The sequence below is a fragment of the Mirounga angustirostris genome, unplaced genomic scaffold (assembly GCF_029215605.1).
Source record: "Mirounga angustirostris isolate CCGP_5_RB_7025 unplaced genomic scaffold, mMirAng1.0.hap1 SCAF_6, whole genome shotgun sequence".
NCBI lineage: Eukaryota > Metazoa > Chordata > Mammalia > Carnivora > Phocidae > Mirounga > Mirounga angustirostris.
Window position 1 is genome coordinate 67,213,470 of NW_026991714.1, and position 524,707 is coordinate 67,738,176.

Sequence of the window (524,707 nt, forward strand, 5' to 3'; positions counted from 1 at the left end):
GTGGTGTTTTGTACACCGATTTCATGAAGACTTCGTATGAGCAGGGACACTGTTGAGCTGACTGATTTGGAGTCCATTGTTGAAATTCTGATGCCTTCATTAGAGGTACAGTAAGCCCTGTCTTTCCACTTTCACCACACCCCGGGTTCTCTCCGTCATCCTCTCCACTGGCTGTGGGCACCTGCAGCATATCCCCGTCCACAGCTCCAAAAGTGTCAGCTGTCTCAGGCGCGTGCTTCTCTGCATATAGAAATCACAATGTTCGTGTACAAACCAGAATCATTTCCCATTCAGAAGTGAATCCAGCAACATGGGGCCCCTGGGAGCCATAGTCGGTTGAGCCCAACTCTTGGTTTTAGCTCAGGCCATGATCTCAGGGTTGTGGAATCGAGCCCCACGTTGGGCTCTGCGCTCAGCACAGAGTCTGCTTCTCCCTCTGCCCCTGCGCGCGCGCGCTCTCTCTCATAAGTAAATTCTTTTAAAAAAAAGTGAATTAAGTAACAGATTGCAACCTTCTCAATGTGCCTAGCCACAGCTTGTGTGTCTCCTGAGAGCTGTATGTACCTTCAGTGCTATTGTGAAGAGTTGGCCTCTTGGTTCTAAGTGTTAACCCTCCACGGCACAGTTTACCAAGGAATGCTGTGTCATAACTTTATAACCCCGTAGCCTGAAAACGGTACCACATAAAGTGCACTGTGCGTAAGAACGCTCCAGGGACTCTTGCTCCTTTATGTCTCTGTCCTGTAGTCTCCTTTCCTAAAGACGTTTACTTCAAAACCCCAAACTTGTTGTTGTTGTGCCGTTTTTGTTTTTACTAGAAAGATGGATTTGTGTCCGTACGTCTCCTCAGAACTCTAAGGGATGTGAAAGGGGTCCCCAGAGTGCATCCAAAGGGCTGATGCTTAATACCTCTGACATGTCCCTGAAAAGTCACTTAGTATTTATACTCGGGTGCTCTGAAGTTGTCAGAACCTGGAGCATGTATAAGGAGCTGTGAATGTGAATGAAGTGTTCTAGGGGCCTTCGGTGCCATGCAGAAGGGGTGAAGAACACTGACTCAAGAGTAGCTTTCTCTGGGGTCTGAGCACACTTGACGAAGATGCTAGAGCGGGCAGCCCTCCAGGGAAGGACGTTTCCTCAACTGAGCACCGTGCGGGGGGCCAACATCCCGATGGGCCGTGGGCTTCCCGTGTCCCTGTTAGGTTGTCTCTAGAGAGTTTTTGAGAATCGAGAGATTTTTACATCTTAATAATACTAGAAAAGTGAAGCCTTCAGCTTAAGTCTAAGACTGATTAGAAAAGAAACGGCTACAACAGCAAACCTTGGGCAGTCGGGGATGACAGGGCGGCCACGGGGCGCTCCCTTGAGGGGCGGCCGGGGTCTTCTGGGAAGGACACACATTCACACACTGCCCCAGTACAAGCTGTGTGAATTGACCTGCCTTTCTAAGTAGTTTTTCTTTATAAGGTAACCGGTTTTATGAGAGGGTAAGTCTGTGACATGGTCATAGCGACTTAGGATGTAAAGGAATGATGGCCACGTTTATTGGTTATTTTTGTTAAATCTGAAGAAATCATAGATGTGAAGACTTTGAATTATACAGGTGTCTGTGGCCCAGAAACTCCCTAAACTGAAGTCTACGCACCAGGGCACGAGCCTCTAGACACGAGAGAGCACAACTTTCTGTTTTAATGACCGCTGTTAGGAACGCTTGCATATTTCACTGGAGGACTAAGTTTGTAGTTATGCCATAATGAAAAATCTGTGCCAAGGCAACCTCCAAGTTCCTCGTGTGTAAATTTAACTCTTTCCCCTTCGCTTCTGAGAATGATTTCTTTAGCGGTGGGTAACAATTTTTTTAATATGTGAAGAAGGAATCACTGACGTAGCGAATAGTGTTCTGTGGGTGGGTTTGTTTTCATATGTGGTGGTTTTCCCAGGAGGGCAGATGTGCAGAGAAGCATGCCGCTGGGCCTTTGTACTGCACGAGAAGTGAGGCTTGGGGGAGGGGCACTGAATCCCCAGCAGGCACACGGGTTTGGGTTCCTTTCTGTAGAGGCCGGGAAAAGAGGTTTTTGGCTAACACTTCGTGACGCACGTGCCATGGGCAGCTTCTTCACACTGGTTCTTAAAACTCCTAGCACTTCATGCCCGTAGTCACACCCGTGGAAATTGTAAGTCCCTTTTGAAAACAGGAATGGCATTTTAAACGTCTTTCAATGTGCTTCATTATATTTTAGATGAGAAATACCAACTTGGGATTTTCCTTGCCGCCCACCCCCCACCAGGGTGAACCCGGGGGCGCACGTGGTCTCTCCTGCCTGCCACAGCGTCAGGTGCCCGGTGGCTCCGAATTTCCCTGACTCCGCGCACCCTTGAGTCCGGCAGCGGCGTCTGTGCTCCCAGTGGGCTGTCGCCGCTGCGCTGGGGACTGGCCAGTGGGACCAGTGAGGAACTGACGCAGCGCCCAGAGCAGCCCTGGGAGCTTCTGTGGGAGGCATGGACTTTGTCCCCAGAATCTCCGGAGAGGAGAATTTCCCTGAGAAAACTGCTGGGAGGGTTAGATGTTCAGAAGAGAGCCGTGTTGAAGCCTGGCATCGTTTCATCAGCCGAATGGGGTGGGTGGTGTTCACAGCCCTGGTCCTTCCCCACATTGCGCCTACCCTGGGCAGTGTCAGCTGCTGACCTTGAACTTGAGGTTCGTGCTGCCTCTGAAAGGGGGCGGTGTTCCCGGACTCCTGAGGAAGCCACGCATTCGCCCTTTTCTGGGCCTGGTGCCCGGAGCTCCCCATCTGCGCGAGGCCCTGCAGGCACTGCCGGAGGTCCTGGGGCCGCGGGATCGGGGCCTCCCAGGTCTGCCTCCACCTTCCCCTTTGGCCACTGGCTGGTTGGTTGATTCTTTTTTGATCCAAGAGAAGGGAAGAAAGCCCTGACTTCGCTCTGCAATCTTAAGTGCAGCTTTTAATAAGTGTTTTAAATCTTAGACCCTAATCACTGAGAAATGCGCATCCTGTGTGGGAACAATAAGGAAGGATCTGCGAGGTGACCGTCAAGGTCAGGGCTGTCACATAAGGTGCTGCTGGTGCCCGAGGGGACGACGGGTATCCGCTTGGCAGCGTCCATGCGTTCTCCTGGTCACAGCCCTCCGCCCCGAAGCCGCTGCTGCTCTTCACGGCTACCCCGTGCCGTGCAATCGCGTGAGACTGGCGACCCCGCGTCCGCGACAGGACGTCCTTGTTGGGACTCTTTCTGGTCCAGGAGCTGCATGGGGTGAAGCTGCCCTCCTGTGTTTCTTGGGGAGAATGCTCTTCCACGGCTGCCTGTCCCCTGAGCCTGCTGTGCCCCGACCCTTGTGTCCTTCTGTAGAAGCACACGGGTTGTCACTTGCCCCAGCTCCTCAGTTTGATCCCAGCAACTTCTGGGCCGTTGGAGTGAGTGTTGTCCTGAGTCCTTGCTTGGCCTCGACAAGAGGAAGGTAATTGGCACGGTCAGAGGTCGCCCTGGAAAGTCTGGGTTATACAACAGGAGCCCTGTTGCGCGGACATTGACTTCAGTTCTCGGTGGGTGTGCGAGTGTTTTGGGATTCTGTGTTTGTTAGCAATAAGATAGCTCTTCGTCTTAGGAGTGTTTCTTTTTTGGGAAAATGAAGTGTTTCTAACAAACGTGAATGAGCTAGAAGGAAAATTCTATCTCGAGACATCTGTAGTTGATGCAAAATATCCCAAACTCAGTTACAGTATTTACATATTTTCATAGAAATTCTTTTTTTGTGTTGCTTGATAAGACTGAATGAGGAAGCCTCCCCGCAGTCTGTAATTATAGAAAACACTGAAAACCTTGAGTCTGTAGCTGGGGGGCAGAGCGTGGGTGTATTGGGGCCAGCGAGTCGGAGGCGGGCCCTGTGGTGCTGGCGGGAAGCTTTCTGTCACCTCAAACCCTCCTTTACTTGACCTTGGGGGCCAAGAGTGGGCATCTGGTTTGGAGCTTTGTATTTTGTTTCTGGGAACGCCGGAGGCGGTGAATTGGCTTTCTGGCCAGAAGGACAACCTCCACCATTTCCATGAAGAGATTTGGAATGTTAAATACATTTTCCTTCCCAGACCTGGCAGGTCGATAGGCCAAAAGCATTCAGTAGAATAGCACAAAAGATAAAATGCAAAGGTGACTTTTCCTTATGGTCCAGATGGGTTAGTCTCTCAGGTTATCTTGCTTTGCTACAAATTTTAAAGCTGGAAATAGGCGTTTATGCCCTTAAAGATTATGCAGAGCTGTTTTCTTTGCTAAAGATGTGAACACATGCAGCCCACAAAATGAAGGCTTTATAATCTGGGAGTGAGCCTCTTACAGCAGCAGGGATGGAAATCATGCCTTAAAAGTTAAGGTTGAGGGGCGCCTGGGTGGCTCAGTCGGTGAAGCATCTGCCTTCGGCTCAGGTCATGATCTCCGGGTCCTAGGATCGAGTCCTGCGTCGGGCTCCCTGCTCAGCGGGGAGTCTGCTTCTCCCTCTCCCTCTGCCTCTCCCCCTGCTTGTGCTCTCTGTCTCGCTCACTCGCTCACAAATAAAATCTTAAAAAAAAAGAAAAGTTACAGTTGATTTAAGCACACACAAGCCTGTGTTTTATATGCAGACGGAACTCATGTGTCTTATCTCATGGAATCTGAGTTATGGGCCAGGCTCAGTTTCAGGAGTGGAGGAAACTGGGAACAACTTGTCTTAAAGCAACAAATTGTAAATTGCTGGCTTGGCTCAAATCATCAGTGAACTCAGATAAGAGAGGGTCTCACTGTTGGGAAGCATTACCTTCCGAGCTTGGCATCTCCCTTTGGGAAGGGGAAGTGGATGAGAGGGTGAGCTGTGAAGCCGGCCAGCAGGGCACGGAGGATCAGGCAGCCCCGGGTCTTGCACCAAAGTGTCAAATAGGAGAGAGAGGAGAGGACCCGCAGAAGAACCCAGCAGGCAGGAGCAGCGCCTGCTCGGGGCGTGGTGCCCTCCGGGTGGCTGTGGGAAGTGCTTGCCTTTCGCGTGACCATGAAGTGTGACCTGTATGCGGGTGACGCATCTAGAATGTGTACAGCAAAGGCTCAGCTTCCAGAAACGGGGCCCGGTGAGCCCCGGGACCTGATGGGATGGAGGTTTGCCTCATCCGACTCTGCGTCCAGCCGCCACGCCACTGGGATCTGACCCACTTCTTGCTCCTCTTCCCTCAGCAGCTTTGCTGTTTTAACTGCTCTGCCCTTCAGCTGCTTGGTTTCCTTTCTTTTTTTAAAATAAAAAGACGAGATAATTAATACAGAGGAGACTTGTGTTCATTGTACCAGTTGCTCTTAGTTTTCCGAAGATGGCGTGAGAGTTTTGTGTTCCGCTTTACTGGTGGTGATTCTGACATGAGATTCGCTCAGTCCTGGGGCTCCTTAATCTCAGTTAAGCGACCGACTCTTGGTTTCGGCTCAGGTCCTGATCTCAGGATCCTGGGATCGAGACCTGTGTCAGTTTCCACACTCAGCATGGAGTCTGCTTCTCCCTCTGCCCCTGCCCCTACTCGCACTCTCCCCCCCCACCAAATAAATAAAAACTTAAAAAAAAAAAAAAATACGCTCAGCTCTGAAAGCTTCAAGAGCTTTCTCTGGGCACCTTCCGCATGTCACCCCACCGCTGGGGAGGGTGTCAGGCTGTGTCCGTACCTGGTGCTGCCCTTCCCTCTGCGCACCAGAGTGCCCCGCGACCTCGGCGGTATCTTGGCTGGAGACGTCCAGGGCCACAGCCCAGACTTCTTGGGAGCCCGTCGGGTTAGTGAGTGGCTGTGTGCACACCCTGGTCTTCCTCCGGGCCTCCCAGATGCCCCTGTGCTGTGTACCATCGACTGCATTTAGGGTGCGATCCAAGAGTGGGACCACTGCAGAGTCCCTCGATGCCGTGAGCTTGGAAAACGTCCAAGGCACGTCCAAGACCCTATGTTATTAATGAGGAATCCACATCGGACGTCCTCAGGCGGTGCCTTGCAGCCAAGGGTATCTGGGTCTGGTTAGTGCAGGGCTCGCTGGGATGATGGCCCTGGCCCCCCCGCCCCCGCTCCCCCGACTGACTAGAGCAACTTCTTCCTTTCCTGCAGCCTCGGCTCAAGTTCTTGACCTCTCCTCTCCGGGTCAAATGCCCGAGAAGCCCCTGAGGTTGGCCAGAAAGGAGTTTGTCGGGGTTGGGGGGGAGGCACACGGCAGTCCTGTGTTCTCTGATGCTACTGGTTTCAGGCTAAATCCTGTTATTAGACACAGGGCTCATCCCTCCAGAGATGGTATGATGGAAACGTTTGCCAGGCCCTCCGTCCCCAGGAAGGCACTGTGAGATGTGATATCCCAGGATGCTGGGCTGGGAGTCGTGACTGCAGGACGCCCCGGGGCGGCTGGGTGACATGCGAGGTGAAGCCAGCACCCCCCCCCCCCCCCCCGCCCGAGTGCGCCCTGCACGTTGGGACTAGTGTTTAGCACTTCTGTTCTCAGCTGGAAAGTTCAGTGTTTGGGAATTCAGAGGCCATCCCAGCTGTACTTTCGTGATGGTTCTGTGCTGAGGGATACGTAGCTGCAGGGGCTGGGGGTCCCCGCCACAGACGGGCCAGGCTGGCCGTGACATTGGGTGTCCCAGAACTCAAGAGGGCCTCTCTGACCCTCCCTGGCAGTCGCAGACCTGGCCCAGGGGAGTGCGGGGAGGTGTGGCTGGGTGCGTGGCTGGGAGTGGAACTGCGGGGTCAGAGCAGGTGCCTGTGTTCAGCTCCGTAGATACCAGCCCACGGCAGAGCCAGAGGTTGAGGCTGCTGCCTGCCGCTATCCTCCGATGGGGGGCAGCCGGGACGCCCCACCGCGCTGGCTTCTTCTTTTGATTGAAGTAAAGCACCAGACAAGGCACATACCCATACAGCTCACTGACTCCGCACACTGAGCCCACTTGACCAGCACCCAGCTCGGGAAATGACATCAGCATGACTGCAGAAGCCCCCTTATGCCCCCTCCCAGCCACTGTCTGCGCCCGCGGCCAGCCCTGTCCTGACGTCTGACCACATTTGTGCTCCATGTAAGTGCAATGGTGCTTTTCCGGGTCTGGTTTCTTTCCCTCAGTATTCTGTGTGTGATGGCGCAGTCCCCAGCTCGACTCTCACAGGCAGCCACACCCGGAATGTTCTGGCACGTGTCTGCCGAACCCGCAGTTGCTTCTCCGGGTGTCTGGCCCAGGGTCACCTTCAGGGGCAGCTCGGCCCGTCCCTGTCCTGCGGGGCCGTCCTGTGTGTTGCTCCCTCCAGCAGAGGGGAGGAGCCAGGTCCAGTTGGTTTGCAAATGCGAGGGGCTCAACGCCGGCCCCTGGGCCTGAGGGCGGCCCCGTGCCAAGTTCTCTCAGGGCCTCGGCGGCAGGTGAGAAGGTGATGATGCCAGGGGCCAAATTCTGGGAGGCAGCCCTGTCCCGATGCTGGAGCCTGCCTGCCGCGTCCACCTGGAAGACCGGAAGACAGAGAAGAGTTGATGAGGTGTCTCTGAAACATGGCCCCTGCCCTTGCATGTGCGTGTGCATGCGTGTGCGCAGCGGCAGGGTCGGGGACCCTGATGAGCCACATCCACTGATGTTACAGAGCTGATGACATATGGGTGCTGCCCACAGGGGATTCCTGGCGCCCAGCTGCCAGCCGGGCTGGGCGTGGGCTGGGAGATAAAAGCCCCTGTGGAGACGTGGTGAGAGGTGGTGTCTGGGGCGGTGGGAGAGAGTGGGGGAGCACGCACACTTCCCCCCGAAACCCCAGCATGGGCCACACCAGACTGGCTGCTGCAGAGGGTCAGAGGTCCCCAGGAGAGAGATCGATTCTGATGTGTAAGAGGGTATCTTGAGTTTCTAGGGCGGCGAGGTTTGCAGAAGGTATACAAACGTGCGGCCGGCCCACAGCGGTGTCTGGCTGGACATGTGTGCACACACCTAGGCCCTGCCTGGAAAAGGCATATAACCAGTTGAAATGGGTTTGCAGTGTTGAGACGGAAAGCAGAAAGGACTGGCCCCTTGGGGAGAGCAGGGCCCTCACTTCTGAGCGATGGCGGCGGGGGCCCTGGGTGGGCTGCTGGGCCATCAGTAGAGGCACGGCTCCCCTCCCACCGTGGGGACAGGAAATGAAAGCCGTTGGTGCCGCGCTCCCGAGTCCCGTTAGGTGGGTCTGGCGGCCAACACCCAGCAGGACGCGGGGTGCTGCCAGAGCACCTGGGCTTCTCCCGTGGGTGCTCCCAGCCAGAGCGGCCTTCCGTTCCCCCAGCTGGGGAGCCACCTGCCACACCCCCGCCGTCAGGAGCAGAGCCAGCAGCGGGGGCTGGCGGAGGCCGTCTTGGTCCCCTGGGGGGCCCTCCCCGCTCACCAGGCCACAGCATGTGGTACTGGGTCTAAGTTCTGGTCTCTTGCTGTAGGATTGTTTCAGCCCGGGAGCGGTAAGCCCCCAGCCAGAAGGGTCCTGGTTGGTTAACGCATCCTCCTCTCCCAGCGGCCTCTCGCGGTCTCTGCGCTGGACGGTTGGCCCTCGCCCCCTAACCCCCTGGGGCTGCCGGGCGCATCTCTGGAGCCCAGCACCTGCGTGCATCTGCCACCTGCAGCACCTCCAGCTCCAGGCTACCACGCCCTTGGCCCGGGCTGCTGTGGCTCATCCATTGGCCCACCTCACCTGGGACTGCACGAGCCCCTCCCCACTCCTCTGGCTCCCGTCCTGCCCCAGTTAGGCCAGGAGCCCCCTGCCTCCCGGCGCACCCTAACGTGGCCGCCCTGCCCTTTCTCCCCCCTCGCCTGCATCCAGGCCATAGCGGCAGCTTCTGCATGCAGCTCAGAGCATGTCCCTCCCGCTCCCTGCTGTACCCAAAACCAAGTCTGCATCCCTTACGAGCCCTTCCAGGGTCTAGTGCCATCCTCTAGGCTGGGAGGCGGGAGCGCAGCAGAGACCATGCATTGCCATTCGATAAGCACCAAACAAAGGCAGCAAAGTAGAAATAGGTAAGTGGGACATCAAATTAGAAAGCTTCTGCACAGCAAAGGAGACAACGAAATGAAAAGGCAATCTGCAGAATGGGCGAAAATATTTGTAAATCATATACCTGATAAAGGGCTAATAATCCAAAATATATAAAGAACTCACACAACTCTATAGCAAAAAAATCTGATTTAAAAATGAGCAGAGGGGGCACCTGGGTGGCTCAGTCGGTAAAGCATCTGCCTTCGGCTCAGGTCATGATCCCAGGGTCCTGGGATCGAGTCCTGCATCGGGCTCCCTGCTCAGCGGGGAGCCTACTTCTCCCTCTCCCTCTGCAGTTCCCTCTGCTTGTGCGCTCTCTCACTCTGTCTCTCAAATAAATAAATAAAATCTTAAAAAAAAATAATGAGCAGAGGATCAGAATAGACATTTCTCCAAAGAAGACATCCAGATGGCCAACAGGCACATGAAAAGATGCTCAACATCACTCATCATCAGGGAAATGCAAATCAAAACCACGAGATATGGACTCACACCTCTCAGAATGGCTAAAATCAGCAACACAAACAACAGGTGTCAGTGAGGATGCGGAGAAAGGGGAACCCTCGTGCACTGTTGGTGGGAATGCAAACTGGGGCAGCCACTGTGGAAAACTGTGAAGTTTCCTCAAAAAGTTAAAAGTAGAGCTACCCTGTGATCCAATAATGGCACTTGGGGATATTTCTCGGAGGAAAGTGAAAACACTGCTTCGAAAATCTACCTGCACCCCATGTTCACTGTGGCTTTATTTACAACAGCCAAGACATGGAAGCAGCCTGTGTCTATGGACAGATGAACGGAGAAAACGTGATTTCATTTATGATCACGGAGTACTATCCGGCCATGAGAAAGAATGAAACTTGCCATTTGCAGCAACGTGGCTGGACCTGAGGGCATCGTGCTAAGTGAAGTCGGTCAGAGGAAGACAAATACCATTTGACCTCACTTGTTTGTGGGACTTAAAAAACAAAACCCAAGCTCAGAGGCTCAGAGAAGAGATTGGTGGTCGCTAGAGACGGGGTGGGGGTGAAATGGATAAAGAGTGTCAAAAAGGACCCCAGAAAAGCCTTCCCCCCTCCCTTCTTTCCTGATGACAGGACCCCATTTTGTTCAGGTCTCAGTTAAGTTCGCTTGGTGTCAGAAGTGGAGGTCCGACCTGGTCTGAGGGGGGCCAGTGGGCCAGTTCTTGACAATGAGGTGTAAGAGGACACCTGTTGGAAGCTCTTGGATTGAAGAAAGACAAATGAGAAACGTTCTACCCTGCCCGGCCCCTCATTTCTCTTGACCATGAGGTGAGTGTGTGATCTCCGAGCAATGGCAGCCATCTTGTAGTCATGAGGGGAAGGTCAAGAGACTCTCAGAGACCTCGGATCTGATGTTACTGAGTCACTGAACTAATCAGCAACCACCTTCCTCCATACTTAAAGGAAAAATAACTCCCAATGTATTCAAGCCACTGCTAGTCAGAGTTTCTAGTTCCTAACAGACAGGAGCAAGGCACTGGGGGGGCGGGGCATGCAAAGGAAGGCCTGGGGGATGAGGGAGACTTTGTGGCCGAGGTGGCATTTGAGATCAACCTTGGAGGGTAGATGTGTGAAGGGTGTCCCAGGCTGGGAGAACTGAGGAACAAGGGCATAGAAGCTACAGAAGACTTCTGAGTTTGGGTGATTCATGTGAAGATTGGAGCACGGATGGGAATTTCACCTCCTTGGGGCAGATACCAAGGAGCGTCTAGGAAGAGTATGTTTCGTAAGAAACTGCCAAACTGTCTTCCAAAGTGGCTGCACCATTTTGCATCCCCACCAGCAAGGGGGTGCTCGCCAGCATTGGGTGTTGCCGATGGATTCCCACCATTCTAACCGATGTGTTGGTAAGTGGCCATTTTGACACCAGGATACTCAAAACACTCTAAAACACAAATTGTCAGGGGCGGGGCGCCTGGGTGGCTCAGTCGTTAAGCGTCTGCCTTCAGTTCAGGTGATGATCCCAGGGTCCTGGGATCCCCGGGCTCCCTGCTCAGCGGGAAGCCTGCTTCTCTCTCTCCCAGTCCCCCTGCTTGTGTTCCCTCTCTCACTGTGTCTCTCTCTGTCAAATAAATAAATAAAATCTTTTAAAAAAAAATTGTCAAATATTCTCTTTTTCCAAAATGAAAATAATTGTTTCTTATTCCGATTAGAAAAGTAACAAGTTAGCATTGAAGGATAAGACCACTAAAATTATAACATATATATATAAATATGTATTTATAAAATATATAATTATAATTATATATAAAATATAAGCTATAATAAATATATAAATTATATAATTAAAATATATAATTATAATGCATATATAAAATATATGTATTTATAAAGTATACAAAATATATAAAAAATATATACATTTTTTTTTTAATTTCAGTTCTACACCCCAGAGGTGACTATTGGTAAGGTACTTGCTACATACTCTTCCCAGATCATATTCTGTTACTGTTTTATTACCTTTTAAAAAAAAACTTACTAATATAATGTGGGCTAGTTTCTACATGTACAAATATAGACCCACATCCTCTTGTTTAATTGTGAAACATTTTGTTTTTAGGATCCTGGATAGTTACTTAATCAACTTACTGTTGATGGCCATTGGATGATTTGGTGTCCCACTGTTATAGCAGTTCACCCCTATGGAATCAGTCAGGATTATAGAAACACACGTTAAACTTACTGAATCAAACCAGAGAAATTGTTGCTTATGCCAATGAAAGACCAAGGGAGTTCTCTGGCTTGGGGCATAAGTGGCTCTAAGACTTTATTCTGTGCTTTAGATTCTCAGGCTGGCCATCTCCCTCATGGTGACAAGGTGGCTGCCAGAAGCCTAAGGGACAACAATCTTCTCAGAAGAAAAAGCAAGCTTTTTTTTTTTTTTTTTTAAATCAGTTCCTACAAAATCTCCTGAATATAATCTCATTTATGCTGATTGACCTGGCTTGGCCATGTGCCCAACCCTGAGGCGATCGTTGTGGCCAGGAGGGAAAACCACAATGTCCTCATGAACATCTTTATGTGCACAAGACACTTCCACCGCGTACAGTTGTTTCCAAGGACAGTCTCCAAAGAGGATATGTTGACTCAGTACATTTGCACATGTACCATTTTCCTCCATATGCCCAAAGAATTTGTCTCTGCCAATGCAGAGAGTGAGGATGATATTGTGTTGCTCTTTGGATTAGGATCCTGCATTAGTCAGGGTTCTCCAGAGAAATAGAGCCAACTGGATGTATGTATATACACATATACTATAGGGAATATCATATGTCGGTATATCATGTGATTACAGAGGCTGTAGTCAGTAAGCTGGAGACCCAGGAGGGATGATGATACAGTTCTGGTCTGAAGGCCAGCAGGCTCAGGACCCAAGAAGGGCTGATGTTTCAGTTCAAGTCTGAAGACAGGAAAAAACTGAAGTCCCAGATCAGAAGCAGTCAAGCAGGAGGATTTCCCTCTTGCTCTGGGGACCTCAGCCTTTTTGTTCTGTTCAGGCCTTCAACTGATTGGGTGGAGCCCACCCACGTTGGGAAGACAATCTGCTTTACTCAGTCTATTGATTTAAATGTTAATCTCATGCAGAAACGCCCTCACAGACGCAACCAGAAAAATATTCGACCAAATATCCGGGCATCCATGGCCTAGTCAATTTGACACGTAAAATTGTCAGAGAGATGTCCTCCTGATTGTCCCTTGGTGCCAGTCCTGGAGGACACTTTGGAAACGGGACTTTTTCTCTACTCTGATCCAGCTCGAAATGCTGTCCCTTGGCTTCATCCCCCACTAGGAGGAAGGGGGACTGTGTAAGCATTTATGCCCTTCCCCACCCTGACCAGAAAGAGGTTTTTCCCCATTTCGTTGGCAAGAGGAAGAGGTGGTGTTCAAACATCTGCTTCCGTGTCCTGTGGGTCATTCCTCAGACCCTTTGGTTTCCCAGCTCTGCCGAACTGTGCTTCTCCACAGAGGGGACCCTGTCCCCGGAGCTCTCAGGTCCATGGGCGCCCGCTGCGGGCTAGCGGGAACGGGATGGGGGGCAGTGAGGACCAGCAGCGCGAGACACCGGAGGCCAGGTGAGCGGAGAAGACTGGGCCGGACTCAGCTCTGTCATGTTCTTGGCCGCGGCCGGCTCTGGGTTGGTTCCATTTAGTAAAGGTGCGTCCCTCCCAGGAACACCGTCCCCACACCTGCTCATCGGCCACAGCCGCTGAGGTTGGGATGCGCAGCTGGGCGTGGGGCGCCGACACACTCGGCCTTCCAGGAGGGCAGGTGAGGCACAGGGCAGGGGCAGCCAGCGGGCTGGGGCCGGCACTGCGGGTGGCAGGTGCAGCGAGGGACCCGCCCTGGCCAGGCCTCGGCCCGCGGGCCTGGGCAGCGGCGCTCGGGCGCCCTGTGGTGGCCGCCGGCTGTTCTCGTCGCTCCTCCTTCCGGCCATGCCTTGCACTGGGCAGGTGCTATACTCGCCCCATTTGACCGTTAAGGAAACTGAGGCTAAGGTGTGCACGGTGGCAGTGACTGAGATGGACATGCAGCCGGCTCTTTGCACGGTCAGCACCGAGTCCAGGAGAGCTGACCTCACGGTGTGTTCACGAGAAGGTGTGTGTGGAGCCGTCGTGGGCCCAGCTGACCTGACCCCTCCCGGGAGTGGTGCTGAGCCCTGGGTACCCCACTTTGGGGAAGCCACCAGCAAATGGCACATCCGGACTGAGTGGCCAGGGCGGGCGAGGACTTGGGGACAGGAGGGCCACAAGGAGGAGGGTCGGGGCTCCCGGCTTCCGAGGCCACGGTGTCCCTGTGGTTGGGGACAGACTGTGGGAGTGAATCTGCCCTGAGCACGTGACCACAGAGCTGCAGGCCTGCGGGGTGAGGACGAGGCGAGTGTGGAGGCATGACCCCCACCCCCGGCTGAGGAGGGACAATGTCCTGACCCCAGCAGGGGAAGAGGGGGGCAGTGCTGGGCAGGCGGGGGCAGGTGCCTGGGAGACCTTGGTTTGGTTTGCTTGCTGCTCCCCTGCGTCTCTTCAGGTGTTTTGATTGTAGTGGACGCTTCTCCGCTGGGTGGACATTGAGGCCACCAGGGGTGGGGAGCCGCATTCCCGCTCCTGGCACCCTGCCTGCTGGGTGCTGGGCGGTCACACTCCCCTCGTGGAAACCGAGGCACGGGCTTTGGAGAGGGATCCTGGGCTTAGGTGCTCCAGGAGGCCGGGGTGAGGGCAGCAGGACCGGGGGAGGAAAAGGGAGACAGCGGGGTGAGTGGGAGGAGCCAACGCTGCCGCCCAGAGGGGCCCACGCGGGTGGACGTGGCCAGGCTCTCCAACCTTGCCTCCTTCCGTCACTGGCTGGAGGGGCCAACAAGATGACCTTGACCAGGGCTCCAAAGCTGGGGCCAACCCTCCCTCAGGGTAGCCATCAGCTGACCCCCCTCCTGGTGCCGGGCAGCACCCTTCTTGAGAGGCTGGTGTTCGGTTGGTCACAGTGGCCTGGCCGGACCCCAGCCAGGGGTGGAGCAGGGCCTGAAGCCAGGTCTGGGCCCCACAGCCCAGGGCTCCCCTGAGAGGCCGCCCTAGCACGGGGTCTGCCCCAGGGAGGGGGCCGTAGGCTGCACGGCCCTCCCGGGGCCCCCCACAGTCACCCAGTGCAGAGGGGTGGTCTCCTAGCCGTCCGGGCCTGGACCCCAGTAAGACTGGGCAGAGGACTCAGGCAGTCCTGTCCCTCTCGTCTGGCGTCCAGCAGAGCCGTCTTGAGGAGGAACCTCCGTGTAACGGGCAGGGGGCAGCTTGGAGAGGAGGAGGCAGGGTGGGAAGGCCACTGCCTTCGTCAGGGTGACAGTGTTGGACCCGAGCCTCTCACTCACCTCCAGCCTGTCCTTGCCTGCAGCCCAGGCCCAGTGTGCTGGCCGCAGGGTCGCTCTGCCCACTGGTGTCCGTCCCCTTTTCCTGCTGTGCCCGCAGGAAGGGCCGGATGCAAGCTTGGGGGTGCTGGAGCCTCCCCTCAGGATGCCCAGGCGCTCCGGCCAGGCACAGAGCTCCAGGGCCGCCGCTCCTCTGCTAGCATCCCCACTTTCCCCTGGCTCGGGGGTCCCGAGGCGGACCCAAGGTGACAGTCTCTCAAACCTGTCATTTCTCTCCTTAAAAACCACTGAAAAGAAGCCAAGTCTGGTCCTGTGTTGGTCCAGTTCCATGTGGTTGCAAAGCAGCTCAGCCTGGGGGCTTTGGTGGGGGCTTTTTCCCAGCTCTGGAGGTGGAGGGGGCCCCCCTCTCATGACTACTCACCTCCCAGAGGCCTTCTCATGGCATCACGGTGGGAGGTGGGATTCACCTACGAATTGGGGGGGGCAGACATTTTGTCTGGAGCAGCTCCGTATCATGCTCACCCTTGAAGCCCAACTCGGTTGCTGGGGGGCGGGGCGGGTGGATGTCTCTCTGATTTTTCACTCTGGCCTCTGGAATGGTCTTGGGGAGGCTTGTACCCGCACCACCCTCCAACCCGACCCCGGGAAGGGCTCGTGGGGCCGGAGGCTGCCCCGTCAGGGACCAGGGCCCCCTATCTGCAGAGTAGGTGGCAGGAGCCGCCCCAGGTCACCCAGCACTGCCTCTGACAGCTGGTTGGGACGCGGGAGCTCCTGAGCTGGTGTCGAAAACGCCCGCCGCCGAGCTGACCACCCCCAGCCTGCGGATTACCTCCTTCCTCTGAGCACGGCGGGCTGGGGCAGGCGGGGAGCTCGGCAAGGGCGAGCACCTGCTGTGTATGCTGTGCGGGGTGCCGCGAACACACGGAGACGTGCTGCACAGTGTTGCCTGGGCGAGCGCGGCCTCCCCATCCGTCCATCCCCAGAGCACAGACCAGCCCCGCAGACAGGCGAGCGCATCTTCCGGCTACTTCAAGTCCCACTGCTTTCCTTTGGTGACGCAGCCGGACGGTCTTGTTCTGGGCTCCCAGGGAGCTTTTTGCAGCCAGTCCCCAAATGCCCCAGCAAGGCACCCACACCCGGAGGCCAGCCTGGGGCCGGGTCCCCCCCACCCCTGGGTGGCACCAGCGGCTGCTTTCTTCCCGAGCCAAGGCAAGCCTGCCCCTCAGACAAGAGTGAAGGGACCCGAGAAGCGCAGGGCGTCCTGCGGTTCCCCGCCGATGTGTCCTTGTGGAGGCTCTCAGCTGAGTAAACGGAGGGATGAGGGGGTGCCCGGACAGAGGGCACAGCCCGCAGGGGTCCTGGTTCGCCAGCCGGGTCTGCATAACGGAGCACCCCGGCGGGGTGTCTGAACCCACAGAAATGTGCCACGTCTCAGTCTGGGGGCTGGAAGGCCGAGATCAAGGTGTGGGCAGCTTGGCTCCTACTGAGACCTCTCTCAGTGACCTGTAGATGGCCGTCCTCTGTCTGCATCTTCCTGGTCCTCCCTGCCTCCGTTTCTGTGTCCCAGTCCCCGTTCCCACGAGGACACGGCCCACCCCAGTGACCTCGCCGCCCCAGGATGACCTCTTGAGATGGTCTGCGAGGAACAACTCCAGCTCAGCTCGCCTGCCGTGTTCCTTCCCCGTGTGTCTCCTTTCCTCCTCACACGGAGCATCTCACTTCTGACACCGCTGGTCCCAGACATGTGGGCTTTCCCGCCAACAGGGAATGCTGTGCCACCAGGCGTGTGTCCCACGACTGAACTCAGTTCCGACGCTGGTTACCCGGGCGTCACACCTTTCAGGGCTCGGTCCCGCGAGACAGCCCCCCACGTCAGACCCACAACTTCTGCCAACTTGGCCACAAATCGGGGAGGTCCCACGATCTCTTCCTCGGGGGGGCGGTTAATTTGCTGGACTCGGGGAAGCACTTGGTTGACTGGCTTATTACAGGAGGTGATGACCAGCCAGAGGAAGAGACGTGTGGGGCGAGCTCCAAGCACCACCCTCCCCGCGCCTCCAGAAGCTCCCCAAATCCCCTGCTCTCGGGATTTTATAGAGGCCTCATCACATAGATGTGACCCGTCACTAAGTCCATTTCCAGCCCCTCTCCCTTCTCCAGAGAGAGGGGCAGGCCTGAAAGTTCCAATCTCCTAATCGTGGCTTGGTCTCCTCGTGACCGCCTCCACCTGGGAGCCCGCCCAGAGTCGCCTCATTAGAACAAGACACCCTCCTGTCACCCAGGAAATGGCAAGGGTTCCAGGAGCCCCGCCGGTGTCAGGAGCCGGGGGCAGAGAGACCAACGTCTGTTTGCTATAACCTCGCGGACCCTGTGTCCAAATGAGGTCACTTTCTGGGGTACTGGGGGCTAGGACTTAAGGGAGGGCACAAAGCAACCCCAGCTCACCCCAGCTCCGAGTTGCCATAGTTACCGGCATCATGTGCGGGGAGCTCATGGTCGGGGCAGGGGCCCCGGGACCCGCATGGAGCAGTTCTCCACGTCGGAACCCCGGCCCAGGCCACAAAGTGCCCGGGGCCGTGCGATCCCCTGGGGACGCGGCAGGATGCCTGAGTGCTTGGGGCAGACGGCGGGCACGGGACCAGGAGATGGGGGAAGAGCAAGCTCAGGTCTGTTCCTGGCCCCGAAGTCCCTCTGCAGGTGCCCAGGCAGTCCCAGACGGCGATTTGCCTTCTTTCGGGTGGGTGGGGGAGGGGGCAGGGCCGGGGGTGGCCGCTGCACCCCGTCTGCCGCCCCTGGAACTCCAACCTGCCAAGGCCCCTCCTGTCTCAGGGGGCTGGGGGTGCAGAGCCCCCCTGCCTCGGGGATTCCCGATTTTGCAAATAAAAATACAGGGCACACAGTTAAATTTCAGCTTCACGTTGCAGTAGAAGGGTTTCCCGGACGGTGCACACAGGACCTGCCTAGACCCACCATTGCCTCTTTCTCTGTCAGAGCAGGGGGTCAGGAAAGACCTCTGAGGAATGTGCGGGCAGAGACCCCCATGGGGGGAGGTGGGGGAAGCACGTGCCAATGGGCCATCAAGCTGCGGCCTCACGTTCTGGGGTGAGCTTGTTGAAATGCACCTTCCGGGCCCTGCCTCTAGCTTAGTAGGTGTGGGGCGGACACGGGGCTCCTCTCTGAGTCTGCCGTACTCCCTCCTCCTTCTAGAATTTTCTGCGCACGGTCTTGGGCCCAGAGCTGGCAAGGGGGTCGCCTGGCGCAAAGCCCTCCTTCCACTGCCCAGTAACACCTCCAGGGGTCTCAAGGGCCTCATCTGAGGGGCACGCAGCTCTCCTGGGCCACGGCGAGGTGCCTGGTTTTCAGTTCCATGTGTTTCTGGAAGGAGCCGAGGAGCAGGTGCATGGTTTTGGAGAAGCCCCCCCTGCCCCCCGCAGCCGTGCCTTCTCAGTTCAGGGCCTCCCACCCGGACTTCTGGCTCGAGCAGGTCATGGCCCAGGGCCCACGAGGTCATCCCCACCTTCAAGCGCTCGGCCCCCTTACCCTCAGGAAGGGCCAGCAGGTGGAACTCAAGTCCCTTTCTTCTGGTTTGGAAGAACAAGCAGGAGAGAGGAGGCCCAACTCGCACAGTCCGCGGGGCCAGGGAGCTCCTTCCCCTTTTCCCCATGTCCGGGTGGGCCGGCCAGTCCTGGCCTCTGACCCCGAGGAGCCTCTTCTCAGGCCCCACAGTCCTCTGTCCGCGGCAACTCCATCCCCAGCCTCCTCTGGGCACAGAGCGGAGGGGGCCCCAGCAGCCCCGCGCTGCCCCTGCCCTGTCCCCTCCCGGAGGCTGCACACCGGCCTCCACCCTGACACAGAACCCGGGCAGGAAATGGGCGGCTCTGCAGTCTCAGCAGGTGGTTTGCCGTCCTGGGCCAGGGGGACCTTGACCGTGCTCCCCGCCCCTCCTCCGGCGGCTTCCGGCGTCGGGACTCGATGGGAACGGCCTTGCGTGAGATCAGGGCTTATCTGACTTGGGTGACCTGGCACCAACCAGGCCTGCAGCCCGCTTCCCGCCCCCTGCCCCGTGCTTGCTGAGGCCGAGGTGAGCGCCAGACAGCCCCAGCGCCGCCCCCAGCAGCTGCCGTGGCCCCGGCCTGTCACTTACGTGCTGGGGCTTGGTTTCCTCGGGGGCGTGGGGGGTATGGTGTGGTTGAGATGAGGAAACGGGTCACCGCGTAGGTCGCCCGCCTTCTTCCTGCCTGTCCTCCCTGGTGACTTGTCAGGAGTGTGGGAGCGGACACGCGCGGGCTGGCCGCCCGGGGCCTGACGGAAGCAGCACAGGAGAGAGGTGGAGAGATTCCTGGTTCTCCAGGTCCTGGCTGTGTGACCTTCAATGAGTTACTCGACCTCTCTGTGCCTTGCTCCCACATCTGCAGACCGGGGGGAACGACAGTAATGCCCACCTCAGGAGGTTGTCGTGAGGACTCAACAGCCCAGGTGGACTTGTCCGCTCAGTGCTCGGCACGTGGCAAGGGCCCAGCAGGGCCTGGACGTATAAGCGCTCGGATGATGACCCCCGCCTGGGGGAAGGCAGCAGAGCTGAGCGGCCGGGCTCTGCTGGACCCTTGCCGGTGCCCCAGGACCGGGACACCGCGCTGTCTTCAGGTCTTTTCTGCTTGCTCATCCTCTTTCCAGTGAATTGCCATTTTTTGGTAAAAGTCGGGGTCTCCATTACCCACCTACCCGTGGAATCGCTCTGTGATGCTGAAATGTGAAAGCAGCAAACACCATGTCCCAAATGACACTAATCTGACTTCAAGCCTGCACCTCCTGGACGGGGGTCACCCACGTTTGGTTTCTGGGGACCCCTTCCCACTCCATGGGTTCGTGGGGAATCCCAGGCTCTTGGGGGGGAAGGTCTGGGCCATAGTCCTGTGCGGTCGCTGTGGCTCCTTCTGTTCCCTGAGCACTGGCCCCCCCCCCCCCAGGGGCTCCGAGATGCCCCGAGGGGGATCCCCTCTTCTGCTCTTGGCACCAGGAAGCTCTGTGGACTCACCCATGGAGGGAACCCTCGCCGCGTCCCTGGGCAGTCTGGCCTTCCTTCTGGAGGAGTCAAGGCTCAGGCTTGCTCCCGGCGGGGCCCCAGGACCCTGAGGGGATTCCGCTGGGGCCTGGTAGCACCAAGAAGCAGCTCATGTCCGTCCTGTCCCTGCTTCTGCCTCTGAGAGCCTGGCCGAGGAGCACGAAGGCCTGTGTGTTGTTCTGCGGGTGGGAGAAGGGGACCTTCCTCCCATTCTGCTCCTTATGTGCAGTGAATCTTACAGCCGTCCTGCACTGCGCACCACACACGATGCCCGAGTCGCGGGCGGGCCAGGCAGCAACCCGGGCCACGGTCCCCGGCCGCCCGCCCGCCTGCCCGTCTGTGCTGACCCGGGCACCGGAGGATCCTGCCATGACCCCTTCGCTCGCTCAGAAAGACGACGCTTCATATTGCGTTTTCCGAGCGTTGTCCCGTCACTTTCTCGGATTTTACTTTCTGTCGCTCACAGGCCCACACGTTCCCTGGACTGCCCCGCTCCCGGACTCCTGGGTCTGCTCCCGGGCCCCAGATGCCCAGACCGCCCCTGGGGGCGGCACTGTCCCTCCTCCTGTGAGCGGTTACAGAGGCGACAGGGATGGAAAGCCCTTCCCTGCTGCCTGCACCCTCCAGGCCGCGCGTGTCCCTCCGCCCACGAGCCGCCCCCGCTGGACTCTGCTGGTTGCGCTGGGCTCTGGGGGCACCAGCCCCTCGGGACCCGCCACCTCTGCACCGCTCCTCCCGGCCCCCGCCTCTGCTCACTTCCTCCTTCAGGATGCGGGGTGGACTCGCAGGCAGGGGCCGGGTCTGGACAGATGCCCAGACAAGCCTCCAGGGGCCTGTCATTAACAAGGGAAACAAAGAAATTGCTCAGAATTTTCAGACGCGAGCGAATCCCAAGATGACGTCTTTTATTTGTCAGCAAAGAAGAAATTCCAGTGGTCAGGCTTTACTTATTTTCAACTCAATGGAAACGGACGTTTTAATGTGAGGGGAAAACACAGGGTCCTTGTGTCTCCACCTCCTCCTGCCCTTCACCCCCAGTTATTGCGCAGCGACATCTTTCTTGCTGAGCAGAATGACATCCTCAGACTCTTCCTCAACCCAGTGCCGCAGGCCACCAGTGCGAATCGGAGGGCACTGCCTGCCGTTCCGGGGCAGCTGAGCATCCTCGGCCCTGACCACTGGGGCCAGCCATGGCTGCACGCCTGGCTCCCGCCTCCAGGCCCACTCCGCTCCAGCGGCCAGCGAGGCCTGGTCCTCTCGTTCTCGCTCAAGGGTGAAAGACTGTCCACAACAGGGGCGGCAGACCATCTCTGCAGGTCAGGCACACAGGTTCGAGGTGTGCTGGCCGCGGCCGGACACAGCTCAAGGCAGGCGGGTCAACGTTCCAATGAAACTCTATTGGTTCTTGCCTGCCCCCGGCCTGCCGCGATCCCAGGGTCTTGGCCTCCCACGTTCCCCTGCACCCGAGCATGACTGCACTTGCCCTGTCGGCCCGTCCCCGCAGCGCCCTGCGCCTCTGGACCCGGCCTGCTGGATTCCCGGCTCTCCTCGGCCCAGATGGCCCACCGCATGCTCCCTGGACTGGCGGGGGATGGGGGGCGGGGGGCAGAGGATCCCCGTGCAGGGTCGGGGTCCACAGGGGAGCAGGGGGCTGGCCGACTCCCCCAGACACGGCTCCCCAGAGCCCAGCGCCCCGCGTGGACAGTGCGGCGGGGCCTACACCACAGCTGGGCTTTTCTCAGGGGGTTATTTTTAGGGGATTGTTTTATGTATCTGGCTAATTGGGTTTTTATGTGCTTGAATGCAGCCCCTCTGGGCCTTGGCCGCCACCCCCCCCACCCGCCCTCCAGCCCCCAGCAGACATCCTGAGACCCGGGAGAGGGCAGGAGGGAACCCCGGATGTGAGACGACCCCGGAACCCCTCTGAGCCCCCGTCTCACGGCATAAAACCTGTGCCCTTCTTACAGAGTTTTGGGAAGAAGAAATAAAGGAGATACTCCACGGACCCACCGTGCAGGTAGTACTTAGTGAGTCCTCCAGGCGCACCAGCTGGGCTCGTGACTCCATCCTTGGGTCCCACCTCCCTTCCAGATTCTGCTCCCGTCCTGCACCCTCACTGCCACAGCCTGGACGCCGACCTTTGTCACGTCCTCCCTGAACGACCCCCACAGCCTCCTCACTGCCCTCTCACCCTCCCTCTCCAGTCCAGCTGGAGAACACCTTAAAAAATACAACAGCCGGGGCGCCTGGGGGCTCCGTCGGTGAAGCGTCCGACTCTCGGTTTCCCCCGTAGGTCCTGATCTCAGGGTCGTGGGATCGAGCCTGGAGTCGGGCTCCCCGCTCAATGCGGAGTCTGCTTGAGCCTCCCTCCCGCGCACACACTTGCTCTCTAAAATAGATAGGCAAATCTTTAAAAAAAACACAACAGCTTTACTGAGCGAGATCATTCATATACCGTGTAATTCATTCATTTAAAATGTATAATCAATGGCTTGTAGTATGTGGTATATTCGTAGTGTGCAACCATCACCACAACCCACTTGAGAACATTTCTCTCCCCCAGACAGAAGCCCCGTGCCCCTGACAGTCACTCCCCATTTCTGCATCCACCCCCAGCCCCGGGCAATCACAGACCTCCTGTCTGTATGGATTCGCCTGTTCTGGACGTTTGATATTAATGGAATCACACACTGTGTGGTCTTTTGCGACTGGCCTCTTTCCCTGCGCGTGATGTTTTTGAGGACCATCCACACTGTTCCATGTCATCCCGCCTCTTTCTGGCCAGTCATGCTCCACGGTTCGGAGATGCCCCATTTCCTCGCGCCATTTGCCCGACGACGGACCGGACACCCAATGAGTTGTTTCTGCCTTTTGGCTGTTCTGAGTACTGCTGCCAGGAAATTCGTGGGCAAGTGTTTGTGCGGACATACATTTTCATGTCTCCGTACACCTAGGAGTCCTGTGATAACTGTAAGTTTAACTTTCTGAGGAACTATTTCCCAGAGCGCCTGCACCATTTCACAGTCCTCTCCGTATGGCTCGAGGGTTCCGATTTCTCCACATCCTTGTCCACACTTGGTATTTCTCTGTCTCTGTCTCTCTTCCCTTCCTTTCTTTCTTTACTCTCTACTTAGTGGGGGTGGAGCGGTGTGGTTTTGATTCGCATTTTCCCAATGCTAATGTTGTATTTTTCCATATGCTTGTTGGCCATTGGTATATCTTCTTTGGAGAAACGTCTATTCAGATCTTTGCCCATTTTAAAATTAGATTAATTATCTCGTTATTGAACTGTAAGAGTTTTTCGTATATTTTTAAAACAAGTCTGTTAATAGATACTTGATTGGGGAAACTTTTTCCCATTCTGTGGGTTGTATTCTCGCCTTCTTGATAGTGTCCTTTAATGGTATTTAGAGGTACAAAAGCTTTTCATTCTGATGAAGTCCAGTTTAGCTAATGTTTCTCCTTTGATTGTTTATGCTTTTGGTTTCGTGTCTAAGAAACCATTGCCTAATCTGATCTCACAAAATTTATACCTATATTTCCCTCTAAGATTTATCATTCTAGCTCTTACATTTAGGTCTCTGATCCATTTGGAGCTATTTTTTGTGTATGGTGTGAGGTAGGGGTCCAACTTCATTCTTTCACATGTGAATATCCAGTTGTCCCAGCGCCATTTCTTGCAAAGACTATTCTGTCCCTATTGAGTTGTATTGGCACACTTGTCAAATATCAATGGACTGTAAATGTGAGGGTGTATTTCTGGACTGAGTCCCATCCCATCATCGATCTATATGTCTGTCCTGGTGCTGGTGCCACACAGTCTTGATTTCTACAGAGACTAAGTTTGGAAACCAAAAAGTGTGAGACCTCCATCTTTGTTCTTTTCCAGGATTTTTGGGGACTCTTCTGGGTCTCTTGAATAAAAAAATAATAATCTGGGTCACCCTTTTGCCTAAAGACCTCTTGTAATTCCCTGTGGACCATGGAGGAGTGGGCACACTGGGCCTGGTCTCCCGAGACTCACTGTGAGGGTGGGTGGGTTGTGTGGGGGGCCAGCAGGAGTGGCCACTTGCGCTGCTCGGCGGACCGGATGTCTCCGTCACTCCGGCTGAATGGGTGGCCGAGACACGAGGTGGGAAATGTCAGGTAATGGGCTGGCTGCATTTGGTAGACCACGGGCCCCTAACCCAAGTGCCCTTCGGGATCACCGTGGGAACTCATTACAGTGCAGATGGCTGGGCCTCCTCATTCACGAATGTGCCCTGAGTGTCTGTCCCGTGTGGACAGACGAGCCTTGCTCTGGGGAGTTTTCACTCTAGGAGGGGGGAAGGCCACTGATGAGCAGCTTAGGATCGAATACCATTAAGCACTCTGCAGAAAGTAGCAGAAATGACCTGAGGAGTATTGGAGGGGTTCCGGAGGTCAGGTGAGGGGGCAAGAGCTCCTGGAGACAACATTTCAGCGGTGACCCGAGTGACCAGAGGCAGCCTCCCACACGAAGTCCTTCTGGCGTGCCCAGGAAGTGGTCCTTTAGGGTGACCATGGGGGACCCCCTCCAGCCAACCTCGGGCAGGGGTCCTCACTGGCCTGAGCCACATCCTTTCGCAACAACGACCACTTTGATTTTAGTTGTGTTCTTGTCGTGGTATCCTGTCCCCTGGCTGGAGATATTTCCATGCTACAGCCCTGTTCTATTATTACTCACCGACGGTCGGCAGGGGGTGGGGGGGCGGGCAGGGACGGAGGGGCTGCGGTCACTCTCCCGCTAGAAGACACATTTCCTGTGGGCAGTGCTGCTCCCGTCTGCTCCCATCCGAGCTCTCCGTGCCCCGACAAAGTGCTCAGTGAGTACAGGTGGAAGGAACGACTGATGCCGGACCAGCTTGTGCGCAGGGGCTGCTGGGTGTGACCCGTGGCGGCGGGGAAAGCTCACGGCCCTGTGTGAGGGCGCACGGCTGCCGGCGATGGGTGCTGTGCTCAGTCCAGCCCGGAGACGGAGTGGGGAGCAGCTTTCCCTGCGCAGTAGGCGCCCCTTTCTGCACAGCGCCTGGCGAGAGGTAGCGCTTGTCCGTAGGATTTGCCGTGTGTCGCTGCAGACACTGACTTCCCGAGGTCGCGCAGCTGCCTGATGAGAATCCGGGGTCTCCACGGGGGAACTGTGCTTCCAGAATGTACGATCTTGCCCTCTACACCGTGCGCCTCCATCCACGGAAGTGCCCAAACAAGCCCCAGCCGAGGGAATCTGCAGCCGGAATGCACCCACATACTCACCTAAGCAGCTGAGCTTGGAAGTTTAACACACTTGTTTGATCGTGGTAAACTACCCATGCGCTTTACCGCTGCGACCACGTGGGGTGCGCAGGGCAGAGGCGATCCGCACATTCGCATGCTTGTGCGCCCATCCGCAGACCGTCTCACCTTCCCAGACATAGACTGTGCGATCGTTCAACAGGAACCCCTCTGTTGCACCTCCTCCTGCGCCCCCCAGGCACCCACCATTCTACTTTCTGTTTCTCTGAATTTGGCTATTTTGGGGACTGCGTAAAGGTGGAATGATGCGTTTGTCTTCTTGTGGCTGGCTTTCCAAACTTGGCATAACGCCCTCCAGGTTCATCCACACCGTAGCAGGTGTCAGGATTTCCTTCTTCTCTAAGACTGAAGAATATTCTGTCCGAGACACACAGTAAACCACATTTTGTTCGTCCGTTCACCCATCTGTGGACACGTTGTGAGTAATGGCTGTGGTGAATCGTGCTGCAGCCAACATGGGCGTGAGAAGCGCGCTTCTACTGTACCAGTCAAGGGAATTGAGGCCTCGGAGGAGAAGGTCCATCACCTGGGCCGCCCTGCGCCCCGCTGATACTGACCGCCGCCTCGTCTCATCCCTGCAGGGGACCCGGCGGCTGGGGCTGGGGTTCGCGTTCCTGGGGGGGTGGGGGGTGCACACGCCTGTAACAGCCACACGGGGCACCGTGCGCTGGGACACCTGCACGCCCGCACTGAGCTAGCTCCCGGGCCCTGGAGGGTCCTCTCCTGGGGTCCTCTCCTGGCCTCCCACTGGGTCTCCTGTCCCCCCACCGACCAAGTCTGACAGGTGGGGACAGAGTGAAGTCTGAAGGTTTCTGGCAGGCATGGTTCTTAGGGAAAGTTCCAGGAGATACTGTTCTGCCAGAATAAAGGAGGGTCTCAGGTGCTCATCTCCAGAGGATCACCAGGTTAAGTTGCTCAGTCCTTGTGGAAGGAGGTCACTGGCCTGCAGGGGCTTGGCTGCAAATGGGTATCATTCCGGTCGCCACGCTGCCGTTCAAGGGGCGTCTGATCACCCCACAGCTGCCTCTGTCCTTGTGAAGAAAGGGGCAATCTGTGGCTTACTCTACCCAGGGGAGTCTCTCACCCTTTCATTCCCCTGGAGTTCAGGGAGCACCTGCTATGCCCTGTGGCACTGCTCTAGGGCTGGGGAAGCAGACCACCTGTCTGCCCTGCGGGAGCTACTCTTCTAATCCTAGACACCGGGGAAGGTAAACGGAGCGACATAGGTATGTCTGATGGATAGTACCATGGAGATAAGGAAAGGAAGTGTGGGGTTGGTGGTGAGTTGTATTTTTCAACAGAGTGGTCAAGAAAGGCCTCACCGAGATGGTGACGTGGAGGCAAGACCTGAAGAAGATAGGGAGAGAGCCACAGAGTGTCCGGGAAGTGTTCCAGCAGAGAGGGCAGCATGTGCAAAGGCCCTGAGGTAGAAGCCAATGGCAAGGAGGCCGGGGTGGCTGGAGCTGAGTGCGCAGAGGGGTGGGGAGGGGGATGAGGCCTAGGAAGGGCTTTGTGCACCAGCATGAGAGAAGCAGGCAAGTGACTTGAGCTCACGTTTTCAGAAGAGAAAATCAAGCCTGCAGGGCAAGGGCAGGGGCTGTCGAGTGCCGAGGACTGGTAGACCCCTGGATGAGAGGTCCACGGGCCTGGCTTCCGGCGCCGTCCCACTCCGCCTCCTGCTGGCCCTGGGACGCACCTCAGCACCACCAGTCTCCGCATCTGTACAAAGTGGGTGAGAAGGGTCTGCCCCTTTACCCCCTCGGTTATTTGTGAGGATCAAAGGAGAAATCGCCGTGATCGCTCACCGGAGGCTACATGAAATTTTGGGGACTTTCATCCCCTGCTGAGCTTCTACCAGACGAAGCAACCCGAGGGTTTGGCTCAATGGTAATCGTATTTCCATCAGCGAAGACACCCTCAGTGGGATCTCTTCCTTGGGGAGGGGCTCCAGAGGGGTCAGCCCAGTCTCGGGGCCTCCCTTCCCGGTGCCACTGTGCTAGGAGTCTGCCCCGATGCCCCGAGTCCCGCCCGGAGCATCGCGGACACGCGGACCAGGGCTCCAGGAGGGGAATGGGTGCCGAGATCCAGCCTGAGCTGCCCCTGCTCCAGGCCTCCTGCCCCCCTGGGGGCTGTTTTGTTTTGCTTTGTTTTCTCTCTATTTTGCACATGGAGGCTCAGGTAGCCAGGGGGGCTGCTCGCAGGGCCCAGCCTCTCCCCAATCTGCTGGGTCCCATTGGAATGCCCCCACGCTGTGGCCCGTTGCCCTGTCGGTCTCTCCTGCTTGGCCATGGCCAGGCTGTCCCCCAGTGCCTGCACACCACAGGTGCTCAATCGACGCAGCTTTTGTCCACCATCGATCCGCAAGACCCCGTGGTCCCCTTCCCTGGTGTCCCGTGGGCTGTGGGCTTACCGCAGGCTCACGGCGCCATGCCGTCCCCTCAAGGGTGCCGACTGTATATTGTCTTGCTGGCAACAACATTTTGCATTATTAAAAGTGTCTCTGACACGAACCCTTTAATTTACAGGATGAGTCCTGCCCCTGGGAAGGGGCCTTTTTTTCTAAATGCTGCAGAAACCGCTTGGCAGGATGCCCTTCCAAGGCAAGTGCATGCAGCCCGGGCGTGGACCCCTGGGGGACAGCAAGGCCCAGAGGCAGAAGCACCTGTTCCTCTCTGGGCCGGACTTGGGAATCGCTCCCCAGCTCCCCCAGGAGGTCCCCTCGGCCGCGCCCCGAGGGCTGGGGACTGGGGGTCTCTGCAGCCGTACTCCCGCCCCCCCGGTCCGTGTGAAAACGGCGTCCTGCTGCTCAGCCCCAGTGCCCCATCCCCACCCCCCCACAGGCGTCCTTGATCTCAGAAGCTGCCAACCAGGGCACCGGCTTCCGGGACACACCCAGGCAGCTGGGTGGAGGCAACCCGGGCCTCGGCTAAGCTCCACGTGTGGCCCCCGGGGGCCACCTGCCCCAGACCCTGAGAGCCCCACTCCTGGGCAGCCGGGCCCCAGGAACTGGGTATTTATTTTAAATCCCAAATGCTAGTTAAGATCAAAGTGCTTCTGGTGTTCACCCTGGGGGCGCCCCCCTGTGCCGGCATTCCTGGGGGCCGGGGACACGGCGGCAGCGGCGTCCACATGGGGGTGCACTTGGAAACCTGGTTAGCGGGGTCCCATCTTTTGGAACAAGGAGACACGTGGGAGGAGCGGCGTTGGTGGGCGAAGAGCAGACGTTCCGGACACCGTGTGGCAGGAGCACTCCCAGGCCCGCTCGCCAGGTGGCAGGTGGTGCAGAGCCGCGGGGACGCTGGTTTCCTCGCCCCCCCGTGGTCCCCGAAGCCTTGGGAGCTGGTGAGGTAGGCCAGGAAGCTCCTGTCACTGAGCGTCCATACCTTCAGCCCCACTGAAACGCTGGTCCCTGCCCGCGGAACTTTCTGGCAGTGAGTGAGCGCTTGCTGACCCAGGTGGCGATTCCTGACCATCTGTCTGATGTTTCAAGACCCACAAGACCTACAGACTTAGAATGACACGTTGGCTCATTGGCTTTACCCACTGAGATGCCCTGTGACCCCACCCGAGGGCGTCAGCCTGTCCCCTCCTCCTGTCACCCCAGTCAAGCTGCTTCTCACTCACGTCAAGCTCAGGGAGGGGCTGTTGGTTTTAGAGCGAATCAAACTCCTTTTGTGTTTAAAACAATACCATTCTTGTAAACTGTGTTCTGACAGGCCCATTCTGATGACATGATCACATCTGGGGCACACGTCCATGTGTTATGGTTTCGCCAGCCGCCAGGACCTGGTGCTTCCTGCGGGGCACAGAGGCTGGCCGCCCCCTCGGCCTCCAGTAGCCGAGGCCCAGCCCCCCGACGTTGGCACCTCAACCTCCCCTAAGATAAGCTTCCTGGTTTCCATGTTGCAACATAAACCAAACCGCAGAGGTTATGACTTCTCTGTTCCTTCTTTCATGAACCCCCAGGCAGAACAGCGGGGCCTGCCCACTTCCTGCTCAGGCGGAGGGCCTGCAAAGACCTTACACCCCAGGAAGTGAGGTCAGAGCCAGTCCTCCCCCCCGGGCCCCCCCCTCCCACTGCGGCCAGCTCTGCGGCCCGGCCCTGCCCGCCCGCCCGCCGGCTGCACCAGCGGGCCTCCTCCTGGAGCCCGTCCGGCCTATCGCGGGCCCAGAGCTGTGGATCTGAGGGATCCATGGAAGCGTTTCTGAATCCTGTCCCATCTCTTTGGGACCTAGGCGGGGCTTGAGTCGTGCCTGGCTGGCCTCCTGGTCCCGGGCACCTCTCCAAGGCCCCGTGTCCCCCCTGCATGTGGGCAGCAGGCGGGGGCCGGGGGGGCGGCTCCCACGGTCCGGGCTCTGCCCCTCCAGTGTATCTCTGTGAATGCACAACCCCACCTCCACTCACAGCATGTCTCAGAGCTGCCCTGCCCTCGGCCCACTCTCCGTCATCCCTCCCCAGGAGAGGCCAGGGGGGCCGCGCCTCTGGGCAGCGACTTGGGCGGACGCTGGCGGTCCCGTCGCTCCTGAGCCAGGACGTCTGTGTCCTCCGAGCAAGGCCCAGCCTCCCAGGGTGGCACATTTGCCTCCATTTGCCTCATCTCCTCTTCTCACTTGTTGTTAGCCTTTTTTGTCCCTGCATGTGTTTGTTTCTTATCCATCCAACAGATCTTTGTTGGCCTATCCCATGCCCCATGCCAGGGACACAAAGGGCCACTAAAATGAGGCCATGGGAGGCCTCTTGGCCAAGACGGGCCCTTCTGCCGGCCCTGCGGGGCCTGGTGCACCCCAACAGCCCCCCTAGGGCTCTGGGGGGGCCCCGAGCGTCCTGATGGGGGCCCACCCCTCCTCCAGGGAGTCTTGGAATAAAGGAGGTGCCCCAGGCCCTGCTGCGGGATTCTCTTGCCAAAGGATCCTTTTTTCCTCCTGTTCTTTCTTCCTGTTTAAAAACTTGAAACAGAAAACAAAGGGCTCAGATGTTGTTTTATTCTCTCTGAGCTCCTTCAGGTGCCTGACAAACAGCGGAAGAGCTCCCGGCCCCATTGCTTTCGGTTTTGGGGGCTCACCATCAGGAGGTTCTGGAAGGGCTCCTGAGCTGGGCAGCAGACTTCTGTCTGCACGGGTGAGCCTGCCTGCGTGTCCGTCCGTCCACGGCGAGCTCGTGAGGCATCCCCTGCTCCGCCATCCCTGCTTGCCGATTAGAAACCGCTCTCTCTCTCTTTTTAAAGATTTTATTTATTTGAGAGAGAGAGAGAGCACAAGAAGAGAGGCCAAGGGAGAAGCCAACTCTTGCTGAGCAGGGAGCCGGATGCGGGACTCGATCCCAGGACCCTGGGATCATGACCTGAACAGAAGGCCGTTCACCTACTGAGCCACCCAGGCGCCTGAAACCGCTCTCTCCTTGAAAGACATGTGAACAGAACTACCCCCTGCCCCCGCCCGCTGGCAGCAGCTGAGCCAGGAGAGGAGCTCAGGACGTCGTTAAATATTAACAAAGTGTATTCAGAATTTCTAACATTTGGCACATGGGCACTGGGAGCGATAAACATTTAAAAACGACTCAAATCTCCCCGACAGAAGGTGAAACTCATCATAAGACGCTCCTGAGCTCATGGCCAGACAAAGCAAGTTCACTCCCACGTGGGCATGGGTGTGAGCTTTGGGAGCCCTGAGCGTTACCGCAGAGCTGGCGGGTGCCATGCCCTGCGCCCTCCCCATGCCCCGCGCCTTCCGCTCTCTCCCTGCGGCCAGTGCTTTCTTCCCGGGGGCCTCAGGTCGATCCTCAGTGCATGGACCTGGGGGGGCGGGGCGGGGGGAGTCTCAAAGGCCCTGCTGTGAGTTGCCTCCTTTGCTGCAAAATGTATTTAAAGGCAGAGGATGTGGCGGAGGTCTCGGGGGGCGTGCGTGGCGGGCAAGTATGGTGGGCAAAGAGCACGCTCAAGCCATCGTAGGACTTTCTGCCAACTGGTCCCTGGCATTTTGCCATCACTCAGCGCCTGTGAAATCACGAAGCACTACGAGTACTTTTAGGAGGAATATTTTTGGATTCTGAGTTACTTCCAAACACTGGGAGAGACGGTTTTTTTCCACCCTAGTTACTCTAAACTCTTTTTGGGATGGCAAAGGAACGGCAGGCTCCCTGCCTGGGGTGGGGGCGGGGCTGTGCTCCCAACAACAGCATGCTGGTCCACTTGCTTTTCCAGGCGGTCCGACTGTCCAGCAGCACGTGGGGCCTTACAGGAAAGCCTTACTGCAGTTATCCTCAAAAAGCCAGGCACTTCATCCTCCCCGCACTAATTTATACCATAGTTTGATAAACATAAAAATCCCAGGCATTCCTAGAATTTGTTGTAAAATTTTTTTAAATTTTGTTTTCAAATTTCTTCCATCATGACAGTTCAAGGCACTTTTGCTGAATCAATAAATTAATAAATCACTGAATCAGAAGTATTTTGTGATTCCTTCTTTTTAAAATTTAAACCTCGCAACAGCCCTGGGAATTGTGGCTATTATTTTTCTTATTTTACCGATAAGGAAACAGTCTGAAAATAAAGTCTAAGCACCTTGCCTATGGTCCCCAGTGTTGGGGGAGAGGCCGGGGTCCCAGGGCAAGTCTCCCCGACTCCGAAGTCTGCAGACAGTATGCCTCTAGCTCTTTCTGGCATGGGCTCTTGGAATTGAAAGAGAGTCATCCTTTCTCTTGGCTACCGTTTCCCTGTGTGTGTATATGTTTTTAAATATTTTATTTATTCATTTTAGAGAGACAGAGACAGAGAGCACGCGCGCAAGGGGAAGGGGTAGAGGGAGAGAATCCCAAGCTGACTCCCAGCTGAACACAGAGTCCAACGCAGGGCTCAATCCCAGGACCCCGAGATCATGAGCTGAGCTGAGCCACCCGGGCGCCCCCCTTCCCCCGTGTGTATTTCAAAGGAAGATGTAACACTGGACTCTGTATGCTTATGTGTCCCAAACATTCGCTCTGCAGTCCACAGGGTCTGACACATGTCTCTCCTCCTTGGAAACTCGGATGGGTTAATAGTGGCTTCTCCGGCGTTTGCTAACCCGGCTCCCCTCGGAGAAGTGTTCTCTTGTTTTGCAAAAGGACAGTCCCTGAGGCTTGCTCTCCTCCACCCTGCCTTACCTACACTGAGAAGTGACTCGAGCCAATACTGTGCTTCTGTGGTAATTTACTTTTGTTAAGCTTTTATACTTCAGCTCTTCTCAAATCCTATTTTCCTCAGGAAATGGGAAGAGTTCTTCACATGCTTGCCAGCATTTTTCTCGCTCTTAGCCTTGGCCTCAAGTCGGTAGCAAGATTTTGAGCTGCGCTGTGCTGGAAGCCATCTTGCGTTGTGCTTAAAAAAAATGCACGGCATGAATACCATTGAGTGTCTTCAAGCAATCATGCTCGATGTGCTAATGGGCACATCCTAAGTCAGAATTTGCGGGTGCCCCATGTGGTTGACTAAGCATGTATGATGTAATACAAATATTTATAAATCACAAACGTATTTTATTAGGATGTTGGTAGGACCAGCTTTCTCCCATTGGGATGGGTACTAAAAAAAAAAAAAAAAGCAGAAACCAGAAAAGATCAAGTGCTGCTGAGGCTGTGGAGAAATTGGAACCTTCATGCCTGGTTGGTGGGGGTGTAAAAATGGGCGCAGCCAACGTGAATGGCGGTTCCTAAAACAACGAACGTAGCGTAAAATGACCATATGATCCCGCAGTTCCCCTTCTGGATGTATACCCCGAGGAACTGACGCAGCCAGACTTCTGCAGCGTTGTTCACAGCCGCCGAGACGTGGAAGCTGCCCAGGTGTCTACGGCCAAATGTGCCACGGACATCCAAGGGGATGGGGCTCTGTCTTTGAAAGGAAGCAAATTCTGACCCCTGCTACCCCAGGGATAAAACCTGAGGCCATCGTGCCTGCACCGGCGTGAGGCCCCTGGGGTGGCCAGAGGACTGGAGACAAGAGGTTGAATGGTGGCTGTCGGGCTGGGGGAGGGGGAAATGCAAAGTTATCATCTGAGGGGGACAGAGAGACCGTGACCTGAGCCACAGTCAAGTGTCTGAACCCCCCCAGGGCGCCCCTCCTCCAGGACCCTTAGTTCTGATGCCCTAAGTCTGGGCTCTGAAGAACCGCTTGTCTGTCTGCCTGCCTGTCTGTCTGTCTGTCTGCCTTCCCAGGGCCCGTCTTCGAAGACTCACTTTTAGATCACAGTAATCTTCATTTCATATGGTATCCGGTGCAATCAGATCTGCGTAAAACACGTTTGAGGGTGATGATAGAAAATAGTTGAGATGGATGCCAGTGGTTTAAACAGAATTGTAATTTGCATAAATTTAAATATGCAAAAATAAAATGTGCATAATCATTTTACGTTTCTTCACTGTATTTTGAAGCAAGAGCATTCTAATTGACTGTACAGCCTAAAACCTATTTGGGGCACAGTAGTCTGTTGAATTATTTTATCCAGAACACACGTTGTACAGAACTGGCTTGCATACGTATCCAACAGCTCTCATAGTGTGTAGCTTGAATATTTGGGCGGAAAAAAATCACGTAATCATACTGAATTGCTTAAGATATTCCTTTGCTTCAGTTCTTCCATTGAAACTGAGGACAGCAGGGTACTTGGATCCACGTCTTCCTCTGATAGTGAAACAGTAAGAAAAAAGAAGCAGGTAAGTGCTACAAATAGACATAAGTGTAAGTGTTTCAAATAAAGATGAAAAAGTCATTGTTATCGAGATGGACCTGATTACTCCACCGCGGTAACCACGAGCTCCGTTTCTGTGAATAGGAATGATTCAGATCAAACACCATCAGTAGAAATGTGCTATCAGATGGCTCCTGGGGTACTTCCACGTCATGAAAGGCTTTCTGCACCTCCAGTGTAGAACTCCTTGTTCCTTATAAAACAGGACCGGGGCGCCTGGGTGGCTCAGGCGGTGAAAAGTTTGCTTTTGGCTCAGGTCATGATCTCAGGGTCCTGGGATCGAGTTCCGCGTCCAGCTTCCTACTCAGCATGGAGCCTGCTTCTCCCTCTCCCTCTGTGCCCCCTCCTTTTGTGCATGCTCCTCATTCTCAAATAAATAAATAAAATCTTTCTTTTTTTAAGATTTTATTTATTTATTTGACAGAGACAGAGACAGCGAGAGCAGGAACACAAGCAGGGGGAGTGGGAGAGGGAGAAGCAGGCTTCCCGTTGAGCAGGGAGCCTGACGTGGGACTCGATCCCAGGACTCTAGGATCATGACCTGAGCCGAAGGCAGCCGCTTAACGACTGAGCCACCCAGGCGCCCATAAATAAAATCTTTAAACAAAACCAAAAAAACAGTACCAAAGGTGTCCAGCTGGATTTCCTCATGCCACGTTAAATTGTGCCTAGACCTACTTCCCGAAAGAACTGTTTCAGTCCTCATAGCCCAGACCCTCTGCAAAGCAGAAGCAAAGACCTTCCATGGGGAATCACCCTGCACGAAGCTCCTCTTTCCCATGCAGGGTTTCCTGGCCCCAGTGTGGTCTCTGGCTTTGCTTCCCCACTGCCTCATTACTGACCGCAGTGCCAAGATAGGGCTCTTTAAGTGACTCTGACTTTACAGTTTCTGAAAATCCACAACTGGCTAATTGTGGTTGACAAGCATCTCTCTGAGAACTAACCCTGGAAATTCTCCACTCCCCAAGAGAAATGAGAGGAAAATACCAATCCTTCCTTTATTGAGAAACTAACATAGGTATTAATCTGATTTTCCCAACATACTTCTGTCTACTAACTAGAAATAAACAGTAAGAGAATTACTTTTATTTTTTAAAGATTTTATTTATTTATTTGACAGAGAGAGACACAGCGAGAGAGGGAATACAAGCAGGGGGAGCGGCAGAGGGAGAAGCAAGCTTCCCACCGAGCAGGGAGCCCAATGCGGGGCTCGAACCCAGGACCCCGGGATCATGACCTGAGTCGAAGGCAGACACTTCACTGGCTGAGCCACCCAGGTGCTCCGAGAATTACTTTCTCTGATGTCAAAATCAGTTGTTTTGAAAAACGTTTTTGGTAATTTATAAGGTAGAATGTTAGCTCATTCTAGTGATTTACAATCTTTTAACTTCATTTTGTTATGAGGCTTTTTATAAACCTGACTTTTAAAATGCAATGTGTGTGTTTTTAAAGATATCTTTTATTTCATAAACAGAAATGATCCAGGAAATGCGTCTCTCAAGGGAAGTGCAGTGAAATCCTGGTCCTGGGCAGGACAGAGGAGAACGAACAGCATAGCGCTGCTTAGCCATTAGGAATAATGACTGTCTTAGGGCCCCTTATGCCTGGAATAGAGTTTTCATTTCTGGGTCATCTGCTGCAAAAAAAATGAGGCAGGGGTAATATTATCTTACCTTAAACATTATTAGGACAATGTGGGCCTACGGCTTTGCCAAAAATCAGGTTTTCTGACTTTGGAGTGCAATGTGCATTTCTGTGGCTCAGATCTCCACGAAAATTCCATGACAATGAAGACAATTCGATGTCAGAACTTGTTTCCAGGAAAGGCTCTGATGAAAACTTTCACACTGGATGTGAATGTCTGAGAAAGCTCAATGCATTAGCTCCTATTTATTATTTATTTAAGTAGTAAACCTGAGTGTTTTGTGGTTTGTAACTGAGAGGAAGAACTCTTGAGACCAAAGCCGCACTGCAAAAACCTGTTTACTATTTTAATTTAACTGACAGTGTTTTTAAAGTTGAAATTCACTTAAATGCACCCAGTAAGTTAGGCTGGCCTAGCATGGGGTTAAGAAATACCTGAAGACCACATTGCAAAATGGGGAACTTCAGTGGACTTCTTTAAGCTCTCAACCTCAAAGGAAGGAAACCAACTAACCAATAATGGTAACTTGGAGAAAAAAAGGTTTAAGATCCATACCAGATTCGGAGTTAATGTAATGATTGGCACTTTGATGGCCAATTAGCACCGGACTCGTGGGGTGCGGGTGGTTGCCCAGCGCGCAGGGTAAGAGTTCTCGGTCCCCGGCCGCACATTACTGGGTACCGTCTGGCGCCTCCGGCCAGGACCCCCGGTCCCCGCGCCCCCCCCCCCCCCTCCGCCCGCGGCCCAGGCCCGGTCCCGCCGCCTTCAGGACAGAGGAGCCAGCGCCCAGGCGGCCGCAGGCCCTGCGCGGTTGGCAGAGCTCGGCCAGCGTCTTCGCAGGAAGCACCTGCGGCCCCGGACAGTTGGTCCGGACTCATCACCGCGCGAACTGAGCGTTTGCAGCTTTTTATTATCTCTTTGGCCAGGCCGGCCGTGGCCCGAAGTGCGCGGCGCCTCACCGAGCGGGGCCGGCAGCTCAGAGGCGGGACGGGGGCGCGGCGCCTGGGAGGCCGCGATAAGGCGACCGCGGGCCGGGCGGTGCGGCTCCGCCCGGCTCCGCGCCCCGCCCTCCCCGCCTCCCCACCGCCCCGCGGGCCGGCCGGGCGGGGCGGACGCGCCACACGCACGACCAATCGGCGGCGACGGGGACGATTCAAAAGGCCGAGGGGCCAATGGGAGCCCTGGGCGGCCTCCATGGGGGGCGGGGCGGGGCGCGCGCTCGAGCGCGGGGGCGCGGGCGCGGGCGCGAGGGGCGGCGTCGTGCGCGCGGAGCCGCCGCCGGGTGCTGCTTGGCGACTGTCCCGGAGCCGTTCGCGTCCCGCCGGAGCCCGGCGCAGGTGAGCATCCCCGTGCCCGCCGCCCGGCGCGGCGCAGCCTCCGGGGGGCGGGGGGCCGGGGATGCGCGGCCTCGGCTCCCCCTGCAGGGGGGCCCCGGCGGAAGCGGAGCTGAGGTGGAAATCGCCGGCGCCTCCCTCCATTTTGGGCGCGCCGCGGCGGTGTCGGCCGGGAGGGTGGCGGTGGGGGGACTCGGGCCTCTGCGTGCGGCCGCGGCGGGGACGGGGACGCGACGGGACGCGGGATGCGCTGCCGGGGTCGGGGGGAACGCGGACGCGGGGATGCGGGGTCCCGGCGGGCGGGACGGGGGCTCGGGGGACACGGGGCCGGGGGACTCCGAGGGGGCGCGGAGGGGATGCGCTGACGGGCACAGAGCGCGGCTGCCGTCCGCCCTCGCTGTCACCGGGCCCCGGGCCCCCACGCTCTGAAAGCGGATGGTGAAGCGGGCTGCGCGCGCTCGAGCCTGTGTTTTCACCGTTTGAAGGCTTTTAAAAAAGTTCTCGTCGTGACACCGGCCCGCGGCCTCAAGGGGCACTTCTAAGGGCTGAGCGCGGAGGGCCTGGCCCGGGAGGACTGCTCCCGCCGGCGCGGTTGCTCCGGGCGCCCCCCCCGCCCCGGCCGCGCGAGGGCCCCCGAGGCCGCGCTCCCCTGCAGCACCTGCCGCGCCAGCCCCGCGCCGCGTGCACGCGTGTGCCGGTGCCCGGCCCTCGTGGTCGCAGCCGTGGCGGGAGGCCGGGCGCTGCGGGGCCGGAGCGGGGCCCGGTGTGGACGGAGCACCGGCAGCTCGAGCTGGCGTCCGAGAGCTGTCTGCGGAGGAGGGCCAAGACGAGCCGCAGGGCAGTGGACCTTACCCTGGCGCCTTGAGATCCCTCAGGGCGGTCGCGCGGTCTGCCCGGGCCGGCCTGGCCGCTGGTGTTCCCTCGGCATCCTGCAGCCGGGGCGGGGCGGGGGCACGGCCGGGCCGGGCGTTTGCAGAGCTGGCCTTGGGCCCTGGGCCCAGGTGTGCAGGGGCGCGGTCCGGCTTCCTTTGAGCTTCCCTTTCTCAGCCGTGTTTGGACCGGTTTGGAAAAATGAGGGCAAGATGACCAAAGGCCCTTGTAACGCTGTGCTCTCTGGTGGGCAGCCTTCTGTGGTGCTGATAACATAGCGGAGCCCAGACGTGTGAGCATCCCAGCGCTGCCAAGCAAGTTAGCAGTGGCTTCAGAGGAAGAGCTGGGGCGCTGGTACTCAGGCAACAGGCTTTTCCTTTCTGCCCTCAGGGAGGCCTTCCCGTGTGGGGCAGGACATCGTCAGGTGGGTGCCTGGCCCATTCGCTCCCGCGGGGGATTCTGGTGGAAGGTGGCCGCCAGTCACAAGTGTGGGAGGAGCTTGGCCAGAGTGGAGGTGCGCCTAATGCTGTGGTTTCATCTTCTGGAACATTTGTGGATACCACAGCAGTCTCCTAAGGAGAGGCCGGCTTGGGTTTTCTTCCTCAGCCGCCATGGGAAGCATCGCTGTGAAGTCCCAATGCTTAGTTGTCATTTAAAAAAAATTAAGCTTAGCTTTATCTGGTATGTCATTTGCAAATATCTCCTCCCATTCTGTCAGTTGTCTTTTGGTTTTGTTGACTGTTTCTTTTGCTGTCAAAAAAAGACTTCTTGATGAGGTCCCAATAGTTCATTTTTGCCCCTGCTTCCCTTGCCTTTGGCGATGTTTCTAGGAAGAAGTTGCTGCGGCTGAGGTCGAAGAGGTTGCTGCCTGTGTTCTCTAGGATTTTGATGGATTTCTGTCTCACATTGAGGTCTTTCATCCATTTTGAGTCTATTTTTGTGTGTGGTGTAAGGAAATTGTCCAGTTGCATTCTTCTGCATGTGGCTGTCCAAAAAAAAAAAATTAAGCTTAGCGACCTAACAGATATCTACCACGTATTTTAATTTATGTAACCCAAAATATTTAATTGGGTAACAAAGATGGCAGTAAGTCAGTGTTCAGCAAGGTGCAGTATCTGCTCCAAGGGCTTTTTAAAAAATCATTTTTTCCAGTCTTTGAAGAGTTGTTGTTTGAAACTTGATGGCATCTTCGTGTAGCAAGATACAATGGTCTTCTTTCAAACCTGGTTGACCAGCCTCAGAGCATCAGTACCAGTAACGGTGGTGTGATTTTAGGGGGTCCCAGGAGGAGGGGGGGCACGAGAGAAGAGAGAAGGGTGGCACATTTCCTTCCTCTTTCTCAGTATTTGGAGGCTCTCGGACCTGAATGTTGAAACAGGCAAGGTTTGCTGTTGTCACCTTCCTTTTTGTCCCCCTCCTTCATGGCTCAAGGCGTCCACTGCCCCCTGCTTGCCAAGTGCCCCTCAGGTGCCGCCTCAGCCAGGTGTGACTTCACCCCAAAGCTTCTGGCTCCTCTCCCCCTTGTCCGAGCCCACACCCCTTCATTAGCCCGCGATGCTATCTCAGGTGGGTGCGGGCAGAGAGCACCCTCTCTGCTCACGTGTGACGGGCTGGCACCCTCTAATCACTGGATAAGTGGCTGGGTTTGCTTTCATCTCCCAGCCCAGCTCCTATCTTTCTAAACAAGTGAAGTTTGTGAAGTATTTTCTCAGGCAATTAACAGTGAAGAAATGTGCTTATGAAAGGTCTCCCCCCGGAGGGGTGGGGTAATGCCGCTTTGTCCTTTCCTAACTCCAGAGAGTTGCTGGGGTGCGCACATGGCGCTGTCCAATTGGGTCTTGGCGGCAGCGGGGTGAGGAGGCGTGCTTACAGGCCCGGACCATCTAGCAGGTGGCCAGAGCAAGGTGATTTGGGGAGCATTTCTCTTCTTAGATGAGGCCCCCAGCTTGTTCAGTGGCTGGTGCAGAAGGCGGGAGGCGCTCAGCTTTATCACGTGGCAGTGGGACTCTGCCGCTTGGTGGACGCAGAAAGCTTGCTGCCCAAGAGCTGGAAGCACCCAGCACCAGTTGATAATTGAAGAAGGGGGGCCAGCAGGCCTCCCGTAAGTGGTCATTCTTGCGGGCTGCGTGTGGTTTCTTGGAGTGCTGTTGAAACGTGGCTCTGGGGCCATGTGGGAAAGAACGTTGTAACTGAGGGTGGATGCCTGCTGCGAACCTGAGAGGGCCGCTAGGATGAAGGCCCGTGTGTGGTTGGCGGACTTGCCTGGTGTGCATTTGGGATTTTAGCTTTAAGACTGGAAAACTTTATGAAAGCACCCCAAATTTGCTATTTGTATGGGTTTGGAATTATTTTTCTCCTTGTTGGTGGGTTATAGTAATGTTAATTATACATCCTTGGTTTTCCCAGATGGCTGGTTTCTTCTTCTTTAAATACATTTTTAAAGCCTCTGTAAGACTATCTGCAAATTTATTTATCTATCTATCTATTTAAAGTAAGCTCTACACCCAGTGTGGGGCTTGAATTCCTTGACCCAGAGATGAAGAGTCACATGGTGTACGAGCCGAGCCAGCCAGATGCCCCGTATGCAGATTTATAAATCAGGAAATGGGTCCTTTGTGACTGCCTTGTTGAATAGCAAGAAATCTGGTCACTCGGGTGATAGCATTTTGCAGAATGCAAACCACTTGGTGCCTTTCTGTCCTGCTGCATCTTCGTGTCACCGGCAGGTACCACAGTGGCGAGATCATCCTGGGTAAAGTGACTGCAGATGAGATACGCCCTAGCACAAAGAACAGCCTCTGTGCATCCCTCCTCTGCCATTTCCTGCTATTTTTATGTCCTTGGAAAAACCGGTTAACATCTTTATACTTTGTTCTCACTTTTGGACCAAGGGGTCGGATATTCTCCCTCTCCCCATCCCCCCAAAGGCCTTTCTGGTCCTAAAATCTCTGCCAGTTAAACACTTTGGAAAGTTGTATTTTAGTGTGCAGTCTCTGAAAAAAGACACATGCAGTGACTCCTTGTTTTTTTTCTTTTAAACTATTTAGGCTGATTTTTCAAAATGCCGAGTAGGAAATTCGCCGACGGCGAGGTGGTAAGAGGTCGGTGGCCTGGAAGTTCGCTTTACTATGAAGTCGAAATTCTGAGTCATGATAGCCACTCCCAGCTCTACACCGTCAAGTACAAAGACGGCACCGAACTTGAACTGAAGGAGAATGATATCAAGGTAAGTGCTCCTTTGCTTTGCCAGAGTCTGTTTATAGGCAGGGAAATAGCTAGTGGTGTGTTTCTAGGTGTAGAGCGGTCAGTTCTGGCTCTGTGTGGAGTGGTGGGGCCGCGCTTCGGCTTCGGGTTGGGGAGGCACGAGTCCAGCGTGGTGTCCTGGTCCCCGAGGCTCCTAGTTCTGGGAGAAGACCTCCTTCTGTGATCATGTCCCTGATGTCATGCCTTCGGTGAGGAAGTTTGGCGGGTGGTGCTGGGTCTCAGGGAGGGCTTGCAGAGGACACGTGGGTGGGTGCTGAGGCCAAATGGGGAAAACCCGGGGGATGGAGGTTCATGGCTCTTGCCAGAGGCTTTGGGGGGGGTGGCGGACAGGGATGGCCAAGTGCGCGGTGGGCAAGGGCCAGCTGAGGGTTAACAGGAGCAGAACCAGAGAGGTTTGGGCTTCATCCCGACCACTGAGGATTTCATCAGGCGGGTGACATTAACTAGAGGTAGGTCTGGCCCAGGGTTTCTCAGCCTCTCTGGTGGGGGCCCGGGCTTTAAATGATCTGGTCCATGGTGTAGAGTGCTTACATAAAATACCATAAATGACTTACTAGACGCTTGGAAGAAAGATGCGCGCAGTAAAAGCCCTAACTTTGTAGTGTTAGATTCAACAGGCATAAAATCACTATGTTGAAATACTGTGAGGATTTCTACACGTCCAGTCTCAATTTCATTTTTTGTTGTAGATCAGTAAGAAACAGTTCTTGAACCCATAGCCTCTGAACCACAGTTTCAGTACTCTCGCCTGAGGTTGGCAAAGCTTTTGAACAAAGGGGCAGATAGTGAATATTGTAGGTGTTACGGGCCATACAGTTTCTGCAGTGCGAGGGCAGCTCGAGGCGGTCTGGAAGTGAGTGGACATGGCTGTGTTCCAATAAAACTTTATTTATGGGTGCTGAAATGAGAATTTCAAGTAATTCTCATGTGTCACAAAGTTTCATGTTTCTTTTGTCGTTTGCAATCATTTACAAAATGTAAAGCCATTCTTAGCTCCTGGGCCACACAAAATCAGGTGGAGAGAAGAGGGCAGAGTGAGATGTTGCTCATAAGTAACCCAGCCTTGCCCCCCGCTTTCCAGATCCGCTGGGCGTGTTATTGAGAGCGCACCTGCGGGACTCGGTTTCTTGTTACTGTATGTGGTTCGCTTGTCCCCTCATCTTGGTTTGACTCGGTGTCTGGTAGCTGCTCTTGGAGGTGCTGTTGGCAAAGTGCACAGCTAGTTGGCTTGGACACACCCACTCCGGGGCAGTACCTTCTGAGAAGAGTCAGGAGTGGAAAGGCCGCACGTGTCCCGTGGGAGGTGGGCCACTGTGGCAGCATCTGCTTGGCCTGGTCCAGCGGTCCCTCGGCTGCCCTGATGCCTGGGGTGGTCGCAGAGTCGATGGTACCGGGCATGCCTTGGCGCCCTCTTCTCGTTCAGGTCTGTCTTGTGCTAAAGCTCTGTGCCTTCTTGTCCCTCTCTAGCCTTTAACTTCCTTTAGACAAAGGAAAAGTGGCTCAACTTCCAGTTCTCCCTCCAGACGCCGAGGGAGTAGGTCAAGGTCGCGCTCCCGATCCCCCGGTCGACCACCTAGAAGTTCCCGCCGATCCGCCTCTGCTTCGCACCAGGCCGACATTAAGGAAATGAGGAAGGAAGTATTGGAAGTGAAATTGACCCCGCTGGTGTTGGTGCGTGTGTCGGGGCTCGCGGGAGGCCTTTACCCTTGTCCTGTGTTCGGTCGCAAACCATCTTCCTCTTCGTGTGCATGTTTACTCAGACCGTAGTGAGTCATAGTAAAGGGTCAGGGAAGCATCGCATCGAAGGTGCTGACTTTGGAAGGTTACGTAAACCAATGGAAGAATAGGAAGTATAATATTTTTAAATGCCAATGAAAAAGAATGCCAAGTTACAAGAGTGCTATTTAATATCATGGCTTTAAAAAAGGCAGTGTTTAAATTGCACATAGATGTAGATTGTAGGTTGAACTGAAAAAGTTTTATAGTTTATAGAAGTTCACATATAAAATAAGGAAACATAACTGTGTGTTACAAAAGCATACGCTTGGTTTCTTGGCATCATTATACTCGATCACTTGCCCTATTCCAAGATGATAACTTTAATGGAATTACTTTCTGAGTTGAAGTTTGGAAAGGTCGGTGGACAGAACCTGTAGGCCCGTGCACAAGGATATCTTAGATGGTAGGCCAAATGGAAATGAGTTTGAAGAAAAAGAATTGAATGCAGGTTATCTTTTGTTCTGTTCACTTATATTATCTCTTTTCTGGATAAATGCACACAGATTTTTAATAATCCTAAAAAACCGGATTTAGGTACACACTGTTTTATAGTCAGATTTTTAAATTTTAAAATATTAGGAATAAACTGCGTTATGTTTTTGTACATCGTTGGCTGTATGGAACTGTCCGGTTGGTAAGTCGTACAAATGCGACGTGGTTGCTCACATCAGCTCTCTTATTAATGACAGGCTTAGCTTTTTCTCTGTCTAGTGAACAAATATACAACATCTGATACTTCCTGAAGATCAGTGCTTGGTTGGAAGTGGAACGGCCAGCTCAGATGGTAGAGCAGACTCGAGGCTGGAGCGCATGTGGCCAGACTGCCTCGAGAAGGTTTCTGCCAATATCCGTAGGGTGTGAATGCCCATTTGCTCATTCTGAGAATTATAGTGATAATTTTTTTGGTTGATTTGATTGCCGAAGACCGTCAGCTCACCGCTTTCCCTTGCCTTTGGTGATTACTGGTGAGCTTGAACATTCCGTCTGTTAGCGGCTCTGAGGGCCAGTCAGCGGACTCAGCTTTAAGGAACAGATGCTTCATGCTTTCTGTCACTTTTTCATTTTTAGCATCTAGTGCCCGTTCTGTGTTTACAGTGTGACCTTCTTACAGTCCTGGTGACCCAAGAGCCACAGACTGGCTGTGTTCCTCCAGCAGAGCCCTGGGCCACCGTGTGCGCACCCTGGAATTGAGGATGGTGTGTTGCATGGGCAGGGCCGCACTGTGCTGCATGTAGCTTGGCGGTCACGTGGCTGCCCCATCGTGACCTTTTGCAGTAACTCGCCTCCCTATGTGCGCATCTGTCACTTTGCCATCAGCACGGTTTGAGGCTGGCCGACCAGCCTGTGGTACAGGGTCACAGGGTGGCTACAGATTATATGGCGGACATTGGAAGTACGGAGAGCGTGGTATTTTTTTTTTTTTTTAAAGATTTTATTTATTTATTTGACAGAGAGACACAGCGAGAGAGGGAACACAAGCAGGGGGAGTGGGAGAGGGAGAAGCAGGCTTCCCGCCGAGCAGGGAGCCCGATGCAGGGCTCGATCCCAGGACCCCGGGATCATGACCTGAGCCGAAGGCAGACACTTAACGACTGAGCCCTCCAGGTGCCCCGAGAGCGTGGTTTTTACGTAGCTCCGTTTGCTGCTGAGTGGCTCGCTGGTGCCTTGGCCGACTTAAGTGTATGTTGACTGTTCGCACCGCTCAGTTTGACTGCTCTGAGCTAGAACTTGACACTATCTCACTGCGGCCCTTTGCCGGTGGGCCTCCCCAGGACGTTTTTAACTTGCTTTCCTCCTCTTGGTTTATTAGTGTTCTCATTTGTCAGTGATGCAGAAAGGAGCAAAGTGACAGATTTCAGCCATGCATTGCCTGAAAAATCTTTCGCAAGCTCACATACTTCCCCGGTTCAGTCCGATGAGAAGTTCCCTCCACTGTCTGGAGAGTGTGAGGAGAGGGACACAGGCAGAGGGGGCTCAGGGCTCCGTAGAAACCGGGCAGCAAGGTCACTGGCGGCACTCCCTAAGTACCCACCATGTCTTAATTTCCCCTTGGTGGCTAGTTTGGGGCAGTGAATGTCTCCCCTCCCCCCCCTTTTTAACCACTCAGTGAACTAATTGACCAATTTTTACTTTCTCTAACTCATAGCAAATATTAAGAGTATCTCCCATTGAACCGTGACACGGTAGCACTCAGTCTAATTATGTTTAAAGGATGAAAGATCTCGTGTAGAGATCTATACTGCAAAGTCCACTCTTTCCAAGACTGGGAGATTCTAATCTTTTATTCCTTTTCCTTTCTAACAAAAGTATGCTGAAATCCCTTAGAATTGAAGCTGTGAGAATCTTTGGTTTGTTTTATTGCTTGATCTCATAATAGCAAATTTCTGCCAGCATGGTCTTTTTAATAAGGTATGATTCTTAAGTTTACAATGGTTTGATTTCTTCACCTTAGAAGCCATTTGGGAACAGCATCAGCAGGTACAACGGGGAGCCTGAGCGCACAGAGAGGGATGGCCTGCCTCACAGAAACACTGAGGTACGGGGTGTCCTTCTCGTCTCCGGCACTTGTCCTCTTTGTAAATGTGACTTTCCCTCAAGAGTCACACTGAACACCATAGTGTTCTCTTACGATCTCTTCTAAGATTGTGTCCTTAAATTAAGAGTGAATATAATTTAAACAAATTTATTCTTGTTGGTAAACGGCTATATTAAGATGCTGAATCAGTTAATGTGGTAGCACCAATGATAATTACTGGCCGTAAACATTTCTATTTTCTATTTTTTAATTAGGAAAAATTCCATCTGTCGGAAGAAAGTAGTTACATATCTACACAGTATAGCCTTCGGCCAAGAAGAGAGGAGATCAAATTAAAAGACATAGATTCTAAGGAAGAAAACATTGTTGCAACAAAAGGGTCTACATTATTGAAAACCTCTGAAGGGCCAGCCACACAGACCGAGGGTCTGGAGTTCGGCGGAGTCCCTGGTAGGCGGCAGCGCCGGGCTTAGCGTGGGGAGGGCGGTGGCGGTGAGCATGCGGTGGAGCGGTGCCGGGAAGGAAAAAGGCTTTCCTCTGAAGGAGTGTGAAGCAGGCCGGGCCTGAGCTGGGCAGGAGCCTGGGGAGGAGCCTTCCAGGCAGAAAGTCCTGCCGTGGGAGCAGTTTTGAGAATCGTCCTAGAGTGGAGAGGGTGCCCGTGTGGCTATACTTAAAACTTCCAGCAATCTGTTAGTAGGTTTCGAACAAAGAAGTGCAGAAGGTAAAGGGAAGGTTGGTATGGGAGGTGTATGCGGAGGACAGTGACAATTAGGGACGGGAGAATGGACTAATGAGGCCCGAGGGGGCGGAGCCCGAGCGCAGCCGTGCCGTGGGCAGAGGCCATGTCCACGGAATGGGGTCAGGGCGTCTGCCAGACCTGCCCGACGGGTTGGCTGTGAGCATCCGAGATCTGAAGTGTTCAAAGGCTTAGTGTTCTGAAGTGGGTAGTAATTTGAAAGTGATGAAATTTCATGTAAAAGAAAATACTAGTAAAAGAAGAATACGCCCTGGCTTAATTGCCTTGTGTTTTGTAAGTTGTAACTGGGCTGGTCGGGCGGCGAGAGGTGGTGTCCAGCATCACTGTGTTTTTGTTTTTTGTTTTTTTTTTTTAAGACCTTATTTATTTGAGAGAGAGAGACAGCGGGAGAGGGAACACAAGCAGGGGGAGTGGGAGAGGGAGAAGCAGGCTTCCTGCTGAGCAGGGAACCCAATGCGGGGCTCGATCCCAGGACCCTGAGATCATGACCTGAGCCGAAGGCAGACGCTTAATGACTGAGCCACCCAGGCTCCCCGAGCATCACTGTGCGCATGCGCTCCGTGAACGGGATCCTGTCCTAATTGCTAAAAACTTAGGGATAGTTTGTTAGCTTTTTTACGATTAGGCTGGTAAGTTTTAGATGTTCCGATCTCTAGTTTGCCAGAATCTCCACATGTCTGCTGCCGTGGTGGTTGGATTTTAAATGTATGAGAGCCTGGTCTGTGAGGCGGAGTTCAGCTGTCTGGTGCTGGACCTCAGCTGATTTGCTGTCTCCGGGCGCTCGCCCACTGGCCAGACGGGTAGAGATGAGGAGCTGATGGTACCCTAGCAGTCGGTCAGATGGTTAGCCAGCCTTCGGCTCTGCCTTGAAAAAGTAAAACCACTAGATAAACCGGACTGAAATTCGAGGCTTGAACGGTCACTGATTGTTTGCAGGTGTGTTTCTCATCATGCTTGGCCTGCCCGCCTTCCTCTTCCTGTTGCTGTTGATGTGCAAACAGAAAGAGCCCAGTCTTCTGAATTTCCCGCCTCCTTTGCCAGCTTTGTCTGATTTGTGGGAAACCAGAGTGTTTGGGGTCTACCTCCTCTGGTTTTTGCTTCAGGCTCTATTCTACTTACTGCCAGTCGGGAAGGTAAGTTTCCGTTGTGAGGGCACAATGTCTTGCCCACCCCCCCAATCAGGCATTTTTAGGGTAAAGCTCTACAGTAAAAACACACATTCAGATTAACTTAGATAAGCCTACTTCAAACTAGATGACTTTCAATAAGAAATGCAGTTTCTATGGTGAAAGATTTTACAGATATACATGTACATGTCTATTTTCACTTATTTATAGACTACAGCCCAGCACAGTAGTTGTTAGATAAGGATCCTTCGGCGGTCATTTGAAATTAGCATGTGGGATTCTGCTAAGGCTGTGAGCTCCACCAGGCCTCACCTTTCTCCTGGGTCCCCTTTTGCAGCCAGTGAAAGGGAAGAGGAGTCTGGCCCAAGACAGAGGACACTGTGTTAGTGCTTCCTATTTCCTACAATTGCAGCATTTCTGAACAGTCATTTTGGGGGGTAGGATGTGGCTGCCATTGGGCAGGTGAATTTTTTCACTCATCCCAATGGAGCTGTGTGTTTGTTGAGTGTGTGTGTGTTGGGGGGGTGGGGGGGTGGACTGCGGATGAACAGACGAGTGCCCCCGAACCGGAAGTGCTCACTGCCTCCTGGAGATGGAGAATCTGCGAGCGGCCGAGTGAGTGTGCGCGTGTGTGTGCACGTGTGTATGCGTGTGTAACGAGAAGAGCACGGGAGTGTGTGGGACGAGCCCGCACGTGGCAGGTGGGCCAGGGTAGCCGGGCTCAATGTGGGGCCGACGGGCTTGTGCCCTGTCCCTGCAGACGTGGGAGCCGGAGGCGGACAGGGTGGTGGCAGTTTCCAGGCAGGGGCGGTCGGGCAGCCTCAGCCGAGCAGTTTCTCCACGGGGTCTGTGTGCGCCAGCCCGTCCGCATTCACAGCCTGTCACTGCCTGGGCTACAGAACGATGTCGAAATTTAAGATGTAGAGGTTGGGCTTTTTAAAGTTTTAAACTAAAAAAACCCTTTTTTTTTCTGTTAAGGTTGTGGAAGGCATGCCTCTTACTGATGGAAGAAGACTCAAGTATAGATTGAACGGTGATTTTTTCTTTTTCTTTAAGCTTGAGTGTGATGATCGCCCGGAGCCCGTGAGCGCTGTGCTCTTGCATGTGTCCGAGCCACTGGCCGCCGGCGGGACTAGTGCGTGTTCTTGCCCATGGGCTCCACGGCTAATTGATCGGACCTGTCTGTGTGTTTAACACCAGGGCCCGGGGGCACGGCCAGGCCCGGAAGTCCCATGCTGCCCCGGGAGCCACGGCCACTGGCCTCTGGGTGTCTCTGGGCTGCACGTGCGGCCTCCTGCTGGGACACTGTCCCCCCGAGTGTCTGGTGGCACCCCTGTCAGCGCTCTGCTCAGGGAAGCCCTCGGGTCACTTTCTCTCCTTTTTTATATTTTATCTTTTAATTATTATTTTTAAAAGATTTTATTTATTAATTTGAGAGAGTGAGAGCAAGTGAGAGCTTGAGTTGTGGGGGGGAGCAGAGGGAGAGGGAGAAGACGGCTCCCCACTGAGCAGGGAGCCCGATGAGGTGGGGACTCGATCCTGGGACCCTGGGATCATGACCTGAGCCAAAGGCAGACGCCTCACCGACTGAGCCACCCAGGCGCCCCTTTAGTTCTTATTTTTATCTTAATTCCAGTATAGTGAATATAGCGTCATGTGAGTTTCAGGTGAACAATAGGTGATCCCACACTTCGTCCATCACCTGGTGCTCATCCCTTCTGTCCTTTCTCCTGTTTTCCTCTGTAGCGGCTGTGACAACCAGGGGCCGGGGGACTTGGTTGTGTTCCCCTGGGACCCTTGGTGCCGGGAGGGGGACTGGCCTGCAGGAGGTGCTCTCACTCTGAGTGGCGGGCTGGGAGGTGGGAGGGCCCCCACGGTGGGAGGGCGCGCTGCGTCAGAGGATGTGTGCGAAGACCCAGATCCAGTGCAGCTGACCCGCTCTCGGGAGCTACGTGCACCGTGTGGTTGTCCCTCAGCAACGAGAGTGAGTAGACGCCCTGGGGATTGCATTAGAAGTTTTCATTCTTGGCCGTTTGAATCCTATCCCTTGTTACCATTCTCACCTTGGGTACGTCTTCCTGTGACTTGTCAGTGCCTGCTCTGTCTGGAATCGTTCTGCTGGGTTCTAGAAGGGCAGGCAGAGATACTCGAGGTGCGTCCCGTGCCAGGCACGTAGAGCGTGGAGCCGTGCTCGGTGCTGGAACCGTGTGTGATGCGCTGCTGCTGCGCAGTCGACGGCTTCCACCACGCCTGTTGCTGCTAGAACCCGGCTTAGGCTCTGCAGCCCCCGTGAGCCCCGCCCCGCAGCGGGGCCCAGTCTTGGGAGAGGTGGGCGGGGCCATTATTGTTGCCTTCGGGCCTGTTGACCCTTGTGTTTGTGGGGCTCCCTGGGCACTCATTTCCTTCTTCTCGAGGCGGTCATGTTTTCACTCCCCTCGGACCGCATGCAGAGCCTGGGTGGCGGCCGGACTAGCTGCTCCACCCTTCTCCGACTTCCCCATCCGGTGGCTCCAGTTCTAGCATTAGATTTCTTGGGTGAGATTTCAGCCCCGTAAAGCCAAGGAGAGCCCCAGGACACTCCGAATGATGATTTGTAGTGCACACGGGCTATAGGGCAGGAAGCTGCTTTATCTGCTACCCTTTGCCTTTAATATTCATCAATTTTATGAGAGTTAAATGACTGTTTTAGAAAGTTAAAGTTGGGGCGCCTGGGTGGCTCAGTCGGTTAAGTGGCTGCCTTCGGCTCAGGTCATGATCCTGGGGTCCTGGGATCGAGCCCCACATCCGGCTCCCTGCTCAGCGGAGAGCCTGCTTCTCCCTCTCCCTCTGCCTGCCACTCTGCCTACTTGTGCTCTCTCTCTCTCTCTGTCAAATAAATAAATAAAATCTTTTAAAAAAAAAAACGTTAAAGTTAAAATACCTAAAAGTCTTTGGACTAAACCTGGTATGTGGAGGATGTGGATTTAAATAATAAACTGCAGGTGACCATTTTGCTTTACAAGACCTGTGATTTTAGAATTCGTAGGTAAATAACAGCTACCTCTATTCTGTGTTTGGTGGTTTGTCCAAGTGTAACCTGCTGACCAAATCAGAACACTGCTCTCGTAGGCACTCAGCTCCTGGAAGCAAAAGCTGTTTCTTTAGCTCAGAGACAAGGCAGGCAGTCCTCAGAGCCCGCCGCTCGGGTAGTGAGCTGAGCAGGGCCGGCTGGGCCAGGGTTCCCTGGGGGCCTCTCCTCTCCTCTGAGGGCGGGGTCCTGAGATCTGTATTCTGAGGGGAGAATATAACTGGGATCTTCTGAAACCATTATCAATCAGGTATTTTCAAGTAAAAACACAGTTTTTTTAAGATTTATTTTTAAAAGATTTATTTATTTTAGAAAGAGAGTTGGGGGGAGGAGCAGAGGGAGAGCGAGAGTCTTGAGCAGACTCCCCGCAGAGCAGGGAGCCCGATGCGGGACTCGATCCCAGGACCCTGGGATAATGACCTGAGCCGAAGGCAGACGCTTAACCGACTGAGCCACCCAGGCGCCCCCCTTCTCACCTTTTTAATAGTGAATTTCTGTGCACATTCAGCTTTCTCTTAATTAGAAGTGCATAAGGACTGTTTGTAGCGCACAAGAATAGCTTAAGTATGTTAGAATATGGGAAAAGCTGAGCAAGTGCCACGTTCCGTACGGAAGGTTACCTGCCGTGCGCGCCGAGCCCGAGTCCCGATGCTAATGAGCCTGGCGAGAGGATGCTGTGCGTTGCGTCATGATGTACATCTCGGGATGGCTGCGTTAAGGTTTCTGTGTTGCCCTGTTTTTAGGGTTCTACGCTCTCCTGCTGACGGCTGCGGCCATTGGGGCAGCCGTGTTCTGGGGCGCGCCGCTGCTCTTTGTGTACCAGCACTTCCTGCAGCTGGTGCTGGCCGCCTTCGCCTTTACCGTGGCCCTCAGCACCTACCTGGCTGTGCGTGCTGCGGGGGCGCCCCCGGCCGCCCTGGCCCCCGCCAGCTCTGGTGAGCAACGTCCCCCCCCCCCCCCCGCCGCTGCCGCTCTGGGTCCCGGGGGAAAGGAAGGAAGAACAGCGTGGAGAAAACATGTAAAGGAAAATACATTTAAAGGGAAAACATATGTTCAATATTTCCCTCCTCCTTTCCTAGTCGATTCTCTTCCTTTTTCAGTCACGGGATGACAACAAGTAAGACCTTTTATTGTCATGACTTAACGTATAGTCACCAATGTTTTAGTAACATCAGCATCACAAATTTAGGATGATTTTCTCCTTTGGTTTGAAATAGTAAACATCCTTGAAAAGACCAAGCCAAGTCACGGAGATCACTAAAAAAGCTCCGGTTCCCTTAAAATCATGGGCTCTGGCCCTCGAGGCCTCGCTGCTTCCAGACGGCTCCTCATGGCCCGTCCTCCTTGGCGCACCCTCCCGCGCTGCCCCCTGCCGCACCTGGATGGGTTGGCCTGGGGCCCCGGACGGCAGACAGCAGTGGTCTTTGTAAGCCTCCCAATTGCCGTACTGTTTGCGTAAGAACTTTCTCTTTCCAGGAAATGCCATCTATGATTTCTTCATTGGCCGCGAACTTAATCCTCGGATTGGTACTTTTGATCTCAAATACTTTTGTGAATTGCGCCCCGGATTGATCGGATGGGTATGTCATCTTTCTTTAAATTTCAATTCTGGCGTACACAGTAGTCTTGCATTTAGAAAAAACTCTAGATCATTTCAAGGAAACTGTGGGTTTTAGGAATAGTTTTATCTGTTTTTAGGAATAAGTATAACTTTCCATGAATCTGTATTTGAAGTATTTTGTTCCTGCAGATAGACTCCTCGGGGTTAAGATGCCCTTGTTATAGGCATGAAACATTAAGGGTTTGTTTTATTCTGATTATAGCAGGAACGCGATAGTGTAGGTAAATTCACATAAGAAAAAATGTATTCTTGTCATCTTTAAAAAGAAAACAAAACGAATTTTGACCTAATTTTAGACCTGTGGGGGCGTTGCAAAAACAGAGTCAGGATTCCCTTCGGCACCTTGCTCGTCCCCCGCATGAACGTGGGACACAACCATGGAGCCTCGGGGCCAGCAGATTACCCTTGTTACAGGATTATCAGCTAACTCCACAGACCTGTTGAGTTTCCCCTCTTTTTTCCACTGTTGGCCTTTTTCTGTCCCGGCACCCTTGCTGGACAGCCCTCCAGGGCACGTGGTTGTGACTCCGCTTTGTCTCCTGGAGTCTTTCCCTGGCTCGTGTGACCTGGCCACTTGCAGCGTGCTGGTCACATACCGTGTAGGGGGCCCGATGTCTTGTCATGATTGGTGTGAGTGATGCATTTTTGACAAGTGTCCCACGGAGGTGACCGTGTGTCCTTCCCGAGGCATCACACCTGGGTTCATGGTGTTGGCGTCTCGGCCCTGCAGGTCGCTGCATGGTCAGGTGGACGCTATGGCTTTCTTGGCTGTGAGGTGACCGTCTTCCCCCGTGGTGGCGAAGGGTCTGGGGAATGAGATGGTACTCACCCCTTTTCTTTTAGGTGGTTGTGAACTTGGTGATGCTTTTGGCTGAGATGAAGCTACAGGATCGAGCTGCTCCATCGTTGGCGATGATTTTGGTTAACAGTTTCCAGCTCTTGTATGTGGTGGACGCTCTCTGGAACGAGGTAATTCATTCTAGGAGCAGAGGCCTTGGGAGTCGGGGCTTGGAGTGCGGGTGAGTGGCCTGCCTGACTGCTCGGAGCCTCAGCCTCCCGCACAGGGTGGGGGGGTGCACCCCTCCCAGGCTGGTGAGGCCTGGAGTGTGTGTGCGTCCCCGTGGCCCCTGGAGCAGACATGGTGAGCGCTAATGCATGGGAAGTGTCTGGGAATTTGCTGGTGCTTCTGTGTGTGTGTCAAGTGCTCCTTGGTGCGAAGTATTTAAGATCTGTGGGTGTGATCGATTCATAAATAAATCTCAGTTTCCTAATTACTGTATCAAATGAAAGATGGATAGATCATCATTGAATTAGGATAGTGCTTTCTGGATTATCAAGAGACGGCTAGTTTTACATACTTGGGGGGGAGGGTTTATTGTTGGTGTTTGAAAATACACAGATAGCTCTGGCCGGATGGATAGAAAGTCAGAAGTCCCGGTAATGGAGGAAACCGGCTTAAGTCAGGCCAGGTTCCTAACCCGAGGCTTTCCTCACGCTGAGAAGCCGTCAGTGTTTTCTGCTCCTTGAAGACTCTTTATCTCGACTGAGGAGATTCCCCTTGAAAATAAGGCCTTTTTACACCCAGGTTACCAGTTTCCTGGCATCTTTGTAATCTGTGCCTCCAGATTTCACAGTGAGTTTTCTCTCGGTTTTAAAAACAATTGGCAGCCGATGTGATCCTGTTGCAGGGCCAGTTCGCGCACCAGTCTGTTGGCGTCTGGAGTCGGAGGTGGCTCCCGCGGGCCTTGGGGTTGGTGGCTAGGCCGGCCGCCGAGAGCACCGTCAGAGCAACTTGGAAGGCCCGGTGCTTGTCTTCCAGTGATCTGCCTTGTCTTTGGGAGCGCTAGGGCCTCTGGAGACCAAGGAGCCTCAGCTACAAGCTCATGGCTCTTCATTGAGCTCCCGCGGCCCCGACGGTCCGCGTCTCTGCCCGCGGCGATGTGCTTTTGGAAGAAAACCCCGATCCCAGAAGCGTGCTTGGTCGTGCGGGCGTGGCCTCCTGCTGTCGGGTGATGAGTGGCCCCTAGGAGGCCAGCGGACGGTCGCCTAAGGCAGACGAGGCTTCCCTGTTGCTTCATCATCTCAGAGGCTTTTTTCACTTCCTTTCTGGTAGCTTGTCGGTGATTAGTAGTTTTAGTTTCTCCCCCTCCCAGCTTTCTGACTCGTGGTGGCGGTCCCTGTTGACGTGGCTGGAGATCACAGGTTCTGCACGTGTGGCCACGTCTGCTGTCGAGTGCGGGGAAGGGGCGCGGGGGCGCAGTCGGGCGGGGGCCGTCCCCGTGTGTCATCGGCCCTGCAGCCTTCGGGGCAGGGCCTTCAGCCTCTGGCTGCTGCCTGGTGCAGGGTAGAGGCTGAGCCACCGCCTCACTAGGTCGGGGGACCCGAAGGAACCGAGAAGAGTGATGAAACACAAGGGAGCGTTCCCTGGCCTCTCTGCGGGGCTGCCCTGGGGGCCCCCTCGCTGTGCCCGCTCCAGGCGGTGCTCGTCCCCCCCATCCCTGCAGTCGGCAGCACGCTCAGGAATCACCTGGCGGGCTGAGAGCCTGTGCGCCCAGCAGTGGGCGCTCTGGAGAGCGGCTGACTCCTGTTGTTGTGTGCCGTGGTCTTTCTGGTAGAGAACGGTCTTTGGAGGGACCCCTTTGTTTCTCTGACCTGGGCCAGCAATCCTTCCCCAGAGCACGCACTTGCTATTCTTCTGTAGTCTGGGAACCTCAGGGCCTCCTGAGTTCTGACCCTGGTGGCGGCTCTGCATCGGGAGTCCGACCTGCATGTATGCAGGCCCACAGAGGGCGTGTCCACTCGTGCGGCCAAGCGGCCCGCATGGAAGGCAGACGTGAAAAGCCAGATCGTGATCAGAAGGTAGACGGGCACACAGGCAATGGGCGCAAAGGCAGGCTCTCAGGCAAACCCGGAGAACACTTACTGCAGAGCAGGCGAGCGGTGTGCTGGGGGGATGAGGTGACAACACGGGCCCCTGCCTTTCCTCCTGCGGCCTGGTGTGGAGAGTGGTGGGGCCCGTTCGGGCGTTCGCTTTAGCCTGCGAGCAGGTGTGGCTTTGGTCTGGTCAGGGGGCAGGGGGGGATCAAGAAAGGTGGCTCAGGGGGCGTGGGGGGTGTTGCCCGGGGAGCCGTAGGCTGAGGTCAGAGAAGGGTGCCCCGGGCAGACGCAGGAGGCATGGTGGCCTTTCCGAGATGCGTTATTTCCACATCGCAGAGCAAGCGGGTACGGTGACCAGAGATGGAGGTGGCGGAGTGACCTGGGGGGGGGGATACGTGCCCGGGAACCAGACCGCCCCCCAATAGCTCTGTATGAATTGGACTCGAAACCAGTATTTTATTTGTATACCTGAAACATAGAAGCTTTCATCCCCCGAAGGTCTTTAAAAATGGCTTTTCCGGCTCTTTCCTCGCAGGAAGCATTGTTGACGACCATGGACATCACCCACGATGGGTTTGGGTTCATGCTGGCTTTTGGAGACTTAGTGTGGGTTCCCTTTATCTACAGCTTTCAAGCCTTTTATCTCGTCAGCCATCCCAATGAAGTGTCCTGGCCCATGGCCTCTCTAATTATTGCTCTGAAACGTGAGTACTGATTTCAGCCTCTGCGTGTTCAGTACCGTGTACCGAGTCGCTTGTGCTCCGGCAGCTACACGTTCTGATGCGCCCTTTTAAATGGCCGTAACTAGCTCAGGTTTGAAGTAGTTTGTGATGGGTGAGAAACAAAAAGATTCTTGCGCTTGCAGAGAGCACGGATGCTTTGTCCTTCAGCGGTTTTTCCTTTGCAGGGCCTGCTTTTTCTGCTGGGCACCCTGGAAAGCAGGAAGGTTGGTCCTGCCGTGCTAGGCCCGCCTGCTCTCAGACACGTGTGAGGCCTGGCGCACTAGCGGGGGACTTACAGCCCGAGGAAGGTCGCGTTGAAGGTGGAGAGAATGTCTCTGGGGAACGTCAGTCACTGTAGACTCACTGGAGGATAGGGTGTTTGATCTCAGTTGTGAGCAGGTGGGGAAGGGTTGGAGGGGTGGGGAGTGCAGCTTGGTGGGAGCCAAGGAGCATCGTGGGCGGGTGTGGATGAGCGTCAGTGTGGCTCTTCTCCTAGGACACTGTTAAATGCCCGCACCCGAGGTAGGGTAGGAAAATCAGCAGGAGCTTCATACGATACAGTGAGTTTTCCTACGCTAACTAGTGTCCATAGCAGAAGAAATTCCAGACATTGGTTAAGATTAGTTTCATCATTGGTTTGGTTATCCAAGCTTACCATGCCTGGGTGTTGCTCAGGGCGGTGTGCGCCTAGTTTATGGGTGAGTGCCCCGTATCCAGTGCTGTGTGGAGGCTGGACGAGATGGTGGTTAACAGGCAGTGATACGTCAAGGCCGATGAGACATTTGAAGCCTGAAATAAACCAACCAGCTTGTAGGCTCGTGGTGGGACTTGGTGGGTATTTCTGCGCAGGTCATCCTGGTACCAGGTCCAAGCTGCAGTTTGATTTTGAGTCCTGCAGCGTCCGTGTTCCAGCTTGTAGGTGCTACGGCACCAGAGGACTTGCCCCGTGTTCCTGATTCTGCCGGACACCAGCCTTGATGGAATTACAGCCCGGGCTATAGCCAGTTGTATTTGTGGATGTGACCGTATTGATTGGTTTGGCATTCCCCTGGTGGATGGTGAACTTTCAGGATCGTTCTCTTGTTTTGACATTCTGAGATTGAGTTAAGAACAGTTCAGAACCTCTCAGAGTATTCCTGTCCTTTGGAAACTTCCTCAGAGCATGAATCATTTCTAAGTGAGATTACAAATGTTTTTAAATATTTGATTATCTAAATTGTTAACGTGCAAGTTTTAAAAAATTACAGTTTGTGGATACGTAATCTTCCGATGTGCAAATTCTCAGAAAAATGCATTCCGGAAAAATCCCAGTGATCCAAAGCTTGCATGTAAGTATTGGTTTATATTTATGTTATCTCCAGCACAAAGATTTTGTGTGTCTATTTGTGTAGAGATCGTTATAAATGTATTTTTATTTTTATCTAGATTTAAAAACTATCCATACTTCAACCGGAAAAAATCTTCTAGTTTCTGGATGGTGGGGCTTCGTTCGTCACCCCAACTACTTGGGTGATCTCATCATGGCCCTGGCGTGGTCCCTCCCCTGTGGTGAGCACTGTCCAGGGGTGCCGTCGCGGGGTCCTGGGAAGGGGGATGGGCCGGGTGCTCCCCCTGGCTGCAGCAGCTCCCACACTTGCAGCTGCACCTGATCACTTTCTTTCTGAGCTGAGTCTGGGGGAGCGAAGTTAGCGTGGACTCGAGGACTCATTGTGGGAGGGTACGGCTGTCCCTGTGCCCTGCAGAGCCTGTCCTGCAGATGCCGCCTTCTGCCACGTGGTGGGGGTGGGGGGCTTCCCTGTCATGGGAAAAAGGGAACAATCTCGCGGTTCACTTGGGAGGACTGGGGGGAAAAGCAGGGAAGATAGTGTCAGGACCGTGAAGATACTTCATGCGTCCGCTGCCGCACTCCACAGGTTTTAAGCACATTCTGCCCTATTTCTACGTGATCTACTTCGCCATGCTGCTGGTGCACCGCGAGGCGCGTGACGAGCGCCAGTGCCGGACGAAGTACGGCCGGGCCTGGGAGCAGTACCGCCAACGCGTGCCCTACCGCATCGTCCCCTACGTCTACTAGCCCTTCGCTGGGGCCCGGACGGCGTCTGTCTTCTCCGGTCAGGACTGTGGGGCTGAGTGGCCTCTTCACCTTGCCACGTTTATTGTTATTAAATCACAACAATTAACAGAAGGAAACAGGTAAAGGTGTTAGAATTTGCTTTCTAATGGGAAAGGATCCATTCTTAAAGAATACCATGGGTGTCTGGGTTTTGGTGACTTTTCAAATTGTGATTGTTTTTGTCGGTGGTGTTTCTTACATGAAACCAACTGTGACCTTCGAAGCACATTTATGTTTGGTTATATTCAGAGAAGAGAATTTTCATCCATTTCCTTTGGAATTAAATCATCTACTAGTTAAGTGATTTGAGTGTAGACCCCCGTCCTGCATTAAGTGCGTTCTGCGAAGAGTGGGGGAGAGCTCGTTAGCAGCCACGGATGAAGGGGGAGTATTAGGAGCAGTTCACTTACCCTCAGCTTCTAGAACTGCATTTGAAAATGTAAATACATAGCTTTCATGTAATATATGGGGACTTCAGATTTTTCTGTACAGTATTTTGAATGTGACATAGTCAGGAACTAAGTATGTTTTTAACGAAAACATTTGCAGTATTTTAAATTAAGTTTTATAAAGTAATACATGTCAATTAAAAATTGCAAAACAATTAGAATTCATTTAATGTTGTATAAAGATGCTGTTAAAAGAGAGGAAGGGTATTTTTCTCAATCCAAAGTTTGTGAATTTGGCTTTGCTACCTCAACTGCAGCCGTTCGTTTGCCTTTATAAACTGTTGCTGATAGAAAAAAATAGAATATATATTTTTGCAGTAACATCACTATTTAAACATTTTTACACAGATTGGTGTTTGAAGACTTGCCATTTCAGGCTGATATTTTTGTATGTTTTTTTTTACTTTTTTTTAAATAAAGCTGTGGCTTTGCTACTGCTGAGGTTGTGCCGTTCATACTGTATTTTGTACCTCCCTCCCTCCGAGTCACAGACCACTGCTCCCTGAAGGAGGCGTTCACCTAAAACAAACGTTCCAAAGCACTTCTCCACTGTAGTTTACTGCATGTGTGTAGGGTGGCTGTGGCTATTAAATTCTAGTTGATGGACTCTCATTATTAATTGTCCTAGAATGGAACAGTAGCAAATTCACTAAAATTTTGTGTTCAAAGTTAAATTGTTCTATCTTAAATATAGGGGAATCTAATGAATATAGTGTGTATGTTTGGGTTTTGAAGGATGCATTTTATATACAAGACACTTGGGTGTATGTCTGTTCTGTGTGGCCACAGGCAGTGGAGCCGGCCTCCGTCAGTGTGACCCTGAAGTCGGTTTGCTCTTGAAAGCTTGTTTTGGGGCAGTTGTGCATGTTTTCTTCGCACTAATGGAAGCAGGCAGCTTTTTGATTCTGCTTTTCTCCGGTGTCGGAAAGCGTGTCCCCGCGTGCTCTGTGCTCGACTGACCAAGGAACCTGTGGGGCAGAAAGGAGGACATTTCCTTCTCTCTACGGGAATGAGAAAAGAGCCTTTGCCAGCATAGTGTTGCCGTTTCTGATCTCAGCTATAATTTGTTCATTTTGTTTTTGACACATTTGACAAGTTTTATGATGAAGTTTTAAGTTGGAAATAAAGTTGGAAATAAAAAAGATGTTGTCCTTTGCATCTGAGAGGCTCTTTGCCCCGCTCGTGACACAGGAGCCTGGAGGTGACCACCGCCACCCTCCTGGGCCGGGGGGTGGGGGGGTCCAAAAGGCGACCTGGGCCCACGGCTCTTGGCATTGAGGCTCGCAGAAGGGCCATCTATTTCGTCCTTGTTTGAGAAGATAGAGAAACGAGCCAAACCCTCATGGTCGGTCTTACTCTCCGAGCCTGTCTGAGCCCCACAAGCATCTAAGGATGGTGGGAAGACCGTGCGCGTCTGTGAGGTGTTTGTGTGTCCGTTCCCCTTGGCCTCTACTCCTGGACTGTAGGCAGAAAGGGCTGCGGCTCCAGAGCTCATGGACCTGTTAGCAAACTGTCTAATTCTGGAAGTTACTTTAGCATTTTCTTCATTTCTAACCGACAGGGACTAGGTTCATTGTTTTCAACACCGCTGCGTGTAACTAGCTTACATGGTTTTGGGATGGTTACCTTCAGACAAGTGTGTAGACGACACCAAAGTAAGATGTTACCATTTAGTTTGTGGCTCTCACGGATCTGGGTGTGGGTGTGGGCCCCGCGCTGCCTGCCCGCCACAGGGACAGCCAGGTGTTGGTCATCTGTGCACACGCTGGGGGCTTTCTGCCTGCACACCTGCTGTCGACGGAAGGCGGCCACGGATGTGGCTTTGGATCACACTCCAGGCAGAGTGAGCCCGGGCGAGACTCGTCATGCCGCTGCCGACACCCCACGGGACGTGGAGGATCACAGTTCTGACGTGTGCGCCACACCGTGCTCGGTAACAAAGATCCTGCTGGCAGAAGCGCATGTTGATAGTGACCCAACCTGCCACCCGCTCGGGATTTGGGGTTCCAGTGGGATGAGTGCTGGTGACGTCCTAGGACCCCTTCTTTAGGAGAAGAAGATCCACCTGTCTCAGAAGCCCACAGTCAGGCCAGGAGGTCCTGTTCTGGGCTCCACACATTTGGAACAAATTCCTAAGAACTAGCCCTTGTGCATGTTGTATTGTCGGTAACTGCAGAAATCAGTACTGCTATTTGCTGGGCACGGAGGTTTCCATGCTCGGAAAGGGAGACCTGCTCGCCTGGGGCCTGGGTGCTCACCTGGAGGTGTGCCCTGGGGCCTGGGTGCTGAGGACAGAGAGCAGCCAGCGGGTCCCCCTGCAGGTGCTGGGGGCTGGGGGGGCAGTGCGCGACAGGCTGCACCTGTCTGGTCTGGCTGAACACGGATGTCTCCGTGAAGGGTGCTGGCTACATGCGATGGTCTCGAAACACATCAGTGTGGCTGGAGTCAAGCATGAAATGGTTTGGTACGTACATTTATTTCTCATTCTTCTCACACAGCAGTGCGACCTGCATTGTGATCCAGTGACTAGGAGGTGTCTTCGTGGATAAATACACAGAGGTTAGAAAGTTCGAGGGTAAGCCAGTAGTTGTCAAAATTCTTGACCGCTCAGGTGTCTGATAGATGGGGCATTCGAACGTGTAGAGCTCGGAATCTGTCTGCTCAGAAGCATTTGCTCTTTCAGTAGAAATCTTAAAAAGAAAAAATTCCAATGATCACATTGCAAACCAGGAGCTCCCATCTTTCATGTGCTAGATTTGGAGGACGGTTGTAAATTGCACGCATTTCCAGTTAGTGGTTCTGTGGCTGCGCATGCAGGTTATGCCAGAGACTAGAAATTTCCGGCTGACCCATCAGGACTGCCCAGGACGTAGTCTTGAAAAGCAACATTGGATGTTGGCATAGCATTTATTTCAGATGGTAACAGTATGTTGGGCTATTTTAAATGTTGTTTGTCATCTGAAATATATCATCAGACGTCTCAGGGAAGCCACAGGGAGTAGGGACTGGAGGGACAGCCTGCTGTCCCCGAGGGAAACGCTGGGGGCTTGACTCGGTGGTAGACACGTGGGGGTTACCTTTGTTGGCAAGAAGTAGATTTCCGGAAAATCACAGCACAGCTCACGAGGTGGCAAGTCTTCTAGAACTTTTTGTTCATGATTCCACCTTGCCCCCTCGATGAATAAACCAAAAATGTGAACTCCCATGTGTGTGCTGTCTGTGCCCTAAGATCAAAGAGAGGTGGCGTCAGTGGGTCCCCGAGCACAACACTGCCTTTCCCAGCAGCTGTCTGCAGCAGGGTCTGGGAGGGGACGGAGCGCTTCCCGCCCAGCCCAGCCCGGGGTGTCTGCCCAGGTTCTCAGTCTTCCTGGTCCGTGAGGGCTGCTGCTGTTCATCTCAGTCCTGCACATTCCCCGTGCTTTTGTGCGTTGCAGCGGCCCCTGTGAACAACCGTACGGCTAGCCGTGGCCCTCAGTTGAGTTCCCAGGTATAAATCCAAGCCAAAAGAGGATTTGTGTCCATCAGTATAATGCTAAAGCAGCTCTGATCGTAACAGTCCTGCCCAGACGACAGCCCTCCAGGCCCGCAGGGGGAGCTCAGTCGTACACGGACACAACGGGACCCTGCAGAGCCACGGATCTCGCACACTAGCCGTGGAGCACGAACAGCCAGGCGTGGGAGGGTCCAGACCGCATGGTCCTGCTCACGGGGAGTCGGAACTAGGAGACGCAGCGGAGGCTGAGAAAGGCCAGAACAGGGACCACCTGGGAGGGGACGTCCCCCTGGAGGGGTGCTGGCTGCACTCGTTTATGGCCTGATGGGGGGCTGAGTGGAATACCTGTGTTCTTTATAGGTTGTGCCTCGGTGAAAATAAACACAAGCTAGTAAAAGGGCAATAAAATAAACTCCCAGAAAGCAGAAGGAACTAAAAAGGTAAACAGAAAACACCACTAGAGTTAATAAAGGCAAAATTTGGTGTATTTGATAAATAGACAAACTTGACCAGTTTAAATTAGGAAAAAAATAGAAATGAGTAGAAGGATGTATAATAAAGAATTTGGGGGACACCTGGGTGGCTCAGTCAGTTAAGCATCTGCCTTCGGTTCAGGTTGTGATCCCGGGATCCTGGGATTGAGCCCTGCATTGGGCTCCCTGCTCCGCGGGGAGCCTGCTTGTCCCTCCCCCTCTGCCACTCTCCCTGCTGTCTCTCTTTCTCAAATAAATACAATCTTAAAAAAACTTTTTTTGGTTTGCCTTCTCTCTGGTTCCTGGGAGGTGATCTCTGGATCCCAGGATTTTATTCCTGGGACCACCCCCTGCAGGCTTGGTCCCCAGAGAGTTTATGCTAATGAGATGGCTCAGGATGGGGGCTGGCCATGCAGAAAGAGCGAACATAAGATTAGGGGTTGGGACATTGAGCCAGGTGACATCAGGCCGACTTCCAGGGATGGGAGAAGCCATGTGGGGCAGTGATTCGCTTAAATATGGCTATGTAGTGAAACCTCAGTGAGAAACTCTGAACACCGAAGCTCAGGTGAGCACTCTATCTTGTCATTCTACATCGACACTAGGAGGTAACACATCCCTGAGGGCATGGAAGCTTTGTGTCTGGGACCCTCCCAGTCCTAGATTCTGCCCTATGTGTCTCTTTGGCTAGTTTTGATTTGAATCCTTTTGCGATAATAAAACTGTAATTGTAAGTGTAGTGCTTTCCTGGAGTCCTACCAGTCTTTCTAGCAAATGATTAAACCTGAGGGTGGCTTTAAGGAAACCCCAAACTTGCAGTTGGTGTCCTTACCTCAAGTTTGAATAACCGCAGGTGAGAGAGCAAACAACAGAGAGTAAGATGTAGGGCATTAAAAATCCTGTTCACAATAGCAACAATTATAAACACTTAGGAAAACAGTGTAACCATACATTTTTAAGACCAGTGTGAAGAAAACAAAACCTGAATAAATGGAAAAACAAACCATGTTCCTATATGGAAAGACTCAGATAGCAATTCTCCCCCGAATTTATACATAAATGTACAGCAAGCTGATCAAAATCCCAAGTTAAAAAATGAAACGTAATAGGCCTAGTGTCAAATTCATCTCGAAGAGAAAGCACACACAAGACTGTTTTCAAAAGGGACGATGAGGTCATGGATTTGAAACAACACTTGTGTCATTACCGAGTCAATGCTATCCCTATCAAAATCCCAATAACATTTTTTGCAGCAACAGAGAAATCCATCCTAAAATTCATAAGGAATCTCAAGGACAACTGAGTAAACAAAATAATCTTGAAGAAAAAAGTTGGAGGTCTTACTCTTCCTGATTTCAAAGTTTATGATAAAGTGACGGTAATCCAAACAGTGCGCTATTGGCAAAAAGATGGACGTATAGAGCAATGGGACAGAACAGAGAACCCAGAAATAAACAGGTTCGAATGATTTGCAATAAAGGTGCTAAGATATTCAATGGGGAAAGGACAGGTCCCTTCAACAAATGGCACTGGGAAAACTGGACATCAGCACACCGCACAGACCATGAACTCAAAAGACCTAAACTTGGGGCGCCTGGGTGGCTCTGTCGTTAAGCGTCTGCCTTCGGCTCAGGTCATGATCCTGGGGTCCTGGGATCGAGTCCCACATCGGGCTCCCTGCTCGGCGGGAAGCCTGCTTCTCCCTCTCCCACTCCCCCTGCTTGTGTTCCTGCTCTCGCTGTCTCTCTCTCTCTCAAATAAATAAATAGAATCTTAAAAAAAAAAAAAAAAGACCTAAACTTAAGAGCTAAAACTATTAAAACTCTTAGAAGAAACGTGGCAGACAGCTTTGTGACTTGGGGCTTGTTGGTAATTTCTGAGCTGTGACAACCTTGTGCTACATCACAATGAACAACTTCTGTGCATTGAAGGACGCTGTCCTGGAGCGGAGAGGTAACCCACAGGACCAAGGAAAATCCTTGCAAGCCACACATCCAATGAGAAATTAATACCAGACTACATAAGGAACTCCTACAACTCACCAACAAAATATCCTGGTGAAAAAATGGGCAAAGGACTTGAATAGATATCCTCCAAAAAGGATGCACAGATGGCCAACGAGCACACGAAGGGTGCTCAGCATCACTCATCACTGCGGAAACGCACATCAAAACTGCAGTGAGACCCCCACCTCACATCCACTGGGATGGCTACTATCACAACACAGAAAATGACGTGTGGGCGAGGATGTGGGGGAACCCCTGGGCACGGTTGGTGGGCATGCAGACTGGTGCAGCCACTCTGGAGAACAGTATGGAGGCTCCTCAAAAAGGTGAACAGAACTGCCAAATGATCAATCCCACTCCTAGACACGCACCCAAATTAATTGAAAGCAGGGACTCAAATACTTGCACAGCCAAGTTCACAGAAGCACTATTCACGATAGATGGGATGAGAGCAACCCAGGTGACCACTGGCAGGGGAGGTGTGCAGCTGTGGACTGATCATCCCGTCCCCCCGATCCCGGCGTTGAAGCCCCATCACCCAGCGTGGCTGAATTTAGAGAGGCGGCCTCTAAGGAGGTAATTAGGATTACGTGAAGTTGCACAATGGGGTCCGGATCCAATAGGATTAGCGCCTCGAGAAAAGAGAGCAGACAGCTCGCTTTCTCCACATATCTACATGGAGGAAAGTTCTGGAGACGGACCCTGAGTGTGCATAATGCCACAGAACTGTACACTTAGAAATGGTTAAGAAGTTTTACATTATGTATATTTTACATTTCACAAGTGTGAAAAAGTAATAATTCGCTTAAGGAAAAAAAGGGAGAAAATGAGGATTTGCGCATACCTTTAGGACTCACACAGCACCTGGCCCAGGGGAAGGCTGCGGACAGGCTGCGGAGGGAGTGGCTGGTTGGACAAATGGACACTCACTCTGCTTTAAGCGTGCCAGTACCTTAAAGGCCCTCCTGGCAATGTTGAGTTTCTTTTGGATGATTATGGAGAACTCGTCGTCTCTGATGTCACTGGTGTCCGAGGTCACGTGGTGGGTAAAAGTGAGGGTGTCTGTGGAGATTCCTCGGGACCTTCCGTAGTCTTGAAGCACAGCAGTAAGAAAGGCTTTGGAGACAGACACACACCAACCAGTTCCCTGGGGGTCTGGGGGATCAGGGGCTGTGCCCTCCCCAAGGGTTCCTGGGGGCTGGGGGAGCAACAAAGCTGGGTCCCAGGGACAGTATAAGACCCGAGGGTGTCAGAGTCTTTCTCAAGAAATGGCTTCCAGGCACTGGGCAAAGGAAGGCATGTGTCCTCTGGAGTTGCTAAGCTGTGGTGGCTGTTTGTCCCCTTGGTTGCACAAGAAATGCTGTGTGCAGTGGGAAAAGGAGACCCAGACACAGTGGGAACAGAGCTAGGATAGGGGGAGGCAGGCTGAGAGTAACACAGGTCACCTGGAACCACCGCTCCTGAAGCCCAACCCCTTGACTTCCTTTCCACTCGTCTGAGCCTAGAACTTACTCTGTTTTGCTCAGGTTTGGATTGCATTCTGTGTCTGAATACCAACACTCCTAACATAGCTCCTCACCTCCTGGTTTAATCCATCCTGCATACGTTGCCCAGAACTTCACGCCCCTGCCCAGAATCCACCACACCAGCACGCACAGAAGGAATTTTAGTGCCTCCCCTGGGCAGTCGAGCCCCTGCCATGCAGCCCATGTCCTCTACTCGCTGCTGTGGGCACCTCACATGATGTCCATGCACCTGCCACCTGCCTGGGGCAGCCTTTCTCCAAGTTCCCTGTAACTTTCCGAGGCCGCCCGTGCTGGCCAGCCTGAAGGGCTCCTGTCCTCCTCCGTGGCCTCTCAGAGCTCTGCAGTCTCCGGGAGAGGGGACTGCTTTTGGCAGCAGCTGTCCCGCGGTGGCCCGAGCATCCCGCAATGCTGCCCCGCTGTCTGTGGATGAGTTCCAGCCCCGAATGGCCAACCACCCACTGGCCATTGTGTTGTCTTCTCCGAATGTCTCCGACTGGCCAGGTGGCTGTCCCCTCACTGCTCGTCACTTTGCTCCTCCCCCTGCATCTGGATTTCAGTAAAGGACGTCAGTGTCCACCCAGCTGTCCGAGCCATTCCAAACCTTCTGCTCCCTTGGGGTCCATGTAGGACTGTTGTCCAGGTCCCCTCCGGGCCACCACCAATTCCCGCCTGGAGAATAAAGCAGACTCCAAACTGCCTGGGACCCAGACTCCACCCATGCTGCTCCCTGGCCTGAAATGTGGCCGTGGCCCCTGGGCCGCAGGAGGGGGCAGACTCCCCAGTGGGCCCTATGTGCCCCAGAGCTGGCCCATGTCCACCTTTCCAGCTTCATCCAACACTGTTTGCCCGCTATGGGGCTTGCGCTCGGCCGTGGGAACCTTCCACCTCCCTAGTGTGCTCTTCCCCTCTCGTATCTGGCCCTTCGGCTCCAACACTCAGTTCCCAGTTCAGCGCCACGAGGACACACGTGGATTTCCAAGTCAGACCCACCACGTTCCTAACTCGCCACAGGTGTGTCTGGCTGTGTGACTTTGGGAAAACCACCTAACTTTGCGCCACAGCTTTCCTCTCTGAGAACAGGGATGATATGAAGGACCCCGTGAGATGATCATGAGACCTGATGAGCTTGTGTCCACAATGTCCTCGGAACAGCCCCTGGCTCAGTGTGCAAGTATCGCGTCAGTGTGCAAGTATCATCCTTCCACCTGCACGCACCTGGACGTGCCTCACGGGCAGTAAGCTGTTCCTGAATCGCCTTCCCTGACCTTCGTATCTGTCCCCCCATGTTGTGCTCCAGAAGTATTCCTTTGTTCATTTATTCATATATATTCACACAGAAAATCACTTAATCATTCTTCAAAGATTTGCCAAGAGGTTTTTAGGTGCTGGGGGCTGTATTAGGTGCTAGGGATACGACAGGGTGTGAGGACAGACCTGGGCCTGCCCTCGCAGTGCTTACGATTTAGGGTTTCCCCTTTGCCACCTCATCACACCCCCAACCACATGCTGTTGGGACGAGGTTGGCTGTGCTGAGCATGGCGCCCAAGACCCAGCACCATTTATTAATCAATGAAAATGGCTGAAGCACAGATTCAACCCGTCAGGCAGGTACCCACCTCCACGAGTCCTGATAAAAGGTAGTGGCCTCTGAGAGGGATGTGGTGTCGGCCTCGGGCCTCACAGATCAATGGCCTACAGGTCTGGCAAGGTGCAGGTGCGGTCTGGCGGTGGTAGGGGTGAGGAAAGGAAGAGGGTGGGAGGGAGAGAGACCTCCCTGGTGCAGGGTGCCTGTGGGATGCAGGGTCTCATGCTGGAGGGGAGGAGGAGGGGGGCCGGCAGTGGGGGGCCTGGGCACAGACTCGCCTGTGTTCTCACACTCACCTTGTGGGAAGAAGAAAGCTGGGAGCCAGTATTTTGCAGGAAATCCTTCAGAGAAATCACTGTGCTCATCTTCAGGGCATGTGGGGGTTTGGGTAGGTGATGGAATGGAATGCTTCCAGGTTGTGACAAATCTCATATACCTGTTGGAGGCAGACCAGGGGCCGAGAGGTCAAGGGCTCCACCATCACACGCGTTCTGCCTCCATCCTTCTGAGGCCCCTCCTTCCCTTTTCATCTCAAGCTCTCCCCACTCAGGACCCAATCTTGCACTTTAGTGAGGACCAGCTGTGGTTTGGACGTGCCGGGAAACCATGGATTTGGGTGATAAGGGGTATTGCTCCGCAGGGGGGTCCTGGCTGTGCCCTGAGGAATCTGTGGATTGTTCCAGAGTTGCTGTTTCTCTCAGAGGATGTGGCCCAGCACTCAGAGTTACATGGCCCGAGAGGCAGTTTGGAACCAGATTTTCTGGGTTCAAATCTCAATACTCCCACCTTCAGGGTACGAAGCACTGGGCAAGCTACTTCATGTCTTGTGCCTCTGTTTGCTCATGTCCACAGTGAGGGTAATGGAGGCCAGAACCTCCTGCGTGTCACAGGGCCACTGTGACAGGTACATGAGGACGTGGGAGAGGCACTCCTGGAGTGTTGGCTGCTCTCGTGTTCGACTGATTTTGATTTACGTATTAAACACATTTAAAAATGACACATAACAGATTCTCCTTTCCTTTTGCGTTTCCCCCTGCTAGTTTCCCAGGACACAGTGTAGAGTAACAGAAGGAGTCAGGTACCAGGTCCGGGCCTGTCCATCCCTTAGAGTGGACGGACTGCAGACAGGACCCTCAGCACCCCATGTGTCTCCAGGCCTTCATCCTAAACTAAAGACAGCAGTCCCCTTTGCTAAATTTACATGCTGCTCTGAGAACCGCAAAGACCAAGCATATGAAATTACATGGTAAACCATTAAGCTCTAAGCCCAAATAAGGAAGAGACACAAAGTGGCTTCTGTCCATACCGATGATGTATTGCAGTGTAAGCCATTTTGGCCCAAGTATTGAAGAAATTCACTCGCTGGATGAGATCATTAACCCAGGAACTCAGGGGCTTACAGGACTTGTAGGCATGTTTCTGTTGGGATTTAGAGACAGGCACATCATTTTTTAAGCACTTATCTTTGGGGTTATCGGAAATGTATCTGCCAACTTTGGTAATGTACGCAATTTCCAGGGAGAAATAACTTGGCAGGAGGAGGCCATTTTCCAGCCGAGAGCACATGAGAAATAGGAATACCCAGGGAGAACAGCATTATCTTAACTCTGCCTTGGACGGAACACCTGCTGTTTCCATCCTGGCTGAAGGCTTTCATCACTCTCCTCAAGTCCTTTGATCTTCTCCTTTCCCCTTCTCTGGGCAGCTTAACTTTACTTGCCATTAGATGTGAGCAATTTCAACACTCTGGCCTTCCCCTATACCAAATCCTATAAACCCATCCACTGCCTACTGTTGAATTGCTGTGCTCCTTCCAGTTCTGAGTCGACCTGCCCTGCCCATGCTCTGCAAAGCCTTTCTGGAGTATTTCGTCTCTTCTGTAGCTTCAGCTTTCCATTCTCCACCCTGTTTATTAATGTGTGATTCTATCCTAAATACACAGCCACCCGACACTCAATCCTACTTGTTTGATTCTCAACAAAATACTAGCAATTCAGGAACACATTAAAAGGATTATAAACCATGATCAAGTGGGATTCACCCTGGGATGCAAGGATGGTTCGATATAGGCAAATCAATAAATGTAATGTACCACATAAACTGAATGAAGGATAAAAATCATATTTCAATAGATGTAGGAAAAGCATTTGACAGAATTCAACATCCTTTCATGATAAAAACACTTAAATTAGGTATAGAAGAAATGTTCCTCAGCATAATAAAGGCCACATATGACAAGCCCATAGCTAACATCATATTGAATAGTGAAAGGTTAAAAGCCTTTCCTCTAGGATCAAGAATGAGACAAGGATGTCCACTCTCACCATTTCTATTCAACATAGTATAGAATGTCCTAGCCGTAGCAATTAGGCAAGAAAAAGAAATAAAAAGCATACAAATTCAGAAGGAAGAAGTAAAATTGTCTCCACAGAGGACATCATCTTATATATAGAAAACCCTAAAGATTTGAAAAAACTGTTAGAATAAATGAATTCAGTAAAGTTGGAGGATATAAAATCAACATAGAGAAATTAGTCGCGTTCCTATACACTGACAACAAACTCTCTGAAAGAGAAATTAAGAAAGCAATCCTATCAACAATAGCATCAAAAATAACAAAATACTTAGGACTAAATTTGAACAAGGAGATAAAAGATCTATACACTAAAAACTGATGAAAGACCTTGAGGAAGACACAAATAAATGGGAAGATTTCCTGTCTTCTTGGATTGGAAGAATATTGTGAAAATGTCTATGCTACCCCAAGTATCTACAGATTCAATACAATCCCGATCAAAATTCCCATGGCATTTTTCACAGAAATAGAAAAAGTTTCCCAAAATTTGTATGGAACTACAAAAGACCCCGCATGGCCAAAGCAACTCTAAAAAAGAAGATCCAAGCTAGAGGCATCACACTTGATTTTAAGCTCTATTACAAAATTGTAGTAATAAGAACAATATGGTACTGGCATAAATATAGGCACATAGACCAGTGGAACAGAATAGAGAGCCCAGACATAAACCCAGTCATGTATGGTCAACTAATTTTTGACAACGGTGCTAAGAACACAAACTGGGGTAAGGAGAGTCTCTTCAACAAACGAAGCTGGGAAAACAGGATATCTACATGCAAAACAATGGCATAGGATCCCTATCTTACACCTCTCATAAAAGTAGAAATGGATCAAAGACTTAAATGTGAAATCTGAAACCATAAAACTTCTAGAAGAAAACATATGGAGAAAAGATCCTTGACATTGGTCTTGGCAATGATTTCTTGGGTAAGACACCAGAGCAACGGTCAACAAAAGCTAAATAAACAAGTGGGGCTATATTCCTTCTGCACAGCAAAGGAAACAACCAATAAATTGGAAAAGCAACTTACAGAATGGGAGAAAATATTCACAAGCCTGACAAGGGGTTAAATTCAAAACATATAAAGCACTCATCCAACTCAACAGTGAAAAAACAACAATCCAAGTAAAAAATGGGTGAATGCCCTGCAGAGACATTTTCCCAAGGAAGATACACAAATGGCCAACAGGTACATGAAAAGGTGCTCCACATGACCAGTTATCAGGGAAATGCAAACCAAACCCCCAGGAGATATCACCCCAAACCTGGTAGGATGGTTGTCATCAAAAAGACAGGTGATGACAAGTATTGGTGACAATGTGGAAAAAGGAAACCCTTACACATTGTTGCTGGGAATTCAAAATGGTTCATTTATTTTATTTTATTTTATTTTATTATTATTATTTTTTTATTTGAGAGAGAGAGAATGAGAGACAGAGAGCATGAGAGGGAGGAGGGTCAGAGGGAGAAGCAGACCCCCTGCCGAGCAGGGAGCCCGATGCGGGACTTGATCCCGGGACTCCAGGACCATGACCTGAGCCGAAGGCAGTCGCTTAACCAACTGAGCCACCCAGGCGCCCCTCATTTATTTTATTTTAGAAAGAGCAATTGCACCTGTGTGAGTGGGGAGGGGGAAGAGGGAGAGGGAGAGAATCTCAAGCAGACTTCGTGCTGATCGTGGAGCCCCACGCAGGGCTCAGTCCCATGATCCTGAGATCATGACCTGAGCTAAAACCAAGAGTTGGACACTTAACTGACTGAGACACCCAGGCGCCCCTAAAATGATTGTCATGATGGAAAACAGTATGGTAGTTCCTCAAATATTAAAACTTGAACTACCATGTGACCCAGCAATCCCACTCCTGGTTATGTATCTGAAGGAACTGAAATCAGTGTTTTGAAGAGAAATCTGCAGTCCCATGTTCGTCACAGCTTTAGTCACAACAGCCCAGATATGGAAGCAACCTAAGTGTCTTTCAATGAATGACTGGAAAAGGAAAATGTGATATATACACACAATCAAATATTATTCAGCCATAAAAAAGGAAGGAAATCCTGCCATTTGCAACAACATGGATGAACCTGCAGGGCCTTATGCTAAGTGAAATAAGCCAGACAGAGGAAGATAAATGCGGTATCACTAATGTGTGGAATCTAAAAAAAGAAAAGTCAGTTTTGTGGACACAGAGAATAAGATGGTGGCTGCTAGGGGTCGGGGAGGGGGAAATGGGGTTGATGGTGGTCAGGGGACACAGATTTTCAGTTATAAGAAGAATCTGTTGAACTGGTGGACAACGTGGTGAGTGTAGTCAATAATGTGGTGTTGTGCACTCGGACATTGCTGCGAGTAGATCACGAGCATTCTCACCAGCATGCACACAAACCAGAGTTAACTATATTACCTGTGATGTTCATTATCTTGATCTTTGCAATCACTCTACAATGTTTATCAAATCATCACATAGTATACTTTCAATATATATAATTATATTTGTCAGTTATTCCTCAATAAAGTTAAAAAAAATCCTACTTGTTGTGGGGGAATAGAAAGGTCCCTCAGCCCTTGCCCCGTGACACCCCCTTTTCTTAATGGTCTGGTTTCTTTTTTAAGATTTTATTTATTTATTTGACAGAGAGAGAGAGAGACAGTGAGAGAGGGAACACAAGCAGGGGGAGTGGAGAGGGAGAAGCAGGCTTCCCACAGAGCAGGGAGCCCGATGCGGGGCTCGATCCCAGGACCCTGGGATCACGACCTGAGCCGAAGGCAGCCACTTAACCGACTGAGCCACCCAGGCGCCCCTATGGTCTGGTTTCTTGACAAATTCACCGGTTCCTGCCCCTTCTTCCTACCGACTCTGAACCTATCGCCTTTGGTGCTTCTTCAGAAGTCGCCAGCGACCTTCTACTTTTCTTATTCATGACTCCACCCCCACCCCCCCACCTGTCCTGCTTTGCACCTGTTCTCTGCAGGTCACCTCTGCCCTCACTCTTGCCCTGGCTTCCGTGACCACTTTCAATCCTAACTTCCTCTCTTATTCTCACTGGCTCCTCAGCTCCTCCCCCCCACTTTGGGTTGGTGTGTCTAGACCATCCCTCTTCTCTTCCTACTTCAGCTTCTTCCAGAGGTGATCCGGGACTGTGGTTTCCACTTTGTCAAGGCAATCCCTAACCTACTTTCTGTCTCTGGATTTCCCTGTTCTGGACATTTCCTGGAAATGTAATCCTACCACATGTGGTCCTCTGTGGCTGCCTTCCCTCACTCGGCATCAGGTTTTCAAGGTTAATCTATGCTGTAGCATGTGTCAGTACATCTGTCCTGTGGATGGGTAACATTCCACTGCATACATGTGTTTGTGTATATTGATGTGATCTACGTATCTACCATATTGTTTGTCCATTCATCAGGAATGTTGGAGTTGTTTCTATCTTCTCGCTGCTAGGAACATTCAAGGCAAGTTTTTGTGTGGCTATGTTGTAATTTCTCTTGGGTATATACCTAGGAGTGGAATTGCTGGGTCAAATGGTAATGCTGTTTAACTTTTTGAGGAACTTACAGATCATTCTCCACAGTGGCCACACCATTTTACATTCCCAGGAGCAGTATATAAGGATTCCCATTTCTCCATATGTTTATTACCTGCCTTTTTGATTCTACTCATCCTGGTGGGCATGAAACTGTAGCTCATTGGGGTTTTGATTTGCATTTTCCTGATGACAACTGATGTTAAGCATCCTTTCATGTGTCTATATAAGTTTTTAATCTGGTGCAAGAGTCAGGGTTTGAGGGAGGGCTAGTATAAAGGGAGAATTTACCTTCTGGAGCAATGGTTTTGTGTTCAACATCATCTGACCTTTTCAACAATCCTTGTTCACTTCCTCCTCCATGCTACCAGAACTTCATGGCTGATTTTATTCCTGTTTTAATAAATTTTCTGTTTCTAAAACTTTGTTTTCTGCTTAAGGCTAAGACCCAGTAATCATTTCATCTTTTGTTTTTAATTTTTAATTTAAAAGTGTCATTCAGTTTTTTTCTATCTGCAAAAAGCAACATATTCTCATTGTAGAAGTGTGAAAATATAGAGAGGATAAGGCAGAAATAGAAATCACTCATACTTCTATCACCTAGAGAAAATTTATTTTTGTATATTTTCTTCCAGTTATCTCCATATATACACACATATATAGTTGATTCGCCTTATTTGCAGTAAATTTTCATGAACACTACATTAGTGAACACTGAAATATTGCTCCTGATCGATCACCTTTGTCACCCAGTCAGTAAATCATCTTGTTTTATGTGTGTTTTGTGTTTAAAGACCTCTACATAGTATTGATTTCATGAATACTGAACTCATGGCCAATAGCAGTATAATTCATGGATGAACAAAGCTCTCTAACACATGTATTTCCTCCATAAAGCACAGCACAGCCTTCTGTGTGGGAACACTACACAGCATTTCAGCACTATGCTTGGGAGCCATTCAAAGCAGTAAAATCACCAATAAAAAGCACAAGATGTGAAAAATGTAGCACTAAACAGATTGTGAAAAGAAAAAACAAGAAAGAGAAGATCGCCTTTTCGATCTCAGCTGGGAATGTGCATGTAGGGGGAGTGCCATTTTTCCCACTGTACATGTATGTAAATGACTATCAAAGCACCAGGAGTACAATTTTGGAGTTAGAAATAATTCTTAGGGGCACCTGGGTGGCTTAGTTGGTTGAGCGTCCAACTTGTAATTTCGGCTCAGGTCATGATCTCATGGGTTGTTGATTGAGCCCCATGACAGGCTCCGTGCTCAGTGAAGAGTCTGCTTGAGATTCCCCCGCCTGCCCCTCCCCCTGACTTGTGCTCTCTAAAATGAAATCTTTAAATAATTTTTAACAGGCAGGCAGATTTGCAAAGATGTAATTCATGAATAAAAAGGATTGACTTGGCAAGGGTTCGTGAGGATGTGTGGACCATCCGTGGGAGGGAGGGAAGAGGAGCAGACCCCACCCCAGGCACCCTAGGCGTGGGAGACCCACACAGATAAAATAAATCCCCAAAACATTTGGCTCTGAAAACCAGAAGGGCCAAACTTTGTGAGTTCTCACAATCAGTGGGGCTTTACACCTGGAACTTTAAAAAAAATCAGCAAGTTTGGCTCTGGGAGAGCAGGGAGGGTGAGAGGAAACCGAGTTCCTGCCCTTAAAGAGAGAGAACACATAGCCTGTGGAGACAGAGTGCAGGAGCAATGGTTTGAAGAACACCTGGGGCCTGTGGGAGGGAGATTTGTTTATTCATCACAGAGCCTGTGCTGGAGGGACAGAGATCCTTAGGAGACCCCTCCAGGGACAAAGGAGCCGGCAGGCACCATTTCCCTCCCCCAGCCCACAGACACCTGTGGGAAGAGCACAGCTGGATCGCTCCCCACCGAGGATTTTAACAGCGTGCTCTGCCCCCCCACACTCCTCTTCACACACGCCCCTTCCCGCCAGTCCTCCACCTCAGGTCCCCTCCATGGCAGACCTTGCAGACACTGCTAAGACTATGTACCCCACACCCCCCACTCTTCTGCAGACCTGCCAGTTTCAACATGCCCTCGGCAGGAGCCCGTCAAAGCGGTGCCACAAGCCTGGCAGTGTGTGCGTGGCCCAGACAAGTCAGCACCACTCCAAAGTGAGTCCTGCCCCAGGGAGAGGGGAAGATAAGCACACACCCGTCTGACTGTGACCCCAGCAGTGGGCTGAGGGCAGGCCCCTGCTCTGACTGCAGGCCCCAGCCACGAACAGAAGCTTCTCCGGGGACGGCACAGGGACAGGGCCTGCAGTTTGGTGCTACTGCATCTCCGGCAAACGCCTGGTCTGACTCAACTCCAGCCCAAGGCAGCCCTGGAGCAGCCCACTAACACCACGGGCACCAGACTCTGCCCACAACAGGCAGGGAGCCATCGCAGACAACAGGACTGAAGGCAAACACATCCCAGCCACAACGGGAGGACACCCCTGGGGCAACACACATAGGAGACACCCCCGGAAGCACCAGGTTCTGGGGAACAGACATCGCACTGCAGGACCTCTTCATAAAGCCACCACTTTCAAGTGCAGGAGACGGAGCTGACTTTCCTAATAACACAGAGAAACAGACCACGCAAGAGACAGAATGAGGAGACAGAGGAATATGTCCCAAATCAAAGAACAGGACAAAATCAGAGCAAGAAATCAAAGTGAAATGGAGATAAGTAACTGATAGAGATACAAAGTAATGCCTGGTAGAGATATAAAGTAATGGTCATACAGATACTAGCTTGAGAAAAGGGTGGAGACCTCTGTGAGACCTTCCACAAAGATAGAAAACAGAAAAGAACCAATCAGATGAAGAACTCAATAACTGAAATTAAAATACACTAGATGGAATAAATAGACTAGAGGAAGCAGAAGCACAGATCAGCCTTCTGGAGGACAGAGTCATGGAAAGCAATCAAACTGAAATAGGTGAGAAAGAGTGAGGGGTTGGGGGGGGCGGTGGGAAGAGACCCAGGGAACTCAGCAACACTGTCAAGAATAATAATAGTTGCATGATTGGGATCCCAGGAGGAGAAGAGAGAGAAAAGGGGAAATGTGTGTGTATAGGAGTCTATTTATTTGAAGAAATAATATGAAGAAATAATACTCAAAGAAATGATAACTGAAAACTTCCTGAATCTGGGGAAGGAAAACAGAAATCCAGATCCAGGAGGCACGGAGAACACCCAACAAAACCAACCCAAGGATGTCTGCCCCAAGACACAAAGTAAATAAAAGCAGTGATCCAGAGAGAATTTTAAAAGCAGCAAGAGGAAAGAAAACAGTTGCAAACAAAGGAAACCCCTTAAGTCTATCAGTGGATTTTTCAGCAGAAACTTTGATTATATCCTGCTGCTCCCATCTGGCCCACAAAGTGCTAAAAGTAAACATCTGCAGCCAAGAATACTCTATCCAGCAAGGCTATCATTCAGAACAGGAGAGAGAAAAGGTTTCCCAAACAAAAATTAAAGGAATTCATGGCCACTAAACCAGCCCTACAAGAAGTGACAAAGGGGACTCTGAGTGGGAACACAAAAGCAGGAAAACACAAAAGCAGTAAAAATAAGTATACGTGTAAGTATCTCTCAAGGGACTCACAAAATAAAAGGATGTAAAGTATGATGCCATATACCTAAGTCATGGGGAGGAGTAAAAATTTAGTGCTTTTAGAATGGGCTCAAATTTAAGTGACCATCAACTTAATATAGACTCCTATACACATAAGATGTTATATACAAACTCAGTGGTAACCACAAATCAAAAACTGGTAATAGAGAGGCACCTGGGTGGCTCAGTGAAGCGTCTCACTCTTGATTTCAGCTCAGGTCATGATCTCAGGGTGGTGAGATCAAGCCCCATGTTGGGCTCTTCGCTGGGTATGGAGCCTGCTTGAAATTCTCTCCCTCTCCCTTTGCCCCTCCCCCTCACTCTATTTAAAAAAAAGAACAAACTCCACAAATGACTGGTAATAGATACGCAAAAAATAGAGAAATCCAAGTATATCACTGAAGAAAACCAACGAACAGAGAAGAACTACAAAAACAATCATAAAATGAGTAACAAAATGCGAGGTGGAGCAAGATGGTGGAGGAGTAGGAGACCTGGATTTCGTCTGGTCCCAGAAATTCAGCTGGATAGGGATCAAACCATTTTGAACACCTATGAACTCAACAGGAGATCGAAGAAAAGAATAGCAGCAACTCTCTGAACAGAAAAGTGACCACTTTCTGGAAGGTAGGACGTGTGGAGAAGTGAATCCAAGGTGATATTCGGGAGGATAGACGGCAGGGAAGGGGGCCTCTGTCAGCCGCTTCTGGCGCGTGATAGAGCCGCGGAGCACAAAATTGGAACTTTTAGAAGTCTTCTCCACTGAGGGACGTTGCTCCAGTGGCTAAGCGGGGAGTGGAACCCTCATGGGACAGTGTGGTCTCAGGACCCTCGAGGTCACAGGAAGACCAGGGGTGCCTGAGTGCGGCAAAGCTCCCAGGTATTGGAGCAGGGAAGCTGGCTGCAGAGACAGAGCCGAGGCGCGGACTCTCAGCTCAGGGTTGCCATAAACCGTGATCCGCGGCACAGTCAGGCCACTGCTCCTCCAGCAGGGACCCAAAAAGCAGCAGATCTGGGGAGACTCCCCTTCCTCCCCTGGGAGGAGCAGCATGGGAGCACACCACAGGGATGTGCTGGGCTTGGAGACTCCACACCGAGTCAGGAGTCGGGTGCCAGAGATAGAAAAGCTCGGTCACAGGCTGGGTGAGCACAGAGTGTGGCCGGAGACCAGGGAGACAGGAGTGATGGACTGCTTTTCTCTGGGGGCTCACTGAGGAGTGGGGTCCAGAGTCTGCAGCTCCTCTGGGGCAGAGATTGGGAGGCCACCATTTTCACTCTCATCCTCCAAAGCTGTGCGGAAAGCTTGCAGGGAACAAAAGCTCCTGGGAACAAACCCGAGCAGATTACTTAGTCTGGACCGGCAAGGGTGGGGCAATTCCGCCTCCGGCAAAGACATTTGGATACCATGGCAACAGGCCCCTCCCCCAGAAGATCAGCAAGAACAGCCAGCCAAGACCAAGTTTACCGATCAAGGAGAACGACAGAACTCCAGCACTAGGGAAATACAGCACAGAGAATTCATGGCTTTTTTTCCCCATGATTCTTTAGTCTTTCAAAGTTAATTTTTTTTAACTGTTTTTTTTTTTTTGAATTTTTCTTTTTCCCTTTTTCAACCACATCTTATCAATCCCTTTTTTAATAAATATTTTTTATTTTTCATTTTTAGAGTTATATTCTATCCCTTCATAGTAGTTACCCTTATTTTTGGTATATATATATAAGTTGCTCTAAAATTTTAAGATACAGTTTCTTCTAACAGATCAAAATATACCCTAAATCTCTAGTGTATGGCTTTGTTCTAGTCTCCTGCCTGATCACATTCTCCCCCCCTTTTTAAATCCTCTTCTTTCTTTTTTCAACCAACTTCTTATCTTATCAATTTCTTTTATAAAACCTTTTATAATTTTCATCTTTACAGTCATATTCCATCTCTTCATTGTATTAATCCTTATTTTTGTACATATATGTTTTTCTTTCTGTAAAATTTTGGTAGGCACTTTCTTCTAACAGACCAAAATACGCCCAAAATCTAGTGTGTGGCACTGATCTATGCACCAGCCTGATCATATTTGATCATATTCTGTTTTTGTTTTTGTTTTTGTTTTTTTTTTTTATCATTTTCTTTTTTCTTTCTTTCCCTTTCTTTACCCCCAGTTGCAGGTCTTTTCTGATTTGTTTAGTGTATATTTTCTGGGGATGTTGTTACCCTGTTAGCATTTTGTTCTCTCATTCATCTATTCTCCTCTGGACAAAATGACAAGATGGAAAGAATCACCTCAAAAAGAAGAACAAGAGGCAGTACCGACTGCCAGGGACCTAATTAATATGGACATTAGTACGATGTCGGAACTAGAATTCTGAATGATGATTTTAAAGATACTAGCTGGGCTTGAAAAATGCACGGAAGTTATTAGAGAAACCCTTTCTGGAGAAATAAAAGAACTAAAATCTAACCAAGTTGACATCAAAAAGGCTATTAATGAGGTGCAATAAAAAATGGAGGCTCTAACTGCTAGGATAAATGAGGCAGAAGAGAGAATCAGTAATATAGAAGACCAAATGATGGAAAATAAAGAAGCTGAGTAAAAAGAGAGATAAACATCTACTGGATCCCGAGGGCAGAATTCGAGAGATAAGCGATACCATAAGACAAAACAATATTAGGATAATTGGGATCCCAGAAGAAGAAAGAGAGAGAGGGGCAGAAGGTATATTGGAGCAAATTATAGCAGAGAACTTCCCAAATTTGGGGAAGGAAACAGGCATCAAAATCCAGGAGGCACAGAGAACCCCCCCCCTCAAAGTCAATAAAAATAGGTAATAGTAAAACTTACGAGTCTCAGATACAAAGAGAAAATCCTGAAAGCAGCTCGGGAGAAGAGATATGTAACCTACAATGGTAGAAACATTAGATTGGCAACAAACCTATCCACAGAGACCTGGCAGGCCAGAAAGGACTGGCAGGATATATTCAGAGCACTAAATGAGAAAAATATGCAGCCAAGAATACTATATCCAGCTAGGCTGTCACTGAAAATAGAAGGAGAGGGACGCCTGGGTGGCTCAGTCGGTTAAGCATCTGCCTTCGGCTCAGGTCATGATCCCAGGGTCCTGGGATCGAGTCCCGCATCAGGCTCCCTGCTCTGCGGGGAGCCTGCTTCTCCCTCTGCCTCTGTCTGTCTCTCTCTCTCTCTGTCTCTCATGAATAAATAAATAAAATCTTAAAAAAAAAAAAAAGAAAATAGAAGGAGAGATAAAAAGCTTCCAGGACAAACAAAAACTAAAGGAATTTGCAAACACGAAACCAGCCCTACAAGAAATATTGAAAGGGGTCTTCTAAACAAAGAGAGACCCTAAAAGCAACATAGACCAGAAAGGAACACAGACAATATACAGTAACAGTCACTTTACAGGCAATACAATGGCACTAAATTCATATCTTTCAGTAGTCACCCAGAATGTAAATGGGCTAAATGCCCCAATCAAAAGACACAGGCTATCAGATTAGATAAAAAAAAACAAGACCCATCGATATGCTGTCTGCAAGAGACTCATTTTAGACCCAAAGACACGCCCAGATTGAAAGTGAGGGGGTGGAAAACCATTTACCATGCTAATGGACACCAAAAGAAAGCTGGGGTGGCAATCCTTATATCAGGCAAATTAGATTTTAAACCAAAGACTGTAATAAGAGATGAGGAAGGACACTATATTCTACTTAAAGGGTCTACCCAACAAGAAGATCTAACAATTGTAAATACCTATGCCTCTAACATGGGAGCAGCCAATTATATAAAGCAATTAATAACAAAAGCAAAGAAACACATTGACAACAGTACAATAATAGTGGGGGACTTTAACACCCCCCTCATGGAAATGGACAGATCATCTAAGCAAAAGATCAACAAGGAAATGAAGACTTTAAATGACACACTGGACCAAATGGACTTCACAGATATATTCAGAACATTTCATCCCAAAGCAGCAGGATACACATTCTTCTCTAGTGCCCATGGAACATTCTCCAGAAGAGATCACATCCTAGGTCACAAATCAGGCCTCAACTGGTACCAAAAGATTGGGATCATTCCCTGCATATTTTCAAACCACAATGCTTTGAAACTAGAACTCAATCACAAGAGGAAAGTCGGAAAGAATTCAAATACATGGAGGCTAAAGAGCATCCTACTAAAGAATGAATGGGTCAACCAGGGAATTAAAGAAGAATTTTAAAAATTCACGGAAACCAATGAAAATGAAAACACAACTGTTCAAAATCTTTGGGATGCAGCAAAGGCAGTCCTAAGAGGAAAGTATATAGCAATACAAGTCTTTCTCAAGAAACAAGAAAGGTCTCAAGTACACAACCTAACCCTACACCTAAAGGAGCTGGAGAAAGAATGGCAAATAAAGCCTAAACCCAGCAGGAGAAGAGAAATAATAAAGATTAGAACAGAAATCAATGAAATAGAAACTAAAAGAACAGTAGGACAGATCAATGAAACTAGGAGCTGGTTCTTTGAAAGAATTAACAAGATTGATAAACACCTGGCCAGACTTATCAAAAAGAAAAGAGAAATGGCCCAAATCAACAAAATCATGAATGAAAGAGGAGAGATCACAACCAACACCAAAGAAATACAAACAATTATAAGAACATATTATGAGCAACTCTATGCCAGCAAATTAGATAATCTGGAAGAAATGGAGGCATTCCTAGAGATGTATCAGCTACCAAAACTGAACCAGGAAGAAATAGAAAACCTGAACAGACTTATAACCACTAAGGAAATTGAAGCAGTTATCAAAAATCTCCCAACAAACAAAAGCCCAGGGCCAGATGGCTTCCCAGGGGAATTCTACCAAACATTTCAAGAAGAATTAATACCTATTCTTCTGAAACTGTTCCAAAAAATAGAAATGGAAGAAAAACTTCCAAACTCATTTTATGAGGCCACCATTACCTTGATCCCAAAACCAGACAAAGACCCCATCAAAAAGGAGAATTACAGACCAATATCCTTGATGAACATGGATGCAAAAATTCTCACCAAAATACTACCCAATAGGATCCAACAGTACGTTAAAAAGATTCTTTTTTTTTTTTAAAGATTTTATTCATTTATTCATGAGAGACAGAGAGAGAGAGAGAGAGAGAGAAGCAGAGGGAGAAGCAGGCTCCCAAGGAGCAGGGAGCCCGATGTGGGACTCGATCCCAGGACCCTGGGACTATGACCTGAGCCGAAGGCAGACGCTCAACCATCTGAGCCACCCAGGCGCCCTAAAAAGATTCTTCACCACGACCAAGTGGGATTTATCTCTGCGCTGCAAGGTTGGTTCAACATCTGCAAATCAATCAATGTGATACAATATATTAATAAAAGAAAGAACAAGAACCATATGATCCACTCAATAGATGCAGAAAAAGCATTTGACAAAGTACAGCATCCTTTCTTTATCAAAACTCTTCAGAGTATAGGGATAGAGGGCACATACCTCAATATCATAAAAGCCATCTATGAAAAACCCACAGCGAATATCATTCTCAATGGGGAGAAACTGAGAGCTTTCCCCCTAAGGTCAGGAACATGGCAGGGATGTCCACTATCACCACTGCTATTCAACATAGTATTAGAAGTCCTAGCCACAGCAATCAGACAACAAAAAGAAATAAAAGGCATCCAAATCAGCAAAGAAGAAGTCAAACTCTCACTGTTTGCAGATGACATGATACTTTATGTGGAAAACCCAAAAGACTCCACCCCAAAACTGCTAGAACTCATACAGGAATTCAGTAAAGTGGCAGGATATAAAATCAATGCACAGAAATCAGTGGCCTTCCTATATACGAACAAGACAGAAGAAAGAGAAATTAAGGAGTCAATCCCATTTACAACTGCACCCTAAACCATAAGATACCTAGCAATAAATCTAACCAAAGAGGCAAAGAATCTGTACTCAGAAAACTATAAAATACTCATGGAGGAAATTGAGGAAGACACAAGAAACGGAAAAATATTCCACGCTCATGGATTGGAAGAACAAATACTGTGAAGATGTCAATGCTACCTGGAGCAATCTACACATTCAATGTAATCCCCATCTAAATACCATCCACTTTTTTCAAAGAAATGGAACAAATAATCCTAAAATTTGTATGGAACCAGAAAAGACCCCAAATAGCCACAGGAATGTTGAAAAAGAAAAGCAAAGCTGGTGGCATCACAATTCCGGAGTTCCAGCTCTATTACAAAGCTGTCATCAGCAAGACAGTATGGTCCTGGCACAAAAACAGACACATAGATCAATGGAACAGAATAGAGAGCCCAGAAATGGACCCTCAACTCTATGGTCAACTCATCTTCAACAAAGCAGGAAAGAATGTCCAGTGGAAAAAAGACAGTCTCTTCAACAAATGGTGTTGGGAAAATTGGACAGCCACATGTAGAAGAATGGACCATTTCCTTACACCACACACAAATATAGACTCCAAATGGATGAAAGACCTCAATGTGAGACAGAAATCCATCAAAATCCTTGAAGAGAACACAGGCAGCAACCTCTCCGACCTCAGCCGCAGCAACTTCTTCCTAGAAACATCGCCAAAGGCAAGGGAAGCAAGGGCAAAAATGAACTATTGGGACCTCATCAAGATAAAAAGCTTTTGCACAGCAAAAGAAACAGTCGACAAAACCAAAAGACAACCGACAGAATGGGAGAAGATATTTGCAAATGACATATCAGATAAAGAGCTAGTATCCAAAATCTATAAAGAACTTATCAAACTCAACACCCAAAGAACAAATGATCCAATCAAGAAATGGGCAGAAGACACGAACAGACATTTTTCCAACGAAGACATCCAAATGGCCAACAGACACATGAAAAAGTGCTCAACATCGCTCGGCATCAGGGAAATCCAAATCAAAACCTCTATGAGATATCACCTCACACCAGTCAGAATGGCTAAAATTAACAAGTCAGGAAATGACAGATGTTGACAGGGATGTGGAGAAAGGGGAACCCTCCTACACTGTTGGTGGGAATGCAAGCTGGTGCAGCCACTCTGGAAAACAGTATGGAGGTTCTTCAAAAAGGTGAAAATAGAGCTACCATATGATCCAGCAATTGCACTACTGGGTATTTATCCCAAAGATACAAATGTAAGGATTTGAAGGGGTACGTGCACCCCAATGTTTATAGCAGCAATGTCCACAATAGCCAAACTGTGGAAAGAGTCAAGATGTCCATTGACAGATGAATGGATAAAGAAGTTGTGGTATATATATATATAATGGAATATTATGCAGCCATCAAAAGGAATGAAATCTTGCCATTTGCAACAACGTGGATGGAACTGGAGAGTGTTATGCTGAGCGAAATAAGTCAATCAGAGAAAGACATGTATCATATGACCTCACTGATATCAGGAATTCTTAATCTCAGGAAACAAACTGAGGGTTGCTGGAGTGGTGGGGCATGGGAGGGATGGGGTGGCTAGGTGATAGACATTGGGGAGGGTATGTGCTATGGTGAGTGCTGTGAATTGTGCAAGACTATTGAATCACAGATCTGTACCTCTGAAACAAATAATACATTATATGTTAAAAAAAAAAAGAAGATAGCAGGAGGGGAAGAATGAAGGGGACGGAAATTGGAGGGGGAGATGAACCATGAGAGACTATGGACTCTGAAAAACAAACTGAGGGTTCTAGAGGGGAGGGGGTTGGGGGGATGTGTTAGCCTGGTGATGGGTATTAAAGAGGGCACGTTCTGCATGGAGCACTGGGTGTTATATGCAAACAATGAATCCTGGAACACTACATCAAAAACTAATGATGTAATGTATGGTGATTAACATAACATAAAAATAATTTAAAAAAATGAGTAACAAAATGGCAATGAGTACATACCTATCAATAATTACTGCAGATGTAAATGGAGTAAATGCTCCAATCAAAAGACACAGGGTGACAGAATGGATAAAAAAGCAATACCTGTGTATATGCTGCCTACAATAGACTCATTTCAGTCCTAAAGACACCTGCAGATTGAAAGTGAAGGGACTAGAAAAACATTTATCATGCAAATGGAAGTGAAAAGAAAGCCAGGGTAACAATACTTATATTGAATGAAATGGACTTTAAAACAAAGAGTGTAACAAGAGACAAAGAAGGACACTATATAATCATAAAGGGGACAATCCAACAAGAAGATGTAACAATTGTAAATATTTATACACCCAACATTGGAGCATCCAGGTACATAAAACGGCTAATTAACATAAAGAAATAGTTAATACAATAACATTAAAGGACTTTTACTCCTCACTTACATCAGTGGGCAGATTATCCAAATGGAAAATCAATAAGGAAATAGTGCTTTGAATGACACATTGGATCAGATGATCTCAAAGATCTATTCAGAACATTCCATCCTAAAACAGCAGAATACTCATTGTTTTCAGGTGCATATGGAATATTCTCCAGAGTAGATCATATATTAGGCCACAAAATGAGTCTCAACAAATTCAAAGACTGAAGTCATACCATGCATCTTTTCTGACAACAGTGCTATGAAACTAGAAATTAACCACAATAAAAAATCTGGAAAGAACACAAATATATGAAGGTTAAATATATGCTACTAAAAAAAAATGAATGGATCAACCAAGAAATCAAAGAGGAAATTAAAAATATACATGGAGACAAATGAAAATATAACAGTCCCAAATCTTTGGGATGCAGCAAAAGCTGTTATAAGAGCAAAGTTTATAGCAACAAAGGGCTACCTCAAGAAGAAAAATCTCCAACAATCTAACCCTTACACCTAAAAGGAGCAGGAAAAAGAGGAACAAATAAAACTCAAAACCAGTAGAAGGAAGGAAATAATAAAGATTAGGGCAGAAATAAATGAAGTTGAGATTACAAAAACAATAGAACAGATCAATGAAACCAGGAGCTGGATTTTTTAAAAGATCAACAATATTGATAGAACTAGCCCAGACTCCTCAAAGAGAGAGAGAGAGAAAGAGAGAGAGACAGAACTCAAATAAACAAGTCAAAGAGGAGAAATAATAACTAGCACCACAAAATAATAAAGGATTATGAGAGATTATGTAAAATTATATGCCAACAACTGGACAACCCAGAAGAAATGGATCAATTCCTAGAAACATGAATAATCTCCCAAAACTGAATCAGGAAGAAATATAAAATTTCAAGATTAGTGATTCAATTTAATTGCTGGTAATTAAATCAAAAAGCTCCCAACAGACAGAAGTCCAGGACCTAACAGCTTCCCAGGGGAATTATACCAAACATTTAAAGAAGAGTTAATACCTATTCGTCTAAAACTGTTCCAAAAAATACAAGAAGGAAAAGCTTCCAAATTCATTCTGAGGCCAGCACTACCTTGATACCAAGACCAGATAAAGACCCCCCGCCACACACACAAAGAAGAACTACAGGCCAATATCCATGATGAACATGATGCAAAAATCTGCAACAAAATTCTAGCAAACCAAATCCAACAATACATTACAAAAATTATTCATCACGATTGAGTGGGATTTATTCCCAGGATGCAAGGATGGTTCAATATTCACAAATCAACGTGATACATCACATCAATAAAAGCAAAGATAAAAGCCATATAATCCTTTCAGTAAATGCAGAAAAAAACATTTGACAAAGTACAACATCCATTCATGATAAAAAAAAAATCCCTGAACAAAGTAGGTTTAGAGGGAACATAACATAATAAAGCCCATATATGAAAAACCCACACTAACATCATCCTCAGTGGTGAAAAGCTGAGAACTTTTCCCCTAAGATCAAGAACAAGACAAGGGTGTCCACTCTCATCACTTTTATTCAACATAGTACTGGAAGTGCTAGCCATAGCAATCAGACAAGAAATAAAAGGCATCCAAATTGGATTTACTATCTGCAGATGGCATGGTACTATATATAGAAAACCCAAAAGAGTCCACCAAAAAATTTGCTAGAACTGATAAATTCAGTAAAGTTGCAGGATACAAAATCAACATACAGAAATCCATTGCATTTCTATACACCAATAACAAAGTGGAAGAGAAATTAAGAAAACCGCCCCATTTACAATTGCAGCAAAAATAATAAAATACCTAGGAATAAACCTAACCAAAGAGGTAGAAAGATCTGTACTCTGAAAACTATAGAATACTGATGAAAGAAATTGAAGAGGACACAAATAAATGGAAAGATAGTCCATGCTCATGGATTGGGAGAACAAATATTGTTAAAATGTCCCAACTACCCAAAGGAATCTACAGATTTAATGGAATCCCTATCAAAGTACCAATAGCATTTTTCACAGGACTATGATAAACAATCCTAAAATTTGTATGGAACCCCAAATAGCCAGAGAAATCTCAAAAAAGAATAACAAACTAAGATTTCCATCCAACTGCAAACCCAGATTTCAAAATACACAACAAAGCTGTAGTGATGAAAACAGTATGGTGCTGGCACAAAAACAGACACATAGATCAACGGATCAGAGTGGAGAGCCTAGAAATAAAGTCACAATTATATGGTCAATTACTCTTCAACAAAGGAGGAAAGAATATACAGTGGGAAAAAGATAGTCTCTTCAACAAATGGTGTTAGGAAAACTGGGCAGCCACATGCAAAAGAGTGAGTCAGCACGACCTTTTTACACCATACACAAAAATAAACTCAGAGTGGATTAAAGACCTAAATGTGAGACCTGAAACCATAAAAATCCTTGAAGAGAGCACAGGCAGTAATCTCTCTAACATTGGCCATAGCAATGTTTTTCTAGATATGTCTCCAGAAGCAAGGGAAACAAAAACAAAAATGAACTAGTGGGACTACATCAAAATAAAAAGCTTCTGCACAGCCAAGGAAACAAAACTAAAAGGCAACCCATGGAATGGGAGAAGATATTTGCAAATGACATATCTGATAATGCGTTAGTATCCAAAATATATAAAGAACTTATACAACTCAACACCCAAAAATAATTCAATTAAAAAAGGGCAGAGACATGAACAGACATTTCTCCAAAGAAGACATGCCGGGGGCACCTGGGTGACTCAGTAGGTTGAGCATCTGACTCTTGGTTTCAGCTCAGGTCATGATCTTAGGGTCATGGGATCAGGCCCTGCGTTGGGCTCCGTGTTCAGTGGGGCATCTGCTTGAAATTCTCTCTCCCTCTTCCTCTCCCCGCCCCCACCGCCAACTTGTGCTCTCCCTCTCAAATCTTTTTTTTTTTTTTTAAGAAGACATGCAGATGGTCAACAGACACATGAAAAGATGCTCAGCATCACTGATCATCAGGGAAATGCAAATCAAAACCACAATGAGATATGGACTCACACCTGTCAGAATGGCTAAAATTAAAAACACAAGAAACAAAAGGTGTTGGAACAAATGTGGAGAAAGGGGAACCCTCCTACACTGTTGGTAGGAATGCAAATTGGTGCAGTCACTGTGGAAAACAGTATGGAGGTTCCTCAAAACATTAAAAATAGAATTACTGCATTTCCATTAATCCACTAGTGGGTATTTACTCAAAGAATACAAAAACACAAATTCAAAAAGATATATGCATCCCTATGTTTATTGCAGCATTATTTATAATAACCAAGACCAATATAACCAATAACTGAAGTGTCCTTTGATAGATGAATGGATAAAGAAGATGTGGTGTATATATACATACAATGGACTATTACATCGCCATACAAAAGGATGAAATCTTGCCATTTGCAACAACATGGATAGACCTAGAGAGTATAATGGTGAGTGAAATAAGTCAGGCAGAGAAAGACAAATACCATATGATTTCACTCATATGTGGAATTTAAGAAAACAAAGAAAAAAAAGAGACAAATCAAAAAACACTCGGGACGCCTGGGTGGCTCAGTTGGTGAAGCATCTGCCTTCAGCTCAGGTCTTGATCTCAGGGTCCTGGGATCGAGTCCCGCATCGGGCTCCCTGCTCAGTGGAGAGTCTGCTTCTCCCTTTCCCTCTGCCCCTCCCCCCTGCTCATTCTCTCTCTCTCAGATAAATCTTAAAACAAAACAAAGAAATAGACTCTTAACTATGAAGAACACACTGCTGGTCACCAGGGGGAGGTGGATGGGGGGAAAGGGGGAAAGAGGTGATGAGGATGAAGAGGACACTTGTCCCGATGAACACTGAGTAATGTATAAAATTGTGGAATCACTATCCTATACCCCGCCAAGCTAATCTAACACTGTATGTCAATTATACTGGAATAAAAATTAAAAAGATATGAATATGATAAAAAATCAAAATAGTACAGTAAGATACAGTGATTGATATAGGAAATGTAAAATTAAAGCTTCTTTCCCTGCCCACAGGACCCTCAAGATTCCCCCATGTCAGGCAACCACTCTTAGGAGTTGCTTGTGCATTTTCTCCCAAAACTTTTGTTTGGGTATCTTGAATCTTGAGGCACGTGTGTTTTTATAAGCACATATACATGCACGTAAGTATATAGGTTTTATTATCTTTAAAATGACATCATTTTCTGAAACTTACAATTTAACAATACGTCTTAAATTTATCTAAGTGGAATTGCCAATAAATTCATACATACTCACACCACAAGTAGGTCAGTGGTAACGGAGTATTTCACCAAGGCCCTGGGGAGCAAGTGAGCTGGGAATGGTAGTGCTTACCTGCCACAGCATGGGTACTCGCATATTAAGGAAAGAGCTGTATATTTCTTCCAGTTCTTGGGTAAGGATGATCTCCCCTTTTATTGCAAATTGAAGGTCTTTCAAAGACTTATGCACAACCAATAAGAACTTATCAAACCGTTCAATTTCTTGGCTCAGAAAGGATAGCAAGGCGCAATGGATAAGGGGATCATAGCCTGGATTTAAACAGACGGAAAAGAATGTTAGTTTTCAGATAAAAGGAGGCTTTACATGGAGAAATATAGGCTTTGGAAATCAAAGGAACTTCATGTGTCCAGACCAGGGATTGAGACACTTATTTATTTATTTATTTTTTGCCAAAAATCAGTGACTGGGCAGGCTCTGGGGCCCTCCTGTGTCACGACCGTTCAGCCCTGCTTTGGCCATGTGAACACAGGCACCCACACATGAAAATGAGTGAGCACAGCTGCACGCCAATGAATATTTGTGGGCACTCAAACTGGAATTTCACATGATACTTATGTGCCGAAAATATTCTTCTTTCTTTCTTTCTTTTTTAACCAATAAAATCATGTAAAAACCATTTTCGCATTTAGGTTGATCGAGAAGGAACGGTAGCTGGATTTGGCCACAGCCCTTGTTGGCCGGCTGTGGTGCAGACTCAGCAACAGCACTGACCGCATAGACTACTGCTCAGCATTGGGTCCCCAGATGAACTTTCTTTCGAGGGTTAAGATATGGATGTTGACAACTTAACCGGGCCGGTTGCCCCACCCTGCACTTTGGCCCCCCGGAGCCTTGCTGCTCAGAGTCGAGGGCCCCTCCAAACCCCGCTGCTCCTGGCCTGCTTTGCCACAAGGATGACTCCCTCCCCTCTAGTCTTAGGGCCACCCCTCCCCCCACCTCCCCCCCGTCCCAGCCTCAACAAAAACAGAAGCAAAGACAAAGCCATAGCATTGTTTTCTTGTCTGCTCTCCATCTCTCAGCTTGGACAGAGTCCGCTCTCCCACTCACTCAAGCTTTGTATTTCTGCGCTCCCTTTGGTGGGACCTCCACTCTTCCTTCCTCATGCTGCCAGAGTCCTTCCCTGAGGCCACCACTCCTGTCCCCTGCTTACCTTGGATACCTTTATAAAGAGACTCCCAAATGGGGCTGGACATGATGTACTTCAAGGTGCTGGGAGTTCCAGAACATTCCTTCTCCACAGACATTGGCAGCCGCTTTATCATGTCAGATAAAATTTCCATCACCAGTTCATCGTTACTCTGCTCATGACTGCAGAAAGAATTAGGAGGAGAACGAGCTTCAGATCTGTTTGAACCGGGAGAGCCCTCCGATGGGTCCCGTCTGAGGGCCAACACAGCCTCCCAGAGCCACAGAGCTACAGGCAAGGACCGTGGAGTTTGCTGCATTTTACAGATGAGGAAACTGCCCAATGCACTGCGGACATTTACAACAAAACATGATTTTTAGGTTTTTTTTAAAAAGATTTTATTTATTTATTTGACAGAGAGAGAGAGACAGCGAGAGGGAACACAAGCAGGGGGACTGGGAGAGGGAGAAGCAGGCTTCCTGCCAAGCAGGGAGCCCAATGCGGGGCTGGATCCCAGGACCCTGGGATCATGACCTGAACCGAAGGCAGACACCTAAAGACTGAGCCACCCAGGCGCCCCATATTTTTAAAGTTTTAAAACTTTAAAACTTGTCAACTCTGCATCCTCTGAATGCATGTGTGTGAAGTGCCACCAGCGGAATGAAGAAAAGCAGGCAACCTGACCGCGCATCCTTGTGTTAGGGGGACACAAACAGAGCCAGGAAACGCTGAAGCTGGAGCAGCTCTTTGAAACCGGGGCTCGGGATGGCGACCGCACCTCCCTACCGTGAGTGGAGGAGATGGACATGGGATGTACCTACTTTGCGTCCTGCTCAGTTACTCTGAATACCAGCAGGGACCGGCTTTCAGTAACAGCCCAGGTCACACACCCAAATGAGGGTCATCCTGGAAGGTAAAAGCGATAGTCTGGAAGCTACCGCTGCAGGCAGTGCAGTAGGAAAACCTTAGTTTTTGACTTGAAAGTAGGGTTACTTGGTGGGATTCATCAGGATTCAAAAAATCAGACGATTTCAATAAGCAAACATCTCCAGAGGGCAAATGTTTGCTACCACCAAGGTGGTTACATTGAACGGGACAGATCTTTTAAGTCTGCTCACACAGAGAAGTTTCAAGTACGTTTTGAGTAAAGGCAGCCTAACTGCAGTAATCATAGCCTCCCCAAAATGAACCAGAGGGACACAATTAACCTATTCCACGTGCTCATGAGAAGCAGCCCCTTACAATCATCTCATCTCTGACTGGTGTATTTGTTGAAGACCAACAGTATAGAATTACTATTGAGAAGTGTAGGATGTGCGGGGAATTTAAGCTGATATTCTGGGGACATACTGGAAGATTTCCAATGACCTCCCCCTCTCTGTGTGCAGCTTTCCTTCTATATTGTAAATAGTTAGGATACATTCACTCAGTCAGTGAAATGAGTGCTCAGGTATGTCTATTTTGTGTCACCAAATAGCCAAAGCCATAGTGAGAATCCAATCAGATACCATTTTAGCAGGAGTTTCATGGTCCAAAGAGACAGGAAAGACCCTAAGAGTACAGGATTCCCATGGGTTCAGAGGTTTGAGAGGTAAGTGGAAAAAAATACACGTGTATGTTAAGAGCCTGTTAGAAGGTGGAGGAGGGTCAGTCAAGTATCTTCCAGACGGAGAAGAGTTTTATTCAGGGTGACTTACTGACGGGGGAATCCGTGGATGGAAGATCCTGACGGTATGCAGCTATTCTCCACAAAACCCAGGCCTCAACCCACAGCTTCTGTAGAAGGAGGGGCCTAGGGTAAGGTCACAGGGTAGTTACCCAGAGTGGGGGCCCCTGTGCACCAGAGGGGAGAGCACGGAGGCCCCAAGTGGAGCCAGTGTTCCCAGCTCTCCTGCAGGGCAAATGAAGCGTAACTCCCAGTCTGTGAGTCTATGCGTCTATTGGGGCACATGTCGTTGAGACCCAGGGGTGTGGGCGATGTGACTGTCACCTCACAGGTTTTGAGGTTGTTACTATGTTGTTGACAACTCTAATCAGGGCTCAAGGCATCCTATGAGTATTGCCAATAAGAATCAATTCATGTTGTGGTTGACATTTCTGTTTTAGTTTATTGGCTTGGGTTTTTTCCAACCTTAAGCCCTGAGAAGGCAGACTCACCCATCCTGGACAGTGATGCCCCTGGTCCCTGCTTAGCATCTCTCAACATAGGGAAGACTTAGAAGCTGGTGTAGACAAGACTAACAGAATCAAAATCAAATCAAAGTAACAATAGTTTTGTGTTGGGGAATCTGTACATGTTGGTGTTTTAAATATTTGGGATAGTTAAAAGATTCGGGGCTCTTAAAACCTGAAGGTCAGCTTTGGGACTCCAACTTAAAACAGATAATTGAGAAATTGGTTTAAATTTATGATTTTAGGGGTGCCTAGGTGGCTCAGTCAGTGAAGCGTCTGCCTTCGGCTCAGGTCATGATCTCAGGGTCCTGGGATCGAGCCCCGCATCGGGCTCCCTGCTCAGTGGGGAGTCTGCTTCTCCCTCTGCCGCTCCCCATGCTTGTGTTCCCTCTCTCTCAAATAAATAAATAAAAAATCTTAAAAAAAATAAATTTATGACTTTAGGTTGAAACCACCTAAGTTGATATATTTAAAAATATAAGAGGGGCACCTGGGTGCCTCAGTTGGTTAAGCATCTGCCTTTGGCTCAGGTCACGATCTTGGGCTCCCTGCTCACAGGGAATCTGCTTCTCCCTCTTCTCCCTGCTCATGCTCTCTCTTTCGCTATCTCTCTCAAGTAAATAAATAAAAAAAAAGTAAGAGAGTTTAAGATCCAGCATATTTGTTTAATTATTAGATTTATAAGACTTATTGAAAGACTCGAGAGGGTTTGGCAGTCAGCTAGCTGAAGTACGTTAACTTTGTAATGAATGTTACCATATTTGAAAGTGTTTAAGTTTGTAGATGGAAATAAACACTATTCAAAGACCTTTTAAAAATGCTTGTTAAAATCCTAGACTTGCAAATTGGAACACTAGATTTTTTAGGCCGAACTTACATAAGGAACTTGTATTCTGAGCACAGCCCTGCTAGGCACTATTATTATTTCTAATTTAAACATGATGAACCCGAAACAAAAGACTTAATTGGCACCCCCAAGTTTGCAAAGTCAAGTGACAGAGCTGGGATTTGAACCCAGAGCCAGTCTGTGTGTGTTGCCTGTGTCCTGAGAAGCTCTGAGTGAGCAGAGCAGGAACACACTTCTCTGGGGAGCTCACCCAGGTAGTCGTGGCCTTAACAACATATGACCTTATCTTACAGTTACAGGCTGATGAGGCTGGAGAGTTTGGGGTACCTTTGTGAGACCGTCTAAAGCTCACGATGGCCCTGATGGGTAGACAGGCGATGTGTCTATGTACAGATAAGCAGAGTGAGGGTACCGGGGCGGTGTGACTAACAGAGTGTAAGCCACACAGGCCTCTAAGGGCAGAGCTAACCCCTCTTGACCACACCGTCCTCTTATTTATTGTGACGGGGATCCTTCCCTGTCCTAGAGAAGTAAATGTGACATTTCACACTGAGACTAATTCAGTTTAAAAATGCCACTCACTAGGTAGAGTACCAGCACTCATTCCACAAACATTTACTGAGTACCCACCACATGCGTGGTAATTATATTTCTGTGTGCGTGCACATGCACTCCTGTGTGCGTCTACTCACCTCTGTCATTTGGAGGATTTAGTCTCTATTTTTAGACTGTGTTTTAGGTTTTACACTATATTTTAGACTTCTTTATCCACAAGTTCAGCATTGTATCTCTTCAAATTATTAAATAATCATTTCCAACTAAGCCTTCTTAATGATTTAGTGATTTCCAGCTAAACATTCGTCCTAGTGGGTTCTTACCTGATCATGAGGTTTGCAGTGGTGGCTCTGGGTTGCAGGACGATGAGGCTGTCAATGAACTTCTGGCCCTGGATCTCCCTGCAGCCTCGTATGGCCTCAGGGTGCAGCCCTAAGAGCTCTGGAGGGTCGTCGTCAGGTAAGGACTGGATGACGTGTATGCAGTCCCTGATGCTCGCAGATTTGGGCACTGGCTGACGTCTCTGAAGAGTTAACCACGTCGTCAGTCTCTGCCCAGACCGATTCTTACATTCCGTAATGCATGAAGACACTGCTGCCCATGAAGTGTATACTGAAGGCCCTTCTTAGTTCTAGGTGGAGTTGTATTGATCTGCACAATAACTTTCTTGTTGAGAAAAGAGAGACTTTAAAGGCTAGGCTGCTTCTCACTGCCCGCTGCCTCCCTGCGCCATACCCACAGTGGACGCAGTCTAGCCTCCATATACCATTTCACTGTGGCAAGACCTATATAAGGAATGTGATGCTGAGCTGAAGAATCATTCTGACTGCTTGGGAGGTGGGGGGTGGGCAAAATGGGGAAGATGGACAAAAGGTGCAAAATTCCAGTTATAGGGGCGCCTGGGTGGCTCAGTCGTTAAGCATCTGCCTTCGGCTCGGGTCATGATCCCAGGGTCCTGGGATCAAGCCCCGCATCAGGCTCCCTGCTCAGCGGGAAGCCTGCTTCTCCCTCTCCCACTCCCCCTGCTTGTGTTCCTGCTCTCACTGTGTCTCTCTCTGTCAAATAAATAAATAAAATCTTTAAAAAAACAATTCCAGTTATAAAATCAATAATAAAAATTGCAAAAATTGACAAGCTCCTTAATGGGCATAGGAGGGCTCTTCTTCCCAGGCCATCGGAGGTATCTTCCTGCGACTCGCTGTAACTGGTGCTGCTCAGTAAGGCTGACTCCCAGAGTCACATCTAACTGGGAGAAAATGGGCCTTCAAAACCCTACTTAGCAATGGGGACGAACGTAACTATCTGGCTTCTTGGACTCCATCCCTCTGAGACACGGCTGCCTTCTCCTCTCCTGGAACGGAGGTTGGACTGTGCGGCCGGCTTCTTCTGACAGAGCGCGGACCGGAGGGGACCAGCTCGTACACGGTGCTGCAGCCTCGTTTCTCTTGGGTGGTTCGGTTGCTCAGGGGGTGGCCAGCTGCATGACCCCGATCCCCTGACATCCCCCATCGGTGGTGGTCAGGAGCCACCCCCACGCTGCCCCCCCCCCCCCCCCGCCCCGGGGATCCCGCACATGGAGGCACTGAGGCTTCTGGCCATCAGTCCCGTGAGTGGCCTTGGAAGTGGCTTCTCCCGCCCCAGTGAAGCCCTATGACCGCAGCCCCAGCTGACATCTTGGGCATAACTCCCCGGGAACCCTGAGCCACCAGGACACAGCTGAGCTGCTGGGACATGTGCTGGTTCACCTCTATTAGAGAGGATGACAAACTGGTTCCAGAAAGTCACAGAGCGTAACAGTGAACGGTGTCAGCTTGGTGTGAAAGGGACAGAGACAGTAGAAGGTGAAGAGGACGCCAGACTGCAGTTCAACTGCAGAAGGGAAGCTGCTGAAGAAACTGATTAGCTATAAAAATGGGCCCCTTTCTATGGAACTGAAAGGATGGCGCAGAGGGCAGAGCCAAGAGCCCGGGGCATGGGGACAGGGACCTCTGGGTGCTCCCAGGAAGTGAGACAGGGTCCCAGGCCCAGAGCTGCCGACCTTCACCCAGTACAGTCACAGAATGTCTGGGGACTAGGGGCCATTGTGTGTCTTCCGTCTGGGTCTCTGCGAAGGGACAGGTTTACAGAGGCATAGGGGTTTGCCCAGGGGAGGTGATGGAAGACGGGAAGGAGGACGTTGCCATCAGGGTGACCGCTGTCAATCGGGATGATTGAGGGAACAGAGGTCATATCCAGGTCTCCTCTGGCCTGGAGAGTACGGATGGATAGATGAAATGTTAACTGCTAGAGTAATGCCAAATTATGTCTGTAAGACTGGAAGTTAACAGGGGCACCTGGGTGGCTCAGTCGGTAAAGCATCTGCCTTCGGCTCAGGTCATGATCCCGGGGTCCTGGGATCGAGCCCTGCATCAGGCTCCCTGCTCAGCAGAGAGCCTGCTTCTCCCTCTCCCACTCCCCCTGCTCATGCTCTCTTTCTCTCTGACAAATAAACAAATAAAATCTTCTAAAAAAAACACTGGAAGTTAATAAGAGCCATTGAAAGGGAACATTAAAATTTCTTTAAACGCAGATTTTAAAGAATGCAACAACACTTAGGTAAGCGAGTGATGTAAGGAAATACATTTTCTTACTTCATCACTGGAGAAACTGAAGTCCTCTCTCAGCACTTCAGGATTACAAAATTTGTAGAGAAGGGTGTTCAAACATCGCCTGTCCCACGTGTCGGTCACCCAGCCACCGTAAATCACTTCCCCAATCAAGTAGCGCAGTGTTGGCCACGAAATACTGGACTGTGTGCTCAGGGCATGTTCCAAAATCTTGATGGAGACCTTTGGAAAATCCACCAGTTTTTATTATTTCAGCACGTGTTTGCAGCTCACTGGGATGTTTTAACACAAAATCATCAATTCTCAAACAGACACAGATATTTTCTCTTTAAAAATACAGCTGACCCGTGAACAGCAATGCATTTGAATTATGTGGGTCCCTGTATATATGGGTTTTTTCACAGTCCTTTGAATGTATTTTCTGTTCCTTATGATTTTCTCAATAACATTTTCTTTTCTTGGGCTATTATAAGAACACAGTATATTATACATACGCCATACAGAATACGTGTTAATTGATGTTATCGGTAAGGCTTCCAGTCAATAGTCCGCTATTAGTTACGTTTGGGAGGAGTCAAAAGTTATATGTGGGTTTTTAACCACACAGGGGGTCAGTGACCCTGATCCCGCATTTCAAGTGTCAATTGTATATGGAAATAGCAAGAGGAATAAAAATATTAGGATTACATTTTCATCCATTAATTCTTTTTTGTTGTTGGACAAACATTGAATTCTTGAATTACAATTGTTATTTTGAATAGACAAAACCAGCTGGTGGCGCTAAATTCAGAGGCACATCGGGGTAAACAAGGGAATGCGAGTGTCCTCACATCCCCTGCTCTCACCATCAGACACCCCCACCCCATGCCGTAGCCCCCTCTGTGCCCCGTTTCTTGGGTCCCCTGTGCACAGACGTTCTCACAACTCCATGCAAAGTAAGTGGACCCCATTCCTCCTCCTTTCCCCCCGCCATGCCTCCTGCAACCAGCACTCTCCCTCCCTTTCATCTTGTTTCCCTTTCTTCCAAAAATGCTAGGCTGGCATACGCCCACCCTGCAACTGGACAGTGGATCTCTTATATACAGTTTTCGTCTTATTCCCTCATCATTAATATGAATGAACATGATTTTACATCGTTGATGGGAATGATATCCTCTGTCCTGCATTGACTAGAGCTTTGGGGCAATGCTGAGTGTCAATGGTGAGGATGGGCATCCCTGATTTTTTTTTTTTTTTTGATTCTGGATTTTAGTAAAAACAACTTCAGTGTTGGCTATTTAAAATGATATTTTAAATAGTTTTTTGGTGGCCTTTTCCATATTTAGTAGTCTCTTTTAATCCTATATTGTAGAATTATTGTCAGGAATGGTGCCCACATTCATAATAAAAGCCTTTTCTGCATCTACTGATGTGATCATATAGAGTGAGTTACGGATTTCCAGATATTGAACCATTCTTGGAATAAATCCTACTTGGTTATAGAGTATTATTCTTTGGATTCATTGCTGAAGCCTATTAATACGTTATATAGAATTTTTCCATCGAGTCCTAAGTAAAATTAACCTATTTTCTTATGTATATTATTTTTATCAGGTATTCATATTAAAATTATGGTTTCATAAAATGAATTGGGGAGATTGCCATCTTTTTCTAAGGTTTAGAACAGCTTAAATAATATTAATATCTCTGTTTCTTAAAGTCCAGAGTAAACTAAGCCATGAAACCATTTCATTCTGGTGTTATTTGCAATGTTTTATAGCAATTGATCTACTCAAAATTTCCATATCTTTTGGAGTCAATTTTGATAATTCATGTTTTCCCAGAAATCATTGGGTTCATATAGATTTTCAAACTTTATCTGTCTTATCAAAAACCAATTTTTGGATTTCTCCTTTCTATTTTTGTATATTATTTTATTACTATTAAAATTATATTATTTTAGTTCATATTATTGTTTTTTTCTAATTTCTTAAGATGAATATTAATTTACTGCCTTTCTTAATAATGAAGATATTTAAGACCATAGTTTATTTTTTTCTGAGCATATTTTTGTACTGTTGTATCATTTTCAGTATGAAGGAATCTCATTTCCTTTGTGTTTATTTTGTGATTTTTCCTTTTAATATCCTCTTTGATAAAAGAATTATCTAGAGGTATGTTTCTTAATTTCCACCTTAAGATTTTTGGGGCCAAGTTTTTATTACTTCTTAGGTTGTGATCAGAGCACGTGGCCCATAATTATAGATTTTACTTTGTGGCCATGTTCATGGTTGAGTTTTCTAAGAGTTCCTTAGATACATCAAAGAAGTATTTACTGTCTGCTGGAGGGATGGTAGGTTCTGTATACCTCTGTTCACCAAGTCTGTTGATGGTATTATTCTAGTATCGGTCTTACTTTTGCTTATCAGAGCTAATTCTGAAAGAGGTTTTTGAAACTCCCACAACAATTACACAGGAATGCACACATGTGATGTACATGTGTATGTATGTGTCTGTACACACACGTGGGTGTGTGCGTGCTACCACAGGCTATTGTCTGACGAATATCAACACACAGTGTGACTGAGACCACCTGTGTTTGAATCCTGTCTGTTCCAGCAACTTCCTCAGCCTCTCTGTACTTCAACGGTAAAATGCAGATGATATCACCCTCTTCATAGGGTTGATGTGAGGCTCAGGTTAATCAATCCATAAACCACTTAAAACCATGCCTGAGGAGGCTCTCTATAATAAAGTCAACTCTTCTCATGAATGTTGTATCTTCACAAATTGTTTCTCTTTCTACTGTTTGGTGCTTTTTCAGATTAAATTCTATCTTGTCTGATATGAACATTGCCATTCCTGCTTTGTTGCTGTTTTTAGTCTCTTGGTAGTTTTAAGCTGTCTCCATTAATTTAAATGTTTTTCATACAAATTGCATGTGTCTCCTAATGAGGGAGTGCAGTCTGTTTACATTTCAAATAATGCTTGATAATGTTCCTTCCACAGGACTTTGCTACTACTTATTGTACTTGGTTGTTTCTCTCCCTTCTTCTTATTTTCGATAGTTTGATCAGATTGCTATTTTCCTTTTTCTTTTTCACTAATTTAGACGTCAGAGTGTTTCCATTATAGGTGACCTTTCCTTTCCTTGAATTCCTATTAAAATAACATTTCTTTTTTCAAATGGAAAGAAGACTTCAATGACCCACCCCCCGCCCCCCATGGAAGCGTCTATGTTCCCATTTCTTCCTCTGCCCTTCCACTGCTCTGTGCTCCTTCCTGTCTTCACAGGGACTCCTCCCTGCACCATAAGCCCCTCCTCCCCCACCTCTAGGTTCTGCTGAGACAGGTTAGTATTTTTAGCTTAAGGCGATTAGAGGAATTTTTCTTGTAATATGAGTCTTCCTTTTAAGTAATCTGTATTTAGGGTCACCTGGGTGGCTCAGTGGGTTAAGCGTGTGCTTTCTGCTCAGGTCATGATCTCAGGGTCCTGGGATTGAGTCCCACATCGGGCTCCTGCTTGGCGGGAGTGTGTCTCTCCCTCTACCCTCCCCATGCTTGTTCTCTCTCTCTCTCAAATAAATAAAATCTTTTTTTAAAAAATAAAAACTCCAAAATCTGGAAATAGGTAAAGGGTGAGCACGTATCTTTTCCATGCCCCACTGAAACAGTGTCTGACGCACTCTTTCAAGGGGATTATCGAATATTCCAGGAGCACCTACTTCTGTTTTGATGTGCTATTGGTCAGAGCACATAAAGTTCTGTCAGAGTAGTTGCTAACTTACAGAAAACTGAGAGCCCTGCCTGTGATTCTGATGACAATGCAGATGAATTTTGTCCTAGAGAAATACAAATGCTGTCTGGCTCATAAAGCAATTTACAAACCAAAGGCACAATTTTATTGCCTGCAGGGCATTTATCAGTTTGGGATATAACTTAGCAATCGTATTTCATTACAATTTCTCTCAGTATTTACAAATAATTCTGCTCTCCTATATATATATATTTTAAAGATTCTATTTATTTATTTGAGAGAGGGAATGAGAGAGAGAGCACAAGAGCGAGGTGGGGGTGAGGGGCAGAGGGAGAAGCAGACTCCCCACTGAGCAGGGATCCTATATTTTTAAAAATCAGTTTTACCATCCTGCTGGTTCTTCTGTCAATAAGTTTAAAAAAAAAACGTGATATGTGCGCACCTAAAAAAGTCATGCACATGAAACACGTATGTGCATGTATACAGGTGTGAAACGTGTATTTCTTCACGGCCTCTGACAGTTTTCTGTTCTATTGCTTATGTTCTTTCTCTCCCTGGCCACTGGGTCTCATTAGATAGGTTGTTTCTCTTGGCCTTGTCAATGGGGCTGAGGTCGTGGTTTTGGGGAAGCTTTCAGTGGCCGTAGGCCTGTGTGCGGTGGAGGGTCCACTAATGCTAAGCCCCGTGGGCTAGGACACAGCACCGGTCAGACCGCCAGTCCCCTGAGCAAACCCCAAGTTGCCCGACAACCAGCTGGCTGGCGGGGACTCCCCCAAGTGGGAGGAGCCATGTCCAAACTCAACTTCCCAGGGAACCAGAAGTGCCCACTTCGTTCCTGAGGGGGGCTGTGCATAGAGCCCGTTCCGCACGAAGTTCCCAGCTGGAACCTCCAGACGGTCAGAAGCTTGGCACCCACCCAGGCTTTCTCTCCCACTGGCAAGGCTACTCTCACATCTGCCACACAAAGAGGGGGAAGGCAGGAGGGGAAGGGTACCTCTCTGGGACCACAGCGCCATGACGTCACCAGCTGTTTCCAGTCAGGCCTCTCTGCAAAATGCCAGAGTTAGGGCACCATCTGGCGACTTCCAGCCTGCACCGAGAGCTGCTGATGGTATTGGCCCAAGCTCTGCGCAGGACAAAGTGCCCCTGCTGACACTGGCCATCCCAGTCCTACCATTCATCCCCCTGGTAGATGGTTTGGATGTATTTCTTTAAAAACCATCTGCAAGGGAAATGAGTTCTATATATACACAGAAATGACATCATATGTTCAATCTCTGTTATAAGTAATTTCATTAAGCGAGCCCATAAATGTGAGCTATCTTTCTAAATCAATGATACTAGGCATTCTTTGCCTCCCAGAAAGTTAGTAACAATCGCAGCAGCATCAGGAGACAGCCCCCACTTCTCTGCATTTGTGCTGCTTTGTTTTAGCCACCGGGGGGCGGGGTGAAAGGTGCCATCTCATCTTAATGAGATTTTAATGAGCGTTACCTTGATTACTGTATTCGTCAGGCTTCTCTAGAGAACCATATATGTCTACAGAGATTTACCATTCGGACGCGGCTCATGTAACGATGGAGGCTGACACATGTCAAGACCTGCGTTTGGCAGCAGGAGACCCAGGGAGAGCCAATGTTCCAGTTCGAAGCATTCAGGCAGGAGGATTTCCTTTTAGTGCCGGTCAGTCCTTCAACTGATTGGACGAGGCCCACCACGTTAGAGAGAGTCTACTGATTTGAATATGAATCTCAACCAGAAGCACCCTCAGAGACATCCTCAAAATAATGCTTGACCAAACACCTGGGGGTCTTGTGGCCCAGTCAAGTTGATACATAAAATTAACATCGCAATTACTAATGAAATGGAATACATTTTCATAATCTTTTTTGCCTTTTTGTATTTACATTGCAAAATGCCTAACCAGGTCCTTTGCCCATTGGGGTAGTTATCATTCTCTTATTAATTTATAAAAGATCTTCATATAGGGGCGCCTGGGTGGCTCAGTCGTTAAGCATCTGCCTTCGGCTCAGGTCATGATCCCAGGGTCCTGGGATCGAGCCCTGCATCAGGCTCCCTGCTCCACGGGAAGCCTGCTTCTCCCTCTCCCGCTCCCCCTGCTTGTGTTCCCTCTCTTGCTGTGTCTCTCTCTGTCAAATAAATAAAATCTTAAAAAAAAAATCTTTATATAATCAGCCTATTAGCCCTTGCATAATATACGCTACAGGTATTTTTCCCCCAGTATACTGTTAGCCTTTTGATTAAGCTTTGAGTGTGGTTTGGACAAATGTGCTTGAGCCCGTATTCCTTGGCGAACACCCAGAGCACGGCTGTTTCATGTCAGGCTCTGGCTGGGGGCACAAGCGTGCACTCGCACGTGCGGGGACAGGCAGCTGAGCGTGCAGAGAGCTGTGAAGCCTCAGGAGGCCCTAGAAGGGAAGGAAAGGTGCCCTTCCAGGGTGGGTCTCGGGGGCAGGTACCCAGAGGCAGAATCAAGATTTTGCTCAGAAAGTTTTTTGGTATCTGCTCTAACCTGGTGAAAATTTAAGCAGGTGTCACCACCTGTTCACTTTAGCTGTAAAAAAAAACCACCAGGCAACGTCAAGCAAATAGAAGGTTCTAGACAGAGAATAGTAAAGAAAGACAGTAAGCTACGTGTCCCCCCCACCCCCCCTGCGGTGGGTCAGTACCAAGCTCTTACTTTAAATAAATCTGGTAGAAACGGCAGACACGTTTGCAGGGGTTTCTGTGTGTCAGGCACTGTCCTGAGAGCCTAGCCTATGTTAACCAGTCGGCTTCTTATAAAACTCTTTCAAGTAGGTACTGGTGTCTGCCCTCCCTTCCCCTATCCTGCTTTTTTTCTTTTTTGGCCAAGGGAACAAAGAGCCTGAGAGCTCATTAGCTCGCCCACCGCCCACCAGATTAAATGCTTGTACATCCGTAGGTGGGGGGCTGTGATCTGTTTCCAGAAAAGCTGGCTTCCCGGTTCATGCTTCTCCGCATTAGCCCTTGTTACTGGTCAGAGTTCATTTTCCAGCACCAGGAAGATACTTAGTATCTGTGTGGACAGACACTAGGCAGTTAGTATCCTATTGTGATTTATTCATTAGTGTTTATTTGGAAGGTATCACACTTACCGCCAAGTCCGAAGAACTAAATTTATAAGCAATATTCCAGCCCAGTATTCCGTAATTTTTTCTTTCACTGATTACAGCATTGAAAAAACATAAACTGAATAAAAGTTTTTTCCACGAGGGTCCACAGTCAGGTTTTTCAAGTATCTCTTCTGTTACCTCTCCGCTCCCACCATATCCAAAGGTCTGTAGTAAGTTACTTTTCAGTCCCTGGGGATTTTCCACTGCAATCTTTAAAATAGAGATGAGTAATGACAGCAGGTGAGTGGAGGCACTGATCGAGGGGACGCTTGCTCAGAGAGCGGGCTAAGAGTGTAACTGTTTGCAAAAGTCATTGGCAAGTAAGAACTCTTGTGTTAGTCTTTTTTCATTTGAAAATTTCTGTTAAAGGATTGTACCTGATTTCCTACTGTTCCAATTCAGATCTTAAAATGAAAAGTTAAGACTGTCATTAAAAGCACTCCTGTTTGCTTGAAGTCTAGCATTCTGGAATCACAGCATTCTGGAAAGTTTGACAGTGAAGAGCTACTGTCGTCAAAACTCTCAGTGGTGGCCAAGCAGCCTCAGTGAGGTGACAGATGGGGGGCTGGGGGGGCGGGGGGTGCCCAAGAAAAGGAGACAGAGAACCAGTGGAGCCAACAGAACCATCTTGTCAGCACCGACATTAAGAAGGAGAACAATGAACTTGGTGTACTACCCAGCTATTTAGCTTCCATTAAAATTCCCTTTGCTTGACTTCCTAACTAGGAGACTTGCAGTGAGGAGGGGCAGAGGTGAAGTGGGGAGAGACTCAGTTGGAGGGGGCTTTTTAAAGAGCATGGCTGTTAACTTCCAAACTGTACAAGGTTTGAAATGTTCCCTTCCTTGCACACTTTACACATATACACACACAGACACACACGTACACATACGTATTCATGTATAAAAACCGTGTGGATGTGCAGATCTGTGTGGGTCTGTATATACGACACATGGATGTGTGTGTACATGAACCAATGTTTCTGGATCAAGGATCAGAGCTCACGGTGCTTCCCCATGCTCTGATTCCCACGGGGTGATGGGGGGGGCCAGATGCACCCTGAGCGTGTGTATAGCGGGGATGAAACTTGGTGCTTATATAGAACGTCTTACAGAGCAGCCCCTCCTTCCAGAGACAGTGAGAGACAGAGAGGCGTTCCAGTTTGCTCTGGAACGCAAAGAGATTCTCTCTGGGGAGAGAGGAGGAGGTAGCTGGGTCTTCACAGTCCCTGGAGTGTTAAGCAAATGGCTATGAGTCTTATCAGCCTGAGAACTTGGACACGTAGCTGTAAGAAGCGCCTAGTAGAGCAGACGTTCTCTTCCTTCCAAGGCATGTTTACCTTTCAATATCTGTTAATGTGGATTGTCTGCAATGTTTGCTGAGAAAGCCCTGACTGCACACATGAGAAAGTGTTCACAGAGTGTCGTGCCTTGAGGCTCAGGGTTGAATCTTTGGAGACTCCTGCTTGTGTCTCCAAAAGTAAAAATCTGCGCAGCCCCATGAGGAACGACATATGAAGGGCGGAGGCAGGAGGGGAGCTGGGCAGTGGGAGAGGGGGGGAGAGAGAGACAGAGAGAAAATGTTATCTTGGGGAAGAAAGTTGTTCATATCTGAAGTGAAGTTGTATTTTGCTAATTAGAGCAATGGACCGGATTGAGGTGAAACGTCCCTGGAAGTTCTATGTCTGTCCCTCCCTGCCAGCCTTTGGTCCCCTGTCCCCAACACCTGCTTTGAACCTGCTTCCTGCCAGAGCATTTCCAGAGATTGCACCGTGGGATGGTTGGGGGAGCTGAGACAGGAAAAGGCCAGAGAAGAAGGGCGAGAAAAGGACAGAGATCATGCGTTCTGGTTTATAACTGTTGGAACTCTAAGCATCCTGGTTGGACAAAACTCCATCAAGCTGTGAATCATTTGAAAGCAGGGAGCTCATTTACTATCTTAGTGTCGTTCCTGGCCCACTGTGCATGGGGAGCACAGAGTAGAAGGTCAGCATGCTAGAGTCAGGAATCCCTTCGTAATTCGGAATTATGAATGCAAGATACTTTACACTCAAACCGTGCTCCTTAGGCAACATCAAAATCTATTCTACTCTGTCCTTACCTTCAAACTCTTCTGAAGAATTGGAATTGGGAAAGAACTGTCCGATTTTGAGCTTAACCACAGCCTAAACTCAGGGTCTATTGTCACATCTGGGCTATTAAATCTGCAAAATACAAAATTTATAAATATTTTAGTGTAAAAAATTTTTTTTAAAGATTTTATTTGAGAGAGAGAGAGAAAGAGTGAGAGAGCACGAGCACAAGCAGGGGAGAGGGGCAGAGGGAGAAGCAGGCTCCCCGCTGAGCAGGGAGCCTGATGCGGGGCTCGATCCCAGGACCCTGGGATCACGAACTGAGCTGAAGGCAGACGCTTCACTGATGGAGCCACCCAGGCACCCCTAGTGTAAAAAATTTAAGCCAAACCAACATGTTTTAGGAATCACAGAATCTCAATGTCTGAAGTGACCTAGAGCTTGTTGCAGTAATTATCTACAGGCCCTATTAGTCCACCGTGGCCTTTCATGCTGCACAGAAATTTGCGCAAGACCCAGTAATTCCCACTTTTGAAAAGTAGTTTTTCCACCTATAAACACAAAAGTGATACACACTCATTGCAAAAAACCTTGGAAAAATGACAAAATAAGAACAAAATGACATGTTCCAGGGGTCAAATCTGAAACAACTGAACATGAGAATAAATGACAGTGATAACAGACGATATGCCATGGAATAAAACGGGAACCCATGACTGATATAAACAAAGCAATGAATAAATGGGGGTGGGGGGAAGCCTCTTCCTCAGGGTAGAACATCATTTGGTCAATTTAGAAGGAACTGTGGAGTTAGAAAGTCACCATTTGGCAAATAATAGAGTCCTAATTGAGTCAAACATTCTCAGTGGTTGTTAAGACCAGTGGGTGAAAGGTTGAGATGTTGACCTGGTCTGAAAACCCTACAGGTGGCGGATGCCACTTCGGTCAAATGTAATGGGACAGATGGACATTGTGTGCCTCCGGGTATGTGCAGCAAGGAGGACACATCTCTTCGGTGGCATTCCTGCCGCGCTGCCTCACCATCATGTAACCATGGGAAAACAGCGGACAAACCCAAATGGATGGACATTTGACAAAGTAACCAGCTCGTGCTTTTCAAAAATGTCCAAGTTATGAAAGAGACCGACTGAGGAACAATTCTAGAATACAGAGGATTTAAGAGACTCAACAACTGAATGCTATGAGAAATCCTGAATTAGAACCTGGACCAGAACTTTGTCTTTCTTTTTCTGCAGTAAAAGTTATTATTGGACCAATAGGCTAGATATGCTAAGGTCCTGTGGGTTAGATAATCAATAAGCATGCTGAAGTATGTAGGGTTCAAGTGGCATCATGTTGGCAATTTACTTTCAGTGATTCAGAAAAAGTGGCGTACATATGTACAAACAGGAAAGACAGGACACGGCCAATGTTAACAGCTGGGAAAGAGAGGTGACGTGTGTAGGAGAGCCTCTGTGCTATTCTTGCAGCTTTTCTTCATGTCTGAAATTATTTTTGTAAAATGTGCAAAACAACAAAAGCAAAAAAAAAAAAAAAAAAGAACCCCAAAAAACAAAAACAAACCAACACAACAAAAAACAAATACAGAATTAAACAGGAAAACAAAAATAATCTAAAATCCCACTAAGTGTAAGTATACATTTTTTCCTTTTCTCTCTTCTTTTTGGAAAAAGATTTACTTATTTGTTTGAGAGAGAAAGAGACAGAACGAGCAGGGGGATGGGCAAAGGGAGAAGGAGAATCTCGAGCTGACTCCATGCCCAGAGTGGAGCCCGACAGGGGGCTCAATCTCATGACCCTGAGATCATGACCTGAGCAAAAATCACTAGTTGGATGCTCAACTGACTGAGCCATCCAGGCGCCCCTCTCTCTCTTTTTCTTTAAATAAAAATATTATGCTGTACGTGCTGCTGGTAGCCTGTTTTTCCTCTTAGCAATATGTTGTGAACATGTTTCCTTAACTCTTAAACGTAAGAAATTTGCTTCACATTTCTCTCTCCCACAGTAGGCTGCTGGGTGATAGTCTTAAACACTTACAGGCTTGATTTGATAAAGAAGTATGAATTTCTCTTAATTATACTGATTATATAGAACGCTTTTTTTACACGTTGCTAATTACTCTAAGTCTCTGAAATTCTGTTCTGCAGAACGTTCCTCCAATTTCTTTTTTTAGAATGATACAACACTATCTGCTGTTCTGTTGTTGCTCTCTATCTTAATACACTCTGGAAGGCTGATACAATGTCCATCTGGTCCATACAGTGTCCTGAGTCTCTAGAATGACTCTTGGCAAATCGGCAGGTGCCCTAGAAATAGTTTTTGAATGAACAATGACTGAAGGCCCTGGAAGACATTATTGTGTCGTCTTCCAAAGCTTACAACTATTGAAATCATACAACTAGGCAAACTTCATCTTCTAGCTCTCTTCAGTGATGAAGTAAATGTGAAAAAGAAATTATCAAATACTTTTTAAACTGCTAAAAGCCATAGGGTCTGAGAACAGAATGAATGATGCTAATTAAATTTTTAGAACTTTAAGTCAGGGCAGTTGCATTTTGGTTTAGTTTCCTTGTGGACGCTCACGACATACAAATAGCAGCACGAAGATGACGCGGCCCTTATTTGAGCACATGTGTGAAATCCAGCACCGGCTGCAGCCAGGAAAGCAACAGAAAGGCAAAGCTGGAGAGAACACTCCAGAACACAACCGGTTACAACTTTACTAACTTAAAACGTCAGTCGGTTGAGCATCAGTCTCTTGGTTTCGGCTCAGGTCATGATCTTGGGGTCGTGAGATGGAGCCCTGCTTGAGACTCTCTCCCCTCCCTCCCCCTCCATTTGTGCCCCTCCCCCTCTCGTGCATGCTCACTCTCAAATAAATAAATAAAATCTTAAAAAAATAAATAAAACATTGTTAATTCTTCACTCAAAGTTACAGCAATCGACTTGCAACCACTTCCACTGCCAACAAGAAGGTTGAGCCTCTGGAAGTTTCTGCCTGAGTGAGCAAGTCTGGGAGAGGCAGCCCGAGAAAGAGCAAGTACAAACTACAGCCATGAAATAAATCACCACTGGAAGGAGGGATGTGAGCTACTACATTCTGCTATTTGGAATCATGGAGCATATATATATATATATATATATTTTTAAAGATTTTTAAAATTTATTTATTTGACAGAGAAAGACACAGCGAGAGAGGGAACACAAGCAGGGGGAGTGGGAGAGGGAGAAGCAGGCTTCCCGCAGAGCAGGGAGCCCAATGCGGGGATCGATCCCAGGCCCCTGGGATCATGACCTGAGCCGAAGGCAGACGCTTAATGACTGAGCCACCCAGGCGCCCCTGGAATCATGGAGCATATTAAAAACTGTGGTTTAGATCCACAGGGCCGGACGGATGTGTGGCTGTGGCGGGTTCATCTGCGGAGCAGGAGGGCTTGAGAAGCAGAGGACAGAAGTGATGAAGGCCACGGAGAGTAAAGACCAGAGAGGTTTTTTTCCCTAAAAAACCAAGGTATTTCTTAGTGCAGTTTTAAAGATCCTGGAGAAAAGAGAACCCGCACAAGAAAGCCTAACTTCCCCTGAGCGGCCGGCGCATTACTTTCTCATCGCTTAAACATGGCCATTCAGTCTCACCTCACTGGTCTGCTCACTCATCTGATCCCTTACAAATCACATAAAGCTCTTACAACTCGATGATTGTGCACAGCCTCGGCAAAAACGACGTTGCAAGGTGACAGTTCTGCAGGAAGACCCACTGTGCGGCCCTGGGGAGGGACTTCATGATGAGCTCCTCTGCCTTGGCAGCCTGGCTGCGGCCCAGGGAAATAATGGTCACGTGACTTGTTCCTCCTTTTAACTCTTGTGCCAATTTCAGGACAGTGTTGGTGAGGTCAGTCCCTGCACAGAAACATGGAAACGTTCACACAATTATAACCTCATTTCATTCCCTCCAGAAAACATATTGCTTGCTTGATTGATTGAGTGTAGGTTCCACACCCAGCGTGGAGCCCAGGGCGGGGCTTGAACCCACAACCTGAGCTGAGATCAAGATCAAGATCTGTTAACATGTTTAATACTTCCTTTCTTCCATTCTATTGTTTAGAGTGTGGACGTGAGGGCTAGAGCCCTGGCAGCCATTCTGGGCTATGTCTTCAGGAAATGGACAGCAGCTACTAAGAGTGTGTCAGGTGAAGGACAGCCGCTTTACATAAAAGGTTACAGAGGAGGAAGCGTCCACGTGCACGCACTTTTAGAAAGTTTTTTTTGCCCATAGAATCAAAGTCTTAATATGGTGAATTCTGAAGACATTTGATTTAGAGATGACAAAGAACAGAAGATAAGTGAAAATATTTTGCTTAGGGTCTGTGGGGCAAAGACAAGGGGAAAAAGCATTTGGAGTTTTGAGGTACACAAGGGCTGGGTTGGCAGGGCCACCTAGTGTTTTTTTTGTTATGTATTATCTTTTCATGAGCCAAAGGATTAAAACAGTTAACAAATACAAGGGCCATCCCAACTTTCAGATCAGTAATATGTGTTTAGGAGATATTTTCTGCACAGAAAATTAGCATGGGTAAGTTTTTCCATGGTTATGAATCTGGGAGATTTTATTCTTCTTTGTTCTTTTACATTTTTAGAAATATTCAGTCTTAATATAGTTTAAATAGTCCCTTTTCCAAAATACTTAACTAAGAATAGGAAAATATTTTAAACATAAAAACACCCGACCCAGAACCTACTTGTCTACACCTTCCTTGGAGTATGAAGGTGGCATCTTACCATGGGAGTGAATAAGTATTATCGGAGTTCTGGCATTGGATTCCTTATACGACTCTCTCAAATTAATTCCAGTTCTGAGAACATATTCACTTCCCATTTTTTCAGTTATAAACATTTTCACTGAATTCTTCAAATGTTCTGGTTGAAGAATTTTTATCTAAACAAGAAAGCACAGAAGAGAAGGTAACGTTAAAAACCGCCCAAGGGAATGGTCCCTATGGCAAATGGAACAAAGCGAGGAAGTGTTCATTATCCACGTGGGTGGAGTTTGACGGAGCTCCTCGTGTTGGGCACGTGTAATGGAGAGTCCACACGTGGCAGAGAAGCTGCCACCTTGGCTTGTGGTCCCTCCTCGGAGCCAGGGCCACCCTGTGCCTCCGTTCCTCTCACACTCTGACAGAGATCTTGCTTTGGATGCAAAAATCCCAGTTATGGTCCCTGATGCTGCAAAGAGAAATTTCCCATGGGCTTCTTCCTGCTCTGCTGGACGTGTCTGGAGCAGGATGAAAATCAGGACAGCACAACCGGAAGGCGACTCCTCCAGGAGTAACACGAAGATAAACAGCACCGCAAATGGAGTGCGGATCCAGAAAGAACCCTAGGGCTGAACGAGTTTGGAAACTGTGTACAGGTGGTAAGTAGAGGCTCAGGGTCCACTGGAAGAAATCACTGCAAATCTTGGAGGAAAGACCTGTTCCATGAAAATTGTTTCATACAAACTACTTACGTGCTTTTTATAAAATGACCATGAATTCTGTCCTCAGCCTCAGAGGCCCCATCATTTAAGGCAAAGCTGAAATGGTGTGTGGATCTGTGTGGATGCCCTAGGTTGAACCATGGGAAACTACCATTTTTACGGGTCGAAAACTGCCAAGTATTGGCAATTTCACTGTTTAACATAATACATGTGATCATTATGTCAAATTCTGCTCTTTTCTCTTACACCTTGGAAAAATGAATCTTGATTTTCTTTGACTTAAATGACTTAGATGAAAATTGGCAGCACACAAAGCATCTGGGGTCTAAGAGTAGAGCTCACCCAGTGCGTCCGCTTCATGAAAGTGCTAGAATCAGCGTAAGGCAACGGATGGTCAGGTGTGGTCCCGACACGGCGCCCTGAGAGTCTGTGCTCCCGGACGTGGGTGTGACCGGCTGTCACCATCATGCGGCAGCTCCCTCACTTTATTGACCAATGGAGCAGAGCGATAAGTTTTAACAGTGGAGGTGGGGAGAGAAAGCAGGACCAGAAGGAATGGGGTTGTGCTGAGCTCGGTTCAGCCAGCTGCTTTCTAAGCAGCTACGGATAGTTCTGGAAATTATCCTCATGTGCCCCCCCCCCCCCCCGCCCCGTCATCTTCCCACAGAGCTGTAGCGATGGGGAGCGGTGCATGGACTGGACTGAGTCCTTGCCCTCACGGAGCTCTGTGCTTTCATCCTGCCCCAGGAGGAGCCTTTCAAACACATTCTAACTGAATCTCTCTTGTGGCAATCTCAGTGTCCGACTTTTACGGGCCAGACCCAGTTTCAAATATTCTAACTCAATTTCTTTGTCATGTGCACGTGACCCTTTATCAGACCATGTCTTCTGACAGTGGGGTTAGAAAATAGGATCGCTCTACTCATGAAGTTTCTAGCTGAAAAACTAGAATCATCTGGAGCTTATTGGGGAAAGTAAGATAGCACAGGCTTTAAAAAGTTAATTTTGCTGTTAGAGTCACACTGGCTACGTAAAATTCAAATAATACAAAGAACTAGAAATTGGAAAATGGAGGTCCTATTTTCTGGAAAACCACTCGTTTTTTACGCACATACGAGCATCGCTCTGTCTACACTCCTGTTTTCCACGGCTGGACCTGTGCTACACAGACTGTGATGTGTTTATAGCATTTGTCAGTTAGGACAGCTGAAATGTATGCTCCTGTCATGACGAGGCCAATAAGCCGCAGGTAGAGAGGGGGTCACAGGCTGTCTACACTGCCAGGTGGGTAACATGAATTAGAGAAGCAGGTTGGACAGAATGAAAACAATTCTCCCCGGAGGAAAAACAAAGCTGGAACTATGGTGCTTGCTGGCGGCTAACAGTCACCGTCACTGTGAGGAAGTGATCGCCAGTGGTGACAGACGACCAACCGTGGCTCATGACCGTGGCGCATAACCGTGGCTCACGACCGTGGCACAGTGGTCCTTGGGGCTGGCGCCGCTCAGCTCCAGCTCTTCCTGCTGCCTGCAGACCCAGCACTGCCTGATCTTTTACTTTTTCAATAAAAACTGGAAATATGGATTTTTTGGTGAAATCTCTCAATTTGCAAATTTTGGCTCAAAGAAAAGAACAACACAAACCAAACGTGGACAACACTCTTGTCTGCAGCGGCATTATTCACGACAGCCCAGGGGAAGGAGGAACCCGTGTGCATGGCCAGATGAACGGAGGAAGAAGATGTGGTGCATCCTCAGCCTTGAGCAGGAAGGAGGCTCTGACACCTGCTGCCACACGGAGGAGCTCTGAACACCCTATGCCAGTCACGAAAAGATAAATGTTGCATGATTCCACTGCCGTTAGGTCCCTGGGATTGGCGACTGGAGACAGAAAGTAGGACAGTATCTGCCAGCGTCTATTGGGAGGAAGGCACGGGGAGTTATCAGTTCGCAGGTGCAGAGTTTCTGTTTGGGAGGATAAGAAAGTTCTGGAAATAGAGGTGGTGGTTGCACAACATTGTGAATGTACTTCATGCCACTGAATCTCTCAGAATTAAAAGAGTTTATTAGGATTAAATGAAATTATATTTTGCCACAGTAAAACAAATAGAAGACAACTCACTTCAAGATAGAAGTGTACACAGAGTTTTTAAGTCGTGTGTGATATCTTCGTTCTCTTTAAAGACTCTGAAGTCTCGTAAGACAGATCTCCAGAGGTTCAAACCCGTTTGTCTGGTGACAGTTTACACTTAAATCATTGCAGAAACAAAACAAAGTGAAATGTCTGTAAGCCAGATGCAATTTTGGGGGGCAACCTCTCTCTGGAGTGAATTTTAAAGTGTTACAAAAATAAAATTTAATGCAGAAATCGAAGGGTGACCGGCTGTCCGGGCTGGTGGTTTGCATGAAGTCAGGGCCGATAGGGGAGAGAGAGGAGGGGTTTCTCCATCCCTAAGCTAGATGGCAGATGCAGAAATAAAAAGAAGCTTTGCAGGCTCATGAGGATGAACCGAGGACGAGGATGGTCTCCCCTGGGAAAAGTAGTGTTACTGCCGGAAACCAGGTTTTACAAACGCTCTGGGTTTCAATCCTGGCTCTGTTAGCGGTCTCATCTTGTCTTGTCTCTTTTTTTCTTTTCTTTTCTTTCTCTCTCTTTCTCCCCACCTCCTCCCTTCTTCCTTTTCTTTCCTTTCCCCCCTTTCTTTTCTTTCCTTTTCTTCTTTCTTTTTTCTTCTTTTCTTTCTTTCTTTCAGATTTATTTGAGAGAGAGAACAAGCAGGAAGGAGGGGCAGAGGGGCAGCGAGCAGAGAGCCTGATGCGGGACTCGATCCCAGGACCCTGGGATCATGACCTGAGCTGAAGGCAGACACTTCACCGACTGAGCCCCCCAGGTGTCACAGCCATTAGGCAATTTCTAAGCCTTGGCCCCCTAATTCTGTGATGTGGGGGAAATAATCATAGCTCCCCCCCCAAGATTATTATGAGGATACATGAAACAATGTCTGCAAAATGCTTAGCACACCCTAAGCTTTAGCTGTTTTAAGGGGCTCATGACTGACACCCATTTGCATCCCCAGTGGCACCCCCCCTCTGCGATTGTGAAGCAGGAGGAGTCAGGTAAAATATCACCTTTATTAACAGTAGCAGGATGGACATGCTTCCTGACACGGAGCCCTCACAGGCTGGGTCCGTGCCTAGACCACTGATGGCATGGAGAGCAGAGCGTGGGACCAACCGTGGTCCCACAGTCTGCAGGAGGTGGACCCGAAGGGACGGGGTGAAGGCACTGAACCACCACTCTCCATCCCTCACAGGCACCCGTTTTCCAAGTCCTCCTCTCTGGGGGCGGGGGAGTGCGCAGGGGCAGAGGGGGCCTGGAGTGCCACCTGATCGGAGTGTGAGTGCGCCCCTCTAACATGAACGGTACTTGAAAAATCCATACATTTTGCTAAAAAAATTTTAAACTTGAATGGTTTAACTTACTGATAAAGTGCTCAAAACATGTAGAATATCACTGTTTTCTCACAGCACATCTTACCAAAATAAGTCTCTGAAATGCACTGAGTTTCTCCCAGGGGAAATTCACAGGACTACGTACTTCTTCCTTTTTATCCAAAAGTTCAGCTAGATATAATTTAGAGAAAGAAACGGACGTGAACAATCAAGTGCCTTGGATCACTAAGAAACACACAATGAAAATTCTCTTATAAAACTCTAAAGTTTGTTTTAAAAACATGTCTTATTTTTTATTTTTTTTTAAAGATCTATTTACTTTAGAGAGAGAGAGAACATGCACATGTGTGCAGGTTGGGGGGGGGTGCAGGGGGAGGGAGAGAATCCCAAGCAGCCTCCCCACTGAGCACCAGACGCGGGGCTTGATCCCACGACCCTGAGATCACGACCTGAGCCAAAATCAAGAGTCGGATGCTCAACTGACGGGAGAAGCAGGGGCAGGCCAACACTTTACAACCTGCTCCTGCATGTGTGAGGTTTTTCCAGTGAGTATAAACTAATAACTCTAGAGGTTAGAAAGTTCTCGTCATAATCTACCTATAAAGATATTGGAAATGAGAATCAGGTGGAAATGCAACAAGACTCTCAAATTTTTGAAAATTGAATATTATACAGATCTGTGTTTTTAATACTGCCCCTCTGCAGTAGAGTCTGCAAAGGGGTCCTACGTGTGCATTTCCAATTATCCTGGTGTACCTATCATTTCTGCCTCCTACTACTTCCATGTATTTTCCCCGTGTCTAACTTTAAACACAATGTGGATTACAGAGATAGCTTTTTTGAATAGGGCTAAAATGGGTGTGTTGATCTTAAAAAAAAAAAGTCCACGATACACGAAAATCTAGTTACAAATGGATAAATCTGATTTTTCCCCCCAAATAAAAAGGTTTTCACTTTACAAAATAAAGACCTAGAGAGAAAACTCTAGGGGAAGAGGAGAACTTCTTAGAAGTCAGAACTGGAAATCAGGAAGCTATAAAATAAAGTAGATGTAATTGGCCATACAGACATTTCCTCATTGCCTGGTAGAGACAGTATAAACAAATCCAAAAGTCACTGGCCAATTTTTAAAAATACTTGAATGAACAGGTTGGTATCTTTAACAAAACAAAAAGTTGATTATCTGTTACGCCAATAGGGTTCTTACAGAAGGCCACAAAAGAATGAATAATTCAGTAGAAAAATGGGCCAAGTATGTGAACAGGAAAGTCCAAATGCTCTACAAACATCTGAAAAGGTACTTAAACATGGTGCTAGTCAGGAAATCCAAATTAAAGTACCTTAAAATTTTCAGATCGGCAAGAGTAAGAAAAGATCAATACCCCTCTTGGAAAAGGAGAAGTCATGTATTGCTGCTGGAAATGTAAATTATCCTGGACTTTTAAGATGAGCAACCTGGCAGCAACAGTTCACATAAAAATCGTATGCTTTTGACCCAGCGGTTCCGTTTCCGGCTGCCCATCCCAGAGACAAGAGCAGAGGAAATGGGTGTAAGGGTCCTATGTTGGGGCAGAAGCTCACAGCAGAGCTACATTCCTGCTGGGATACTGAGCTACGTCAGTAAGTTGACCATCCCCATGCACATTGGTTAGGTTAAATAAAACATCAAATGCTCTCTTACTTTCCTTCGGTGATCTCTTACTCTCCTCCACTGAGGCACTTTCTGGAGGGAAAGGGACGCTCATCAGGCAATAGGCAGCCTGGCTGGTTTTGAAAGCTTCCCACTGGGGCACGTTGGACAGCAGGGATTTGCACAGGAGAGAGAAGGGCTTGAGCTCACTGCTGACATACCGGCACTGTCTCCACTGGGATTCCGACACCCACTGCAGATGCCCACCGCCGCACGTCTCATACATGCCTACCGGAAGAGGGAGAGGGCCGATACCTTTTACCTTTGAGTTACTCATTAAAGGCAGACTAAATAAATATTGTTTTTGAGGAAAAGGCATTTTACATAAAACAAATTACATAAACGGCAAGTTTTTCATAGTGGTAAAAACACCTAACATTTACCTTCTGAACTATTTGTACGTGTTCATCCATGTTAAGTACCTTCCTGTTGTTGTGAAATGGATCTCCAGACCTTTCCCTGCAAATCTGAAACTCTGCCCCCATGAAACAGCCCTCCCCCGCCCCTGGGCAGCACCACTGTACTCTCTGTCTCTCTCTGATTCCAGCGACTTCGGATGCCTCAGGTAAGTGGAATCACACACATGGTTGTTGTCTCTTGGTGACTGGCTTCTTTCCCTCGGTGTCATGTCCTCAAGCTTCATCCGTGCTGTAGCAGGTGCCAGGGTCTCCTGCTTCTAAAGGCTGAATGATACTCCCTTGGAACTACACACTGTGTTCTGTGTGTCCCCTGATGGACTCATGGCTTCCACCTACTGGCTATGTGAACACTGCTGCTGGGGACGCAGGCGTGCAGAGAGCAGTCTGAAACCCTGCTTTCAGTTCTTCTGGCCGTATAACCAGTGTAGCATTCTTAGCTCATATGCAAGTTTTAACTTTAATTTTTTGAGGAGCCTCCATACCGTTTTCTGTGAGAGCTGTACCAGTTCATAGTCCCACCAACAGCGCACGAGGGCTCCAATGCCCGCACACCCTCGCCAGCACTTTTTTAATTTTCTGGTTTATTGTTTTGTTTTTTACAGTAGCCATCCTACTGGATATGGTCTTGTGATTTGCATTTCCTGATGATTGAGGATATTGACCATCTGTTCACGTGCTTCATCTTTAGAGAAATGTCTATTCAGGTCCTTGACCCATTTTAAAATTGGGTTACTGGATTCTTGTTGAGTGGTCAAAGTTCTTTATATATTTTATACATTATCTCCTTACCAGATATAGGATTTGAAATTGTTTCTCTCATTCAGTAGGTTGCCTTTTTATTCTGTCGATGGTGAGTTTTTAAGTTTGATGTCATTCCATTTGTCTATTTTTGCTTTTGTTGCCTGAGCATTGGTGTCATATCCAAGAGATCATTGCCAAGTCTGGTGTTATAAAACTTTTCCCTTATGCTTTCTTCTAAGAGTTTTATAGTTTTAGGTCTTATGTTTAGATCTTGAATCCATTTTGAGTTTATTTTTGTATTTGGTATAAGATAAGGGTCCAATTTTGTTCTTTTGCACGTAGATACCCAGTTTTCCCAGCACCATTTGTTAGACACTGTCCTTTCCCCATTGAGTGCTCTTTCCATCCTCACTGAAGATCATTTGACCATATATGTCTTAATTTCTGGGCTCTCTGTTCCATTCCATTGGTCTATTTATCTGTCTTTATGCCAGTGCCAGGCTGTTTTATCGCCGCTTCATAATATAGCTTGAAACCAAGATGTATGATGACTCCAACTTTGTTGTTTTTCAACATTGTTTTGGCTATTTGGAGTCCCTTGAGATTCCATATGAATCTCAGGAAGAATTTTTCTATTCCTGCAAAAAGTTCTATTGGGATTTTGTTAGGAAATGCATTGATTCTGTAGATTGCTTTGGGTTAGTATGGACATCTTAACAATATTGTCTGCCAATCCATGAACATGGTAAATGTATTCCATTTATTTGTGTTGTCTTCAATTTCTTTCAGCAGTGTTTTGTAGTTTTCAGTATATGCGTCTTTCACCGCCTTGGTTAGGCTTATTCCTAAGTGTTTTATTCCTTTTGCTGCCATTACAAATGGGATTGTTTTCTTAATTTCCTTTTCATATTATTTGTTGTTAATGTGTAGAAATACATTATATATGTTGTTAATGTATAGAAATGCATAATATAGAAATGCATCTGATGATGTATGTTGGTTTTGTATCTTGCAACTTTGCTATATTGGTTTACTAGCTCTAACAGTGTTTTCATGGACTCTTTAGAGTTTTCAACATGTAAGATCATGTCATCTGTGAACAAATAGAGTTTTACTTCTTCCTTTCCTATTTGGATGCCTTTTCTTTCTTTCTCTAGTGCATTGGCTAGAACTTCCATGCTAAAAACAAGTGGTGAGAGCAGGGGGCATCCTTGCCTTGCTCGAGATCTTAGAGAAAAACTCAAGAGTTTCACCACTGAGTAGGATGTTAGCTGTGGGTTTTTCACAAATGACTTTTATTGTGTGGAGGTAGTTTCCTTCTATTCCCAGTTTGTTGACTGTTCTTAATTCCTAAAGAGTTGAATCTTATCAAATGCTTTTTTTTGCATCATTAAGATGGTCATGTGGTTTTGTCCTCATTCTGTTAATGTGCTTATTACATTGACTCATTTTCTTATATTGAAACAGCTTTGCATTCCACGAATAAATTGCATTTGGTCATGGTGTATAATCCTTTTACTATGCTATTGAATTTGGTTTGCTGTATTTTGTGGAGAATTTTGACATCTATAGTCATCAGAAATATCAGCCTGTAGTTTTCTTTTCTTATAGAATCTTTGGCTTTGGTATCAGGGAAATGCTGAACAAGCTTAGAAGTATTCCCTCTTCAATCATTCTTCTTCTTCTTCTTCTTTTTTTTTTTTAAGAGTTTCAGGAAAATTTGTGTTTATTCTTTTTTAAATGTTTGCAGAGTTTTCCAGGGCAGCCATCTGGCCCAGCACTGGCATCCAGTGCAGAAAAGAAAAAATTTCTTTTCTCTGTTCGGAGATTTTTGCTTACTGAATCAATCTCCTTACAAGTTATAAGTCTATTCAAATTTTGGTAGATTATACATTTCCACTTCTTCTAGGTTGTCCAATTTGTTGGCATATAACATTTCGTAGTGTCTCCTATCATCTTTTTTATTTTTGTGGTATCAGTTTTAATGTTCCTGCTTTCATCTCTGATTTTAGTTATTTGAGTCTTCCTTTATTTTCTTGTTAATCTAGCTAAGAGTTTGTCAATTTTGTTAATATTTTCAGAAAGCCAGCTATTAGTTTTGCTGATTTTTCTATTTTTTTTTAATGCTCTATTTTATTTATTTGTGCTCCACTCTTTATTGTTTCCTTCCTTCTGCTAGCTTTGTAGTTGGTTAGTTCTTTTTTTTGCTAGTTCTTTGAGGTGTCGGGTTAGGTTGTTTATTTGAGACCTGCTTTTTTAATGTATGCATTTATAAACTTCTCTCTTAGTACTGTTTTTGCTGTATCCCGTAAGTTTTGTTATATTGTGTTTTAATTTTTATTTGTTTCAAGATATTTTCTAATTTCCCTTGTAATTTCTTTGACCCGCTGGTTATTTAAAGGTATGTTGTTTAATATCCAGATATTTTTGGATTTCTCATGTGATACTGATTTCTAGTTTCATTCTGTTGTGGTCAGAAAAGCTACTTTATATGTCAATCATTGTGCTTACTGTTTAGCATAAGAAAAAACAGGAAACCCAAGTCTCTAACTTGAAAGAGTGGTTACATAAGTTTTGGTCCATTCAAATATTGGAATGTTGTGCAGACATTAAAAAGTCTTAAGTATATTTATTGATGTAGGAAGCTACCGTTGACATATTATTAATTTCAAAAAAAGTAAGTCTGTACAGCAAAGTCACCTGAAAGAATACACATGAATATTCCTATATGAATATGAATATATGTAAAGAATATATATATGGAGGGAAACTAGTGGAAGGACAACCCACAGAAATATTAATAGTGATTATCTCTAGGGCGCCTGGGTGGCTCAGTTGGTTAAGCGACTGCCTTCGGCTCAGGTCATGATCCTGGAGTCCCGGGATCAAGTCCCACATCGGGCTCCCTGCTCAGCAGGGAGTCTGCTTCTCCCTCTGACCCTCCCCCCTCTCATGTGCTCTCTCTCATTCTCTCTCTCTCAAATAAATAAATAAAATCTTAAAAAAAAAATAGTGATTATCTCTAGATTGTGGAATTACATTATTTATTTCTTTTTGCTTATCTGTAGGTTGGAATGGTTTGTTTAATAAACACGTACTGCTTGTATAACTAGAAAAATGGAAGCTATTACATTGTTGTTGTTGTTTCTTAAAATATACCGAGGATGTTTTTAGGCTTCCAAGTGCAGTGGACGCCTCATGGGTCGGCTTTTCTGCTGCATGACCTTGTCTCCTGGTCACAGGTGGGTGGTTCAGGAGTAGAGTCCTGATGGCACTCAGACCCACCCTCCTGGAGACTCGGTGTCTGACCATGAGGCCCAGGGCCTGAGAACTGCTGGATGTTGGGTTAACAGTGGTTGCTGGTTCGTCTCACGTTGGTGCTTGGTTACTCATATTTTCCTTGCTGTTTTCTGAGATACCCCAGAATCCTTCTAGACATTTAAATTTTTATTTTGGTTTAAGATATTGAGTCATTGTTGTCCGTTTTTGGCAAGCCCAAGAATCTTGGTAAACTCACAAGAGCATTTATTAACTCAACATTCGTTTACCAAACATCTACTTTATACCAGGCTTTGGTACAAGTAGAAACAAACAACAAAACAAAACTCTCCAAATGTCTGGTATCCGCTAGAGCAATTCTTTGATATTTCCATTCTGACTGAAGTCTTTGCTAATAGTCTCAGAACCACCACCTTTTCTTCCTCAGTGAGAATGTCAGACCACCTTTAGCTTTATATTTTTTGTGACTTAAAATTACAACACAGCACAACAACGTCAATGTACTTCATGCCACTGAACTGGACACTTAAAAATGGTGAAGAAGGTAAATTCTACGTTATGTGTATTTTACCACAATTAAAAAAAATGAATATACTTAAAACTGTACGACACAGGAGGATTTGAACAGATTCTATACGTGGTGATTTCTGCCTAAGCATTTTGCACAAGCATAGTTTTTGTGGTTCAAATTTTCCAGGAATTTTCCTAAGACACTGCAGGTGACTAGTGATACAACCTGCCTTCATTGAGCGACCCATCTCCCAAATAAAAGCACCAAAAATCCGAAAGTAAAAAACTCTTATGGAAAGATTTCAGAATGAAGGAACTGCATTTAATATTCCAGTGGATTTTATTTAAATTCATTTTTTGTTTGCCTTCAGAATGTGTGTTAGATGATGAGGAAATCGTAGACATCTTAAGAAAAGCCAAAATGACTTCAAATGAAATTTCAAAGCGCATCAAAGCAACAGAAAAAGCGGAAAGTCAAATCCAAGAGACGCGCAAAAGCTATCTCCCCATTGCTACCCGAGGTGCCCTGCTCTACTTCCTGGTGGCCGGGCTCGCCCAGGTCAACTGCATGTACCAGTTCTCCCTAGACTGGTTTCGCCAAGCGTTCATTCAAGCAGTAGTCTCCAGAAGAAAAGAACAAGAAGAACCCGGCTCCAAAAGGGAGGCGATGCCTCTGAAGAAAATTCGTGATACTACAAACCTCTCAAAAGAACCAAAGTTAGAAAGTGAGGGAAATCTCTCCCAGAGATTCCACACTTGAACAGTGGAATCTGTTCAAATCCTCCTGTGTCGTACAGTTTTAAGTATATTTATTTTTTTTAATTGTGGTAAAATACACAACATAGAATTTACCTTCTTCACCATTTTTAAGCATCCAGTTCAGTGGCATGAAGTACATTGACGTTATGCTGTGTTGTAATTTTAAGTCACAAAAAATATATGTGAGTAACCGAGCACCAACATGAGACGAACCAGCGACCACTGTTAACCCAACATCCAGCAGTTCTCAGGCCCTGGGCCTCACGGTCAGACACCGGGTCTCCAGGAGGGTGGGTCTGAGTGCCATCAGGACTCTACTCCTGAACCACCCACCTGTGACCAGGAGACAAGGTCACGCAGCAGAAAAGCCAGCCCACGAGGCGACCACTGCACTTGGAAGCCTAAAAATATCACTCTAGGTGGTATTTAATCAATGTGTGTGTGCACGTGTGTGCTTGTGCACACGTGCGCATGTCCCTAAGGTCTAGCATTGGGCGTTCAGATTTACAGATTAGGATTACAATAACCATAGCAAATGCCTTCCACTCATTCATTCAGAAATTACTGAGTACCAATTATGTGCTCAACATATAAGGACACAGCAATGAATTAAACGTCACACCTGACCTCAGCTGCTTTTAGTTTAACCCACATAGAACCACTGACCTGGAGCACCTTAAAAATCTCTCCGTGTTTTTCAGGGAAACATGTTTTTAATGGCTTTTAACAGAACCCAGAGCAGTACCTTTTACTTACTATTAAGTTTGACCTGGGGCATTATACCTTTAATATTTATCAACATGCCAGAATGTAGGAAGAGGTCCCATTCTTCATCCGGTAGGGACCCGATGTCATCACCATTAGCGTTATTTTGCATGATTGTGATGCAGAGCCGGAAGGAGAAGCACAGTTTATGTTGGTTAAATAGAGCTGAAGAGACCACCTAGGGGGGAAATGGAGAGTTAGCCCAGCCGGCCTAGATTAAATACATATGCAAAATTCACATGCAAGGATGTCTCACCTTAAAAATACTTCTTGTCAACACATCGATTGAATTTTTAAGATGTCTCTGGGAGAGATTTCCCTCACTTTCTAACTTTGGTTCTTTTGAGAGGTTTGTAGTATCACGAATTTTCTTCAGAGACATCGCCTCCCTTTTGGAGCCGGGTTCTTCTTGTTCTTTTCTTCTGGAGACTACTGCTTGAATGAACGCTTGGCGAAACCAGTCTAGGGAGAACTGGTACATGCAGTTGACCTGGGCGAGCCCGGCCACCAGGAAGTAGAGCAGGGCACCTCGGGTAGCAATGGGGAGATAGCTTTTGCGCGTCTCTTGGATTTGACTTTCCGCTTTTTCTGTTGCTTTGATGCGCTTTGAAATTTCATTTGAAGTCATTTTGGCTTTTCTTAAGATGTCTACGATTTCCTCATCATCTAACACACATTCTGAAGGCAAACAAAAAATGAATTTAAATAAAATCCACTGGAATATTAAATGCAGTTCCTTCATTCTGAAATCTTTCCATAAGAGTTTTTTACTTTCGGATTTTTGGTGCTTTTATTTGGGAGATGGGTCGCTCAATGAAGACAAGTTGTATTTCTGAATAATTTGGTTAATAGCACACATCCCCCCCATCTCTTCTTTATATTACTTTAGTAGATGGATGCTATTTTCATTATAAGCATACGATAAATAGCCACTTGGTCATAAGGAATGACCCATCATCCGCATAGACAAGGAGACAAAATTTCCAGAAAATAGCACATGCATTCTGATATCCTCTGTTGTTTTCTATTTTACTAAACAATAAAGTTGGTAATGACCAACGGAATTGATTTCTCATTCCACGAACAGGTTGCAACTTACCTTTTGAAAAAAGCACTGCTCTAGAAACAGAATAATTCTCTCCCTTTCAAACATTCAAGACGGTTCTCCTATTTCCATTATAAACTCTTCTATTTTATGAACATTCCCATCTTCCTCAAGTGCTTTTGTTAATGATACGATTTATAGACTCCTCACTATCCTTGATGCTTACACCACACACATGTTAGTTTGAGAAGAGTCCTCTTAAAGTGTGGTATTGATGTGGGAAACAAAGACAGAAGGAGATGTAGATACCATCAAATGTCCTTATAAGCTGCAACCCATTGCCAAGTATTTGAGGCAGGCTGAGCATAAGGTTCCTCCAGGAAGCTCCGACTGTCTTCACTGTCTACAAGTAAATGCCTTGCTAGAGGAAAAACCACCTTGTTTTGACAATAGCAAGGCCTCCAGTGTCCTGAGGATCTTCTTTAGCATATGAAAGTCCTTTGGGAACTTTTCTTATTTTTACTTTCCACAACCACCAAGGTATATAACCAGTTGCTCCTCACAATCCCGGGACAGCAACTCTTTCTGCCCGCGGATCCCATCCCCGTGCTTTAACAAAACCACCATTTTGCACCAAAGACGTCTCAAGAATTCTTTCTTGGCCATCGGCTCTGGACCCCATCAAACCTCACCAAAAACATTTAAAAATTACATCCATATCAAGAACTAAACACAGCTTCATATCATCCTTGTAAGGAATTATGGGAGTATTACATTCCATGACCTGGATACCATATTCTGATTGATTTTAGTGAAGCTTCCTAGTAATGTTGGGACCTCGGCTGTGGGCTACTTCTTGGTCCCCACCCACCACACCATTGCCCACAAGGAGTGGGTGGCCACCCTAAAGATACACTATTTACAAAGAGACAGTAAGGATGATCTACTTTACTAAAACTTGGGAAAAGGGAGGAAAAATATGTACCAAATCGATCGAGGAGTCTTTTTATTTAGTTTTTTTTCAAGAACAATTTATATTATAACCACTATTCGTAAAAGGTTAGTCTTTAAAAAAAATCTTATAGTGTGATGGGTGTTATCATAAACAACTTTCCATTTGTCTCATTAAATCTATCTTTTGTCCAATTTAGGCAAAAGTTACAGCCAAACATGACATCTGTCATACAGTGGTTCCTAGAACAGGAGAGACTATACTTGTGAGTCTTGTTAGACCAACAGTCATCTCCTGTGGGTCACGTCATCCCTAGGTGTCCTGGTTTTGCTCCCTAAAGAGTGATCAGCTGCTGATTCATTCCAACCTTCCCAGAGAAACAGATGTGACAACCTGGTCCATGCAACCTCGTCCTAGTCTTGTCATGAACAGAAGCATGGCTCAGCTGTGTGTTACACAGAAATAGTGTATTAGGTGTAATAAAATAGGAAGGAATACAGTCAGAGCCTTAATAGGGAACTAAAGTATCGGAGAGACTTTCAAGCCCCACTGAGTCACCAGTTAAGAGAGAATGGCAATCCACCGCTAGATAAAAAGTATTTGATCACAGAGGAGTCAGGAGCTGCGATACTGTGACTTATAATAGGAAATATACAGGAGGTCTTCATCCCCATCTCTGGCTTAGAGTGCTGAATATCCTGGGGATGAGAGGAATAAAGGCATCTTTTGTTATGTTAATTAGGTGACTTTAGTCTCCATCTAAGGGTGGGGTGGTTGCCAGGACAGTGACCCCCAACAGAGGCCCTGCATCCATCCTCCACATCTCGCCTCACACATCTCTTTCACCTGGCTGTTCCCAGTTCATCCTTTCAGAAGAGACCAGTAATCCAGTGAGCAAACAGGTGTCATCCTGAATTCTAGTCTGCTAGCGAACTAGAACTAATCAAACCTCAGGAGGGGCTTTGCTGGAACTTCTATCTGGAGCCCATGTGTGGGGAGGGGCAGCCTTGTCCGACTGAAACCTTAAGGGGTAGATCGGGTCAGAATGGAGTTGAATTGTAGGACATCCACCTAGTGTCTGAGCATTGTTATTAGCATGGGGGTACCCCATCCTGCATGTTGAAACTGGATATCCAGATCCGCTTTTAGGAGCAGATAGGTCAGTGTGCCCCCAGGAACTTATAGTGCTTTAGATTTGGTTGTTTAGAAGTTATATTGTTAAGATTTAAAGACTATGGTTTGTGTTGAAGAGGAAAATAATTTCTACTGCTGTTTTAATAAAACACCATATTTTAATGGGATACATATGAGTAAGTCACTGGATTCTGTCCTGGTATATTTTATTATTAATACTTGGGGAAAACCTCATCTTTTGGTCTCTACAATCTAACTTGATACATATAACAGATGTCAGATATATGACGGAGTGGCCTCCATAAGATTTTTCTTACATCTTGCATGATTATCTTGTGGCCAATGTCGTACAGTATAATGAGCTAAAGCAGAGGTAGGAATGTAGGAACATCAACATCCACAGTGTTTTCATTTTAGAAATGGGGTGTTTCACCCATATTAATCAGTTATCTGGTGGAAATGCAGATCTGATATTTTGGGTACCAATCCAGAATGTGGTTCTTAGAGCTTTCATTCTGTCCTTCACAGAGGTACACAAAGGTCTCCTAACATCACTAAAGACCTGCACTAACCTTGTGCGTTCTGCAGTACATTCAACGTTTTTTCCTCTAGTTCTTCAAGGGTTGTAGCATCGAGGGAAATACTCTCCAATAGTTGGAGACGTTGATTTTCTAAGGAAGGAACTTCATGAGTTAATATGGTAGATAGGAGCTCTTCTTGCAAACCTTGGAATGTTACGGTGAAGTTGATCATTGTAACAAAGTTATACACTGCCTGAGGAAAATGGGGGTTGTCTATTTCTGTAGATATGTATAACCTAAAGAATGAGAAAGGCACCGGTTAGTCAAAGGGTTTGTAGAGGAAAAAAAAACTAATTAAATAATGGAAAAAATATTTCTCCTGGAAGTAAAGAAGGTTAATTTTTAGTGTTGTTCAGCCTTGTACACAGAAGAGGCTCTTGCTTTACACCGTGTGAATACGTTTGCTATTCACAACTTTAAGAAATACAACCATAGATGATGTCCCTACTACATCTGGTGAAACATTGGGACAGAGGAAAGTAAAGTGCTAGTTAGTAGGAGCTTTGACCCGCCGCTAGATGATTGTCAATACTGTGGTTTTTACTGTGAGTGAGAGCCTGGTGGAGGGTGTGAGTAAAGGGAGGACGACCTTCCCTAAAGGGACCACTGCTGCCCAGAGAGTAACCTGGGATGGGAGGCTTGGGGGTGGGGGAGAAGGAAGCCAGGAGACTGGTTTGTGAGTGAGTCTGGAGTGGGGTGGTCTGGGGTGGGAGCGAGGGTCAGGAGTGATTCTTGACCTTGCTTAGTCTCCCCAACAACTCAGCCCAGCAGGGACAGCTCCTCGTTCCATTTTAGGAAGAGAGGTTCAATAAGTCGCTCACATCCCGTGGCCACACAGTGACAGAGTGGGGAGCCGGGTCCTGTCTGCCCCCCACACGGGTGCCCTCCACCACCTCCTCAAACACACAATTGAATATGGGCACCAGGTGGGCAATTCGGCAAAATGTTACATCATTAGCCTTCCTAGAGCTGTTGCTCAAGCAATAATGTTCAGGGAGAAAGGAAGAACCGTGTCCTGCAGAACGCTGCGCCCTGGAGAGTGTTTGTCACATTGAAGGGGTGTCATGTCCTTGGAAGAAAGAATCCTGTTGGTTTAGCCTAGTGCTTTTAAGAAGTATGGGGCCCTTTCTTGAGTGACACCCTAGAATGTTGTTCTGAGGAACATACTTTGCAAGAAGGAGGGAGGCTGGGCGAGGGGAGTCCAGGCTGTGTAAGTGTGGTGAGGGGCAAGGCTGTGGAGCCCGGCCCGGGGGCAAGGACCCACTGACCACACAAGCACTCAGAGTGTTAGGACCCCTGTAAGTCAGTGGAGTGCACTGGCTGGGCACCAGTAAACCCATCTTCCAGCTCCCCTTGCTGACAACTCGCTCACACAGTGAATTCAAGGGCAGAGTGGGAATTCTATTTTTGTGGTAAGTAAATCTGACTCTATAAAAGAGCTTTGTGACGTTGGCAAGGGGGGGAGGTGGGAAGGTGGGGGTTGCATTCCAGAAGGTCCCTTGCTGCTGGGAACATGGATACAATGTTTTTATCAGCCCACACGGAATCTCTTTTTGCTCTGGATATCCAATATGGATTTTGTTTTTTAAAGGAGCAGAAGGTTTTCCTGCTGAAATAAAATGTTAGGCAAAGAGATCAACTGGAGTTCTTGTTGATCAAGTGGGGCCAGGCTTTGTACACCTTCTGGGGACTCCCCCTGGACCTGTGGGTCTTATCAGGAACAGCATGGAGAATGCTGGTTTGGAAAGCTTGATAAACAAAAGTCAGTTCTCTATTCTGTGTACTGATGAGGGCAACCGGACACGCAGATAGACAAAACGTTCACAATGCAACCTCACTCTTTCCTCTGGGAGAAGCTTACCGGTATGGAAATACAGGCCTTCAATAGTATTGTCTTAAAAAATATAAACATTTGACTCAATTTCATAGGTAGAGACTTTACCTAAATTTGGAATTGTATTCAATCTCAGAATCATCAACCCTTATGAAATACTGTCCTCTTCTCTGATGGATATCCTTCTTCAAAATTGCCTTCAAACTTGGAGCTAATGTTTCAGGGAGATTCTGAAAAACCCAACAGACATAAATAAAAAGCTCATCTTATAACAAATCAATCAGTTGAAAAGACAGAGCATTAAAAAAAAATGTATATCTGGGGCGCCTGGGTGGCTCAGTCGGTTGAGCATCTGACTCTTGAATTTAGGCTCAGGTCATGATCTCAGGGTCGTGGCATCGAGCCCCACATCGGGCTCTGTGCTCAGCAGGGAGTCTGCTTGCGATTCTCTCTCTCTTTACCTTTGCTGCTCCCCTCCCCCACTCTTTCTTGTCTCTAAGAAAAATAAAAAGTAAATTTTGTTAGTATTTGGACACCAAAGAAAGCCTGATCTGAGAGAACTGAACATTGAAAAGTCACTGTATTTATTATTTTTTTAAAAAGATTCTATGTATTTTGAGAGAGAGAGAGTGCATGTGCAAGGGGGGAGGGGCAGAGGGAGAGGGAAAGAGAGACTCTCCAAGCAGACTCCCCGCTGAGCGTGGAGCCTAACACAGAGCTCGATCCCACGACCCCGAGATCAAGACCTGAGCCGAAATCAAGAGTCAGACGCTCAACCGACTGAGCCACCCAGGCGCCCCTGTTTATTTATTATTTTTTCCCTGACAAAGTTACCTGTAACTCAAAGCTTTTAGTTTCTATGCTTGGGGCACACAGTGTATATGTCAGCTGCATGGAATTAGGGAGTGAGGCCATTCTGCCCAAATACCTGCAAGAGGACACTCCCTCCTGTTTTCATAGCATTTTCAATTGTTTGGATGTAACCGCTGTCCTTGATGGAGAGCTCCTGTAGCCGGGGCCCTTCCATCTGCCGGATCCAGTTGTGCGCCTGCTTGTGCGGGTCAATCAGCAGCGGCCACTGCAGGCTGTTCTTGATCAGGATGGCGTTCTCGGTTGAATACTGACCAAGGGGGAGCCCCTGAGAATGCCATCGACCGATCTGGAACAAGAGCATTGTTACCTTACGGTTTCATACACTTGTTCACATCTTCAGGATCCTACAGGGTCACTGCCTTTAGGAAAATCAAATACTCTTTAAAAGGACGAAGGAGATGAACAATTTAAAATGCTGGGATATGAAATTTTGGTAAGATGAGTAATTATTCACTAAGTGACATTTTTCTGTTCATCAGGAAGGACAAATGCCCATCACAACAAAGATGATATGGGAGAGAGTTAAGAACTGTTCCCAAGGATCTTGGGCTCGAATGCACACATGAGCCATGCAAGAACACAGAATGATACAGAGGTAATTACAGTTCCTCTGTTGCACACCCACCTCCTGCCGAGCACACACGTACATTATCTAGCTCATTTGCGACAAAAACGCTCATTTCTCGGGAGGAGGAACCGGGGTCTGCCCATGGTCATCCTGTCAGAGGAAGACACAGACCCAGGGTTTGACTCAGACGCTGACTCCAAGACTGATAAACTTCTCATCCTTACAGAATCTTTGCCTGCAGCTCTGACTTCAGGGCAGTACCAGCAGGTTGGGAGGAAAAAGCCAGGAAGGCTCATGGAGGTCAGAGAAGGAACAGGACCCGGGGACGGTCCAGTGAAAGGTGGTAGAGCGTCCCCGGAGAAGCCAAGGATACGTGTCAGTTTTTAAAGGAAAGTAGTATTTTGTCTAAGCCTGTGAAGAACTGCATGCTCTCAAAAGGAAACCGGACAGGGGATGAAGAGTCCTGAAACCCAGGAGTAGCTCCGTCTGCACAGGTGCAGGAGAACCAAGGTCAGCGCGGGGAGAGAGACAAACTTCTGACCCAAGAGTTTCTATTCTAAAAAAACCAATCAGGGGGCACCTGGGGGGTCTCAGTCGGTTAAGCAGCTGCCTTTGGCTCAGGTCATGATCCTGGGGTCCTGGGATCGAGCCCCGTGCCGGGCTCCTTGCTCAGTGGGGTCTGCTTCTCCCTCTCCCTCTGCCTGTCCCTCCCCCTGCTTGTGCTCCCTCACTCTGTCAAATAAATAATCTTAAAAAAAATCATTTTGACTTCCATGCTTTTCTTTATTGTTTTACCAAAGTCCTAAATGCTCTAATTTCATTTTGCTAATTTTGAAACTTTAGATAAAGGCAATCTTCAAGATATTCCCTTTTCTGTCTGACCTCATCCATGTTGTTTTATAACTGTATTTATTCATTCTCACTGCTGTATTTAAGAACACACCTAGATTTATTTATCCATTCTACTGGTGAGGGCATTTAGAGTATTTCTCAAGTTTTAGGCTATTATGAATAATGCTACAATGAACATTCTTTTATATTCTTTTGATCAACTTACATATGCATTTCTTATGGATAAACACCTAGCAATGTTGGTCATGGGTTTTTTTTTTTAAGTAGGCTACACACCCAGCATGGAACCCAACATGGGGCTTGAACTCACGACCCTGAGATCAAGACCCAAGCCGAGATCAAGAGTCGGATGCTTAACTGGCTGAACCACCCAGGCACCCCAGGGATGTGTATTTTTAATACTTGTAGCTAAAGTCAGTTTTCTAAGATGATTTTGGCATTTTATATTCTCACCAGCAGTGTATGAGAATTTCTGTTACTTCATATCCATGTTCTTAAAATTATTAGTCTTTCAAATGTTAGTCCTTTTGGCTGATGTGTTACCATATCTCATTTTAGATTTAACTTTCATTCCCCTAATGAATAATAAGGTTAAGCACCTTTCAATTGTTTATTGGTGATTTTGTGAGCCGCCTGTTCAAGGTTCTTACCCACTTATTTACTGGCTTGTATGTCTTTTGCTTACTGATTGGTAGTAGTTCTTTTTATTGCAAATATCCTCTTCTATTCATTGACTTCTCTTTATATCTTCTGAGTGCTATCTTTTGATGAACAGAAAGTCTAAATTTTAATGTAATTCAATTAATGTTTTCCTTTATGGTTAGTTCTATTTAAAAAATCTTTTCTTGGGGTCATGAACATATTCTCTTAAATTATGCTTTACTGACTTGCCTTCCACAGTTAGGTCTACAATTCAGTTGCAATTGAATTTTTATATATGGTGTGAGGTAATAATCAAATTTCTTTCTTTTTTCTTTCTTTTTTTTGCTTCTGGATATTCACTATTTATTGAAAACACTACCCATTCCTCACTGCACTACGGTATCAGCTTTGTCATAAATCAGATGTCCACGTACGGGTGGGTCTGTTTCTGGGCTCTGTGTTCTGCCCCATTGGTGGTGGTGTTTGTCCTGCACTGGGACACAAATGGATAAATAATTCCACTGTCCCAACTAAATGTCCTAAATGTCGATATTTGATACAGCAAGTCCTTCCACCTTGTTCTTCATCAACAATATCTTAGACACGTTGGCTCTCTGCCTTCTCTTTTAACTTTCAGAATCAGTTTGTCAGGTAAGCACATACATGCTCCCCTACCTGCTGGAATGCTGATTGGGATTACACTGGATCTACAGTCCATTTGGGAAGAACTGGCAGCTTCAGGATACTGAGTCCTTTAGTTCATGAACATGGCATAACTCTTCACTTATTTAGGTTTCTTAAAATTTATCCCAATAGTTATTTTATAGTTTTATTTCTGTAAGTTTCACACAACTTCTTGATGGATTCATTTTGATGCTATGATAAATGGTATCTACAAACATTGTGCACCGTTTGTTGCTGGTGTAGAGAAATGCAATCAGTTTCTATATACTGACTTCAATTCCAGAAACATTGAGAAACTTTACTAAACTTCTATGAATTCTCATGATGTATCTATAGATCCTCTTGGATTTTCTAGGTACATATCTGCAAGAATTTCTATTTTTTGTTTTCTTCTTTTCCAATCCTAATATCTTTTTCTTGCCTTACTGCACTATCTAGGATCTCTGCTAGGGTGTTAGATACAGTGGAGATGGTGGATATGTTTCTAGTCTCAAAGGAAAAACTTTGACCAATGCTTCATTTTTTCAATTCTGATTGCTTCTCTGACCTATGGTTAGTTTGGGAGTGTATGTCCTAATTTCCAGAAATATGGGGATTTTCAAAGAAGCTTTTAATTATTGACTTCTAGCTTAGTTGCCTTTTGGACAGATAACGTACTCTGTGATTTCAGTCCTTTGATATTTGTTGAAACTTTTTTGTGGTTGGTTATATGGTCAGTTTTGGGCAGTGTTCTACATGTGCTTGCACAGAATGTGTAGGTTTCAGGTGTAGGCTGCAGTGTCCTGTGTATGCTCATTAAGTCTGTTTGCTGATTATGTTGCTCAAATTTTCTCTATTCTTACTCATTTTTGTGTTCTTTTTCTATGAGTTATAGGAAGAAGTGTGTTAAGATCTTTCACTAAGATTGTAGATTTGTCCATTTTTATCTATATTTCTTTTAATGTGTGCTTTAAAATTATTTGAAGTCTTATTAGTAGGTACAAATTCAGAATTGATAAAACATTCTTGGAGACTTAAACTAATTCTTATTGTAACATAAACTTATTTAATTCTAGTAATCCTTTTTTGCCTTATAGTCTGTTTTGTCCTTTTTTGGTAATCTGTGGTAAATTTCCTCCCATTTTTTTTTTTTTTTTTACTGTCAACCTTTACATTTTAGATGTGTCCTTTCTAAATAACTTATGGTTTCTGTTTTATGCTTTGGTTTATATTTTTATATGGTCTTAGAATCTTACCCTTTTAAGTGGACCTTTTAGACCACTTACATCTAATGTAATTATTGGTATATTTGGGTTTAAGTTGGTTATTAGCATTATGAAAATGAGAAGCCAGTATTTGCTTCTGAGATTGGATGGTCAGTTTAAGTTGGGTTATCAGTGGGGGAATCAATCTAAAATTACTCTTTGGGGATGAATAAAAAAAAGGTGTATTTCTTTTTTATCCCCTCAACATAGATAAATAGACAATAAATATTTATTGATAAATGTGAGGTCTATGTGTTTGGCTCTTTCTAAGAATACTACCTGTGGCTCAGTAAGTTCACCTATTTTACTTTTTTTAAAAATATTTTATTTATTCATTTTTAGAGAGAATGAGTGAGCGAGTGTAGGGAGGGGGAAAGGGAGAGAGGGCCTGATCCCACAACCCTGAGATCATGACCTGAGCCAAAATCAACAGCCAGATGCTTAACCGACTGAACCACCCAGGCGCCCTGAGTTCACCAATTTTATTAATGAAAGGGCCTTCTGGGACAGAAACTGGGCGAGGCAGTAGGATTACAGTGAGTAAGAGGATTTTCTGTGACTTTTGCCCAGAGGATGATAAATAAGAGACGTAACTAGCTGCAGCATTAGAACTATAATATAAAAAAAAAATTTTAAAGACCTGGAACAGATTATAGTATTTTCCTTTATCAAAACAATTTGGGGAAAGGATCCCAGTTTAAAAAAAAAAATGCATTTACACCCAAAATTCAAATCAACAACAGCCACTTAACTGGATAATAGAAACATGTTACTACCTCATGTTTTTGTGCCATAATTTCAATTAAGGAAAAGTTAGGAGACAAATAAATGTTGTTTTTAGGGCAAAGAGTCTCCCATTTGTTCACAATTAACTGGCGAAATTCTGCTGTTAACACTCCAGTGTAGACAATGCACGCTGCAGAAATAAGTATGTCGCCCAAAATTCCTTCCAACTTCTTGTCTATTTGATTGATTGTTTCTTGCCATCGAGTCTAAATGTTAAAATAAAAATGAGTTCTTGTTATTTGACATAAAATATACTATTATGAGACATTTAAGATATTCATGATCTCCAACTTGGATCCAGCATTGCTATTACTATTACTGTTCTCATGCTGTGTTTGCAATAGAATTAGTATTGGATAATATTATAAAACAAACAGTTTTCTAAGGGGAACATGAGTCCTATTCTTGGATTTGTCAACAGTGTTACATTTGTTAGCACCGATAGCCACGTCAAGTCCTCTGAGTCATAAAGCAGGATAATTTTTAAATAACAATTCATTATATTATTAATGGGGTTCCATAATACTAGTTACTGATATTTATTAAATCCTTCCATGTCTAACAGGAATTTTACTTTGAAAATCTCATTTGACACTTTCAATATCCTATTAAGTAAAAGCCATTTTAAGATCAGAAAGTTGAAACTTAGAGAAGATCAGCAGAACTTTAAAAAAAGAGATAAAAGAGGTCTGAGGATTGACAGAGAAGAATAAAATGTTCTTCTTCCTTATGACATCTCATCCCCTTTAGCCACTCTTGGTTTATGCATTTGGCTTGGGTTGTCCCTGTGCTCAACAGGGAAAGCTTACTGACAGTTTACCATGGACCTCATCAGACTGGAGAACTGTGGTCTGGGGAGCAAGAGAAAGTCAGGTTGGATCCTTGTAGTCTGTTGCCTCTGGGTTAAGACACTTGACCAGAACTCCTTTATTTTTATCATGAGTGCCTACTGATCTCAGTAAAAAACAACTGGATGATAAGATAGTTTTAGGGGGTACATAATACAACCTTGGGTGAAATAGCATCTTGGGGCTTGTCAAGCCCAGGAGAAATTACTGAAGGAGATACAGAGCCAAAGAGAGTCATGCCTTCTCATCCTCCAGCGTGGTTAGTAGGATAGACGCACACTGCAGGCGCTTGGTGGCCAGTTTTCTTCTGTTGGCTAAGAGTTGTTTTTCAGCAACTACGTCTTTGTAGGCTGCTTGCAAAAACAGCAGATGTTCTTCAACCTGAAAGAATTCATTCATTATTGAGACACACTACTACTCTCATTTTGCCTCAAGAGTTTAATTGTCACTTATATAAATACAGTGCATGGCCACTTCATTTTCACATCCTGGAAAATCTTCCTGGAGAGATGGGCTATGTTAACAATAAAAATGTAGTCAGTAAATAAATGATTCCTTGATACTCCAGTTTGTTTTTAAAATGCCACTTTCCTCAACAGGCTTTCGTACAAGCTCAGCATTTGGAGATTCATCATTTTCTGATTTCTTTTTCACACAGAGAATGTTATATCCAGTTTCCTTCTCCAAGAAAATGACTGAACTTTCTCATTCCACATACACTGACCAGCCCGGAGGAACTAATGGGGTTTTGAAGTGAGGCTGGTAGGATAAAGGGGCCTTAAACTATGCCTGGGCTGTCGGGGGAAAGGTATCGTCATGAATAGCTGACAAAATGATATTCTTAAATTAGCACTTATCTTGATAATGCCTTTGCTCAAAAGCATTTGGTGAATTTCTATAGAAATGATCACCCACGGATATGGCCCGAAGTTTTGGCCCCATCAATAAGAGCCTCCCTGATCCGATCCCAACCTCCCTCCCCAGAGTCGTCTCCTTTCCAGTAATATTACCCTGTAGCCAGACTGCTTTCTTCTGCATTTTGTCCACACTTCTTAAATGTTCTGGCCTCTGGGGTTTGGCTCACATCCTTCCCTTACCCTGAAATCGTTCCTTAAAGGGATGTAGATCCAAGGCATTCTTTAAAATCCATATTACATTCTAGCTGTCACGAAGCCTCAGTCCTGTCACATCCACACTGACGTACTGTTTATAACAGTCGTGAGAAGTAATTATTAATTGCCTGATATTATCTCTTGGGTTGTGCCTTATTATCTTTATATTATCCTTATATTGCTATTTATATTTTATATTTATATTTTTGAAAGATGTTTGTGTCTTCTCAAAATCTTTGAAGACAGTGTTTAGCATAGAGACTTGAACACAGTATGTTTATGAAATCATATGTACAAAATTGTGCTTACTGAACGCAGTTTCTAATTTATAATCCCCCCCCCCATTCTAAAGATGTTATCCTGGTGAAAATACCTAATTAAAAAAATATATATACACATTAGCTACTTTTGGCATGATTACTCTAACAATTTATTTATTCCTGGTTCACCCATAATAATTACTCAGTTGTTTCTACTCTAATATAAAATGCTGTTTTTGTTTGCTTGCTCATGCCCTCTGATTTTATTCTGAGAAAATGTTCTTGCTACTCATGACCTAGTGAGCTATATAAATATTCAAGTGTAGGATTTACTGATTCAATTAAGCACAATGAAATTCCTTTTTCTTTTTTTTTGCTTTGTATTGTAATTTGATTTCTTTTAGTTCCAGTGTAGTTAACGTACAGTGTTATACTAGTTTCAGGTGTACAATATAGTGACTCAACAATCTATACATTGCTCAGTGCTCCTCACAAGCACACTCCTTAATCCTCATCCCCTATTCCCCCACTCCCCTACCCACCTCCTCTTTGGTGACCATCAATGTGTTCTCTAGAGTTAACAGTCTGTTTTTTTGGCTTTTTCTTTGTTCGTTTGTTTTGTTTCTCAAATTCCACATATGAATGAGATCATATGGCATTGATCTTTCTCTGGCTGATTTCGCTTAGCATAATACCCTCTAGTTCCATCCACGTTGTTGCAAATGGCAAGATTTCATTTTTTATGGCTGAGTAATATTTTATAGTATATATACCACATCTTCTTTATCCTTTCATCAGTCGATGGACACTTGGGCCGCTTCCATATCTTAGCTATTGTAGATAACACTGCTATAAACATCGGGGTTCATGTATGTTTTCCAGTTAGTGTTTTCACATTCTTTGGGTAAATAACCAGTAGTGGAATTACTGATCATATGGCAGTGTTCAGTACCACTGATCCATACTGTTGTCCACAATGGCTGCACCCAGTTTGCATTCCCACCAACAGAGCATGAGGGTTCCCCTCTCTCCACATCCTCGCCAACACCTGCTGGCGACTCTCTGAGGTCAACAATGAGTGATACTGAACATCTTTTCATGTAAACCCATGAAATTTCCTTTTATGATAGGCACTATGTTCCCCAAAGGAACATTTTTAATGAATGCTCATGTGATATCATATGTTGTGGCATTATTTATTTCCCCTAAAGTTCCCTAGATTTTTTGGAAATATTTTTTATATTAGGGCCCAGGTGAATAAAAGACCTATTTTTTTAAACATAACTGAGTGAGAAGAAAATCTCAACGAAGGGCTTCAAACCAGTGGAGTTAACTACCACAGTCACTTTTAAAACACTAAGTGTATCCATTAACATTTTATATACATTTCAAATACACTTTTTTGAGTTCAATGAGTTAAAATATTAGAAACTTCTCGTGAAGGCCCTGGTTGCAAGCTGGAAGGGAATGTAGCCTATTAATAAGTACGGTTCTGACTGAAATTTAGAGTTTACTTTTTTCTGTCCTACCACTTGATAATAGGAAAAACAAATGGACAATATTATAAATAAGAATTTGTTGGGTAAATGAGTGAAAATACAAAAAATACACAAAAAAATCATGAATATCAGGAGAACTGGAGTAAATACCAAAATCGAATATACCAAGCATGAAAGAATATGTAATAGGGAGCTCTTATCCAAGGTGGCGATGGAGGAGGCATCTGAACTCACCTGCGCCTGCGGATGCACCAAACCTACAGCTACGCATGGAACAATTCCCCATGAAAGAAATCCAGAAACTAGCTGAGCAACTCCGACACACTGGGCCAATGAAGAGTCCTCACATCCCAACAGGAAAGGCTGAGACACACTCTCACCATAATCCTCACCCCTGGCACAGTGACACAAACAGGAGAACTCACAACTCCAGCTTCCCCCTGAGGGCAAAGGTTTTGAACCCAACCTCTAGTGTCTCAATTTTTAAGAGTGAAAGCCAAGAGTGCTTGCATCCCGACTGGAGCAAATACTTTCTAACTGGCTCCCCCCACCCCCCCGCCTCAGCACCCCAGGGCTCAGCATAGAGGAGGCAAATAGAAATGCCTGTCTCCCAGCTATTTGAAAGAGGCTGTGGCCTGCGGGTCAGGCTTCTAGTTTAGCACACATTTAGGGGTTGACTGTGATCCTCCCCAGGGACCTGGGAGGCTGGTACGTGCCCCGGCGTTGGTGGCGGTGGCCCAGAGGATATACCACTTGAGCACCTGTCTCTGGTGGCTTGTGTTTGTGGGTCCCATAGAACTACAGCAAACCAAGAAATGGTTCTTAACTGGCTCAGTGCCGAGGGCTCAGACAGAAACACCCATCTCCCAATCTGTCCCTGAAAAAAAACTACTTACACAGGATTCCAGGGAGCTGACTCACATGCTCCCCTTTGGGACACTAATTCTGAATTCTGGGAGCCTTGTTGTTCAAGGCTGCCTGGGCACTGCCATGGTGTGGGAGAAAAGCAGGAGCTCAGGCTGGACTGAGGAGGTTTTTATATCTTACACAAGACCATTCTGTCAGGATAGGGAGAGGTGGTTATTTTATCAAATGCACAGAGATCAACACAGACAGTCAAGGAAAATAAAGAAACAGAATTATCTATTCCAAACCACAGAAAAATAAAATAACTGACCTGAAAAATAAAACTATAGAGTAATATCCTTGATGAATATAGATGCAAAAATTCTCAACAAAATACCAGCAAACTGAATTCAAAAACACATTAAAAGAGGGGCGCCTGGGTGGTTCAGTCAGTTAAGAACACTTTAAAAGAGTTGTACACCATGACCATGTAGGATTTATCCCTGGGATGGAAGGTTGGTTTAACATATGCAAATCAATAAATATGTTACATCATATTAAGAGAATGATAAAAGTCACGTGATCATCGCAATAAATGCAGAAAAAGCATCTGACAGAATACAATATCCTTTCATGATAAAAAACATCAACAGATTGGGTATAGAAGGAACAAACCTTAAGATAATAAAGGGCAGTTAATACAAACCCACAGCTAACATTATACTCCACGGTGAAAAACTGGGAGTTTTTCCTCTAAGATCAGGAACAGGATAAGGATGCCCACTCTCATCATTCTTACTCACTGTAGTATTGGAAGTCCTGATTAGAGCAATCAGGCAAGACAAAGAAATAAACAGCACCCAAATCAGAAAGAAATTAAGTAAAAGTGTCACTATCTGCAGATGACATGCTTTTGTATATAGAAAATCCCAAAGACTCAACCAAAAAACTGTTAGAACTAATCAACAATGTTAGTGAAGTTGCAGGATATAAGATCAATATCCAGAAATCAGTGGCATTTCTATACAATAATAAAAACAGTATGGTACCACCATAAAATAGACACACAGACTAATGGAACAGAATAGAGAGCCCAGGATCAAATCCTGGCATATATGGTCAACTAATATTCAACAAAGGGACCCAAGACAACCCAACGGGAAGAGGACAGTCTCTTCAACAAAAGGTGCTGGGAAAACATGCAGAACAATGGAAATGGACTCCTACCTTATACCACTCACACAAATTAACTCAAAATAAATCAAAATACCATAAAACTGATACCATAAAACTCCTAGTAGAAAATGTAGGGAAGAAACTGCTTGATATTGGTCTTGGTGATGATTTTTTGGATATAACACCAAAAGCATAAACAACAGAAGCAAAAATCACCAATTGGGAGTACATCAAACTTCAAAGTTTCTGCAGAGCAAAATAAACAATTAACAAAATGAAAGGGAAGAAAATGAAAGGGTAACCTACAAAATGGGAGAACAGTTTTGTAAAACAGTTGGGTAAGAGGCTAATATCCAAAATATATAAGAACTTCTACAACTCAGTAACAAAAAACCAAACCATTTGATTAAAAAATGAGCAGACGATGGAGCACCTGGGTGGCTCAGTTGGTTAAGTGTCCAACTCTTGATTTAGGCTCAGGTCATGATCTCAGGGTTGTGGAATGGAGGCCCACATCAGGCTCTGTGCTTGGCGAAAAGTCTGCTTGGGATTCTCTCTCCCTTTCCCTCTGCCCCTCCCCCCACCCATGCGTGCTATCTCTCTAAATAAATAAATAAATAATAAACCTTTAAAAAAATGAGCAGAGGAGCTAAACATTTTTCCAAAGAAGACATACAGATGGTCAACAGACATGAAAAGATACTCAACATCACTGATCATCAGAGATGATTCAAATTAAAACCAGAGATATCACCTTACACCTGTTAGAACAGGTATCATCAAAAAAACAAAAGATAACAAATTTTGTGGCCCCATACAAATTTTAGGATTGTTTGTCCTATTTCTGTGCAAAATGCCTTGGAATTTTGATGGAGATTGCTTTTAATCTGTAGCTTGCTTTGGGTAGTATAGACATTTTACAATATTAACTCTTCCTAGCCATGTGCACAGACTCTTTTTCCATTCATTTGTGTCTTATTCCTTTTCTTTCATCAATGTCTTACAGTTTTCAGAGTACAGGTCTTTCACCTCCTTGATTAAATTTATTCTTAGGCATTTTATTCTTTTTGACACAATTGTCAATGTGATTGTTCTCTTACTTTCTTTTTCAGATAGTTTGTTGTTGGTGTATAGAAATACAAGTGATTTTTGTATATTGATTTTGCATTTTGCAACTTTACTGGCTTTGGTTATTCTACCAGTTTTTTTGGTGGAATCTTTAGGAATCTAAGTTAATGGTTTGTTAATGTTGGTGATCTTTTCAAAGAACCAACTTGGTTTCACTGATTTTCTCTTGTCTTTTGATTCTTTATTTTGTTTACCTCTGCTCTAATATTTATTATTTCTTTCCATCAGCTATATTTGGGGTTTAGTTTGTTCTTTTTCTAGTTCCTTAATGTATAAAGTGAGGTTGTTGATTTGAGATCTTTCTTCTTTTTAATGTAGCAATTTATAGCTATGAATGTCCCTCTGAGCACTGCTTTTGCTACATGCCATAAGTTTAGACACATTGTGCTCTGTTTTCATTTGTCTCTAAGTATTTTTTACCTTACCTTATGATTTCTTCTTTGACCCATTGATTGCTTTGGAGTTTATTGTTTGATCTTCATGTATTTGTGAATTTTCCAGTTTTCCTCTGTTCTTGGTTTCAAACTTCATTCCATGTGGTCAGAGAAGATACTTTATAGGATATCTGCCTTTAAGCATCCATGAAGACCCTTTCTGTGTGTTCTGCTGTTGGGTGGAGTGTTCCGTAGTGTCTGTAGGTTTCACTGGTTCTCTGTGCTCTTCATTCCTCTCTTTCCTTATCTGCTGTCTGATTGTTCTATCTCAGACCTTTGAAAGCTCTGATTTTTGCTTGTTTAGGCTTTTGAGTTTATTTTTAGTTGACTTTTAGTGACTAAGAATTTCCTGAAAACCGGGCACATCATTCAGGTTTTTAAATTTATTTACATAGAATTTCTAATAATTATTGAAAAACAACAAATGGACATTTCCATTAAATTAAAAATTACAGGTGAGCCTTGAACAACACAGGGGTTAGGGGTGCCAACCCCCCATGCAGCTGAAAATCCACATATAACTTCTGACTCCCCAAAACTTATTTACTAATAGCCTGCTATTGAGTATTACTGATAACACAAAGCATATTTTGTATGTTGCATATACTATATATTATATACTTATATATAGTATAAGAATATACTATATTCTTATAATAAAGCAAGGTAGAAACAAGAAAATATCATTAAGAAAATCATAAGGCAGAGAAAATACATTTACAGTGGTGTGCTGTATTTACTGAAATCAATCCAGGTAGAAGCGGACTTGCTGTTCTAGCCCGTGTTGTTCAAAGGTCAACTGTATTTCTTCTCAAACTCCCTGTTTACCAAGTTGTATAATGTGTAATTTTTTTCTTTAAATTATGAAGCAAACTTTTTCCTTTCCTGGGTTTGCTCCTTTCATTAACTTGTGTGTGGGACAGAAACAGGCTGATGGAGCCATGCCAGTTGTTAAAATACCGAACTATTTCTGCAGTGGTTGCTACGTGGTCCTGTGCCATGCCCTGGAGAGCACCCCCAGCCCTGCCACTGCCTGCCCCGGCCCTCTCCCCACTATTCCGTCTTCGCGGGTGGCCTCCAAGACCCCACGCTGCTCTATGACTGGTTGGCATCTGGGCTACACCAGCTACTGGATGGTTTGCGTATCACTCATGCAGAGGAGTGTTTTTAGTGGAGCAGGTAAGTGATTTTGAGTTAGACAGGCCTGGGTTAGAGCGTGGGCACCACTTAGAGGTTCAAGGTGTTGGACAAATTTACTGAATCTTTGACTTTAGTTTTCTCCCTTGGAAACATCTCCTTCTGAAAGCTGACTTGAGGATAGACTTCGAAAGACTGTATAAAGCCTCCATGTGGCACTTGGAACACAGTATACGCTCCGTAAATGTTAGCTACTAAGCAACACATCTCTAAATATGACTATATACGTACATTGTAAGTGGCAACAAAGAATTAGCAATAAAATGATATATCAATATAAAATACATTCGGTAAAAATTTGTTAATTTTCTCCAAAAATGTCCAATACTCTTTATACAGCTGAGTTTGCAAGAAATGCCTAGGGGGCAGGCAGGTGACATAAATGTTTGAAGTGAGTTGGGGGCTTCTTATAGCCAAGTGAGAGTGCCAGCCCATGGCTGCCAGATCTTCTGAATTTTCAAGTGAAGACCGAAATTCAAATTTTAAGTGAAATCCCCACATTTTACAATGTGGATAGCTACATCAGAATGGGGGCGGGGGTAGGGAGAGAGACCATCCACGCAAACACAAGACACCAAGAAGCGGGGCTGCATTTCCCTGCTGGGTCACCCCCTCTCAGAATGCCTGTGCGTGGGCTGGCGACCTCGCTCTCATAATGATATCCCTGTTTTAACTTCATACCGAGAGGTTTAAGAAATAACCATGTCTCCACAAAACAACAGAGTAATTGATACAAACAGGTTAAGGACAGTTTTTTAAGATCACAGATTGATATTGGGTAAGCCTTTGGTAGACAGAAGTCACAAAGCTCTCCTGGGAGAAATCTGGTGAAATGGTAAATTAATATATTAATGACATGGTAATAATTAGCATTATTGAGTGTTTTATTATGTGGAAGTCACCTTTACATATAGTCCCTGTATTATTTACTCAATCACAGTCTCTTCACTACCTTTATTATTATCCTCATTTTATCCTAAACTGATAAGACTCTACTGAGGTAATGACCTTTTCTTGGTGTTTCTGACTACTTCACAGAAAGCTGTTGCAAGCTTAACAAGCAAACAAATGTCTTACCAGCTGCAAACCTCTTTGTTTCTCGGCCAACCTTTGTTGTGCAATTTTAAGGACATTTTGAGCTTCAGCTACTTGGATTTGCTTAGGGCCCACCACCTAAAAAAGAATGCCACAACATTTAAGTGTTAAAAAATGTCAAGTTCACTGTTAAAAATGTCCCTTATGTTTGAAAGACATTTGTTAAGTGTCAATTCTTACAATCGGCTTTCCTAGAATTATATGTACAAGAGGGATATCCAGGGGGGCCTGGATGGCTCAGTCGTTAAGCGTCTGCCTTCAGCTCAGGTCATGGTCCCAGGGTCCTGGGATTGAGCCCCGCATCGGGCTCCCTGCTGGAAGCCTGCTTCTCCCTCTCCCACTCTCCCTGCTTGTGTTCCCTCTCTCACTGTGTCTCTGTCAAATAAATAAATAAAATCTTTAAAAAAAAAAAAAAAGAGGGATATCCAGTAATTTAATATGGTGAAACATGAAAACCAGCAGATAAAACAAGAGCATAGTTGCCATAAATAAAATAAAATCATAAAAAATAAAAATAAAAAATATAAATATTTATAAAATAAAAAGATAATAATAAAAATAAAATAAATAAAATTGATATCTGTTAGTGTAGTAACTTTGATTAAAGTAGTTTTCACTAGGAGAATTATTTTCAGCAGTTCACGTACACCTTGTGAAGTGCGCATTATCTCTGGGGCTCTCGTCTGACTTTGGGGCTGTTACCGACACTTGGGGGACAGAGCGTACCTTCTGTACTTCGTGGTAGTTATTCAAAGCTATGACCCACTGGCACATAGAGCAACAGGCAACAGAAACGAGAGCAATCTTGTTTGGGTTGAAATCAGGTAAGATTAAAATTTTTTTCAGCTTCGTGAAAACCTAGAGATAACACAATTCGTGTATTACAAGAAAATGAAATGTTACTGACCCAAAGTTTTTCCCAGTCCACATTAAAATAAACTTGTATTTCCCATGAGAAATACTCCGCTACTCTTCATGCGTAGACCCAGAGCCACAGCTGGGAACACGGCGTCTCTGGCAACAGAGGAGGGAAGCCATCTTGTTACTGCCATTGTTGGCCCAGTGGCTTTGCTGGAATTTCACCAAAGAGCCTCCATAGTAAAACAAAGAGTAAGCAGGTGGACTTTGTGGACTTGGTGGGCAAGGTGGTCTGCCGTCTCCCTCTTGCGCACCTGAGGTGTGAACAGACAGACACCGTCCCCCACCTTCTATCCCCAAGGGGCATATCGGCAGGGCAGTCCCTAGTCAGAGGGCTGTGTCATCAGTGGTGGAGGCGGGGAGGCCCGGGCACGCGGGGGTCCCGAGGACACTCTGGCTTACTTGTGCCACAGGCCCACACACCCACCTCATCTACATAGACAACCTTGTTTCCAGTTGGGTATATATTATTTCTCATCTACTTTGGGGAGCCATAATCCAAATAAAATCTTTCTCAGACTGAGATTCCTTTTCTCTTCCTTTCCAACCAGGCATTTGCTCTCTTGCCTGGTAGGACAGAACCATTTTGCTGAATAATTTAGATGGCAGATGGTCCATTATCAACTTATTATTGGTGTTTTCATTACTACTTAAAATACTGTTATGCTTTTAATAATTTCTTTAGATGAGCTATTATTTTAGCTTGAAAGATCTATTTAAACAAAACCACAGGGAATCATTTTTGCTAAGAATGCTTCAGAGAGTGAGTAGTTGTTACATTAATTCAGGAATAATATGGATGTCACCATTAACATTCTGCTAAAAAAGTCACTTTGTTCATATATTACCCTGTATTTCCTAATAGCACAGATCATCATTGTAAGTAATTAATTGTCTTATTAGCTGTTTGATGTCTGACTTCCCTATTACAATGTCAACTTCATAACACAAAGGAAGGAGTTGATCTTTTAAGCTATTGTCATGTCTCATGATGTCCCTTGGAAGGTTATTGAATGAATCAAGGACAGTGCCACATATGCATCTACAAATCTACCTGCTGCCCCTGCACAGAGCTCTCAGCCCAGCTCCTGCTGGTTTGGATATTCCTCTAGCCTCTACACATTATCCAGTTCTATTCATTTTCTGTGAGCATTGTGACAAACTACCACAAACTGGGTGACCGAAAACAACAGCAATTGAGATTTGGGCCCCCCAAGTTCCCAGTCCATGGTGGGCATGGACTGCTTGAGATTCTCTCTCTCCTTCTGCCGCTCCCCTACCCCCCAAAAAATAAAAATAAATAAGAATATACAATGACGAGGGCGCCTGAGTGGCTCAGTCGTTATGCGTCTGCCTTCGGCTCAGGTCATGATCCCAGGGTCCTGGGATTGAGCCCCACATCGGGTTCCCTGCTCTGGTGGGAAGCCTGCTTTTCCCTCTCCCACTCACCCTGCTTGTGTTCCCTCTCTTTCTATCTCTCTCTCTGTCAAATAAATAAATAAAATCTTAAAAAAAAAAAGAATATACAATGATGAAAGGACATTCTCTACAATAAATGGTATTGGGAAAACTTGTCACATGCAAAAGAATGAAGCTGGACCCCATCTCACATCACACACAGAAATAACTCAAAATGGATTAAAGACTTGGATGTAGACCTGAAGCCATAAAACTCCTAGAAGAAAACACAGGTGGTGAGCTCCTTGACATTGATTTTGGCAATGATTTTGGATTTGAAACCAAAAGGAAAGGAAACAAAAGCAAAAATAAATAAATAGGACATCAAACTAAAAAGCTTCTACACAGTAAAGGAACTATCAGCAAAATGAAAAGGCAACCTACAGAATGGGAAAAAATATTTGCAAACCATATGTATGATGGGATTAATATCTAACATATATAAAGAACTCCTATCACTCAATAGCAAAACAAACAAGCAAAACACACCCCAAACAAAAACAAAACAAAATAACCCCCCCCAAAACCCAATCTGATTAAAAAATGGGCAGAAGATCTGAATAGACATTTTTCCAAAGAAGACGCTGAGATGGCCAACAGGAGCATGAAAACGGGCTCAATGTTACTCATCATCAGGGAAATGGAAGTCAAAACCACAGTGAGATATCACCTCGCAGCTGTCAGAATGGCTAGGATTAGAAAGACAAGAGACAACAGGTGTTGGCGAGGATGTGGAGAAAAAGGAACCCTTGTGCACTGTTGGTGGGATTATATATTGGTGCAGCCATCATGTCAGAAAGTGTGGGGGCTCCTCAATTAAATTAAAAATGGAACTACCACTGATTCAGCAATTCTACTTCTGGGATGCATCCAAAAGAAACAAAAGCACTAACTTGAAAAGATATATGTATTCTTTTGTTCATTAAAGTATTATTTACAACAGCTAAGACATGGGAGCAAACTAAGTGTCCACTGATGGATGAGTGGATAAAGAAAAAATACACACACACACACACACAATGCAACATTATTCAGCCATAAAAAAGAAGGAAATCCTCCCAGTTGTGACAACATGGATGGGCCTTGAGGCCATTATGCTAAGTGAAATAAGTCAGAGAAAGATGACACCACTTATCTGTGGAATCTAAAACAAAAACCTGAACTCATAGATACAGAGAACAGATTGATGGTTGTCAGAGATGGGAGGGTTAGGGATGGTGAAGGGGGTCAAAAGGTTCAAACTTCCAGTTACAAAATAAATAAGTCCTGGGGATGGAATGTACAGCATGATGACTATAGTTAAAAATATCATATTGTGTATTTGAAGGTTGTTATGGAGTAGATCTTAAAAGTTATCATCATAAGAAAAAATATTTGTAACTGTGTAGGGATGGATGATAACTAGGCTTACGATGGCGATCATTTCACAATCTATACAAATACTGAGTCATTATATTGTACACCCGAAATTAATGTTATATACCAATTATATCTGAATTTTAAGACATTTCAAACACTTTTATCCACTCCTTGCAGTTTCTTAGTGTAATGAATTTCACCATTAGAGATTCATTCATTTAGGTTAATCTTTGTTCTCTTTTACAGTCTACTTTAGTCTACCCTCTGTTGGCCTATTCTCTCATTAAAGAGATTCTGAGACAGGGCCTTCCCTGATGTGGGTGACACACTGCTTTCCTCGGCACGCCTAACAAACCTGCCACGTCTGGTTGTGGAGCTTACTCTCTCATCTTTTAACGTGCACCACTGACTTTCCATTCTAATGCACAATGCCAATTTTAACACTTCTGTTGGACTCCTATAGGCTATGAGCATGGAATGCATCAGTTATGCGTTAATTAGGTGTCGGCTTTTTACCTTCTCGGGAATGCTGTCCTTGTCAAGGTTAACCAGTTTTTTCAGGAAACCAGTTTCTGAAAGAAGCAACTTCGCTGAAGCCCAGTTAGGTTTCTTCTGCAGAAGAATGCAGACTGCATTCATGACGGTCAGCACCAGGAAGGGAGGCCGCGTGTACACTCTGCAATAGTGGTGGAAACCTCATCAGCCTCACAGCTGGTGTCAAATGTGCCCTGAAACCGTCTCGGAAGACAATATACACAGATGTTGAACAGGCATTTTTGTGAGGGTAACTACTTAGCTATGGCAGTTTGGGGTATTTTTAAACATCTGGGTATGTTTAATATATGGGTATCTCTGCTTTAGGAAGATGACATGCATGAAACTTAAATATGAACAACAGCTAAGTTAGAGGTTAATTCTTTTCATTATGAAAGTACTCACTGCAGAGTTCTTTAAAGCAAGAACCCTCATGTTTTATCCCAGTGCGGAGGTGCTAATGACTACTTGACAGACACAACTGTGCCACTCCCCTTAAAACATCCTCTGACTTTTGTCCTCCCTGACCTAAAACTCCTCCATAAAATCACGGACACAGCAGAGTGCGGGAGGGAGGGCAGGCGGGCAGAGGGGGACGGGTCTCTTGGGTGTGATTATCCGAACACTGGAAGCTTCTTCTCTGTGTCCTCATCAGCTGACATACCATTGCACTGCTAATGAGAAGGTCAAACTCTGGAAAGCCAGGGGGTCAGAAGAACAGTCACAAGAAGTAAGTTTCAGTGAAAGGCCACGAGGGTGGTGGTTGCTATGCAACAGCATTTGGGACTTGGGAACAAAAGGGATGGGTCCATCCATGGTAATGAGTCTCCCCCAAATGAAACCATACAGACTTCCCAAAAGGCAGGCAGGCAATGGAGCCAACTTTACGTGCACAACACTATCTACAGGGGTTACCAAGAAGGTCCCCCTGCCTTAATTTCACCATTAGAGATTCATTCATTTAGGTTAATCTTTGTTCTCTTTTACAGTCTACTTTTAAAACACAGATATTTTTCAGGACCAAATAATTAAATCATTAACACTTCGTTTAGAACTAATTTATCAGATGGCTTTTCTGAAATTATCAGTATGGTTTTTGAAACTATATGAAATAAGGAGAAAGGTTGTAACAGAGGAACTAGGAAAAGAGAGATAAGGTCCACAGGGGAGAAAGGAGAACTCCAGAAACAAGCTTTTCTTCCATTTTGCCTACATTTGACTCTTTCTAAAGCAAACATAATGGGAATATAGTCAAATTAAGATAAAGTATATTATCTATAATTTTTTAATGTAAATTAAAGGGAAAAGAGATTCAATTGACTATAGTCCCACCTACATGTCACTTTCCAGAAACAAATACCTGATTCAAAGCAAGACCTACCTACCCTGGAAATCTGCTTTAAAGGCCTAATTACTCCACAGGAGTCCTTTGGTTTAGACATTTATTGGTTTGCTCCAATCTGTATTTTCTACTATCTCCCTCCTTCTTCTAGCAGCTAATGCTGCTAATCCTGTGATGGGGAAATCCTCTGCACTTTGCCGCTGGAAATAGCAGCTAGGAAAGAGAACGGGCTGGACTGGGTATCTGCTGGATGTCTCTGCCACGCATCCTAACAATTCCTATCGTAAGGTGTCCCATTTCTCTGGCGGTGGAATCAAAGTGAAATGCACATTAGCAATATCGCAAGGGAGAATCCTAAAAAACAAACAAAAAACCCCCAAGGCATATGGAGGGAATCCCTGGAAAGGCTAGGTTTTTTTAGCCAGGGAAGGGGAGTGGGCCTGCTTGATCCAAGGAAACCTCTTTGCATTGAAATAACTTGAGCCCTTGCCAGAGACTGTTCCAAGCACTTGACATGTTTTAACTCATCCAGTCCTCTGATCACCTGTTATCCCTGTTGCATAAAAGGGAAGCTGAGACACAGAGAGGCAATGCCCGGGTTCCAGCCTGGGAAGCTTGGAGCAGAGCCTTTGAGCTTACCCAGGTCACACACTGCCCTCAGAAATGAGGCTCACAGGCATTTGCACTGACCCCTCTCTCGGGAATATCCGCCAGAGAAAAAATGAGAGAACAGAACTTCTGGAATGAAGGCACGAGGCACAGGGTGGGTGATGCTGGGGCGGCATGGACACTGCCACTTTGCCTGTGGGGACCTTGGCCATCCCCTCATGCTCATGGGCCACAGCCCCCCTGGCGTGGGAAGTTCCCCAGGCCCACAAAGCACACTTCTGCCTTCAGACTTTTGTGCTTTCCATGTCTCCTGCTTACAACACCTTCCTTGAGACACCTTCCTGGTGTGCGTGCAAATCCACTCAGTTCTCTGCTTCCATGCCACTGGCAACTGGTAACCCTCCCACTTCCGCGGCCAGACTGGGGCCCAGGGCGCAGCGCACTCAGCATCTCTGCTGCACGAATGTGTGAAAACACATTCCGGTGAATGAGGTCAAACAGGAGAGAGAGGTCGAGAATCTGCTCTGTTCCTCTTGCTTGTCTCTCTCTTCCATGTCTGCCCTTCATGTAGTTGAAGGAGCGGCTTTGGCACCGTGGCGCTCCCCGGAGAGGCACACTGATTAAAGACAGCTTGTTTGTCCTCTTCTCTTCTTGTCACCAGAGTTAAGCACGTGTGGCAAATATCACTGTAGATTGGCCTACTTCTGCATCTTTAATAGGAAATACTACTTCCGGTAAATAATGGACAACTCAACACATCTGAGAGGTGACAGCAAAGTCTTCTTGTCTGTTGGGCCATGAATGCCAGTCGAGAGCATCTCACCCAGAGATTCAAACTAGAAACATCGGGATCAGGCTCTGGACCTTGGAGAGTCTCATTTCTTCTTGCGCGGCATGCAGTTTGGTTGGCAGGAGCTTTCCTTTCTTGAGGCGACGTAAGATACTGACGTGCTGTACGGCTGATGGTGCGACAATGCGGAGGACACACGGTATGTAACACGCATAAAGTCACTGAGATGGCTAAGAACAACTCAGTCTAAAAATAACAGAATACTTGGTCACTCTTGCTACGTGTTTATGTTTTATTTTGAGCTTCGCCAGCTCCAAACGAACTCAGGTGACCTACCTCAGCTCAGCGACGTCCGCTTTATCCAGGGCGCTCAGAGCCATGACCGCCTTTTCTAGAGCCGGCAGCACGCTTTTTACTTCATGGGCAGTTTCCTGCAACAAAGTTAGGGGCCCCCAAACGTGTATGAGTGCACAAGTTTGCACACCATACACTGATAGATTTTATTTATTTATTTGACAGAGAGAGACACAGCAAGAAAGGGAACACAAGCAGGGGGAGTGGGAGAGGGAGAAGCAGGCTTCCCGCAGAGCAGGGAGCCCCATGCAGGGCTCAGTCCCAGGACTCTGGGATCATGACCTGACCCGAAGGCAGACGCTTAACGACTGAGCCACCCAGGTGCCCACATTTTCCTATTTTGAACTTGGAAAGTAGATTTGACCTTTTTAGGATGCGCATTACTTACACTGCCGGGCATGTGTGCTGGAGTCCTAAGGGCAGTGCCTTATTCCATCCCTGAGGAGAAGCTGTGTGTGGTTCTGGCTTCTCCATCAGACTCGGTGGGCAGTAACAACAGCCTTTCAAGGGATGGTCCCGAGACAGGGGATCACTGCTCAGCTAATGAAGCCTAAGCTTAAGAGCCCCCCTCAGTGGCCCAGGCCTACCCCCGGGCCCTGGAAGGAGCTCCGCCAATGTTGGCAGGGCCATGTGTCTTTGCTACGCTTGTAGAAGTTAGACACTGTAACTGCAATCAGGTTTCCTCTCGGGTCAGGTGTCGCTGGAATGGCCGGGGGCATGTTTGGGGTCCGCACAGAGTCACCTGTCTGTATAATTAAATTACTGCAAGCTATCTCAATTAGGAATGCCTTGTAGAAATACTTTTGCTGTCCTCTGTTCCGGCTTTCTTGGGCAGGTGACATTAAGGCGCTTGGCCAGGGGACATATTGTAATAATTTATGCCATGGGGCCTAGCACCAGAGCTACGTGGGTAATGGAGGGGAAACAAGGTTTGCAACACACCAATCCAGAGTCTGGTCTGTGGAAAGTGCTTGCATGCACCAGATGTGTGAGACTGTAAGTGTAGGGTCAGGGTCTCGTTGATACCTACCCTGAATGGAAGTTCACTCCATCACGATCACACCACATATCGCAGCGCACACTATTCTAAACGTACCAGACAGTGTCTGTTTTTTTTTTGGGTGGGAGTTACACAAAAACAAGCCAGCAGAATTCCTAAGTTTTGGGGTAACAGCTACTGCATTTAAAAAGATGTTTTGGAATATCTCAGTGAAATAAGTGAGAAATTAGAGGTTCCTTACATAGAGATGTGTGAAAGGTGCCTTATTTTATAATTTTAAAATCTTAATTTACAAATAATTAAGACAAAACTTTGTGGACTATAAAACAGAAGTGATTAAGTGTTAAAATCAATAGAGATTGTTTTGTTAGAGGAGCAAAATGTGATGAAAATGTTCAGATTACCCCAAAAGCAATAATTTATTAAGAGGAAAAAAATACATTTAGGATAGAGGTAATGATCTGGCTCTTTTCTGTTTAATAATCCAATTCACAAAGAAGAAGGCATCATACAATCACATTGGAAAAAGTCAAGGTTCTGGCTGAGTTTGCAAAAACTATTGACATTAATGAAAATATAAATATCAGAAAACAACTCTATAAGGAAGACATTGGTAGAAAACCGGTTAGTGAATGCTCTCAATTCACACACATCTAAAAGTATTCACTGCCCAAGAAATCCTGAAATGCCAGTTTTGTTTATACCAATTGATAGCAACGTTAAAAATATTCATGACATTATCAGTGATGAGTTACGAAGTTGAAAGGAAACTGTCCTCGACTATCAAAAATGAAAACCACATTTTTATCAACTAGGCTGAACATTCCACAGGAAATGATACTACAAATAATTCTCACACGAAGAAGTGGGGAATCATTTTGCAAATCTCCAAATAATTGTGATCGGTCATTTACCTGAGCATACTCTTCCACTATTCTTACTTCTTCGGCCAAAATTTCTTCATCCTGTTTAACAAGCATCTGGACCTTCTCCACCACTTGTGAATCTTTCTCCAGTTTTTCCATTAGGGCTTCCTTTTCCTGAGACACATGGTTCTTTTGAGAATGAATTTTAAGAGACATGCTATCTCTTCTTTAAAGAGAAATTTGTTTCAAGAAAAATTCATAAAGCTCATTTCATTATTATAAAATTTACCAAAATCATCCTGAAATGTATTTGTTGAACAGACTAAACTGGAAAGGATGAATACAGCCAATATCATGTCCTCCGACACATGTCGAGTTTTAGAACACACTGCAGACTGCAAGCTACCACACGAGCTACATCAGGTTGATGTAACTAACAACGGCAGAATTATGCTAGGCGAGCTTTTACAACTAGTCGTGGGTCTGCTGTCACACTGAGTGCTTACACTGTGATGCTGTCACTATTGTTATTGTCTTGTCCATTTTACAGCTAAGAAAGTTGAGGCCAACAGGGCTACCTGCTGCATGCTAACAAAGCTGGAATCCTAATCCATGTTCGCCAACTATGAGAGCCTCTGCTTCCCAACACTGCTCTGTATTACACCATAAAATATTTAAACAAGATTTCAAACCAGATATACCTTTGTTTTTTGTTCTATCTGTGGGCCAAGAATCAAGAGATCCTCTTGCATATCCGTGACAAGAGTGGTTGCTTCCAGGATCTTGGATAGACCCATATAAAAATGATTCCTGAGAAGGGGAAAAGTATTAAGAAGGCATAAGATGTAGTGAAATATTGGCAAGGCCAGATATACTGCAATCTTGTATTGGAAGACAACATGGTAAAGATGTCAATTCTCTGCCAAAATGATAGACAGTTTAATGTGATGCCCCAAAATTGCAGTATGATTTTTCTTTTGTAGATACAGACAAGCTTCTTCTAAAATTTATATAGAAAGGCTGATTAAAACAATTTTGCAAAATAATAGAGTGGGTGGGACCTCTCTACCTGACTGTGAGACTGATTAGGTAGTGACAGTCGTCAGGACTAGGGTCTTGGCAGAGGGTCAGGCATGTCGGTCAACAGAACGGGACAGAGAAGCCGGAAACAAACCCACACAAGCACAGTCAATTAGCTTTTCACAAAGGTGCAAAAGTGATAGAGGAAGGAAACGTTTTCAACAAAGGGTGTGCAGCGACTGGTTATACAACACGAACCTGGACGTAAGCCTCATGCTTTACCCAAAACTAAGTCAAAGTGGGCTGTGGAATGAAGGGTAAAAGATGGGACTATGCTGCTCTTAGAAGAATGCATAGGAGAAAGTCTCCAGGATCCAGGGCCACGTTCACAGACTTGACAAGAGAAGCATATCCGAGAAAGAAAAACAAATTTGACAAACTGGACTTCACCAAAATTAAAACAGAAACATTCTGTCCAGAGGATGACAAGTAACTGCTGGGATAAAATATCTACAATCCATATATCGGACAGAGGACTCCTCTTTAGAACAGACAGCTCTCAAAGCTCGGCAAAGAGAAAAATCGAAAAATCCATTTAGAAAATGTGCCAATGCTACAGAGATGTTAAACCAAAAGGACGCCCAGGTGCATAGTGGCCCGTGGAGACACGTGCGATGTCCCGTGTGTTTGCAAGGACACGCGGAAGCTGGATTCCTCAGACTCGGCCACTGTGGAGCACTGGCATTTTCTCTACAACCCGGCATACACTTACTGTATGACTCAACGATCACGCTTCTGGCATTTCTCCTAGACGTGTTCCTAGTAGCTCCGTTCAGAACCGCTCTACCCTGAATGCAGCCCCAGCTCCTCCCGCGGATGAGGGGTTGCACAAACCGTGGCACGTCCATACCGTGTGGTGCTTACAGAAAGGATCAAACTATCAGTACGGGCAACAGCTCGATGGAATTCCAAGGCGTTATGCTGCTTGAAGCCAATCTGGTTCCCGTGTAAGGGGGAGACAGAGACCAGACGGTGGCCAGAGGTGCTGGGGGCGGTCGGGGGGGGGGGGGGGCAGCGGGCAGCTGTGGCCATGTGGCCATGGGCCAGTCCTGCATGTCCATTGCTGTGGCAGCTCCGCAAATCCGCACACAGGGCATGGGGCGTGGGGCCAGGGACACACATGTGCCAATGCCAGTGTCTGGGTTGTGGACAATGTAACGATGGGGGAACTGAGCGGAAGCTGTAAGCTGGACCTCTCTCTACTATTTTCCAACTTCCAGTGAATCTATTTCAAAGTGAAAAGATTTTTTTTTTTAAAAGAAGCAATAAGTTGAAAATTTTCCATTTACATATTCACTAGGATAAAAAATGGAAAACATAGTTTGTAAGGAATAAAGTAAATAAGCACAATTACTGTAAAATCAGCGGACTACAGATCTGTCAGTCAACAAAATTTTAGTCCCAACTCTAGCAGGAGGAGGAAAAAGCCTGTGAAGGAATCCGTTTCAACTTCTTGGCTTTCCTAACCTAAAAGGATGTCGTCAACCATGCCCTGCACAAGGTCAATGACACGGATGCTGTCGGGCATTTCCCACTTTGATCTAACCCTCGGACAGGTCCTTAAAACGTCTCATCCAGATTCCTACAATAGCTTTCAAATCTCTGTTTTGAGTTTTCTATCTCTCCAATTTATCCCCCATTCTAATACCAGAGGGATCTTCCTAAAATACACATATTACTCACCTATGTAAACAGATTGTTATTTGTTGTGTTGCATATGTCGGCCACTGCCGACCCCCAAGAAGCAGGTGCTATTAACAATAAAATGAACTCTGAGAAACACTGAAAACAAAGTGGGGCTACTGAAGCTGAGCTCCCAGGGGAGCACACATGTAAGGCAGGCAGTTCGGGACTTACCTTCCCTATAAACGGAATGTTTTTTATGAGTTCTGGGGTGGGGGATAGACGTGGATTGGCTGTAAGGGACCCAGACCACACAATGAACCCTCCCCACTTTTTCTTCTCCCATGTCTCCCCCTGGGAAATGGGGCTGCAGGAATTGGCGAGTAGCGAAGAGGAGCTGGGGAGCGGGGACCGCTCACCTTCTCACGTGACAGATGTGAGCAGTTATGGACAGCGATGGTAGAGACCATGTGTATAAGGGGACATCCTGGTCTGACCCACACATTGGGGGGGCTAGCACAAGGCATAGAAACCACCGAGCCACCCAGACAGATGTCTGGGCTGATGGCGTGCGTGAGGCACGGGCAAGCCGGGGAACAGAGGACGCAGCAGGGACAGGGACTGGTTGCACCGATCGCCGTCTTGTAGTTGCAGATGGAGGGCAATCCCCCCGCCCCCCGTGGTGGGAAGGGGACACCTTGGAAACTTGGAAGGATCCTCTTATCTCTTGACTCCTGTGTGGGGGGCATCGGGCCGATTTATCCAGACTGCCGTCATCACCCTCAGTTTAACCACCGACCAACAAAAAGCTCAACCTAAGGACTTGGAGAAAGCAGCCAAGAGCCCCTACCTCCAGGACTGGAGAGTCTTTACTTAATAGAATAAAGTTCACCTTTAAACTGACAGGATTCCTTGTAGCCTCACCGCGTTCACGGACTCCAGCAACGGCTCTAAATGGAGCGGACGTTGAATCTGCCATGCCCCACCCAGCCTCGTTAACAAAAACTTGAGAAAATGAGCCCCTGAGCTGTGTCCACATCAGGCAGCTGCTGAGGCCACCACTGCTTCTGGCCTCCGCTGGTCTGCCGGACGCAAACTAACGTCTCTAGCATGAGAGGTGAGGAGACACTTCCGTTGTCCTGGGCTTTCCGTGGCGCGTCTGAGGCTGAGTTATGTGTGGCCGCCAACGCGTCTGGGTGCACCCGGATTAACAGCATTCCTAACTGGCCTGGCTCCACATGGGGAGCCTGGCTGTGGCCTATCGTCCAGGCGGGAGTCAGTCATGGGCACCATCCTCCAGGGTCACTGAAGACACAGAATGGACTTGCTTCAAGCCCCTAGCAGTACGGTTAATTAGAGTGTCTCATCGGGTGGCCCCACTTCCTGTAGCAGGATGTAGGCCAGGCTGGAGGATGTCGCCGGAGGGCAGCAGCTCTGCCTGGGTATCCTGGCAGCCCCCATGCCCCGATGCGGGTCATGCAGGCCTCATTGCGACTGCTCGCAGTCTCATCAGACCCCCTGTGGCCTCCTGGAGCACAGAGTGTGGGATGCTCATGGGCAGGTGCTACAAGGCCGGTTCCGCTCACGTTCCTGTCCTCCCGGGAGGCTGTTAGAACACAGTTTCTGGTGTCGCTGGGGCTCTGATCAGGTCTGAGAGCTGCTGCCCCGTGTTTTCTCACCCACCTTCCCAGCGGCACCTGGACACAGTGTCCGCAGCACCGGGGCGTCCCGCTGTCTGTGACGCAGACATTGGGCTCCTGGTATGTTGGTGTCGTCCCTGGGATAAAGGCCATGACCGGTGGCACCTGCAGCTGCTCTGGTTTCCACGATGCGATCTAGCGACGGCTCGACACTCCCTCCCTGTCTCCACCGACCGGCAGCCTTAGAATGCCTCACCTCCTTGAAGGGCTTGTGCCACTGTTGCCCTTTCCCCTCACTGGAAAGGCAGCTACGGGCTCCTCTTTTGTGTTCGTGTTTCTTTTTACAAATAAAAGCACCGATTAAAAAAATATATGTATTTCTGATTTGGTCTCGAACTCTTACCTCTTTGTTTGCATTTCCTTCTCTCGTGACTTCAAAATGTGAGCAAACGTATCCAGGAACCGCAAGTAGCTACTGGGAGTGATGTAATAATGCCTACTTTCCTGGAAGTATTTTGTGTTCAAGTCTTTTATACTTTTGTGGATTTGGACACACATTGGGGCAAGTTTTTCTTTTAAGTTCTGCAAGATAATAATTTTTAAGAATCAAGAGAAAGCAATATAAATATACATAAAGAAAGAGAAAATAACTTGAAAGAGTTTATCATTCTGAGATATGGGGAGGTAGAAAAGGTCCTGGGTTAATGGGATCAAGAATAGAGAAGTCTTAGTGGTTTGGATGGTGTTAGGGTGGACGAAGCAACAATAGGGACGGTGGTTAAGGACATGCCAGACTCATGCTACCAGGCTTTACCCTCATTTCTGCTGCAGCCATCCAAGGATTTCGGGGGCCATCACCAATGGCCTGGGTTCATGGTGCCTTTTTATTTTTTTAAATTTCCCATCTTCCTTTCCTAAAGTAGGTTATCAATTACAAGAGACTCCACCTCTCTTCCTTGAGTGAAGTAAAGCTGCAAAAATGTCCATACATCCTCAAAGGATATAATGATATGTGGGTGGGAAAACTAGAGGAGAAAGTGCCCCTCGCTTAATTTTGGAGAAAATTCGGAGACAGGACTTAGCCCTGGTGCCCACCTCCAGCCCACCAAGGCGGCCAATCACCTGGTCCCCTTTAATCCAGCTGCATTTTCTTCCTGACTCTACCCTTGGCCTTTGCTTTTCCTGGACGCTTCCCATGTGAGGTCGCAGCCCTTTTCCAGGTGCCGTGCTGACTTCTGGGCTGCTCTGGGGTCTTCGGTGGGGCTGCACTCGAAAAGATTCGTACTTACTTCTGGACTCATGAATTCTGGGCTCATTTTGCGTGTGGTTCATTGTCGCCAAACCAGAGAGATCGACAGGGAGCACCCAGAAGGTTGTAGCGTCCTTACCATGGCACCTGGCGTGCCAACTGGAGGTTGGTCCCCTGCAGGGAAACCTGCTGCTCACCGCGACCGCAGGGCAAGACCGTGCAGAGACCCAGGCAGTGAGGAATCTGGGCATCTGTGACACAGGACGGGCCAGGGGGCTAAAGAGATGGGGAGCTGATAAAGAGTCAAGGCAAACACTTGACCTATTTCATAGTTTTGCCCAGAGCTGCCTATTTTCACCTACCCAGGATTCACTGCTATTCAGAGACATAATTCTGCCAGATGCTGTTAATAACCTGAAATCTTCCCTTGGATCAGATTTTTAGAAGAGGTTGTATTTACCTCTCTGTTCTTTAAATCCACCTTTTCTCTTAAGAAAGAATTGGCTACGGCAAGGAGAGCTTCTTCTGACCACTTCTCATACCAGTCGATCGTGCAGGTGGTAATCATAGAAGGATAGGCTCTACAGTGCTGGCGAAAGGTCGGTCCTTCGGGACTCATGGTCATAAAAATATGAAGATTTTTATGGATCCTCTGAAAATTAATAAAGATATAAGTTGTTAAAATGGAATCCCCTGCTTTGGAAAAAATATTACATTAAAAATTACTAGAGGTGATCAGGTGCCCTCTGAGCGCCTTCCGAAGGGGACCGCAAGTCCCGTGGAGCTCTCTCGAGGAAAGAGGCCTGGTTCTGCCCTCCGTGACCCGGAACATCCCCTCCATGAACCAAGTCACACGAGCGGGTGTGGTGCTCGAGTTCTGTTCAGGAGGGGACCTTACATCAGATGGAGGCGGGTCTATTTCACTCTTTGCTCTGGGTTGGTGTGCCACTGAGATTCCCAGAAACTCAGAGTGGGAAGTGGTTGGAGGAATGAAAGCTGAAAGACACAGAGAGAAACAGACCGACGTCGTGGGCAGAGCACAAGGGGGGGGGGGCAGTAGTAAACCCCTGAAGGGTTAGCACTACGTGGTATTAGACCCGCTACGGTTTCGCAGGTCTTCAGCAAAGGGCTGGCTTCCCTGAAATCTCCCTGCCTCCTTCCCCCCACGAGGCCAGGCTGTGCGGCTACTGTTCCTGGCTCCTCGGAAGGACTGGCGTGGGCGGAGAGTCTCTCCTCATGTCCATCTGTCATGTTCAATGAAACCACATAACTGAAAGCAGCTTCAGTGAGTCAATGTTCCTTCCAACTCAAACAGTTCAATTTGTACAAAGTGGTAAGATGTTTGAGTATCAAGCAACCTATTTTGCCAAAGAAGTGCGGTAAAGCTGAAAGAAGAGGAAAGTGTAAGATTCTTTTTCCTCCTTTTTATCTTTAAAAAATGTATGAAAGCAAATCAAACTGCTCAATGCAGAATTCATACAACAGAGAAATGTTTAAATTAAAAATGAAGTTAGCTCTCTTTGCTTTACCCATCCCCAAACTCCTCCTTGAAGATATTCCATGTTAACGGTTTCAAGTACTCCTTCACTCATTACTGTAAGACACTTCAAATCATTTTTGCAAGTGTGGTATAAAGTAGACATATAAATAATTAAAACTGATTTCTAACTGGGATTCTTGGTTTATTATTTTTTTTATTTCTGGAGGGCACTGTTCTCCAATGAGAAATTCTTTGTTCTTCCTTGCCAATCACAATCTATATAAACCAATTTAGTAACAAGGCACTAGAGGGCCACAAGTTATCAGGACGACTGCATTTAAAAATATCACCCAATCTAAGCATCCATTCACGTGACATTGTTCTCCCTCAATTGTGTACTCGATTTGTGGAATTTTTTACATCTTCTCGTGCCGGATCACTAAGTGTCCACTGAGGATGGATGGTGGGCCAGGTCGATTTTCAGATGACTCCATCATCGACAGGAACTGGCCCAAGAAGTAAGTAGGCCTGCGGTGCTCTCCTTTGAAGGTCTGGTTTGGGCGATCCTGTCTCCTCTCTCTCTCCCTGCTGAGCCGATGGCTGGTCATTGTGCCTTAAAGATGCAGAAAGCTTAGCTCGTTGGTCTGGACTGTCTCCAGACGGACCCCACTGCTGAGTTCCTTCTGAATATCACCTGCTCTGTCTGGATTATTTCTGTCTGTGCCCATCACCCCCTGGCCAATTCCAGGGCTATTCCAAGGAATGCAAGAATTTGGGTCTTTTGCCTTTACAGACTTGTTACCAACCGTGGTCAGGGAGGGAAGTCAGTGTAAGAAATAAGCCTGGTGTCTTATTTCTCTTGTCATTGTCTCTTGCTGTTATCATGTTCTTCAGACACACTGGTAGCAGGCCCAGATCCTCGCTGACCTTGGATTTCCCTAAGGGTGTGGCGTGTCTGTGTGTGGGGATCTAGTCACTAGTTTTAACTTAAAAACTCATTTAAAGAACTAAAAAAAAAAAATTTATCCAACTTGAAAATCAGGTACAGAATTATAAACGGAGTCTACTTGTCATTTAACATGGCAATTTGGTAAAGCCAAGCCACAGAAGAGTACCTTTTGGAAGAATGCAAGTAGAGACTGCCTGTTATCAATGGAACCAGACTGTTCAGCAAAAGATCTCATCCTTAGTGCAATGGAATCCAGCTCCTCGTTTTCAAACAGGTCAAGTATATTCCTCAAATTGAGAATGTTGTTCAAATCCTCCAAAAACGACTCCTTAGATGAAACAGATACACATCAGGAATGAGTAAGTTATTTACGTTTTCCACTCTAAACATGCCAAATGGAGACCCAGGATAAAGAGCAGTGAAAGAGTTTTTATTAAAACATATGAGCATTTTGATTTTGAGAGAAAATCCAAGCTTTACTAAAAAAAAAAAAAAAAGCATCTTTAGCATCATCACCTCCTCAGGATACTCCTGAGACCCTCACGGGTTCCTGGTGTTTCAGGCGGGGAAGGAAAGCGAGTGGGAGGACCGTCTCCAGGGGAGAGCCGACAGAGCTGCGGAGGGGCTGGCTGATCTCCTGTCTCACCCACAACTGACGGAGAACTGATGGAGCTTCTTAAACACACTGATCATTTCCTCCTGGTCAGGGGGTTCGCTTACCTACCCCAGGGTGTTGCTGCCTCGGCATCTGCTTCATTCTACCAAGCAGCCTGCGGGGACCCTACACTCACACCAGCCCCTGGTGCAAGCCGCCCGCAGAGGGACGAGCAGGTGCTGACTGCTGGTAGGACTTCCCCGACAGCCTGGGCTCAGCAGCCATCCCACCTCCCACGGCCCGCGGGCCTTACACGCCCCTTAGACAGAACCCCCCATGGGCCTAGCCAAAACCCCACTCTTTGGGTGTGAGTGGACCCATCTAGCCCTAGTGGGAGCCCAAGTCACGCCACCCATGGGCCCCGGATCCTGCCTCTCCTGGCCTGACCCTACCCTGATCTCCTCGGGTGGCCCCTCAAGGCATGCTGTGTACTTCTTCCAGGACCTCTAAGAAACTTCTCGATTTCAATTTCTCTCGTGGTCTTCTGTTGAATGGTGGATCCCCATCCAGCCCCCTGTGCTCCATTTAACAAATGTTAATTTAACAAGTCATAACACCATTTTTTGGATTCACATGGAAAGCAATGATATGGCCAGGAGAAAGCTGGAAAGTGGGGAGAAGAGATCCAGTGACCTTGAAGTCCTGAATGACATGGGAGTGGATAAGCACATTCAGCCCAGCTCCAACTGATAGTGCATTTCTGAAAAAATGATTTCTTAAATTATAACAGCAGGCTTCCAGCATGGGAGAAGTGACATCTTCTGAAATCCAGAGAAGTATCTGGCAGAAACCTCAAGCTGATGAACAGAGCAGGGTATTTAGATTTGGGAAAGGGAGGACATATAATTAAAGTGGAAAACTGGACACTCTGGAGAGCAGCAGATAACAACACAGCACCCAGACTTACTCTTGAAGTGCGATGTGCAAGAAAACCACAACCCCGGGGAGAGAGGCCCAGCATGAGGAGAGAAAACAAGATGCAAGTTTGAAACAACACTCATAACTACATGTGTCTGGAAATGTTGCCACAAAGAAGTAAATACAATCTGAGATGGCCCATGACGTTTAGGCTGTGGAAGGGCATAATTTATGCCAGATAACAGGTGAGAACAGTAGTTGGGTGATTAGCATTTTTTGCTTGTGTGTAAACCTTTTAGGGAAATACGTGAACTATAACTACAAGGAGAGTCCTAAATGTGACAGTGACGTTGGAGCAAGAGGACCGAGGGGAGGAACGGGAGTCTCGAGTGTGTGGCTGGCATGCTGCGGAGCTCATGCACACACAGTGGATTCAGATGACTGTGTTTTTTCCAAAACACAGACTCCACAACTAGTTCAGGTACGTGGACCAATTACTTCTCATTTGTCAATTAGAATGAAAATTGTAAAGACAGAAGATGCTTTTGCAGAACTCTCAGCAGCATGAGGACAAATATATAAATGCTGTCGGCTGGGAGTGGGGAGGACAGAAGAGCGGGAAAACCAGGGCAGGCCGGCAGGACTATACCTTCTTTTCAAATATTAAATGGGGGGGAGGAGCACTACTTAATGGCAAACGCTAGCAAATGCTAAAGACAAAAAGTACTTACCTGCTTTGGGTTTAAACTAGCAACTATCAGAGCAGTGGAGTTCCCTTCCAATCCTGCCTGAATGAAGCCCCTTTTAAAGTCTTCTTTGAAATCGATGTAGGCATAATTGTGGGACGTGGGCACCCGGTATAGTTGGCACTCTGTCAGGTAACAGGCCAGAGCAGCACAGGTCTCCTTCCCACAGCCGTCTGTGCCAATCTGTGCGAGAAGAACAAGCCAACATACGGTTCCTATGTACGTCCCAGACACATTGCAATGCATGGTTTCCTATCACCAAAATACATATTTTTATAACCTTTTTGGGAAATACGTGAAATATAACTACCGTATTTATCAAAGTTCTATAGGGCTTTCATATACATTCAATATTTTCACCTTTTCTCTTTATAGTCTCTTGAAATATATGAGACAATTTGACTGGAAGGAACGATAACACAATCTGAAAAATAGCATCGACAGGTTATAAATCATTACATTACTGCCAGTATTTGACTTTTCATTTAGAAGAATTTAGATAGGTCTTTTCCTATTTATTCTGAGCAATAACCACTTAGGTGCTCTTTGGTAATAATGACAAAGTATTACCTTTTTTAGCAGCTTTGCTGAGGTGTAACTTACAGGCTACACCTCTTTTTATGTATATAAATTCAATGATTTTTAGTAAATGTACAGGTTTGCAACCAGTAAATCCAGTCTTAGAATAGTTCTGTCCCCCAGGCCTGTTAGTAGTGAGTCTTCACTTCAACCCCAGTCCCGGGCAACCATTAGTATGCTTTCTGTCTACAGATTTCCTATCCATCGAATAGTAAATATGAAGTCTTTTGCATCTGCCTCCTCACTTAGCATGATGGTTTTGTGGTTCTTGCATGTGGTAGTGTCTATTAGTAGTCTGTTCCCTTTTATTGCTAAATAGTATCCTACTGGATGGGACCTACTGATGGGATACTTGGGAGTATGTCCACTTCACGGCTATTCTAATAATGCTCCCGGAACACTTACGTGCAAGTCATAAAGTGAACGTTTGCTTTACTTTCTCTTGTGTCGATACAGACAAACAGAACTGCTCTGTTAAAGGGTAAATTGGGGTTAACTTTATAAGAAATGGTCAGACTGTTTTTCAAAGCAGTTGTACTATTTTACATTCGCGCCGGCCACGTGCGCAAGCTCCCGCTTATCCACAACCTTGCCAACACTCGATACAGCAGTTGTGCAAGCACATGCGGGCTAATATCTCCATGGGCTTTCAGATCGCCTTTCCCAAATGGTAAATGATGGCAAGTAGTTTTCTCATAGGCTTATTCCCATTCATGTCTCTTTGGTGAAATATCTAGTTAAATCTTTGGTCCACTTAAAAAATAAACTTTTTGATTTTAGGAGAGTCTTTGATTTACAGTAAAATTGCCAAGATAGAAAAGAGAATTTCCATACACCCCACATCCAGTTTCCCCTACGAACATCGACCTAGTAGGATATACTTGTTCTCATTAAATGAAACAGTATCGATCCATTATTAACTAGAATCCCTACTTTATTCAGAGTTCCTTAGTTTTTAACCTAACATCCTTTTTCTGTCTCAGGAGATATAACTAGTAAACACATTATGTTTACTAGTTATATCTCCTGAGGCTCCTCTTGACTGTGATGGTTTCAGACTCTTTTTTTGTTTTGTTCTGATGACATTGACGGGTTTGAAGTGTGCTGGTCAGACATTTTGTAGAATGCCTCTCGGTTGGGATTTTCTTGATGTTTTCCTTCTGACTAGACTGGGGTTATGTGTTTCTGGGAGGGAAGACCATGGGGATAAAGTGTCATTTATCAACATGATTTATCACTGTTGATGCTGACCTTGGTCACCTAGATAAAGTATTGTATGCCAGCCTTCTCCATTGTGAAGTTACTGTTTTCCCCTTTCATACTGCATCCTTTGGGAAAAATCACTAATAGCTCACAGTTAAGGAGTGCAGAGTTATGCTCCAATTTTGTATGCTGACCTTTGCATACACACATTCCTATAAATGTATGAAACCATATACATGAAGCCAAACAGGAGTTCAACTGCTGTCTTCAACCCTCATCCATCACCATATGGCTCACTCTAGCCTCTTTCCCTTGCTTATCTGTAAGCTCCCGCTCCAACAGTGAGAAACCTGCTCCCACCACCTGCCATCCTTTACTTACTCAGTTGTGATATATATGCACAGTGGTATCAGAATGGTGACCTCACTCCCACAGGAAAGCACTTTATTAGCTTACATACAGTTTCTTTTGCTTTTAGTCTTATAGACTCCACTCCCTTCCAAATTTCCTTAGGTCAGTTCCTTTCCTTTCCACCCTCTTCAGGGAGACTGTTGCACACACTGTGACACAGTTTGGTTGTTTTGTCACATTCTGCATTCCATCCTGGGATTCCCCAGACCTCCTAAATGACTCTTTGGAACTTCCATACACTAAGGTTCACTCTTTGTGCTGTGAAGTTCTACGGGCTTCGACAAATGTGTGGTGTCATGTACTCATTATTACAGCATTGCACAGAATAGTGTGCTTGAATATCTTACATTTCACCTTCCTTCCTCTCTCCAAACCCTTGGCAACCACCAATCTTTTTACCATCACCATAGTTTTGCCTTTTCCAGAATGTCATATAATTGGAATCATACAGTGTGTAATATTTCCAGACTGACTTCTTTCACTTAGCAATATGCCTTGAAGATTTGTCCATGTCTTTTTGTGGCTTGATATCTCATTTCTTTTTATCTTTGAATAATATTCCATTGTACCCCAGTTTATCACTTACTGAAGGACATTTTGATTGTGTCCAATTTTTTAATAAAGTCGCTGTAATTACACATGGGAAGGTTTTTGTGAGGATGTAATTTTTCAAATATGTTAGGTAAATACATAGGAACGTATTGCTAAACTATATGGTAAGGCTATCTCTAGCTTTGTAAAAAACCACCAAGCTATCCTTCCAAGTGACTGTGCCATTTTGCATTCCCATCAGCAATAAACAAGAGTTCTTATTGCTTTGTACCCTTGCTAGCAATTCCTACTATCTGTTTTTTGTTTTTTTTTTAAATTTTGGTCACTTTAATAGGTGTATAGTGATTATCACATTGTTTTCCCTAACAACAAATGATATTGAGAATCCTTTTATATGATTTTGTGAGATGTCTGTTTATTTTTAATTGGGTAGGTTGTCCTTAGGATTTTCTATAAACGGGATCATGTGGAATGTGAATAAAGAGAGTTTTACTTCTTCTAAAGTAAGTATCTGGATGGCCTTTTTTCCTTTTTCTTATCTAATTGCACTGGCTACAAACTCCAGTATAGGGTTGAATAGAAATTGTGAGGAAAAAATGTATCTTTGTTTTGTTCCCAGTCTTAGAGGAAAAACATTTAGCCTTTCATCATTAAGTATGAAAGTTTTTCATAGATGCCTTTTATTAGGTTGGTAAACTTCCCTTCTATTCCTTTTTGCTGAGAGTTTAAAAAAATCATTGATGGTATTGGATTTTATCAAACGTATTTTCTGCACATATGATCATGTGGTTTTGCCTTGTATTCTATTAATATGGTGCATTATATTACTGCTTTTGGATGTTAAGCCAAACATGCATTCCCAGGATAAATCTCACTTGGTCATGACGCATGATACTTACATGTTGTTGCATTGTTTGCTAATATTTTGTGTGGGAATTTTACAACTATATTCATAAGGGATATTGGCCTGCAGTTTTCTCTTGCCGTGATGTGTCTTATCCAGTTTTGGTATCAGGTGATACTGGCCTCGTGGGTGAGTTGGGAGCTGTTCCCTCCTCTATTTACTGGAAGGGTTTGTGAAGGATTGATCTCATTCTTCCTTAAATGTTTGGTAGAATTCTCCAGTGAAGCCAATTGACCAGGAGCTTTTTTTTCCATGGGAAGTTTTCAAATTCCCAGTTCAATCTCTTTGTTTAGGTCTTTTCAGGTTTCCTATTTCTTTAGCTCAGTCATTTGTGTCTTCTTCCATTTCATCTAGGCTATCCAATGTGCTGGCACACAGTTGTTCACATTATTCTCTTATAATCCTTAATTCCTGATTTAAAAAATTTTAATGATGGATTCTCCTTTCTCTTTTTTTTCTTGGGTTGTCAATTTTGTTCATCTTTTCAGAGAAAAAAGCTTTGGTTTCACTGATAATCTCTATTGTTTTTCTGTTCTACTTTCTTCTCTCATCTTTATTAGTACCTTCTTTCTGCTTTGGGGTTTAGTTTTCTTTTCTTCTGTAGTTTCCTAATGTGGGAGGTTAGGTTATTTGAGATTTTTCTTTAAAAAAAAAATTTAGGCACTTATAGCTTATATACATTTCTCTCTAAGCACTGCTTTGGGAATGCTGTGTTTTCACTTATCTCAAAATATTTTCTAATATCTCTTGTGATTTCTTCTTTCACTCATTGGTTATTTGGGAGTATGTTGTAAAAATTCCACATATTTGTGAATATTTCAAATTTCTCTCTTTCTTTCTTTTTTTTTAAAGATTTTATTTATGAGAGAGAGAGCATGAGCAGGGAAGAGGGGTAGAGGGAGAGGGAGAAGCAGGCTCCCTTCCCAGCAGGGAGCTCGATGCAGGGCTCGATCCCAGGACCCTGGGATCACGACCTGAGCCGAAGATAGCCACTTAACCGACTGAGCCACCCAGGCACCCTCAAATTTCTTTCTGTTATTGATTTCTACTTTAATTCTATTGTGTTCAGAGGACATACTTTGAATGACTTCAATCCTTTTAAATGTATCGAGGCTTGTTCTATAGTCTGGCACATGGTCTATGTTGGAGACTGTTCCATGCATGCTTGAGAAGAATGTGTATTTTGTTTTTGTTGGAAGGAGTCTACTATCTATGTCAATTAGGTCAAATTGTTTGTACAGTATTATTGACATATTTATATCCTTGTTGATTTTGTATCTAGTTGCTCTAGCAATGATTGAGAGTGGGGTTATCGAAGACTCCAATCATTGCTGCTGAACTGCTTATTTCTCTCTCTTCAATTCTGTCTGTTTGGCTTCACATATTTTGGAGCTTAGCTGTTAGGTGTGTGTGTTTAAACTGTTGTATCTTTCTGATGATTGATGCTTTTATCATTATAACATCTTTCTTTTCTCTTGAACACTTGTTTTTTTCCCTGAAAGTCTATTTTGTCTGATATTAGTATAACCACTCCAACTCTCTTATGGGAATTATTAGCATGAATTATCTTTCTCCATCTTTTCTTTTTTCTTTTTCTTTTTTTAAAGATTTTATTTATTTATTTGTCAGAGAGAGAGAGCACAAGCAGGGGGAGCAGCAGGCTCCCTGAGGGAGCCTGACACAGGGCTCGATCCCAGGACTCCGGGATCATGACTTGAGCTGAAGGCAGACGCTTAACGACTGAGCCACCCAGGCACCCCAGTAATGTTTACTTTTAACAAGTCATGTATGATATGCTTTTTACTTCTTTATCTATTCAACTAATCTCATTTGAATTGACCAATCTAGATCATGATTATTTTTTTAAATCTGTTTTAAACGTTCTTCATCAAGTCATTACGCTCCCTCCGGCTGCTTCTCCCTGCTGAAGCTGCATAGGCTAGGTCAGCTTCCAGTTATATTACCATTTTACACAAGTGAATCCCAGTGCAAAGATCTATCGATCTATTGATGATCTTTAATTGGGCAAAGTAGTCACAGGATCAGAGAGGAAACAGGGACTTGCCATGCTTTGCCTTGTATTTTTAACAGGGGCTCTGATAGGACGATAGGGTCATGAGAAAGCATTGTTAAAGAGGCAAGTTTCTAGTTGAGCGTTAGGTCTTTAAAAATTGCTCTGAATGCATTCTCAGGATTTTAGAATTGACAACTCTTTGTAAACTCACTTGTTATTAGAAAAGAAAGTCACTTTGTGGTAAAAGAAGCAAACTGAGAGTATGTACCATTTGGGAGTTAAAAAATAATCTATTATTAACTGAAATAGACAAAATCATAGATCTTATAGAGCTTATGTTCTAAATGTGGAGACAGGTAATACATAAATGAAAAGTTAAATACGTAAGATCCAATAACACTAAGGTCTAGGGAGAAAAGGCAGAATAAAGGGACAAAGTGACAGGGGCCGAGGGGAGGGGAGAGACAGGGGAGGCAGGAGTCCCGGGGGCTGTGGTAGTGGCTCGGGTAGGGTGGAGGCAATCGAGATGTGTACGAGTGTGCTTTTTAAATACAGCTATTTCGGAAGCTGTATTTCCAGGATGTATTGACGGACTGAGGGTGGGGTGTGACAGAAAAGCGTCCAGAATGAGGGGTTCCTGGGTTTCTGGCTAGAGCGGTATATCTATGTTGGTGCCATTTATGAGATGGGCGAGGTTAGTAAAGGAAGAGTTTCAATGGAAGAAATATTTGCTTTTGTATTTTTGCTTTAATTCTATTTTTCAGTTTTTAATTCCTTTTAATTACTCTTAATGCATGTCTGTTCAAATAAAGCTCTAGTAGTTCTGAATGCAAAACAAGTCTTTTTGGGAAAAAATGATGTGAATTAAATAACTAGTTATAAATAACAAAAGTATAAAATACATAAATAATAGGCATAAGCAATAGCTTAAATGTTCATAAATACTGTGACTCCTATAATTGGCTGTTTGTGTTGGGTTTTATTTAGCCTTCTGAAAGCTTTTGTCTACTCAGGTTGTTTGGGGATTTGCCAAGAATTTATCTCCCACTTGTTTTCATGAGAAGTAGAATTTTGTGCAAAGACTCAGTTTCTAAATCCATATTCCAGGAAATGTACTGTTTTCAAGGTCAAGATCCACCAGCACAGACACTACGTTGGTGCTGAGGATATGCTAGAGATGCTGCCAGCTCCGTCACTTCTATTCACATCAAACGCTTCCAAAAACAAGCATTTTTATGTGCTGATAAATTTCTTATGCGAACTCTGGAGAGGAAGAGCACGTTGTGTGGGACTCAGTGGCTGCAAGCTTTCACAAAGAGAAAGTTTGCATAAGTAAAACTTTTGTAAGCAAGGTAGATTTTATCAGATTCCCTCAATTGTTATTTTGAAACTTAAATGTATTTGAACAATTTAAACTCCTACCAGTAACATGTGACCCCCTGGCTGCCGAAGGACCCTCGCAGCTCTTGCGATGTGTTCTATGGCTTCCTTGAAGAACACCATGGAATGAAAAATCTAGCAGAGGAAATGGGACAAATAAAGTGCTTACAGGCATAGAAAAGTCAAAAGTTCACTGCAGTTTTACATACAAGGATCCGGGAGTGAGACTGACGATTTTCGTAATCCAGCAACCTAGACCCACTAAACTGGTTTACATTTCTGAAAAATAAATTTGCATAATGAGGAGTCCCTATGCCAGTATTGCCGTGAGCAAGACCGGGGGAGTCCCAGGCTCAAGGGAAGAGAGAAGGAGAACAACAGCATCGGGGCTGTTCTGCGGCTGCTTTATCTTGGGTGGGACTCGTGGTGAGGGAAGAGTCCCAGGAGACGGGGTGGCGGCATCTGTGATTCTGTTGGGGCCCCCGGTCTGACACCTGTCTGCCCAGGACAGCAGTGGCAGGGATGCTGCTCCTTGCTGTTGCCCTGGACACGCAGGGGCAGAGGGAGAGAGAATTACAAGCAGACTCCCTGCTGAGTGCAGAGCCTGACACCAGGCTCGATCCCACGACCCTGAGATCACGATGTGAGCCGAAATCAATTCGGACACTTAACCGACTGAGTCACCCAGGCACCCCTCTTTCTCTCACTCGCACACACGTCTTGAAAATATCTGTTGTGAAAGAAATATACCCATCCATGTGTGTGTATAACACACACACACACACACACACAGCACTCCTCAGAGTCTACACAGTGCACGTCTGTACGTACCTCCAAAGACGTGGAGCTCAACTTCTTTTGGAATTCATTCAGCACGTTGGCAAGTCTATTATAGTCATTGGTATTCCGATAGATCTTTTTCCTATGAGGCTTGTTTATATCCAAGAAATCCACAAATACAATTGAGTCGTTCATCAGTTTTTCTTTGGTCCATTGAATCTATTGTAAGATCATCATTTAAGAGTATGTGTTAAGAGCCAGATTCTACTTGTTATCAAAACGAATGGAACAGATCTGTATCAGAGACGCTCTTGGCACAACAGATCCAGGTAAGCCTTGGGGGCTCTTTCCCTTTGCTGTGCTATGGAACCTGTGGGCCCTTTCTCAGAATACGTACATCTGGTGCCATACAAGTGTTGCAAAGGAGACCGAATACATTGACCTGGAGTTTCTGCACCTGCACTGCAGGCCTGCGCCTCCCACTAGGTCTCAGCAGCCCCACCCCCACCCCCTTCAGGTGTCCAGCGCTGGAAATTCCCAGCAGGCACCCAGGAGATGAGGTTGGGCGGCAGGATAACATGACAGGTAAGAGGATATCAGGAGTCTGATCTCCCCGGTTTGGATGACTCCACCACTTAACTAGCTATGTAACCTGGGGCAAGTTCTTAGCCCCCTCTGCCTCAATTTCTTCATCTGTACAGTGAGGATAACAGCAGGACCTCCATCGCAGAGGTGTTATAGAGACTAAGATGAGCAATGATATAGAAAGCTCTGGAAACAGTATCTGGCACATTGTAAGTGCAACAATTGTTAGCCTTACCACATTTTATTTTTTAAAAGTGAAAATAAGCCAAACTGATTAAATGATACCATATAAATGCAAATTCTCAGAGGACTAATTTATATCTTTATGTCCTTAAGGAAGATGGGTCAATATGTCTTTACTCTGGGGTCTTGCAGCGGTTCCTGCTGTCCGTCCACAGGGCAAGCCGTGTGTCCCTAAAGCGTGTGCGAGCTCATGTCCTACCGCCTCTGCATCTATTGCTTGTTCGTCCGGCAAAGTCCAAAACCTGGACTGCCCTGCCATTTACAGGAGGGAGTTTGCAAACTTCACCCGGGGGGGGTGGGGGAATGATCTCTCTCTAGTTATGTTAGCAAAGTCCCTCCCTTCCTCCCAGTTATCCTTATCAAGCACCAACTGAGAGGAAGGAAGGATGCTGAATTCTGGTGATTAGGTAGAGATAAAAATCAATGACTTTGTTCTCATAGAACCCACAGGTTAGAGAGAGAGATAACTAATTACATCATAGTAAGTTCTAGGATAGGAAAGTCCACAGTCCTGGGAGAACACAAAGAAGGGACCCTCAAACTGGAAGGGGGGTGGTGTTGGCCAGCGACATCCACTGAAAGAGGAAGCGTGAGCTGAATCTTGAAGGCTGGCCAGAGGGGACCCAGGGGTGTCGAGGCAGAGGCAGGAGAGACCACGGACGCCAACGCCGCATTCCAGCTGGGACGTGGGGCTGAGGTGCGAGATTTCTGGCGTGGTCACAGAGGTGGGCAACATCAGGCCAGGGCACCGGGAGGTGCAGGGAGCACAGCAGGCAAAGACCGGGAATGGTTTTGCAAGTGGTTTTGTGTGTTGAGCATGAAGCACCCCGAACACCGCGAGCCAGACTTGGAAGACAAACCAAGGTCTAACTTTAGAGCTCAGGTTCTTTCTGCCGAACCACCTGTCTGTATCTGAAATGTAGACAGAAAGTCCAGTTCTTGCCCACAGCTTACATTTATAGAGCGCTTACTGTATGTCAGAAACTGTTCTAGACACAAAGGGGTGCCGCTGATTCTCAGCACAGTCTACAAGTGGGTATGGCTGCTACCCCAACTTCAGAGATGAGGGAATGGAGACATGGGGGGGGTCCCCTGCCAGGGCTCCACAGCTGCTCAGGGGATGGGCTGGGCTTTGAAGGTGGACAGGGCCCATGGGGGTAGCCTCTATATTCAAGTGCTTCTCAGGTTGCCAGGGAAGAAAAGCGGGAATGGTACCCAAGTGGGTTGGGGAGTCTAGTCTCTGAGCAGGGGAAACGGGGTGAAAGTAGGGACAAGAGGGGTCTGAAGCGTCAACGAAGAGCAGCAAGGACAGCAAGGACATCACCAAGGACAGCAGGCCAGGTCTGAGGGACTCCACAAGTGAGTGGAGGTGTGCTGGTCTAGCAGGTGGGAAAGGATCACCCCTGTGAGCTCAACGGAGACATGGGAGGGTAGGGGCTGTGCGCTGACATGAACAATCACATCAAGGAGGAGCTGGGCTGGGCTGAGAGCAGAGAGCTCTCATCTGGGCTGAAGAGCAGAGAGCCTGGACTGAAAGGAAATAATGATGGGAGTGTCTCGAAGGTATTTTTTAAAAGCTTTCTGGATTTGGGACTAGTCTTAAACATACATATGTACATGTACACAGTACACACACACACACACACACGAACGCAGGTCTACATATATGTATATACGCTGCATTCTGAGTTTATGTGCATGTCTGTATCTCTAGGTATAAGGTTCATACCCAAAAGTCTTTTTTTTCTCTGTTGTGAATTCATTATATTTCCTGGGCTCTTATGAACAGGACAAGAGAAAGCAGCACCACCAAAGAAGACAGAAAAGGAAGGAGGAGTCACCTCTGGAAGGAATTCCGAAGGACCCCGCCCCCCCCCCCCAATTCTCTCGAGAGGAACTCACACCATGGCCTCGTGAAGGCGCTGAACTCGCCCCTGTGCTTCCCCACCAGCTTGTGGTGTGGTTCAGTCTCCTGAACTGCTCTCCTTCCTTCTGGACTGGGAGCCCAGGGGCTCCGTGGAGACCAAAGTTCAAGGCGCTGGAGCTACGGGGACTGAGCGCTTCTGCCAGGCCTGGAGAAACGTGAGCTGTGTCAGGGCTTGAAGGCCAAACGCATGAGCAAGGGCATCAAGACTTTGTCATTTCCATCCCATCAAATCCATGTTCATTTAGACATTATCAAGTGGAAAATGGGATTGTTAATGATATTAATAATGTTGTTATTAATATTATAGAAATGCCTGAGGGCTTTTAGAAAACAACACTTTTGCCTGAGATACCATTTAAAATAATTTTTAAAATATAGGTTTACCTGAAAATAAGTCTCAATTTCCTTTGAGAGAAGTTGATAGAAAAGCCCTTTTTCGGTATATTCCATTAGGCGATCGTGAAACACTCGGGTGGCTTCGTGAACTAAGAACAGAGCCGCCATCTGTCTGGAGTTAACGACGACCTTCTCGGCTTGCAGCAGTCCCAGGAGGAGCTATTAGGGATTGAAACCTAAGGTTTATTTTGAACATTAGCAGGTAGTCTGTGAAGCAGAGGCTCAATTTGTTCAGGTTTACGATTCCATACAAACAGAAGCGATGATCTGAGGTGAGAAGTGTCCATTTCTCCAAGTGATAAACTTGATTTTTGATGAGATGGGCAGGTTGTAACTCAGAGAAAACTGGCATGGCACACCCCCCCGGAGGGAAAGGGGCTAAGGCCCCCTCGGCCGGGCCTAGTGGAGGCCTCGCCGGCTCGGGAAGCCATGGGTCCTGACCACTGGGGCTGACTTGGAGCCAGGGGTGCAGGTGGTGACCGGGACATGCTTCTTCATGCAGGCATGTTCTAACATTTTGAATTGGATTAAAAGAATTTATAACCCATTTCAAACATGATAAGCACTATTTTGGACCACAGGTCCATGGCAAGGAGAGAAAGACCGAATTCAAAAATTGCTTTTCTTAATGTTTTAATTCTGAAAATTATTTGATCAAGGCTAGTGACTGAGTCAGCATGGTTGGCAACATTTCCTGTTATAAAAAGCAAGACTCGTGGGAAATGCAAGCATATTTATGAAATGCATACAGGCTTTCATTTTCTGAGAGCTGCACTAATATCTCAGAAATAAAGCAAAACCAAAAGCTGTGTAATACCCTTGCCACTGCTTTCCCTGCTGAGACTCTCAGCCAATATTCTAACAGTCTGTGCGGCTTCATCACTGAATTCTCTGCAGGGCATTGTTTTAATGATTCTTTTTAAATGGCTCATGGGATAAACTGCTAATAAACAGCAAAACTCATCAACTTGGATTTCTTGTTCCCCCCTTCTCTAACAACTGAATGTTGACAGTGGAGCAAAGAGGAGAGAGAGAGAAAGAGAGTCAATTCAGTAAAATTACATTTCCTCAACTTACAATTTAAAGTTAAGCTAAAAAATGGATTTTAAAACACACCTTAAAGATATCTCGGAGATTAAAGAGGTAGTGGCATTTTGCTGGGGTTGGCAACATGTTCTGACATACTTGATAGTAGACAGCGAGAGAACAAGATATTATCTGATCCTTACTTTTCTGAACGTTGGATGTGAAGTTATTGATGGAGAAATACATTCCCAAATGAGCCTTTAAAAGGAAATTTTATAGTCAGCCTCAAAGTTTAAGCACAGTTTCTTCCTAATTAATCCCTACTAAAAAGGAGATGTGTGTACTATCATGGAGGATTTATGACATTTAAAATGTTAGTAATTAGAATCCACTTTAAACCAAACAGACTAATACAAAGACACTGCAAGGGTCGCAAACCGGGGAAATTCTCCTTGGTCCGAGTTTGGTGAATGATCTAGAGGCAGGTGTTGCTGCGCTCTGGGGACAATTTATGCCCTACCTGAGTGTGTACCGGGAGTGCTGACAACTGTCCTGCCCCCTTGCTCTCTAGGAGAGGTTACGAGATGGAATACAAGGTGACAGAATTATTTTCTCATTTTGGGTTGGTGTATGTATATATATTCTTCTACATTAGGATTAAGAGTCAGACGCTTAACCCACTGAGCCGCCTAGGTGTCCCTCAAATTTATTTTTCTCATCAAACTAGATTTAAAGTCAAGCCATTTTTCTAATCAGATATTTCAGATTTTCTTACTTTGTATTCTACAAAGAAACAAAGAGAACAAACCAGGATAGCAGAACTCTAGGCGAGCTTGTTAATAATGCAGACTCCTGAGCTCCATCCCAGATATGCTGGATTAGGGTCTTTGAGAATGAAGTCATAGGATGCACATCTTACCCATGCATTAAACGTGTGCCACATGTATTTCTAATGCACACTGGCTTATGTTTCAGTTATTTAGAGGCAAATTACAACCACAGGCCAGAAAGGGGTGGCGGGTGGGGGGGGGGGGAGACAAAACCCATCCCCTTGAGGGAATTTTCTTTCAATATCAGTGGTTTTAAGTTTTCACATCTTCTCTTATACTATGGAATTAAAATTCTTGTTCAATAGAAAATGAACTGACTGCATTACCTGGAAAATAGCGCGCAGGGCGCTCTGTGGAGGATGAGGCAGCACCAGGATGGAAAAGTGTTTGAGGAGACGCGGGCTGACGTGCCTCCTGACTGCTGCAGGGCCGCAGGCTGCCACTAGAGAAAGATCTTGAATGTTCTGTGGGAAGAGTGAAAAGGGCGAATACATGTATCTGTAGAAAGTGAAATATCACCCATTTCTCAGCCCCTAGTAAACAGAAGATTTCAATGTTTAGACGAAAAGATGATTTACTGCAAAAACAAAACCTGTGACCACAATAGAAATTGATCTTCTTAGAAGTAACTGAAACCCTCAAATGCAATTTCGAGACAGCTTCCTTCTAGGAGGCTTTCTAAATGTCATCAAGCCATAGCCTGACTTTGAAAAAGCAATTACTGGACACGGAGCAACATGCTGAGGCGAGTGGAGGACTCTGGTGATGAGGGAGGGCTCAGGAGCACGGAGCGGGTCCCCAGGGAAGGCAGGGTTGTGAGGGTCACGGCCCGTGGACACACCGTGCCTTCGGAGCACTGCAGAGCGGGCCTCGGTCCTGCAGACCGGCTCACGGGCTCATGGCGGGCTTTGTAACAGCTTTGTAACAGGCCGGACCCCAGCCACAGAAACCCCACAAGAGGCCAGTCTCCTGGATTTTCCCTGCCCGGGCTGCATCTGGATTCTTCTCTTGGCTGCGGGATAACGGGTGGTTCACATAGTCTGGTGTCTGAGCCGACAGGGTGGCGTCCAGGATCCCTGGCCCAGGTTTGTCTGAGACGTGAAACTTTGTAATGCAGCCGTCTAATTCCACAGACAAAGTCAGTTCTTGAGCGCAGGGCTCGTGATTTCCAGAGAAGGAACCAAGTAAGGAGACAAGTGCATTTGCTTCTTCAAAAACTGCAGCCATTCTGACTAGTTCAAGGTAATGGAAACAACGGCCCAGGAATACCGCCCTGTGAATCTGTTGGACTGTGCAGTGCTATGGAACATCCCTGATTAGTGATCTTGCAGAGAAAGACGCAGAGCACTCTTACACAGACAGTAAGATGCACGTGCTGGGGCGCATTTTCGCTAGCTTTTCTCCTATGTGTTCACTGATGCTGCATAACCTGATGAGCTGCTGATGTGATTAATAATGGTGAGCATTTGACTCAGAAATTAAACCTACACGGCATACTTGGAATTTTCACTAACAGCGAATCCTATGGAGCCGTGTGGAATGACAAAGATGTCTTCGGCACGGTTCAGGTAGGGTTTCTGATGTGTTCTGTGTGTTCATCCCAAGTGTCTCAACTCACTCAACTCGGTTATGAACATTTAGTTCATTGTTAATGGGAACAAAATCTTTGTATATGCTGTACCTTCCAAGCGTTCTTCTCAGTGTTGTACAGACCTCCCATATCTAGTAACTGCCTGATCAGTTCCAGGGGTGGCTGAGCTCCGGACGTATCCGGTTCCGGTACGTTCAGATCATCAATGAACAGGACAATCTTGAGCAAGACAAAAGGTTTTAAAACATATCACTTGGTGTTGCCTTTCCTTCAGTTACACATTAGGAATACTAACTACACTATGGTGTAAGAACAAAGTTATATGAAACGACATGCCTGTTTTTCTATTCAAAAGCAGGAGACCAAATTCCTTTTTGAAGAGATGACTTTAGACAACAGTAAGTTTTCAAAACAGCAGCTACCCCCAACAAGGCTATTCTCTTGGTACCTTTCCCTTAGGCTTGCCTTCCTCTTATCATCATGTTAAAAATAAGACAACAGGCCCCAAATGGGAGTCCCTGGTAAGCCCCAGGCCACCCAACCCAGACTTAATGACAGCTTCGGCTCTCCCAGGCTCTCCCAGAAGGGTATCTGAAGCCAGTCACTCAGCTCTAGGTTGGTCGTCCTGACACACCCTGCCACCCCCAGGGGGAAGGTGACATCATCACAACCCACATGCTGTTTGCCAGGATAACTTGCTTCCCGCCCCCTGCCCCCCCCCCCCCCCCGCCGTCCCGCCCTTCTGCTTGTAAAGTCTTTCATTTTGTACAGCTCCTGGAAGCTCCTTTCTTTCTGCTAGTTGGATGCCTAGCAGATTCATGAGTAAGTGAGTAAAGCCAATAAATCCTTAAAATTTACTCAGTTGCATTTTGGTTTTTAACAGTCCCAACTCATGGTTGTGGGAAGAAAATGTGGTCAAATGCACCGTTACGAAACCATCTAAAGCATTTTTTGTCTTATCTGGTCATGTTTAATTTAGATTCCAGGAGCTTCTTTTGGCCTTAGTAATTCCAAATCCATATAATTGATTAGTATTATACTGATCAGTATTTATAAAGTGCATTCTCTAGCAATGTGCAGGGGTGCTTTCTCTGTTTATGATTATTAAATAAAACAAATCACATTATGGCTAGAGTGGCAGAAGCAGATTAGTCAACGGGATGGGAGGCGTTTTACCCTGCTGTTCTTTGGTGCTCCAAGAGTGTCTTTGGTTCTTCTTACTAATTTCTTCAGGACCATCTCCTTGGCTTTGGCAGCTGTGGTACTGACACTAAAATTTACTGTTGAGACTATAATTCCTTTCTTATCACTTTTCAATGAACTTTCATCAGTTCTGACTGCTGGCTTTTTAATAGGCTTATCTGTTATGCCAAATATGGAAAGAAACACAAATTTAGAGTACTTTAACAGTATTTGTGATTTATTTTAAGGTGTTAGGAAATATGAACGTTACATAATTTTACTCTTTTGTTGTAATTTGCAAGAAATCACTCTGAGGACAATTCAGTGAGAGAAGGAGTACCAACTGTGAAATGTTTCCAGTGGTTTCCTCCCTTCCACGTGGTCTGCGGGGTCTCTGTAGTTTATGCACAACTGACACTGGTACCTTTTTATGACTTCAAAGTACTGGGATGTGCAAGACGGTATGTATCTACTGAAAGCACCCAGGAGAGGTTTAAAAGCAGCGTGCACCTGCGTCCACCAAAGGCATCAGACTTAGGACACATTCCCTGACAGCATCCTCCACAAGGGCCACTCGGGATGGTGCTACGGCAAATATAAAAGTAAAAACAAAACCAAAAACTCCTCTGGCAAGAACCTTCTGGCCAGGCAAGAACCTTCACGATCTGCAGCTGTCTGGAGGCTGCCCCTGCTTTTCCTCTTCAGAAATGGAGCGGCTACTCCCAAACCACTCGGCCCAAGTTCTCCAGGAGGATCTGAGAACTCATCCAGTAACTTCTCCCCTGCATTACTCGGACAAGCATGAAGGAACAGGAGAGGCCAACACTGCCTCCAGGTGCTTCCAGACTTGGTCCAAAGTTCCCCCAAGATGCTGGGGTCCCCACTTGTGGGACACTACGCCATCAGCACCCCAGCTGTTGGGCAGGGCATGGCAGTCTGAGGGGGGAGTGGGGATCTTTCAGGACTCTCGATTTTAAGCTATGAGTGGAAATCTGTTCATTCTGACATTCCAGACAAGCATGCAGTGACCTGATAGGAAGGAGTTTCACCCAACGTAATGCGTACCTCGACTTCCAGCGGCTGTCTTGTGGGTTTCAGAAAGCAAGATGCTGATATTCTGCTTCAGGCTATAGGAATAAAAGGTTTTCGAGATTCAAAATCAGCTTGCTTACCATACTAGCCATACGAATAAAATACAATCAAAGTAGCAGTGTGTGCTGGGTTCTACCTCATTCTCCTACAAGAAAACAAATACTCTTTTTTCCTGCTTACACTTTCACAGATAAGATCGTGCCGCCACTGCCACATTAAGTCCAACACCACAGGATTATTCTCAAAAACAAACTGAACAAATCCTGGGGCACCAGGTTACTGGTATCCCCGATGGGTAGTAAGCCACTAACTCACTGGTCCCTTTATAAAATGTGCTTTCCCTTGTGGATGACTCAACAGAAACCCCTTCCACCTTTATTTTGGTCATGTCTTCAGGTGTTTCTTTGTAATGTGATTTCTTTCTTAAAATCCAGTTCAGTTTAAATAGTGAGCCTACAGTAAGATTTCTTTTTTAGTGCCGTTATTTATGATTATAATAATTCAGATAAGGAATGATTCCTATGGCATTAAATGTTTCAAAAATTATTTCTCTGATTTTTTACAGCCTTATTTAAGTGTAGTAGGATTTATTCCAAAATCATTCCAGGTGACAGTGCTCTGGCTACCAGTAGTGTTGGAAAGACAAATGGGGGAATTCAAGATGTCTTGGGAAGATAGGACAGCTTTGGCGAGTGCAGGTGGGAGATGGGCTGCAGTTTGGGAGGAATCCAACGGTATCATTTGTTTCAAACAACAGTGTGCTTCTTCCATATTTTAATTAGAATTAACTTTAAAAATTTGCATTTTATTTGCACAGTTTAGAACTCTTTTTCATTGCTTCCCCCTCCACCCCCTTTTAAAAAGAGACATGGAGAAACAAAGTTCTTTGTAAAGAAATTTTTTCTTCAAGTAGCCTCCACACCAAGTGTGGGTGAAGCTTAACGGGCTGGGAACCCAGGACCCTGAGATCAGACCTGAGCTGAGATTAAGAGCCCCACGTTTAAAGAATATTTTATATTTGATAAGATGAAAATTCTAGTGCAAGAAAACCAATTATATGCAACACTTTTTTGGTATGTTTTAGGTGCATTTTTCCAAGAAGGAAAATAGTCTATAGCTGCACTTTGCTATGTAAGAAAAAGGAGATTTTAAATTTAGTTGTATTTAAAATAAACGTAAACATTCCTCATTTAAAGGAATTAATCTAGGTGTAAATACTTCGGAAAAGTACAGATTTTCTTCTTCACTTCTCTTTGGAAGAATTTTGCATTTTTACATAACAGGTTTGCTTTTTAAAACAAGGCACATTTAGGGGCGCCTGGGTGGCTCAGTCGTTAAGCATCTGCCTTCGGCTCCGGTCATGATCCCAGAGTCCTGGGATCGAGCCCTGCGTCGGGTTCCCTGCTCTGTGGGAGGCCTGCTTCTCCCTCTCCCACTCCCCCTGCTTGTGTTCCCTCTCTCGCTATGTCTCCCTCTGTTAAATAAATAAATAAAATCTTTAAAAAAAAAAAAAATAAAACAAGGCACATTTATATGTTAAAGCAAACTTTTTTTTTTTTACCAGACAAATCAAATTTAACGTTTAAATATACAACCTTGATTTTTTAATTTCATTGTATAGTAGGACTTCTCCTAAGATGGAGCCATATTTCACATCCAGTGCTCCAGGGCCCTCCAACTTCTGAAGCATTTCATTAATGGCACTGGTTTTCCCAACAGCAGGGTCTCCTGAGGTGAAAAAAAGACATTAGGTTAGATTTATAGCCAAGGAAATGAATAGATACTAACATATTAAGATGAACCAGTAACATTTTATTTGAAAACTGCATGAAAAATACGGATTCTTTTCTCCCTTTTTTATTTTTTTAAAAATTTTTATTGTTATGTTAATCACCATACATTACATAATTAGTTTTTGATGTAGCGTTCCATGATTCACTGCCTGTGCATAACACCCAGTGCTCCATGGTTAAGATTTGGGTAAATCAGGAAGTAAATACGAAATCCTCTCAAATTATTTACATCTCTTATAAAAGGACAGATTCAGAGTTAACCATTATTTTTAACTGAACGCTCATTTATGCCTATCGCAAATCTTTTTGCTTATAGCAAACGAAATTCATTTCCCTGAGAATTTTTGCCAGCACCATCTGGGGGAGAGATGTGATGACAAACTACTGCAGGGTCACGACTTTACAATTCACCGGATATTAAGAGTAAGAATTTTCTTAGGCCAAACTGGAGGCAAGGTAGGGATTGTCTGAGAGTTCCAGCCTCATTTTGCCTCAATATGTTCTGTACGGAACTCGGGAGCACTACCATGGCCCCTGGTGATGGGCAACACAGCGTAGGGAGCTGGGAAAGGTAAGGAAGGTGGGGCTGTATTGAATCACTCATGGGGTAATGTTCAAAGACGGAAACCTTTGAGCAATGGGGTGAAGAACTGCGTGTGTAATTTTTTTTTTTTAAATCAGGCAGGTTCTTTTCATTTGTTCCTTGTATGTAATTATGTGAGTACATTTAATCAGACCATCAGGGACCCTCTAAGGCCGTCAGCCCAGAGGCTGTGCAGGCCGTGCGTGCATTGATCCTATAGTTCTACTTCTGGAATTTGTCTCGGAAGGAACAGAAGGATGAAGATTTATAATGTCCTCTACCAGCGAACATGGGGAAATGGGCATTCATATACTGCTGATAAGAATATATATTGATATGGTATCTAAAGCTTTTCAGGGAATATTTTTTCCCCCAGTTATAAAGTAAAATGTTTAGGCTAAATAATTACTAAGCCTGTTCCTAACTCTATAAATTCTCCTTCTTTAAATCTTCTTAATACCTGTGAGAAGTACAGGGCAGAAATTCTTTAAAAGAAGGCTTATGAGGAAGGAAAGGGACACTGTATCTCTGGTGGCAATATGACTGATGCTGTCTCCAAATTCTGGGATCTTCAAGAGGTTTTCACTTGATCCTTCAGGGTCCACTAGTACTGACGTTCCTAAGGTAAAGTTAAAAAGTTTCAAATGACCTATAGATAAACGTTAATCTTTGAGGTACTAAATACTTTCCGGAAAAGTCTGTACATTGTACAGCTCTGTATAGAGCTGATGCCAGTGCCGGGGGGTCCCTGCTGATCTCAGCAGCTATTCCTTCCACCCACACTCAGCTGGTGAACCAACCCCCCATTCCTCAGACTCTCCCACCGCCCGCACACAATGCCCCTTCTCCTCATCCTTCCCTCCAGCAAAAGGAAGAAAGCAGCTCTCCTGCTGAAGCCTCCTGCAGCCCTTTAGAAGAACTTCCCTTCCTGGGTAAGCCTTCTCCCCCCATTATCTGTCTTTTGTTTCTGTTGACTTTCCGATGTACAAACACTTATGTACCAGTATCTCCATCTTTTTATTGGTCGACCGACAGGAACTGACATTTATTTAGTAAAAACCAGTTGAATATGGGCAATTTTATATGAAATCAAACACACACACACACACACACACACACACCCCAAAACTAAACCAAATCTCTCTTGATCCCACAGCTTCTTCCTCTCAGAAGGGCTCCCCACAACAGAGACCTCACTTGCTCATCTTGTAGTCGCTTTTCTAATGTTAGACACACTCACATGGTGCACGATTCTGAAGTATATAAAGGTATGCGATCAACAGTCTCGCTCATTCCTGTATTCTAGAAACTAGGTCCCGTACTGTGTATGCTGGTCAGGAACTTTTAAAAATTGAGTACATTTTAGAGATGAATGTTATCATAGATTTCTTGCTAGTGCTCCAGCAATGGAGATTATGGTCTTTCCAGTCTTTTGCTGAGTTTATAGAATATACCCATGTCATTCTGCACACAGCTTCTCCCATGCAGAGTTGCTGGGTTAGTATAAACTGGCATATGATTTATAATTTTGATATATATTGACAAGGTGCCTTCCAGTGTTTTCATTCCAAAGCACCGTGTATCACTAATGGCATTTCTGAGAATCTTCCTGGATTCTTACATGAACAAAATGTGGAGTTTTGTTATGTTTTTGTTTCTGGTGCCAGAGACTGGTCTGGTACCAGGACCTCTGATTTACTTTGCACAGGCTCTATTGAAGAAGATATTGTGATGTTCTGACATTTAGATTCCTGTTATAGGTTGGCTTTGAAAGCTTGGGAGGGTTTTAGTTTCTTCTAAGCTTGTTGCCTACAATTAGGATAAGGTGGGACCAGAGGAAGTGGTATCTCAGATTTGGAGATTCCCACAGGAATGGTAAACTAAGATACTGAGTTACATGCATTGGTATTCAGTTGTGTTTTTGTACGTAGTAGTAAAAGCTAAGGATTAAAATAACCAATATAGCACTAACATATGATATACAACTCGGAGGTTTTAAATAAATACAATCACCCACTAATACTTACTGTGACAAATATTATACAATAGAATGCTGGTATAAATTAATTCAAAATTAGAACTTTCTGGATGCTTCGTAATTATGATACCTCTGGTTTTCTGCCAGAAAGTCTTATAACCAACCTTTGAAATTCACTGAGGAGAGAAACCTGACCTCAAAGAAATTCAAGTTAATTTGCATTTATTGAATTTCTTAGATTTGCAAGAACTCTAAATGAAGCTTGATCATTAAGTTCCTGCCTCAAGCTTCAACCAAGCTCTTGTGGTACAGCAATTTTCTGTATCTTTGTTTTCTATAAGTATGCAGAAGATTGAGAATAAGAACAATGAGGCATTTATGGATATTTGTGAAGTGTGAAGGTATGATTCTTCTTTTCTAATTAGCTGTTTCTTTTATAATCAAGTGTAGTTCTTACATATATGCTTTTCCTATTTTAAAAGAGGTCCTCTCCCTTTTCTGCTTTCAATAACCACAGCTAATTAAAATACTAAATATTTCTACTAGTAAAACTTTCAATGAGCTATAGTTTTAAAATGCACAATTGACTCAATCAAATAGATTCCAGTTTCTCAGAAAGCAATACTCAGGGGTTATTTTCTTAAAGGCATGCTTCATAAACATAGATCTAAACTGGTTCTGCACAAACTTGGAACAGATCAATCTTCAAAGTTGCTGATATAACTTTTATATATAAAGTACTCTCAACATTTTAGAAAAGTTAGAGTATGATTCTTGTAATTCTTCTTACCTTTTTGAATTAGTGTCTGAATACTAGGAAGTAATTCTGACCATGGTATGAATTCGCATTGCTGTAAATCCACAAAATAGCCAAAGATAGAACGTTTACCGGATGGTAGATTGATGCCTACATTTGAAAATGAAAAATAAATAAATCCAGTAAGAAAGGTTCATTTATGGAATGTTTCATTGATGATATGATCTCTATGTGAAAAATCTGATTGTTGAATCAGAAATAATAACTATTCACCAAGGGTATATCATCCTTTTTTTCCTTCTGATCTTTAATTGCATAAAAATGTCTTTTTATATCCAGAAAGCAAGGTGAATCATGATCTGATATCCTTTGAAATCTTACCCAGAAGTTCTGCTTATTATCACGTGTTGGATATCATTAAATGACAGTGATATACTGGTTTTAGTCAAACCAGTGTATTAGATAACTTTGCCACTTATTTGTAAAGCACATTTGTTTTTCCATTATAAAAGTAATAAATTTTCTTAATAGATTCCAAAAAATACAGAACAATAAAAGCAAAAGAATTTAGTCATGGCTTCACCATATGAAGATAATAGTGTGAATATCTGATACAGTTCTTTGAATCATTTATAAAATTTTTATATACCAGAAAATTCATTTTTGGGGAGTATACAGATCTAGGAGTTTTTTGCTGCCTGAATGTATTTTGTAATCACCATAATGGATGAGATAACAGAACAATCCTAAAACCCTAGAACAACTCCCTAGTGCTACCCCTTTTGTCTTCTGTCCTAACCCCTGGTAACCACCCATCTGGGTTGTTTTGTTTGTTTGTTTTGCTGCTACTGAGTTGTAGGAGTTCTATCTATATTTGGGATACTAGACCACATATATGGTCTGCAAATGTTTTCTCTGCTCCATAGGCTGCCTTTTTATTCGGTTGTTTCCTTGGCTGTGCAGAAGCTTTTCAAGTTTGTGCAGTCCCATTTGCTTATTTTTTGCTTGTGTTGCCTTTGCCAATTCCAAAAAATCATTGCCGAGACCAATGCCAATTCCTTCTAGGAATTTTATAGTTTCAGGTCTTACATTTACATCTTTAATCCATTTTGAGTTAATTTTTGTCACTGGGGTGAGATAGGGGTCCAACTTCATTATTCAGTTTGCATGCGAATATCCAGTTTTCCCAATTCTGTTTATTGAAGAGACTATCTTCTTGGTGTCTTTGTCAAAAATTGGTTGGCTCAGGGCCCCTGGGTGGCTCAGTCAGTTGGGCGTCTGACTCTTGGTTTTGGCTCAGGGCATGATCTTGCAGTTGTGAGATCGAGTCCCGCAATGGGCTCTGTGCTCAGCGTGGAGTCTGCTTCAGCTTCTTTCTTCCTCTCCCTCTGTCCCTCCCTGCTTGCCTGTGTGCTCTCTCTCCCTCTCTCTCTGAAGTGAATAAAATCTTTTAAAAAAATTGGTTGGGTATACGGGCATGAGTTTACTTCTAGACTCTATTCTGTTCTATTGGTCTATGTGTCAGTTTTCAATGCCAGCACCATACTATTTTGATTTTTATTGCTTCGTAATACGGTTTGAGATAAGGAAGCGTGATGCCTCCAGCTTCGTTCTTCCACAGGATTGTTTGGCTCTTCAGTCTTTTCTGGTTCCATATGAATTTGAGGATTGTTTTATCGATTTTTGTGAAAAATGTCACTGCCATTTTAATAGGGGTAGCACTGAATCTAAGATGGCTTTGGGTAGTATGGACATTTTAACAATATTAATTCTTTCAATTCATAAGCACAGACTATTTATTTGTGTCTTCTTTGATTCATTTCATCGATGTCTTGTAATTTTCAGTGTACTGATCTTTTATCTCCTTGGTTAATTCATTCTTAGGTATTTTATTTTTTGATGCACTTATAAATGGGACTATTTTCTTAAACTCTTGTTCAGCTAGTATATTGTTAGTGCATAGAAACACAAGTGATTTTTGTGTGTGATTTTGAATCCTGCAACTTTACTGAATTTATTAGTTCTAAAAGTTTTTTGGTGGACTCTTCAGGATGTTCTGTATAAAAGATCATATCATCTGCAAGCAGAGACAATTTTTCTTCTTCCTTTCCAATTTGGATGCCTTTTACTTCTTTTTTTTTCCCATTCTTTTCAAAGATGTTTTATTTATTTTCTCTCATCTTTTTTTTTTTTTTTTTTGCATTATGATAAGTGCCCTCCTGACTCCCCATCATTGACCTCCCTCTGGTGACCATCAGTGTGTTCTCTAGAGTTAAGAATCTATTTCTTGGCTTGTCTCTCTCTCTTTCCATGTGTTTGTTCGGTTTCTTAAATTCCACATATGAGTGAAATCATATGGTATTTGTCTTTCTCAAGACTGACTTATTTCACTTAGCATAATATGCTCTAGGTCCATCCATGTTGTTGCAAATGGCAAGATTTCATTCTTTTTTATGGCTATGTAACAGTCCATTGTATGTATATACCACATCTTCTTTATCCATTCTTTATCCAGCTGATAAACACTTGGGTTGCTTCCATATTTTGGCTATTGTAAATAATGCTGTAATAACCACTGGGGTGCATATATCCCTCTGAATTAGTGTTTTTGTATTTTGGGGGTAAATACCCACTAGTGTGATTACTGGATCATAGGGTAGTGCCATTTTTAATTTTTTGAGGAACCTCAGTACTGTCTTCCACAGCGGCTGCACCAGTTTGCATTTTCACCAATGATGTACAAGAGTTCCTCTTCTCCACATCCCAGCTGACATTTGTTGTTTCTCGTGTTTTTGATTTTAGCCATTCTGACTGGTGTGAGGCGGTATCTCATTGTGGTTTTGATTTTCATTTCCCTGATGACGAGTGATGTTGAGCATCTTTTCATGTGTCTGTTGGTCATCTGTATGTCTTCTTCGGAGAAGTGTCCTGTTCATGTCTTCTGCCCATTTTTAAATTGGATTATTTGTTTTTTGGGTTTGAGTTATATCAGTTCTTTATATATTTTGGATGCAAACCCTTTATCATATATGTTATTTGCAAGTATCTTCTCCCATTCCATAAATTGCCTTTTAGTTTTGCTGTTTCCTTTGCTGTGCAGAAGCTTTTTATTTTGATTAGTTTATTGCTTTTATTTCTCGTCTCAGGAGACATATCTAGAAAAATACTGCTACGCCCATGTCTAAGAGGTTACTGTCTGTGTTCTCCTCTAGGATTTTTACGGTTTCAGGTCTCACATTTAGGTCCTTAATTAATTTTGAGTTTATTATTGTGTATGGTATAAGAAAGTGGTCCAGTTTCATTCTTCTGCACGTGGCTGTCCAGTTTTCCCAGCACCATTTGTTGAAGAGACTCTCTTTTTCCCATTGCATTTTCTTTCCTGCTGTGTTGAAGATGTATTGACCATATAATTATGTGTTTATTATTTTTTTAGAGATTTTACTTATTTGAGAGAGAGAGTTGGGGGGGAGGGGAAGAGAGAGAAGGAGAAGCAGGCTCCCCACTGAGCAGGGAGCCCTACTCGAGGCTCGATCCCGGGACCCTGAGATCATGACCCAAGCTGAAGGCAGACACCCAACCAACTGAGCCACCCAGGTGCCCCTAACTGTGGGTTTATTTCTGGGCTCTCTATTCTGTTCTATTGATCTATGTGTCTATTTTTATGACAGTACCATACTGTTTTGCTTACTACAGCTTTGTAATATAACCTGAAGTAAGGTATTGTGATGCTTCCTGTTTTGTTTTTCTTCTCAAGACTGCTTTGGCTATTTGAGGTCTTTTGCAGTTCCATACAAATTTTAGGACTGTTTTTTCTAGCCCTGTGAAAAATGCCATTGATATTTTGATAGGGATTGCATTAAATCTGCAGATTGCTTTAGATAGTAGAGACACCTGAACAATATCTGTTCTTCCAAACCATGAGCATGGAATGTCTTTGCATTTCTTTATGTTATCTTCAGTTTCTTTCATCAGTGTTTTAGAGTTTTCAGAGTACAAGTCTTTTACCTCTTCAGTTAGGTTTATTCCTAGATATTTTATTGGTTTTGGTGCAATTTGAAATGGGATTGTCTTCTTAACTTCATTTTCTGCTGCTTCATTATTACTGTATAGGAATGCAACAGATTTCTGTACATTGATTTTGTATCCTGTGACTTTACTGAATTCATTTATCAGTTCTAGTAATTTTTCAGTGGAGTCTTTATAGTTTTCTATATTTAGTATCATGTCATCTGCAAATAGTGAGAATTTTACTTCTTCCTTACCAGTCTGGATGCCTTTTATTTCTTTTTATTGTCTGATTGCTATGGCTGGGACTTCCAGTACTGTGTTGGATAAGAGTGGTGAGAGTGGACGTCCTTGTCTTGTTACTGACCTTAGGGGAAAAGCTCTCAGTTTTTTCACTATTGAGTATGATGTTGGCTGTGAGTTTCTCATAGAAGGATTTATTATGTTGACCTACTTCGCAGTTATTTATTTTTGTTGCCTAATTTTTCTGGCTAGAACTTTCAGTATTATGTTGAATTGGAGTAGTGAGAACCTTTGTCTTATGCCTGATCTTAGAGGAAAAGCTTTCACTCTTTAACCATTGAGTATGATGTTAGCTGTGAGCTTGTTATTTATGGCCTTTTTGATGTTGAGATATGTTAATTCTATATCACATTTGTTTGGCGTTTTTATCATGAGATGATGTTGGATTTTGTCAAATGCCTTTTCTGCATCTATTGAAATAATATGTTGTTAATCTTTCCTTTTTTTTAATGTGATGCATCATATTTATTGGTTTGCATAAACTTAACCATCTTTGCATCCCAAATCCTGCATGATCATAGTTTGTAATTCTTTTAATGTGTTGTTGAGTTTAGTTTGCTCATTTTTGGGGAAAATTTTTGTATCTGTATTCATTAGGAATATTGGCTTGTAGAGTTTTTTTTTTTTTTTTTTTGTGGTGTCATTATCTGGTTTTGGCATTAGGGTAATGCTGCCTTGTAAAGTGACTTTGGAAGTTTTCCTTTGTCTTCAATTTTTTTTGGAAGATTTTAAGAAGGACTGGTGTTAATTCTTCTTCAATGTTTGATAGAATTCACCAGTGAAGCCATCTGGTCCTGGACTTGTGTTTGATGGGAAGTTTTTTTGCTTACTTATTCAATCCCATTACTTGTTTAGGTCTGTTCAGATTTTCTATTTCTTCATGATTCACCCTTGGCAGATTGTATGCTTCTAGGAATGTCCGCACTTATTGTGGGCTATCTAATTTGTTGTTGTATAATTGTGCATAGTACTGTGTTATGATCTTTTGTATTCTTATGGTGTCTATTGCAATGTCTCTTTGATTTCTCACTTTATTAGAGTCTTCTTTTATTTTTTCCTTAATCTAGGTAAAGGTTTGTCAATTTTGTTTATCTTTTCAAAAAAACCTGCTCTTCGTTTCATTGATCTTTTCTATTGTTTTTCTGGTCTCTTTTAATTCATTTCTACTCTGATCTTTGCTATTTCTTTCCTTATGCTAGCTTTAGGCCTAGTTTATTCTTCTTTTCCTTTTTCTTTGAAGTGTAAAGTCAGATTATTTGAGAACTTTCTTTTATCATCATGTAAGCATTTATTGCTATAAAATTCCTGCTAAGAAATTTTTATTGAAACCCATAAGTTATTGCATGCTGCGTTTCCATTTTTGTTTCTCTCAAGGTTTAAAATTTTTTTAATTGATATTTCAGAAGTGTGTCATTTAATTTCTACATATTTTTAATTTTCTAGTTTTCATCAAGGTATTGATTTCTAGTTTCATTCCACTATGGTCAGAAAAGATACTTGGTATAATTTTCAATCTTATTAATTTGTTAAGACTTCTTTTGTGACCTAACATATGATCTATGCTGGAGAATATTGCATTTGTGCTTGAGAAGAATGTGTAGTCTGCTGCTGTTGGATTGAATTCTCTCTATATATCTGGTAGGCCCATTTTCTCTAAAGTATAGCTCAGTTCCAATATTTCCTAATTGATTTTTCTCTCTGAACAATCTATCCATTGTTTAAAGTGGGGTATTAAATTCCCCTATTAATGGACTGGTCTCTATTTCCTCACATCTGTTAGTATTTGCTTAATAAGTTTAGGTACTGTGATGTTGGGTACATATACATTTACAGTTGTTATATCCTCTTGATGAATTGACTCCTTTATTATCACTTAACGACCTTGTCTGTTCTTACACTTTTTGACTTAAAGTCTATATTGTCCAATATAAGTATAGCTTAGCTACACCTCTCTTTCAGTTTTCCATTTGCATGGAATATCATTTCCCGTCCCTGCAATTTGAGCTTCTGTGTGTCCTTGAATCAGAAGTGAATCTCTTGTAGGCAGCTCTTGTTTTAAAAATCCATTTATATACTCTATATCTTTTGATTGCAGAATTTAATACATTTACTTTTAAAGTAATTTTGAAAAGCAAAAAGACTAATGTCATCTGATTGTTTTCTGGCTGTTTTGTGGTTCCCTTGTTCCTTCTTCCTCTCTTCCTTTGTGAACTGATGATTTTTCCTAGTGGTATACTTTAATTTCCTTTTCTTTATCTTTTGTGTATCTACTGTTGGTTTTTGGTTTGTGGTTACCATGAAATTTACATAAAACATCTTTTAAGCTGATAACAAGTTAATATCAATCACATGCAAAAACGCTTTTACCCTCCACTCACACTGTATGTTTTCCATGTCACAATTTATCTCTCTTTATACTGTGAATCCATTACACATCTAAGCAGCTATAGTAATTTTTAATGTTTTGGGGTTTTAATTTTTATACTAGAGTTAAGTGATTCATACACCACCATATTACAGTATTAGAGCATTTGAGTTTGACTATATACTTACTTTTACCAATGTGTTTTATAATTTCATATGTTTTCCTGCTTCTAATAAACATTTTCACTTCAGTTTGAAGAACTCTTTTTAACATTTCTTGTAGGGCAGGTCTAGTGGTGATGAACTCCCTCAGCTTTTGTTCATTTGGGAAAGTCTTTATCTCGCCTTCATTTTTTTTTTTAAAGATTTTATTTATTTGAGAGAGAAAGAAAGAGAACAAGCAGGGGGAGCAGCAGGCAGAGGGAGGGGAGAAGCAGACTCCTCACTGAGCAGGGAGCCCGATGCAGGACTTGATCCCAGGACCCTGGGATCATGACCTGAGCTGAAGGCAGACGCTTAACCAACTGAGCCACCCAGGCACCCCTCAATTTACTAATTCTTTCTTTGATGGTCCCAAGGGTAGAGTTTATTTGGTCTACTGACTCTTTCACTTGAATGACTACAGAATTTCTATCTGGTCCTTTTTCATAGCCATATGTTCTATTTTCATTTCCAATATTTTTTTTTTCCTTCATATATGCTTATTTATTTAAAAAATCTTTATCTTTCAAAAAAGAACCCTAAATACATTTATATTAAAGTCTGTTAGGCTATAATAATTTCACCTAGAATGAATTAATTTAATGATAGGTGATTCTATTGGTAGACTTTCTTAGTATTAATTATTTTGTGTTTTACAATTTAGTTCATAGGATGACCAGGATGACTACAAGTGGGAGGTTTCTGGACTCCCTTTTTTCTCTTCTCATTTCCATTCTGATGGTTTTGTACTTTTTACGATTGTGACCACCTGCCTCTCCTTTCATTCCTACACCTCGTCTCAAACTAGCTTTTCTATTGGTACTTCAGATGACAAAACAAAATTTCATATTCATCATTTTAAGATAAACAATCTAACATGATGTATAATTTATTGTCTTGTCTTTAGGTTCACAGGGAGAAGAAATAATGGAATTTGAGGTATTTCTGCCTGACAAATAAATCAGGCAGTTTGTTTATCTTAGGAGTTAGCAATATCCAGTTGAATCACTAAGTTCAACAACAAATTAACATGCAATGCTTTGATATTAAAAGTTAATTTCTGGGGCACCTGGGTGGCTCAGTCAGTTAAGCATCTGCCTTTGGCTCAGGTCATGATCTCAGGGTCCTGGGATCGAGCCTGGCAACGGGCTCCCTGCTCGGTGGGGAGTCTGCTTCTGCCTCTCCCTCTGCCTGCCACTCTCCCTGCTTGTGCTCTCTCTCAAATAAATAAGTAAAATATTTTTTAAAAAGTTAATTTCCCGGGCACCTGGGTGCCTCAGTTGGTTAAGCGACTGCCTTCGGCTCAGGTCATGATCCTGGAGTCCCAGGATCGAGTCCCATATTGGGCTCCTTGCTCAGCAGGGGGTCTGCTTCTCCTTCTGACCCTCCCCCCTCTCATGTGCTCTCTCTCTCTCATTCTCTCTCTCAAATAAATAAATAAAATCTTTTAAAAAAAAAGTTAATTTCCCATGATTCACTGTATCAATAACTAATGAAGTACTGTATGGTGACTAACATAACAACAACAAAAAGTTAATTTCCATAGGAAATAACATAAGACTTTGTGATCAAAGATATCTTAAGTAGAACTTTTACAAATAATTTCAAAAGGATACTTTAAGAGTTAACATCACACAAACTGGTCAAATCTGTACTTTTGGTAAATATTTTTAGCTCTCATCTTTATTTAACAAAGTTCTTTTAAATACATTCATGTTCACTATTTTGTGTCTTTTTGGTCCCTGCACCAAGGATCTCTTCATCTGTTCCAAGTTCCTTTAATCAGTAACAGCTAATTGGGAAGGCTTACCATTCCAGAATATTAGAATAGATTACATTTGTTAGAACTGACTCAAAAAACACATATAATAAAGAAATCTAAGACTCCATAAAATAATTTTTACAATATTAGTCTTTAAAAAGTAAATGAAGCTACAACCTACAGAAGTTCCTGGTGCATGATGATATGTGTAATACAGATCCAGCTATATGTCTGGTGGGCTCAACTGGGCTGAGACCATAGTTTCAAGGCTTTATCTTTGTTCTTCTGTCTTACTTGTGTTAAAGCTTCCTTAGAAACAAGAATCAACTAGGAATCGAATATACTTCAGTCTCTTTTTGCTGAAGTAAGAGTACTGGAATGTGCTTTTACCTTTAATCTCACATTTTAAAAGATGGGCCTTTTAATTTGAGCCCAACCATAAAGAGTTTCAAACTAATTTTTTAAGGGGGGGGAGGGCAGAGGGAGAGAGAGAATCCATCTCACAACCCTGAGATCATGATCTGACCCAAAATCAAGAGTCAGACCCTTAATTGACTGAGCCCACCCAGGTGTCTCTCTTTTTTTAAAATTTTATCCAGAGATTTATATTGGCTCTGACAAAGTATCTGTGTTTTTTTTTTTTAAGTAGGCTCCACACACAGCAAGGGGCCCAACATGGGGCTTGAACTCATGACCCTGAGACAAGACCTGAGCTGAGATCAAGAGTCGGACTGAGCGGCTGACTGAGCCACCCAGACGCCCCCAAACTAATATTCTAAAGTAAGCATGATTATGACTGCTTCCCCCAGAACTTACCTATATGTGGATTGCTTTCAAATAATTCATGCACAAGGTTGTCAAAATCGTAGGTCACTCTGGCAGGAGTATCAGGCTCGTGGCTCGAATACAGTACTGTGTCATCTTCATGCTCATCCTCACGCTTTAAAGTTCCTCCAAACGCCCAAGTAAATGCAAACACGAAGAGCTTTTGAAGCATAATTTTTAATTTATCAGGATTCTTCTCCAGATACCATGTATTTTCAGCTCTGGGGCAGACACATGTGGAAGGGTGAGAGTTAAAATTTTTAGAAGGAAGTTCAGTGATTTCAATATCATGTCAAAGTTTCATTATTAAAAATTGTAATACAGTTAGGTGTTGACATAAATGTTTTAAGGTTAATGTACAATTTTCATTGATAAGTCATGTAAATTATACACTGCTACTATTTTTAAGGTACCATTTGTATAAGAGATTTGTAGTCAATCTTTATTTCATTTATTTAGTACAAATGATTCACTTTTATTTATTAGATCAGTTTATTAGTTGAGAGTTTACCTATCTTTTGGGAGAGGATCTGGTCTCTCTGTACAAAAACATAAGTGAATAGTCCCTCACTCTGTATTCCTCTCAACCAAGTTCTAGAGGCTGATCTAGTTCTACCTGGCTAAAGCCAGGCCCTGTGAGTCTGAGGAGAGTCTCGTCCGGTCTGGGCCAGCAAGGTCACCCTGGTCTATGGACCCTGAGGCTCTCTAGTGACAGCGTTGATGCTGATGGACTGAATGAGAGGTTTGAGCTTGATTTCAAGGCATTTAAAATAGTTCAGGATTTATTGGCAATCCTGAATGTCCAATGCACATGTACCATTCTATTTAAAATTTCTAGTCATGTGTGATAGTTCATTCAGCAAATATTTACTGAATTCCTACTATGTATCAGCTCCCCAGGACAAAGTGAACATGACCCCTTCTCTCCACAAGAACATGAATGCTAAGCCACGATGTGAGTAAGGAAGGCAGTCACACGTGCTGGGCGCCTCGGTGGTAGAGGGGACTGCGTCAGCCTGCGGGAGGCAGGGACAGCCTCCGGGGAGAAGTGACAGGTGATCGGGGACGTGAAGACTGAGTGAGATTTGGCAAAATGTAGGAGGATTAACATTTCCAGCACAAGGAACACATGTGCCACGACCAGGAAGTCAAAGGATCAAGGCTGGTTTGAGGAACTGAGACAAGAAGCTGGAGTCGGTGCAGAGGTCGGCTTTCATGCTCTACAAGGCTTCTGTCCTTCCATTCTGAGTGTAATGGGAAGGCATGAAATGCTGATAAAAAAGAAACATTCTAATTTGTTATTTATTTATTGTAGTGTATGTTTCTTTAAAAACCGAACATCTGCGGGGCACCTGCGTGGCTCAGTCGGTGAAGCCCCCTCTGCCTTCAGCTCAGGTTATGATCTCAGGGTCCTGGGATTGAGTCCCGCATCGGGGTCCCTGCTCAGTGAGGAGTCTGCTTTTCCCTCTGTCTCTCCCCCCTGCTCATGCTCTCTCTCTCCCTCTCTCTCTCTCTCAAATGAATACATTTTTAAAAACCTTAAAAAAATTGAACGTCTGCATATAAATACCAGGAGACAAGTACACGCATATTAATCGCAGTAGAATTTGTCATAACAAAAACTGAAAACAACATATATGTCCATCAACAGGTTTATACAATGGACTAGTAGACAGCAGTGAAATGAAGAATCTCTACATGCACAATGAATTAATCATAGAACACTGAACAAAAAAATGTAAGTCACCCAAGAACACAGTGATTGCATTAAAGTTTGAAAACATGTAAAGGTGAAAAGTACGTTGTTCGGAAATGTACTGATAAATACAAAATCCAGGCTGGTAGTTACCTCAGATGATGGGATGGCATAAGATCTGGAGAGATACACAGGGGACCTCAAAGATAAATCACAAGTGTTTTCTAGAGCTATGTGGTGTGTACAGGGATGTTTGTATACCGTTTGTATATTGCACATACTTTACAAATATTCTTTTATGGCTACTCACCATTTAACAAAAATTTACAATAATGTATAGCTGTCATGTTGAGAATGGACTAGAAGAACTGGGAAAACCAACTGGGAGGCTCTTGCAACAGGACAGGTAGGAAACAGTGAAGGTTTGGGCAGGATGCGGACAGTGAAAATGCGGACAAGAGGGGGAATCAAAGAGGGAGTTGACAGAGTAAAAACCGCATTTAAATGTTCTGTCATTTATTTTTTTTTTCAAAGATTTTATTTATTTGACAGAGAGAGAGAGAGAGGGAACACAAGCAGGGGGAGTGGGAGAGGGAGAAGCAGGCTCCCGGCTGAGCAGGGAGCCCGATGCAGGGCTTGATCCCAGGACCCTGGGATCATGACCTGAGCCGAAGGCAGATGCTTAACCAACTGAGCCACCCAGGCATCCCCAAATGTTCTGTCATTTAAAAGAAAATGTGACATGAATGTGTCAGGGCCTTGTAATGGGATGCAGGAAGGCCTCAACAGTGGCTCTATGTACCAGGCACTACTGTAGACATGTAGCACATCACATAATTATTCTAGTTTTATAAATGACAAAATCAAAGCTTAAAAATATTTAGTAACTGGCTCAACATTTCTCAGGTCATAAATGGCAGATTCATGAAATAAATTCATGCCAATTTTATTCCTTTCTCAAATATGTACAGAGTCTGCACAGATGTATTCATATTATCCAATTTACTTAGCATCAAAATCTGGTGAACTCGCATTAGATACACAAGGGCTCTATTTAAGCTGCAGTAAGATAAATTTAAGTGAATTTTGATATTATAAGTCACAAAGGTCCTGGTTTATTGACGGGTAATCCTGAGCTTGCTTGAGGGTCTGTCACTTAGTAGGTACTTAAACAGTTGTCTGTTGAATGAAGGTAACTGACCTCTTTTTTATACTCTTGAATTTGACAGAAACTTTTGAATGTGAAGAACTTTTCTCCTCAGTTGAAATGTCCTTCAAATCTTCACCTAAAAGGGAAGAGTTTTTTTTCACAGTGAACAACAGACCCCAAATTTACCTGGTAACTTAGTGAGGTTTAACCTTCAACATTGTTTCATTTGTGAATTGTCACAGAACATCTTTCTTTCATGCATTATCACGTAGGTACCTTATCAGACCAAAGTGGGAGTTACCTTTCTAAGAGAAGAGGAGCAGAGAATGTACCTGCAATTGTCTGAAGTGATTCTAATCTATTTAAAGCATAAATCGACATACTTTTTTCTTCATTCTATTCTAGCAACTTTTTTGTAAGTTGGATCGTTCCAACATGAAAACTTTAGGACATTCAGGTAACTACCTCCAAAAGTGGTGTACATTACAAACTAAATAGTAAATGGGTCCTAATGAAGTGAAGGATTAGAAAAGAAAGCTATGTAATTTCAAATAATGAATTTACTAAAACAAACATCAAACAGGTGCACTTTAGGCAGGTTGTACCCATGTCCCTCCTACCCCTGTCACCCACCTGTTCTGTCCGGTCATGCACGCCACAGAGGAACAGAGAGAGTGAGCGATTACTCATTCTTCCTTTTAGCTTATTTTCTCTTTTATAATGTTTGTTTTCTTTATATTAAAATAATATAGGCTTCTTGTAGAACCTATCACTCTATAATTCTACCACACATAGGTTAACAAATGATTAAATGTTGATGCATTTCATTATGGTCCTTTATATAAATACGTAATATTTAAATAAAGTATTTTAAAATTTAAACCCAAACCAAAAGTGAAGAAGAGTTGGCTTCTCATCCTGCTTTTTAAGTGTGTCTTCGTGTCTCCCACTGAAACGTGACATGGCTGCACTATGCTGTTTTATAATAAATAACTTGCTGTTTTATAATAAATAACGCTGCTATAAAACTCCTTGTGCATAAATCTGTACACTTCTGTGATTATTTCTTTATAATGAATTTCTAGAATGAGAGATTCTAGGGCAAATACATGGATATTCTTGACATATATTGCCAGATGGCTCTCCAAGAAAGGCTGAATCAATTTATACCTTGAATAGCTTCTGTGAGAGTTTATATGTTAATACATTCTAGCTGTTGATGTGTTTTCCCCATTCAAAAATCTCTGTATTAGATGAAAATTTTATGCCATTTTCAAATAAATGCTCTTTTCATTATCTGTAAGGCTAAACATTTTCTTAAGAACTTTAAGTTTCATTTATCGGAAATTTTCGTAGTTGTGAGAAGACCCCTGTGACCAGGTGGCGTTTGTACTGGCCTCCCCTCTATCCTTCCAGCCCCTTGTGCCATATGCCACAGACACAACTGGAACTCAACAGTTATTTATAAACCAGTGAGTTTTATGTTATTGTGCCGGATTCACAGATAAATGTTACTCTTGGAGCTATAGGGTCTCTCTTTGTGTCTGTCTGTCTGTTTATGTGTCTGAACAGATAGATATATGCCGTGTATGGATAACATTTTTCTGTATCTAGATGATATTGTCAAAATTAATTTATAAAAGATCTCTATTAATTGGCTTAAAGAAAAATAAGCTTTAATATCAAGAATGAGCTTATGTGAAACTAAAACTTAATTTTCTTTCATCTGCTAAAAAGAAAGTTTTCTGGGACTATTGATTTGTTCTTGATAGGATTATATGAGGTTTTTCTTTTTTCTTTTCTTTTTTTTTGAGGTTTTTCTTTACCTTTTAAGTAATCTGCCTAGAAAACAATGATTGCTGTTTTACCAAAATAATCTACAGGGATTCATGTTGTTTTTATCAGGTCTTTGATTACTTAAGAAAACTGAGTCTTCTCTAGTATAAGAGCTAAGTTTTTTAACAACTATGTAACTTTTTGTATTTGCCTCAATTCTTTGTCACTTTGGTTAAATTAATAACTAAATATGAATTTCACAGTGATACAATCCTCTTTGATCAAGTATTTTAAAACTTTGTGAAATTTCTGATAAACTTCCCCCAAATCAAATTCTAAAGGAAGTCTTTTTGACTTTGAAATAACTTTGAGATTTTCAAGAAGGTCCCTGGACAAATTCAAAAGATTTACTATCTCTCCCTATAAAAGAGAGATTTTTCAACTAATTAGGCTTATTTGAAATATTAAATTACACAGAAAGCATTCTCAAATAAAAGTGATACTAAATTTTCTTTAGGTTATATATAAAAAGATGTATGTTATTAATGTAAATATTCTAAAAATTGTATGAAATTCCTACAAATCTGGTGTCTTAGTATAATGTTATCAATCATTTAGTTATTTTTAAATTAAGATATCACAAAAATAATCAAATCTCCTTGTCAATTGCATTATAATGAACTCTCATCAGATCTTTAACCAGAGCTGTTTTTAAGTCTTTTGTCACTTAGACAGTTGTTTTCCTCTAATGCTTCATGTTCCAGAAGAGCTGCAGAAAAGACTACTGAGGACAGGGCTCTGATACTGAACTAAGAATTTACAGAACTCTAACAAAAAAACTTACAAATTCATAAAACCGATACCAAAAGATCAAGATCAACAACAATTAATTACACAGAACTAAATGAACTGATGAGGATGGTTATAATTTTTATGACTTTTTGTTTAAAATATTTTTGGTTCTTTTATGTTTTGTTTTTTCTGACTTAAAACCCTTTTTTATAAATTGGGAAAATACAATTAAAATCTGAAAGACAACAGAAAACTGTTGAAATGGTAAAAGAAGGAAAACCATGAGAATAAAACTTTATGAAAAAAAGCAATTTTTTCCTTTTATTTTTATCGTATTTATATGAAAAGATGGATGTTAACTGAACCTAGTGTAGTAATCATTTCACAATAGATGTAAATCAAACCATCATGCTGTATGCCTTAAACTTATTCAGTGTTGGATGTCATTATTTCTCAATAAAATTAGACAATAAATGTCAAATCATCAAAAAAAAATTTTTTTACAACGATTGTGGATTTGACAATTTCCTATAATTCTGTCAGTTTTTGATTTAAGTATTTTGAGGGCATGTTGTTAATTGCATAAATGCTCATAACTGTGTACTTTCTTATTGGATAGTTACAATTACACCAACACAAAATGCCCCTTCCTTTGTCCCTTCAATGTTTTTAGCTTACAACTCCTCTGGCCTCCTATTACTATTGCCAACCCATATATAGATGAATATGTACATATAACACATATGTACAAGTACAGCTAATGGTTTTCTTATATATCTTTCCCATTACTCTTTCTTTAATAAAGATTTTATTTATTTGAGAGAATGAGTGGGGGGGAGGGAGGAGCAGAGGGACAGGGAGAAGCAGACTTCCCGCTGAGCAGGGAGCCCGATGCGGGGCTTGATCCCAGGACCCTGGGATCATGACCTGAGCTGAAGGCAGACGCTTCACCGACTGAGTGACCGAGGCGCCCCCATTACTTTGTTTTCGATCTTCATTTCATTATGATTTAAGTGTGTCTTTTATAGTAGGGTTGAAAAATCAAATTTGAGAATCTTTATCTTCATCGCAATCAGTGACATATTTGGTATTGTTTGTCATTTTATTTGAAGTGTTTAAACACGCTGTTTCCCCCTTTTCTTAAATTTCATTATTTTGATCACTGTTTCTGTTGATCTGTTTTACCTCCATAGTACGAGTTGTACATTTCACAAAAAATACTCATTGTACAATAGTCACAGTATATAAAAAGTATAAAACCTGAACAGTAAGTGTTTTTTAAGACTCCCTCTGGGTTGAGCTATGAAGCATTCCTAATACATCCACAGACCTCTGTCTGCAGATTTCAGGTCACATTCTAGCTGTTTCCTGCAGACATTGCTACGAGGCTGAAGTTGTTGTTTATTACTGTCATGAGCAATGAAAATAATTTCAGTAGTATGTATCCCTAAAATGTATACAGTTTCACTTTATAGGATTTTAAAAATCTATATATGTGGTGTCAAATGTATGTACTTTAACAGTTTGCTTATTCTACTCATTAGGTTTGTGGAGCATCATGTGTGTTGATACATGTAGGTTTTAATCCATATACTTTATACATTCTGGCTAATAATATTTTGTTGGTTATATGTGTTACAATCTGGGGCTTGTCTTTCAAACTTTTGATGCTTGAGAAACACAGTCTTAGTTTTTCTATAGAAAAATACACCAATCTTTTTCTGAAATTTTGTATCTTAGAAGCCCATCATTGATTCAATATCATGAACACATTCTATTATATTTCCTTCTAAAAGTTCTCCAGTGTCATTTTTTTTCAATTAGTCACTTTAATCTACCTGAGACTTACTTTGTTTTTGTGTATAATGTGAGGCAACAAGCTCTTTTTTAAAAAATATAGTCAATCCAACACAATTTACTAAAATGTTTATTCTTATTGAGCTGTTGAGCTACTTTTGTTATTTATTTTGTCTAAATCATCTCTGTTTTTCATTAATAGTTTTTCTCAGCCTATATTATACATTAGATTGTTTTCTGGCTTCCATTTTTGTTGTTGAAAAGTCTCTTGTTAATCTAGTTATGATGCCGTAGTAGGTAATCTGTCCTTTTTCTCTACCTTTCAAATGTATTCTTGTCTTTGGTGCTCTGTAGTTTCATGACGGTAAATGTAGGTGAGTGCTTCATTTTATTTGTCTTGCTTGAGATTTGTTTCACCTTCTGTACTGAGAATACATCTATTTTACCAGTTCTGGAAAATTCTCACCAATTTACTTTTTGCATATAGCCTTTTCCTCATGATTTTTCTGGAACTTCAAACAAATGTATGTGAGAATTTCCCTATCTTTGTGCCATCTTTTTTATACCCTGGTTTGCTCACTCCCTTTTCAGCATTAGATAAAACTAAGTCAGTATTAGCCCATCCGCTCAGTTTTCCGTTCAGTGACTACATGTGTTATTTTAGAAGTTATGTTTGGTTATTTTTTGTATTGTTGAATAAATTTTGTTAGTCTCTCAAAGTGCTCCTGTATTTACATATATGTTATGTAATGTATAAACTTACATATTAAATAAACGGTCCAAATGCTCCACCTGAAAGCCAGGGACCATCAGATGATAACAAAGTGACAACCAAATATAGTCTGTCAACAGGAAAGGCACTTCAAATGCAAAAACACAGGTTAGAAGTGAAATGATGGAACGAAGTATAGCAGATGTTGATAAAAAAGCAGAAGTGGCTTTGTTAATATCAGGCAAAGTAGATATTAGAGAAAGGGTAATTGCCAGAGATAAAGAAATAATTAACCAAGGATTCAATGCACCAAGAAGAGATAAGTCTAAATGTATGCACCTAATAACAGCTTCAACATACACAAAGGGAAAACTTACAGAACTGAAAGGATACAAAGACAAATCACAATTGCAGTTGGAGATTTTAATACTCCTTTTTCATTAACCGATAGAATATGGAGCAAGAAACTCAGAAAAGATAAAGAAAATTTGAGCAAAACTATCAACTAGACTAAGTTGATATTCCTGTTTTCAAGTACACAGGAACATTTACCTAGATAGATAACTTCTGGGCTATCACACAAGTCTCAATAAAAGTAAAGCACTAAAATCATGCAAAGTACATTTTACAACAGGAAAAATTAAACTAGAAGTTAATAACAATAACAAAAGACATCTAGAAAGTCCCTAAATATTTGGAAATAAACTCCTCCACATTCCCAACCATAGGACAAAGAATAAATCACCAAGGAAATTAGAAAATGCTTTATTTAAAATATTTAATAATCTCAATATATGCAGAAAAAACTAAAAAAAAGAAAACACTATCCATGATAAAGAACGTCTGTGAAAGAAACCTATAGCTAAAATGATACTGAAATGGTGAAAAATGAATGATTTCTCCTTCAGATTGGGAGAAAAAATGGTATGTCTGCTCTCAAAACATCTATGAACTTTATATTGGAGGTCCTACCCAGTACAATAAGACAAATACAAGAAATAAAATGCACACTGATTGGAAATACAATACTCATGTCTTTATCAGTATAAAATATCAATTGTATTTCTATGTACCAGCAATAAACAAATGGAAATTAAGATTTTAAAACTTAATTTTGTATTAATTTTGAATTCTTGATTGCCAGTTCAGTAAATTGAACCTTGGTCAAGAGTCCCTGTTCCTTTTATTACCTGGCCCTCACAGGCCCCACTCTAATGGAAGGGGAGCATGAAGATGCCTTAGGTTTCTGGATATCAGTATCAGTCAGACCCTGTGTCCAACAGTTCTAAAAACCGTTGAGTATCCCTCTCTCCCTAGTGTAAGTTACTCAAGTAAATGGCTGCAGTCTCCTTTGGAGAAGGAGCAGTGTAATTATTTTTAGAAATACTTCCCATGATATTGCAGAAGGCCCCAGCCTCCTCTTTATTCAGTGAGTTCTGGGCCTGAAAGCTGGTTTGGGTTTGGAAATGGGCAGGGGGTCCTGACTTACTATTGAGGCAGCTATCCTCCCCTCCTGATCACTCATCTTGGACTTTTGCTCATGATACAAGCTGATGGTACCTAGTTGGTTGCCCATATATTTTGCCCCTAGGGATGCTACATTCTACTAATAACTTATCTTAACATATTACTATCTAATATATTAGATACTATCTTGTATCTTATTATCTACTATCTGATCTAACATCTAATACAATCTAATATCTAATCTAATATCTAATATATAATACAATCTAATATATTAGATACTAATATCTTACTATCTACTAATAACTTATCTTAATAACTCTGACAATCATCTCTGCTTCCCCCACCCTTGCTTGGCTGAATTCTTCTGGTTTCTGGCGGTAAGCGCTACATTAGGCCTTCCAGTGAGACTAGTTCAGTAATGGTCGCCCCTGCTGTCTGCTCTGGTCTCCAGAGCCACCAGCATTGAACCTATTAGTAACACACACTTTGGAGAATTGAGCCTGGGGGGGGGGGGGGGTCAGTATTTGGGGTGATGTCTGCTCAGATGCTTCCACCCTGAGTGTCAGGGTTGGTCATTTTCTAAAGTGTGGCCACTCTGATGACCAAGTCCTGGCCTGGAGCTTTCATTTCCCTTCAGCTGAAGGATGTAAAGAATTTCTCTGTATGCTTACCTGGGAGGCCTCCCAAGAGGGGCTGCTAAAGTATCTGTGATTACCGATTTGCTTATTTAACACTTAGTTCTTCTGTCTGTTGTTTATATATTTCCCCTCTCTCTCTCCCTCCCTCCATGTGGCTGTGTAGGTATCATAATCTGGAATATATACCTCTAAATGTTCTGAATAGGTCTTAGTCTTTTAATTGCTTAAGACAATTTTCATGCTAAAATAAAATTTGGGCTGATATTTTAAGTTGACAGCTTGGCTTTCTTTTCATTTACATTATGTACCTTATTTCTACCCCTTATTCCAGCCATTCCATGTCCACCTTTGTAAATAATAGATTGAGATATAATTCATATAATATAGAATTCCCCCTTTAAAAATGCACAGTTCAGTGGCTTTTAGTATAATCAGAGTTGTGCAGACAACACCACTATAATTTTAGAATGTTTTCATCGCTCCAAAAAGAAACTCTACACCCATTAGCAGAACTGTCTATTTCCTCCTTCCCGCCAACCTCTAGCAAGCACAACCTACATAAGATGCACATATTCTGGACACTTCATAGAAATGGACTCATACAGTGTATGCTCTTTGTGACTGGCTTCTTTACCTTAGCATAATGTTCTCAAGGTTCATCCATACTGTGCATGTGTTTCATTTCTTTTTATGGCCCAATAATATTCCTTTACCCATTTAACAGGCTTGTTTCCACTTTTTGGCTATTATGAATAGTGGTGTTATAAACATTTGTGTCCAACTTTTTGCATGGACACATTTCCATTTCTTTTGGGTGTATTTTTTTAGGAGTGGAACTGCTGGGTCAAATAGTAACTATGTTTCATATTAGAGGAACTGCTAAACTGTTTAACCAAAGTGGCAGCTCCATTTGTATCCTTTTGATTTAATGATGATACTTGTAGAGAAAAAGTTACTATTTGTTTGTTTTAAAATTGAATCAGTTTCAAAAAAGAGAGAGAGGGAAGCAACCCATGAAAGACCCTTGACTATAGAGAACAAACTGAGGGCTGATGGAGGGAGGTGAGAGGGGGATGGGCTAGATGGGGGGGGGGGAGATTAAGGACGATACCTGTTGTGATGAGCACTGGGTGTGATAAGTGATCAGTCACTCAATTCTACACCTGAAACCAGTATGACATTATATGTTAACTAACTTGAATTTAAATAAAAACTTGAAATAAGAAAAAAGAAACTATAAAACAAACTGAAATCAGTTTCTATCTTTTAAATGAGAGGGAGTTTAACTCATATTATTATAATTATTGTTAAAGTTGGATCAATTTTTTTGTTATTCAAATTTCTTTCTTTTGGTTTCCTTTGCTACCCTCTGTTATAAAGAATATTCCTTTGCATATTTAAAGCTATGGATTTTATTATTTTTAAAAAAGATTTATTTATTTACTTCCAAGGAGAGAGAGAAAACAAACATGAGTGGGGGGTGCAGAGGGAGAGAATCTCCAGCAGACTCCCTGCTGAGCGTGGAGCCTGACTCGGGGCTCAATCCCACGACCCTGAGATTACGACCTGAACTGAAATGAAGAGTCAGATGCCCAACTGACTGAGCCACCGAGGCGTCCCTCTATGGATTTTATTATTACTCTGAGGCTTACTCCTAACACATTAAAATTATACTTATGTTTATTTTTCTCCATCACTTTTTAGACTTTGCTTCTGTTTTTTTCCTCAGACAATGCAGGTAATCATTCTCTCTCAGCTTTCTTTGAACTGCCACTTCCTCCCTTCCTATCCACTTTATGTTGGAACTGTCTAAAATTTTGTTCTGAATTTTATTATTAATACTTCTGAGAAGTGTTCTTTGCTTACTTTGGTTGCATTAAGTTTTACTAAATTATTTCATCACATCTAACTTCAATATCTCATATAATTCTCCTTAATCCATTTCTTGCAGTATTTACTCCTTAAGTGTCTTGTGTTAAACTTTTTCAGGCTTTGCATATCTGAGAATATGTTTAATTAGCTAAATATACAATGCTTTGAAGATAAGACATTTTTTCCTTTAATCAGTACTGCTGTTGAGAAATCTTATGTTACACTGTTCTTATAATCCTTTTGGCTTTTTCTCTCTGGAATTTCTTAGAATCTCCCTTTAATCTTAGATAGTCTTAAATCACAACAAATTGTTTGCTGAGAAACCGCAGGCCTGAAGTTCAGGTGCCCAGAGCCTGCCTTAGAATGAGGCTAGAGGGCACCTGGGTGGCTCAGTTGGTTAAGCGACTGCCTTCGGCTCAGGTCATGATCCCGGTGTCCTGGGATCAAGTCCCACATCGGGCTCCCAGCTCAGCGGGGAGCCTGCTTCTCCCTCTGACCCTATCCCCTCTCATGCTGTCTCTCTCTCTCTCTCTCAAATAAATAAATAAATAAATAAAAAGAATGAGGCTAGAGTAGGAGAACCCAGAAATCATCCCTGCTCCCACTGTGAGCCTTACACCAAGTAACAACAACAGCCATCTATCTCCAGGGGACGTGGGGGAGCACAGAGACTCTGAAGTCTGTGGCGCGCTGAAGGTAAATATAAGCAACAATAAAGCCAAGTCCTGGTCCAGACAGACTCAATTCTCCCCACTATTAACTCAACAATCTGGCAGAAGAAAAGGTGTAACCATTTCCAGGTATAAACTCAATACACCTGTCTCTCCTCTTCCTTTCCCCACAATCTCTGGCATTCAATAAAACATTATGAGACACAAAAATAAGCATGAAAAAGAGTCCTGTTGCCAAGATGCAAAGCAGTCAATAGAACAGATCCAGACATGGCCCAGGTGTTGGGAATTTAAAACAGCCCTACAATCAAACTGTTAAACATCTGACATAAAATGAACAGAGAGAGAATTTCAGCAGACCACTGAGCACTATAAAAAGAGAGTCAAATGGAAATGCTAGAAATAGAAATCACAATGACAGAGATGAGAATTCTTCCAATGGGCTTATCCAGTGGACTGCATGTGGCAAAGAATCAGTGACTTGGATTATAAATCAACAAAAGTTATTCAAACTGAAATACAAAGAAAGGACAAACAAAAAAATCCCACAAACCAAAAGAACAGAGCATCCTAGAACGGGGAGGGGGGGGGGATGACAAAATATCAATATAATACTTCTAGGTGTGAGTTTTTACTTTCCTAATCTATTTAATAGTCCAGGCTCCTATTCAATCTTAGGTCTTATATTTTCTCAAATTCTAGAACAACTTGGTAATTATTTCTTGAAATATTTCCTCCCTTCTATTTATTTTAAAAAATTTCTTTCTGGAGGTTCTGTTATATGGATGCTAAACTTTCAACTTTTATTCATCTTTCAACTAAATACACACCCTCACACAACATAAACATACACGTACGCATATATTATGTAAATGACTACTTCTAGTTAGTTCTGCTGAAGTGCACACAGGCACAGACGCGGTATTTCCTCTCTCTGGCGCCTCGTGCGCTGTGACCCAGGAGAGCCCTTGAGCTGTGCTGTCATCCAGCTAACCATGTCAGCATTCAACCATTTACTGTGTTCCTTCTCCTAACTCCTCTTGCCTTGTTTCTAGTACTCCCACTTCCCTGGCTTATGCTTCTGATGAATTTAGAACTGTGCATCTGGAGGGGAAGTGGACACTCTTCCAGGCAGGAAAGTTGTGCGCTAACAACTTGTATCCACACTGACACTGCTCTTTCTCAAATGCAGTCTCTTTCTCTTAATCACTTAGACTTTAAGACGCAAAGGGGATTGGCAGTGGGAAGAAATATGCTTGTAGCTGTTCCTTAACCTAGTCAGGCGTCACTGCCAACACGCTATGTTCTTGCAGCCTCTATCTAGCTGGGCTGTGGCGTGCTGACCCGCAAAGGGAAGGCCAATGGTCCGCTCAGAGCCGTGCGAAGGGGAGAGGCCCACGTAAATATTCTCCCAGCCATGGTATCCAGCTCTCTTCTACTCAGGACTGCTGCTCCCCCAACTGGGACCTTAACCATTTGTCGTCCCAGGGATTTCTCACAATGTCTGTTAGTTTGATGGATCACAAACTGGGTTTTAGAGGCAGAGTTGGGAGCCTGTACTAATTACCCGTCTCGTTGGGAGCCAGACAAGAACCAGTGTCTGAAGGTAGGCGTCCTGAGTCCAGAGACTATGCTACACTGTTTTCTGAATCTTTTGCTCTCACCTCACGCTACTTCCCACGTTTACACCTTTGCATGATTACAGTTTACACCTTGGGTTCTGAACACATCTTCCCCACTATTTCTATCTCTAAGAATCTTTAAAACACATCAAAAGCATTCTTCCCTAATAGAGACCCTCTTAGGATTCCTTATACTCATTTTTCTTGTGACACTTCAACATATGATATCACTTTACCTTATTGATGTGCTCCTTTATAAATGGTTTCTAGTTTGTTCCATGTGCATGTCTGCTGTTGGTCCCAACAGACTAAAAATTCCCAGTGTTCCTTCCTTTGTTTTCTTTTATAAAACTCAATAGAAGGTGATGAATATAATTGGCATTGATGAGCTGGGATACAAGACCACTAACATAAGGGGGAAAAACTCACATTTTCCAAAGCCTCCATTTTTACCCATGAAGTCAAAGAAAGCATCAAGAATTCTGCACAGAGTTATAACGATTGTTATGCCTTGGACAGGAAATGGCTGATATTTCTGATACTTCTTTATAAACTGTAGTCCATCTGCAACACTATTTTTCATCATGAATTCAAGACAACTCACTCCTGTTTGACTCATAATTTTAGAAGTTTTCAAAAGCCATGACTTCGTATAAGGCTCCCATCCCAAATCAACAGGATCCTAACAATATAAAGCACAAGATAATTTTATGTAAATAAAGAAAAATAGTGTGTCCATCTTCTTTCTTATGGTCTCTTTACTTCACCACTGCCCCCGGCAAAATGTGGTTCAGAATCATCGTTCGTTAAAATGCAACTGATCAAAACAGCTTAAAGAATGACCTGTCTCAACCATAAGAGACTTTTCATCATAGGAGACAAACTGAGGGTTGCTGGAGGAGCGGGAGGTTGGGGGACGGGGTAGCTGGGTGATGGGCATGAAGGAGGGCATGTCATGGAATGAGCACGGATGAATCATTGACTCTACCTCTGAAGCCAATAATACATTATATACCAATTACTTGGATTTAAAAAAAAAAAAAAGAATGACCCGTCTCTGAAACGATGTGTGGTTTGTGAGCAGTCTTACAAGACTAGAAACAACTGGGGGATTGCGCGGAGCGGGGAGAGCTGAGGTCCTGCCTCCGTGGTGACGGGAAAGGCAGCATGTAGCTTCGCCACGGTGAGCTAAACGAGTCAGAACACAGGGCTAGTCATGGCTGGTAATTAATGTCCTGGAGAGAAGAAACTTAGTCTTTGTGTCTTCCATCCCCTGCACCAGGGTACTGGGTTCCGCAAGGCCTGAGGGTCAGAGAGCACGAGCGAAAAGGCTTTGGGGCAGTCATTTCTCTCCTGGAGAAATAACCCATGCCCACAGCCTGGCCTGCCTAGCGAGGGCCGCACTCGTTTGCCACTGTGGGGAACACGGACCCTGCAGGTACGGAGCAGTCGGAATTACGCTCATACTCACTTCTGGGTTAGGAGGCTTCAGGGGACACAAAACTGAACCACTGCGATCACCCTGCTGAGTCCAGGGGCAATGATAGAACAATCATCAGAAATGCTGTAGATAATGACTAACAATACACTTTCTTTAAGAAATGTGTTTTTGGAAACTTACCATATAGACCATTGCGCATCGGCTGATAGTAGCAGGACTGGCTTGAGAGAGACAGTCCACTTCAAAAATCACTCGTATTTTATTAGTTAAAGCAATTCTCTCACTGTTTGCCAGGCATAATGTTCTGGTATCATCCAGCACAGAGTTTAGATTTTCTACCCAGAACGTATCCACCGGACCATCTAAAATAATCCACTGCCAATCATAGTCTGCAGAGAAAGATATTTTTAAGGTAACTGAGAATAATCTCAGTCTTCTTTTATTACAATCTTGCAAATTTTCTATTTCGTTTGGAAAATGATATCCTAGAAAACACTAGACCGAATATGTTTATATGCAGTCTCTAATATTTAATAAATAAAAATAACTATCCACAGTATATAGTTAGTAATTCTTGAAACATTGTTTCAATATTCTTAGATTACTGCATTGTATAATCAGCCCTTAGATTCTGGATAAGAGAAGATCCACGGATTTCTCTTTTCCATAATAATGCGGTTTGTGAGTTTCCCCTTCCACCTGGACACTGTGCGGATGTGCCGCCTCTGGGAAATAGGAAAGGGAAGCAGACGCCCTTCAAGGAAAGACTCAAAAAGATTTCAGGTAGCTCACACTGTGACCCCACTGATTCCTCTTTCAATTGCTACAGGCACCGCCCTGGCTCCACAGTTCTAGAAAACCCACTGGTCAAGCTAGGGGAGGAACGTGTGGGTCACTGTGGACGTAGAAAATAGTGAGCCACCTGAAGGACATGAGAGCCCAGCAGAAGAGGGAGGACAGCCAGGATGTGGATGGTCGGACTGGCTGACATAGGTGCCTCGGGGCCTGTCTTCAAACCCTGGAAGGGAGCTTGCTGTGCTCAAGGACTATGCTCCCGAACCTGAACCCCAAGAAGGGACACACAACAATGGAGGACTTCTGGAAGCCTCTTTCAGCACGAATGTGTGGCTAGAGGGTCACCATGGGGCCGTGAAAGCACCGGTGGGGGTGGGGATGGGGCTCCAACAGCACCCTGCCCCCTCCTCTGGAGCAGAACCCCCCTCCCCCGCCCCGCACAGGCTCTCCATCCCCCGCACACACACAGCAGGTGTGCAACTGTTTTTAGAGGAGAATGCTTGGGTTGTAGTACTTGGCCTGGAAATACGCACACTGTCTCGAGTCCCACTTCAGAGGCGACATTAGTTAGGTTTCCACACAATGTCACTTCTAACTTGAATATCTACTTGGTTCTTGGGAGATATTAATGTTGCTTTAGAAACTGAAAGGGTTATATGAGATCTACCACTTCTATAACAGAATTGTAGATGAACATACCATAGTATGTGATAACAGTCCCCAAATTCTAAATAAACAAATTCAGAAAAAATACACAGGAAAAGAACAAAATATCATTAATCAAAATGTTTTTAAAGATATTAATAAAGCTCATTTGGTTCAGTTTGTCTTCTCAGTTAATCAATCACTTTATTGAATCTAATAATAACACTTACCCTGACTTTCTGGAATGTTAACATCTTTCCCCTCCTCCTTCTCAAACATATTAACATCAGTATCTGCTGCATCAGAGAAATCAAGTTTGAAAACCTAAAATATGTAATCAATAATGTTAATTTGATCACGCTTTCCAAGTCCAATGGACTATATGTCAATATGCTCTCTTGAGTATAAAAACGGGAAAGTCTTAATTATCTGGCGGACTTTATTATTTATCTCCTCAACAGGGTTGAGTCCCATATAATCAGCTGGTTAGCACTGGTTTTCTTTGCCCCCAAGAGTAGGGGAAGCCGACCAAACACTAGAGCAATGCTTTGGGCACAGAGTGGGCTCCACAGAGAGACCTCACACAGGAGTGAGCACCACGCTTTGGCCCAGGCCTTGCAACTCAGCAGATGGTAGCCAGCCACTTCCAATACTCAAGGCTCATCAGGGACAAGGCTATTTCCCATGATTATTTCTATTGCAAAAGTCTGCACTTCTCAGCCTGTACCTAAGTCATTATGTTCTACTGCATTTCTTTCTCTAGATTCTTTTTTTAAATGTGGGATTATGGGTCAAATGTTCTCTGGATTTTAGTCTTTAATAAATTCTACTGGATTTCTTTTTGAAAGTTTGTGACAATAATACTCCCACCAATAAGATGTAGGAATGTTTGTTTCTCCACATCTTTCATTCACACCAAATGTTTCAGCTATTGACATTCTTATGTTGTGAAAACCTGATGAGAAAAAATGTGACGCCTATCATTGTTACAATTTTTATTTTTTGACTGATATTTAGGCTGAGCATTTTTCATATGTCGACAATTTTCATGTGTTCTATCAACGTCCTATTCATAGCCTTCCTCATCTCCCGAGCTGTTCCATCCTTTCTTATTCGCGCCTATTTCTTACAGCACCTCATCTACAGCAGGGACACTAACTCCTATAAGATGCTGTAAATATTTTCTTCCAGACTTTGGTTTGCTTTAACAAGAAGCTGTTTGTTGCAACTATTGAAAAAAACATTTTCTTATACTACAGTCAAATAATTTTACCTTCTGTTTAAGATTTTTGGGTTTTCCCAGTTTTAGTTAAGGTCTTCCTAATTCTAAAACTATGTCCCTAAATATTATTATGTTTTTATAATTTCATTTTTATATTTAGTTGGTTATTTCATCTGGAACTTTTTAACCTCCTTCCTTCCTTTCCTTTCTTTTTTAAATTTATTTGACAGAGAGAGAGAAAGAGTGAGCAAGAGCAGGGAGAAGGAGCAGAGGGAGAGGGAGAAGCAAACTCCCCGCTGAGCAGGGACGCCGATGCAGGGGCTCGATCCCAGGACCCTGAGATCATGACCTGAGCTGAAGGCAGACGCTTAACCAACTGAGCCACCCAGGTGCCCCTAGAATTTTATTTCTGGGTAGGGAATGAGGTAAGGGTCTTTCTATGTTTTCACATCAGAAAATAGCAAACTATATAAACAGTGAATTCAGTAAGAAATGCTTTTCCTGCTGATTAGAAATATTACTTCAGTAGCATACTAAATTCCTATATATATCTGAATGTTTCTGGACTCCATCTGGTTCCATTTCTGTGTGAGTACGTTCCGGGGTTTTTATTCAGGTTTTTTTTTTTTTATTAAAATGTTCTATTTATTTATTCATGAGAGTCAGAGAGAGAGAGAGAGAGAGAGAGAGAGAGGCAGAGGGAGAAGCAGGCTCCCCGCCTAGCAGGGAGCCCGATGCGGGACTCGATCCCAGGACCCTGGGATCATGACCTGAGCCGAAGGCAGACGCTTAACCATCTGAGCCACCCAGGCGCCCCTTTATTCAGGTTTTGAAAAGTACTATCTTTTTTTTCCTTTTCCTGAAATATACTCAAAACTCAACATTACATTAGTCTCAGGTATGCAATATAATGAATTCAATATTTGTATAGATTGTGAAATGATCACCACAGTAAGTCTAGTTAACATCCGTCACCACACATAGGTAAATATTTTTTTCTTGTGGTGAGAACTCTGAAGACCCACTTTCTTACCAACGTTTGAATATACAATACAGTATTTAAAAAAAAAATTTTTTTTTAAAGATTTTATGTATTTATTTGCGAGAGAGACAATGAGAGACAGAGAGCATGAGAGGGAGGGGGGTCAGAGGGAGAAGCAGACTCCCTGCCGAGCAGGGAGCCCGATGTGGGACTCGATCCCGGGACTCCAGGATCATGACCTGAGCCGAAGGCAGTCGCTTAACCAACTGAGCCACCCAGGCGCCCCACAATACAGTATTATTAGCTACGGTCACTGTATTATATTGTACCTCACTGTTTTGATTACAGTATGGATTTGTTCTAAAATTAATATAAAACATTTTAGAAATACAAAAGCACTACGGTTTTCTTCCCAGATTTTTTTTTGAACTCTTGGAACATTTATACTTCCTAATGAACTTTAAAGCCATTTAATTTGATTTTTTTAAAGAGGGACTTTGCTTGGAAAGGCATTATATCTATATATAATTTGGTATAGATTGGCATTTTTAGGATGGAAGTCTTTCCATACAGGAATACAGTATCTCTTTCATTTATTCAATTTTTGCCAACTGTATAGGTATTCCTGCCTCCCTCCCTGCTACCCCCCCATGACAAGTTCCTTTCTTTTACATTTATTCCAATATATTTTTTACAGATTTTTGCCACTGTTAGCAGAATTTTTCTTATTTCCATTTCTAACTGGTGACAGTTAGTATAAAGAATTTAATTACGGCCACTTTACTATATTCCTTCTCTATCAATTACTGAGAAAGATTCAATAAAATCTCACGCTAAATGTGATTTATCAATTTCTCTACAAAATTCTGTTGTTTTCCCTACACATTTTTACATTACGTCATAGGCACATAATAGTTCAGAACTGCACCAATAGTTCAGTGTGCACCAATAGGACACTGTTGTACCCCAATTTTATAATAATTCTTGACATCTGGCAGATCCAGATTCTTCCCCTTGTTTTTTTAATTCAGGAATATCAGGGACCTTGGTTCTTCTATACACATTTTAGAATCAGTTTGTCAAGGTCTTAAAAACTACTTTAGCTTTCTATTTCAAAACTTAATGCAAAGCTCCAGTAATCAAACGTGGCATTTGCATAAGGGTAGACAAAGATGAATGGAACAGAATTGAGAGTCTAGAAATAAATACCTACATTTATCGATCAGTTGATTTTGACAAGTGTGACAAGCATGACAAGACAATTCAACGTGGGAAAGAACAGGCTTTTCAACAAATAGTTCTGGAACAACTGGATATTCAGATGCAAAAGAATGAATTGGGATCCCTTCCTTATACTGAACACAAAAATCAACCCAAAATAGACCAAAGACCTAAATATAAAAGTGAGAACTATAAAACTCTTACAATAAAGCATAGAAGAAAGTCTTTTGACCTTGAATTATACAAAGCTTTCTTCAGATATGAAGAAACAAGTGACAAAGGAAAAAATAGATTGAACTTCATCAAGGTTAAAAACTTTAATGTTTCAAAGGATACCATCAAGAAAATAAAGACAACCCACAAAATGAAAGAAAGTGTTTGTAAATCATAGTCTCTGATAAGGGACTTGTATCTAGGAAAAAAAAATACATATGGATTGGAAGACTTAATATTTTTTTTTCATTTTAATTCCAGTGTAGTTAACATACAGTGTTATATTAGTTTCAGGTGTACAATATAGTGGTCCAACAATTCTATACATTACTCATATGTGGAATTTAAGAAACAAAACAAATGAGCCAAAGGGGGAAAAAAGAGAGAGAGAGAAAGAGAATCAAGCCAAGAAATGACTCTTACCTCTAGAGAACACACTGATGGTCACCAGAGGGGAGGTGGGTGGGGGGATGGAGAAAATAGGGAAAGGGGACTAAGGAGGGCACCTGTCGTGATGAGCACCAGGTGAGGTATGGAACTGCTGAATCACTATATTGTACACCTGAAACTAATATTACACTCTATGTTAACTAATCGGAATTTAAATAAAAACTTAAAAAAAAATCTTTGCTTATCTGGTTGGTTGTAAACGCCATTCTTCTGTTAATATATTTTGGCTAATGAAATTTACTAGTATTTTCTACTTATGACTAATGAGAATACAACATCCAAATTTTTGTTTGCGATTTATGTTGATTTTGTGATGAATTTTGTATCAAAAACTTTTTCACCTTTCCAGTGAAGTATTTCCATACCTCATTCATTTATAAGGTATACCGGTGGTGACAGAATCACTAGATCATCCTCCGCTTACACTTAACCCACTCTGTGTTACTTTAAAAGCCAGTATCTTTCATTTTATTTTATTGTTTACCAAGCATTTTAAAGCACAGTGTCATATTTTCTGTTTTTTTAATAGCTTCTAATTTTTCTCCTTTTTTTAAAACTGATCATAATAATTTTTAAATTTACTTTAATACTGGTAAGCATCTAATAGTGCTTAAATATCAATCTTTAAACAATGAAGTAATCCACAATAATCAAATAAAAATAATCCTTCCATATTAACTTACATTAGATGCATCTGAGATTCTTGATTTCAGTCCGAAATCGCTGTCTTTCTTTGAGTTCCTTGCAGTGTTAAAATATACATAATTTCGAACTGCTGTTGATAATAATCCATCAGTCCATTCCATAGTATTAGGATCCAGTTGTCCATACAGTTCACCAACAGTGATACACTTTGGATTTAAAACACAAATATCTACTTTTCCTTTTCTTCCTGGAATCTGAAAAAAATCCAGTGTGGTTTCTTAAAGGCATTAACTATAGTACAATTATTTAAATTTTTGCACTGTTAACACCAAAGAGTTTTAGGAGAGTTCTTTCCCTCCAAAGAAAGAGACCCTAATAATCTCTGATCATCAATTAATGATCTAGCAATTTGGTATCTATTTGAAGAAAACAAAAACACTAATTTGAAAAGTTACATGCACCCCTATGTTCATTTCAATATTATTTACAATGACCAAAATGTAAAGCAATTGGTCCACTGATGGATGAATGGATAAAGAAGATGTGGTATGTATACATACACATGCACACACACACACACACGTGTATATATATGATGGAATCCTACTCATCATTAAAAAAAGAATGAAATCTTTCCATTTGTAACAACACGGAAAAAATAGATTGAACTTGATCATCAAGGTTAAAAACTTTTGTGTTTCAAAGGATACCATCAAGAAAATAAAGACAACCCACAAAATGAAAGAAAGTGTTTGTAAATCATAGTCTCTGATAAGGGACTTGTATCTAGAAAAAAAAAATATATATACATATATGGATTGGAAGATTGTTTTTTTTTTTTTATTTTAATTCCAGTGTAGTTAACGTATAGTGTTATATTAGTTTCAGGGGTACAATATAGTGATTCAACAATTCTATATAATACTCATATGTGGAATTTAAGAAACAAAACAAATGAGAAAAGGGGAAAAAAGAGAAAGAGACAAGCCAAGAATAATCTTAGGATTATGCTCAGGAAATGAGTCAGAGAGAGAAAGACAAATACCACCTGATTTCACTTATATGTGGAATCTAAAAGACAAAACAAACCCAAGACTCATAGATACAGAGAGTATGTTGGTGTTCCCAGAGGGGAAAGGTATTGGGAGGGGAACCAAAATAGGTGAAAGGAATCAAGAAGTACAAAATTCCAGCTATATAATAAATAAGTCATGGGGCTGCAATGCACAGCATGGGGAATATAGTCAACAATACTATATTAATTCTGTACAGTGACGTGGTAACTAGACTAGTGGTGATCATTTCACAATATATATAAATGTCAAATAACTATGTTGTACACCTGAAACAATATTATACTTATGTCAATTATACCTAAATAAAAAAGGAAATAAGTATTAAATAAAGACACAAATAAATAGTAACAGAAATAAAGTATGGACATTACTAGTGCCTTGCAGAAATTAAAAGGATTATAAGAAAACACTATGAATGACTGTACGCCAAATTATGTAATCTACAGGATACGTATAAATTCCTAGAAATAACAAAAATTATGAAAACTGACTCAAGAAGAAATAGAAAATCTCAACAGATCTGTAACAAGCAGAGAGACTGAATCAGTAATTAAAATCTCCAAGAAAGAAAGTCCAAAATCAGATAATAGATGAGTTTTACCAAACATCTGAAAATGAATTAACACCAACCTGACTCAAATTCTTGCAAAAAATAGAAAAGGAGGGAATACTTCCTAACACATTCTATGAGGCTAGAATTATCCTGATACCAAATCCACTCAAAAACACCCTAAGAAAACGACACACCTGTGTCCTCTATGAATAGAGATGCAAAAACCCTCAAGAAAGTGCTAGCAAACTGACTGAAGCAGCACAATGATTGACCATGACCAGATGAGCTTTGTCTTAGCAATGGAGGGTAGGTTCAACAAAAGAAAATCAATCATACTAACACAACAAAAGAAACAAACTGCATGATCACATAAAGAGAGGCAGAAAAAACATCTGATAAAATTTCACACCCTTTCATGATAAAAACACTCAACAAACTAGAAAGGAACTTCCTTACTATAATCAGGGGTATTTATGAAAAACCCACAGATGATATCATACTCGATGGTGAAAGGCTGAAAGCTTTCTCCCTAAAATCAGGCACAAGGCAAGAATTCCCATTTTCACCACTGCTATAAACACTGTACTGAAAGTCCTAGCCTGGTAATTAGGTGAGAAATAAAATAAAAAGCATCCAAATTGCAAAGAGAGAGTAAAAGTATCTCTATTTAAATACGACATGATTCTATTTTTGAAAATCCCAAAGAATCTACAAAACAACTACTAGAGCTAATATATGAACCAGCATATTTGTAGGATACAAGATCAACACACAAAAATCAGTTCATTTCCATATAGCAGCAATGAACACACTTCAGCAACAACAAAAATTAAGAAATTCCAAGTCCATTATAATAGCATCCAAAGAATAAAATGCTTTGGAATAAATTTAATCAAGAAGGAGAAAGACATATATTGAGAACTACAGAAAACAAATTTTCTTGCTTACTGAAAGAACGAACTAAAAATGGAAAGAAACTGCACACTAGCTGAAAAAAAAAATCTGCAGAACTGAAAAGCTGACTTTCTAAAGCTTTCAGAATAGACTGCTGAGTCTTTAAATAAGATAACTGAAGTACACATTATTTATTGGAATCTAACCTTATATGGAATAAAAATACCATCTGATTTCACTCATATGTGGAATTTAAGAAACAAAACAGATGAACATATGGGAAGGGGGGAAAGAGAGGGAAACAAACCATAAGAGATTCTTAATGAGGGAGAACAGACTGAGGGCTGATGGTGGGAGGGGTGTGGGGGATGGACTAGATGGGGGATGGGAATTAAGGACGGCACTTGTCATGATGAGCACTGGATGTTATACATAAGTGATAAATCACTGAATTCTACTCCTGAAAGCATTATTACACTATTAACTAGAATTTAAATAAAAATGTGAAAAAAATAAAATAAAAATGTCATTTAAAAAAATATATATACATATCATGAAAAATCGGGAGTTATTCTAGGAATTCAAGGACAATTTAACATTAGCAAATCTATCAACATACCTTATTAACCAATTAAAATATAAAAAATAGATTCTGAAAAGTTATTTCATAAATTCCAAAAGTCAAAACCAAAGTATAATGAGAACGGAAGAAAATTCCCAATGTATGAAAGAACATTTATCATACACAAAAAGCAAATACAGTATTATTATTTTTATTATTATTATTATTATTAAAGATTTTATTTATTTATTTGACAGAGAGACACAGCAAGAGAGGGAACACAAGCAGGGGGAGGGGGAGAGGGAGAGGGAGAAGCCGACTCCCTGCTGAGCAGGGAGCCTGATGTCGGGCTTAATCCTAGGATCCTGGGATCACGACTTGAGCCAAAAGCAGACGCTTAACTGACTGAGCCACCCAGGCGCCCCGCAAATACCATATTAAATGTAGTAATATTAACTGCATTTCAGATAAAGTAAGGAACAAGATATTATTACAGTTAACACTGTCTTGGAGGGTTAATCAATACAATAATATAAATTACATAAATATTACAAGAGACAAAATTACATTCATTCGAAGACGATTCAATTGATCACCTATAAAAACAATTACAATTTAACGTTACCAGTCCATGAAGATGACTAAATACAAAATATATAATCCAATAAATTTATTTCACACTCGTAATTACTAGTTTGAGATTCAAAAAAAAAAAAAAATCCCACTTACTACAATGATTCCTAACTACAAAATTCCTAGCAATAAATTTAACAAGACTATACTTATGTAAATAGGACATAAAATGTTACTGAAGTATAAAGTAAGATCTGAAGAAATAGGGAAACATACTACTTAGTGTCTACCTGTGAAATAGATTCCCTTTCTTTACTTGATAGGAAGTCTTCAACTGGTGATAGTGTTAATGCTCTTTCTAAAACTCTTCTGACTGTTGTCTTTCCTCCACATGTTGGACCTACTAACATCACACCAACACAAGCCTAAAACAAAAGTGCAGATTTATGATTTAATTTTGGTTCACTGATGGATAACCTAGGCTGAAATCTGAAGGTAATACATCTCTGTATTCACAAACCCTTCCTTCAAATCACTGTTTAATCTATTATAATCTGGGTTCTGTTTTCATTGGCTAGATTAATGTCAAAATAAACAGAAATCTCCTAATTTTAAAATTCAAATGATAACTTTAAATTCTTGATATTTGACAGTTTATCTTTTTCTATATCTCCTTTATTTCTGTACTTTTCTCTAAGATTGGCTTCTGTAATATGATTTATCTCAGCTTTCCTCTTCTCTAGACTTTTCTTTCTTTTGAGTTTCGAATGTCATTTCCATGTTAGTCTTCCCTAATTCATCCTTCTCTCTCTCTCTTCTCTCTACATTGGCCCTACCAATCTCATCAACTTGAATATCTTTAACTACAACCTAAGTGGTAATGACTTCCTAATGCATTTATTTTTTCCAGTCTTTGGTTCTATGTGCCTGAGTGACATTTCAGTGCTCTACTAGATACTTCCATCTGGATGTCTCACATGATTTTCAGAGTCAACATAATCTAATCTACACCTTCTTTTCCCACTTGTTGCTTCTCTTATTTCCTGATCTAGTTAATAAAAACACTAAGTACCCATTGTCCAAAGTTCCTCATCTCTTATAAAATTTGCTTGATCCTATCTTCTTCTGCCCAACCCAATCACAATTGGTGTTACAGAGTATATGTCTGCATCTCCCTAAAATTCAAATGTTGAGGCTGACACCCAACGGGATACTATTGGAGGTGAGGCCGTTGATAGGTAATTAGGTTTAGATGAGGCCAAGAGGGTGGGCCTGTGATGGGATTAGTGTCCTTACAAGAGGGAGAGGGACCAGAGTTCAACATCTCTCCACCATGTGAGATCTCACACAGTGAGAAGGTGACCATCTGCAAGCCAGGAAGAGCGCTCTTACCAGAAACCAAATCTGCTAGCACTTTGATCTTAAACTTCCCAGCCTCCAGAACTGTGAGAAATAAATGTCTGTTGTTTAAGCCACCCCATCTATGGTATTTTGTTATGTCAGCCCAAATGGACTAAGCCAAGGAGGTCAGATGCTAAAGCTCTTAAAAGTGTCCGTCACCATCTCTTGTAGACTATTGTAATAGCATTAAAGAAATGATTATCTTTAGTAATGTATCAAATAAATACATTAAAATTCAAATATGGATAAAAAGCTAAAATAGTTTTCACTTCCATTCTAATCTCTTTATCCTCATGTAGGTTTGTGGTTCTCTGGTCTATCACTGGCAAGGTGAGAAGGGGTCTAGAAGCCTTGCATGACAAACGGAATTAGATGTTCAAGAACGCAGCTAACTGGCCACACTGGTGTCCTGGCTTTACATGAAAGAGGGGCAGCTGTCCCTCTGGGAGCAACCTTACCCCCTACTTCCCCTCCTGGAGCACAGCTGCTGGCTCAGTGAAGCCCTTGATTTACAAAGATCCCGTCAATGCCTTGGTCTGGTTTACTGGTGGCTCAGCCTAGCTGAGACCTGAAGACTCCCGCTGTTCCTCCTCAGAGCCAACTATGAAGACCCAAGAGCAGACGTGTCAGGTCTGCTTATGGTGAGAACTCTGTGGCTTGGGCAGTGGCCTAGCTATTTGGTCTGCCCCTTGGGAAATTACAGACTACAAGATTAAAGATAATCCTCTCTGGGGTTGTGAACTGTGGAAACAAATCGGGGCTGCTAAGCAAACTACCAGAGTTACTCGTGGGCCCAAGACGAGGACCCAGAATCAAGCTGCTGATCAAGCCTGCCCTTCCCAGACTATCATGATCGTTATATGGACACATGTCACACTGGATGTGGCAACGTGTTCTCCATCACAGAACTCAAAAAGGACTGTGTTTGTGACACAGGAACTACTGCTGCGCTCCAGACTCCAGTTTCACGGTGGGAAAAGTCGCACTGCCTGGGGCACGAATGACTCCCACATACTCCTGGCAGGTCCTACATCAGTTCTGTGCTCCCCTCTCCTGGGGCTATTGGTGGTGACTCACTGACACTAACTATTTCAAGCTATGGGACTGCTGTTTTGGTCCAATTAGCTAACTCTAGCCACACCATTATGTTTCTTGAGATGAAATTTGTGTCATTTGGATTTCTGGACCATCTGCAGTCTGACAATGGTATACCTTTTATTGCAAGAGTCTCTTAACCATGAGCTGATGGTCAAGATATTTTATGGGCCTTCTCCGTTCCCTACCACCCATACGCATCTGTTATTGAGCATTGGAACAGCCTTCTCAAAGACTGACTCCAAAGATTTCTGACTCCATCCCCCCTCCCTTCTCTTTGTCCACACACCTTACCAGGGAGGGTTGGTCATTGAATGTGGACATCCCTAGAAGGGGATCATTTCCTTTCATCTGCTTCCTGGGTAATTATCACATAAAAGAGATGGGGGATTACAGAGATCTATTTTGAGAATTTGGGATTCATCCTAACCATTCCTGAGCATGGTGCTTCTTTCTGTTCCCTAATGACAACCCCAAGCCACCCTGATTGTACACATTCCAAAATGGGGCCCAGAGGGTTCACATTTAATTCTGGTTCAACTGCCTGGATTCTCTTGGATTGACCTGGTCTTAGGCCATAAGGGTAGTGAATGGGGATGTAAGGATAATTGCTGAACTGGGGCATACCAATTTTGTGGCAATGCAAGCACAGCAAAAACCCAGACACTTAGGGGGGACATGCCTCGGACCATGGAGTAGGGGGGGACGGATGACTATTGAAGATAGTCTCCTCCAAGAATTAAATCTTGGGGACACGGCTACTGCTGTTGCTGAGTGATAAATGGTCCTTTCTGACCCAGGAGTCTGGTGCTTTCTACCGCCGTGAAGCTATGCCAGGCTAACTTGTTAAATCCACCCAATATATTCATGAAGGGAAAAATGTGATATCATAAAATGAAAATTCTCACCACCAGCTATTCATTCAATTCTATCCCAATAAAAATCCAAATAGGATTTTTTAATTTTAATTTAAATTTTTATTATTTTACTGGCAGTCAATCAAATGATTATCGAAGAATCGGGAAAATAACAAAGAGGGAGGATTACGGCAGGGCTCAGGACAAGACAGGCACCCTGACCTTGGCGTGTTAGATAGATTAAGCTGGAGGAGTCTTTTCCCACGGCAGAAGCAGGAAGCTCACTCTGACCTCCCCCATCTCACCTTTCTTCCCTGAAACAGGTCATAAAAGTCCCACGTGAAAAGTGCCCTCCTCGTATCCGAAGGACAGAAACATCCTTATGGGGAATGTGGGGCTGACAGGCTGTATGAGCAAACCTGGTTCGTCTGCCCATATCTTCCTAGTTACTTCTTCACACCTACTACCCCCCCAGCCCAAACCCCTCTGCCCTGCCAACTCTGCACAAAGTCATTGTTTCTTTATTTAAAAGGTAAAAAGCCTCCAGTTCTGGTCACTTCTTTGGGTCTCTCTATTCTCTTGTGAAGGCTCCCTTGTAAAAAAATATCAATTACAGTAAAATGTGCGTGTTTTCTCCTGCTAATCTGTCTTTGTCAATTTGATTTTCAGACTTAGCCAGGAACCCTAAGAGGGTCAGGGAGAGCTTTCTTTTTTTCTCTTACAATTGGTACTACCAGATATGGAGACCTATTGTAAAGCTATGGCAATTAAGACTGGTGTTGTCATAAGATAAAGACCAAAATAATAAAATATGGAAGAAATCAACAAAGAAAAATTTAGATCAGAAACATGGTATGTGAGAGAAATAGCAAATCAGTGGGGAAAAGTCTTGGGAAAACTGGTTATCCATCTGAGGAAAAATAGATCCATATTTGGCATCTTAAAGAAAAATTCCAGACAATTTAAAAGTAGGAAATGCAAATACAAAAAAATTTTAGAAAAAAAATCATAGAAAATATCTTTATGAAATACGATAGAAAAGATTTCTAAAAATTCACAAAAACACAAACCATAAAAACAAGATCAATGGACTTCAATGCATTAACAATGTCTCCTGCACCACTGAACACTAGGAACATTTCTGAAAACCTAAGACTTAGAGAATTTACCTGTAATGCATATAAACAATAAGGAGATAGGATATTAAAATGCATAATGAAAAGTCTACACACACTTGGTAAGAAAGACAAAAAACCCAAATGATAAATGAGTACGTTACATAATCTGGCAATTTGTAGGAAACTCAAATGGCAAAGAAATAGATATGAGAATGTACAATTTTACTAATAATCAGGGAAATGCACCGTCTTTTCCAAAGGTTCATTCATGGGGACAGAAAATTCAAAGAAGGTATAGCTATGTGAGGCAGAACATTTATACCATATGTGTAGGGTTTTTTAGAATCATGTGGTAAGGGGACAAAGGAGAAGAAGATTAATCTGTTCAAAGTTAAGTGAGGGTAAATAACCGAGTCAATCACTTCATTGTTATCCTAGTTTTCTCCTTGATCAGAACTATTAAAATTCAGGAGCAAAGAGCTGCTAACATGCCATTCCACACTTACCTGAAGTTGATTATAAAACTGTATGATTTTCTTTTTCTGAGCTGGCCATTGTTGTAAGCCCAACTGTTGCGTTGCAATAAATATTGCTTTCTAAAGAAAATAAATACATTAATTTAAAGTGCATTGCAAATTAAACCCTTAATACATAATCCTACAAAATCTCTCTTAACGATGTACCGAATACTGCACTTTAAGACAGTAGTTCTTAATTTCACCAACCTGAGATATTACTTACCCCCAAAATATAATACACACAATATGTTATGTTCACAGATCCATGGTAGCAAACTTATAGACCCTCCCCCAGTTTAAGAATTCATTCTTAGGGCGCCTGGGAGGCTTAGTCGGTTGAGCATTCATTCAACTCTTGATTTCAGCTCAGGTCCCGATCTCAGGGTCCTGGGATTAAGCCCCGCCTCCCTCAGTAAGGAGTCAGTTTGAGATTCTCTCTCTCCCTTTCCCTCTGGCCCTCCCCCAGCTCATGCTCTCTCTCTAAATAAATAAATGTTTAAAAAAATTCATTCTTTAAGATGTATTTAAGAATTGCTACCATAGTACCATTGTCTATTTATCATACACTAAAAGAAAATTTAAAAGAGTCTATATCTTTGTGTAATTCCAATCACATTAAGGTAGTTTTTCAGCTTTGTAACAATTATTTTAATGTTTCACTGTTAAGAATATTCTAGGATAGGGCGCCTGGGTGGCTCAGTTGGTTAAGCGACTGCCTTCGGCTCAGGTCATGATCCTGGAGTCCCGGGATCGAGTCCCATATCGGGCTCCTTGCTCAGCAGGGGGTCTGCTTCTCCCTCTGACCCTCCCCCCTCTCATGTGCTCTCTCTCTCTCATTCTCTCTCTCAAATAAATAAATAAAACCTTTAAAAAAAAATATTCTAGGATAGTAAGTATAATTTGTAAGATTGAGGACTTGACATGGTTAGACATTCAAACATCCAGTAAGTGGCTGCAGCTTGGAAATATTCTTAATATTTTAATGCAGGAATTATAAGGGCAGCCTCATTTCCTTCTAAAGTGGGGTTTAGGGGTGCCTGGGAGGCTCAGTGGGTGAAATGTCTGCCTTCAGCTCAGGTCATGATCCCAGTGTCCTGGGATCGAGTCCCGCGTTGGGCTCCCTGCTCAGTGGGGAGTCTGCTTCTCCCTCTCCCTCTGTCCCCTGGCTCAGTGCTCTCTCTCTCTCTTTCTATCTCAAAAAACAAAAACAAACAAACAAAAAAACACTTTAAAAAAATAAAGTGGGGTTTATTTCAGTGTCGATACTATCGGTAACTGTGCCTACAGAAAAAAGCGGGATCTATCCTTTTCCTCACTGACCTCTCCTACTGCACTTCTCATTCCTTGCATTCCCACGATGGGACAAAGGTGCTGCTGAAGGAGACACAGACACTCAGCAGGACTGTACAAATGGAGAAAACGTAGCTCCTGTGGCCAGGCTACCGGAGGTTAGAAATCAGCTGAGAGAAACCTCTTTTATTTTTTTAAATTTTATTTTATGTACATTCAATTAATTAACATATAGTGTATTATTAGTTTCAGGGGGAGAGATCAGTGATTCATCAGCTGCATACAACACCCAGTGCTCATTACATCATGTTCCCTCCTTCATGCCTGCCACCCAGTCACCCCATCCCCCCACCCCACCTCCCCTCCAGCAAGCCTCAGTTTGTTTCCTGTACTTAAGAGTCTCTTATGGTTTGTCTCTGGTTTCATCTTGTTTTATTTTTCCCTCCCTTCCTCTACCTCCTCTGTTTTGCTTCTTAAATTCCACCTATGAGTGAGATCATATGATAATTGTCTTTCTCTGACTTATTTCACTCAGCATAATGCCCTCTAGTTCCATCCACGTCATTGCAAATGGCAAGATTTCATTCTATTTGATGGCTGCATAATATTCCATTGTGTGTGTATATATATATATATATATACATACACACAGCACTTCTTCTTTATCCATTCATCTGTTGATGGACATCTGGGCTCTTTCCATAGTTTGGCTATTGTGGACATTGCTGCTATAAACATCGGGGTGCAGGTGTCCCTTTGAATCACCACATTTGTATCTTTGGGGTAAATACCCAGTAGTGCAATGAGAACAACCTCTTTTAAATGGAGGTGATGAGACATACCCTTAAGGCCTGAACGTGGAGCAGTTTTAGATGCGGGGGCTAGGAATTCTCTGTCACAGACAATACAAACCTAGACACCTGCCTGGATGTAAGCCAACAGTCCACAGGAGTGGACTAGGGATAGCATGGGATACACAGAGGATCAGCAGAAGTGGGATAATCAAAAGAAGAGATATTCAGACAGGGCATCCCTCCTGGTTAAAGATTTTCACAATTCCTTACTTTGGAAGGTTTTGAAATAAAATCATAATCCTACTGTAAAGTATTTATGGTTGTAAATGATGTTCTGTAGAGTCAACTGCATGGCAAACTATACATCATTTATTCCAGGATATGGTTTCGGTAATTCTGTTAATCCTGTGGTTGCCCTGAGTTAACGACACCCCCACCCCCACACTGTAGATATTGTTAGAGACAGAAATGTGAATAAGTTGGATAGATTCCAATTGCCTATTGCATGCAATTTAGATTCCTGTACCTCAAATGAACAAGAAGTGTAAACAGCACACCTACAATGTATTATTTAACAACATATATTCCTATATGGATATGCTATATGTGACTGGACACTGTGTAAACCATCAAAAATACACCATTAAATAGAAGACTGGATTATTCCAAATTTAATATTAGACCTATAAATTATGAACTTTGTGCCATTTCTTGAGCCATACATTAGTATTTGGCAACATTTTGTTAACAGTTTATTTATTTATTTAACAGTTGATAGCCTGCATATTTATCAATGTAAAAATTATACGAAGGGAAAGTAGCAGAATAAACGGATGCTTATAAAATTGATGAAGAGATGAATATATAATAAGGTTAAAAAATCAAACCATCAACGTGCACCTAGAAATGCTATTATGATGGCAATGCTATTTATTTTAGCTGTGACTTGAAAAATGTTAAAGGTAAACACATATCTAGAGAAAGGAGAGGAAGGAATGTGTAGGCCCCGCCGGGGAGAGATGGAAAGATGTTTATATAAGACAGAGAAAGCAAAACTTGTCAACTAACATCTTCCTTCCCTTTTTTTAGCAGAGTGAAAATCCTCAAAATGTAAGTATAAATATGCAAAATGTAGGCAATGGCTTAGGTGCAACCATCCACTGTACATCTCCTGGAAGCCACACAACACAAAACCACAAAGACAGATCTATAGATAACTATAGATCTCAAATTCCATTTTCATTAAAATAAGAATAAGGAAAAATCTCCAAAACCTAAAATGCATGTAAGTGCTATGAAAATAGTTAAGCCTATTTAGCTTAGAGTTTGGACCTACAGTTTCTTGGTCTGGAAAAATCCAATTCACTGAATTATGTGGAACAAAGAATCTCACAGCCGAAGTCCCCTTCCTGTCAACATAGAGAACTAAAAATAAATGGCTCCATATTAAAACGGCTAATAGAATATGAAAACACATAACTAGAGAATTTAAAGTGAGATTTAGAATATCAAAGACAAAATGAAAGTTTTCAAAGCTTCCAGAGAGACTTGCAAGGAAGATGGTGGAGTAGGAGGATCTTGGGCTCACATCATCCCCTGATTACAACTAGATAACACTCACATCAGGGTAAATGACCCAGAAAATCCCCCAAAGACTGGCAGGACAGACTCTCCACAGCTAAATGTAGACAAGAGACCACATTGAAGAGGGTAGGATGGGCAGAGACAGAGCTGGGAACCAAATGGACCTGCGACACTGTCCGCAGGAGGGAGGGACCCGCAGGCGCAGGCATGGAAGAGGAGCAGACCCCCAGCCCAGGAACCCCAGGCCTGGGAACCTGTACCAGGAAGAAGAATCCCTATAACATTGGCTTTGGAAACCAGAGGGGCTTAACTTCGTGAGTTATTACAATCAGTGGGGCTTACCACCTGGAACTTTAAAAATCAGCAGTTGCAGACAGGAAGCTGAGTCCCTGTCCTTCAAGAGACAGCAGAACCAGAAGCCCCTCTGAGATAAGTACAGAAGCAGCAGTTTGAAAAACACCTGGGGTACACGAAGAGGAGGTTTATTTACTAATCTCAGAATGTGTGCTAGAGCAGCAGGGATTTCAGGAGACTTCTCCAAGAACAAAGGAGCTGGTGGGCACCATTTCCCTCCCTCACCCCCAGCCTAGACACATGGACACCTGCAGGAACCAGTGCCGTGGGAACACTCTCTACCTGGCTCACTAACAGCTGCTTGGCCCCAGCTCCAGGCTCTGGCTCCAGGTCCCCTCCCGGAACAGACCCAACAAACCTGGCTAACTCTGCACATCCCGGCCCTCCACGTTCTCCTGCACACCTGCCCCCTTCACTGTGCCCTGGACAGAAGCCCATTCCCAGCGGCGCCACAGGCATGCCAGTGTGTGCAGACAGCCCAGACAGGGGCCAGCACCGCTGCAAAGTCACTCCTGCCTCAGGGAGAGGGGGAGATAACCACACACACCAGTTGGACTCTGGCCCCACCCACCAAGGAAAGCTTCTCAGGGGACAATGCAGGGAAAGTGCCCTGAACTTTGGTGCCACCACAGCTCTGGCAAATGCCTGGTCTGGCCCAGCTCAAGCCCCACACTGGCCCACTATCAACACAAGGACCAAACCCTCCACACAGGGTAAAGAGAGCCACCACAGGTGACTGGACTGAAGGCAAATGCAGCACAACCACAACAGGGCAACACGCACAGGAGACACGCCTGAGGCTCCGGGTTCTGGGGAACAGGGGACACTGCACTGCAGGGCACTGCAGGGCCAATTCTTCATAAAGCCACTTCCATCAAGAAGAGGAGAGGGAGCTGACTTTCCTAAGACAGAGAAACAGACACAAAGAATTAGACAAAATGAGGGGACAGAGGCATATGTTCTAAGTGAAAGAAGAGAACAAAGTCATAGCAAGAGACCTAAGTGAAATGGAGATAAGTAATACAGCTGGTAGAGAATTAATAGTGATCATAAAGATACTTGCTAGACTTGAGAAAAAAAAAAAAAAAGAGGAGGACCTCCACTTTTTGAGACCCTCCACAAAGAGATCAGAAACAAAACAGAACCAATTAGAGATGATGAACTCACTAAATGAAATTAAAAATAAACCACCTGGAATAAACTGCAAACAAGAGGAAGTAGAAGAATGGATCAGCCACCTGGAGGACAGAGTAATGGAAAGTAATCAAGCTGAGCAGTGAGAGAAAAAAATGATGCAAAATGAGAATAGACCCAGGGAACTCAGCAACGCTGTCAAGCATAATAACAGTCGCATGACAGGGATCCCAGAAGGAGAAGAGTGAGGAAAGGGGGCAGAAGATTTGTCTGAAGAAATAATAGCTGAAAACTTCCTGAATCTGGGGAAGGAAAGAGAAATCCAGATCCAGGAGGCACAGAGAGCCCCCAGCACAACCAACCCAAAGAGGTCTGCACCAAGACACAAAATAAATAAGATGGCCAAAAGTAGTGATAAAGAGAGAATTTTAAAAGCAGCAAGAGAAAGGAAAGCAGGTACATACAAGGGAAACCCCATACGGCTATCAGTGGGTTTTTCAGCAGAAACTCTGCAGGCCAGAAGAAAACAACATGATAAATTCCAACTGCTAAAAGGAAAAAATCTACAGCCAAGAATACTCTATCCAGGAAGGCTCTCATTCAGAACAGAAGGAGAGACAGTTTCCCAGACAAACAAAAGTTAAAGGAATTAATGACACTAAACCAGCCCTCCAAAAAATGTTAAAGGATATTCTTTGAGTGGAAAGGAAAGACCATAAGCAGGAGTAAGAAAAGTAGGAAGCACAAAAGAGGTAAAAATAAGTGTATCTATAAAACTCAGTCAAGAGATTCACAAAATAAAAGGATGTAAAGTATGCCACCATATACCTAAAATGTGGGAGGGGGAGGAATAAGAATGCGTTCAATATATGGAATTGCTGAATTGTTATGTTGTATACCTAAAACTAATACAACACTGTATATTAACCATAATGGAATTAAAATTAAAAAAAAAATAAAGAATCCCCCCCCCCCCCAGAAAAAACCAAAACCCACAGGAAACAACAAGTGTTGGCGATGATGTGGAAAAAAAGGGACCCTTGTGCACTTTTGATGGAAATGCAAACTAGTGTAGCCACTGTGGACAACAGTATGGACGGTCCTCAAAAAAAAAATAAAAACAATCACCATATGATCCAATAATTTCACTACTGGGTATTTACCTAAAGAAATGCAAACAGTAATTTGAAAAGAAATATGCACTCTTATGTTTACTGCAGCATTATTTACAACAGTCAAGGTATGGAAACAGCCCAAATGCCCACTGATGGGTGAATGAATTAAAGAAGATGTGAGATACACACACACACACACACAATGGAATATTACTCAGCCATAAAAAAAGACTGAAATCTTACCATTTGCAACAACATGGATGGATCTAGAGAGTATATTGCTAAGTGAAATAAGTCAGTCAGAGAAAGACAAATACCATAGGATTTCACTCACATGAGGACTTTTAGAAGAAGAATAAGATATAAATATATATACCACTTATATTTTCAAACTATATAAGGCCAGCAATTGACAGAAATGCATAAAGGAGAAAAGAAGACATACATCATTGTTCATATTAGGGACTAACAGATAATATCCAAGTAAGTGGAAAACCGGAGATATTATTATAAAGATGTATAAAGTTACCCTTAGAATAAAAATACTAACCTGCATAAAAATCAGTAGAATAAAACAAAATTTAAAAACCACTTCACTTTGTGGAATTTATAAAGTTTGGAAAAAAAAAAAAAAAAAAAAGTCCAAAAGTGTACAAGGCAAACAAAACATGGGGTAACCATCTTAACAAACAAAGTGGAATTCAAGCCAAATAACTGTGGACAAGAAAACAAAAGCACTACGTATTGAAGGGTGCAACTCATACAATGATTTGTAATTGATATTCGTGTGTCAAACAACATGGTAACGACCATTAGGATGCAGAGATTATAAGAATAAACAGGAGTGTGTTAATAGGAGACATGAATGCACCTGAGTCCAAGGAAAACAAGTAAACAAGTGCAAGTACCACTGATAAGAGAGAGAAAATGGGGCCGAGAGTTCAGCTAAACTGCTTCAGGATATTGCTGCCTCTGCATCTGCTCAGCCCCACAGAACAGTCTGCGGGGACATGACGCCAGTCCCTCACACCAGCGCAGGCCCCGACAGCAGCCCGCGAAGCCGTGAGCAGGTGGACGCTGCTGGTAGGATGTCCCCCCTGCCAGGGCCTGCCCCTTACACGCTCCTTAGACAGCTCCCATGGGGAACTTACCAAAGTCCCGCTCTGCTTGGTTTGAACTGGCCAATCCAGCCTTAGCCTGGGAACCCCAAAAGCAGTCCGGCCATGGACCCTGATGAAGGCGTGTGCCCCGGGGCCGGCCTCTCTGCCTGCACCTGGCCTCATCCTCCCCATGTGGCTCTGGAGGCCTGTACCACCAACTTGCTCCATGGCCCGTGAGTAACAAGTGTCTCTATTTCAGTGTCTCTGTTGAACCGTAGCTCACCAGCAGGTCCCCTGTGCTGCTCTTAACAAATGCTAATTGAACAGTCATAACAAATGCAGATAAACCAAACTCTGTCTTATATTTGTGGTCCATGATAAGATACCTTCTTCTCATGTACACAGGGACTATTCACAAAAACTACTTATATATTAGGCCATAAAAAAGTCTAAATTAAATTCTTAAGGAAAAATAACAAAGATAATATTCTCTGATCATAATTCAGTAAGACCAGAAATTGGTAACAAAATCAGAAAATAAAAAGATCCTTTACCTGGAAATTAAAAGCATGAAAAACTTCTGTTTTAGGAAAGAAAGGAAGTACTAATTATCCTATCAAATTTCTGAGAAAAAAATGCTTAGGGAAACCCTATCTACCTGAACTTACAGCCTATATATCTAAAGCAGTGCTTGGATGAAGTTATATAGTTTTCTTTTGTTGTTTTTTGTTTTTTAAGTAGGTGCCACACCTGGCATGGAGTCCAGCGTGGGGCTTGCACCCCAACCCTGCGAGCAAGACCTGAGCTGGGACCAAGAGCCAGATGCTTAACCAACTGAGCCACGTGGATACCCCTTGTTTTATAAACTTACATTAATAAAAAATAAACTATTCATCTTACTTAGACAGGTGGAGGGAAAACACAAAACAGAGGAATAAAGGAAGGTATTTAAAAATATTAATATGGATATTAAAAGATTAGGAATCAAAAAGATGTATTAAATAAATAAAAAGCTGTTTTTTGAAGAAAACAGAAATACTTCTAGGTCATCTATATAGTGAAGAAAGCCCAAGCTAAGACAATAAGACCTGCCTGGGAGAGTAACATCGGAAACAGGAAACTGCAAGGGCTGTGAGACAGTGGTTTGTTCAAATCCACACAGAGCATTTTAACACATAAATACAATGAGAATACTCTCTAGTTCAACGAAATTGAGCCTACTGAAATCTAACTAGACCAGAACCATGAAAGAACTATCGTCTCATAAAAGACCTGGTCCGGGTGGTTTGCAAGGGAAATTTTCGCAAACTTTTCTTTTTTTTTTTTTTTTAAAGATTTTATTTATTTATTTGAGAGAGAGAATGAGAGAGAGAGAGCACATGAGAGGGGGGAGGGTCAGAGGGAGAAGCAGACTCCCTGCCGAGCAGGGAGCCCGATGCGGGACTCGATCCAGGGACTCCAGGATCATGACCTGAGCCGAAGGCAGTCGCTCAACCGACTGAGCCACCCAGGCGCCCTTTCGCAAACTTTTCTACAGAACCTCACGAATGATCTTCTTTCGCTAAGCGCTTCATGTGTCCTTCAAAATATGTATTCTGTGCCTGCTAGGTATGAGGCTGTGCACATAGCTTATACCTATATTTAAAAAAGAAATAATTATGAAGCTGTTTAAACTATAAGCTACCTAAACCACATATTTTAAAATAAACTTAAAAAACAGTGTTTCAAAAATTGGGCAGGGCACCAGAGAAAGGAATGCCTGGGTTTGATGGCCTGAGACCTGATAAGGGCCCAGGAAGAGCCAGAAAGCAGAGAGAAGTTCAGGGTGGAAAAAGCTGCGGGAGGTAAAAGGACACACGGCAAAGTAGCCCAACGTGGTCAGACTTCAAAAGGCAGTGTGACCCGTGCCGGGGGACCTGACTCTGGGTTCGTCTGCTGGGGGCTCTGTGGGCTCTGTGTGCGGGGGCAGCAGGAGAGAGGTCGACACCCCACCTGGACAGTGGCGGTGACCGCAAGGCGGCAGAGGTAAGAGGAAATAGAGGGCTCTCCAGTCACAGTATGTCATTTTTATGACCACAAAAGTTCACATTGTAATGTCCTTTCTCATAATTCTGATCTAATTTGATCCTTAAAGTACCCCTTTAAAGTAGGAAGAGGAAACATTATCATTCCCATTGGAAAGACGAGAAAACTGGGGAACAACGTAAGTAGCAGCCTTCCTTGACAGAGGCCGCAACACTGTTTTTCTCCCAAGGAGAAATACATCTCCGAATATGTTTATCCCTCCAATTAGAACATAAGTAGAGTGTTTCCGGAAGAGCAGTAATATTTTTTTACTTACATCGTTTCTTATCTTAATTAACGCTCCACCTCTAAATCATTTGTGATGGTTTTCAAAAGTCTTATTACCTCCAAGGCAATCTGATTTGCTGTTGAAACTGCCACTCCAGGAAAAATATCTCCTATAATCTTTTCAAAACGTGGGACGTCTTCAGGGAGAAATTTTGGCAAACTAGCTTCTCTCAGAGCCTCAATAATGATCGGAGTCTCATCCGTTTCAGAAAGATGGTCGTTGGTGTTACTTTAATGGAAGAAGAAAAGAAAGACAAAGTTAGCAAGTATGCTTCGCTGACACTGAAGGCCGTTACTATTCCTTTGTAGAGGCAGCTGTCCCAACAGCCCCTCCTCCTCTCCCTCACTGCAAAGCAGCTCTGCGGTGTGCATGAGGTGAATGTGGTCCCCGGATCCAGAGACGGGCCCGGGCTGGTCTCGAACTGTCCACTCCCCAGTCACTGATTCTGAAAATAACAGAACGAATTCAAACTAATATCAAATTAAAAATAACAGCGATTTACTCAAAATCTCTAGGCGAGCCAGGGAAGCAGGCTTGCAGGCTATGCAGCTGGCAACTGTGGCCAAAGTTACGCCACGGAAGTGGTCCCATAAAGACAAATAAACCTGAAACCCTCGTCAGAGCAATCCTCCCCTGCCCGCCTCTGGAGTTTCTGAGGGAGAGAAACAGTGAACTCCCCCTGCCGTTCAAGCCAGCTTAAGGTTTCTGGTTGTTGTCACGAAAGCCCCCAGATGTAAGAAGTCATCACATATATACTGCCCCATAATAACAATATTTTGCCTATTGAACACTTCAGTACATATTGTACACATTAAACATGCAACCAGGAGAAAGAACTGCATGCCCTACGATCGGGCTGCAGAGATGCAAAGGAAGAGACGTTCTCTGGGCGGGAGGGGCCCTCCCATCCTCCTGTGGACAATGTCCAAAACTCTTCATCAGGACAGAGATGATTCTTAGGTCTTTCACCCTTAATAAAAACAGCTAATAGCTAACGTTTAATGAGCACTTTTTACCGGCCACTCTGCTTAGTTCTTTAATCGAAGAATTCATTAATCTTTCAACCACTTAAGAGGGAAGGGAGAGTAATACTCAACATGACCAAGGTCAGACAGCTGCTGGGTGTCAGCGAGCTCATTTTTTCCCAAGACAGAGCTTGCTTTACATTCAAGGAAGATAAATTTAAAAAAAAAAAGAAAGAAAGAAAGAAAAGAAAGAAATGACCACTATATCTGGAAGTGATCACAGCTTATATATAATTATATTGTTATGATACTTTGCTATTAGATATAAAAATAAGACTTGACTAAAGTTCTACAGAAGAATAATTTGGGGGATGGCATCTGAGATTATCATAGGGAATATCTGTTGTCATTTAAGAATAAAAAATGAAATCTCTAGACTAACGTCAACTAAAATTCAAGAAAAGGATAGTTATTAAACCTTATTATTATTATTATTTTTTTACCCATTTTGATTGTCTTCATGATACCTACCCATTCTTGGAATTAGTTAAGACTCACTTTATGGGCTTACTATGGTAAGTTTTGTTAAGTGTTTACCTGAAGAGATATTAATTCTCCAGCTGTTGACAAAGCAAATCTTTTCTACCAAGGACATCCTAGGATTCCAGCTCCTGGGCAGTTTGTTTTCCAAACCAAAGGGGAGATAGGGAAACCTCCTTTCTGGGATTGACAGAGAAGCTGCCTGCGGGAGGCAGACAAAAATGTCCCGCAGAGATAAATTCACCTGCTAATCCCTGGAACCTGAGAATATTATCCCCTACAGCAACAGACATGACTAAGTTTATCCCAGATGATCCAGATTTAAAAGCAGTCACGTGCTCCTACCGAGAGCGAGGCAGAGAGACACGCAGACAGTGGGAAGACGGGGCAGACCCCAGCGTGATGCGCCCACAAGCCCTGGGGTCCTGGCAGAGCCCAGGACGGACTCTCCCCCAAGGCCCCTGCAGGGACAACAGCCCTGCCCACAACCTTGATTCCAGACTGCTGGTCCCAGGTATTTGGAGAAAACATCTTTCTGGTGTTTAAAGACATCAAGTCTGTAGTGATTGGTTATGGTAAACCTACAAAGCGAATACACAGTCCTTTATTATTTTTTTAAATGTAAGCACCTCAGAACTCTTTGGGAGTTAGAGCTAGAATCCGCCAATGCGCTCTAGACAGAAAAGGTGGGAGAAAGCATCTGGAAATGAGGGACATTTGTGGTATCCTTGGTGCCCGGAGGCAAAGCCAGGAGCCTGAGGGAGAATGGGCTGGAGCAGAGGGATAGGAAGGGACGGAAGGGAAAAGGACAGACAAGAAGAACAATGATAGTTTTTGGTGTCAGGGAGGGCCAGTGGATTTTTAAAAAGCAACAGTCTATTTTTAAATGCTTGCTGTGCTTTACTCTGATAAAAATTCCCCAATCCTGTTCATAATACAGTCAACTTCGCACAATCACATCATCTACTTTGCTTTCGGGGGGACCAGGGAGGTGGGCTGTCACAGCTGTGTAAGCACAGACAGAAGACAGCCGCTCCCCATGGCAGCAGACATACTGACAGCACATGGGACACGGGAGCCACAGTCCAGGCGCCTGGGAGAACGGAGGTTTTTCTGTGACAGGAAGAACACGGATCAGGGACTCCCTCACTGGAACAGGTACTCGTATGTAAGAAAGACTGGAGGACTGGAGGACGGCAGGAAGCTGAGTCCTGGTACTCCGGTCTCTAATTCTTCCCAATTACAAAGCATTTCCTAACAGATACTCATTTACCTGCCATCAGTCTTAGGCCATTTTGCAATACATAACTCAGTTCCTTCATTTTTAGGAAAGAACATACTACAGTCAGGCTACAGCCTGATCCCTGACTCTTCCCCTCCCACACTACGTTCTGTGCTTGGTGCTATATCTAGGTACCACAATCTATAACATTTACTGCGTTCATGTAAATGGCATATTGACATGTCCTTTTATAACATATTCATGTTTTTCTCATTTAATTTTTAATAGGTAATACATGAATACAGTCCCAAATCAAACCCATACAAGTAGGTCCGCCCCTTAGCGATAATGAAAACAAATGCCCGTTTCCCTATAGTTTCACCAACAAAGTCCCGTCCAACTTTCGTATTTTTGCCCATCTGATGAGAAACAACATTTCAATTTTTAATGTGCATTTCTCTGATTAAGAGTGGGGTTGAGTATATTTTCATATATTTAAAAACTTTTATGTTTCTTTTTCTGAGAACTGTCCTTTGCCCATTTTCCATACCATTTGTTCCCCGTGTTTTTTAGGCAGTCCTCACGTGTTATGAGGATGAGCTAACTCCCTGCACTGAGAGCTGCAAATATCCTTCTTCCCAGCTCATCATTTGGCTCCTTACCTCACAGTGTTTTTTGACCATTGTCACTCTTTTCCTTTATAGCTTCTAGATTTTTGAGTCTTAGTTTTAAAGGCTTTCTGTAGTCCAAGCATATAAAGGACATTTTGTTTCTTCAAATACTTCTATGTTTTTAGTCCTTTTTTGATCCTGTTATCCAGGTAAATAACAGTGGCCATGGTTCCAACTGCATCTTCACACACATGGCAGTTTAGTTTTCCCAATGGCAATCACTGAAAAGTTGTTAGTCTGTTCTTGTCTCACGACTGACAACAGACTACATGCCCAGCGTGTGCAGTCCTGTCTCTGGGCTTCTGTTCTGTCCCGATGGCTTGCTGCTCTCTGTTCAGAAGCCAGCACCACAGTATTTAACCAATGAAGCTCTATAATAGGTTTTAATTGTTTATCTTTCTTTTTTTAAAAGATTTTATTTATTTGCGAGAGAGTGCGTGTGCACACAGCGAGTGCGGTGGGGGAAGGGCAGAGGGAGAGAATCTCCAAGCAGACTCCCTGCTGGGTGTACAGCCTGATGCGGGGCTCGATCTCACGACCCTGAGACCATGACCTGAGCTGATACCAAGAGTTGGACGCTTAACGGACTGCACCACTGAGACACCCCTTTCTATGTGAACCTTAGAATCTGCTTTTGCCCCCAAAAAACAAATGAAACCTTTGGTATTTTCACTGGGGTGTATTTCCATTCATAAATGAACATTTAGGGTCTTTAAATCTTTAAGATGTTATGATATTAAGTACATGATATATTATTTCATTTATTCCTATTTTCATTTGTGTCCTCTACAAATGTTTTCTTCATATGTGTTTTACATATTTCTCATACAGGTATATTCATACAGGTTTTACATTTCTCATTAAATTACTGCACTTTTTTTTTTTTTTTACCGACTCCCCACTGAGCAGGGAGCACAATGTGGGGCTCAATCCTAGGACCCTGGGATCATGACCTGAGCTAAAGGCAGATGCTTAACCGACTGAGCCACTGAGGTGCCCCCTAAATTACTGCTCTTTTAAATGAGGGCTTTAATTACTATGTATCTTTTATTATTTAAAGGTAAGATACATTTGTTAAAGAATAGGTTCTTCGGGGGGAAAAGTACCCAGGGATTTTGTGCATTTTTTTCTTCCTCTTCTTTCACGTTCTTAAACATCTCTACCATATTTCACTGTGACATTCTGGGAGCTCCCTGTTTTATCTTGTCATTGTTACTTAGACTTTTACCAATTATTTTCCCTGTGTTGTATAACTCCCTTTGACTTAACGATTCAAAATTCAACTCACCATTTAAACATCTGTTTCTTCTTTCCAGCCATTATTAAAACGGTCTTCAGAGACCTCAAGCCAAAATCATAATGATTCTATAAAGCATTAAAATATCTGAGTTATTAAGTTTCTGAAGGAAAAATGGGATGACTTGGAAATAAATGCATATCCTATGCAGTTAAATCCCTAATCTGTACCCTGTGGAGAGAGACCGTGATGTAACTCAAGAAAGCCTGCATTCAGCTTCCAATGCCCTCACTTCCCCCACCAAACTGATGCCCCTAAGTCTCTTTCTTAAAAGAGAGAGTCACAAGTATTAAAGCTGTTAAAAACTATTAGTATCTAAATTAAATTTTCTCTGAACTGGAGAGAGGAACTGAAAGAATATGATAAAGAAGAACACTTAGTGTGGCTGGTTGTCCAAACCATGCTGAGTCATAAACAAATACTCATTAAGCCAGCATATCCCAGAACAGTCCTTTTCAAAGCGTGGTACTCAGATCAGCCACATCAGGAACTGTTGAGAACCGGTTAGAAATGCAAATTCTCAAGGGCCACCCCAGACAAGCTGAAGGTTGGTGGTAAGGTCCAGTGATTTGTGTTTTAACAAATCCCCCCAATTATTTCGAAGCACAAAAAAGTGTGAGAGTCGTTGCTATAGAAGCTAACTCCCTTGTATGGAGGAAGTAGTCCATGATTTAACACAGCGGCTTCTCTATCATTCTCTCCAGGTCCCGGATGTAAGGCTTGCAACCCTACTGATTTTACACACCACCTCACAACCACGCTGGCTCGCCACCTTGAAGCGCTGATGGGATTCTCACTCCGTTATTTCCCCAGGTCATCCTTGGTCTAAATAAGACCAGAAAAGTCTTATTTAAAATTTTCTATAATCATCTTTACGTTGAGAGAAGCAGTTTGTTACCTGTTGTGAGAGCTGCTTACTAGCTAATTCATAAACGCTAACCAGCTTTCCAGAGAGTGATTTTGCAGATTTGAAACCAAGTGAAAACAGCATAATTTCAGTAATCATTTGATAATGGGGGGCCATCATTGCCACAGGGCGAAACAGAGACTTTAAGTTATCTGGGAGTTCTACTCGACCTTTGTACCTTAAGAGGGTAAGAAAAACAAAGAAACGACAACAACAAAAGAGCAGTTTTTCAGTTTTCAGGTTTTCTGATGAGGAACCACACAATATCATTTTCCCCAGAATAATCCTGTTTGCTTCCTACGTGATCTTCATTTGGGAAAACAAGCGTATAAGACAGTTTCTATTGTACTTTTCATCTCAGGAGCTTCCCCCTCTACCGACTTTTCTTTCTGTGCCTCCTCCCACAGTGCACCTCACATCAGGCTGCTCCTGCCCCGACTGTCACCACGTTCTCTCAACAGGTGTTTACTGAGCCTGCCCGGCCTCCACTCCTTGTAACCACCAAGTTCCCTTCTTTCTGCTACTCTCCGCTTTTTTGTCTGTCTCCTTTGTGACCAGCAGCTAACCTTTTCCTTTCTCTCTGGCTATTCCTGAAGTGAAAATGTCCCTCAGTCAGAAACTTAATGTGAGACCACCCATGTGGACGAGTAGGGAGCTGTAGCTGTTTATAAGTGTGCGGGCAGAGGAGGGAGTCAGGTGGTGGCGGTGAATAGTACATTACAGTGTCATACAACTGAATCATGGCTAACATTTCAGAAAACGACTTTGCCTCCATTCCTAACTTAGATTAACTGATGCTTACCCAGGGTTCATGGTGACAAATACTGCACAAGACATGTTGATACGAATTTCTTTTCCTTCCAGTACAAACCTACAAGACATTGGAAGGGGTTCAGAATGAGCACCCCCCAAAATGTGCCACTTCATTATGTGCATTATTTTTAGCTGAAGACAATGAAGGCCCAAAAGACTCAGAAAGAGCTTTTTAACTCCCCCCTTTAACTGTTTCTAAGAGTTTAGACAGAGGGATGGGTCCAGAAAGACAGCTCTCACCAGAGACAACTACAGAGAATATGGGCCGGGTGTGGTAAGTTGTGGGGAGCTCAGCAGGCCCGTTCATTCAAATTCCTCTCTGTCCCGCTGTCTCTGCAGGACACGACAAATATTTGTTCACCAAACATTTACTCTTTCCAGTTCCCTGTGACTTCTCTTTCTTCCCTTTGTAGCCCCAGGCCCCTTCCCCCTTCTCCTTAGCTCAGGATGGCATACAAACCTTAATTGCCTGTCTCTGAACCTCTCATATCTGTGTGAGGCTCATGTATGTACACAATTAACCTTTTCTCCTGTTAATTTATCTTATGCCAATTTAATTAATAGACCAGCCAAAAGAACCGAGACAGGTAAAGGAAAAATTTCCCTCCCCTGTCCATTATAGTATTCATTACTAAGAGAACTGTTTTTTCTAAGTCAAACTATGTTAAAACAATAAGCGAGTTTGGGAACGTTCCTAAGGCTGTGTTACACTTAAATCCAAACAGCACATGCTGGGAAAAAAAATAATTTTAAAAGGGGAAAGAAGAGGGTCATCTTGAGCCAAAGTTGTGAGCCCTGCTGGGGTTCAGATTTTTTTTTAAAGATTTATTTATTTATTTGAGAGACAGGGGGAGAGAAAGTACGGGTGGGAAGGGCAGAGGGAGAGGGAGACAGAATCCCAAGCAGACTCACAATCCCCTGAGATCAAGACCTAAGCCAAAACCAAGAGTAGGATGCTTAATCTACTGTGTCATCCAGGTGCTCTGGGGTTTCAGATTTATTTGATCATGTCTAAAGAGTTTGTGGGGCCTAAGGCCAGAAGGCAACCACCTGAATAACCTGACTGAACAGAGAAAAGAATCCAAGGAGACCCTTGGACACAGAATTCTCCCTGGGTGACACCACAGAGCAAAGAGTGGCCACGGCACAGAGTTCTTGTGTTAGCACACAATGCAGCCTGCCCCCAATTCCCCAATCAAATAATTTTGGGACCGCTGTGAAGTAGCACCTTGGCCTGGAGATTAGGGTCCTATTGTCAGCACCAGAGATAGGGACCATGGAGAGAAATGCTCTGGTGACCTTACGGACAGGTGAATCCAGTGAGGGTGGTCGAAGCTGGAAAGGAAAAACACTGGGAACAGAAGCTGAGGACTCCCTGGACAGAACAGAGGAAAGCCTGGCAGACAGTGAGGCGCATTTGAGAACTGGTGACGTGTGGCCTCCTGTGACCCCCACTTACACCCACAGATGTGTGAGGCCTTGCGACACTGACTCTCATGGTGGGAACAAAATCCTTGAGAGTAAAGCCAGAAGTGAGCGTCCATTAGCCTGAATTAGAAATATGGGTGGGGGTGGCGCCCAGCTGGCTCAGTCAGAGGAGTGTGTGGCTCTTGACCTCGGGGTTGTGAGTTTGAGCCCCACGCTGGGTGTAGAGATTACTTAAAAAAATAAAATTTTTAAAAAAAGAAATATTAGATCGTAATAGAAATTTTACACCCACAAATTCAATTATGCCCATAAAGTAAATCATGTGAGTTCCTGAATTTTTCTGAAGAGAAAAAAATTTTGCTTAGATTAGTAAATGTTAGTAATCCTAACATACAAATATTATTTTTACAGGATTTTTTAAAAAATAGAAGTATATTAATTCAGAGTAATGGGATAAGAGAGGCTTCAGGTATGTGGCCAGTATAATTTGTTTTTTAAAAAGCTGTAGAATTAAAGAAAAATACTTCAGTTTCTTCAAGTGCAACATCATAACATGGAAAGGTACTAAGGGAATTTAAACCCCGAAGTAAAAGTAACTGGATATATCTGTGACCTGTCCTGGTGGCCCAGAGACCGTTCCAAGGCTGGATGGGAGCCTGGGTACCCTAGGCTGGCATGAAGGTTAGTTACATATGTTTGCATGGTACTTGCCCAGCAAAGGAGACATCCAAGACGTCATTCCTTTTGGTCTGTGTTTAGAAAGAAAACAACACCCAATCCCTTCTTGGAGAAGAAATATCGAACATTAAGTGACCAAACACATCCACCCTGTACCTGACAGAATAGCTGTCTTTTGCTGCCTTGATTGTGAGGATCTGCGACGCAATCACCGAGAGGACCTGCACATCAATCCAATTGAACTCATCCAAACAGCACCACGCACCTGACTGCACCAGTCCAAAGAAGAATTTTCCCATTATCTTGAAAACAATTACACGTGGGTGAAAGCTTTCCGTAGGCCTGGGCTCCGTGCGGCTCCGCAGTTTCCCTGAGGCCAGTGCACGCCCTCCCCGCCCCCCCCTCCCCCAGCACACTGGGCACAACCACGGAGCGCCCCTGGCAGGTGCAGGGCAGCACGGCCTGTCCCCCAGCATGGGGAACCTAGTGATGCCTATGTGCCGGCAGCTGAAACCAGCAGAACGCTGTAGGCCCAACACAACACATGTGGATGAATACGGGCAAGGGAATGTCTGCTCTCGGGGCAGAGTGGGGAACACACACCAGAGCCCCTTGGGCCCAAGACACAGAAGCCGGTTCTTCCCACTGGCTGTGGGAATCAGGTCATGTCTTGCCTGAACATTTTGGTATTTCATTTATCATGGGGTTTCTGGCATTAATTTTTTTTTTCAAGATTTATTTATTCATTTGAGAGAGCGAGAATGAGAGAGAGTACATGAGAGGGGGGAGGGTCAGAGGGAGAAGCAGGCTCCTCGCTGAGCAGGGAGTCTGGCATTAATTTTGATTCTAAAAAAGTATTGCATTAAAAGATAATTTATCTTGATTAGCAGGTTTCTTGGCTCCCACTCCACTGCTCCCAGCCCTGTTCACCCCACTGGAGGGCAGTTCCCAGGGAGGAAACTAGGGACCCTATGTCTTAACAATACTCATGCAAACAGCTGATTTATGTTTATTGATATTTTTAATGTGCTGAGCACAAACTGAAAACGCAGGATCTCACAGGTAATGTGCTTTTAGCTGCCAATACAATGACTGTAATAAAAGGTAAATGGTTTGACTTAACATGCACACCAAAATAAATGGGAGTGTTTCGAAACTTTAAGTAAATCTGTGACTGGCACAGAGGTACAGGACATTTCAATAAATATTTCAGAATGTTATGAGCTATGTCTTTGGTAATATGCCACCAAAACAAAGTAAGGCTGACATAAAATTGTAATCATCAATACAAACCCTGACTCAAATTTCTGTGTTAATTATAATAGCCTCATTGTTCTTAATGATTACCTTTTCAGTAAATAAAAGTATAGGGTTAGAACTTATAAAATAAACTTAGATTAATAGAGTAGTACTCTATTTTTTAAATAAATTCATGTTCCATATCAGATTTTGTTTGGAAAAATCCCCCTGTCAAAAAGTTTGAAAACCACTGTCTTAAGAAGTAGTTCAGTTGCATAAAAGCAAATTGCATGGTGTTTTAAGTTTCTATTACATTCTAAGTTTCTATTCTATTAATTTAGAAGAATTAATAGCATTTACAGTTCTGTTAATACTTAATGTCTCTCTAAGGGAAATATTTTTCTTGTTCTTTCAATCCTTAATAAATTATTTCTTTTACGTGCACAATATTTTTTTCTTGCATGTATATGAATAAGCTTTACCTTATAATCCAAATCCTCAAAACAGCTGAAGACCACACAATGTTTGCCTAAGGACTGAGAAACAAAGAAATTATTTTAAAAGATCTCTTGAATTATGACACAAAATACTAACACTAAAACTTCCAGAGTAATGCCTTTACTCTTTTGAGAAAACTGCAATTTCCAGATGAATTACATACCAAATTTAGAAATTTACAAATCTTAGTAGAGTATAAATGCACATACACTATTAGTTAGGTTGATTAGTGCATGGAACACTAAAGTCATGTTTTTAAGACACGTAAATGAATAAAAAACTAAGAAAAAAAGCATTTCAATGATGTCGTTCCAGGACATCCAACTATATCTTCCACTTTCATCAGTTACTTGTCTCTCCCTGTGTCTGTCTATCACACACACACACACATACACACGACCCCAGGTTGAAGTCTGTGTGTAGCTCAAAATCACCCATAAATGAAGGGCAGGATGCTACCATTCACTCATCAGTTAGCACAGTCAAATCCCAAGTAAACAGAAGAATACTTGGCCTGCAGAGGTCCCACATCCCAGCACACAGCAGACATGTAGTGACTGGATGAATTACATGACTTAACAAATGTGGTAAGGTGTTTGTTAAAAGTTACGAACATCTTAATAGCAGGAATGGTGTAAATTTAAGATACTGTTAAGGTTTGCGTGACCAGAACAACCAGTATTTTTGGCTACCGAAGCACTTACTTTGGCTAGATCTTTGACACTCTCCGTTTTGCCCGTGCCGGCAGGGCCCGCAGGGCAGCCTCCAAGATTCAGGAGCAGTGCTCCGGTGAGGGTGAGCCAGCACCTGTTAGTAAGGGGCGTAACAACCAACCGGGGAGTGCAGCCCAGGTACTCGTAGCCGTACGTGAAGCTGGCATCTCCTTGAGACACGTAGCACAACTTCTGTTTGTCATTCCATTTATACTGCAAATGCCTGAAAACAATATTGTAAGTGTGCATATTATTTGGGCAAAATTAGTTTTAGTTTTCACATGTAGAAACATAACAAAGATTAACTGGGATGTTGACTAAAAAAAACAAAAACGTTAAAACAAAATGAAAAGCGCTATGGACAGTTCATCAGTGACGATGTTAGACATGAAATATTAGAACTCCGAATCCTACCAGCATGAGAGCAATTTCCCCGCGAGGAAAACAGTCTCACGGAGTCCTGCTGCTTTGATGTGATGTGGGCACTGCACAAACAGAGGATTTATACAAGAATCATCCCCAAGAAGTGTATTATGGTTTTCAATAAAGATGTGGCTCAGACATTGTTCATTATAACCAGGATCCTGACTACAAGGGTAACTCAGAGAGATGCTATTGTGGTATTTATCTTAGGAACACTGAGAATCGTGTGGCTAACCGTAAGTTTTCTCCTCTATAAGGCTATGAGTAAAACTTGCAACCCAGTTGTAGCTTTAGAGTATGTATTCTTTTTCCCCAGATTTACGGAGATATCGACCCAGACCTTAGTGTTAGTTTAAGGTGTACAACATAATGATTTGATATATGCACATACTGTGAAATGATCACAACAGATTTAGGTAACATCTATCATTCACATAGTTATGAATTTATTTTTCTTGTGATGCCATCATTTAAGATCTGTCTTAGCATCCTTCAAATATACAATCAAGGATTGTTAACTATGGTCACCACACTATCCATTACATCCCCAGAACTTATTTATCTTGTAACTGGAATTTGTTACCTTTGACCTCCTTCATCCATTATCCACATCCCCTGCCCCTAGCCTCTGGCAACCCCAATCACTTCTCTGTTTCTATGAATTCAGTGTTTTTGGGTTTCACATATAAGTGAGGTCACACATTGTCTGACCTATTTCATTTAGGATAATGCCATCAAGGTCCATCCGTGTTGTAGCAATTGGCAGGACTTCATTTTTTTATGGCTGTGTGATATTCCATTCTATACATGTACATTTTCTTTATCCATTCATCAGTTAATGAACGTCTTGGCTATTATAAATAATGCAGCGATGAACATGGGGTACAGATACCTTTTTGAGATAGTGATTTTACTTCACTAGGGAAAATACGAAGAATTGGAATTGCTGGATCATATGGTAGTTATAGTTTTAATTTTATGAGAAAATGCCATACAATTTTCATAGTGGGTGCACCAATTTACATTTCCATCAATGATGTATAAATTTCTCTTTTCTCCACATCCACACCAAAATTTATTTCTTGTCTTTTTGATAATAGGCATTCTGACAGGTGTGAGGTGGTATCTCATTGTGGTTTTGATTTGCATTTTCCTGATGATGAGAAGTGCTGAGCAGTGTTTCCTGCACCTGTTGGCCATCTGTATGTCTTCCTTGGAATATGTCTATTCAGTTCCTCTGCCCATTTTTTAATCCCCAAAAAATTTTTTTTGCTATTGAGTTGTAGGTGTTCTTTATATATTTTGGATATTAATCCCTTAGTGGATGCATGGTTTGCAAATATTTTCTCACATTCAGTAGGTTGCCTTTTTATTTTCTTGATGATTTCCTTTCTTGTTCAGAAGCTTTTGGTTTGATGTAGTCCCACCTGTTTACTTTTGTTTTTGTTTCCTTTACTTTTGATGTCAAATCCAAAAATTATTGCCAAGACCAATGGCAAGTTTACTGCCTTATGTTTTCAAGTAAGAGTTTATGGCTTCAAGTCTTATGTTCAAGTCTTTAATCCATTTCAGTTGGTTTCTGGGAGTGGCATGAGGTAGGGGTTCAGTTTCATTCTTTGTGTGGGGATATCTAATTTTCCCAGCATCATTTATTGAAGACACTGTCCTTTCCTCATTGTATATTCTTAGCTCTTTTGTTATATATTGGCCATATACGTGTGGTTTTATTTCTGGGCTATTCTGTTCCATTGGTCTATGTGTTTGCTAATGCCGTACTGTTTTGATTACTACAGCTTTGTAATATAGCTTGAAATCAGGAAGTGTGATACCTCCAGCTTTGTTCTTCTTTCTTAAGACTGTTTTGGATATTTGAGGTATTTTGTGGTTCCATACAAATTTTAGGTTTTCCTATTTCTGTGAAAAAGGTCACTGGAATTTTGAGAGGTTCTGCATTGAATCTATAGATGACTTTGGGTAGCATGGGCTTTTAACAGTATTAACTTTTTCAATCCTCAATCATGGGTTGTCTTTTCATTTATTTGCATCTTCTTCAATTTCCCTCATTAATGTCATAAGAGTTTTCAGTGTACAGATATTTCACCTCTTTGGTTAAATTTATTCCTAAGTATTTTATTCCTTTGGTGTAATTGTAAAAGGGATTGTTTTATTTCTCTTTCTGATAGTTCATTGTAAGTAGATAGAAATACAACTGATTTTTGTATATTGATTTTGCATTCTGCAACTTTACTGGATTCCTTTATTAGGACTGTCAGTTCTTTGGTGGCATCTTTAGGGTTTTCTACACATATGTCATCTGCAAAGAGAGAGAGTTTTACTTCTTCCTTTCTAATCCGCATGCCTTTTCTTTCTTCTTCTTATTTAACTGTTCTAAGATCTCCAGTACTACGTTGAATAGAAGTGGGGAGAGTGGACATCCTTGTCTTGCTCCTAATCTTTAAGAAAAAAGCTTTCAGCTTTTCACTGTTGTGTATGATGTTAGCTGTGGACTCCTCATATATGGCTTTTACTGTACTGAAGTAAAGGAATGATAAACTAAAGTAAAAGCTATCTGCTATCCTAAGACCCAGGATTTGTTTTATGATTCAAGTACTAAATCATCACTTAAATTTTAATTTCCAGAGCTTTACTCACCCTGTTATTCTTCCCCTAGAACAGGGGTTCCTAAACTTGCCTGATTTACTGCACCTGTAGTATATCAGTAATTTTTTTCTTGATTACTCCAGTCAAAAGAAATACTTCACAGTTAATTTCATTAATTTTTAGGCCCAAAGCAGTTTAAAGGTATTTTTGTCTTAATGAACTTGGTAGCTTATTTTTAAAATATATACAAATAAATTGAAAAGAAATGAAATTTTTATTTCATTCTTGAATAATCACCGTTACTTACTAATGGGATGTGTGTACCTGTCGTGCACTGCACAATTTCTCAAACCCTAGAATCAGATAGGATACTGTTAATTTTGTTTCCTATACCATGTTTTCATTTAGTGCTTGCTTTTTTATCAGAGCAACTGCCTAAAACATAGCTTTGCAAGAATAAGAAATCATCATTATGATGATTCTAATGCTTAATGGTCTAATGTTAAACTTGTCAACTACTCTGAACTACAAGTTTGCTTGGTGTCTGACACATGATACATATCCCTCTGAGTCCTTCAAAAGTTTAAAATGTTTTGCAGTGAGAACTCAACTCTTTGAATTCCTATGGGGCCTTGGGGCACTTTGGCATGCAACTTGGGAACTGTAGCCCTAGAATCATAGATGCTCACAGAGTTGATTAGAATCATGTCTTTCCTATTTTACTTTTCTAAGTATGCTCTTCCACCTGTCATTTTCACTTTCAAAGAGAGTTACTAGAAAGTAATAATGACATACTGAACTTTTGGGTGATGGTTCATCAATACAGCATATTTCTTTGGCAATTAAAAGTGGTATACAGTTAGGAGGGCGGAGCAAGATGGCGGAGGAGTAGGAGACCTGGATTTCATCTCCTCTCAGGAAATCAGCTGGATAGGGATCAAACCATTCTGAACACCTACAAACCCAACAGGAGATCGAAAAAAGGAATAGCAACAACTCTCTGAACAGAAAAGCAACCACTTTCTGGAAGGTAGGACGTGCGGAGAAGTGAATCTGAGGTGATATTCGGGAGGATAGACGGCGGGGGAGGGGCCTCCGGCCGCCGCTTCTGGCAAGTGATAGAGCCGCGGAGCACAAAATCGGAACTTTTAAAAGTCTGCTCCGCTGAGGGATGTCACTCTGGTGGCTAAGCGGGGGGTGGAACCCTCTGGGACAGTGTGGTCTCAGGACCCTCGGGGTCACAGAAAGACCGGGGGTGCCTGAGTGTGGCAGAGCTCCCAGGTATCGGACCAGGGAAGCCGGCTACAGAGACAGAGCCGAGGCGCAGGCTCTCAGCTCAGGGTTGCCATAAACCGTGATCCGCGGCGCAGTCGGGCCCCTGCTCCTCCAGCAGGGACCCAACAAGCAGCAGATCCGGGGAGACTCACCTTCCTCCCCGGGGAGGAGCCGCACGGGAGTGCACCGCAGGGATCTGCTGGGTTTGGAGACTCCACCCGGTGTCGGGTGCCAGAGACAGAACCGTGCGGTCACGGGCCGGGTGAGCACGGAGTGCGGCTGGAGACCGGGGAGACGGGAGTGACTGGCGGCTTTTCTCTGGGGGCTCACTGAGAAGCGGGGCCCCGAGTTCTCGGCTCCTCCAGGGCGGAGATTGGGAGGCTGCCATTTTCACTCTCCGCCTCCAAAGCTGTACGGAAAGCTCGCAGGGAACAAAAGCCCCGGAGAGCAAACCCGAGCAGATTACTTAGCCGGGAGGGGGCAAGGGTGGGGCAATTCCGCCTCCGGCAGAGAAATTTGGAAGCCACGGCAACAGGCCCCTCCCCAGAAGATCAGCGAGAACAGCCAGCCAAGACCAAGTTTACCGATCAATGAGAACGGCAGAACTCCAGTGCTAGGGGAATACTGCACATAGAATTCACGGCTTTTTTACCATGATTCTTTAGTGTTTCAAAGTTAATTTTTTTAACTGTCTTTTTTTCTTTTTTTTCTTTTTGAATTTTTCTATTTCCCTTTTTCAACCAACATCTTATCAATCCCTTTTTTTAAAAAAAACATTTTTATTTTTCATTTTTAGAGTCATATTCTATCCCTTCATAGTAGTTACCCGTATTTTTGGCTTATATATATAAGTTGTTCTCTCTTTAAAATTTTGAGATAGTTTCCTCTAACAGATTAAAATATACCCAAAATCTCTCGTATATGGTGTTTTCTATTCCCCTGCCTGATCACATCCTCTCCCTTTTTTTTTCTTTTTTCTTTTTTTAAATCCTCTTCTTTCTTTTTCAAACAACTTCTTATCAATTCCTTTTATAAAATTTTTTATAATTTCCATCTTTACAGTCATATTCCATCCCTTCATCATGTCAACCCTTATTTTTGTACATATATAAGTTTTTCTTTCTTTAAAATTTTGGGAGGCACTTTCTTCTAAAAGACCAAAATACACCCCAAATCTAGTGTGTGGAACTGATCTATATACCAGCCTGATCATATTTGATCACATTCTGTTTTTGTTGTTGTTGTTTTGTTTTGTTTGTTTTTGTTTTTGTTTTTGTTTTTATCTTTATCTTTTTCTTTTTTTTTTCTTTCTCTTTTTTCTCTCTTTCCCTTTCTTTTTCCACTGCTTCAGGTCTTTTTTGATTTGTTTAGAGTATATTTTCTGGGGACGTTGTTACTCTGCTAGCATTTTGTTCTCTCATTAATCTATTCTCCTCTGCACAAAATGACAAGACAGAAAAAATCACCTCAACAAAAAGAACAAGAGGTAGTACCGACTGCCAGGGACCTACTCAATATGGACATTAGTACGATGTCAGATCTAGAGTTCAGAATCATCACTTTAAAGATACTAGCTGGGCTTGAAGAAAATATGGAAGTTATTAGAGAAACCCTTTCTGGAGAAGTAAAAGAGCTAAAATCCAACCAAGTAGAAATCAAAAAGGCTATTAATGAGGTGCAATCAAAAATGGGGGCACTAACTGCTAGAATAAATGAGGCAGAAGAGAGAATCAGTAATATAGAAGATGAAATGATGGAAAATAAAGAAGTTGAGAAAAAAAGAGATAAACAACTACTGGATCACGAGGGCAGAATTCGAGAGATAAGCGATACCATAAGATGAAACAACATTAGAATAATTGGGATCCCAGAAGAAGAAGAAAGAGAGAGAGGGGCAGAAGGTATAATGGAGCAAATTATAGCAGAGAACTTCCCTAATTTGGGGAAGGAAACAGGCATCAAAATCCAGGAAGCACAGAGAACCCCTCTCAAAATCAATAAAAATAGGTCAACACCCCGACATCTAATAGTAAAACTTACAAGTCTCATAGACAAAGAGAAAATCCTGAAAGCAGCTCGGGAGAAGAGATATGTAACCTACAATGGTAGAAACATTAGACTGGCAACAGACCTATCCACAGAGACCTGGCAGGCCAGAAAGGACTGGCAGGATATATTCAGAGCACTAAATGAGAAAAATATGCAGCCAAGAATACTCTATCCAGCTAGGCTGTCATTGAAAATTGAAGGAGAGATAAAAAGCTTCCAGGACAAACAAAAACTAAAGGAATTTGCAAACACAAAACCAGCCCTACAGGAAATCTTGAAAGGGGTCCTCTAAGCAAAGAGAGAGCCTAAAAGCAACATAGACCAGAAAGGAACACAGACAATATACGGTAACAGTCACCTTACAGGCAATACAACGGCACTAAATTCCTATTTTTCAATAGTTACCCTGAATGTAAATGGGCTAAATGCCGCAATCAAAAGACACAGGCTATCAGACTGGATTAAAAAACAAGACCCATCGATATGCTGTCTGCAAGAGACTCATTTTAGAACCAAAGACACCCCCAGATTGAAAGTGAGGGGGTGGAAAACCATTTACCATGCTAATGGACACCAAAAGAAAGCTGGGGTGGCAATCCTTATATCAGACAAATTAGATTTTAAACCAAAGACTGTAATAAGAGATGAGGAAGGACATTATATCCTACTTAAAAGATCTATCCAACAAGAAGATCTAACAATTGTAAATATCTATGCCCCTAACATGGGAACAGCCAATTATATAAGGCAATTAATAACAAAAGCAAAGAAACACATTGACAACAATACAATAATAGTGGGGGACTTTAACACCCCCCTCACTGAAATGGACAGATCGTCTAAGCAAAAGATCAACAAGGAAATAAAGATTTTAAATGACACACTGGACCAAATGGACTTCACAGACATATTCAGAACATTCCATCCCAAAGCAACGGAATACACATTCTTCTCTAGTGCCCATGCAACATTCTCCAGAATAGATCACATCCTAGGTCATAAATCAGGTCTCAACCGGTACCAAAAGACTGGGATCATTCCCTGCCTATTTTCAGACCACAGTGCTTTGAAACTAGAACTCAATCGCAAGAGGAAAGTCGGAAAGAACTCAAATACATGGAGGCTAAAGAGCATCCTACTGAAGAATGAATGGGTCAACCAGGAAATTAAAGAAGAATTAAAAAAATACATGGAAACCAATGAAAATGAAAACACAACTATTCAAAATCTTTGGGATGCAGCAAAGGCAGTCCTAAGAGGAAAGTATATAGCAATACAAGCCTTTCTCAAGAAACAAGAAAGGTCTCAAATACACAACCTAACCCTACACCTAAAGGAGCTGGAGAAAGAACAGCAAATAAAGCCTAAACCCAGCAGGAGAAGAGAAATAATAAAGATCAGAGCAGAAATCAATGAAATAGAAACTAAAAGAACAGTAGAACAGATCAACGAAACTAGGAGCTGGTTCTTTGAAAGAATTAACAAGATTGATAAACCCCTGGCCAGACTTATCAAAAAGAGAAGAGAAATGACCCAAATCAACAAAATCATGAATGAAAGAGGAGAGATCACAACCAACACCAAAGAAATACAAACAATTATAAGAACATATTATGAGCAACTCTATGCCAGCAAATTAGATAATCTGGAAGAAATGGAGGCATTCCTAGAGATGTATCAACTACCAAAACTGAACCAGGATGAAATAGAAAACCTGAACAGACCTATAACCACTAAGGAAATTGAAGCAGTCATCAAAAATCTCCCAACAAACAAAAGCCCAGGGCCAGATGGCTTCCCAGGGGAATTCTACCAAACATTTCAAGAAGAATTAATACCTATTCTTCTGAAACTGTTCCAAAAAATAGAAATGGAAGGAAAACTTCCAAACTCATTTTATGAGGCCACCATTACCTTGATCCCAAAACCAGGCAACGACTCCATCAAAAAGGAGAATTACAGACCAATATCCCTGATGAACATGGATGCAAAAATTCTCACCAAAATACTAGCCAATAGGATCCAACAGTACATTAAAAGGATTATTTACCATGACCAAGTGGGATTTATCCCTGGGCTGCAAGGTTGGTTCAACATCCGCAAATCAATCAATGTGATACAATACATTAACAAAAGAAAGAACAAGAACCATATGATCCTCTCAATAGATGCAGAAAAAGCTTTTGACAAAGTACAGCATCCTTTCTTGATCAAAACTCTTCAGAGTATAGGGATCGAGGGTACATACCTCAATATCATAAAAGCCATCTATGAAAAACCTACAGCGAATATCATTCTCAATGGGGAAAAACTGAGAGCTTTCCCCCTAAGATCAGGAACGCGGCAAGGTTGTCCACTATCACCACTGCTATTCAACATAGTACTGGAAGTCCTAGCCACAGCAATCAGACAACAAAAAGAAATCAAAGGCATCCAAATTGGCAAAGAAGAAGTCAAACTCTCACTCTTTGCAGATGATATGATACTGTATGTAGAAAACCCAAAAGACTCCACCCCAAAACTGCTACGACTCATACAGGAATTCAGTAAAGTGGCAGGATATAAAATCAATGCACAGAAGTCAGTGGCATTCCTATACACCAACAACAAGACAGAAGAAAGAGAAATTAAGGAGTCGATCCCATTTACAATTGCACCCAAAACCATAAGATACCTAGGAATAAATCTAACCAAAGAGACAAAGGATCTTTACTCAGAAAACTATAAAATACTCATGAAAGAAATGGAGGAAGACACAAAGAAATGGAAAAACGTTCCATGCTCATGGATTGGAAGAACAAATATTGTGAAGATGTCAATGCTACCTAGAGCCATCTACACATTCAATGCAATCCCCATCAAAATACCATCCACTTTTTTCAAAGAAATGGAACAAATAATCCTAAAATTTGTATGGAACCAGAAAAGACCCCAAATAGCCACAGGAACGTTGAAAAAGAAAAGCAAAGCCGGCGGCATCACAATTCCGGACTTCCAGCTCTATTACAAAGCTGTCATCATCAAGACAGCATGGTACTGGCACAAAAACAGACACATAGATCAATGGAACAGAATAGAGAGCCCAGAAATGGACCCTCAACTCTATGGTCAACTCATCTTTGACAAAGAAGGAAAGAATGTCCAATGGAACAAAGACAGTCTCTTCAACAAATGGTGTTGGGAAAATTGGACAGCCACATGCAGAAGAATGAAACTGGACCATTTCCTTACACCACACACAAAAATAGACTCCAAATGGTTGAAAGACCTCAATGTGAGACAGGAGTCCATCAAAATCCTAAAGGAGAACACAGGCAGCAACCTCTTCGACCTCAGCCGAAGCAACTTCTTCCTAGAAACATCGCCAAAGGCAAGGGAAGCAAGGGCAAAAATGAACTATTGGGACTTCATCAAGATAAAAAGCTTTTGCAAAGCAAAGGAAACAGTCAACAAAACCAAAAGACAACTGACAGAATGGGAGAAGATATTTGCAAATGACATATCAGATAAAGGGCTAGTATCCAAAATCTATAAAGAACTCATCAAACTCAACACCCAAAGAACAAAGAATCCAATCAAGAAATGGGCAGAAGACATGAACAGACATTTTTCCAAAGAAGACATCCAAATGGCCAACAGACACATGAAAAAGTGCTCAACATTGCTCGGCATCAGGGAAATCCCAAATCAAAACCTCAATGAGATACCACTTCACACCAGTCAGAATGGCTAAAATTAACAAGTCAGGAAACGACAGATGTTGGCGGGGATGCAGAGAAAGGGGAACCCTCCTACACTGTTGGTGGGAATGCAAGCTGGTGCAGCCACTCTGGAAAACAGTATGGAGGTTCCTCAAAAAGTTGAAAATAGAGCTACCATATGATCCAGCAATTGCACTACTGGGTATTTACCCCAAAGATACAAAAGTAGGGATCTGAAGGGGTACGTGCACCCCGATGTTTATAGCAGCAATGTCCACAATAGCCAAACTGTGGAAAGAGCCAAGGTGTCCATCGACAGATGAATGGATCAAGAAGAGGTGGTATATATATACAATGGAATATTATGCAGCCATCAAAAGGAATGAGATCTTGCCATTTGCAACGACGCGGATGGAACTGGAGGGTATTATGTTTAGTGAAGTAAGTCAAACAGAGAAAGACATGTATCATATGATCTCACTGATATGAGGAATTCTTAATTGTAGGAAACAAACTGAGGGTTGCTGGAGTGGGGGGTGGGGTGGGAGGGATGGGGTGACTGGGTGAAAGACACTGGGAGGGTATGTGCTCTGGTAAGCGCTGTGAATTGTGCAAGACTGTTGAATCTCAGATCTGTACCTCTGAAACAAATAATGCAATATATGTTAAGAAAAAAAAAAAAGAAGAAGAAGAAGGTAGCGGGAGGGGAAGAATGGAGCGGGGGAAATCAGAGGGGTAGACAAGCCATGAGAGACGATGGACTCTGAAAAACAAACAGGGTTCTAGAGGGGAGGGGGGTGGGAGGATGGGTTAGCCTGGCGGTGGGTATTGAGGAGGGCACATTCTGCATGGAGCACTGGATGTTATGCACAAACAATGAATCATGGAACACTTCATCTAAAACTAATGATGTAATGTATGGGGATTAACATAAGAATAAAAAAAAAGTGGTATACAGTTATACTTCTGCAGTAAAATGAACATGTGAATATATATCAAATGTAAAGTATTCAGTAAAATTCAAGTGGTGTTAGTCAAATATATCAGCCTCCCTGCTCCCTTTTCCCTAGAGTTTAAAGGAAATTGTCACATCTAAAATAAGGAAATTTATACTTGTGCAGAATTTCTTTAAAAATTAACTTTTCTTGAGAATCAAAGACCTTATGCAGTCAGGACAGTTATTTTTCCACGAACAGAGGAATCTTTAGGAAAAAAAAAAAAACTCAGAAGTTTGAAACTTCACATTTATCATAGGAATCTTATGCTTGCTCTCCTCTTCTCCCCAGGGTCAGTGGCTCTATTTTCCTACAGCTTCACACTTGTGGTGTTTCATATATGAAATATATATGTATGAGTATATACTATACCAGGCTCCTGGTAGAAGAAAGGAAGCTCTGAGGTACAGAACTGGCTAGAAATGTTCTCTGGTTTGTTTCCCAGTTTAGAGTATTCCAGAACAGACAGCACACAGGGGAGAGTCGAGGCCTGAGGGAGGGCTGCACTCTGGCGGAATGATGGGAGGAGCCAAGCCGATCCAGAAAGATGAAGGAAGTTAAAATGAAGGGAGGGACAGCGGAAAAGAGAGGGAAGAAAGCACAGGCATAGGGGACTCAAACTGACACAGTTTGTCCAGAATTTCTATAAATCCCAGAAAATTCAAAGGCAGGTTTGACAAAATTTGCGGTAGAGAATCAATCTACCTAGAGGTAGCTGTGTGACGAGTTATTTTAGGCAGAGTCGTAACTGGGATCTACTTACCTCGTCCACTCAAAATCGCCCGCACTGGAGATGCCTTTCAGCAGTAAATCTCTCACGATGTCTCTGCAGTGCACACGGAGCGTGAGCAATGCTCCCAGGACAACCTGCGTGCGGGAGTTATTGGTGTCCAGCGCCACCAGCTCTGCAATCTCTTCTAGGTGATGGATCACGCCAGCATGGACCTTCTCCAACTCTGCTCTTGAATGAGAACTCACGAAACTTTTGATGCAATCATTATAAAACATGATCTGGCTCTGAAAAATTAAGATAGAAAGACGATCATTGAAAAATAAACTTTATAAATTAAACCAGATGTTTTCTTGATGTCTCTGTGTGGTGTGAGTACGTTTGTGTGTGAAAGAGAACTTACACATTTGAATGTATTTGAGAGTTAGACACTGAATTTGATTAATGCTCGTGGGGCCTTATTTTTTAATAAATTGAAATATATTTACTACCAATAGTTCTACTTTCGAAATCAGATATTCTTAGCCATCATCACTAGACTGAGTAATAACCCAGGATAGTAATAATGGTAGAAAACTCCAGCATGAAATTAGGACTGTGTGCTGAGCAGAACCCAGAAACACTCTTCCTAGAATATGTCGTCTGTGATAGTTTTCAGAAAGTCTGCAGGACTTCTGTTATTTGATGCATCTTTGAGGCTCTCTCCCTATGTGCCAGAGTTGTTTTAAGAAGGCCACTGGCTTAATGTCACATTGACCTGGGAGTCAGTGGAGGGGCATACGTCGGGAGGCTTGTAGGTTTCTGGCCCGTGATTGGGTGAACTGTGATTTTGGTCCCTAGGATAGTACCTACCAAAGGAAGAGTGTGCTGGAGGATGAAGGGGCATAGTGAGTTCGTCTTGGGATTTCATGAATTTGAAGTGCCTAAGGCTATAAAGAAATAAACACTGGAATATTTAGCATAGGGTAAGAGGTATAGCGGTGGGACTTTTTTCCAGAGCAAGGTAAAAGGGGAGAGGATGTGGAACCTGATGCAGCAGTCTGTGTTCTTGGCTGCATGCAGCAGGAACCAACTCTGACTTTCTGAGAGGATGTGGCAGATTGACAGGAGGCGAAAGGCCGTGGCTTGGGAAGTGGGCAGGAGCGAGTCTGGGCCAGGCGGCAGGAACCAATGTCACGGCCACAGCACAGAGGAATCCGCTCAAAAGCCACTGCCCTGCTGCGTTTGAAGCATTTATTCAAGAGTCACAGCCTCACAGAGAGCATCTGATGGGCCGGGTCCCCTTGCTAGGCTGCATCAGTGTGGGCTCTGGGGAGGTGGGCTGTGAACCAGATCTTTCTTTCCTTAGACAACTAGAAGGGAAATGTCCACTGTTGTGGCTTGGATAAATCCGCACTGAAATTCTCAGTGGCCAGAACATTCAGGCACGTTATCATCCCCACCCCCGCAGTGCTCCACATGCAGAAGCGCAGGAGAAGGGGACATTGTCAGTGGTGCACTGGGATGGGAAATTAGCAGCAGGCTGGGCAGACAGGGGAGGAAATTTGGTAAAGTCTGTTCAATGATTTCAGTTCAAGCCGCTTCTTATTGGTCAGCATATTTGGAGGACCAGGGACCTGGGGATGATCTTCTCTTTGTAGAGCAGATCTGATTATCTGGATGCCTGGTCAACCACAGAAATGTCCAGACTGATTCATCATCATTTTGCTGCCTTTGTAGACAACAGCTTAAACAAGTCCTCGCAGCTCAGGATCTTCGAGTATTTTACCAATATTCAGTCAAATGCACGACGAAAGGGACCGGGGAGATTGGACATCATTATTTGTGTGCAGAATCCCAGGTGATCTGAACAGAGACGTGAGAGTTGTGGTGGGGCAAGGCACAGTGAAAAGATGTGATGCTATCTTTAAATTTAATAGAGTCAAGTCTGCTTTACAAACACTTGATGATGGTACCTCATGGGGCTGGGCTCCATCAGGGCAGGGGGGAGAACCACTGTCCCCAAGTGCGTGGGGACTCTCATCACCGACAGGCGTAACAGACTTTTCAGACCTCTCCAGAGCATTTTAACATGACAACCGCTCACTATCTCCAGAGGAAAGTCAGTCCAGTTCGCCCTCTGCTCCCGTAGCTTCCAGGACGCCTCTGGCATTGTCCTTCATGGAGCCCCTTCCTTCGCCTGCTTGCTAAATGGGGGATGTCCCCTGGGGTCTACCCTTGTCCTTCTTTCATTCTACATGGTCTACAGGGGAATTCCCTACTGTCCTGGCTTTAACCACTACTTCACGAGCTCTCCAAAGAACCCCGTGTTTTGGCTTCCTTTGCTATCACACACACCTCATTTCTCTTCCTCCTTTGCGGTCCAGAACAGTGACACTTGGCAGAATGAAGGCTCCCTGGAAAGACATCCTTGAGCAAATCCCCAGAGTCTGTGCCGTTGCCACCTGACATGGCAAAACGGACTTCACAAGTGTGATGAAATCAAGACCTTCAGATGGAGAGAGTATTCTGGGTTATCTGAGTGGGGCCAGTATGACCGTGTGTACCCTTAAACCTGGAGAACTTTTTCTGCCTGCGAGCAGAGGGAGGTTTGACTACAGAAGAGCAGACAGATGTAAACATGGCTGGCTTTAAAAATGAAGGCATGCCAGTGGCCTCTAGAAGCTGGGAAAGAGAAGGGAAGGGACTCTGCCCTGAGCCTCCAGGAAGGAATGCAGCCCTGCCGACACCTTGATTTTAACCAGCGACTCCAGGGAGGACTTCAACCCACTGCGAGATAACAAACGTGTGCTGTTTTAAGCAACTAAGTTTGTGGCAACTTTTTAATGCAGCAATAGACCCCAAATACAATGCAATAGAGGGATATCCCTGAGAAAATAATTTATGACTTATTTTCATTCAACATTTTATTATGAAACAATTTTAAAACCATAAAAAAGTTGAATTATAAAACAAACACCCATATACCCACCACCTATATTCTAACTAATTTTTTGTTGTATTTACTTTCTCACACATCTGTCCGTGTATCCATCCATCCGTCCATCTCATTTTTTGATGCATTTCAAAGTAAGCGACATGTATCAGTACCCATTGTAATGGTTTATTTCTAAATCTTTGCTTTCTTGGCAGAATAGCCACAAACTAACTCACCACCATGAGGACCACTTGTCCTGGATGAGACACCACCCATGTAGAAAAAGCCTGGCAGCTCCAGTCTTCGACCCCTTGACTTACAAACCTACAAACAAAACATTTTATTTCTATTATTATGTGTAATCATACTGGCCATTTAATGATCAAGCATGACAACATCACGAGGGGATTTTCCTTTAGGATCTCTGGTTTTTTAATTCTAACTTAGGTATATGTGTATGGGACCAAATGCTAGAGTTGTTAGAGCCTTATTCATTCATGCATAACGCATATTCCTTAAATTTCCCTTTAATAACACCAGTACTTCTCCAATAGAGCCACTGAGTTTCTGGGGTGGTAAAACTAGAAGGGGGAGATGATACGTATTAGCTTTGAATTTCTAATACTAGCAATGACAAAATCAGTATTTAAAATAATTTGAAACCATCAAATGAATTTTAGCAGTAAAGCCTTGCATTTAGCTTTAAAAATTAATCATAGGGGGGAAATACAAGTCAAAACCTCAATGAGATACCACCCCACACCAATCAGAATGCCTAAATTTAACAAGTCAGGAAACAACAGATGTTGGCAAGGATGCGGAGAAAGGGGAACCCTCCTACACTGTTGGTGGGAATGCAAGCTGGTGCAGCCACTCTGGAAAACAGTGTGGAGGTTCATCAAAAAAGTTGAAAACAGAGCTACCCTACGACCCAGCAATTGCACTACTGGGTATTTACCCCAAAGATACAAATGTAGGGATCCGAAGGGGTACGTGCACCCCGATGTTTATAGCAGCAATGTCCACAATAGCCAAACTGTGGAAAGAGCCCAGATGTCCATCGACAGATGAATGGATAAAGAAGATGTGGTATATATATACAATGGAATACTACTCAGCTGTCAAAAAGAATGAAATCTTGCCATTTGCAATGACATGGATGGAACTAGAAGGTATTATGCTGAGCGAAATAAGTCAATCAGAGAAAGACAAGTATCATATGATCTCACTGATATGAGGAATTTGAGAAACAAGACACAGGATCATAGGGGAAGGGAGGGAAAAATGAAACAAGAGGAAACTGGAGAGGGAGACAAACCATTCGAGACTCTTAATCTCAGGAAACATATGGAGGGTTGCTGGAGTGGAGGGGGGTGGGAGGGATGGGGTGGCTGGGTGATAGACATTGGGGAGGGTATGTGCTATGGTGAGCACTGTCAATTGTATAAGACTGATGAATCACAGACCGGTACCCCTGAAACAAATACATTATATGTTAATTTTAAAAAATTAATCGTAAGGAAAAAATAGGATTCATGAAAAATATGCAGACATTTTTATTTAAGATCAAGTTAATATGTGCCAACAGAGTATGTCTGCATATTGTTACAGTGGGTTTGTTTCACTCAGAAGTGTTTAGTTTCTACATAATCAAATTGATCAATCTTCACATTTCATCACTGACGTCATGTGTCAGAAATTCTTGACACTAAACTTCACTCATTTTCTTCTCCTTCGATGGCTTCTTTTCTTACTTATCAACTTAATTTAGAATTTAGTTTACTGGGGCACCTGGGTGGCTCAGTCGTTAAGCATCTGCCTTCAGCTCAGGTCATGATCCTGGGATTGAGCCCCACATCAGGTTCCCTGCTCCATGGGAAGCCCGCTTTTCCCTCTCCCATTCCCCCCTGCTTGTGCTCCCTCTCTCCATGTGTCACTCTCTTTGTCAAATAAATAAATAAAATCTTAAAAAAAAAAGAATTTAGCTTACTTTTAAAATGAATATTTGTTCCTCTAAATTTTGCTGTAATTGCAAATGGTGTCTGTTCTTATTATTTTCTTATCACTGCCACTGGGGAGAAATAGGTTTATAACAACTTTCTATATATTTCAAAACAACATCAGTGGCAAATGTATGTTTCATCAATTAAAACGACCTTTTATTTTATGTCTTTGTTTTCTTTTTGCTTGCTGTTACGTGACCTGTCTTTCCTGCTTTTATTCACAACTTTGTGTAGCACTGCTTTATCTCTCAAACAACATGTAGTTCCAATTCTCTTTTGACAAAATCTTCTTTTAATTAAGATCTTACTTCTATTTTGACACTTGCCCTGTGTTTATATTTATATAAATACACACACACACACAGAGCACACTTATTTTGTTTCCTCCAGGGTTTTGGAAATATTTATTCTGATTTTTTATAGTCTCTTGGGAGAGAGTGGATCAAGATTTTTGACCTAATAATCCTGTCTTCATCGTGAACCATATCCCTTCAAATGACAGATAATATATGAATACTATATAATAATACCTATGTCATATATATTCTACATACACACATATGTACATGCACACACATAGAAAACCCTGGAACACAAGAAAGTGTGCTCCAGGGCATCCACAACTTGAAAAGTTGGATTGAATGATAGAAAGAAGAGCAGAGCCACCAAAGAACACTCCTGCCAAGTTTGACACACCCAAGAGGGAGGGGGGATTGGCTCTTCGGGACGATGAGGAGAGAGCTTTCTAAGTAGGGACTGCAGTGGCCTCTGCCTGTCCCCACACCCGCCGCCCCCTACTCAGCCGCCGGTGGCCACTGTGAATGCAAATCTCCGAGGGCCAATGAGGCTGGAGAGAGAAGCAGAGTAGGGCCTGCAATCACACCACACATCCTAAAACACGGTGGGAAGCACAGGGAGGAAGAGAGGAAGTGGAGAGAGGGGAAGAAAGGAACCAAAGTTTGTCGACCCTGGCATTTTCCCATAAGACATGGCTGGTGTGTCTGAAGCAGCGCTGGAACCCGTGCGCCAGGGAAGTGACAAAGGCAGTTTGCAGCGTCCAGGAGAAATGGAAAGGAACATCCATGCACTGGAAGGTGTGCCACTCCCAGCCTGGGGCTGCGCATCCGTCCTGCGACCCGCAGCCGTGCGCACAGGGGGCCTCTGTGATTCCCAGGAGCACCCGGTGGGAGAGGGAGAGGGGCTCGCCAGTCTGACTGTGAACGGACAACCAACGGAAGCAGGAACCTGGGGAAGCAGTGTTAACAAAGCTCACGCAGCCACAGACCGCTCCTTTACCGGTTCTAACACCGGCTGAAGCTCTCGGAGATCAGGGGCATCTCTGGCATCTGACAATCGCTCCACCAGCAGGGCGTGTGCCATGCGAACATGCTCTGGTGAGATCAAACACTGCCAGGCCCTGCGATATTTGATGAAAGAGAAATCATTTCCCCAGAGGGAATACTGAAAGTATGTACTCAAAAGCTCAGAAAAGGTTCCAGGTAGAAGACACTGTTTTGCCAAATTGAATGCGTGATGAAGATAACACCTCACCATTCTGTCACGTGTGAAAACAAAAATGATGCTTTTTCCAAAACCCACCGTCAAAGGGCAGCCCCTGCTCTGTGTCCTCCAATCCCAAACGGCTGTCCCCTGATCTCTACCCAGCTGTAATCAAGCCCCACACTGCAAGGCCTGCCTGAAACCAGACTGCAACAGGACACACATCCCAGTTTAACCCTTCCTCGCCTGGGCGCTCTGGGGGGGCTCTCAGTAGGGCTTCTCCTTTACCCCACACACTCAGCTCTGTCTTATCAACACGTTGTTTGGGTCACATTTTGGGGAGCTAGCATTCAACAAATTGGATTTGAACTTAAAATTAATTCCGTTCAACTAGCCTGCAAGAGGGAAAAATAAAAATATTTGCCACTCACAGATGTTTTCCAGAAAATATTACTTGGAAATATATATAGCACAAGGAAAACAAACTCTAAAATGTGAGACCTATGAATCGGTAATGAACAAAAACAAAACAAACCAAGAACCTTACTAAGACTAGATAATTACTGATCCATAAACTGAGAACTAGCTTCATTTGGAATAAAATCCTGCATGATTACAACAAGGAGGCTGTGATGGAAGGGTATTATGAAGTGATCCATGCTCACTGTGGACAAATCAGAGATATTTACTGTAGGCTTTGATAAAAATATGTTTCACTTTGTACATTAACATTTAAAGAGTATTCACTAGATAAAAGGAACTGCTTATGACTTTGGCATGGCTGCCCCAAAAGACATGAAGAAACTCAATATAACAATAGTAAGTGAAACCCCCCAGATCAAAAGCCTGGTGATTGGAAGACATACAATGGGATGGGGAGCAGTGAAGCAGGAGGGCACATGCATGCAAAGGGTACCTCAAGAGTTCAATGAAAGGACTCTTTGCAGACATGGGGACAAGGTCAAGGGAGCCAACAGGGCTGGTGACACAGTTATTTATTAGAAATAAATGCTAGAAATTAAAAAAAAAAAGGGTAAGGACAAACCCACAGAAAAGGAGGAAATGTTTAATACAGTTTTCTAGAAAATAAAGTAAGTGGACCAAAAAATGAACAGGAAAATCAAGGGAAGTTCAACATAAGGAAATTCATGACAACCACAAATTAAAGGCAAAAGAGTATTTGGGTTTCTTGACAGATTCATTAAAAAAACTTTGAACAAATGAGACATCCTTTAATTACTAAAAACTTTACACACAAGGAAGAGAATAAAACTCTTTACTTTGATGAGGGGTATATTCCAGAAATCCAAGCATCATAACAAACGATGAAACGTTAGAAATGTTCCCAGTAAAATTAGGAACCAAAGAAGGATGCTCACTGTCATCTGTACTTTTCAACACTGCACAAAATTTATCATCCTAAATAACAGGAAGAGGAAGAGACATTTCTAAAAGGACTGCAAAAAAAGAGAAAGAACTATCATTAATAGTAAATGATTAGATTGTCTGACAAAAGTCCCAGTGCAACAAGTGAAAATCGGTTTGTCCCTCAAATGTCCAGATGCATTTTTCAGGGTTCCTTGCCCTCACATGTAGACATCTGGCTCTCATCACGTCACCCCAGGGAAGAAATGGAGCCAAGGAAAGTCATCCTGGTTATTTATGGAGTAAGTAATAATCTGCTCTGCTCTAGAAGTCTTGTGTTGGCATTCAGGATCATATTCATAAACATAGATATTAAAACCCCAAGACTAATAAATAGCCTTTCTATAACCAACCACAAATAATTAGAAATGCACAAGACGGCTCTAGGAAATTCGTTGAAAAGTTCACGCTCTGAGGCTCTTTCTTCACTCTAAACGGACTGGAAGTTACAAAGGAGAACATTACAAGGCCTGAACCAAGCAAGCACTGCGAGGAAGCAGAAGTGGGGTGGGCTGCAACCCGAGCCTGCTGTGCATGGGGTCCTCAGAAAGCAGGCAGCAACGTGCCGTCACGAGTCCAGCTCCTGGCCAGTTTGCAGATAGGCGTGAGTCCAAGCACACAGAACCCACCCGAATGCACTCCCTGATCATGCTTTCCAACTGAAATATTCACACTGTAAAAAAATGCTTATTTTCCCTTCAGCCATGTGCTGTCATGTTCTATCAAAACCCATTTCATGAAACTTTACTCCATACATTTCTGCAGATACTTCCCACTTGGATTAGCAGATAATTAAGCTTAAATATATATAATGTAATCTTAGGGTTAAAAATTGTACTCACTTTTTCAGCACATCAAACATGCTCTTCTCTACATTCACCAGCCACTGTTCCACAGCACTTCTTACGCGAATTTTCCTACAATTTTTTCAAAAATAATTTGCAAACAATTTTTATCCATGTTTCACTCCTTTGATAAGGCTGTAGACTAACTTTTCTACACTTACACCATTCACAGGCCAAAGGACCATAATTCTCTAATTTTGTTTTTTCTAGATCTCAATTTTGAAAGCTATGCAGACAAAATATCACCTAACTTTAGGGAATTCTGACATCGAAACCATGGATTTACAAAATTAAGAGGTTCTGGTAAAACGTGAACTGACGAAGTAGGTAAGTTATATCACAAAGCTCTTTAAACAGCCAGCTGAGTTCAGGGTTGGGTTAGGGACTCTGGTGGATGGGAACACTTGGACGCAGCATGTTTTCATCAACTCCCATCAGGAGCCACATGCCACAGGCTGGCAGGCAAACTGGACCAGTGTGGTGGCAGGACCCAGTTGTTGACACCGGCCTGGAGTTGTTCACAGCCAGCCGGGCCATGGGGTCAGGGACCGGGGGCAGCATTAACAACACCAAATAAATAGTAAAGTTCCTTCCTAAGTGCCTATAATAAAACCCCATTTTGGCATTCAGGATAATACCAATGAATATACACATGGAAAAGTAAAAATCTGCATTAAGTACGTATCTTTGAAGAGACAGTTTGCTTAGCAAACTTCTATGAAATATCAGAAATTTCCAAACAGAGGTTTTAATTGTGAAGTTTTATAGAGTCTGAATGCTTAATTCATAACACATAGGTCCTACTTGGGCAACAGAAGAGTCTCCCCCTCAGCAGATATGAGCATTATCACAGCAGGAGGTCCGATTTCTTGTTTCCATATCAGTAATTGTTTTATATTTTCAAAACACTTCACAAGATGAGGCTGTGGACCAGAAACAAGCATCAATAACACTATAAAATTCTGACCTGGTTGGGAAATAATGTCACTGAGCAGAGAATAATATTACCTGTACAGACTCAGGAGTTCCGCTATCAGCTAGAATATCAAGGAGTTCAGCGTTGCTAAGAAAGTAAAATCTTGGGAAAATCATTCTTTTAATTTCAAGGTAGTCCTGTCCAGAACCAAAAGAAACTGCAGTTCATAATGTATGTTTAATCATGATAGGATCACAGCCTCATTTGGGCCTACATTTGCACACAAAAAGCATGATATTTAAATTGCAGTATACATAGTAGCAGGAGTAAAACTAAGAGCCCATGCTTAATTGATTCTTAAATTGCTAAATTAATTTTTCATAAAGACAACTAAAACAAATGAAAGTAAAACCCAAAAAACCCCACCCGTGAACACATACGCACACAGACACCCCGCTGTACGTCAGATCACCAGCACTGACTTCCCGTGCCCCCACCTTTCTGCTTGTTTCCAGTCCTCAGGGAATAAGTCGTCACCTCACGTCCCTGCTGCTGCATACACAGCCCCTCCAGCCCCAGCCCTGCCCACCGCTTAGCTGCACTCACACCTGTCTTCACTCCACTCCCCCTTCTCCAGAAGAAGAAATGCCCGTTTCCACATCCCAGGCAAGCCATCCTGTGTCACTGATCACTCTCCTACACTTGCAAGCTCTCCTTTGCAACCTCTGCTCCCTTTTACCTCTCTCTCATTAAAAATATTCGTAAGCAGCCCCCTCTCGCACTTTGTTTTTCTCTAGCTACTGTCTACTTGCCCACCTCCCTTCCACGGTCACAGTGCTTGAAAAGATCGTCTATTCATGAACAGACATTTTTCTAACAAAGACATCCAAATGGCCAACAGACACATAAAAAAGTGCTCAACATCGCTTGGCATCAGGGAAATCCAAATCAAAACCTCAATGAGATACCACCTCACACCAGTCAGAATGGCTAAAATTAACAAGTCAGGAAACGACAGATGTTGGCGGGGATGCGGAGAAAGGGGAACCCTCCTACACTGTTGGTGGGAATGCAAGCTGGTGCAGCCACTCTGGAAAACTGTATGGAGGTTCCTCAAAAAGTTGAAAATAGAGCTACCATATGATCCAGCAATTGCACTACTGGGTATTTACCCCAAAGATACAAAAGTAGGGATCCGAAGGGGTATGTGCACCCCGATGTTTATAGCAGCAATGTCCACAATAGCCAAACTGTGGAAAGAGCCAAGATGTCCATCGACAGATGAATGGATGAAGAAGATGTGGTATATATATACAATGGAATATTATGCAGCCATCAAAAGGAATGAAATCTTGCCATTTGCAACAACGTGGATGGAACTGGAGGGTGTTATGTTGAGTGAAATAAGTCAATCAGAGAAAGACATGTATCATATGACCTCACTGATATGAGGAATTCTTAATTGTAGGAAACAAACTGAGGGTTGCTGGAGTGGTGGGGGGTGGGAGGGATGGGGTGACTGGGTGATAGACACTGGGGAGGGTATATGCTCTGGTAAGTGCTGTGAATTGTGCAAGACTGCTGAATCACAGACCTGTACCTCTGAAACAAATAATACGTTACATGTTAAAAGAAAAAGAAGATAGTAGGAAGGGAAAAATGAAGGGGGGGAACTCGGAGGGGGAGATGAACCATGAGAGACGATGGACTCTGAAAAACAAACTGAGGGTTCTAGAGGGGAGGGGGCTGGGGGGATGGGTTAGCCTGGTGATGGGTATTAAAGAGGGCACGTTCAGCATGGAGCACTGGGTGTTATATGCAAACAATGAATCATGGAACACTACATCAAAAACTAATGATGTAATGTATGGTGATTAACATAACATAATAAAAAATAAATAAAAAAAAAAGAAAAGATCATCTATCAACTCGGGGTCTTTGCTGACTCATCTCTCAGCCATCCCCGGGCCCTGCCGTGCGGCCCCGCTGCTGCGTCTGACGGTTGGCTCTGTCCCTCATTCTGCCTGGGAAGTCACTCTCCTGTTTTTCTTCATCCCTCGGCCACTTCTTACCATTTGCTTTCAGGATCCCTCGTGGTCCCCACACTTGAATGCTGACATGGCGCACACCCCATCTCTCCTCCGCCTGTCCTGCTGGCTCTGTGGCTCCTGTCACTTTTCCCTGCCCCAGATCTGTATACCCAACTGCTGATTGCAGATGTTCATTTGGCTGTCCCATAAGTCTTAGATTTTCAACATGTCCAAAACGTACTTATTTCTACACAAGCCTCTCCCTCCTACTTCCTCTCTCTGCACTGGGATCCCCTTACACTTGGGTGTCCAAGCCAGAGATCTCGGCACAAGCCTGGACCTTCTTCCTCTCTCCTCCTCGTGCCCATCTGAAGCTCCTGGCTCCACCTTCCTTAACCCCTACCACTGTCTTACCTTAGTCTCCCAGGATTTCTAGTCTTGTAATGGGGTTCTTTTCATCTATTCTCACTGACCACCCCCCTTCTACACATAACTCTATGCTCTCTTCTAGGGAGACATTTCTAAATCAAATCATTTCACTCCCCTACTCAAAATCCTTCATTATGATATTCAAGGCCCTTCATCATCTGGCCCTGCCTCCCTGGGGAATCTCATCACTTAGCCATTTGCAAACTAGGTTCCATTGGTACCATCTTGTTTATGTCTCTGGAACATGCCACACTTGTTCATGGTTGCAGATCTGAACTTCCCCCTTGCCTAGGATGCTCTTCCCACCCAGCCACCCACACACAGTGACCCTTTTACCTGCCTAACTCACACATTCTTCCAAAACCCAGCTGAAGTATCACTTCTCCCAGGCTGGGTTGATCTCTCTTCTTTCATGTGACCATACCACCCAAACTATCACAGCATACATCACATGCTAGTATCTCTCTACTTTGGTTCCTATAATAGATCTTGAGTTCTGTAATAGTAGGGAATTATCTTGGGAGTCCCAGCATGTAGCAGCAGTACCTGGTATAAAGCAGGTGCTCAATACGTGAATAAATGGAAAATTACTGGTTAGTAATGATGCTTAGTAATAGTCCAAAGAAACGCTAGAAATAATTAGAGGGTTTATCTCAATCTTTACTCAGTAAACTTGCTATTATTAACCATTCATATAGCAGAGGGTCTTCCTGGGCAGAGAACTTTCTATAGGCTGTAACTACCATATGTGGGTATTCTGGAGGGGTCATCACAACCACTGTGACTTGTGTTCAACAAGGAAAAGATATAAAAACCCAGAAAGAGATCTTGGTTTATGAAGTGAAGTGAATATAGTCACCACGAATCTCAGATATTAAAACCCGGTATTTTAAAATATGTACGTCTAGCTGACAATTAAGTGTTTTGGCAATGTTTAAATATATGGAATCAATAATTTATAAAATCATCAAACAAGGACTTCTGGGGAAATGGTGGAGTAGGAGGACCCTGAGCTCACTTTGTTGCCCCGGTAAACCTAGATAACACCCACATCAGCATAAATAACTCTGAAAATGACCTAAAGACTGCCAGAACAAACCCCACAACTAAATGTAGAAAAGAGGCTGCAATGAAGAAGAGAGGAAGGGCAGAGAGGTGGTGGGGAGCTAAATGGACTTGTGGGTCTGTTGGTAGAAGAGAGACACCCACGAGCACAGACGGGGGTGCGGAGGGGGAGAAACAGACCCTCTCACAGGGGGCCAGCATGGGGCAGATGAATCCTCCTAACATTTGGCTTTGAAAATGAGATGGGTCAGATTTTGCGAGTTCTTACAACCAGCAGGACTTAAAACCTGGAATTTTAAACATCAGTGGTTCAGCTCTGGGAGAGCTGGGAGGAAGAGAGGAAAGGGAGTCCCCACCGTTAAAGAGACTGCATGACAAACAGCCCCACAGAGATACAGCACAGAAGCTGCAGTTTGAAAAACACCTGGGACGCACAGGAAAGCGTCATTGACTCATCTCAGAACCTGTGTTGGAGTGACAGAGATCAGTGGGGGACTTCTCCAGAAACAAAGGAGCTGGCAGGTTCCACTTCCCTCCCCTAGCATAGATACTCTGACACCAGCTGGAACTAACTTACTAACAGCAATCCCCTCATTCTGGCGTGGACATGCCCCCTCCAGCCAGACCTCAGCTCCAGGTCCCCTCACACAGCAGACCTGCACCCCTGCCCACATGCATGTTGCAGATCCACCCTCCCCACCCCAAATGGGCCCTCGGCAGGAGCCCATCAAAGCAGTGCCACAAGCCTGGTAGTGTGTGCGCGGCCCAGACAAGGGTCAGCACCACTCCAAAAGTGAGTCCTGTGGGAGGGAGATTTGTTTACTCATCACAGAGCCTGTGCTGGAGGGACAGAGATCCTTAGGAGACCCCTCCAGGGACAAAGGAGCCGGCAGGCACCATTTCCCTCCCCCAGCCCACAGACACCTGTGGGAAGAGCACAGCTGGATCGCTCCCCACCGAGGATTTTAACAGCGTGCTCTGCCCCCCCACACTCCTCTTCACACACGCCCCTTCCCGCCAGTCCTCCACCTCAGGTCCCCTCCATGGCAGACCTTGCAGACACTGCTAAGACTATGTACCCCGCACCCCCCACTCTTCTGCAGACCTGCCAGTTTCAACATGCCCTCGGCAGGAGCCCGTCAAAGCGGTGCCACAAGCCTGGCAGTGTGTGCGTGGCCCAGACAAGTCAGCACCACTCCAAAGTGAGTCCTGCCCCAGGGAGAGGGGAAGATAAGCACACACCCGTCTGACTGTGACCCCAGCAGTGGGCTGAGGGCAGGCCCCTGCTCTGACTGCAGGCCCCAGCCACGAACAGAAGCTTCTCCGGGGACGGCACAGGGACAGGGCCTGCAGTTTGGTGCTACTGCATCTCCGGCAAACGCCTGGTCTGACTCAACTCCAGCCCAAGGCAGCCCTGGAGCAGCCCACTAACACCACGGGCACCAGACTCTGCCCACAACAGGCAGGGAGCCATCGCAGACAACAGGACTGAAGGCAAACACATCCCAGCCACAAAGGGAGGACACCCCTGGGGCAACACACATAGGAGACACCCCCGGAAGCACCAGGTTCTGGGGAACAGACATCGCACTGCAGGACCTCTTCATAAAGCCACCACTTTCAAGTGCAGGAGACGGAGCTGACTTTCCTAATAACACAGAGAAACAGACCACGCAACAGACAGAATGAGGAGACAGAGGAATATGTCCCTAATCAAAGAACAGGACAAAATCAAAGTAGGAGACCTAAGCGAAACGGAGGTAAGTAATATGTCTGATAGCGAATTTAGAGTAATGTTCATAAAGATGCTCGCTAGAATTGAGAAAAGAGTGGAGACCTCAGTGAGACCTTCAACAAAGATAGAAAACATAAAAAGAACCATCAGAATGAAGAACTCAATAACTGAAATTAAAAATACACCAGAGGGGGCGCCTGGGTGGCTCAGTTGGTTAAGTGACTGCCTTCAGCTCAGGTCATGATCCTGGAGTCCCAGGATCGAGTCCCACATTGGGCTCCTTGCTCAGTGGGGAGTCTGCTTCTCCCTCTCCTCCTCCTCCCTCTCATGCTCTTTATCTCTCATTCTTTCTCTCTCAAATAAATAAATAAAATCTTAAAAAAAAAAAATACACCAGAGGGTATAAATAGATTAGAGGAAGAAGAACAGATCAGCGACCTGGAAGACATGTAATCAAAACCCATCAAGCTGGACAAGACAAAGAAAAAAGAGTAATAAAAAACGAGAACAGGTTAAGAGAACTCAGGGACACCATCAAGCGTAATAACAGTCACATGATAGTGATTCCAGAAGAAGAACAGAGAGAAAAGGGGGCAGAACATTTATTTCAAGAAATAATAGCTGAAAACTTCCTGAATCTGGGGAAGGAAACAGAAATCCAGATCCAGGAGGTACAGAGAGCCACCCTCCCCCAAAAAAATCAACCCAAGGAGGTCTGCACCAAGACATGTAATTAAAATGTCAAAAAGAAGTGATCAAGAGAATTTTAGATGCAGCAAGAGGAAGGAAAACAGTTGCATGCAATGGAAACCCCATAAGGCTATCAGCTGATTATGCAGCAGAAACTATGCAGGCCAGAAGAGAGAGGCATGATCAATTCAAAGTGCTGAAAGGAAAAACCTGCAACCAAGAATATTCTATCCAGCAAGGCTCTCATTCAGAACAGAGGGAGAGATAAAGAGTTTCTCAGACAAATGAAAGTTAAAGGGGTTCACAACCACTAACTCAACCCTACAAGAAATGTTAAAGGGGACTTTGTGGGTTTTTTTGGTTTTTAAATTCATTTATTTTTATTTAAATTCAATTAACATATAATGTATTCCTGGTTTCACAGGTAGAGGTCAGTGATTCATCAGTCTTATGTAATACCTAGTACTCATTATAATGAAAATGAAAACACAATGGTCCAAAATCTTTGGGATGCAGCAAAAGTGGTTCTAAGGGGAAGTTTATAGCAATACAGGTCTACCTCAACAAAGAAGAAAAATCTCAGACAACTTAACTTTACAACTAAAAGAACTAGAAAAAGAAGAACAAACAAAACTCAAAACGAGTAGAAGGAAGGAAATAATAAAGATCAGAGCAGAAATAAACAAAATAGAAACTAAAAAAACAATAGTACAGATCAATGAAACCAGGAGACAGTTCTTTGAAAAGATCAACAAAATTGATAAACTTTTGGCCAGAGTCATCTAAAAAAAAAAAAAAAAAGAGGGCTCAAATAAACAAAATAAGAAAGGAAAGAGGAGAAATACAACTAACATCACAGAAATACAAAGGATTATAAGAGAATATTATGAAAAATTATATGCTAACAAATTGGACAACCTAGGAGAAATGCATAAATTCCTTGAAACTTATAACCTCCCAAAACTAAATCAGGGAGAAATAGAAACTCTGATCAGACTATCAGCAATGAAATTGAATCAGTAATCAAAAACCTCCCAAAAACCAAAAGTCCAGGACCAGATGGCTTCACAGGCGAATTCTACCAAACATTTAAAGAAGAGTTAATACCTATTCTGCAAGCTATTCAAAAAAATTGAAGAGGAAAGAAAGCTTCTAAATTCATAGTATGAGACCAGCATTACCCTGATAACAAAACGACAGAAAGATACTACAAAAGAAGAGAACTGTAGGTCAATATCTCTGGTGAACATATATGCAAAAATCCTCAACAAAGTATTAGCAAACTGAATCCAACAATACACTAAAAAAAATCATTCACCATGATCAAGTGGGATTTATTCCCAGGATACAATGGTGGTTCAATATTTGCAAATCATTCAACATGATCCATCACCTCAACAAGAGAAAGGATAAAAAAACATATGGTCATATCAATAAACACACAAAAAATCATTTGACAAAGTACAACATCCATTCATGATAAAGACTCTCAACAAAGTAGGTTTAGAGGGAACATACCTCAACATAATAAAGGCCATATATGAAAAACCCACAGGTAATACCATCCTAAATGCAGAAAAACTGAGACCTTTTCCTCTATGGTCAAACAAGACAAGGATGTCTACTCTCACCACTTTTATTCAATATAGTACTGGAAGTCCTAGCCACAGTAATTAGACAAGAAAAAAGGAATGGGGCGCCTGGGTGGCTCAGTTGGTTAAGCGACTGCCTTCAGCTCAGGTCATGATCCTGGAGTCCCGGGATCGAGTCCCGCATCGGGCTCCCTGCTCGGCGGGGAGTCTGCTTCTCCCTCTGACCCTCCTCCCTCTCATGCTCTCTGTCTCTTATCCTCTCTGTCTCAAATAAATAAATAAAATCTTAAAAAAAAAAAAGAAAAACGGAATAAAAGATATCCAAATTGGTAAGGATGTTTGCAGAATGACATGATACTATACATAAAAAATCATAAAGACTCCACCAAAAAGCTACTAGAACTGATTAAGGAATTCAGTAAGGTTGTATGATATAAAATCAATATATAGAAATCCATTGTATTTCTATACACTAAGAATGAAGTAGCAGTAAGAGAAATTAAGAAAATAGTCCCATTTACAAAAGCACCCAAAATAATAAAATATCTAGGAATAAACTTAACAAAGCAGGTGAAAGACCTGTACTTTGACTATAAATGATAAAACACTGATGAAATAAATTTAAGATGATATGAACAAATGGAAAGATATTCCATGCACATGGACAGGAAGAACAAATATTGCTAAAATATTTATACTACCCAAAGCAATCTACACATTAATGCAATCCCTGTCAAAATACCAACAGGGCGCCTGGGTGGCTCAGATGGTTAAGCATCTGCCTTTGGCTCAGGTCATGATCCCAGGGTCCTGGGATCGAGTCCCGCACCAGGCTCTCTGCTCCTTGGGAGCCTGCTTCTCCCTCTGCCTCTCTCTCTCTCTGTCTCTCATGAATAAATAAATAAAAATTAAAAAAAAATTATCATTAAAAAAAAATACCAACAGCATTTTTCACAGAATGAGAACAATCAATCCTAAATTCGCAGAAGACCCCAAAAAGCCAAAGCAATCTTGAAGAAGAAGAACAAAGCTGGAGGCATCACAATCTGAGATTTCAAGATATACTACAAATCAGTAGTAATCAAAACAATATGGTACTGACACAAAAATAGACACATAGAGGGGCGCCTGGGTGGCTCATTCGATTAGGTGTCCAACTCTTGATTTTGGCTCAGGTCATGATCTCAGGGTCATGAGATCAGGCCCTGTGCATTGGCCCCATGCTCTGTGGAGCCTACTGGGGATTCTCTCTCTCTCTCTCCCTGTGCCCATCCTTGCCACTCATGCTCTGTCTCTCTAAAAAAAAAAAAAAAGATACACAGATCAATACAACAGAATAGCGAGCTCAGAAATAAACCCACAATTATATGGTCAATTAATTTTCAACAAAGGAGGCAAGAATATGCAGTGGGAAAAAGTCGCTTCAACAAATGGTCTTGGGAAAACTGGACAGCAACATGCAAAAGAATGAAACTGCTTTCTTACGCTATACACGAAAATAAACTCAAAATGGATTAAAGACCTAAATGTGAAAACCTGAAACCATAAAAATCCTAGAAGAGAGCACAGGCAGTAATGTCTCTGACATTAGCCACACTAACTTCTTTTTAGATATTTCTCCTGAGGCAGGGGAAACAAAAGCAAAAATAAACCAACAGGACTACATCAAAATAAAAACCTTCTGCACAGCAAAGGAAACCATCGACAAAACTAAACAACCACCTACTGAATGGGAGAAGATATTTGCAAATGACATATCTGATAAAGGTTAACATCCGAAACACATAAAGAATTTATACATCTCAATACCAAAACCCCCAAATAATCTCATTAAAAAATGGACAGAAGACATGAATAGATATTTCTCCAAAGAAGACATGCAGGTGGTCAATAGATACATGGAAAGATGCCTAACATCACTCATCATCAGGGAAAGACAAATCAAAACCACAATGAGATCACACCTCACACCCGTCAGAATGGCTAAAATCCAAAACACAAGAAACAACAGGTGTTGGTGAGGATGTGGGGAAAAAAGGAACCCTCGCGTACTATTAGTGGGAATGCAAACTGGTGCAGCCACTGTGGAAAACAGTATGGAGGTTCCTTGAAAAATTAAAAGAACTACCATATGATCCAGTAATTCCACTATAGGGTATTTACCCAAAAAATACAAGAACACTATTCAAAAAGATATATGCACCCTTATGTTTATCACAGCATTATTTACAATAGCCAAATTATGGAAGCAGCCCAAGTGTCCACAGATGAATGGATAAAGAAGATGTGGTCTGTATATACAATGGAATACTACTCAGTCATAAAAAAAAATGAAATCTTGGGCACCTGGGTGGCTCAGTCGGTTAAGCGACTGCCTTCGGCTCAGGTCATGATCCCAGAGTCCCTGGATGGAGTCCCACATCTGGCTCCCTGCTCAGTGGGGAGTTTGCTTCTCCCTCTGACCCTCTCTCCTCTCATGCTCTCTCTCACTCTCTCTCTCAAATAAATAAATAAAATCTTTAAAAAAAAAAAGAAATCTTGGGCGCCTGGGTGGCTCAGTTGGTTAAGCGACTGCCTTCGGCTCAGGTCATGATCCTGGAGTCCCTGGATCAAGTCCCATATTGGGCTCCTTGCTCAGCAGGGGGTCTGCTTCTCCCTCTGACCCTCCTCCCTCTCATGCTGTCTCTCATTCTCTCTCTCTCAAATAAATAAATAAAATCTTAAAAAAAAACACAACAAATCTTGCCATTTGCAACAACATGGGTGGATCTAGAGGGTATAATGTTAAATGAAGTCAGTCAGAGAAAGAAAATACCGTATGATTTCACTCATATGTGTAATTTAAGAAACAAAACAAACGAACAAAGGAAATAAAAAGACAAACCAAGAAAGAGACTCTTAATTGTAGAGAACACACTGCTGGTTACCGTGGGGGGGGGGGGGGGGGATGCGGATGAAACAGGTGAAGGGGATGAAGAGTACACGAACCTTGATGAGCACTGAATAATGATAGAATTGTTGAATTATTACATTGTATCCCAGAAACTAATTTAACACTTTATGTTAACTATACTGGATTTAAAATAAAATAAATAAAATAAACTATTCCATTTCAATTTTTGCTGATTTTGTCAATGTAATAATAATCATAGTGCTAATATAAATAATTCATTGAATACTTTCTTTGTGCCAGCTCTCATGCTTTAAATGCATTATCTCATTTAGCACAAAGCCCCTCAAGGTAGGCACTACCATTATTCCCAATTTAAAGATAAGGAAATCTAGGCACTTAAAAAATGTGGTATTATGTCTAAGGCCATTTAGATTGATCTATCCAATTTTTTTTTCTTTTTGATAGTATTTTCATTAACCCTATAGTTGGTGAGAGTTGGAAATAGAGGAAAGAAAATCTGCATTAGAAGAGTTTCTGTTGTGCATTACATTACATTTTGAAGAGTAAATGACTCTCCACTTTAGGATTGCTATATAGTTTTACCTCCAGACCTTTCATTATATAGTCAAGACACGTATTGCAATTTTGCAGAATTTCAAGGACTCCTGCAGAGGTGGTTATTCGCAAAGCATCCAGTTTGTTTTGTATTTTTAACATTATTTCTCTCCACATGGAAATCACATGAGAGAAGAGTTTTGCTTCTGCTGGGAGCTGCCTTTAGAAAGAAAATTAGAGATAATTTTATCTTTTGAAGGTACTATAATTAAAATCTATAATCTAAATGCATTTTCCACAGAATATTGTTCAATTTTTAAAATGTTATGACCTGTTTTATTTTTGCTGATCATTAGTTGAAGATAGTTTATAGTGTTCACTATGTATGGTGATGTACACGGTAGGAAATACCAGGATAAATCAGACATGCGTCCATCATTTAACAAGATTATACCTAGTGAGAGGTGTAAGATAGGCATACACAAGTTCTACGTAAAGTAAAAGTGACCTGTGTCCTAGGAAATGTAATAAAACAAAGGCTACTGAAATTCTAGAGGAAATGGGATCTGGAGAGTGCTTCTTGAGAAGAAGCTACTGATCTTGGAGAAGCGATTTTTGGCATTAGAACTGCCCAACGTCCCCTAGAGGGCACCGCCACCTGTGCGTGAGCACCTGTGGTCCCCGTAACTGCGTGTTCTCGTACTTCTCTGCTCTGCTACTAAAGGATGCTTCAGAGCTCTCCAGAGAAGAGGTGAGGCCTAGTTTCTAATGCCCCAAGCCCCAGGGCAATCAATACACGTCAAGCTCTTCCACTAGCCCCCTCCCTTACCCCCCGCCAATTATCCCAGTCCCCATTTTGGGCGATGGGCCTAAAAATTTCTTCAACGCAGTAAAAATCCTACTGGGGAGGAGCCTTTAACCTCCCCTCTGTTGGGCACCCTCCCAACACCCACAGGAGGCTCTGGTGTGACCTCACAGTGAGTATGGTGGGAGGGGAATGGACAGCATTCCCTTTGAACAATTCTCCTTGCTAATGAATCTCTCTTCCCCTTCCTCTTTTTCACACTCTCCCCGGTAGGAGTGCCCCCCATCCTTCTCCACTAGTCAAAGGCAGGTCCATTACAGATCCGTGTCTTCTTTCCTTTAGCACTCTTGTACAGGACTCCAGCAACACTTCATTAAGAGCCCCCTTTTCTCTCGCAAATCCTGTGAAGAACAACTTGGTGACATTCTGAACTAGGGGTCTTATCTTTCCATCAATTAAGAAATCTTTAGGAAAGAGTAATATTGAAGTTCGAGTTTAAGGCAGTAAGTTGTTATAATCACAAAGGGTACATTCCTTAGGTATGTGGTTTCACCTCTGGGAACTCTAGAATAACTACAGATAGAAGAAACTAAAGCATTCATATGACAAGAAATACACATGTATAACGAAAATGGATATTGTTCCCTGCAAAGCAGTACTCGCATCTAAACAGTTTTCTTTTGTGAGCCTCTCATAGCTCCCCTTTGCCCCTAAAATAAAATTCACAACATTTAACCTGATATTCAAGGTCTTCTATCATCTGCTCTAATATACCTTATAAATACACGCTATGACTTCCTACCTTATTTCAGAATGGCTTCTATACTAGCTTGCATGATTTATGGTCAACACTTTAAATTCTGTCCAGATAATACATGTGTCAGAACTTACGTACTATTAAGACCAGTCATTTTAAAGAGAGACCAATTAATTTGAATGCTATGAATAAAAAGAAAAGGTAGAATTTTCACCAACTGTCTTTGACCTCCATTCTTTCACATGGTCCAAAGTAAGAAACTACCATTCATGTATGAATGCTATTTAAAACATGTTTATTATTCATATCAAAACCACACTAATATTCTAGAACTAAACAGACACACAGTATTGTGGTTTAGGGATTACAATGACCTGACACTCCTTTCCCAGTCCGTAATAGTTTTATATCAATAATTGAGAAATAGGACTTTAAAAAAAAAAAAGATGATGCTTACGATCTTCCATGAAAAACAAATTCAGATTATACTCCTGTGCCCACTGGTGGATTATTTTAGAGCGTATATTGAAGAAATGACTTCTCAGGGATTATAGGCAATAAATACCCACCATGCATTTTTTTTTTAACCTCTTCATGGCTTTTTTTACCTTTGTATTTCTACAGAATGAAAGATTGGTTCAAGATAAAGCCAATTTCTTTGACAATTCATCCATTCCTCAAGAGTATGAGAGAAGAGAGTCAAGTTCTGATCCCACTCATCCACAAGATCCTATAAGATGAATACACACATTCATAAAGTCTAAAGATTCATTTAGTAAAAATACTGACATCAAAAGTGATTATCAGTCACTGACATACAGACAGTATTATGGAGGGTCACATAAATAAATGTAAATCTAATTACATTTAGTTTTGGGAGACATTTGATATGTTCTGTCCATGCAATTTTCTGTTTTATTTTTTATATAACATACAAATGTTTTTTAATATATGCATATTTTATTTAATTTTTAAAAATTTAAATTCAATTAATTAACATACAGTGTATTGTTCGTTTCAGAGGTAGAGGTCAGTGATTCATCAGTCTTATATAACACCCAGTGCTCATTCCATCATGTGTCCTCCTTAATGCCCATCACCCAGTTACCCCATCCCTCCCCCCCCTCCCCTCCAGCAACCTTCAGTTTGTTTCCCATGATTAAGAGTCTCTTACAGTTTGTCTCTGTCTCTGATTTCATCTTGTTTTATTTTTTCCTCCTCTGTTTTGTTTCTTAAATTCCACATGAGTGAGATCATATAATTGTCTTTCTCTGATTTTTTCGTTTAGCATAATACCCTCTAGTTCCATCCACATTGTTGCAAATGGCAAGATTTCTTTCCTTTTTTGATGGCAGAGTAGTATTCCATTGTGTGTGTGTGTGTGTGTGTGTGTGTGTGTGTGTGTATATATATATATATATATATATATATATATATATATATATATATATATACATACCACATCTTTACCCATTCATCTGTCGATGGACAATCTGGGCTCTTTCAATAGTTTGGCTATTGTGGACATTGCTGCTATAAACACTGGGGTGCATTTGCCCCTTCAGATCACTACATTTGTATCTTTGGGGTAAATACTTAGTGCAATTGCTGGGTCATAGGGTAGCTCTATTTTTAACAAATATTTTTTTGGTATGTATATTGTTTCAGTCCTTTCTTTAAATATTTTTGTACATCCGTACATGTAATATCTTTAACAGTTTACATCAATGCAACCATATTATACACATTGTTTTGTAACTTGTTTTTTTTTTAACTTAATTGTGTGTTTGAGAGGCTTTACATTAGTACTAAAAGGTTTTCTTCATTCTTTTAATTAAAAACAAACAAACAAACAAACATTGTGTGGCTATAACATCTTTTTCCAGCTTGTATGTTTATTTTTTTTTTTTAATTTATTTATTTGACAGAAAGAGAGATAGAGCAGGAACACAAGCAGGGGGAGTGGGAGAGGGAGAGGCAGGCTTCCCACCGAGCAGGGAGCCCGATGTGGGGCTTGATCCCAGGACCCTGGGATCATGACCCGAGCCGAAGGCAGACGCTTAACGACTGAGCCACCCAGGCGCCCCGCTTGTATATTTATTAAAGTAAGAGCAAAATGGTTAAAAATCAATTAGTACTAAAATGCCTGGAAACCAGCAGACTGGCCCATCCCCTAACTTGGACTCCTCAGAGGGAACCACGTGTAACTCATTTAGATCTCCTTTCTGCTATGCACCTCCCTATTTCATTTAAACTCTATTTTATATTTCAATAACTTTATTGAGGTATAAGTGACATACAGTAAATGGCACCTCTTTAAATTGCACAATTTAATGTTTTGACATCTGTTTAAAACTGTGAAGCAATCACCACAATCAAGATAATGAACACATCCATTACCCTGGAAAGGTTTCTTGTGCCCTGATGCAGTCCCTTCCTCCAACTCCAGCCTATTCCCATCCCTAGGCAACCACTGATCTACTTTCTGAAACCAAAGCCTAGTTGGCATTTTTTTAGAATTCTCTATGAATGAAACCATATAGTATGTACTCTTTCTGGTCTGACTTCTTTCACTCAGCATAATTACTTTGAGATTCATTCATGTTGTTGCATATGTATTTCTTTTTTTTACGGCTGAGTAGTAGTCCACCGTATAGATAGACAATGATATATTTACCATCCAGCAGGTGTACACCTGGGTTGCTTCCTGTTTTTCACTATTACAAATAAAGCTGCTATGAATATTCAGGTAAAAGTCTTTGGACATAAGCTTTCCTTTCTTTGGGGTAAATATCTACAAGTGGAATGCCTACATCATGTGGTAGGTCTATTTTTTAACTTTTAGTAAACCTTTGAAGTGATCGTAACATTTTACCTTTCACACAGCAGTGTGCAAGAGTTCCCTGTTCTGCTGCATCCTCACCAACACTGGGGATGATCAGTCTTTTTAGTTTTAGTCAATCCATAAGGTGTGTAGTGGTACCTCATTGGGATTCTAACTTTTCCCTGAGGAATAATGAAGTGAAGCATCTTTGCATATGTTTATTTCCCATCTAAATATTTTCTTTGGTGAAGTGTCTGCTTAAATCTGTTGCCCATTTCTTTACTTTTTTTATTTTGAGAATTCTTTATATATTCTTGAAACAAGTCCTTTACCAAATACAAGCTTTGCAAATATTTCCTTCCAGTCTTGGCTTGTATTTTTCCCCTTGATATTAAGTGTCTTTTGAAGGGCACAAGTTTTTAATTTTTAATAGAAATCCTTCTATTGATCACTCTTTTGGTGTCATTTTGGAGAAAACTGTCTAGCCCAAGGTCACAAAAATTTTCTCTGATGTTTTCTTCCCAATGTTTCAAAAATTTCTTCTCATGTTTTAGGTTTTGCATTTAGGCCTATGATCCATTCCTGAGTTAAAGTTTATAAATGCTACAAGACATAGCTTGAAGGATTTTTAAAAATTGGTTTTGCATGCAACTGTCCGATTTGCCAGCTCCATTTCTAAAAAGACTTCTTTCCAGAATTGTCTTTAAACTTTTGTTGACAATCACATGTCCATATATATGTGGGTCTATTTCTGTACTCTCTATTCTGTTCCATTTTTCTATCTTTAAACCAATATAAAACTGACAGTAAGTCTTAAAACCAGGTAGTGTTGATCTGCCAGCTTTGTTCTTCTTTTTCAAAATTATTTAAATTCACTAACTTCTCTCCTGCAATGTCTAATCTGCTGTCAATCTCATCTGGTGTATAGTTCATGTCAGATATTATAGTTTTCATCTGTAGAAGTTTGACTTTGGTCTTCATATTTGTATTTGGTCTGTATTATCTTCTACATATCTACTTTTAAACATATGGTATAGAGTTAAAATAATTGTTGCAGGGGCACCTGGGTGGCTCAGTCGGTTAGGCGCCTGCCTTTGGCTCAGGTCATGATCCCGGGGCCCTGGGATCGAGTCCCGTGTTGGGCTCCCGGCTCAGTGGGAAGCCTGCTTCTCCCTCTCCCTCTGTTGCTTCCCCTGATCATGCTCTCTGTCAAATAAATAAAATCTTAAAAAAAAAAAAATCATTTCACTGTCCTCATCTAATTCTGACATCTGTGTCACTTCTGGATCAGTTTCCTTTGGTAAACTTTAGATGTTTCATACTGAAACATCTAAAATGAAAACATATTCATTAATATTCAGACGCTTCACCAACTGAGCCACCTAGGTGCCCCTATTTTTGTATTCCCATAAATATTCTTGGACTTTGTTCTGAGTGCTGTTAAATTACTTAGAAACAGTTTCATCAGCTGGGGGTTTGCTTTTAAGAGCTGTAGAGCAGCATTTAGTTTACTGTGGCAAGATCCTTTCCAGTGCTCCGTCTATAATGCTCACAAATCCTAGTCTCCTGTTGTGGCTGGTGAATATGGGCCCCATTCCCAGCCCTGGGTGAATGGTTCCCTCAGATCCTCTCAAGGGATCATCCCCCTGGTTTCAGGGCATTCCCTGGAATTCACATGCCAGCACTTGGGGCTGCAGAGTACCTGAGTAGGGAGCTTCCACGGCTCCTTGGAGTTCTATCCTTGCTGGTACTTCGCCCTGCAACCTCTGGCCTCTGACTTTCAGCAGCGGCTCCCCCTATCAGGGAGTCGCCAGGCCCAACCGAAGCCTGCACACTCAGGTTGGGGCAACCATGGGGCTCCTCTTGTTTGCTTCTCATCTCTCTAGGATCCTTGTCATTCAATGCCTGATGTCAAGTGTCCTGAAAACCACAGTTCCATTTTTTTCTGTTCTGCTTTGGGTATTTCAGGCAGGACAGTGTATCTTGCTGGAAGCCGGAGTCCGTGTGTTTGTGCGCGTGTTTTTCAGCTTCTTGAAGGATACGCGATGTATCACTTACTAACTTCATTTTTACTTTTTAATGAAGGCATTTGGTGTTCTAAACCTTCATTTCCATGGGGCTCTAAGCCAATTATGACAAAGTTTGATTTAGAATTCTTTTTTAATGAAATTTTTTTTTCTTATGGATGCTTTGAAATCAGATTTTTTTGTGTGTGATAGTTTTGCTGTTGTCTATTTTTTGCTGTTTCTCTGCTGTTTTTTATTTTAATACATGTGGTTAGAGAATATAGTCTATTGGTTCATCCCTTTTTTGTGATTTTTTTTTTTTTTGGTCTAAGGTTCAGTTAACTGACATTTAACTGACATTTTCTCTAAATGTTTATGTGTTTGTGTGTTTGCAAATAATGGAAATTCCACTTGATGGGTCCACATTTCTCTCTCTCTCTCTGTATCAATTATGGTAACTTTACTATTAAGTATCTGTATATTATTACATTGCCTGTTGAGTTTTCTGACGTTCATAAATGATTCTTGGCCACGGTATTGGACGTGGGGCAGTCCAGAGAGGGGCCTTTTGGGGAATGCTGAATACCTGCTGGCCCTGTGCTTCAGTTCCTAACCATACGAGCGCAGAGGAGCAGGCTGGTGTTCAGCAGTGGCTGCAGGACACACAGCGGTGCAGGCAGGACTAACCCTTGTGAGCAACAGCATAGGAAACGAGAAAGAAGCATTCCACGTCAGCAAGCAGAGTCCGCAGGCAATGGGTTCGACATGGGCTCTGCTAGAAATGCAGGTATTTCTAGAAGTTACTTCTAGTATTTACACTACTAACATTCATTCTCATTTCTTTGTAAGTATGTGAGTGATTTATACAATTCAAAAGGCTGCAAAATGCAAAAAATTAAAGTGATAAATAAAACTATAAACAATTACAATAGTTTCCCTTTGCCCCAATATTTACCCGAATGGGCCCGAGAGAGGAAGATCCTTTAACTGTTGCAAGTATGATTTGAGACTCTTCTAACTGAGTTAATATGTCGTCTATGGATGAAATTATCAGGATGGACACCGTCTCTGACTGATGAACGACTAAGTGTAGCGGGGTCGTGTTCCATTGGTCAATAATCTTAAACAGCATCTTCTCAAGAGCAGCTTCATTAGTGGCAGAGGTGGAGATTTCGTTAATTTCATTTTCATACTGAAACATCTAAGATGAAAACAGATTCATTAATATTTAGTGGACGAATGGTTCCTGATGCATTTACAACACAAGACTTACATGAACACGCACGTCCCAGGCCCTGGAGACCTGCTCCCAGCCCGGTGACACCCTGACTGGAGACTGCGCGTCCCGACCCGCACGACAGGGCCCTTGGCTGGCTTCATCCATTCGAACCCTTCCACGTTCTGCACACTCAGGGAAATTCCTAGTCACCGTGCGTGTTTCCTTTAATTTGAGCCCATGTGAAGAACAGTAACAGCACCTTCTGCACACGTGCAGACGGTATTAGCCCCTCCAGCTTTCTTTTCTCTGCACTAACGCCAACTGCTTCCTCACTCTGTGACATACTTTTATTTTCTGCAATAATTCTCGAGATACAATTACCTGAGAGGATGTAATCCTAATGGACCCAAGCTTTCCATGGCTTCCCTTTCTTGGCCCAATCGCCATGAGGATACATGGCTCTCAAAACACTTTAGTGGAGTATAAATAGGCCTTCTTTCCAATGGGCATGGACTGCCAGTTCTCTCAGGACAAGATCCTGACACAAGATCTCCAGGCTCACTCACTGCAACAGAAATACTCAGAGGGCTCCTCATTCCCATATCGTAGAATTAACTGGCTGGGCTAATTGTTTCTATCCCTGAAAGAAGAATCTACCACTGTTCCCATATGTCATCTTCATGGGGTTAAAGAGTGATGCCTAATCCCTAGGTTTTGGTAATGCAGCTCAGTGGGGACTCTGAGCAAATAGGACTAGTGTTCATCATCTGCCACAGATGGGTGTCAGAATGGTGGGATCAGTCGACTGTTTATGGCCTTCACTAACAGTCTGAGAAGGAGGTTTGCCTTCTGATACAGGTTATTCAGCCAAAGGCAGATAAGGAACCACAGGACCATCAAGTTTCTATGCTGAAGAAAGAACTTGTTGCTTAATGCTGACATTCTGAAATTGCTAGTAACTAAATCCAGACACTGATAATGTGTAGAGCAAAATTTCAACCACGTGCATTGAGCCCTTTCAAGTCCTTCTGGTCAAGGTTTGGGACCTGACTAACAAATGGTCAGATCTCCCAATCAACTAGGTAATACTAGGAGGTTTCAGATGAATCTTAATGCCTATCATTGATTATCTGCCTCTCTGATAAAGCATCTGGTTTCTCAAGTGAAAAAGATCAACCATGAAGTGATTGTGAGCATTTTATGCACACTACTGACCTCTTCCTCTTAATTTACTTTGGGACATGCTTTTCACGTCACAGGATTTACAGAGCCTACATACTGCGCTGGACAGAAACGGCTGTCACTAAACATCATCATTTATTCCTCTGATAGGACGGCAAGTGAACCTCTGCCACAGATTGTCCTGGGCAGTCCTGCAGCATGACTGCTGTCCCTGGGTCGACCCTATGACACGCATGCTCTAGGACATGAAGGCTGAGTTTCTGGGCCAAATCCTGTCCATCTAGGTACACATATTATACTGGATAAGTTGTCGAGTAGAAAGAGGATGATCACAGTCTTCCAGGAACTCTTTGGGCTCAGGTGAGATTGGCAGCTCATTGCCTGCTATCCTTTCTGACTACTAAACAATCCACCTCAGGAAGAAAGGGTTCCTCTGATTCCTGGCTACAGTATTTCAGAGGCTGAAGACTGTGTTCACTTTTGTTCAGATGCTGAATTCTCTTAATTTGGATCCTCCAAAAACTTCATGGGAATTCCTTTTTAAACTATCTATTCACGTCAGAAATGCAGGGACAGCTCACTGGAACCCTCTGAGCTACTGTAGGCACCAACCCCAGGAAGGCCTGTCTGCCCTCACTTTTACTGCTTGCTGCTAGACTGCCAAATTTCACCCTTCACCCGACCTGCCCAGGGACAATTCCAATAACCCAAGACTCTGAAAAGGAAAATGTCATTTCAATTGAGCAACATTTCTGGAATGCTGTTCTGAATAAACCTAACTGTTGACGTATATGTTCTGAAATAATCTAGATATTTTGCTGAATTCCCTGTTGGCACAAAGATCAGTCAGGAGGCCCGGTAATGATCCAGGAAAGGATGAGAAATTTAGATGGGATGAGGACTGGGAGAGCAAGAAAAGATTTAAAGATTATTTCATGATTTTTAGCCTAAGCAGCTGGAAAACAACAGAGGTGCCCTTAGCTGAGATGGGGAGAGGAGGCAGAGCACGCTAACGGTGAGATGTCTCTGAGACATGTAAGAGCAGATACTAAACAGGAAAGTGGACGTGTGAGTTCAGGAGGAAGATGGAGGCCAGGGCCCGAGATACACAGCAACCTAATTTTAAAGATCAACTAAAGTGGCCTTTTATAAGTTCTTTTTAAATTCCTTAAAATTTCCCATTTCCTCATTATAACAGATCATATAGTAGAAAATTATAAAATAGTGTTTTTAATTACATTTGGCACTGTTAACCCCGAAGCCTAAAATATAAATGAAGCTTATTGTAAATCAGGTCTGAAAACAGAAAAACTTTTAACTAAAAATCATGGAATCTTATTTTTATAACAACACCTATATGGCAAATCAAATAGTTCCTAACTGTGTATTTATAGTATTGAGTTATGGGCAGAGCTATCCTAACGTGCTCTTAATGCATTTTCATATTATGTAAGATGGAATCCAGTACTTTGGATGTTTCTGTTCCCAGATTCTCTGTAAGAAGTAGCACTGTTAGCTTCATTTGTCACACAGGAAAAGCACAATCACCGTTTCTGGACCACCGGGACGATGCCATAACAAATGGCGCCCTCGAACCTGCAGCTACATGTAACTTCGGCCACCTGACCCCCGCCAGTCTGCTCCCACCTTCCCAGACAATTGACAAAAAAACTCCCTTTTCTAATTCCTATTCCTTGTAGATGTACTTGCTTGCTTAAAATTGGCCCCTCTGGTATTTCTTTCTTTCTTTTTTTTAAGATTTTATTTATTTATTTGAGAGAGAGAAGGAGAGACAGTGAGAGAGTACAAGCAGGGCAGAGAGGGAGAAGCAGGCTTCCTGCTGAGCAGGGAGCCCGATGCAGGACTCGATCCCAAGACCCCGGGATTATGACCTGAGCCGAAGGCAGATGCCACCGAGGTGCCCCAGCCCCTCTGGTATTTCAACCTACTTTTTTTTTCAGATATTATTTGTTTACCTTGAGTGCTAGAAGATTCTCTATTGTACAGTCTTTGTCAAGAGAAACGGACTTTCCGATAACCTCCTGGAGTGCCACCCAGTGTCTCGGCTTGAGACGGGGGTTTCCCAGAGCCATGATAATAGGCACCTCCTGCTTAAATTCTGTCACTGACTGCTTGAGACGTGCCACCATGTCGTTTTTAGGTAGACCTAATAAACAGCAATAGGGCAGAAGGTTAAGATCCATTCATCCTATTTTTTTAAACCAGAAAACACCTCTGCTATTTAGTGTAATTCTAGTTTCTCAGTGATTAGTCTGCATTAAGATGATGAGTTTTATTAACATCACCCTCCCAGAAGAGCCAACTGTGGATTCAAACAAAGAGAAACAGTTACCAGGACTGGTGATTACAATCCGAGACCTTCAAAGCCAAGTTTTCTTGGAAAATGTGATACTAGGGATAGCCAGCTACCACAGAGTTTCCCAGGTTTCTCTTGACTAGACAGACAGACAGGTACATGCACATACATTCAAAAAACTGTGACAGGTTTGGGGCTTTTAAATTCTGCTAAGGAGGAACATCAAGGAGGAGCAAAAATCTGTCACTATCATGTCATAAAGAAAATACTTCACACTGAAACGTAGGAAATGTCAGTAAAGATCTAGCCACAGAGCAGGACCGGTCCGTCCTCTGGCGTTGACAAACCCCTGCCGTCCAGGACTCACAACCTCTGCAGTTGAAACTTTAAACCTCAAAACCTTTTTACTCAACTCATAAAAGACAAAGAGAGGAGGCCGAGAAACAGCCAGAGTTGGGGACTCAGGAGCACTGAAAAGTATGCCTATCTGCTTGAATAGCCAGTTGGTATAGATGGGGCTTCTTTTGTAAAGCCATGTTGAATAATAAAATGGTTTCAAGACTCAGTGAAAGAAAAGGACAAGAGAATAATTTCTGTGTTTGTAAATCTACGTTTTGGCAAATAGCAGGATTTTATCTGGGAAACCACAGATAAAAGAAGGTACTGTCTGCTTGTCACTCCACACCCCGTCCTCTGAAACACCCAGGACTAAACCCTGAGAGAAGACGCACACAATTAGTGTTATGTCGAAGCAGTGAGGCTCTGGGAGGTTTGTTCCCAGCTTATCTCTTTTGTAAACTTCTCGTGGTATCCTTCTATTTCTGTTATAATCTGAAAACAAGCCGATTCAAGTATTTTTCTGGAGAGGAAATTATAGCTCTCCTGCCGAGTGAGATGAGGCGCTCGCCTGGTGGAGAGGTCAGATCTTACAGAATCGACCAAACAGAAACAGCATCTCTGTGCTTCACATGTGAGCATCAGCAGAAGGGAAACCTCACAAAATGACTTTTTAGCTATTTTCCCCACCAGCCAAAGCACCGGCAGGCGTAAACAGTGAGGATGTGGGTGAGCGCTCTGAAGGTGGGCCTCTGTCATCAAAGCACGTGTGGCCCGAGGAAGAGCCACGGTTATGGGGAAGCCTCCGCCATTCTGCCCAGGGAAACAACTTCTAAAGGATACAGAACATTGTTCTTAAGTACTGAACTTTTTTTTTTTTTGCAAAGTTTTCCTCTCTTTCTTGCTTCAGGAACGATTCCTACCCCTAGGCTCCTGTACTGCCTCTCCGGCCATTAATGGCCAGGCCTGGGCAACAGGTAAAGAAATAAGGTCGAGGACCATGATTTTCCCAGCCCAGGGGCCACTCTGTGTATAATCGTAGGTGGGAACCCCGAGGAAGACACTTTTACCTTTTTCTAGGACAAGGATTTTGTGCATCCATTTTGAAACGTTTCTCTGGACTGATTCTATATCAATACTGCGAAGGGTACTATTCCTCCATTCCCAAAAGAGCGTCTTCCATTCCTCTTGGACCTCCCACAGTATCTTCCTCAAGGTGAGGTCGTACTCAATGTCCGAAACCTCCCCAAGGACAAGTTGTGTGATCTCTTCCATGTTGAGAGAGTGCATGTGGGACGGGGCATCATCGAAGCAGTTCTGGTAGCTGGAGTAGGTCTTAGCCTTATGCGCCAGGGCGGCAGCTTCCTCTGTGAGCGTCCGCATCATCTCTGTGACGGTGTCCACGCGGCTGCCAGCGCACAACAGGATGGGAGTTCTTATCTAAAGCATGACAGCAAGACGGGGTCAGGACTCACACGTGTTTACTGATGGCATGTCAGCCCGTAATCGAAGCCTTATCAACCCTTATTTGCAACTATCATTGGGAGACACTGTCCTTAATTTATAATTGTGTTTATTAAGATTCATTTTAATTATTTAATTATTATTACCATCATACGTATAATCTGTCATGTTCCTTCTCTATCTTGGGCTCTGTGATAAGGAATACGTTACCTTACTTACTAAAACCCTACAACAATCCTGAAAGAGAGTTAATATTTTTCACAATTTTTCGAGAAAGTTCTAAAGTTACAAATAATTGTCACATCATCCAATGGTAAGTGGCAGTTTGAGGGTATGGCCTCCAGGGCATGGTACTGACTCCAGAGGTCTCTTCCTTTTTCTGATCCTGTTTAACCTTGTACTTTTTTTTTTTTTTTTGAAGATTGTACGTTTTGAAGTAATCTCTATACCCAAAGTGGGGCTTGAACTCACAAGCCTGAGATCAAGAGTCGCACGCTGTTCCACTGACTGAGCCCCGCAGGCGCCCCCTAACTTTGTTCTATTTTTATGGTACTTGTCACATGTTGCCTTGTATTAGAGTTTAAATATTACACATGAGATTGTGGACATTTGCAACAATGACCTCCAAACAAAGACATAAGTAGAAGTTTATCCCTTATTAAATTATAAGCTTCTCAGGATTAAGGATGGTTTCGTCCATTTATTTCCAAACACCTCACAGAACCTAGTACAGTAAGATGTAGACAGTAATTTTTATTAAAAAGTTATTGAACAAATAAATGAATTTGGATCCTATCACCTTATTCTTTTAAAAAATCCAACCCATGGAATCACAAGTAACACTGTGTTTTGTGTGGTGTGTTCATGCCGTACAAAACTGATAAACAGTACTCATGATAACGGATAGAGCTTAATATATGATCTGCAAAAGGGATGCTCATTTAATGGACATATAATAAAGTTTTCCTTAGCCTTCTCCCATAGTTTTCGACTCATTAATATTTATTTATGTTTGTCAGTGAGCTATCTCGGGGGGAGATAGTTGGAGAAATGATCTTACTGGCTTATATCCCGTCACGTTTTGCCAGTCCTACTAGCAGTGTTCCACTCGAGATCTTCACAGAATGATCTCAGCCATCAGGTAAATAGTGAAATCGTGTGAAAGGTTACACAAAGTCAGAAGACAGAGTACATGTGCCCCACCCTGGCTCTCCCCAGGAGCAGCATCCAAGGAGTCTGAAAGTAAAGAGTATAAGGCAGGCCGGGGACGCAGACAGTCATCCAAAGCACCACCAGATTAGTGGTAAATTGACCCCAGTGTCTTCCTAGCAGACCCTGACCTCCGCTCGGTGTGTGGGCAACGTGGCGGGAGCCTCAGGGCCACAAACCGTGAGAGTTCTGGAGAGACTACTACTGGGGACTCAGGAGCAGGAGAGGGTCTGGCAAGGATTCTCTGCCTGAGCACACTGGAGTCAGGCTCCTAAAGCTTCTCTGAGGCCCATCGGTGCACGTCCGTGTCAAGGCCGGTTTCTGTTTAGCCAGAGCCTGCACCTGCCACGTCTGCTCAAGTCCTACACCGTCCACCGCCCCGGGGACTGACTTCATTCTGGCCTGTCTTCAGCCAGAATCCCGACCGGTTGGTTTGGTCGGAGGCCTCCTCACCCTGGACATCTGCCCCTGGTAATGTGTCAGGCGCCACTCCCCTCCCAGTGCCTGGCTCTTGAGCTCTGCCGGGTGCATTCAGAGCCGAGCCATTCTCTCCTGAGCTCCCTTTCTTTCCCTGCTGTCCATGCAGCCCCCATTCTTCTCTCACCGCTGCGGATGCTCACAAGGTGCGTGGAAGGCCTCTCTCTCCTGTTCTCTCCCACCCCGGCCCTCAGACAATCCCAAGGGGGTGTGACAGTGGTGGCAGTAAAGACCTCAGGGGAGACAACTGTCCTCTCTTCCAGGGAGGGGCAACCCCACGGACCGCTTGCTCTGTGTCTGCTGCTTTGCCCCAGATGTGTGTGCAGTTACGGAAGTGACTGGCAGAGCACAGTAACCAGCCCCAGCTTTCTGAACAGAGAACTGAAAAGAAGAGTGCCAGGAATGTGGAAAATTCTGGGATGATCACAGAGAGCAAGAGACTCCAGAAAACGAGCTCCCTGCGAAGTGAGTGCACCCCCCGTGAGCTGCACGCATGTGGATTGGCTCCTGTTCAGCACCTCGGGGACTACCTCCCAGAGTGAGATGGAGTGCTGCATGGCGCATGGGGGGACGCATCTGCTCTGTCCTGCCAAAGTCATTACACCTACAGTGACAATGGGACTGCCGCCCAAAGAGCATGGGCTGGGACGTGGGACCGGACGAGGTCTGCTGCCTGCTAAAACAAAAATACCAACCTTCTATGTGGTTTGAATAAGACACAGTCTGACAACCCAATACTTAATCCAAAATATATCACACAAAATTATTCAGCATATAAAAATCAGGAAAACCTCAACTCACATAAGAAAATCCATCAACAGACAGCAAAGTCTCCATGACACAGATTTTAAAATGATCTGACAAAGGATTTAAAGCAGGTATGATAAAAAATGCTCCACCAAAAAATGATGAATATTCTTGAAACCAGTGGGAAAACAGAAAGTCTTAGCAAAGAAAAATGAAAAAATGTAGGCAAGAACCAAGTGGAAAGTTTAGAAGTAAAAAACATAATCGGCAGAAATGAAAGCTTACTGGGCGAGGCCCAGTAGGTGGGGAGAGGACAGATGCTCACTCGACACGGCTGAGCCCCTTCCCAGGAGCTGCCCTTGGCCAAAAAGAGCTAAAGTCACCCACAGTCATGCCCCTGGGAGGGCTGGGGGTGCAGGAACGAAGGCCCGGCTCAGGACAGCTCTGCAGAGTCGCCCCTGGCTCTCGACTCCCGCAGGGTCTCTGAACCCTTGGTGACAAGGGCACAAACTCTCTCCTGTCCCAGCCCAATGCCCCTGGCCTGCCGTGTGGTTGCCCAGGACTCGGCAGTAAACTGACAGCAACACAGACCCCCATTTCAGGCAGTGTCCACAACCTCATACACTTTAACAAACAGAACTTGTGTACACCCGTAACTTTTGTTTGGGAGCGTCTGTACGTTTCTAGTATGATTTTAAAGGCTGCAGACGGGGTATGTGTATCAAGTGCTTTCATGACCAATTTGTTTCATCTTCACTGTATTTGTGCGAAATGGTGCAGATCAGCCGTGTCAATGGAGAAGCCGAAAATCCAGTAACTGCAGTAAGTCACGCTGTGTCTAATCCACGCCAGGCGCTCACGCTGCATCGACTGCCTGGGCGCTAATACCTGGCAGCGCCGGCGAGGACAGACAGGGCACGGAGCGAGGTTTCTGGAGCCCTGGCTATTACTTGCTGTGTGATCTCCAGCAGGTTAGCTGACCTAAGTCTCATTTTGTTTTTTTCAGACAGATAAAAGGGTAAAACACGGAGGACAGTTACTGACACTTGGGAAGGGCTCAGCAAACACTGGAGGTTTACTTTACAGTCTGCTCTCTGTGAGTGACTGAAATCATACCTCTCCTTACATCCGGCCCAGACTCAGGCCCAGACAGATGTCAGGGGCGTTTCAGCCCCTCGGGCCAGAGGCCTCCTGTGGCCGACTGTTGAATCGTATGGGAAAAGTCGCTGCTTTGCTGTTTGTTGTCTACATTCATTCATAATTGAAGAAAAGGCTACATTTCAGTTAGAGGTTAGTGAAAACAGACATGCAATTTCTCTCTCCAGTGAAGCTCACAAATCACCAAGATTCTGTCTGTGGATTCTAGGTTAACATCACTTGGATTAAATTATTGACCTAAGACTCCACAGAAAGCAAATACCTATAAGCTTAGGCCTACGTGAAACTAAGATCCAGTTGATTTTTTTTTTTTAAAGATTTTATTTATTTATTTGAGACAGAGAATGAGAGAGAGAGCACATGAGAGGGGGGAGGGTCAGAGGGAGAAGCAGACTCCCTGCTGAGCAGAGAGCCCGATGCGGGACTCGATCCAGGGACTCCAGGATCATGACCTGAGCCGAAGGTAGTCGCTTAACCAACTGAGCCACCCAGGCACCCGATCCAGTTGATATTTAATGAACAAAATACTGACCTTGGCCTTTAAGTTACTGAGGTCAACTCGCAAACCAGTGATGTGTGCTTCCAGATTGTCTCTGAATCTAGAAATAGCCGCATCTTTATTTGTTTTGCTTAGCTTCACAGAAGTTTTTAGTTGACCAAACCTGCCAAGAAGAATTTTGTGTATGGCAATTTGCTCTTCTGAAATCTGAATCTGGTAATACTGTACAACAGAATGCAGCTGAGCAACCGTGGAGTACTCTTTTTCTAATGCAAATATTTTTGAGGAAATTGCATCCAAAAAAGTAAAATGTTCCACAAATTCTTCTATTTCAGTGGGATCAGAGTCCAGCTTTCGCAGTGATGACTCCACGACCTGCAATCGTTAACACATTAATGAGATTTATATAATGAGTTCTGACACTATTTTACAAGACTACTCTTTTAGTATCTCTCACTAACTTACATCATTATAATTTCACAAAAAAATGAAGACATCATCTAAACATTATTCTAACTATTGTTTAAATACTGGAGCATTAACATGCTCAAATCCTTCCTATTGTTAACAGACGGAACCTGAATGTACCTTGCACATAAAATAAATGCTACTAAGGTATACAGGAAGTAATATTATGAATAACTTTGCCTCTACGAAATAGACTAATAGCTACAGCAAGGGCATGGCTGAATTGTGAACAATGTATAACCGCCACCCCGTTTGGGGCACTGATGTGCTAGTTCTGTTTTGATAGCACATCTGCTCACTAGTTTGCACAGGAGTAAACAGTCTCAGAGGGATTCATTAGCCTAAAACGAGAAATATAAGGAGTTACTGATCAAACCCAAGTCTGATTCCAAATCCCATTTTTATCTATTATAAATGTATGTATTCATTATATGTATAATATCAATACTTTTCTAAGTATAGTATGTATATCATTCCATGAAATTTTCAAAATAATTGCATTTCTATACTCAAATTACAATTTTGTCATATTTTTTCCTCATGTTTTCAGGGCTCTTAATGAATACTCATGCATAATTTTGGAATCAATGTCATTTCAATTTTCAATTTCACAGCCTTGAATTAATTTCCTGGATGTCTCTAATTTTTTGAACACTTTATTCTATTTGATTATAAAATAGATGCTCATACAAAAACTGCAATACAAAAAAAAGCTTTTAATGTAGAAAATACTTATTATTCCATCACTCAGAAATAACCACTGTTAACCCACCACAGTTTATATGGACAGGCTTTAAAACCAGAGAGGCTTGTGTTTTGAATCCCAACTCCAGAGTTTCCTAACTGTGTGACCCTAAGCAAGTAGCTTTCCTTTAATGAACTTGGATAATATAGTCTAGTAACAGGCTGGTAATTGTACCTACCACATTTAATTGAAATTCATGACCAACACAGAAGACAGTAAACAGGGCCATCTTGACTCTAACCACAAATGCCATTTAAATGCCAGAAAAAAAGAAAGAAACACATGAAAACGCTGGTTTGTATCACAAAGAAAACAGATAACCCCAATTTCATGCAAAAAATAGACGGTAGAAACAGCTGAAACACACCCAAACTCCCTTTGTCACTAGTAGTACACCGATACCAAAGACAGTGAGAATGGTAAAGCCAAGTCACAAAGCAATCTCACTTGCCAGCATAAATGCAAACATCTTACAAAGAACGTACAAGTCAGTGCATGTGCGTGCTGGCAACCAAACCCACCAACCCAAGAAAGCCAGTTAATGTAATAACCACATTAAAGGACTGAAGAAAACAAATGTGTGATTGTTTCAAGGGATGCAGAATAAGCATTTGATAAAACTCATTTATGATAAAAAATACTCTCATCAAAATAGGGGAAACTCCTTAACTGCGTAAATGAAAGCGACTCAAAGCCTCAGGAAATACATAAAAACACACCTGGGGCATGCGGGAGCCAGAGAGAGGATGAATAAGCAACTTTCAAAGCTGGTTCCTAAAAAACAATTGTAGCTCAGGGGCACCTGGGAGGTTCAGTCGGTGAAGCATCTGACTCTTGATTTCAGCTCAGGTCGTGATCTCAGGGTCTTGAGATCGAGCCCCGCATCAGGCTCCACGCTCAGCACAGAATCTGCTTAGACTCTCTCCCTCTCCCCCTGCCCCTCCCTCCGCTCGCATGCTCTCTCTCTCAAATAAGTGAATAAATCTTTTAAAAAAATTATAGCTCAGAAAGTTTTCTGGAACTAAAACCCCTGACCCTTCTAAGTGCAGAAATCGAGTTTGCAGTGACTCACGTTCATCTAGCGCTCACTATGTGCCAGAATGTGTTTAGGGTTTTATAACCCGTAGCTCATTTAACTCTCACAAACTCTCTAGGTTAGTCAGTAATATTATCCCCAATTTACAGATAAAGAAACTGAGGTATAGCAAGAATAAGGATATTAACTAAGGTCTTTCAAGTAGTAAATGGAAAAGCCAGGATTTTTTTTTTTAAATCAGTTGAAGCCAAATTTACATACAAAAGATGTTAACTGTACATCATGATGAGTTTTAACACATTTATACACCTGTTTAGTTACCTCTGTAATCAACATATATAAAACTTTCATTGCCCTAAAAGATGCCTTGTGCCCCATCCCTCCTAACTCCTGGCCTCAGAAAACCACCATCTGCTTGTAGTGGCTACAGATTAAATTTGTATTTGTCAAGTTCCATATGTATGGAATCATCCAGCAGGAACTCCTTTCGGTCAACATATTTTTGCAGTCCATCCAAACTGTATGTAGCACTCGTTCATTCCTTCTCACTGCTGAACGCTATTCCAATGCATGAATGCACCATTTTGTTTTGTTTTGTTTTCCTTACTTGCCTCTTGCTAGATCTCTGGATTGTTGGCAGGTTTTGGCACTTGTGGTTAAAGCTTCTATGACTATGTGAGTACAAGTCTGTGTGGACCTATTTTTATTTCTTGTAAGTAAATAATGTGGAATGGGGTAGCTGGGTCGAATGGTAAGTGAACATTTAACTTTACAAGAAGTCGCCAGTTTTCCAACATGACTGCACCATTTTCATCGTCACCAACAACGTGTGAACGTTCTAGTTTCTCCGCATCCTCTCAGAATTTGCTATTGTCAGTCTTTTTAATTCTGGCCACTTAAACAGATGTGTGGTTCTCACTTCCCTGACGACTGTCATGTTGAGAGTATTTTGTATCTCCTGGCCAGCTTCCTTGGTGAAGGGTGGCCAGCAAAGTCTTTGATCACCATGTTGTCTTGCCAGTGCTTGGGACTGAGAGACCGCAGCTGCAGCACTGGGTAAACAGTCGGAAACACGTGGTCTCGTATTCTGGTTCCTTTAGTACTTCCAGTGAAATCCTCAGAGACAGACTCTTGCTAAAATGAGCTAAGCAGAGATGGAGGGAACTATGGCTCTGATAAGAAAATTCTTCTCTGCCTTTTGCAGAGCCGACTTGAGGATTCTTTCATTCACAGGCTTGCAGAAGCTGAGACAGGTGATGGTTTCTGCACTCTGAATGAAAGTGGTGGCTTCAAAGTGGCAGCCCTAGCAAGAGAGAAGAGCTCTTATCTTCAAACAGGCACCTTCGCCGAAGAAGGTGGGACAACAGGACTGGCGGGAAGCTTGCAGGCAGAGACTATTAAGGGTGTAACTTTTCCTCCCAAGTCTATGTTCCAAACAGCATCAGCTATGGAACCACACTTTTAGGGGGGAGAGGGAAGTGTCAAACAGACAGCAGCTAAAAATAAAAAGTTCTCGGGCTTCAAAGTCATGTCTCGACTCAAGTGTAGAATTAACCAGAAGCAAACAGGAAAAAATTATTTTAAGAAGCAAGTCCAAGTCTAATAACCATCAATGACATTTCCTAAGGCAGACACAGGTGTCCCTACTCAGGCCAACAGGAGATTCATTGGTGTACTTGTTCAGGGCCCAGCGAGTACAAGCCCGTGATGCCCGGCTTGGATGAGGGGGTGAAGAATACCAAACCCAGAGAGTCCTCCTACAGGATCTAACTGGGGGTCACCGGGGACAAGAGACCTGAGCCAGAGACTGCCAGACTGATCAGCCACAGAGCTTACCGTGCCCTCAAATAAAGGAACTCTCGGTATTTCTGTCCAGCAAGATTTGATATTTGCTCTAGACCACCTTAGGTGGCTGTTTCCCCATTTTCTTCTTCATAGGATGGAAGTTTCAGTTACACGTATCCTGTTCCTTCTCCACCAGTTTATATTCTTCTGCCCTGTCTTTGTTTAGAACTCACTGAAACACTAAGCGCCATGTTACATTTGATAGAGTGTGCATAGCCGGGGGGAGGGGGGCAGCACTCAGCCCCACTTCTGATGTCTCCATGAGGCGGGGGCCCCTGCTCGTCCAGCCTTCCTGGTGGCCCCTCCACCCCACACTCACTTCCTGGGGAAGGTGAAGTGACTCCTGGGACTGGGGAGTTTGGAAGGAGAAGGTGGACAGGCAGAGCCTAGACACTCCTCTCAAAAGCCGACCTGTCGGGGCGCCTGGGTGGCTCAGTTGGTTGAGCGACTGCCTTCGGCTCAGGTCGTGATCCTGGAGTCCTGGGATCGAGTCCCACATCGGGCTCCCTGCTCGGCGGGGGGTCTGCTTCTCCCTCTGACCCTCTTCCCTCTCGTGCTCTCTGTCTCTCATCCTCTCTCTCTCAAATAAATAAATAAAATCTTTAAAAAAAAAAAAAAAAAAAAAAGCCGACCTGTCCGCAGAGGGTACGCGTTCCTCTCTGCTCACTGTGGCCAGGATGTTGGTCGTGTTTCAGGGCAACCAGTGCTGAGTGGGCTAAGTCTCTCCCTAAGTCTGAGCTTCTGTTTGGGGAAGGTTAATTTTAAGTAAATAGAAGCCATATTCTCCAAGGTCTACTTCATTAGTAATAAAGGAAATCCTTGAATCTCTTTTGCCTTAACCTGTCGTCTTATTTCTCAGTCGGTTGGTTCAGTACCCAGCCAGGTAAGAGCGGTGAGATCTGTGATGCCCCCTAAAACTCACTATGTGGGAAGACGGGTGTGAACAGCCAAGGCACCGACTGGGGCAGATGCAGTAAGTCTGACTTGAAACCCAGCCCACTCCATCTTCTGCTTGCTTTCCTCAACCACTGAGGCAGAGGAGCTCTGACGTGCCCGTTCAGTCAGGTCCTTCTGAGCCGGTGGCGGCACTGTGACCTGGTTCTGGCGAAGCCAAGCGAAGTGAAACGCAGCGCACTGCTGCTTCTGCGTCCCCGTGTTTCTGCCCGGACGCGAGCACAGGGCCTTGGGGCAGCAGCGGCCCTAGTCACGGGAAAGGCGCTGACACAGCAAAGGCCCGCCTCACCCGCGCCAAGACATCCTTGTGCATCAGGGAAACCGCTGTGCTGGGCGGTACACTGGGTTCGGTTTCTGATACTTGGGGAATACCAGCCTCAGCGAAATAGGGGTTAATTCTGTGTGCATTTTAGGACTGTTGTGGCTCCAAAGACCGACACTTTCCAACCCTCTCTTAAACTCTTTGAGGCATTAAAAGCTACTAAACGTTCCCTCTTTCTCAGGCCACTCCCTTGCTTTCCTCGCCCTCTCTGGTGGCTCCTCTGCAGGCCCCTCTCCGTCTAGCAGCCTCCTGCATATTCGCATTCCTCAGGCTTCTGCTGGGGGGTCCTTTTCCTTCCTTGCTACACAAATACAGCAGGCGCAGCCTCCTGAAGGGTGACCTTGAAGAGCACCTGTTTGCCGGTCACCTAAACATGTGCTTCTGGTCCAGACTCCCTGCCGACAGTCGGATGTGCACACTGCATCTCTGCCTGACGGTCACGCGGTGAAGCAAGCACTGTGCTCCCTCAGCCTCACATTGCAGCCCTGCTCGCCCCGCAGCCCAACCCAAAAGCTCAAAGTATCATTAATTCCTTTCTCTTATTCCTTACATTCTGCCAATCACTACATCCTGAAGATTCCATCTCTTAATGGATCTCAAAGCCATCTGCTTCCCAGACTCCACGCTGTTCCTGCCCTGGTTCAGGCGCGTGTCACCGCTCCCCTAGACACCAGAAACAGCTTTCCCCCTGTCCTGTCCCACTTCAACCCATTCTCTACACTGCAGCCAGAGTGGTCCCTATGAAAATGCAAGTTGTATCATGTCATGTCCATGTTCGTAAGTTTGCAAAGATTCCCAACAGGGAAAAGACGTAACAAGGAACATGGGGCGCCATTTTAGAAATGGTGGACAAAGAATGTTTCTTTGAGGAAATGATATCTGATCAGAGACCCAAACAAGTATTAACACATACTAGAGTTTTCTGAGGATAACACTCATCATTTATATTTCCTAAGTACACATTTTAAAATAATAATCTAATGATCATAAAGATTCTCATGCAATAGGCATTTCCACAACACTTACTTCCAGTAGATTTGTATTCTTTCTTTCAATTACAGATCGCAAGAGGTTGTGGATCAGATGTATGACATTCTCAACATATGGTAAGCATTCTGACTGATAATTGAGACTTACAACTTTGAAAATACCAATGCGTTTCTCAATGGCCATATTAATAATATATTGAAGATAGTTTCTGAATTTAGCCAGGATAGTTTTAAACTGTACTGAAGTCAATTCGTCTATCGATGAGATTTTCATACTCATGGCTTTGGCCTTCTGTACCATGGAACAGTATTTTATAAACTTGCAGCTGTAAACATTAACTTGCCCCATGGAATTACCAACAACAGTCAGGAGACTGGCAATCTGTAAATAAAGTGTTAACAGGTCAGAATTATAAGAGTAACAAGTGTGGGCTGACAGGCTGATGGTTCTGTCAGAATACGTACAACAACAGTTCTCTGTGGGGTCTGTTTTATGCAGAACGCACACTGCAGAACTATGTTGGAAACCTAAGACTTCAAGAAATTTAGATGGCTTTTTCAATGTCCAGGCCATTTCTCTTTCTGGTCAGCATGTTGCTTGAAGCCGCTAGAAACACCAGTCATGTATTCCTGTGTTAGAGCAGATGCTCCATGCACAGCCCCACACTGTGTTACCTCACCCGTTCCCAAGAGACGGCTCCCTGACCGGGCAGAATCTGAGCCAAGTGGAGATGATGAGATTCTCCTGTGGATCTGAACCACAATACCCAGTGGGATTGGAATGGGGAAGTCCCAGCCAAGGCACGTCAACACACTGGCAATTCAGTACAGGGAGGGAATCATGCAAGAGAAAGCTCCTTTTCGTAGTAGAAGTTGGAAAAAACAAAAGAGGTGAATGGAGCTAAAAGCCCACGAGAAGGACAGATGGGGACATGAGCCGGAAATGACACGTCCATTGCCCTAAGTTAGGATACTCGAATTTTTCAGCAAGTCCCTTTAATCTAAGAATCTCCGTGGGTTTCTGCTCCTAGAGCCAAGTAGTCCCTGAGAGAAACTCTTTTTAAACTTACTTTATTTTGGTAGATAGGATCCATCTCAAAAAGGATCTGACAATCTGGCCATCTGGCTGGCTTCTTACAGGCCATTCCACTTTCAGTCTTATTAGGCAAACTCGTAATTAAAAACGATTCAGTAAAAAGAGACAGGCGAGGATCTTGGCAAAGAGGAATAATCTTGGCTAAAATACAGAATTCAAAAGTTAGTATTTTCAGGAGTCCCACCAAAAGCATCACCTTAAAATTATCCATGAATCTAAAACTACTGGTAACTGAGGCTGATTTATTATGAGGGCTAGAGAGTGTTCTATACTGATAAATGGAATTTAAGACAGGTGTAAAAGTTTGGATTTAATTTTATGGGAACAACAGAATCACTCAGAGGTACGGGGTGGTGGTGGGCCAAGGCATAATTAAAATAGAAGCTGAGAAAAAATCATTAAGTTGAGAAATAGTTGAAACGTCAGTGCTACGTGATGCCACATGGAAAGCATGAAAGCAGCACGCATCCACCAGCAGCGCGTTTACAGTCTAGCTGAAAACTGATGTCTGCACGCAAACACACACACAAACAAAACTTCTACATACACTTCATGCCTTATGCGAAATTAACTCAAAACGAATCATATATCTAAATATAAAGCACAAATTTATAAATATCCCAAGAGAAAAAAAAATCAGGAAAAATCTGTGTAACTTTGAGTTAGACCAAGAGTTTGTAGATACCAAAGCATAACAAATCCATAACAGAAAAAAAATTGACAAGTCATACTTTATCAGAGTTACGAAGGTTAGCTCTGTGAGAAAGAATGAAAAGATAAGGCACAGACTGGGAGAAAATGTTTGCAAATCTTCTCTCTGATAAAAGACTTGTATCCAGAGTACATATAAAGACCTCTTACAACTTGACAATAAGGAAACAAACATCCCAATAAAAAAATAAGCAAAAGATCTAAAGATTTGACTATAAAAAAATGTACATAAGCATATATATATAAGCATATGAAAAGATGAACAATATTACTCATTAGTGAAATGTAAATTAAACGACAATGAGATTATCACTACACACCTATTACAATGGCTAAATTTTTTTTTTATACTCTGACAATAGCAAGTGCTGACAAGGACGCAGAGTGACTGGAACTTTAGACATTGTTGGCAGGAAAGCAAAATGATACAACCACTTTGAAATTCTTATAAAATTAAACATACACCTATCATATGACCCAGCAATCCCACCCGTGACTCAAGAGAGAAGAAAAACTTATGTTCATCCAAAAACCTGTATGTGAATGTTTATAGCAATTTTATTCGCCATTGCCCCAAAATGGAACAGCCCGGATGCGAGTGGGTAAACAAGCTGTGGTACATCCAGACAAGAGAACACAACTCAGCAACAAAAAGGAATCAGGCTACTGCTTCATGCAACAATATGGATGCATTTTAAATGCATTTTTCTACATGAAAAAAGCCGGACCCAAAAGGCTACCTATCCACTTATATGACATTCTGGAAAAGGCAGACCGGTTGCCAGGGACAAGAGGGTGTAGAGGAGGGTTTGACTGTCAAGCGGCAGCACGGGGAAGCTGGGGATGTGTGGAGCTCAGATGGTGCACAGGGAACTGTCGAGCCCACACACTGAGAGCCACACACAGGGAATCTTACCACAGGCAAAGTTGTGAGGGACCAACCAGGACACAGGGAGAACCTAAGATGGAATACCAACTGGGACAAAGTAACCTAGCTACATTACAAATAAACTCTATAACCTCACTGAAGAGGGTAGACAACAAGTAAGTTGATCCAAGGAACTTTGGAAAACTTTTGACTGAAAACGAGAAGGACACAGGGGAAAAGAACTGCACACAAACAGTATGTGTTGGCTGACACATTTCTTCTCAAGGAGGTACACAGCAGAGATGCTGACGTGACCTTCCATGTGTGACACAGATCTGCCCCAGCTCCTTTCACTGTGGGCCTCACAGCAGCGCCACCCCCACAAGGAACAGGCATGCCCCAGGGCTGAGGCGGAGAACCACAAGAGGGGCCTGGGGTGTCCCGTGGCCCCAGCAGCTACAGCGGTCACAACAAAGGGTGAGGGTAAGGTGAAAGGGCACAGGACCCATTTGGAAAGAACTGTTCTGCAAAAGCAAAGCCAGACACTTTGAACAACAAAATAAGTAACAATAATACTGTTATACTCCCCAGATGAAAACAAGTATCAGTGAACCTAGGACATTCCAGGGGGAGAAAAGAAGTTACAGAATTACAACAGAATGGTACTGGTTCATGAGTTACAGACAGATCAACTATATATAGTCCATAAACAAACATATTAAAATATAATAAATGATAAAAGTGGCATTTCAAATCAGTGAGGGTGAGGAATGGATTACTCAGTGACTGGTACTGGGACAGACAGATCATCAGTCATCTGGGGAAAAATTACAAGTCTACATATGCCAAATAAATGTTAGAGCAATCAAATATTTAAGCATAAAAATGAAATCATAATAGAATTAGAAGACAAGTAGGAGAATGTTTTTATGATGTGGTCACTGGGCAAGCCTGTGTAACTAGGGCACCACATCCTGGAGCCTCTTCTAAAAGGCTCTGCACATGTTATACTATAAAAATAATGTTCTCCATGGCAAAAATATCACCATAAAATCAAGCCAAACAACCTACTTATTTTTCTTAAACTCATATTAAACATTAAGGATTCACTTTCTTAATCCAAAAGAACCACAAATCAGTAAGAGGAAGACTTTAGACCCATGAGTTTCAATCTCAGGCAATTACTCTGTGAGAATGTCCCATGGAAGCCGCAATCTGTGCACAGATGTCAATGGCATGACTGCATTCAGTAACGAGCATGTTTAACTTTGCACTCATGGTTCAACATATTATTGCACAGTAATGGAATGTTACATAGCCATCTAAGTGACAATTATAAGAGCATATGCAGGAATGTGGAAAATGTCTACAATATAATGCTAAGGGATAATAAAATATTTTAAATATAATTTCACTAATGTATGCCAGTGAAAATAAAAATACAAAATGCAAATAGCTGTTATATGAGGGTAGCTGAAATGATGGGGTGATCAAGATATTTTGTTTTTTCTGGGTGCCTGGGTGGCTCAGTTGGTTAAGTGACTGCCTTCGGCTCAGGTCATGATCCTGGAGTCCCGGGATCGAGTCCCGCATCGGGCTCCCTGCTCGGTGGGGAGCCTGCTTCTGCCTCTGACCCGCCCCCCTCTCATGTGCTTTCTCTCTCTCATTCTGTCTCAAATAAATAAATAAAAAAAAAATCTTAAAAAAAAAAGATATTTTGTTTTTTCTCAGGTAAATATACACACACACACACACATACATGTATACATTACATACATAAATGAATATGTACACAGATCAGTGAATCCACATTTATATAAATAAATAACTGAATAAAGAAATGGATCCACTAATTAATTAGTGGCAAGATCCACAAATAAATGCTAAAACTAGTGGGCAAAATTTTCAGAAGAAACAAAGATATCTGACCATCTCAAGACATCCCTTCCCAAATTTATTAATAACAAGAGGAAATATAAACATTTAAAGAGTTGACAAGGGTCCTGCTATTTTAAGATCTTTATAAGACTTAGATCATGGAGAAGGCATAAATTCATTGGTCGGGCTAGTAATAGCCATGTAATTTCAGATTGTATACACATAGCTAGAAAAGAATTAATAAAAATCTGTTTAAGATGGAAACAGAGGGGGCGGAGCAAGATGGCGGAGGAGTAGGAGACCTGAATTTCTTCTGGTCCCAGGAATTCAGCTAGATAGGGATCAAACCATTCTGAACACCTACAAACTCAACAGGAGATTGAAGAAAAGAATAGCAACAACTCTCTGAACAGAAAAGCGACCACTTTCTGGAAGGTAGGACGTGCAGAGAAGTGAATCCGAGGCGATATTCGGGAGGATAGACAGCAGGGGAGGGGCCTCCATCAGCCGGCTACTGGCAAGTGATAGAGCTGCAGAGCACAAAATTGGAACTTTTAGAAGTCAGCTCCGCTGAGGGACGTCGCTCTGGTGGCTAAGTTGGGGGTGGAACTCTCGCGGGACAGTGTGGTTTCAGGACCCTCAGGGTCACAGAAAGACCGGGGGGTGCCTGAGTGTGGCAGAGCTCCCAGGTATCAGAGCAGGGAAGCCGGCTGCAGAGATGGAGCCGAGGCGCGGGCTCTCAGCTCAGGGTTGCCATAAACCGTGATCTGCGGCACAGTCAGGCCACTGCTCCTCCAGCAGGGACCCAAAAAGCAGCAGATCTGGGGAGACTCACCTTCCTCCCCCGGGACGAGCGGCGCGGGAGCACACCGCAGGGATGTGCTGGGTTTCGAGACTCCACACCAAGTCGGGTGCCAGAGATAGAAACGCTCAGTCACAGGCCGGGGGAGCACGGAGTGCGGCCGGAGACTGGGGAGACGGGAGTGATTGACTGCTTTTCTCTGGGGGCTCACTGAGGAGCAGGGCCCCGAGTTCTTGGCTCCTCCCAGGCGGAGATTGGGAGGCCGCCATTTTCACTCTTGTCCTCCAAAGCTGTGCAGAAAGCTTGCAGGGAATAAAAGCTCCCGAGAGCAAACCCGAGCAGATGACTTAGCCCGGACCTGGCAAGGGTGGGGCAATCCCGCCTCCGACAAAGACATTTGGGAACCACGGCAACAGGCCCCTCCCCCAGAAGATCAGCAAGAACAGCCAGCCAAGACCAAGTTTACTGATCAATGAGAACGGCAGAACTCCAGCTCTAGGGGAATACTGCACATAGAATCCATGGCTTTTTTACCATGATTCTTTAGTGTTTCAAAGTTAATTTTTTTAACATTTTTTTTTGAATTTTTCTTTTTCCCTTTTTCAACTAACAGCTTATCAACGCTTTTTTTAAAAAACATTTTTATTTTTCATTTTTAGAGTCATATTCTATCCCTTCATAGTAGTTACCCGTATTTTTGGCATATATGTATAAGTTGTTCTCTCTTTAAAATTATGAGATAGTTTCTTCTAACAGATCAAAATATACCCTAAATCTCTAGTGTATGGTTTTTTCCTACTCCCCTGCCTGATCACATTCTCTCCCTTTTTTTTCTTTTTTTTTGAATCCATTCTATTTTTTTTCAAATGACTTATCAATTCCTTTTATAAAATTTTTTATAATTTTCATCTTTACAGTCATATTCCATTCCTTCATTATATCAACCCTTATTTTTGTACATATATAAGTTTTTCTTTCTTTAAAATTTTGGGAGGCACTTTCTTCTAACAGACCAAAATACACCCAAAATCTAGTGTGTGGCACTGATCTATGTACCAGCCTGATCATAATTGATCATGTTCTGTCTTTTTTGTTTTGTTCTGTTTTTGTTTTTATCTTTATCTTTATCTTTTTCTTTTTCTTTTTTCTCTCTTTCCCTTTCTTTTCCCCCTGCTTCAGGTCTTTTCTGATTTGTTTAGAGTATATTTTCTGAGGACGTTGTTACCCTGTTAGCATTTTGTTCTCTCATTCATCTATTCTCCCCTGGACAAAATGACAAGACGGAAAAAAATCACCTCAACAAAAAGAACAAGAGGTAGTACCGACTCCCAGGGACCTACTCAATATGGACATTAGTAAGATGTCGGATCTAGAGTTCAGAATCATCACTTTAAAGATACTAGCTGGGCTTGAAAAAAGCATGGAAGTTATTAGAGAAACCCTTTCTGGGGAAATAAAAGAACTAAAATCTAACAAGTTGAAATCAAAAAGGCTATTAATGAGGTGCAATCAAACATGGGGGTGCTAACTGCTAGGTTAAATGAGGCAGAAGAGAGAATCAGTGATATAGAAGACCAAATGATGGAAAATAAAGAAGCTGAGAAAAAGAGAGATAAACAACTACTGGATCACGAGGGCAGAATTTGAGAGATAAGCGATACCAAAATATGAAACATTAGGATAATTGGGATCCCAGAAGAAGAAGAAAGAGAGAGAGGGGCAGAAGGTGTATTGGAGCAAATTATAGCAGAGAACTTCCCTAATTTGGGGAAGGAAACAGGCATCAAAATCCAGGAGGCACAGAGAACCCCCCCTCAAAGTCAATAAAAATAGGTCAACACCCCAATATCTAATAGTAAAACTTACGAGTCTCAGAGACAAAGAGAAAATCCTGAAAGCAGCTCAGGGATAAGTCTGTAACCTACAATGGTAGAAACATTAGATTGGCAACAGACCTATCCACAGAGACCTGGCAGGCCAGAAAGGACTGGCAGGATATATTCAGAGCACTAAATGAGAAAAATATGCAGCCAAGAATACTATATCCAGCTAGGTTGTCATTGAAAATAGAAGGAGAGATTAAAAAACTTCCAGGACAAACAAAAACTAAAGGAATTTGCAAACACCAAACCAGCCCTACAAGAAATCTTGAAAGGGGTCCTCTAAGCAAAGAGAGAGCCTAAAAGCAACATAGACCAGAAAGGAACACAAACAATATACAGTAACAGTCACCTTACAGGCAATACAATGGCACTAAATTCATATCTTTCAATAGTTACCCTGAATGTAAATGAGCTAAATGTCCCAATCAAAAGACACAGGCTATCAGATTGGATTAAAAAACAAGACCCATCGATATGCTGTCTGCAAGAGACTCATTTTAGACCCAAAGACACACCCAGATTGAAAGTGAGGGGGTGGAAAACCATTTACCATGCTAACGGACACCAAAAGAAAGCTGGGGTGGCAATCCTTATGTCAGACAAATTAGATTTTAAACCAAAGACTGTAATAAGAGATGAGGAAGGACATTATATCCTACTTAAAGGGTCTATCCAACAAGAAGATCTAACAGTTGTACATATCTATACCCCTAACATGGGAGCAGCCAGTTATATAAGCCAATTAATAACAAAAGCAAAGAAACACATTGACAACAATACAATAATAGTGGGGGACTTTAACACCCCCCTCACGGAAATGGACAAATCATCTAAGCAAAAGATCAAGAAGGAAACAAAGACTTTAAATGACACACTGGACCAAATGGACTTCACAGACATATTCAGAACATTTCATCCCAAAGCAGCAGAATACACATTCTTCTCTAGTGCCCATGGAACATTCTCCAGAATCGATCACATCCTAGGTCACAAATCAGGTCTCAACCAGTACCAAAAGATTGGGATCATTCCCGCATATTTTCAGACCACAATGCTTTGAAACTAGAACTCAATCCCAAGAGGAAAGTCGGAAAGAACTCAAATACATGGAGGCTAAAGAGCATCCTACTGAAGAATGAATGGGTCAACCAGGAAATTAAAGAAGAATTTAAAAAATTCATGGAAACTAATGAAAATGAAAACACAACTATTCAAAATCTTTGGGATGCAGCAAAGGCAGTCCTAAGAGGAAAGTATATAGCAATACAAGCCTTTCTCAAGAACCAAGAAAGGTCTCAAGTACACAACCTAACCCTATACCTAAAGGAGCTGGAGAAAGAACAGCAAATAAAGCCTAAACCCAGCAGGAGAAGAGAAATAATAAAGATCAGAGCAGAAATCAATGAAATAGAAACCAAAAGAACAGTAGAACAGATCAACGAAACTAGGAGCTAGTTCTTTGAAAGAATTAACAAGATTGATAAACCCCTGGACAGACCTGTCAAAAAGAAAAGAGAAATGACCCAAATCAACAAAATCATGAATGAAAGAGGAGAGATGACAAACAACACCTGAGCAACTCTATGCCAGCATATTAGATAACCTGGAAGAAATGGATGCATTCCTAGAGATGTATCAACTACCAAAACTGAACCAGGAAGAAATAGAAAACCTGAACAGACCTATAACCACTAAGGAAATTGAAGCAGTCATCAAAAATCTCCCAACAAAAGCCCAGGGCCAGATGGCTTCCCAGGGGAATGCTACCAAACATTTAAAGAAGAATTAATACCTATTCTTCTGAAACTGTTCCAAAAAATAGAAATGGAAGGAAAACTTCCAAACTCATTTTATGAGGCCACCATTACCTTGATCCCAAAACCAGACAAAGACCCCATCAAAAAGGAGAATTACAAACCAATATCCCTGATGAACATGGATGCAAAAATTCTCACCAAAATACTAGCCAATAGGATCCAACAGTACATTAAAAGGATTACTCACCACGACCAAGTGGGATTTATTCCTGGGCTGCAAGGTTGGTTCAACATCCGCAAATCAATCGTGATACAATATATTAACAAAAGAAAGAACCAAGAATCATATGATCCTCTCAATAGATGCAGAAAAAGCATTTGACAAAGTACAGCATCCTTTCTTGATCAAAACTCTTCAGAGTGTAGGGAAAGAGGGTACATACCTCAATATCATAAAAGCCATCTATGAAAAACCTACAGCGAATATCATTCTCAATGGGGAGAAACTGAGAAATTTCCCCCCAGGTCAGGAACGCGGCAGGGATGTCCACTAACACCACTGCTATTCAACATAGTATTAGAAGTCCTAGCCACAGCAATCAGACAACAAAAAGAAATCAAAGGCATCTGAATCAGCAAAGAGGAAATCAAACTGTCACTCTTTGCAGATGATATGATACTTTATGTGGAAAACCCAAAGGACTCCACCCCAAAACTGCTAGAACTCATATAGGAATTCAGTAAAGTGGCAGGATATAAAATCAATGCACAGAAATCAGTGGCCTTCCTATATACAAACAAGACAGAAGAAAGAGAAATTAAGGAGTCGATCCCATTTACAATTGCACCCAAAACCATAAGATACCTAGGAATAAATCTAACCAAAGAGGCAAAGAATCTGTACTCAGAAAACTACAAAATACTCGTGAAAGAAATTGAGGAAGACACAAAGAGATGGAAAAACATTCCATGCTCATGGATTGGAAGAAAAAATATTGTGAAAATGTCTATGCTACCTAGAGCAATCTACACATTCAATGCAATTCCCATCAAAATACCATCCACTTTTTTTCAAAGAAATGGAACAAATAATCCTAAAATTTGTATGGAACCAGAAAAGACCCCAAATAGCCACAGGAATGTTGAAAAAGAAAAGCAAAGCTGGTGGCATCACAATTCCGGAGTTCCAGCTCTATTACAAAGCCGTCATCAGCAAGACAGTATGGTCCTGGCACAAAAACAGACACGTAGATCAATGGAACAGAATACAGAGTCCAGAAATGGACCCTCAACTCTATGGTCAACTAATCTTTGACAAAGCAGGAAACAATGTCCAATGGAAAAAAGACAGTCTCTTCAACAAATGGTGTTGGGAAAATTGGACAGCCACATGCAGAAGAATGAAACTGGACCATTTCCTTACACCACACACAAAAATAGACTCCAAATGGTTGAAAGACCTCAATGTGAGACAGGAGTCCATCAAAATCCTAAAGGAGAACACAGGCAGCAACCTCTTCGACCTCAGCCGAAGCAACTTCTTCCTAGAAACATCGCCAAAGGCAAGGGAAGCAAGGGCAAAAATGAACTATTGGGACTTCATCAAGATAAAAAGCTTTTGCAAAGCAAAGGAAACAGTCAACAAAACCAAAAGACAACTGACAGAATGGGAGAAGATATTTGCAAATGACATATCAGATAAAGGGCTAGTATCCAAAATCTATAAAGAACTTATCAAACTCAACACCCAAAGAACAAATGATCCAATCAAGAAATGGGCAGAAGACATAAACAGACATTTTCCCAATGAAGACATCCAAATGGCCAACAGACACATGAAAAAGTGCTCAACATCACTCGGCATCAGGGAAATCCCAAATCAAAACCTCAATGAGATACCACCTCACAGCAGTCAGAATGGCTAAAATTAACAAGTCAGGAAATGACAGATGTTGGTGGGGATGCGGAGAAAGGGGAACCCTCCTACACTGTTAGTGGGAATGCAAGCTGCTGCAGCCACTCTGGAAAACTGTATGGAGGTTCCTCAAAAAGTGAGGAAAATAGAGCTACCATATGATCCAGCAATTGCACTACTGGCTATTTACCCCAAAGATACAAATGTAGGGATCTGAAGGGGTATGTGCACCCCAATGTTTATAGCAGCAATGTCCACAATAGCCAAACTGTGGAAAGAGCCAAGATGTCCATCGACAGATGAATGGATAAAGAAGATGTGGTATATATAGACAAATGGAATATTATGCAGCCATCAAAAGGAATGAGATCTTCCCATTTGCAATGACGTGGACGGAATTGGAGGGTATTATGCTGAGCGAAATAAGTCAAACAGAGAAAGACATGTATCATATGACCTCACTGATATGAGGAATTCTTAATCTCAGGAAACAAACTAGGTGTTATGCACAAACAATGAATCATGGAACACTACATCTAAAACTAATGATGTAATGTATGGTGATTAACGTAACAATAAAAAAAATTAAAAAAAGATGGAAACAGAATCTTGTTATGCTATAAGATATGGCTTATTTAAGTCTCATAAAATTCTATAGTATATCATTGAAAAATCCAAACCTTAGGCTATTTTCCTAATGCCCATCTTTTATGCACTTTGTGGCTGTACGTGTAATTCACACATCCTCAAATAATCCCAAGTTCACACTGATCCCAAAGACTGGGAATTTCTGATCTCCTGATACACTGTAGTATGTGCCACATCTCTGGGTATAAGCATCAAATGCCTACATCTAAGAAAATATTGCCAAAGGAGGCAATGTATCTAGCTAAACTTTTAAAATACTTACTTATACATTTTTCAATGTCAGTCACCATATTTTGAATTTTTATCGAAAACTCTAATCTGTTGGGAGCTAAGAAGAGATTTGTAGCAAATCGCGAAAATCTGAGAAAATAAAAGCTTATTTCAGAAAAATGCAGTAACTAACAGAAATTATAATTACTTGTAATTTTTAAAATGTCGACTACTTACTCATCATATATGTATTTATTCTCAAACTCAGTCATGATTTCTATGTCTGTAAGAATCCATTGAAAAAAAGAATAAAACACTGATTGGTATTTAAACCAGCTAAATGATCAATTGACATGTGTCAGTGGTTCCCAAACACCTAAGAATAAGCTGGAAAGGTCATCTAAAAGGTAGTGTTCCAGCAGGACACCTCACCCCCAGATCTTGATGGAGTCCGAGAGCCTTAACTGTTAACAAGCATCCCAGGTGGTGTTCATCCTCACGGAGGGAGTCCCCAGGTCCCTTTAGTGAGAAATGGTGTGAGTACTGAGACCAAAATGAATGATGGTGTTATTACTTACACACACCACAAATGATCTAAGTTTATGCTCACTTTGAGCATTCTTAACATTTACAACCTAGTCATGGGTCATATATAAACTACTATAATTTTCTCTCATTTGTCTTTTCCAGCTGTTAGGACATTTTCCTTCTTTCTTAATAGTCTCCTTCATCTTACCTGAAAGAATTCCTTCAAAGTTGTAAGAGAATTTTTTTGGTTTCTTCATTATTTGCAGTTCTTCACTGGAGTGTTTCATGAGACACCCAACTTCATTTTTTGATTCCTCATCTTCTTCACACAACTCAGATTCTTCGGAGGACTTGTCAGACTCATGAGAGTTCTCTGTGGAAATTTCTGAAGACTCACTCTCTTCGGGAATGCTCAAGTGTAGAATTACTTCAAATACTGGTGCATATATTTTTCTCAAATCCTCATCCATTTTAATCCTATTCAAAATCTAATGAATAGACATGTTAGGATGACAGTTCTAACTGAAAGAACATTCCTTTAAATTAGAATGATACAGCTCTAACTTTTAAGTGACCAATAATAACTTCAGTATAACTAAATAACATTATGTTACCATGTAACTGACATTTGCATGTTAAAATAAGTTAATGTAAAACACAGGTACATTATAATGCAGTAGTCTCCCCCAGAAGACTGTAAATTAATGCCAGAGTGGGTACATAGTAATCATCTGAGAGCTTATTAAAAATACAAATTCTTAGGCCCTATCCCCAGAGATTATGAGTTAAAAGGTCAGGGGCAGGGCCCAAGAATCTTTTTTTTAAAATTGAAGTATAATTAACATACAATGTTACATTTGTTTCAGGTCACAATATATTGATTGAGCAATTTTATACCAAGAATTTGAATCATTTAAAAGCTGAGCAGGAGACTTTACTGTGTACTCCACGTTAAGAATTACGAATCAGGAATATACTTCAAATCCATTTCTATAGGCGCTAGTTCCTCACTTTAACATACATATCCTAGTACGGGTATCCATCTCTAACGAGAAATAACCGGAGTATTTTACGTATAAATATCTTACTTATACAATGTGTTTGCCCTTAGGCTCTGTCTTGGCATGGGTTCTCCACTAATGAATGGATTCCTCAGAGCCCACATGCAATCCATTGTTCTGAGACACCCAATGTTTCTCAGTGGTTAGCTATTTTGCCTGTTAGAACCTCGACCATTCATTTATAAATAAAGGCAGTTAACAGTATAAACAAACACCATTAACACCCTTTTAAGCTGCTGGGGAAAGAGCCTGAGTAGATGCTGAGGGTGATATGCAATCCTTAAATGTTCCACACAAATAAATAGGAAGTTTCTATGGGATGATTAAAAACTTCTGCAAAATGGATAGTGCTGATAGTGCACCCCATTGTGAATGTCCTAGTCCCACTGAATTTTATTTGTAAAAATGGTTAAAATGGTAAATTGTACATTATGTACATTTTATCACAATAAAGAAGTTCACAGACAATTCCAAACAAATATATAATGTGTTGTGTAGCTTCTTCTGGAAAATAACCTCTAATTCTGATAATGACTGGACCTCAACCCCTACACACCTTCTAATATTATAGTACATACATATTTTGCATAGACTCATTCTTGAAATATGTATACCGGACTTACTACTTGATACAGTATACTTGGATCTATATCAAATACTGAAGTATACTTGATACAGTATACTCATAGCATACCATAATTTGATATAGTTACAAATTGATGAGTACTTATCATGTCCTAGGCACTATAGTAAACAGGTTACCTTCACCTCATCTTCATAGTAACCCTGAGGAAGAAATTATTACTCTTATTATGCATAAAAAGAAAACCCAGACTCGGGAAGCTTATATTGTCAAAGGCTATATTGCTAGCATGTAGTTAAGGCTAAAGTTTGTTGTGGGTCTGTGACTCCAAAGCCCACAGTTAAGATATGAACTGGGGCTTGAAAATCTTTTTGTAATAAATTTTTGGGTGTCTTTTTTCATGCCAACAAGAATGGATCTCAGCAAATAGTCTGATTTCCTCAAGACTGTACATTACAAGAGAGAAATAGCTACATCTAAATTCTACAGTATGCAATGGGAAGTGGGGACCTCCCCCACTTTAGCCCTGCTCTCTCTTGAAAGTCAAATCTAGATTTCCAAAATCCTAATAGAAATATTTTCACCTGGTTGCCCACAGGTACCTGACTCAACACATCCCAAATAAAATAATTATCTATCTTTTTTAAGATTATTTATTTATTTATTTGACAGAGAGAGGCAGCAAGAGAGGGAACACAAACAGGGGGAGTGGGAGAGGGAGAAGCAGGCTTCCCACCAAGCAGGGAGCCCGATGCAGGACTCGATCCCAGGACCTTGGGATCATGACCTGAGCTGAAGGCAGACGCTTAACCGACTGATCCACTCAGGTGCCCTGTTATCTATCTTTTCTTGGACTAGATATTAGAATGTGCTCAGAAACTCAGTCCATACCAACATGAGTTTAGCAAAAATAGGAGAGAACCAAGGTCAGATACTAGAGGGCAGAGTATGAGCAAGATGCTACAATCAGGGCTGTGGGGCAAAAGTGGAACCAGGGACACACAGGATTTATGCCAGGATCACAACACTGTCTACATCAAATCTACTCATAAGCAAACTGGAAAATCAGAATCAGTATTGAATTTTAAAACATCAAAATTAAGAATTTCTATTACCAAAGATCTATACCTAAGATTAATAGACAAGGACAAAGTTAAGAGGTAATATTAACAAAGTCTAAAATTAACAAAGAATCAATATCTGGAATACACAAAAAGTCCTAAAAATCAGTAAGAAACCCAATAGAAAAAATGTTCAAAAGTATCAATATGCAATTCAAAGAAGAAAAGTGGGAATACTGTGTAACAATCAGAAACGATAAATTATGTACGTGTGTGTGTGTGTTTCTGTTACATACTGTCATAGATTGGGTTCCCCGGGAAGCCAATTTGAGACAGGCAGGATGTAAACACTAAGGAATGTGCCTGGGTCAACATGTGTGGAAGGGAGAGAAAGCAAGCAGGGTGGGTAGAGGGGAAGGCTGAGCTGTTATACAGGCCACACCACAGGCTTAGCCAAGCCATGGGGAGCTCAGGAGCAGGAATGGCCCTTCAGAGTTTTTTATACCCTTGTAACAATTGTTCATTGTATGTGCGCCTCCCCCCAAAAGGGGCATGACCTTGAACAAGGGGGCTGCACTTGAAGCCATCTCTGAAAAAGCAGACAGCTAAAGGCCATCTGCTGACAACACTTTCAGTCCCACACTGAGGGCATTTGGTGGCATATCACTGTGAGATCTGGACCCAGACCCACCGATATGTGACACGAGTCTTGACAACATAATGTTGAGTGAGAAAATGTACAGATGCAGCATAGCACTGCGACCCTACGCAAACTTTAACATGTATATTCCAGTAACCAATAATATATTTCAGAAAAAATTTACTGTGAACTCCATATGGAGGGCAGATTGAAGAATGCACAAAAAATAATGCATGAAAATTTATATTTTCATGGCCTAACAAATGGTTATGGTCTGTATTTTATAAATAGTTTTGTAATTCAGTAAGAAAAAAACTCCATCAGAAAAATGGGAAAGAACACCAAAAAGTCGTAAAAATGAGAAATACAAATGGCTAATGAGCATAAGAAAAATGTCTAAGATTATGAGTAATACGCAAAAATTAAGACCAGTTAATCCCAGATTTCAGTTTTCAATAAGCAACAGCAAGTATAAAATAGTATACATTTAAAAGGCAGCCTTTAATAGAAATTGGTATAACCTTGTCTAAAGAGAAATTCTGCAATGTAAATGGAAGGCCATAAAAAGGTCCATAGTGCTGATTTAATGTTAATCCTAAGGAAAAAATTAAAGCAGTGCATATATTTTTATCTAAAAATATTTCTATTCTGAGGTGTTCATAAAGAACTAGTAGCAGCAATTCCCTTAGAGTATGGGCTGGGACTATAAAGCACACAGGCTAAATCCACAAAACAAAACAAAACAACCCACAAGATTTTTATGAAAAAAATTATAAAAGACATAGAAAAACATTAAAGAAGACTTAAATGAATTTTACAATCATGTGAGAAGACCTAGTATCATAAAATATTAACTCTCCCCACCTTCTAGGCAATTTCAATCAAAATCCAAATAGGGTCTGATTCTAAAATGTATACGGAAATGCAAACAGCTAAGAATAGACAAGACACTCTTAGAAGAGACTTATTTCAAAGCTATACCATTAATCTGGTGTGGGATCGGCACAGTAACAGGCGAGTAGATCAGCGGGACAGAGTAACAGTTTGGAAAGAGAAGACACATGTATGGAGACATATGATAAATGATAAAGAAAGAGCTGCTGTGCAGATTGGCAGGCAAGGGATGTAAAGAAATTGTGCCTGAGCAACAGTCACTCATACAGAAATAAACGAAAATGAACCCTAACATACACTACGCACAGATTTAGAGATAAATGTGAAGGACAGACTCCAAAGCTTTCATAAGAAAATAGAGAAGAATATATTTATGACTCAGGATGGTAAATAATTACAAACACAAACACAAATATAAGGATTGATAAAATCAATTACACTGAAATTAAGAATTATAGATAATAGAGGTGCTTGGGTGGCTCAGTCAGTTGAGCATCTGACTCTTGATTTCGGCTCAGGTCATGACCTCAGGGTCATGAGATTGAGCCCCATGTCAGGCTCCACACTCAGCGGGAGTCTGCTTTCCTCTCTCTCTCCCTCCCTCTCCCCCTGCCCCTACTCCTGCTCGCACTCTCTCTCTCTCAAATAAACAAATCTTAAAAAAAGAATTATTGATAATAATACATCATAAGGGAATAAAAGTAACAAGCCACCTCATAGGAAAAGATAACTGCAATATAGACATGAAGAATTCCTACAAAATAGTAAGAAAAATCCATCCAGGAGCTTAATGGGCAAAAATTTCCAGTAACATATATTTTAAAATATACCAGTAATAAGAGAAATACAAATTAAAATAAAAAATGTAGACATTTTATTTTCCCTTGTTACCAAAACTACCTATTTTTTAAAGGAAAAATGTGTAAAGTATACCTACTATACAGTGCTATCTCATAAAAATGCTGCTTTTGCCAACTAGGACAAGCATCTAGCACATAAAGTTTAATCCCAATAAAATATTGGGGGGTGGGATACAATTCTTCATGGCAAGAAAAGATTTCCTAATTAAAGTTTTTCTAGGATTCTGTCAAGATTTCTCATATTTGACTTGTGTCATTTTTGAGTTAGTAATAACGAAAAAAGTACTCTGAAGACCAGCAAAGATTTAGAGGTATACAGTAGTGGGGGCCGAAGTGGGTAGCTGCTACTTTAGATAGGGTGGTCTCTCCTGACCATTCCCATGTAAAGTAGCGTACAGCATCACTCTGCATTACCTTATCTTCCTTTGCTTTTCTTCATGGCACTCATGGCTTCATTATCTGTCTCTCTTAGCAGAATATAAACTCCAAGAGGTCAGGGACGTGTTCTGCCCACTGCTGTATTCCAGTGCCTAGCTCAGTGACTGGTAAATAATAAGTACTCAATAACACGTGAACAAATGAACCAACTGATATAAGTGTAATTATAGCTTTCTACAGTGGGAAGGATGTCTGTGTGTGTGTGTGCACGTGTGCAAGAGACTGTGAATAATCATAAATCATATTTTTAATTCCAAACTTATTCATTTTACATAAAAAAAATCTATGCTTATATTTTTCAAAGACCATTTTACCTCATTAATATCTGCTTCCGTTTTTACTTCTGACTTTAAAACAGAAGTGGCATGTAAGTTTGAATTATCAACAAATTCTTCGTAATCATCTGTTATCTTTTCAGTGACAGAGAAAACATTCTTGTATATTCTAGATTAAGAAATAAGAAGAAAAAAAACATAGTCTTTCCAAACTTTTATATCTTATTAATAGCCAGAACACATGAATAATTAGACATTCCTCCAAAGGAGATATGTACAGGTGGTCAATCAGTACAAGAAAAGATGCTCAGCATCACTCATCATTAGGGAAATACAAATCTAGGCCACCGTGAGATATATCTTCACAACAATTAGGATGGCTCCTATTTTCTAAAAGTATTTCTCAGTAATTCTGTCACTGAGGATTAGCACCCTGGTGCTTGCTGGTGGGAATCAAACTAGAGCAGCTACCATGGAAAATAGCTGGACACTCCTCAGAGAGGTATATGTGGGATGGCCATACGATATAGCAACTCCAACTCAGGGCATATCAACAAAAGAAACAGAAATGATAACAACATCATTCACAAGAGCAAAAGGTAAACACGACCCAAATGTCCATCAATAGAAGAATGAATAAATAGAACGTGGTGTATACATACTAGATTGTTATCTAGCCTTAAAAAGGAAAGAAATTCTCATATGTGTTACCACGTGAATGGACCTTGAAAACATTATACTGAGCAAAATAAGCCAGATACAAAGTTCAAATATGGTATGAATACTCCACCGAGTAAGTTACCTAGAATAGGTAAATTCAGAAAGACAGGAAGTACATTAGAGGTCACGAGGGCTTGGTGGAAGGACAGGGGCCATGCACAGGGAATGAATTGTTACTGTTCACTGCACACAGAGTCCCAGTTTAGGATGATGAAAATGTTCTGGAAATGGATATGGTGATGGTTGCACAACACTGTGAGTGTGCTTAATGATACCGAATTGTGTTACTTGTATTTTACTACAATAAAAAAATCATAGGTCTCATTTCAGCAAGATGGAAAAGTAAAAATATTCTATTACTTTTAATTGTTTGAAATAAAAAAATGAAGCATTTTTATGGAAAAGTGAAGATTTACAAATATATGCTAATATGGAGGTAAAATTTATATCATAATTATTAGGAAGATGGAGATTTCATAAACACACTGAAAAGCATAAGAAACACTAAAACAAAGAGGTAGAGGGAGGCATTGGGAATTAAGAGCCATTCAACTGAATCAACAAAAATGAGAAAATTGAGAAAGTGAAAGAGAAAAATTAACAAAGTAAAATAAATAATAAGCATAAATAAAATGGAAGGAATAAAAGCAAACCATACCGTTTATTACTAAATGTGAACAGGTTCAATCTCCTACTAATCAAAAGACAGAAACTATCAGATTGAGTTAAAAAGCAGTATCAAATCATAGTAAGATACAATAGACACCTCAATTTAAGGTGAAAAAATAAGGTAGAAAATAAACCTATGAGGAATTTCTGGCAACAAGATAATGGCACAGAACCATTTAAGAAAATCTTTCCACACACCCTCATAAAAATCGGAAAAATAAACAATCTGAATAGGACCACATCTATTAAAGAAACTGAACAATTCATAAGCTTTCAAAATAGAAAGCCCCAGGTTTTCTTGTGAATTCTGTCAAACATTTAAGGAAGAAATTATACCAATTCATTCAAAAAGCCCACTATTTTCCTGGAACCCAAACCAGACAAAGACATCACAAGAAAACTACAGACCAATATCCTTTATTGGACAGAGGCACAGAAACCCTCAACAAAATACCAACAAACTCAATCTAGCTGCATATACAAAGGATTCTATACCATAACTGAGTGGAATTTATCCCAAGAATGCAAGGTTGGTTCAATGTATAAAAATATACATATGGGGCACCTGGGTAGCTCAGTTGGTTAAGCGACTGACTTCAGCTCAGGTCATGATCCCGGGGTCCTGGGATTGAGCCCTGCATCAGGCTCCCTGCTCGGCAGGAAGCCTGCTCCTCCCTCTCCCACTCCCCCTGCTTGTGTTCCCTCTCACGCTGTCTGTCAGTCTCTCTCTCTCTGTCAATTAAATAAATAAATAAAATCTTTAAAAATACATATATATAAATATATATGTATATTAATGTAGTATACCATATTAGCATAAAATAAAAAGCACACGATTATTTCAACTGACACAGAAAAACAACACTTAACAAAATCCAACATTTCATGTAAAAACATTAAACTAACAATAGAAGGAAACTTCCTCAACCTGATAAAAAGCACATGCAAAAAACCCAGTTAACTTCTTTCATATTTAATGAAAAAAGACCAAAGTTTCCCCTCTGAGATGAGGAATAAAACAGGAATGGGTTCTTCCCACTTCTAGTAACATTGTACTGAAGATTCTAGCTAGGGCAATTAGGCAATAAAAAGTAATAAAAGATGTAAGACTGGACAAAAAAAGAAGTAAAACTATCTCTATTTGCAGGTGTTATGATCCTGCATATCCTAAGGAGAAAAAAAAAATAAACAAACATAGAACTAATAAACAAGTTAAGATTGCTGGATACCAGATAAATATACAAAAATCAGCTATATTTCAATACATTAGCAATTAATAATCCAAAACAAAATTTAAAAAAATAATTCCAGTTACAATGGCATCAAAAAGAATAAAATACTTAAGAGTAAATAAAAGAGACCACCTGCAAGCAAGATGGCAGAGGAGTAGGAGACCTAAATTTCGTCTGGTCCCAGGAATTCAGCTAGATAGGGATCAAACCATTCTGAACACCTACAAACTCAACAGGAGATCGAAGAAAAGAGTAGCAACAACTCTCTGAAAAGAAAAGCGACCACTTTCTGGAAGGTAGGATGTGCGGAGAAGTGAATCCGAGGCGATATACGGGAAGATAGACTGCGGGGAAAGGGAGCCTCCATCAGCCGCTACCGGCAAGTGACAGAGCCACAGAGCACAAAAGCGGAACTTTTAGAAGTCGGCTCTTCTGAGGGACGTCGCTCCAGTGGCTAAGTGGGGGGTGGAACCCTCACGGGACAGTGTGGTCTCAGGACCCTGGGGGTCAGAGAAAGACCGGGGGTGCCTGAGTGCGGCAGAGCTCCCAGGTATCAGAGCAGGGAAGCCAGCTGCAGAGACGGAGCCGAGGCGCAGGGTCTCAGCTCAGGGTTGCCATAAACCGTGATCTGTGGCACAGTCGGGCCCCTGCTCCTCCAGCAGGGACCCAACAAGTAGCAGATCCGGGGAGACTCCCATTCCTCCCCCGGGAGGAGCGGCATGGGAGCATACCTCAGGGATGTGCTGGGTTTGGAGACTCCACACGGGGTCGGGTGCCAGAGACAGAAACGCTCGGTCACAGGCCAGGTGAGTGTGGAGTGCGGCCAGAGACCAGGGAGACGGGAGTGATTGACTGCTTTTCTCTGGGGGCACACTGAGAAGTAGGGCCCCGAGATCTCGGCTCCTCCGGGGTGGAGATGGGGAGGTCGCCATTGGAGATATATCTTGAAAGAAGTTGCTGTGGCCAATGTCAAAGAGGTTACTGCCTATGTTCTCTTCTGGGATTTTGATGGATTTCTGTCTCACATTGAGGTCTTTCATCCACTTTGAGTTTATCTTTGTGAATGGTGTTAGAGAATGGTGGAGTTTCATTCTTCTGCATGTGGCTGTCCAATTTTCCCAGCACCATTTATTGAAGAGACTGTCTTTTTTCCATTGCATGTTTTTTCCTGCTTTGTCAAAGATTATTTGACCATAGAGTTGAGGGTCCATATCTGGGGTTCTCTATTCTGTTCCATTGATCTATGTGTCTGTTTTTGTGCCAGTACCATGCTGTCTTGGTGATCACAGCTTTGTAATATAGCTTGAAATTGAGCAACGTGATGCCCCCAGCTTTGTTTTTCTTTTTCAACATTTCCTTGGCAATTTGGGGTCTTTTCTGATTCCATACAAATTTTAGGATTGTTTGTTCCAGCACTTTGAAAAATGTCATTGGAATTTTGATCGGGATGGCACTGAAGGTATAGATTGCTCTGGGTAGCATAGACATTTTAACAATGTTTATTCTTCTGATCCATGAGCATGGAATATTTTTCCATCTTTTTGTGTCTTCTTCAATTTCTTTCATGAGTGTTTTGTAGTTCCTAGAGTATAGATCCTTTACCTCTTTGGTTAGGTTTATTCCGAGGTATCTTATATTTTTTGGTGCTATTGTAAATGGAATCGTTTCTCTAATTTCTCTTTCTACAGTTGCGTTGTTAGTGTATAAGAAAGCAGCTGATTTCTGTGCATTGATTTTGTATCCTGCCACATTACTGAATTGCTGGATGAGTTCTAGTAATTTGGGGGTGGAGTCTTTTGGGTTTTCCACATAAAGTATCATGTTGTCTGCGACAAGAGAGAGTTTGACTTCTTTGCCAATTTGAATAGCTTTTATTTCTTTTTGTTGTCTGATTGCTGTTGCTAGGACTCCTAGTACTATGTTGAATAATAGTGGCAAGAGTGGGCATCCTTGACATGTTCCTGATCTTAAGGGAAAGGCTCTCAGCTTTTCCCCAATGAGGATGATATTTGCTGTGGGTTTTTCATAGATGGATTTTATGAACTTGAGGAATGTTCCCTCTATCCCTATACTCTGGAGAGTTTTAATCAGGAAAGGATGTTGTATTTTGTCAAATGCTTTTTCTGCATCAATTGAGAGGACCATATGGTTCTTCTCCCTCCTCTTATTAACGTGTTCTATCACACTGATTGATTTGCGAATGTTGAACCACCCTTGCATCCCGGGAATAAATCCCACTTGGTCGTGGTGGATGATCCTTTTAATGTATTGTTGGATCCTATTAGCTAGGATTTTGTTGAGGATTTTGGAATCCATATTCATCAAGGATATCGGTCTGAAATTCTCCTTTTTGATGGAGTTTTTGCCTGGTTTGGGATTAAGGTAATGCTGGCCTCATAGAATGAGTCTGGAAGTTTTCCTTCTGTTTCTATTTTTTTAAACAGCTTCAGTAGAATACGTATTATTTCTTCTTTGAATGTTTGGTAGTATTCCCCAGGGAATCCATCAGGCCCTGGACTCTTGTTTTTTGGGAGGTTTTTGATCACTGCTTCAATCTCATTACTGGTTATTGGCCTATTCAGGTTGTCAATTTCTTCCTGTTTCAGTCCTGGCAGCTTATAGGTTTCCAGGAAGACCTCCATTTCATCCAGATTGCTGTTTATTGGCATACAGTTGTTGATAATAATTTTTAATAATTGTTTCTATTTCCTTGGTGTTAGTCGTGATCTCTCCCCTTTCATTCATAATTTTATTAATTTGGGTCCTTTCTCTTTTCTTTTGGATAAGTCTGGCCAGTGGTTTATCGATCTTATTAATTCTTTCAAAGAACCAGCTTCTAGTTTCGTTGATCTGATCTACTGTGTTTCTGGTTTCTAATTCATTGATTTCTGCTCTAATTTTAATTATTTCTCTTCTAATGCATGGCTTAGGCGTCGTTTGTTGCTTTTTCTCTAGTTCTTTAAGGTGTAGAGTTAACTGGTGAATTCGGGATTTTTCTATTTTTTTGAGTGAGGCTTGGATGGCTATGTATTTCCCCCTTAGGACCGCCTTTGCAGTATCTCATAGGTTTTGGACCGATGTGTTTCCGTTCTCATTGATTTCCATGAATTGTTTAAGTTCTTCTTTGATTTCCTGGTTGACCCAAACATTCTTGAGCAGAGTGGTCTTTGGCTTCCAAGTGTTTGAATTCCTGCCAATTTTTTTCTTGTGATTGAGTTCCAGTTTTAGAGCATTATGGTCTGAGAATATGCAGGAAATAATCTCAATCTTTTGGTATCAGTTGAGACCTGATATGTGACCCAGTATATGGTCTATTCTGGAGAAAGTTCCATGTGCACTTGAGAAGAATGAGTATTCTGTTGTTTTAAGGTGGAATGTTCTGTAAATATCTATGAGGTCCATCTGGTCCAATGTATCATTCAAAGCTCTTGTTTCCTTGTTGATTTTCTGCTTAGATGATCTGTCCATTGCTGAGAGTGGAGTATTGAGGTCTCCTACAATTAACGTATTGTTATCAATATGACTATTTTGGTTAACAGTTGGCTTATATAGATGGTTGCTCCCATGTTGGGGGCATAGATATTTACAATTGTCAGATCTTCTTGTTGGATAGATCCTTTAAGAATGATATAGTGTCCTTCTGTGTCTCTTATTACAGACTTTAGTTTAAAATCTTATCTTTCTGATATAAGAATTACTACCCCAGCTTTCTTTTGAGGTCCGCTGGCATGGAAGATGGATCTCCATCCCTTCGCTTTCAGTCTGGATGTATCTTTAGGTTCAAAATGAGTCTCTTGTAGACAGCATATGGATGGGTCCTGTCTTTTTATCCAATCTGCAACCCTGTGCCGTTTTATGGGAGCATTTAGGCCATTCACATTGAGAGTGATTATTGAAAGATATGAATTAATTGTCATCATGTTGCCTGTGAAGATGTTGTTTTTATAGATTGTCCCTGTAAATTTCTGTTGTGTATCACTCTTGGGGTCTTTCTCCTTTTATAGAACCTCCCTTAATATTTCTTGCAGGGACGGCTTAGTGGTCACATATTCTTTCAGTTTCTGCTGGTCTTGGAAGCTCTGCATCTCTCCATCCATTCTAAATGAAAGCCTTGCCGGATAAAGTATTCTTGGCTGCATGTTCTTCTCATTTAGTACCCTGAATATGTCTTGCCAGGCCTTTCTGGCTTTCCAGGTCTCTGTGGATAGGTCTGACGTTATTCTGATGTTCCTCCCTCTGTACATAAGGAATCTCTTCCCCCTAACTGCCCTTAAGATGGTTTCCTTGGTTCTAAGATTTGCAAGTTTTACTATTACATGCTGGGGTGTTGGCCTGTTTTCCTTGATCTTGGGAGGGGTCCTCTCTGCCTCTAGGACTCGAATGTTTGTTTCATTACCCAGATTAGGGAAGTTCTCAGCTACGATTTGCTCAAATACATCTTCTAGTCCTCTCTCTCCACTCCCTCTGGGATTCCAATTATTCTGACATTGGAACGCTTCATGGTGTCACTTATTTCTCTGATTCTATTTTCATGGATTCTGAGTTGTTTTTCCCTGGCCTCCTCTTTTCCCTTTTTACCTATTATATCGTCCTCCAGGTCGCTTATTCTCTCTTCTGCCTCAGTTACCCTAGCTGTTAGATTATCTAGATTGGATTGGATCTCATTGATAGCATTTTTAAGTTCTGCCAATTCACCTTTTATTTCTGCCCTTAGAGACTCTATGTTGCCATTAATTGATTTCTCCATTCTAGCCATTGTCTTCACAATTGCTAGCCTGAATTCCATCTCCGACATTTTGGTTATATCTGCATCCATTTGTAAATCTGCAGCATAAGTCATAATCTCTGAGTCTTTTGTTTTGGGAACTCCTCCTCCTAGTCATCCTGTTGATGGGTGTTTGAGGGAATGTATAGAGTCCAAATTATTGACCAGAACCCAAGCAAGATGCACCTGTTTTCTTGGGGCCTTAGGGTTGCTGGTCTCTTGTTTTCCCAGCCTGTCTTCTGTGGGAGGGGCCTGCCACGCTGTTACTCAGGCAACCCTGTTTAGGCGGAGTTGCCCTGCGCCCCCGTGGCAGGGGATGGGCTCAGTGGGAATCAGTTTTTGGGGCTTTTGTTCTCTGGCGGCTTTCCCTGGCGGCGTCTCTTCCACGAGTCAGAGCAGAAGAGACCGTTTCCAATCCTCTGCCTCAGAGCAGAGAGATCGCAGTCTGTTCTTCAGTGAGCTCTCCAGGCCACACCGTCTCCGTTTCTGTCCGTGCTGCTATAAACTGCAGAGTCCTGGGTTGTGCGCCCCTCCACAGCGCTCCCAGTCCTGCCTCCAGGTCAGAGCACGTCTCTGCCCTTTGTGCTTCTAAAACCGCCAGCCGCTCCCAGTTCACACGCGCGCAACCCTGCCACTCTGGGTTTCCGTCCTGGGGGCTGCAGTTCGCAGGCGCGACGCCGCCGCTCCAGGTTTCCACCCCGGGTGCTGCCCTAAAGTCCTTTCCCCACTGCTACCAGTCTGCGAGTCTGCACCCCGTCCGCAGCGCGCAAGGCTGTCGCTCACCAGCGGTGTAGGATCCCCACGGCCAGGCACCCTCCCACTGACATTTATTCTCCGATGTCTGCCCGTGGAATCACGGCTCCCTGCTTCATACCTCCAAACCAACCGCCTGCAATATTCTGTTTGTAGAGATCCAGATCTTCTTACATCTCAGGCTGGTTTTGTGGGTGCTCAGAGTGGTTTGGTAGATATCCAGCTCAATTCCAGGGACCAGTTGAAATAGGGTCCCCTACTCCTCCGCCATCTTTCCCCCCCTCCTGATATGAGGAATTCTTAATCTCAGGAAACAAACCAAGGTTTGCTGGAGTGGTGGGCAGTGGGAGGCATGGGGTGGCTGGGTGATGGACATTGGGGAGGGTATGTGCTATGGTGAGCACTGTGAATTGCGTTAAAACTGTTGAATCACAGACCTCTACCTCTGAAACAAATAATACATTATATGTTAAAAAAAAAAAAAAAGAAGAAGATAGTAGGAAGGGAAAAATGAAGGGGGCGAAATTGGAAGGGGAGACGAACCATGAGAGACTATGGACTCTGAGAAACAAACTGAGAGTTCTAGAGGGGAGTGGGGTTAGCCTGGTGATGGGTATTAAAGAGGGCACGTATTGAATGGAGTACTGGGTGTTATACGCAAACAATGTATCATGGAACACTACATCAAAAAGTAATGATGTAATGTATGGTGATTAACATAATAAAATAAAAAATAAATAAAAACAATAAAAAAAAGAATAAATAAAAGAAGCATAACATACACACTGAAAAACAAAAGACCACCGAAAGAAATTAGACTACCTGTATAAATGGCAAGACAATCTCACATTCATGGATTGGAAAACTTTATACTATAAAAATGGAAATGCTCCCCATATTTATCCACAGATTCATTGCAATCCCTATATAAGTTCCAGCTGTTTTTTCTTTTTTTTTTTTTTGCAGAAATTGGCAATCTTATTCTATAATTCATATATAAACCAAGGGAGCCAGAAGAGCCAAAACCGTGTTGAAAAGGAACAATGTTGGAAGATTCACACTTTCCAATTTCAAAACTTACTACAAAGCTACAGTAATCAAGACAGTGTGGTACTAGCATAAGGATAGACATATAGATCAACTGAATGAAATTTAGAGTCCAAAAATAAACCCATACATCTATGGTCAACTCACTGTCAAAAAGAGTGCCAAGACAATTAAATGGAGAAAGAACAGTCTTATTAACAAGTAGTGCTGGGACAACTGGACATCCATATAGGAAAAAAAATGAATTTATACCCTTATCTCATACTGTATACAAAAATTAAAACAAAATGGATCAAAGATCTAAATGTAGGAGCTAAAACTGAAAATCTTAGAACATAGGTATCAATCTTTATGACCTTGCATTAGGCAATACTTAAAGTACAATCAGAGGAAAAATAAATTGGCCTTTTTCAAAACTAAATACTTTTGCTCCAAAGGATACTATCAAGAAAGTGAAAAGATGACCCAGAGAATGGGAGAAAATGTTTGCGAATAACCTATTATTTGGTAATAATAGGGGTCTTGTACCCAAAACATATTTTAAAAACTCTTGAGAACTAGGGACTCCTGGGTGGCTCAGATGGTTAAGCGTCTGCCTTCAGCTCAGGTCATGATCCCAGGGTCCTGGGATCGAGCCCCACATCGGGCTCCCTGCTCAGCAGGGAGCCTGCTTCTCCCTCTCCTTCTCCTGCTCCCCCTGCTTGTGCTCTCTCGCTCTCTCTGTCAAATAAATAAATAAAATCTTTAAAAAAAAAAAAAAACTCTTGAGAACTTAACAATAAAAAGACAACACAATTTAAAAATGGACAAAGGACATGAAAAGACATTTCTTCAGAGAAGATATACAAATAGCCAATAATCATATGAAAGGATGTACAACATCATTAGTCATTATGGAAATACAAACCAATACTGTTAAGAAGGTCAATAGAAACAGATTAAATAATGATAGCTCCTACTTAGCAGGCATTTACTCTGTTTATTCTCAAACAACATTATGACATAGTTATTATTGTTATCTCTAGTCTCAGATGAGGAAACTGAAGTCTAAAGAATTTATGTCTCCTAGTTTACTATTACTAGCTAACCTAAGTCACACAACATGTCAGAGATGAACCAGAGATTAAAACCCAGACAGTATGACTCCAAAAACACATGTACTTGAACCACTATACACGTATTCCTCCTATAACGTTAATATATATATATATGAGACATGTTATATTTTTTAAATGAACTATGAAATAGTACACTAGGATTACAACAGAAAAATACATAGGAAAAGTCTAGAAGAAATTATACCAAAATAATAAGACATTGTATTTAAGTGATGAGTTAGGGTAATTTCTGTTTTCCAAATTTTCTATTATATGATGAATTAACTATAATAATATCTTTTAAAAAATTATGTTCAAAATTAAAAACTTCTAAACACACAAACACACACCTGTAGTTTTAGGAGAAATAAAATTATAATGTGCTATTACTAAATAGTTGTGCTCTTATATAGGTTAAAGTCCTAGCACTGACTCAAAGTACTTATGAGGCCTTAGAAAAGTGATTTAAGCTCTGTTGGATTCAATAACAAATTAGAGAAACAGTATATTATCTTTAAGATTCTTCAAAATTTTATGAATTTATTTTTCACTCTCTAGTTATGATACTGAAACTCTGATTTGACTTAAAATGATATTCCTACATTTTGACAGTTTGAACATAAAGTATTCTACAATGTCAATTCATATTCCATGGTTTACAAATTACAGCAATAGATCCAGTTGTGGTAAAAAAGAAAAAAGTATTAACAGTAGTATTTAAATAGAAGGTGAAAATAGGGGGCACCTGGGTGGCTCAGGTGGTTAAGTGTCTGACTTCAGTTTGGGTCATGATCTCAGGGTCCTGGGATGGAGCCCCACATCAGGCTCTCTGCTGGGTCGGAGTCTGCTTCTCCCTCTCTGTGAGTGTGCACACATTCTCTCTCTCTCTCTCAAATAATTTTTTTTTAAGATTTATTTGACAGCGACAGACACAGTGAGAGCAGGGCTTGATCCCAGGACCCTGGGATCATGACCTGAGCCGAAGGCAGACACTTAACGACTGAGCCACCCAGGTGTCCCAATAATTTTTTTTTTAAAAGGTGAAAATATTTGGTTTTCAATAGATACTTGGAATTGCCTCAAATTCCAATTGAACCTTGTGGCTGGATACTTCCAGAATCATTCTTACAAATGATTTTTTAAGAACTAGTTCTGAATATTACCCAGCTATCAGAAAGGATAAATACCCAACTTTTACATCAACATGGATGGGACTGGGGGTGCCTGGGTGGCTCAGTCGTTAAGCGTCTGCCTTCAGTTCAGGTCATGATCCCAGGGTCCTGGGATCGAGCCCCGCATCGGGCTCCCTGCTCAGCGGGAAGCCTGCTTCTCCCTCTCCCACTCCTCTGCTTCTGTTCCTGCTCTCGTTATCTCTCTCTCTGTCAAATAAATAAATAAAATCTTAAAAAAAAATAAAAAACATGTGATGGGACTGGAGGGGATTATGCTAAGTGAAATAAGTCAAGCAGAGAAAGTCAATTATCATATGGTTTCACTTATTTGTGGAACATAAGGAATAGTATGGAGGACATTAGGAGAAGAAAGGGAAAAATGAAGCGGGGGGAATTGGAAGGGGAGATGAACCATGAAGGACTCTGGACTCAGAGAAACAAACTGAGGGTTTTAGAGGGGAGAGGGGCGGGGAGATGGGTTATTAAGGAGGACATGTATTGCATGGAGCACTGGGTGTTATACGAAAACCATGAATCATGGAACACTACATCAAAAACTAATGATGTACTTAACATAATAAAATTAAATTAAATTAAAAAAAAACTAGTTCTGAACTTTGAAGATACAGCATACCTATACATAGGATTGCCAGATTTAGCAAATTAATACAGAACACCAAATTAAAACTGAATTCCAATAATTTTTAGTATAGGTAATATCTGGGACATACTTACCCTGAGATATTATTCATTATCTGAATTTCAAATTTCACTGGGTATCATATACTTCACATAGCAACCTAGCCTATGCAGAATATTTTTAGGGGGAGGGAAGGAAATTTTCTTATATTTTATGCATACTATTAATGAAAGTATTACCAGATAAGAAGCTCAGATAATTGCAAAAACTGAGTACATATAATTTGCTATGAGGAGAATTTTCAAATTCTAGCTTAAATTATTGGATATTTCCTCCATAAGTGACAATATATTACATTATGATCATAAATTCCTTTTATAAGTCAAAAAATTGTGATTTACTTAATGAGATCTTCATTCCTTTTTTCCATTGAAAATGGCATTCTAGCAGAATTATTAAATAATTCCAAAAGTAGTGTGATTGCAGTATTCATTAGTTGACGGATGAGTTCCTGAAATATGTAGTCAACCAGTAGCAGAAACCTCAAAACTGTTTCTAATAAACATCGATATTTAGGCAGCTTGAAATGTACTGTGTCATCTTCAGAGACGTTTGACTCAAAATATTCTTTAATTTCTTTCTTTTCTGCCACCTACAGTTCAATAAACAATTGAGAAACAAGTGATAATTTCCTATGTTAATATAGCATGATTACAACACTGCAACTAAACATTATTATGACAATTTTCATGAAAACTTCATGCCTGGAAAACTTTATGCACTGTATTTAAACAGCAGACAAAAAAGAAGCCTATGAAGTTTGGGGTCTCACTTATAAGCAGATGAGTTTATGGAACTCAAACAGGAAGTACATACTAATGGTTATCTAAGCATTCCTACACAGAGGGACCCTCCTCAAGTATACCACTGGGAGTAGAGCTACCAATGGGGGGAGAGTCAAGTGTAAATAATAGGTATCCTAAAATCCAGTCCAATGCAGCCTCCCTTATGCTAGGCTATAGCAATTACTTTGTTTGTTTTTAACACTTATATGATACATAATACAGAATTAAGAAAAAATTTAAGTTCATCAAATCTGATGTCAGAGTTTTATCCTTTAAACAATGTAGCTCTTAAGACAATTGACTTAGTATGTTACTGGGGAATAAAATCAGTACTACTAGTACCACCAAAACTTCTAAATTGTGTCCTCTAAAATAATCTCAAAGTTGGTCAAATGTTTCTTTTTAGACACATAAACATTTTTTTAAATTATTGATGGACCTTTAAAATTCTAAAAATATTTCCAGTATTTGTTCACCTATTGGTTGTTCTTTTTATTTTTTGCTCCATTGATACTTAAATGCTTGATAGTCCTTTCCAAATTGTATTCTAATTTTTTTTTATTTTTTTAAAGATTTTTAATTTTTTATTAGAGAGAGAGCACGAGTACAAGCAGGGGAAGCGGCAGGCAGAGGCAGAGGGAGAAGCTGACTCCCTGCTGAGCAGAGAGCCCAACGCAGGACTCGATCCCAGGACCCCAGGATCATGACCTGAGCTGAAGGCAGACGCTTAACCATCTGAGCCACCCAGGTGCCCCGATTCTAATTTTTAAAAACACAATTGCATTTATGTTGCCTCTCTTCAGGTTTCTTTTTTTTTCATTTGTATTTTTCTTTCTTTTTAAACTGAATTAGGTCAGTTGATTATCAATTTGGCAAGTTTTTTCCAGTACTGGTTGACTCTCTGGAGGAATGGTTTACCATGGTGATGTAGTTCTTTACTAATACAACAGATGCTTGCAGAAATTGGGCTAAAAAAAACCCAAGATAACTCATATACCAGTTATGGGCACAGCTATGCTGGGTCTGACAAATGAAATACTGACTTTATTAATAGGTTATGTTTTTATTGAAAAGGTCATGTTTTTCCAGGAGTGGCCACATGATTTGAAAACTTTATCTGCAAAATGCATTTTAACTGGTAAAATGGTGAGGGAGAGTCTATTAACTATTCAAAATAAAGATTTTTAGCATTGGTACTAAAGGAATTTTAAATAGCTTAATAACTGTATCAATATAAAAGTATACAGTAGTAAGCCTGGTAATGCTGGCCTTTTTATTGAACATTCTGAGGTTAATGGAGATTCTGACACCGATAGGCAGATAGGTAGATAGTCTCTAGCATCACAGGCTATATTTTGGGTCAGGCATATCTCAAGTCTGACTCTAGGTTCACATCCTGATGGTGGGTTTCGGTTTTCATTTCATCAGTTCTACGCCTGTGCTGTGTCTGGGCAGTCCCCAACATTGCCCAGAACACCTTTTAAAGTAGCTGCACTTTAGATTCACCTGAGGAGCTTTTTCACTGCTGGCAGAGGCTCCATCCTCAGAAACTCTGATTTAATTAGTCTAGAGTGGTCCCAGAGATCAATATTTACTAAGAGCCCCCCATCCCACCCCACCAGCTGATTCTAGTGTGCTGCCTAAGGTCTGGCCACTGAGGAGTCACACATTTCAGTTTTAAAAATTCACCCAAATGGCACTGTAGGGAAGCCCTGCCTCTGCCCCCAGCAAAGATCTACAAGTAAGACAGGTGTCCCTGAACAAAAACAGCTCTGGGAGAACTCTGGAGTCCACTGAGGAAACTTCAACAACACTGTGAAACAAAAATCCTGAGAATAACCATGCAAAAAGAGAAGGAAGACAGCTTCAATTTGCCCACTTCCTCCCATCCCTAGCTGGAACTGCTCAGTGCCAAGAGGAAACTTCCCAGCTAGAAAGAGTCCCCTCTCTCATCAGGAAAGGAAGAGCAGAGTGAGCAACCAGCTTCCCCAGGCTTTGGGGCACTGAACAAAGGTCCCACTTCGATTTCACCCTGCCCAGACCAGCAAAGCTGAGATGGATTGAACAAGGAAGAAAAACATGGACTGCTAATAGCAGCCATGCAGCGGGAGTGATCCCTGTTCACAGTGACCTGCTCAACACACAAACACAGCAACTTTTGCCACTGAAGAAGGAATCAGTAGCCAGCACAGCTGCCACAGACCCCCAGCCAATTTCACTAGCTTTTGACAGGCAGGTATTTGTATTCACTGATGCCCGCTGCCTAAGTCCCTTTCCATCCCCTCCCCTCCCCGACCCCACACTGTCAGCCAGCCCAGGTTTCTGTGGGTGCATGAGTACAAGACACTAGCCTAGAGCCCCATCACTGAGCCCCACCATGCACATGCTCGGGCTATTTCTTCAGGTGCATTTGCATGCTGCTGGCCTGACACCTGTCACTGGCCTTGAATGCCATGCCCCTGTGGTGTGACCCAGCAGCCACAGGAGAACATGCTGACACCCGTGCACCCACAGTTGGCCTGGCCCTTGCTGCTTACCCTGACCCTCACCAATGGGTGTGTCTCCAACCAGCCCCTGCCACTATAGAGAAACCTGCAGATGACCCGAACAGCCAAGTGTGTACACCCCACCAGTTCCGGCCACCACCACTGTCTGCCTTGGTCCCGAGCCCCTGGACCTGGAGCCACTACTGAAAATCCTTACAGCCACTGCAGACCTCCAGAATATTTGCGAAGAACCACACAGCTGTCAAAGCTCTGGTCCCCAGAGGCCTGAGCAAAGAGACATCATAATGCCCCAGGACCTGGTGCAGTTACACAGCCCCACATTTGGCACCCTGCACCGCTAGCGCCAAGACCCAAGATGCTCCAGCATGCCCCACCTGCAGGCGAAATTCTTCCCTTATCAAAGTCAGGTCATAGTGTCTGGAAGACGTGACTCCTTCTTCAAATGCACAGACACCTTTGCAAGGCTACTGGGATCATGAAAATCAGGGAAACATGATTCTACCAAAGCAAAACTCAGTCACTGACCCCAAAGAAATGGATATCCAGGAATTTCCAACAAAGAATTCAAATTAATTGTTCTAAAGATGCTCAGAGACAAAAACAGACACAGATCAATGCAACAGAATAGAGAACCCAGAAATGGACCCTCAACTCTATGGTCAATTAATCTTTGACAAAGCAGGAAAGAACATCCGATAGAAGAAAAGACAGTCTCTTCAACAAATGGTGTTGGGAAAACAAGACATGCAAAACAATGAAACTGGACCACTTTCTTACACCATACACATAAGTAAATTCAAAACGGATCAAAGACCTAAATGTGAGACAGGAATCAAAATCCTAGAGAAAAACACAGGCAGCAACCTCCTCAGCCTTGACCACAGCAACTTCTTGCTAGACACGTCTCCAAAAGCAAGGGAAACAAAAGCAAAAATGAACTAGTGGGACTTTGTCAAGATAAAAAGCTTCTGCACAGCAAAGGAAACAATCAACAAAACTAAAAGGTAACCTACAGAATGGGAGAAGATATTTGCAAATGACATATCTGATGAAGGGTTAGTATCCAAAATCTGTAAAGAACTTATTAAACTCAACACCCAAAAAGTAAAAATCCAGTTAAGAAATGGGCAGAAGGGGGGGCGGAGCAAGATGGCGGAGGAGTAGGAGACCTGGATTTCGTCTCCTCTCAGGAATTCAGCTGGATAGAGATCAAACCATTCTGAACACCTACAAACCCAACAGGAGATCGAAGAAAAGAAGAGCAACAACTCTCTCATCAGAAAAGCGACCACTTTCTGGAAGGTAGGACGTGCGGAGAAGTGAATCTGAGGCGATATTTGGGAGGATAGACGGCGGGGGAGGGGCCTCCGGCCGCCGCTTCTGGCAAGTGATAGAGCCGCGGAGCACAAAATCGGAACTTTTAAAAGTCTGCTCCGCCGAGGGACGTCACTCTGGTGGCTAAGCGGGGGGTGGAACCCTCCGGGACAGTGTGGTCTCAGGACCCTCGGGGTCACAGAAAGACCGGGGGTGCCTGAGGGCGGCAGAGCTCCCAGGTATCGGAGCGGGGAAGCCGGCTGCAGAGGCGGAGCCCAGGTGCGGGCTCTCAGCTCAGCGTTGCCATAAACCGTGATCCGCGGCCCAGTCCGGCCCCTGCTCCTCCAGCGGGGACCCAACAAGCGGCAGATCCGGGGAGACTCACCTTGCTTCCCCAGGAGGAGCCGCGTGGGAGTGCACTGCAGGGATCTGCTGGGTTTGGAGACTCCACCCGGGGTCGGGTGCCAGAGATAGAAACGCGCGGTCACGGGCCGGGTGAGCACGGAGTGCGGCCGGAGACCGGGGAGACGGGAGTGACTGACGGCTTTTCTCTGGGGGCTCACTGCGGAGCGGGCCCGAGTTCTCGGTTCCTCCGGGGCGGAGATTGGGAGGCCGCCATTTTCACTCTCCGCCTCCAAAGCTGTATGGAAAGCTCGCAGGGAACAAAAGCCCCGGAGAGCAAACCCGAGCAGATTACTTAGCCGGGAGGGGGCAAGGGTGGGGCAATTCCGCCTCCGGCAGAGAAATTTGGAAGCCACGGCAACAGGCCCCTCCCCAGAAGATCAGCGAGAACAGCCACCCAAGACCAAGTTTACCGATCAATGAGAACGGCAGAACTCCAGCGCTAAGGGACTACTGCACATAGAATTCACGGCTTTTTTACCATGATTCCTTAGTCTTTTAAAGTTAATTTTTTTTTAACTGCCTTTTTGTCTTTTTATTTCTTTTTGAATTTTTCTTTTTCCCTTTTTCAAACAACATCTTATCAATCCCTTTTTTTAAAAAAAAACATTTTTATTTTTCATTTTTAGAGTCATATTCTATCCCTTCATAGTAGTTACCCATATGTTTGGCTTATATATATAAGTTGTTCTCTCTTTAAAATTTTGAGATAGTTTCTTCTAACAGATTAAAATATACCCTAAATCTCTAGTATATGGTGTTTTCTATTCCCCTGCCTGATCACATCCTCTCCCTTTTTTTTTCTTTTTTTAAATCCTCTTTCTTTTTTCAAACAACTTCTTATCAATTCCTTTTATAAAATTTTTTATAATTTCCATTTTTACAGTCATTTTCCATCTCTTCATCATATCAACCCTTATTTTTGTACATATATAAGTTTTTCTTTCTTTAAAATTTTGGGAGACACTTTCTTCTAAAAGACCAAAACACACCCCAAATCTAGTGTGTGGCACTGATCTATATACCATATAGATCATATTTGATGACATTCTGGTTTTTCTTTTGTTGTTGTTGTTTTGTTTTGTTTGTTTTTGTTTTTATCTTTATCTTTTTCTTTTTTTTTCTTTTTCTTTTTTCTCTCTTTCCCCTTCTTATCCCACTGCTTCAGGTCTTTTCTGATTTGTTTAGAGTATATTTTCTGGGGACGTGGTTACTCTGCTAGCATTTTGTTCTCTCATTAATCTATTCTCCTCTGCACAAAATGACGAGACGGAAAAAATCACCTCAACAAAAAGAACAAGAGGCAGTACCGACTGCCAGGGACCTACTCAATACGGACATTAGTACGATGTCAGATCTAGAGTTCAGAATCATCACTTTAAAGATACTAGCTGGGCTTGAAAAAAATATGGAAGTTATTAGAGAAACTCTTTCTGGAGAAGTAAAAGAGCTAAAATCCAACCAAGTAGAAATCAAAAAGGCTATTAATGAGGTGCAATCAAAAATGGGGGCGCTAACTGCTAGAATAAATGAGGCAGAAGAGAGAATCAGTAATATAGAAGATGAAATGCTGGAAAATAAAGAAGCTGAGAAAAAGAGAGATAAACAACTACTGGATCATGAGGGCAGAATTCGAGAGATAAGCGATACCATAAGACGAAACAACATTAGAATAATTGGGATCCCAGAAGAAGAAGAAAGAGAGAGAGGGGCAGAAGGTATAATGGAGCAAATTATAGCAGAGAACTTCCCTAATTTGGGGAAAGAAACAGGCATGAAAATCCAGGAAGCACAGAGAACCCCTCTCAAAATCAATAAAAATAGGTCAACTCCCCGACATCTAATAGTAAAACTTACGAGTCTCATAGACAAAGAGAAAATCCTGAAAGCAGCTCGGGAGAAGAGATATGTAACCTACAATGGTAGAAACATTAGATTGGCAACAGACCTATCCACAGAGACCTGGCAGGCCAGAAAGGACTGGCAGGATATATTCAGAGCACTAAATGAGAAAAATATGCAGCCAAGAATACTCTATCCAGCTAGGCTGTCATTGAAAATTGAAGGAGAGATAAAAAGCTTCCAGGACAAACAAAAACTAAAGGAATTTGCAAACACAAAACCAGCCCTACAGGAAATCTTGAAAGGGGTCCTCTAAGCAAAGAGAGACCCTAAAAGCAACATAGACCAGAAAGGAACACAGACAATATACGGTAACAGTCACCTTACAGGCAATACAATGGCACTAAATTCCTATCTTTCAATAGTTACCTTGAATGTAAATGGGCTAAATGCCCCAATCAAAAGACACAGGCTAACAGACTGGATTAAAAAACAAGATCCATCGATATGCTGTCTGCAAGAGACTCATTTTAGACCCAAAGACACCCCCAGATTGAAAGTGAGGGGGTGGAAAACCATTTACCATGCTAATGGACACCAAAAGAAAGCTGGGGTGGCAATCCTTATATCAGACAAATTACATTTTAAACCAAAGACTGTAATAAGAGATGAAGAAGGACACTATATCATACTTAAAGGATCTATCCAACAAGAAGATCTAACAATTGTAAATATCTATGCCCCTAACATGGGAGCAGCCAATTATATAAGGCAATTAATAACAAAAGCAAAGAAACACATCAACAACAATACAATAATAGTGGGGGACTTTAACATCCCCCTCACTGAAATGGACAGATAATCTAAGCAAAAGATCAACAAGGAAATAAAGACTTTAAATGACACACTGGACCAAATGGACTTCACAGACATATTCAGAACATTCCACCCCAAAGCAACGGAATACACATTCTTCTCTAGTGCCCATGGAACATTCTCCAGAATCGATCACATCCTAGGTCATAAATCAGGTCTCAACCGGTACCAAAAGATTGGGATCATTCCCTGCCTATTTTCAGACCACAATGCTTTGAAACTAGAACTCAATCCCAAGAGGAACGTTGGAAAGAACTCAAATACATGGAGGCTAAAGAGCATCCTACTGAAGAATGAATGGGTCAACCAGGAAATTAAAGAAGAATTAAAAAAATACATGGAAACCAATGAAAATGAAAACACAACTGTTCAAAATCTTTGGGATGCAGCAAAGGCAGTCCTAAGAGGAAAGTATATAGCAATACAAGCCTTTCTCAAGAAACAAGAAAGGTCTCAAGTACACAACCTAACCCTACACCTAAAGGAGCTGGAGAAAGAACAGCAAATAAAGCCTAAACCCAGCAGGAGAAGAGAAATCATAAAGATCAGAGCAGAAATCAATGAAATAGAAACTAAAAGAACAGTAGAACAGATCAACAAAACTAGGAGCTGGTTCTTTGAAAGAATTAACAAGATTGATAAACCCCTGGCCAGACTTATCAAAAAGAGAAGAGAAATGACCCAAATCAACAAAATCATGAATGAAAGAGGAGAGATCACAACCAACACCAAAGAAATACAAACAATTATAAGAACATATTATGAGCAACTCTATGCCAGCAAATTAGATAACCTGGAAGAGATGGATGCATTCCTAGAGATGTATCAACTACCAAAACTGAACCAGGATGAAATAGAAAACCTGAACAGACCTATAACCACTAAGGAAATTGAAGCAGTCATCAAAAATCTCCCAAAAAACAAAAGCCCAGGGCCAGATGGCTTCCCAGGGGAATTCTACCAAACATTTCAAGAAGAATTAATACCTATTCTTCTGAAACTGTTCCAAAAAATAGAAACGGAAGGAAAACTTCCAAACTCATTTTATGAGGCCACCATTACCGTGATCCCCAAACCAGACAAAGACCCCATCAAAAAGGAGAATTACAGACCAATATCCCTGATGAACATGGATGCAAAAATTCTCACCAAAATACTAGCCAATAGGATCCAACAGTACATTAAAAGGATTATTCACCATGACCAAGTGGGATTTATCCCTGGGCTGCAAGGTTGGTTCAACATCCACAAATCAATCAATGTGATACAGTACATTAACAAAGGAAAGAACAAGAATCATATGATCCTCTCAATAGATGCAGAAAAAGCTTTTGACAAAGTACAGCATCCTTTCTTGATCAAAACTCTTCAGAGTATAGGGATAGAGGGTACATACCTCAATATCATAAAAGCCATCTATGAAAAACCTACAGCAAATATTATTCTCAATGGGGAAAAACTGAGAGCTTTCCCCCTAAGGTCAGGAACGCGGCAGGGATGTCCACTATCACCACTGCTATTCAACATAGTATTGGAAGTCCTAGCCACAGCAATCAGACAACAAAAAGAAATCAAAGGCATCCAAATTGGCAAAGAAGAAGTGAAACTCTCACTCTTTGCAGATGATATGATACTTTATGTGGAAAACCCAAAAGACTCCACCCCAAAACTGCTAGAACTCATACAGGAATTCAGTAAAGTGGCAGGATATAAAATCAATGCACAGAAGTCAGTGGCATTCCTATACACCAACAACAAGACAGAAGAAAGAGAAATTAAGGAGTCGATCCCATTTACAATTGCACCCAAAACCATAAGATACCTAGGAATAAATCTAACCAAAGAGACAAAGGATCTGTACTCAGAAAACTATAAAATACTCATGAAAGAAATTGAGGAAGACACAAAGAAATGGAAAAACGTTCCATGCTCATGGATTGGAAGAACAAATATTGTGAAGATGTCAATGCTACCTAGAGCAATCTACACATTCAATGCAATCCCCATCAAAATACCATCCACTTTTTTCAAAGAAATGGAACAAATAATCCTAAAATTTGTATGGAACCAGAAAAGACCCCGCATAGCCAGAGGAATATTGAAAAAGAAAAGCAAAGCCGGTGGCATCACAATTCCGGACTTCAAGCTCTATTACAAAGCTATCATCATCAAGACAGCATGGTACTGGCACAAAAACAGACACATAGATCAATGGAACAGAATAGAGAGCCCAGAAATGGACCCTCAACTCTATGGTCAACTAATCTTCGACAAAGCAGGAAAGAATGTCCAATGGAACAAAGACAGTCTCTTCAACAAATGGTGTTGGGAAAATTGGATAGACACATGCAGAAGAATGAAACTGGACCACTTCCTTACACCACACACAAAAATAGACTCCAAATGGCTGAAAGACCTCAATGTGAGACAGGAGTCCATCAAAATCCTAAAGGAGAACACAGGCAGCAACCTCTTTGACCTTAGCCGAAGCAACTTCTTCCTAGAAACATCGCCAAAGGCAAGGGAAGCAAGGGCAAAAATGAACTATTGGGACTTCATCAAGATAAAAAGCTTTTGCAAAGCAAAGGAAACAGTTAACAAAACCAAAAGACAACCGACAGAATGGGAGAAGATATTTGCAAATGACATATCAGATAAAGGGCTAGTATCCAAAATCTATAAAGAACTCATCAAACTCAACACCCAAAGAACAAAGAATCCAATCAAGAAATGGGCAGAAGACATGAACAGACATTTTTCCAAAGAAGACATCCAAATGGCCAACAGACACATGAAAAAGTGCTCAATATCGCTCGGCATCAGGGAAATCCAAATCAAAACCTCAATGAGATACCACCTCACACCAGTCAGAATGGCTAAAATTAACAAGTCAGGAAACGACAGATGTTGGCGGGGATGCGGAGAAAGGGGAACCCTCCTACACTGTTGGTGGGAATGCAAACTGGTGCAGCCACTCTGGAAAACTGTATGGAGGTTCCTCAAAAAGTTGAAAATAGAGCTACCATATGATCCAGCAATTGCACTACTGGGTATTTACCCCAAAGATACAAAAGTAGGGATCCGAAGGGGTACGTGCACCCCGATGTTTATAGCAGCAATGTCCACAATAGCCAAACTGTGGAAAGAGCCAAGATGTCCATCGACAGATGAATGGATAAAGAAGATGTGGTATATATATACAATGGAATATTATGCAGCCATCAAAAGGAATGAGATCTTGCCATTTGCAATGACGTGGATGGAACTGGAGGGTATTATGTTGAGTGAAATAAGTCAAACAGAGAAAGACATGTATCATATGATCTCACTGATATGAGGAATTCTTAATCACAGGAAACAAACTGAGTGTTGTTGGAGTGGGGGGTGGGGTGGGAGGGATGGGGTGACTGGGTGATAGACACTGGGGAGTGTATGTGCTCTGGTAAGCGCTGTGAATTGTGCAAGACTGTTGAATCTCAGATCTGTACCTCTGAAACAAATAATGCAATATATGTTAAGAAAAAAAGAAGAAGAAGAAGAAGAAGGTAGCGGGAGGGGAAGAATGAAGCGGGGGAAATCGGAGGGGTAGACGAACCATGAGAGACGATGGACTCTGAAAAACAAACAGGGTTCTAGAGGGGAGGGGTGTGGGAGGATGGGTTAGCCTGGTGGTGGGTATTTAGGAGGGCACATTCTGCATGGAGCACTGGGTGTTGTGCACAAACAATGAATCATGGAACACTTCATCTAAAACTAATGTTGTAATGTAAGGGGATTAACATAAGAATAAAAAAAATTAAAAAAAAAAAAAAAAGAAATGGGCAGAAGACACGCATAGACATTTTTCCAAAGAAGACATCCAGATGGCCAACAGACACATGAAAAGATGCTCAACATCACTCATCATCAGGGAAATACAAATCAAAATCACAATGAGATGGCACCTCAGACCTGTCAGAATGGCTAAAATAAAAAATACGAGAAACAAGAGATGTTGGCAAAGATGCAGAGAAAGGGGAAGCCTCTGACACTGTGGGTGGGAATGCAAACTGGTGCAGCCACTCTGGAAAACAGTATGGAGGTTCCTCAAAAAGTTAAAACAGAACTACCCTATGACCCAGTAATTTCACTACTAGGTATTTACTCAAAGGATGCAAAAGTACTGATTTGAAGGGGCACCTGCACCCCAATGTTTATAGCAGCATTATCAACAACAGCCAAATTATGGAAAGAGCTCAGATGTCGATTGACAGATGAATGGATAAAGAAGATGTGGTGTATATATACACAATGGACTATTACTCAGCCATCAAAAAGAATGAAATCTTGCCATTTGCAACGATATGGATGGAGCTAGAGTGTATTATGCTAAGCAAAATAAGTCAGTCAGAGAAATACTGTGATTTCAGTCATATGTGGAATTTAAGAAATAACAGATGAACATAGGGGAAGGGAAAAAAAAAAAAAAGAGGGAGGCAAACCATAAAGAGACTCATAACTATAGAGAAAAAACTGAGGGTTGATGGAGGGAAATGGGTGGGGGGATGGGTGGTGGGTGTTAAGGAGGGCACTTGTGATGAGCACTGGGTGTTATAGGTAAGTGATGAATCACTAAATTCTACTCCTGAAACCAGTATTACACTATATGTTAACTAACTGGAATTTAACCAAAACCTTTAAAAAAAAGATGCTCAGAGATCTATAAGAAAAGAACACAGGTAAACAATTTAATGATATCAGGAAAACAATACAAACAAAATGAGATGCTCAAAAAGAGACAGAAAATGTAAAAAAGAAACAAGCAGGTATTTGGAGCTAAACATATAGTATAGTAACTGATAATAATATAGTAACTGAATGAAGAATTCAACAGAGAGCTTCAACAACAGACTTCACAAAGCATAAAAAAAAAATAAGTGAACTGCAAGACAGATCAATTGATATTATCCAACCAGAGATAAAAGAAAAATGAGTGAAAAAGAGTGAAGAAAGCCAAATAATCTATAGGATACCAAGAAAAGAACCAATTTTCAAATTATTGAAGGTCCAAGAAGGAAAGGGGGGGGGGGGAGAAGGACAGAAAAGAAATTTTGTAAAGAAAATGAGAACTTCCCAAATCTGAAGAGAGACTTGTGTATCCAAGTTCATGAAACTCACAAGCCAGTAAACAAAAATCAAAGAGATCCTCTCCAGGACACATAATAAAACTGTCAAAAATCAAAGACAAGGACAGAATCTTAGCAGCAAGAGAGTGGGTGGGGAAAAAAGCTTGTAACTTACAAGGGAATTGCCATAAGGCCATCAGCAGATTTCTAAGTAGAAACTTTATGGCCCTGGAGAGAGTAGGAAGATATACTCAAAGAGCTGGGGAAAATATTGCCAATGAAGCATACCTTATGTGGCAAAACTGCCCTTCAGAAATGAAGGAGCAATAAAGGCTTTCCCAGACAAACAAGAGCTGAAGGAATTTCTTACCACTAGACTTGCCCTACAAGAAATGACGGAAGGTAGTGTTCAAGCTGAAATGAAAAGGTGCTAGGTAGTAACATGAAAATATACAACACAGTGATAAAGGAAAAAATATAGTCAAACTTGGAATACTCTAAAAATGTAATATGGTGGGCTATTAACCACTGACCTCTATGTAAAGGTTAAAGAACGAGAGTATTAAAAAGAACTACAGCTCCACTAACATTAATGTTAATGGAAATACAATATAGAGAGAGGTAAATTATGTCATTAAAAACATAAAAGGGGGGAGAATAAAATGGTAGAGTTTTGTTGTGATAAAAATTATCAGTGTAAAATAGATTGTGATAGCTAGCCTCATAGTAACCACACAGCTAAAAGCTGTAAGAGATTCACAAAATATAAAGAGAATTGAAGCACAGCACTATGGAAAATCATCAATTCACAATGGAAAGCATCAAGAGAAGAAAAAAGGAAGAGGGAACTACAAAACAACCAGAGAACAATAAGAAGGCATTAGTAAGTCCTTACCTATCAATAATTACTCTAAATAAAAATGGATTGAATTCTCTGATCAAAAGAGATGACTATGAACAGTTATATACCAACAAATTGGTTAACCTAGAAGAAATAGATAATTTACCAGAAACATAGAACCTACCAAGTCTGAATCAGGAAGCACAAATAACAATCAAGGACACTAAATCAGTAATCAAAAACTTCCCAACAAAGAAGAATCCATGACTATTCAGTTTCCTTGGTGAATTCTACCAAACATTAATGAAGAATTAATGCCAATCTTGTTTAAACTCTTACAAAAACCCTGAAGAGGGCACACCCCCCAAACTCATTTTACAGCATTAGTCTGATACCAAAGCTAGATAAGAACACTACAAGAAAACTACAGACCAATATCCCTGGTGAATATAGATGCAAGAGTTCTCCACAAAATACTAGCAAACCAAATTCAACAGCACATTAAAAGGATTATAAAATATAATCAGGCAGGATATATCTCTGGGATGCAAGGATAGTTCAATATACACAAATCAGAAAATAAGATATATCCCATTAACTGAAGGATAAAAATCACGTGATCACCTCAACAGATGCAGAAAAAGCATGTGACAAAATATACAACATTCTCTGATGATAAAAATGTTCAACAAATTGGGTAGAGAAGGAACATACCTCAACATAATAAGGACCATATATGACAAGTTCACAGCTAACATCATCATACTCAATGGTGAAAAGTTGGAAGCTTTTCCTCTAAGATCAGAAACAAGACAAGAGTGCCTACTCTCTCCACTCCTATTAAACATAGTACTGGAAGTCCAGCAAGAGTAATCAGGCAAGAAAAAGAAACAAAAGTTATCCGAATCAGAAAAAAAGAAGTAAAATTGTCTTTCTTTTCAGATGATATAATCTTATACACAGAAAATTCTAAAGGATTCGTCAAAAATATCCTAAAACTAATAATCAAAATACAGAAATCAGTTGCATTTCTGTAACAACAAAAAATCTGAAAAAGAAATAAAGAAAACAATCCCATTCTTAATAGCCTCAAAACAATAAAATATGTAGGAATATCGGTAACCAAGAAGGTCAAAGATCCACACACTGAAAGCTGCAATTTTTAAAAATCAAGGTACAGCTGACGTACAATGTTATATTAGTCTCTGGTATACCACATAGGATTTGACAATTCTATACAATATACTATGCTCACCACAATAAATGTTCTTACCATCTGTCACCATACAACATTATTACAACATATATTCCCTATGCTATACTTTTCATCTCCAAGTTTGTACCTTTTAATCCCCTTCACCTATTTTGCCTATTCCCAAAGCCCCTACCCTCTGGCAACCACTAGATTGTTCTATTTATGAATCTGTTGTGTTTGTTCATCTTTTTTCAGACTGAACATATAAATGAAACCATACAGTATTTGTCTCTTATTTCACTTAGCATTAATACCCTCTGGGTCTAATCCATGTTGTTGCAAATGGTAAGATGCCATTCTTTTCTATGGCTGAGTAATATTTCATTACATATATGTACCACCCCTTTATTCATTCATCTATCATCCAACATTTAGGTTGCTTCCATATATTCACAGTTATAAATAATGCTGCAGTAAACACAGGTGTGCATATATCTTTTCAAATTAGTGTTTTTATTTTCTTTGGGTAAATAACCCAGTAGTGGAATTACTGAATCATATGTTATTTTTATTCTTAATTTACCTCCCTACTGTTTTCCATAGTGATTGCACCACAATTTATATTCCCACCAACAGAGGTTCCCTTTTTCTCCATATCCTTGCCAACACTGTTATTTCTTGTCTTTTTGATATTAGCCATTCTGACAGGTGTGAGGTGATACTTCATTGTGGCTTTGATTTGCATTTCACTGAGGATGAGTGATTTGAGCATTCATAGGTCTATGGGCCATCTCTATGTCTTCTTTGGGAAAAATGCCTATTCAGGTCCCCTGTCCATTTTTTAATTGGATTATTTGGGGGCTTTGGTGTTGAGTTGTACAAGTTCTTTATATATTTTGGATATTAACCCCTTTTCAGATACATCATTTGCAAATATTTTCTCCCATTCAATAGGTTGCCTTTTCATTTTGTTGATGGTTTCCTTTGCTTTAAATATTCTCACTGCAAAAAAAGTAGTAGTAATTCTGTGACATGATGGAAGTGTCCATCATTTCAAAAAATTCTGAGTGGTGAAACTTCCTGGCAAGTCAAATTGATAGGACAGATGCTTAATAATTCAAATTCTTAAAGGGTACAGCCATTGAAACTTAAAGCATGATTCATTATTTGTTAAAATCTACCTCTGAAATTGTGACTTTATTTCCAACAGAGAGCTCTGAAGCTCTCTTGAAATCAATGCTTCTACCGAGCTCAGGGAAATTTACAGTGAAAAATAAATACAATCTTAGAGTGTATTCAATTCACATTTCAAGTTTGAGTCTGAACATTTAAATAAACGGTCAATATTCTCCTGGAAGGGGGCGCCTGGGTGGCTCAGTCGTTAAGCGTCTGCCTTTGGCTCAGGTCATGGTCCCAGGGTCCTGGGTTCGAGCCCCACGTCAGGCTCCCTGCTCAGTGGGAAGCCTGCTTCTCCCTCTCCCACTCCCCCTGCTTGTGTTCCCTCTCTTGCTGTGTCTCTCTCTGTAAAATCTTAAAAAAAAAAAAAAATTCTCCTGGAGGAATTCTAGAGCAGTGGTTCCAGGACCAGCAGCATCAAGCTTCACCTAGGGACTTGTTAGAAATGTGAACTCCCCAGCTATAGCGGCTGAAACTGAGACCCCTTGTTTTAGCAAGCCTCCTAGGTGATTCTCTTGCCCACAAAAGCTTGATAATCATGGTCCTTAGCATTTCAATATGAAATGCCCTAACAAAATAGTAGAGGTAATGTCAAGTGCTTTCTAATTACACTTAGTCTGGAAATGGGGAATGCTGCCTGCCTTGGGTAGCTGCACGGGATGGGACCCAGCAACTCAGCCATGCGTTGGCTAAAAAGCCATGTCAACAGAGAGGGAGCCAAACCATGAGAGACTCTTGACTCTGGGAAACAAACTGAGGGTTGTGGAAAGGGAGCTGGGTGATGGGCATCAAGAAGAGCACATGATGTGATGAGCACTGGGTGTTATATGCAACTAATGAATCACTGAACACTACACCAAAAACTAATGATGAACTACTATATGTTGGGTAATTGAATTTGAATTTAAAAAAATAAAGAGCCATGTCAAAATAGGGCACAAGTCTCTGTTGGAGAGATAACACCTAAAGAAGGAAAAAGCAATGCAATACTTTATTGATACTTCCATTCCCCATATCCTCTTTTTGTTTGCACCCATTCTCAGTTTTATGATCTTGCCATTTTTATTAAATCTGCTTACTTCCGTGGAGTGAATAATTTTGGTGGATTTCAAAAACAGGGTTGGTTGGCATGTGGGTCTAATGGATTCTTATCTGAAATTTATTTAAATAGAAATCTCTTAACAAATATTTATGACCAGATCCTGGTGATGCTGAATGGGAAACACTAGAATGTGTAACTACTATCTCAGTGGCCTAAGACATATCGATTTATATGATCCTTGGCCAAACTGTCCCAGAGCCCAAACTGTGTCCCATATGCTGGGGCTTAGGGAGGTTAGGGTGACTTCGGAATACAATGAGGAAAGAGATCCTTCTTTCACTGATGTGAAACAGCTGCACTTCATCTTCTTGTCAAGAAGCAAAGCCTTGAAGTCACTGCTACCCTGTATTTATTAAAAGTTTAATTCAGAGGGGCGCCTGGGTGGCTCAGTTGTTAAGCGTCTGCCTTCAGCTTGGGTCGTGATCCCAGGGTCCTGGGATCGAGCCCCGCATCGGGCTCCCTGCCCTGTGGGAGGCCTGCTTCTCCTTCTCCCACTCCCCCTGCTTGTGTTCCCTCTCTCGCTGTGTCTCTCTCTGTCAAATAAATAAATAAAATCTTAAAAAAAAAAGTTTAATTCAGAGAAATAACATCTGAAAATGGTTTGAGGGAGACCCAGTCCACCTACTCCGCCAGAGAGCCTCAAATATCCACCTGGATTCCGCCAAACCAGCAGAGAGAGGCAGCAAGCCCATAAGAAGAGACACTGCATCAGTCCCTTACAAACTGCATTTGTGAACCATGCTTCCACGTGTTGTCATTCCCTATGTAGGGAAGCTATAGAAAATAACCCTGTGAAATGAGTCACAGCATTTCAGGTAAGAATGCTCATTGTATTATTGAATCCTTTTTATAAAATCCTTAGGGAAGTTTTGTCTCATCTAGGTATGTTTCTCTTGAACAATAAGTTTTCATCTTAGAAATACTGAAATTTGTAACAAACTGTATTTCCCTATATATGTCAGCTCAGATTAAATTTGAGGTATCTTGAAGGTGTATATGTAAATATACATATACATGCATTTACACACACACACTCTCTCTCTCTCACTCTCTCTCTCTCTCTTACAGGTTTCCCCCACTATCCAAAAGTAGAGTTGCTATGAAACCTTCCATAAGCCAAAATAGCATAAAGCAAAGAGGAAAAATTTTTGAGCATTCCCAGACCCCCAAAAATAACCTCTGTTAGGCTTTTCTGATACTGTAGGACACATCTTGCTAATGGATGCACAAACTAAGTCAAGAAAAAGCACAGACGCTTGCTCACAGATAACAGCCCAAAGCTCTGGTGGCCTGATGCTGAGATGCTGCATGTGGGTCCCAGGGCAGGAGCTGGGGGGGGGGGGGGCTCTCACTGCTCCAGGTGTTGCCCCATAACAGCTCGCTGCAAAATGGACTCTGAAGGCTATTTCTGCTTCTGGCTTTTTTTCATAAAAGTGAAAATGCTCTCTGGATTTCTTTCACTTAGCTAGCAAAAACAGGTACGAATATAGATCTTTTGTAAAAGCAACATGGTGTAACACGAACTTTCAAAAAGCAGGGGATACACCTGTACACATCAATATTTGCACTCTACACAGCACCTGGAAAATGCCCTGCACCCAGTAAATATGCGGCATTAGCTGGTCAGCTGACGAATCCACCTGCCCATTTCCAGCACTGTTTCCAGAGATGCAAGCTGGAGCAACGGCTTTACTCAATACACCAGAAATGTATAAAAAGAGAGGCTATAATTAAAGAATTACCTGTAAAACTGTATTTTTTATTTCGGAAATAGCTTTATCTCTGATATCCTCAAGCTGCTTCAGTGCCTGGGTGGCTTGCTGTAACTGTTCTTTACAAAATTCATCTAGAGAATATGTTCGAGACCTATCCAGCTAATTAAATGACAGTAAACGTTGAGTGTTGCAAAGTCAAAGTTCATTACAAAAAAAAGAGATATAAAGTATTATGGTCACACCCTCATGTCATAAAGAGCATATTTTACCCTTCCTTTTGTATACATTATGCTTTATATACCAAATGCTTTTCACATTCTTCAAATCCAAGCACCAGTAGTTAAACTAAATCTTGATAAAAGACAGAAAAATACATTCTCGTTTTAATTGTAACTAAGATTAAGCCTCAGCAGAAAAATTCAAAACTCGATGTATTTTTGAAATATCTATGAACCCAGGGGAACCACCAAATCCAGGAATTGCTTTTACCTTTGAAATCCCAATTATGTGTTAAGACTTAAAAACACGAGCACTGGGCGCCTGGGTGGCTCAGTTGGTTAAGCGACTGCCTTCAGCTCAGGTCATGATCCTGGAGTCCCGGGATCGAGTCCCACATCGGGCTCCCTGCTCGGCAGGGAGTCTGCTTCTCCCTCTGACCCTCCTCCCTCTCATGCTCTCTGTCTCTCATTCTCTCTGTCTCAAATAAATAAAAATAAAAATCTTTAAAAAAAAACAACACGAGCACTAAATGTGGGATAAAGAGGCTAAAATTACATAATCCAAGTGACATGCATGTTCTACTGAGCTCATTCGAAATGTGGCCTGGAGAAATTCCAACTCCTATGCTACCAAGCCCTGCCATACACAAACAACGTATAGCCCAGCATCCTTCCTCTTTCAGAATTTTCTCATTTTTCCCACATTCTGTTAATTCTCTTGCCAAAATACATTTTCATCAATAAATAGCAGACATCTTTATCCCTAGTTATACTGCAATGTTTTATAAATGTACACTTCCCTCAAAAAAAAAATAGAAAAGTGCTGTTCTAGCCTTAAAATTCTGGATTAACTCTTTCTTTGTGTTCTCCTTCTCCTGGTCCCGTATCTGTCTACCAGGTCCTGATTTTTCCAGTACATGTGTCTCAAAATCTCCCTTCCTTTCTGATCTCACTGCTAACCTCCTACCTGAAGCCATCCTTGCTCACACCTGCATTATTCTAGCACTCTATTAGCAATCTCTTTAACTCTGTATCTCCTTGCTTTTAGTTTTTCCCATAAACCAACATCACATTGATTTTCCTACAATAACATGTTCAGAAACTTTCATTAATTGTTAAGAATATGGGGTGCCTGGATGGCTCAGTCGGTTAAGCCTCTGCCTTCGGCTCAGGTCATGATCTCAGGGTCCTGGGATCAAGCCCCACATCAGGCTCTCTGCTCATCAGGGAGCCTGCTTCTCCCTCTCCCTACTGCCCGCTACCCCCCGTGCTTGTGCTCTATCTCTGTCAAATAAATAAATAAAATCTTTAAAAAAAAAATAGGTCTCAGGGTGCCTGGATGGTTCTGTGGATTGAGCATCTGACTCCTGATCTCAGCTCAGGTCTTGATCTCAGGGTTGTGAATTCAAGCTCCACACTGGGCTCCACACTGGGCAAGGAGGAGGCTACTTTAAAAAAAAAAAAAAAAAAAAAAAGGATAGTTCTCAATGTTTACTCTGCATAGGAAATCACCAAGCGGGCTTGCAAAAGTGTAGATTACTAGCACCATTCACCGCACTTTCTCCAAAAGGGGTAGGATACAAATTTACATTTTTATTAAGCCTTCAAAATACTGCGTCCCCCAACGCAATCATTCTTGAACCCCAAGTCCCAACTCTTTAGCTGGTTCTGTGGTTTTAGATAAATCACTGTCTCTCTAGGACTTGGTTTCTCAGTTGAAAGGGAAGGTCTGGATACAATGATCCACGTGTGCCCTGCGCCATACAGTTCCAGACACCCAGCCCCTGCACAGTGCCGGTTCATCCCGGCAGAACACTGGCACCCGCACGCACTCCACTCTAACTTCTGAACGGTCCCTTGTCCGCACTCCTGCCCTTGCTTCATCCTCTCTGCCTCCTTCTTGTCAATCCTCATTGGTACCTGCATCCCCAGCAGTCCTAACATACAAGTGGCCACCCTCTGATTCCTGACCTCCATATCTCAGGTTCTCCTGGCTATGAAACTCTGTTCTCCCTCCAATTGGCCCTGGTCTTTCCAGACAATCTCAGAAACTCCTATTCTTGCTAACTTTCTTCACAACCCCCACTAGGAGTGCCCCAGCCCTAATGCCCAGGTTCCGCTCCTACTTCTCCCTTATTCTGTTATTCTTGGCCCAACATTCAAGACCCAACCTAACTTTCATATCAAACATATATTGAAAAGAGGACACGTTCTGCATGGAGCACTGGGTGTTATACGCAAACAATGAATCATGGAACAGTACATCAAAAACTAATGATGTAATGTATGGTGATTAACATAACATAATTAAAAAAAAACATATTGAATGCTTTACTCACATTCTGCTGCCTGGCTATTCCAATCCACCGTGGCCTAGCTCATAATGTGCTTCCTTCATGAAACATGCCCTGACTTTAACTGCTTCCTCTGAATATCTGAGGCAAGAATATTTTACAAGTATTTTACAGGTATTGTGTGCCAGGAAACCTCCCTTGCCTTATATTTTGCTAACTGGCTAGTTACAATGAACAGAAAAACCGAGGGACTACCTCTGGAATTAGCAATCATTTTTAAATGTAAAGAATTATCTCTTCCAATAAACTGTAAGCAAAATAAAAATAGCAGTAACTCATTTTTAGTTTGTATCATCTCCTTTGCATATAATAATTAACAAATATTTACAAATTGTCTGGAAAGCTCTGTTCCCTTCCTCTTGACATTCTGGGGGAAGCTGATAGGGTCTAAGGTCACTCCGTTAGCATTACCATCCAGCAGGCATGGGCATTCACAGATATTCCGAAGTCTCCTCTGCCTTATTGCCCACCATTAACCAATAAATTCTGCCCCAAATTCACTCATAAAACAACCTAATATAGCTGCCCAACCAGTCTCCTAAAATAAAACCATATCAAAAATACTCCTCTATGAAATGTGTCCTTAACTTGAATGGTAATCCTCTTGAAACAGTCATCTCAATATAGCTATAAAAAATGTACTTGATCTGTAGTGATTAATTCATCTTTCTTCATTATTTATTCACTCAAAGACTATTTATTAAGCATCTATCATGTATCAGCCACTGTATATAATCAATTCTAAAAGTAAGCTACTGATTTATAAGTATTAAACTTATTGTGTATAGTCAACACAATTTTTGAGTTGATGATCAAATTTATAACTTGTCCACATCCTTTTACTATTTTTAAGTCTAGGTGACTATCAATTTTACTTTTCAGTACCTTCCTCACTCAGTGAGTAAATGAAGTAAAAGCTGCTGGAATCCTGTTCAATTGTATATTAAACACTTAAAACATACACTTCTATGTACTTTAACCTCTTTAAAAGAACTATTCTATATAATCTGAATTAAATCATCCACTAAGAAGGTCACCCTTTCTTAGAATTGTGGAACAGATGAATTCATAAATTTAACCAAAACCTCTGGGTTGTAACTCATGACAATTTCTTGACAGGCTATTATTGAGAGACTAGCTGGTAACTATCAATTGTAGTTGAGATAATTCTTTATAAATGATATTACATATTTAGAGTTTTGAAAATAGAGAAAAGACCTCATAACAGACTTTGGTTGAGTTTAGGGAAGAAATTATGTATAAGGAATGTTGTTAATTATTAAAAATGACTATCCAGGGGAATAATGTTCTTTGCAAGTATTTTAGAACATGAGTTCTAATCATGATCCATTTACTGATGGATCTAGCAGTATGAATTCCTTCGACTCAAAACTCTATTTGTCTTCCTGGTTTCCATATACAAACACTAGCGTACAGCAGTGCACTTCTACCCACCTTTATGAGGCATATGGCAGATGGATGGTCTTCGTGTTCGTTACCTTTTTTGATATCAACTGCATCTTCACAAAGTCCCTTTATATAAAGCAAACAGCCTTGAAATAACTCATCGGCCCAAAAAAGATGGCGGTACAAAAACGACCTGAAAGTTAAAAGAATTTCCAGACTTATCTCCCATTCAAAAATGAGTACAGTGAATTTAGAGGTACCCAGTATAATTTGTTTTGTATCCATATGAGGTTTGTTTGGCTGGTAATGCTGAAAGCAAGGCTGTGTACAGGGTGCGTTGAGTAGGAACAAAATAGGGGAGACAAGGGATGACGTTACGAGTTTATGCCACTGAGTTCTAGTAATTCTGAAATAGTAGGCAGTGACACGTTTCTTAAATTCTCCAACCAGCCAAATTCTAGAGAAGACAGGCCCTTCTCTTTCCTCAGCGCCTTCCTACTGTCTGGTTGTGGTCACAAAGGTGAGACAGACCACTGCCAACAACACAAGACAGACCGAGGGAGAAAGGAGCAGAATGGGAGAGAGAAGGCTCCAGAAAAACTGGATCAAGAAAAGCAAACTTCCCTGTACAACAGTGTATAAAGAACAGGGGGTCTTCTGCCCTTCACTGATCCCTTGTGGGGTGGCTGATTTTATGGCTGATTTCTGTATTTTACACAAAAAATATAATTATCAGAAATTAACCCCTTCCTGGCTTCCCATTTTACTGGCCAAAGCTTTATATACCGTGAGGCTAGTGAAGCTTAAGTTCCATGGGCCCTTTATTCTCGCTGCCTGTCCCAAAGCCTTGTGCTGTCTGTCTCAAAGAAGGCCTCCTCACTACACACACCTCACGTAACCTGAGCTACTCACAGAGGTGGAATTGGTTCATGACATTCCCGAGTATCTAGTACGGGGAGGAAAAGAGATCACAAAAGACAAATGGCACATTCCAGAAAGTGAAACACCACAAAAATCAGACCCAATCTTGATAAGAGAATGATGATCAAAAGTCACACAGTAATGAATTCACATTACTCAACACTGTTTAACGCTTTCTTTTCTTCCCTTAAAAAATATAATTGATTTTATTTGCATATTTTAACACAGCTATGAGGAAACTAGGGAGGGTGCATTATAAAAATAATGAACAGTGGGGAAAGCATGAAAAAATTTAGAATTGTGATGGTGAGATCTGACAAGAGAAAAATAATGCATCATCTGATGACTATTCAAGCATAGGGGCTATGAGGAACTCACCAACAAATTCCATTCTATTATAACAGAAAACTAACTACATTCTCCAAAACTTTACTCACAAGATAGAACTTCTTGGTAATTAAAAATACACCACAGAAATCTATTAAAACCTAGGTCCTGGCTTCTAGAAAAATGGAGCAAGTGTACTTTTCACCATTCTTCCCTCTGAGCACAACTAAACACTGTGAACATCATACGTGAAGGGAACGTAAGACGACCCTGACAGGCAGAGAAGATGGACCAGCTAGGAATGACATGGCACTAGGGTCCTTGGGTTTTCTCGTGCCTCCTCCATCCCAGGCTTGGAGTTGGAGAAACCAGCAACCTGGAAACACCAACAGGTGCCTGCTGTCCAGCTACAGGATCAGGAAAGGGGTAGCTGAGCAGGACAGAACATTATCAACAATAACCATTCTACTCCAGCGAGATACCACAGGACACAAAGGCCACGTGGACAGTGTGGAGTTCCACCTGTGGCAAGTGGTAACCAGGCTTCCCCAGCATTCCTCTGGGGGTTTCCAGGGAAAGCGGAGTAGGGAATCAGGAATTTCACCTTCCCTGGGGGGGAGGCAAGCAAAGAAACAGAAGTCAAACAAAGAAACAGAAGACAAAACAAGGACTAAATTTCCATTTAGAACTGAAATTTAAAAACTCAATACACTGTCTCAATAGCACAATGGAATGGACAGAGAAATCAATGAACTGAAAGAACAATAGAAATTATTCAATCTGAACAATAGAGAAAAAAATAGACTGGGGAAAAAAAAAACAACAACACCTCAGACCCTCAGGGACAGCAGGACTATAAAAAAGATCCAGCATTTGTGTCTGAAGTCCTAGAAGGAGAGGAGGAGGAGGGCAGGGCTGAAAAAATACTTGAAGAAATATGGATGAAAATTTACCAAATTTGTCAAAGGATGAACAAACACAGAGGTGCAAGAAGCCAGGGTGACCTAAAACAGGATAAAGACAAAGAAACCCAACCAAGACACATCAAAGTCAACATTCTGAAAACCAAAGGCAAAAGAAAAAGTCTCGAAAGCAGCAAGAGAAGAAACATGTATAGAAGAAAAGCAATTTGAAGACCATGGAGGCCAGAAGAAAGGGGCGCACGTTTTCAAATGCTGAAAGGAAAGAACAGTCAACTCAGAGTCCTGTATTCGGCAATAACATTCCTCACTGGGAGGGAGATCAGGACACTCTCAGATAAAGGAGAAGCAAGAGATTTGCTGCCAGCAGACCTGCCCTAAAAGAATGGCTACAGGAAGTTCTCTAAACAGAGATTAAACAACAAAACAATAAAAGAAGGAACCCAAAACACTGAGAAGGAACCAAGAACATGATGAACAAACCAAACTGAACACATTTTAAAAATGCAGAGGCGCCTGGGTGGCTCCGTAGGTTAAGTGTCTGACTCTTGATTTCAGCTTGGGTCACAATCTCAGGGTTGTGAGGTGGAGCCCCCCAGTGGGCTTCACACTCAGTACAGAGTCTCCTCTCCCTCTGCCCCTCACCCCTGCTTCCATACTCTCTCTCTCTCTCAAATAAATAAACCAATCTTAAAAAACTAAAACAAAAATAAAAATCTATAGACTATCCTTCTCTTGGGTTTTATAACTTACGTTTGATGATGGAAGCAAAAATGGTAACTCTTCTGATATAGTGCCAAATGCACAGAGAGGAAATATTTAAGACAATTATACTATAAACGGAGGAGGTAAAGGGACATAAAGCTAAGGTTACTACAGTTCAAACTAATAAAATGACGACACTAGTAAACTGTGTGTTATGTATATATAATGCAACCACTAAAAAGCCACACAGAAAGAGACATTAAAAAATTCTATAGAAAAAATCCAAAAAGAATTCTAAGAAATATTCAAATAATCCACAGGAAGAAGAAACAGAAAGCAGAGAGAAGAAACAGAAACCAAAAAATAAAATGGCAAACTTAAGTCCTAATATATAAATAATTTGATTGAATGTACATGGTCTAAATACACCAATTGAAAAAAAAAAAAAAAACCCACAATGAGATCCTACCACACAGCCACCAGAATGTCTACAATGAAAAATAGTGATAATTCCAAATGGTCTCGGATGTTGCTGGTGGGTATGACAAATGGTACGATCATCTCTGAAGAAACCTGAACATGCAATTACCGTGTGACCCAGGACGGCACTCCCAGGCATTTCCCACTGAGAAATGAAGACTTCTGTTCACATGAAGGTTGATAGCAACTCTGCGTCTAACATGAAAACTGGAAGGCAGCAGCTGTCCTTCAACGAGGGGTGACTAACCACGGACCACTCGGCCCGCAGCAAAGGAATGCTGACACGGAGGCAGCAGCCTGGATGGAGCCCCACTCCCACAGACCGCAGACTGCAGGGTCCCACTGACACATTCTTGAAAAGACAAAACCATAGAAATGGAGACCTGAGTAGTGCTTGCCACGGGCTCAGGGGGTGTGGAATGGGAGGGAAGGGCAACAGGAGGGGTCCTGCCACAACAGAGGTCTGCTGTACACTCAGTACGTCAACACCACTGCGCTGGTCGCCATACCACTGTCCTACACTAGGTCTACTAGATGTTACCACTGGGAAAACAGGGCATCTCAGTATCATCTCTGTATCATTTCTCACAACTGCACTCAATCAGAGTTACCGCAAAGTAAAAAGTTCAACAACAGAATATGGCTGCTGGACATCCTGCAAAGTAGGATTAACAGCCATCTAACTGCTATGATGCAGTCATTCCCCTTCGGGAAGAAAAAGTTAAATCAAGTGACCACAGGAAGACATCCTAAGTGCTTTATAGTACTATGATTTCCTCATATCACAGATTGGCATACCGGGAAATACAGTGTTTATTATTATGTTTACATATAAATAGTGTTTAAAAATAAGATAGGTTAAATTTAATCATAAAGGGTTAAATTTTTTTTTAAAGATTTTATTTGTCAGAGAGAGTGAGCATGAGCAGGCAGAGTGGCAGGCAGAGGGAGAAGCAGACTCCCCACTGAGCAGGGAGCCCGATGTGGGACTCGATTCTAGGACCCTGAGATCATGACCGGAGCTGAAGGCAGACCCTTAACTGACTGAGCCCCCCAGGCATTCCCATTAAGGGTTAAATTTAATCATAATCATAAAGTGACTTTCCAATCACTGAGTGAAAAATGACTTATACCTGCTTCCGTACTACATATTTAAAATAAATAAAATTTTTAAAATTACATTGCCTATCAAAACTTACCTGCTCTTCTCTGTCTTAATTCTTCTAACATTCAATTTCCAAGTAACAAATGATTTATTAACTCTGAAAAGAAAAACATTTCTTACATTCCATATTCACAAATCATGTATTTATATAGAATACATTTAATAACATCTTAGGAATGCTAGATTCCCTAGAACATGTTTCATTCATAAATTTTACCTGAAGTACATACTAGATCATATCACTTCTCTCCCACACTATCAACAGAACATAGAACAAGTCATTGTAATTCTCACAGACACATAATTTAGTTACAATATCCCAGTAAGTATAAAAACTATAAAAAATATAATCTTCTCGGGGGTGCCTGGGTGGCTCAGTTGGTTAAGTGTCCAGCTCTTGATTTTGGCTCAGGTCATGATCTTAGGGTCATGGGATCGAGCCCCATGTGGGGCTCCATGCTCAGCAGGGAGTCTGCTTGAGATTCTCTCTCTCCCTCTCCCTCTGTCCCTTCCCTCCTCCCAACTCATATTCTTTAAAAATAATAATAATAAAATAAATATTTTCTTCTCTCTATACATTTACTATCTTACTATTTTTAAAAGAGACTCATATTTCAAGAAGAGTCAAGACTGAATTTCCAGTGATGATGAAAAGGTACATTGATAAGAAATTTTTGTATACCAATATGTAAAAAATTAAGCTAGTGTTTGTCATTTTGATATTTAATATTTGTGTTTTTGAAAAGATGCATTTATAGTTTTCAAAACTCAAAGAATCTGTCTGAGAAGGAATTTAATGGTGATGCCTGTTGGCCAGAGGGAGATTCCTTATGCAGCAAGAGGAACTTGTGGGGCCAGGACTCCCCAAGAGGACAACCCACCCATCTCACTGGCTGACTGAGAATCACAGAAGCCGGAAGCAGCTCCAAAAGAACCCCGTGATGTCACACAAACAGGCACAACTGAGGCCTCAGAAATCAGAAATGCCTCCAATCTAGCACTCTGACTTTAAGTCAGGCTCCTAGGAGGCATTCCAGCTAAGTTACTATCTCACTTTTCTCCAGTCACGGAACCTCAGCATTCCAGAAGACCCCTGGAAAGAATCCCAGACGAATCCCTCCACTGAAGGCATGAGGAGCATCCACATCGGGCCACAGAAGCACCAGGCCACAGAAGCGATGCCTCCAGGCAGGCCCCCGAGGTTAAGAAGCTGGTGTTGCTGCTCAGGGTCACCCCTGCACAGCACACACCGCATAGCCAACAGAAGCCACCCACGCTGCAGATTTACCTCATTTTCTGCTTGGAATGTTACTTGTTACAATGTTAGTCATAAAAAACTTCACAGAACATATTAAAAATAAAATTCAAAAATCAAATGAAGGGGATGCCTGGGGGCCTCAGTTGGTGAAGAGTCTGCCTTCGGCTCAGGTCATGATCCTAGTGTCCTGGGATCGAGTCCCACCATCGGGCTCCCTGCTCAGTGGGGAGCCTGCTTCTCCCTCTGCCTCTGCTACTCCTCCTGCTTGTGCTCTCTCTCTCAAATAAATAAAATCCTCAAAAAAAAAATAAAATAAAAAAATAAAAATCAAATGAATTTATAAGTTTTAACCTGCCTAAACTTTAATTTATACTTTTTGTAACATGAATAAAGAAAATGAATCATTCTGACCATGGACTGACTGATGCTAAATGTCATATAAAAAGATGACTCATCCCAGTTTCAACTGTGTTTCGAAAGTTTAATCAATTAAAATTATTCAGAGTGGAGTGGACCCCAAGGATTTATCACAGGCAAGGACAACAGTGGAAAGTCCAACACTGACAATTTAAATAAATAGATTCTGAGAATAGTACTTTCCATACTATCATAAGCTGCCGCCCGATGGACAGGGATGCAGCCATCACACACGTTCTCGAAGAGGACCTGCTCAGAAGTGTGTCTCCGTGACCCACGTCCACTGCCACATGACAGGTGCCATCACAGGACTGGCGCCCTCGCGTCCCAACCTCTCCAGAGCTTCAGCCACACCATCTCTACCCTTGCATACACACTGACCCGTATCTGCCTCAGAACTTTTCATCTTGCCATACTGTCTGAAACTATTCTCAACATTCAGACCTCGGATTACATAGCACATCTCTGGCCATCCTATCTAAAGCAGCAACACATACACGTCCCTGCTTAACTTCACTTTACTACCTTTCTGGCCCTTACCCCTAGCTGAGATAATCGTATTTACTTGTTATTGATCTCCCTGCATTAGAATGGAAGTTCTCAAGGAACACAGACCTTGTATTATTTTTTACATGATTCCATCTCCAGTGCCCGTAAGAGGGGAACAGAAGTACCAGCAAGTATCTATTCTGTAAGTAACTTCTCTGCCACAAAATCATTCACTTCTCTTATAAAAACACTTCAACTCTTTATCATATTAAATGTTAACAATTTAAAATATTACCTCTCTCTTTTCCTAGCCTCCAGCAGATAGCAGCAGACCACAAGAAAACACAGACATTAGAAGATGAGTGCAATGGCGCTGTACAGGGACAGATGGCAGCCACCCTCGTGGGGAGCGCAGAACACCCAGAGATGCGGAAGTACTATGTTGTGCACCCAAAACTAATGTAACATCATGTGGCAATGATATGCAAAGAAAAAAACTAGATACAAACACTAAAAGAACAAGCCTGGCACTTCTGGGTGAGGGATCAGAATCTCAGAAATCCTGGTGTCATGTCATGTCACGTCACTTAGAACTAGATAAATTTTTAAATGATGACCTTGAATCAACAAGCTGCCCAGCTCCCTAATTCTCTGATTTATTTTCCATTACAACATTCTTTCTCTACCTGATATTTTACATATTTATATGTCTATTTCTCTCCCACTCTGTTATTTGAGAGCAGGACATTTGTTTTGTTCTATCCCCAGCATCTAGAACAATGACTGGTTCGTAGCAAACTCTCAATAAATATTTAATGAATGCATGAAAAACAAAAGGCAAATTAAAAGTTAACACGATGTTACCAACTGTACATTACATCCCCATGGTCTACTTTATAACTAGAAGTCTTTACCTTCCGATTCTCTTCACTCACTTCATCCCCCTCCCAACACCTTTCCCCTCTGGCAACCCACAACTCTGTCCTCTGTGTCTTTATGAGTGTAGGTTTTGTTTTTTAGGTTCCACATATAACTGAAGTGATATGGTATCTTTCTCTGTCTTATTTCACTTAGCATAATACCTTTAGGGTCCCATCCATATGGACACAAATGGCATGATTTCAATTTTTTTTATGGCTGGGTACTACTCCATGTATGTATACACCACATCTTCTTTATCCATTCATCTATCATGAACACTGTGGTTGTTTCTTTATCTTAGCTATTGTAAATAGTGCTGCAATAAACAAAGGAGTGCATATATCTTTTCAAATTAGTCTTTCTGTTTTCTCTGAATAGATATCCAGAAGTGGAAATGCTGGATCATATGGTAGTTCTAATTCTAGTATTTTTAGGAATCTCCATACTATTTTCCATAGTGGCCACACCAATTTACATTCCCACAAACAGTGCACGAAGGTCCCTTTTCTCCACATCCTCATCAAATCTTAATAGTCATTCTGACAGGTAGGAAGTAAAATCTTATTGTGGTTTTGATCTGCATTTCCCTGATGATTAGTGATGTTAAGCATCTTTTCATGTGTCTGTTGGCCACCATATGTAGGTCCTGGAAAAATATCTATTCAGATTCTCTGCCCATTTTCTTTTTTGGAAGACTTATTTATTTTAGAAAGAGAGAGAGCGCGCGCACAGGCGGGAGGGGCAGAGGGAGAGGGAGAGGGAGAATCTCAAGCAGACTCCCCGCTGAGCATGGAGCCCAATGTGGGGCTTGATCCCAGGACCCTGAGATCATGACCTGAACTGAAATGAAGAGCTGGACACACAACTGACTGAGCCACACACTGCCCCTTCTGCCCATTTTTAATTGGATTTATTTTTTTCATCAAGTTGGATGAATTCCTTGTATTTTTTTGGATATCAACTCATTATATTTATGATTTGCAAATATCTCAACCCAGTCAGTGGTTTGCCTTTTCATTCTACTAATGGGTTTCCTTCACTGTTCAGAAGCTTTTCAGTTAGATGCCATTCCATTGGCTTATTTTTCCTTTTGCCACCTTTGCCTTTAAGTCGGATCCAAGAAAATGTCGCCAGCGTCAAGGAGTTTATGACCTACTTCTCTTCTGGGTGTTTTATGGTTTCAGGTCTTACATTCAAGTCTTTAACCTATTTTGAGTTTATTTTTGTGTGTGGTATAAGAAAGTGGTACAGTTTCATTCTTTTGCACGGTGCTGTCCAGTTTTCCCAACACCATCTATTGAAGAGACTTTTTCCCATTGCATATTATCTCCTTTGTCATTAATTAACCATATAATTGTGGGTTTATTTCTGGGCTCTCTATTCTGATCCATTGATCTGTCTATTTTTGTGCCAGTACCATACTGTTTGATTACTACAGCTTTGTAACGTATCTTAAAATCTGAAATTGCAATACCTACAGCTTTGTTCTTCTATGTATAGTATATAATGTCATCTTTAAAAATCTAAGTTTTACTTATTCCTTTCCCAAGTTTGGTAAGAAATGGATAAATTCCTAGAAACATACAACCTACGAAGACTGAATCATGAAGAAATAGAAAATTTGAAGAGGCCAATTACTAGTAATGATATTGAATCAGTAATCCAAAACTTCCCAACAAAGTCTAGGACCTGTTGGCTTCATTGGTGAATTCTACTAAACAGAATATTTAATACCTATTATTCTCAAACTCTTCCAAAAAAAAAAAAAAAAAAAAGAAGAGGAAGGAATGCTTCCAAAGTCTAGGTGTTTTTTTTATTTCTTCTTTGCTTTCTTCAATGACCCCTTTGTTATTCACTAGCATGTTGCTTAAGCTTGTTTTTGTGGTTTTCCCAGTTTTCTTCTTATAATTGATTTCTAGGTTCATACCATCATGGTTGAAAAAGATGCTTGATATGATTTCAATCTTGTTAAATTTATTGAGACTTTTTTGTGGCCTAACATGTTATTTATCCTGGAGTGAGTACCACGTGCATGTGAGAAGAAATGTATTCTGCTGCTTTTGAATTAAGTCCATCTGGTCTAATGTGTCCCGTAAGGCCAATGTTTCCTTATTGATTTCCTGCATGGATGATCTTATAATTGACATGGGTAGGGTGTTAAAGTTCCCCTCCTATTATTGTATCACACGGTCTCTCTCCCTTTAGGTCTGTTGATATTTCCTTTACACATATTGGTGCTATGCTGGGTGCATATACATTTACAAATATTATATCCTCTTGACCCCTTCATCGTTATGTAATGCCTTACCTTGTTTTCTGTAGGTATTGAAGTCTATTTTGCATGAATACAGCTACAACAGACTTCATTTCCATAAAATATCTTTTTCTATACCTTCACTTTTAGTCTGTGTGCCTTTACTTCTGAAGTGAGTGTCTTTTTTTTTTTTTTTAAGATTTTATTTATTTGACAGAGAGAGACACAGCAAGAGAGGGAACACAAGCAGGGGGAGTGGGAGAGGGAGAAGCAGGCTTCCCGCCGAGCAGGGAGCCCGATGCAGGGCTCGATCCCAGGACCCTGGGATCATGACCTGAGCCGAAGGCAGACCCTTGACGACTGAGCCATCCAGGCGCCCCTAAAGTGAGTCTCTTGATGGCAACATATACATGAGTCTTTTTTTTAAGTCCATTCAGTCACTCTACATCTTTTGATTGGAGAATTTAGTCCATTTACATTTAATTTTTGAGGGCAACTCCTTTGGGTCCCCTCCCCTCCTTGGGAGCTTTGTACTATCACTTTGCTATCCCTCGATAAACCTTGCTTTGCTGCTCACCAAAAAGAAAAAAAAAAAATTTTTTTTTGGTAGGTATGTACTTTTTGACCTTTTGTGAATTGTTTTCTAGCTTTTTTTTTTTAATTTTATTATGTTATGTTAGTCACCATACAATACATCATTAGTTTTTGATGTAGTGATCCACGATCCATTGTTTTCGTATAACACCCAGTGCTCCATGCAGTACATGCCGTCCTTAATACCCATCACCGGGCTAACCAATCCCCCCTCCCCCCTCCCCTCTAAAACCCTGCTTGTTTCTCAGGTCCATAGTCTCTCATGGTTCATCTCTCCCTCCATGTTATTCCTTATGTTCCACAAATAAGTGAAACCATATGATAATTGACTTTCTCTGCTTATTTCACTTAACATAATCTCCTCCAGTCCCATCCATGTTGATGTAAAAGTTGGGTATTCATCTTTTCTGATGGCTGAGTAATATTCCATTGTATATATGGAACACATCTTCTTTACCCATTCATCTGTTGAAGAGCATCTCGGCTCTTTCCACAGTTTGGCTATTGTGGACATTGCTGCTATGAACACTGGGGTGCATATGGCCCTTCCTTTCACTACATCTGTGTCTTTGGGGTAAATACCCAGTAGTGCAATTGCTGGGTCATAGGGTAGCTCTATTTTTAAATTTTTGAGGAACCTCCACACTGTTTTCCAAAGTGGCTGTACCAACTTGCATTCCCACCAACAGTGTAAGAGGGTTCCCCTTTCTCCACAACCTCTCCAACATTTGTTGTTTCTTTCTCTGTCCATTTTTGCCATTCTAACTGGTGTAAGGTGGTATCTCAGTGTGGGTTTGATTTGGATTTCCCTGATGGCTAATGATGATGAACATTTTTTCATGTGTCTGTTAGCCATTTGTATGTCTTCTTCAGAGAAGTGTCTGTTCATCTCTTCTGCCCACTTCTTAACTTGATTATTTGTTTTTTGGGTGTTGAGTTTGAGAAGTTCTTTATAGATTTTGGATACCAGCCCTTTATCTGTAGTGTCATTTGCAAATATCTTCTCTCATTCTGTGGGTTGCCTCTTTGTTTTGTTGACTGTTTCCTTTGCTGTGCAGAAGCTTATTATCTTGATGAAGTCCCAAAAGTTCATTTTTGCTTTTGTTTCACTAGCTTTTGGAGATGTATCTTGAAAGAAGTTGCTGTGGCCGATGTCAAAGAGGTTACTGCCTATGTTCTCCTCTAGGATTTTGATGGACTCCTGTCTCACATTGAGGTCTTTCATCCACTTTGAGTTTATCTTTGTGAATGGTGTTAGAGAATGGTGGAGTTTCATTCTTCTGCATGTGGCTGTCCAATTTTCCCAGCACCATTTATTGAAGAGACTTGTCTTTTTTCCATTGCATGTTTTTTCCTGCTTTGTCAAAGATTATTTGACCATAGAGTTGAGGGTCCATATCTGGGTTCTCTATTCTGTTCCATTGGTCTGTATGTCTGTTTTTGTGCCAGTACCATGCTGTCTTGGTGATCACAGCTTTGTAATATAGCTTGAAATCGGGCAACGTGGGATGCCTAGCTGTTTTTATAGTTTCTCTCTGTTCCTTTATTCTTCCTTTCTCTCTTTCCTTGATGTCTTATAACTTTCTTTAGTGTTGAGATTCCTTTCTCATTCATTTTCTATTATGTATCCAGTTTTATGGTTATCATGAGGTTCATATATAACTTCCTACATATATACTGGTGTATTTTAAGTTCATAGCAACTTAAATTTGAATACATTCCAAAACTGTACATTTTTATCCCCCTCTCCTATGTTTTAGGTTTTTGATGTCACTTTTTACAACTTTTTATGTATTCCTTAACTAATTATTGTAGTTTTAATTTTACTATATTGGTCTTTTGACCTTTGTATTAGCTTTATAAATAATTAATTCACTACCTTTACTATATATTTACCTTTTCCAGTGAGATTTTCACTTTCACATGTTTTCTCATCATTAATTAGTATCATCTCTTTTCAGCTTAAAGAAGTCCCTTTAGAATTTCTTGTAAGGCTAGTTTAGTGATAATGAAGTCCTTTACTTTTGCTATATGAAAACTCTTCATCTCCTTCAATTATGAATTATAACCTTGCTGAGTAGAGTATTCTTGGTCACAATTTTTTTTCATTTAGTACTTTGAATATGTTCTGCTGCTACCTTCTGCCTTGCAAAGTTTTTACTGAGAAATCTTCTGATAGCCTATGGGTTTATCTTGTATACAACAAGTTATTTCTCTCTTGCTGCTTTTAAGATTCTCTATCTTTAACTTTTGACATTTTTTTTTTATTTTTTTAAAGATTTTATTTATTTATTTGAGAGAGAGAGAATGAGAGACAGAGAGCATGAGAAGGAGGAAGGTCAGAGGGAGAAGCAGACTCCCCGCTGAGCAGGGAGCCCGATGCGGGACTTGATCCCGGGACTCCAGGATCATGACCTGAGCCGAAGGCAGTCGCTTAACCAACTGAGCCACCCAGGCGCCCAACTTTTGACATTTTAATTATACTGTATTTTGGTGTGAATCTCTTTGGGTTCTTCTTATTTGGAATTCCCTGGGCTTCCTGGATATGGATGTCTGTTTCCTTCCCCAGGTTAAGGAAATTTTCAGCCATTATTTCTTCCAATATGTTTTTCTGCCCCTGCTTCCCCCTCTTCTTCTGGGACTCCTATAAAGAGAATGTTACTCCACCTGAAATTGTCCCAGAGCTCACTTATGTTATCTTCACTTTTTAAAAACCTCTTTTTGCTGCTCTGTCTGGGTGAGTTCCATTGCTTTGTCCTCTAGCTCGCTGTCTAACCTGCTCTTCTGATTCATCCAGTCTGCTGTTGAACCCCTTTAGTGTATTTCTCAATTAATTTATTCTACTTCAGCTCTGAGACTTCCATTTGGTATTTTCTAGCTCTTTGCTGCAGTTTTACTGTGTTCATCCATTCCTCTCCCAAGTTTGGTAAGCATCTTTCTGACCATTACTTTAAACTATTTATCAGGTAATTTACTTATTGCCATTTCATTAAGGTCTTTTTCTAAGGTTTGTCTTGTTCTTTCATTTAAAGATATTCCTCTGTCTCATTCTGCCTGATTTTCTGTGTGTGGTTTTTTTTTCCCCCTACATATTAGGTGGAAATAGCTACCTTTCCCAAACTTGAAGTAGCCGTGTGTAGGTGACCTGTGAGGCTGAGAAGCACAATCCCCTCTGGCCACTGGTGGCAGGTGCTCAAATGGAGTCCCAAGTGTGGGCTACACACACCTGCTGGCTGTGGCATGGCTGTGGCATTGGAGGGGCATGGCACTCACCTGGCAAGCTGGGGTGCAGTTATGGCTAGGGATGGATGGGATGCTTGCCCAGATGGCTGTGGTGCACCTGTGGTGTGGGGGGGCGTGGGGTGTGCCCAGGTTACAGGAAGATTGCCAAAACAGTGACTGCCAACACTGGCCTTAGCAAAGCCGAGTGGGATTGCAGAAATGGCACTTGCCAGCACTTCTGTCCGAGAAAGAGTCCCAAAAAGTTCCTGCTTCTCTGGCATTCACTTAAGAATAGTAAGTGGGTCTCTTTTACATGTGGCCTAGATGCTTTTCAAGGTGCAGCTTTTGCTCTGGGTCCCAGGGTGAGTTGAGCGTGCATGCAAACCCTTTATGAGCAGGTTCTCCATTCCCTAGGTTCTATGGTTTTCCTGGACATCATTCCCATTGTTTTCCATTTTGGTGGCTCATCTCTTTGGTGCAGAACCCAAGGATTGGGGTGCCTGATGTGGGCAACATTCCTCACTCCTCAGTTTCCACATTTTTGAGATCCTTCCTGTTTGTGGGTTGCTGCACTGGGGGTGGGTTTTTGATGAGAGCAGGTCTCTGTCTCTCCTACCGATCTCCATGTTGCCTTTATCCTCTGTTGTGGAGGTACTGTCCATCGAGTTTTCAGAACTCTTCCAGAGGAAATTATTCCACATATAGCTGTAGGTCTATTGTGTCTGTGGGAGGTAGTGAGTTCAGGATCTTCCTACACCTCTATCGTGTCTAAAAAACTTTTATGGAATACCCCATTCTAACATTCCCCATAAACATGGCATAATGTAGTAGAACCCACCCATCAACCAGGCAGTTGCTATTTCAACAGGACCATACTACAAATAATTGGTTTCATTTTCTTTCATCTCACCGAAAATTGGAAAATATCTTGAATTGCTGTAATAAATAGTAACATGTTCTTTCTAAAAGCCATTCCAAAGTAGGTATGAGTTCTATTTCTTCTACATCACCTATTTTAGTAACCTGTAAATATAAAGCACAAAACCATTTCTTCAAAAAATATGCACTATTTTCAAGAAATTAAGAAAGCCTGCGTTTGCCTCATAACTACTTGCTTTTATAATTCAGCTTGTTCTATATATGACCTCCACCACTTCATCTATACCCAAACCTGATTTCCCTTCCCACACTGCTTCTACACTTGCCATTTTTCCAATTTTAGTATATGTGCTGCCGAAGCGAGCACTACACTTGCCATTTTTCTAAAGCTATTTCTCATGCTCCAATAGAGGAAGAACAAGAGAAACTTCTTCCTCACCCTTAGATACTTTTCACAAATATCTGTTCATTTTTTCAGTCTCATAATCTGCACATTTTCTATAAAAGTAATATTTATGAGCTCAATTTTAACTACAGGGATGTAGTAGTTCCAAAGGGACCAATAATCCCATTACCAAGATACCCTATTTTGACATCCAAGAACCACAGGCCTTTCATCAAGAATTCCTTTCCTCAGAGTCGCTCTTCCCCATCGGAATGTTAACATTTTTAAAAATTTCTTCTGGAAATAAAAGTATGCCTATATCAGCACATATGTACTTATGTGCATAGAAATTGTTCCTCCCATTTTCAGCTGATAATACACATCAGGGATATCTCCACATCTACACCTACAGATCTGCTTCATTCAGATGTGGCCCTGCCCACATGTGCTTACAATGTAGTTGGGAGGCTGGGAGAGTAAGGGGAAGCAGACAGACACTAAGAAAATGATCAAAACAAGTAACTCTATAATTACAACTTGCAGTATCAGAACGCTATGTAAGAGTGTAATGGGGGTTAAAGAGGGCAATGAAGTTTCTGACAAACCTGAGGAAACACTTTTTTCTTTTACTATTGTAATTCCTATTATATCAACAAATCCCTGTAGTCTAGTTTCCTTTAAAAAAAAAAACTATAATTGAGATAAAAATATTATTAAAATTGAATACTTAAGCTATCTCTCTACAGAAAAGAAAAAAACTTGCTGTTAAGTAACTTTCTCCCAAAGAGGATCTTAACCATAAACTATCCCTCAAATGACCAGGTTTATCTGAAACATACAAAGACAATCTAAATTAGATAATATTTTTCCATTATGATTCTAAAAGCTGAAAACACCCATTCTATATTACCTTTGAGATAAATGATGCAGTAATAATCCAAAATTCTTTGCAATGTCTAGCTCTGTGGGCAGAGACCACCTGAAGATCATACGGATTATAGAGAACTTGATGATTTTTCCGAGGAAGGCAATATACAAATTCTCCATCATCTGTTAAAGGTTCCTGAGGTTAAAAAATTTTTAATTAACTTGACCAGATTAAGTAATAAAATGGCTGAACAACAGATTGCTCAGTAAAATGAAATAATTTTACATTTAAATTAAGTGTAATATCACTGAGGAAAGCTAACATCAAATTGTGTCCAAAGTTCAACAAGATCAGTCTTATGAAAGATTTAAAATATGTAATTTTCATTCTTATAATGTGGTGAAACATTCATGAAAATTCATCTATATGCTTCCTAATGCATGCTTATTCACACAAAGAACATGGCAATATATCTTTTTTTTTTAAGATTTTATTTATTTGCAAAAGAGAGAATGAGAGACAGAGAGCATGAGAGGGAGGAGGGTCAGAGGGAGAAGCAGACTCCCTGCTGAGCAGGGAGCCCGATGTGGGACTCGATTCCGGGACTCCAGGATCATGACCTGAGCCAAAGGCAGTCGCTTAACCAACTGAGCCACCCAGGCGCCCGAACATGGCAATATATCTTTAACACCCATGTCCCACTTTCAGTAAATTTGTCTGCCAATACCAGAAGCTTTTGGAGCATGTTAATCATTTATTTTGATAATGATGGTGGCTCAGTATTATAATAATAACTAATATTTGTGAAGTAAATAATATTTAATAAGTAACAAGTGTTTCATATACATTATACACAAGAATTTAATCTTCTAAATTAAACTTTTAAATTATCTGCAGAGATGATCTTTTTAAGCTCATTAAACAGATGCAGAAATTAGTATTTTGAGAAATTAGGTAATTTGGGAAAAGTCACAAAGACAGGAAGAAGCAAGTTGAGATGTGAATGCAAGTCTGACTAAACCCATGCTCTGAGACACTGCAATATACTATAACGCCTCTTTTTTATTTACCTGGCATTACTGAGAAATCAGCCACTTCATATTAAGAAAAAATTTTAAGTGAAATTTATTTCTTTTACTTTGAGACTTTCTAAGTATTGGAATTTAAAATTTCAGATCCAGTTTTACTTCTTAAAAAAGTTTTTGTCCTCATTGAAGACTGTTACTGTTTCTCCCTAATCGTCCCAAGTGCTGTCTTGTTTATTATCCTTTTTTTTAAGATTTATTTATTTGAGAGAGAGAGAGAGTGGGGGGGGCAGAGGGAGGAGCAGAGGGAGAGGGAGAGAATCTCAAGCAGACTCCCTGAGATCATGACGTGAGCCAAAACCAAGAGTCAGATGCTCAACCAACTGTACCACCGAGGCACCCCTCACTGTCTTATTCTGACCTCTGATAAGTTACGCTCCTGGAAACCTTAAGAAACAAGTTTAGAAACTGCAAGTAAAATGAAATAAATAAGCTACAGGTAATGATTTGTATAATGGCTTGGTTACAGTTATGTGGCCACTTGAGGCATTTTTGTTCTATGTTCCAGAAAGTTGAGGATACTAGTAACTTAATGTAGACACCATTATCCAAATGGGTCATATATGTCATTAAATCACCCACTTATTAGAAGCATAATACGTTCCAATTAAATTATTGTTTTTGAATTAAAAGCAAGTATTTTTTCAAATTCTCAATCCTTTCTTTACAAACAAATGAAACATCCCTTATCAGTGAGTCCAAGGACATCTGGCTCATGCACAGCTATGTGTTTTCTAAATTACCATGCCCATTATGTGCCAGACACTATGCCACCTGCATTCCTCATTTAATTTTCACGACTCTCTAAGGTTAAGTACTATTATTTCCATTTCAAGCTCAAAGAAGCTGAAGCTCAGAGAGGTCAGGAACTTGCCCAAGACCACACAGTGAGCATATAAATAGAGATTCAAAGCTGGGTGACTCTGCTTCCATTATGCATGGTACTCTGCTTTGCATTAATGCCGCCTCTGACAGTGATCCCAGGACCATTTGTCCTCCCGGTAACAGGTTAGAGCAGGGGCCAGCAAACTCCGGCCAGGACTCTGTGCCTATTTCTGTAAAGTTTCACTGGAGCACAGCCACACCCATTTGCTTAAGTCTGTTGCTGCTTCTGCACTGCAGCGACAGGCCTGAGAAATTACAACAGGGATCAGAGAGCCTGCACAGCCTAGAACATTCATTATCTGACACTTTTCAGGAAAAATTAGCTGGCCCCCGGTCTAGAACAACACTTCTCAATTGTGCATCAGTATCACCTGGAGAGCTTCGTAAAGTACAGATCACTGGGTCCCACTCCCAGAGTTTCTGATTCAGAAGGTCTGGAGTGGAGATGAGACTATGCATGGCTAATAAAGCTCCAAGGTGATGCTGATGTGATTGCCTGGGAATTAATTGCCCTTGGAGAACCCTGGGTCTAAAAGTAGTTATAGAGGATCCTGTCCAATCTTCCATCTCTTGTAATGAAGAAGGACACAGGAGGCAGACCTTACTCTTCATCGCTGCTTGTACCCTCTGGTCATGTGACTCTGCACATGCTAAAACTTCTCCGAAGAAGAAAGGATAAGGAAATACAAAGATAATGAGATAGAGAATTGGGTACCAGGAAGTAAGAGCGAGGATACAATGTTACAAAAGTACATTAGCATTTTTTAACTCACAAAAAAAAAAAACCCTGATGAACAGGAATAAGAGAGTAGATTCAAATTTCAGGCATATATCTTTATCTGTTCTCCATCCTTGAAATAAGACAAGTGAAATGATGCCCAACACTTTCACAAGCATTTACTGTGAAACAATGATTGTAATTCGGTATTAATATAATAATGTCTAATTTTGATATAGTATGTGAAGTGAATGAAATTAAGATTAAGGTACAGTTTTAAATATTAAACTTTATAGTACAAAACTGGATAAAACAGGCTAATACCTTTAGAATAATCTTCTGAATTGCAATTTTGGAACTTTTATACTCCAAACAGTGCTGTGGTAACATCGTTTGCCAACCAAACTTATCTCTTAGCCTTATAATATGTCTTGTGACATCATCATCCTCTGGTTCTGGTTTAGAACATTAAAAAAAAGATCTAATGTAAATGTGAGTACAGGCATCACTTAAGGGTAATGTATAATATTCCAAATATTTCTACATAGAGAAAAAATTTAAATGGAAACTTAAAGTTTACACAAAGACTATATAATTAGACAAGAAAGTATAGCTTAAAATTTAATTTTAACAGAAGCTGGAAAAAAGGAATAATATTTTTTCCATTTAAAAAAGATATTTCAAAAGACCTAATTCCACAGTTACACAGGTAGCTGGCATGAGAAGACACTCGAACAGGAGCCAGTTAGATGGGGTGGAAGAGTAGGATCAGGAAAGAAGTGATGACCATGCAAGGTGGAAATATTCTTCCTAAAGATTCTCATGCAATAGACTCTTCCCTCCCTCCCTCCTTCCTTCCTTTCTTCCTTCCAAGTAGGCTCCACACCCAGCTTGGAGCCCAGGGCGGGGCTTGAACTCACAACCCTGAGATCAAGACCTGAGCTGAGATCAAGAGTTGGACGCTTAACTGAGTGAGCCACCTAGGCGCTCCTGAGACTGTCTTTCTTGATCTCTTAGCAGCTAATGATTATCTCCTTGAAACATTCCCTTTTCTTACCTTTTATTCACCATGCTCTACAGTTTGTCCTCAGCCCTTCTGCTTTTCTTGATAAAACAAATCACGGGAAGAGAAGCAACCCAGAAACCCTGCTGGCAAAACCAGCAATGCTATGAAGTTGTTCAAGATTTCTGGTTCTCTAGATCACCAACTGATCAAAACAGCTTTCTTAACTCAGGACTAAATAGGACGTGAACTGTTGTATAAAACAATGTCAGGACCAGGATATGGTCCTACACAACCCTAAGAGTAAATTCTTCTTCTAACCTTGTGCCCTAGGCACCTCACCTGTCTCACCCTAGTCTGGGCCCTCTCAGTTGCTTAAACAGGAGAGAAGTTTAAAATACTTAATTGAGAAGAAAGCCAGTTAGTATTAGGTATAGAAGAGAGAAGGGGTGGGGCTGACACTAGCATAAGGGATGGCACAAGGTGTTTATGTCCAGCTGAGCGGTAAGCCATACATACTAGGCTATAAAAACGCACATCTATCGAAATCACCTTCCTATGCTGACGGCATAGGAAAACAGATCGGCAAAACCAATTAGAGACCAGAGATAGGACCACTTACGAAAGACAATCTAGTAAGTGAAAAAGGTATTTCAATCAGGAGAGCAATCATTAACTTCATAAATCATAATGGGAAAGTGGTTAGACATTTAGAAAACTATGCAGTTATATGCAAGCATAAATTATAGAAGGATTATAGAAGTAAATGTGGAAAAGGAATTACAGAAATATTAGAAGAAAATATATGTTCCTGAAAAATAATCAAAGCATGTTAAAAAAAATAATAAATTTGACTTCTTCAAACTTGGCAATTTATACAGCAGAAAAGCCACCGTAATTATCAAGTTAGGATAAAATGTTTATAACCTACATAAGAAGCTAGGGATTAACATATCAAATATTTAAAGAGTTCTTCCCAATAAGAAATAAACATTTTGATAGAAAGGTGAATGATTTATTGGAAAAGACAAATGGCCAGTAAACATACCAAAAAATATTCAACCCCATTAGTAATCAGAAAATAATAAATTAAAATTACAACGAAAAAGCCATTCTCACCCACCAGACTTGCAAAAAATTAAGTTAGAAAATATCAACTGCTGACCACGGTATTCCTCTTATGCAATATTGCAAAAGCATAAATTAACACATCCATTCTTGGTGGCGACCCGGCAGATTTAATGAACTGATAGAGACCATTGGAGAATGGAAGCGATTTAGGACAAATTTAAAATAACGATTTTTCGGAATAAGTAGTAAACTTAAAGAAAATATGTATCCTCCAAAATGCTGGGGGGAAATTTTTCTAAAAAGCCAGATTAATTCAGAAAATTATAGATAGGGATGCCTGGGTGGCTCAGTTGTTTAAGCGTCTGCCTTCAGCTCAGGTCGTGATCCCAGGGTCGTAAGGTCAGTCCTTGCTCAGCAGGGAGCCTGCTTCTCCCTCTGCCTCTGCTGCTCCCCCTGTTTGTGTTCTCTCTCTCTGACAAATAAATAAATCTTAAAAAAAGAAAGAAAATCACGGATATTTACTAAAATGAGACAATCCATTATACACCTAGCATGGCAGGGTGAAGCACTGTCCTAGCATGCTGGGTGTATGGTATGATCCAAGACAGCAATTCTTTATATCAGAACTACGAGGAGACTAGCCTGTATTCCACTTTCACAGTGAGTCAAGAATACAGGTACCAGAAGTAAGGTCAGGAAATTGCAACTTTCAAGAGAAAAAAACCATGAAAAAAAAAGAGAGGGAGAACGGCGTAACACAACCATTCTGTTATAGACACAATAAAACCTCATCAGTGAGCGCTGGGCTGAGCTTCTAGTGCCCTCACCTTCTAATCTTATAGCCTTGAAGAAGCACTATCACCGGACAGAAACTTGAACAGGAGTAACAGTGAAGACAGTGCTTAATGAAGAGTTCCAGCATTTAAGGGTAAAATCACCTATCTTTAGAATGAAAATAAAACTGTTCTTTTAAGAAGTTTAAGAAAGGCCCCTGGGTGGCTCAGGCGGTTAAGCGTCTGACTAGTGATTTCAGCTCAGGTCATGATCTCAGGGTCATGAGATGGAGCCCATGTCAGGTTCTGCAGTGGGCATGGAGTCTGTGTGGGATTCTCTCTCTCCCTCTGCCCCTTCCCCCACTCTCTCTCTCTCTCAAAAAAAAAAAAAAAAAGGTTTAAAACAGAACTTCTGCTGCCTTGGAGTTTAGAATGTAAGTAATTATATTATTCCACCATGTGAATGTGTCCTCATAATGAAAGATAACATATAGAAATTGTCAAATGAGCCATACTGCTAGTAAGTACTGTGTTAACTCCAAGGAGAGGATCACTGCAGACTAGGGACCTCACTGAGAGCTTTATAGAAGTCTCATAAAAATGGATCTTGACATAAGACTTGAGAGGGTTAAAAAGAGAAAAGAGGACATTCTAGACAAAAAGTCATCTTAAAAGAGAGAAAGAGTAAATTCCAAAAGCACACATCAACATGAGTGATCTCAAAAGGACAGGTTACAAAAGGACACAATAAAACATCATGTATGTGCATATTTCAAAGCTTTTACTGAAGTATAACATACACACAGAAAAGTACACATATCATTTATAGACATACAGCTTGATGCATTTTCAGACATTAATATACCCTGGAACCAGCACTGGAACAATCAAGAAAAAAAGCATCACTAGGCCTCCTGAAGTCTGCCTTGAAACCCTGCCCAGTTCCTATTCCCACTTCAGCCCATGCCCACAGAAGTCACCAGTATCCTGCTTTCTAAGAGTAGAGGCCAATTTTTCTTAGTGTTTACTTTCTATAAGTAGAATCACACCACATGTATTTTTCTCTATCTAGCTTATTCTGGTCAATACGGTGTGTGCACTTCTGCATACACAAAATAATGCCATATGTTTTATGGATGCATTAGGTATCTATTGATGTGTGAGCAACTGTCCTAAAATCTAGAGGTTAAAACAAGTATTTATTATCTCGCAGTTTCTATGGGTCAGGAGTTCAGTTTCCCATGAGGCTGCAAGCAAAATGCTGAAGGCTTTCCTGGGGCTGGAGGACCCCTTCCCCGGTCAGCTCCCTCATGTGGCGATGCGCAGGAGGTCTAGTTCTTTCTCCAGTGGACCTCTCTGCAGGGCTGCGTACGTGTGTCACAGGACCCCGGCGGCCCCCAGAGAGCGCGCAGGAGACAGGATTTCTATGTCTGTCCTGACTTAGTCCTGGAGGGCACAGAGCATCACTCCACCATGTTCTACTCTGTACAACTGCAAACTACCACGCCCACTGTATTATTGGTTAGAACTGAGTCACTAAATTGGGCCTTCATTTAAAGGGAGAAGTGCAAGGCTCCGGGGCTTTAGAAGGAAGGAGTGTCAAAACCTATGTGACAAATTTTTAAACTCCCTCAATGGACAAATATAAATGTAGACAATACATAAAAGCATCCATGGAAAGGACAGTCACCCATGTGAGTGTGACTGTCAGCTGGCCCAAGTGGAACTGAGGACAGCGGCGGAAAGGGGAGGGCCTTGAGCTACTTGTTTACCACTTTACTTCTGTACTTGCTTTCTGCCGCCATATATCAAATTACCGCAAACTGGGGGTTTATGACCCCCCAATTTCCAGGGGTCGGGTATCTAGCAAATTTTAGCTGGTCCTCTGCTAAGGGTCTCACAGGGCTGACATGAACGTGTTGGCTGACAATGCCCTCATCCGGAGACATGGCTAGGGAAAGAACTGCCTCCAAGCTCCCCTGGATTGTTGGCAGAAGTCATTTCTCGGGGGCTGCGTGCCTGGCTAACAGTTGACCGGGCACTACTGTCGGCCACGAGAGTCTGCTTTGGGGTCCTTGCCCCAGGGCCCTCTCCACAGCATGGCAGTCTGCCCCTTCAAAGGCAGCAGCGTGGCATCCACTACTGTTCTGGTCTTTTTTAAAGGCTCATCAGATTAGGGCAGGCTCACCCAGGAAAATCTCCTTTTACATCCCCATTGCATCTCAAAAATGCCACACAGACTGACCTAGTCCTAGGAGCAAAGCTCCATCAAACTCCCAGCTGCTGTCTGCACTTGCCGGGAGGGGGGTTTTGCGCCACTGGAGGCATTTATAATAGTGAAGATCTTCTTTTTTAAAAACATGAAGGCTATTTAGGTTTCAATAGCTTTATGACTAATCTGCCTCGGACCACAGTGTATCAGTGAAACACAGAAAAGTTTCCCTTTTCCTGTCAAACTTAAGATATTAATACAAATAAGAATTTCAGGTATAGAGAAAGTACAAACTGGAAAGCCTGAGTGAGGAAAATCAGTTTAAATGAATTATTTATTTGGGAATTTAAACTGTGTCAGACAAAGACACAAAAGAATTAAATATAATGAGACCACAAAGTTTTACTAAAAGGATAAAACAAAGCCATACAACTGTATTTCCAATTCTATAACCATAACCTTCAGAGATTGTTCCTACTTAAGAACATAGTCAGGGTACAGACTCTGCCAATTTTTCAGTCTACCGATATTTTAGATTTTCAAAAAGATTTAAAAAAACTAACAGTTCTTTAAGCAACCAAACATAAAATTCAATAAGACTGTTTCTTCTAAAGTCAAATACATAAAACCACAAAATTATCTGAAAAAAATGTCACGTCTTCTGAAAAGCCTGGGTTGGTGATACTACACACCTGTTGTATCATATGACACAAGCCTTTTTTTCTTAACCTTTGGACAAGCGTGAGTTTGATCCTTTTTTCCCTTTGATTTCTCTTTCTTCTTATGAGAATCGGGTTTTGAAGGATCTTGCTGAGTTCCAATTTTTTGGAAGTAATCTGAAAAGAAAAGCATTATTAACTGAGTAACCAGCAAGAGCTATAAATAATACCATGGCAATTCCACATGCCAGGCCATACGGTGGATCAGGATACAATTTCAGTTTTTAAGAGCACAGGCTGTGAGTCAGACCGCCTGTATTCCAAGCAGTTAGAAGCTTTGCCACTCAGTGCTGTGATTTACTTTTTAAGTAACCCATCCGCCTTTCTTTACCCAGCTGTGAAACGAGGACTGCTGAAGTGAGAACCTCACAGTGTTAAAAGGAAGTTTAAAGCATACAGTAGGGGATGCCTGGTGGCTCAGTCGGTTAGGCGTCTGCCTTCAGCTCAGGTCATGATCTCAGGGTCCTGGGATCAAGCCCCACATCAGGCTCCCTGTTCATCGGGGAGTCTGCTTCTCCCTCTCCCTCCGCCCCCTGCTCATGCTCTCTGTCTCTCTCCCAAACAAATAAATAAAATCTTTTTTTAAAAAAAGCACACAGTAAGTGCTTACAAAGATAAATATTAATTTTATCATAATAAATCTTTAAAATGTGAAAAACATAACAGAAGCTTTTTATTACTATAGTTTGATAACTGAGGTCAGAAAATGCTTAGAAATGCAGAAAAGTCACATACAGCCTATTTCTCAGATTCCTTCTATGACTTACCTGATTGGTGGATTCTCAGCATGAAGAATGGGGAAATTATTGAAAATGCAGTTTTTCAAAAGCAATTAATTTTACACTTTCTCATTGATTTAAGGAAGATTTATGTAGCGTACAGCACTGAGCTACAATTAAGTAGGGGGTAAGACACAATAATTACAAACAAAACAAGTACAAGCGAAACAGCCAGTATATTCTATTTCAGCCAATAATCATAACTGAGAGGAGACACAGACGGAGGGATAGAGAAAGAACATGTCCCTATTTGTATAATCAAGAGACCACACACCCATCTTGCTCCATGGAATCAAACACTGAATGATGGTAAGGTTTTTACTTGCAGGTGGGGTACAGAGAAAGGTAAGAAAACGGAAGTCTTGTTCAGGAGACCGCACGACGAAATATGGACTCCGGTGGAAAGTATGTGAGAGAACCATGCAAACCTGCCTTTCTCCCTGACGGCTACTCCAAGAGCTTCTCCCGCTCACTCCCAGGCCTGAATGGGAGCCTGGTAATTTCCCAGACCTCACCAACATGCAGGCCTCTCAAGCAGGGGTTATTGATAAGCCAGCACCCCAAATGCCTCGATATCCGAAAGTGGGCTTGTTTCTCTCCCTGTTCCCGTTCACCACTTCCAAATCCTTACAAATTGCCCCCTCTCAAAAAAAAAAAAACAAAACACTCCCCCAGAGCTCATGCCTTCCCACAACCTCAGACCCTTCCAGGCTTCGCTGGCTTCCACTCCCGGCATGGCCGTTCAGTGACTGGAGCCCTGGCTCAGCGAGGGCCTACTCTCCCAGGAGTAAACCCCCTGGTTTACTCTAGTGGCTGACACCACACCCCCGCCCGACTCTCTAAACACCCTCTCCTCTCTAGTCCGCGTCAGCCAACCTCTCCCAGCCTGCTCGGAACTCCCGACGTCACCACTTTTCTTGACCTCATCGGCACCTCCAGTTCACAGCCCCATGACTTACTACCCATCATCCCTCTGCTGCTTTTCATCTTGCTCTTGACCCCGCTGAAATTACGTTGTCTTTCAACAACACTCTTGCCAGTAGCCTCAACGCTCACCCTTGATCTCATCTCCGAGGCAGAACAGTGGCCCTGGAAGAAGCCAACTCTATGCTCAGTGTGCCGATGTCTGCATAGCTCGGTGCTGTTACACGAAGGCCCAAACACGAGTGGACTGGTAACTTTCGAAATCCATGTTAATGAATCACAAATGGCCCCTGAACACTCATCTGAAATCCTACTGTTTGCCTGGCTCACTTGCCCGCCTGGCTTTGCAAAGGCTAGCTCAGATGCCCCTCAAAGCCCTGCACCTTCACCTTCCAATCGCTCTCCTTCACCGGATCTCCATGCCTACTTCCCAGGGCACACAGATGCACCAGACGGGAATTCCTTCAACGTGCCTGTGCTAAGTAAGCCAACGAACCCACCCCTACACCGTCCTTTCGTCCTGCCCCTCTGACTTCATAGGGGAGCTGTTTCTCCTTCCATCCAAACCAATCCTTTCTGCCCTTCCATTGGACCCCATCCCCTCATGCCTGCATTAACTATTCTCCTTTGCGGATCAAGCTCCCACCATAAAGCTCGAGCTGCCACCAAGCTTCACCTATTCCGAGACCACATTTCCCTCTAGTTGGTGAGCTCTCTCACCTTTCTTCACAAACTTCTCAAAAGAGTTGCATGTATTCACTATTCTATTTTTTCATCTACTCCTACTTCTTAATCTATTCTAGTTGAGTTTTGGACCTCCACTTAAATAGCACTCAAGTGACCACATCCTTCGTGTCAGTAAATTCAATGGGCATTTTCAGTCCTCATTTGACTATTACTACTTTCTACTGCTCCTTCCTTTTTTAAAATTGAGACATAATTGATAAATAACATTGTATTAGTTTCAGGTGTACAATATAATGATTTGATATTTGTACATATTGCAAAATGATCATCACAATGAGTCTAGCTAACATTCATCACATAGTTGCAATTTTTTTCTTGTGATAACTTTTAAGATTTATTCTTAGCAACTTCCAAATTTACAACACACTACTATTAACAACGCTCACCATGCTGTACAGTGCGTCCCCATTATTTATTTATAGCTGAAAGTTTATACATTTGACCACCTTCCCTCATTTTACCCACTCCCAACCTCTGCCTCTGGCAACCACCAACCTGTTCTTTGTATTCCTGAGTTTGGTTGTTGTTGTTTTACATTCCACATATAAGTGAGATCGTACTGTATTTGTCTTTTGATGACTTATTTCACTTGGCACAATGCTGTCAAGGTCCATCTATGTTGTCACAAATGTCAAGATTTCATTTTCTTATGGCTGAATAATACTCCATCCTATATACATATTGCAGTTTCTTTATCCATCAATAGTTTATTTCTATGTCTTGTAAATAATGTTGCAATGAATGTGGGGGTGTAATACATCTTTCTGAGTTTTCATTTCTTTTAAACAAATATGAAGAAAGGCAATTATGGGATCATACCGTAGTTCTATTTTTAGTTTCTTGAGGAACCCCCATACTGTTTTCCACAGTGGCTGCAGCAACTTACATTCCCACCAACGGTGCATGAGGGTTCCCTATTCTCTACATTGTCCCCAACACTAGCTATCTCTTGTCTTCTGATACTAGCCATCCTAACAGGTGTGAGGTTATAGTTCATTGTGGTTTTGATTTACATTCCCCTGATAATTACCTGTTGGCTGTCTGCATGTCTTTGGAAAAACGTCTATTCAGGAGCTCTGCCCATTTTTAACTGGAGTTTGGTTTTTATGGCAATTGGGTTGTAGGAGTTCTTTATATATGTTGGATATGACCCCCTTATTAGACACATAATTTGCAAATATCTTCTTCCATTTCATAGTCTTTTCATTTTGTTGGTGTTGTCCTTCACTGTGCAGAAGATTTTTGGTTTGATATAGTCCCACTTGTTTATATTTGCTTTTGTCACCTTTGCTTTTAGTGTCAATCCAAAAACAGATCACTGCCAAGACCAATATCCAAGATGTTTCCACATATGTTTTCTCTTAGGAACTTCATGCTTTTAATGCATTGCTGAATTTGGTTTGCTAATATTTTGTTGACAATTTTTGCATATTCATCAGGGATATTGGTCTGTCATTTTCTTTTCCTGTGCCATCTTTGGTTTTGATATCAGGGTAATACTGACCTTGTAAACTGAGTGTGGAAGTATTCTCTTATTTTTTGGAAGAATTTGAGAAGGATTGGTATTAAATCTTCTTTGAATGTTTGGCAGAATTCACCAGTGAACCCAACTGGTCCTGTACTTGTTTGCTGGGAGGTTTTGATTACCGATTCAAATTCTTAATACTAATCGTTCTGTTCCAATTTTCTATTTCTTCATGATTCAGTCTTGGTAGGTTGTAGGTGTCTACGAATTTATGCATTTATGCTGGGTTATCCAATCTGTTGGTGCATAATTGTTCATAGTGTCTCTTTGATCCTGTGGTATCCACTATACCATCTCCTCTTTCATTTCTCATTTTATTTATTCAAGTTTTTTTGTGTATATGATTCTTGCTAAAGGTCTGTCAACTTTATCTTTCCAATGAACCATCTCTTAGTGACATTGATCTTTTCTATTGTCTTTTTAGTCTCTATTTCATTTATTTTTGCTCTGATGTGTTATTTCTTTTCTTCTACTAACCTTTGGCTTTGTTTGTTCTTTCTCTACTTCCTCAATTGAGATTTTTCTCATTTATCAAAGTAGGCCTGTGATGCTATGAACTTCCCTCTTCTAACTGCTTTGCTACATCCTGTAAGTTCTGGTATGCTGTATCTCCATTTTCATTTGTCTCAGGCATTTTTTTAAATTTCACCCTTGATTTTTTTCCTCTGGCCCTTGGTTGGTTTTTTTTTAAATTTTATTATGTTATGTTAATCACCATACATTACATCATTAGTTTTTGATTAGCGTTCCATGATTCATTGTTTGCATATAACACCTAGTGCTCCATTCAGTACATGCCCTGTTTAATACCCATCACCAGGCTAACACATCCCCCCACCCAACTCCCCTCTAGAACCCTGTTTGTTTCTGAGTCCATAGTCTCTCATGGTTCATCTCCTCCTCTGATTTCCCCCACTTCTTTTTTCCCTTCCTACTATCTTCTTTTTTTTTTTTTTTAACATATAATGTATTATTTGTTTCAGAGGTAGAGGTCTGTGATTCAATAGTTTTACAAAATTCACAGCACTCACCACAGCACATACCCTCCCCAATGTCTATCACCCAGCCACACCATACCTCCCACCCCCCACCACTCCAGCAACCCTGATTGTTTCCTGAGATTAAGAATTCCTCGTATCAGTGAGATCATATGATATCTGCTCTGATTGACTTATTTCGCTCAGCATAATACCTTCCAGTTCCATCCACATCGTTGCAAATAGCAAGATTTCATTCCTTTTGATGGCTGCATAATACTCCATTGTCTATATATACCACATCTTCTTTATCCATTCATCTGTCAATGGACATCTTGGCTCTTTCCACAGTTTGGCTATTGTGGAAATTGCTGCTATAAACATCGGGGTGCATGTACCCCTTCAGATCCCTACATTTGTATCTTTGGGGTAAATAGCCACTAGCGCAATTGCTGGGTCATATGGTAGCTCTTTTTCAACTTTTTGAGGAACCTCCATACTGTCTTCCAGAGTGGCTGCACCAGCTTGCATTCCCACCAATAGTGTAGGAGGGGTCCCCTTTCTCTGCACCCCCACCATCTGTTGTTTCCTGACTTGTTAATTTTAGCCATTCTGACGGATGTGAGGTGGTATCTCATTGAGGTTTTGATTTGGATTTCCCTGATGCCGAGCGATGTTGAGCACTTTTTCATGTGTCTGTTGGCCATTTGGATGTCTTCTTTGGAAAAATGTCTGTTCATGTCTTCTGCCCATTTTGTGATTGGATCATTTGTTCTTTGGGTGTTGAGTTTGATAAGTTCTTTATAGATTTTGGATACTAGCCCTTTATCTGATATGTCATTTGCAAATATCTTCTCCCGTTCTGTCAGTTGTCTTTTGGTTTTGTTGACTGTTTCTTTTGCTGTGCAAAAGCTTTTTATCTTGATGAGGTCCCAATAGTTCATTTTTGCCTTTGCTTCCCTCGCCTTTGGCGATGTGTCTAGGAAGAAGGTGCTGTGGCTGAGGTCAAAGGGTTGCTGCCTGTGTTCTCTTCAGGGATTTTGATGGATTTCTGTCTCACATTGAGGACTTTTATCCATTTTGAGCCTATTTTTGTGTGTGGTGTAAGGAAATGGTCCAGTTTCATTCTTCTGCATGTGGCTGTCCAATTTTCCCAACCATTTGCTGAAGAAATTGTCTTTTCTCCATTGGACATTCTTTCCTGATTTTCGAAGATTAACTGACCATAGAGTTGAGGGTACATTTCTGGACTCTCTATTCTGTTCCATTGGTCTATGTGTCTGTTTTGGTACCAGTACCATACTGTCTTGATGATGACAGCTTTGTAATAGAGCTGGAACTCCGGAATTGTGATGCCACCAGCTTTGCTTTTGCTTTTTCAACATTCCTCTGGCTATTCGGAGTCTTTTCTGGTTCCATACAAATTTTAGGATTATTTGTTCCATTTCTTTGAAAAAAGTGGATGGTATTTTGATAGGGATTGCATTAAATGTGTAGATTGCTCTAGGTAGCATTGACATCTTCACAATATTTGTCCTTCCAATCCATGAGCATGGAACGTTTTTCCATTTCTTTGTGTCTTCCTCAATTTCCTTCATGAGTATTTTATAGTTTTCTGAGTACAGATTCTTTGCCTCTTTGGTTAGATTTATTGCTAGGTATCTTATGGTTTTGGGTGCAACTGTAAATGGGATCGACTCCTTAATTTCTCTTTCTTCTGTCTTGTTGATGTATAGGAATGCCACTGATTTCTATGCATTGATTTTATATCCTGCCACTTTACTGAATTCCTGTATGAGTTCTAGCAGTTTTGGGGTGGAATCTTTTGGGTTTTCTACATAAAGTATCATATTATCTGCAAAGAGTGACAGTTTGACTTCTTCTTTGCCGATTCGGATGCCTTTTATTTCTTTTTGTTGTCTGATTGCTGTGGCTAGGACTTCTAATACTATGTTGAATAGCAGTGGTGATAGTGGGCATCCCTGCCGTGTTCCTGACCTTAGGGGGACAGCTCTCAGTTTTTCCCCATTGAAAATGATATTCGCTGTGGGTTTTTCACAGATGGCTTTTATGATATTGAGGTATGTGCCCTCTATCCCTATACTCTGAAGAGTTTTGATCAAGAAAGGATGTTGTACTTTGTCAAATGCTTTTCCTGCATCTATTGAGAGGATCATATGGTTCTTGTTCTTTCTTTTATTAATGTATTTTTTCACACTGATTGATTTGCAGATGTTGAACAAACCTTGCAGCCCAGGGATAAATCCCACTTGGTCGTGGTGAATAATCCTTTTAATGTACTGTTCGATCCTATTGGCTAGTATTTTGGTGAGAATTTTTGCATCCATGTTCATCAGGGATATTGGTCTGTAATTCTCCTTTTTGATGGGGTCTTTGTCTGGTTTGGGGATCAAGGTAATGGTAACCTCATAAAACGAGTTTGGAAGTTTTCCTTCCATTTCTATTTTTTGGAACAGTTTCAGAAGAATAGGTATTAATTCTTCCTTAAATGTTTGGTAGAATTCCCCTGGGAAGCCATCTGGCCCTGGGCTCTTGTTTGTTGGCAGATTTTTGATAACTGCTTCAATTTCCTTAGTGGTTATAGGTCTGTTCAGGTTTTCTATTATTTCCTGGTTCAGTTTTGGTAGTTTATACATCTCTAGAAATGCATCCATTTCTTCCAGATTATCTAATTTGCTGGCATAGAGTTGCTCATAATGTTCTTATAATTGTTTGTATTTCTTTGGTGTTGGTAGTGATCTCTCCTCTTTCATTCATGATTTTATTTATTTGGGTCATTTCTCTTTTCTTTTTGACAGGTCTGGCCAGGGGTTTATCAATCTTATTAATTCTTTCAAAGAACCAGCTCCTAGTTTCATTGATCTATTCCACTGTTCTTTTGGTTTCTATTTCATTGATTTGTGCTCTGATTTTTATTATTTCTCTTCTCCTGCTGGGTTTAGGCTTTATTTGCCGTTTTTTCTCCAGCTCCTTTAGGTGTAGGGTTAGGTTGTGTATTTGAGACCTTTCTTGTTTCTTGAGAAAGGCTTGTATTGCTATATACTTTCCTCTGAAGACCGCCTTTGCTGCATCCCAAAGATTTTGAACATTTGTGTTTTCATTTTCATTGGTTTCCATGAATTTTTTTAATTCTTAACTTCCTGGTTGACCCATTCATTCTTTAGTAGGATGCTCTTTAGCCTCCATGTATCTGAGTTCTTTCCAACTTTCCTCTTGTCATTGAGTTCTACTTTCAAAGCATTGTGGTCCGAAAATATGCAGGGAATGATCCCAGTCCTTTGGTACCGGTTGAGACCTGATTTGTGACCTAGGATGTGATCTATTCTGGAGAATGTTGCATGGGCACTAGAGAAGAATGTGTATTCTGTTGCTTTGGGTTGGAATGTTCTGAATATATCTGTGAAGTCCATTTGGTCCAGTGTGTCATTTAAAGTCTTTATTTCCTTGTTGATCTTTTGCTTAGATGATCTGTCCATTTCAGTGAGGGGGGTGTCCCCTACTATTATTGTATTGTTGTCAATGTGTTTCTTTGCTTTTGTTATTAATTGGCTTATATAATTGGCTGCTCCCATGTTAGGGGCATAGATATTTACAATTGTTAGATCTTATGATACCTGCTCTGATTGACTTATTTCGCTCAGCATAATACCTTCCAGTTCCATCCACATCGTTGCAAATAGCAAGATTTTATTCCTTTTGATGGCTGCATAATATTCCATTGTCTATATATACCACATCTTCTTTATCCATTCATCTGTCAATGGACATCTTGGCTCTTTGCACAGTTTGGCTATTGTGGAAATTGCTGCTATAAACATTGGGGTGCACATACCCCTTCAGATCCAACAAAATCTTCTTGTTGGATAGACCCTTTAAGTAGGATATAGTGTTCTTCTTCATCTCTTATTACGGTCTTTGGTTTAAAATCTAATTTGTCTGATATAAGGATTGCCACCCCAGCTTTCTTTTGGTGTCCGTTAGCATGGTAAATCGTTTTCCACCCCTTCACTTTCAATCTGGAGGAGTCTTTGGGTTTAAAATGAGTCTCTTGCAGACAGCATATCGATGGGTCTTGTTTTGTAATCCAATCTGACAGCCTGTGTCTTTTGATTGGGGCATTTAGCCCATTTACATTCAGGGTAACTATTGAAAGATATGAATTTAGTGCCATTGTATTGCCTGTAAGGTGACTGTTACTGTATATTGTCTGTGTTCCTTTCTCGTCTATGTTATTAGGCTCTCTCTTTGCTTAGAGGACCCTTTTCAATATTTCTTGTAGGGCTGGTTTGGTGTTTGCAAATTCCTTTAGTTTTTGTTTGTCCTGGAAGCTTTTTATCTCTCTATTTTCAATGACAGCCTAGCTGGATATAGTATTCTTGGCTGCATATTTTTCTCCTTTAGTGCTCTGAATTTATCCTGCCAGTCCTTTCTGGCCTGCCAGGTCTCAGTGGATAGGTCTGTTGCCAATCTAATGTTTCTACCATTGTAGGTTACAGACCTCTTATCCCCCAGCTGCTTTCAGGATTTTCTCTTTGTCTCTGAGACTCGTAAGTTTTACTATTAGATGTCAGGGTGTTGACCTATTTTTATTGACTTTGAGGGGGGTTCTCTGTGCCTCCTGGATTTTGATGCCTGTTTCCTTCCCGAAATTAGGGAAGTTCTCTGCTATAATTTGCTCCAATACACCTTCTGCCCCCCTCTCTCTTTCTTCTTCTTCTGGGATCCCGATTATCCTAATATTGTTTCATCTTATGGTATCACTGCTCTCTCGAATTCTGCCCTTGTGATCCAGTAGTGGTTTATCTTTTTCTCAGCTTCTTGATTTTCCATCATTTGGTCTTCTATATCACTAATTCTTTCTTCTGCCTCATTTATCCTAGCAGTTAGAGCCTCCATTTTGGATTACACCTCATTAATAGCCTTTTTGATGTCGACTTGGTTAGATTTTAGTTCTTTTATTTCTCCAGAAAGGGTTTCTCTAATATCTTCCATACTTTTTTCAAGCCCAGCTAGTATCTTTAAAATCGTCATTCTGAACTATAGTTCCAACATCTTACTAATGTCCGTACTGATTAGGTCCCTGGCAGTTGGTACTGCCTCTTGTACTTTTTTTTGAGGTGATTTTTTCCGCCTTGTCATTTTGTCCAGAAGATAATAGATGAATGAGAGAACAAAATGTTAACAGGGTAACAATGACCCCAGAAAAATATACACTAAACAAATTAGAAGAGACCTGAAACTGGGGAAAAGAAAGGGAAAGAAAGAAAAAGGGAAAAAGAAAAAGATTAAAAAAAAAAAAGAATATGATCAAATATGATCAGGCTGGTGCATAGATCAGTGCCACATACTAGATTTGGGGCATATTTTGGTCTGTTAGAAGAAAGTGCCTCCCAAAATTTTAAAGAAAGAAAAACTTATATATGTACAAAAATAAGGGTAAGTACGATGAAGGGATGGAATATGACTGTAAAGATGAAAATTATAAAAGATTTTATAACAGGAATTGATAAGTTGTTGGTTGAAAAAAGGAAGAGGATTTAAAAAAAAAAAAAGGGAGAGACTGTGATCAGGCAGGAAATTGGAACAAAGCCATACACTAGAGATTTAGGGTGTATTTTAGTCTGTTAGAAGAAACTGTATCCCAAAATTTTAAAAAGAGAACAACTTATAAATATACATTCCAAAAATAAGGTTAACTACTATGAAGGGATAGAATATGACTCTAAAAATGAAAAATAAAAATTTTTTTTTAAAAAAAGGGATTGATAAGATGTTGGTTGAAAAACAGAAGAAGAAGAAAAAGAAAAAGAAAAAAAGAAAATTTAAAAAATTTACTTGGAAAGACTAAAGAATCATGGGAAAACAGCCATGAATTCTATGTGCTGTATTCCCCTAGTGCTGGAGTTCTGCCATTCTCATTGATCGGTAAACTTGGTCTTGTCTGGCTGTTCTTGCTGATCTTCTGGGGGAGGGGCCTGTTGCCGTGGTTCTCAGATGTCTTTGCCGGAGGCAGAATTGCCACACCCCTGCCAGGTACGGGCTAAGTCATCTGCTTGGGTTTGCTCTCGGGAGCTTTTGTTCCCTGCAAGCTTTCCGTACAGCTTTGGAGTATGAGAGTGAAATGGCGACCTCCCAATCTCCACCCCGGAGGAGCCGAGAATTCGGGCCCCACTCCTCAGTGCGCTCCCAGAGAAAAGCAGTCAATCACTCCCGTCTCCCGGGTCTCTGGCCGCACTCTGTGCTCACCTGGCCTATGACCGAGCGTTTCTGTCTCTGGCACCCGACCCCGTGTGGAGTCTCCAAACCCAGCACATCCCTGAGGTATGCTCCCATGCCGCTCCTCCCAGGGGAGGAATGGGAGTCTCCCCGGATCTGCTACTTCTTGGGTCCCTGCTGGAGGAGCAGGGGCCCGACTGTGCCACAGATCATGGTTTATGGCAACCCTGAGCTGAGACCCTGCGCCTCGGCTCCGTCTCTGCAGCTGGCTTCCCTGCTCTGATACCTGGGAGCTCTGCCGCACTCAGGCACCCCCGGTCTTTCTCTGACCCCCAGGGTCCTGAGACCACACTGTCCCGTGAGGGTTCCACCCCCCACTTAGCCACTGGAGCAACGTCCCTCAGCAGAGCCGACTTCTAAAAGTTCCGATTTTGTGCTCTGTGGCTCTATCACTTGCCGGTAGCGGCTGATGGAGGCTCCCTTTCCCCGCAGTCTATCTTCCCGTATATCGCCTCGGATTCACTTCTCCGCACATCCTACCTTCCAGAAAGTGGTCGCTTTTCTTTTCAGAGAGTTGTTGCTACTCTTTTCTTCGATCTCCTGTTGAGTTTGTAGGTGTTCAGAATGGTTTGATCCCTATCTAGCTGAATTCCTGGGACCAGACGAAATTTAGGTCTCCTACTCCTCTGCCATCTTGCTCCTCCCCCTCCAGTTTTTTTTTTTTTTTTTTTAAGATTTTATTTGAGAGACACAGCTCACAGCGGGAGGAGTGGCATAGACAGGGAGAAGCAGGCTCCCTGCTGAACAGGGAGCCCAATGCGGGGCTTAATCCTAGGCCCCTGGGATCATGACCTGAGCCAAAGGCAGACACTTAACCAACTGAGCCACCCCAGGTGCCCTAGCCTTTGGTTGTTCAGTAGCACGTTGCTTAATCTCCATGTTTGCGAATCTTCCAGTTTTCTTTTTCTAACTTATTTCTAGGTTTTGTTTTGTTTTGTTTTTTTACCATTGTGGCAGAAAAGATACCTGGCATGATTTCAACCTGCTTAAATTTATTGAGACTTGTTTTGTGGCCTGTTGTGTGATCTATCTTGGCGAACGTCCATCCCACGAACACTTGAGAAGTTATGTGTAGTCTGCTGCTTTTGGATGAAATGTTCTACTACATCTATTAAATCCATCTGGGCTTACATGTTAACACCAATGTTTCCTTATTGTTTTGGGGGACTTTTTTGTTTTTGTCTGGATGATCTGTCCCATTGATTTAAGTGCAGTGTTAAAGTCCCCCACTATTCCTGTCTTTTTATCAATTTTAGGTCTGTTAATAATGTATGTAGGTGCCCCTATGTTGAGTTCATATTTACAAATGTTATAATCTCCTGCTCTATTGGCCCCTTTATCATCATCATTATATACTGACTCTTCGTCTCATTACAGTCAATTATGACCACAGCTTCTGGTTTCCATTTGCATGGAATCTTTTCCATCCTTTCATTTTAGTCTGTGCATGTTTGTGCAACTGAAGTGGGACTCTTGTAAGGAGCATATGGATAGGTCATTTTTTCTTAAGTCCATTTGGCCATTCTATATCTTCTGTTTGGAGAATTAGTACATTTACATTTAAAAGAATGACAACTGATTTCTGGCTGTTTTGTAATTCCTTTGTTCCTTTCTTCTCCTCTTGTCCTCTTCCTTTGTGATCTGAGGGCTTTCTAAAGTGTATTCTTACATCTCTCTATCTTTTGTGTATCTACTATTGGTTTTTGTATTGTGCTTATCATGAGGCTTACATAAAACAACTTATATTTATAACAACCTATTTAAGTCGATAGCAACTTAAGTTTGAATGCATTCTAAAATTCTACATTTTTACTCCTCCATCCCACATTTTTATGTCTTTGATGTTCACAATTTACATCTTTTTTTTTTTTTTTAAAGATTTTATTTATTTATTTGACAGAGAGAGAGACAGCGAGAGCAGGAGCACAAGCAGGGGGAGTGGGAGAGGGAGAAGCAGGCTTCCCACTGAGCAGGAAGCCCAATGTGGGACTCAATCCCAGGACCCTGGGATCATGACCTGAGCCGAAGGCAGACGCTTAACAACTGAGCCACCCAGGCACCCACAATTTACATCTTTTTATCCTCTGTATCCATTAACAAAATTTTGTGTTTGTAGTTCTTTTTACTACTTTTATCTTTTAACCTTCAAACTAGCATATAAATGATTAACCTACCCCCTCATTACAACATTATTCTCCCAGACTGTGGGTGCACCTCAGTATGCTATCTCTGCTCTGTGCCCTCGGGGACAGGGAGCCTGTAAGAAATGTTTTTTCACTTGTAACAGTTCACCAGGACTCACATGTGCAAGCCCCATGGTCACCAGAGCCAGGAGGTCAAAAGGCATCTCCTATGTGGCAGATGCAAAAATCAGGGTGCCAGACCAGTGCACACGTTCCCACCCCAGGAGATCCCAGTGACCCAGAATGAAGCAGAAGGACAGCACCAAGATGGCGCCCACTGGCCTCTGTCCCTGGACAGTACCTAGGTAGGCTCTTAGATGTGCCCCAAACAAGAAGCCTGTCCTGCAGGCTGAAGCTCCAGGACAAGCCAATAGGCCCCTTTCCCAGAGAGACTGGGGGTGTGTTTCAGTCTGCTGGGTCTGGGCTGGGCCCTGGGTGGAGCCAGTTAAGAACTCTTTCTCCACTTACTACAGAACTATGGGACCTGAGAGTATAGGCCCTCTGGCCACCAGTCAGGACATCTAGTGGTATCCCCAGGGTGGCAGCCACAAAAATCAGATGAGAGGACATGCTCCTTTCTGGGAGATACTGGGGACCTGGAGCGAGGGAGAGGGAGAGGGTAAGGATGGCTTCTGCCAGCTTCCATTTTTGGAGAACATTTCAGTAGGCACTTGGATGTATGTTAAATCAGAAGCCTGACCCTCAGAGCAAAGCTTTAACATAAGCAAATAGGCCTCTTTCACTGAACAACTGGGAATTTTTAGTCTCCCACCTGCCTGTGCACTGCGCCCTGGGGTGGCAAGCCTGCACGAGCCCTTTAAGAACTGTTTCTCAGTTCAGTGTAGTCTTGTAGGTCTCGTGGATCCAAGCCCTGGCTTTCAAAGCTAGCTGGTTTGGGGGCTCATCTCTCAGGCGCAAGTCTTAAAAGTTGAGGTGCCCAATGTAGGGGTTCCAACTCTATGCTCCTCAGGGAGCAGCTCAGGATTGTGAGTTCACTCCTGAATGTGGGCTGCTGTACCACAGGTATGGTTTACAGTGAGACTGTGTCTTGGCCTCCCCTACCCATTCTGAAGTGGCTTTTTTCTTTATTCACCCACTGTGCAGGAGTTGACCAGCTAGTTTTGGGGTGTTTTCCAGAGAAAACTGTCACATATGTGGCTGTAGATTTGATGTGTCTGTGGGAAGAGGTGAATTCAGGATCCTTTTACATCAGCAACATAACCAGGACCTACTCCTTCATTTTTGATGACATTTTCTCCTTTGGCTTCTATGATACCCCATAGCCACCCTCTTGCTCATCACTCTCTCTAGCCTGACTCTGACCATCCCCGTGTGTGCACTGCAGCCACCCTCCTTTATCCAGGCCAGAGCTGCTACAGTTCTTTGGCCCTGTCTCTGTGTCACTACAGACACTTTCCTGAGGCCATCTCACCCATGGCTGTGCCTTAAGTTTCCACCCACATAATTACTCCAAATGCATCACCTCAGCCCTGGCTTCTCTGAGCCCCAGACACATATAGTCAACTGCTTCCCTGACATCCCCACTGGAATGGACCGAAGGTAGTTCAAATGCAACATGACCCAAACTGAACCATGATCCGTCCCCAAATCCCTTCTTCAGGGCTTCTTATCTCAGAGAGTGGCACCACTATTCATTATACCAAACCAGAAACCTAGCTATCACCTTTGACACCACCTCTCTCTCACCAACCCATTACACTGATAATCCTACCTTCAGAATATCCAAAGCCTCGTAACTGAGCTCCAGTATCAATTCCTGTTCCCTTCCAATCTATTCTTCAGTCTGCAGCCAGTGATCTCTGCAAAGCAGAAATCTGATCGTGTTAACTCTTGGTGTAAAACCTTTCTGTGGCTTTTATCTTCATGGTATAACGCCCCAAATCCCTAACAAAGCCAACAAGCTGTTGCTCGGCCTGGCCCTTGTATTCCTATCCAGCTTGTACTTCTGCTCCCTCCTTTACTGAGGAAAGTAACAGAAGGGTCAAGGTACTTCTACTTTCCACTCTGCTGGAAAGGAAGCTTTGTCAGGCCTGCAAACACTTAGCTAGAAGGCCCAGGCACTCTCTCTGTCTTAATCTGTCAGATAAAACATTCTTGCCCAATGTATGCCAAAGTTCTTAGGCTCCTTCAGAAAAGCAAACATACCATATTCAGACAGAGACTAAAGGCAACTGCAAGAAGCACCTACATGCTCTGGGTATATACTTAATAAGAAATTTTTTAAAAATGTATTGTTATTTAAAATCGTCAGGCTATAGTCTAGTCCACAGAGGGAACACTAATTTTGGCAGAACCTAAAAAACCTGAAAAGCAACAACATTTAAAGGGCAGATAAAGAAATAAAGATCCATGAAAGAGACCAAAAGAGAGCAGACAGAAAAGTAGACAGAGGGCCGACAGAGTAGTCTCCTCAGAAGTCAAGGGAAAAGGAAGGAAGGAAGTGGTCAAAAGAATAAAATGTTGTAGACTAGTCCAGTAAGAGAAAGATTATTTGATGTACAGACTAATTCTTTTTACTAGGAATTAGCCATGTGGAGGTATCTGGTGACACTGGGGAGAATGGAATGGGTGTCGGAACTCACGTGAGGAGGGAAGGAGAAGGAAGTATGTGGGGGGGAGGGGGCCTGCTCTTGTCGTGCAAAAAGGCATCACAGGCCCAACAGTGCTGCTGGGCTGTTTGGTCGAAGACAGGGAGCCTGCAGCGTGTTTATGCATGGACAGAGAAGAGCTATCAGAATGGAAGATGACCCCACATTCCTGAGGACGTGGCAAAAAAGGAGCTGCAGAAGTGAGACAAGTACCAAAATGGGGCCAGGGAGCTGCAAGTTAGAGGTTTCCCTTTGATTCCTTCTATTTTTTTTTTTTATAAAGTAGGAAGCATAATCAAGGACAGGCTTATGGTTAAACTGTGACAGTGTAAAGAGATGCAGTGAGTAATGAGAGGCAAAGCTCAATGGAGACATAAAAGGGCACCAGGCAGTGCTGAACACCCCACTGATGCTGGAGACCACGATTCAGAAAAAGAATGAACCCATGTGAGTGAGAAAGTTTTCTGCAAAAAGGCTTACCGGTATGAGGGGGAAGGCCGGGAAAACGGACAATTACACTGAGTTGCAGTTCTGCCAACCCAGGAGCAGAGGAGGGAAGTGGGAAGAGTTAGGGACACAGCTAACAGGCTGCTGGGGGGAGAAGGGGCCATGGATGGAGATCAAAGAGCAAGCTTTGTAAAAGTGAGGGTAGAGAAGAGCAGGGTAAAAAAGGAAGTGTGGTTAAACAAATCGTTTTACATACTGTTAATAGTGCAGTTGGGGGAAACAAGTGGAGGGAAGGAAGATGAACAGGGGCCCGTGAAGGAGCAGTCAGGGCCCCGGCAGACAAGAGCACAGAGGAGGTCACAGCACAGCCAGAAGGCAGCAGGGCCTTCAGGGAACGCGGACCCAACTTGAGGGTCCTCACCTCACACAAACCCCAAGAAAGATGACATGCAGGCAAGAGTGAAGTCAACTCTAAGTTGCTCCAGAAATGTCAGATATTCTTGGCGGTGGCAGCGATAGCACTGTTATTTTTATGGTGAGGATTACTTAGATCACGTTCCTTTTAAGAGACAAGCTCTATATCTGAAGATCTCACCAACAGCTACGACTAACGAAATCAATAAAGTACCGAACCTCGTACTCTGAAAATAGACTAGTATTGCAATGTAGTTCACTCGTTATTCTTAAGTTAATGCTATGAAAACTTCTTTCCATCTCCATAAAAGAAAACATAAACTGGCATGCCTGGAGAGTAGTAATCTTGACAGATTTCTCCTGTTTCCTCTGACTTCAGGGGTACAGAAAGCATTCTGAATGTTTTATATTTCGAGGTTTCTTTTTCTGCTACTTTAGCTGGTTGATCCTCTGACAGTGTGACATCTTCATACTCTTGCTCTTCATATTTTTGAAGTCTAATATGACAAAGAAAGTAAGACACTATGGTTAACAAACTCTAGGACTCAAAGTTTAAATCCTTATACTGTACTTTACAATATGATATCTATCCTTTCAAGCAATTTTTGATACACTTTAAAAAGCAGATCTGAGGGCACCTGTGGGGCTCAGTCAGTTAAGTGTCTGACTCTTGATCTCAGCTCAGGTCTTGATCTCAGGGTTGTGAGTTCAAGCTCTGCCCTGGGCTCCATGCTGGATGTGGAGCCTACTTAAAAATTAAAAAAAAAAAAAAATTTTAATAAATAATAAAAAATATAAAAAGATCTGAAACATGGAGAGTCTAGTTAAATGCAAAAGAGGTCTGATATTATCATGGAAATTTTAATGCTGGAAAGGACTTAAGAATCCTCATCTAACTTAAAAGATGAAGAAATATTAACCAATTAGCAGCAGAGTGAGGTCAGAATACAGTTTTTTGAAATTCAATACTCATATATTACCCTTCTTTATAAAACCAACACCAACAACCACCCTTATCAAGACTAAAACCAAATATTTCACAATACATTAGCCAACTGCCTATTTGTAAATGTTAGAAAATCTTTTCATAAGAACAGAATCCAAAATCAGTGCCTACAGCTGACTTATGCCATAGACCATATTTTTGCAAGGTGGAGGAAATGCAGAGCTCTGTAGATCCTCACATGCTGCTCAGTGGGCAAAACTACCCATTGGTATATTAAACAAAAATATTTAGTCACATGAATAAGAAGGCAAACTTTCTCTTCAAAGACAGAACACGACTTCTTCATACTTGTTCATGGATACCTTTATTAAGTATTCTTAAACCCTTCTCCCTTGAGCATTCTGAGTCCCCTTTGGTTTATAAACACCTTGAACAGTTTCCTCTTTGTTGAAATGTCTAATCCATATCCTCTTTCTTTTTTTTATAGTGAATTGTATACCATTTTCTTAACAATGTTCAGAAGTTCTCTTCACATTTTATATCGTAATCTTTTGTCATTTTACATGTGCTAAAAACCTTTTCTGGTTTGGACTCAACTTCTCACTTTCTTGATGAAGCCTTCATAAATCTAAGTTCTTCACTTTAATATAACCTAATTTATCTATCTTTGCATCTACAATATGTGTTTATTCTTTTCTTTTTTAAAGATTTTATTTATTTATTTGACAGAGAGAGACACAGCAAGAGAGGGAACACAAGCTGGGGGAGTGGGGGAGGGAGAAGCAGGCTTCCCGCCGAGCAGGGAGCCCGATGCGGGGCTCGATCCCAGGACCCTGGGACCATGACCTGAGCTGAAGGCAGACGCTTAACAACTGAGCCACCCAGGCGCCCCTACAATCTGTGTTTATTCTTAAGAAATCTGTCCTTACTTCAATCTTGACAAAACTCTTATTTTTCCAAATAGTTTTAAAGTTTTGCCTTCCACAAGTCTTAGAGTTCATCCTTGAGTTTGGGGTATGATGTGAAGGGCAGATCCAATTCTCCCTGCTCCCACCCCATAACGGTATGCAATTGTCACCACGTATTAATGAACACCCCCATCCTTTCCTTCCCTGACCTGTAACTCCAGGTATACAATTGTATACAAGTCTGCATCACTCCAAAGTATACAAGTATCCACCTCTGGTTCTTTATTTTTATTTGTCTATCCTTGTTTTTCTATCCCACTGCTTTAATTGCTATAGTTGTCACAGCTGTAGGTTCATGCCTCCAAATTTTTTTCTTAAAGAGTGCTTACATATCCTTGGCCTTTTGCTTTTCCATATAAATTTTGTTGCATTCTCAATTAAATTTTGTTATTTTCTCCACAAAGGCCAAACACACGATTTTTCCTAGGTACTGGGTTTTTCATTACTTTTTTTTTTTTTTAAAGATTTTTCTTTATTTGACAGAGAGAGATACAGCGAGAGAGGGAACACAAGCAGGGGGAGTGGAGAGGGAGAAGCAGGCCTCCCGCCGAGCAGGGAGCCCGATGCGGGGCTCAATCCCAGGACCCTGAGATCATGACCTGAGCCGAAGGCAGACGCTTAACGACTGAGCCACCCAAGCGCCCCTGGGTTTTTCATTACTATTACAAATGGTAGTTATGATTAAAATTAAGTTTTCGATCTATTGCTGTACTATAGGAACGAAATTCACTTACATACACTGATTTTAAACTAGCAGCCTTGCTAAGTTAAATTAACTTATTAATTACAAAACTGTAAATTCTTTTGTACTCTCTTACTAGACATCATATCATCTAAAAATGATTACGGTTTGTTTCTCCTTTTTCAAACCTTCCAGCTTTCATCTTTTTTTTTTTTTCTTGTCTTATTGACTTAGGACCTTTAATAGGATGTCACACAGAAGTGGCAATAGCAAGTATCCTTGCCACTTTTCTCAACTTAAAAGGAACACTTTTAAGACCCGACCATTAAAAATACTTGCTTCAGGTTTTTGGTAAATGCCCTTAATCATGTAGTTTGCTAAAGGTTTTTTATCATTAAGAGATAATCCATTTTATCAAAGGCTTTTCTTCCTTTACTATATTAATGGTAATTGGTATTGATGCACTTTCTAATGTTGAACTAACCTTGCATTTTTGAGATAAGCTATTCAATTTGATCTTGGTGTATCATCCATTTTTATATGCTACTGTAACCTGTAGGTTAGTATCTTATTCAGGGTTTTCTGCTTCTAAGGTTATGAATGAAACTGACTTAGAAGATTGTATAAATGGGGGCGCTGGGTGGCGCAGTGGGTTGGGCATTGGATTCTTGGTTTAGACTCAGGTTGTGCTCTCAGGGTCATGAGACTGAGCCCCAGCTCAGGCTCCGAGTTCAGCACAGAGTCTGCTTAAGTTTCTCTCTCTCCCTCCCGTTGCCCCCGCCCAACGTGTGTGCGCAATTTAGGGACAATTTTCTCTTTTTCTGTTCTGTGGAAGCAGTTGTATAAGATTGGAATTATTCATTTCTTGAATTTGTTAGAACTCAGAAACTCAGAAACTCTGGAAATCTGCCTGAGCCTAGTATGTGTGGTCTATGGGGGAAGGGGAAGTTGGGGAGGCAATCATGATTCATAACTACAAATTCAACAATTTTAGTGGATAAAAAGGAATGAAATCTTGCCATTTGCAATGATGTGGATGGAACCAGAGAGTACTGTGCTAAGCAAAATAAGTCAGAAAACAACAAATACCGTATGATTTCACTCATGTGGAATTTAAAAAACAAATCAAATGAGCAGAGGGGAGCAAAAGAGAGAGAGAGGCAAATCAAGAAAGAGGCTCTTAACTGTAGAGAACACAGTGAGGTACCAGAGGGGTGGGGGGGGGCTGGGTGAAACAGGTGATGGGGATTAAGGAGTGCACCTGTCCCGATGAGCACTGGGTGTCTTTGGAGGTGCTGAATCACTATATTGTACACCTGAAACTACTGCAGTAACACTATGTTAACTAGAATTTAAATAAAAACTTTAAAAAGTTCACCTTGCCTATTACTTATTGAGCCTATTTTGTTCATACTTTTCTTCAAACGTTGACATTTTGTTTCAGACTAATTACCATGAAATAGTTAATTTTCTCCTCTTTTTAACTGCAGACCCTTCTGTGCTGACAGAGCTCCCATCTCTCACCCCCTTGGTAGTGGTTACAGAGCCACTGCCTGGCACTGCTCCGCTCCCCCTGTAAAGCAGGGAGGCAGTACACAGAGAGAACACATGCTAAGCGGAGCTTCCTAGAGCTGTGCAATGCACAACCCTGACCGTCCACTTGTGACTTCCTTTTTCCTGCTCCGTTCTGTCAAAGATCTGCCGATTGATCGACAGAGGCTGCTTTTCCTGATTTTCTCTTTGATTTCTATTTTGTTAATTTCTGATACTGCTCATCTCCTTCCCTCGATTTTGTTTTGGTTTAGTCTGTTCAGGTTTTTCTCCTTAACTTCTTGGAATGGATTGTTACCTCATTAATTTTCCAGCCTATCTTGTTTGCTAATGTAAGCTGTAGACTATAAATTTCTCTCTGCACAGCTGAAGCGGCTACACCACACCGCCTGTAAGTGCAACAGGATTAGCCAGGCAAGTTCAACTCCTTCTTGTTTCTTGCTTTTCTAGACTCAGTTCTACATTGTTCCCTCCTGGGGCAGGGCTCTTTCAGAAAAGTGTCTGTTTTTCAGACATCATATTTCCAAATGTAGACTGGTTTTCAAGTCAACCTCTTGTAACTGATGTCTACTGTGATTAAGATCTATTGAGATGTCTTGAGAATTTGTTTAAACAAGTTTTACGGTCTGCAATGAAGTCTTGTCATTGTTCCCTATGACCCAGTAGAGAATATGAAAGCATCTTTTTACTTTTCATCTGTTGGTACCCTTTTGCTTTCTAAGATGTTTCCACACATGCATTAATCCAGTTTGACATTTAAAAAAAAGACCAAAGTGTAGCCCATTTGCATTTACTGTGATTACAGGAATTTTTGGAATTTATTTCTATCATCTTATTTTTGTCTCCTATGTATCCTCCTTCTTATCTTTACTCTCCTACTTTCTATCTCTACCTTTCCCTTTTTCCTTCTGGAGAACTTTCTCAGCTTTATCTTTCACCTATGCTCTCAATCTCCATTTCTGTTATCACATATTTAATTTCCAAAAGCTATTTTTTTCCTCCAGATGTCCCCTATTTTTTATTCTCTTAATGCTAGTTCTTCTGTCACCTGACAACCCAGGATAGGCTTGTGCTGGTTGTTACTGAACTTTTCTTCTCCCTGCATGGTCTATTGTCTCCAGGCTTCTATGATTTGAGTTTCCGTCAAGCTATAAACTTTCCTCAAACGATCATGGGTCATCTGCTCATATTTAAGAATCATCACTGAGGCAGCAATGAGACCACTCTTCATGCACTGGTGGAATCTGTCAACTGGAAGATTTCACTGTGGTATATCTGAGGCTTGGTTGAGGTTTTCCCAAGTGGCCTTATCTTTCCTGTTGGCTGGCCAGATTCCCAGAGAATAATATGCTTCGATTCTGGCTGTGAGCTTCCTCAAAGTCCAGCACAGGAAGAATACTAAGGTTCCCTATGACTTGGGTACAGTAATGTACTCTCAGCTGTGTTTGGTGTCCTCCCATTCTGGATGTCTTCTGTTGGAACGAAGGAAGAAACATTCTCCTGGCTGAGTGAGGTTAAGGAAGGGGATCTGCGTTCTGTTTCTTCTACAAACTGTCAGGTTACTGCTTTCACTGCCACTGCCACTTCGAGAGGATCCTTAGAGGTAGGAGGTCAAGTGGCAGCAGGGATGAAGCTGCTGCTTCCGGGCTTCACCCTTCCACCTTCAGTTTGCACTGCCAGCTCTGCAAAATCAGTAATTACTTATCCTTCTGTTCCCAAGCTTCCAAAACGACAGGCGCAGCTCCCATGTGTTTGTCTCCTCTTTCCTTCTCTTGAGGGTTTACTCCTTTTTGATCACTTGGTGGCATTTCAGGAAGGAAAGCAGTAAGAGCATGAGTTCAACCCATCAGGTTTAAATAGAAGTCTGTTTCTTCAAGTACTTCCTCACTCCATCATTTTCTTCCTGAGTGGATGCTGATCCACTGACAGGAATGTGAAAAAGGAAGCACATAAATCTCCCCAACCTCTTCTCCGTCTGCTTACACCTAATCACCTTCGGCCTTCCCAGGGTTTTTCAGCTGTTGGTTAACTTCTCATTTCCAGCAACTCCTGTCTCACGTTTTTGGCATATCCAAGACTGGTCTGGGAAGAAGCTGGTGTTAATCTGCCCTTCTTGTCAGGAACCCCTCCCTAAGGTTTGCTAAACTCCGGCACCCTCATCCATTCCTCACATGACACTGTACATTCTTCATTGTCAGAATGGCTTACCACTAGTCATATATTGTTGAAATTTTAATTTTATTATATCTTATTTTACCTTGCTTTTGTGTTGCTTTTCTCCTTGTCCATGTCTGGATTTACTGTTGTCAAATCAATGGGTATATTTTCAATTATTTTTTTCTAAACAGAACTATGAAGTAACAGCCTGTAAAAAAAAATACGTTCATGTTACCTTTTAAACATAAAAGATGCTTTCACAGCTATGACTATTGGTTTCAAAACGGCATATATGGTTCTGAACTTCCCACTAGGCTTAATTGAATATCTCCATTACCTTCAAATGTTTCCTCCATATAGTGTGCTTACCAGACCCTTCACTATGCTAGTTATCCTTCTCAGGGCAGCCTCCATATTGTCTACCTTCCTCTCTAACGCAAGGTTTTCTTTCTTACATTGATGCGTTTATGTACATGAAATTCTAATTTACCTTAAATTCCATCCTGAAGATAATGCTAAGTTTTAAGATCCTCTCCTCGGGGAAAATCATCAGAAAGAACATAGGGAAGTCAACAGAACTGGTGGCCTAAGCTGTTAAATTTGTTTCACCATTCACTAAGTTCTAAAAGGCCATATCCACATACTACTAGCACTCTTTAGACAGAACAGAACAAAAGGGAGTGGGTTTTGAAATATGAAAAAGAAGCATTCTCTTTCTGATTACTGAGGGAAATCTAACAAGGTCCAGAAAGCCTCCAAATAAAGAAAATGTGCTGCACAGGCATGGAAGGGGTAGAAAAAGCTTTAATTGTCAAGTGAATAAGCATCAGACAAATCAAGTATGACAGACTGAAATAGGCCAGAGGCAAGAGGAGTTCTTCCTGGAATAGGAATGATAGAAATTTCCACATCAAAAATGAAGCCAACAACACTATCAGTGCAGGACTGGTCTATCAGGTGATGAGACTCAGGGTGTAGAAAGGGTCCCGATCAGACCCAAAGACTGCCAAGAATGGCCACAGAAGGATCACTTACTGCAGCCAGGAACTGAAGGCTACAACTCTGGGGCCTACGCTTGAGACAAGGTTCAGATCCAAGAGACATTCCCACTACATTCAAAAGCATCCCTGAATCAAACACATTCTGGATTTACAACAGAGTAGAGGTCAGAAGAATTCTTCTGAAAAAAGGCCAAAGAGTAAATACTTTAGGTTTGTGGACCAGAGGGCAAAAATCAAAGATATTACACATTATTCATACAGCGAGAGAAAACAAATTTCCACAAATGTTTTATTGATGAAATTCAATATGACAATAGTTGAATACAATTTTTAAAAATACTCCTATATATTAATGAAGAACACAGAATTCTTTTGAGAAGGGTAACATGTTACATACTGGGATTCAATGTGTTATTTATCATCAAATTGCTTGCCATTATTCCTTTATAAAAACCATTCTTAGCTTGCAGACCTACAAAAACAGGTGGCAGACCAGATTTGACCAATGGGCCATCATATGCCAGCCCCTACAAGAGAGTATATGTTAACTGCAACATCTACTTTAACTTTGGAGTAGCTTGTATTTCCATGCTATCATCATCACTACCAAACATCCAAAAAAAAAAAAGAGAGAGAGAAAAGTTGTTTGATCTCACTATTAATCAAACGGTATAAAAAATCAAATCAGTTATTCTTTTTTCCTATCAGACAAGTGAAAAAATCAAGTTAACCTCACACTTCTTCACAGCAACATACAAATGCCAGAATATTTCCTCAGGAGAAAAGAGTGGCTTAGGAAGTTTACACAGAGCCAAGTTTTCATGTAAGTATGAAGCTAACAAATATTTTCACACATGCAAAATTCAGTAAAGAGATCATCCATGAACCCTTCTTGTAAAATGTACGTGATAATAAATTCTACCCTCACGTGATGAAGGCAAAATATGGTAATAAAGAAAATAACAGGAAGAGCATTAAATTCATTTAAGCACAGAAGTAGGTCAAAACAACTATAGAGCTTCTGATACAAAGCAGTACTTTGGTAGTATAGAAATAACACTGTAAGTACTAATCAAGAGAGAAGAGGAGGTAAGTGGAATATACAGAACATAAGCGCTCTTCATCTTTCAGATACACAGAGATCAATAGATACTACTTAAATGTGATAAATAAAATAAGAGAAATTTAACTATATTATTTAAAAGTATAAAGGTACCCATAAAAAGAACTACAATTATAACATATGGAATAAACATTAGGGGGTATGAGGTATCAGATAAAAAGTAAATGCATTAATTATGTTCTAATTTCTTCATTTCACAATGTAGAGCCAACAGATGCTAAAGTGCATAGATCACAAAACAAAGGTTGAAATATATATGATGTTATAAGTCTAGAAGAACTAAAATGATGCATGAACCTTCCCAAATATCAGAAGCAAAACATAACTATGTATTTACACAAAACAGGGATTTAAAACATCAAAAAAATAAAGGACAGCTGTGTTTGACTTTAGTAGGTTGCCTACATAAAATTCATTCCCTCCTTCCCTTTCCCAAACAGTATTCTGATTTTTATTCAGGTAGATCTGAACAAATTGTCAAAAAAGGGATAGAGATGAAAAAAATGAAAGGACAAGTTAAATAGTAGACAGGAGAGAATGATAAATCTGACATTAATACACATCAGAAGTCTGGAAGAAGAGAGAAAATGGGGAAAATAATGACTGAGTTTTCTGAACACCAACCTACAGTTCCACAGAGTCCCGCCAATTCCAGGCAGGATGAACATACAAGTGTACCCAAGCACGTGTACACACACACACCCCTCCAACACAGTGGAACTGTAGAATGCCAAAGGCAAAGAGGAGATCATAACAGTAGCCAGCGACAGGTTAAAGTGAAACACAGACTAAGTATGGGCTTCTTGATAACGTGAGCATGCACACACATGCACACACACATGCACACACGCAAACTAAAACAGTGATATAACCTCTCCAATGTGCTATGGAAAAATAACTGTCAACTTAGAAGTCTATACGTGGCAAAAATGTTTTTCAAAGATGAAGGCAAAATAAAGACATTTCAGGCAAATAAAATCAACTGACATACATAAAATGTACTGTAAAGGACTTCAAAAAGAAGGACTATGATCCTGAGATGACAGGTCTAAGATGTAAGAAATTATCTGCAGAAGTAATGAATATGTGTAAAGCTAAATAAACACTAACTGCATAAAAGAGTAATTACTTTTTGTGGGATTAAAAGTGAGAAGGCACTATAGTACACGACAAACAACAGCACAGAGGTCAGGAGGAAGATTTTTGATTTTTCTGGAGGAAGATGGAAAATAATTAAATTTACACTTTGGTAAGTTTAGCATACATCTTAAAACTTCTATGGTAACCACAAAATAAGGTAGCAGAAATAAACCAAAACATATTAATAATTAGTCAATACAAATGCACCAAATTTTCTAAAAAGACAAAGACAGAAAAACGGGGGGAGGGGAAATCCAGTTATATCTTATTTAAAAGACAAATCTGTAAAACCAAAGGATACAAAAAGAATGCAAGAAAAGGATAGTAAAAAGATAGATCAGGCAACTATTAGGCAAAATAAAGATATTATAGCTATATTTCTATCACAAAAGTAGATATCAAGGTAGAAAGAGTCACTAGACATAAAGAAGTTCACTACATAATGATTAAGGTTCATTTCACCAGGAAAATAAGACAGTTCTGAACTTCGACCTAACAACATAACTTCAAAATATGTAGTACAAATATGTAACACAAAATACATAATTCAAAAACTGGCAGAACCATAAGGAGAAACAAATAAATATAGTAGATAATAGACCATCGTAACAAATTCATTTCAGTTAATCAGGCCAACCCCCTCTGTCACCAAAACGAAACACAAACAAAACCAGTATACAGACTTTAATAATCTAATTTTAAAGCCTGACTTAACAAATACACTATGTACAACTCGAGAAGTGGAGAATGCATGTATTTTATTGTGCACATGGCACAGTTTCAAAATTAACCACCTACTGGGTCATAACGTAAGTCCCAACAAATTTCAAACACTTTATCATCATATAATCCAAATTCAATGACCACATTGTGATCAGATTAGAAATAAGGCGATAAAGAGTGAAATCCCATAAATCTGGAAATGAAGAAACACCTGTCGAAATAACTCATGGTTCAAAGAATGATAATGAAAACTGCAAAATATTAAGAGCTAAATGCTAAGATATTAAATTTTAAAACTTGTGAGATGCATCTCAAGAGGTACTTACAGGTAAATAAAAGCCTTAAACACTTACACCAGAAGAAAGGAAAGACTATCGAAAGAAGTTAGAAAAAGCAAAACTTTATAAATCCTAAGAAAGTAAAAAGAAAAAAACAAAGATGAGAGCAGGCCTCTGGACATCAACAAGGTCATGGGAGTAGGAGATACCACTCGTTCCCCCCCCCCCCCCCCATAAAAAAGGACAAAGAGACAGCTACCCATGAACAAAAATAAGCCTGGGAGAGCTCAAGAGTCCAATTAAGAACTACAGCAATGCAGTGGGAGAAAAAGAGAATAACTCTACAGAAAGGATCCCTGGGGAGACTGGCTGAGCTCAGAGGCTGGCCAAGAACAAAGAAGGTGGGCTGTCTGTATCAGTCACACGGGAGCTGCCATCCAGTCCCCAGTGGCATGTTCTGCAGAGGACCCTGGTAGCCTTTGCCACTAAGGATCTCAGCAGCTCCTACAACAGCGCAGACTCCACACAACGCTCCTGGTGGAGGATCCTCTAGTGTCTGTTGTGTGGACCCCACCATGCTGCTCCACAGAGAACACCAGAAGCATCAGCTACCAAGATCACCAACAGGCACCACTGCCATGGAACACCAGAGAGGGAGACTCTGCTGCCCCAGGACCAGCACAGCCACACCCCGAGCCCTACACATGCCTTGGTTCCACACGTGTGCACACTTGAGACTCCGTCTTCTGGGCTGCTCTGTACAGGCCCATGCTCCAAACCCTAGCCCCATGGCTGCTCTGCAGGCATCTCCGTGGCAGACCCTGGAGCCACCGCTGCTGGGGGATAACCAGCCACGAAGACCCAGAGCTTCTGGTACCCCAGAAATGCCCAGACACCAGACACCAGTATCACCACCACTACGAGGGCCCTCAGCCCTGTGCCAAGAGGGATCTCCTGAACCATAACACCCTGCACAGGGGGAAAAAGGACCAGGAATTCTCTAGCACACTTCACTAGCAAAGACCTTAATAGTCCCCACTGCCACTGTGAACACTTGCAGCCGTGCCCACTGAGAACCCCTAAAATCTACACCAACACTGACCTCACTGAAAAAGCTACAGGGAAACTATGTTGTAGGGTCCTCCCTAGAGCCAGAACTGCCACACCCCACCAAGCGGGTGCCTTTGCACCCACCCACAGGTGGTCTGGAACCACCAAAACCAGTCCCTAATTCTGGAAGAGATGACCGCTCAATGAAATTATTGGACATCAACATAAAGCTACCACAATTAAGGAAACATGACACCACCAAAGGAATACAGTAATTTTCCACTCACAGGCCTCAAAAAATGGGAGACGTATGAATTGCTGGACAAAGAATTCAAAATAATTGTTTTAAGGAAGCTCAGTGAGCTACAAGAGAACACAGACAAACAAAATCAGAAAAATACAAGAACAAACTAAAAGGTCAACAAGAGAAAGAAATCATAAAAAGGAACCAAACCAATTCTGTAGCTGAAGAATACAATTAATGAAAAGAAAACACAGTAGCATCAACAGCAAACTTGATCAGGCTGAAGGAAAAAAAAATCTGTGAACTCAAAGACAGATCATTTGAAATTATCCAATCAGAGAAAAAGGAAGAAGAATGGAAAAGATTAAAGAAAGCCTATGCAAATTGTGAGATACTATCAAGTAAAACGATATTAGGATATGAGAGTTCCAGAAAGAGAAGAGAGAGAGGAGCAAAAAGCTTTTTTAAATAATGGCTGAAAATCTCCCATATATGGGGAGGGTGAAAGGTGGGACATCCAGGTGCATGAAGCTAGTAAGTCCCCATACAGATTCAACACAAAGAGGACTTCACTAAGATACACTGTATTAAAACTGTCAAAAATCGAAGACAGAGAATTTTGAAAGCAGCAGAAGAAAAGAAACTCAACTTGTAAAAGGGAACTCCCATAAGGCAATCAGGGGTTTCTCAACACAAACCTTGCAGACCAGGAGAGAGTGGGATGATATATTCAAAATACTGAAAGAAAAAAAAAACTGCCAATGAAGAATTATTTTACCCAGAAAAGCTGTCCTTTAGAAATCAAGGAGAGATAAAGACTTTCTCAAACAAAAGCTGAAGGAGTTCATCTCCATTAGACCTGCCTTACAAGAAATGCTAAAGGGAACTCTTCAGGCTGAAATGCAAGGTTGCTAATTAGTAATACGAAAACATACGGAAGTATAAAACTTACCAGTAAAAGAATATAGACAAATTCAGAATAATACCATAATAGCATTATACAAATCACTTAACTCTAGTACAATGATTAAAAGATACAAGTATTAAAAATAACTAGAGCTAAAATAATTTATTAATGTATACATAATATAAAAAGATGCAAACTGTGACATCAAAACCATAAAATGTATGGTGGGGGGGAGAAGAAAAAAGTATTTTGTATACAATCAAAGTTAAGTTGTTTCCAGCTTAAAACAGACTATCATTACTAGAAGTAGTTTTACATAAGCCTTTTGGTAACCTATAGTAGACGCATAAAGGGTAAAAGAAAAGAATCAAAGCATACCACTCTGGGAAATCATCAAACCACAAAGGAAAATGGCAAAGGAGGTAGCAAGTAACAAAGGAACTATAAAATAGCCAGAAGGGGCACCTGGGTGGCTCAGTCAGTTAAGCGTCTGCCTTCAGCTCAGGTCATGATACCAGGGTTCTGGGATCGAGCCCCACATCAGGCTCCCTGCTCAACGGGGAGCCTGCTTCTCCCTCTGCCTCTGTCCCTGCTCATGCTCTCTCCCTCTCTCTCTGTCAAATAAATAAATAAAATCTTTTAAAAAATAGACACATAAGCCAATGGAACAGAACAGAGAGTCCAGAAATAAACCTACACATATACAATCGACTAATTTTTGACAAGGGCACCAAGAACATACAATGAGGAAAGGATAGTTTCTTTCATAAACGGTGTTAAGAAAATTGGATACTCCAATACAAAAGAATGAAACTAGACCCCTTATACCATACACAAAAATTAACTCAAAATGCATTAAAGACTTATATTTAAAACCTGAAATTGCGAGACTCCTGGAAGAAAACATAAAGCTCCTTGACATTGGTCTTGGCAATGATTTTTTAGATATGACACCAAAACACATGTAATAAAAGCAAAAGTAAACAAGTGGGACATCAAACTAAAAACCTGAACAGCAAAGGAAATAATCAACAAAATGAAAGGCAAACTACAGAGTGGGATCAAACTACATGTAAAAAGGAGTTAATACCCAAAATATGTAAGAAACTCAGACAACTCAATAGCAACAACATCCACAAATTATTGGATAAAAAATGGGCAAGGGACCTAAACAGACGTTTTTCCAAAGAAGACATCCAGACAGACAATAGACATGAAAAGATCCTCAATATCACTCATCATCAGGGAAATGCCAATCAAAACCACAAATACCACCTCCCACCTGTCAGAATGGTATCAAAAAATCAAGAAATAACAAATATTGGTGAGGATGTGGAGAAAAGGGAAGGCTTGTGCACTATTAGTGATGTAAATCGATGCAGCCACTGTGGAAGTTCCTCAAAAAATTAAAAATATATGGGACGCCTGGGTGGATCAGTCAAACATCTGCCTTGGGCTCAGGTCATGATCCCAGGGTCTTGGGATCAAGCCCCGCATCAGCGGGAAGCCTGCTTCTCCCTCTCCCTCTGCTGCTCCCCCTGCTTGTGCTCTCTCTCAAATAAATAAATAAAATCTGGAAAAAAAAAAAAATAGAACTACCACGTGACCCAGCAATCCCACTTCTGGACACATATCCAAAGGAAATGAAATCAGTACCTCAAAGAGACATCTGCAATCCCATGATCACTGCATTATTCACAACGGCCTAGATAATGAGACAATTTAAGTATCTGTCAGCAGATGGATGAAGAAAATGTGGTATATATAAATATACAATGAAATATCATTCAAACTTTCAGCTATAAATGAATAAGGTCTCCAGATCTAATGTATAACATAGTGACTACAGTTAATAACACTGTACTGTAAACTGAAATTTGTTGAGAGTAGCAATTAAATATTCTCACCAAAAAAAAAAAAATTTTTTTTCTTCTGACACATGCTACACCATGGATAAACCTTGAAGACATCACACTAAGTAAAATAGGCCAAACACAAAGAACCAATATTGTATGCTTCTATTTATATGAGATGCCTACAACAGCCATATTCACAGAGACAAAAAGTAGAATAGAGATGACCAGGACCTGGAGAAAGGGGTAATGGGGATTTACTGTTTAATGGGTATGGGATTTCAGTTTGGGATGATGATAAATTCTGGAGATGGATGCTGGTGATGGTTACACAACAGTATGAATGCTGAACTGTACACTTAAAAATGATTAAAATGATGAATTTTATGTTATGCATATTTTACTACAATAAAAAAATAAAGGAACAGAAAACACTACAGCATGCCAATGCAAACCAAAAGAAAACTGGTTAACAATATTATGCCAGACAAAATAGAGTTTAAGGGAAAAGCATTAATAAGGAGAAACTGAAATCTCAACAATAATACTAGAAGGGACAATCAAGAAGCTACAACTTATAACTTTTATATAACACTGCCTCAAAATACATAAAGCAAAACCAGATAGAATATTTGACATTTCACAAAAATGGTCATGGTGAGATATTTTAACACACCTATCTCAATGATTTACAGATCAAGTGAACAAAAAAGTAACAAGTAAATAGATCTGACCCTCACGAATAGGCTTGACCTATTAAAGAACTCTGTACATAACAAGGAATTTACTTTTCAAATTCCGTAAGACATTTATGAAAATTGACCACATCCTAAGTAACAAGACTTCACAAATATCAAAGAATAAATATTATGCAGACCCCAGTTTCCAGTAGAGCACAAATAAATAAGTCAACAAAAATACTTTAAAAAATGTACCATATTTGGAAACTTGAAATAGCACTCCTAAATCAACCATGGATTAAAAAGAAAATAAAACTGGAAATTACTCTCTAGAACCATTCAACAATTAAAATATCACATATTCAGGGGCACCTGGATGGCTCAGTCTGTTAAGCTTCTACCTTTGGCTCAGGTCATGATCCCAGGGGCTCCCTGCTTAGCAAGGAGCCTGCTTCTCCCCCTCCTTCCCTCTCTTGCTATCTCTGTGGCTATCTCTGCCTGTCTCTAAAAAATAAATAATCTTAAAAGAAAATCACATATTCAAACCTGGTGGATGGCAGCTTTAGTAGTTCTTAGAGCTTAGAAATTAAAATTTAAGAGTACTGAATGCATTTACTATTTTAAAGATTAATTTGTTCAATAAAGAAGCCAGAATATGAACAAGCTAAAAGTAGAAGAACTTAACAGAAACAGAATAATCAAGATTAATAAAATTAAAAGCTGATGAGGGGGGAAAAAAACAGTACTCAAAAGGCTCCCTTTGACCCCAAAGAAGTAAAAGACACCAGACCAAAGGAGCTTTACAGGTGAGTTTTATCAAATATACAAAGAACAGAAAATCCTTACACTATGCAAACACTTTCAGAAATAAAGGAAAACTATTGAACCCACTTCTTGAAAAGTAAAAGCAATGCTTCCCAAAACAGACGAGACAGACAAGAACAAGTACATGCACCAAAAAATTTATAGACAGTAACACTCCTGAACATAAATGCAAATATCCTAAACAAAATATTAGCAAATCAAATCCCAAGTGTCAATGTATATACATGTGATATATGTAGATTTATAGCTATCTTAGTGGAGTCTATCTCACGAACGCAAGCACAATATCTACGGATGTTATTAATGTAATCCAACATATCAACTTATTAGAAGGGTTATCTAAATCTCTCCATTAAACGACATATATGCTCATTTATTTCTGTGTGTGTACATGTAGATGCGTATGCATATACTACGCAACCAGGAGGTGCACCGCTGTTCAGAGTTCATTACTCAATTATGACTGCAAAACAAAACTCCAAACTCAGGAACCTAGGAACAGAACAGAGATCACTTGGCCTGACAAAGGCCAAATAAACCAGCGCCGTGAGAAAGTGCGCCCCTTGAGGGCAGCGATGGGTCTGATTCGAGCCCAGCGCTTGAAAGCCTGCAGCATGAAGACTGAACGTGGGACTTGGGAGGCACTGCCCCGCAAGCTGGGGACCCCCATTTCCACGAGGCACCCCCAGGCCAACCCCAGGCCAGACCACCACACCCCCGGCCCTGCCCCTCCCGGCACGCCCCCCCCCCCCCACTCCCTGGCTCCCGACTCAACCCTACCCCCTCCACCCAGGGGCCCCATCAGTCCCGCCCCGCCCCCTCCAGGACTGCCCTACATCCCCCGCCGGGTCCTGATTCCCGGCCCTGCTCCCCTGACCCCTCCCACCCACGTGGCCACGGCCCGTGGCCCCACCTCCCCGGCCCGCGCACCCCCAACTCCGGTCCTACCCCGCTGGCCCGCTCGGCAGACGCACTCAAAGGGCGGGTGTTGACAAGGGTCCCAGCCGCCGGCCCTCACCCGCAGCACTGTGGCCCAACGACCGCTTCGAGCCCTCTTAGGGCCAAGAGGCGAAGGTCCGGCTTACACACGCCGGATGCGGGCGAGGACAGCACCAAAGAACGGCGCCCCTACCCGTCTTGGCCTTAACCGCCGGCCAGTCTCGGGCCACGGCCCCGCGCCGCGCTTGCTGCCAGGGTCTCGAGGCCGCGCAAGGCACGCTGGGGCCTGGGGTCACGAGGTCCGCGCAACGCACTCCGGGGGCTGGGGTCGCGAAGCCCGCGAGGGCCGCGCAGTGCACGCTGGGGGCTGGGGTCACGAGGCCCGCGAGGCCGGCACAATGCACGCTGTGTGCTGGGGTCGCGAGGCTCACGAGGTCCGCGCAGTGCACGCTGGGGACTGGGGTCACGAGGCCGGCACAGTGCACGCTGGGGGCTGGGGTTGCGAGGCTCGCGAGGCTCGCGCAGTGCACGCTGGGGCCTGGGGTCACGAGGTCCGCGCAACGCACTTCGGAGTCTGGGGTCGCGAAGCCCGCGAGGCCCGCGCAGTGCACGCTGGGGCGTGGGGTCGTGAGGCCCGCGAGGTCGGCACAATGCACGCTGGGTGCTGGGGTCGCAAGGCCCGTGCAGTGTACGCTGGGGGCTGGGTTCGCAAGGACCGAGAGGCTCGCGCAGTGCACGCTGGGGCCGCGGCCGCGCACAGAGCCCACCAGGGAGGACGTGGTTGGTGGCTCCTCAGAGGCTCGCACCAGGCCATTGCTGTCCGTGCGCCCCGGGCGGATCCGATCGCTACACACAGGTTGCGGCCCCGGGTGTGAGCTCCCCCACCTGCACGGCTGGCTGGATGCGGCCGGCAGGCGGGAGAAGCCGGTGACTGCGCAGAGCCCGCGGCTCTGGGACCGTGGGGAGGAGCGACCCTCCTCTTGGCACCTGTCAGCAGGGGCGGGAGCTCGTCCCGTGAAGGCCCGCGTCAGTAGTAGAGGATTATATGTGGACGTAGAGTGGGGCGCAGAGAAAGTCTGGGAACGCGTGTGCGGAAGTGCCTGCTTCCCTTTCGTGTGTCGCAGGAGCGGCGCGGCCAGCAGATGCCCGGTTCCCCGCTCGGCCGCGAATTGAGCTAGCGCCCGGGACGCTCGGTCCACTCCCTTGTACTCCTGCGGGAGGCCACGGAGGAGACACAGCTGAGAGCCGCTGGGGCTGCCTGTGTCCGAAGCCGCTTAATGTGTTGAAAGCATAAACTGACCCCTTGTCAGCGTGTCACAACGGGACGTGAGTGCGACTTGGGGTCTTTGAGAAGCTGTCAGAAGGGTTTGGTGTGGAAGGTGAGGAAAGATGCCAGTTAAAAGGGAAAATCATTTTGGAAATTAGCCAAAACGTTGAGAGCCAACTCAGCAAAATGCCGGTCAACAAACTGTGTAAAACAAAATAGGATAAAAGAAAGGCAGACCATGAGGCCCTGTTGCCCAGTCTTCCCCGTCTCGACGAACAGCGCCTCTCCTGCGGGTCTCCTTTGACACGTCCCATGTCCCATTCCCTGCGCCAGTGGACTCTTGCCAAGGCCTGTAGGTTTCGCCCACGAACCATGTTCAGGTTGTCCCTTTGGCCCATTTCTACTGCTTTAGCTGTAGACAAAGCAGTGGTCTTCAAATTAGGGCGCAGCCGCTGTAGGAAGCGCAGGCGTTCAGGGCTGGGAGGATAGTGATGGTTTGAAAGGATACACACTGTGTTAACATCTTGAAGATGGGCCTTTTCTAACCCGTCTTTCAGAATCTCCCTTAACCCACTTTACGAGAAAAAGACAAGCTCTCTCCTGTCTGGAATCCCACTGCAGTGCTTCCCCGCCGTAAAAACTTGCAAGGACACCAAAAAGCCACTGCAAAAAAAAAAACAACAAAAAATTAGAATGAGACACCTCTCTTAAGATTAATTAAAGCACCTGTAAACACATTGTAGGGCTTCCTCTTTCTCTGTTTTTTTCCATTAAGAGTGAAGAGGGATGCTAGACATTGCAGCCCTTAGGCTGTCTTGGTGTCACATCATTGTATAATGTGGACAGTGGATTCGTGAGGTTTTGCCTTTAATGGATTCATCTCTTCCATACCCCGACCGGTGTCAAGTAATTCTTTGCTCTTAACGGAGAGTCAAATAAATGCAAGACAGAATCTGTAATAAATATTGCTTACTAAATAGGTTTTTTATTTCATGGATTAAAAAGTAAGCAGTATTTTTCAGTTGTTCATAATACTCATTTCCCAGAATACATTAGCTAGAAATAAGAGCACCTTCAAACAGTGACACAGTACTGGCTAGTGGCACTAATTCTTTTAAATGTAACTAGAATATTTTCTAGACCACCAGATTCTTCAAAACACACTGGATAAAACCTGAGCACTAAAGGGATTTCTTTTAAATTAATTCTGTAATGCAATAAGTTAAAACATTTTATCTAATATCATGAACTAGATATTCCAATTACATTTAATCTTCATTTTATTTCATAATATGTCTAATATTTCCTACTCTCAAAAAAACCACTTCCTAGATTCTGAACCAACTAGATTTTTTTTAGCCTCATATATCTTTCCCTCATTAAGTACACAGATATTTTTACCGTGAGGTATATGACATTAATAAAGTTATTTCCAAAGCAGTCTCTATGATGTTTTACAACGAAAGCTGATGACCAGTTTTCAGTAACAAAATAGGCTTTTAATCACACCCCTTCCTTCATAAACCATGTATATTTTAATTACATATTACATTGCAGTATTACAATTTAACTAAGAAATGGTACATAGGTTTATTCTTATTTGTGTAACTTATTAACATGAATAAGTTATATCTACATTATTTAATTTTGACTTGATTGGTTTTATTAATCCATTTCTAAAAATACATTCAAAATTTCTTTCCCATTGCTTTCTGTAATAGCTTTTGAAATGTTTATTAATTAATTTGTTTGACTTGAAAACTGAAGTCAGATTTTATGATCGAAAGTCAGTCTGATTTGGCTAATTGATTTGGTAATGCTAATAATACAGCAGACATTTTCCATAAATTCAGTGAGCTAAATCCACAGATTCAAGGTTTTGACAAAAAATATTGAAAGACATGAAAATAGTAAGAGTCTTTAAATTGTATTGACAAAGGTGTACTAAAATTTGATCAAATACTTCTATTTACTTAATCCTTTCTGAAAACATTGGGTTAAACGAGGCACCTGTTAGTAAAAATATATATATAATAATAACTAACAGCATAATTAAGTTATTTGATAAAAATCCGGGTAATATTTTGGAGGTAATACTGGTCTAAAATTGAGAAAATGAATGATTCTAATGAGTAGGTGATGAGCACGACCTTGAGACCTCTCTCCACTACTGCCCAGCCCAAGGAGTCAGGCACCAAGCCTCTACCTTTCTCTCCCAGACCCGCCAAACTGTGTGGACTCTTCCGGCTACACTCCTGCATAGAACTCCAAGGGGTCTGATACTTTTAAATTTAAATCTAGCCTTCCATGTCATTATGAAAGTCTATCCAGATAGAGAGATAGACCCATGATGATAGAGATCCATAGAACCTATTTCATTAAACAATGTATAAACTTGTTTGACAGCCCGTACTCATTATTCATGGGTTCCAGATTTGTGAATTTGCCTACTCACTAAAATGTACGCGTAAGCCCCCAAATCAATACTTGTGGCGCTTTGTGGTTATGTGGGGGCATGCACAGAGTGGTGACAATTTTGAGTGGTAGATTCCCAGCTGAGGCTGAACTAAGCAACACCCTGCCTTCTTATTTCAGCTCTCATGCTGTAAACAGGGATCTTTCCTGATCTATTCAGTGCCATGGTTTTTCACATTTTTATGCTTTTTGCTGGTGGTTTTGCTGCTTAAATGACCCCCAAACATAGTGCTGAAGTATTGCCTAGTGATCCCAAGTGCAAGAAGGCTGTGATGTGTCTTACAGAGAAAATAGGTATGTTAAATTTGCTAAGCTCAAGGCTTTGTTATAGTGCTCTTGGCTCTGAGTTCCATGTTAATGAATCACAATATATATCAAATACCTTCCAGCAGAAACACACATAAAACAAGGTTATGGATTGATCAGTTTATAAAAATGTGAGTAAATGCTCTTGGGAACCTAAACCTGTATTTCCCTCGGAGCAATGGTTCAGGATTTGCTAAATCAATGTGGCAACGTTTTAGAACGTAGCTGCTGCAAATAGCAAGAATTAACTGCATATTTTTACAGAGTTAAATATATGGTTTGGGGCTTCCTTTACTTCCAGCCCTGCGAATATTAGGGCCTCCAGGTTATAAATCAATCTTTTCCAACTCTTTGCTTTCAAAAAAAATGAATATTTAATAGAATTGTTAGCTGATAGATTATAAAAAATTTTTATGATGAATTACTATTTGGATTTTTGCATATAACTCAGGGGTTCAAAGAATGACTACAGCAAAACTCCTTTCATTCTTACCTATTGTATTTATATGAACATGGGTGTCACCTCTCTCATGTATAAGAATGAAAAATAGGACCAGATTTGTTGCTGAACCCCATCTCATTCCATCAATAACTGATATAAATCATATTTACCCATGGACACGTAAAGTACTCGGGAAAAAAGTATCCCATTCATCTCATTAAAAGTTGATTTCCAAAACAATTTTATTTTGTCTAATAATTGTTTATAAAAGTCTCTATAGGATTTGTGTTGTTTTGATCAATTGTGTACTAGTTATAATTGTAACTCCCCAATCCATATTGAACTTAGAGCCTTTTGGTAATTTATATGCATATTTTTGTTGCAGACACATATAAGAGGTGAGTCAGGAAGAGATTCTCAAGCATAACAACATGCAAATTAGGACAGAATCTTGTGGGGAATTTGGCATGGAATCAGAAGAGAAAAAGGAGTGATACAAAGCTCCCCCTGGTAAAGAAGAGCGAGTTCCTGGAATTTTCAAATGGGTAATAGTGGTATCTAATCACTACAGGTTCTAGATTCCCGTTTAACCCATTTAAAATAGCGATGCAACAATTTCATTTTAAACTGTCGATACTTACAATACAGCAGAAACTATGTCCTTTGTAATTGTTAAGCATAATAAAAAACATAAATGTTATCTTAAAAATGTATGAGGGGACACATCATTTTTGCAATAATTGGAGACCAAAAGCAGGAAGACCACTGGACCAAGGCATCATCATCTTGGTCTACTGAGATGTAGACGTCCTGTGTCCACTCTGCCCTCCTCCTGTCCATTCGCCCACATTCCCAGAATGCTCTTTGTGAAATGCAGATAGGTCAGCCCCCTCCCCCACCCCCCGGCTTACAGACCTTTGGGCGCTTTCCATTTTCCTGAAGGTATCCCGGGTGAGACCCATAATCCTATGGGTACCGCACGCCCAGTATGGCCAGAGCCCAGTCCGGCTCTCTGAGGCCCTCTCATCCCTCTACCCTTCTCCCAGCCACTCACAGTGACCTTCATGCCTCTGCCCGAGCTGCCCTTCCCACAGTCCTCACCTCTTTAACTTCAACTTACCCTCCAGCGAACGGCTGAGATGTCACTTCTTAAAGAAGGCTTCCCCGGTGCCCCAATCTAAATTGCGTCCCTTGGCAAACCCTCTCATGACACCCTGTCATTTTTCTTTATGGTGCTCATCACATTCTATAATTCGGTATTTATCAGTATAATCACTGGTTTCATGTCTGTCACACCCACTAGTCTCTGCTCCACAAGGGTCTGTCCTCTGCTTTATTCAACACCATCCTCAGCCCCGTGGCTAACATCAACAACTATTACACAAATGAAATAAGATGGCTAAGTACATTAGCATTTTTTTCCTTGCAAAAATATCAGTGCCCATGTGAGTCATATGTTTCTTCCACTTTTTAGCTCTCCTTTTCGAGACTGAAATTCATCTATTTTTGAAAAGCTCTTCCTAGTCTTCTTTGTTAAGTCGCCCTCCCCAACAATCTGAAAACACACCTCAAAACTCACCTTTTTGGTTAAATCCCCAGCAGTTACGCAGCTGGGTTCTATTTGAATGTGTGCCCATTTTAATTATGTTTTATAGATGCAAACTCTTTTCCACATTATTGTTGTGGATCTTCGGAATCGAGGGCTTGTCAATGACTCTGTAACCCATCCAATGCAGTGTTAGCACTTACACAGGCTCCTGGAGGAAGGTCCTGAACTGAGACACCGTTGTCCGTAACTGGAGCCATTTACCCCAGCACTAAATCTGTGGCTTTCAGGGCAGAAAGAAGTCTTAAAGGTTATCTGGTTTTTCCTTTCCATTTTTCAAATGAGAGTGATTTTCCATTGTTATATGTAATTTCCACAAAGAATTTCCATTTTATTCTCCTAAATGAAAATTAATCAACATTAAAATGATTTCCCGAAAGGAAATACTCTTCAAATCATTAGTTTCACAGTTAAAAGTATTGCTCTGCTCCTCTACACATTTAATTCTGGCTTGTCTGCCACTTTAAAAAAGTATGATGAACTCAAATTCAGTTATTTTAGGTCATCTAAATGCCCCCATTGCTAAAACCCTGGCAGTTCCAGATAACTCAGCCTTTCACTAACCTATTCTTGGTTAATCCTAATTTGAATTTCAAAAAAATGGGATGACTAATCTTCGATTTTTTTTTTTTTTTAATCTTAATTGCTTAAATCCAAACTTGGAAGGAAGTTCACTGACCGGTGTCACGTCAAGTGGTCTGACCGGCTGAGTGGCGCCAGGGATCCAGCAGAGGCCGAGATCTCTTGTTGGACCTCTCAAACGCTCACCTTCGTTGGGCTCATTATGTTCAGCAGACTGGTTTCTTTCCCAGCCGATGCTTCCGTTCCAATGGGGACTCCCTTCTTTCAACCCTAGCGTAGCCTCAGTGGAGGCAAAAATACCACTCAAAAACATTACTTTTTTTTTTCTACTTCAAGGAAACAACTAGATATTTGAATTTAATGGGTAAAGAGAAAATCATTCACTTGCTATTATTTGGATTTTTAGCAAGACTTTTGGTAAAAGTTCTCATGATATCCTCATGGACACCATAGTGATACTATGCTTAGTTGGGTTTGTAATCCATGGGAAAGATTTCTAACATCATGTTGCTAGGCTTTCCTTGGCCCAATCTCATTCCAAGTTGTTTTCAGAGACTCAGACATTGGCAAGTACAGCACACTGCTTTAGGTGCGTACGTACAATGTGAAACAGGGATGCAGTATGTACGGTGACTGAGCCAGGACCTGGGAGAACCTCAGTAAGCTGGAACAACACACCAAATCGACCATGACCCAGGATCACAGGAGAATACAGAAAATACATTTGCATCTAAAAAGCTAATTTTACCCAAACATAAGAGGGAAGATGTGTTTAAAAATAGTAATCGTGAGGGGTGCCTGGGTGGCTCAGTCGTTAAGCGTCTGCCTTCGGCTCAGGTCATGATCCCAGGGTCCTGGGATCAAGCCCCGTATTGGGCTCCCTGCTCGGTGGGAAACCTGCTTCTCCCTCTCCCACTCCCCCTGCTTGTGTTCCCTCTCTCGTTATTTCTCTCTCTGTCAAATAAATAAAATCTTTAAAATAAAATAGTAATTGTGAAAAATCTTAAGATTTTTAGTCCATTGTGAATTCATTGAGTTAATAGTGTGATTTGGCTCATGGTAAAGCCAGTCCTCACGTATCCTGAGGACGTGGGAATAGACATATCCTTGGATGCCCCAGAGCCCATTATGGCAGCCTATGCATAGAAACTACAGAGAGGCAGACAGACGTTAAATATGAAGGGAAATTTTCTCCTCAGTCAAGCCATCTAACCATGAGTTCCACACCATGATGAGCTGTGAAGTCGGCCACTGGAAAGAAATGTTTAAGCAGAGATCCGGCGAGCACTCGAAGAGAATGTGGAAGAGGAGGCTGATGCGCTAGATGGGAAGTTCGAGTCAATGATTTGCAAGGTCTCTTCTAGACCCACGTTAGGTGGGATGGTAGGATGCCAATGAGCCATGCATGCCCACAGCAGACTCTCGACTGCCGTCTCTACCCCTGAGGGTATATACCTTGGAAACCGCCAACAATTGAGCGATAACATTCTAGATGCCAGTAGTAGTTACCCCGTGGCTGCTGTAACAAATTTCCACAAACTTGGTGGCTTCAAACAAGAAAAAACTGTGCTTGCAGCCACGGAGACCAGAAGTCTGAAATCAGTCCCAAGGGGCCTGCAGGGCCATGTTCCCCAAAGAGGCTCTGTTCCTGGCCTCTCCCAGCTCCTGGTGGCCACATCCCTCCAGTCTCTGCCTCCCTGGTCACGTCACCTTCTCACTCCAGGTCTCCCACTGTGCCTCTTAGAAGGTCCCAAGTGGTTACGTTTAGGGCCCACCAGATAATCCAGGACAATCTCCCGGCTCAAGATCCTTACCTCAACCACATCTGCAAAGCCCTTTTTTTGCCATACAATACAACATTCACAGGTTCCAGGAATTACAACTTACATATCTTTCGGGGAATGACTATTCAGCCTGCCACAAAGCTTATACACTATTCCTAGGGAAAATAATATGAAAATGTATGGAATTAAAATATAAAACAGGGGTGTCTGGGTGGCTCAGTCGGCTAAGCGGCCGACTCTTGATCTCAGCTCAGGTCTCGATCTCAGGGTCATGAATTTGAGCCCCACATTGAGCTCCGCACTGGGCATGGAGCCTACTTAAAAAAAAATGTACAATAATACAGCAGCATAACATAAAACATGGACTTTATAGTTACACTAACCTGAACCTGAATTCTGGCAACTAACAACACGACCTTCTGTAGTTTAATAAAATGTACAAAGCTTTGGTTCCTTGACCATTAAATGAAGATCATGCCTCATCTCAGAGCATTGTGTTAAGGGGGGATGAGAAATGCATGCCAACTTCCATATGGCAAGCCCTTATTAAATGGTAGCTATAATAATGAGTTACATAAATTATAATTAAATGTAATCTATAAAATATTAGTAGTAGTCCTTTGAAGAAGTGATAGAAAGAAGCCAAATTGTAGACTCACAATGTAATAAGATAGTATGCCAGTAGCCCCTGATATTCCTTTCCCAACTTCTCAGTAAAATATTTGAAATGGTACACAAAACAACAAAAATTAACTGCAATTCTGGAGATCAGTCTCCTGAGATGTTCTACCACTAGTGGGATATATGGCCACTGACTGAGAAATTCATCCCTGACCTTGACTTACCCTGCTGACCTCTTTCCCCATCCCCACATTCCCATTCAGAGACCGTCACTCGCAGGATGCCACAGAACCCACAGCAGAATACACAGTGGAGGACCCACTGTGATGTGTGAGTCGTTCGTTACATCCTGGATGTGGGCCTGGGGGCAGGCGACGGGAAGGAGTGGGGTCTTTGATTTTGTACAAAAACCCTCTACATACTGCATCCATCTCTGATAATCAGGGCGATCATCTAGCAGGGTAGGGAAGACTCCATTAGGAAAACGCCTGCAAAGACAAAAATCGGGCTAAGGGCTGTTTATATCATCACCCTTAACACTGATTCTTTGTGTGAGAGAAGGAATCTGCTAGCTCCCAAATTAAAACTGAGAAGAGCTGAAGACACTCAATGTCACTGTTGGCCCACGCCAGGCTAATAGACGTTTCCTTATTCAAAGATTATTAAAGAAAGGGACACTATAATGGTAGGACAGAGCGAGGCACAGGTTTAAGTTCTGTGCCAATAATTCATATATCCTCTCTCAGCTCTGAATCACCGTCTCAGTATAAGTTCTGTGATAAACAATGGAATTCTTTGACTATGTCTCCTTGCAAGTGAACACACTGTCCAGCTTTCTCGGTAGAGAGTGCTGGAGAAACACTGCCTGAGGGGGAGGCTCTCCTGCCCTTTCCTGCAGAAACTGGGGTTGGTGGTAGAGGTGTGAGTGCATTCCGCAGAGCCTGCACCAGCCACAGACCTTGAGACCCTGCAGCCATGGCCTGCCAATACCCTTCCAAAGCCCTTTCAACACAGACACCATGCCCCGCCCCCAGCCCACGGGCCCTGAGGGGCTCCCATTCCTGCAGATGCCAGTTCTCCCACTGCATGCCCACGCCACACCTGCTCGTCGCCTGCTTGCATTCCAGAGGGCGGCCTGCAGCTCTGCTCGCCCAGCAGCTCTGGTCCGGCCAAACAGGTGAACTTCTTGATCCTCGTGGGCTGACCCACCTCTCCTCCAGCCAACGCTGAGCCCTTTCCAGGTCTGTCCTTCCTGCCTCCTCAGCCTGGAGGACCACACGGAGTTTCCTTCTACCACATACTTACTCTTTTATCATCGTTAATGCGTTTTGACATTAAACTTCCCCAGCTTAGCCTGCTGTGTGGTTTCTGTCTCCTGACTAGACCAGACTTCAAGCACTTTGTGTATGCTAACCCCTTTACCTCTCATGCCAACCCCTCGAAGTAAGTACTAGTATGAGACTTATTTTCAGACGAAGAAATTATGTGAGATCACGTAGCTCACACAACGATTGAGCCTTGATTTTTAAAGTTCTTTGAATATAAAAACTCGGAAGAAGGCCATGCTCTCAAAAATATTTTGTGTAGGATATAGAAGAAAACTTAAGAGAACTTCTGCTTGATTTTCTCAAGGAATCAAGAAAACGTAGTGTTTCTGTAATTGGAACAATGCGTGGTACAGAGTGAGGCAGGAAGGGGCACATTAATCCTGCAGAAAACTGAGTGACAGTCTAAAAACAACTCTCCAAGAATGCAGAGGAGAGGGAGGTGACAATAATGGGAGAGAACATAGAGAAAGCAGGCCAAAGAAGTGAGGGTGTCAGCAGCTTCACCCCAAGACCTGACCTTGGCTGCCCACCTGCTCCTCCTCACCGACCCTCGTCCCACACTTTTCCTTAAGCTCTTCTTTCCAGCTCATTTCTTTTTTTATTTTTTATTATTATGTTTAATTAGCCAACATGTAGTACATCATTAGTTTTAGATGGCAGTGTTCAACGATTCATCCAGCTTGTGTCTTAACTCAGGCAAATGGAAACCGAAACCACCCCGAGCAGCAGTGACTGTCCTGACCAGACCTCCAGCCAGCCCAGACCCCCCAGACCCTCCAGACCCGTTTGAGCAAGATCCCCAACTCGCCCCTGCTCGGGGGGACACGGAGTGACCTCTAGAATGACAGACAGCTACCTTTACCTCATTAGAATGCTAAAATCCCACCCAGGAGAAGCACAGGCCTCATTTCCATAACATACAATGTATGCATCAGCACATTTCCTTAAGGCGCGTGCTCAGCCTTCTACCCACTGCTACATATGATGACAAGGCTCCCCTATCCAAATATTCATCCTAACCCTGAACAAAAGGAATGCGTCCGCCCTCTCTCAGGGAGCCACCACTTTGGAAGCTGTGGGTTTGCTGCAAATAAAGCTTCCTTTGTGTGACAATTCACCCGGTGCGGTTTCTGACTCACCAAGGAGTGAATGCATGTGGGTTCGGTTCCAAAGGCAAACCTACAAAATTCAGATCTGCCCAGGGAAATAACTAGAATAACAGAGCCAAACTTACCAGCAGAGATCCTAAGAAGAAACTGAGATTCATATGGGGAGACTTTTCAAATTATTATTATAGGACCTCCTCCAAACCCTTCTAGCACTTTCTTTACATGTGGGCACGTGACTCTGGCTTGACCATGGCAAGAGCGCTAGAAATGCACTGAGAATCCTTTCACTTATCGTCTGTGTAATGCCTCAGCTCCCGGTGGCAGTGTTATAACTACCTTATAACCTTATAATATACCTTATATTTAGTGAAAGTAGTTTCTCTACCTTAAAAGGTTATTGGATGATGTAAATAAGAACTTACGTGGAAATACCAATAAAATGACCCCTGACCTGGAAATTTTATATCTCAATGTGAGCCTAAAAATTTAAGGACAGAAATTGGGTCTGTTCCCCTGCATCTCCCGCAGTACCCTGCAATTGTAAGCACTCTATAAATAATTACTGAGCATGTTTAATTTAAAATGAAGGCTAGGAGAATAATCTCTAAATCTGTCCAACTGTCACAGAAGGAACAATGGGTTCCATAAAGACCAGAAAAGTAGAGATGAATAGAATTGATTGTGTTTGTAAACAGAAACAAAGTTCATTTCTTATTGCTAATTGTCTTAATTTCCATGTTTATGAAAGACAATGAACATTAAGCTTTTCAGGGTAGATAGTAAATTTTGATAATTTTCTCCATTACAACCGAAACACTAGTTCAATATACTGAAATCTGCTACTAAACTGTGATGCAGAATGGTGATTTGTAACAGTTTGTTTTCACACACGCACAAAAAAGAAATTGATTTGAAATGACAATTAACATAACCATCCAAAACAATACGTTCTAAGCATATAAGATGACTAGCATAGTCAGTGGGAATTTGCAATAATTTAGATTCACAAATATGTCAGCTGAAATCAAGAACCTTAAATTTCCAAATGTAAATCAAGTTGTAAAAATCAGTATCTAGGGGCGCCTGGGTGGCTCAATCGATTGGTTAAGCGTCTGCCTTCAGCTCAGATCATGACCCCAGGGTCCTGGGATCGAGCCCCGCATCAGGCTCCCTGCTCAGTGGGGAGCCTGCTTCTCCCTCTCCCTCTGCCTGCCACTCTGCCTATTTGTGCTCTCTCTCCCTCTTTCTCTCTCCGTCAAATAAATAAATAAAATCTTTTAAAAAAATCAATATCTCCCTAATGACTTCCCTACACCTGCTATGGAAATAACAGGTTTGAATCATATTTAAAAAACCAATGTTATCCAAATACAGAGTTTTCTCAGACTCTTTCCCGGGAACGTGCTGCTGATGTTGGTAACTGAGGCCACTCCCAGAGAATTCACCCAAGTCCAGAATGTCCTCAGAGTTTGAATTAGTATTCACCTGTGTAGAGAGGTCCTGTCTCTCAAGTCGCTAGATAGATTCTATTCTGAATTGAGTTGATGGGCAATTCCCACGTTGACACGCACCACCATGAATCTTACAGACTTGGAGATTAAGTCTGGAGAGAGCTTTCTGGTGACCTCCACCTTGAGAGCCCCCTGAGCTTGCATTTTATCAGACCCAGTAGGACTGAGTTGCTTTTCCAGTGTTGCAACTTCTGCATTATTCACACGGATTACATGGTTAAGGTTTGTGTGATGCTCAGATCCATTTAGATCAGGGTGTTTTTGTTCTGCTTCTGCATGATTCACCTGCACGGTTTAGTCCCACTGGGAGCATGAGCCTTCCCTGGCAGTGCAGGATGTGTATGCGAATTCAGAAGAACAGGGAGAAAGAGATGGAGTTTGAAAGTCCCTCGTCCCAGACTTGTTACTTTGAGCTCGCCTTAGAGAATTGCTGATTTAGATGGCTTCTGTTCTCTGATTTGTGCCCTCTGTCTTAGCTAAAATAATCAGTTTGCCACCCTGCTAGGAAGAGGTAGGCGGAGTCTGTGCACCTGAGTTTGTGGAAAACCCTGCAATAATAGTCTATTTTCAATTAGACATCATTTCCTCTCCACCTGACTCATTTATGCTGCTTAATTCCCTGCTCTTTGAACCAGCGCTGCTGCCAGGTTTGCATCAAGTTGGCTCTTGCTTTTGGCAACTTTCACCACCTAGTCCTTAACTGTAACTCTGAATTCTTACTTTGACTCTCTTTCCCTATAAACAGAACAAAATTTGCAAAGGATGCACATGATTAAACGTGAATTATGCATTAGTTCACCTGACTACAACCCTTCCCTGCTGCTGAGTGATTTGGATTGTGGGCACGGGTGTGCAAATGGAGCAGGCTGTGGCAAAGAAAGAGCCGTAGTCCTTTTGGGGCCACTGCCATGGGAAAGCAGCTGGGAGGAGCCCAGACACCAGGCAGGAGATACAGAAAAGGAAGATGGGAGAATCCAGAAGGCTGACTTCACCGAATCCAAAGGACTTGGAACATGTCCTGGTCATTGGAACCATGTGTTGCCCCGTATGCCCTTCAACACTGCAGGTGCGACCACCCTCTCCAGCCACCATGGATTCATGGCTACGGTCAACTCCACTGTGGGCTGTGCGTCAGTCAGGGATGGAGTCCACCACCAGGCCTCTGACCCTGCTTTTTGTGGTCACCACAGAGCAGAAAACATGAAGGCTTCTGTAAAATTAGAGCCCACTGGGGGCGCCTGGATGGCTCAGTCAGTTAAGCATCTGACTCTTGGTTTTGGCCCACGTCATGATCTCAGGGTCATGAGATTGAGCCCTGCATTGGGCTCCACCCTCAGCAGGGCATCTGCTGGAGATTCTCTCTCTCCCTCTGCCCTTCCCCTCCCCTTGAGCACTCTCTCTCTCTCTCTTTCTCTGAAAAAAAAAAAAAATTACAGCCCACTTTATTGTGTTTTGCTTATTAAGACCATTTAAACACAATAGCTACTATATTTGTTTCTGTGTAGTAAGGAATTTGGTCTTATCCCAAGGAGGACTGACCTTTATCTCTGGCTCCTGGGAGATGACTTTGATCCACTTAGAATTTCCTGATAGGGACGTCTTTCTCATTCATGGCAGGCCCCTTGACCACACCTGATAGTTTATGCTGCTAAGATGACTGGTTGTTGGGGGGGCACCCCTACTAGACTTGGGTGGGGTGGGGTGGGGGGCTGGTGGAGAGGCTAGCCAGGTCAGAAAGACCAACCATGTGATGAGAGCACAGGGGTCTCAGACTGCCTGATCTCCAGAGAGGGGACCTAGAAGTTGAGTTCAAACACATGGGCCACTGATCAACCAATTATGCCTAGGTAATGAAGCCTCAGTAAAATCTCTGGATGCCAAAGCTTGGGTGAGCTCCAGGACAGACAACCCTCCATCAGTCCAGCCACACATCAGTGCCTACAGGAACACCTGAGCACAATGGAATCTTCACATTTGTAAGCTTCCTAGACTCTGCACTATGCCCCTTCCTCTGGCTGATTCTAATGCATGTCCTTTCCCTGTAATAAAGGTGTCCATGAGTCTAACAATTCTCCATGAGTTCTGTGAGACTTTCTAGTGAATTCTTGAACCTGAGGGTGGTTTTGGGAAACCTGTGAACTTGCGATTGGTGTCAGAAGTCTTGGGTGGATTTGACCGTCTGGAGGACCGTGCCCCTGAGCTTGAGTTTGGCTAATTCCAGATAGATGCCTTTTCTGGATTTGAATTGGACATTGTGTTGCCATTCTGAAGCTCTTGAGATTATTCTTCTCTGAGAATAGCTTCATTCATACTACATGGTCTTGCCCTCCGAACCCATAGTTGTCTGGATATGGGGGTCAATGCTTGACTAAAACTGGCCAATCAGACCCTCCTTCTCCCCCTGTAGATTGGGACTGAGAGACAGGCAGTCCCCGTTTGGGGCCATATGCTGCAACGCACGCTGAACTGACGGGAAAGCCAGCCTGCAGGTAAAGGAGAAGAGAACAGACACAGAGAGGAGCAGCAGAGGTTCCTCGTGTCTATACAACACTCCCTTTCCAGTTGCCCCCCGCGTCCCACATGCTTCCTAAAAGCTTGGTTCCCATGACTAATGACAAAATGTCCTATCTGGTACCTGATGGTTTCCCTTCAGTCTTGTCTGATTCTTGGGCCCAGCCCGCCAGGCCTGCTCCATCCGTGGTCATCTCCCTCTGGACGTGCCCTCCATCGTGGCAAGGATCTCCTGGAACAGTAACTCTTTTGATACAGATTGGTTGTGATTGTATAAAATAATTACTCCAGAGATGCGTTTCTAAGGTTAAGACTAAGACACCTGTGATTAAACCCTGAAGCAACATGGAATAGAACAGGGATGGTCACTGGGCAGCAGGAGAGAAATGAAAGCGTGTGGAGACGTAAACGCTTTCTACATGACCTCATCCCATTTGCCCCAAACAATTAAAGGATAAATCCCATATTTAACTTGAGATTCAGGTGGAGTAATACGTTCAGTGTCCTATGGTCATATCTCCCGGCGGTCTGAGCCTCCCTCGTCCACCCCAGGGTGATACTTAAAAGATATCCACAAGGTGAGAGCGATCACTAGGGCTTGAATTTGGAAGTGTGAGGCTGATGTGGCAATTCTGTGACTCTCGGGGCAGAATGACCCTCAGCTCCGCTGGCTCCCTTATTGGTTCTTGTATGTTTTGTGTGTTTAAGTTCCTGGTGGATGGAAAGGTGCTTGAGTGTGAAAGCCATGCCAGATTCACCTTTATCTCCTTCGTGGGAGGGTGTTTTACACCTAGTAAGTGTTTATGTGGACTAAGTGTGTGACAAATAGATAGAAGGACCCATCTTGCTTTTAGGATAAAGGGAAAGAAATGACTCACCGTGGCCCTACTTGATGGATGCCCTTCCCGTACCTGCTGCATGTTGCCAAACTGCACGCTTCCAGGACCTAAAGGCATCATTTTGCAGAAGAAACAGAGATGCTGATGTTTTAGAAATATGGTGTAGCTGGCCAAACAGTGGCCTCCCCCACAATATCCACGTCTTCATTCCCAGAATCTATGAATATGTTACAGTACATAGTAAAGGGGAGTTAAGGTAGCAAATCAAATTAAGGTTGCTCATCAGCTGACCTAAAATGTGCAGATTATCCTGGATTATCTGGGTGGACCAGAGAGTTCTTAAAAGTGGAAAAGGGAAAGAGAAAATTAGGTCACAAAGATGCCATGTGAGAGACACCACCAGCCCTTGCTGGCCTTGAAGGCAGAAGGGGGCCAAGGAATGAGGACAGCCATAGAAACCGGAGAAGTCAAGAAAACGAATTCCCTCCTAGCGCCTCCAGAAACGAACACCACCCTGACCTCCCCTTGGTTTTATTCCAGTGAGATTCATTTTGGATGAAATGGGACAGGCGGTCCAACAGGAGGTGGTCACGGAGCAGTGCAGTCCCTGCTGGAAGGGTCCCCAAAGCAGGGAGAGGGGTGGAATGCCTCCCAGTAACTGCTACCCCCGACTAAATGAAGCCTTTCACAACCATGGGAATGCAAACATCTGTCCTGGTCCTCTCCTGTCTTTGTCTCCCACTAACCACGTCAGTCTGGCAGGGTCAATCCTTTGTGTCAGGGCCTTTGAGACTAGACCCAGGTAATGTCCTGTTGGAAACGTCTCAAAGTGCAGGCTTCAAATATTGTCATGGATGTTGGAGGCCCTCAGCCTGCTCTGAGTTTACCTGCAGCGATGGTGTGCAGTTTCTGTGCACATAGACCTTTCCAGACTCAAGGACCCACACCTATGCTTCTCTGCAGAGGCTCCCCAGACACCTCAAAAGCTTGCCTGGTTCGGGAGAGGCCACCCCCAAGAACTGGGACTTAAATGCCCCCAGTGGCACCTCTCAGTCAGCCTGGGACTGTTGCCCGGTGGGTAAGACCTCCAGCTTTCTGGTCCTCTGATGGGACACTCCTGAGCTGCATCCACACTGCTCCTCGGAGGTCTCCACAGGACTGAGCCCTGGTCACCCACAGTGGGAGCCCACGCAATGGTGCGCCCCTTATAGGCTTTCCTCCCTTTCCTGACTCACCTTCCCCACTCCCTCACAAGCATCTAAGTCCTTGTCTTAGAGTTTATTTTAGGGAAAACCAAACTAAGAAAAATGTGAGGCAAACATAAAGTCTTGCTAAAACGTTGGCTGGCCCTTTCTCTGAGGGCATGCTGTAGGTCTTTCACATCCTGCTCACACCTCCTGGGGCGTGGTTGGTGATGGGGGTGGTAAGGAGAGGTATTTATACTCCAACACGCCCTGTGACAGAGTGGGGGGTGGCGGAGAGCAGTGTTCAGCAAAAAAAGGCTACCCAGCTTTTCAGGAGCCCTTGGATTCCAGGATATGATTTGTGCATGGTTACTGAACTCCTCCTTTGGTGTGATTGTATCACTCACATTTCTGTTATATGGGCCATTGGTTTCCAATCCTGGTTTGTATCAAAAGTACCCAGGAAGCTTTAAAAATACAAATTCCTGGGCCCCAACCTTTCATTGACAGAATTTGTCTCTTGGTGAAGAGTGAGGTTGTGTGTGTGTTTAAACCCCCAGGTGATGCTGACGCCCAGTTCAGTCTGGGAACTGCTATCTCTCACCCTTAATGGGAGGGGGTTACAGAAGACAGGGTGGTAAGACAAATCGTGGGAGGGAGGCTTGTAACATGTGGTAATTGAGACATTAGAATTTTACAGCTCCATAATGAAGATGATTTCCTGACAGTGTTAAAAGCCTGCACCCAGATCACTGAGACATCTCTCAGATTGATCCGTCTCCGCAACAACCTGTAACGTGGGTGGTAAGGACACAAGTCTCTTCGATGATCAAGCATCATCCTTGAATATCTTTTATGTAAATGTAACCTTTAGGTGAGGAAGGGGGAGAGACCATATAATCGGTGAATCAAAAGCAGATAATCAGCACATCATGGTGTTGGCATATAATTACAAGGCTGAGATCCCTGTAACTTGAAATTTGGGCAAAGAAGTAAGGAAAAACACCTGCAACTCATTCTGCAAAGTTGAAGTGGGATTCTCTGAAGCCTGTTTCCAATACAACATTAAACAGAACACCAAACCAACTAAAAAAAAAAAAAAAAAACTTGTTAAACTGCAAACCCAGAAAGCAGGTGCAAATGATCTCTTCTCACTTGGTATCTACATCACAAAACCATTAGCAATGAGATTTTACAACCCTCCAGTGAAATGCAAAGACTGTATCAAATTTTCTGATGCTATAAAACACCCCTGTGATTAAATCTGTCAGCCTGCCCAATTTCCATGAACCCTCCACACTCGGAAGTGTCTGCAGAAAGTGCTCGGGGGCAGCGGTTTGTGTCTGGGAGTCTGATACCCTCCCCTCGTGTGGCTTCTGTGAGCCACGGGGTTCCGTGGGAGCTATGGCTCACTACAGCGCCCAGGGCACGATTAATGAAGGCATAAATGAGTGAATGAATGAATGCACGCATGCGGCTCAGCCCTCACACTCCCCTATCCCTAACTGGCCTTGTGGGCTCTTCCCTGAGTTCCACAACAGAGGCACGCGGTCCGTGCTGGGGTGTCAGAGATCAGCAAGGCTGGACGTCAGGTAAGGTGGTGGAAACAGTATTCAGTAACTGCTGATGGCAAGGGAGCTCCGCTCTGATTTATGCAGATGTGACTGGGAACTTTAAGGGGAACATGAGGGGGCAGGCAGGGACGCAAGTAGTCACAGAAGTGAAAAATGACAAAGCGTAAATCAGTGTAAAGGAGATTAGGCAGCTGTGTCTACGCTGGCTGGCAATGATCAGTCAAGGATCTGTCCTCCCACAGAGACGGGCAGCAGAGGCCCTGTCCTTCCTGATGGCTCTCAGGTCCCTGAATCACAGGAGATGCGTATACACGTCGGAGGGACACAGAGGGGGTTTACAACTGTAAGCCCTTTATAGCGAATACCTTAGAAAGAGGGGTCAGGGGGCCATCGGCAGATGTTGGCTAGGATGAACAGTAAATTCTTTTCATAGATTTTTCCAGACAGGAACTCAGCGGGGGCTGGGTTGTCCCAGGGATGCTGACCATAGGCTGCCAGAAACCATGTTTCCACTTGGTCATGTCTCTTGGTGCAGGGGTTTGGGGAGACATCATGTGCCGAGTGTTCTTGGGGGCTTTGGAACAAAAGATGGTGAGTCAGACCAGCTGCCTATCTTCAAAGTCCTCACCACTGAGAAGAGATAGGTAGACCAAAAAATTTATATAGAACAAAATATTACACATGCGGGAGGAACTTGTTTCTACAAAGCGCAGTGGTAAGGATTCGTGGATATTGTCACAGATTATGGAATGATGTAGTAGGTCCGCGATGAGGAAATACTAGGAAATGAACCAGAAACCAGAGAATTTCTCAGCAGAGGCGTGAGTACATTGGAAGGGAAGCAGTCTGAACTATCCAGGAGCTCCAGAGAGAAGAAGAGAGAGTAGGACAGGGAGGGAGATCCTCGTGCAGGGGACAGAAAACATCGCTTTCCTTCTGTTCCTCTAAGCTTTCTGCTGTGGCTCCTGCCACAAAAGACAGATTAACAAGAGAAAAACAAACGAAGTTTACTAATACGTAGACCTCAGGTGCCGATGGGCCATGCCCAGGGAGAAATGAGTAGTTCTCAAAGAGGTGGCTCAGAATTCAGGCTTCAACACCGTCTTCAGCTACATGGAAGAGAGAAAAGGCATGTGTGAGAGGGGGGGGGGGGGGGTCAGTTATTGGCAGGTGATGGGGAAAAGGACGTGAACAGAGGGAGGTTAGTTATACAGATCTGAGTCCTGTTTTCTCCACTGGTGAGCATGTCCTGACATGTAGCCAGCCTTCTCTTCCTGCACAGGAAGGGAGATACCCTCCGTAGCTGCCCAGTCCCTTACAAAAGGGTAACTTCTATTCTATTTCCAGAGTTTCTCCTGTGTCTGCTATCTCCCCAAATAATCAGCTCAAAATAACCCTTAGGCCAAAGAGGCCACCATCCTTCACACAGGCCTGGCTCAGCCACGAGGGCAGCGGTGGGGGTGGGGGGAGGCGGTTTCAGGTTCTGTATGGGCACTGACGGGCTGGAAGTCATGACCCCAACACCAGGCACAGGAATTCTTAGACTGAGTCTGTACGGCAGGTGGCAGGACCTGGGGAAGAAGGATGCTCATGAATTCCAGAGGCTGACATCGGGCTCCATGCTCAGCAAGAATGAAGCAAATGCACTGAGTAAATTGGGGGGAGGAGAGAGAGCTCATAAATAAAGTATCTGATAAAGCAGGATGATGATCAAGCAGCCAACCAGCTTGCAAAGAAGTTTCGCACTCAACACGCCTCCCGCCAAGCTTTCCGACTCTGGAAACAATCAAAACATGGTTTTCGCCTTGACCAATCCATCAAGATTGAACAAAGTAAAGCAAATCTACTCCAGAAAGGATCCCTGGTTTTATATTCACAGGTTTGTTTTCATGTGTTTTCCAGCTTATGCCCTGGATTATGGGCATTTACCAAATCTCAACTTTCCTTATAGAGAGTATCAAACTTGCAGTTTCTGCAAATACTTCCTGAGGTGGGTCCGTATTGCTATATATTTCCCTCTCAGGACCACTTTTGCTGCATCCCAAAGGTTTTGGACTGTTGTGTTTTCATTTTCATTTGCTTCCATGTACTTTTTAAATTTCTTCTTTTATTTCCTGTTTGACCCACTCATTGTTCAGTAGGATGTTATTTAACCACCATTTATTCGTGGTCTTTCCAGATTTACGTGTGGTTGACCTCTAGTTTCATAGCATCATGGTCAGAAAAGATGCGCAGTAGGACTTTGATCTCCTTGAGGTTGTTGAGGCTTGTTTTGTGACCTAATATGTGATTTGTTCCGGAGAATGTTCCGTCTGCACCTGAAAAGAATGCGTATGCTGGCGTTTGAGGGTGGAATATTCTGTTACGTCCATCTGGTTCAGTGTCATTCAGAGCTATTGTTTCCTTGTTGCTGTCTGTCTTCACATCGCTGTTTCCGTGCTGGGCATGGTGGGTTGTTGGCCTGCCTTCTCCCCAAGAGCAGTTCAGTGTTCTCTTAGCCCCCCGCCGAGCCCGCGGACCTTCAGAACTCCGGGCTTTAAGCCCTGCTCGCTGCAAGAACTCAGGAACTTCGGCCCCTCTTGCTTTCCAAGCCAATTGCTACGGGGGTTCGTTTTCCCCACGAGCTCCCCTCTGTGCTGGTTTGTCTCTTGCCCATGGCTCCGTCCTCACCATAGCAGCCACGATCCAATTCTCTCCCAAACTGCGTCTCTGTACTTCCTACCTTCTTCGATGTGGCCTCTTCTTTCCCTTTAACTGTGCAATTTGTTCTGTCGGTCTTCAGGTCTATTTCTGGGGTCTTTAGGATGACTTGATAGTTATCTAGTTGTGTTCGTGGGACAAGGCGAGCCTGGGGTCCTCCTGCTCTGCCACCATCTTCTAACCCCCAGTTTAAGTGAGATAATTTTCATAGGCAATTCTAACAGACATTCTTTCTCTGGTAGACCAGTGTTAACGTTACTTAATAGAAAACTGAGAGAATACTCCATGCGTGTTTTTGTTTTGTTTTTTTTAATTGAAATCTGACAACTGTACAATTTTCTTCTGATTAGTTCTGTGGAAATTGATGAATTAATACTTTAACAATTCACTCATGTGAGCCAATAAATCCTCCTGTATTTTAAAAATCCATAAATTTTACAACTCACCTCATATCTGCACGTTTGAATTCACCACAGAGGCAGGGACTCATGGAGATAGTAGGATGAACGGATTTAGAAACAAAGAAGATCCAGGACTTACCCGCTATTACTTTAAGTAACTCTAAGCACTTTAGGATAAAAAAATTAATCTTTATTGAGCCAATAAATAAGGCTGCTATAGTCCTTACTGAATAACCTTAAAAAGATAACTGAATTTTTTCTTTCAGAAACAACCCAAGAATAATGAAACCATAGCTACCATTTTGAGTGCAGACTACATTAGCTTCGTACTTCGTTAGGTCACATCCTAACGTAGATCCTAAAAACCAGCAACTGATAGGAAGCTGGAGATACTAATCTGTGACTATCTGAGCTCTAATACTTTCTCCCCCACACTATTATCCAGTAATTGGAATATATAAATGTGAGGTTTTAGAGGCGATCACCAAGTGTTTAAACTGGAGAGTGGCATTATTACATAATGAGCACAATTCTTTCCTTTGAGCTTATTCATAAAGCCCAACACCATTAGATGGATGAAGTAAAATTGAAGGGCAGAGCGCTCCTTTGGGTTTATAACTCAGAAATGAATTTCTGTGCAGGTTAATATTTGCTCAAAAGAAGGACATCATTTATGCATTTTTCCTCAGCTGTGAATCGTGAACTCTCAAGTGTTGCCCAAGGTCGGCTGAACCAGTGATTTTTCCCATTGCAGAAGGGGACATGCGTAAACGCCTGCAGATGCTCATTTGCTGTGAAGCCTCTGAACGCGAGCCCTGGTGTTATATCTTCTGGGCACGATTCCTGCCTCAGTCTCTTCAGTGTTTCCTTGGGCACGGTATTTTTCCATTCTCTGCTTCAGTTTTTCTTCTATGAACTGGAGGTAATAATAGGATACACTTTATGGCGTTGGATGTGGCGATTATGTCGCCTAGTTCATAGAGAGCATGTTAGAACAGTGCCTGTTTGATAAATTTTAGTTACTATTTTATATATCAATCCAGAGTTTGGGTAGTTGACTAAGATCGTATGGAATAACTAACATGAAAACTACAACTTGCAGCCTCCCATCGTGGAGACTTACATCATGTCAAAACACATCGTGACTATTTTACCGCTTTTCTCCCAGCTCTCCAAAAATTGGCTGCAATGAGCTTGCATTTCATGCTGGTCCTCTCTGGAGAAACTGCTTTCTAATGGGGAGGTGAAGCCTGCCAGCGCAGGTCCGTGAACACAGGCTTGCTGAGGAGCTGATGTGAAATGACCAGAGAACGCATGTGTCCCCGTCTGAGCACCAACCCCTCCACCTCTAACACTTCACGCTAAGGAGCCTTGCACACATGCCATTCCATCCCTTTGCCTGTGACCGACTTAGGAAGAGTTGGGCTGCATAATCGGCCAGGATCAAGGAGGGGAATTCTGCTAAGGGGAGACTGGGAAAGTCTTTGTCTCTCTTAAAAAGGAACACAAAGATGAGTGCCCTGTCCTCCAGCCGTAGGATATTAGTGCACGAGGGTGGGAATCCTGGGAAGGCAGCACACCCGAGACACCACCCATGACCTGCACTTACCCAGCCCAGGAAGCCCACCTACTATCTACAAGGTGGACTCATCCGAAGTCAGCCTCCTGTCTCTAAGAAATAGTCCAACAAACCAAATAATAAGTCCTGTGATAATTGGCCCCAAATAGCCAAGACTTGATTAATAACAATCAATAAAACTAAAAGGCAACCTACGAAATGGGAGAAGATATGTGCAAATGACATACCTGATAAAGGGCTGGTATCCAAAATCTATAAAGAACTTATCACACTCAACACCAAATAACAAATAATCCAATTAAGAAATGGGCAGAAGACATGACTGTTCATGACTGTTCATTTTTCCAAACAACACATACAAATGACCAATGGACACATGAAAAAATACCCAACATCACTCATCATCAGGGAAATACAAATCAAAACCACAAGGAGATACAACCTCACACAGGTCAGAATGGCTAAAATTAACCACTCAGGAAATGACAGATGTTGGTGAGGATGCGGAGAAAGGGAAACCCTCTTACACTGTTGGTGGGAATGCAAACTGGTGCAGCCACTCTGGAAACAGTATGGAGGTTTCTCAAAAGGTTGAAAATAGAGCTACCCTATGACCCAGTAATTGCACTACTAGGTATTTACCCAAAGGACACAAAAATAGTGATTTGTAGGGGCACATGCACCCCAATGTTATAGCAGCAATGTCCATAATAGCATATGGAAGCAACTCAAGTGACCACCAGCAGATGAATGGATAAAGAAGATGTGGTGTATGTATATATGAAATATATGTATATACATATACATACACACACACACACACGTGCACACACAATGGAATATTACTCAGCCATCAAAAAGAATGAAATCTTGCCATCTGCAATGATGTGGATGGAAGTAGAGGGTATTATGCTGAGCAAAATAAGTCAGAGAAAGACGAATACCATGTGATTTCACTCGTATGTGAAATTTAAGACAGAAAACAGGTGAACATATGGGACGGAAAAAAAGAAAAAAAGAGAGAGAGAGAGAGAAAGAAGTAAACCATAAGAGACTCTTAACTATGGGAAACAAACCGAGGGTTGTTGGAGGGGAGGGGTTGGGGTGGATGGGGTAGCTGGGTGATGGGCATGAAGGAGGGCACGTGATGTGATGAGCACTGGGTATTCTATGCAACAGATGAATCACTGACCTCTACCCCTGAAACTAATAATACACTATATGTTAATTAACTTGAATTTCAATAAAATCTAAATAAATAAATAAATAAATAGAGCCAACCAGAGAAATCAAAATCAGCAATCACATAGGATGCCCTGCTTCTAGTTAGCCATCCTGCAGTTCCCCAGGCCAACAGCCTCCAGCCGGGGACTCCCCGGAAGCCGCCCCTGTTCCAGCCACAAAGCTTGGCCGCTCCTCTGTGCCTTCGAGCCTCTGCCAGAACGTGGTGGAGGCGGCCGCCTTGCTGTTGTGAGCTCTGGACAGTCTTTGCCTGCTCCTGTTTGGTTGGTCTTCGTTTATCTCCATATATTTGAATGTACTATTCTAGCCCAACTTAGAATCTGACGATTTTCCAGATCCAGGTGAAAGAAGTAGGACCCCCACGACAGTGACCGTCCTCTGAGCCAGTCCTGTGGAATGGGAAGAGCAGGAGGCTTGCAGTTAAGACTCTATGATCAAGGGGTGGGGGTGGGCGGCGCCTGGGTGGCTCAGTTGGTGAAGCATCTCCCTTAAACTCAGGTCAGGATCCCAGGGTCCTGGGATCAAGTCCCGCCTCGGGCTCCCCGCTCAGTGGGGAGTCTACTTCTCTCTCTGCCCCTCCCCCTGCTCATGCTCTCCCTCTCTCTCAAATAAATAAATAAAAATCTTAAAAAAAAAAAAAGACACACGATCATGGCTCAAGGCTGAGGGAAATAGCCGTAACTCTGGGCACTGCCGCTCCAGACCTCAGTTTCCCTACCTATAAAATGGGAAGGGCGGGGGCGGGGAGAAGACTGCATCTCTAAAATAGCTTCTGTTTCTTGACCACAGAATATTATAGGTGGTTTCTATATTTGCCTCATTCTCAGTGAACCGGAACAGATGTCTTACCCATGGGAACATGGCATTCCCTTATAGCAAGTACTTCACAGAATAGTCTTCAGACCCACTTCCACAAAAATCTGCGAGTATTTGTCTAAAACGCAGTTTTCTGGTCCCCATCCCACACTTAATGAATCTGGATCCCTGGTAAGGGGCCCCAGAATCAACACTTCCAACAAGCTCCCAGGTGATCGGTACACTATTAATAGCCAGTGTTTATTCCCATGTTCCTGCATTGTTTCAAATGCTTTATATTCATTCATTCGTGTAATCCTCAGGGGACCTCTGTATGGTCGAATTGTCCCCATTTCCCAGAGGAGAAACAGAGACACAGATTCTCTGGTCCAGGGTCACTATGCTAGTGTAGGAGAGAAAAAAGATAGTTTCCCCTCAACCATCTTTGGGTCCCTGGCTGGATCTGGAAATTAAACTGACAAAAACAGATTAGCAGGAGAAAAGCATACACATTTATTTATTTAATTTGTTTATTTTTTATTTTTTACATTTTATTTATTTATTTGAGAGAGAGAGCGCATGAGCAGTGGGGAGGTGCAGAGGGAGAGGAAGAAGCAGGCTCCCCGCTGAGCAGGGAACCGGATGTGGGGCTCGATCCCAGGACCCAGAGATCATGACCTGAGCCGAAGGCAGACACTTCAGTGACTGAGCTACCCAGGCGCCCCCAAATTTATCTAATATAAATTTTACATGACACAAGAGTCTTCATAAGGAAATGAAGACCCGGAGAAACAGTGAAGCCCGAGTGTTTTGACGCCCGCCTTGCTGGAGGGTGGAAGTCATGGGAATATATAAGAGGGCAAGGAGTGTGAGCTAAGTGTAGTAAATGGGAAAAGTTAGCAAGATCTGTTCGTTTGGGGTCTTCCAGGTGTCTGTCGGCCTTGGAGATAGATGGTCCTTTCCTCCACATACAGGGAGGGCACCGCTCTTCTGAGGAGCTTATGATCTGTTTTAGGGGAAAAGAGTCGGGGCGGAGGTCAGAGAGACCTTCCTGCTTCTACCCTTTTCTCAAACTCTACCTTCTGCTTAAAATATCCAACAGGCCAAGGTGCCGTCTTTTGGGGTACTGTGTCCTGAACCCCATCACTACTAAGTGACGAACAGCCCAGAGACCCAGGAACCGGACTCAGACTCCGAGCTCCAGTCATCATTCTGTGGTCATGCCACCAGTTTATGGGAGGATAGGCGGTCAGATCAGGAGACCCCTTTGCACCTTTTCCCCGCCAGTGCTGAATCTGCATTTCCCTCCATGCAGCCTAAGGCAGACAGATTGGTTATGTGGTTACTCTCGGGTAATAAACAGCTTCTTTCTCCAGGTATTAAAACATCCAGGCCAGTATAGTATCAGGAACCCAGACTCATCCTGTGTAAGCCTTCCCCTTTCCCCAGCTTGGCCTGACCTCAGGCTACAGAGGCCGCTGCGCGGGGTGGGTGGAGGGGGGTGGTAGACAACAGGTGGGGACAGGTGCAGTGCCTTCTGGTCGGCACTGTAATCTGGGGCCCAGGTCTCCTGGGAGGCTGATATCCCACCGCAGGCTCCCTGGGCTCCACCCCCACCCCCAGCATACATGCACCCGCGCGCACCTCACCGCACCCCCTGGAGCAAGTACAGTCTGTCAGTGCTGTCCCCCCGCTCCGGGTTCTGTGATCTTCGGTGCAGCTCTAGCCTCTTTCCACCAAGGAGTCCACCCAGGGAGGTGTCACGCCAGCAGGACGCTTCCTGGCCAGGTTCCTAGGAAGGGCATGGAGCCCGTGTGCTTCTGGTCCCGAGAACCTCCATCTCTGCCCCTCCGCAGGGAAAGGGCACCTTCCCACACACAACCTTCCTCCCTCCTGCTGTAGCCTCTCGTGTCATTATTTTTCTGGGTGTGCATCACATCACAGTCCCTGCATACTCCAGGGGACCTGCCTGAGCTCTGGAGGTGATTTCTCTCCAAGTTTAAAGAAGCCCTTCTCCGGGTCCGGAGCAGGGCTACCCACGTGGCTCCTAGGCCCTGAAGGTAGAAGCACTGAGCGCGGGAAACGTCTGGCAATCTGACCTTGCCTGCCACAACGCGCAAGAACAGGACTTTGTATTTCACAAAAGCGTCTTTTCACAGCGGACCGGAAGGTCCTTCTCTATAGATTACACGATTAGAATATATCTCAGGACATGGGGTACTTTTCATCCTTGTTTTGTTTCTTCGCCTTTGTGCATCTGCTGAAACTCTGACAGCTAATAGGGCCGGTCCATCTGCAGATTGTGAGTACTTGATCTTCCTCATCCACCAAAACGAAAGAGGGAATCTGAAAGTCCAGGCTATGCCCACTCCCGCAGTGTGCAGGCCCTGCAGAAAGGCTGCCTTACCAGCTGTGTGTCCAGCCTCCACGTAGACACATGTGAACCCCAGCTCTGGGCCGTCCTCTCCCCTCCCTGAACACGGTCGTGAAGGTGGCAGACATCTAACTACGGAGGCTGGTGCTCGGGCCAGCTCAGCAGCATGGGTTGTGGAGGCAGTCGGCAATGCGCACTCCCACACACTCCTGCCGTGGCTTTCCGACCCTGAGCCTTGGGGCTCAGCTCGGATGAAGGCAGCTCGGAGCCTCCATGGCCGCCCAGCATTTCATGCTGATGAGCTGGAGGCTGATCACCGCATTCCCCTGCTGCAGTGCAGAGAGTAATAACAATACCAATTATAATTGTAATTGTTTTTAAGAGAGAAAATGATGTTCTCTGGAGAGTGTGCACAGACCACAAACTGTGAAGACTGTAAATCTAGGAACAGCCTGGAGTTTTATTTCCACGGTTCTTGAAAGCTGCGTCACATTTGCAAAATGTGAACCGATTCCCAGGAATCACATACACTTAATTACTCGACGTTGACTCCAGCTACTTTGCCAATTACTTTTGAGGGGGAGAAAAGTAGAAAGAACATGTGTTAAGGAGAAATGTGTTATTATAATTCAGTAGCTAAAAGGGCCTTCTCTCAGTACAGAGAATATTTGACATGAAGGGCGGATATGAGTTTCAATTCTGGGTTCACCCCTGAAAACACTCGAGACGTCCTTATTCTGTGTCCCTCCAACATCCACCCCACCACCTGTCTTCCGCAAAAAAAAACCACCCATGCGGATATGCCTATCACACATGTGCATGGCAATGAAGAGATGATTTGGGTGGTATTTGTAATTATGGAAGGCAGCACGGGGTTTTGGGGTGTGTGCGTAAGAAGGGAAACTTCAACCAAAATGGAGTCAAGGGGCACCTGGGTGACACAGTCAGTCAAGCGTCTGACTCTTGATTTCGGCTCAGGTCATGATCTCAGGGTAGTGAGATCGAGTCCCGTGCCTGGCTCTGCACTCAGCATGGAGCCTGCTTGGGATTCTCTCTCTTCCTCTGCTCCTCCCACCCCCCTCCCACTCACACACTTGCTATATCTAAAATAAATAAATAAATAAATCTGAAAAAAATAAATGGAGTCAGGAAGGCCTAAGGGGAGCAGCCTGCAAACCAACAGGGGGAGGGAAGACACTTCCCATGTAGAACTTTAGCTCCAACTTAAAATTTATAAATAAATAAACAAACAAACAAAAGGAAAATTCCTCCCCACCCCCACCCCCCCCCGCCCACCCACCCCACAACAGGGCGCCGACCACCACCTGCAGCCAGGGAGAAACTGGATGACCTCTTACTCTTCCTCAATGAACTCTAGTTCAGAACAACGCTCCCCAATTTCCTCCTAACACTTCATAACGAGAGCTGACCTTACCTTTGTCTCTTCGGACTCGCCTTTGGTTCGCTGTAGTTGGCTCGCCCTGGATTGTGACTCCTCTGCTCTTCCCAAATACACTCGTTTGCTCGTAAAATAAAGGACTCTTTTATTTGTAAGGTTGACAGGTCCTGCAGGGCTGGCTTTGAGCTCTGCCTTTACTACCATTTAAGCGTGGCCTTGGATGGCTAATTCAGACTCTGAGTCTCCCTTTTCTGTAAAACAGGAATAGTGTCATCTTCCTCCCAGCCCCACACGTAGCTGAGTGGGGTGGGGAAGGGCAAAATTGAGGACATCTGTGATACTCAACAAATCTCAACCTTCCCCTCCCTTCTCTTCAGTTCCTTCACCCGAAAACCAAAACTACCGGTCGGCCATCCTCCAGGGCTATCTACATTAACATAACTACTGTTCCAGGCAAATAGCCTGGCTGTTCACTGTATGAACTTCCCGAAAGGTTCACCAGCTCTTCATGGGAAGCATCGACAGGGTGGTTGCAGCCCAAGATTCCCTTGCTTTAGAATCTTTGCCCTGCTGTCCCCACCCACCTCCAACCATGAGAGGCTCAATATACTACGAACCATGCCCAGACCACATCCACAAACAGAACTCTGACCTATAGTCTGCGGCAGCCAGCCGAGGAACTAGTCACAGTCAACAATAACCAGCCCGGGAAGCCAACCTAGTACCTACAAATCAGACTCCTAAGAAGTCAGCCCACTGTCTCTAGCCAACAGTCTGGGAAGCCAGGACCTGATTAATAATCGCCAGCTTCCTGGTTGCTGGGCTTACTTGCCACTTAGACCAATGGAAGGAGAGAGCCAGGGGGGCACCCCTAACCAGTCACATGGGATGCCCGGCATCCGGTCAGCCCGCCTATACCTTCCCCATGCCGATAGCCTCCGATCAGGGCACAAGTGAATTCCCTTTCTCCCACCCCTCTGCTTTCCTTTGTGTCTGTGCCGAATGCGAGCGATGGTGGCTGATTGCCTCGCTCTGAATCCATAGTCTTTGCCCGCTCCTGTTTGGATGGTCTCCTTTGTTTCCACAACTGCTGTGTCGTGATCTTGACCCAATCCCAACCAAGGCTGTGTCAGGAAGCAAACATTTTCATATTTCTAAGAGTCAGGGCTCTCTGAGCAAATTTTCCCGGAATCTGATGAAAGGACACATTTCAGAGGTTAAAGGGCATGTGGGTGCCACAGAGCGCCAGAAAGATTCACCTCTCTGGAGATACACATTTGTACTTCAAGGGAGGATAAAACCTAGACATGGAGACATTCCAGGGTTGTAAGCAAGCCCTGAGAGGCTTGTCTTATGTATCTTTGGACACATTTATTTACATTCCACGGGGATCTGCCTCTTCCCAAGGAGACTGTGTTTGTGGGGAGCTGGGCTGCAGTGCATGCCATCCTATGTAAGCAGATTGACAATTCGGGGTTCCTCTCCTGTATGCAAGGAACACCCAGGCCCAGCCACCTGGCTCTCACTTATATCGTTCCCCCCACCCCCGCAAAGAGGGAAGAATTGGCATGTGGGGAACTGATGCAGTTATTGCTGTAAAGAAATAATAATCTGCCTGGATCCAGAGCACTTGTGGTTTCAGGAAAACATAAACAAAAATTTGTAAGATGTAATATTAAAGCTTTAAAGATACTAAAGATATTTTTGAAGATATTAAAAACTTTTTAGCATACCCCTTCCCCTTGGAGAGAGAGACTTGCCTTAAACCAAACTTCCGACTGTCAGTAAACTCCAACCTTCCCTTCCCTCTGTGAGACCCAACGGTCAAGGTGGTGTTCTTCCTTCCCACTATGTCTTACCAATGGTTGGTATTGGCAGTAGCTGGGGAGCTGATGCTTGATATAACCAATATTTGTTGAGCACCTACTGTATCTCAGGGACTGCTCTGGGCACCCGGGCTATGTCAGTAAACAAAACAAAATGCCCAGCCCTCCAAGCTCATGTTCTGCTGGGGTGGGGTGCACAGTGACATCAAGAAGGGGAAGGAAGTGGAGCAGTATGGAACAGTACGGTAAAGGGGGGACGAGGGAAGCCTGAGCAGGGGAGGTGGATTGCAGGATGAGAGACTGAGACTTGAGTAAGCACTTTGTAGGGGAGGAAAAGCAATTTTCCCTCCACCCTTCTAGGTTCTTGCCTGAGACCCCCCCCCCCCCCGCCCCCTGCCATAGTAAAAAGTTGATTAACAGGAGAAACACCCCAGAAGTTTAACAATATGGGTACCTCTTATATACATAAGAGAGATGCCCCAAAACAGAGTAACTCTCTAAATGGCCCAGACCATCACCTTAAATACCATCTCCAGCTAAAGACGAAGGAGACTGTGGGGGTGGGGCTCGGGATGAGGAGGTGGGGGAAGGGGGCTGGGAAGCCAGTCCTGGGGGTTGTCAGACAAAACATAGTCATCAACGATATGGATGTTGTGCAGGTTTAAGACTTGCCTTCTTTACTGATAAGAGTTTCTGGAGATTCAGCCACCCTCCTCTTCCCAGTACAGAGAGGGAGACGCCCTTACAAACAGATTTCCCCTATAAACTTAAGTGTATCTTACAAAAGGGTCACTTCTACTAGTTGTCAGAGCTTCTCCTGTGTCTGCTGTTTCTTAAAAATAACCAGCTCAGGGTGTCTGGGAGGCTCAGTCAGTTAAGCATCCGACTCTTGGTATCAGTTCAGTTCAGGATCTCAGGGGCATGGGGTGGAGCCTCGTGTGAGGCTCCAAGCTCAGTGCAGAGTCTGCTTACAATTCTCTCCCTCTGCCCCTCCCCTGCTCATGCATGCTCTCTCTAAAATAAATAAACAAATAAAATCTTAAAAAAAAACAACAACAACTCAAGCTCAGCCTTATGCCAAAGAGGCATATTTTGGGTGACATAGTCCACTCTCCTTCAGCTTGGAAGAAGTGAGGGCATAGGCCTCTGGGAAATCTGGGGGGGAGGGTGTTCAGGCAGAGGAACCAGCCAGAGCCCCTGAGAGCTAAAAACAACCCATGTATCAGGCCATGCAATGCATTCACTAGAGTTGCAAGTTGTCCTAAAACACTTCCTTAACTATACCTTGAAAGGGATTTATCTATTCCCATATTTCCACTGTATTTGCAGCTCAACTCCCAATTAGAAATGCAGTACTACAGCTATCCGTGTGCAAGAAAAGGGAGTTAACAAATTATGCCTGACATTTCCAGAAGCAAGTTTCTTTACAAGGATTAAACTTCAATGTGCTTAGGAAACTAAATATTTTATAGGGTTTGTGGCAAGAAAATGCCACAAAGAAGGTCAAAGTTTTAATAGCAAAAAACAAAGGTATTGAAATATCTTTGCATTTGCAAGCCTTTCTCAGCACATGAAAAGATCTGATTTCAGTTGATTTCAGTCTTTAAAACACAATGGAAGACTGTTGCTGATTGTTAAAAACATCTTTTTTTGCTTTAGTAGATGTTTTTATTTTAAAAATATTTTTATTTATTTTTTTAAAGATTATTTGAGAGAGAGAGAGTGAGCGCATGCACATGCACGTGTGCGGTGGGGGGAGGGGCAGAGGCAGAGTGAGAAGCAGACTCCCTGCTGAGCAGGAAGCCCAACACAGGGCTTGATCCAGGACCCTGGCATCAAGATCTGAGCTGAAGGCAGATGCTTAACCGACTGAACCACCCAGGCAGGCCAGTAGTTTTTATTTTATTAAATTAATAAAAACTTAGTCATTTACCATAAATAAGCAGAGAGCTCCTACCCCAGACCTATGCCAGGTGAGAAGAGCAGCCCTTGGTCAATTCACAGCCTCAGGAGAGAAACATATAGATAAGTAACTGCAATACAAATGGTAGGGAAAACAGGGGGACCGTTCATCAGGCGTGATGGAGCTCAAAGAGGAAGGGGCTTTGGAGCCAACACTTGAAAAATGACAGTAGCAAACACAGTGCTGACTGTGTGTTGGGCATTGCTCTGAGTGCTTTATGACTATTAGGTCACTTTATCTGAACCACAGTGCCATGAGATAGAAATTGGTTTTGGTCACATCTGTAGTTGAGAAAACTAAGGCACAGAGAGGTTAAGGAACTTGCCCAAGGTTAACATAGCAAGTGCATGACCCAAATAAGAGCCCATGGGATCTGGTACCCGAATGTGTGCCCTTACCCCCAGTGCTTCTTCTCTAAGAGTGGGAGTTTCCCTTTCTGGAGTCTGACTGGTCTTCCTAACACCCTGCAGGGGAGGAAGACATTTTCCTTCACCTACTGAGGTTCCCTGGCTGGGTCTGAAAAAGTTTTTCTTGTTTTGTTTTGTTTTGTTTGCCATATAACATCATATTAATTTTAAGTGTACAACATAAAGATTTGATTTATGTATACATTGTGAAATCATCCTTCACCACGCACAGTATAATTTATGTTTCTTGTGATGAGAACTTGTAGGATTTACTCTCTTAGCAACTTTCAAATCTATATACAGTATTCTTACTCATGCATAGTCACCGTGCTGTGCACTGCCTCCCCAGGACCTACACTCATCTGATAACCGGAAGTGTGCACCTTTGACTTCCTTCACCCGTTTGGCACACCCCCTACCCCCACTGCTGGCAACCACTACTCTGTTCTCCCCATCTATGTTTTCAGGGGGTTTTTTGGATTCCACATGTAAGTGATATTATTCTGTTTGTCCTTCTCTGTCTGGCTTAGTTCATTTAGCATAACACCCTGAATCATGAATTATTACTGAATTCATTTATTAGTTCTAAGAGTTTCTTAAGGAGTCTTTAGGGTTTTCTATATATAGTATCATGTGATCGGCAAATAGAGTTTTATGTCTTCTATTCTGATCTGGATTTGTTTTCTTTTTGCCTGATTGCTGTGGCTCAGACTTGCAATACTGTGTTGAATAAGTAGCAAGAATGGGCATCCTTGTCTTTTTCCTGATCTTAGAGGAAAAGCTCTCAGTTTTTCACCTGTGGCCTTGTCTTTTCGGCCTTTGTTATGCGGATGTACATTCCCTCTGTACCTACCCTTGAGCGTTTCATCATGCATGGGTACTGACTTTTGTCAGAAGCTCTCCTTTTTTGTCAAAAATTCCCCTTGGCCCTCTTTAGGGTCCCTGACTGGGTCTAAAACAGAACAAGAGGCTTTTATAGCTTTTAGACAAGGAAGAGATCTATTTGTGAATCATTGACAAGACAAAGGGGAGTGAGTGGTAAAGAGGTTGAGTAGGAAGATGAAGGTTGGTTTAACAAAGTTTGTAAAGATTTCCTGGCCCCAAATTCCCAGAATCTGGGTCTGGTGATGAGAATGTCTTCTTTCCTCCTGATACAGGAAGGGTGCCTTTCACATGGGGTTCTATGGCCTGTTTCAGGGAGGAAGGGTGGGGGCTGGGGAGGCAAAGTGACCTTCCCGATTCTTCCATTCCTATTTAATCCACCATATTTGGGGGCAGTGTGTCCTGAGCCCCGCCAACGTGCATATGAAAAGCACCAGGCTTCCCCATTGACTTCACGATAGCACAGCACTCTTATCCCTCTGTCGGCACCCCTCTAACTCAGCTCCCGTGCAGGAGCAAATGTATCCTGGGCTTTCTCCACTCCAAACTTCAAGGTCAAATGTGCCATGCCTTTGTTCACTGGGATCCCTCCACAGGCTAACCCTTACTGGTCCTTCAAGGCAGGACTTCAATCACATGTCACGGATTTGTGGAGTGAATAAGACAAGCAGCACGCACCACCACTCTGTGAGTCAGTGTTCCTGTCATCCCGTTTTGCAGTTGAGGACACTGAGGCTCAAGAAGGTTCACCCAGGATTACAGGGAGTAAACTGTCTTTAATTCTTCAGATGCCAAGTCCAGTGTTCTGCCCGTGCCTGGGGAAGAAGGATGGCCCCCAGCAAGGTGCCTAGAGCTGATGGAACTGGAAGGGACAGTCCCTGTGAAGGAGAGTGCCCCTTTTGGTTATCTCGATGCCAAGTTTGGGGGGAAACTTGGGCTGCTCCAGTACTCTGTAATGCTTGCTGAATTGTGAAGGTTCTCCTTAAAACTCATGCTTCCTTAAAACTGTTCCCATTCTCTTGTTTTTAATGAATTATGAGCCATCACTTATTTATAATCTATCTACAGCTGCCTTTATGGGGCAGAAAATGAACTACTTGCCAAAGTAATTACCCTTTTTATAGACTTAGAACAAATGCTCCTGGCCCATTCCTTTCTAAATGGCTGTCATGCTAGGTTTCTGCTCTTTTCTGACCTGCCTGAATCCCTATGCTCATTATGGATCCAGTTAGGGTGATTTTTCTCACTCACCCTAGAAGCCAGACTGACTTATGCAGAAAGCTGGCTTCTTTCTGTAAGAGCTCAAGCATTTTTAGTAAAAGGTTGTTCCTTTCCCAAGAGTGAACAGGTGCCTTCAGACCAACGCAGCCTTCTCTGAGCGCAGGCTTGTAATCTGCTCGACATGGGTGCTGTCACTTAGGTGTGTGGCTCGCTTGTCCAGCCAGGCGGCAAGGAGGGAAGCCATGCAATTTGTTCAGCTCAGGGCAGGAAACATCAGGCATTTATGTCAAAGAGAAAGAAAATTACTAGTTATTGATTTGACTCGGTATTCAGATTTAATAGTTACATTTAGCATTCCTATTTATAAATGTACACAAATGTATACACACAGAGCAACATATTGTTCAGCCAGTAATTATTCTAGAAATTATCCTTGTGTCTAAAATGAACCGAGCACACAGGTGAAAGCTGCTGTTACCAGTTACCTCGTGTAAGAATCTCCTTGATTACTTTTTGCTGAGTATTATTAGATTAGAAGCCAGAAGTCCTCCAAACCCTGAATGCAATTTCTAGAGGTGATAGTAAAGAAGCATTTTAAAGGCTGAGGCTCAGAGAGACAATAGAATTGCAAATGGGTTACAGAGAGGATTCCAATGGTCGGGATTAGTTAAGAAACGGGATTTTAAGGCACAAATGTGACAGGCCTGCTGTCAACCTCATTCTAGGGTTCTGGTCTCAGAAACGAGCCAGGTCTGGACTCTCATGTGTTCTTTCCATGCTTAACAAGCAAAAACTTTGCCTAATGATTGGCTGACAAATGGACTGTGGGAAGACTTGAGATGTCATCTAGCCTACGATGCGGTGGTTTTAAGCTTCATCCAGGGATGGTGGTTATGCCGTAAGCAGCTGTGTGATTTTAGGTGAGTCACTGAGCCCCTTTCTGGCCCAGGCTTCCTTACTGTGAAATGAGGCATCTGTGAATCTGTGACAAGCCACCAGGGAGGATGGAGTCATCTGTCGGTGGGAACAGATCATAGGAGGATTGAGCACCATGTAGAGAAGATGGGGACCCTCCACGTCCAGGGTGCATCTGGGCATCTCTTCCTGCCCCTGAGAGAAGGGAGGATGGGAGAATGGTGGGAGGGAAGGGAGAGAATGGGACAGGAGGGGGCAGGGAAAATGAGTGGATGCGCAAGGGGATGAATGGTCCCAGCAGGGCAGAGAGTGAAGGCCGGGTCCCTCCAGCCTCCAGGTTTTTTGGTCTCCCGGCCACTTCTCCAGAGAAGGCGAGTGGGGCCACCCTGCCTCGCCCTGCAGCCCCACTGGCCTCTGCAGGGGTCTGGCCAGCATGCTCACACTGAGGCTCTCTTGAGCCTGCTGTTTTCTTGAGGGCTTTTTGGTAACAATGGCTGTATTTCCAGAAAATGTGTGTTTGGAACATAGTATTTTAGACAGAGAGGAGGCCAAACGTATTCACTCCCACCCTTTACTTTTACGGGTGAAGAAAACACAGACCATATTTTATTGCCACTTGCTTGGACAATGCTTGAAGTGCCTGAGACTTCAAAAACATGACCTTTCAGTACTAATGAGACACTTGGTAGAGAACGCCCAACGAAATGTCTATGCTATTTCTCAGCTGTTCTGTGTAATCTCCCTGGACTGTAAATGTGTTAAGGAAAGAGATTATGAGGAGATTCTTAATTTCGCACCAAACACACACTCGTGCACGCTGCATGCTCATAAACATGCAATATCCAGCCACAGAATGCACACACATGCAATGGACACACATGTGCACAGCACACGGCACACACAGCATACATATACGCACACACATACGTGTGCGCATGTGCAGATGCACATGTGCATATATACCAGGCCTGTAAGACATGTGCACCTATATACATACCTGCACACACACACACGTGTGCACACATTCTCTAAGTTCAGTGTTCTGCACCAGGAGGCACCAGGCAGTCCACAGGGCGCACTGCATGACTGACAAGGCCACGGGTGGCCTCATGCTTCCGTGGGATTATGCCCTCCGTCTTTCCCCATGAACCATTTCGTTGGGTTGAAAGGATTTGTAGGAGGACACCTGAATCTAATAAGAGAACCGTATGTTTGATGTGGTCTTTACCGCCAGCTCACGTCTTTAGCGTGTGTCTCTTTCAATCTTGCACATCTCAGAATGTCTGGATTCTATTTTCTTCTCTTTAAACCATGCTTTCAAACAGACCAATGTGACTTCATCAGAATTAAGTAACATTGCCAAGAGAAGGACAAGCCAAGCCATTGGCTGGGAGAATACACTTGTAGATCACATTTCTGACGATGGACTTATATCCAGAGTATACAAAGGACTCTCTTTAATAAAAAAAAAAAACCAACAACACATTTTTTAAATGGGCAAAAGATTTGAACAGGCACGTCACCAAAGAAGACATACGGCTGACAGAGAAGCACGTGTAGATGTTCCACATAAGTGGCCCTGAGGGAAATGCAGACATAAGCCGCAGTGAGGCACGGCCACTTCTCTGTTGGGCTGCCTCAGCTGGGGGAGGCAGGGTCTTAGAAATGTAGACGTATGCTCACCCCCAGACCCAGCAACCTCACTCCTAGATAGTTACCCAAGGGAAAGAAAAACATAACTTCACTCAAAAACCAGTATGCGGGGGCGCCTAGGTGGTACAGTCGGTAAGCGTCTGACCCTTGGTTTTGGCTCAGTTCATGATCTCAGGGTTGTGAGATCGAGCCCTCCATCAGGCTCTGCGCTCAGTATGGAGCCTGCTTAAGATTCTCTCTCTCCCTTTCTTTCCCTCTGCCCCTCCACCTACCCTCCTCCCCCTCTCTAGAAAACAAAACAAAACAAACAAAAAATGGTGTGCAGATGTTTATGGTGCCTTCTTTGTAACTGCCAAAAACTGGAAAGTACCTACGTGTTCGTCAACAGACAAGTGGATCAACTGTGGTCCTTCGAAACAGTAAAAAAATACTCAACATTAAAAAAGACTAAACTGGGGGCACCTGGGTGGCTCAGATGGTTAAGCGTCTGCCTTCAGCTCAGGTCATGATCCCAGGGTCCTGAGATCGAGTCCCGCATCAGGCTCCCTGCTCCTTGGGAGCCTGCTTCTCCCTCTGCTTCTCTCTCTCTCTGTCTTTCATGAATAAATAAATAAAATCTTTAAAAAAAAAAAAAAAAGACTAAACTGTTGATACACACAACCACATGCGCAAACCAGAAACACATAAGCCAGGTGATGGTAGCCAGACTCAAAGCTCACCTACTGCAGGATTCCGTTTACAGCACACCTGGACAATGCAAAATGACAGAGACAGAAAAGAAAAGAATGGTTCTAGGGGTTGGACCTGGAGGCAGGGGCTTCACTCCAAAGGGGCATGGAGCAATTTGTCAGGATGATGGAATCGTCCTATATTTTGATTTTGATGGTAGTCTCATGACTTGTCCAAACTCCCAGACTGTACACTAAAAAGGATGGATTTTGGGGGCACCTGGCTGGCTCAGTTGGTGGAGCATCAGACTCTTGCTCTCAGGGTTGTGAGACTGAGCCCCACGTTGGGGATGGAGCCTACTTCAAAAAAAAGGAGTAAATTATACCTTCAAACAAATAAGCTGATTATTTTCTGAGTATCTCTTTCTTTTAGTACGCTATTGAATACAGCGAACACCAACCAACCCACCGTGAACATTCTGCCTTGAAATCTCTTCACCCAGAGCCACAAGTTCGTTAGTATATTCTGGACAGTCTCATCCAGTGATCCATCCACATGGCAAAGCTTGCACACTGGCCATCTCCCGAGGCCAGAGCCTACCTTGCAGGATGGATTCGGCTGCAGCTCGAGTTCGGAGCCCATTCCTGTAGGAGTCAGCTTGTGCCACAGCGACAGACCACACTCAGATTCCAGGCGGCACGGCAGGGTTTCTGTCTCCCCTGTGAACCACGGGGGCCACGGGCGGGCCGAGGTTCCCCCAGGCCGGGCTGCTCTCTGCTAGGCTCCTTGTGTCTGCTCCTTGCGCCCTGAGGACAAAGGAGCCGCCACCACCTGGGGTGTGGTGTTTTCACACCACAGGGCAGAGCCTCAACCACACAAGTACAGAAAACTGTTTTGCTCAGAGATGGCAGCACACGTTCCATTGGCCAAAACAAGTCCCATGGCCAAGTCCAAAGTCAGGGCAGGAGGGAAGAGGACTCTCCCGCCCGGAAGCTCAGCAAGCGTTGGGAACACAAGTCACTGCGAACAGAACAGCCGTTCTCAGGAACACCGTGTGACTGCAGGGAAGAGCCAGACAAGAACCTCAGTGCACAGAAGATCTGACAGCGTCACACCGTGAACTAGGTCTTATACAGCAGCTAAAGGGAATCGACCATCTGTTCATATCCATCCATCTAGGTCATCAGGGATCACGCTCAAAAATACAATGTTGAGTGAAGAAATGAAGTTGATGGTTTGGTTGGTGTTGGTTGCTTAGCTAAACTGCTCTGTAATGGTGCTGCTTCAGCTACAGCAACATCCTAAGACGGATGATTTAATTCCCCCCAGAGAAAGACAGGCAGAATAAACCCCCGGCAAAATGACTGGGCCTTGAAAGTCTCCAGAATCTATACCCAAGCCATGGCCCAAAGCATCCCTTCTTTGCAGACCCCGAGAAAGACTCTGCATCGTCTGGAGTTCAGAAGCTCAGCTCAGGCAGGCCCGGGTATGAAGCCAGCTCTGAAGGGTCGTAGGAACGCACCACTCTGCAGGTGGGCAGCACCCAGAGCCCGTCCCACATAATTACCAGTCCTGTGGCTGCGGGCAAGTGATTGAATGCCTCCGGACCTCAGTTCTTCCAAACGTAGGATAAATGAGGATGATAATGGGGTTGTTCTGAAGAAGGAGTGAGGTTGTCCATACAATGCCATTAGAGAAGGGACTGAAACAGGACCCCGTTCATCCTTCAAAAAGCTGATTGTCTACCCACAACCTTTAAAAAATGAAACAGAACTGGAGATGTAGCTGGACAGTTTTTCCCGTCCAGCACTTTGGGGATGACATTCCGCCCTTTCTCCTGGCCCGCAAGGATCTGCTGGGAAGCCCCCTGACAGCCTCCTGGGGGGCTCCCTTCCTCTGCTCTACCCCCCATTCACCACCCCCACAGTAAGTGTCGTCTTCGTCCTCCGAGAAATAACTTCACGGCACCAAATGCACCCGTGCCGAAGTGAGCGTGGAGATGAATGTGCTCCAGGACCGCAGGGTGAGGGAGGAAGAAGGCGGGCAGGGCTGGGGAGAGCCACAGAGAGGCTACTACCCCCGCCACCTGCCGCCGCACCTCTCCCTCCATCTCCAGCTCAAACTCAAACCATTTTAGGAAATCGCCTGCAAAGCCTAAGAGTGCCTGGCAATGCTTACAACCTGCCACAGCCCCCCAACGCTCCGGAGCGCAGGTTTCTGCCGAGCGGTGGGGGCACGTTCGTAGGAGGAAGCATTTTTGGAAATAGAACCTCCACACCCCTCAAGATTAAACGAGAACATATACTCCTTGGTAGGGATTCTGACAGTGTTATTTCTTACTCTGCGGTGCAAGAAAGAGAAGCGTATGGTGCACAAACACCTTTCAGGTCCTGGGTGTGAAGTCATGAAGTTGTTTGTGAAAAACAGCTCAGTTCTATACTTAAATGCCTGCAACACAGCTGCCTCCACGGTGCAACACGGGACGCCAGGTGGCATTTGGTAGACTGACAACAAAAGAAGTTGGTACTGGATGTACCCTGGTGTCACAGGAATAATTATGCTACCGAACAGTTGCTGAAATCTATTTTTAACATAAACCTCAATAATAGACATAAAAATGAAAGATTCTGTAAACCTGTTATGGGGGAAAAAATGACTCAGGTTGAGAGACTTTCAGTAAGTGAGGGAGATTGTCACTCCCTTTGTCCTCTTGAAGGTCAAGAACAGCCATGGTCATCCCCCCTCATTTCTCTTCACCCCTCGTGCTTCGTGCTATCCCCCCGTCTTCCAAAGTACCGCCCTCGCTAGGTTCTCTTCCTCTCTATTCCTCCGAGTACATTCCTGCCCTTCTCTTTCCCTCCTGCCCCGAGCAAGTGAAAGAAGTGGTTAAGAAAGCGAGCTGGAGTCAGATATCCGATCGGATATCACTTCTTTGAGCAATCTTGGGAAATAACTTAATATCTGTAAATCTCCATGTTATCATCTGTCTAATCAAGATTATGAGCATGCTCCTACAGTGTAAGCTCCCTGCTGGGCCTCCCCTTTGTACAACTTCAGAGGGCCCCATTTCACTCCGCGCACATGCCCCCTGCGCCCTATACTGTATAAGGCAGCAGGCAGCCCTGGCTCCCTCACCGGTTTGAGATCTACGTGGGCAGATACTGTCTGTTTGGTCCACCAAGTGCCTAAGGCACTGTGTGGAGTATAGTAAACACCCAGTAAATGCATATGAGCATCAGCTCTGTCACCATTTGCCACTCAGGGTCTTCTCATCTTTCTGCTCCAACATCCTGCAGTGCAGCTCCTACGCTCAAGGTCATATCACCGTCCAAGACGGCTGCTGGAGCACCAGCCATTGCATCCATATCCAAACAGCAGAAAGAAGAAAGGGCAAAAAAAAGTGTGCTTCCCAGCTAATCCATTCTCAGTAATGAGCCTTCCCAGGAGCGCCAGGAAATGCTTCCATTCACAGCTCTTGGTCTTGAACTTAGATGTGTGACTAACCTAACTGCAAGGGATTGAGAAATACAGTTCTTGGCTAGCTCACTGCTGCCCCATAAAAAATCAGGGTTTTGTATTTAAAAAGAAAGGGAGACTGTACATTGGTAGGCACCTAGCAGTTTCTGCCACAAGGGCCTGGGACACGGCTCAGAGACCTCCCTCCAGGACTCCTCAGTGAGGCCCAGCCCCCGGGCTCTGCCTTCACGGCCTCACGCTAGGGAGGGCACTTCTCTGCAGAGTGGCCTGTCACATTTTTGGAACAATCAATTTCTGAGCATTTCTGTTTTTTATTTGTTTTGCTTTTGGCTCCAACAATCATTTTTCTGTGACTTCTGCCAATCTGTACTAGTTCTGCTTCATGAAAACTGTACTGAAAACAATCTATGTTTTTCTTCAGTATGACGGTGAATGCTTTCCTGAGTGCTTGGACAATATAGCCCTTCACATTTTTTAAGGAGGCCACTCTGTGATCACTGCAAACTTGTCTTCTTCGAGCTCTAGCTCTCCAGTTCCCTAAACCTTTCTTCACAAGACCCTTCCCTGTTCGTCTTGCTCTCCACCCGGTTGTCACAGACCTTCATAAGACCCAGCTCCCAAGCTGTGTAGGACGCTCCAGATCTGAGCCAGCCAGTGGGGACCGTGGGGGACCTCGCTCTGTCCCTGTTCTTGCTGTCACCTGCATCACACCGGTGGCTCGTAAGGAGCTGGGTCTACTGAATTCCAGGTAGCTTTCCCAGGAATCTCTATCAGGACAAGCGCTCCCATTTTGTAGTTTATAATGTCGTTAAACTGAGTACATTTCTCTTTGATCTTGTTGTATTTTCTCTTTAATGTGGGCCCCAAATTTCAACTTGTGGAGACGTTTTAGGATCTTGATGCTGCTGTCCCCACCCTCCCTCCCGCAGCCTCATCGTGTCCGTCCCATGTCTGAGCAGCCTGCCTCCTGAGTCTTCATCGGGGCCAACCCTTTGGAAGAGCATTGTCACGTGAGGGTCAGAGTCACATACAAGGACTTGGGTGAATTCCACAGTGTCATGTAGATCGGGTAGGGAATGGACTCTACTAGAAAAAAAACTTACAAAATGAGGGTCAGCAAGAACAGGGAGGACGTAAGTCTTTCTCACAGTGACAGCTGACCTCACCATGTGACTTTGGGTGCTGGGGGAGGGGCCTGGCCCCCAGTTGCTGTCCCTTCTTCTAAGGCAAATTCGAGAACAACCTTACTGGGCACCTGGCAGCCCAGATCTGGGCTTTCTGGGAAAGTTCTGCACCTGGAGACCCCAGGGCCCATGGGACATTGCCACAGGTACTTCCCACGTGCCACTGGAGGACAGGGGCCCCAAAGCCCGGCTGGCTGGCTGTCCAGACAACCTGGGGTGGGGGGTGTTTTCCCAGGGTCATTTGTGCCCAACTCTGCCACCTGCACCACACCTCTCAGGTAAAGACTGAATGCAGTCTTTCATTCAGCTACAAACTCACCTAAGAATATTGATGTCCGACTCAAAGCATGTCTGCCTATAAAGAAATCAGTAAAAACATGCAGCCCTCACCAAAACCTCACTGCACCCATGCATGTACCCAGCCTACCCCCTTCCAGAAGTGAAGCTCTTCAAGCACAGAGACTATGCCTTATTCAGTCACGGACTAGAGGCTAGGCACTGCACCAGGGGATCTGTCCCGTTCTAGATCTCCCACATCTGCTGTTTCACCGACTCTGCAACCCTTCAAGGGTGGGTAACACCCACCAAACAGGTGAAGAAACTGAGGTTCAGAGGGGTGAAGTGTTGCACAGATGAGGGGCACTGGGGCTGGATTTCAGCTGAGCTCTAAGTGCCCCAAACCCTGTCCTGTTGTATTAACTGCCTTAATGTGTGCAGGCTCGTGATAAATACCAATGGAGGGTGTAGTCAGTGTGTCTTTGCACTCCCAGGCAGGATTATGAGTGACAATTCCCGACACAGATAGACGAATGTCCTTGTAATAGAGTCATGTCAACACGGTCCTCCCAGGAGGACACCAGGCGAAGGGCACCTGTTACCAGGTCATGAAATGGGAGGCACCCTGGGCACGAGCTCCCGCAAGCCTCTCTAGGATCTCACCAGCCTCACCCCCACACCCCCACACCCCCCACCACCCCTCCCCCGAAGTCCTGGCCCAGCACCGGGGCTCTCAGCCACTCGTCACTGACAGCAGAGGCTCGGCTCCTCTCAGGCCATCAAGTGTCCAGTCTGGTCTAATATCGAGAGTCCAGAATCTCATGCAGTTCAAGGTCGTCCCTGCTCCACCTGCCCAGGATGCCTGGGGAGTTGGGGCCCCCTCTGAGAGCTGCTCACAAGCTTCCCACCCACCCCCATCACAGGTTCCGCATCCAGCAAAGTATCCCCAGCCCCTCTTGGGGCAGGGGCTGCACCTGGCAGAATGTCTTCTTGGGCAAAGCATTTTCAGGTCGCTCACAGCCGCTCCTCAAACTGCAGCCTGTGGCTCTCCCCAGGTGTTCTCCGATGGTCGTTTCTCTTTGGCTGCCAGTGAAGGGAAGGGCCCTGGTTCGTGGGCCCCCATAGGTGGGGTGGGGGCAGGGGTGCACTGGATGGGTTCTTGGCCTTTCCTTACACCTGCCAGGTGCTGGCGGGGAGTGGCCACTGTCCTGAGGTGTTGCTCCTGTCGTTCTCAGCCTCGGGTGCTTCCGAGACCGTAGGAACGGGTGTGTTGGACATCCGTAAAAATAAGCAACTCAAGGCTGCAGGAGGGGGGGGAATAAAGTGATCCACAAGGGGAAAGAGAGGCGTTAACATCAGTGCCGTGCATGGGGCACCCTCTTCGTGAGCTCTCCGTGACGCGGGTGACAACCCATCGGGACGCTACCGTCGCCCTGCCCGCTCCGTGCATCCTCTGGCAAACCCACAGATACGGACAAGGAAGGTCCTGCCTTTCTGGGGAGCCCAGGTGACACAGCTTCCAAGAAGCCGGCAGGGAGGGTGGCTCGTCTCTGGGAGCCACGAGGACGAGGGACAGCCCGCCGTGTCTGGGGCCACGCTGCTGGAGGTGTGACCGGGAACCCCTGATTTGCGCTGCTTCAGGTCCCATGACAGACAGGCGTGGCGGCTCCGGACACTGTCCCATCGGAGCTAAACTCCTCCACCCACCGTCCCAGGTCCCAGGTCCCACCGAGGCCGCTGGGCGCGCCCACCTGGCCGCCGGGGGGCCCCTCCGCCCCACCCCAACAACCGCTTTCCTGGCCCCCGGTCAGCGGCCTGGCTTCAGCGTGACGCGCTTCCCCCCACCACGAGGTCACCCCGCTTCAGCAACGCGCACAGACCTCTCATTTCACGTCCTGACCGAGACATCCAACACAAACGTGCCTGCTTCCTCTCCGCTCGCGCTTCCGCTTCCCCGGCTTCCCCGGGCACCGAGGAACCAGACTTGCAGTTGGCCGCTACGGCCGCCAGGCGGGGATGGAGCGCGGCGCGGCGCCGTGGGGACTCGGCTTCCTAGGAGGGCCGGGCGGCCGCCCAGGCTGAAGCGCCCGCCGCCCGCCGCGCAAGGCGGCCGCGCACGTGCGCGCGGGCAACAGTGAGTGCGCAGTGAATGGTGCGTGGGGGCTGGGCTTGCGCCCTGGGGGTTCGCAGCGTGTGACCCGGTGTGCGCAGTCCGCGCGAACGGGGGCTACGTGTCCGTCTGTCCGCCCAGAGTCGGGCGCCCAGGACCACCCCGGAGAGGCTTCCTAGCGGGGTCTTGGGTTCCCAGCGCAGCGAGCGGGCGTCCAGTGGTCTCCCGGCTGAACGAGGGTCCTCAGCTCTTCCTCTTCGCCGGGCGGACCCTCCCTGAGAGAGACGCAGAGGACGGCGGGTGGAGCCACAGAACTTTCTGGACTCGGATGGGCCAGGCAGTCAGCCCTCGGGGACCAGGGTGAGTAGCGCGGGCCTGCGCCTGCCGGGCTCATCGCCCTCAGCGGCCCCCTGCCGCTCCTTCGCTCTGGTCCCCAGCCCGTGGCCAGAGGTCCTCTCTGCTGACTTCTCTGACATTTGATTCAAACCACACGGCGGCCCGAGGAGGGACCTGTGTCTGGACCTGCCCTTCCTCCCGGGCGTGCCGGGCGGCTGTCCACGTCCCCCAGAGGGCACGGCACCCCAGCTGGCTTCTGTCATGCATGCGCCGGCTGAACACGCTGGAAGAACATCCTTGAAGCTGTAGCCTTGTGACTATGCCCGTCATAAACCCTGGGCTCTACGGGCCGGCCTAACTTGCTCCAGGGCGTTAAATTAAGCATGCTTTGCAGAATTAGGCTGACACCGGATAGGGTGATGGAAATCTGGCTCACCTCCCTTTGCGGGGGGACTCGTGGGACACCGCAGGTGTCCTGTCTCCTGGGGCGCTGTCCCCTGGGTAAGGGCAGCCGTCACTGGCCAGCAGGAGACAGTGCTGAGCGCTCCGCGTGTGCCACCCTGCCAACCCTCTCAGCCCCCCTGTCCGCCTTCCTGGAGGACAGACGGACCTCTCAGAGCCACCTGCCCTGACCATGTGACCTCGTGACGACGTGCTTAAAGCGGTGCTTAAAGCCTCACTCCTGTGATGACTGCAGGCTCGGAGAGCACCCCCTGGGTCCCCAACTTGTAGCGCAGGCGGGAGAGATGCCGCCACCCCAAGGAGTGGCCCGAGGGTCTGAGCAGTGAGCAGAGCCCCACGTCCAGGCGGCTGCTCCACCCCCCGCCACCGCGGTCCAGCACTAATCAGAAGACATGGTGGCCCGGTGCGGGGACCCAAGCGTCTCCGTCCCGGGGGCGGGTGAGAGGTAGGAGAGCGGCCAGGCACGGGGCACACGCGGACCAGGCCCCAGCCCTGGAGCCCCATCTGAGCTGGAAAGGAGGAACAAGCCAGCGACTCCAGCACTGATGAGTTGTCTACACGGAAAACCACAAACAGGGACTGTTCCTGTTTGGCTCCATCCTGAGCTTGCTCTCTGCCCAACTCGGCGGCCGCACACACAGCCCTCGCCCCAAACACCCTCCGGACGGACCCGCACTGAAACGAGGTTCGGGAAGTAGCGCTCTCCGCTGCCGTTTGCAGCCAGGTCATAGCCAGAGGACTGTGTCTCGTGTATCGGGACAGCACGCCAAGCGTTTGGAGGACAGGTGACTGAGGACAGCCTTGGTCCAGCCCTTTCCCCTCAGACCGACGGGCTGTCCGTGCACCAGGCTGGCACCCCCCGGGACAGCCCACTCCCTTGCCAGCCTGATGACTCTTTCCAGGTCACCTAAGTGACCCAGTCTGGACGCTGTGTACATGAGTGTGAGCTTCCGAGGTATGCCGGGCCCTCCCTGGGGCCCCCCCTCGGCTGCGCGTGGGTCCCAGCCCCGCGGTCAAACGCGGACTTGTAGAGGCTGGGATCTGGTACCTGCTTCAGAGGAGACCAAGACTTCAATCAGGTGCCAGATTCCAACCATCAAGACGGTGCCGTTCGCTTTGGAAAATGACCCGGTCGACAAGGAAATGCTTTGGGATTGGGATCCCCCATTCACTCTTCCTTCTAGAAACTCCGCTGGTGAGACGGGCAGGTTTTGACCAAAGGCGTCACCTAAGATGAGAGTGTCGGGTTGAGATGGTATGTCGTTGTTAGCACAACTGAGCAGCGTCACGGGCCTTCCTCTGAGACCCTCTGAGACCTGCTCCAGACCCAGATTCGGGGGTTTGAGCTACCTCCTCACAGTAGGATAAGGACCAGGGGCCTCACATAGCGTCACTGTCCCATCCAACCCGCGCTGGGCACACTCGAATCAGATATATCACAGAGAAGCATGATGAACCAGAGTGCAGGGCACGGTCTCCAGGCCCCAGCTGCCGGGCCCCGTGCTGTGTGTCCTACACACAGGAGGCCCCCGGCATCCTTCCGGGTGGGCCTTCGAGGAGAAAACCCAACTCCCAGGTGTGATCAGAGACACCAGGGAGCACTATGTATGGAAAGGCTCAATCGTGGCTCCTATCTTCAAAAACTTGGCACCGATATGGGGAGATCCAACAAAAATTAACTTTGGTAAAAATGTAAGTTGAGTTATGTAAATACCAATAATCGATTCATGATTAATTGGCAACTGAAAGCCGTGGATGAAAGTCCTACGACCTTAGAAACGAGAGCGGCCGTGAGTCAGACTGGCTGGCACAGCCTCACAGTGGCGGTGGGGGTGGTGGGGGTGCAGACAGGCCTGGAAGGTCGCTTCTGAGCACTATTTGCACAGTTAGCCGCAAAGACAGATTTTTTTTTTTTTTTTAAGAGAGAGAGAGTGCGTGAGCATGGGGAGGGCAAAGGGAGAGGGAGAGAATCCCAAGCTGACTCCCTCCCAACGCGGGGCTCGATCCCACAACCTGAGGTCATGACCTGAGCCGAAACCAAGAGCTGGATGTTCAACTGCCCCAAAGACGGATTTTTTAACACCTGGAGTTGGATTCTCCCTGGAAGGTCTGGTGCTGCTCGTATTTCAACCATAGCCATTGTCCCAGGATAACTGTCCAGCTCCAGCTGGTACTCACTCATTCCCTGGGTTCCCGTCCCCCGTCAGCGTCGGCAGGGCCGCCTTGGACTTCAGTCTCTCCCGGGGCTGAGGCTGACGAGCCTCCACACCGCGGCCTGTCCCCCACAGGCCCCTGCTGCAGGGTGTCCGCCGGACGGCACACAGAGCTATCCCAGCCCCCCGCCATCAGCCCTGCCCAGAAGCACATGGACGGGCATGGAGGTCAGAGATGACGGAGACATGGCCTTTGTAGACCGAGGGGTGCAGCCCTTACATGAACTTCCGCTTTGTGTCATGAGCAAAACAACAGGGGCAAACAAAGGGAGCTAAGGGGGTGTGGAGGGGGCCTGGGAAGGCTTCCTGGAGGAGGTGGTGCAGGAGACAGACACTGAGAAAGTAACCAGGCCAATGGGGGAGAGCTGATGGGAGGGCATCACAAGATGAGAGAACACTGCGAACAATGGGGCCGAGGGACAGCAGGTGCATGCTGGTGCCCACACCTCCGAGTGCTGGACGTGCAGGACTTTCCGGCCCCTAAAACTTGGGTAGCTCAACACTGGCCTTAGTGGGAGTATTGATATCATGGAAATTGGCAAATGCTACAAATAAGGGGTGTTTTTGTTAATGGAAAGCCAGTTGACCAGCACGCCATTGGCCCGTGTGCATGAGGCACCAGGGCGACTGGTCAGCTTTAGAACTACCGAGGATCTTGATTAAAAGGAACAGGAGTTTATACGACGGGTCCTGGGCTACCTTGAGGCTCCGAGGAAGCGGCATGCCTTTGGGAAAGGATATAACCAAGAAGCTGAATGCTGTCACAACCTTCCAGAACCTTCCGGCACTCAGCTCTGCCTTCTTAGGACATCTGTCTTGTCTTTCCCTTTCGCTCTCTTTCCTCTGTGTCCCGGTTCCAGGGAACATGTCTGATAGGGCTCTTAAATTTTAAATGTGACAGCTCAGCTCCTGAAAAAGGCTTCTTTCTCCGTCTCTGTTCTAGTTCCAAAATATGCTACAGAAAACCTGGAATCCTCTCACTTTGGCCAGGTGTTCACTGCTGCTCCAGCCACCTGTGGCAGGAGAGGGAACTGAAACTGGTCCCTCTCCAGTCGCAAGCCCGTCCCAGAACCTATCGACGGTGGCCAGGGGTCGCGTGAAGGCCGTGGCCTCCGAGGTGGCCGCGGGGATGGTCGGGGGTGGCAGTTCCCAGAGGGAAGGAGGCACGAGGCAGAAACGCAGTTGGCTTCGAGGAGGAGGAGAGCAGGAGGTAAGCCGGCAAGGTGGGCAGACATCTGTGCGGCAGGCGTGGGCTGGACCCAGTGGGTGACCCGGGCCCGGGGGGTGGGGGACCTGGGGAGGAGTGCCCTGCTCACATTTCTGGGGGTTCGGTTTCAGTTTTGACACTGGCTGAATTTTTATTATTTTTACGCACAGAAACCTCAATAGCATCCACTCAGCCCCACTGGGTGGCTGGTGCTTTATCGTTTGCGTTTTCCAGCTTGGCCCAGGAGCCAGTGGCTTTGGACACAGGATGGTCTGCCTGGTGACGAGGGCTCCCAGGCTCCCCGCCACCGCAGCTGGTCCTGATCGTTTCCACCAGCTGCGCCGGGGCTCCCCCATCTTCCCAGCTGAGCTGCATGAGGGCGGCCGGGGTGCGGGTCTTCCTGTGGACACTGCGGGCAGACAGGGAGACAGCGGACTCAGTGAGATCCACATCTCGCACAACCACTGCCAGCTGAGCCTTCTTCTTTCCAGCAGGGAGGTGACAGGGTCCCCCCTCACGCGGAGGACAGGTGGCCTCTTGGTGGGGGCACCCCAGGCCAACAACCTCTGCTTCCTCTCTGGCCTTGCCCTGGCTCGGTGTCTGTGTGCCAGCCGCCGCAGGGGAGTAGCTGTTCGGTGCTCCAAGGCCAGGGCCTGTTCAAGCGCCGGAGACGCTCTCAGACTTTGCTGCAGCCGCCAGCGCCGGGGGCCACAGACACAGCGGGTGAGGTCCCGCTGGGCTGGAAGTTTGCTCCGCTGCCCAAGTCCTTGGGCCTTTTCTCCAACCGGGGACTGACCTCCTCCTGGGCCTCCTGTTTTTTGCCTCGGCGCCCGCAGGGAACATCAGGTTTCTGTTCGGAGTGCCGCCGCCGGTCCCCGTCATCGTGGAGGGTGAGCCTGTGACACTTCGGATGCAGGGCAGCCATTCCAGGGCGATTCTCTGGCCCAGGCTAGCCCTGGTCTAATGCACTCCCTCCTGCAGAGTGCTCGCAAGGCCGTGCTTTGGTCCTGCCTTCCCACCCCCACCCCACCAGAGTTGCAAGTGCCTGCGGTCCTGGTGGTCGCCTTCCTGCACCCAGGGGTCACGAGCAAACTCATTTCTCTCTGCTCCCTATCACATAAGGCGCCAGGGTCTGGGCCCCACGCGCCTCTCAGTCCCGGTTGTTGTGTCCTTGAGCTGAAATGCAGCAGGTATCACCCCCTACCCCCAGCCGTTTCCCGGAGACCTCAGAGTGCTCTCCTCCAAGGTGTGTTGTAACCACCCACTACCCCGATTTTACCTCATTTTAATGAAGCAGGAGCATCGTGTAGTGTTAAGAACATCAAACAAGAAGGAGAGCGAAGTGAAATAAGCGATATTGGAAAAGCGGGAGTCGGGGAACAGCCCAGAACTCTGGGATGATAGGGAGGGAGGGAGGCCAGACCGTGACAACTTCTGCCGGACTTACGTCATAATTTGCCAAGTCCCTTTGTAAAAACGATTACTGAGTGAACTTTGGGGATTTTTTAATTCAAATATACATCCAGGGGCGCCTGGGTGGCTCAGTCGGTGAAGCATCTATCTGCCTTCAGCTCAGGTCCTGATCCCGGAGTTCCAGGATCAAGCACCACATTGGGCTCCCTGCTCAGCAGGGAATCTGCTTGTCCCCCTGCTCGTGCTCTCTCTCTCAAATAAATAAAATCTCTAAAAATAAAATAAAATATTCAGAAAAGGACTCGTAAGTGAACAGCTCAAAGAGTTTTCACAAACCAAACAGATTATACCTGTGTATCCAACACCGGAATCCAGAAATAAAATTACGTGAACCCAGGAGGACCCCCTCCACACACACCTTGTGCTCCCTTTTGGACAGTAAAAGCTACACGGATAAGCACAGCCTCTGCTTCTAACAGGATAGACTGGTTTGTGCCTGGTCTGTGTCCATAAACAGATTCCTGTGGCAATGTTCTCTCTTGGGTCCAGCTCCTTTGGCTCAACATCACATATGTGATGTTCATCTGTACTGTAGTAGGAAGCTGTAGGTCACTCCTTCCCGTTCCAGTGGGCGAGTGCGCTACCCCTGATCTATTCTTTGGTTGATAGCATTTGGGTAGTTTCTGGTTTGGGGTCACTGTGAATACTGCTTCTATGGCCCATCCAGTTAGCTGTGAATACAAAACTAGTCCTAAATTCCTTATTCCTAAACTATTAATTTATTCAGCCTCAAGGAGCAGATCAAAGTTTTTAACCGGGGCTGAATTTAGCCAATCTAATGTGAAGGACCATGAGGCATGAGACAGAGAGCAAGAACAGAGAGGGAGGGAGGGCAGAAGGGAGGGAAAATACGATAAAAGAGGATGACTTTGTCTTGGGACAAATGAACTCAGTGGCAAGAGTGCCTTAATCTCTGTGGGACACTCTGCCTCCATAAACTGGCTTCCTTCCCTCACACCTAACCTCACACAATAATAGTACGACAGTGTAATGTTTCATTTCATCCATCATTAACACCACGGTCACACTTCCCTCGGCGTCTGCCCATATTACCACTTTTCTTGGATAGCAAATCCAAAATTTAATTATTCATTTTGCTGAGAGAGACCCTGTGGCATTTTAAATTGCTCCCCTCCCCATTCCCCCACTTCTTTATATCTCCGGATACATTTGCCTTTGAGATTGGAATTGAGCCTATTCCTTATCTGGGAAACAAAATAAGAAATAATCCCTACATGAGGCAAAGCACAGTGGGTCCTCAGAGTCTGTCAGAAATGCACACATGCAGTATTCCACTGCAAGAAGTTTCTACCTTATTAGAGTTGACATCTAGCCCCACATCTGAATTGCAGAAAATAACTCTTTCTAAAATAAATGGCAGAACACCGATGACCTTGCCATCTGCATGAATTATTTTAACTTTGCAGTGTAGGTAGCAAATGTTGCATTCCTGTCTCGTGGCTTTACCCACGGCCACATTTCCTGTTTCCTGCTTGAAATAAAAGGGGGGAGAGGGGGCGGGGAGCCGGGACAGGTCCCCCACCAGTCAGTGACTGAAACGTGACAATGACATCGTGCAGATGTCACGAGGACAGTGAGGAGGTAGGTGGGAACACAATGGTGCAGTAAACACTGTCAGACCTGCCACGGACTCTCTACAAACATTGCGGTTTAGGTTGAGAGTTTGGGAGCGAAGTTCTGCCAACAAGCCTAAACAATTTTTTTCATCAATTGGTTCTTTGTTCGAAGAGGAGAATGTCTGATTTGAAAACTTTGCATTGTAGAGTAGCTTCTGGCCCAGGAAAGAGCCCTAGATCAGGAGCCCAGAGACCTGTGAGCCAGCCCCGTCTCCCCCGCGGGTTAGCTGTTTGACCCTGCACAAGCCACAGCCTCTCTGGGCCTCTGTTCCTCCACCGATGAGTCTCAGATAAATCAATGCAAAAGTGTTCTCTGTAAACACGCCGTCCTGCTCTCTGCCAATGAGTTAAGCTTGCGACAAGATATTTCCCTTAGGAAAGTAGCTCTTACAGAAATAATGTGCCAGCTAATAACATAAATGTTTGTGCTCTGTCCTTCTGTTCATTTTTCTATTCTGCGTGTGGCTTCTGAACCAGGTGGAAGATCCACATGCACTCATAGGTAAGCCGTCTGGAAACACAGCAGTGCTAGACCAGCCCCCACGGTGATCGTGGCTTTATTACTCTACAACCAGAGGGTATGAGTTGGGTGTGCAGCCAGGGATGGTGTACAGGAGGACGAGGCAGGGGCCCTGGGCTTCCAGAGTAGCAATAAACATTTTTTTTTTTTATGGAAAGATAAATTGGAAGAGAGTAAAAAGAAACCAACCTTGTCTCTCATAGAACGCTAACAGTCCTCTGGGGACACGGTCCCTGCAGTCCCAGCACAGAAGTACTCTGCAATGGGGTAAGGACTCTGAGAAGGCCCTTCAGCTCTGAGAGACCCTGCAATCACTGAGTACCAAAGTCCCCACCTCAGACCTTTTTGGTCAAACGGAATCCAGATGGGACGAGCATGTCTCACATTTAGATAGATGGGTATGTAGGTATCAAGTCGTATTTCCAGCACCATGGATGACCTTGGACAGCACTGTGGGCCTGAGAGCTGGGATAGGAAAGGGAAAAGCTTTGCAGAAAGCCAGCCCAGGACTGGGTTTAAGGATAGGAGATACAGACTCTGTCCTCAAGGACATCAGTCTAGTAAGGACCGAAAACATAAGCCAATATTAATGCAAGTTAAAGAGTGCAAAATACAGAAACCCATATTGATGAGTCCAGTATGCTCATTTTATAGGTGGGAAAACAGGCCGGGAGAGCGAGTAAGTGACTTCTCCAAGGTCAATCAGCTGGCGGCAGAGTTACACCAAGGATCCAAGCCCCCCATCTCCTCACCAACTCTGTTCCCTGGCCTCCTCACTTCTCCTCTCCTTCCAGAAGGGCTGCTGTTTACTTAGCACCTTTAATGTGCCAGAACTGTGCTAAGTTTACATGGATGTCTTTTATGACCACAATGGTATGAAACTAGAAATTAATTACATGAATAAAACTGGAAAATTCATAAATATGTGGAGAGTAAACAACATGCTACTGAATAACCAATGGCTCAAAGAAGAAATTTTTAAAAAAAGAAAACAAAGTACCTTGAGACAAACAAAAATGAACATGTACCAAAATTTGTGAGATGCAGCAAAAGCAGTTCTAGCAGAGAAGTTCATAGCAATGTATACCTACCTCCATAAAACAAGAAAATTCCCAAATAAACAACCTAATACACCTCAAGGTATTAGGAGAAGAACAAAGCCCAAAGCTGGTAGAAAGAAGGAAATAGCAAAGATTAGAGCAGAAATAAATGAAATAGAGACTAAAAAGAGAATAGAAAAGATCAATGAAACTAAGAGCTGTTTCTTTGAGAAGATAAATAAAACTGACAAGCCTTTAGCTAGACTCACCAAGGAAAAAAGAGAGAAGCCTCATATAAATAAAATCAGGTATGAAAGGGATGTTACAACTGATACCACAGAAATACAAAGGGTCATAAGAGACACTATGAACAATCATACGCCAACAAATTGGACAACCTAGAAGAAATGAAAAAATTCTTAGAAATGTACAGCCTACCAAGACGGAATCATAGTGAAATAGAAAATCTCAACAGACTGATTACTAGTAAGAAGATACAATCAATCATGAAAAACCTCCCAAATAAAAGTCCAGGACCAGTTGGTTTCATTAGTGAATTCTTCCAAATATTCAAAGAGGAGTTAATACCAATCCTTCCCAAACTCTCTCAAAAAATAAAAGGAGGGAACTCTTCCAAACTCATTTTATGAGGCCAGCATTACCCTGATACCAAAACCAGACAAAGATGCCACAAGAAAAGAAAACTACAGGCCAATATCCCTGATGAACATAGATGTAAAAATCCTCAACAAAATATTAGCAAACTGAGCTCAGCAGTACATTAAAAGGATCATACACCAATCAAGTGGGATTTATTCCACAGATGCAAGGATGGTTCAACATCCACAAATCAAGTGATACACCACATCAACAAAATACGGATAAAAACCATACAGTCATCTCAATAGAGGCAGAAAAAGCACTTGACAAAACTCATCATCCATTTACGATAAAAATACTCAACAAAGTGGGTATAAAGGGAATATACTTCAACATAACAAAGACCACAAACAACAAGCCCACAGCTCAATGAAAAACGGAAAACTTTTTCTCTAAGATCAGGAACAAGACAAGGATGACCCCACCTCCTACTTTCATTCAGCATAGTATTAGGAGTCTTAGCCACAGCAATTAGGCAAGAAAAAGAAAAAGAAAAGGCATCTAAATCAGAAAGGAAGAAGTAAAACTGTCATTATTTATAGATGACATTATACTATATATAGAAAACCCTAAAGACTCCACCCAAAAACTGTTAGAACTAATAAATAAATTCAGTAGAGTATCAGGATACAAAATCAATACACAAAAATATGTTGCCTTTGTATACACTAATAACAAACTACCAGAGAGGGAAACTAAGAAGACAATCCAATTTCAGTTGCATCAAAAAGAATAAAATACCTAGGAATCAGTTTAACCAAGAAGATGAAAGACGCTCATATTGAAAACTATAAGACATTAATGAAATAAATTGAAAAAGACACAAATAAATGAAAATGCTCATGGATTGGAAGAATCAAGATTGTTAAAATGTCCATCCTACCCAAAGCAATCTACAGAATCAATGCAATCTTTATAACAATTCCAGTGGCATTTTTCAAAGAAATAGAACAAATAATCCTAAAATTTGTATGGAACCACAAAAAACCCAAATTGGCAAAAAAATCTGGAGAAAAAAGAATAAATCTGAAGGCATCTTTCTCCGGCATTTCAAACTATATTACCAAGCTGTAGTAATGAGAACAACATGGTATTAGCATAGAAACAGATATGTACATCAATGGAACAGAATAGAGAGTCCAGAAATAAACCTACACATTATAGTCAATTAATTTACAACAAAGGAGCCAAGAATATACGATGAGGAAAGGACAGTCCCTTCAATAGCTGATGTTAGGAAAAAGAGCCACATGCAAAAGAATGAAACCGGATCACTATCTTACACTATATACAAAAAAAATAACTCGAAGAGCATTAAAGAGTTGACCTTAAGACCTGATACCATAAAACTCCTGCAAGAAAACATAGGGGATAAACTCCTAGATGTTGGTCTTGAGGACGCTTTTTTGAATCCAACACCAAAAGCAAAAGCAACAAAAGCAAAAATAAACTATTGGAACGACAGCATACTAAAAATCTTCTGCACAGCACAGGAAACCATCAACAAAGTGAAAAGGCAACCTACGGGAGGGGAGAAAATATTTGCAGGTGATATATCTGATAAAGGGATAATATCCAAAATATGTAAGAACTCACACAACTCAACAGCAAGAAAACAAACAATCCAATTAAAAAATGGACAGAGGATCTGAATAGACATTTTTTTCAAAGAAGACATCCAGATGGCCAACAGACACTTGAAAAGATGCTCAACATCACTCATCGTCAGGGAAATGCAAATGAAAACCACGATGAGATATCGCCTCACATCTGTCAGAATCCCTAAAATCTTAAACACCAAAAACAACAGGTGTGGACGAGGATGTGGAGAGAGAGGAACCCTCGTGCATGGTTGGTGGGAATGTAAACTGGTGCAGCCGCAGTGGAAAACAGTATGGAGGGTCCTCAAAACATTTTAAATAGGAAAAAAAAATTAAAACAGGACTAACTTATGATCCAGCAATTCCACTTCTGGGTATTTATCCACAGAGAACAAAAACACTAACTTGAAAAGATTTCTGTGCCTCCATGTTCGTTGCCGCCTTATTTAAAATAGCAGGTAGATGGAAACAACCTGTGTCCATCAATGGATGAATGGATAAAGAAATGGTAGGATATATATATAATGAAATACTATTCAGCTGTAAAAAGAATGAAACTTGCCATTTCCAACATCACAGATGGACCTCGAGGGCATTATCCTAAGTGAAAAAAGTCAGCTAAAGAAATGCAAATACTCTATGATCTCTCTTATATATGCAATCTATAAATAGAAAAAGAAAAAGACCAGCTCATAGATACAGAGAACAGATTAGTGGTTGCCAGAGGCAGGTAATGGGAGGTGGGAGAAATGGGTGAAGGGGGTCAAAAGGTAAAAAAAAAAAGGAAAAAAAAGGCTATTGTGTTACAGCCATTATATAATTGGGCCTATCTGTGCAGCTGTTGGCTATCCACATGATCACAACAAGGTGGAACGTAAAGTGGTTAATTAACATACTCTAGACCACACAGCAATGCAGTGACTTGGTCGTGATTTTTTCTAAGGTCTAAACTCGAAACCATTGGTCTTCCAAGCGGGGCACGAGACAACCCAGTGTTCGAGAGGACACGGTTTAAACAGGAGAAGTTCTATTCATATCTGTATTTTGTGTATATTTTTCAATGCATGCATTGTATCAGCACTGTTGCACATGAATATAATGTCTAAATAAAGATGTATACTTATTTCGGTGACATGTGCTTGAAATTTGTGTACTTATGGGGTGAACTACCTAAAGAGCTGGACTGAGCAGTCCTCAGTGTGAAGTGGAGGTGGGCACTCGGGGCTGGTTTTGCCCCAGTGGTTTGCTGTCTCCTACACTCAGATTTTCAGCCAGAGGAACATCTATAGACGACTCTTGTTTTTTCATTGACTACTAATTAATCCTTACCTTCAGGTCTTCCCTCTTTGCAAGAGAAGAACAGAGAAGAAGAAGAAGAGGAGGAGGAGGAGAGGGAGGAAAACAGAAAAGCACATCTGCTCTTCCTCCCTCGGTTGTCCTCCTGGGAGCCTCCAGGTCACGTTCTTTTCCGGATCTGTGGCTCGGGCTTCCTTACAAGTAGATGTTTGTTCCCGGGCACTTCCGTCCTCTCTCGCGTTGTGAGCCTCGCTGTGCTTGTGCTCACGAGTGCTCGTGCACGTGCTTCTGGGAAAGAGGCCCCAGCTGCTGTGCTCAAGTCTGGCCGTGCCGACGCACAGCAGGTCCCTGGTGGCCCCAACGGCTCCAAATCCTTGCGATTCTTCTAGGCTTCTCACGTGCTGCCTTCCCTCTTCACGGCCAAAAACGTCAACCCGACACCCAGAACTTCCTGCCGTCCTGTTTGCATGCACTTCTGTCCTGGGCTTTAGGCTTTAGGGCACTTGTCTAGTTATTCTTGCTGCATAAGAAGTTACCCCAAAACTCAGCGTCCTAAGCCAACATTGATTTTGCCCGTGAATGTGCAATCCGGCAGGGCTGCGTGGAGAGAGCTTGTCTCCGCTCCTCTTGGGCTACAGCTGGGATAGTTTGGAGCTGGAGACGGGAATCACCTGAGAGCTCGCTGACTCCTGTGTTTGGGCGTTAATGCGGGCTGCCGGCGTGTCTAATGCTGGTGGCTGGAGCAGCTGCACCTGGCCTCTCCGTGGGGCTTGGGCTTCCTCACCACACGACGGCTGGGTCCCACAAGCAAGTGTCTTGAGAGACTTGAGCCACGTGGAAGTCATATCACGTCCCATGACCTAGCCTTTAGAACTGTCACTTCCATCCCATTCTATTAATTGAGGCAGGTGCAACCCCCCCCACCCCCACCCCCAGCCCAGTTTCGGGGGGGCGGGGAATAGACTCCATCTCCGGGCGGGACAGTGCTGGTGTTCCGGGAGCACACGTAGGCGCAGAGATCTTGCGCCTTTGGGGAAAATACAGTCAGCCACAGAGACTCTTGTGATGGTGATGTAGGTTCTCCCGGTCGGGAGATTTTATTTCTTCACATTTCTAATCATGATAGGAGCAGTAAGGGCTACCTCAAACTGCAAGCTTCAGACTTCTCGTTCTTTGACTTAAATGTTAAAATCAAGGGGCACCTGGGTGCCTCGGTCAGGGAAGCGTCCGCCTTCGACTCAGGTCATGATCCCGGGGTCCTGGGATCGAGCCCCGCATCGGGCTCCCTGCTCTGAGGGGAGTCTGCTTCTCCCTCTGCCTCTGCCTCTCCCTCTCAAATAAATGAATAAAATCTTTAAAAAAATAAAATTAAATAAAACAAAAATTCTCCATAATTTTATGGAGAAAACAGCACACATTCATATGCTTTCATAAAAAATATTGTTGGTCGGGAATAAAATAAGATTGTTATTGTTTATGTCAGCGCGCAGTGTGTTCTTTCATTAATATTTGTTCTGACACTGGTAGGAGACATGATTTTTCAAGAGCTTTCAAAATAAGTTCTCTTGCCGTCTGCACACACATTTCCATCTGTTCGTGGCTGACACGGGAGGCGGTCCAACTTCCTTCAAGGTCACTTGAAGCCAACATTTTGCACACAGTAAACACTGTCACTTGTTAACAGACTTGTGGAAATTTGGGATGGATGCATTTCACTGCACTTCAAGCCACAGCCGCCTTGGATCTGCTGACAGCCGGGCAGCCACAGGTGTGAAAGCTAAATCTTGGGAAAGCAGGAAAACCTAAACTAGTTACCCCGTGGGACGTGTTCAAGATTGGCCAGCCCCACTGAATCTGCCTCCACAGGATGCCCAAACCTTGCTCTGTGCCGAGAAAGTGCACACGCACAAGATGAGAAGTGGGCCGCTTTCCTGGCGTGGACGTCCTCTGCCTTGTTACCCCGAGGGTTCGCGCACACGCCTGCTCGTTCGCCTTCCCAAAGCAGAGTCTGTTCTCGATTTCACGGGCTCCGTCTCCTGCCCAGCATGGTCACCTGGCCGGTCACCTGTCCCCTGTCCAACCTGTCCTCTGACACCTTTGGCCCCACTCCAAAGCTTTCTATGGCTATGAATTAACATCTACATGTTTCTCATGCACAGGGAAGAACTATCCCGCTCTGCCTCTGCTTCTGGCTACACCCAGATGTCACATCCAAGCCGAAGCACCAGCTCCCCCAGCACGGCCCCCACTCTGAGGGTCGCGCCTCAGCCCCCGGCCTTCCCTCTTTTCCCCACCTGTCCAAACCCCACCTGCTTCTCAGGATCCCACTGGGAGCCACCCTCAGCCCTGCGGCCGGAAGGGACGGGGTTCTCTGGGTCCTCGTGCTCACTCTCTCCACTTGTGTGCCTCTTACTCAGGGACGGCCGGAGCTCCTTGTGCACAGGGGACACCTGCGTGACCCGCTGGGGAAGCTGCCCGAGCATCCCACCAGGCATCGGCACGCGGGGCCTGACTCATCTGCTTCCCCTCCAACTCTGCCCCTTCTCCCGACTCCTCTATTCCAGGAATGATGCCCTCCATCCCTTTCCACACTCCCAGCACCACTCCTGCCGAACAAACCCTTCCTGCCGACCGTCTGTCCGTGCACCCTGGCTGTTTCCCCGGTCAGCCAGGCCCTGTTAGCAGCCACCGTCGGCCCCACTCGCAGCTCTGGGCCTGACACCCGGGGGCACCCCTCCCTGCCCCGGGGCTTCTCTGCAGAAGTAACACACCCCCAGAGCTGTCCTCGACCGGCGACCGACAGGAGAGGGCGTCCAGGTCCGACGGACCCCTCCCCTCTCAGGGATCCATCTGAGGAGTGGGTTTTACACTCATGCAGACTTTCCCCAGGGATTAAACTCCCTGCCCTCCCGAAGTCTCCTGCCCCTCACGTAAGCCATGCACCTTAGCGTCCTTATCTCTGGTCTCCTTCTGAGGGAACCCCAGCTAGGGCCCCAGGTGAACAGACCTAACGCCCACCCGTGAGAAGCTAACGTCTTCGCCATCAGTTTCTGTTTAACATAAAGATAATTCCCTCTCTCCTCCTCCCTGCACACAACCAGAGGGAGTCTCCCTTCCAGACCAGTGGTCTCCATCCCCTGGCGAGCTCTGATCCCTGACCTCGAGCACTGCTGTGACTACTTCCGTTTCCGTCCCATCTGCCGGGCCCTCGCCCTGCCCGTGGTTCAGATCCTGCGGGGCCTCTGGAGGCGGCTTAGCTGGGTTCAAATCCCAGCGCCACTGCTTAGCTGCTCTGTGACCGCGGGCAAGTCACTTGAGCTCTCTGTGTCCCAGTTTCCTGGGCTGAAAGATCTGGATCACCAAACCCAAGTCCGAGGCTCGCTGTGAAGAGTAACAGGTGCAACATGCAACATGATAGAGCGTCTGACACCCAGAAAGCACAAAAAACTATTAACTGTGATTAGGGATGTTACTAGAAATAGCAGTACCATCAGTGTTTGTATCAGTAATACTCATCTTTAAAGGGAACTCCTCAGGACCCATCCCAAACCTACAAAGTGAAAGCTTCTCGAGACGCAGAGTGGAGCAAAGGAAGGAGGACCGAGAGCTGGAGGCCATGTAGGATCCTGGACCAGAAAAAGGACACTTGTGGGCCACTTTGCAAAATTTGAGTAAGATCTGCAGACCGATTCACCGTATTGTGTCAGTGGCCATTTCCTGGCCTGAAATTAATTCAAAACAAAAAAAGTGTTGACATTTTTCCTAGGTTGGGGCATGCGCATTATCACAAGGCTCCCCTGGAGGGTGACGACGTGCGCCCCTGCTGGGTGACCATCCCCAGCCCAGCCCGGTGTTGCTCCCACAGGTGAACGGAATGATCCAGCCCGCATGCCTCAGAGGATGATTTAAAGTTTGGTGGCTGCTTGGCCGCCTCCCCAGCAAATCTATCCGCACCCAGTAGGCGGGGCCGTTTAGCTCCTGTGTGGCTCCCGCAGGTCCTCACCAGACACACCACAGGCTCAGTTATACACGGCATCTGTTTAATCGAATTTAACCAGCACTTCCTTCTGTGCGTTCCCAAGACAGTGTTCAGGAGCTGTCCTCGGAATATTGACCTCTTTCCCAAGATCTAATGAGTCTGTTTAAACTCAGTACGGCAGCTCGGAACACAGATAAGCGCTTTGGACTCCTACCTCCTCCTCCACTTGCCTGTCGTACCTGGAGGGAGTCCAGGAGAAAACTGGAAAGGACAATCTTCACCTGGCAGTTTCTCTGAAATGCCACAAATCATCATGCCCTCAGTGGAAAGAAGAAATACTCCTTTAGAAAAATTCTGCTTCGTGGTGTAGGAGGCAAGGAAGGTGTGCGATCAGCGGCACCGACCAGTCATTGGGGAGGCCCATGGGGGGCCTGAGACAGGTAATGAAGGTGCACAGGGAAAGCATCCCTGAGAAGTTGCTTGCCCCCTAAAGAGAGCCCTGCGGTCCTGGGAGGGATCAAGATGTCACCGACCTCATTCAAACGGGACAGTGATAGAGGGTTTTGTCCCCCAAAAGCAGTCAGGGCTTCACGCCGTGACTAGAGGCAGCTGAGAATCCGGGTCAGCGTCCGAGCAGCCCATGCACCTACCTTGCCGCATCTGGCCACCCACCGGGCTGCTCAGTATCTGAGGAGCTCTCTGTTTTTCAACGGGGAGGCCTTTCCGGGCACCTGGGCGGCTCCGTCGGTAAAGCGTCTGCCTTCGGCTCAGGTCATGATCCCGGGGTCCTGGGATCAAGTCCCGCATCGGGCTCCCTGCTCCACGGGGAACCTGCTTCTCCCTCTGCCCTCTGCCTCCCTCCTTCCCCCACTCGACTTGCTTGCTGTCTCTCCCAAATGAATAAATAAAAAATCTTTAAAAACAAACAGGAGGCTTTCAAGGGCCCCCGCTGTTGACCTGTACTTGATCCCCTTTACAGACTTCCCGCCCCAGCTCTGTGCCTGGGGCCCCTCCGCATGGCAGACAGGGTCCACTGCTGTCCCTGCCCATCCCGGGAGTCCTGCTGGCGCGGCCAAGAACTGACGTGGAGTGAACTAGAGACTGTGACGCTGGCGTGAAGGAGTAGACAGTTGCAGTCAGGATCTCCGAAGGAAAGTGAAGTGCCTGCCTTTCCGTATACGCTCAGAACATTCTTGAGTCTCTGGTACAGACTTGTGTGGAGCAACACAATCTAGAAGCCGGCTGAGCCGATCCACAAGGTCAGGCCAGCAGGAGACAAGCAGACCACCACTCCTGACTTCACGCCACACCAGTGACCCCACAGCCCACCTGGCTGGGGCCCAGGGGCTCTAACGCTGTCCAAGCCTGGACGCAGAATCTAGGACCATGGGCGGACGGGCAACGGCATTCACACCATTCTACAGCGTTGACATAAAGGAGACCCAGGCCCAGCACCAGCACCCCAGCACCGGGAGCTCCCCATCTCCCCACACGGCCAGCCCCTCAGCAGGACTCCAGGGAAGAGGCCAAAGTGACCCAGAGCAAGGTGGCCCCCTCTCCACACTGGACCCACCCATGGACCTGACAGGTCTGACCCTTCAGACCTTCCCTTTCCTCCTAGAACAAAATCCAGACTCCTTACGAAGGCCAGCTGGGTGGCCGAGCCTCCGGCCTCTCCTCCTGCACCACAGGCTTCCGGGCCCGCCTCTCTCCCGGCTCGGGGCTCTGTGTGCGCCCTGTGCCAGCCCCTCAAATTCTCCAAGTCTCAGCTCAGAAGACTTGGCCTCCAAAAGGCCTTCCCGGAAAGAGCTTCCCGACACCCTGCACCCCCCGCCCGGTCACTCTCATGACGGCATGATTTATGACTGCTGAAATACATGTTTATGGATAGGGCAGTAATTTATGATCCGTCTCCCCAAGCTGAGTCAAAGTTCCAGGAGGGCAGGCCACACCTGTGCTGCTCCCAGTGCCCTCCCAGCCCTCGCCCCCTTGGAAGGTGCTGCACAGTATTTTAATGAGCCGGATGCCCCTTGACCCTGCCCGGCCCCCGGGGGCAATTTCAGTGAGTAGGACTCCGCTCATAGCACCCGGCTAGCCCGCTAAGACCCTGCATGCCACAGAGGGGGTGAGACGGCCTCCCACATCGTGGACACCCCGAGGCTTAATCGTGTCCACCAGGGCCGGCCCATAGTCTTCCCATTGCCGCTCTGTACACAGTCCCGCGCCCGCACAGGTAATGGGCGCCCAGCCACCAAAGAGGACAGACCGCTGTCCCTGCTCCTTGGTGGCCTCGACCCCCGGCCGGCTTTCGGCTTCCGGACGCCAGCCCTCCATTGGGCCGACCTCCAGCAGCTCCAACACTCCCTCCGGCCCTGGGTCTATGGCACATCTGCTCCTGCAGGAGTTAGGAACGCTTCCGGGGCGAAGGACAAAAGCGCCAAAAACATCAGCCGTGCAACATGACAAAGCAGATCACTCAGAGGGAAGGCAAGTTTCTTCCTCCCGACTCAGGAAATGCTCCCACCGAGGGGGGCAGGGGAGGCCCCACCTGTCACCCTAAGTCTCCCGAGGACTCCAAATATTTTCTGCTAGGAGTTGTTCCTGGGACTAATCACAACTTCGTGCTTTGGTGTTGAACCCAGACACATAACTAGAATGCCAAGGGCCACTGTGGAGGTGAAGAAGCAGGTCTGCGAGTTTGTGGACAACCCGCCCTGGGGAGGTGGGGTCCCGGCCTCCCGGGGCCCGGGTGGGACTTTGCAGCCTCCTGGGCGGAGGGTGGCCTCGGCATGGTTGCCCCCAACACTGGCTCACCTGCAGGTATGCTGACCTTCCCGGGAACCTTCAGCCCCGTGGCAGGGGAGAAGGACCGGAGAGAGACCCATCACGAGCAGCCTCCCCCGACCCAGCCCCGCCGACGGGTCTCCCAGCTGCACTCCTGCACGTGGACCGAGACCCCACCGTTAACTCCCCCACTGACATTGTGACCTGGTGGGGCCTGGGGGTCACAGGAAGCATCTAAAGTCCCCCGGAGGGACACGATCAGAATTGTCCCCTTGAGAAGGTCCCTCTGGTCTCAGCGGGGAGAAGCGCTTGGTGGAGGGTGGATGGGAATTCAGGGAACCTGCTGGAAAATCAGCCTCCTACCACCCTCCCAGGGGGACCGCAGAGCCACCCACCTGTGACCCCACCTGCTAGGACAAACTACGCCACTGTGAGCAGGCAAGCTGCAGGTTCTCCTGCTCGCGGCGGCCCACGCCTTCCACAGGCTCAGCGGGAGGCAGAGTGCCGCAGGTCAGCAGGGCAACTGGGTTTAGATGCTGAGCTCCACGTGCTCCTATGGGGAGACGGCGAGAGTACCTTGGTGGGGCGCCTCGCACCGCTCATGTCTCAGGACACAGGCTTCCTGTCTCACTGGTCATGGCCAGCGCTGCCTACATTCATCACTGAGCACCCTGCCGGCCTCGTGCACGGTACCCAGGACGGGCAAGGCCCTCGCTGTGCATGTTAGCTCCTCCCAGGGACAGCACAGACATGCACACAACACCCGCAGACGGCTGAGGGTCCCCGCTCCTGCCAGCCAGGTCTGAACCTGGGGCTCAGACCTGTCTTGTCTGGGGGCTGTGCAGTAGGGCACCCGTGGGCACCTGTTTGCCCCAGGGAGCTGGCGAGGGAGGGAACAGCCTGCAGGCTGTGACCCGGGGGGGATGGGTGCGGAGGCTGGGGCTCAGGACCGTTGCTGCAGGGAGGATACAGGTTCCAGGGGCTTCCCTGCCACCCAGGAGCAGGCACGCTGACCAGAACAGGGGCAGGGCACTGTCCTCCCTCTGCTTGGGACTGGGCAGCCCCAGCTGCGTGAGGTCTGTGGGGCAGGCAGCAACACCTTCTTCTTGAGGGTGGGCAGCTTGGTGGGTCCCACCCCCGACACAGGTGTTGGCCCTTGGGGGGGCTCCAAGCCTCAAGGGCAACCAGGGAGGAAGAGAGAGCTTCTGCGGGTTCTCGTGAGCGCCTCCCCAGAACCTCCAGGAAGAGCTGGTGGCGTCTTAAATAAGGCTGAGGTCTTCCTTGTGCTGCTGGAGACACGGGTGGGGAAATCACATCCTGCTACTCTCCCTCGTGAGGAAATGAGGCCTGGGGGAAGCTCGGCTCGTCCGGGAGAGCCAAGAGCAGCACGACGATGCTCCACCGACAAGACCTACACAGGACTCTCCCAGGTCCCCTGGCGTGGGAGAGGGCCAAGCGTGGGGAGGCCTGGTGCCCCTTCTCAAGAGGACCAGCCTCCATCACCCACCGCGTCATGCTCTGCAACGTTCGGTGGACAAAGACTTAGGCGGGGGCGCCTGCACGCAGGGAGGGGCCGGCAGCAGGGAGCCGGACAGGGGACGGGGTTCTAGCAGGTCCCCGGGCGAGGTTGACCTGTACCTCCATGGGGTCAGCACGTCCACGTGGTCCACGTCGGATCGGCATGTCCACGCGGTCTATGTCAGGTCGGCACGTCCACGCGGTCCACGTCGGGTCGGCATGTCCACGCGGTCAATGTCGGGTCGGCACGTCCACGCGGGTCAAAGATGCAGAAATCCCACGTGCTGATGGAGGAGCGTTGGGTCTAGGAGTTTGGGTGCCTCAGTCCATCTTCCCAGGAAGTCCGCATCTAAATAAGAGCCACGGGTGTCGAAAGGAAGGGGACCATCCCGAACTCCGTTCCAAGGCTGGAAGGGGACGCAGTTCGCACTTTCTGGGTTTCCAGAAGCCCCGGCTGGCTGCTGAGGCCCCCCGGTGAGGAGGCCATTGCGTCGCAGGACCCGGGAACACACCGAGCCCTGTGTCTGCAGGACAGGGGACTGCTGTGGACCGAATGTCGGGTCCCCCCAGATCCACGCGTTAGAATCCTAACCGCAGTGCCACGGCATGAGGGGGCAGGGCCTCCGGGAGGGGATTTGTCCTTCCAAGACCAGGAAGAGCCCCCCTCCGCCCTTCGAGGACCCCACACAGAGACGGCCCTCCACAAACCATGAAGAGGGTCCCCGGCGTCCAGAAATGAATGAGAAGCCAGTGCTTGTTGTGCAAGCCACGCAGGCCATGGTGGTCTGTCCAGCCGCCGGAGCTGCCTGGTGGGGGGGGACACGGGTCCTGACATCCCTTGAGATTTCCAGGACTTCGCCCTCTCAGGTGGGCAGCTCCAGACGTGTGGGGCGCAGGAACATAAAACCCAACCAGGGGAGCACCACCCCAAGCCCACAGAGATGCGCATGGGCATCTGGACTCTGCATTTGAACAGGTTCGCTTCCGGGTAATTCTGATGCGCATGATGCAGAGACCGAGTTTGAGAAATAGTAAAATGCAATGTGTGGTTTCCAGACTTTTCTGAGGAGGACCTCGTGAGAAACCAATGTCCTGGTCCAAAACACAAGCCCTTCGGGAGCGGACGAACAGAGAGAGGCTTCTGGGGCTCAGCTACTTTGCGCTGTTTTTATTCATCCCATTTCTTAAATGCTGTCCCTGACCAACTAGATGCTTTGCAAACCACATCCTGGGAGAAACCAGCAACACTGAAGAGAGGATTTCCTGGCTTTCCTCCCTCCTCTTTACAGTAAAACCCCAATTAGCCGTCCCCATCCAAGACAGCTACACTCTCTCTGCTGGGATTAGGTCATCGCGATGAACTCCCAGCGAGGTTTTGTTTCTGCCACGGGATATGTGGTTTGACCTTGAAGAACCCTGGGCCCTGATACTGGACAAAGCCAGCCGGGAGCTGCGGTGCAGCCCTCCGTAGTTGACTCCTGGGGGTCAAGAGCCCTCCCGTGCCCAGCGGAGCACCTCGGCGAGCGGGCTCAGAGCAAGAGCCGAGGCCCCCAGCGAGCTGCACCCGTGGGGTTGGAGCCCAGATCCTGAGGAGGAGGAGGAGGGACTGCCTGCAGGGGTGTGTCTTGTCTTCTCTGAGGGACACCCGGTGGAGAAGGCATGGGGCAGACCCAGCAGGTGGACGGACTGTGCGCACCTGTCACACTCTCTCTGGGCCCGCAAGACCTCAGGGAGTGAATGAGCTCACCCAGCGCCTGACCGAGTGGCTTTTTGCTCCATTAGAGAACCCCTTTGCATTTGCGATAAGAGGAAAAACAGCCTCAAATGGAATGGCAGGAGCCGAGTTGGAGGGGGCAGCATGCGCCCCTGACCTGTGGGTTACGTTTTATTTCTCACTTAATCTGACAGAACTTCCATCTTACAAGTGGAAAGGTCAGGTCGTCCTGTAATTTAGAAGCTAAATCTGGACTGAGAACAAAGCTACCCGATCCCTCCCCCGGGGTGTCCCCAGGCCCCTCCCGGGACGCACCACCCAGACAGAAAGAGGAGCCCAGGACCCAGCTCGGGCTCCCCAACTGCTCCCTGCTCTCCTTCCGTGGGGAGCATGCGCGAGAAGGGCTGTGTGTGGCACCTGCCCCCCTCCCCACGCGGGGCTCTGTGAGTCTGGGCAGGGCAGTGAGCACGTGCGACACAGCCCCTCACCCCCCGGCCCCGCGTGCAGTCACAGAAGGTTATCCCCCGTCTCCAGTGCGTCTGCACCATTGGGCTCCCTGGTCAGAGCTGCTGCCCATCCTGCCCGGTCAGGGGGAGGGCAGCGCACAGCCGTCCCTTCCCGGTCGCCCAGTCGCGCCAACACTGCAATTCAAGAGCCAGCGCGTGGCAACAGGGCCCGGCGGGCGGCAGGGCCATCCAGCCCCGGTGGGGTCACACAACAACCACGCGCCCTCCGCGCCAGCAGGCCTCACTGAAGCCCCACAGAAGCCCCCTGGGCGCCCAGCTGACGTGGTTATTTTGGTGCTTTGCCGCAAATAACTGCTTATTCTAAGGTCTACATTTCGAGCTGTCATGAACGTTTGCATCTAGGACCACATGCTTAGTAGTCCCAAACTACTGGCATCAATACAAGTGAGTTGGAAAAAATTCAGGAATTCTGTTTATAATCTGAGATGAATCCAGTGGAGTGTCCTTCAGCTCCACGTGCTAGGGGCATAACACAAAACTGCGAGCACGTCAGCACACACAGCTTCAAGCCGCAGGAAGGAACGAGAGAGAGACAGACCCAGCCCCCAGGGCAGGCTGCGGCCGACCCGGGGAGCAGAATTACACCCGCCGTGCATGAAGAGTGCCTCGCCCACCCGACCTCAGCAGCAGGTGAGCTGAACAATTCTGTGACGGGGACATTACCTGCATTTACAAACTTCCATAGGCTCCACAGCGAGTACCATGGATTTAAACACACTGCCTCCCAGGCACCGGGCCCGCCTTCCCACGTGCGCTCTTGACCCCATCCCTCGGGCTCCTGGCAACACCAAAAGGGACGGGGATAGGAAAGAGCTAGAAGGGCATCCCCTTCTCGTCGGCTGTCTTGGTCCCCCAAATGCAGCTTCACGTGTGGCTTCTACGGACAACCCTCACGTTCCTGCTTTTCGAGGCTCACGCTGTCTAGTGTCCTGCCTGGCCTGGGCCGAAAGCTCACTGCGTGCAGAGTGGAACCCTTGCAGCCTGAGCTCCATCAGCACGGGAGCACATGGTGCCTTGCACGGGCCCTCCGCACTTTGCCCTTGTGAATGCCCTCCTCCGTGAAAAAGTATTAAAAATTCTATTTTGCAACCGTCTGCTGTAGAGAAAAATAGAACCAGGCTGGATTTGCTATTACACATTCTTTCATTATTAGTAGTATATTCTATTTTCCTTTTGACTTTAAGAGAAATTTAAATGAAAATGTTTTTGCAGACTCTGGAAGTGGGCCTCAGACCCTGAGCTTGCTGCACCTGATGGGTGAGAAGTCCCTGGGTCACAACCAGCTGGGTGACCCTGAGCAGGTCAGACCTCCTCCTCTGCAAAGCTAGCCTGCCCGCTCCTCTGGGCGAGCATGGATCCCGGGAGAGACCAGCAGAGCCCGCCGCTGTGGCCTGATCTGGGCAGGGGCTACAGTGTGGCATTGGGCCAGTGCCCTGGGTGGGGACAGACGCCAGAAAGCGCTCAGCTGGCCAAGCCAGACGCACATGCACGCACACACACAGTGCACCAAGTCACGGTCACCAGGAGCCAGCAGACCTCGGTGCCCCAACGTTACACAGCCCACGGTGCAGTTCTCATGCTCTGAGCCTATGTCCCAGTGCAGCAGACCTCACAACAGAGTTCCTAAACAAAACTAACACCAGACTCATTTCCACCTGCATCATTTCAACTGGTACTTGTTTCTCGGGCTTCTGATCTTCCAGCTGGGCTACCTGTGTTCCCACCTCTCTCAATGTTGCTTCACGTCGGTGTTTAAATTTGGCATCTAGGCTCTACATCAGGCGCTTCCCCAGGCCCATGAACCTGCCACTCCTTGGCTCATGCAACGTCAAGGTGGGCCGCCAGGTAGCTCTGGCTGCACGTGGCCCGATACCCTGGCTTCCGTTGAGGAGGCGCTCGAGTGTGGACGGCCTGCAGGCCGGGCGCTCTGGCAGTGAGCAGCCCCAGACCAGCAGCCACCTTCCGGAGAATGCTTGCATCCACGCTGGTCCCCTGGGGAGGCATGCAGCTGTATCCTTGGTGAACCGCCGTGGGCGCCTCCCAGGGCTCAGTGCTGAGCGAAACAGGCAAAGCATAAAGAGTATCCAAGGTCGGCTGTCTTGTGTGAGAAAGCAGGGCCGGAACTATGCGTACCTGCTCATTTGTGCAAGAAGCAAACACAGGAAGGGCAACCAGAAAAAATAAAGAGATTGGTTGCCCGGGATGGGAGGAGATAGAAAGGTTGCAGTGGTGGGGGTAGCCCCTCTCTGAGCACACTTCCTGTGTAGTTCTGACTTGAGAATTGTGTTGGTGTCTCAGGTCATGACAGACTGGGATGGGGGATTTAAAATAGAATTACAAACAGAAACAGTATTTCAAATGAGCAAAATCACTAGACTTAGAGGGGACAGGGATGCAGAGTACAGCACTACCGTCAGTGACTTTGGAGTGATGTATTTTAAGTCAATGAATGGTGTACTCCAGGGTGATTTGTTTTCGCAGTGGGATGGGTCACCCGTTCTAAAACTACTGTAGCCATGTTCTAGCACCTAGCAGATAAGCAAACACATTGCACACAGTGGGAGAGGTTTCTCACTGTTGGAGAAGAAACCCATAAATAAGAAAAGGTGGGGAGGCTCCCGTGACCCGTGTGGTGTTGGAGGGGAACGGAGGTCAGTGTGAACTTGCACACACACGTGGATGTGGACATAGATGTGGACTGGTGGACACATACGTAAGCCACGTCCTAGCTCTCCTCACTGAGGAGGCTCGCAAACGGTGACACTAGAGAGGGCAAACCAATGAGCGTACCTAGTGTCTAGCCCTTCAGTCCTTTCTTTCTCTTTTTATTTTTTTAGAGAGCGGGGGCTGGGTGGGGGAAACAGAGGGAGAAGGAGAGAGAATCTTAAGCAGATTCTATGCCAAGCACAGAGCCCGACTTGGGGCTCAGTCCCACGACCCCGAGATCATGACCTGAGCCGAAACCAAGAGTCGGACGCTCAACCAACTGAGCCACCCAGGTGCCCCTAGACCTTGATTTCTAAGTCCATTTTCCAATCAGAGAACCAGTTCTCCTTGGAGAAATGGAGAGTTCCAGGGCTGGGGCACGGATGGCGCAGATAAGCCTGGAGCATTCTGTGATACCAGAAGGCAAGGAGGCGCTGCAGAAACGACGAGGGCCAAAGGACGGAGGGGCTAGCTGCAAGAGGCTCCGCCGGCCAAACATGCGGCAATTTGAGCCACAAAATCACAATGGGTTACATCCAACAGAACAAAAGAGCCCATGAATCCATACCGACATAAACTAATAGAAGGGGGGAGGAAAAGCTCTTCCAAGTCATAAAAGGAGCACAGACGATGGGCGTGGAAAACCCCACTCGGAAACCAGCACAGTAGTGACCGTGTCAGGCTAGAGCCGTTCTAAGAGGTGAATGTAGGAGGAGAAAGCATGAGAAACAGGCCATTTACATAGTTTCAAAGTATTTACCCACAAAACCTTCACTAATGAGAAAGGAAAAACAGGTTAACTTCACAACGGAGAAATGTGGCGCACACCACCAAGATCACGCAACCAAAGTGACCATCACTTGTAATAAAAACAGACATAAACGCAGCGCGTGATCGTGAGTTAGGAAAGGATGCGCGGGGGACACTTGGGAAACTTTGAATCCGGTCTTCCAGAAAAATCAGAGGAATGTTGGTTCGTTACTTCTGTGACTGCACTGGTTATGTAAGAGAAGGCCCCTGTGTTTAGGAAATAAACACTAAAATACAGAGAGCTCAATACTTTCAAACATTTCAGAAAAATAATTGTGTGTGTACGTGTGTGTGTATGTGTGTCTGTGTGTGCGTATGCATGTCTCTGTGTATGTGGGTGTCCATGTGTGTCTGTGTGCGTGTCCACGTATAAGTGTCTGTGTGTGTGTCCATGTGTGCATGTTTCTGTGTGCATGTCTGTGTCCTCATGTCTCTGTGTGCACGTCTCTGTGCATGCATGTCCGTGTGTGTGTGTCCATGTATGAGTGTCTGTGTGTGTCCGTGTATGTGCACATCTGTGTGTGTGCGTGCATGTCTCTGTGTGTGCATGTCCATGTTTGTGCACGTCCATGCCTGTGCATGTGTGTAGGTAGAGAACAAATGATTAAGCAGGTGGTAAAATGTTAACATTTAGGGAATCTAAGTAAAATCTATATGGACATTCTTTGTTCTATGTCTTCTCCAAGTCTGAAATTATTTCAAAATAAACAGTTAAAAAAATCTAGGACGAACATTAGCCGCTCATATTCACAACAAAATGCACCCTTCTGAAGTGTTACAATTCAAATCGACTGGAATGCAACTTCTAGACTGACAAACAGCATGTAACACGGTTTTAAGCCTGGTGCATGATGTGGTTTTTCTGGGACACTTGCCACTTTTATGTTGTTAAGTTTGGTGATGATAAATCCTAGAATGTTTCTGTCAAGACGCCGGGAATCATAGAGCGGGACACCCTTTTGCTGAGAAGCTGTATTATAAACATTTCTGATTTTCTGTATTTATATGTGATGTTCTGACATCCTAAAATGCCTTTCTGGCTGGGGAGCCAATTCTTGGAGTCAGCCGAGGGCTCCACATGCCTCTGATCTGCAAACTGACCACGCGGGGCCGAGGACACGGCGCTCCTCTGTTTCGATCATCCCGGGCCCGGGGACCAGGAGAACGGGGAAGGACACCCGCGTAGCCCCCAGCCTGCTGGTGTCATTATTCAAACTGGCCGGAACGTAGCCATTCGGTGGCCCTGCCTCTCCCTCTGGCCTGAGCCTTCCCTTCACTCCTGACCACCTGGGGTCCCCACATGGCCCTTCGAGCCCACATGCCTGGGCCTCCAGCACCTGGGCCTCTCCTCAGCCTCGTCTCGAGGCTGCACTGGGCTGACCATCTCGTAAAGGAACACGCTGTCTTATGGCGGCTGCACCCGGGGGGCACAAGGCAGAAAGGCCCCGGTCTCATCAGGAACACAGGATGCGCAGGGACAGCCCGGAGGCCCTTGTGGGGCTCCCTGCTGGCTCCCGGGCTCTGCTGCCTGGAGGAAGCGCAGGCTGTGCCTGGCGGTTGGAGCCTGCCCTTCGTGGCTTGCTCGGATTTGCACACGGGCGCCAGGCCCCAGGGCAGAACTGTTCCCTGCACTCCAGCCTTCTTCTGGTTTTTGTTTGTTCCATCAACCAGAGACCCCGTAGCCCCGCGTTGCTCCCTCATCTTCCCTGGGGTTTCCCCGGAAGCCCTTCCCCCATGGAGCCCATCTTCAGGCCCCCACTAACCGCACCACCACGCTGTGACCCTCAATGGGGCTGAAGGACGTACACAGACCACCCGGCCCTGTTACACTCTGGGTGTTCTGGGATCTGTCCTACTGTCCTACCCGTAAACCTCCAGGGCCAGGCCCCAGCCAGGCCCAACGCTCAGATTTCTCCGCTAATGTGCAGACGCCCATCCATCACTTCTCTGCAGGACAGACCTGCCCCAGACTGGGAGGCTCGGACTGCTGACCGCTCGGTCCTGTGGGCTGACCGGTCTTGCTGGGATGCACTTGGACCCCTGCGTCCAGTCAGTCGGCAGCCAGGGTGCCTCTCCACATCCTCTTCTCGGTCAGACATTTTCAGAGGCAGGGGCTGCCAAGCTCCTGGGGCAGGAAGGACCCTTCCCCCAAGTGTGGGGCCAGCACCTGGGGGCAGGCGTGTTGGGAGGAGGGGTGAGGGGCAGAGCCAGGCCAGGCAGGAGGACACGGGCAAGTCGAGAGTGGGAACGAGCAGGAGGCTCTCCCTATGAAGTGTTATTCCAGGAAAACGGACAGGCTGATCGCACCCACTCTGCGTCCCCACCTCCTGTCTCTGTTTATCTGCCATCCTCCGAGGGGCAGGAGGGGTCAGCAGAGCTGGCAAAGGGGGACTGAGGCCCTCCAGCCAGACCTCCTCCTCCCTGCCCGGGATACCCGGACAACGCGTGAGGAGAGGGGCTGGGGGTCAGAGGAGCCCCGAGGAGGCCACCCCCCCGGATGGTGACTCCTCCCTTCTCTGTCTTCCTGCTGCTCGGGGTCCTGGACCCCACAGGATATCAGCAAACCTTCTCGAGCATTCACGGAGCCCTACATATCATAATCCACTTCATCCTCCCAAAGACACCATGCGGTGGGTACGGTCACTGGCCCCATTGCCCAAGAAGAAGTCACTTGCCAGAGGCCACAGAGCTGGGAGCGGCAGAGCTGGGCCAAACCCTCTCTTACCGCACGGCCCTTCTTCTCAGCAGTAAGGGCTCTCAGTCTCCCTGACGTTGTTAGGAGCCTCAAATGCATCGTCTGGGGACAGAGAACGACATGCGTACACAGGCTATGGAGATTAATGGCGTGCAGACTCGCTTGCAGGTCGCTGATGTGCTCCCGGGGTCTTTTCATGGAGGCCTCCCCCGGATGCACCCAGATGCATCTAGTGCGAGATGCTGGGCCCTGCAGCCATTTCTGCGGGCTCTGCACACAGACAGGCTTGCTGGCTCTGGGCCTCTACTTAGTCTCAACGTTACTCCTTCCATCAGGTAAACTCCTAGTAAGTGGGACTGCAAAAAAAAAAAAAAAAAAAAAAAAAAAAAAAAATTTCTTTTGGGTCCAGTGTGGTGCTGTTCCAGGGTCTTACCCTTAGTTTACTGACACAGTTTTGGCCGAGGCTGAATGCAGCCACCTCTGCAGTGTTTCTCCCCGTAACGGTGGGCAGGATGGCTGGCTCAGCCCGCTGCCCCATGCCGGCACCGGAGGGCCCTCCGTGGCTCGCACGCCTCCCACGGAGCCAGGTGGGATGGGGCGGGACGCGGGGGGGCGGACAGTAACGCCGAGTACCGACTATGGGCCAGGCTCCCGGCGCTTGGCGCTGAGAAACTGCAGCGGGGAAAGTCTGTGAGCCTGTGAGCAGATGGCGTTTCATGGATACAACCCCGCCGGAGGGACGCCGCCTCCTTCTCACCCATGGAGAGGTGACAGAGGAGTGGAGGTGGCACCAAGATTTCTTCCAGAAGGTCTCTACCTGACGGTCATGACCTCGGCTGGAGCAAATGCAGTTAGGCGGTCAGAACTCATGTTTATTCTAACCGGCTGGACTGGACGGAATTACCAGAGTGCAGAGGGGGAAGGGCACGTGGGGCAACTATTGTGTGTTTAATTTACACATGCGTGCACGTGCACGCACACTGGGTCACACTGCATTCCTTATTGTGGATGACGTCCAAAACATGTGCAAGCCACTGGCTTGTCCAAATCCCAACCTTCCCTTCTACTTTCTATGTTGCCTCCTCAGAGAAAGAGACTTCCCAAAGTTTTCTAAGCCTCCCGCAAACGTTCGTGAGCATTCCTGGCCCCATCACACGGTGGGTGGTGCTGCGGGGCTGAGGCCATGTGCACATGCCCCGCCCTCCCTGCGGGCAGAGGAGAGATGCCCGGGAGAAGCTCCATGGCAACCAGCAAGAGAGGATGGAGATCATCTAATTTTTGATATCACTCAATAATCAAATGGTGGCAAATGATACAGGAAAAAGGACAAATGACACCACCTAACACTCTTGCGCACCAGAACCATGATAATGTGCCAACCCAGAACCCTCAAGGGTGTTAAGCTGTAGCCACCAAGCCTCAAGGTGGCGGGCACAGGATGACATCTCCAGTTTCCAAGGCATTCTGTGGTCCTTCCACCTGAGGCCAGCCTCCTCACCTGGCATCTGTGAGCCACCTCTGAGCGGCTCCTCTTGTGTCTGGAGGACAGCGTGGGACGGAGAGAGGTGGTGGGTGGGTCTGCGGAAACAGCCCCGCTCTGCCAACCAGGGGGCGGGGTCCGGTCCCAGCTCTGACCCTCTGCACACAGGGACCTGAGCAAGTCACTTAGTCTGTGAGCACCAGGATCTCCCCCTCCAATGGAAATAAAAAGGATTTGCATTATTTTTTCCATTTATTTATTTACTTGAAAAAGAGAGAGAGAGTGCACGCGAGTGGGGGAGGGGCAAAGGGAGAGAGAATCTCAAGCAATCTCTCCGCTGAATGGGAAGCCAACGTGGGGCTCAATCTCACGACCCTGAGATCATGACCTGAGCTGAAATCAAGAGTCGGACACTCAACCAACTGAGCCGCCCAGGCGCCCTTAAGGATTTGCTTTATTTACAGGTTTATGAAGATTAGTGAAGATCTCACAACCGTGTGCCGTAAACTCAGTTTAGATTCAAAGATGTGCAAAGGCCAGAAGTGAAGGGATGGAAAAGATCTTTCACCCAAACGGAGATCAAGAAGGTGGGATGGTTATACTTACATCAGAGAAAATGGATTTAAGTCAAACATTGTCACAAGAGACAAAGAAAGACATTGTATAATGATAAAGGGCCAATCCACCAGGGAGAGTCAACTGTTATAAAGACATATCGGAAGCACACATGGACAGAACTGAAGGGAGAAGCAGTCCCATCGCAGCAGGAGACTTCACGACCCAAGTGTCATTAAAGGATAGAACGTCCAGAAGAAGATCCACAAGGAAAGCGAGGACTCGAACAACACTGGACCACGTGCCCCTGACAGGTGCATATGCAGAGCCTCCCCCCAACGGCACACTCATCTCTCTCTGGAACCAGCCACACGTTAGATCCCAAATTAGTTCTGATGCATAGGAAGATGGAGACTCTACCAAGTACCTCCTCTGACCACAACAGAATCAAACTAGAAATCAAGGGCACACGGAAGAATGGGAAATTCACAAATAGGCAGACATTAAACCAACACCTATACTGAAAAAGAAGACTGCAAGTAACGACCTAACTTTAGCTGGAAAAGGACCAACTAAGTCCAACGTTGGCAGAAGAAAGGCACGACAAGGTCTATGGAATCCCCCACCTGGTCCCTTCTTCTTTCAGCAGGGCTCTTCCCCTGTCTTTTTTTTTTTTTTTTTTTTAAGATTTCATTCATTTATTTGACAGAGAGAGACACAGCGAGAGAGGGAACCAAGCAGGGGGAGTGGGAGAGGGAGAAACAGGCTTCCCGCGGAGCAGGGAGCCCGATGTGGGACTAGATCCCAGGACCCTGGGATCATGACCTGAGCCGAAGGCAGACACTTAACAACTGAGCCACCCAGGTGCCCCTTCCCTTGTCTTTTTACTGTAACATCTTGTTTTATTTGAGACTCTTTTATTCACAAATAACTGAAACCAATTGGAACCAGTTTAACCAAAGCCAAAAAAAAAAAAAAAAGATGGAGGAGGAGGAGGAGGAAGAGGGAGAAGGAGGCAGCCAATGTGCCAAGAGCTCAGAAGCATCTCACAGATGGCAAGGCAGAGGCAGAGCCAGGCTCGGGGCACCCGTGGCACCTGACCCCCGAACCAGCAAGCTGTCCAGACCTGGAGCACAGCTCTCGGTCTGTCTCTGGGGTCACGTGCATCACGCCTCATTCCACCTTCCCGCCACTGCACTTGGATGCTGCCTACTCCTCCGAGTTAGGGCAGCCCCACCGTGGTGCCAGCACCTCTCGGACAGGTGGGCACTTGCTCCCTCCCTGATCCCGGGCGGAGGCAGTATGATTGGCACGCGGGGGTCGGGGGTCTACTCCCATCCAACCAACTCTCTTTTGTGCATCTTCCTGCTGGAGAAGTGGACCCTCTCCTCAGAAACATGAACATATGTGCATTTTTTGCACATAATTTCAGGAGGCTTACAGATCCTCTGAGGCAGAATGGTGAGCCGAGGACCCCAGGGGAGGAATCCCGGGTCAGGAGAGTTTTATGGCTTTACCTCTTTTATCCGCGAAGGAAGTGAGTCAATAATATAATGTGCACAAAGTGAGTGTTCGCCTCCCAGAGGCATGTCTTCGCACCCGATAGCAAAGAGCTGTTTGGATACAAACACAGCAACAGCAATGATAGTTCACCTCCACTTCCCCGCGGACTGTGGCACCCCCACGTCCTGACAAACCGTTTCCATGCATCTCCCCCAGCACAGCGCCCGCCTGCCGCGCCAGCAAGCAGCGCTCCCCTGGGGCTGTGAGGCTGCATCTCACGCTGTGGCCCCCGACTCGTCCTCCTGAATGCAGAAGGATCCTCACCTCCTTTCCTTCCCTATTTGCCAGCTGGACGTGTGAGCTGTAGACCCCGCGTGTCACAGCCATGACTCCCCGGATGGTGCCCTTCCTACCATGCTGCCCCAAGCTACGTGCTTCTGCCGGGAGTCTGACACGAGGCAGAAAAACCCAGAACCGTAGCTCCAGCTGACCTGAGGGAGGGAGAGCTATGACGTCAGTTCATGCCACTGCGAAGTCCCAAGTCAGGAGAGTTGAGATCAGGTCCAGCTATATCCAGGGACTACAGAAGATCACGCAGACCATGCCAGCTGCACCTGCCCCTCTGTCAGCCTCATCCCAGACAGGACCTAGCCACAGCGAGCCCCCGCCGGCTCTGGGCTTATATGCTCCTTTTAGCCAGCATCCCCAGCAGGAGACTCAAATCACGTGTGGTCCCCCACGCCCATCTCTCCGATGAGGGAGATGGGAGACCCTCACAGGCCAGATCGGGTCCCACGCTTGTCCTGGACCCGGTCCCCACAACTGCCAGTGGGTTTTCCGACCAGAACCTCATGGAGTGAAAGGGGGTCTTCAAAGGAAATTCAGGGACATCGTCAGAAGAATGACTGATGAGCAGTAGGCAGGAAAGGCCCATTACCTCACCCCTGTTCTCAGAATCACGGTTTTATGGCATCTTGCACATCCCAGAGCAAAAACAGCTACATTAAAGCTCAGCATCAACTCTGGGGGGGGGGGAGTCTCTCCACTCAGTGGACCCCGAAACCCCTGGATGCACAGAGGGACCAACGATGGAACAGAAGTAGAAATCTGCGCTGTCCGTGGCTCACACCCCGGACAAGAACACCGGTTTGTTTCCAGACTTTGGTCCTTATGACTGCGTTATCACCTCAACAGTAATTTTACGTACGTGCACCTAAGCCTCGCAATCCTGACTCAGAGAGCAAGGCCATCTGCTCAGAACTACAGTTTGAGGGACTATTGAGGCCACCTAGAATTTGTTTTGCTAGAATCCCACATAAGGGACTCTGACCAAGCACACAGTAGGCCCGTTTTTTCTCATCGTGCAAGAACTTGGGCTGCATCGTCTCATCCCTGAGCTTAGGAGGAAGCAATTGAGTTTGCTTCCTAAGCCCCGTTTAATATGAACACTTGCGTTGCCTGCTGCACAGTCAGCTCCAAAAAGCAAATAAAGATCGTGTATGTGAACGTACTTCGAAAGTTATAAAGTACAATTCAAGAGCAAGCTATTATTATTATTATTAAATTACAAAGTTACTTATTAAATCATTGAACAGTTACTTCCTAGATATGTACTCTTTCGAACATCATGGCATTTTCTCGGGCTATGAAAATGAGTAAGGTCTCCAGGAGCTCACTTTGTAGCAGGGAGCAGACTCGTGAAGAAGTAATTGCCGTGTGGTGGGGCCAGAGGTGAGCACAGAGGTGCAGGAGCACCCAGGTTGCTCGGGAGCACTCCCCAGGAGCGAAGGCATGGGAAGAAGCATCCAAGGGTGGGAGTCATCCTGCCGGCTAGAGCAGGGACAGGACGGACAGATGTGCCGCCCAAGACACAATGTGAACAAAGACCAAGCGTGGACAAGCCCGTGCCAAGTGGCGATTCGTCCGAAACTTCCTGGCGGTTTGCTGGCTTATCTGCTTCTAGCTTGTGCACCCATCAGTCTGTTTCCTGCTCTTTATTGGACTTGCTGCCACTTTAAACAACACTGAGGCTCAGTGTTCCTGTCCCTGAACGTTTGCTGCCGCCCACCGTTCACTCCTTACCTCCTTCTTCCTCTTGTTTTTAATATTTCCCTCCTCTTTCCTCCGAAGACTCTGTGCCCATTTTGTCCAGTCTGCTTTAAGGGGAAAACCCAATTTTTTAAACTGGCTGCAGAACCAAACACCCACCAATGGCTGTCTTTACGTTTGGAACTTAACAGCCCAAGGCAGCTAAAACTTTCCTAACTATGCTTATTTACTGAAAAGAAATCAGTGTTGGGCAACTGGGGGGCTCAGTCAGTGAGGAGTCCGACTCTGGATTTCGGCTCAGGTCGTGATCTTAGGGTCGTGGGATCAAGCCCCACGTCGGGCTCCTCAGTCTGTGGGGAGTCTACTGGACATTTCCCTCTGTCTCTGTTCCTTCTCTCTCTCTCAAAAATCAATCAATCAATCATCTTAAAAAAAAAAAAAAAAGAAGTCAATGTCATGGAGCTACTTCTCTCCAAGTAGGCGGAGCAGTACCCCATAGAAGCAGGTATACTGAACAGTTAGCTTCCCCCAAACAGGAGGACACTCACAGTGTCGATCGTGACTGTTCATCGAGCATGGTTTCCAGGCTGCACAGGCTTAGTTGTGAGCAAGACTCAGGGCTCACCAACCACGGTGTCCCAGCAAAAATTCTCTATGTTTCTCCTTCACAACCGAGATGTGAATTCTCTGCCTCAGTCTCTCCATCCGCAAAACCGGGTCTTGCTCCCGCTACAGGCGTCCAGAAGAAGAAAGTGGTGTGGATCCTGCTGCCTGCCATGACCCACGTGTCATCTCCAGGTAAGGGAGACACAGACTGGTCCATGTGGATGGCTGGGCCGCCAAGCCTCTTCACGGCGGCGATGTAGCCAGCACGTGAACGGGGTTAGCTGCACAAACGCAGCCAGCAGTCCGGCCCACCCGGGGGCACCGGAGCAGGTCCCCATGCGTCAGAAGACCGAAGTGCTTGGAGTTCATCCTGCACGATGTTTATTCTGTCGGGTGAGGAACGGTGAAAACTGAGAGTGTGGATCCGAAAACAGAAACAGAGCAATTTGCAGATGGAAAGCGAGTGTCTCCCCTTCGATAACCTTCCCCATCCAATCCGGAGAGAGGCAAGCCACATTGCCCGGCACTTGACGTAGCTGATCACTAGTGAAGAAGAAAACACAAAGCAAGCGTGCTCCAGCCGCCACCCGCCCTGTTCACTCGGTGGGGGTCCCAACACCGCAGCACCCCCCCTGCTGCTGCTGACATTTTCACGGCTCACATGGGGGGACAGGCGAGGTTGGACGTGCGGATTCAGTAATGAGGTGCAACTGCCCTCAGGGCGGGAGGAAGCAAGGGGCTGGATGTCCCTCGGCAGCGCCCAGCCCACCGGACACTCATCGTCCACTCTTCCTCCAACAAGCAGCCATGGAGGGCTGTAAGGAGTCTACTCCAGCAGTACGAGGGACGAGGGAGCCACCCGGGAAAGAGGAGGCGCCACCTCCAGGGAGCAGGTGAGGCAGCAGGAGAGGCCGAGGGCATGTCCCTGATGGTGAATGAGGGAGACCCCAGGTGAGGCTGTGCAGCCAGCCAACAGGCCAACCCCGGCAAGTCGGAGGAGGGAAGAGGAGGCGGGACGCTGGCCAGGAGACGAAGTTGAACGCCTGATGTGTGTGAGTGTATTGAAAGGTTTACATAATTGGGAGAGGGTCCGCAATTGCGACAAGTTAGCAATAAAGCACTTTAAAGCCTAAGCAAAGGAGACCATGATTAGCTCCCGCCCCAAAACTCCCCAATAGCTATGTCATGAAGGAGAGGTGACTGGTTCCGCTGGTGAACAGGGTTCCCGTGGTTGTAGTGATGTGAACCCTGACTATGGAGTGGGTCAAAATCACCCTAAAACGATCTTGGGAGGTTGCAGAGAAGGGAAGCTTTGTGAGCAGGGGTGGGGAAGCCTCACGTTCTCGTCTTCCATGGAAGGAGGTCAGACACTGAGACAGCAAGACACAGCGATGCAAGGCCGACATCGAGAGACGGGGCAACCCTGGCCAGAAAAGCCAGAGGAGCTGGAAATAGTCGCCTCTGAGCTGGGAGAAGTGGAGGGAGGGAACAGAGGAACACCATGGTTTTGCAGCCCGCCGGGGATCTCGGACTTCCCCATCCCTGTGCTTATGGAGCGTGGAGAGAAATAAGATGTTAGACACACAAAATAAAAGAAACCTTTGGAATCTCAAAGCTGTATTTATCGTGAGTCAGTCTATGAGATAAAATACGGAAATCCCATTAAATCTGAATCTCAGATGAGCATAAAATTTTTAAAAATTTAATTTGATTTTTTGGCAACAAAAATTGTGTATATTAAAGGTGTATGACATGATGTTTTGATCTATGTATCCATTGTGGAATGATCACCACCATCAACTCCTCCACCATCAACTCCACACACATTTTCTGCGTGTGAGAGAGAACCCTAGCTAATTTCAGGCGTACAAGTCAGTACTATCCACTGTCATCACTGCGCTGTTCATCAGATCCCAGAACTCGTTCATCCTGCATGACGAAACTCTGTACCCTTGGCCGGCGTCTCCCCATTCCCCACCCCAGCCCCTGACCCCACCATCCCACTCTCCGTTTTCACGACTCTGACTTTCTTAGATTTCACATATCAGTGAGATCATGCAGGATCAAACAAGTTTTTCGTATAAGTTATGTCCCAAATATTTCATGGGACATAACTTATACTAAAAAATTATTCATTGCTTATCTGAAATTTAAATTTAACTTTAATTGGCTAAACCTGGCAATGAGTATATTGTATTACCAGCTACCTTGTTCAATATAGTACAGGGGACAGTTTCTAAAGAACCACAGAAGAAATTTCTTTAAGGTTCCAGAAAGAGGGACGCCCAGGTGGCTCAGTTGGTTAAGTGTCTGCCTTCGGCTTGGGTCCTGATCCTGGAGTCCAGGGATCGAGTCCCGCATCGGGCTCCCTGCTCAGTGGGGAGTCTGCTTCTCCCTCTGCCCTTCGCCCTTCTTGTGCTCTCTCCCACTCTCTCATTCTCTCTCTCAAATAAATAAATAAATAAATCTTGAAAAAAAAAAAAAGGCTCCAGAAAGAGTTTGTATTATCTTCTGAGCAATGAGTTCATCTTTTCCTTCTGGTGACGACGAACCGTGTAGAAGAATTGGTCCGGACCAGAGATTTGTTAGGAACACATCGTCATTCTGAGGACATCTGCCCGCTGGTCTAAACCTGACAGAACCACCACGAAGTCCCTGCTTGGACGGCCTGTAGACGAAGAGGAGAACAGCTACATCAACCCAACAGGCAAACTTTACTATTAAAAGAAAATACAGGGGCGCCTGGGTGGCTCAGTCGGTTAAGCATCTGCCTTCGGCTCAGGTCATGATCCCAGGGTCGTGGGATCGAGCCCCGCATCAGGCTCCCTGCTCAGTGGGAGGCCTGCTTCTCCCTCTCCCATTCCCCCTGCTTGTGTTCCCTCTCTCGCTATGTCTCTGTCAAATAAATAAAATCTTTAAAAAAAAAAAAAAAGAAAAGAAAATACAAAAACTCAATAAACAGCAATAACTGAAGCAAACGCCCTAATTTTCTAAGCCAGGCCCTTCCTGATGTTCTCAAAAAGCATCCGGAGCCGGCCAACACCCTTAGACGGCCCGTGAGCCCATCAGGCCCTGGAGCCCCTCATTCAGCAGGAAGCCCCCCGCCCACCACTGGCCACTCATTAGGATGCCGGATTCTGCCTCTTTCTCTCTGTAGGAAGAGAGTGTCTGTCCCTGAGGCGGTGACATCCTCAGCTGCCAGAGAAGCAGGATACATTACCCCCTGTTTGACGTGCCCTGCAGCCACTCAACAGCAACAGAGCGGGGAGCTGGGAATGAAGGGGGGAGAAAGTTGTCACTTTGTGCTTTTAGTTCTGCTCAGAAGCTCTCCTCCCGCCGGCTTCCTGCGTGACAAGGCAAAATGAAGCCCCACGGTGGTCACGGTTAGGGGCTCCACCTCCTGGTGATGGGCATCAGGAAGGGATGAGCATTTCTGCGAAGCTCCCTGCAAAGGCTACGGGACATAGTCTCTGGGTTAGAGGGCTCTGTCTGGGCTCAGAAGGGCCTGGGGACTGGAACCTGACTGAACCACTTACTTACTAGCTGGGTTTGCCTTGGGCAAGTAGCCTCCTTAAGCCTTTGCCTTCTCATCTGTAAAATCGGTATGATGAGTCCATCTTTCCCCAAGTTTACTGTGAGGACTATATATGATACTGAATGGTGCTTGGCATTGAATAAAGACTCACTGAATGTTCTTATTGACCTGCAAACCCAGCCCTCTGAGCTGTGTGGCCTCCCCTCCGCCTCAGCCCCGTGGAGGGCAGCTAAATGATCAACCTTACACGCGGTGGGAAGACAGGTGGGATACCTCTACTCTGGAGGGAGTGCTGGTTCCAGGCCTCGGCGCAGCTGGGTATGGCAGGAAGCTTCCATGCGAGAAGAACACAGCCGTGGGGTGGCCGCTGGGCAGCCCCCAGGGCTGCACCTGCCTCCTGGAATACACCTGGCAGTACACAGGTGCGCCCTTCCTTTCTGAACCAGCGACTTGCTCACGTGACACAGGTGAGACTTAGTGGCCTGGGCAGCCTCCCAGAGCTCGTGGCAAGAGTTCTTCTGGGGCACCTGCTTGGAGCATTGTCGGGGTGGAATGGCTGAGGGGTGAGCAGAGGGCTCCCCACTCTAGGGGAGAGGGTGCAGCAAGAAAGGACAGGCTTATTTCAGATCCTCTTGGTCAATTCACCCTGAAGGCTTACTCCAGATCCTCTTGGTCACTTCACCCCGAGCGTCCAAGGCCATTTCCTTATGGCTAGGACATTACATCTTGTGGCAAGAACTATGATTTGCCACTCTACTCTCCATTCATCCCTTCTGCCTTGTTGATAGAATCCCTCATTTTTTGCTGGGCACATGGGCCCAAAGACCAGTTTCCCCCTTCTCCTTGCAGTGAGCTGTAGCCATGGGGCTAAGTGCTGGTCGGTTAGATGGAAGCAGAGTGCTCTGTAGCAGCTTCCAGGAAACTGCCCTAAAAGACAGCTGACTTTGTCACTTTGCCATCTTCTCTCTTATTCTTGCAGACTAGATGGTGGATGTGATGGCTGGAGGCTAAGCAGCCTTTTTGGGGCAGAAGCCAAATACTGAAGGAGGAAGAGGTGGGAAGAAGGAGCCTGGAGCCTGGGTCCTCGAGGCTACAAATGGCCACATTAGCTCTGCACGACTTCCCTCTGACTTCTTCTATGATGGAGAGAACTATCTTGTTGAAGCTACTTTTGCTTATCTATTTACTTCTGTTACATACATTCAGGACCTGACCCTAATAGATCCATCTTCTAACTCAGAAAGAATCCTTATAGTCGTCACACAACAGGAGAAAAGACTATCTGGATGGTAATAGGACCAAACAGTTCTCATCCCAGACAATCAGAATTTTTTTTTCCTATTTTTAAATTACTTTGCTATTGTTTTTGTTTTTTCTTCTCTCTTTTTCTTTCCTTGTCTTCCTTTCTGTACTTTTTCCCCTCTTTTTTTTTTTTTTTTTTTGCATGCCCATTCAGAACACCAGACAAAATCTCCCTTGGCTCCACCCCCTTTTCTTTTTGATTCTATTCCTGAAAGGCCTGCTATTTGCCTGGGGATAAATGCTTTCTGACTTTGTTTTAATCTTTGAATTGCCTCCACGTGAAGGACTTCTCATAGATTCCAATGTAAATTAGGGGTTATTCTTTTGTCCCCGTCCTTGCCATGGATGTGCCAGGTTTCTGGGGCCTGTGTCCAGTGGCTCAGAGGAAGGACACTCACCCCGCAAGCCGCTTGGGCCGCACAGCTTGTTGTTGATCAATCGCACACCTGCAACCGTCCCCACCACTGAGCGCACAACAGCCTCCCGGCCTGAGAAGTCTTCTTCTCTCGGTCATTCTGAGTTCATCCTGGCTGGTTTTCACAGCTGGCTACATTGGCTATGTCTGGTCCACAGCTGCTAGTTACTCTAACTCAGCACCATTATGGCAGTCCTGGTTACGAGCCCGTGTCTTCCATCTCTGTCCCCGAGAAATCAAGTCCGGCCCAGAGGAATCTTGTTGTCACACTTGAGTTTTCCCACCTCCTTCTGTGGGATTTCACAGGGGAAATTTCACGTCTTGGGAAGCCTGATGGTCTCCTATCCTACACACATGTCTGCACTCCAACCTCCATGTGTCAGGGTTTGGGGCCGTGGGGGAGGGGTTTGAAGACCCTGATGACAGGAATCACCTATCCGATCCCAAATCCCACCAGCCCACCCAGACCCACCGGATCAGAACCTGCAGGGGAGGGGCCTGGCAGTGAGGAAAATGCTGACCTCGATCTTCATGAGCAAGGCCAGCACAGATGCGGCCGAGGCTTTGGAGTTAGCAGACCTGACAACCCTGTCCTGGGCAAGCGAGTTAACATCGGAGTGCCTCAGTTCCGAGATCTCTCAGACTGGGGGGGTGGGAGTCCCATCACTGGGGAATAGGGTCTACGCGACAAGGCAAAATGGTGCTCAGCCGTCGCACGGCACCATCAGCATGATTACAGTGACAGTGATTTTCTCGAGGCCAAAGAGGACTTTGAACTTCGCCCAGGGGCTTCATTTCCCCTACCTTCCACACTACTGGGAGCTGCTGAGGCAGCAGCCAGTGGGAGGCGGGCGGGGGCGCAGAGTCCTGCCATAAGGTCCGGCCCAGGAGGCCGGCCTCTCAGCCACATTAGTGTCTAAGGCGTGGGCTCATGTTTGTCTGTGAAGTGCTTTCAACTCTGTGGGCAGGTAGTTGCTCTGCGGGGGATCACGTGGGGTACTGCCCGGCTCAAGCAGCAACCCCATATTCACGTGATATCTTCAGGCAAACCAGTTCCCAGGTCAGGTCTCCCACAAACCCCGAGGGAAGGTGTTTGTCCTAAATCATCTCCAGGGTTCTGCCTGGGCCTTCCTGCCGAGGGGCCTCAGGGACCTCCTCAGGCCTGGCCTAAAGCCTTCATGGCCTTGATCCCTCTCTCCACACACCCCCTGAGGCCCCGATGCGGGACTGGGCTCAGAAGGTGGGGGAATTCCGGGGAGCCAGGCGGGTCCTTTCCTCCTAGAATAACACGGAGACTCTAAGTGGACCCAAACGTGGTCCTTTGGCCTCTCCTCATCTCCTGGCTGGACCTGTCCACACACTGACAGTAGGACTGTTTTGCAGCGAAGAGATGACCCTGGGGATGCTTGGCTGATGCGAGGCCCTCCACCGAAAGCCCCAGATCCAGCAAAACATTAGGGGTGGGCGGGGAGGCTATGAGTGACACTGACGGAGATGTCACTTCAGGGTTCTTTAAACCTTGAGCCGAAAGCTGACCTACCCCCATAAGGCTCTTTTGACCCCTCGGGCAGAAGCAGGGAAAATTTGTATTTTAGGCTTTGCATCCACGCGGTCCGTGTGGCAGGTCAGCTCCGCCCGTAGAGAACGGATGGGCCCCCACCAGCAGGCTGAGGGGCAGTAACACCGTGGAGCCGTTGCGCACGAGTCTCTTTCCTGCCTGTGCCCCACGCTCTCCTCCACGCCCCCACAGTGCACGCGGAGCGTGAGCGCACATCCCGTAAACCAGATGTTAGCTGAGGCCACACGCAGACACAAGCCTACGTCCCACCCCGTCTCTCCAGGGGCAGTGAGCCTGCCCTGTTCTGCCGAAGTGGCTTGTTTACGAATCATCTTCCATCCCGATTCCACACCACATCCTGCCTGGGCCCTTCCTTAGCTCACACGCCCCAGCGCACACAGACACGCACACCCAGCTATCCAGAAATCCGCGTTCGGCCAACTTTCTCTGTGGGGAAATGGATGTTGCGTTTACACTGAAACCATTTAAACTATTTAACATCAGACACGTCACCCTTATTCTCAAAATTCCTTTGGCCACTTCCTCTTTAAGTTGGAGCCTCCTACCCTCTTGCTTGGCTTGCTATCTTCTGGAAACTTCTGCCGCTTTGTTAGCGGAGCAGTTCAGCCCTCAGGTCAGCCCGTCTCCACGCCCAGCAGATGCACCATCTGCTCTTCCTCGCACCCACCAGCCCCTGCCAGAGGAGGGGCGTAACTCAGAACACCATCATCTCGAAACTACCCTCCCCTTTAATATCAAAAGCCGCTCTACGGTTTTAGCTTCAAATGACACCTTTTCTCTATTACGTAAGTTACAAACCACTCTGTCTGCTAAGACATGTTTTACTCTGAGCAATCGAAGTGAACTCTAACATAACTAGGAGCGGGGGCCCATTGCACACATCCCAGGGCTCGCTGGGAAGATGGTTTCTGAGGCAGATGCGACCGGACAGCTTGGTCTCTGTTCTCTAGCTTGGCCTGTCACCCCATGCGTCTCTGTCCCACGATGGTCTCCAGAGACAGTGACGCACTCTAAGTGTCTGGCCGCCTCCTGACTCTGGGAGCCTGAACATAGAGACTGGCAGCCTCTCACAAACCCAGACCACGGGAGGCAAGTCCCAAAACAGGGGTGCCCCCCTCAAAAACGAACAAACAGGGGCGCCTGGGTGGCTCAGTCATTAAGCGTCTGCCTTCGGCTCAGGTCATGATCCCAGAGTCCTGGGATCGAGCCCCGCATCGGGCTCCATGCTCCGCGGGAAGCCTGCTTCTCCCTCTCCCACTCCCCCTGCTTGTGTTCCCTCTCTCTCTGTCTCTCTGTCAAATAAATAAATAAAATCTTTAAAAACAAACAAACAAACAGCAGACATCCACTCTGCTGTGTTTCCAAGCAAAGGCTTCTCAGCCGAGAGGACAGATCACTGATCAGAACGTCTAAAATTGTGTAAGAGGCAAATTATAAGGACATCCAAACTTGGCCGTTAGACGCTCTCTCTCTCTCTCTTTTTTAAATATTTATTTATTTATTTTAGAGAGAGAGAGAGCGTGTGCGAGCAGGAGGAGGGGCAGAGGGAGAGAGAATCTCAAGCAGACTGTGTCCTGAGTGCGGAGCCCAACATGGGGCTCAATCCCTGAGATCATGACGGGAGCCGAAACCAAGGGTTGGCCATTTAACCAAGTGAGCCACCCAGGCGCCCTGCTGCTTCTCACTTTCCTGGCGCTGGCTAAGGTAGCGTTTCTAAGCTATAGATACAACTCGTACTGAACCCCCGGCTCCTGCCATAGTCTGGCTCCTGTAGGCTCATCTCTTCACGATAGCCCCGCAGACCGCAGGTGTGGCTTTACGCCTCAGATGCAGCCATCGTGGTTTGTGCTGGAGGTGGGATGTGAAATCGGTCCTTACTGCTTCAAGCCCGCTCCGCGACGGAGGCCTGAGGTCTCTTGATTGTGCGGGTCACCTGCATACCCCAGACCCGTCTATCCCAAAGTATCTTGATTGTGCGGGTCACCTGCATACCCAGGACCTGTCTGTCCCGAAGAACCACAGCCCTCCCCCCACCTGCGTATGCAGAAGCCGGCCCTGTGAGGCCCCCCAGTCTCTCTGGACTCCTAGGGGGAGTGGGGGGCATCTCCCAGGTGCTCCCTGCTCCAGGTTCCCCACCAGGGCTCCTGGCCCCCCTGAGGCCACTGCCCTCCAGGAGGATACTGAGACCAAGGACACCCCCACAGAACTCAGGCCTCTTTCCCTGCAGAAGCCAGACTTCTCAGGACCCCAGACGGGTCCCCATGGCCCTCAGATTGGGGCCTGGGAGCAGAGTAGAGGGACGGCCCACTGTCCAACTTGGGCCACACTATGTTTCTTGGTCCCAAAGAGATGCTGATGGTTCCGACATTGACAAAGACTGTCGGCAACGCTGGCCTTTCAGCCTCGGGCCCCCGAGCCTCCTCCAGCTCACTAGCTCCCACCTCAGAGCCCTTGCTGGTTGGTGCGTGCCGCACCCGGGCCGCGAGAAGCGCGGACAACACTTCTCAACTCACAGTACCGAAGTCCCAAATACACAAAGAGAGTTCTAGAGTTGGGATCCAAAAACTAACAAATAAAAATGCCAAGTGCCCGCCAGGAAGCCACCCCCCCCACCCTGCCCAGCTCTGTCCCTGGATCCTCTGGTCTCCTTTGGCAAAAACAAGGAAGCAAACAAATATTAGAATCCCATTGAATTGCATATTAAATCATGCAATTCAATACCGAGGAGGAGGCAGAATCCCACACACCAGAGGACTCTTTTGCACAATAATGAAAAAGAAAACTGCGAAAAGCTTTAAATAAGACAATGCCAGGGAAAATGGCGCAGACACGGCTTCATAAATGTCCCGCTTCCTCTTCAGTCTGGGGCATTACAGTAACTCAGGTTCCTAAGTGCGCAGTAAGCTAGTTTGTGTATTTCCGAACAACTTTACATAGATAGTTACACTTGTCTTATGAAAGCATTTTATTGCCGTGAGAAACATCTATAATTGTTTTTAATAAGAATTTTAAAAGAAATTGTTTTTACTTAAAAAAGAGCTTTTCTTCTAAGTGGGAGCTGTAGACTAGAAGTTTTCAAAGAGCAGTCTACAGTGGCTAAGGAAGCAAATTTTATCTGTGATCTGGGGGCTCATCCAGGTGAAGGGACATTAACTTTTGGGTGCAATACTGCTGTGTGCAGCTTCCTGGTAGGCCCTGAGCTCAGCAGCCGTCCCACCCCCGTGGCCCGCGGGCCTTACGCGCCCCTTAGACAGACCCCCCCCTATGGGCCGAACCAAACCCCCAGGCTTCGGGTGTGAATGGACCCATCTGGCCCTAGCCTGGGAGCCCAAGTCCCGCCACCCAGGGGCCCTGGATCCTGCCTCTCCCGGCCTGACCCTGCCCTAATCTCCCCGGGCAGCTCCTGGAGACCTCGGGTCTCCAGGTCCCGTGAGTAATAAGTGTCTCTATTTCAGTGCCCCTCGTGGTCTCCCATGGGACCGTGGTCACCGTCCAGCACCCTGTACTCCGCTTAACAAACGTTAACAGAGTCCTAGCTCCTGTGCTCAAGCTCTTCCACTGAAGCCCCTTGCCCCCTTGAACGGGCCCAGAGGGACCGGCGCTTCCGGAACCTTCCTCCTGCGGCCCCGCCAGGGTTGGCAAGGATTCTGACATCTGAGGAGGCGGCTCACGGGTCGGGGCTCCATTCTGAAGCCCACGAGGGATTTTCTCCCTTGAGAATGTTTCTGGTGGTGAAGTGTCACGTCACCCGGCCTCGGCCAGGCTGCCCGACACTGACCTGGAAGCAGCACCCAGGCTGCCAAAGTAAATGTTCCACAGTGTCTTTGTTTGTCCTTCTGTAAACGTGGCTATTTTTATTTCAGAAATATTCCGTGCTCACTTAAAACGCTTGGAAATGCAAACGATAATATGAGAACATAAACCATGGAGCGTCTTCGCAAACACAGCGCTGGTTAACATGTTAGTGGTTTTCCTTCTAGGCTTTTAGGCGTGTACTGTTTCTCTTACAAAACTGTGGACACACCACAAAGGCAGACTCTCCCTCAGCCTCTTGCCCCCAGCGCTTTCCACGATATTACGTAATAACCTTCATAAACATCCATCGTAATGGCCGCAAGATACTCCAGGGAGCAGAGGAAGCTTCATTTACGTAGCTGTTCCCTTTAGAGGCCGTTGGGGTATTTCTCACCATAAACAATCCCCATCAGCACCTTTGTGCATAAAGCTAACTTCATAGGGAGCTGTGATCCAAGATTTGTTAGCTTCTAAATAGCAGCAAGAGCTACGAGACGCTCTGGGGATTTTTCCTGCGTTACTCCCATCTGTGACTCCTCGCAGTCAACACTAATATCACCAAGTCGTAACCGGAGGACCTGAGACTTAGACATTCGTCTGCTTTGACACAGAGCCCGGCCAGCGCCGCCCCTGGACCCCTGCTCAACCTCTTCCTGTCCTCTGCTCATACTGGTACTGTATTATCCCGGAGGACACGCGTGTCCTGTCAATTCTGTCACTTTCCCTCGGTGTGGGAAATTTTGGTTTTAGGGATCTGCCTAGGTCTGAGTGCATGACTGACGGTTGGACCTGCTCCCGCCTGTAAAGTTCAAATTGCCAAATGCTAGTCTTTCCCTCTCTTCTAAGCTTAGAAGACTGGGAAATCTCTCCCACTTTTTCTTTTCTATGTTTCCCATGGTTTGAATGTTTTTAGACTTAACTCCTTGTTTCATCAAGCATTTAGCGTCGTATGTGGAATTAGGTGTGGAACTTAGTATGTAGAATGAAGATAAACGAATTTCTCTCAAATTCCCAGTCAGTTAACCTAGTTCTATGTGTCACGATAAATTCCTCCTAACGAGAGATAGTAGATTCTTCCTCTATCATAGAAAGAGTTCCTTCGATTTCTCTTACGCTTCTATGCACCCGTCCAGCAAGTATGAATTCAGTGCCTGCTGTGTGCCCGACTGTGCTGGGTCCTGGGGGTCCAGGGGGTCTGGGGTAGACGACAGCGGTTACCACACGGGTGATCCAACCAACACTCGTTTAGTTAGAAGGCATCTTGCAGCCGGGGAGAGCCCGGAACACCGTGATAGCTCACAGCAAGAGCACCCGATTCATTCCTGCACAAGGAACACCCTTCCAGTTCCTGAACCTCTCTGAATTTTAATATCTAATAATTTACTATTTCCTCCCTAACTCACTGCTACTCTTGTCTGTTTATTCTGCCAGGTAGAAGTAGGAATGCTTTCTTTTTTTCCCCACTTATGAAAATATCACATTGTATGACCGAATTAAATAACATTAAATAGAGTGGTTAAAGTGTAAAGAATTGACATTCTGATATTCCAAGACAATTCTATTCAAGTGTTCTTTTATAATTCTCAATAACATTTTGTAGTTTCATAGTTTTCTCCAAATGCATTGTCAGCTTCCCCGGTAAGCTTGTTTGTGGGCAGCGCCTGGTACGTGTCTTTGTGAACATTTTGTATTTTTTCTGCTATTGTACTCGGGATCCCAGTTTTTTTTTTTTTTATGCTTTATAACTTGTTTTTAATGTTATAAAAGCAAACTATTAATTTTTATGTATTTATTATGTACTCATCTACTCTGCTGAGCTCATTAATTCCCATTCCCCCCCGCACCAATTTACCCGTTTCAGTTTTGTATAGATGCATTCCAATCTGCAAACAATAGACTTGTTCTCTTTCTTCACAATATTTAGGAATTTCTGTTTTTCTATCCTATCTGTATCAAATTTGCCAGACCATCCAGAAAAATAAACAAGAATGGTGATTATGGGTTTCCTTAATTTGTGCCTGGTTTGGGGGAAAGTTTGTCATTATTTCACGGTTTCATATGCTACTTTTTAATCAGGTTACGAAAGTATCCCTCTATTCCTAATTTTTTAAAAGAGCTTTTATTAGAAACAGGTGTTGGATTTTATTACTTCTGTGATCTCTCATGCCGTTTTCTCCTAATGACTATTTGTGCAGGACAATGACTTCTGTGGCTTATAGTCACCTGCATGGGTCACACTTGACTATGCCATTTCCTGATGTTTCTCTAGAGACGGTCGCAGCATCCTTAGGTAGTTTGGCAGCGCTGGAAAGGGGCTGGTCCTGGAGTCAGCCCACCTTGGAAGGGCAGAGACAGCTCTGTGGACTCGAGCGGAAGACGCTCCGGGCCCCAGGCGATGAGACCCAAGCCCCACCAGACATCCAAGAGAGGACCGCTGCGACATGTTGTGCAATCTCGGGGAACACCCATTTCTCCGGGAGAATGATGAATGGATCTGGAAATGGAAGGGGCATTGCATTTTTCAGTGTCACGGGGTGGCAGCCGATTTGGGGCACTTCCTCCTCCTGCTACGTGGTGTTCCTGGACCTCTGTGTGGTGGGGTCTGGTAGGTTTGGTTGGAGGACACGGCAAGCATCAGTGAAATGCAAAGTTAATCTTGGCCATGACGTTTGGGCCTGGCATTTGGTCGACGTGGAGTGGGCCTTCTGTGCAGTATCTTCCTGCCCGGTCTTGGAGGCTTCTGATAGCTGTGTTCATCAGCCCTGGCTCGCTGAGCTGCCCCTCTTGTTGGCTCTCACTCAACAAATACTTACTGAGCACGGTTACTGTGCCCCGCACTGTGCTAGAGTGTTTTAAAACGTAGGTTTTATTGTTTTTTGGTGAGGCCAGCAGATCAGGAGGTAACTGTCGTGGACAAGATTGTCTGTTCCCCGTGGCCCCCAGGAGGAGGGAGCGAGCATGCTGTGCGGGGCCCCATGGGCGCACCAGGGCCGGTCCACGAGCAGAGGGGGCGGGAAACACGGGCAGAGAGCCTATGGTTCCTGTGGAAACAGGCAGCCTGGGGACTGGCTACTTGGAATGATTGCAGACAACTCGGGTGTGTAGGGGCTGCTCCAGGTGGGTGGGGGACGGGGGGAGCGGGGATCAGGGCAGGTGGAGAGTGACCTGAAGTGTGAGAGCCCCGTGAGAGCCCAGGTGCTGAGGGGCCTGGCTCTGGGCTGGTTGGTTGGCACATGAGCCCTGCTCTTGCCGGTGGGTCCCATACCATCTCCAGGAACCAGTTAGCCTCCCCAGGGTCAGCAAAGCCCCCAAATGTAAAAACGTAAGAAAACGCAGAAAATAAAAAGACACGGTCAATGCACAGAGCTTATAGGGAGAAAGAGAGAGGTGGCAAGCCATGAGAAAGCATCAGAGAAATAACTTGAGGGAAATGCCGGGGAAACCAGGCTGACATTCCGCTGATGTCGACAACAGGCCAGGCCGCCGAGTCCTTGAATTAACAGAAGAACAAAGGAACTATGATGAAGAGTTAACTGGACTCTCTCCCCTCTGGGGATCTCACAGGCTTCTACTCCTCCACCCCTCCAATTTTGCTCCTTCTGAAATGGGTCAAAACAGGGACAGTTCCAAGGCCAGAGGTGAGGAGCTGGAGGAATAGCCGAGGGGAGCTCGTAAACAGGGCTGGATGGGACGGGCACTCTCCTGACAACGGCCCCTCTTCAGGTGGCTCTTGGGCCCCCCCAGTTCTCCTCTCCCGTGTGGCTTTAGAGTGGGGCTGGGGGCGCGGCAGCAATCTGCCCCCAGGGTGCGCAGAGGAGAGCTCCAGGCCTCCAGCCAGTCCCTGCCCCACATCAGAGTCCAGCAAACCCAGTTTGACAAACCCAAGTGTCCGTAGTAAAGAATGGGACCCAGCTGCCCAAACGTTCATTCAAAATAATAACCGAGTCTTAGGTTTTATTTGTTTATGTGCCTTGACGGGGAAGGACACGGTGTCAGTGATCCTCGTCGGGTTTATGGAAGGAAAGGCGCAAACATGCACACCCCTCAGGAAACCGCTATCAGAGTAAACATTCTTCCATCACCCAGGCGGCTGGTCATAGGCTCACACAGCCATCAGCACATGCAGACGTTCCTTCTGGCCAGTTTGCTCTAGCATTCGCAAGCACTGACGGGGCAGAGCCATTTCAAGGACACAGAGGACTTTGTATCTGGGAGACGGTTTTCATCAGCAGGTGCACGATTTTGAAGTTCAAATGGGATCTTTCCTCTTTTAGCGCCTTGGCACGAAAGAAGAGGCTGGGGATCTGAGACCTTGTGTGGTCGAAAGGAGGAAGGTAGCACAGGGGTGTCACCGAGATGTTCTCATCGGTGCTCCTGAACACATCTGTGCCAGTGTTTATAGATGTTCTCAGACACGATGCTCCCTAGAGCCCACCCGAGTGACTCGACCCCTTGGGCCTTGCCCCCCACTCCTGGACCTAGTCCTCTCTCTCACTAGACACTGGCGTCCTCGCTGATGGAAATGCTCTGGCCTCTCTCCCAGGTGCTCCCACAAACGTTCCCTTGGAAGGACAGCAGGGAGGACAGTCATCGGGTTCTCTCCCTCACCTTCAGGGAGGAGATGTTATTACTCCATAATTAACGTTTTTTCTTTATGACCCTTCTCATCAGTGTGGCAATATCGAAAGGGCCAAGATTAGGGTGTAGCTCTAGGAAAATGGTCCACAGAGCCCGTTTGGTATGTTCTAGACCAGACCCCTGCTCCAGTGGTATGAGGGCTGGAGGTGCTCAGGGAGGGGAGAGGGCGAGGTCAGTCTCCAGGGGACTTGACCAAATTACCCGTGCCTCTCCACGAAAATTCAAAGCTCATCCTCTCAACTGAGAGTCAGCTTGATTCTCATCTTCTCAACTCCTGTAAAATTCAGTTTATCAGCAAACCCTGCTGGCACCACTTGGGAGCGAGCCCAGATCCAACCATCTGGGCAGCCACCGCACTGGTCCGACCCACTACCAACCGCCACTTGCGTGACCGCGGTGGCAGACCCGTGCTCTTGTCCTGTGGCCACCAAAACCACCTGGCTAAAAGCAGTACAAACTCATCATCTTTGGGTTCTGGAGGTCAGAGTCTGAAATGAATCTCACTGGGCTGACACGCAGGTGCCGTAAGGATGCTCTCCATGAGGGGCTCGGGAGTGACTGGGCTGTTGCCATCCAGCCCCTGTACACCGGCCAGGGCTCCGAGCCCAGTCCTCCCAAGCTTGCCGGCCTCCCTGCCTCACTTCTGAGGACCTTTATGAGTGACTGCTCTGGTCCCCCAGATAACGCAGGGCGATCCCCCAACCTCAAGGCCAGCGGATTAGCAACCAGAATCCATGGCCGCGCCTGTAAAACAGCATGTCCACGGTTCCGGCCAAGGAGGTTGACGTCTCTGGGAGGCCCTTATTCTGCCTCTAACGTGTCCCTTAGCTTCCTCTAGCCCCTGCCTCAGTCTCCTCTCTACACGCAGCCAAGGGACCCCATGAAGCCCTTTATCACACCACCTCACTCTGCTCAAAACCCTCCCAGGACCCCGCTGCCCCCCCTCCGCAATCCCGGCACCCTGAGCACCACGGAGATCCCCCCAAACCTGCAGTTCTGGCACCCCAAGCACCACAGAGGTCCCCTCCGCAGTCCCAGCACCCCGAGCACCACGGAGGTCCCCCCCCTCAGTCCCAGCACCCCAAGCACCGCGGAGGTCCCCCCTCAGTCCCAGCACCCCGAGCACCACAGAGGTCCCCCCCTCAGTCCTGGCACCCCGAGCACCGCGGAGGTCCTCCCTACCCCGGAGTTCCGGCACCCCGAGCACTGCAGAGGTCCCCCCACCCCACAGTCCCGGCACCCCGAGCACTGCGGAGGTCCCCCCTCAGTCCCGGCACCCCGAGCACGACGGAGGTCCCCCCTACCCTGCAGTCCTGGCACCCCAAGCACCACAGAGGTCCCCCCACGCTGCAGTCCCGGCACCCCGAGCACCGCAGAGGTCCCCCCAAACCTGCAGCCCCAGCACACCGAGCACCGCGGAGGTCCCCCCAAACCTGCAGCCCCGGCACGCCGAACACCACGGAGGTCCCCCCCACCCTGCAGTCCCAGCACCCCGAGCACCGTGGACGTCTCCCCCCCCGCAGTCCCGGCACCCCGAGCACCATGGAGGTCCCCCCACCCTGCAATCCCGGCACCCCGAGCACCACAGAGGTCTCCCCAAACCTGCAGTCCCGGCACCCCGAGCACCGCGGAGGTCCCTGCCACAGTCCTGGCACCCTGAGCACCGTGGAGGTCCCCCCCACCCCGCAGTCCCCGCACCCCGAGCACCTACTGTATCAACGGGAGTCGGACTACGCTTGCATGCTGGTGTTTTATTCACAATGTCTTCGTCCGTGCTCCCAGGGGACATTGGTCTTTGCTTTCTGTTATCTGTGTTTGATTATCTGTGTTTGGTATTGCTTTGTAGATAGATTATTGGAAGCTTTGCACCTTCTATAGCTCAGAGAAATATAAATAGCATAGACATCATTTCTGCCTTTAAAATTTGGAAAACAGGGCACCTGGGTGGCTCAGTTGTTAAGCATCTGCCTTGGGCTCAGGTCATAATCTCTGGGATCGAGCCCCGCATCGAGCTCCCTGCTCAGCGGGGAGCCTGCTTCTCCCTCTGCCCCTCCCCCTGTTCCTGTGCTCTCCCTCTCCCTCTCTCAAATAGATAAATAAAATCTTTAAAAAAATAAATAAAATAAAATTTGGAAAACAATCCATGCCTTTTTACATTTTTAAATCTCAGTGAGCCTTCAGTTTAGCATAGCAAACAGTAAGGAGCCAGGTGAGGAATTCTCAGGGAGCAAGCTCTCAGAAATACATGTGGCTTGTTGTCATGCTCCAGGAATCTTCCCATTCTGCGTATCCATTTATTTTTGCCCAAATTCAACACACAGACTTTGACTACGGTGCTCCTTTCTAACCCCCATCCAGCCCAGTGTGGAGCCTGAGCGCCAAGGTGCTCCCACCCCGGGGCTGCCAGCTGGCTGGGTGTCCAGACGCCCCACACTGCCGATCAGATGCTGACCCCGCTCCCAGGGCCCTTCGCTCTGGCAAACCGTGGGCTCACTGAAGGCCTGGGTCACTTTCCAGGCTCTGGATTGGCCAGGAGACGCTTGGCCAGTCCTTCACAGCCCAGGACCCCAGGTGCGACCCCTGACGGGCCAGCATGGAATGAGGAGAAATGAGCCACAGTCCCCCACACACGTTAGGACAGCGTCTTAGTCAGGCTTGAACATTTATTCCTCACGTGTGGGGAGGCGGAGAATCCAAGGTCAAGGAGCCAGTATGGCTGGTTTCCTGGGAGGGCTCTCCTCCTGGCAACCCCCAGGTCTCCTGTTATAAGGGCACCAATCCCATCATGAGGACTCTCCTCTTGTGGCCTCATTAACCCTCACTATCTCGCAAAGGCCCCCACTCCTAATACCATCATGTTGAGGGGTTAAGTGAACTTGGAGGACACAATGTAGTCCATAGTAGATGAGTACTCTTTAGTCAGGAGGAGGTCATCTCCACTTCAGTCCTCCAGAAGAATCGACACAGAGACAACGCCTTTATTTTAATTAGAAGCTACTAACTTGAAATTGGCATCCTATTATTCTCCCTGACACCATCTTAGCCAATATTTATAAACTATCTCTGCAAGAAGGTCCAGCGATGTCTGCTTTCAGGAAGAGCCTGAATCCATTACAAGAGGGAGTCTCATATCAAGTCCCTAAACATGATCCCAGAACAGAATTTAGCCATTCACCGCGTGTCTTAGAAGAAGCCTTTGCTGCCCGGGGGAGGGACGGGAGCTGCTCCAGAACCCTCGATTGCCGCATCATCTGAGGATCCTTGCAGACCGGCTAACCCAATACTCGCCATCAGTCCTGGGCTTTCCTTGTGTTTCTGATGTCCCAAAACTCAGATAGAGTTAGTTATATACACGTGTCCACGCATCCCGCCGGCGTTTGCTAGAGGGTGAAGGGAAGCCTTCCAGTCTACTCCACACGCACCCCTGCAATCAAGGAGCAGCCTCAGTGGCGCCTGAGCCTCGCGCCAGGATGGACGGTCAGCACGGCACTCCCCGCTGGTGAGGGTGACCCGAGACTGCCCTATACTGTGCCTCAATATTGCCCCTCCTTTGACTTCTCAGGTCCATCAGAGAAGCGCTACATAGTAGAAGTGAGGGGCTAACGAAGGCCACACGACACCCTTAGCTTCACGAGATCACACCAGTGCAACCGCGAGCACCTGTAGGGTGTGCCAAGCCCAGTGGAGTGGGAGAAATGAGAGTAGCACAACAATCCGTTCAAGTATTTGGCGTGCCGGGTGCTGGAACCCGTGTGTCCTCAGAAGAGCAGCTTCTGGTGTTGTGACAGCCGGTCCCGGTCACACCCAGTTGTCGTGAGCGGCACAGGAGCAATGTTGACCAACACACATGTCCGCCTTCCTCCTGGCCCTTGTAGGGGCCCACACACCTGACCACGAGCCATGGCTAGAGGTGGTGCACAGGGCAGAAGCCAGGGGTGGCATCCGCTGTCAGCTGTCCAGAGCGTGAAGACCCAGACGGGGAGACCAAGCCAAGACCTACAAAGGAGCCCAGAGTCAGGGCGGAGACGCTGGAGCCGAAGGCGGGTCCCCCAGCTGCGTGGGAGGTTGTCCACAACAGAGCTGGGACAGCCGCCAGTCACCTCTCCAGGCCGCTGGTCGTGGCGGTGTTCCCATCAGGAAGCTGAAGGGTCAGGGCCCACAAGCAGGATGGGACCACAGTGGTTCTCGGAGGGGGGGTGCCTTAGGTCCAGCAGCATGGGCATCACCTGGGAACGTGGAGAAATGCAAATCTCGGCCCCCAGACCTGCCGAATGTGAAACGAAAGGTGGGCCCCAGCATCAGCAGAAAGGCACCGCAAAGCCCTCCTCCTCTACCTTGGCTCTGCCGTAAAACTACCTGGGCAGCCCACCCTAGGCCAGATGGGCAAAATCTTTGCAAAATCTTTGAGGGACGGGTTCGGGGTATCTGGCTGTCTTTTCAAAACTCCTCGGGTAATCCCAGTGCTGGAAAACCACCACCTCTAAAAACATTCCTGAGGAGAAGTCCTTTATGAACGGTCATAGTATGTCCTCACCGTTCCGTGGGCTGGAAACAGTGGACAGAGCGCGTGCTCCCGCCGTGCGGGCCCCCTTCTCCAGTTCCGCAGCCCTGAAAGCGGAGGGTTATCCCGAGAACCATTAGCCACACAAACTCGCCGCACTTAGGAAGCCTTTCTCCTCTCGGCTCTGCGGCTGGCTGACTCCTCAGCCGTCAGAGTAGGAACTGTAATCCTCAGAAGTGAGTTAGCACACGCTTTCCAGAAACCTGGGATCAACACAACACACGGGAAGGAAGCTGTGTGGGGGCGCAGGGGTGGCCTGCGAGGGACCCAGTGCGTTTCCCAAAGAAGCCGAGAGTAACAGGTCTGTTGTGCTTGCTGTAAGATGATCTGCGTACAAAGGAAACAGTCAACAAAACCAAAAGACAACTGACAGAATGGGAGAAGATATTTGCAAATGACATATCAGATAAAGGGCTAGTATCCAAAATCTATAAAGAACTCATCAAACTCAACACCCAAAGAACAAAGAATCCAATCAAGAAATGGGCAGAAGACATGAACAGACATTTTTCCAAAGAAGACATCCAAATGGCCAACAGACACATGAAAAAGTGCTCAATATCGCTCGGCATCAGGGAAATCCAAATCAAAACCTCAATGAGATACCACTTCACACCAGTCAGAATGGCTAAAATTAACAAGTCAGGAAACGACAGATGTTGGCGAGGATGTGGAGAAAGGGGAACCCTCCTACACTGTTGGTGGGAATGCAAGCTGGTGCAGCCACTCTGGAAAACAGTATGGAGGTTCCTCAAAAAGTTGAAAATAGAGCTACCATATGATCCAGCAATTGCACTACTGGGTATTTACCCCAAAGATACAAAAGTAGGGATCCGAAAGGGTACGTGCACCCCGATGTTTATAGCAGCAATGTCCACAATAGCCAAACTGTGGAAAGAGCCAAGATGTCCATCGACAGATGAATGGATAAAGAAGAGGTGGTATATATATACAATGGAATATTATGCAGCCATCAAAAGGAATGAGATCTTGCCATTTGCAACGACGTGGATGGAACTGGAGGGTATTATGTTGAGTGAAATAAGTCAAATAGAGAAAGACATGTATCATATGACCTCACTGATATGAGGAGTTCTTAATCGCAGGAAACAAACTGAGGGTTGCTGGAGTGGAAGGTGGGGTGGGAGGGATGGGGTGACTGGGTGATAGACACTGGGGAGGGTATGTGCTCTGGTAAGCGCTGTGAATTGTGCAAGACTGTTGAATCTCAGATCTGTACCTCTGAAACAAATAATGCAGTATATGTTAAGAAAAAAAAAGAAGAAGAAGAAGAAGAAAATAGCAGGAGGGGAAGAATGAAGGGGGGAAATCGGAGGGGTAGACGAACCATGAGAGACGATGGACTCTGAAAAACAAACAGGGTTCTAGAGGGGAGGGGGGGAGGATGGGTTAGCCTGGTGATGGGTATTGAGGAGGGCACATTCTGTATGGAGCACTGGGTGTTATGCACAAACAATGGATCATGGAACACTACATCTAAAACTAATGATGTAATATATGGGGATTAACATAAGAATAAAAAAAAAAAAGACGATCTGCGTACAGTCTCATTCAGGCCTTAAATCTTTATTGTCTGCTCAGCGTTCAACCTGTTTTCGTCTTTTTGTGCTTCTCTATTGAATTCCAACATTATGGTGCCCTCTCTGCTTTGCCCTCTTTTCTATGGAAACCTGGTTTGCTTCCTCCTGCTCTTCTCCTCGCCTTCATCCCTCACGTGGTCTGGGAAACGCTGTACAGATCTGATGTGACACATCCTCAGGGCTGTGCCTTGCTTGGGTTAAGACCATTGGAGATGACCTCCAGCCACCATCGCCATTATAACTGCATGCAATTATGGGCTAAGTGTGCTGCCCAACCCTAACCCTTCCATAATATCTTGATGCTTCTCATCATGTTCAGGGGCCACTTAGTTCGGCCCTTCTTCTAAACTAATTAATCCACAGCAATGTGTGCTTAACAGTCTCTGAGTAATTACCAAGCTTGTCCAGTCCTGGCTAAGCTCAGCTCTGCTGGGGCAGTGGTGGGGTCCCGGGGCGGCGGCACCCACCCAAAGCCCTGTACCTGGCTCCTTCTGCCCCTGCTCCTTGCCAGCAGGTGAACGGTAAGCTTTCTGATCGCTTCTCTGCTTTTTTCAATGATGAGAGACGGGGAAGCAGAAATAAACTCCCGCTCCTACAGAACCAGTCTCTTTATGCTTCACGCTCCGCTGCAGGGCAGGGCAGCTGCAAGGAGGCCTGGGGGTGGGGACCCGGGGGACCCCAGCACAGCCAGAGCTCAGGTGCCAGGCCGGTGGGGGGAGGGGTCCCCGGAAGCCACAGCCCTTCCTGCTCCCATCAGTTAGCTCGCAGACCTGCCTGCACCCCTCCCTCCCGCCCCCAGCGCCCCGGCCCTGCCCCAGGCCCCACGGGGCAAGAAAAGCCTGTGCTTTGCGTCACAATCACCCTCGGGTGCACTCAGTTGACTCTTGGCTTTTCTCTTTAGTTCCTGCACTTCACTTCATCATGAACACACTGGAGGCAAAAGCAGCCGCCACCTCAAAGGATTGCTGGGCTGGCCTAGACTGCGTGCTCAGCAAACCGCGTGTGAGGAGGGAAGTGGCCACGGCTCCCTCCGCCTGTCCCTCGGGCACTGTGCGTGCCGCACAAGAGGGGGCGACACCTCTCCATCGATTTGGGAAGAGCACAATGGCCGTGCTTGGCCAAGGGGGAATGGAACTGACCACTCGGGGGTCAGACCTGCCCTTGGAGGGGGTGGAGGCCGGGAGGAGGGAGAATCCCCATCCACTCCGATCCACTGATCCGGGCCCGCCAGCCACAGCCGGAGCCCCGTGGGAGCAAGCCATAGTGGGGTGGCCCCCAGACCGCCACGGCCCATGACCCGCTGGAGACTTGTGCTTCCCGCCACTCCGATCCTGGGCATTTTAGGGTTAGAGGTCCAGGTTCAGGGTCGGGAGCATTCCCACCAGGCGACACACCGTGTCGGCAGGGGAGCTGAGCCTGACCAGCAGGAGGGGGGAGGGCTGCCATCCATGGCGGGGGCACGAGGAATCGGGGGCACGGGTCATCAGCTTTGCGCCTCTTGGCATCCCCCTGGCCAATTTTGGTCGTAAATGGATGTATTCAGCAACCTTGGCCAAGGGCCAATCATGTGGGATGAGGGCCCGAGTCCCACACCTTGATCGGCAGGGGGTCAGCAGAGGTGAGGGAGACGAAGAACATAGTCGTGGCCTCGAGATCAGTTACTGTGCTGGGCTGTAGTTTGCCCACCGACCTTTCTCGTACGGGCTTCTGGCCTCCTGGAGAAGCCGCTTCCAGAAACCGAATGAGGAAGCAGGTGGTTTGGTGGGCCCCCCCGTGCTGCCAGGACCCACTCTGGGGACTGAAGGACTTGTCCCCTCTGCTGACAGCCTTCTCTGGGGATTGTCCCAGACTGCACCTTGCTGTCCCCCAAGGCCACCCAAGGTCACCCAAGACAGACTGAACCCAGTGACCAGCACACAGAGAAGCAGAAAGACCCACATGGGGCCGAGGGGTCAGCCGAGGCCTTTGGAAGGATGGCACCACGTTTCCTCTGCCAGCCCTGCGTCTGTCCCCTCCTCTCCCCTCCCCGCCCACCACTGCGGCCCCCAGAGGAACTCCCTAAGAGACTTCCCACAACCGAACCCCCAGACTGTGCTTCCTGCCACGGAAACCCCTTTCAGTCTAGTAAGCCAAGTTCTCCAATCTACCCTTGTAGCTAAGACGGTGTCCTGCCTACGTCTACCTTACTCTTCACCTTGTTTCTGACCCAGAATCCGGACAGGGATTGGAGACGCTGTTTAATTGGACTGCTTCGAAATCCCAATAGCCGTTATTAGTAGGGTACCCTGTCCGGGGTACCAGAGTGTCACCGCCGCGTGGACCATCGTTTCCGACCGGGCGCCCTGCCGAGAGCCGGGGGCTCAGGGGAGCTGGGGCGGCCTCAACCACAGCACAGGAAGCTAATCTCAGGGCTCATCCCTCATAAGCAGCTCACTGCAGAGAGCCTTCCGGGCGAGGATCAGGCCAAGAAATACCTGACGCTCACGAGGGACAAGGTTTTGGTTTTTTTAAGATTTTATTTATTTATTTTGAGAGAGAGCGCACGCAAGCCGGGGGAGAGGGAGATGCAGAGGGAGGGAGAGAATCTAAGCTGACTCCACCGTGAATGCAGAGCCTGACACGGGGCTCGAGCTCATGACCCTGAGATCATGACCTGAGCTGAAACCCAGGTTGGACGTTTCACCGAGTCTGCCACCCAGGCACCCCGGGACAAGGTTTTAAAACGCTCCTGATCACCTCGCCGTCCTGGCCCGCTGTCCGCAGTGGGGTCTCGTGAAAACCGCACAGGCTGGGGACCAGAGTGATAGGGGCATGATTCACCAATGTCCCTAACGCCGTCCACATGAGCCTGAACCGGCAACTTGACCCTGAGGGGCTTACCTTCCTTGTCTGTAAAACAGAGAAGAGCCTTCCAGAGCTGGTGGGAGGATTGAGATACCGGAGCCCCGAGCCCGGCCTTCCACACCTGATAGGCATTCGTGTTTCTCACAGAAAGGGTCGTTCAGCTTCTCAGCATGAGGAGTTATGGCCGGACCCTCCTGGCCAACTCATTTACCTCCCGCTGCTTCATTTCTAAATAGGGAGGCTATTTACACATGGGCAGAACAAGGGGTAAGCTTTTGGGCAGCGATATAGGGCAGGCAGCCACCTAATGAGCCTGGCTTATTTTTATCCACACTTCTGCATGTTGGACATCGCTATTTTAATGCAGGTCAGCCCTTCCGGTAAAAGGATGTTGCTGCTCCCCTGCAAAGGGTGAGTTATATAATTGCCACTTGGCCCCCAGGACACGAGGCCATCAGCTCCCGGAGAGAGGTGTCCAAGCACAGCCCGAGGACGTGAGAGATTGGGAGCCCCGAGTCCAGGGCCGGGCGTTGCCAGCGACAGGGACCTCCACTGGGACAGTGCCACCCGAGAAAGGGCGTCTCCTTGGTTCGGTGGCAGGTCTTGAGCTGCTTCCCCCAGGGTTGGCTGCTAGAAACCGGTGTCGGTCATTCAGGAGCAGGAAGGCTGGACACATGTGTCAAGGGGAGCAGGTAAGCCAGCGTCCGAGGCTCCAGTGGGAAGACGCAGGCCGCATCCAGCTTCGGTGCTATACCTCAGGCTCCTGCCAGCCACAGGAGCGGCTGGGCTGCCCACCGCTGACCCCCTGGGTCCCCACATCCCTGGACTCCGGCTCTGGAATCACTAGAGAATTGGCCCAGCTAACAGAAGGGGTGAGACAAGCAGGGGAGCCTCCTCGGGGGACTGGACCCCAGGAACGCTGAGCTGGCTCCTCGGCGAGGCTGCGGGGCCGAGGACCAGACCCAAGTGCTCTCTGGAAGGATGAGCCTCCCAGCCACCTGGCGAGCAGTCCTGCAGCTGCCCTCGCCCGAGCTCCTCTCAGGCACGCTGCCCAGCACGCGGACCCCGGCCCGAACCCAGCACGCAGGGGAGCTTGGAGGCCACGTCCCCCGAGTCCCCTCTTCCTTCTGCCCCTGGGGCTGCCTCTCCACCTCTGGCCACAGGAGCTGCTCTGGGGAACGAAGCCTACACAAATTTTCTTCACTGAAATCTGCTTCTGGATGGTTTGCTGGTTGGGGCTCGGCTGACTGCCCTGGGTGGAATATATCCCCACATCAGAGAGAAGGGGGGCAAGCACGGGGCTGAGGCTCTCCGCACTACCCACCCTGCCCTCCACCCCCCCCCGCCCCGCGTCCATCGGTGTGAGCAGCCGGCGGCCCCCCGCACAACTGCGCAGGGCAACAGTAATCAGACATCCGCAGGGCTCTGGGAAGCAAGCAGGCGATACCATCTTCCACAACTGTAGAGGGGACAGAACGCCCGCCCAAGATTCACCCCAGTTCCAGGTGACCGCAGAGCACCTAACCCCACTTCAGTCCGTGTAGCTCCAGCCAAGCACCCCCTCCTCCAGAGACCCCTCCATAACCCCACCCCATTCCCAGGCCACTTCTTGCTCACAGATGGATGCATCATTTCCTTTATCTATGCGTCTGCTTCCCTGAGCCGACTGAGGCTCTCCTGAGGCCCTTGAGGGCCAGGACTGTGCCATACCCTTCTTTCTGACCTGGGCCCATGCAGAAGCTGGTCCGCCATGGCACTGAGCTGGATTTCTAGGCTTTCCCGGGGACAGGCAGTCCTGCGGGGTCCTGAGAGGTGCACAGCCGAGGAGGCCATGGGGGCTGAAATGTAACCTGGAGCTGGCTTGTCATCAGCCCCAGGTGCCCTCACGGCGACTCCACCATCCAACCTGGGACTTGGCACCTTCACAGCCAGGCCCACAGGGCACAGCCCAGGTGCTTCCAGTCCAGCTCGCTTTAGGAGATCTAGTCGATAGGGGTCATCAACTGGGACGTGTCAGGGACTGGATGTGTCCCCCCGGATTCGTATGCTGAAACCGACCCCCAGCATGGTGGCGTTGGGGGGGGGGCCCGGGCAGTGGTCACAAGGGTGGGGTCCTGGGGACAGGGTTAGTGCCCTCGCAGGAGGCCCGAGAGAAGCTGCGGCTCGCTGCTCTCCACTCTCTGCCACATGAGGACACCACAAGGAGTCGGCGGACTGCGGCCGGGAGCCCTCCCAGGGCTCCGCGCACCACCGACACCCTGATCCCGGACTTCAGCCCTGGATCTGTGAGAAGTAATGTGTGTAGTTGGTGAGCCCCTGTGTGCGGCGCGTTGTCAGACAGGAGGTAATCTGGATGCTGTCTGGGAAACCGAAGTCACCAGGAGTCACCAGGAGCACGGGGCCCTGATCCGTCCCATCCCCCCGACGGCACACATCTTGCTCCTTACACCATCCGAGACCAGAGCAACGGCCCCGTAGGCAGGCTTACACAGGCACCCCCACGTCCTTCCCGGTGAAACAGAACCAACATCACCACCAACAGAAATTATTTGTAGCTATTGTGATAGTTGCTGATGAAATGAGCTAAACCCACGTGTTCCTGGTAATTTGATTCCTCCTGCCAACCAGGGTGCTGCTATCTTCTGGACAACAGGATAAAACTCATTTCAGCCCCCCGTTTGGCTCATGGGCTCTGGAGCCAGACTCCGCGGCTGGGTCCCCAACTGACCGCCGTGCGACCTCCCTTCCCTGACCTGCTTCCCCACCTGCCAATAAGATGGGGACAGTGATGGCCTGTAGGATTACAATGAGGGTTTCGCAAAATAATCCCAGTGAAGCACCGAGCACAGTGCCAAGCATGTAGAAATGCTTACATGTAATGAAACTATTCCATTTTTTTAAAAGATTTATTTATTTATTTGGGAGAGAGGCAGAGAGCTGGGGAAGGGACACAGGGAGAGAGAGAATCTCAAGCAGACTCCTGACACAGGTCTCGATCCCACGACCCCAGAGATTATGACCTGAACCAAGACCAAGAGTCAGGCCTTTAACCGACTGTGCCACCCAGGTACCCTCAAACCGTTCCATTTTTAAAAATCATTCCTGTTTGAGATAAAATTATTCCAGAGAGATCTGGCCCTTTGAAAAGCTCAGAAAGTCAGTCTTGTTCGCTGTCAGAAATTGTGCCCGACACATCTTAGTGGATGAGTTTGCTTGCGTGAGCTTGGGGGGGGGGGGGGCTCCCTGAGTGATGACTTCACCACACGTCCTCGTCCCGTGCCCAGGCCTGGTGTGCCACTCGGTTTCCAGCCACAACTGGACCCCTCTGACCAACCAGGTGGTCTCGGGCAGACCCCCCCCCCGGGGACTGAGGGTCACTGGGTCATCTTGGGGGCCACCACCCCTACAGGCAGGGTTGGAGGAGACACACCTGAGCCTGGACCAGGGTGACCCAAAGTCCTGGTTTGCCCGGGGCCCTCCCAGCGTCAGCACAGAAAGCCCGGGCCACCCGCGGAGAATCCGGGTCCCCTCACAGACGGTGCCTGAGCAGAGCTGTTGGTCTCATCAGGGTGGGCAGCGGTCCAGAGCGCTGACCCCAAACCTGTTCATCATGACCTTTTGGTTTCCTCAGATGCCTTCAGAGGAATCAGCATCACCAGCCTCTCGCCGTGGAAGACCTTTGATGTACTTACAGAGCATTTTATTTCTTCCTTCAGTTTTCTGCAGATTGAATAACACCAGTCCCACAGGCTGTGGGCTTATGCCATGACCCCCGGTCGTCTCCACAATGGCCCCAGCCCCCGGGGTTTGGAGCCAGTGGGAGGACTGAAGGCTCCAGAAGTTGGGCCCTTCTCAGGGGCGAATCCTCATCTTTAGAACCTTTGGTGGGGGGGTGGTGCTGGAGGGTCAGGGCCCAGGAGAGTCCAGCCTGGCCTAGCGAGAAGCTCATCACAGCATCCAACTCAGCCCTGGACTCTCTGAGGGGCGTGGGGGGTGAGGTGTAAGGCAGAGAAATGTCTGATTTGGAGTGAAACCAGGTCAGAGTGGTGGGACTTGGCCCAGAGCACCTCCTTCTTACGTGCCCCACTTCCCCAGGCTCTTAGAATCAGCCCTCTGCAAACGCACCTGCCACGGGCAGAGCCCCATCCCCAACACCTCCCGAGAAGCCTCCCCAGACTCAAACCTCCTAATGGGCCCCTTGTATGCACGCCTGGTGCTCCCACAAAGATGTGCAATTCATCACTGTCTTGGCTCTAACCTCCAGTGATCATTTCTACATTTTGTCACGAGAGAAGCTTCTAGAATGTGTAGAACACAAAAGGATCCATAATAATAAATCCCATTATGGGGGAGGTGGTTCGGGGAATGACTGTCTTGTTATGTTTCTAGACTGTTTTGTGTTAATTTTATTTTTCCAGGGATATTTCAAGATCTTTTAGGAAGGAGAAGCTTGACTTACTTATCCTGCTTTCTGTTTTTCTTTTTTCTTCTTTTTTTAAACCTTCACAGGATGTGTCAGGGTGCCAGGAGCTAAAAAGCCCTCAGTTACTATAGTCAGAGGATGAGGAATGGATTCTGCATAGGCCGCCACCCAGCATGACACCCCGCACGCCAAAGCTCAACGGTGTTTGTTGAATGAATGAGCACTCCCTGTCTCGGAAATGGATCCTGCTTATCCCCTATTTGCCAGCCTGGTGAATATGAATTTGCCAGAAACAGAAAACAACATAAAAAAGATGGAATAGGACAAAAATATACAAGAGTGGGATGAAGTGCTTGGTATTTAAGTGATTTCTCGACTTTTTACAGGGGATTCTGGCTCCTATCCTCTCTCCCTCACTGGCAAAAGGAGCTGGGCGTATATTTGAAAGGTCCTTCCTCTGGGATTCATACTGAGTCACCTTCCAAAACCCCCAGCTCCTTCAGTCGCAGAAAGGCAAGCTGCAAGACGGGAAATTCAACGTGAAGTGTCACATACATTTAAACACTGGTATCCGAGAGAAAATCTTCCATGGGACTTTCAACACTTTTAGCTGCTGTCTGCACCCGCGAACTGAGGTTTATTTTACTAAGGGTGGCATTAGGCGAAGGCTTCAGCTTGACATAGTGATGGCTTCCTCTAGCAGACGTGCTGGTCAATTTGCCTGCCGTGCTAAATTTCCCCCCTCATTTAGGATGCTGTTCCCATGGCCTCCAAAGAACCAGCCCCTGAGCTAGAACACAAAAACCTAACACAGGGACCAGTGTGACTTCCCATGTAAAGAAACTCCAGCCAGGAAACCCTCAACATCACTTGGTCTGTGTCTTCATTTGTGAAGTAGGCATGTGATTTGGAATTAAATGTAATCACTTCTGCAAAGCACTTAACACAGGACATAGGCTAACGGCTCAGGAAGTGTGAGTCCTGGCAATCACGGTCACTGTAAATATATTACCGTAAAGTACATTGTCGTCATTGTTGCTGATGCAGGAGTGACAAGTCTGGGGGCTGGGGCCTGAGTTTCCGTGTGGGGCCGTGAACAGTAGATGGGGTGAACGAGATCACAGCTCCTGTCTTCCCAGCTCAGCTCCACTGGCTTCTTGCTCTCAGATGCTCATAAGGTTGAATCTGGTGCCCATAAGTCTTTGCCCACCATAGCCAGCCTCCCAGATGGCCTCGCTGCCACGCCCATGTGCAGTCCCCTCCACCGCTGAGCCAGGACCCGAAACACAATGGGCTTCTCTCTCTCCCCTAGGTCGTCTGGAGGAAGTGTGTCCATGACATGAGGGGAGGCCCACGTTGTGAGGAGCCGAGAACCAGAGCCCCCCACCCGGAAGCACTCAAGTCTTCTGATGATCTCAGCCCAAACCAACACACACACAACCTCAAGAGACATCCAAAGCCAGAAGGACCCAGCTAAGCCACCCCAGAGTCCTGGCCCTCAGAGAATGGATGTTTGTTGTTTAATGCAGCTAAGTTTGGGGTGATTTGTTATGTAGCAAGAGATAACTCATACATATCTTTTTGCTTAAACCTGATTGAATGCATGTTTGGACTTGCAGTGCATGATCTCAGGCCAAGATCCTTAACTTTAAGAATGTTAGCTTAAGAAATAGAAACGCAAATAAAACTGTAAAAGTTGAAGTTTTCCATGCTCTTTTTCTGAGGTCTATAAAAGCTGCCCTAGTTTTAGGGCATATGACTCACCTATCTGTCCGTCATTTCCCATCCCACATTCATCCATCCATGCCTTAAGATTGGGGTTTTAAGATAGAATATACATAGATAAATAATACACAGTGGTGGGGGA

At 44.7% G+C, this 524,707-nt stretch overlaps 2 protein-coding genes across 4 annotated transcripts; one reads left to right on the forward strand and one right to left on the reverse strand.

Moving 5' to 3' along the window:
• Positions 1 to 36,836: 36,836 nt before the first annotated feature.
• LBR (lamin B receptor) lies at positions 36,837 to 59,301 on the forward strand. Of its 3 annotated transcripts, none has more exons than XM_045877656.3 (14): positions 36,837 to 36,966; positions 40,881 to 41,059; positions 42,565 to 42,768; positions 45,329 to 45,412; positions 45,667 to 45,862; positions 47,106 to 47,302; positions 48,275 to 48,329; positions 51,107 to 51,298; positions 51,840 to 51,943; positions 52,828 to 52,953; positions 55,397 to 55,565; positions 56,831 to 56,911; positions 57,009 to 57,131; positions 57,497 to 59,301. In XM_045877656.3, the coding sequence occupies exons 2-14, from the start codon at positions 40,895 to 40,897 to the stop codon at positions 57,655 to 57,657; spliced, it is 1,857 nt and encodes a 618-aa protein (XP_045733612.1). In that variant the 5' UTR covers positions 36,837 to 36,966; positions 40,881 to 40,894; the 3' UTR covers positions 57,658 to 59,301. The 3 variants fall into 3 exon arrangements, with proteins under 3 accessions (XP_045733612.1, XP_064450555.1, XP_045733611.1); XM_045877655.3 differs by lacking the exon at positions 36,837 to 36,966 and adding an exon at positions 37,771 to 38,257; XM_064594485.1 differs by lacking the exon at positions 42,565 to 42,768.
• Positions 59,302 to 60,619: 1,318 nt separating this feature from the next.
• DNAH14 (dynein axonemal heavy chain 14) lies at positions 60,620 to 402,215 on the reverse strand. Its single transcript, XM_064595530.1, has 88 exons — positions 402,171 to 402,215; positions 401,902 to 401,984; positions 395,849 to 395,994; positions 395,717 to 395,722; positions 393,250 to 393,282; positions 378,569 to 378,682; positions 373,142 to 373,272; positions 370,172 to 370,324; positions 368,908 to 369,020; positions 358,877 to 358,939; positions 354,373 to 354,517; positions 350,373 to 350,504; positions 331,827 to 332,077; positions 319,370 to 319,499; positions 313,727 to 314,006; positions 313,228 to 313,273; positions 313,043 to 313,140; positions 302,293 to 302,459; positions 301,260 to 301,604; positions 294,897 to 295,238; positions 290,380 to 290,749; positions 288,633 to 288,823; positions 285,211 to 285,456; positions 280,034 to 280,155; positions 277,912 to 278,083; positions 266,967 to 267,071; positions 266,763 to 266,881; positions 265,956 to 266,030; positions 260,422 to 260,509; positions 257,302 to 257,555; positions 245,486 to 245,717; positions 244,766 to 244,819; positions 243,201 to 243,346; positions 240,928 to 240,996; positions 240,117 to 240,303; positions 239,210 to 239,286; positions 234,580 to 234,751; positions 224,788 to 224,877; positions 220,101 to 220,235; positions 216,191 to 216,406; positions 211,650 to 211,743; positions 210,160 to 210,368; positions 208,968 to 209,220; positions 197,240 to 197,324; positions 194,334 to 194,563; positions 184,916 to 185,032; positions 182,608 to 182,766; positions 181,364 to 181,499; positions 179,745 to 179,806; positions 178,674 to 178,858; positions 177,588 to 177,716; positions 176,233 to 176,370; positions 175,167 to 175,334; positions 174,039 to 174,209; positions 170,951 to 171,118; positions 170,162 to 170,254; positions 163,062 to 163,259; positions 160,984 to 161,145; positions 158,849 to 159,040; positions 157,543 to 157,721; positions 153,498 to 153,606; positions 152,845 to 152,970; positions 150,913 to 151,007; positions 147,818 to 147,977; positions 144,293 to 144,424; positions 143,549 to 143,644; positions 135,060 to 135,200; positions 133,962 to 134,177; positions 129,251 to 129,481; positions 128,431 to 128,552; positions 126,480 to 126,724; positions 123,033 to 123,454; positions 122,768 to 122,954; positions 116,295 to 116,531; positions 114,699 to 114,784; positions 110,465 to 110,621; positions 109,375 to 109,585; positions 105,697 to 105,799; positions 103,581 to 103,808; positions 96,732 to 96,929; positions 94,425 to 94,624; positions 90,552 to 90,709; positions 89,453 to 89,649; positions 68,535 to 68,647; positions 67,525 to 67,664; positions 65,070 to 65,233; positions 61,223 to 61,369; positions 60,620 to 60,835 (listed from the first exon to the last, which is right to left on the reverse strand). Exons 1-88 carry the CDS (start codon positions 402,213 to 402,215, stop codon positions 60,620 to 60,622), a joined length of 13,908 nt encoding a protein of 4,635 aa, XP_064451600.1.
• Positions 402,216 to 524,707: the final 122,492 nt, after the last annotated feature.

Excerpts from the sequence above, each read along its gene's own strand:
- LBR (XM_045877656.3), top strand. The coding sequence starts at position 40,895 with ATGCCGAGTAGGAAATTCGCCGACGGCGAGGTGGTAAGAGGTCGGTGG. Across the intron at positions 41,060-42,564 it reads TGAAGGAGAATGATATCAAG|CCTTTAACTTCCTTTAGACA; the intron begins GTAAGTGCTCCT and ends GTCCCTCTCTAG. Across the intron at positions 52,954-55,396 it reads TGGACGCTCTCTGGAACGAG|GAAGCATTGTTGACGACCAT; the intron begins GTAATTCATTCT and ends CTTTCCTCGCAG.
- DNAH14 (XM_064595530.1), bottom strand. The coding sequence starts at position 402,215 with ATGGAGGCTGCCCTGAGAAGGATAACTAGCATAGTGAAGGGTCTG. Across the intron at positions 373,273-378,568 it reads TGTGTCATATGATACAACAG|AACCAGAGGATGATGATGTC; the intron begins GTGTGTAGTATC and ends GTTCTAAACCAG. Across the intron at positions 122,955-123,032 it reads TGACAAGAAGTATTTTTAAG|GTGGTCTCTTCAGCTCTATT; the intron begins GTGAGACATCCT and ends TTTCCCCCCTAG.